The sequence below is a fragment of the Sinohyriopsis cumingii genome, chromosome 11 (genome assembly GCF_028554795.1).
Source record: "Sinohyriopsis cumingii isolate HCF-2022 chromosome 11, ASM2855479v2, whole genome shotgun sequence".
Lineage (NCBI taxonomy): Eukaryota > Metazoa > Mollusca > Bivalvia > Unionida > Unionidae > Sinohyriopsis > Sinohyriopsis cumingii.
In genome coordinates, this window is record NC_142971.1 from 31,179,677 (window position 1) to 31,756,392 (window position 576,716).

At 36.7% G+C, this 576,716-nt stretch overlaps 7 protein-coding genes across 14 annotated transcripts in view; 4 read left to right on the top strand and 3 right to left on the bottom strand.

Moving 5' to 3' along the window:
* Positions 1 to 72,006: 72,006 nt before the first annotated feature.
* Positions 72,007 to 193,902, top strand: LOC149787853 (nischarin-like). Of its 2 annotated transcripts, XM_089974075.1 has the most exons (18): positions 72,007 to 72,344; positions 80,546 to 80,629; positions 86,617 to 86,799; positions 91,086 to 91,134; positions 92,986 to 93,081; positions 117,326 to 117,393; positions 119,901 to 119,993; positions 130,145 to 130,240; positions 131,880 to 132,005; positions 135,121 to 135,316; positions 137,776 to 137,834; positions 147,999 to 148,127; positions 150,315 to 150,410; positions 151,921 to 152,016; positions 159,078 to 159,165; positions 172,596 to 172,753; positions 178,084 to 178,148; positions 188,254 to 193,902. In XM_089974075.1, the coding sequence occupies exons 1-18, from the start codon at positions 72,258 to 72,260 to the stop codon at positions 190,886 to 190,888; spliced, it is 4,404 nt and encodes a 1,467-aa protein (XP_089830201.1). In that variant the 5' UTR covers positions 72,007 to 72,257; the 3' UTR covers positions 190,889 to 193,902. The 2 variants fall into 2 exon arrangements, with proteins under 2 accessions (XP_089830201.1, XP_089830202.1); XM_089974076.1 differs by lacking the exon at positions 159,078 to 159,165 and having other exon boundaries at positions 92,986 to 93,082; positions 117,324 to 117,393; positions 151,921 to 152,008.
* A 9,199-nt stretch (positions 193,903 to 203,101) lies between these two features.
* Positions 203,102 to 339,503, bottom strand: LOC149787854 (uncharacterized). 2 transcript variants are annotated; one of them, XM_089974078.1, is made up of 13 exons: positions 339,436 to 339,503; positions 262,090 to 262,386; positions 255,189 to 255,361; positions 251,366 to 251,428; positions 244,945 to 245,028; positions 241,445 to 242,032; positions 238,806 to 238,973; positions 232,822 to 232,946; positions 230,531 to 230,683; positions 223,246 to 223,348; positions 219,817 to 219,975; positions 217,180 to 217,533; positions 203,102 to 209,972 (listed from the first exon to the last, which is right to left on the bottom strand). In XM_089974078.1, the coding sequence occupies exons 2-13, from the start codon at positions 262,373 to 262,375 to the stop codon at positions 209,847 to 209,849; spliced, it is 2,382 nt and encodes a 793-aa protein (XP_089830204.1). In that variant the 5' UTR covers positions 262,376 to 262,386; positions 339,436 to 339,503; the 3' UTR covers positions 203,102 to 209,846. The 2 variants fall into 2 exon arrangements, with proteins under 2 accessions (XP_089830204.1, XP_089830203.1); XM_089974077.1 differs by lacking the exon at positions 339,436 to 339,503 and adding an exon at positions 265,311 to 265,599.
* Positions 339,504 to 339,535: 32 nt separating this feature from the next.
* Positions 339,536 to 384,577, top strand: LOC149787855 (uncharacterized). Of its 2 annotated transcripts, XR_016424116.1 has the most exons (6): positions 339,536 to 339,709; positions 344,102 to 344,285; positions 369,705 to 369,914; positions 382,384 to 382,613; positions 383,192 to 383,368; positions 383,872 to 384,000. XR_016424116.1 is itself a non-coding variant. In XM_089974079.1 (5 exons), exons 1-5 carry the CDS (start codon positions 339,578 to 339,580, stop codon positions 384,562 to 384,564), a joined length of 1,449 nt encoding a protein of 482 aa, XP_089830205.1. In that variant the 5' UTR covers positions 339,536 to 339,577; the 3' UTR covers positions 384,565 to 384,577. The 2 variants fall into 2 exon arrangements, 1 of the variants encoding a protein (XP_089830205.1); XM_089974079.1 differs by lacking the exon at positions 383,192 to 383,368 and having other exon boundaries at positions 383,872 to 384,577.
* Positions 384,578 to 419,162: 34,585 nt separating this feature from the next.
* On the top strand, positions 419,163 to 475,829 carry LOC149787856 (man(5)GlcNAc(2)-PP-dolichol translocation protein RFT1-like). Of its 3 annotated transcripts, none has more exons than XM_089974080.1 (15): positions 419,163 to 420,004; positions 425,823 to 425,936; positions 430,544 to 430,629; positions 438,918 to 439,034; positions 443,886 to 444,075; positions 447,268 to 447,369; positions 450,966 to 451,097; positions 453,233 to 453,311; positions 455,002 to 455,052; positions 460,409 to 460,539; positions 461,948 to 462,092; positions 464,394 to 464,499; positions 467,937 to 468,065; positions 473,377 to 473,497; positions 475,053 to 475,823. In XM_089974080.1, the coding sequence occupies exons 2-15, from the start codon at positions 425,868 to 425,870 to the stop codon at positions 475,215 to 475,217; spliced, it is 1,623 nt and encodes a 540-aa protein (XP_089830206.1). In that variant the 5' UTR covers positions 419,163 to 420,004; positions 425,823 to 425,867; the 3' UTR covers positions 475,218 to 475,823. The 3 variants fall into 3 exon arrangements, with proteins under 3 accessions (XP_089830206.1, XP_089830208.1, XP_089830207.1); XM_089974082.1 differs by lacking the exon at positions 419,163 to 420,004 and adding an exon at positions 420,024 to 420,145 and having other exon boundaries at positions 475,053 to 475,829; XM_089974081.1 differs by lacking the exon at positions 419,163 to 420,004 and adding an exon at positions 420,343 to 420,494 and having other exon boundaries at positions 475,053 to 475,828.
* Positions 475,830 to 496,976: 21,147 nt separating this feature from the next.
* Positions 496,977 to 549,876, bottom strand: LOC149787857 (NEDD8-activating enzyme E1 catalytic subunit-like). Of its 3 annotated transcripts, XM_089974085.1 has the most exons (17): positions 549,735 to 549,767; positions 545,309 to 545,409; positions 539,249 to 539,329; positions 538,626 to 538,708; positions 538,349 to 538,429; positions 534,290 to 534,333; positions 532,211 to 532,275; positions 526,451 to 526,606; positions 525,289 to 525,391; positions 524,341 to 524,454; positions 522,947 to 523,000; positions 521,986 to 522,022; positions 516,921 to 517,002; positions 511,135 to 511,235; positions 503,022 to 503,140; positions 501,058 to 501,105; positions 496,977 to 497,381 (listed from the first exon to the last, which is right to left on the bottom strand). In XM_089974085.1, exons 1-16 carry the CDS (start codon positions 549,745 to 549,747, stop codon positions 501,074 to 501,076), a joined length of 1,266 nt encoding a protein of 421 aa, XP_089830211.1. In that variant the 5' UTR covers positions 549,748 to 549,767; the 3' UTR covers positions 496,977 to 497,381; positions 501,058 to 501,073. The 3 variants fall into 3 exon arrangements, with proteins under 3 accessions (XP_089830211.1, XP_089830210.1, XP_089830209.1); XM_089974084.1 differs by lacking the exons at positions 501,058 to 501,105; positions 549,735 to 549,767 and adding an exon at positions 549,804 to 549,876; XM_089974083.1 differs by lacking the exon at positions 501,058 to 501,105 and having other exon boundaries at positions 549,735 to 549,759.
* A 173-nt stretch (positions 549,877 to 550,049) lies between these two features.
* On the top strand, positions 550,050 to 559,616 carry LOC149787858 (PRA1 family protein 3-like). The gene is made up of 3 exons (XM_089974088.1): positions 550,050 to 550,269; positions 553,971 to 554,188; positions 555,654 to 559,616. The coding sequence occupies exons 1-3, from the start codon at positions 550,091 to 550,093 to the stop codon at positions 555,791 to 555,793; spliced, it is 537 nt and encodes a 178-aa protein (XP_089830214.1). The 5' UTR covers positions 550,050 to 550,090; the 3' UTR covers positions 555,794 to 559,616.
* Positions 559,617 to 567,496: 7,880 nt separating this feature from the next.
* Positions 567,497 to 576,716, bottom strand: part of LOC149787859 (cortactin-binding protein 2-like) — a 135,095-nt gene continuing 125,875 nt past the window's right edge. Inside the window, exons 22-23 of the mRNA XM_089974087.1 lie at positions 576,375 to 576,513; positions 567,497 to 573,814 (exon numbers count right to left, since the gene is read on the bottom strand). Of these exons, the coding sequence (XP_089830213.1) occupies positions 573,178 to 573,814; positions 576,375 to 576,513 (776 nt within the window). The 3' untranslated portion in view covers positions 567,497 to 573,177. The remainder of the gene's footprint in view (positions 573,815 to 576,374; positions 576,514 to 576,716) is intronic.

Genomic DNA, 576,716 nt, shown 5'->3' on the forward strand with positions numbered 1-576,716 from the left:
ACCCCAAATCTACTATTCCCACACGTCAAACATCAAAAAACATTATCATTATCTACTATCCACACAAACGTACGTGAGTGCTTACAAACACAAACACATACAATCACACCAGAAAAGAGTCAGTGTTTATATTCACACTACTCTACATACACACATTGGCAAATCGATTGGTTATTTCTTTTCTAGAGATTTGGATAGCCCTGAAAAGGGCTGTTTTTTCTTTTTGTTTGTGTGCGAAGTTGAAGCTAGCGCGATCTTTTATATTCTAAGAAAGCGACGTCCTCTGAGGATAGATTTCCTGACGATAGGTCTGCTTCTTCGGAAAAAGAAGAAGAACTCTTTGGTGTCGATACGACAATCGACAAAGCCTCTGTCAGCTTCAGGTTGCTGCTGCTGCTGCTGTTGTTGCTGTTGCTGCTCTCTCTGCTGTTTCTGAAGTCTGTACTTCTCTGTCCATTCTTCGTTCTCCCTGTTCACTTCTTCTCTGAAGAGCTCTTCTATCAGGTCTTCAGTGACTTTTAACATTCTCACATTCCCTATCTCTTCTGGCTTCGGTATCAGACTGTGTCTGACCCTATGCAAATTCACGTAGGCTTCGTTTAGCTTAGCTAGTCTGGAGCACATCTTCGTAGGAGGATGAGTCGACAATGGATGGTTAGACTGGAGGCTACCCCGGCTTTAAAGTCAAAGCGCGGACGTGAAGGAAAACATCCCTCCACGGTTTTCGAGCCGGAACGTTCAATGAGTGTCATGAGAGGGATAGTAAGAAGTCAAAGAGCATGAATCAAGATTCCAATAGCCAAACAAACCACAAAGACATGTTTTCTTCAAAACAACATTTTTATTCAAAATCACTTAACACTAACAAACAACTCTAACATTTTTAACAATAACCCAACAATATAACATCAAACTTTTTTTAAAACACAAACATTTTTTCAATTAACATATTATTTTGGACAGGGCTGACAACGTTGTGAATGAAATTGTGATTTCCACTGATTGAAGTCATTAGGCCATTGATGGACACTACGTTTCCTAGCTTGAGATAAAAGATAAGCATAATGGTCACAAAACCATTGATCTACTTTCACATCGTTTCTAGTAGAAGAACGAGGATCAAAATGAGTCACTAAATGTTCTAAGGAATAGCCCAGGCTGCGATGATGCAGAAAATACACACAGTACTGTCCACACACCAAGGAATCTGTGCCTTGTAATTTCACATTATTGAATCGGGTGGTCTGAGCATTTCTTCTCATAAAGTCAATGATATCGTCTTCCAAAGGAGGCAATCCATACGAATCGAAATATTCCACACATCCTTCTTGAGGAAAGTAGACGGCTACCCAGTGGGTTCCTGGGAGATGACTGTCGTCCGTGTTGATCACATAAGCTTGATGGTCTTGAGGTTTGCGATGAGGGAGTTCATCTTTAGCACAGACGACAGGATTCCAAGAAGCCGTATACGAACTGTGGTTCAAAAGGTAATAAAGTTCCCAGGTATCCATTTTTTGTGGTTTTTTTTTCTTCTTCACAGGTTATAATAAGTGATCAATTCGATCCTGACTTTCTGCTTGAAAATGTCTGACAAATAACCGTTTCTTCGCTTTGTCTCCCCACTCTGATTCACGAGAACTTCGATACGATGGATCTCTTGAGTGGTTAATGGTGGACAAGAATGTTCACGGAAGTCTTTATACCACTGATGCAACACGACTTCGTCCGAGATGAGACTCCAATCTTCGTCCAGATACTCGTCCAATTTTTCTTCTTGACTCAACATCAGGCATTTATCGTGTTGAATTTGACTGGGATGATCGTTTTGACATCCATAGCAATTTTTCTTGATCAATTCCGTAACTTTTTCGACCAAGTGTTTGGCAAAACAGGAGACTAAATGGGCTTCTTGTTCTGGCCATCTCGACTTCATCAGGTTAACTTCTCCGTCTTTGTCTTGGGATTCTTCTTCTTCCACAGTCTCCTCACATTCCATGTCCAAAGTTTCTCCACTGGGTAAAGAGGGATAACAGTCTTCCATAGCTTCTAATAATCTAGAATGACTTCTCTCAAACTGTTGATTTCTATCGTATTGTCAAATTCTGCATACAGGATGACGTTTACTGTCTCTGGCAGCTCTTTTGCAAACTGAAGTTCCAAACGAATCTGGCCAGATTTTATAGAGTGGAAATGTCCCTCTTCACTGCCCTGGTCAGGGGTGAAATAAAAAACCCACAAAGCATAGCCTCCTGCGTAATCTTCGTACGTAATGCCGTGACTGGTGTTGGTTCCTAACTGTCCGGTGGCTTCGTACAAGGACAAGTACGATCTCAAGTAATTCATCTTCTCAAAGTCAGGTTCGAAAGGTCGGGTACACAAGGTCTTGCCATCGCGACTGACTTCGATTTTCTTCACGTCGAAGTGTTGAAAGCGGAAAGGATTTTCAGCGAAGGCTCCGTTGAAGGCTGAATTCTCGACCACACCAAGGATTAAACGCTTGGGTAACTGTCCTTGAAACAGATGATCTTCGATCATGGAATGATGGTTACGGGGAATGGTGAACGTTTTCACTTCCACGCGTCGTATAGGATACTTGGCGGTCGTTCTGCTCAAAGTGTTACTGATGTCATTTCCCACTTTAGGTAACACTTCCACGCGTCGTACGTAGAGTTTGACGTCCTCGATTTTGCTTTTGGGATTGCCACCAGTAGTAGCATCAGCATCAGCCAACAAATGGAAAGCGGTACTGCTGCGATTCAGTCTCAAGCGGACATTTACACCGTTCAGCAAATATTTCTCTTGCAACCACATGTCCAAGTGCAAACGATCCATCAGTTCTAAACTCTTCTTATTTAAGATTTTGCTTCGTCTTTCCTCAAAGCTGTCATTGCTTTTATCTATTATGTCAAACTTGTTCGCTTCGTCAGGTTCCCATAACACACAGGCATTGAGATGAGTATTCTTAGCATCTATTCCGTACGTCAAGAGATTTTCCAGGTAGGCACGGTAAAGGTAAGTATCCATGCTGCTGCTGACCAGTTTGTTATTCAAGTACAAGTCCACTGAGCTGAACAAGGAATGCATGAAATTGTTGACGGGAGCTATATTGTCAGTGTCTTCTATTCCACCATCAGTCGTCTTATCTAGAACTTTGACTTTCAAGTACAAGTAACTGCTATTCAGATCGATGTAATCTTCGGGTTGTCCTTTGATTTCAAACTCGATGGGAGCGGAATCTGTCAGTGAGGATACGGGGTGAAATTCCACCCACTGGGATTCTTGCATCGTCATCATGGTGGGGGGCATGGCAAACAGATCCAGTTCCGACTTGGAACAGGCGCAAGACTCTCGGTGCATCATTTTTTTTTCTGTTTCTCAATAATTTAATAATCAAAAACGTCTAAGTCTCGAACGGTTCTTCTTTTCTTAGTCTTTCTAGCTTTAGACGTGTGAAGTCTGCTGAAAGGGTGTTTTCTTCGTCGTCTCTTTCTGCCTTGTCCTTGCTGTGGAGCCATGGAAGCGTGAATGCTTGACTCGGTAGCGTGCAGGGCATTTATAGGTGTTTCTCGTCGGCCCAAAATGTCTTTACCCGTTTGCAACAAAACATTTTTGCCTGCCCTCAAAAAGGCTTCTTTGGGGTTTTGTTTGTCGATGATAACATTTTGGAGAAATTCTTTGTCTTGCGTCAGTGCGGCATCTTTCAAGGCGTGCAATCCGCGTATCACCATCGGTTTCAACACCGGAGCCACCGACCGAAAGGCTGATTTCAACATATCTCCTAAACCGTGTCCTCGCTGTCGAGCAACTCCTCGGTACACTGGATACATGACTTACGAGTCGCTAGAGAACCGTTTTCGAAAATGTAGTTTCACCGTGACTTTCCCTTTGGTGAATGGAATATTTTGTCCCAAATCTCCTTTTATAGTAATGTTGACCGTGTCCAAATAAAACTTGCTGACGGGTAAATAGTGAGGATGTACAAATTCGCGGTGGACGTGATAAGTGTTTCCACCTTCCTCGTCAGCGGCCGTGGCAGAATCCACTTTGAAAGGAATGACACGCAGTAACTGTACGGAGGTGTGTCCCACCACGTTGTACTCCACCACATCGGAGTACACAAACATCAAATTCAGTCCTTCGTTCAGTTCTACCGGGAAACGAAAATACCTCGCAAAATGCCCGTTGTTGTCAATGTCTGGGATGTGAATCCTTTTGGCCTTCTTATCCGTGACCATATTGAGGTCTCCACCCAAAATGTCATACAATTCAGGGCAAAATTTAATACGTATACTTTATTTCCTCACTTTCAAATTTGATTAGTAGACGGTGAGACAGTTTATGGTACTCAATGGTGACACGTTTTTTCAGTCCGGTCAGAACTTTGCCAAATGCTGCATGGAATTTGTCAGCGATTGCCTCCACCAGATGTTGACCACTAAAATAATGGCCTGGGTTAATTTTAAAGTGATAAATGTAAAAAGGAGGAGAAGAATCACTGCTGCTACTGCGGGGTACTGTGTCCTTCGGAAGTGATTTATGTTGATTAGTGGTCATCATGGTTTGCTGCACTGTTTGGTCCAGAATTTCGACGTCAAAAGTGTTTTGAGTTTCACTGATGTTTTTGATTTGTGTTGGGTAAATCATTTCTACCAAAGCCACGTCCCAATGGGCTTCGTGATCTAACTGGATGGCCTGAGGTAATTTGGCCGTGTAACAGCACAACGTGTTGTTGGGAAACACCTCCATAGAACTGTCACTGGGTAAGGTTCAGTAAAATTCGTTTTGGTGACTCATAATTCCAGAGTTCTGTGGCTGTCCGAGCGGTTAGTGGAAGTCAGAGGCGTGTCTCCGCCCAAAATGGGGTTGTTGTTGTTGGAATGGTGACAGGCACTGGCACTGGACACAAGGTTCCCGTTGTTCCCGTTGGAAGAGAATTTCAGGGAGGGATTGGAAAGCAGGTAACCGATGCAACTGCTCAATAAAATGGTCCACAATTGTTTGTCTCCTTGTTGCAAACTCAGATTGGCAATGGCTGCCCCGATGACACAATACACCACGAAGATTTGGCAGAAAAAGACGATTTGCATTTTAGGCACACGTTCTCCACACCACACCCACAAGGGTTGTTTCTGTAAATCTTGCACAGAAGAACTGGGTGAAAGAGTGGTCGCCGTAGCTGCGTCTGTGTGAAAGGGCATGATGGTCACTTCTTTTAATAGTCGATGACTTGCGAAGCGTCGATCCAAGAATCAAAACTGGGTGGATATCCTTTCCAACGTACTTTGACTTCTTTGACACGTCGTTTGCCCACTTTACGGGTTCTGCGTCCGAGAATGCTTTCGATGTCGTACACGTCGTCTTCTTTTTTGGTGACACGTTGTAACTAGGGCAAATAAAACGTTCCTTTGAGCACTTCTCCGTTCATGTCTTCCAATTTATAGACGGCAGGATGACGGCCATGCACTCGTCCAGTGACACGAAACAATTCGGTCGTCCAGTTAGGTAAGTAACCTTTGTCGAAAGTGCGTTTGGTTTTGCCAATGCGTACCCAATCTGCTACGGTCAACCCTTCAATTTTCTTGGGGACAGCCCTCGTCGGGGACGTACCAAACAGGCGCTCAAACACCAGCACTTCGTTCTTGGGAGTCACTTCTTGTGGGGCACGTCCAATGCTTCGATGGTAAGATTGGTTGTACACTTGCACCAGGTGCAGTAAGATGTCGATGTACTTCAGAGTGTGGTGATGCGTAAAATATTTCCACATGCGTTCTTTCAAAGTGCGTTGAAAACGTTCCACGATGCTGGCTTTGGTTTCAGGATTCTCGGTGGTAAAAAAATGAATGTCACGTTTCTTTAATTCTTTTTGGAAAGCTTGGTTCAGAAATTCGGTGCCTTTGTCCGTTTGCCATCGAAGAGGGTGACGACCGCTTTGTTTCAACACTCGTTGCAGGGCTCGCACTAACTCACTGCTCGATTTGGAAATCAAGGGTACGAACCAGGCAAATTTGGAAAAGACGTCAATGACACAATACAAATATTTGTACCCGCGATTGTAGCTGGCCAAATGAGAGACATCGGATAAATCGGCTTGCCATTGATGATCAATGCCTTCCACTCGGGTTCGACTTCTGGCAAACTTGCGTCGAATGGGTTTGTGTAAAGTGTAGGTAGCTTGTTCTTGTAACCATCGTTGCACTTGAGGTAAACGGAGACTTTTCAGTCGAGTTTTGGCAGCACGATACAATTTTTGAAATCCTGCGTAACCTGCAGGATGGGAGGGATCGTAGTAAATGATGGCTAACACCTTCTCCATTTTTTGGTTTGTGAATAAGGCACCCACTCTTCGAGGATGATACTTTGGGTGGGACGAAAGGGTGGTTTGGAAACGGATTTACGTGTCCGATGGGCTACGGGAGTAGAAGTCGAAGGTAGTGGTGGTGGAGGTGGCAATGGAATGGCTTTGGTCTTCTTTTGTTTTTTCACTTCTGGTTTCCCTTCTTTCTTTTTCACTTCTGTCGAAGGAGGAGTGGACATCATCTTTTTAACCCAAGCTTTCATTTCTTCTCGTTGGTGTGTGGGGGACGGGTCAACAAGGATGCTGCAATCTTACTTGAAATGGGAGCTGCTGACGGTGTTTGAAACACTTCTCGTATCTCTTCTTCCTCAGGTCTTCATGGGGTAGCATCTCTGGTGACCCCTGGGGATGGTAGTAGTGGTGGTAGTGATGATGGTGCTGGACGTTTCATCAAGGTCTTAAAATCTTTCAGAGTGGGTAGAGCTGTTTCGTCTAAAGCTTTCTGGTGAAAGAGTTGCAGTCGTTCCAAGAGTTGACCGTACTTTTGCGATTTTTCTGTTTCGGACAAATCTTGGCGATCCATCAAGGACTGCAATTCGTGTTGTAACTGGGACATCTCGCTCAAATGGGGTTTGGGAGGTAAATGAAGGGTGCGTTCTTCCTGCCAACGATGGTATTCCATCCATCGTTTGTAAGGCACTAAAGCTAGTTTTCGTCCTTCCATGGGATGTCAGGGGTCGATTCTGAGATCTTGGGACTCCAGAGGGCCTTTTTATCTTGCTCCCATCAGTCCTCCCAACACGGTTCCCAAGACTCCTTTCAGCAAGGGACCTAACAAGAGGGGTAAAATTCCTCCACGTTGGACCAACATCTTCTTTTGACGAATGGGGATTTTCTTTTGAACCATTTTGCGAAGAACGTAACGATGTTTGCCTAAGCATTGTTTCTGGTGTTTGGACAAAGGGGTCGTACCTTTCAAGACGTTTAAACAACATTCGCACACGGTATCGATGACGTCTTTGGAGGCCGATTGAATGAGTTTTTTTCATAAGGGTGGAGAAGCTTTGGACAGGACAGATAACATGTTCCCATGTTTGACTAAAAGTGGAGGCAGTCCTTTCCTTTTCTTTCCTTGGGGTTGTTTAGAAGAGGAATGTTTTCTGGAGGGTGACATCTTTGCTTGTGGGTTCCGGGACATTCAAAAAACAGACACTAACGTCGATGACTTAACACACACCCTTTTATCTTTTTTTTTTTTTGGGGGGGGACTATCGCTTTGTCATAAAGGTGACAATGTTTTCCCAAAATCGCCATGGAATCCTCCCATTTGTTGACGCCTCTTTTTCTTGGAACGACTGTATCTTTTCTTAGGGTAACGTCGATGTTTGGCTAAGCGCTTCGTCGGATGACGAGTCTGCCTTTGTCTCTTTCTTTTTTAACTTCTTGGAGGTGACATCTTTGAGTTCATTGATACCCCTACTTGGTCGCAGGCCTTTTTTATACTGGAACGCGTCGCCACTGATTGTCTTTACGTCGTATCAACTTCAGGACAGGCATGACACGTCGCGCAGGGGTACGCAACGGACTAAATTGAGCCAGTTCTTGCTTGGACAAATCCAGTAAACTTTGTAACATGCCCGATCTTTCTTGGATTTTGATTTTGGGAGCAGGTACTTTGTGAGCAGCAGCCACTGCCACTAAATTGGAGGGTCCTCCCACTGGGGAAGTTCTTGGGGTCATCAACGGAGAAGTTCTTGGTGTGATCAACGTCTCCAAGTACTCTTCAGTTCTTGGTGCCATCAACAGGGAAGAGGATAAACCTGAGGCTGCCGGAGACGCGGTCACCGTCGTTGCAGGTCGTGGTTTGCGAGTGTAAGGTTGCGTCCGGGCCGAAGTGCCTCTCTTGCGACTAGTTTTTTGTGGACTTTTCTTTTTCTGGGGACTTTATCTCTGCTTCTTTTTCTGGGGGGCTTCTTTTCTTTTTCCGGGGTGGTGTCTGGTAAGAGGAGGGTCCCGCCACTGGAGAAGTTCTTGGAGACACGAGTCTCCTTGGGGACTTGGTCTTGACACCGTGGCTCTTTTTCTTCTTCTTGGAGCTTCGTTTGACTTTTTTCTTGGGGAGAACGTAGGCAGCATTAGGATCCCATCTTAAGAGAGAGCGAATGATGACCCCTCCTAGAGTACCGCTCCCTCCAGGTTTCAAAATGATTTGTTTTTTGGTTTGAGTGTCGATGCGAGGATCGGCCAGTTGGGTCAAAGCGACTTTGTTTCGATCAAAAAAGCGTTTGGTTTGATGAGGAATCTGAACGATCCCTTGTAGTAATTGAAGTGCTGTCACCGTGAACCATCGTAAGACTTCTCTGAGACTAGCTTCTAAGACACGAGCTCGTATTTGTGGATTGTTTTCTCGACTGATTCCATACAAGGCACGAATCAATTTAACGGGAAGATGCGATTGAAGGGACGTCATGTTCAAAATGTGTGAGACAGACGAAAAGTGTCTGAGGTTTTTATAGATTTTTTTGTTGAGTGAAATGAAGTCGAGGACGGAGACGTGTACAGGACATTCCCTCCGTCTTGGCACCAGTGGTGAAACAAGTGGGTACGAAATCGCAAATCCTCGGGGGTCGTAGGTTTCAAATCGACGAGTAAATAGGCGTGTGGAGTTTGAGTGGCATCGTCGTACGCCTGAGTCAGCCAAGGCGTTCCTAACTGTTTGGCTAAGACTTGCACTTGCGATTTATCTCGAGGGCTTTTAAACAAGACCACGTAATGCGCATTGAGACTGATGGTACGATGGGCTTTACTTTGTTGAAACAAATTTTGAGTGATGTAAACAACACTGGCATTACGGTTATGCCCTTTGCGGGTAAACCACAGTTTAATTTCTTCTTCGTCTTCTCCTAACATGTCGTCGAAAATGACCAAATGGGTTTGACGGGAGTCAGAGACGATGCCGTCGTCTTCTTTAGGAATGCCTTCCACAAACACGATGGAATCGCCTTGACTTTCTCGCAAGAGGTTGTACGCCGATTGCCACTCTTTGTAACACCACACGATGCGTTGCGGTGGTCGATCGATCAAATGATGTTTATGTTCGATCAAACGTTTGACGAATTCGGTTTTGCCTGAACCGCTAGGTCCAGCAATGAGCATGTTAAAGGGATGGCGAAGATACAAAGCCTCCCAACTGGCACGATGTAAGTGTTCGTCGATGACTTTGACAGTGGAGGAAGAGGGAGCAGAGACAGCAGAGGTAGCCATAGTGTTAGGAATGTCACTTGTGACACGAAAACAGACAAGACAAGAGTTTTTTTTATACTTTTTTTCAGGACACGTTTATTGAATGTTTTAAACATGAATACGAAAGACAAAAATACATAAAAGCCAAAGGCTTAAATACAACGATAAAAGGCACGTGATAACTATCAACATGGAATAAAAACAACTGTCTGTACAACATGTTTTGGGTAATGTTCGGACCAGTTCTATAGTAGGGGGTAAGGTCACACAAGTGTCCTCCGGAAAGGGCCTTTCAGGCATGTCCATGACAGTCCTGTCCTGGGTGACGGGTTCTTCTTCTGGCACTATCACTAACACAGGTTGAAAAGTAACTTTTTTCCTTGAACAACTCTCGTGCATACTGGGCCACTTCTTGGGTCCAAGCCTCAAAACCCCCATTTTTCCAGTCAAGGACATCTGTCCAATGGGGGTGTAAGTCACAAGCTACACACACATCGTCATACACGTCTTCGGTAGCTAAAAGTTGACGAATCTTTTTTTCCCGTAGAGGTCGAGAAGTGTCCAGATGAAAACGCAAGGCTTTGAGCAAAAGGAGTCTTTCGTGATCATTTAAGGACATTTGGGTGGTAAGTACTGTTCGTAAAGAGTCCACAAGGAATCGGCTGGTAAACGAAATCTCAGAAAACAAGTCACTAAAACACACACTATGCGTCGTCCCAAATTGAATGGATACAGTTCTTGTAATAATTGGTGGTAATGATCCACGGTTTGAATATGGTCATTGAGTTCCTTCCACGGAATCTGTTCAATCACATGTGATAAAAGTCGTGGCATGGATTCCTGTTTTTATACTCTCTTTGTTTCGGAAACAATACAGGTACTTTCTAGACAGAGATCTTCGTTCTCCAGTGGGGAATCTAAATCTTGCATACTGTAACCTAAACTTCAGAGTTTGTTTAGAAGTTTCCTCTTCCTCTAAGTAGATTCCACGTAAAATATGTTGGTAATCCTTTAACTCGTCTTCCTCAATGCGTTGCACTTGGTGAATCTCGAAGTAACCAAAATGATGAACATTTCGTTCATTCACTAACTCAAAGTGTTGAACAAGGTCTGACCACTGAAACAATTTCTGACGAATCAGTTCTTTTATACCATTCAGGTACCAGTGGTTAAACATCTGGTGACGTAACGGATGCAATTGTTCTTTACGTATGACTTGTATTTTGACCAGCTTTCGGTAAATGCGTTCTCTCAACTCCACAGGCAAAGCACGAATGTTCTCTTGTAAAGTATCCATGAATAGGTCAGTCCGTACAATTCACAATCTTCTCCTAGAGCAAAAGTAATCCACATAGTGAGTAATTTCTGACCACTGCCATTCATGGTAACGTCCAAGAATGTCACTGAACTCTTTTGATGTAAACGGTCTAGAGTGATATAATAGGACGAATGCACCCTTGACCCAGAGAAATCTAACACTTTGATTGACTTGTTTCACTTTCCTCTTGTGAATTTCTCGGCACAAAAGTTCTACAGTCACCCATTGAGATTTCACACTGGCAAACCCCTGCCAAACTTCCTTGTAAATCTTCTCTTGCAGTTCTTTAGGTAATGATTCAATATCGTTTTTGAAATGAAGTTTAAATACTGGTCTCGGTGATGTCCAACATTTGACTCCTAACCAATCTGGTTTCTTCTTCAACGACATGGTAAGTTACTTCAATATCTCGGTCCCACTAAGGGTAAGTAATGACAATTCTGTAACCAACGAGAATGTTCTAGGTAGGCCGAATCTTGTGGACAGTTGTCCATAGGACCGCCACAAGCCTATGGATACGTATGATTTACTTGGAGAGGCAAGGATGCCTCAAAAGAGTTTTAGTCTATGGACCTACCATTAGACGAAGCCTAAGACGAAGAAGATGTTGCAGATGCCCTTTATGTTAAGGGCATATTAACATAAACCCAAAGGCCCTTTTCAGGGCCACTCCAATCTCTCGAAAAGAGATAGACTTTCAATTGCCTACCCCTTTTTTATTTTTTTATTTTTAAAAAAAAAAACAAAAAAAAAAATCCCATGTTAAATTCCCCTTGTCCCTAGAATTGCTTTTTTTTCTCCCATGTTAAATTTCCCTTGTCCCTAGACTGACCCAAAATAGATTCCCATGTTAATTCCCATTGTCCCCAAAGGGACGGGCCAGTTTTCCCCATGTTAAATTTACATAGTCCCCAAAGGGACGGGAGTAGTAATGTGGGATACCGTAGCCTCAATGGGAATTAACATTACAGACACCCCTGGGAACGTATAGCCTCAATGGAAATTTAACATGGAGAAAAATCGTGGGAACGTATAGCCTCAAGGGAAATTAACATGGAGAAAAATCATGGGACGATATAGCCTCAAGGGAATTTAACATGGAGAAAAATCGTGGGACGATATAGCCTCAAGAGTAATTGAACATGGGAATAGGGGACTGTATAGCGTCAAAAGGAATTTAAACAGGGTTGGACTGTATAGCGTCAAGGGAAATTGAACATGGGATTTTTTTAAAAAATTTTTTAAAAATTTTTTAAAAAAAAGAGGTAGGCAATCGAAAGTCATTCTCTTTTCGAGAAATGTGGGTGGCCCTGAAAAGGGCCTTTGGTTTTCTTCTGCTTCTAATTTCTTCTTTTTCTCCACCAACTTCTTATTTTCTCTCCTACACTCTTTCTCTTCTTTTCTTTCTTTTTATTCTCCTCCTCTTCTTTCTTCTTCTCCTCCTCTTCTTTCTTCCTCTTCTCATTTTCTTCTTCTTTTTCAATTTTTTCATTCCATTCTCTTATCCTTATCCTTTCCTCTTCATCCTCCTTCTCCTCCTTTATTTCTTTCATCACACCACTTATCATGTCCTTTGCTTTTCTTAAGTTATTAATCTCCATCTTTACTCGATGGGGACTATAGGAATAGTGGTCTTCATTGAGTCTCACTAGCATTTGTTCCATCATGCCCAAATTGTCCAAAACGTCTTGCAATGTTTGCATTTTATCCAGGTGGTTTGAAGCCATCTTCTCTGTAGAATGGTTTGAACGACGAATACTCTGGGTTCTTATACGAAAAGCGCGGACGTGATGGAAAACATCCCCTAAGACATAAAATTGATCTTACCTAGATCATGACCAAACAACGCGCGGACGTGATCTACTATCCACATACGTGAAGCAACATTTAACAAACCCCAAATCTACTATTTACACACTCAAATCATTAAAACAAAATCCATAATTTACTATCCACAAAATCGTACGTGATCTGTTACAAAACCCAAACTATACTCTCCACATACGCTAAGAAACAATAAACAAACCCATAATCTACTATTCACACCAACGTACGTTAGCACTTACTAACACAAACACACAAACACAAACACATACCCTCACACTAGAAAAAAAGAGTCAGTGTTTATATTCACACTACTCTACCTACATACATTGGCAAATTGATGGTTATTTCTTTTCTAGAGTATTGGGTAGCCCTTAAAAGGGCTGTTTGTTTTTGAACTCCAGATTCACCTATCTAATGTTGGCACCTTCCTGGCCTGGCACCACACACGCATCTTCTACTCCAATCTTTCCAGTTGACTCGTTTGACTGGGAGCGCAGAGGGAGGATGATTAGCTTCATCACCCCAATCCTCTGTCTCTGGTATCTTGTAAGCCATCCTCTCTCCTATTTTCTTTTCCTCCTCTTCCATCTGTCTTCTCTCCTCCTCTTCCTTCTTTATTCTTTCCTCTTCTACTATAGCCTCCGCGGCCAGTTCTTTTAACAAGCGCCTAACATATTCCAGATGTATCTGGAGTTCAAGAAGTTTGCTTATTCTGGTATTCATTCTGGTGTTGATCAATCAACAAGGGTAGCTAGACTGCCCAGCGAGTTTCAATTTATAGTGAAAGAGCGGACGTGATGGAAAACATCCCCCTAAAAACATAAAATTGATCTTACCTAGATCATAACCAAAACAACGCGCGGACCTAAAAGAAACACTCACTCACTTTTTTATACTGCCCATTACTATTCTAAAAAAATTTTCATTAATCAATTCAATATACTATTCACATACGCAAAGCAATCCAGTCAAACCCCCAAATCTACTTTCCCCACACCTCTAACAACAAAAAAGACATTATCTTAATCTACTATCCACACCAACGTACGTTAGCACTTACTAACACACAATCTTATACACAAACACATACACTATAAAAAAGAGTTAGTGTTTATATTCACACTACTCTACCTACACACATTGGCAAATCAATGATTATTTCTTTTCTAGAGTATTGGGTAGCCCTGAAAAGGGCTCGGTTTTGTTTGTTATGGCAATCGTTTAGTTTCTAAGAATGCGTCATCCTCTGAGGATAGATTTTCTGACGATAGGTCTGCTTCTTCGGAAAGAGAAGAAGAACTCTTTGGTGTCGTTACGACAATCGACAAAGCCTCTGTCAGGTTCAGGTTCCTGCTGCTGCTGCTGTTGTTGTTGTTGCTGTTGCTGCTGTCTCTGAAGTCTGTACTTCTCTGTCCATTCTTCTTTCTCCATGTTCACTTCTTCTCTGAAGAGCTCTTCTATCAGGTCTTCAGTGACTTTTAGCATTCTCACATTCTCTATCTCTTCAGCTTTCGGTATCAGACTGTGTCTGACCCTATGCAAATTCACGTAGGCTTCGTTTAGCTTAGCTAGTTTGGAGCACATCGTCGTAGGAGGATGAGTCGACAATGGATGGTTAGACTGGAAAACTGCCCCGGTTCTTAAAGTCAAAGCGCGGACGTGAAGGAAAACATCCCTCCACGGTTTTCGAGCCGAACGTTCAATGAGTGACATGAGAGAGATAGAGAGAAGTCAAAGAGCATGAATCAACATTCTTATAGCCAAACAAACGACAAAGGCATTTTTTTCAAAACACAACATTTTTTATTCAAAAATCACTTAACACTAACCAACAACTCTAACATTTTTTAACAATAGTCCAACATTATAACATCAAACATTTTTTTCAAATGACAAACATTTTTTCAATTTACAGTCTACTTTAAACAGGGCTGACAACGTTGTGAATGAAATTGTGATTTCCACTGTTGGAAGTCATTAGGCCATTGATGGACACTACGTTTCCTAGCTTGAGACAAAAGATAAGCATAATGGTCACAAAACCATCGATCTACTTTCACATCGTTTCTAGAAGAAGAACGAGGATCAAATTGAGTCACTAAATGTTCTAAGGAATAGCCCAGGCTGCGATGATGCAGAAAATACACACAATATTGTCCACACACCAAGGAATCTGTGCCTTGTAATTTCACATTATTGAATCGGGTGGTCTGAGAATTTCTTCTCATAAAGTCGATGATATCGTCTTCCAAAGGAGGCAATCCATACGAATCGAAATATTCCACACATCCTTCTTGAGGAAAGTAGACGGCTACCCAGTGGGTTCCTGGGAGATGACTGTCGTCCGTGTTGATCACATAAGCTTGATGGTCTTGAGGTTTACGATGAGGGAGTTCATCTTTAGCACAGACGACAGGATTCCAAGAAGCCGTGTACGAGCTGTGGTTCAAAAGGTAATAAAGTTCCCAGGTATCCATATTTTGTGTGTTTTTTTCTTCTTCTTCACAGGTAATGATAAGTGATCAATTCGATCCTGACTTTTTGCTTGAAAATGTCTGATAAGTAAAAGGCGTTTAGATCCGACTTCTTACTCTGGTCAAAGAGAGATTCGATGCGACGGCACTCCAGAGACGTTAATGGAGGAGAAGAATGTTTATCCAAGCCTTTATACCACTCGTTCAACACGAATTCTATTTCGATGTGATCCCAAGCTTTGTCCAGATATTCGTCCAATTTTTCTTCTTGACTCAACATCAGACATTTGTCGTGTTGAATTTGACTGGGATGATCGTAGTGACATCCATAGCACTCTTCCTTGATCAATTCTTTCATTATATCTGCCAGGACTGTAGCAAAACAGGAGACTAAATGGGCTTCTTGTTCTGGCCATCTTGACTTCATCATGATAACTTCTTCGTCTTGGGATTCTTCTTCTTCTTCCACGGTCTCCTTACATTCCATCTTCAAGGTTTCTCCACTAGGTAAAGAGGGATAACAGTCTTCCATAGCTTCTAATAATCTAGAATGACTTCTCTCAAACTGTCGATTTCTATCGTATTGTCAAATTCTGCATACAGGATGACGTTCACCGTCTCAGTTATAGCTTCTGCAAACTGAAGTTCCACACGAATCTGACCAGATTTTATAGGGTGGAAATGTCCCTCGTCGCTGCCTTGGTCTGGAGTGAAATCAAAAGCCCACAAAGCATAGCCTCCTGCATAATCCTCGTACGTAATACCGTGACTGGTGTTGGTTCCTAACTGTCCCGTGGCTTCGTACAGAGACAAGTACGACCTCGAGTAATTCTTCTTCTCAAAGTCAGGTTCGAAAGGTCGGGTACACAAGATTTTGCCATCGCGACTGACTTCAATCTTGGACACTTTGTAATGTTTAAACTCAAAAGGATTTTGATCGTGGACTCCGTTGAAGGCTCTATTCTCGACCATACCAAGGATTAAACGTTTAGGTAACTGCCCTTGGAACAGATGATCTTCGATCATGGATCGCTGTCCAGCAGGAATGGTGAAGGTTTTCACTTCCACGCGACGTATGGGATACTTGGCGGTCGTTCTCCACAACGTCTGACTAATGTCGTTTCCCACTTTAGGTAACACTTCCACACGGCGTATGTAGAGTCTGGCTTCTTGGATGATGGCTTTGTAATTGTCACTAGCAGCCACTAAATGAAAAGCGACGCTGCGACGATTCAGTCTCAGGCGAACATTGACCCCATTCAGCAAATACTTTTCTTGTAACCACATGTCCAAATGCAAACGATCCATCAGTTCTAAGCTCTGTCCATTTATGACTTTGTCTCTTCGTTCTACAAAGCCCTCATTGTGGTCTTTTTTTGCATCAATTTCGGTTGGTCAAACTTGTCTGCATCGTCAGCTTCGCATACCACACAAGCATTGAGATGAGTGTTCTTGGCGTCTATTCCGTACGTCAAGAGATTTTCCAGGTACGCTCGATAAGGGTAAGTATCCATGCTGCTACTGAACAGTTTGTTATTCAAGTACAAATCCACTCCGCTAAACAAGGAATGCATGAAATTGTTGACGGGAGCTACTGGCTCGTCATCTATAACACCTCCTGTTTTATCAAGAACTTTGACTTTCAGGTACAAGTAACTGCTGTTCAAATCGATGTAATCTTCGGGCTGTCCTTTGATTTCAAACTCGATGGGAGCGGAATCCGTCAAAGAGGAGACAGGGTGAAATTCCACCCATTGGGATTCTTGCATGGTCATCATAGTGGGTGGCATGGCAAACAGATCCAGTTCCGACTTGGAACAGGCGCAAGACTCTCGGTGCATCATTTTTTTTTTGTGTCTCAATAATCGAAAACGTCTAAGTCTCGAACGGTTTTTCTTTTCTTTGCCTTTCTAGCTTTAGACGTGTGAAGTCTGGTGAAAGGGTGTTTTCTTCGTCGTCTCTTTCTGCCTTGTCCTTGCTGAATGCCTGACTCGGTAGCGTGCAGGGCATTTATAGGTGTTTCTCGGCGGCTCAAAAGGTCTTTGCCGGTTTGCAACAAGACATTTTTGCCTGCCCTCAAGAAGGCTTCTTTGGGGTTTTGTTTGTCGATGATGACATTTTGGAGAAATTCTATGCCGTGTGTCAATGCCGCATCTTTCAAGGCGTGCAATCCGCATGTCACCATCGGTTTCAAGACTGGGGCCACCGACCGAAAGGCTGATTTTAACATATCTCCTAAACCGTGTCCTCGCTGTCGAGCAACTCCTCTGTACACTGGATACATGACTGACGAGTCGTGAGAGAATCGTTTTCGAAAATGGAGTTGCACTGTGACTTTCCCTTTGGTGAATGGAATATTTTGTCCCAGATCTTCTTTTATAGCAATGTTGACCGTGTCCAAATAAGATTTGCTGACGGGCAAATAGTGAGGATGTACAAATTCGCGGTGGACGTGATTAGTGTTTCCACCTTCCTCGTCTGCGGCCGTGGCAGAATCCACTTTGAAAGGAATGTCACGCAGTAACGGCACGGAGGTGTGTCCCACCACGTTGTACTCCACCACATCGGAGTACACAAACATCAAATTCAGTCCTTGGTTCAGTTCTACTGGGGTACGAAAGAACTTGCTAAAAGAATCGTTGTCAGAAATGACTGGCAATTCGTTTTTCTTCATCATGGCCATCCTCATGTCCATGTCCCCGCCCAACATCTCAAACAATTCAGGACAAAATAAGAAAGACAACATTTTGTGCCCCTCAGGAAATTTCATCAGGAAGCGACGAGCTACTTTGTGGTACTCCAGGGTGACACTTTTTCTGACACTCTCCAAAGCTTTCAGAAACACGACATTAAACCTAGTGCTGACCAAATGTTGACCACTAAAATAATAGCCTGGGGGAATAATCAAGCGATAGGTCGTCTTTTGAGTTTCTGGGTTATATATTTTGTGATCATATTTGACGTGGGTATTCAAGTACTGTTGCATTTGCTCGTCATGAACTTCCACTGAAAAAAAATTTTGATTGGGAAGGACATTGAGGACTTGAGTCGGGTGAATGATTTCTACCAAAGCCACTTCCCAATGGGCTTCGTGATCTAATGGGATGGCCTGAGGTAATTTGGCCGTGTAACAGCACAACGTGTTATTGGGAAACACCTCCATGGAACTGTCACTGGGTAAGGTTAAGTAAAATTGGTTAGTGTGACTCATAATTCCAGAGTTCTGTGGCTGTCCGAGGTGTTACTGGACGTCAGAGGGGTGTCTCCGCCCAAAATGGGGTTGTTGTTGTTGTTGTTGGAGTGGTGCCTGGCACTGGCACTGGACACAAGGTTCCCGGGGTTCCCGTTCGAGGAGAATTTCAGGGAGGGATTAGGAAGCAGGTAACCGATGCAACCGCTCAATAAAATGGTCCACAATTGTTTGTCTCCTTGTTGCAAACTCAAATTGGCAATGGCTGCCCCGATGACACAATACACCACGAAGATTTGGCAGAAAAAGACGATTTGCGTTTTAGGCACACGTTCTCCACACCACACCCACAAGGGTTGTTTTTGTAAATCTTGCACAGAAGAACTAGGTGAAGGAGTGGTCGACGTAGCTGCGTCTGCTGTGTGAAAGGGCATGATGGTCACTTCTTTTTATAGTCGATGACTTGCGAAGCGTCGATCCAAGAATCAAAACTGGGTGGATATCCTTTCCAACGTACTTTGACTTCTTTGACACGTCGTTTGCCCACTTTACGGGTTCTGCGTTCGAGAATGCTTTCGATGTCGTACACGTCGTCTTCTTTTTTGGTGACACGTTGTAACTCGGGCAAATAAAACGTTCCTTTGAGTACTTCTCCGTTCATGTCTTCCAATTTATAGACGGCAGGATGACGGCCATGCACTCGTCCAGTGACACGAAACAATTCGGTCGTCCAGTTAGGTAAGTAACCTTTGTCGAAAGTGCGTTTGGTTTTGCCAATGCGCACCCAATCTCCTACGGTCAACTCTCCACTTTTCTTGGGGACAGCCCTCGTCGGGGACGTACCAAACAGTCGCTCAAACACCAGTACTTCGTTGTCAGGAGTCACTTCTTGCGGGCCACGTCCGATGCTTCGATGGTAAGATTGGTTGTATGCTTGCACCAGGTGCGGTAAGATATCGATGTACTTCAGAGTGTGGTGATGCGTAAAATATTTCCACATGCGTTCTTTCAAAGTGCGTTGAAAACGTTCCACGATGCTGGCTTTGGTTTCGGGATTCTCGGTGGTAAAAAAAATGAATGTCACGTTTTTTTAATTCTTTTTGGAAAGCTTGGCTCAAACATTCGGTGCCTTTGTCCGTTTGCCATCGAAGAGGGTGACGACCGCTTTGTTTCAACACTCGTTGCAGGGCTCGCACTAACTCGCTGCTCGATTTGGAAGTCAAGGGCACGACCCAGGCAAATTTGGAAAAGACGTCGACGACACAAAACCAATATTTGTAGCCACGATTGTAGCTGGCCAAATGAGAGACATCGGATAAATCGGCTTGCCATTGATGATCGATGCCTTCCACTCGGGTGCGACTTCTGGAAAACTTGCGTCGAATGGGTTTGTGGAAAGTGTAGGTAGCTTGTTCTTGTAACCATCGTTGCACTTGAGGTAAACGGAGACTTTTCAGTCGAGTTTTGGCAGCACGATACAATTTTTGAACTCCAGCGTAACCTGGAGGATGGGAGGGATCGTAGTAAATGCTGGCTAACACTTTTTCCATTTTTTTGGTTTGTGTGTTAATAAGGCACCCACTCTTGGAGGATGCTACTCTTTTTCTCTTGGGGTATTTTTTTGGATTGTAATGCTTTGCGTGTGCGACCGGCAATAGGTGTCGAGGAGGAGGAGGAGGAGGAGAATGCCTGAACAGGGGATATTTTTTCTTGTTTCACTTCTGTCTTCACCTTCTTTATCTCTTCTGATGAAGAACGGGTGGCATCATCTTTTTAATCCATCCAATTCTGGAGGTAGCTGGTGTTGTTAACTTGCGTACTTTTTCTGGTGGAGTTTGAAACCCTTCCTCTTCTTCTCTTTTTTCTGTCTTGGTCACTGGTAGTAGTAGTGGTGGTGGTGGTGGTAGTGATGGTGCTGGACTTTTCATCAAGGTCTTAAAATCTTTCAGAGTAGGAAGAGCTGTTTCGTCTAAAGCTTTCTGGTGAAAGAGTTGCAGTCGTTCCAAGAGTTGACCGTGCTTTTGCGATTTTTCTGTTTCGGACAAATCTTGACGATCCATCAAGGTTTGCAATTCGTGTTGTAACTGGGACATTTCGCTCAAATGGGGATTGGGAGGTAAATGCGGGGTGCGTTGTTCTTGCCAACGATGGTATTCCATCCATCGTTTGTAAGGCACTAAAGCTAGTTTTCGTCCTTCCATGGGATGTCAAGGGTCGATTCTGAGATCTTGGGACTTTCGAGGGCCTTTTTATCTTGCTCCCATCAGTCCTCCCAACATGGTTCCCAAGACTCCTTTCAGTAAGGGGCCTAGCAAGAGGGGTAAAATTCCTCCACGTTGGACCAATATCTTCTTCTTTTGTCGGAGGGGGATTTTCTTTTGAACCATTTGACGACGAACGTGACGATGTTTGCCTAAGCATTGTTTCTGGTGTTTGGACAAAGGGATCGTGCCTTTCAAGACGTTCAAACAACATTCGCACACGGTATTGATGACGTCTTTGGAGGCTGATTGAATGAGTTTTTTTCGTAGGGGTGAAGAAGCTTTGGACAGGACAGATAACATGTCCCCATATTTAACTAAACGAGGAGGCAGTCCTTTCCTTTTCTTTCCTTGGGGTTGTTTAGAAGAGGGATGTTTTCTGGAGGGTGACATCTTTGAGTCTTCAACAGCAAAAACACTGATACCCGACTTGGTCACACCCCTATTTTATACTGGAACGCGTCGCCACTGATTGTCTTTACGTCGTATCAGTTTGAGGACAGGCATGATACGTCATTCAGGGGTACGTAACGGACTAAATCGAGTCAGTTCTTGCTTGGACAAATCCAGTAAACTTTGTAACATGCCCGATCTTTCTTGAACTTTGATTTTGGGAGAAGGTACTTTGTGAGCAGCAGCCACTGCCACTAAATTGGAGGGTCCTGCCACTGGGGAAGTTCTTCTTGGGGTCATCAACGGAGAAGTTCTTGGTGTGATCAACGTCTCCAAGTACTCTTCAATTCTTGGTGACATCAACGGAGAAGTGAATGAACCTGAGGCTGCCGGAGACGCGGTCACCGCCTTTGCAGGTCGTGGTTTGCGAGTGTAAGGTTGCGTCCTGGCCGAAGTGCTTCTCTTCCGACTAGTTTTTTGTGGACTTTTCTTTTTCTGGGGACTTTTTCTCTGTTTCTTTTTCTGGGGGGCTTCTTTTCTTTTTCCGGGGTGGTGTGTGGTAAGAGGAGGGTCCTGCCACTGGAGAAGTTCTTGGAGGCACGGGTCTCCTTGGGGACTTGGTCTTTTTCTTCTTCTTGGAGCTTCGTTTGACTTTTTTCTTGGGGAGAAGTTTGGGGGCATTAGGATCCCATCTTCAGAGAGAGCGAATGATGACCCCTCCTAGAGTACCGCTCCCTCCAGGTTTCAAAATGATTTTTTTTGGGGTTTTAGTGTCGATGCGGGGATCGGCCAGTTGGGTCAAAGCGACTTTGTTTCGATCGAAAAGCGTTTGGTTTGATGAGGAATCTGAATGATCCCTTGGAGTAATTGACGTGCTGTCACCGTGAACCATCGTAAGACTCCTTTGAGACTAGCTTCTAAGACACGAGCTCGTATTTGTGGCACGAATCAATTTGACGGGAAGATGCGATTGAAGGGACGTCATGTTCACACTGTGTGAGACAGACGAAAAAGGGTCTGAGGTTTTTATAGATTTTTTTGTGGAGTGAAATTAAGTCGAGGACGGAGACGTGTACAGGACAGGCCCTCCGTCTTGACCCCAGTGGTGAAACAAGTGGGTACGAAATCGCAAATCATCGGGGGTCGTAGGTTTCAAATCGACGAGTAAATATGCATGTGGAGTTTGAGTGGCCTCGTCGTACGCCTGAGTCAGCCAAGGCGTTCCTAACTGTTTGGCTAAGACTTGCACTTGCGATTTATCTCGAGGGCTTTTAAACAAGACCACGTAATGCGCATTGAGACTAATGGTGCGATGGGCTTTACTTTGTTGAAACAAATTTTGAGTGATGTAAACGACACTGGCATTACGGTGATGCCCTTTGCGCGTGAACCACAGTTTAATTTCTTCTTCGTCTTCTCCTAACATGTCGTCGAAAATGACCAAATGGGTTTGACGGGAGTCAGAGACGATGCCGTCGTCTTCTTTAGGAATGCCTTCCACAAACACGATAGAATCGCCTTGACTTTCTCGCAAGAGGCTGTACGCCGATTGCCACTCTTTGTAACACCACACGATCCGCTGAGGTGGTCGATCGATCAAATGATGTTTATGTTCGATCAAACGTTTGACGAATTCGGTTTTGCCTGAACCGCTAGGTCCAGTAATAGCATGTTAAAGGGATGGCGAAGATACAAAGCCTCCCAACTGGCACGATCTAAGTGTTCGTCGATGACTTTGACAGTGGAGGAAGATGGAGCAGAGACAGCAGAGATAGCCATAGTGTCAGAAATGTCACTTGTGACACGAAAACAAACAAGACAAGAGTTTATATACTTTTTTCAGGACACGTTGATTGAATGTTTTAAACATGAATACGAAAGACAAAAATACATAAAAGCCAAAGGCTTAAGTACAAGGATGAAAGGCACATGATAACCATGAACGTGGAATAAACACAAGTGTCTGTACAACATGTTTTGGGTAAAGTTCTGACCAGTTCTATAGTAGGGGGTAAGGTCACACAAGTGTCCTCCCGAAAGGGTCTTTCAGATCTGTCCACGACAGTCCCGTCCTGGGTGACGGGTTCTTCTGGCACCGTCACTAACACAGGTTGAAAAGTAACTTTTTTCCTTGAACAACTCTCGTGCATACTGGGCCACTTCTTGGGTCCAAGCCTCAAAATCCCATTCTTTCCAGGCACGGACATCTGTCCAGTGGGGATGTAAGTCACAAGCTACACACACATCGTCAAACACGTCTTGGGTAGCTAAAAGTTGACGTATCTTTTTTTCCTGTTGAGGTCGAGAAGTATCCAGATGAAAACGCAAGGCTTTGAGCAAAAGGAGTTTTTCGTGACCATTTAAGGCCACGGGGGATGTGGTAAGTACTGATCGTAAAGAGTCCACAAAGAATCGACTGGTAAACGAAATCCCAGAAAACAAGTCACTAAGACACACACCACTTGTCGACCCAAATTGAATGGATACAGTTCTTGTAATAATCGATGGTAATGATCCACGGTTTGAATATGGTCATTGAGTTCCTTCCAAGGAATCTGTTGGATTACATGTGATAAAAGTCGTGGCATGTTTCGAAAAGAATACACGTACTTTCTAGCCAGAGATCTTCGTTTTCCAGTGGGGAATTTAAATGTTGCATACTGTAACCGAAACGTCAGAGATCGTTTAGAAGTTTCCTCTTCCACTAAGTAGATTCCACGTAAAATATGTCGGTAATCCTTTACCTTGTCTTCCTCAATGTATTGCTGTAGGTGAATCTCGAAGTAACCAAAATAATCAACACGTGGATCATCGGGGTCATGGAAGTATTGAACAAGGTCTGGCCACTGAAACAATTTCTGACGAATCAGTTCTCTTATACCATTCAGGTACCAGTGGTTAAAGATCTGGTGACGTAACTGATGCAATTGTTCTTTACGTTTGACTTGTATTTTGACCAGCTCTCGGTAAATGCGTTCTCTCAACTCCACAGGCAAAGCACGAATGTTCTCTAGCAAAGTATTCATGAATAGGTCATACTAAATCCTCTTTGGTCTGACACAAGACATGTACTGTTTGCACAGACTTGGTTTCAATTCATTGTCGAATCTAAATCGTTTAGTTACTAATTTACACGTTACAATTCGTTCAGAAGTTTCCTCTTTCACCAAGTTGACATTGTGTACAAGATGTTGGTAATTCGTTAACTCTTCCTCTGGAATTCGATGCAGTAGGTTTACAATGTAGTAGATAGAATCGTCAATACCAAACCATTCCTTTTTAAAACCAGGGGGTCGTTGATCAATGTCTGTCCAATGGAACACTTTCAACTCAATCAGTCCTTGTATAGCATTCAGGTACCAGTGGTTCAAACACCGGTGAAGTAACGGATGCAATTGTTCTTTACGTTTGACTTGTATTTTGACCAGCTCTCGGTAAATGCGTTCTCTCAACTCCACAGGCAAAGCACGAATGTTCTCGTGTAAAGTATCCATGAACAGATTATGGTAAGTTACTTCAGTGTCTCGGTCCCACTAAGGGTAAGTAATGACAATTCGGTGACCATCGAGCATGTTCTACGTAGGCCGAATCTTGTGGTTCCCAGTGGTGAAGTGACACACCGCAACTGAAGCACTTGACTTTATCTCCTTCGCCCAAGTAGAAAAATCCGGCTCTGGCTAATTCTTCGGGGGTCGGGCCTCCCAGATACTTGGCCATTTTCCTTTGAACGATTGAAGACGATTTTCAAAGTCGCAGTATTCCGACAAACGCACAGGGAACGAATATTCGTCTTTCACAGTTTCGTTTCGATGAAGGTTGAGTGACATGGGTAGGAGTTTGCTCAGGGCTGGATGACATCCGTAGGGGGGTAGACGTGAAGGTGAACATTCCCCTTTAAAACGAAACCCAGTAAAGTGTCCAAGAGGACGAGTGGCATCGCTTTCGCATCCCTCAGGTTTGACACGCACAGCATCACTTTCCATGATAGGGGTAGTGAGAACAAAGTTCCCATGATGCTTTACGGGATCGCTAAGGTCACAACGTACAGCATCGTACCCATCGCAAGGCTCACAATCGCATTCCACTTCAGAAGCCCCACACTTGAATTGTGCCTTTCTAAACTTGTTTTGCATTTCTCTGAAAGTATTCATCTTGTTCGCTCGGTCTTGGTAGTCACAATGAACTATCGATCTTGCCTAGAGTTCCTTTTTATATACAGACCAATACCGACGTGTCCATACGGTAAGGTGAAATGATTGAGAAGTCGAACTCGCTTCTGGTACACGATTTGATAGACTTTTTCCAAGGGCCGACTGACGATGTGGTGAGTGGGTAAACGTTCAATCTTGTTCGGTTGATAGGTGGTCACTTTAAAGTGTTCATCCTCTCCCGATTGCAAGGCTTCTTTCAATACCCCAAAGTTCACCACACGACTGGTACGATAATTCAGAGTCAGTCCTTTCACTTTGCACGTCGTGTGCACTTCTCCTTGTTTGTCACGGTATTCGTAGCCGTAATTTTTGGGACCGCCACTGACGAAACTTAGAATCTTGTCGTCGGAATGCTCGTCTGTCCAGGCTCCTAAACGGTCTCCTTCGATGTCAGGGTGCTGTTGACTCGAGTGATGAATGTAGATGCAACTGTCCGTGTCAAAGTACAGGACGCGTTCCCCTAACAGTTCTAAAGCTTCGTACAATTTTAAACGAGCATGGGCTGTCACGTAAGCCGCAATGATGACATTTCCAAAAGGGTCGTCTTGTACAAAGTCCAGATCTTCTTCGTAATTGACCAAGATCAAATCCTCGCGAACGACGTCCACGTGTTTCATGTATTTGGTTTTGTCGTGAATCATCTGGAAGTAGCGGGAAGGTTCTGTCAAATATTCCGTCTTGGGTAAACACGGTCGTTGTGCCATTTTACCCCACAAGCAATTTAACATCACTTTGGCAAACGATCGCCTGCCTTCGTTTTTCTCGATGTGGTCTAAAGTGATGCCTTCTTGTTCATAGTATTTCTCTTTGAATGTCTTTTGGTCTTCGGGAGTGTGACACCAGGAAGGATAGCCGCTGGCTTCTTGTTTCAGTTTCAAAAAGGCATCCACGTAGTCAGCGAAAATGCCTTTCTGAGTAGGGTCACCCTTGTGGTATTGTTGTGTCTTGGGAAAGTGACAAATTTCGTACACTTCTAACAGTTGGTATCCCATGTCCAGAGCTTTGAACAATTCTACGCTGACCCAGGTTCCCGTCAAGGCACGTTCTTCCTGGGTGTGCTGACAAGGCTGGCCTTGGTTGCACGTTTCGGCACAAGTACGGCACAAGGGAAACATCAGTTTGCCTTGACAATGGTAAGGTAAGACGGGATGGTATAGGTTCGTGGGAGGCAAAACTTTGCACTTGATCAAGCCTTCGTATTGTCGAATGTTGACCAGGTCGATGTGTTCCGTCAACAATTGCGGGTGCCCTACAGGAAAGCGACAATATTTGCACACGTAGGGATACAGCGAACACACATCCAAGTATTTGATTTCTTCTCCTTTCTCTTCGTCGGCTTGGTACAGCAAACAGGTGGCATTGGTCCTTCCTCCGTACAAACTATCCCTCGGGTTCAGTGGGTCCATGAACTAGTAACTTTCCACGAGGCGTTTAAACTCGGGATCGGTTTTCATACGGTGATCGTACTCGTGTTCCCACATTTCCACCACTTGGTATCCTTGCTGTTCTAACTTTAGGCGTCGCTGACGAGTGTCCTGGTACAAGTCTTCCATGGTTCGTTGCAAAAACTGATTTTTAGTGCCACGGTCAGGGTAACAGACGGGACATCCGTGAAATAAGCAACCGTTAAACTCGTACACGATCTTGGGGTTTTCTAAGTCCCAGCCATCGACCGAATACGTTCCGATGGTCTTTTCACCCCCTCCGTTGCGGGCATGCTGAATCCACTTGCCTTCCTTGTCGCACAAGTAATGTAACCAACGTAGGGCTTTGACCGAGTATTGACGTTTGACAAAGCGGGTCGTTTGAGGACTGATGACAGCCACGGTGTTTTCAGGCATGAATCGTTGTCGATACACTAAGGAACACGCTTTGGCAATGGTGCAAGCTTCTTTCAAAGGATCGACCCCTCCGTGTTTCATGAACAGTTCTCGAAATTTTCCACAGCAACGTCGTAAAATGTCCACGTCGGAACGACAATACTTTAGCATTTCTTCCTGAAAGTCGAAAGGGTCCGAGGCATGAGCCTGGTACCAAGCGTAGAAATCTTCTCGTTGTTCGGTACGCATGTTGTCGGGGTCGTAATAGTGAGCCTCAGGTAAATGGGGTAGAACGGCATGTTGATTGGCTTCCGTATTGAAAAAGTGTGGAAAGTACCCTTTAGCCATTTCTGTCATTCCAAATGTTTTAGGCATTCGACTTAAAGGCATGGCCAAGTAACTCATCGAATCTTTAAACTGTACTTGTCCCACTTGCATGGAAATGATTTTGGCTCCGTTCAAAATCACTTTAGGTCGTTCGGTGCCTTGTTCCGTATAGTACCTCAAAAGAAACTGTCCATCGTATCCGGAGAAATTGTTAGCCATCACCGTGGCATGACGATGACAATCTCCGTAACGTTCGATGTCCTCTTGGCTCCACGTCTTGTCGATGGGGTCTAAGACTCATTGGGCAAAATCAGCTAACGTGTTCGGTCCCCGAAAGATTTTTTCACGCCCTCCGGGAATCTTGCTGCAGTGAGGGCAATGACTGAAGATAGGTTCCTGAATACACTTCTCGCACGCTCGATGAGCCACGCAGAAATTAGGAATGTGAATGCCGGTCTCTTGCATGCATTCGAAATCGAAAAAGATGAAATTGCCTTTCTTCTTGTGACCGTCCTCTTTCTCTGGTGGGGGTTGGTATTTTTGCACGTAGCATTGGTGTTCCAAGTCCACGATGTGGTGACAAATGTGACATTTTTTCTTTCCTCGACATACGTGTGCCTTGACATTATTGGTACGTAGGCCTTGTCCACACGTAGGGCACAATCTCAGCAGTTGACAAGCACATTTCTGCTGTGAACCTTGCGTCTTCAGATGTTGTTGGTAACAGGTAGGGCTGACAAACGTGCGCAGACAAGTTGAACAAGGCACTGGTCCTTCGCTCAGACAGGGTGGAGAGGCCAAACATCCTGAGCATTTCAATCCACAATGCTTGTGTTGCTCTCGATTATTATAACCACAGTCACATTTCTCACAGTAATAACCGTATCCCAGGGATGCAGTGATACTGGTAATGGTATCGAAATGGTCATCGTGATAATAGACATGAATGTATTTTCCGTCCTTAAAATCTTGGCCTCGAAACAACAGAGGCCCATGCATTTCTTGAGGGTACACTTTCAAGGTGTATCGTGGAGCTAGGACATCTTGCAATTTTTGCATTTCAGGAATGCCACAGGGTGTGTCTTCGGGCAAGTCGGCTTGTTGCAACAGGAGTTCTGCTTCGTTTCGTTGTTTGGCTCGGTCCGATTGTCGAATAGTTTTCCAGGCTCTTTTCCATTCTGCCGTGTCGTTCTTACTGGCATAGGTTCGTCCCACCACGATGGCTCGGGCTAAACACATCTGGTTTTGAGAATTGTGAATTTGGACGAGGCTACGCTTATTGCTGCGAAGCTGGTTCACCAATAACATCTTTTTGCGTCCAGTCCCTTGAGGAGGAGAGACGTGGGTCATGTCCAGTGTGGCTTTTCCATCGGTGATGTCAAATTGGTCATTAGATTGTTGCACCTGTTGAATCTTGTCCATGACTTTGGAAGCGGTCAATTCTGCTGGGGTGCTAAACTCGATCCAAACAGGGGATTTCAAACCGTCGTGTTGTATGGAAAGTCTCAAGCGATCGTCTTCTTTGGGTTGACATTGTTGCTTGAGTGTGGTGAGCAAAGAATCCCACACCCCAGTGATGAACACTTCTGCTTTTTTTCTCTAACGGTACTTCAGCCTTGAAATCTTTAAACTTCACCGTGTATTTGTATGCCGTGGTTCTAAATTTTGTAGAGGAGCGCTTTTCAGTCTCTCGAATGGAATAGTATTTTTCAGGGTTGACTAAGGGTGGCGAACTTGGTTTAGAGGGTTGGGATTCTGGTTCACTCATGTCCTCTTCAAAATCACTGGCATGAATTTGTGCCAAGACTTCAGCTCTGGTACGAGGCGATAGATCACGTTTCTGCCTCTTACTTTCTTCTTCTTTCTTCTCGAATGAATAGGATCGTTTCATCTTGAGTGCAAAACGTCAAATGACTCAAGTTTAAACACCATAGATTAATTTATAGTCATGACAGACCAGCGTATATAAAAGGGTGTGTGTCTTGTCCTTTCACTATTCATTTCACTCTCAAACCGAGCACAACGATGGAAGAGACTACCCAGATGCAACGTTTCATCAGAGCTTTGCGAGGGGTCATTAGAAAATTCTCTTCAGACCAGCCGACGGACTACTCCCCTTCCTTTCGAGATAAAAGTCAAGATACTTGCTATATCTGTCAGAAGAAAGGGCATTGGTCTTCAGAGTGTCCAGACCGTCAAAAAAGCAAAACAGGGGCTAGAAGAGACAAAAGTCAAGATACATGTTATTATTGTCAAGAAAAAGGACATTGGTCTCCAGATTGCCCAAAAAAGAAACAAGAGGAGTCAGAAGAAAAGAGGGATTTCTTCAGAAGAAAAGAGGGATTTCTTCAGAAGAAAAGAGGGATTCTTCGGAAGAAGAGATGGATTCTTCAGAGGAAGAAAGCAGACAGGTGAAGAAAAAGAAACAGGAGAAGAAAAGAAGAAGGGAAGAAGTGAGGAGGAAGAAGAGGAAAAGCCTGTGACAGTGAAGAAATTCAAAAAACAGAGAGACTAAACAAGGAGACAGAAGAAGTCTATGGACTTTTTAAAGTGCTCTGTTGTGAATTGTGAATTGGATTGTAACTATGGATAAAAGAATAAATTAATTATATAAGGTAAGTGCCTTTGAGTTTTGATTTTAAGATAAGAACGTACACTCACGCACTCATATACACGTACTATAGGGGCAAAATGGGGTTTTTTTTGAGTTATTGGCAATTGAAATTGTATCTCTTTTCGAGAGACGTGGGTGGCCCTGAAAAGGGCCTTTTTTGGTGTAGTGATGAGTTTAAGCAATCAACTTTAACTGCCTTAAGCCTTTGCCACGGCCAAGGCCTACTTCTGGACTGCGTACTGTTGATGATGATGATGATTTGGTTGAAATCACTAAGGGTGGTACGGTAGGCTTAGTCACAGGGTTAACGTGTTTAGCTCGGGAAGGTCGTATTCTCTTCGGTCGTAATAAAGAAGTCTGATACATTTGTTTCAGACTTCTTAACTCCGCTAAAATGTCCAACAGTACCGTGACCGTTTGATTTTCACCCTCTTGTTTCTTTGCCGCTACTTCAGCAGCAGAGGGGGCGAATCGGACATTTTGTCCAATCGTTATTTTGCTTAATTATTACTTTCTGCACTCAACGATCTAGTGTCGTCAGCGCCTGGTAAAAAAAAAACGACGACGTCGTTGGGGGATCGTCGCGTCGTCATTTGGTTTAATTAACACCTTCTGCGCGTCGATCCCCAGCGTCGTCAGCGTCCGGTAAGCACATCGACGACCGCGTCGATGTCATCGCCCCCTCTGCTGCTAAGAAGTTATTTACAATGAAAATTATTTACAACTAACCGAATATTTGGTCAAGTCCGATACGATATCGTGTCCGAGGATCATGTAAATTTATCGTTACAAATCCATGTGGGGTCGACTGAGCATGACTAAAAAAGTTTCGAAAAACATTAAAGTCCATGTCACCGCCGCACCATGTCTGCCAAATATTTCGTAGCGTGTGTGTATCAACGCCGTTGAATACAGCAAGAATATTGCAGTTATCTCTGATTACTTTTGGAATCTGAGTGTATCGTTGAGTGACATATATCACGTCAGTGTTTTTATGCCTGCCTCTGGAAAATATCCTAGCTGGGTTCTTTTGATTGTCTAACATAACATCATCGTACACGACTAGATTGTTAACGTCGCCATCAATATCATCAATACCCGGTGCATCATTGATATCCGTAATAAACTCAATAACATTCTTTTTAGCGATCGCTGATGCATTCTCGTTGAAATCTTTCAACACCTCGTAGCATCGTTGATCATCTACGCTAGGAGCAACCAAATACAACTTATCCCACTTCATCCATCTCATTATTAAATTGAGTAACAATTGCGTCTTGCCGGATCCAGATGGTCCGATGATAATCATCCGGATCGAGTTTGGTAACGCTGCAACATGCTTAACTGGTTCTCTTGTTTTAGTCGCCGAAAAATCAATTATATTCATATCTCTATACATAAATTATGGATCTATATTGTGTGAAGTGTAGAGTGCGTACTGGCACAAATGATATGACAACCGTTACGACAAGAAATAACAGATCGGCGCTTACTGGTAAGTGTGTACAATGCGGTACAAAGAAATTTAGATTTATTTCTATTAGACCCGGAGATGTTTTAAAAAAAAGCGAGGAGGTGACATCGCAGCCAAATTGGCAAAACTCCCCGGAACACCGTGGGCAAAGTATCCAGGAGAAAAACACCTCCCAGGATATAACTACTGTGGCCCCGGAACACGATTAGATATTAGACTCGATGCTCAGGATCAGCCCAATCCAGGTGAGTATCCGATAAATGCTATTGATAAGGCGTGTCATGCTCATGATGTTGCTTACAAAAGTAGCGATCTGCAACAGCGTCATATCGCGGATGTAAAATTAATTCACGCGCTAAATGCTATTCCTGATAAATCCGTCAAAGAAAAATTGGCCTCATGGTTGGTAAAATCGGCTATGAAAGGTAAATTAATGATTGGCGCTGGTAATTAATAACAATCATCCAAGAAAAACGATGGATTCCATCTATTATTCTCCGAGAGGATACTGGAAGGGGAAGGCCGCAATTGGTAAGCTTGCAAGCGCTGCAAAGGTAACAAAGACCACTGCGGCTAATTGGTTATCCAAACAGGCTATATGGCAAATCTATCTACCACCGCCTAAACAAATCAACTTCTCGCGCTTTGATGTCAGCGTACCTAATGAAGTTCATCAGGCTGATATACTATTTCTGCCGCATGACAACGGTTACAAATACGCGCTAACCGTAGTTGATGTTGCGAGTCGATACAAACAAGCGGAACCGTTGAAAACAAAGTCAGCAACTGAAGTAGCCGATGCGTTTGAGAGGATTTATCGAAGAGGTCCTCTGCGCTGGCCAAATCTATTACAAGTTGATCCTGGTAGTGAATTTCGCGGCGCTGTTTTATCAACGCTGAAACATCATAGCGTCGCGATACGACGAGGTCATACTGCGCTACATCGTGATCAGGCAATTGTTGAACGATTCAATCGGACTCTCGCTGAACGGTTATTTGGATATCAATACGCGAAGGAATTCATTCAAGAAAAACGATCTCGTGAATGGGTCAAAAGGTTGCCAGGTGTAATTGCAGCGTTAAATAACGAGATTACCCGAGTAATCAACATGAAGCCCAGCGACGCGATTAAATACGAGTATATACCCGGAAAATTAAAAATAAATAGCGTTTCTAAGCCGATTCTTGGCGATGTCACTGTTAGATATCTATATGAACCAGGAGAGCTTGAAGGCGGTAAAAAAAGGGCTACCGATCCTATTTGGAGTGTTACCACACATAACATATCAACGATAACACGATCAACTGGTAGACCACCGATCTATAGACTGGATTCAACTGCTCCTCAGCGCGGATTTACACGCGAGCAACTACAAGTGATACCTAACGATACTCAATTACCCCCACGTGGTCTTAACTAGCGCCGTTGCGTCTATTGCACTCAAGACAGGTCAACCTCACATTGTTTTTGACATGACCGAGACTGTTATCGATCCTATCCACGGTAAATTGGCGAGTGTCTTTATCCGAATAACGCCAACTCATTATACAATTGCAACTCGCGCAGTGATTATTCTGTTGTTGTCGTAGCGAGATTATTAATTCGGCATCAATATCAAAACGCCGCTGTTTTTTTTTATCCTGTTGGCGGTAACCCGAGAGTTTTCTATCAATGACGCTTGCATCGATGGTGACTTTGTCGCCGGCTTCGTCAGTGACTCCGTCATCGGCTCCGTCAATAACAATTCTTCGAAGCTGATTTATCCTTCGTACTCTGGACACTGCAAGATAGACTAGATTTGACCATTCGATGCGATTATCAACTATCCAAACAATTGTGTCCGTGATGGTTAGTCCCTGCGAGGAATGTATTGTTGTTGCGTATCCTAGCGTCCACGGGGATTTATCAGCACGTAGCGCGTCCTCGACGACGCTGATATCAACGAGCACGATATCATTCAGCACGAGAATTTGTTTTTCTGTCCGGCCTGGAATTTCAACTTCAATGTTCTGCCGCCGTGTGTCCGCGGATCTATAACATAACGGCACTGGACGCGTTGGAAACTTTTCCTTATGCAACGTAAACAACTTCCGCTGAAGTGTGTCTCTGACTATCTTTCTACTCGCTACAATCAAATCGTTTGGTCTCCATGTTTCCCAGAATTCATTTAACGGCGTTTCCGGAATCACCTCGCGAATTATTTCACATTGAATTCTATCCGGCTGTAATCTGATTAATTTCTTAACCTCGCGCAGTTGTTCATCAAGTGCTCGGTAATCAGTATCGGTTTCTTCATAATAGTCCACAAAACCCCTTAACCAATCATGTGGACCCTCGCCGACAAATGGTGGTGGTTGGCCATGGTCCCCACACATGATTACCGCTGTATTCGCGCGCAGCAACCACTCAAGAAACATTTGTAAGGTATCTAACGAAACAGTACATATCTCATCCCAGATGATAATGTCGGGAATAAATTTTTCACCCATTCGATCAGGAGTCCACTCACCGCCGCTGTATCGAAAAAAGCTGTGATAAGTAACGGCGTCAACATTTCGTTGTTTTATCTCTCGCGCTAGTCTATGGGTCGGTGTAAGCACGATTATACTTGCCCGCGTTCGAAATAATTCAATTGCCCGAGTCGTCTTTCCTGACCCGCCACAGCCGCTTAAATAAACCGTCTTGTGTCTACAAATTGGATCAGAACACGATGGTGCATTAGACCATTCTGACAATTTATCACCGCGTAAGTAGTTGTTCTCAACGGTGACATCTGCTGACGGGGAATAATCGCGTCGTATTTCATTTTTAATTCTCCATGTACCCCAACTCTCGTCCGGACTAGTAAACTCGGCTACGTTTTCCTTATACTTTACGTCTATGTAAAACGAATCAACGGCTACTCTAACCGCGGTATCGGGGAATCTATTTATCATCGAGAATAAATTGATAGCGGCATATCCCAGCATAGACGCCCTCAAATGTGGATACGCCGGGCTGTCTCCATCGCTGTAGGTAACAACTGTACCCAACCTCGTTCCATTGGACAAGAAAGCTGTTTTGCAGTTCACGTATCTATTTTTTGCCACTGTGTCCTTGATTACGAAATCATATTCTGCGTCATCTATAATCAGCCGTGAGCAATATCGTTTGTAGTCGTGGTTTTTTCCACCTTGTGTGAACTTACCAATTATTCTTCTACCGAGATCTTTTGCCTCGCGGTTTCGTTGGTTAAATATCCTCCTGGACCATTCGATGATATATTCCTCGTCGGCATCAATGTTTTTTCTGGACTCGTCAATTATGCTATCTAGACGCTCCGGTTCTGGTAACCAGACTTCAGTCTGTGCCCGGTATGATATAATCGCGTCACTGACAATCAACGAAACTAGCATGCTACAATCAATCATATACCGTAGCAGCGCTATTGGCAGCCATCTCTTTTCAGCCATGTGTCTACCGATCCAAATATAGCAACAGCGATGGAGTCCTGCCGCGAATTCAAATGATACTATGCGAGCGAATCCGGTTAAATCAAAATCAGGCAGTGGTCCATTAATAGCAACACGAATCATTTCATGACTGGGGTGTCCAAATCGTCTAAAGTACTCAGCGGCGGATCCATACCCGAGAAAACTCGCTGGATAACAGGCAACCATATCAACCGAGATCATAGCGTCGCGGTTGTATTCAGTGTTCCATAGTCCACCGTGATAGTATTCCAAACAACTGGATTGTACATCCGGTAGAAATTCCCTGCGCGTTGGTCTCCACGCATTTTTCCTTGCTGCAACATGAGCTACAACCGATGGAATCGTAAAACAATTTGTTAGCAGTTGTTCATCATGCTCCTCAAATTCTATGGCGGTTTTTTTCATCCTGTTGTGAAATGCTTCAGTGCGATATAATTCGCCGTTTGGTCTTACAAACTGATCAAAGGTATCCATGTCGTTTTCAGCGCTGCGAAGTAACCACACTGATACAGGGTCGTTTTTACACAAGTAGGCAATAGCATCAAATAGTTTCCTCTCCGCGAGAAAACCATCCCGGGAGAATTCTTCTCCTAAAAATTCCCCCGGGATATACTTTACTGTTCTATCCCGTGGAAATATTGTGATCACGGGCGTCCATGCGTGTTCGTTATGATCAATAATTTTGATTGGGGCTCCCTTCGATTTATACTTCGATTCGTATAATACTTCACCGGTTATCGTTGTAACGGTTATTGGAAATCTCAGCGATGTTTCTAATCTCGCTATGTCGCTGATGGTTGCTCCACGCTCTTTTACGGTTAGTTCCCACTGGTTGATTTTGCTACGTCGTAAATCAGTCAATTTGTTTCCTCGACATGCATTTGTAAAATGCTCTATTATTCGTTCTGCTACACAATTTATCCCAGTTGACTGTTTCATCGGTTTCAGTTTTCCGATATCAGGTTTCTTATTTAACGGGTATATTCCATAAACAACTGCTGTTTCAGGATACGCTCGTTCATAGTATGGTTTGTCAATTCCGGTTAACAACCCCGGCTTGGAGTCGCGGCTGACAGTGACTGTTTTCTTGTCGCTGAGAACTGGTTCAAATTTATCACGCATGATCCAATCGCCTGATTCCACCCGGACAATGAATTTTACTCTGAAGAAATACCTTTTACCGTCAAGTTGTGATATTATCATTGCTGCGCGGTTGTCGTTCATGGTAGCATCAACAATGCCATCAATTCGAAATGTTGACCAACTGTGAGATGCGCCATCACGCTTGAATTCATTGATACAATCGCGTATTTTACTCAACAGGGTTTTATCGTTTATTAACGCTTTTGATGTGTCCTTGAGGACTCTATCGAGATTAAACCTAATATTTTTCCGGGGTTTAATTGCTGCCAATCTCTCGAACTCATCCATATAATTAAAACAAGTATTTAAATGAAAGAATATAGTATAATGAATCACTGCAAATGGTTGATGATTGGGTCGACAACCCCGTGCAATAAATCATGTAGAGGTGAATTCTGCGGGTATCATTTACAAAGCGTTCGTAATGGTTCTCTTGGCCCCCTCCCGTGCTTGGTTTGCCACGTCGGTGTAAGAGGAAAATCACAGTTGTGTATCAATTGTGGCGGAAAGCGATACAGGGAACTAAAACGCTATTATGACAAGCGAATTAAAAACGCCGTCATCAACCCCACCGCCGACTTCGTCATCAAAACCCCCCAAGACTACGTTGAAAGATTCATAATTAAACCAAATAATAAATTAGACAAGTAGTATTATTATACAAATGGACCAAGAATTTCAGCCGCATCCCCTGCTCGTCAATTACGAGGCATCTCGCGACGGTATTGTTAGAAATCGTAGACTGAAGAAGCCGGTTGGATGGAAAAACAATCACGGGTATTTAATGTTTACTGCTGGAGGGAAAAAATATCTCTGTCACAGAATCATCTATGAATGTTTCCACGGATTGATCAAAGATACTCTCGTTATTGATCACATTGATTCTAATTATCAAAATAATAGACTGTGTAATCTGCAAGCCATCTCTCAGAGTGAAAATAGTAAAAAAGGCCAAACTGGTAAATACTCAAAGAAAGTAAAACCCGTAAAGTCATTTGATACAACAACTCACGAGGAAAAAATATTTCAGTCGATGAATGAGGCAGGAAAATATTTTGACATTTGTATCGCCTCAATACAATTTGTTGCAGAACGAATATATCAAACAGCGATCTCAAAAAAGACGGGTCATAGAATTCGATTTTCATATATAACATCAAAGGGAGATAACTCGTTTTGTGATAGCGTCGCATGACAAGAGTTACGTCCCTTGAAGTCTAATTAATGTTGCGTCCCTTCAAGTCCAATTAATGTTGCGATTAATTAATCATTTTACGATGAAAACTAATGAAATACACGCTATTATCTAACAGCTGTATTCTTTTTTTTAATGTTTTATTTGAGTATTTGGTTTCATTTAAATGCCGTGAAACACCATTAATAAGTATTTAAGGATTCAAACGATTCAAGGGAATTCAAATTAACACACACCTTGTGACTGACGCCGCTGTATTAGTCACTTTATATACAAGATGACTCGTTATAAGCCTGGGGCTTTCGAAAGCCAATTCAACTAATCAAAACTAACCCACGCTCTTGACCCGGGCGTGTGGTTGTCTTTTGTTCACAATCATGCAACCGGGTTAATTTAATTGGGTTGCTTTTGATTGGTTGAATTGGCCGTAGAGTTCCGCCCCGCCGTTTTATGTTTGTGCTGTCTTGTGCCGTCCCATCATCCATCAATCATTTCATTGTAAATATATTCATCCTTAATTAAGTACATGTAGTGATGTCCCCCAAGCATATCTTCTGGGCGGTCTACGATGACGTTTGTCACCCTAGGCCTCCCTCCCGGAGATGTATGCTTTGGGGTTCCAAGATGTGAATGTCCTTAATTAAGTATATGTATATGCCTGTAATCTGCCACAACACTCGAGTGGAGATCTACGGCATTGTACTGTCCATGTATGCCTGCAATCTGCCACAACACTCGAGTGGAGATCTACGGCATTGTACTGTCCATGTATGCCTGCAATCTGCCACAACACTCGAGTGGAGATCTACGGCATTGTACTGTCCATACAAAAAACGGGGTCAAAAATGGCCCCAATAATTTTATTAAAATTTTTGATATTAGAAATAAGATGTTTTATAAGAATAATGAATATCGAAGACATCAATAATATATTAACTGAGATTTCAAAATTAAAAAATCAAGGAATTGAATTATCTGATGGTCTCGACAGTGAAAAAATATTATCCGATTATGAGATTATTAACGAACAGTCGAAACGGGGGCGTTTTACCCTGGCCCGCGAGTATTTTTTTATAAAACGATTACAACATACGATTAATGAGAACCTGTACCACAATGACGCAAATGCATTCATTGGACTATTTACTGCCGTTGAAATAATACGAAAAAAACTCGGACGTGTTTATGAACGACGCCGGGAGATTTCTAGTAAGATCAAAAACATTAGAAGGATTATAGACGAAAACTCCGTGGAGCCCCCGATGGTACACTCGGCGGAAAATTAGAAAATTGCGGATCAATTTACAATAATGGTAGGTGAATCACTTACTACTCGGCTAGCCAGAGAGCGGCTAGCAGCGCTTAGAAAGTTTATACCGTTACGAGACAGAGTGAGAGAGAAACTTCAAACGCGACAACAAATGCAAACTGATTTTGCTGTTGGAAGTGAACAGTTATTTGCCCCGGTAACTAAAGCGACTAAGGATGTTACGGCGGCAACTGTACCCGTTCTTGGTGCGCTTGAAAAGATAGCGGCTCAGACCGAACAAACAAAAAGGTCTTTAGAAACACTTCCTGCAAAAATAGCGGCTGCTACAACACGGAGGCCGCCACCACTCGCTATAACCGAACCACAAGAACCCTATGTTACAATGGCCGACGAAGAAGAACTAGGCGCTACTGCGAAAGAACCAGAAGAAGAAATACCAGAAGAAGAAATACCAGAAGAAGAAATACCGGAAGAAAAAGAGGGGAATATACCCCGTATTGTACTCAAGAAGAGCACAATAGATGAAATTAGAGGCTTCAGCAACAGAGAAGAATTAATTAATTTTACTGCCAACAATTTTGCTAAGAACATACGAGATAAGAAGCATATCAATAGCGGTTACGAGAAAAATATAAAGTCGTTAAAGGACTGGGCAAGAATAGTGTATTTAGCGAGTAAACATAAAGATGCATTACCACATCGTAGTAAATCCGATTACGACGCATTCCACAAGGAAGTTAAGAGTATAACACCAAAAAAAGGAAAAGGATACTCTGTTGGTAAAGAATCCTACGGCGTTACCTGTCCTAATAGTGTTCTCAGTGATATATCACGGCTGGAAGTACTAATCGGAGGAAAACGAGCCGGAAATAACTCTCCGGAAATAATCAATGAGGCCGCTGATATTTGCAAGCGGTTATTTGCAGGCGGTATTATGGACATTAATGCATATCGAACGCTCATAGACGAACTCGTGGATGATTAATTGGAAAACTGGTGTTTTTAATAAGGATGATCATACACTACAACCACGATAAACCAGTACTCGTCTACGTGGTAAACTCACGATTGCCTGTTTACCGCGCGTACTATGGAGATGGTCTCGGTAGCACCATTGCGGGGTTATTTACAAGAATGGCTCCAAAAGTAGCGCCGTTAGCCAAACAATTAGGAATGAAGGCTATTGATGTTATTCGTGATAAGGGTATTAGTGCCATTGGAGATGTTGCCGGAAGGGCGTTTTCTGCCGCACGAGGCAAACTAATGTCATTGGTGAAATCCAGGAGAAAAAAACAGAAACCACCGGTAATGCCATCAACGACAGTGATGCCTGCAAATGTCAGTAAAGTAATAAATAACGCCGTGGAAGAAAAATTAGAGTCATTGGCGACGACTCCGTCGTTGGCGGCTCAGCCATCCGCCGATGCGGCAACCAACGCGCTCATGAACGCGATAGCGGGAAGTGGTTTAAATTCAAAGAATTTACGACGAAAAAATCGCAATTGAAAACATCAACATGATAAATAATAAAATGTTTGCGCGAACCGCTGATCCCGCGTTTGATATGGATGCCCCAGTGCGCAGGGATGATTCTGTCCGTGATTATCAATATTATTCTTATTATGCAGCGCAACCTGACCTACGATCGCGAATTGAACTTCAAGTCCAAGATACCAGTAAATACTTTCTGCCGTGTGAAGCGTTTATCGAAATCGAGGGAGAACTCGTGACAAATGCCGCCGATAATGCACCATACGCAGATGACCATCGTGTTCGAGTTGGCTTCGTCAACAACGGTATCATGGCGTTATTTGAGAGCGCCAGATATCTTATTGACGGGCGAGAAATTGAATCAATAGAACGCGAGGTTGATGTTGCAACAACGATAATTGGGTTGGCGAGATACTCGGATGATTATACAAGATCGGCGGGCCCATCTATGATGTTTGCGAAGGACACCACCAATAACGCTGACCATATTCAGTACATCAACGTGCTGGTGGAAAGAGATACCGCAGTTGACCAGGTTGAAGCAACCAATCCAGATCGCAGAGCAAAACCAGGCGCTAATTTCAATATTATAAAAAGCACCAACAATGATTACAATCTAGGATTCGCAGCACGAGTAGGAATGTTGCAAGGACCACGCCGAAAGTTTTCATGCGCGATTCCACTCCATCACATATTTGGATTCTGCAGAAATGTCAGAAAAGTTGTCTATGGGGCTAAGCATACAATCGCGCTGACGCGAAGGGGCGATGATAACAATGCAATATGGCGTGCTGTTGGCGTCGCTGCCGGTAAAGTCATTTTAACTAAAATGGCATTGTGGATGCCGGTGCTGACTCCATCAGTTACCACGGAAGCACGATTGTTATCATTTATGGAACAGGGGGGAAAATCGTTGTTGAGTTGGCTAGCGGTAACAACTGATGCTAAAGAGGATAACGTCGCCGATACGTTTACATGGCACCTGGCATCAAAACAAGGTGTTTCAGCCCCGCGTCATATATTCATAGCGCTACAGAATAGGGAACGATTGGGCAGTCAAGAACGCAGCCATATGATATTTGATCAATTAGGAGTCAGGGATGTTTCACTGAGAATAAACGGACAACAGGAACCATCCGAGGATATACAGCTTAATTACGGCGACAATCATGTCGCACGTGTGTACCATCGATTGCTGTCGTATATGGGTCGTGATCAAAACGTCGACACCGGTTTGCAAATATCACAACTTGATTTTAAAAACCTATATCCGATTTATTATTTTTCGCTGGAACATCTTGATTTAACGAGACAATCCGTCGTTGATATACACTTCCGAGCTCGTATAGCCCCGGGTGGTGTTAATTATAGAGCGGTTGCTGTCATTCTCAGCGATAAATCAATGCTGCTAGAAGGTGTTGGTGGACGAATGAGAATCATTGATGCACCAGTGGAAAACATGTAATTGAAAGCACAAACGCGTTTACAATAAAATGTCGTATAGTGTCGTCAGTGTAGAGTTGACTGATGGTCAAGTCAAGAAATTACGATCAAAGTCGGCTAAACAATGCGGAACCACAATAACGCTGAAGCCGTCACAGATGGCAGGTGGTAATCATAAGATATCGTTGACGGCGCGTCAAATAAAACATTTCAATGATGCGATGAAGAATAAAAAGGGTGTTCAAATAGATTTTTCAGCCGCAGCAATTAAAAACATGGAAAGGACCGGTGGGATATTTCCGCTGTTAGCTGCGATTCCGGCATTAATTGCCGCGGCCGCACCAGCAGTGGCTAAGGCGGCGGCGTTAGGAGCCGTTGGTACCGCGGCGGGGATGGCATTGAAGAAGGCAACCGGGAAAGGTTACAAAAAAAAACGACCCGTGGCCGGAAAGGGTCTAAGACTACCGGGAACCCCGTATTCATGGTATTCGGGAAAGGGTCTAAGACTACCGGGAACCGTTTATTAACTCGGGAGTCAATGACTCCTGAGTCTATGACTCCAATGTCTAATTTTGATTTAATAGACGCCGCAAACGCGTTAGCGATAAAAAACTTCAGAGGTGTTTTTATGAGGGATCAATTACCGGCGGCCCCAAGGAATACTGAAACAGGCATAATTAACCTCGATGGGTCCTCCGGAGCGGGAACTCATTGGGTTGCGTACGCGATTGATCCGCGTGCAATCGTCTATTTTGATTCATACGGGTTAGCCCCGCCGAAAGAGTTCATGCGGTATGTCCGGGCGTGTTCAGCCCGGGCGTGTTCAGCCCGGGTTTTTTATTCCACGCTGCCAACACAGCGATTAAGTGACCCACCGATATGTGGCCGTGAGGTATTGAACGTACTCGCGGCGATTTCATCATCGCGGAAACCACCTCATATGGTTGTAAACGAATACACTAGTGGGGTTGTAGAAGCTCAACGGATTTTAGAGAATAACATTTACAATAATAATGATTGATATTTGGGGACGACCGGTTTCGGCGCTGAAAGAATCCACGGAAACGGCCGCCGCCGACATAAAAAAACTAATTGAGGATGAAATCGCTGATATGTTGAATCTAACAAGTGTTGACCCGGGCGAAATAGTTGTATTTCAAGACCGCCAGGGTAAATTGAAATCCGGTAATGTGTCACTGAATGACGTTTTAATACGACAGCGTAATGCCGCCGAGGACACTATCGCGCTGTATACCAGCGACGGACGACTCAAACCGGGTGAAGATATATCGATAATAAATGGAAAAATAAGTACACTTGGCGACAATTATATAACCATGTCGGATTCGTTAAAAAATTTGTATAATAAATTTAACATACAAGCAATTCAGTTCGAGGGGGTACAAGTATCTGTCGCCGGTATGCAATTCATTATCAATAGTTTTTTTGGAACCGCGATGATAGCCGAACCAAATCTTAAAACAATAAGAGATGCTATTTTGGAGTTTACGGCGATGTCGGCCAATTTACCCCCGTTGCGAAAAAATGTTAACAGGATCGATGACAACTTTGATAAATTCTTTGGTAAAAAAAATACCAAGCCGGATGAGATTACAATAACTATAAATGATATCACTGCGTATGGACAGGAAATAAAAACAATCAAAACTGATGTTGCAACAAACAAAAAGAGTGTAGACGCGCATGAACGGGAAATAGAAATAATCGGCGCTAATGTTGCAACGATCATAAATAATGTAGACTCGCATGGACGGAAAATAGAAACAATCAAAACTGATGTTACAACGATCATAAATAATATGGACACGCATACACAGGAAATAGGAACAATCAAAACTGATATTGAAGCGAATAAAAAAAATATAGACGCGTATTGGCGGGGAATAGGATTAATCAAAACTGATGTTGCAGCGAACAAAAAAGGTATAGACGTTCATACATATGAAATAGGAACAATCAAACTTGATGTTGCAGCAAACAAAAAAAGTATGACCGAGAATACACGGGAAATAGAAACAATCAAAACTAATGTTGTAACGATCATAAATAATGTAGACGCGCATTGGCGGGAAGTAGGAATAATCAGAACTGATGTTGAAACGATTAAAGACGGACTACCGAGAGTAGCAGAGCAATTCGAAAAAATAAAAACCCCTCATGAGAACATCATCAACACAGTATACACAATTCGGCATGGATCATTCGATTGGACTCCTACACAGAATACAGTAAATATCACCGCAACTGTTAAGGGTATTTATCGACTGACACTGGTTTCAATGATGCAGTTTAATATATTATCGTCGAGTTCATCCGGGTTTAACAATACAATATCAACAATTATAGACAAGAACGCAACTGAACAGTTTACAATTTATGCCGTTGATGGAAATCTAGCCCGGGCAAACATTACATGGTATGTGGAATTTGCAGCGAATCTAAGTAATTAAAAACACTAGCTCTTTTAAAATAAAAATGACCACCAAGGAAGTTGAATCAGAGGTATCACCGACGTCACATCAATATCGATTCGATACCGCAAAAGAATTTTCCGCGAACTTGAAAACGCTTTCCGAACAATACCGTGTAAAAATAAAAAAATACCGTCGTAAAATAACCGCCATCGACGCGGTCGTGTACTCGGTGTCGGGTATAGTAGCTGGCGCCGGTGTTATTTTATCCACGGTGACCACGATAACCCCGATCGCTGTTCCAATCGCTGTCTCCGCAATGACAACAGTTGCTGGAGTTGCCAACGCAATCACTAGGAAGATATCATCGTGTTTTCAGAAAAAACTCAACGAGTATACAGTAAAACATCAAATAGTATCCGACGCATACTCGAAATTATCCGGGTTGATCTCGTTATCGATTGATAATTTGTTCGTATCCGATGTTGAATTCTCCACGATGGTCCAGTTATATAGCTCCGCGATGTCAAAAATCGAGGATTTTCAACTGGAAGCCGAAACCACCTGGTTGTTAAAATTAGACACTAAAGACAACGAATAATAATAATGTCGCTGAACCCCGAAGGGTCTCAATTACTTCAGCGGATCGCGGAGAACACCACTCCGGTACAAACAAGTATGATATCGATAACATCAACGAAACCCGAATTCAGTGTGAACTTCCCATCACCGGTTCCAGTAAAGGAAATAGCGCTGGCAAAATTGCGAGTATATCACAGTTGGCCTAATATCCGAGCGGACGCATTTAACGGACAACAACCTAATAACTCGCTGGTTTTTGCACGGACAAATAAACCCGATGGGACCCCAGACTGGGAGGAGGTTACAATACCAACTGGGTCATACCAAATAGAGCAAATCAATAAAGAATTTCAACGCAGGATAAAATCGATCACAGGAAAGGAATCAAAAATCGCTATTACGGTTCATGAACCGACGTTATCGTCGACGATTGAAATAAGCACACCGGGGTATATGGTTGATATCTATAACAGTTCAATAAGAACCATACTAGGATGGCCTAAGAATCCACCTCATGAAATCCCCGCGGACTTGAGCACAAATGCGCAATCGTATCATGAGGTGAATCCCAGTTATCGAGATGTTTTGTTCGTTATGAAAAACGTGTCATCCCCCGACTGGTTTTCATTTCAAGACAGGAATACCATGCAATGGTATTTTCAGTACGAAGAAATTCCTAAATCGCGCATCAACTTAATTTAAATAATATCAATAGTTATTTTGCCGAGATTAATCATATTTACCAATCACAACTAGAACAACTACGGGAAACAAAAGCACGAAAACACGTTGAGGTATTAAATCAACTTATATCAGACATGGAATATATCAATGAACGAATCGTCGAGGTAATATCCACTGACAGAACTGGTAATAAACAAAAATTCCTAACCGAGTATAATATCACAGAAGCCGATTTACCTGATTTCAAGTTTCCAGGATACAACGCGCCAGAACTAAGAAAGTCTCTTAATGATTTTCTCGGTCCATCAACTCATATCCTCAGACACGATAACGGAGATGATGGTAGGCATATTGCTCCATACAACGTAAATATTGCATCGGTGATAGCAATCAATCTAGTGTGTGATGCTATCGAAGGGAGTTACCAGGTGGATACCAAGCAATCAAATCAGGCTCAACAGGGGTACATCCTTTATTCATTTTCACCAACAGCCCCTCCGGGATTTTTAATCGTTGAGAGTCCGATTAATCCGGTCTATATGCGATGCCATGATCGGTTTTTAACGAGAATTAATTTTAGACTTACCGATCAGTCAAATAACCTAATTGATCTGCAAGAGGAGGAGTTAGTGATCACTCTGTTTGTAAGATCATAGCAGCAGAGGGGGCGATGACATCGACGCGGTCGTCGATGTGCTTACCGGACGCTGACGACGCTGGGGATCGACGCGCAGAAGGTGTTAATTAAACCAAATGACGACGCGACGATCCCCCAACGACGTCGTCGTTTTTTTTTTACCAGGCGCTGACGACACTAGATCGTTGAGTGCAGAAAGTAATAATTAAGCAAAATAACGATTGGACAAAATGTCCGATTCGCCCCCTCTGCTGCTACTTCTTCTTCTTCCTGTTTTTTTCTTACCTCTTCTTCTTCTTGCTGCTGTTGCTGTAGGAGAAAAGCTTGTTCCGCTCCCTTTTGTCGTTGTATAAATTTCTCCAATTCTTCTTTCTGTCTCTGTCTAAAATTCTCCACTTGCGCTAATGAAGAAGGTAACGAAGGTTCCGGAACAAATTCTTGCGAGGTAAGAAAATCCACAAAATCCCAATGTACCTCTTCTGAAAGTAAGTCCGGGTTCCCTTGGGCGGTCTCCACTGCTGGTGCACCCCAATGAATCGTTTTCTGAGTTTCCGTCATGTTGAATCACTGTCGCATAGATTGACTGCACACAGGCGCTAGCGAATCTATATAGACCACGTGACGTCACAGACTGTTCTCTTCGGATTGGATGCGAGCTGACTGAATTTTGTAACGCGTGTTCGGATTGGTGAATGAACTCAATCCGTTTCAATCCTTCCTCTACCTATAAATAAGCGCAGTTCACTGCATTGATTCACCTGTTCTCGTCGCTTCAAGATGTGGACCACAGTCGAATCATCCACCCTTGTGTCTTCCATGATGTTTAGGACAGACATGCTCATGTATAATGGTCTAAATGCAAAGAAACATGCGAGAATGGACTGTCAAATCATTTCCGTCTTTCGCTTACGGTTTATTAAACCCATCATGCTGTTGGAAGAAGAGTATGGGATACTGGATATTAGCAAAATTGAGTTTTTGGGTTTAATACACAAAGATAATTTTTAGAACAAACGTATGTATGTATATATATATATATATATATATATATATATATATATATATATATATATATATATATATATATATATATATATATATATATATATATATATATATAATTCTTTAAAATGCTATTATCCGCATTAGGTTATCCCTAATCATTATAGCATAGTCCATGGAGATTTTTCCATCAACTGACGGAACTGTCAAATAATTACTGAGTAAACGTTCGACATCATCGGTATATTTCGACGCAAGATTTTTAATTTCCGAGTGGAGAAAGTCGAATGCAGGATCAGATACACGCTTAAACATTGTATTATATTTGTTATCGTCTGACACGAAGACCACTTTCTGCAATCAGACTAGCAGTTATATTTTTTCTTTTTTCTGACATGGGTACACCAGCCAACTCTGCTAGTTTTTGATTTGCAGCATGATTTAATTTTTACTAACATAACGCTTGTATTTTCATTTTCGTAGGAAGCTATAGGAGTCACGGTACTAATTCAACTCCCATAGTAAACATTTTGAAACACAATCATATTCAAAATTCAATAACTTAAAATTTATGGGTGCTGATGATCAGACTTATATTTATCCATGTACAACTATCCTTGGTGCAAGCTTTTGTATGGAGAACACCATATGACCCGCGGCATTTTTTAAAATCTACATGTGCATGAAACACATGTTATTGATTCTGCACTAAATGAATCAGGTGTTACTTTAATAATTGAGTACTCCTAACTCAAGCCTGTAAAAATACTAAAATTGCATCAATAGAATTTTGTCTATATTTTTAAAAAATTACAGATAGGAAAAGCTCTCAAAAGATATTTTTACTAAAATTTTAATTTTCATTATTAACCAATTATGGACCACCAAACCCGTATATACTCTATTATTTGTTCACCCATTTCTAGACTGGTTCACAGTTCTTCCGTCATTTCAACTTTTGTTGGAGGGGGGAGGGGGCAAAACTTGATGGGGGGGGGGGGCAAAGCTTAATTCAGGATGGGGAAAAATTTGACGGGCTTGTTAATTTTCGTTCATAGGTAACAGCAATTTTACATTTCACAGCACATGCATTTTCGGTTGGGGCGGCTGGAAAATGCCCTCTTCCGACCCCCCCCCCCCCAATGACATCCCTGTCTATTCACCCGCTCTGCTGCCTCGCGGCTCTAAATAGTGTGTGTCTTTGTTTCTCTTTTTATCTTATATCTCCTAGGTTGGAAAAATTATTTTATTAATTTGTGCATAAAACGATAATATAAAGCTGTCATAAAAGGAAAAGTGCGTTTAAATTTTTTTCTTATTATTATTATTGAACAATCGATATGGAAAATGTAACTATTCTGAATCACGAGCCCAACATTTTTGTTGCGAAGTTAATTCCTAAATAAATACGGAAATGATTTGACATGCCATTTTTGCATGTATCTGTGTATTTAGATCATTAAAATAATTATCGGGGCCCCGAGTGGCCGAGTCGTCTAAAGCGCTCACCGTTCCGGATCACTGCCATCTCACCTCTGTCTGCATGGGTTCGAGTCCAAGGCTCGGCTAGCGTTGGTACGTGGGAAAGCCTGCCAGTAGCTTCTCGTGGGTCGGTGGTTCTTCCCTGGGTTTTCCAGGGTTCTTCCTCCACCAGTTATACTGGCCGCCATGTATAGCCTATCTTGTGCTGAATAATGGCGTTAAACCCAAGAACAACAACAACAGCAAAAAATGAAATAATTATCTGCGCATAATTCTTGATAGCTACACTTACACTGTACGGCTATTTAAATTGCTGATTTTCATAAAGTTCATACATCCCGGCATTATTAATAAATCATTACTAATATGTATTTATTAATAATAGATTAAGCATTAATCTTATGTAAAAATTTTATTAGACACTATTAATAGTAAATATTATTTTCTTTCCAAAATGTCGAAAATATTACAATTTCCAGGTATTGTATATACGATATTGCGTGTCGGTGTTTTCAATGCTTTTCGGCGTTTCGGTTCGTTCGGCTTTTCGATACGTTTCGGTGTTTCTCTGCACCGTGCGAACTCTATCTGTTTCTGACATCACTGCTGTTTGAGTACTTATATTCAATATTGCCTTCACTAACCGATGTTATTAAAACTTTTCTTTCATCCAGAAAATTCCCATAATTTTTGAAAACTGCCATCGTAAAGGACATGTTGAGCAACTGATGTTTGAACCTAATGATTTAAAGAATTAGTGTTCTAACTTCCCGTTCAAGTAAAAAATATTCTTAGGCAATAATTTCTATCCCATCTTGTGTCTCATCTGAATTCAGATAATTTTACCGATAAACATTCAGCATATTGCCCTCACTATAGTACTGAAACTGCCTTTCTGAGAGTAGTTAATGACCTTCTCTCTGCTTTAGATAGTGGAAAGATTATGGTCCGCCCCGTTCTTGACTTATCTGCAGCATTTGACACAATGAACCATCATATATTACTTCACAGTTTCCAGCATATATTTGGCATTCACAATACAGCATTACAATGGTTCAAGTCTTACTTAGTCGATGGAATGCAAATTGTGTCCGTAAATGGAAACATTCCATCCAGGATCTATGTTTTGGTGTTCCACATAGCTCTTTTCTTAGTCATGTTCTCTCCATTATGTACTCTTAGACGCTCTCAAGTGTCATAGATTGACACCCAGTTTCTCACCAGTTGTACGCAGATGACACTTATGTACAAATCTAGCTGACAACTGAAGTGGAGACTCCCATCCAAGGCATAGACAGGTACATTTCCGATGAGAACTCATGGATGACATGTAAAGGGCTGCAGATGGATGATGATAAAACTGAATCCATTCCAATCACCGCGCAAAGGCTTTTTCGTTAATATCCTTTACATCAATCAATAAGTAATGACTTTACAAAGATTAAATTCACATAGTCAGTATGAAAACTAGATATCAATCTCGACAGTACTCTCTCATTATGTCATCATGTCATGAAGGTATGCAAGGTTGCATATCTTGAGCTGAGACGCATCAACTCCATTCGCAATTTTCTTTCGGTTGATGCCACTAAAACACTCATGTGTTCCTTAGTACTTTCAAGACTGGACTATTGTAATTCACTCTATATGGTTCCTCCAGTATCTGATACAGAAACTTCACTACATTCAAAACAATGTTGCTCGGATCATACTTAGAGTACAAAGAACTAAGCACACGCACCACCACCCGGCTCTGTAACCATTACTGGCTAGCCGTCCGATCCAGAATTAAACACAAAATCAGTTTACTATGCTTAATTTCTTTTACCGGCCCAAGTCCAATATTATACATATCCAACCTCATTCTTGTGAACATCCAATCTGTAAACTTACACTCCTCTTCCAACACCCATTCTCATTCTTATCATTCCCATTATTAAAACGAAGTCATGTGGACAACATTCTTTTGCGTACCAGGGCCAGCTACGTGTAATTGCCCACTGATCTTAGGCACAAGGACATTGCATTGCATATGCCGCAAACCGTGATAAAATTCCTGATCGTGTCACTCACCTAAGGAATAGGTCCCTTAGGCATACACGTGTGCCTTATTCTCCCTATCCTAACCACAAACAGAGCCCTCTAAAGAGACCCAAAACTGCCTCACGTTGGCCCTGGCTGTGATTTTGGGGCTACAGTATCACAGCTCTTAGGCCAGTACACTGTGCAGGTAGGATGGATCAAGGCAAGCACCACTGCAAACAGGGCATTGTAAAGAGGTATAAATATACTCTAGCCGCGTGCCTGGTTGGACATGTCTTTCCGCCCCAACTCCACTGTAAATGCATATACGTCTGCAGGGATGACAAACGTGGCTGAGACTGACGACAAAGTCATTTGTATGCATGGGTATTTGATAGCTGCACCAAGACAAATCGATACAGTTCGGCAATGCAGAAATGATCTACTACAAGAAAATTGTACGGGAATACTATATAATGCAAAGACAGTGAGATGCCAAACAAACATACCTTTATTAGCTACAAAATGTAAAGAGAATGATGATGTAGTTGCTGTAAAAAAAATTAAATGAAGATATATGGTAATTCTTGTTGTTGGTGTTTTAGGGTTTAACGCCATTTTTCAGCACAAGATAGGCTATACATGGCGGCCAGTATAATTGGTGGAGGAAGAATACTGGAAAACCCCGGGAAGAACCACCGACCCACGAGAAGCTACTGGCAGGCTTTCTCACGTACCAACGTTAGCCGTGGTAATTCTTGTCAATCTTGCATATTTGGTTGGGATGAAGAAGACCAGCCTGTTTATTTAGCAGAACATGATAGGACGTTATGAATTATCATCCAGGGTGTAAAAAGACATACGATTTGTGGCTGTACAATCGAGTATTATCCTTTAGAGTGTGAAGTGTTTACCCTTATACCGAAGTATATAAAGCAGGAAATAAAAGCAAGGCGATGCAGATTGAAGTAAGCTGGAATTTAATTAGAGAACAAATGTTTCCTCTTGTTTATACAGACAGATCAATGGTATTGGAATGTAATAGATGCAAATGTGTTTGTTTTAGAAAACATAACTCTAGGCAGAACATGTTATTACAAGTAATGTAAATCGCACTTGTTCGCATTACGTGTTGGCACCAGCCATCGTGAAAAAGCCAATGAAGCCGTAGAGGAAATCACTACGATACAACAGAAGATGAAGGTTCCATATTCTATTTACACAGTTCTTGAATGTTTGAACGCTTTCCAACATTTTCGCGAACACACAAAGGTCATTGGGGGAAGTTTTGTATCATGACAAATCTACAGGTCTATCAAATATGTCGCAAGTTGCTGAACAAGTCCATGTGGGCTTTGCATCACTGTTGTTAGCAACAACGTTATAGTTGAGATGTTTATTAAATCAATTGCGGTTACAGCAAATTGGATCTGCAGTTTGTTCACCGGCTGAATGATCATGACCAGCAATGTCATACATGAGATTTTTGCAGCAACTCATTGTTAGATCTGTGGTGGTCTCTTTTGGATCGACAATGGAGATAAAGTGCGGGATCACTGACACGTTATTGATCAGCCGCACACAGCACATGCAATCTACACCTGCAAATTTATCTAGCAAAACAAGATTTCTGGGTGTGCTTCATAACCTGCGCGGATATGATGGTCATTTAACCATGCAGGGAGTCGCGACGGCATTAAAGGCGGCAATACTTATCATTCCAAACAACACTTACAAATACATGCTGTTTCAGAAGTGTCACCTCCAGTTCATTGACTCGATGCAGTTTCTCAATTTCAGCCTGTACAGGCTTGTCAACAACACTGCGTTTGGTGGTGATGATAGTTTTGTAACTGCTTGTAGATACGGCTCTGTGGTAGAGAGTAGTGCACACTCGTCGGACATTAACCCGCAAAGAAATTATAACTACATAAGTACATGAGCAACTGGAAAAAGTTTCTGAAACTTACTTGGCACCGATCGACGGCTTCTATTTAATCCTGTCCTGCAAAGGCATTTCCGCCAACAACTACACATACACGAACAACGTCTGGTTGCGGGTGTCTTTGAGGCGTTCCATGATACTGCCATGCCTGTGTACAAGCTCAACCCAATACATTACTTCTCATTGTCAGGAATGGGTTAAGATGCACCGAGGTGAAGGTGGGACTGCTAACTGATATCACCCGGCATTTGTTCGTTGAACGTGGGAGCCACAGCAGAATTTCCATGGTGAGTAACTTTTTATGCTCGCTCAAATAACCCTGCCCTACTAAACAGTTACATCATGTATCTGGAGTGAAACAAGTTGTATCAATTAGACATTATCCAACTGATGTCTGTATATGAATTTCAGTGATCGATCCCATACATGTGGATGTCCACAAACACTTACACGAGTACGACAGCGACCATGGATACCTCTTCGAAATCAACCTGGAGTACCCAGATGAGCTTGACCATGCGTATCATAATTATTCACTGACCCCAAGAGCCCTGTTGGTGCCCCACGAGTGGTTGTCCCCTTAACAGTGCATGCTTGTGGATGCGTGGATGACAAAATAAGTTTTCACAGGATAAAGTTCACAGAATGCTTCAAGCTGATTCAGAGTGTATCCAAAGCTAAGCTATGTTGTCCACGTACAAAAGCTACAGTGGCATCTGCTGTTGTGACTTCGGGTATAGCAGATCAGTAAGGTGTTGCTGTTTCACCAGCGAGTAGATGGCCTCTTACATTCAATTGAATAAGGATCTGCAAAAGGTTGCCACAAGCGAATTTGAAAAAGGATTTCCTCAAGCAGATTAAAAAAATTGTGTTCTGGAAAAAACTTTGAGGAATCTGTGCAAACAAATTCGGATCGATGTTGTCTTGATCAAGACAAACTATGCAGGTCATTTGCAGATCCTGCATTTGAGTCACGCAAGATATTGATGCTGAATTGAAAGCAATTTCAGAATAAGAAATCTTGGCTGAAATCAACCTACATTGACGTGTCCATGTCAAATCCATGTTGGATTAAATCGTTTTATTTTAGACTAGATCATTTTATTTAATACGACATCAATTGGAAACAGATTTCATCATTCCGTTTTCTTCTTTAAATCATTTTTATTTAATACCACGTCATCTAGAATATGAATTTATCATTTCATTTATTGGTCTAAATCACTCGATTTTATGCTATGTAAATTCAATTAATAGAACGTCATTTGGAATCAGAATTCATCATTCCATTTCTGTAAAATTTAAATCATTTCATTTAATATCAAATCATTTGGAATTTAAATTCATCATTTCAGTTGTTGGGTTAAATCATTTCATTTTATACTACATCATTTCATTTAATACCACGTCATTTGGAATCTAAATTTATCATTCTGTTTTGTTCATTAAATCATTTCCTATGACACCACATCATTTGGAATCTGGATTTATCATTTCATTGGTTGTGATAACTAATTTGATTTCATACTATATCATTTGATTCATGTCATTTTGGCGGTGACGGCTGCCCATACGTGCTGATTCTGATAAACTGTACTAATATGGTTTGCCAAAAAGAAAAAGGAAAAAATAGTTGGAAACTTCCAAATAGAGTTAAATAATAATAATGCAAATATTGCTTAATTTATTAATCTATTTGCCTCATTTACATATTCATATAAATATGCTTACATAATTTCAATGACCAAAGCCAAGATCACTAGTGAAAGGGGCCACTTTAGCGACAGTGGGGATGAGCATTACAAGATCCCCCTGGGCTACTATAGCAACAACATTTTTAAAATCACACAGGGCCACTAGTGCGAAAAGACAAAAGGTTGGGTTTTGTATAGGGACAATAGGAAAGGAACATGTGGGTGACGTCACGGCACTGGAGATTGGTAACAATGTAGCAAGGGGCTGACCTCAGTTGTGTGGGTAGTAGATTTTTGGGTTTACATGTGTTCGCGTACGTTTGTGTGGATATTAGATATTGGGTTTGTATGAAAATAGAAGAAACCCAAAGGACCTTTTCAAGGACCACTCATATGCCTAGAAAAGATTTGCTTTCTTGCCTAACAATTTTTTAAGCAGTTGTATAGTTGTTTGTGTGATAGATTGATGTTCATCAATCTATGTCTCGTAGATGTTTTTGGTTATTAAAAATCAGATAAAAAAAAAGAATGAAAGAAAATGATGCACCGAGAGTCTTGCGCCTGTTCCAATTCGGATATGTATATGTTTGTCATGCCACCCACCATGATAACGATGCAAGAATCCCAATGGGTCGAATTTCATCCAGTATCCTCTGTCAAGGAGTCAGGATCAGCTCCCATCGAGTTTGAAATCAAAGGACAGCCCGAAGATTATATCGATCTGAATAGCAGTTACTTGTACTTGAAAGTGAAAGTGATCGACACATCGACGGACGGTACTGATATAAAGTACGAAGATAAAGTAGCCCCCGTCAACAATTTTATGCATTCTTTGTTCAGTGGAGTTGATTTGTACTTGAATAACATACTGGTCAGTAGCAGCATGTACACTTACCCTTACCGAGCCTACCTGGAAAATCTCTTGACGTACGGAAAAGAAGACAAGAACACTCATCTGGATGCTTGTGATGTATGGAAACCTGACACAGCAAGCAAATTCAACGATACCGATTTGATTAGAGATAAAGAACCAAACTACAGTGTGTGATTCAACAGTCGACGAAACAAAATTAAAGGGCCCAAATTGTTTTTAGAACTGATGGATCGTTTGCCTTTAGACATGTGACTGCAAGAGAAGTATTTACTGAACGGAGTGGATGTCCGCCTCATACTGAATCGTAGCAGTGTCTCTTTCCATTTGATAGCTGAGTCTACCTATTACTAGACAGTCATTCAAGAAGCCAGATTCTACGTACGACGTGTGGAAGTGTTACCTAAAGTGGGAAACGACATCAGTCACACTTTGAGCATAACGACTGCCAAGTATCCGATACGACGCGTGGAAATGAAAACTATTTCCATTTCCGCTGAATATCAATCGATGATCAAAGATCATCTGTTCCCAAGGACAGTTACCCAAACGTTTGATCATTGGTATCGTTAAAAATACAGAATTCAATGGAGCCTTCGAGGAAAACTGGAGTTTCAGAACTACAACGCGCCCAAGATCGAAGTCAGTCGAGATGGCAAAACCTGGTGTAGCAGGTCTTTCGAACCTGACCTTAGTGACGAGGGGAAGGATTACTTGAGATTGTACTTGTCCCTGTACGAAGCCACGGGATAGTTAGGAACCAACACCATTCACGGCATTTGCGTACGAGGATCATGCAGAAGGTTACACTTTGTGGGTCTTCGATTTCACTCCAGACCAAGGCAGCGACAAGGGACCTTTCCACCCATTAAAATCCTGCCAAATTCGTGTGGATCTTCAGTTTGCAAAGCCGATACCCGTAAACAACACGGCGAACGTCATCTTGTTTGCCGAATTCGACAATACGATAGAAATCAACAGTTTGAGAGAAGTCATTCTAGATTATTAGAAATTATGGAAGACACGTTGAATGGTTAAGAATCTGTGGAAGTGGAAAGGGAGGATACCGTGGTAGCCGAACCCCAATACAGAGATGAAAAGGACGTGGTGATGAGGTCCAGATGGTCAGAATAAGAACAAAATTTAGTCTCTTGTTCTGCCAAACACCTGGCAGAAAATAAATGCGGAATCGATCAAAAATGATTGCTATGCATGTCAAGACGATTATCCCAGTCATATTCAACACGATAAATGTATGATGATGAGTCAAGAAGAAAAATTGAACGAGTATCTGGATGACGCTTCGGGTCTCATCTCGGAAGAAGCAGTGTTGCATCAGTGGTATGAAGACTTTCGTGATCAATCCTCTCCTCCACTGATGGCTCTAGAGATCCATCACATCGAAGCTCTCTTGGCTCAGTACAGAGACGAAGCGAAGAAACGGTTATTTGTCAGAGATTTTCAAGCAAAACGTCAGTATTGAATTGATGACTTATCATTACCTGTGGGAGGAATAAAAACAAGAAAAATAAAACAATAACACAAAAATGGATATCTGAGAACTTTATTACCTTTTGAACAACAGTTCGTACACTGCTTCTTGGAATCCAGTGGTGTGTGCTAAAGATGAACCGCCTCATCGCAAACCTCAAGACCATCAAGCTTATGTCATCAACACGGACGACAGTCATCTCCCAGGAACCCACTGTGTATCCGTCTACTTCCCTAAAGAGGGTTGTGTGAATTATTTTGATTCTTATAGATTACCACCTTTGGAAGACGACATCATCGACTTTATGAGAAGAAATGCCCAGACGACACGATTCAATAATGTGAAATTACAAGGCACATATTCCATGATATGTGGACAATATTGTGTGTATTTTCTTCATCAACGCAGTCTGGGATATTCTTTAGAACATTTAGTGACTTACTTTGATCGTCACTTCTTTCAGAATGATGAGAAAGTAGATAAATGGTTTGTGACCATTATGGTTATCTTTTGTCTTTAGTTAGGAAACGTAGTGTACATCAATGGCCCAATGACTTCCATCAGTGGAAATCTCACTTCAGTTCACAACGTTATCAACCTTGCCAAAAATAGTTTATTTGTTTTGAAAAATTGTTTGTTTGTTTATAAAACTGTTTTATGGTTAATTGTTGGTTGTTTGAATAAAAAAATATTGTGTTTTGGAAAAAATGTGTCTGTCGTTTGTTTTCAATTTTTATCATTATACATTTGTCTATCACTTTCGCACCTGAACCATATAAAGTGAGGCAGTCTCCAATTTGACCATCAATTGTTGACTCGTTCACCTATGTAGATGCACTCTTATTTAGCTTAACTAAACGAAGCCTACGTGCATCTGCATCGTGTCAGGCAAAGCCTGATACCCAAACGTGAAGAGATAGATAATGTCAGGATGCTGAAAGTGGCCAAAGACCTGATAGAAGAAGTCTACTGAGAGGAAATCAAGAAGGATAAAGAATAATGGACGGAGAAGTACAGACTTCAGAAGATAGAGAACAGCAGCAGCAGTAGCAGGAACCATACAGAGGTTTTGTCGACTGCCGTGTGGACACGAAAGAGTTCTCCTTCTCTTTCCGAAGAAGCAGACCCTATCCTGTGGGAATGCCTTTCTGCCAAACGGGGAAGCAATCGTAGACAATAAAAGATTGCCATAACTCCCCGTCCACACAAAAAAACACAGCCCTTTTCAAGGCTACCACAATACCCTAAAAAAATACCATTCAAATTCCCAATTGGTATGAGTGTATTTTAGTGTGACTATTAACAGTCACTCCTTTACTGATATATATATATATATATATATATATATATATATATATATATATATATATATATATATATATATATATATATATATATATATATATATATATATATATATATATATATATATATATATATATGTGTGTGTGTGTGTGTGTGTGTGTGTGTGTTTGTGCGTGTGTGTATATTTGTGTGTTTGTATGCGTTCGCGTACGTTTGTGTGGATAGTAGATTGTGTTTTTTCTCCTTCTGTTTGGATAGTAGAGTGTGTGTTTGTATGCGTTCGCGTACGTTTATGTGGATAGTAGATTTGTCCCCCCCCCCTTCCCTCTGTGGATATTATATTTTGGGTTTGTTATTTCTTCTTCCCTCTGTGATGTGTATGTGCGTACGTGCGCGCGTGTATGTGTATGCGTTCGCGTACGTTTGTGTGGATAGTATAGTGTCTGTATGCGTTCACGTACGTTTGTGTTGATAGTATATTTGTGTTTTGTATGCGTTAGCGTACGTTTGTGTGGATAGTATATTTGGGGTTTGTTTTTTCCATTTTTCCTCTGTGTGGATAGCATATTTTGGGTTTGTTTTTTCTTCCTCCTTATGTGGTGTGTGTGTGTCTGTTTGTATGCGTTCGCGTACGCTTGTGTGGATAGTAGAGTGTGTGTTTGCATGCGTTCCCGTACGTTTGTGTGGGTAGTATATTTGTTTTTTTCTTCGTGCGTGGATAGTATATTTGGATTTTGTATGCATTAGCATACGTTTGTGTGAATATTATATTTGGTTTGTTTTTTCTTCTTCCCTTTGTGTGGATTTTCAAATTGGGGTTTTATTTTTTTTCTTCCCTCTATGGTGTGTGTGTGTGTGTTTGTGTGCGTTCGCGTACGTTTGTGTGGATAGTATATTTGGTTTTGTTTTCTTCTTCCCGTGTGTGGATAGTATATTTGTTTTGTTTTTTTTTTTCCCTCTTCCCGTGTGTGGATAGTATATTTGGGGTTTGTTTTGTCTTCTTTCCTGTGTGTGTGTATGTGTGTGTGTGTGTGAGTACGTTTGTGCGGATAGTAAAATGTGTGTTTTTGTATGCGTTCGCGTACGTTTGTGTGGATAGTATATATTTTTTTCTTCTTCCCGTGTGTGAATAATATATTTTGGGTTTGTATGAAAATAGAAGAAACCCAAAGGGCCTTTTAAGGACCGTTCATATGCATCGAAAAGAGTTGAGCAGCAGAGGCTTCTACGGAGGTAAAAAAAAATACAAGTGTCAATACAGGAACGCGAACAGACAGAAATAAGCCTTGCAGAGGGGGCGAACAGACCATTGTCTGAAACGTTCATTTGCTTAAAATCAAACCTTCCTCCGAAATAAAAAAAATAAGGTCACTGACGCTAAACCAAAGCGTCTAACTTGACCGAGATTTTCTCTAATTGGACTGCTTTATTTTTGTCGAATTTTGTGTCTACCCAAGAGTCGTCTCATTGAGGTCCCGTCCCCTCTGCTGCTATTAAGCAAATATTTTATCCAATAAGATATCTTGTTCTAGGATCATGCAAATTTATTGTTATAAACCCGTACTGGGTTGATTGCGCTCGTGAAAAGAAATTTATGAATTTAATTATATCCATGTCACCCCTACACCAAGTTTGATGGATATTTCGCAACGTATGCGTATCGACTCCATTAAACATAACTAAAATATTACAGTTATCTCTGATCACTTTTGGTATTTGTGTGTATCGCTGAGTAACATAAATCACATCAGTGTTTTTATGTCTGCCACGTGAAAATATTCTAGCAGGATTTGATTGTTTATCCAGCATCACATCATCGTATACAACTAAATTATTAATAAATCCGTCTAATACATCAACATTCGGCGCTTCATCAATATCGGTTATAAACTCGATAACATTGTTATCTTCGTCCAGTAATTTTGTATTTTCATTAAAATCTTTAAGTACATCATAGCATCTCTGATTACCAACTGACGGAGATACTGAATACAACTTATCCTACTTTAACCATCTCATTATCAGATTAAGTTATAATTGCTTCTTACCCGATCCAGATGGACCTATTATTATCATTCTGATGAAATTCGGTAACGCAGGATGGTGTTTAACTGGCTCTTGCTTTCGTGTCGTTGAGAAATCAATTATATCCATATTATAAATAATATGAATTTATATTGTTTACGGTGTAGAGCTAAAACTCCAACTAATGATCTATCCACTGTTACAACACAAAATAAAAGAATAGCATACAGTGGAAGATGTGCAATATGTAATAGAAAGAAATTTTCGTTTTTACCCAGAATTCAACGTAAAGACGGTGGTGATATTGCTACATTAATGTCAAAGTTACCAGTAACCTCATGGGCTAAATACCCTGGAGAAAAATATCTACTAGGATATAATTATTGTGGTCCTGGTACTCGACTTGATATCAGGCTTGACAATCAAGATCAACCAAAACTAGGTGAATATCCCATAAATGATATTGATAAAGCATGTCACGTTCATGATGTGGCGTATAAAAATAAAGATCTACAACATAGGCATATTGCAGATGTGAAGTTGATTCATTCGCTAGATTCCATAAAAAATAAAAATATCAAAGAATCATTAGCTAATTGGTTGGTAAGATCCGCGATGAAAAGTAAACTGGCGTTAGGTGGCGCTCACCAGATAATATGTACTTTTGAGAGGGTGACGTATGTAAGGTGAAGTAGTTCGCATTTAAAGCATGCACAGTGGAGAGAATGTTGGCATACCTCTATGCTACATTAATGTAATGTGGATGATATTTCTTTTGGATATTGTACTTTGGGAAATTTTACATGATTTAAGCACACTGCTAACTAAAATGTCTGCTCCCTTGTGTTAAAAAATCAGTCTGAATTAGTCTAAAGTACACTATACATAGCAGCTATTAAAATAGGGAAAATGAATTTTGCCAGACTAGACAATACTAGCTTCTGAAAGTGCAATGAATGAATTACCAAATATGTAAAATGTAAAAAAAGTTATCGGCTCTTTTTTTATACAATTTACCTCTGAAGTTCAGGAAGTGAAAATGACCAAGTAGAGCTAGCACTTTTTTGAAAGGTGCACATTTGAAGTAAGGCCAAGCTGTATACTCTATAACCCATAGTACACCCATCAATCATACACCAAAATAAAGGGAATTAAAGGTTCTTTGCATTAGACCTAAGATATACAAGGTCTTTTTTAAATAGCCAGTATAACCAGTGAGGAAAGCCGGGGACATTCTTTTTCTTTAAAATCCTAACCCTATGCAAAATGCGAAACTGTATAGCGCCACCTTAGGGGCTGGTAATTAATTAATCAATTGTTATAAATGGAATCAATTTTTATAGTCCAAGGGGATACTGGAGGGGTAGAGCAGCAATTAGCAAACTCGCTGATGTAGCAAATGTCACGCGTTCTGCCGCCGCAGCTTGGTTAGCACGACAGGCAATATGGCAAATTTATCTACCATCACCGAAACGAATTCAGTACGCACATTTCCATGTTAGTGTTCTTAATGAAGTTCATCAAGCAGATATTTTGTTTTTACCACACGATACTATCAAAATTGGAAGACGTCAAATAACGTACAAATACGCGTTAACTGTCATTGACGTTGCGAGTAGGTATAAAGAGACAGAACCATTATCAACTAAAACAGCGACCGAAGTTTCTTCTGCGTTTGAACTAATTTATCAACGAGGTGATCTACGATGGCCACAACTATTACAGGTTGATCCTGGCAAAGAATTTCTTGGTCCAGTATCATCGTTAATGAAGCAACATAATGTCAAAATCAGACGAGGACACACTGCAATTCATCGTGATCAGGCAGTTGTTGAACGATTCAATCGAACACTTGCTGAGCGGTTATTTGGATATCAATACGCGAAGGAATTCATTCAAGACAAGAAATCTCGCGAATCGGTCTGTCCTGGTATGGCAACGTCAATATTCTGCCGTCGCGTGTCTGCTGGTCGATAACATAATGGTACACGTAAAGCTGAGAACTTTTCTTTATGTAACTGAAACAACCGCTGTTGAAGTGTGTCTCTGACTATCTTTCTACTTGCAACTATCAAATCATTTGGTCTCCACGTTTGCATAAAGTCGTTCATAGAGGTTTCTGAAATCACTTCACGCATTACTTCACACTGAGTTTTATTCGGCTGTAGTCTGATTAATTTTTTTTTTAACTCACTTAATTCTGGATCAAGTACTCTATGATCATCAGTTATCTCCGAGTAATAATCAACAAAATCTTTTAGCCAATCATGTGGAGATGGTCCAACAAAAGGTGGTGGTTGACCGTGATCGCCGCACATTATTATAGCAGTATTTTTTGTTAATAGCCAATCAAGAAATGTGTTTAATGTTTCTAATGATACTGTACATATTTCATCCCAAACGATAATCCTTGGAATATATTTCTCTCCCATTCGATCAGGAATCCATGCGTCGCTTTTATATCTGAAAAAGCTATGATAAGTACAAGAATTGACTCCTCGTTGTTTCTTCTCTCGCGCGAGTCTATGTGTAAATGTTAAAATGACTCCTCGTTGTTTCTTCTCTCGCGCGAGTCTATGTGTAAATGTTAAAACAATCATATCTGAATTCTGAAAAAATTCGATTGCTCGAGTCGTCTTACCAGAAACTCCCGGTCCGTTTAGATAAACCGTTTTATTTCTGGTTATTGGATCGTACACCGATGGTGCAGATGATAATTTTGATATTTGATTATTTATCAGGTAAATTTTTTTAATCGTAACATCAGCGGATTCGGAATAATCGAGTATACTTTCTTTTTTATTCTCCACGAACCCCACGGCGCATAAGTATCGATATGTAGTTGTTCTAGCAATCCTAAATATTTTTTATTGATATAAAACGAATCCGTATCAACTCTGACAGCAAACTTAGAAACTCTGTTTATCATCGATAATAGATTTATCGAAACGTACGCTAACCTTGATGATCTTAAATGAGTAAACTGCGGTGACTCAGCGTCCATGTAGCTCACAACTGTACCTAGTTTATTTCCATTTGGCAAGAAAGCTATTTCTCGATTTATAAACGTATTTCTTTTCATTGTATTAGCGATTATAAAATCTAACTCAGCATCGTCCATGATCAACCTTGTACAATGTCGTTTATGATCATATGATCCTCCTTGAGTGAACTTGCCAATTATTTTTCTGCCAAGATCTTTCGTAATTTTATTCTCATAATCGGTTTTATCCGGGTTTTTATCATCAGAATATTTCTTTTGTTGTGGTAACCAAACTTCGGTTTGTTTCCGATATGATATAATTGCTTCGTTTACAATCAGCGATATTAATATCGCACAATCGAGCATATACTGTAAAAGTACTATTGGTACCCACGTTTTTTCTGAAAAATGTTTTCCAAACCAAGCATAACAAATTGGATGAAGTCCTTTACCAAACTCGAATGACTCGATACAAGAGAATCCAATCAGGTCAAAATCCGGTAATGGTCCATTTATCGATACTCGCGTCATTTCCTTCGTCGGATGACCGAATCTTTTAAAGTATACAGAAGAATCTCAAATCCCGAGAAAACTTCCCGGATAACATGCAACCATATCAACCGAAATAACATCTTTATGACCGTATTTAGTATTCCATAGTCCACCGTGTCCGTATTCGACACAACTGGATACTATGTCATCAAGAAAATCAAACCTGGTTGGTTTCCACGAATTTTTCTTTCTAGCAAAATGAGCCGCAACTGACGGAACAGTAAAACAGTTGCTCAATAGTTCGTCAGTATCATCAGTATATCGCAGCGCAAGATTTTTCATTTTTGTGTGAAGAAGATCTGTTCCATAAATAACGCCATTAGTTCGTACAAACTGATCAAATTTACTTTTTCTTCCATACAAATACTTCCATCTGATTCGTCGTTCTCAGAACTCTGAAATAACCATACTGACACAAGATCGTTTTTACTTATTTCGTTAATAAAATCAAACATGTCTCCGCGGTAAAATTTAACAGTTTGATTTTGTGGAAACACTGTTACTGCGCTTGTCCATGCATGCCGTTATGGTCAATAATTTCAATCGAAGTTCCTTTTGATTTATATTTTGATTCATACAAAATCTCTCCAGTTATCGTCGCTACAGTTATTGTGAACTTTAGTTTTTTCCTAACTCAGCGACATCTTTGATAGACTCCCCGGTATCTTTAACCATTTCTCCCCACTCGTTTATTATTTTACGTCTTTTATCCGTTAGACCGTTTCCACCAGTCGAAACGGTAAAATGTTCTGTTACTCGTTCAGCTACACAGTTTATTTTTGAAAATTTCATCGGTTTCAGATTATCAACGCTGGGTTTTTCATTTATCGGATAGATACGCTCGCTCATAATACGGTTTGTCAATGCCAGTCAACATTCCTGGTTTGGAATTTTTACTCATTATGGCAATTTTTCACCATGGTGTACAGGATCATATTTGTCACGGATAGTCCAATTACCTGTTTCTGTTAGCACGACAAATTTTATTCTGAAGAGATATTTGCGATTATCAATATAGTTAATGATAATTGCTGCTCGTTCGTCATTAATCATAGCGTCGATGACACCTCCCATGTTGCGTATAATCTTTAACGTTGACCAGACATGAGATGCACCATCTGTGCGAAAAAATTTCTAGGCGTCGTGAATTTTATTAATCAAACTTTTATTTTTCAGATCAACCAGATCTCGCATCGGTAGGTCAGGAAATATCCTGTCGAGATTAAATTGATATGCTTTCCAGGGCTTGATTCTGGATAATCTATCTAATTCGTTCATATTATATTTCAAAAAAATATTTAAATTAAAATACTATGTATACAATGTCTCGATGCAAATGGTTGATGATCGATTCATTGACTCCTTGTAATAAATCCTGTAAAAAGGAATTCTATGGACAACACTTGCAGTGCATTCGTGGTGGAAGCTTAGGACCAATACCGTGTCTGCGATGTGGTGTCGGAGTACGAGAAAAAACACAGTTGTGCGGGAGTCGTGGTGGAAAAAATATCGCGAACTTAAGAGATATTATGATAAATAAAAAAATAACAATAACAACGCTATAAAATCCATAGAGGACTATCTAACTAAGTTTTCAGCCAAATTATGATTTAAACAAATAATATTATATATATGGAGCAAAATATAAACCAGGAGTTTTTAAAACATCCTATAATAACGAACTACGAAGCAAATCGTGATGGTGTGATTAGACACTGTAGGTTGAAAAAACCAGTTGGTTTTGTTAATAATACTGGCTATCTAATGTTTACTATTGGGAAGAAAACTTACCTTTGTCTACGTTTCATATACGAGTGTCACAAGGGGTTGATCAAAGACGGTCTTGTGATCGATCATATTGACGTAAATAATTTTAACAATAATTTATCCAATCTTCAGGTTATTACACAAAGCGAGATTTGTACACGGGGAGGGACTGGTAAGTACACAAAGATTCCCAGAGCGATTAAATCCTTCAATACAGAGACTATCAAAGAGAGAGTTTTTCATTCAATCAATTTACCTGGCAAATATTTTGATGTTAACCCGCGCGCTGTAAAATACGTCGCAGAAAATATAACCAAATCCGCTTTCTCAAAGAAATATAAACAAAAAATTATTTTCTATTATTGTTAATGAGATAAACTATCAAACCAGCAATTAATTACCTCAAATTATATTTATTAACTATTTATTTTTTTTATTTTTGGGTCTTATTGTACTCACATACTACTTATTTTTTCGACTTAAGCGAAGGGAGATAATTCTGTAAACATATATTTCTCCGTAGATTGTGGTTTATTAGTTAATTAACCATCTAAGTCGTAATTGTACTAGTAGAAGGATATTTATGGTTTCTAACTTACAAAATAGAAAAATAAATGTGGTTACATTGTACAACATAGCAAGTTATTTTTACAATCTATTCAGAAACCGCTGTTTTAATGCAGAAATATTTACAATCTAGTCAGAAACCGCTGTTTTAATGCAGAAATATATATAATCTATTCAGAAACGTTAACTATAGCTAACTATATAATAATTTCTGAAACGTATATTTGTCAGATGCTTCAATAGCATATTTCGTGAATTTTATATTTTCTCCGACAGTGTGGTCCTGGAATCAAGATCAACCATAGTTCGTTATTACAGATTCCTGGTTCATTACTACAGAATTTGTAACGAACCAATTTTGTAGATTTCAATTTTTTCTGACATTACTGCTCCATTTCGACCTGAATGGAAAATTACTGGCACTGGTTATTGTCCATTCTGAGGTCAATGGAAAATTACTGGCACTGGTTACTGCTCCATTTCGACCTCAATGGAAAATTACTGGCACTGGTTGGGAGGGGTGTTGTGCGTGGAGAATACATTTATGTACTGTGTCGTCATTCACCAACGGTGTGGCTGTGTCCAGAGATTGGCTTTGGTTCAAATGGATACACACTGCAGTCTGAATACAAGTTTATAAAACGAATTCAGGCGGCGATGAGTTGCATCAGGTCAAGGAATTAGTCCCTCTCTCTGCCGCAGTAGATCAGAGTTATTATCCCACGAATACGAAGCTAAATAAACCATTAATACTCATATAAAAATTATGTCAGATCATGAAACGACCGAGCACGTGTAAGATTTTATTATTATTCTGAAATATTTTATTTATTCTGAAATATTTTATTATTCTGAAATATTTTATTCATTTTGAAATATTTTATTATTATTCTAAAATATTTTATTTATTCTGAAATATTTGATTTATATTCTGAAATATTTTTATTATTCTGAAATATTTTATTATTCTGAAATATTTTATTTATTCTGATAAAAAAATTTTGTAGAAGTTTTTTGCAAAACTAATCGATTTGTATAATTTTGAGTACCTAACTACATATCAGAATTACAAAATTGATCGATTTGTACAATTTTGAGTATCAACCACCCCATCAAAATTACAAAATTGATTGATTTTGTTAATTTTGAGTACCAACCACCCCATCAATTTGAGAACAAAAGAAATATTTCAGAATAATAATAAGATATTTCAGAATAATAAAAAAAAATTTTAGAATAATAATAAGATATTTTTTTCAAAAACTGATTGATTTACATGATTTTGACTACCTAACTACCCATCAAACTGATCGATTTACATGATTTTGACTACCTAACTACCCATCAAACTGATCGATTTACATAATTTTAAGTACCAACCATTCCATCAATTTCATAAAAAATAAAATATTTCAGAATAATAATAAAATATTTCAGAATAATAATAAAATATTTCAGAATAATAATAAAATATTTCTGATCAAAGATCATTACGATAAAAATCTACGATTTTAAATACATATTCACAATTAATTCCTCTCCCCGCAGGTCAATTAAGCGTCTGAGGTGGTCTGTGAACTTAAAATGTATTTGTGTGAACATATTATTTTGACATCGCAGATAAACAGGATTAGTTGGTTCTTGCACGATTAAACTTCCAGGGGGGACTTGTGGTGTGAACGTATATAAAATATATCCTTGTTGATCCTGATTTGACTTTCCAAGATCTATTTGATAGCTGCCAACGATCACATCACAAACAAGATTAACCGCGATTGTTGATGTTATATTGATGATTCCTGGTGAAATATGTCTGCCGCCGCCGTATGGATCATTGTCATGTTTGAGAACAACCGGAGGTGGAGCTATTGTTTTCCATGATTCAATGATTTTAGGAAAGTTTGTATCAGTACTTATTTTTAGTTTATCTTTATTAAATTTTGATACTTCAAATGTAAAATCGCCCTCCCCTTCATATTCCTGTTCTGTTTTTCTATAATAATTTATAGATGGTTTTCTAGGGCAGGCAAAAAAAAGAGTATGGATATATAATTCCTCAATGAGACGTCCGGTGGGTAAACACAAATTTCGACAAAAATAAAGTAATCAAATTGGAGAAACTCTCAGTCAAGTTGGACACTTTGGTTTAGCCTTCAGTGACCTTATTTTTTATTTCGGAGGAAGCTTTTATTTTAAGCAAATGACGTTTCAGACAAGTGGTCTGTTCGCCCCCTCTGCAAGGCTTATTTCGGTCTGTTCGCGCTCCTGTATTGACACTTGTAATTTTTTACCTCCGTAGAAGCCTTATTTTGACGTAAAAACTTGGTCTGTTCGCCCCCTCTTCTGCTAGTTGCTTTCTTGTCTAATATTTTTAAAATTCGGTTGTATAGTTGTTTGTGTGATAGATTGATCTTCATCAGTCTATGTCTATGTGTTGTATATGTCTATGTCTCTACTATATTTGTTTATACCTAGGGTAGCGCGTATTCAGGTCAGCCACTTGCAACATTGTTGCCATTGTTCCGCCCAATTGTGGTCAGCCCCTTGCTATGTTGTTACCAATCTTCAGTACCATGACGTCCCTACCTGTTCCATTCCTATTGTCCCTATACAAAACCCAACCATTTTTCTTGTCGCCATAGTGGCCCAGGCTGATTTTACAAAATGTTGTCGCTATAGTGGCCCAGGTGGGTCTTCTAATGCTAATTCCCATTGTCATTACTAAGGTCAACCAGTTTTTGTGTACTTGTAACAATTTATACCAACAAAAAAAAGCATTGTTGTAAAAAGTGCCAAAATAAAACAAATACTCTCCACGTGAATTGTTCGAATGACATGTGAATATATTTAGTACATGATCTACATACACAAATAAATATGATGATAAGTTTGCATTCATCTATCATTTTTATCAATGGGAGCGAAACGGATTCAGGGCAAGCATGCAGATGTATAGTCAGACAGCATTAAAATATAACCTTCTGTTAACACATCTGGGACTCCGAGGGTATGAACATGGCCGTTGTAAGTTTCTGGAAGCGTGACTTCATTCCACCTTTAGAACACAAGATTACAAAATATTTTTAACAATTTTATTTCGAGTTTTTTGGATCACTTTTTATTTTCTATATTCTTCTTAAGAAATATCTATTGTAACCTGATTACGATGTATATTTTGCCATCATTCTGTCTATTGTCTATGTTGCAGATCCAGCATATTCACCTTACTCCCGTCAGTTACTCTGAAACACCTAACTATCAGTAGAGCACCCTCTATATGTATAGCGGAGTGCAACCTGTATCATATGATGAAGGGAACCAGACTAGCCACCATATTATTCCACTGGAACGAAAGTAACTCCGAATATAGGGGCGCTCACCAGTTAATGTGTACTTTTGAGAGAGTGACGTATGTAAGGTGAAGTAGTTCGCATTTAAAACATGCACAATGGAGAGAATGTTGGCATACATATATGCTACATTAATGTAATGTGGATGATATTTCTTTTGGATACACTGGTCAACAGTGAAATCATTACTGACTTGAAAAGGCCCTAATCTGTAGTATTTTGGTGTGCCGAACACGAATATAACCGTGAAAAATTTGTATTGGCTCTCGTTTTGAAGATATTCATATACCTCATTTTCTATGTTTCACTGTGTAAATTTCTCCAGTAGGACTGCAGCAACATCCGGAATAATGATGTAACATTGCATAATACCATCATGCTCACATCATCCACAGTTGATTGCATCATTTTCTGATGCAATGCAATACTAATGCCATGCGGCTGCTGAAGTAAGTTGACGTCAGCAGTGTACTATACATGTGTAGGCCTATTATACTAATGCCAGGCGGCTGCTGAAGCTGACGTAAGCAGTGTACTATATAAAGCCCAATCAGATAGGTTCAGCATGTAAAATATTTTAGACGTTGTGCGAGACAGTTCAAGCTACTGTTACATAAAACTTATTATTTTATCCATTTACGTACAATAAAGAACAGTAATGCCTCGAAAGTGTGTTAATACCGCGGACAATTTTTGCTATATTTGTGGGGAAGTGACATTTGCCAACCAGAAGAAAAGTATCAATTCTCAAGTGAAGAAGGCATATCATCTTTACTTCGGATGCAAGGTTGGTGACCAAGACAAGCCTTGGGCTCCGCATATATGCTGTGCTACATGTACAACACAGCTTTCACAGTGGTTGAATTGCAAAAGGTCATCAATGCCGTTTGCAGTCCCAATGGTGTGGAGAGAGCCAAGCAACCACCTAAATGACTGTTACTTCTGCTTGGTTCCTCCTCTTTCCGGCGGAATAACGAAGCGAAAGAAGTCGAGAATAGTCTACCCAAACATTCCGTCTGCATTGAGACCAGTTCCACATGGTGAGGGACTTCCTATTCCAGAACCTCCAGCAGAATATTCTCTTGATTCATCTGACGAAGACAAAGGTGAGTCGACCTGTTCTTCTCCTGGTCCATCAGCATGCAGTGATCCAGATTTTCACTGTGGTGCATCATCAACCCCACACAGAATAACACAGGAAGAACTAAATGACCTGATTCGTGATTTGGACTTATCAAAGAACAAGGCAGAATTGCTAGGATCAAGACTCCAACAATGGAATCTTCTAGAAGAAGATGTCACAATTACTGCATATCGAAAGCGCCACCAGCAATTGGAGCCTTTCTTCAGAAAGGAAAGTAATCTGATATTCTGTTCCGATATTGAGGGCCTCATGAATGCTTTAAAAATCACTCATGACCCACAAGAATGGAGACTATTTGTGGACTCTTCGAAACTGAGTCTCAAGGCTGTGCTTTTGCACAATGGAAACATTCTTCCATCTATTCCAGTAGCGTATGCTGTCCACATGAAAGAGACATACGATAACTTAAGGCAGCTACTGAATTCCATTGAGTATAACAAGTACAGCTGGCACCTCTGTGGTGATTTGAAGGTAGTTGCCCTTTTAATGGGACTGCAGCAAGGATATACAAAATACATGTGTTTCTTATGCGAGTGGGATAGCCGAGCAAGGGAAATGCACTACATGAGGAAGGAATGGACTCACAGGCAGAATGTAGCCATTGGAGAGAAGAATATCCAACACCCAGCTCTGGTTGAGGCTCAGAAAATCTTGCTACCACCCCTTCACATCAAACTAGGTTTGATGAAGAACTTCGTGAAAGCCATTGACCGGACTTTGCCAGCATTCCGATACCTGCATGAAAAATTCCCTCGACTCAGCGAAGCAAAGATTAAAGAGGGAGTTTTTGTGGGTCCTCAGATTCGAGAGCTTTTCGAAGATGACCGGTTCAACAACTTGCTGGAAGGTGACGCGAAACAAGCATGGAATGCTTTTCGCCTAGTTTCTACAAACTTCCTCGGAAATGTTAGGGCAGAAAACTATAAGGAACTAGTAGAAGACATGTTGATGAAGTATAAGAAACTTGGCTGCAATATGTCTCTAAAGATTCACTTCCTTCATTCCCATTTGGATTTCTTTCCTAGCAACTGTGGTATTGTTAGTGATGAACACGGCGAACGTTTTCATCAAGATATCGCAACAATGGAACAAAGATACCAGGGAAAATGGTCCACTACAATGCTGGCTGACTACTGCTGGACACTCCTCAGAGATGCTCCCGAACAGCTGTACAAGAGACAGGCGAAGAAATCTAAGATGTAGTCAATGACTTGATTTTTTATAGGTAGGCTATTACAGTTGACCTTTTACTATTGGAATGCATTTCGTTATGTAAACATTAATTTCTTGCAGATTACAAAAAAACTAGAGCCAATTTTGCAATTTGACTGTCATATTCGTGTTCAGCACATAAAAATTGATAAGAATTGACTAATTTTATTTCAGTAACATGACTTTTGTAAAAATTTGTTGTCCAGTGATATTGTACTTTTGGAAATTTTACATGATTTAAGCACACTGCTAACTAAAATGACTGTTCCCTTGTGCTAAAAAATCAGCCTGAATTAGTCTAAAGTACACTATACATAGCAGCTATTAAAATAGGGAAAATGAATTTTACCAGACTAGACAATACTAGCTTCTGTAAGTGCAATGAATGAATTACCAAATATGTAAAATGTAAAAAAAAAAAACGTTATCGGCTCTTTTTTTAAATATAATTTACCTCTGAAGTTCAGGAAGTGAAAATGACCAGGTAGAGCTAGCACTTTTTTGAAAGATGCACATCTGAAGTAAGGCCAAGCTGAATACTCTATAACCCATAGTACACCCATCAATGATACACCAAAATAAAGGGAATTAAAGGTTCTTTGCATTATACCTAAGATATACAAGGTCTGTTTTAAATAGCCAGTATAACCAGTGAGGAAAGCCGGGGAATTTCGTTTTCTTTAAAATCCTAACTATGCAAAATACTAAACTGTAGAGCGCCACCATAGTTCTCAATGTCGTCGAATTCATCAAAGGTTTCTTTCATGAAAGTCCGAACATGTTCCGATTGTTCACAATCTAAAACAATCCGTCATTTTCCCTCCATTCTAGAAAAAAAATTCGGAAATGGCCGAGCGATGTTAACAAAATTAAAAAAGTATTATTCGGAACACATCTCTTTCCGAGGCGAGTCGAAGAACTTTCCTAGGATGTGATTGACCTCCAGGTTGCGAACTCATCGTGTGAGACAAATAACTCCAACAAACGACAGAGGGCGGAATGGACCAACATGGCTGAACTATGACAAGAAAGTGAAAACTGTGATTATGGCGCAATTTGGAAAGGACTTGGAGAATTTTAATGCCCAGCGAACTGTAAAAATAGTCGGATCAGAAGCGAATGAAAATTATACAGTACGTAGTTAAGCTAAGACGTGTCTGTCATAGTCTCAGACCTGCAAATGTTGACAAGATTATGTTAATCTTCCCAGTGAAAGACTAGGAAAATTCGTGTAAATGCTTTGTTCTGCATTGCTAAACAGCGTTTAAAGATCCGCCAGTGGTCTCGAAATATCTGATTTTTTTGCGTTTAGTCATTTTTGTTTGGCGACACTTCATAATCCAATGGTTTCTAATCAATCCCAGTGACACTTCTTGTGTGTTACCGCAGTAGATCTAATCACAATGGTTCGTTATAGTCCGGCAGGTAAGACTTCGACGCTGATATTTATGTTTTGGGTAGCACTAAAACAAAAATAACACGTGGTACGTCTTACATTGTAGGAAACTTAATAAGAAAATTAGGAGTATCGTCAAGGGATGGGGGGTGGGTGTCTAACCTGTAACACTATATCACGGATTTAATGACGTTTTCAGTAAAATCATGTGTAGCGAGACTTCATAATTAAGCCAGGGAATTTTACGTGTGTGCGTAATGTAACGTGACAAGTTATTAAAAAAATGATGTTCGTGCAGCTATTATAGGACAAGTCATACAGGTCACGTAGATGTTCAAGTGCATACTATTTCCTTAATGAGTAATTTTGCTGTATGACTGAAGTACACAGTGGAAAATGGAATGCAATGGACATAAAATATGTCATGGAAAAATGAAATGCATTGGAAATAAAATATGAAATGGAAATTATTATTTTTTTTTATATTTTTTAATTGAAAATATCACAAGACATTTTCAATCATCATATGCATACATTGTATTGTAAAGTTAAAAATAGATGAATTTTCAAAACTGATGCTAATAATTGTATGAAACATGCACCTTTGAGAAAGTGTGCAATCACCATTAGCAAATGGAAATGATCACTGATGATGTTTTGGGATAATATCTAGCTTTAGTGCAGTAAAAAAAACCTGCCCAATGGAAATGATTTATTTTGTTTTTTAGTGATTTTATTTTAAGTAAGAAAGGTTAACGGAAAGATTTTATTATCAGATGCATATTCTATGCACTATGGATAATATAAAACAATCTTTAATGAAAGTTCATAATTTTCTAAAGTCAGATTTTTACTTTTAGCATTCAGTTAAACTTAACTCTTTCTTTTCTTTTTATTTGTTTGTATTATTGTTATTGTTAATTACCCAAGGAATTGTGTTACACTATTTTATTATTTCCAAAATATCTTACACATATTCTTTTCAAATACAAGTATTTGCTCAGATAACCTGTATAACACACCCCCCCTTTGATATATGATGATGTCCATTGTGGCTAAAACGTGTCTGTTAATGACATTATCATGCAGATATTTAGGGTGTTTAATTGGTATAACACCTTTCTTAAGGAGGGCACATTTGATCAATACATCATTTAGCTGCTTTAAGTTTCAGGGCCCCCAACTGGCCAAGTGGTCTAAAGCGCTCACTCTTACGTATCACTGCCATCTCACCTCTGTCTGCATTGGTCTGAGTCCTGGGCTTGAATAATGTGGGTACATGAGAAAGCTTGCCAGTAGCTTCTGGTGGGTCATTGGTTCTTTCCGGGGTGTTCCCGGATTCTTCCACCACCATTTATACTGGCCACCCTGTATACCCTATCTTGTGCTGAAAAATGGCATTAAACCATATAATAACAACAAATTAATGAGTTTAAAGATGCTGCTATCTTCAGTTCTGTTTTGTCTTGGCTGATTGGGTGCATTTAGAGAAAAACAATTACATCAGGTAAGTATAAATATGAATATTTCTCAGTAGCCATCCTACTTGTTGAAAGTAATAATGACAAAAATAAGTATTATGTGTTTGATTTAAACTGTAGGATAGATAGTATCTTTTGTGAGGTACGCGTTCTTGTCATTCATTCATATTATTTCTGATAGAATTCTTTTAAATAATAAATTTCATTTAATAGAATTGGCAAGTATCAATTTTGATTATTAAAATTGTTTTTATTGCTTTATGTTTTCCTCACATTATTATACTTACCTATGACAGTGCTCAAAGAAAACAAATTTAGACACAGGCCCAGGGTTAGTGACTTCTAAAAAGCCCACAAACCCTAATTCAAATTCCATATGCCCATAATTGCTCCTTTTTTAACATTTGTCGCTTAATATTGTAATTGCTACACTTAAAAAATGAAAAGATAAAAATAAAATCATATTAAACTGATTTGCATGTGTACTTGGGACATAAAACAATGTTTACCTTCGGTCCGCCATTTTCTAATTGCTCTAACAACATCCTTCTTGCTCATTGGATCAACAGTGTTTATGTCATTAGCATCAGAAGTTTGCTATGAGATGATGAATATATTTAACCAGTGAGCAAGGGACAACTCAGTTACTATTCATTAAACTTTAAGTTCAGATCTTGAACAACACAATATCAGTTAAACTAGACCATAAAGAAAAAATACTCAAGTGTTTTTGCTGAAATCATTTTGAGTCAGTGTTTTCTTTTATCTCAACTCTGCCCTATGGACAGATGGTTTTTTTAATCAAAGATTCAAAACCAACATGAGCATATTTTATCCTTTTATCAGTCTGCCAACGATTTTGCCAGAGTACCTTAGATACTTTCAACTGCATGTATCTGCAATGCAAAATGTCAGATTTGTTTAGGACTGAAATGAATATTGTGTAAATATATATTGATTTAACACAAATTATTAAAACAAACTTTATATTTTAACTTGAAAGTAAAATCTTTAACCATTAAACTGCTTTATTTTAATTTCATCCTGACCTTTGAAGGGTTTGCAGATATTATTGAGCATTAATTTTTGATTTAAAACATATAGCATGATGATTTCTGATCAAAGATTTTTATATCAAAGACATTAACACTTCCATGTAACCAGAGACAACAATGTTATTTAAAGTCAGCATTTTATTTTTTGCTCAAGAATGATATTCAGTAATTTGGACAATGACAACATAAGTGCTTCAGTGGATCAAACAAATTCATGAGCAGATGATCTCACTATTACTGGCATTGTTTGGAATTAAATAATCACATAAAATATTAAACAGATGTTTATTATTGATTTGACAGGATCTGAGTTTCTTTTTTTTATAGCTTAACTGGTCAGGGCCCAGAGTGGCAGAGTGGTCTAAAGCACTCACTGTTACGGATCACTGCCATCTCACCTCTGTCTGCGTGGGTTTGAATCTTGGATTTGGCCAGTGTGGGTATGTGAGAAAGCTTGCCAGAAGCTTCTCGTGGGTCGGTGGTTCTTTCCGGGGTTTTCCGAGGTTCTTCCTCCACCATTTATCCTGGCCGCCATGTATAGCCTATCGTGTCATAGACCAGAAGAGCTTATGTGATGGTCTTTTGTACATTTGTCCATTATTGCCTCTTTTCCTGTACTACTTGGAGAATTGCCATTAAACATTTACCGCATATTCTGGTTGACCCAAAATGAAAATGGTGGAAAAGCTTACTCCTATTAGTCAGATTGGATGGTCATATCAGATGGGATTTTCACTTAAAGACTTCTCATGAAGTCTGGTTCTAAATGAAAAGGGTGGCAGTCTGACAGCCATTATTGTCGTCATGACAACCATTATGAAAATCTTGCTATTGCTATTTCTCCAGAATGGATAGCTATATCAGTATGGGGTTTTCACTGAAAAAACAAACTATTATGATACATGATTGGTCCTAAGGTAATATGGTGCCAATGTGGACACCACAGTGCCAGTCTTAAGAATCTTGTTACATGGATGGTCATATTAAAATAGTGTTTTCACTTTGAAGACTTTGTATAACGTAGTCCTAATTATGGGCATCACATCTACCATCTTGAAAATTGTTTTATCTTAACTTTGAAACAGAAAGACATATTGATATGGATTTTTCATCAAAAGATTTCTTATGCTGTCCAGTTGGGCAAAAATTAAAATGCTGAATATCTGACATCCAATTTGGATACCACACGGTAACCATCTTAAAAGTCTCGTTATTGCTGCTCGTCCTGAATGGATAGTTGTGTCATCATGAGGTTTACAGTACAATGCTTATTGTGTCTAGTTGGTCCTTATGAAAAGGGTGCCAATCTGGTGTCTAATATAATGCCACAGGCGCCATATTTTGCATCTTGTTATTGCTACTCCTTTTGAACGAAAAAGTTGTATTGAAGTTGGGTTTTCACAAAAATATGTCTTATGATGTTTAGTTGGTCCTAAATGAATACGATGCTGATTTGGGTTCAGAAATGGCCACCATGTCAGCCATCTTGAGAATGTTGTTTTCACCGCTCCTTGTGAATGAAAAGTCATGTGGACATGTTTGTTTTTTATCAGAAGACTTGTTATGATTTTAGAAAGTTCCGATTGAAAATGGTGCCAGTCTGAAACTTAGCATAATAGTTTGAATGTCTTATTATCATTACATTCTCTGAATCAAATGCTTGTATCAGTATGGGGTTTTCATTAGTGCTGTTCCAGTTAATTGAGTTACTTGAGCATCACTCATTCAATTAGATTGATTTGTTGAGTAAGACTCTTCATGATCGAGTTTCCTTATAGTACCGATAAATTAAATGCATTATTACTATTGACTTTTAATAACCCCCATATATATAAATTGAAAAATACAATTATAGAAATGATAGTAGAGGCTAAATTGATGACAATATAAAGAATATTTTGTTTGATTCATGCTTTTTATCCATTTTTGAAATATAATGTAGCTATGATATAAACAACCTGCATTAAAATGGCAAGCAAAAGTGAAAGTGAACATTTTGAATTTCCTGAAGAAATGATTGACAGTGTGGGTCTAATTTGGGTTTCAGAAAAAGGCAGCTGGTCCAGCAGATAAAAACAGTCTAAATCTGGCAAAAGTGATTTACAAGTTGTACGTAAAAGAATACATGCTCATTGGTTAATTAAAGACGCTTGCACATGATCACAAAGAAAGGAGTATTTGTTTTGATTTTCGAACTTTTCTTGGCAAGTCCTGCCATATTATTTGTTTTTTTTTTAAAAACCAACATATAAATTGTTTTGTGTTATAATATAGGCCTAAAGAGTCAATCATACTTCTTACATTTTTATAAAAACATTATGTAAAAAAAATATCAAAGTAAAACAAAAATTATTGAATGGAAGGTTTTGATATGTTTTATATTCATTTATGGTTTTAGATGGAATTCAGATAAATTACACAAGTTCATTGCGTTGAAAGTATCTTGTGTTGTTCTGAGAAGATTTCAGCCTAGCAGGCAATCTTATTATTAAAAAACCACCTCAGCTCAAGCCAGAAAATGTGGATGTGACAGTATTTTTTCCATAAGATTATGAAGTCATACAGTCTTGCTGCCAATGTTGATTGAATGACTCAGTTGAAGAACCTTCAGTTCAGAGTTGAAAATTCTAGAATTTCTATTTTTTTATATATAGAAGACTACTGCTAATTAAGGTTACCATCTAATTATAATCATGATTAAGTGGTTCTAGTCATATCTACTATTATATTTGCATTTCATCATTTACATGACAAGTGATTTTACCTGTTCACCTGTCTTAAATTCTTGTTATAAACTAATGAACAAAGTTTTGATAATTTCTTTTTATTTAGAGAAATATAACAAACAGCAATCCTAAATAATCAAGCCCTTTTACAAAAACTTTGATTATATACCAGTTAGACCCTAGCTAAATTGACACACTGTTTCTGTCATGCAGCAGCCATATTTAATCGACTAATAATCAATCATCGATCAGTTGGTGTAGCCAATGATCAGTCATGAAATTTCAGTCAATTACCAACACTAGTTTTCACTAAAATACTTCTTATAATGTTTTGTTGATCCTAAATGAAAATGGTGCTGATCTGACATCTAGTATGTTTTACCTTTCATTTCTTCTTTTTACTACTCTTAAATGGAAAGTAATTTCTGACATGGGAAGAGTTCATTATGTTGTGAAGTTTTTCCTAGATGAAAATGACGAACCCTCAAATAGGCCACTATGATGGCTATCTTGAAAATGTTGTTGTCTCTACTCCACTGAAGTGGATGACTATCAACATTGCATTTTAAGAAGTAAACTTCTTATGATACCTAAACGAAAATGGTGTCAATTGGACATTCATTATGTCCACCGCAGCGGCTAATTTGAAAATCTAGTTATCACTGAAGAATATCAGATACAGTTTGATAAGTCTGCAATTAAAATGGAAGAAATGGTGTAATCTTGAATTCCAGGAAATTCTTTTTGCCCATTAGAGTATAATTACCTCTTAGGGACTCTTATTTAATATACAAGTTTAATTTATTTTAATAAAGAATAAAGATATCTTCTGCATTAAAAAAAGCATTAATTACCATACATTTGCTCTCTCTCTCTCTCTCTCTCTCTCTATATATATATATATATATATATATATATATATATATATATATATATATATATATATATATATATATATATATATATTTATTTATTTGAGGTGAATTTTTTCTGCAGAAGCTTTTGTGTCTAATTCATCTAAAAGTTAAAATATATCATTTTTTTTATTATTTCCTAATGAAATATATCTGGTATTTGCACAGAAAAAGTACATTGGTTTTTTTATTATATACACAACTTGTTCCAGAATTGAAGCTTAGAAGATCAGCTTCTTCAGCACAACACTCAATGCCATTTCATAAATTCTTTCTTTCATATAAATGTCAGTGACTTAAGAGTGTGGTAGGATTGGGATGACTTGATCTGTAGCAGACATTTTGGAAACTATTTGATCATATTTGACCTAATACCTAAAAGAACAATAGCCTTGTTTTTGTTTCCAACTCTCCATGTTTCAGTTGCCATCCCAGAAAGTTTTTCTGACCATTAAAAATATATTGTAAATAAACCCACAAGAATTCCTGACTTTTAGAATGTTGTGAGCCAGGCTACAGGGTGCGAAAGACGCATTCTTTCAGGACATCAGATTCACATGGGGACAAGAGGTACTCCTTATGCACTTTGCCACCATGGGCAAATTAAATTGTATTTGAAAAATTTATAACATTTTCATGTTTACATTAGTGTTATTCTTGTTACATGTTATTCACTTCTACAACCACTTTATGCTTAGAAAAACTCTTGTCATAAATATATGCAGTAGAAGATTAAGCATCTAGGTAACATTGATTGATATAAGTATGTACTTAAATGTGCCAAAAATTCATGGTGTCCAGTGGCAAACCAGCTGACTGTAATTTGTTGCCTAGTAAAAAATAAGTTGCTGTCGTTTTATGAAAATCCATGTTTAGAAAAAGCATTGGAATTGAGCATAGTTACCTTGAAAGACAGTTGAGCAAGGCATTATCAGTGGGATTGTCTTGGCTTGGAAGAAGTTCATTGCAGCTTTCAGAATATGGAGGTATCAGTGACAATTTGCAGAATTTAGCCAAATCTGAACAGTAACCATTTTTCAGCAGGAGCATAAATGGCAGCCAGTATAATTGGTGGTGGAAGAATCCAGAAAAACCACTTACCCACCCACTGACCCACAGGAAGCTACTTTTGCAAGCTTTCTCACATATCCTGGCCAAGCCTGAGATTTGAACCATGCAGGCAGTAGTGAGATGGCAGTGATCGTTTAAAGGCGAGCACTTTAGACCACTAGGCCACCCAGGGCTCTGAGTGAAAATGTCATACCTTGAAAATAGTACCAGTATGTCTACTCCTGCGAAATGAGTGACTATATACGCATTGGGATTTCACAAAAGCCTTTTTGTCTTAAATGAAAATGTTGCCAGTTGTACATTTAATATGACTGCCACAATAAATGTCTTAAAAAATCTTTTTATTACTGATGGATGGATGATCATTATGACATGTAATGTGCTCAGAACACTTTTAAGGATATCCTACTTGTCCTAAATGAAAATGGTGCCAACAAGCTGACATCCAATATGTGCAACACAGCGGCTAATTTGGAAATTTTGTTATCACTGAAGAATATCAGACATTTACTCAACACTTAACATTTTGGAAATTAAGAAATCGCAGTATCTTAAATTCCTGAAAATTCTTTTCACCCAGGAGAGTGTCAGTCTCTTCAAGGGACTCTTGTGTTAAGTCTGTTTTTGTTTTATAATCCTTGATCAGGATAACATTGAACCAATTTAAAGATTTACAAATTTTCTTTGACAGGTGTATATTCTCAAGGTACATGTAAGTCCCTACACCTGGACAGTAAGGCATCGTTACAGTGATTTCCGTGAGTTACATGAGAAGGTCAGTAAAGCAATCACCTCACCACTCATTTTATTGTTTGTACCATCAAGCTGCACTTATGACACCTTCCTTCCCCAATCTTGTTTATTTGCAAAAGAAACAAAAACAATAAACCAAATACAGAAACATGCCCACTATTATTCAAGGAAATAGTTAGCCATTTTTTTCTTTATTTGTGCAAGATATTTGTCCTTCCTAGTTGGAAAGTAAAATCTCATAACATATGAGATTGAAGCTTAATTATCACACACACACACTGAGTGGGAAAGAGATTAGTCTTGGAACCTTGAACATTTTGCACCTTATTATTCATTTCAGCAATAAATTGAATTAAGCTCAGTTATGAACAGTTGTCAAACTTACATTGTTGATTGCTGGATTACAATAGGGGCAGTTAAATAAAAACACTCAGATGATTTTGTGTAGTGTATAAAATATACCATTCCCAGACCAAAATTGACATCCTCTTTTGATGCTGATATGTGTCATTATCATATAACAGTGTCAATAATGGCTACAGGTTTGATATCTGTTGAACATCCACTGAAGTCAAGTTCTGTTAGGGGCCAACCATTTGATTTTTTTAGGGGAATGTGTGCCTTAAATTTTCTTTAAAAACTTGAAAACAATTGCTTTGCAATGTGTAGAAAGAAAGACCTTATTGTGTCCTTCAATTTAGTTTGAAAAGTAAAAACAGACATTTGACCCCTCCCCCTCCAATTAAATGGTTGGTCCTTGACAGGGAATTAGGAATTTCTAAGTGGAAAACTGACATCTGAAACTCAGATTCAAATAAACATGTTTACCTTCATTGATAATGATCTGAATATTTAATCTGTATTTTCAGAGAAATATTAACAATATATTATGTTGTTTGCAAAAATAAATGTCACTGGTCAGGTACACGTTTAACTTGATTTTGACAAGGTCAAGTACAAAATACAGATGTACATGTAATCACTAAAAAAAAAGCCAACAAATAATACTTATTAAATACATATGACACAGACATGCCAAAAGGTGTGCCACAGTCAGGTTAGTTCAGACATATATCAGTTATACAAGATAATTTTAAAAAGATTTTATTTTTATTGTCCAGGTAAATCATTCAGATAAAGAGGATTAATTTTTCAGTAGTATCCAATTGCAAATCACTCTGACATCTCAGTCTTTCCATGTGTGGTCTTCAATGGTTGGCTATTCAAATGGCAATCAGTAATGGCTTTCAGCCCTCTTCATAGTAGAGTTGCACAAGACATGCCTGCTGCATTAAGTGCATCTTCACTTGCCAAGGTTCTGATATGATAACCCTATCTACACCTTAACGTATCGAGCAGATGTTTCTGTGTTTTGGGTTTGTGAATTTCATTGGATGTGGCTGCAGACGGCCACATCCAATCAAAATTAAGTTGTTCAAATTTGAACACTGTTCCTACATGAGTGAGACAAGGGGAGCACACAACTTGAATTGACTGACAAAAACCTTTCACTCAAAAGACACCTTTAATGGTCTCCTTCTGGTATATGGTCATACTTTAGATGTTAAACTTACAAAGTATCCTTTTTAAGTCAGTTGTCTCTGCCATTTTCGGCCCATGTTCAATGCACAGCTGTTACATGCTAATGGTTAGTTGGCATTACATACTAAGGGAGGCAACTCAAGAAATCCATAAGTTGTGGCTAGACAAAGCACAAAAATATTTGTTCGGTCTGCCAAGGTGTAGATAGGGGTTCTCATATCAGAACCTTGGCTAGCGAAGATGATTTAAGTGGTGACCTGAAGGTACTTACCTGTCACTGCAGGGATTCAATGTGCAGTGAGTTTGGAGGGTATTAACTGCCCCACCATAACTTGCAGAGACATGAAAAATAAAAAAAAACTGTACTTATTTGAGAAGAAATACTCCCAAGCCTAAGAGTCTTAGGAAGAGTTCGAAAATTGAATGAGGTTGATTGGGCAGTGTTCATTGTCTGCAAATTAAATTTGACAGTTGATTCTTCCTTTTGAAATATAGTAGACCGAATTCTCATATTTAGAAAGAATACTCTAGAATGTTGGTGGGGATACAATACCAAAGACTTTGGCAATTTCTAAATGGTTTTATGGTGATTGCAATCAAGAAATCAGAAAAGATCTTTATCTCATCCAGAGGTGTTGTTAGAGTTTAATCTGCAGTGAGGATGAGAAGTAAAAAAAATCAACATTCTCAGAACTTCTTACAAATGAAACAAAACAACATTCACCACAACAGTAAGTTAAACCCCAGAAACACATCTTGATGTTTGACTAGAAAAATTTGCCTGCATCAAAGCCAGGTTCTTGAAGATATCTGTCAACCCTATGATTCCTAATCCCTTGTGTAATTTCAATTGCCAGAAATATGGCCACCACAAAGAGATCAGCAAGATAAAACTTGTGTGGTCTAGATGTGGCCAGAAGGGCCATAATGGATTGTCCTGCTCAGAGAGATCTTGTGTGAATTGCCAAGCAGAGTGTTTATGACCCAAGCAAGCATATGTTAAGGACTTTAAGAGAGCGAGAGAGCCTGGTTGTTCACTGAATTTTCTACCATTTTTATAGGTGTATGATCATGTTTTTCAATGCAGATCACTGGTGCAGGATAGATTCATTCTGCCTTGCACATGACCTTGATCTAGTCTTGTTGACAATTTTTACCATCTATTGCAAGCATTTTGAATGCAAACTGTCCAACACTTTACAGTTTTCATAGACTTCAAAATTATTTCATGGTAATCAAGATGTGCATTAATTGCAACACATTTAGGTACTAAAGTGAGCAGTTGTTGACCTTATAGTGTCCCTCAAACAGGCTGTTTTTGTACTGGTTGACCTAAATACATGTAAGCTTTTATGTAAATTGTTTTTGTAAATGTTAATTTTTATAACTTATCATTATTATTTCTGTTTTTAAAAAAAGTCCATTCTAGATAATAAAAAAATGAATTGGTGACTATTTCACGATTTTTTGTCTGTCTTGATTAATCTTATGGATAAAAGTTGGCTATGTTTTCACCTGTTCACATTTGTATCATTATCTGCAGTGCTCAATTCGTATGTTGTGTATATTTCAGCCATTGTTCTTTGAAAGCTAAAATGTGTTACATCATTTAAAGATCACACTGAAGTTTTCAGTGTAAACCAAACTTTCTATGCTATGTGGAAATGCTCAGTGAATGTTTTGCTTTTTGAAAGTTACTTCAGTATTTATATTATGCTGTTTGTACTTTTGACCCTCATTTTTTGTCAGAAATGTGAGAAAAATAATCCTTCATTATGCTTCACTGTATGATAGGAAAATTCCACCCACAGGATCAAAATTTGAAATTCACCAAGCCATCAGGTGGAAGCTTTCTATCCTACACCAATGGATATGAAGGATTCTGTTAATCTGTATTGTTGCCCATATAAATTAAAGGACACTTGCTGTATATGTATTCTTCCAAATTAAATTTTTTACAACATAAATTGTCAGCTAAATGTCCAATGAAAATAAAATGTATCAATTCATCAAATACTTTGCAAACGAGAGAGGAAGAGGTGATAAAGCCTCTATTTTTATATCAGAAATTACGGCCATACTCTAAGCTTTGAACTATGTTGGAAACTGTCAAAAACAAATTTATTAATCTGTTTAGATTCCTGTTCCATATTGAAAGCCTTGCAGAATCTTCAGCCTGACAGCCAATCAATATCCCAATATTAGAGTAACTTAATCTTATATATTTAGGGAATGGTTTTCTGTACCTTTGGCTGCCAAGTTACATTGGTACAAAGGATAAGCAGCCAAAGGTGCCCTGAAGTCAATCATATCTGAATGGAAGATTCTACAAAATGACATAAGATATTGTAGGAATCAGCATGTTTCTCATGCTTGGCAAAAAAACGTGTAATGAAAACTCCATAAACTTCAAAACATGACAGATTAGCGGTATCCCTCATACAGAACAAAAATCACAGATGATGAGGTAGATTTGTGATGATCACTATATCCAATATAAACCTGACCTGTGCATACCTTTTGAAGAGTGAACCTTGACCAGACTACATAATCTGTGTGTCCACTGACAGTGAAAATCATTCTTGTCCATATTTTGTCTGCTTGAAGAAAGTGTATGATAATATACCACTCGAGAAAATGTTCAACATTTTGAGTGATTGTGGTTTATATAACTAATTCTGTCCATACATTTTAATTAAAGGATTTTACATGTATTACATTTATCTTTATTTTTTATACTGTATTTTAACATCTTTACATTTTATGTTTTATTTTGTTCTTCATGTTGGCATTTTTTGGAAGGGCTTATCTTCCCTTAGTTTTAGTTGTAATTCATTTGATGTTTTTTCAAACTTTACTTTAGTTTGCACCATCTAGCCACTGTTGTGCTGATGGGCCATTAAATGTTAATACATATGTACTTCGTTCTGTTAGTCAAGTTTTTTGCCATCTTAACAGAAGTCACTTGTGATCTGAAAGTGAAAGTGAAGGTCACAGTCATCATGACAGAAGTCAAATCTGAAGGTGTAGGTAAAAGTTAAGTTCAGTATTGTGGGTTATGGACATGAAAACCATTCAATCCAAATAATTATGAGTGTCGCATTCACTGAAGCTGACCGCTATCCATTGTACCATATGCTTTGACCAATCACATGACTTAACACCATCTTAAGGAATCTTGAGCACTATCATGGGGCAGTGGAATTTAGTTTTAAGCATTTAGTCCAAAATTGTCAGTCTATTTTCTCCTGTCATTAGCCTACCCTCATGCTGTGTGATGGTATGTTTGATCAATATAAACTCTGTATTGAATGTTTCATGCATGTTTGAAATGATAGTAGTTTATCCAGTGGGAACAATGAAATTGAGCCATGTATTAAACAAACCCTGAACTAGTCTTGGTCACTAATTCATTCGATACATTCATAATTAACATCTTGATGAATACGACTTTGTCTTTTAACTCGGTTTTGTGTTTTGCCATGCTCACAAAATACTCCATTAGATTTCAATAAACATGTTTTGCTTACCTGACCCCAAAACCATATGAGCTCATGGTATGGTCTGTCGCAGTTGTGCATCATTGATTCAAAATCCAGTCGCTATTTATAACTCCTCAAAAACATTTAAACAAAATTTTATTTAATTTGACAGAAAGCATCATGGCATTCAAATTTGTTCAGTTAATGCTAATCCAATCCACCATTAAATATGGCTGCTGTGTGTAAAAATAGGAAAGCCTGTAATGGATTGTTCAGAAAATACTGAACATGATTTGACCAAATTTAAGGGAAAATTGAAAGCATCCTGGAATAGATGGCATTCAGATTTGTATTGATGATGCTGGTCATTACATGTGGCCAGCATTACTAACGATAAAATAAAAAGTTTAAATGACTTGTCAGAAACTTTCATCAGAATTTTAGCATATTTGACACAAAAATACACACTTAACGGTATTTGACAGAAACCATCATATTTATCTGTTAAGTGGAACTTGACCATATTAGACAGAAATTGTTCTAGCATAAAGGCATTTCACATTTATGGAAATGATGCCAGCCTTTCAATAATTAACAAATGATATTGATGTGCCATCAGATATAGAGGAAGTTATAAAAATTGAAAAATCTTGAAACATGCAATCTTCAGCATTGGAAGAAATTTTTACAAAAAGCATTCTAAATGATCCAGATGTTTTGGCCAACTGCTCTTTGGCTATTAGGCAGATTTCAGCCAAGGTGAATGTTCCTGGGCCCACATAAGCCTCATGCCAATCTACATATTAGGTAAATCTTTCATGAATTTTATCATCAACATTCCAAGTCATTTTACATAAAAATTACAAAACTCTTCGAATAATTTTTAAAAAAAATTGTTGCTCAGACAGACCTGCAAAGATTTCAGCTTCTTGTTTTAAAACTGTTCACATATTTAAATCTCTACAAAATTAATTTCTACTTGCAGCTGATGTCCATATGTAAGTTGGACAAGAACTTGCTGCCTGGGAAAAAACTGTTTGGTAACCAGACTGAGAGTTTCATCAAGAAGCGACAGAATGATCTGGAAGTCTACATACAGACTATCCTCTACTCCTTTGCACAGAAGCTGCCTCATCCCCTTACATCCTTCCTTCACTTTGAGAGATATGTAAGTAGTCATTAAACAAGTGATCTGTTTATACTTAACATTGGTATACTGTTATATTTTTTTGTGCTGTTAAGATACTTTACTGGTTATACACAAGAATAGCTTTTTTGATGCTTCTAGACTGTCATCCATTGTTTGTCCATCCATTAGCACAAGTTTATTACCACAACTTCTAAACTAACTTTGGATTGCCCTGAAACTACACACACATTTTTCCCATGATCGATGTTGGTCCTAAATAAAAATTGTTGTACTCAGACAGCCAATATTTCCATGCAGATGCAGAAACAGCAGCAGAAGCAACTGTCACATGTTCTGCACCATGTTGTTGTGTTGGCATCTGTTAGTCTCGGGAGATGATGGAACTGCGCCCATGAGAGATGTCTTGGTTGGTGGTTGTGCAGCGTCTGCTGTGGCTATGTAGCCCAATGCGGGAGTGGCAGTCCCTGCTGCACTTGAAGGTTGCGTCTGGTGTTGGTTGAAGCTGCTTCTTCTTCCTCTGCAATCGTCTTTCATCAGCTAGCAAGCGTAGCTTGTCCTCTCCGGCTTTCAGACCAGTGATCAGAGCATGTCGCCATCTTGATCTGTCTAGAGCGAGTTCTTCCCAGGTGTTGACATCGATATCAAGGGCTTTCATGTCGTGCTTGCAGACATCCTTGAAGCGGAGATGTGGCCGTCCGATCGACCTTTTGCCAGAGGTGAGTTCTGAGGAAAAGAATGTCTTTGGGGATCCACCGTCATCCATCCGACGTACATGGCCCAGCCATCTGATGCGACGTTGGCCAAGGAGTGTGATCATGCTGGGAATCTTGGCACACTCGAGCACCTCGTTGTTTGTTACTTGATTGCTCCAGGTGATCCCGAGTATGCGTCGGAGGATTAGTGTACTGATAGCAGTCACCCAACACTCAGCTACAGGCTGATAGTATATACTGTGATTATTTATAATCAGATGATGTGTAGCTAACACGTGTGGATTAGTGTACTGATAGCAGTCACCCAACACTCAACTACAGGCTGATAGTATGTACTGTGATTATTTATAATCAGATGATGTGTAGCCAACACGTGTGGATTAGTGTACTGATAGCAATCACCCAACACTCAACTATGGAATTTTATGGCGATACTGCAGGCACATTGTTGTAGATATGCAGAATTACAATTCAATAATCAAATGTTTATCACTAGAATATATGTATATTTTTTTTATATATATATATTTAACATGACAATTTTTAAATCCAATTTTTCAGTTGCCTGACCAGGTTTTCATACAGTGTTTGCCTGGCATTAATTTATAGTTGTCTTGGGTAGTATAATTTTCTGCCCCTGTTGTTGTTGTTCTTGCTCATTGATTCCATCCATCTACTGACATTGTACATTGCATCTAAATACAGTGTAACTGTTACATGACCATTGTTAGGTGACATCTTCCTTGACAGCAACAAATCTAAATCTGTGCATCTAATTCAAGTTTGCAGATCTGCCCAGGGTGAAGAGAAGTCTTTATTATGAGTTGTTTGTTGAACAGAACTTGCACTTACAAATATTGCAAATGTTGTGCAGATTTGACAAAGATGATGCAAGATAATGCTCTCATTGTGTGACTGTATTATTGATGCAGAAATCAAACAGTGGTAAATATGTTGACAACCTGAGTTGCCAGTTTTTCCCAGCTTTGTGAATGATCTTGTAGATTTCTCGATACTCTTCATAATTATTTGTTGATATCCTTCTTGATAATTACTAAACACACATGTTAGCAAAATTTGTAGATACCTTAGTTTATGCTGTGACTGAGTCTATTGTATTAATTTTCAGATTGTATCAATAGGATATCCTTGGTTTAATAGTTTGCCAACATATACAGAGATTCTGCTAGGGTTGCGTAACTACTAGTACTTTGTAACAGCAAGGACAGAAAAGTCTGTACATGGCCAGATTTTACTGTACAAATGCAAGTCAGCCATCTCACCTCTGTTTGCGTCGGTTTGAGTCTCGGATTCAGCTAATGTGGTTATGTGAGAAAGCTTGCCAGTAGCTTCTCGTGGGTCGGTGGTTCTTTCCGTTTTTTTTCCGGGTTCTTCCTCCACCATTAATACTGGCCGCCATGTATAGCCTATCTTGTGCTGAAAAATGGCGTTAAACCCTACAACAACAACAACAAAGCAAATCAGCCAGTATCATTAGTGCATGGTTCATCATTTGCATAAAGTGGTTAAAACTATTTTGTAAACATTAGATAAAGAAGCTAAGATGAATGCATTTCTGACCTTTGCAGGAGCTGCGTTCTTACTAGGCAACATCATAAATCAACACTACAACAGTAGCGTAATCCCCAGTCCAAGTTTCCTATGACCTTCACACTGCATTTTTTCATTTGTCTTAGGGTGTGGATTTGGAGCCAATTGCCTTTTGAAAAGTTGGAATTAGCCTCCATGGCAAGGTGGCAGCATAGGGTAACAAAGATGAATGACCTTTCATCGAGCTATACCTGCAAGAAATTGATAGGAAAATGATTTATTTTCTTACAAATTGCAAGTATAATATTCATTGTGTTTTTTACTTGCTGACAAACATGATGAAACTACAGCATTGATGAAATTTGACCTGGTACGCACTATTTGGATTGCAACCTACATGTCCATGACATCCATGGTCCAATAGTCACATGATGTCAATAATAAATCCCTTTCCTATTTTGTTGTATGAAAATTTTGAAAGTATCAAGTGAAAGTCTTATCATATTTGTAAAAAGAACTAAAGCATATATATTCTCAAAATATTTATTCCAAGAACAGACAGAAACCTGTCGCTGTCACAACAACCTAGAACAAAACATACATCAAGCAGAGAGCACATGCAAATGCGGTAGTCACGTGATACCATCAAAAACATAGCTAACAGGTGCTCTGTGCTTCATGAATCCAGCTTTCTCCAGGTGACGATGAATTCCAACTTTTTGATAGCCAGTTGGCTCTGACCCCACACTCCAACATAAATGTCAAAATATCAAAAATGGGGTGGGAAGGGCCAGAGGAAACCTGGATTATATAAACCCATTCCAGTATCATCTCTGTTACCACTTTAATCTACACACAATTAACAACTTTGGTTCACTTATAAAGTAAATATGTAAGGTGTTTTCACCCTCCAAATAAATAAACTGTTAGAGTAAAAGCCTTAAGTATGGTTTATATGATCACTTGACTTAAGTATGGTTTATATGATCACTTGACTTAAGTATGGTTTATATGATCACTTGACTTAAGTATGGTTTATATGATCACTTGACTTAAGTATGGTTTATATGATCACTTGACTTAAGTATGGTTTATATGATCACTTGACTTAAGTATGGTTTATATGATCACTTGACTTAAGTATGGTTTATATGATCACTTGACTTAAGTATGGTTTATATGATCACTTGACTTAAGTATGGTTTATATGATCACTTGACTTAAGTATGGTTTATATGATCACTTGACTTAAGTATGGTTTATATGATCACTTGACTTAAGTATAGTTTATATGATCACTTGACTTAAGGACATCCATAATAGAATGTGACACAATCCAAACCAAGCTGGTCCCTCAGCAAACAAGCATGGTTAATTAATTTGTTTTGAACAAAAAGAAATAAAAGCTTTGATTAACATCTGTGAATCAGAAATAGGAGTGAGATTTAATGCTTCACACATCAGCAATTAGTCATGCATAATAGCACTTGAAGGTGAGTCAGTTTATCTATTTGATAGCTTCTTGCATTGTTTTGTCAGCAACTACACATGATGAAACTGGCTTCTAGGCTTCCTCACCTGTTAAGATGCAGCAGCAGTACTGTGTTTCAGTAATTTTATAACTTGGGGAACTCAGCCATAACTGTAAGTTGTCTATCTGAATGGACTGTATTTTATTATATGTATATACAATTACACCACCTCAATCATTCAAAGAGATTAGCTGACACTTCCTCTGGTGCTGTGTTGTTGTCAATCACACATCAAAGATAGTCGGGATGTGGGACTACAATTGCATGAAAAAAAATAGATCGGCTTCTGACAGACTTTTATGTTGCTAGAGTTAACTTTGAAGACTTCAAACACATATTACAATTTGCCAGTACATGAATACTGATGGTATATCAGTGTAACAGAATCTCTGATATACATAAATGTGATAAATGTCTGATTGCATTGGTGATATGATATCATACTTCATCCATAATGACCTTGTCATAATTTAATATTGATTGATGTAAATATTTTATTTCTTCACAGGAAATTCATGGTATAACACAGTCTATGGCAGAAGAGCTATACCACAGAGGTGGGTGTATGGCAGTTATTTTTTCCTCACAAGTAGATAGAAAAGTTATTGTGATACTTTGTTGTAGAGTGGATGTGTTGTAGAGTGGAAACAGTGGTATATTTTGATACTGTGTTGTAGAGTGGAAGGTTGGTCCTAAGTACTGCTAACAGAACCAGATGACCAATCCCGGTTTGTGCAATCTTTTAATAAAACTTACATAAGAATAACAGGAAAACTAAATTACCTTCCAGTACTTATAAATTCATAATTAGAAGAAGAAAAGATCAGGAAATGAAGGTCTGTTTTATGTTTGGTTATTTTTAAAAATATGTTGTTATCCACTGAAATTAGTTCCCATATGTGTGACTGGGTGCAGGTTTTAATCTTATCCACAGTGAAAGTGTTGAACGATTTTTTTTAGATGAGGGCTTTAATTTTTATCATTTTTTTCTTCTTTTCTGTCATGTTTTAGAACATTTTTCATAATTGAATTTTTTTCTCTCTGTATGAGTAATATAGTTTTAAATAAATGTTATTTATTATATGGTGTCAGCAATCAAATGAATACTGAAACATGCTTCTCAAAATTTCAACTTGTAATAGCTATTTCCAGTGATAAGCAAGCCTTTCCTTCCCTCTCTTTGAGTATCAGTCTGTCTCACATCATATCATTGTAGAACTATAGCTATGTCTGAAAACATCACTACATAAATATAAAATGTTAAAACAATGTCCAAATATTTCAAAACATGAAGAAAAATTAATTTATAGAAAATGTCTGTAAATAAGCATGGTCCAAAAACATACAGAGCATATAGTATGTACTAGCAGTATAAAAGTGAAACATGTTCATGATGATTCTCTCAGGAACCCCAGAATTGTTTCTTTATATCTCTGCTAAAATGTATATACATGTTTTGCTTTATCTGGTATGAAATGTCTCTGTGCACTAGGTGTAAATTCATTGTATCTGTGTTTGTAATAACTGTGTAGGGAACATTTACAATCATGAGTTTTTGTTAACTTGCTTTGTTTGTGTGCAGTACACCATATGTACTCACTTATAAGACCAAAGTGCAGACACAAAGATTCTTATCTGCCATAGCAGAATAAATCTGCAGATCATTTATATATTGTTTGTTCTACTGATTAGCTCATACAAACTGTACAGACCCAGATCTGACAGGGCATTATGCAATGGCAGATCTGGGTCTGTACAGTTTACAGTTAACTCATCTTACAAGCAAGTACATATGGTTCATTACAGTTCTGAAACATTTTCTAATGGAAATATGTATAAACATGGGTTTAGATAAACTGGTTCCAGCTTTGTTTTTTCATCCAGTTTTGAAGTGGAGCATAAAACATCACTAAAAGTAGTGTACGTTTGTTCTTATATACCATTTTGCAGAACCCATGCTTCTGAGATCATGCTCATTTGCATAATTTATTTTGTTGGCTAAACAAAATGCTTAAGTGCATTTATGTTGGTATACCATATATACTTGTGTATAAGTTGACTAACTGTAAGCAATGTAGACCCTAATCTACTGTCATATAATGCATTTGCAGATTAGGGTCTATTTTATTTGTTCTACTGGCTACTATGCAGTTAGCAGGTGGACTCAACTGTGGTAGGTAAACGAAAAACTATAGATGTCGAAGTTTGTTTTAGTCTGTATCATGCCAGAATTATCATTACAAATCTGATGTATAGTATTATCCGATGCATCATAACCAAGGAATTGATATACAGGTATTGAGAATGATATGGTTAATCATTATATTCTTTAGGTCAGTCGCTAAAGACTTTAGTCTTCATGAAGTGTTTGTTGCTCATTTGATCAGATATATTGCCTTTTTCCGCAGGAGATATTCTGTTGCAGACTCGTGAAGTGTACAGTGTAACACCACTGCAGTTGTATTCCTTGACAGAGAGGCTGAAGCTACCAGAACCCACTTGTGGTATGTTTGAAATGGAACTTTATCTGAAAATCTCATGTACATCTATCATTTATAAGTGCTCGCAAGGACTTCTAACCTGAAAACAAGTGAGATTTCCAGCTAAAAATATTGAGTCACCACTCCTAAAATTAGAATTTTCAAAAACTGTTACTCAGTTGACAAATGTTACTTACAAAAGTAAGAAATGCACAATTACTTACTTCCTTGTTTTGTATTATCTACTTCCTCGTTTAGTTTTATCTGCTTCCTAGTCTTTACTATTTTCTACTTCCTCACATAGTATTATTTACTTCCTGGTTTAGTATTGTTTATTTCCTCATTTAGTAAAAAGAACTCAGTTTTTTGCATGCAATGCAGCAATTAAATTAAGTGACAAAAGCCTGGGCTTTAGGAAAATACATTATTTAAAGTGTGAACAAGGAGAAGTGTGCAAAGTACTGGTTGACATGCACATCCAAACAGACAGACATTGCTTTTGGTGTAAAGCATGCCAAGATAATAATAATAATAATACAGTGTTTAAAGTGAATTTGTATGTTTTTGTTAAATAAATAATTTGTAATTGGGGATGTATCATTGTGTTTCATCCCTCCAATATACTTTCCTCATCACTATTCAAAGGCAATATCACCAGCTTTTGAGTTTTAGTTGTCCAAAATGTTAAATTGGTATGATTCTTTATCCAGCATGCATCATCTATCATCATTTGCTGTTTTCAGCATCTTCTCAGAAACTACTGGAGCAGTTTCAACCAAACTTAACAGAAAGCATTCTGGAATAGAGAATTTTAACATTTATGCACACTATGTCAATCCATCATCAAATATGGCCACTGTTACTAAAATGAAACAAACCTTCAAAAAATGACTTCTGTATAAAAAATTGCTGAACAGAATTTGATCAGATTTTTGACTGAGAGTATCCTGACATGAAGGCCTTTCTTTTTTTTAAAAGATGGCTACTGTTACAAAAATAGAAAAATCTTGTGATTTCTTCTCAGGAACTGCTAAACAGAATTTTACTGAAGGCAGAACGAATCCTGGTATAAAGGCTTTTGAAGGTATGACTGTCATTGCTATATATAGAAGACCCATTAAAAAAATATTCTCAAAACCTTTTGGACAGAAGTTACCCAAATTTAATAGAAAGCATCCCGGCATAAAGCCCTTTAAAATTTATAAAAATGGTGCTGATCCACTGTTCAATATGGCTCTTTTACTGAAAAAAGAAAACCCTTAAAGCAACTTTTCAAAGACTGGTCAACAAAAGTTGACCAAATTACCCAGAAAGCATTCTAACACTTTTTACGTTTCCAAAATGATGCCGTTCCACCATCCAGTATGGTTGCAATACAGAAAAATAGAAAAATCTTTTAACTGTCAGAAAGCATCATAGTAACCCAGATTTGTGGGACAACGGTCCTTACATTTTTTGGCCAGCTGCCCTATCATATGCTTCCCCAGTATGTATAATGATGTGAATTCATTTTTTTGTGTGTGGGTAAAATTTAAACTTTGCAAAAGTACATTGTTAGCACTTGATTTCTAGGAAAACCACCATTATCAAGCATTTTGAAATTGAGCAGTGAGATGCTTCCTTTGATTGTTTAGTTATTAAAGAATTGTACTGACTGTATTTAGTGACATAGTATGGTGGACATTCAGTTTTTGGTATTCAGTGGTAATATCTCTGGTGTTATAGGAAACTCAAATCATGCAACATAGTGCCATTGTCATCACAGGTAGTCATTGTTGCTGTGCAGATAATGAAGATAAACAAAGAAGTTTTATTTTTGTTCATTCAGATATTTATCACACATGTTTGTTGAAACATTCAATAAGGGGTCTATTCATTGATACATTTCTGCTATTAAAGCTGCCCACCTTAAAAATTAGAAATTAACCTTACAGAAATGCATGAAGTTTAATTCACCTAAATCCTGGATACGTCCATGGATATGTCTGTGGAGCTATTTCCCCATGTGCTATTAAGCTTTGTTTGCTTCTTCTGCCAAAATTGTGTCCATTAATTTTCCAGACATCCAGTCCCTCTGACCAATGTTTTACGAGAGAATTTCTTCCAAATTCAGTCTTGGAGTCCCTTGTATTTTCACTGTTGCAAGAAAATTGCAGACTGACTAGATTTCTTTCGATAAGGGCAATTTAACCCCAAGAAATTTCATATGGGAACCATGCTCCTTATTTAGCGTAACCAGTCAGGATTAAATATATTTACCGCCTTTTATAACTAGGTGCCAAAATTGGTCAGCATGACTTATAGAATTCCAAACAGATCTGGAAAAACTCAGCTTCTGACTTTTCTGATATAAATTTGAAGTTACACTTCCCTTTTCTAATCGTCTAAAGGTTAAGTAAATGAAGGCTTAATTAAGAATCACTTCTGTCCCAATACAGACGTTAGAAATCACAGCAGTATAGAAATTTAACAAGCACCTGTCCCCATAAATCTAATTCATTGTTCTCTGGCCCTTATTAATGTGTTCTTCATAGATCGACAGAAATTTGCATCCTTTCAAAGGTTACGTCAGGTTGTATGCAAAGTACACATCAGGTTGTATGCCCATTATGCATTAGGTTGTATGCAAAGTATACATAAGATTGTATGCAAATTATATATAAGGTTGTATGCACAGTATATATAAGGTTGTATGCAAAGGATACATAAGGTTGTATGCAAAGTATATATAAGGTTGTATGCAAAGTATACGTGAAGCTGACAAAAGCGCACAGTAAAATATGCCCATCAGAAGTGCGCTGCATAAACTATAAGCCTGTAATCTTATTATGACTTTGATAAATGTCTCATTTTTAATGAAATAAACTAATAGTTTGAATCACTGTATCCAGTGAGCAGACATCAAAGTGTGTACACTCTTAATATTGAATAGAAATAAAGTACTGGTTTCAATCACTGTTTTCACTGAGCAGACACCAAGGTGTGTAGTTATGCAGTATAAGCCTATAAAACTATAAATACCAAATTCATTTTGTAAAAATTTAAAAATCATATCTGACCATGCAAAAGACTGAGTCACAGAAGGAGAAAGAGCATATCATAACTGATGGACATCAGAATAGAAAACACAGAGTAAATGCAGACGGCAGTGCATTGTGGAGATGCTGTAAACATGATTGTAAAGGGCGAATTAAGGTGATTGCAGTGGACACAAGCACTATGCTTTCTGAGCATAACTGTACTCCAGATCTGGAGAGCAACGAAATGAAGAAGACCATAGCAGAGATCCATCAAAGAGCAATGACCACCGTCGAGAGACCAGGGTAAATAATTCAGCAAAGCTCTCATGGAATTTTGTTGCAGACAATGAGTATGTTGCCATCATATATGGTTTCACAGAGAGCGATCGAACAACGTAGAAAGTAAAATGATCTTCCATATGCCAACATAACTTAATTTAACTATATTGCCATTCCAGAACCTCTGCAAAAATCTATGAGAGACATTAATTTTCTTCTGTGGAATTCGGGTGCAGATGATGATGCTCACATTCTGATGTTTGGAACGACTGAAAATCTTACCCTTCTACAGCAAAATATTCACTGGTTTATTGATGGTACTTAAAGCTGCACCAATACTATTTACTCATTTATTCACTATACATGCTTTAATTAACAACTCGGCCTATCCTCTAGTCATTGTTTTGCTGCCGGAGAAAACAGCATGGCTATGAATGCATCATGCAGAAAATTCTCGAACTGCAGCCTGGTCTTAATCCTCCTAGTATTATGGCCGATTTCCAGAAAGCCAGTCTAAATGCATGTGCAACCATTTTCCCAGGAGCACGGTTTGCAGGATGCTTCCTCCATGTAGGACAATGTTTGTGGTGCAAAGTACAGGAATGTCATTTAGCGGATGTTTACTGTGATGATGAACATGTTTGCATGTATGTCAGAATGCTTTTAGCCCTCAGTTTTGCTCCAGTTGAAGATGTTCCATATGCTTTTGATGAGTTGGTGGAAAGCAGCCCTCCAGAATTTACACCAATCAATGATTACCAGGAAGACAGCTAAGAAGAAACCATCGAGGAAATCCAAGATTTCCTATTAATTTGTGGAACATGAGAGACCGTGTAAATGACAGTTTACCATGCACTAATATTTCAGTTGTGGTATGGCATCGGTCATTCAACAAACAGTAGACTGTCTGCCTGTCTGTCTACAAACTGGTTGACCACTTTCGCAAGGAGCAAAATCATGTTGAGACTATGATCGAACGATATAGAGCAGGATTTAGACAGCCTGAGGCATTGAAATCAAAGTATGTCAGACTTAATCGATGCCTGCTAGCTTTGGTTCCAAAATATGGTAACGTACCATTAATCAAATATCTGTACAGAATCACACCTAATGTTGCAATTTGAAAAATGATAGACATAAGAAAATGAAAATCATATTCATTGTTATAATTGTTTTGATTTGTTTGTTTGACTTGGTTATGCACATAACGTTTCATTTTGAACAGTGATAGAAATAATACACAAACTCATATTAATAATATTAATCGTTTTTAAATAGTGAATATTTGCTTATTTATTTGACATAATAACTTTTATCATTTATGCCTGGCGTGCTTTTGACCTGTGCACTAACGACGGGATACCCCAGGTTGTATACCAAGTATACATCAGGTTGTATGCAAAGTATACATCAGGTTGTATGCAAAGTATATTACTAGTTTGTATGCCAAGTATTCATCAGGTTGTATACAAAGTATACACCAGATTGTATGCCAAGTATGCATCAGATGTGTTTACCTGCACATAATAATCTCTCTGTACTTTTATGATAAATTATTTGATTTACATAATGACATTTAAAAGAATTCCAGACTGATGTCATGTTGGCAAATCTGTCACTGCTATTTACCCAGTGTTGCACCTTGAGTATGTTTTTTTTGTTGTTGTCAGGTGTCCCCCAAATCGTGACTCTTTGTGCCCCCAGGTGCACATTTTTGTCACAAAAAAATTGAAAAATAGTCTACAACTTCTCTTTGGTTTCTTCCACATTTGTTTGTATCACTAACAATGGCTAAAGCTGCTATAGGTGATAAAAACTGTTAGATGACAGGGAATATCCATATTTAAACAGTGTATATGTAGATGAAAACATTCAAGGTTTGTGGTAGTTGACCAAGTTGCAGTATAAAGTCTTTGATGGCCTAAGTATTGCATAATTTCAGAGTTAAAGTCACTCATATGGCAAGGATGATTTACTTTATTTTGAGGTTGACAAAATAGACAAATTTTTTGCAAATACACATGTTGTCATTTAATGAATGACTTGTTAATTTAAAAAAGAAAAATAATAAAATATGGGTATTTATTATAATAAATGCTGGTAGATAATGTGTGAACACTAAAGTTAAACGAGAGCTAGTTCCAAAGTGGAAAATTCTATAGTGCAGCTAATTTCAGGTTAACCTGATATTCAAACATGTTAACGTTTTCAAGAGTTACTTCAGCACATGATCAAAAGTTTATTGCATTAATGTATGGATGTGAGGAAAATATAATAGTACATTGATGGTGACAAATTTATAGTGAAAAAACTGTTAAAGCAAATAAGATTATCCACAATTTTGCATTATTTACAAAAAAGTTTCTTTTCCCTCTAAAATGTTATGTGTCACCCAAACTTGTCTACTGAGATCTTGGTATAAGCTGTTGGCAGTTGGACTTGCATTATACAGGAGGAAACACTGTACTGTATATCCTCACTTACATGTCAAGTCCAAACTGCTAGACCCAGATCTGCCATTACATAATGCACCAGTAAATCTGAGTCTTTCCAGTTTATTAGGAATGATCAGTAGAACAAACAACATAGCTCCTGATCTGCATAATATGCTGGCAGATTAGTGTCTGTTTAAAGTTGGACTTGACTGACAGTTGAGTATATATTATCAGATCCATGTCGTTCCATGGGTTCTATTCTGTGACATGCATTTGTGTGATTAATGATAATTTATTTTAAAAATATCATGCCAAAAAGTCATGCATCACACAGCTCTCATGTGTTTTAACTTGCTTTGTTATAATGCATTTCCATATATAATGTGGTACCACTATGGACCTGTGACCAAATTCATACCAGTGTATAACATCAGTGTTATATCTTTATACCCTTTCCAAAACAACATTATTTAAGAAAAAATATTCCCACTTTACTGCAGTTCAGTACTAAATGGAGGGTTTCCCCCATAGAATTGATGCTGATTGTGGTCACAAAGTTGACAGACTGAAACTAGTAGCTCTCTTGGGAAGGTGAAAGTGCATATTATCAAGGATTGAAACTGTTCATACTAATTTTTGATACACTAATGTTTCATTCACCAATAATCTATGCAGATTAGATGTATTATTTGCACTCATATTTGGTACTGAGAACTATTTCACATAATTTTTGTTATTCCAGAAAATGATTGCTTTTTAACTATAATTATTTGCACATGTGAATTTTTTTTTTTTTTACAGTAATACAAAATGTAAACAAAATTACTGATAATACTGTAATAGAATCACTTGGATATTTTAAAGATAGAAAACCTCAACCTTTGGAGTCAATATCATTGGCAGAATTGAAGCCTTGTCTGTCCCATTTTCAGTTATTGACACTGTCTTGTGTCCAGCTTAGCTCTGCAACCAGTTAGCATGCCATATTTATACTACCATATTTCCAGACAGTGTCAGTCTTGGGGAGTCAAAAAATGTGTTTGAGGTGTCTGGGAGAAGGGGTCATTTCACATGACTTGTAAAACAACTTCCAATTGAGAATAAGCTACCTTTCCATATAAGCCTACATAAAATCACTTGAAAGACACATTAGATAAGAATGACAATAACATCTTAATGCTACTCTGACATGGATGGTCATATCAACATAGATTTTTCACTAAAAGACATTTTTCTAATGCCTGGTTGGTCCTAAGTGAAAATAGCACAGAATGATCTGATTTTCAAAGAAGCCACAACAGGGGCCATCTTGAAACTCTTTTTGCCACTCTCCTGAATGGATGGTCATATCTACATGAGGGCTTCACTAAAACATTTCTTGTGATGTCTAACTGGTCCTAGATAAAAAATAATGCTGATAGGAAATCAGATATGCCATCCATCTTAAAAATCTTGTTATCTCAGCTCTGCTTGAACAGAAATTCATATTGGCATAGAGTTTCACCAGAAGACTTCTTATGATATCCAGTTGGTTTTAAATGAAAATGCTGCAGATATGACATCCAGCATGGCAGCCACAGCAGCCATCTTGAAAATCTTGCTATTGCTACTCCACTTGAACGGAAAATCATACCTTGAAAATATTAGTCTCTATGTCTCTGCAAATGGATGGCTATATCAAAATGGGGTTTTCACCAATAGGCTTATTATCATACCATGTTGATCCTGAAAGATGACTGTCATACATCCAATATGACTTAAAAATCATTTCACTACCCTGCCAGAATGGATGATCATTATGACATGGGGTTTTTTTTACCAAAAACTTATGATTATGTCTACTTTGCCCCAATTGAAAATGATACCAAGCTGACATACATATGTACCACAGCAGCTAATTTGAAAGTTTTGTTATCACAGATGAATATCAGAGATGGTTTCAACACTCAAATGGTGAAAAGAAAGAAGTGGTCTTATCTTGAATTACCATAATTTTTTTTTTGGGGGGGGGGCATTAGAGTGTCAGTCCCATTACAAGATTCTTGTTTAATATTAGACACAGTATGCATGAATGGCATCAGTTATACTATCCATTAACAGATTAATAACTTAGAGAAGCAAGGTTTAATAGGGTTGCCATTTCTGAGCTGGAATCCCTGGAAAATCTCTGTATAACCTAATAATTTTGTGTAATATGTTTCTTATTATGGATACTCTCTCTTATAGCAGTCATTTTATCTAAAATTACCAAAACTCAAGGTTTGAAAAAAAATTCAGGTGGAAATCATTGTTTTAGAGTTTAATTTTTTTTAATTTAAAATAGCACCAGTGTAAGCTCATCATGTATGTACTGTAGCATGCACAATATTTTAATGACACCAAATAAATTAATATTAATGTTGGTGTATAAGTGCCATCATTAAGAATTCTCTTTTTGTCCTGATGTACCAGTCTTATGCCACTTGTAATTTTATCAGGTATGTGTTTGAAATACTCTGAGGCCTGTTCTCTTGATATTTTTCACTCTTAAATGTACAGTGTTCTGTAGAATGAAAGGTTGTAGAGAAGGTACAACTTTAAAAATAAAGATCAATGACTTGTAATTGTGTCCCAACCTTTCAGATTACGGGAGTCAAGAGCAGACATATTTGACTCAGTTTACTATTTTAAACATGTTTTGAGATTGTTTTTCTCACCACAACTCTTCATTAAGCTAAAGAGCGTTTAGCTCATCCCAGCAAAAGACAGTTTCCAAAACATCGTGTCTAACAGTCAATGTATTAAAACTGGTGATTTCTTATTGATATAAAGCTCATGATATGAAGGAGAATTGTTAGTGAAAAAATGACATATTTTGTATTTCATTATAGTTATCTCTATTTTCAATACCAATTTTTTTATTTTGTTTAAATATTGAATTTTTTGCTTATGTATGTTCAGTTCTTTAAATTTTCTGTCTTTGCATGTGCTGCCATTGGTGGATAATACTTACCTTAGGAGGTATGGTGGAAGACTTTTTACTAACTACTTAACTTCAGAAGCAGGTCTACTCCAACTGAACAAGTGTTCAAATTAATAAATTTGTATTATGATGGATGCCATGAAAACAACCGTATCTAAATAAACATCTCTGTCCTCATTAAGACACAGAAATTAGTCCTGCAAAGAGTGGATTGATTTTTCTCTAGGGCCATCAGTTGGAAAACTAGGCTCATGCTCCAGTTATAAAATGTATCACATAACTTATGCAATTTACTCTCATGTTAGTTTTATTTCACTAAAGTTGATTGATAACACACACACTTCATACCAGCCTGAGAAAAAATCCATAGACTGAGATAGACATGAATTGTAACCATAGACCTTACCATATAGGGCTTAGTGTTTGATTGACATTAATTGTAACCATATACCTTACCATATAGAGCTTAGTGTCTGATAGACATTAATTGAAAACATAGACCTTACCATGTAGGGCTTAGTGTCTGATAGACATTAATTGTAATCATAGACCTTACCATGTAGGGCTTAGTGTCTGATAGACATTAATTGTAATCATAGACCTTACCATGTAGGGCTTAGTGTCTGATAGACATTAATTGTAATCATAGACCTTACCATGTAGGGCTTAGTGACTGATAGACATTAATTGTAATCATAAACCTTACCATGTAGGGCTTAGTGTCTGATAGACATTAATTGTAATCATAGACCTTACCATGTAGGGCTTAGTGTCTGATAGACATTAATTGTAATCATAGACCTTACCATGTAGGGCTTAGTGTCTGATAGACATTAATTGTAATCATAGACCTTACCATGTAGGGCTTAGTGTCTGATAGACATTAATTGTAATCATAGACCTTACCATGTAGGGCTTAGTGACTGATAGACATTAATTGTAATCATAAACCTTACCATGTAGGGCTTAGTGACTGATAGACATTAATTGTAATCATAAACCTTACCATGTAGGGCTTAGTGTCTGATAGACATTAATTGTAACCATATACCTTACCATATAGGGCTTAGTGTCTGATTGACATTAATTGTAATCATAGACCTTACCATATAGGGCTTAGTGTCTGATTGACATTAATTGTAATCATAGACCTTACCATGTAGGGCTTAGTGTCTGATTGACATTAATTGTAATCATAGACCTTACCATATAGGGCTTAGTGTCTGACTGACATTAATTGTAACCATATACCTTACCATATAGGGCTTAGTGTCTGATAGACATTAATTGTAATCATAAACCTTACCATGTAGGGCTTAGTGTCTGATTGACATTAATTGTAACCATAGACCTTACCATGTAGGGCTTAGTGTCTGATTGACATTAATTGTAATAATAGACCTTACCATATAGGGCTTAGTGTCTGATTGACATTAATGATAACCATAGACCTTACCATATAGGGCTTAGTGTCTGATTGACATTAATTGTAACCATAGACCTTACCATGTAGGGCTTAGTGTCTGATAGACATTAATTGTAACCATAGACCTTACCATGTAGGGCTTAGTGTCTGATTGACATTAATTGTAACCGTAGACCTTACCATATAGGGCTTAGTGTCTGATAGACATTAATTGTAACCATAGACCTTACCATGTAGGGCTTAGTGTCTGATTGACATTAATTGTAACCATAGACCTTACCATATAGGGCATAGTGTCTGATTGACATTAATTGTAACCATAGACCTTACCATGTAGGGCTTAGTGTCTGATTGACATTAATTATAACCATAGACCTTACCATGTAGGGCTTAGTGTCTGATAGACATGAATTGTAACAATAGACCTTACCATGTAGGGCTTAGTGTCTGATTGACATTAATGATAACCATAGACCTTACCATATAGGGCTTAATGTCTGATTGACATTAATTGTAACCATAGACCTTACCATGTAGGGCTTAGTGTCTGATTGACATTATTTGTAACCATAGACCTTGCCATGTAGGGCTTAGTGTCTGATAGACATGAATTGTAGTCATAGACCTTACCATATAGGGCTTAGTGTCTGATTGACATTAATTCTAATCATAAACCTTACCATGTAGGGGTAGGGCTTAGTGTCTGATAGACATTAATTGTAATCATAAACCTTACCATGTAGGGGTAGGGCTTAGTGTCTGATAGACATTAATTGTAATCATAGACCTTACCATGTAGGGCTTTGTGTCTGATAGACATTAATTGTAATCATAAACCTTACCATGTAGGGGTAGGGCTTAGTGTCTGATAGACATTAATTGTAATCATAGACCTTACCATGTAGGGCTTAGTGTCTGATAGACATTAATTGTAACCATAGACCTTACCATGTAGGGCTTAGTGTCTGATTGACATTAATTGTAACCATAGACCTTACCATATAGGGCATAGTGTCTGATTGACATTAATTGTAACCATAGACCTTACCATGTAGGGCTTAGTGTCTGATTGACATTAATTATAACCATAGACCTTACCATGTAGGGCTTAGTGTCTGATAGACATGAATTGTAACAATAGACCTTACCATGTAGGGCTTAGTGTCTGATTGACATTAATGATAACCATAGACCTTACCATATAGGGCTTAATGTCTGATTGACATTAATTGTAACCATAGACCTTACCATGTAGGGCTTAGTGTCTGATTGACATTAATTGTAACCATAGACCTTGCCATGTAGGGCTTAGTGTCTGATAGACATGAATTGTAGTCATAGACCTTACCATATAGGGCTTAGTGTCTGATTGACATTAATTCTAATCATAAACCTTACCATGTAGGGGTAGGGCTTAGTGTCTGATAGACGTTAATTGTAATCATAAACCTTACCATGTAGGGGTAGGGCTTAGTGTCTGATAGACATTAATTGTAATCATAGACCTTACCATGTAGGGCTTTGTGTCTGATAGACATTAATTGTAATCATAAACCTTACCATGTAGGGGTAGGGCTTAGTGTCTGATAGACATTAATTGTAATCATAGACCTTACCATGTAGGGCTTAGTGTCTGATTGACATTAATTGTAACCATAGACCTTACCATGTAGGGCTTAGTGTCTGATTGACATTAATTGTAACCATAGACCTTACCATATAGGGCTTAGTGTCTGATAGACATTAATTGTAACCATAGACCTTACCATGTAGGGCTTAGTGTCTGATTGACATTAATTGTAACCATAGACCTTACCATATAGGGCATAGTGTCTGATTGACATTAATTGTAACCATAGACCTTACCATGTAGGGCTTAGTGTCTGATTGACATTAATTATAACCATAGACCTTACCATATAGGGCTTAGTGTCTGATAGACATTAACTGTAACCATAGACCTTACCATGTAGGGCTTAGTGTCTGATTGACATTAATTGTAACCATAGACCTTACCATGTAGAGCTTAGTGTCTGATAGACATTAATTGTAATCATAGACCTTACCATGTAGGGCTTAGTGTCTGATAGACATTAATTGTAATCATAGACCTTACCATGTAGGGCTTAGTGTCTGATTGACATTAATCATTAATTATAACCATAGACCTTACCATGTAGGGCTTAGTGTCTGATTGACATTAATCATTAATTATAACCATAGACCTTACCATGTAGGGCTTTGTGTCTGATTGATATTAATTGTAATCATAGACCTTACCATGTAGGGTTTAGTGTCTGATTGACATTAATTGTAATCATAGACCTTACCATGTAGGGCTTAGTGTCTGATAAACATTAATTGTAATCATAGACCTTACCATGTAGGGCTTAGTGTCTGATTGACATTAATTGTAATCATAGACCTTACCATGTAGGGCTTAGTGTCTGATTGACATTAAATGTAACCATAGACCTTATCATGTAGGGCTTAGTGTCTGATTGATATTAATTGTAACCACAGACCTTATCATATAGGGCTTTGTGTCTGATTGATATTAATTGTAATCATAGACCTTACCATGTAGGGCTTAGTGTCTGATTGACATTAATCATTAATTATAACCATAGACCTTACCATGTAGGGCTTAGTGTCTGATTGACATTAATCATTAATTATAACCATAGACCTTACCATGTAGGGCTTTGTGTCTGATTGATATTAATTGTAATCATAAACCTTACTGTGTAGGGCTTAGTGTCTGATAGACATTAATTGTAATCATAGACCTTACCATGTAGGGCTTAGTGTCTGATAGACATTAATTGTAACCGTAGACCTTATCATGTAGGGCTTAGTGTCTGATAGACATTAATTGTAACCGTAGACCTTACCATATAGGGCTTAGTGTCTGATAGACATTAATTGTAACCGTAGACCTTATCATGTAGGGCTTAGTGTCTGATTGATATTAATTGTAACCACAGACCTTATCATATAGGGCTTTGTGTCTGATTGATATTAATTGTAATCATAGACCTTACCATGTAGGGCTTAGTGTCTGATTGACATTAATCATTAATTATAACCATAGACCTTACCATGTAGGGCTTAGTGTCTGATTGACATTAATCATTAATTATAACCATAGACCTTACCATGTAGGGCTTTGTGTCTGATTGATATTAATTGTAATCATAAACCTTACTGTGTAGGGCTTAGTGTCTGATAGACATTAATTGTAATCATAGACCTTACCATGTAGGGCTTAGTGTCTGATTGACATTAATTGTAATCATAGACCTTACCATATAGGGCTTAGTGTCTGATAGACATTAATTGTAACCGTAGACCTTATCATGTAGGGCTTAGTGTCTGATAGACATTAATTGTAACCGTAGACCTTACCATATAGGGCTTAGTGTCTGATAGACATTAATTGTAACCGTAGACCTTACCATGTAGGGCTTAGTGTCTGATTGTATATATGTTTATATGAGATGTGAGATTAGTGCACATGAGCAGTCCTGGCAGTATAGTGCCAAGTAAATTTGGATATGCCAGAAGAGACAAGCAGAGTAAATATAAATCTACAAATTATTATTTATCTTTCTTAAGCTTTTTGGAAAAACAAACATAAAGGATAATGTAGTCTATCAGAATATCATTTTTATGATATAAAAGAAATTTTTCTTTTATGAAGATTAATGTCATCTAAATTTCCCTATTCCACAGGCTAAAGACTTTTATATTTAGTTGAATATAGCCGAATTTTGTAGTGCAAGAAGTAGGTTATGCATATATTTTTGGCATCTTGAATCCGAGTGAAAACAATCGTGATTGACAGACTCAAGCAGTTTCAGCTAATTCAGGAATTGAATCCATGATAAATATCATATCCAAGTAGAGATGTGTTTTTCTAGAGTTAGAAAAATTTACCTCATTTACAGGGTATTGATAGGGTGGTTTAGTTGACAGTGGACTTGCTTGCTGCTTTGAGTATGATCTGAGTGCAGTTGCTTTATAGTTGCATGCCACATTGAGTGTAATCTGGGTGCATTTTCTTTAGACTTGCAGGGCACATTGAGTGTAATCCGAGTGCATTTTCTTTAGACTTGCATGCTGCTTTAAGTGTGATCTGAGTGCAGTTGTTTTAGACTTGCATCCTCTTTAAGTGTGATCCAGGTACGTTTGCTTTGCTCAGTCTTAATGGGTATTGCACAAATTCATCTCACAGCTGTATAACTACCCCTGAAAATGTTAGACATATTTCATACATGAAATCTTGATTTGATCTTTACTTTTTCTCATATACTTCTTCTTAACATTAGATGCAGTAGCCATCATTTAAGTGGCACCAGCCAAGGGTCATTGATTCATTTTGTTCTGCATTCACATGAACAAAGTGGATTGAAACTCTTGTTTAGAAAAGATACCTAGTTATGCCTCATACTGCTTCATTATATGTTTCCAAAAGTTGATTAAAAATAATGGATGGTACTTAATACAAAACAAAAGTCCCTTCAAGGGACTAATGCTCTTTTTATTATAAATAATTACAAGGAATCTCAGATAAGTAAATTTCTTCTCTCCTTGTATTTATTTTAACAGCAGCATATTGAAACCATCAATTACTTTGTATATATACATGTCACTCTGTTTATGAGCTCGGTAAAGTACAAAATTGTAAGCAGTGACCTTTGACTTGACCCTAAATGTCAGTTAGGTTAGGTTTTCATGTTCCCAACCAAATTGTAGATTGTTAGTGGTCATATCTACCATTTTAATTGAGAACTAATTATTTATTGCAAAAAGCCTTAATGAAAATATGTTTAGGAGGAATAGTAGCAACAAAGGTTTACAAGATGGCCACTATAATGATCATATTGGAAGTCTGATTGGTAACATTTTCATTTATGACCAAATACATAGAAGTCTTATGATGAAAACCGATGTTGATGGCAAGCATTTATGTAGGGGAAGTTGCAAAAACAATTTTTCAGATGGCTAGTGAGGTGGTCATGTTGGTGGTCTTATCAAGACCATTTTCTTGTAGCACCAACTACATTCTTTTAGTGGAAAGCTATTTCAATTAAGCCATTTGTTCAGGAGCAGTAGCAGTAACAAGTTTCTCAAGAAGGCCATCATGGTGGCCATGTTCAGTGTCATATTGGTACCATTTTCATTTAGAATCATAATAAACTGTTTTAGTGACAACCCCATGTTGTAATGATGACTTGTCTAGGATGGAGGAGCAAAAAAAATTAAAGATGATGTATATTCTGTCCAAGAGAGACAAGTTTCATTTGTACCAACTAGATCTTGGGATCAGTCATTCGTAACATTTTTGAGCCTTTCAGTGAAAAAGAACCTTGGAAATATTCAGTATCCACCATTGTATATACACATACTTTACTTACCAAATGACATCATGTGCACATCACACACCATTATAATGTTCATTATGGCAACTCACTTGAGATGACTTATTCAAGCTTGAAACATTTTTCAGTTTCCCTTTTTAAACATGAACCCATTAAAGAACATTCTTTTACTGAATATGTGCTGATAATTTCATTAAGTTGTCATACTATTTTTGTTTCTCTTTTTAAACATGAACCCATTAAAGAACATTCTTTTACTGAATATGTGCTGATAATTTCATTAAGTTGTCATACTATTTTTGTTTCTCTTTTTAAACATGAACCCATTAAAGAACATTCTTTTACTGAATATGTGCTGATAATTTCATTAAGTTGTCATACTATTTTTGTTTCTCTTTTTAAACGTGAACCCATTCTTTTATTGAATATGTGCTGATAATTTCATTAAGCTGTCATACTATTTTTGTTTCTCTTTTTAAACATGAACCCATTCTTTTACTGAATATGTGCTGATAATTTCATTAAGTTGTCATACTATTTTTGTTTCTCTTTTTAAACATGAACCCATTAAAGAACATTCTTTTACTGAATATATGCTGATAATTTCATTAAGTTGTCATACTATTTTTGTTTCTCTTTTTAAACATGAACCCATTAAAGAACATTCTTTTACTGAATATGTGCTGATAATTTCATTAAGTTGTCATACTATTTTTGTTTCTCTTTTTAAACACGAACCCATTAAAGAACATTCTTTTACTGAATATGTGCTGATAATTTCATTAAGTTGTCATACTATTTTTGTTTGTTTCTCTTTTTAAACATGAACCCATTAAAGAACATTCTTTTACTGAATATGTGTTGATAATTTCATTAAGCTGTCTTAATATTTTTGTTTCTCTTTTTAAACATGAACTCACTAAAGAACATTTTTTTACTGAATATGTGCTGATAATTTCATTAAGCTATCATAATATTTTTGTTCTGTTTACCCTGTTTACTTTAATGTTAGACAGGGTTCTTCTCCATTTTCTAGTTATAAGCTGCTTTTGTCTTGGACCAGTAGAGTTAAATATTGGCTCAGGAGGATCAGTATGAAAAAAAATCAAAGTGAATTCATTTAAGTTGTGATTTGGATTATAGCAGAGCATATATTGTTTATTAGCTCTGCTGGTTACACACTTGAAATGTTTATGGGATGTCCTGTCATCATCCATCATTCCATCAGCACACCTGAAATGTTTATGGGATGTCCTGTCATCATCCATCATTCCATCAGCACACCTGAAATGTTTATGGGATGGCCTGTCATCATCCATCATTCCATCAGCACACCTGAAATGTTTATGGGATGTCCTGTCATCATCCATCATTCCATCAGCACACCTGAAATGTTTATGGGATGTCCTGTCATCATCCATCATTCCATCAGCACACCCGAAATGTTTATGGGATGTCCTGTCATCATCCGTCATTCCATCGGCACAAGTTTGTTATCACTTCTTTGAAACTATTTGGATGATTGCTATTAAACTTTGTGCACATATATATCCCAAATTTGGTTGCTCTTAAATGAAAATAGTTTTACTTGGACATCCATTATGGCCATAAAACTTGAACATTTTCTTACAGTTATTCCTCTTGAATGAAAGTCACATCACTCATGATATTTAGTTGGCCCTAAATAAAATGGTGCTGATCTGATATAAGTTATGACCACCACAGCAACCATCTTGAAAATTTTGTTATTGCTACTCACCTTGATGAGAAAGTCACAATGAGATGATTTTTTCATTGAAAGACCTTTTACGATGTTTAGCTGGTCTGAAATGAAAATTGTGCTGACCTCCAATATGGCTGCCAGTTTGGCCGTCTTAAAAACCTATGTGAATGATAATGCTTCCAATCTAACATCCAGTATGGTTGCATTTGATGCTATCTTGAAAATCTTGTTATTGCTGGTTCTTTGAAGTGGAAAGTCATATTGACATGGCTTTTCACCAAAAGACATTTTGTTTGTTGGTTCTTGATGAAAATGGTGATGATCTGACACTTAGTATGGCCACCATCATAGCCATCTTGAAAATCTTTGCTGCTCATTGTGAATGTATGGTCGTATTCACATGGTGTTTTCACAAATAGATTTAAAATGATATCTAGGTAATGAATATGGGACCAATCTTGCATGTAGCATCTAACATGGCTGCCAAAATCTTGTTGTTACATAAGCATCAGAGATAGTTTCAACACTCAGCAGTTAAACAAGAGAAATGGTCTTATCTTGAATTCCTTGAAATTTTTGTCCCTTTGAAGGATTCTTCTTCCATTTTAAATTAAAAGTGACAACATTTGTTGTGGCAATTTACAGTGAAAACAGTCACTTCACTCTTTAATCATCTTGCCTAAATCTCTGGTAGATTCAGTCATTTGTAAACAGCATAGAACCTGATCTCCCATTGCATAATGTACTGGCAGATCAGGAGGTACACGAGGATATGAAGCAAAGGCAGGTCGGGGTACATGCAGTTAGTTGCATATGAACTATGCAATATTTATATGGTAGTTTTGAGTTGCTGCCTGTGCATTACATTTTGCAGTTGACCAAGCCATTAACTGGGTCACATTTTGATTTTAGTAATTTCTCTAGCTCAAGTGTGCATGAAAAATGTATACAAAACTGTAAATATATCAGATATTTAAAAAATGTATATCTTTGTGATTCTGAGCCTACACACCCATACTTAGGCATTACTTTTCTCAAGATGTTTGTGTCCCTGCCACATTATTTGGAGAGTGCATATAGTTGTACCAAAATCTGTCTTCACATGTTTGCATCTGTTCATCTGTCCCAGTGTAAAAATTTTCAAGGACTTGATGGATTAAAATCGGATTTTGTACCGACCATAATAACAAGACCTGGGTCAGTTCAATTTTCACCTGTTTCTGTAAATGTTTTATTGAATTATGTACTCGTTTTAAATTGCAATATACCATATTGACGAGGATGTCCATTTCACTGGGACACATTTAATGTTTTCTCATAATTTGTAGGAAAAAAACCCACTTTGATTTGCAGATATTGAATTCATATGAATTTGTTATTTTTTATTGGCTTAATTTACTGATGTCAATGTCTACCCAACTGCAAACAGTATAGATCTGTGTCCTTTGATGGATCAGGACAGACCTATATCGGTCGTTGTGTAATGGACTAGTAAATCAAGGTCTGTGCTGTTTGTTCTTCTTATGGCTTATGGCAGATGGTATAGATTAAGATCTATGATTATATAATGTAAAGATGAAAAAGGGTCTATGGTGTGCCACATGGTTTCTAGTAAACAGTTTAAACCCATATCTGACTTTACCAAATGTGCTGGTAGGTCTGGGTCTATAGTGTTTTCTATGTGGATATAGAAACTACATGGGGGAGTTTGGTACAACCAGTCACAAACAGGAACCTTTGTCATTGACAGGATTGCTAGGCATGCTTCAAACAGTAACTGACTGCTCCGGTGGCCTCGGAATCGGGAGGTCGTGGGTTCGAACCCTGGCCAAGTCATACCAAAGACTTACAAAAATGGTACTAACAGCTACCTCACTTAGCGCTCAGCGTTAAGAGGTTAGTGTTAGGACTGGTTGGCCTGGTGTCAGGATAATGTGACTGGGAGGGACATCATGCTATGTGTCTGCGGCATGATGTCCCAGTGCTAGACATCTCTATAAACTGCCACACTGCAGACATTATAGCAATATGACTGAATTTTTTTTGAAGTTACGTTAAAAATCCTAATCAGACACACACACATACAAACAGTAACCACAATGGGGGAGCTAATGATATGATGTCCATCCACCCATCCATCTGTTACCAGTTTTGTTTCTATACAATAAATCAAGTTGTCCACTATCTACATATATCAGACTTTTTGGATGCCTTGCACTTAGGCTAAGGAAGAACCTTGTTGATTTCATAGTTGAAGGTCAGTGGTCAAGGTCACTGTGCTGGAAGAATAAATATTTTTTGGCACAATGTCTTGGTTTATCCTTTAAATACACTTACCAAACTTTGTGACTGCTTGCACATCAGGTAAGGAAGAAACCTGTGTATTTCAAGGTTAAGCGGTTAAATGTCATGGTCACTATCTGAAAGAACAAAAATTGTTTCCACAATATGCCATTAGTTTAACATCACATACCTGAATTAAACTTGATGATGGTTTCCACTTGGTTAAGGATAAAAGCTTGTGATTTTGGGGTTAAAAGATCAAAGGTCATAGTCTTTGTGAGAAAGAAGGAATATTGTTTCTGTATTGAAACATTAATTCTACATCACAAACTCAGATCAAACTTTGTGGAGGCCCTGCATTTGGGGACAAATCTACCTTGAGATTAGTGTTAAAAAAGTCTGTTGTGATGCATTTGCTCAGTGGGACGTAATTGGTGGTTAGATTGGGTCAAATACTTTATAGTATGTCAAATGTATTGCTACAGATTCAGTCATCCTAATCCGATTGCTTTCTTAAACTGCACACAGTTTTATTATCAGCATGTGATTTTGGTTGAAAGTGAGGTGAATTTATGAAAAGTTAGTATAATCTTCATATCTTTCACCAAAGAGATGTTGATGGTACTCCAAATTTAAGGTCCATATGAAGAAAAAATTGCATTATACCAAGGCCAAAGAAAGAATTGTTTAAAAAAAAGTTTTCAATATACCGATCCACTGGTATGGAACAACATTCCCAATGACATAAGACAGGCTCCTAGCATTTCATCTTTTCATAATCAGTGTCTTAAATGGATGAAATCTTTAGAAAATTGAACAGTTCTAGTACAAAAAATACTGCCTGCTTTTCTGTAACTTTTCTGTAATTTTGCATCATTTTCATAGCTGAATGTTTCAATGTAGGATGATATTTTATGTTTTATATATGTTTATGTTTTCACTGATGCCTGTGCATGTGTTCCAGGCTTGATACTTTTAATTTTTAAATTATTGAATTATTGAGTATCAAGCCAGACTCTTCACATCATGTTTTATATACTGTATATATTGTACATAACAGATAGAAGGCCTCAAGGTAGATTAGTTTTGTAACTAATTAAGTTACCTTCTCTAAATAAAGTCTTTATTATTTATTATTATTATTATTATTATTATTATTATTATTATTATTATCTTCTTAGCTTCCATTCAGGGGTAAGTTTGTTACATAATAAAAAGCATAAAAACCAGATATATTTTATCTCAAGGTATAAAAAAAATGGTATAATTTAACTCATGGTTTTGCCACTTGTTAAAACATGTTTTTTTTGTCACAATAAAATATATTGAGTATTTGCACAGGATAAAAATATTCTTTATTTGTTATATATTTAAGTGTCAAATATAGAGACTTATTGGTGAAAAAATGTAAGTTTTCCCCATTCCTATATTTTCACATGTAAATAATATCTCCTTATATTTCCCATCATGCCATGCAATGTTTGTGTGTGCCTACAAAATTTGTACCTGCAACAACAATGGTACTTTGTGAGCTAGAACACATAAATATAAACTGCCTTATATTACAAATATGGAAATTAATCATTGATAAAGAAATTTGACTAGATGCTATTTGCATTTTTCTGAAATTATTTCCCCTTATGTCCTTAACAGTGATAAACCTGTTATGATGCATTGCTGAATTGATTTATTGTTGTAGGGTTTAACGCCATTTTTCAGCACATGATAGGCTATACATGGTGGCCAGTATTAATGGTGGATGAAGAACCCGGAAAGAACCACCGACCCTAGAGAAGCTACTAGCAAGCTTTCTCACATACCCACATTGACCGAAATCCGAGACTCGAACCCACGCAGACAGAGGTGAGATGGCAGTGATCCGTAACGGAGAGCGTGTTAGACCACTCAGCCACTCAGGGCCCCCTCATTGCTGAATTGAACTTGCATTGTTTTCAGAGAAGGTCAGATAGTTTTTAAAGTGACAAAAATGTAGTTCCCTGTGGCAGATCAGGTCAACCCAATTGTGCCACTTTCTTAAGTCACATATATTTATATGGTCAGTCTATGAAAGTGAGGCAGATTTATAAAAAGGGTGTGGGGGGTGTAAGCATGTTATGCTAAAGAGGGAGAATAAAGTTGTAATTTTTTATTCTGGAGCAAGTTTGGTATATAATAAAAAGAAAATGTTCTTTTCCTACATTAATATTGATGATATTTCATCCTGTGGTACCAAAAACAAAATGTTTTAACTCGTTTTGGTGTATATGACATGTCTGCAACTTCTATTATTAGAATATACCTGTCAGCCCCTTGAAATGAAAACCTGTATGCCAGACCAATTAAAACATTACAAAGACCAGAAAACCTTTCATGAAAAAATGTATATAAGATTGACAGTTTTTAAACAACAAATGCTATACACAAACTAATTTTACACACATTTGTATAATTATTTACATCTCTGAAACTTTTATTTTCTTCTTTTGATTTTGAGTGTGTTCTAACACACACACACGTTATTATATGCAACACATGCACCCTTTTGACTTTTCAAAATGTAATCGGGTTTTACAGTCTGTGCAGCAGGTGTCAGTGTTTATTTTATACTGTAAAAAATGATGTTAGTGTGTCTGCATTCAGATGTATTTTTGTCATCGTAGAAAAAGATCTCTCACAGTCTGCATTGCTCTGAGGCAAGGTAAGTAGTCGCTGAATAACTAATTTGAGATTTGGGAAGTGGATGCCACCCGTACTGATTCTCTTGCTGATAATATCCAGCCAGTAGCTACAAAAGCTCCTTTTCTTGCCATCGTCCGTTAATACAGGCACACACTCAGCAGGCAGCATGCAATAATCCTCAAACTCATCTTTAAGCGCTTCATGATCCAGGTGTGGAGCAGCTCAAGAACGAAAGTGTTGCTACTTGTAAAAATAAATAGCTATGTGCAAGATATTTTGAAAAACGCATTTTCAGGGTGTAGTATTAACTTGTTTGTATGTATCATTGTCTCATTATTACATATTTATATTTTTTCCCTAAGATATTACATCTAAAGCTGTCCAAAAATTGAAATAAAAACAATAAAAGAAATAATCAAAGTAGCAGTCCAGAAGTTTATACCTCATAAGCTGGTGATCAGTTCTGTTAAAATTGCATATTTTGTGTTTGAAAAATTATGAATTTTTCTATATTGTGTGCCAATTTTGGTCAAAAAGTTGATATAAATATGCAGTGTAACATATTTTCAAGCCATGAGAATGACATCACTAAGTATTTGCACTACTTCCATTGTGCTGGCAATGCATCTTGCTGTTTGCATTATATATCTGAACCACTTAATTCAAAACTTCATTTCAGGCAATGCGCATCAGCTAAAATTTAACAAAATATCTTAAAAAATGGTTAACTCATTGCTCTTTCTAAAAATGTATGTGTGGAGTGCATATTTGGCAGAATTAAAGGATACAATACAATTTAAATATTTTGTTGTGCCTTCACTAACCTTAAAAAGCATGCTAAAATTAAAAATAATCCCAGATATGCAAGATCTGGAGTTTTACTTGACATATAAACCAATAATTCTATGCAAGACATTATCCCTTTAACACAGTGTTTGGTACAAAAAAATTGCCTGTTTTGATCTCTGGGCCTAATGTTAATTTTCCAAAGCATATTAGAGTTATCCCCACCTTGCTTTTGCATAGCTCAAAAATATTCTGGATCATGCTCAATTTTTATAAAAACATTACATCCATACACAGGATTTATAAAAAATAATATGTAAGAATTTTTTTAAAAAACCACATTTTTAACAGAAAAAACATACAAAATGGTTGTATAACTGTACACTGACAAAAATTAAGAAGAAAAAAACTTAAAATTACGGGTAACCCTTACAAGTTGACAGGTATGTTAGAAGCTGCAGTGACCCAGTGGTAAGTATGCTGGACTTGCTATCATTAGGGTGCAGGATGGAATCCTACCTTTGGATCACCCTAGGTCAGCTGCCATAGTGTGTCCATAGGCGTGGCACTTAAGTCTCTTATTTAAAGTGAAAAGAAAAATGATTATACAATTTTAAATGGAATAAGAATCTTGTGAACAAAAAAAATCACGAATCCATGAAAAATATATAAGACCTTGAGAAATGATATGTTACAATCTGCCATGAATCTGATGTGCAAACATTATGATTTTCAACCCTGTGAATATATTATTTACTACACTTCCAGCTATTATTTTTTGATGATTAGCGACAAAGTATTTTCCTTAACTTTCTATGTAATGACTCTTATGTGGGTATAGATATTCAGCTGAGATTATTGCAAGAAAATGCACAACAACACATATATATGTTTAAAGTGGTTTTGGATTGCTTGGACACTTAGCTATGTACAAATATAAGTTTTTAGTACTTCAACACTTCATACATGCCTAAGCCAGAGAATTCATATACCTTAGTCCCTCTCTTGAGACCCTAGACAGTGTCTTGCATTTTCAGTAAAAGTCCCTGCCTCAGTGTCATAGTTACAGCAAGGGTTCATGTCAGCTTCTTTTCTTCTTCAGGCTGTCATTGTTTAAATCCTACAGATATTTTGATGGTTTTACCCAGGTCCTCACCTCATATAATAATCAAGTCCCAAGCTCAGAAGTGAAGGTCATTAGTAGCGTACTGGTCATACATAAATGTCATTTATATATATATATATATATATATGCAGACTTGCACACAAGAAATATTTTCTTTAATTGCAGAGAGTGGAGATGTAAAAAAGGATATTGGGCATATATTAGACTTCATTACTCGCTTGAAGAATCTAAAGGTGAGATAATACCTTTTTGCGCTGAGTATTTAGACAAGTGTTCTTTTCCTATAATGCTTGACTAACTTTGTCTGTTCTGTTATATGCAGATTCAAAAATCACATTTTACTCTTAACCTTGACGCAGCACCCATCTTGCATATTGCCATGAAATTTTTCACTTTCATTCATCCCATGGTCTAGTTGGGCTTAAATACCTGGACATCCACTATGGGTGCCACAGTGGTCATCTTAAAGTTATTGTTGTCACTCCTCCTGAATGATTGCTCATACCAAGATGGGGTTTTTAATAAAAGACTTCTTATGGTCTCTGTTTGGTCGTAAATGAAATTGCTGCCATTCAGACATCAAACACGGCTGCCACAGTATTCATCTTGAATGGATGATCAAGGAATTTTCATGAAAGAATTCTTGTGATGTCCAGTTGGTTATAAATGAAAATGATGTAGATCTAACCTCCAGTATGTCTGCCACAATGGTTCTATTGAAAATCCTGTTATTACTACATCACCTAGATGATTGGTTGTACTGACATTGTGCTTTCACCAAAAGACTTCATATGAATCCAATATGGCCACCCCAATGCAGCCGTATTGGAAATCTTGTTATCACTACTTTTCCTGAATGGATTGTCATATGAAGATTGGGTTTGGTTCTAAATGAAAATGGTGCTAATCTTATATCCAGTATGGCCACCATGGCAGATTATCTTGATAATCTTGGCATGGCTACTCATCATGGTCATGAATGGATTGGTGTATCAGCTTGGGAATATTGCTGAAAGACTTCTTATGATGTCTGGTTGCTCATAAATTGTTGTTGTTGTTGTTATAGAGTTTAACGCCATTTTTCAGCACAAGATAGGCTATGCATGGCGGCCAGTATTAATGGTGGAGGAAGAACCGGGAAAACCCCGGAAAGAACCACCGACCCACGAGAAGCTACCGGCATGGTCATAAATAAAAATGGTGCCAATTTGATGTCCAATACAGTCACCATAGCAGCCATATTGAAAATCTTGTTATCACTAGTACTCCCAAATGGATGATGATATCAGCATTGGATTTTTACTAAAAGACTTATGATGTCTACTTTGTTCTAAATGAAAATCGTGAAGACCTAATGTCAAATATGGCCACCATGGCAGCCATCATGAAAATCTAGGTATGTCTGAATAGATGGTCATGTCTGCATGGTTCTTTTTTACTCAAAGACTAATTATGATGTAGTCCTAAATCAAAATGTCTAATTTGGCATGAAAATCTTGTTATCACTACTCCTCATTCAATGGCCATATTACCATGGGGTTCAGGCCACAAGACTTATGATGAATAGTTGGTCCCAAATGCCATTTTGAAAATCTTTTTATGGCAACTTCTCCCAAACAGAAAGTCATAATGACATGGGATTTTCACCAAAGGACTTTTTTGATATCTTTTTGGTCGTAAATGAAAATGGTCCAAATGTGACATCCAGTATGGCCAGCACAGACTCTTGTTGTCACTACTCCTTCAGAATGGATGGTCATGTATACCATATATACTGACAAACAACATAGGCCCTGATATGCAGGCGCATTATACTATCGCAGATTAGGATCTTTGTTCTACATACATACAAACTGTCCTACATATGTATGTACATAAAAACATGCATGCATGTATCCATCCACACACAGTGACACACACACACACACATGCATATACATACATTTATCCATACATACAGTCATATTACTTGGACTTTGTATACTAACAAATTAACAGCATATTGATCAAATTAGTGAGAGAATTGATAGTTTTAATTAACTGACCATCTTATACATGCTAGGAAATACATGTATATAGGAATTATCCTAAGTGAATAACAGTTTAAGAATGTAATGTATCACACAAGAATATAATGTATCATACAGGAATATAATGTATCATACAGGAATATAATGTATCATACAAGTTATTTTAGGTCCTGACAAACCTTTTAACAGACTTTTGAGCATATTAAGTATAGAATTGTAGATTGTCAACAGTGAAAAAATGGTGCAGGTACTCACTAGGGTTCATCTTTGTTGTTGTTTAGTTTTTATTTTTAATTAATGTTTAGCTTAGAAAAAAGCACACAATTGTCCTGAGAATAGTAATATATATATTATGCCTGTCAGAACTTTTAAAACCATTTTTAATCATGGTACACATGTTTACTATTTGTTCTGATGTCATTAGATACTGTATATACTTACTGTATATACTTACTGTATATACTTACTTGGATCCAATGAAGATAGACCTTTAGCTGACATTTCTTGATGCTGATCACGGTCTGTGTTGTTTGTTCATCTGATTACTCCAGACAAGCTGCATAGACCCAGATTTATTGATACATTATGCAGTGGCAGATCTGGGTATATGCTCTTTTCTGTCAGATTCAACTTGTATGTGAGCATATGTGGTATTTTTGAGGAGATTCCCATTCCACATAGTAACCATAAAAGCTCTGTTGATTTTACAGGTATGCAGTGGAGAGCAAGTTGGTACCAGTGATATTGACATGAACAAGCTCAAGTTTGACCTGACACTTTTTAAATCATTACAGTCACTAATGGTAAATAGTATGTTTGTTGTATTGCATTGAGCAGGACTGATTCCTGTACATTACTTATTAACATATGCCCAGATGAGTTGAGAATAAGCATTTAGCATGATAAGCTTTATAAATTCAATCTTTTCTTTAAACTATGAATGATGCCAAAGTTAAACTTTGTTATTACAAAAATTCTAGTCCTTGTTAAAGTCAAAAAATTTTATACACATTTTTAATTTTTACACTTTCCTGATTATCTTTTGATATTAAAGGGATATAAAAGAAAATATGAAAAGACCAGCATATGAAGATTTATGTTTCTAACACGTGATGGGCAGGTTTCTTGTTAGAATGTTATTAATAAAAAAGATAAAAATACAAATTCTTATGATTAATTCTACTTTCTTAGTGGCTATGCTGGTTTTATTGATACTTTTGAGAACTTTATGCTTGTTTTACACTTGACACAAACTAATTAGCGATTCATCATCTCTATCCATTTGCAATGCAGGATGCTAACATCACAGTTACATGTATGTGGAGGTTCAGCAAAAGTGCTTTTTTAAAAAATACTGTAAAGAGCATAATGAACATAAGTTTTACCTTTAGCTAATCTAGTGGCTTCTTTTTTTTAAAGTTGTGATATATTTTTAACAAAACGCAAGTTCCAACAAAATGCTCCCCTTTTTGTCTTTTCTCTTTGTGCTTTTTTTATTATTTTGTTTTCCATGTTGTCTTAATGCAGTGTTATATACATTCATTGTATGCCATCTGTGCTTTTTTTTTACAAACAACATGCTGTTGTTTTACTATCAGTAATTCAATACCTGTTGCTTTTGGATTGCTTATCTTTCTGGTATAGAAATTACCTTCATCCAATTAAGAAAATTCCATCCTCCTATTAAATGGAAAGTTCTAGAATCCAGAACTAGAAAGAAGATGGATTCAATATGTCCCTCCACATCATTAGGCCCTTGTGTAGTAGATGTTGTCTTTCATTGGACGGTATCTTTGTTCAGTTAAATTCAGTCATGTTATATAAAATATTGTCTTTTCATGTTGAGATGCATTCTGGCATTTTGTATATCTGGGTTTCCATATAGAGTGTGTACGCTCTCAGGCCATTGTATCTTTATTTGTTGCTGAAGCTGTCTTGTGAGTTTATAGGTATTGTTCCATTTGTCAGCAGTGTCATTGATGTGACCTTTCTCTCAGCAATAGGATAAACCATAATTATTCATAAATTTATGATAATTCAAACATTTTTGTTTGTTTCTTGAATTCTTAGGTAGATAATAGTTGCTCCGTTAAGGTCCAGAAATTTTTGCAGACTGACATTTTTGCTGATATTTCATGGTGAAAGTTAGACTATTGTATGGGATCTTGTAACAACATTAATCATCTTTGGTAAGTTTTGGTTGTCACATGCCATTAATCATAATATTGTCATCAGTACCTTATGGACAAGTAAAGTATTGCTGGCTTTAGGATGTGTTTCACTGGCACCATTTATGTACTATAATCAACACCTTTGATTATTATGTTTTATTTTCAGAATTTTTTGGAAGCAATATGTTATACCAAACATGGTCATAAGAAAGCCACATGGGATACACAACCAACCTGTCATGCTTGTATTTAGTAACCAACATACAGATGGGTGTCTCATGTTGTTTTTGGTTAGATTAGATTAGGTATGGGACCTTGCAGAATAGATAGGAGAGAGAGTCATGCCACCTTGTGAGGGAGAAGCAGCACCCTCTCCCAGCCGATAGTCTGGTGATGGTGACAGGTAGAATGTGTTTCCCTTTAAGGGGAGAGTAACAATCTCACTGTATAAGTTAGAGGAGGGCTCTTCCTTCTGGTCAGAGTAACCTGACCAGTCATTTACTGGTCAGTGAGTTTGGGTCACCATTTACAGTATGCCAGGCAATTGTCATCGAGTATTAGTCACTGGTCATTTGAGCCCCTTCAGTACAGTAACAGTGATTGGATCAAGACCCATCATCTTGCCAGGCTACAGGTGAACTGCACTGTAGACAGTGAATCAGCATACATGTACCAGAAGGGGATTAGATTAGTATCACATCTTCACTATCTTCTCTTTTAATCCCAATGGAATGTGGGTGGGCATCAGTTTTAGAGAAATAATCTGTCCACATTTATGCTGCAATAGACACCTGGTCTTTGGTCTTATATCAATGATGTTGTGGGTTGTGGATCAACATCACCTGCTTTTCTAGGACAAAGAGGAAGGAGACAGGCCAGTCTTCCCAGAGATGACCAAGTTGGCTACTAATCATGGTAGTCTCTTTGTTCCGTGTGAGGAGTTGCATGATATTGATATCCCTGTACCCAGGACTCTCCCTAAATAGTGAGACTTGAGGTTGCCAGGTCGTGTCCTCTTGCAAAATGTTTGTAAGGGGCAGGAGTTTGCTAGGTAGCATAACAAATGCTGTTTCCCCCATCTATGCTGAGATCTTGTGTCTCTCTGGCTCATTGCAAGTGGGAATTTTCTTGGGAACCTGGGCTCACCTTCCAGTTAAGATGCTGTAAGCAATGGAACTTAAGGCTAAGCTGCTCATCACCATACTGATTCATGCCAATTGTCTTTTGGCAACCTCCTTCAGCTTAAAAAGGAAGAATCTTTTGCTAGCCATACTACAGAACCTCACTACATGCCTTGTCAGTGTCCAAGTTGTATCAATGGAGCTGCTACATCTTCACAGGGACATTTCTCTGGACACTTAAAACATCTTACTAGATCACAGTAAGAAGCTTCTCAGTGCTGTTTTGATGGAGGCAGAGATCCATAGCTGCCAACCCTCACAATTTTGGTGTGAATTTCATGACTTTTTCAGCGATTCACAGATTCATGCCACATGCAAAAAAAACATCAATTTTCCAATTCTCAATATTTTAAATCTTTAATAAATTAACCGATTTCCCGTTAAGCGCTAGTCATGATATCAGTAGTTGCCGAAAGGGTCCGGTACTGCTGGTGGCAATATTAGTGGAACAATAGCTGATTGATACAGTTGGCCTGGTAGCAAGCATTTTATCATTTTATAATCTATATGTATAAGACTAGTTTTACAGATGCTTTTGAGAAAATCTGGGGCCTAACCGGAATTTTCTAAGCCATCGACAGAAGACCTGTAAGCTACCAACGTTGAAGCATTGTTTGTGAATTTTCTTTTTTAACACAGTCTACCTTTTAAGATCGCTTCACGAATTCATGTCAAAATTCACCTATTTTTACCCCTATTTTCACTAATTGCGAGCCTGGAGGGTTGACAGCTATGGAGACCTGAAGAACTAACAATGATTGTCTCTCCAAAACTGGCCAAGAAGTGTCTCCAGTCTGACTTAAGCACATTTCTTGAAAGGGATGCATCCTCAGTCCAGGAAGCAGTCCTAATTTAAGCCTTCCTCATGCCAATCTGTATGGATGGATACTGGCTTCATTTCCATGCAAATCCTCTTCTGGCAACGACACTCATTCATTTCCACTAGTCAAATCTGGTGCAGTTAATGGAAGAGGTGCAACAAAAGATTTTCCTAGTATCCAGAAAGGTCAAAGCTTTGGCTGATGTCTGCCTCAAACAAGTTTCTTTAAGATGGACCATTCAAGATGAAGACATCAGCTTCATTAAGAAATATAAGTCCCAGTGACTGGGCAGTCTCCATCTATCTTCAGGACGCATGCTATAACATTCCTGTTTTTCCTTCTTACAGGAAGTATATCTTGTTTTGAATGGACTGGGGGCTTTTCTGAATTCATGTGTTGAGGGTAGTGGTTGCCCACCTTATGTCACTGGGGATCAAATCCTCCAAATTTTGACAACTGGTTGATCCACAATGGCCTCTTAGAGTCCATCAGGACCAATATGTGACTTATTTGAATCCTAGAGAAATCTGAGCTAGTTCCTCAGGATTTTGTATCGGGATGAATTTCCTTATGAAGGGAGTAGTTTATGTTTCCTCTAGACAGAATAGACGGAATCTTATGTTTCCTCTAGATGGAATCCTGACACTTTTGGAGGCTGTGCAAGCCAAGATTTCATTGTTGGCTTCTGGAGACCTTGAAGTGCATGGCAGACATGGTTCCCCAAGGTGCACCTTCACTTACTTGGAATTCGTTAATGTGGAGGAGGGTAATTTTCATCATAGAAAGATAAGCAACACAACAGCAACACATAAGTATTACATCATTAAAATTAGTCCTCCCATATTTGCTGTGTAATTAATTGTGACATTTAAAATCGCTGTCTTAATGATTGATCCAGTGCCATTGTATAGATGGCTTCAACTTCAGTTGATTTATGAGTGCAGTTAAGGTTGTGAAGCTTTAGTTCATGTTTGTTTACAATGAATATGCATGCTGTGTTATTGAACGAGGAAATTTATGTGTAATTGTATTATGAATCTATGTGTGTTCTGCATATTTTGATTTGTGTTAAAAATTTCCATTAATTTACTGATCTCAATTGACATCTATTAAAAGATTTTAAATATTAAAGTCCATTGAACTAGTACTGTGCTTTTACTTATTTTCTTTCAGTATTTATAGATAGACAAACTCTTGCCCATTACCACCCCTTGATACCACCAGGTGTTGCCCGTTTTTGGTGTCACTGTGTTCTGAGAAACACGCAATGCAATAGCCTCTGACAATCCTGCCCATTTTTGTGTTCCTCAGGACCCATCCAATGTTCATTTCGCATTTATTATGCAGATTTATCGATCTGCTGCAGGTTGTATGCTTAATACTTTTTCTTAGTGACCTATCAATTGTACATATTACTAGATTCTGCATTAGTTTATCAGTATTGTGTCGTTTTAGCATATATCAATTAAATGTTCTACAGGCCACTTCAGAGCATGGAGTTTACCTGTTTGTTTCTGTTATGATTTCTATAACATGTGGTTATGACAGTGTTTTGTTTCAGTGACCTAGTAATTTCAACATATTACCAGTTTCTACTTAGGTGAGTATCTTGTATCAGAGAATGGTAGCCTACCATGAATCTGGTTTGGTTTATAGTATGTACACATTGTCCCTTCTCTGTTAACTATGCATTGTGCTTAAGCCTAATAGAGGACATACGTTTATGATACAACATGTTTATGGATCTGTTCATCATGGCATTTTTTTAACAACCTAGTAATTTCAACCCTTTACTAGATTCTGCTTTAGTTTGGGTCTTTTTTGTCATTTCTGCAGAACATTTATATACTCAATCTATATTGCAATTTCAAAGCATGGAAGTCTGCCATGACTGCTACTTTATTATGTTATATATACATTGTTTCTGATATACAGCGTCTGTATTATGTAGTATGGGCTGCCAATATAGATGATTTATCCTATTAGCTAGTCAGTCACATACTAACTTGCTAATCTATGGTTTGTTTTTTCTCATCTGGTGTCGTTTCAGGAGGAATGTTTACTACACACATGACATTGCACATGCACAAAGATCGCCCTGTTCAGCAATGAAGGGAAGGAGCTAAATGTGCAGCGTTTGGTCGGAAGACACATGTTCTGCTGTACTTCAGAAGCAGCAAGGGGGAAAGAGAGAGGGTTGAGGTCACAGCAAGATACATCTGACATCCTTAGTCTCCACTCCAAATCAGCCTCAAAGGCAAGCCTTGTGGGGGGTCACTGGACTCCCCCGCCAAAGTTCGTCGCATGGAACTAACACATACTGTTTCATCAGGGGACGAAGAGAATAAAGCATGGGACCATCTGTCACTGGATAAGATGTGTCTTATGGTACAGCAGTTGAAGCTGCACTCTTTTCAATCTGAACAAAACATTAGGGGAATGATGTCAGCTTGGCTTCGGGCCGGTAACTCGGAGTGCATGGGATTTATGATTGATCAGCTGGACCCAATTAATAACAATACTGCCACACCAACACCAGCGGTCCAGCAGAAACCAGCAGTCGTCCCGACATTACCAGCAGTCCAGCCATCCTAGCATGGAGACCTCTTGGCCAGAATGGGCCAACTACACAATGTTTACGGGGATCTTAGTAATAGATCCGTCCGTCTAGCTGGGCATTTGGTAACATATCATTATTTTACCAGCGATTTCAATGAGAAATCTGCTTCACCAAATATCGATCCAGAATGGGTCAGTTCCTTCACAGGAATGTCCCCTCCATCAGCTGATCGTCACTCGGATTCACACACTTCAAGGGCATCCAATGATAGACCATTTGGTGACAAGGTGGAATCAACAGCTACCCACCTTCGTCCCCCCAGTTCAAGACACAGCAGCTTGAGCCGTGGGATGCACTGTCAGCCATCTGGGAGGGCTTGTGGGCCTGTGCCACCTCTCCTATGGTGCTAAAATTACAGGGTCAGAATGGCAGGATGACTCTGATAACCCCTCTTTGACGGTGCAAGCCCTGTGTCAGTGATACAATTTTCCCAATGTTAATACACACAGAAAGATTCCAGTCAACTTGAATTGACCATCCTTCTTTGCTACATGCTCGGCCTTTGCCAGGCCTGCCTTTTGAGTCAGAGAATCTCTATAGTAACCATCTGTATCGCCCATCTGTGTGCCTCTATCCCTCATCTGGCTGACCTTCTCTGGCTCTGTTCCTAGAAGAGAAACGCTGGACCCCAGCTCGTTACCAAAGGCTACCACCCTATGACATTGGACAAATTCCGACATCATGGCAACATATTTGTGTGGGATTTTTTCTACAGTGTTGGTCTCTTTGACCAGTATCCCTTATTTGTCTCCAAAAGGAAACCAATGTTTGTTTTTTAACTCAGGGGTCACCAAAAAGCTAGGCATTCATCTACAGCACACATGCAGAGATCATCTAGAGCATAAAGCAGTGCCAGCCATACCAGTGCCTGTATCCCTGAGACTTGCTGACAGCACTTGGATTTTTACAGAGGGGGGCTACTTGCAATAAATTTGTTATTATTTTATATACATTCATTTAATTAAGCAGAAATTTGGCACAGTAGTTCTCAGTAAAATTATGGATATAAATTTCATGCTACATGCAGAAATGAAACTCCTGCATAAAGTTGAAAATAAATGATGTACTTACCAGTTTTCTTCTTGTGACATGAATAATCCATAGAATCCATTATGAAGTCACACATAATAATATACTATCAACACATCAAATAATTCTAATTTATGTACACAGAAATTCAACTTGTCATCTCTCTTGTAAACTTAACATCATGTGAATACTGTAATCAATACTGTATGGGCATATTTTCCTTGTCCTTAATTTTTTTTTTTAGAATTCGCACTGAAAAATTTTAAAAATAATAAAACAGTTAACAAACTTTGAATTATGAACACTCGTGCTAACATAATTTATTTCCCAAACATTTTTTAACAATTCTTCAAGAGAGCTACATGATATGGCTTAAAACAATCTACACACAAATGAATATTACAATGAATACACATATTCATAACTTCCCGCCATCACTTCTGTTTACTGAATTGTCGACATCTTCCCCTCTTTTCGCCATTCTTAGGATAGTGGATTCCTCTGTTTGTAGCTAGCACTGCTAAATCTTTTCCTGGTTGTCTCCAATAAGCAATTTTGCCAGATTAATCTTAAAATCAACTATTCTACATGCTTTTATCCGTCTGTTCTTGCTCTGCCTCACGCATTGTTCTGATTCTCTTTAGTATGAATCTATTGGTGACCGCGATGTGACTGCGATGTCAAATAAAAAAGGTACAACCACCATTTTTGGGCTGCTTTGTATGTACTGTACTGTGTTTTCATCTGGTCTGATATGTCCACTCCCTTCATGTTATTGTTGTACTTTGGCATGATAGATAGTGCTCTGATGTCCCTGACTTTTCCATTTCTGGATTTGCGCTGTACAGTCTTTATGTAGATTTGCTTCTTGTCCATCCAAACACAGGCTGTTATTTCCCCTCGCTGTACTGTTTTGAATTCCCCTTGAACCTTATCGTCTCTTATTAAAATGCTGTTTAGGATATCCTCTTCTGTTGGATCTTACGGTTTCGAGCGCATACATACCTTTCTGTTGAAGCCTCTCAAATAAATCTGGACAGGTGAAATAATTGTCTACATTTATTATCGGGTGTCATTCCCAAATCTTTTGTTAGGTCCATAGCAACACGTGTTGATAATCCCAATTCTCTGGTACCTTGTGTCCTTACCTGTATACACCTGAAATTCATTAGTATAGCCATTCATTGGGTCAGCCCTCATCCAGACCTTGATTCCATACTTTGTCGACTTGGCTGGTAGATACTGGCGAAAAGCTAACATGACTTGAAATTTTATCATGGCTTCATTTACACCTACATTTTGATGAGGATTGTAGTTTTCTAAGCAGCTGTTTTGAATGGTGTCATACACTGGCCTCACATGATGCATCTTGTCATGACCTGGTTGAAGTCTGGGTGGATTACGACGACTATCATATGAAAATATGGGGGTATTTTATCAAACCTATCTCTCATGATTCTCATACTTAGGTTTCCAAATAGGGCATCTGTTGACCAGTACATGGCCGTCTCTCATGGCTGAAGAATACTCATAAAAACTCATGATAAAGATCTGTCAGACAATTTTGATCTCCAGCAACTAAAATCCATAACATTATTTCTAAAACGGAATTTGTCATGGGTTCTAACTTGTCTCAACTCGAGCAAGTTTGAACCTCTCTTTCATGCTTCGCTAAAGTTCCTATCATACAAGACATGCTTCCTGATAGCTTTCACATGCAGGATCAGTGAGCAACTACATGTCCTTTCATTTGACCTGAACTATCATCTGTTCATTTCAGATCGTTCAGTAGTCCCCCTTGCCAAGAATCAGTTGCTATCCATAGGTAACTGACGAGTCGTCATTTGTCCTCTTGTTTCCATAGACAAATCTTGAGAGGCAGCCATGCAAGATCCTGTCTGCACCCTCAAGTACTACTTGAGACGCACAGAGACAAGTCGTGGCATGATCAATGTCTCTTCTTGGGTTTCTTACTTCTCCAAAGTTTTGAGCAATCTTGGTTGGACAGAACACAGGATATCATGCTTCACGACCTTTATTTCTGGCTAAAGGTGATCATAATGCTTGATGTACTCTGACATCCCACCAGATCAGAGTAGCCTCATGTCTGCACTCTCAATACACAGAAACAAGTTGTGACATGCACAAATATCACCTCCACCTGGTCAAGGTTGGAAAACAAGGCATCACCCATCAAGCCTGTGCTTTGTGTTGAAGTGGGTTATATGCTCGCTATACTCTGAAATATCTCAAGATCAGAGTCACCTCATGAGGATGATGGCTCATGAGATTAGAGCCTCGCTTTCGAATACAATATTTTGATCTGAGACATTATGGAAGATGTCTGACATGCAGAGTCAACCTTCTTGAGTTTTTACCTCAGAGATTTAGTTTCGCAGAGATAAACGTTATATCTGGTTGGGCTGGTGGCAGCAGCACAGATGGCCACCAAACCCAACTGGACCAATCAACACAGCCCATTAGCTTTGCTGAATTCACATGTGAAAACTTTTGGTTGGTGAGAAGATCTCAACTTCATCTTCTCAGCCATGTATATATATATATATATATATATATATATATATATATATATATAAGGGATCTCGAGCTGTGTTGCTTTGGTCATTAGGAGAACGGATTATCTTTCAAATGGGGAATCCAGCCACTCATCTCCAGAAGGCTACCTGAGGTAGAGGCCGGATGCTCATCATCCCCTCCTCTTATTACATATTCTCCTAACATAATATGATTGGGGAACGTATTCAAAGGAGAAAGCACAAAGTTTTAAAGTAAATTATGTTTCTCCAAGAATACATACCCAATCATTTTACTTAAAAACCCTCTCAGCCACCCCACCATGTGAACATCCACATTAATGTCTTGCTCAGCTAATGACTGGTGACACCTGGTGGTATCAAGGGCAGGTAATGGGCAAGATTTACCACCCTTTGTCTATCTAAAAATAGACAATAAGACGCTTTTCATCTTTTAGTTTCTGTAGGTAGCAGGCTAATATTCCTAACGTAATATATGTAGGTATTCTTGGAGAAACGTGATTTACTTTAAAAATTTGCTTTAGCAATGTCTAAGTATTGCATTATCCCTTTTATTAAATGATCTTGTTTCTTTCAGCTGGTGAAGTGTAATTGGCGGTTTATAGAAGGATTGGAAAAAGTCAAACAGACACTGTCCACAATAAAAGTTCATCATACTGTAGGAGCCATCAGGGTAGGTGAATTGGGTGGGTGGGTGAGTATGTGGAATCAGATACATTAAAATAGAAGATTGAAGATAACTATCATTGCAGAGTTTAATTTGCATAGGAATAGTAGATATACATTATTTTTATTTGCTAACAAGCAATTTCTGAATTTTGTTGCATCCAAATTCCTGTCACAGAGACAAATATTGACTATGTTATAATCCTATTATATTTGAGTCAATCATTCTGTTTTATATTATTTGATGTGCAGTGGTCCCCCTTTTACAAAGTCATCACTTCTATATCAGGAACGTAGCCTTATACGATGTGTGGCCTTTCAAGAGTGGCATCACACAGATCTGAGGAATAATTACACAGACACACAGGAATAATTTCACTAACGTTTGACAAGTGCAACTAACTACTAAATGTTTTATACTTTCATTTAAAAGTCACATTAATGTTATGGAATTATATTAATGTTATTTAAAATAATTATCTTTTAAATCATCATTTGCAGTGCAAAATCATTTAAGAATCTTATTAGTATGATTGGGTACAAAACATCATTTAAACTTTCATTTTCCATCCTAGTCGAAGTTATGATATTGTAACCGTTTCAATTCATTCTATTTTTCAGCTACAGAATGCGTATTGATGATAGATTTGAATCTTTCTTATATCAGATTGCTCAGCAATGATCATGGAACTTTTTAAATAGTCCAGTTATTTTCAGAATCTGTGTCAATATTTTGCACTTTTTGCAACATCTTATTCCTTGATTGGCAAACATGCCACTCTAAAACTAAGCTATTACTGTAATGATAAACTCTCATTTCTACCTAGCTAATGCACAGTATGCTCAGTGTTTATAAAGGAAATGAGCTTGTCACATGATTGGTTGGTACCCTTTATAAAAATCATCTAACAGAGAGAAACTGTAATGGATAACATACCAGTTTTACATAATTGCAATGGCAGTAGCTGATACAGGAAAGTAACATTTCCATTTGTCAGAATGTTACCACGTGATCAAAATGAATTGCGTTCATTTCTGTATGAACTGTAAGGAGAACTACTTTTTTAAGAATACCCACTTCTGTAAATAGAGTCACGTGTACAGCATAAGACAAACACTGCTAGTGAAGGCAGACAAGAAGTAAGCATTAAAGGAAAACAGCATTCTTACATTTTTTTTTTAAATTGAATAAATTTGGCTTCCATTGGTTGAAGGACTGGTATTATGATGACCTTATTACGATCAAGCAGGACAAGCCCAAGTGCTATAAATAGCTACGTAACAGAAAAACTCCAAACATGTATTACTACGCTCAGTTAAGTTATGATTTCAATTTTTTAATGATGCAAACAAAATAACATAATGAATAATTGAAATTTCAATTAGAAGAGTTTGACGTTTTTTCTGAGTTTATCGTGGTATAAACTTTATGAGATTTCCATCTGTAAAAAGCCAATATGTGTCCAATGTGTGGTACATTGGAAATTGCACTGATACGCTGGCTGTGTAAGAGGACAGGCTATCAGAGAGGGTACTAATCAGTGCCAAGGAATTTTGTTTGTAAAAAGTGTGCAGCTGTTGGTAATATACACATTTTGAAATTTGACATGAACTCAGCTTAAATGAAAAATCTGTCTTTTATTCAGGACATTGTGCTGCAGGACATCCCTCACTGGCGTGAAGAAGACGGGACATTAGTCGTCTCCTACTGGGAGCACATCATACATGCGGACTTCAGCAATAATTGTATTAAAGCCATAGATGATAGTGTGGTATGTTTACACATTAGTTTTTACTTTTGCTAGTCAAAGACCAGAAAAGCTCATGTGATTTCCTTTTGTACAGCATCAGTTAGCACAAGCTTCTTTATCACTACTAATCTTAATATACTGCCACCCAACTTCACAGACACATTTGTCCCTTCCCTAAATGATTCCTCTCAGACCGCCATATTGTAGTTCTTGTTATCACTGCTACTTCTAAAAAGATATCAACATAGGGTTTCACTGAAAGACTTCTTTCAGTATCTAGTGGTCCTAAACAAAAATGTTGCCAATATGATGTCCAATATAGACATTGTGGTGGCCATCTTGTTTTCCTCCTGTGTGGGATTTTCATCAAAGGATTTATTATGTCTATTTTATTTTGGCCAATCGAGTGGCAGTCCCTTTAAGAGGCTCTTGTTATATTCCCCCAGTAATAAGGTGGAGCATATTATATTTTGATGTTGTCCCTCTGTCCATCCATCTATCTCCGTCTATCTATTACAAAGTTCTGCAAAGTAACTTGAGTTGTCCACCATCAACAGTCATCAGTCTGTGGAAACTTGGGGTAAGAAAAAGCCTATCAATTTTGGACTGAAATACTCAAAAGAGGTTACCATAAATGAGAAAAGAAGCACAGGTTCAACAGAACAACCTGAGTTCACCATCTAAAGATACCAAACTTTGCTGATAGCTTGCATTTGAATAAAGGAAGAATTCTGTTGATTTGATTGTCCAGAGATCATAGGTCACGGTCACAGTGACTGGGGAAAAAAATGATTTTGAGCAATAATTCAGCTTATTAAACATCTAGTTACCAAACTTAAGTCAATTACTTGCATGTGGGGTAAGGAAGAACCCTATTGATTTTAGGTTCAAAAGTTCAACTGTCAAGGTCTCTGTGACTGAAAGATAAAAGTGGTTTCTGCACAATAACTCAAGTTCACCATCTACAGTTACCAAACTTTGCGGATAGTATACTCAAAGGGTAAGAAAGAACTCTATAAATTTTGGTTTCAGAAGGTCAGAATGCCAGAGTCACTGTGACGGAATGAGGGAAAATGGTTTTCAACACAATTAACTCCACTTCTCCACTATCTTAAGTTTCCAAACTGAAGGTTTGCACATGATGTAAGGAAGAAGCCAATCAATTTCAGTCTCAGAATGTTATGGTCACTGTGACCGAAAGAAGAAACTGCAATTGTTGTGTGTGTTGGGAGGAACTGTATTAAATTTAGAATTAAAAGGGCAAGGTCACTTTGACTGTGTTTCTTGTCCCCAGTCCCATGTAATTAATTGATTCTATTAGCATAGGAGGACCAAGATTGAACAATAAATTGAAAATCAACTGCCCTGCTTATCCTGGTAGCCCCCCAATAGCCCAACAGTTGTTGTTCTCTGACCTACTCAACCAGCTGTTAGAAAACAGCTGCATATGCCACACTGAGCATTTTATTGAATTTATTTTAACATTATAGTATGTTTCAGTAAGGAGAAAAATATTGGAAATCATTCTGATTCATTTATATAGTAAGGCCAGTGTTAGAGGGACCCCATTTTTGCAAAATGTTTTCTTCTTTCTTCATTAGGATGGCCACAGACTTGTGTCATATCTTTATCTCAGATTATTATTATTATTGTTGTTGTTGTTGTTATTGTTATTATTATTATTCACATCATTATTATTATTCACATCATCATTATTATTATAATTATTATTATTATTATTATTATGGCCTAACTGTAAGCCCCTCAAGCTAGTCTTGTGGCCGCACATCCATCATCCATACTTCACCAATGCTTGTGACACTTTGTATTCAATTCAAATCAGACTTCAAATATGGGTTTGTATCAGCATTAGCCATGTGTGTTAACTCATTTGGTTTTTGTCATTTTCACCTGAAATGCACGTAGGAAAGACATTTATGGGGCTATTTCTGAATACATCGTAATACATCGGCTTTCAACAGATTTTCCATGAGACTAATGCCTAGTTATATTAGAAACATCATTTTCCATTGATTATTTTGCTTGTGCATGAGCAGAAGGGTAAAAGTTGGAGGTTTCTTTTTTGCTTAATGGACCCATCATTTTCATTTGGAGACCACAAATGCTCACCTTATCCTAGTTTTTGCGCCTTAGATCTGTAGCCAAAAGGTCTAAAATCTGGACACAAAATCGCATTCTGACCATGAGCGAATTTTGTGGGGGAAAAAAACGGTCCAAAAAATTAGGATTTTCCCTCTATTTTGTAGTGCAACTAGAACTTCCAGATTATTTGGTATCATTTTAGAGCTATATCTGTCTGCTTTTTTGTAATACCACCCACGTTGGTGTATTTTAAATGACCTTGATGCTGCAGAGCTCGGAAATAGGGTACCACATCATCACGCCTACAGACGGGATTGGGGTCGAATCAATTAAGGTGGTGATCTTAAATGTGATTGGCAGAGCTTGTTATTCTTCTGAAAACCATATTTCTTACCTGATTTTTATCCGGCTTGCAATATGGGTTTATATCATAAAGATTTTGGATGGATTTGATAATGACATTTTATGCACATCAGTTTAGAACTGGAACTGTTACTGTCTAAGTGATTCATGGCCCAGGTTACAAAAATCAAGCTACAGTGGCACAAAATATTTAATTGATATTTTTGAATTCATGGAAGTTGTGTACAGGCATATAGTCAAGCAGATTAACAGAGTCTACTGTTGTACAAGTATTTTCCTTTGCAGTGGTGTTTATGAACAAAGTACATTAGTATGCATGATTAAGATATTTTTGACAAAATTCAAACAATTCTTTGATCTTTCAGAATTATCTCCTCTTTGTTTAGAGATAAAATTACGTTTTTAATCTGTTATTTATGTAATTAGGGTTGTTCCATTTAAGCATAAATAGTACCTAGCAAAGGCAGTTTTAAAAAAATTATATACTAGTGTACTCTGCTCATTCTTAACTTTATATGAAATTATACAAAATTCGAAATTGCTTCTATGGGGGACAACTTCATATTGAAATTACCTTCACTTGGTCAAAATAATATTTTACTGAAATAACTCTTAGTTTTTCATGTTTTATATATTGTGTGTGATTTTTTTCATTTCATTTCAATTCAAGCAATTAATGCCCAGAATAGAGCAGCTCAGTTTAAGTCACAATCAGATAGACTGTATCCAGCATTTACAGTGGCTGAGTGGGATGACATCTCTAGATCTCTCTTATAACCAGATTGTGTCCCAGGATGCGCTTCATACCAAGCTAGGGAATCTCAAAACCCTCAACTTAGCAGGAAACAAGCTGGACTCATTAAAGGGTAAACATGCACCTGTTGACTCATTTAAGCTTTATTTTGTGTTGATCACACATTTTGGTTGTTCTAGAAAAAAAAATGGTGGGGTCAGAAGTTACTATTTATAGTTCTATATGGTGGTTGGGGGAAAGGATATCCAGACTTTTCTGAGTGTTTTATGTTGACCAGAAAGATTTACTGATGTCTTCTGATTCCTTAGCAAAATGATAGCAAATTGTGCATCATATATATTTGACTATGAGTTGAGCCCAACTGCAAACAACATAGATCCTGATTTTCTGTCACATAATGCACCAGCTAATAAGGGTTTGTGTTGTTTGTTGAACTGATTACTCCTGGCATTGTGTGATGCCAGATCTGGGTCTGTGTAGTTTGTATTTATTCTTGACCTAAATGGTAACTTGTTCCCAGCATAAAGTACCATTGTTTGGTACTAGTTGTAAAAATTACTGTCAGTAGATTCAGAATATTTAAACCTGTATAAATCTGCTGGTAATAAGCCTTATTTGTAAATAGGACACCTAATTATTCATTTAACAATGTTTTATGTTGATTTAGTGAACAAAACTATATCCCTACTTTATGGCAAATGAGATGCATGCTCTTGGAAAATGAAAATTCCATAAATATTATTTTGTCAAGAATGTTTTTCACATTCAAGTTAAACGATCAGGAGATAATGACTGAATCTGACTTTGCCACTGTATTTGAAATGCCATAAATTTAATCAAATCAATATGCTATTACTTCTGGTCATCTTCTATTTCAAGCATGGCAGCCCAAGGGCTGCATCTAGCTCACAACTGGTTTTATGTGGTTAAATTTACATCATTCTGCATGGCTTTAAATAAAGTTATCTGGTTGGTGCCATGGAGTAAGTTGCACATGCCATTTCTAATCATTTTAATGAATTTAAACTTCATTAGTAGGCATTTTTATATTTTAAATTTATGCTTTGACCTAAAACTAATTGAAAAAGAAAATGTATGTTTGTTAAGCAATATATCAAAGTCTGCATAGTTATTGGAACAATCTAATTTCTTTCATCAAATAATCTTCATTACAACATCTACATTTATTCTAATATTGCCTATCATACCTAACCACTCCAGTTGCCTAGTGGTTAGAGCATCCGCCTTGGATGAGGGAGGTCATGGGTTCGATCCCCAGCCGAGTCATACCAAATATTTACAAAAATGGTACTAACAGCTGCCTCTCTTGGTGCTCAGCATTAAGAGGTTAGTGTTATGACTAGTTGGCCTGTGGTGAGACATCATGCTACATATCTATGGCATGATGCCCCAGTGCTAGACATCACTATAAACTGCCACACTGAAGACATCATAGCGATACATCACCATAAACTGCGACACTGAAGACATCATAGCGATATGATTGAAAATTGTTAAAGCTATGTTAAAAATCCAAATCACACCCACCCACGCATCATACCTGTTATGCAAGAGAACACTTCATGCTAAAAGGGAACTTTTCCTGCTCTACCTTCTTCATACAAACTCTTCTTTCTGCATTTACATAAATTGTACAAATGTAGCAGTATATTATTATTATTATTATTATTATTATTATTATTATTATTATTATTATTATCCTGGTATGTAATACTAAAAAGATGTAAATGTTGATGTATGGTTTTAATTATTATTATTAAGGTGGTTCGGTTGCACACTGCATAGAAATATTTCTATTCCACCAGTTCAACTTCTAGTGACTTCAGTATATAATTCATAGTGCTTTTTTAAATCAGAAAAATTTGGTGTTAATTCTTTTGCAGTAGTGTTAAGTTGAAGCTTTTTTTCCCCATAGATTGGCTGGAATATTTATATTTGTCAAAATTACACAATTTTAGGCTATGTCTTTTAAAATTAGTTTATTATTGTTGAAAATTCATACCATACGAATTAAAGTTAAAATTTACTCGATTCCTGCAGATGTAATACTACTGAAGTATTCACTCTCTTAACAGATTTGTTCCTTCTGGTGTTGAACTATTTTCCTTGCATGACAAATTATTGCCAGCAATATTGGCTTCATTCAGTTTAGGATGACATCACATCAAGGTGTTTCAGGGTAAACAGAATGTCATTGTGTCATTTGGTTCTGTTTAAACCAATTGTCAAGAAATAGTTTTCCATGAATTCATATAAAATTGTGTATTTATATCAAATAGAACCATGTAGTTTGTATTTTTTTAGCATAATGTCATAAAAAATAAATTCAGAATTCATATGAATTTGCATTATTATCAATATAGTTACTATGGGAAGGTTACTACATTATAGAAAGGGAGAAAATTCCTACATGATGCTAAATGAATCAGTTAACCCAGTATAACAGCTGATATGGATCAAATTACCTGACATTATAGCTCTGTATGAATATGTCCATGTGCTCTGTGATGAATAATTAATTCATTTATTATTCTTTTGTTCTTTTTTTAGGTTTCTCCAAGTTGTTTTCTCTTGAAATGCTAGATTTAAGCCATAATCAAATTTCTCAGGTATGTTAACTTGTATTATGTTGCTGATACATGAATGGCATGAAAATAACACATCAAAGTTTTAGAATGCAAGATGTTTAAATTTGAAAAAATCTTTTAAAATATTATAAAAATGATACATCTTGGGGCTTAAAATCAATGATTTCTCTAACAGACAAAAAAAGCATAAAATAAAAATATTGTTTGAGAAAATGTTCAGCTGCAGGGTAGAATAAACTGTGTGGTGTTGTAATTAATGATCACAGTATTGGAACCTGCACACTTTATTGCTTGTAGATATGTTTGACTTTTTGCCAATTTAAATGACAAGCTGAAGGGGGGGAAAATAATGAAAGTTCTTGCAAAATTTAAAAAAAATAAGGTAAAATCTATCACACAGTGTACTGATATAAGACAAAATCAGATACAGAGATTACATACAAAAGGACAGACAAAAGGGTCAAATACTTTGAAATATATATTCTTTTAAATACTTGTGCATTTTTCAAACATTGATTTTGCTCCAAAAACATATTTCTTGTGAAAACCACATTTAAATTCATACCTTTATTTGCAGAGATTTATTTATAACATTTAGTAACATTACAATCATTAATTAGTAACATTACAATCATTAATTAGTAACATTACAATCAATAATTAGTAACATTACCATCATTAATTAGTAACATTACAATCAATAATTAGTAACATTACCATCATTAATTAGTAACATTACAATCATTAATTAGTAACATTACAATCAATAATTAGTAACATTACCATCATTAATTAGTAACATTACAATCATTAATTAGTAACATTACAATCATTAATTAGTAACATTACAGTCATTAATTAGTAACATTACAATCATTAATTAGTAACATTACCATCATTAATTAGTAACATTACAATCATTAATTAGTAACATTACAATCATTAATTAGTAACATTACCATCATTAATTAGTAACATTACAATCATTAATTAGTAACATTACAATCATTAATTAGTAGCATTACAATCATTAATTAGTAACATTACAATCAATAATTAGTAACATTACCATCATTAATTAGTAACATTACAATCATTAATTAGTAACATTACCATCATTAATTAGTAACATTACAATCATTAATTAGTAACATTACCATCATTAATTAGTAACATTATAATCATTAATTAGTAACATTACAATCAATAATTAGTAACATTACCATCATTAATTACTTGAAATCAAGTTTGATATGTTGGTGAAATAGAGTTTGACTGATGCTAGTATTACAATGCTAAAGTGTCTGATATATTTGCCATTTGATTATTATCACACATATTTCACATTATTTTATTAAATTTCATACATTCACTGCCATTATTCTAAAAAGAGATTGATATTTACATTTTCTGTTTTTAGTAAAAATCAGTTTTTAGCAAACAATGGAATCATCAGAAAATTCATGAAATAAAAGATATGTCAGCTACAAAATTCCACCCCCACCCCCATTCTGATGCAGCTGATGGAATCAAATTTCTTATTTGCCAGGGGTAGTAGGCCAGATGAGCGTATAGGATAACACTGCTTCCCCTAAATGGATAATCATATCTACATAGGAGTTTCATGAAAAGACTTGTTATGCTTTCTAGTTGATCCTAAATGAAAATGGAACAGATATTGACTACCTACATGGCTACCACTGCAGTTATTTTATCACTACAACTGAAAGAAAAGTCATATTGACAAGGGTTTTCACAAGAGGGTTGGTCTTAAATGAAGATCTTACTGATCTTACCCCATTAGTAGGCATCTTGAAAGTTCTCATTACTATTCATTATAGATGAATGATCCGATTGACTTGGCATTTTCACTAGAAGACTTCCTATCTTGTGATATACCGTATTTACCGCATATGTTGGGACACGATAAAATAATTATTTTTTCCCCTGTCCCAGAACTTACGGTGAAACATTTTTTCACTTTGGTCATATGTCCCAAGACTTAAGAAATGAAATAAAATTGTATTGCATTTGTGCTTCCCCCCACCCCCACCCCACTGCACGTTGCAATACAATAGATAAATAAAACGTTAAAATGATAATAAAAAGAAAGAAACTAACCTGTGTTGTTATCATTTATTCCTTTTCTCAACATGAGCATTTAAGAACAAAATATTTCCACGAAATCCGTAAGCGTAGGATTCCATACAGTATCGTGTATCAATTATGTCCGATACCACACACTACGTTGTTCACATGAACACTGAGAAGCAGTTGTGTGTGGTTGTGCTCCAGAGTTTGAACATGTTATCCGACTGAAAACTGGAGCCAACAAAATCGCAAACAAGATGGAAATAGTCAACCGATATCTTGAAGACGCTATTCACGCATGACACGGTGTTGGGTGCAAAATAATCAAGATTGAATTATATCCAGGTCTACTGTATGACAGTATGTCGCAAATAAAAATAATCATTTGAAAACACATTCACTTAAGTGTAATCGACAATCTTTTCACCAGCTTGAGTTACAGAATTATCCTTACTATTTACCCGCAGACGTCAATGATACTTTGTATTAATTGTAACCACAGATGCCAAACACATAGAACATAGAAGCCCTGGTGGTGAATAAACACGACTGGCAAGCAATCTGTTAACTCCTTCTTTGAACCTACCGACAGGACATCAAAGACAAAAGGTGATTTTTATTACAAAGCAAGTCGATCTCAGAAGCCGACTTTGGTTACTTTTTTTTTTTTGGGTAAAGGATATCAATACAAAGGTTATTTTATTGCAAAGCAAGCCGACATCGGAAGCTGACTGGATTTTGTGAAGTGAGCCGATATATATATATATATATATATATATATTTTGGTTTAATATACAAAGACGGCCAAGATATGGAAGCAAACTTGGGTTCCTTTTCAATTATATTCACAGTAATTTTGAAAAAAATTGAAACAATCGAACAAATTTTGACACAATATAGTGCTTTGTGCACAGATGTCGATGAATTCGCAAACGAGAGGGAAATAATCAACCGATATATTAAAGACAACTGCCATTCATGCATGGCACGGTGTTAGGTTCAAAATAGCCAATAATAATTGTTATCCAGGTCTACTGTATGACAGTATCTCGCAAAAAAAAATCATTATTTAAAAACACATTCACTTGAGTGCAAGTGAAAATCTTTTCGCCGGCGCGGGTAACAAAAGTATCATTACTATTTATCCGCAGACATCAGTGCACCTTTGTAATAATTACTACAAAAAATGACAAGCACATAGAAGCCCTGGTGGTAAATAAACACAGCTGGCAACCAACAGTAAACTTCTTCTTTGAACTTACCGACAGGACATCAAAGACAAAGGTTATTTTTATCACAAAGCAAGCCGACTTTGGAAGCCGACTTTAGACTCGGAAACCGAATTTTTTTAAAAGGATATCAGTACAAAGATTATTTTATTGCAAAACAAGCTGACCTCAGAAGCCGACTTGGATTCTTTTACGTGTGCCGATTTTTTTATATTTTAGCTTCGAATAAACAAAGACGGCCGAGATATGGAAGCTAACTTGTTGTTGTTGTTGTTGTTGTTGTTGTAGGGTTTAACGCCATTTTTCAGCACAAGATAGGCCATATATGGCGGCCAGTATAACTGGTGGAGGAAGAACCCTGGAAAACCCAGGAAAGAACCACCGACCCACGAGAAGCTACTGGCAGGCTTTCCCACGTACCCACGGAAGCTAACTTGTGTTTCTTTCACCAGTATTCACGACATTTTTTAAAATAAAGTGAAACAATGGAACAGTTTTTAAAGTTTACAATATAATGCTTTGTGCGCGAACATCGATGACCCAGCATCATCCAGAAGATTTGGATCCAAATAAAATCGCGTGATGAATAGAAATAGATCATTTCGCCAACAATATGATCATTAACATGGATAAAACTCTAGTGTACTTTGGTCGCATTCCTGGATGGACTGACTATAAGATGGGCGTCAAAAGTGTGAGAATTAGCAAGACTTGTGCAGATTTGAAAATATCTGACGTTTTCCTTGCAGTTTCCGGTTCAGGTGGTGTGTTGTCTCTAACATTTTTTCACGGTATGAGAAAGCTAAATATATATTCATGTACCAAAAGAATAGATCGCACGTGTGCAGGAGAAGGGTTGTGTTGATGAGATGCTGCTGCAGTGGATTGAAGAGTTTTATGTCAAGTATACAGTTTTATATTTTTTAAAATAAAATTTCAGTTGTAGTGCAATTTCCGACATGTAATTTTCGAATGATTTAAATGGTGTCCCACAACTTACAACTCGAAAAAAATGATGTGTCCCAGAACATACAGTGCACAAAAAAATTACTTTTAAAATTAATTTATGGTGTCCCAACAAAAACGGTGTCCCAACATATACGGTAAATACGGTATAGTAAATCCTAACTATAAATGGCACTGATCTGACATCCAATATAGCCACCTTGCTTGCCATCTTAAAAATCTTATAGATATTCTAATTGGATGAAAGGGCATAGCAACATGGGGTTTTCACCAGAAGACTTCCTATGATGTTTGGTTGGTCATAAACGAAATGATTTGAGGCCTATAACAAAATGGGATTTTCACTAATTAAAAGAATTCTTATGATATATAGTTTGTCTTCAATGAATAAAGTGCAGATCTTACAAACAAAACGACTGCCATGATGGCCATCCTGAAATTATTGTTATAACTCCTACTTCTGAATGGATGGTTATATTGATGTATGGTTTTACACCTTGAGTCTAATAAATGATGTCTAGTTGGTCCCGATTGAAAATGGTGCCAATACGACATCCAGTATGGCTGACACATTGTTCAGTAGGAAACTCTTAATAGAATTCAAGACTATCAAAACGGGTTTTAGCACTTGACAGTTAAAAAAGAAATTTTCCTGTCTTGGATTCTTGGAAATATTTTTTGCGTGTTTGAGTGTCTGTCCTTTCAAGGAATTTTAAAATTTTGTTTGCAAGAGTAAAAGTTGATAGTTCAGTTTATTTATTTCAAAAGTTTTGCATCTAGTCCATAAAGTTAATATTTCTTTGGTATTTGAAAATAAAGCACGGGAGGAAAAGAATCACAGAACACTAAAATGAGAAAGGATGGATATCCAGCACTTTCCTGGTTCTTTTGTTGACATCACGTAATTGTTGACTTGACGAAAAGTATGCATAAAAGTATGAATATTTCACATGATGGTCACCTGTACTGCACACATTTCTAATTCAAGGCAGTTATATTCAAAGAAAGCTTTTATTTACATGGTATGTTTATTTCCCAGTACCTTAGATCAATTCATGTAAAAATTTCAGTAACTTATTGTGTGACAGCTGTTGTAAGAATGCCTAGCTAGTTTATACTTCGAATACATGCTCCAATCACATTATGTTAGGAATATCAACCTGCTACCCCACAAATCCAGCCCTACTAAATGATGATAATGGTCTTTTTCTTATTTTTTATTTCAATAGACAAAGGGCAAGAACTCTTGCCCATTATCCCCCCTTGTCCCACTGTCCAATTTTATCCTCTGACAATCCAAGCCATTTTTGTGTTCTGATTGACTCATCCATTGTTTCTTTTGGATTTATTATGTGGATTATTCATTCTGCTGCAGGTTGTGTATATTCTTTTTGCTACTTCTGCCAAATTTGAGTGATTTTGCTATCTTTAGGGACTTTGTTCTTTTAAGACCACATCACACCACACTATCATTGACCTCTGCAGGGTCATTATGAGATAGCATGACTTTGACATTTTCCCTTGCTCCATTTACAAAAAAGTTGGTTTTAGCAGGTTTTTAACATGCTGTGTTGCTAATTTATGCTTTGTTATTCCCTTCTATAGTTTCATTAGAACGGTTAACTAAATACCTGAAATACGCTGTTCAGAGTATGGTCTATAAGTTTTGAATGCAACACTGACTTTTTTATTACTTCAATAGTAATAGGGAACATATTTATATTAGTGTTAGTAACTTAATGATTTACTAATTTATGCTGCTTTCTTTTGTCTTGTTTCAGCCAAATGCCATTTAAATGCCATTTATGCAGCTTCAGAGCATTGAAGTCTACCATGACTCTTGTTTTGTTTATACTAAGTATACACCGTCTGTGACATGTAGCATCTGTAATACATGATCAGAGGAATCTATGCTTTGTTTTCTTGAGAAATGTTTACTAAATGCATGCAATACATGTTCAGAGTCATAGACCATTCAGCACTGAAGGGTAGGAAAGATGGAATAAATCAAGGAAGACAATCAGTGGTTCATTATTTCTGATACCAACTCTTTGGCGAGTATTCCCCAATTTTAGGCAGCCCAGTGAGCCTAAGTCCCCATGCAAGTCTGAGTATGGCCTTTCGAGGCTGTAAGTCAGGGTACATTGGGCTCGTATTGGATCAATTGGATCCACCTCCTTATACCACTGTGTACAGTTACCAGTCGTCCAGCCATCATTGACTGTCCAGCATGGGGGACCTTTTGAGGTGATGGCCCAGTTAACTCTGACTCATTGGGGCAGTTTTCCTTAATTGTAGACAGCCCAGTGGGTGTAAGTCCCCTTGCATGTCCGAACATAGTCATTGGGCCTATAAGTATAGACACATGAGATTTGTACCGGATCCATTGGATGTAATGCATAATGAAACTGCAATATCATAGGTCATCCAGCCATTCCAACATGGGGACCTTTTCCTTTGAATCGGTCTAACCAACTATGATTTACGGGGATCTTAGTGACAGATCCTTCTAACTGTACCGTCAGCAACATGTCCTATCCATGACAGATTTCAGTGAGAAATCTGTCCAGCCAGGCCTTTGGAGCATAGGTTACTGGTTACATCCTCTAGACCACCAACTTCCAGGCCAATCATTCACTGCACAAACCAGTTGTGCCAGACTTCCATATGTTCACTGCTTGGCCACAAAGGAGAGTTAGTGTCTTTTTCATAGGGATGGAATTGAATCTTTATATCACCTGGTATGTCTTCACCAGAGCTGCAAGTAGACTTAGTTTGAGCCTCAACACACAATGAATGTGACAGTACTCCATCAAATCCACCATCCTTCACATTTTACTCAGATCCTACAGTGGAATGGATTGAAGTTCAGCTATCAAGCTACCATCAAAAACATTTATAGGGTGTTGGGTACTTCAGAATGCCCTCCACCCATTATTGCTATTATTAAAATTTGGTAGATCTCGATAAGGAGGAAGAGACAGATTTAAAGTGACAGACAGCTTCAGTACTGATCTCCTGGCACTTGACAAGAATATAGTAGCTGTTCATATGTCCGCTTCTTTGTATTATAGGACAGACAAATGTGCTCCATGCCCATCAAAGCTGGTTTGGGATGTTGTTGAATCTTCTTTGTTGGATTTGACCTCATTAGCACCTTTCAGACTCAACAGAGACACCCATCAATAGCCACAATTGGGAGGTGACAGCCAGAATTGGTAGGGTAATTGACCAGAGCTGCTTACCATACCATAGCCAATACTTTGACTGGTTCATCCTCTTTACTTCTGACATCTCCGTTACGGATCACTGCCATCTCACCTCTGTCTGCGTAGGTTCGAGTTTCGGATTCGTCCAATGTGGGTATGTGAGAAAGCTTGCCACCATTATTACTGGCCGCCATGTATAGCCTATCATGTGCTGAAAAATGGCGTTAAACCTTACAACAACAACTGACATATGTGTCACATGTCTGCAACCCATGTCTCTCAAAACCTTGTCATGCCCTCCCTTTCCAGACAACCATGTTTGGGTCACCATTGATTTCAAGGAAGAATAGAGGCAAGAAGCTCAGGGACTGCCCTACCACCTCGCCGCTCAATCTACATGGGCGTTTGGAAACATTCAGCCCGTGCCAGTGTGAAGGAACGTTAAGCGGCCTCAGGAAAGGGAATTTTCTCAGTCATGTGCTCCAGTATTGACCCCTAGGAAGCAGTTGTACAGAGGCAGTAGGAAACCCAATATCGAGCTCACTTGATCTCCCTATTCCCTGAGGGTGGGGGTGATCCAGGTCATTCAGAGACATATCAGGTTTCATTCATCAACAATCCCCTCTCCTCTCCCCTCTTCAAAGATGCCCCATTAGACCGGGAGAAGGATTCCTTTCTACAACAGGAAATACGGTCGCTCATCAGAAAGAAAACAAACAAAGGTGGTGGTGTTTGTGCAAAGACCACAGTCCCCAGGGGTTTATTCAAGGCTGTCTTTTTTGGAAAACAGACAGCAAGTTAAGACCCATCATCAGCTGTTGCCAACCTTCCCTACCATCATTGACACATGGGAGCTAGGGGAAGAGCCTCTACACATCAACTTCCCAGAAATGAAGGTTGTCATCAAATTCTTTTACTTCTGAAAAGATTAGTTCTAAAAATAATTCAGAAGTTACAGGGTCAGAATGGCAAGATGATTCTGATAGCCCCTCTTAAAATGGAAGAAGTCCTGGGTCACTGATCTACTAGTTCTAGTGATAGATATGCCCAGGCAAAAAGATTCTCGCCAACCCAAATTTTCTCCGGCAACCACAGTTATGGATGGTCATTCCCTGCCTGGGCCATTCTCTTTTTCTGCATGCTCAGCTGTTATCAGGACAACCTTGTGAGATAAACATTTCAGACCATCAGTTTTGAGAGAGCAAGAAGGCCCTCCACTCTGAAGGTTTATGAGGGGAAAGTGGTATGTTTTCAGTGACTATTTTTCTTTGGCAGTTTGAGGAGAAACAGTTGGTCTGATATCTATCAGAAGCTACTGCTCCATGATATTGAACACATTCTGAGTCACCTTACGAAGATTGCTGCTCAGAAGCTTCAAGCCATCTGTGTGATCCTCATGTTTGAATGCAATGTTTCGATGAGATATAATAGAAGCTGCTGGCTGGTATGCAGTCAACCTTCTCAAGCCTCCATCTCAGAGATTTAGCATCGTAGAGTCAAACCTTGAATCTGGTAGGTCCAGTGGCAGCAGCTCAGATGACCACCAGACCCAACTGGATCAATCAAGACAGCCTGTTAGGTTCGCTGGATTTGCCAGTGAAATTTTATAGGAAGATTTCAATATTTTATCTTCTTAGCCATATGTTAGGGTCACAGGTCAAGTTATTCAAGGCTGTGTTCCTTATGTAATTAAGAGAACGGGTTAATGTTCACGTGGGGAATCCAGTTGTTCTTCCCTAGAAGGATACCAGAGGTAGAGGTCGGATGTTCATCAACCACTCCTACTATTGTTTATTCTCCAAACATAATGTGGTTTGGGAAAATATTTTGAAGGAGAGATAAAAATTTTAAGTAAATTATTTTTGTCCAAGAATATTAAGCTAATCACATTACTTAAAAACCCTCCCAACCACCCCATCATGTGAACATCCTTATTAGTAACTCGCTCAGCTAAAAGCTAGCGACACCTAGTGGTGCCAACAGGAGGTAATGGACAAGAGTTATTGCCCTTTGTCTATTGAAATAGACAGAAAAAGTTTATTTTTATTTTAGTAGGTTTATCAGGCTAATATTCCTAACATAACATAATTAGGTAAGTATTCTCAGAGAATTGCTTTCCAAGGTCATCCAGTGACATGTTTCCCAAGGTAACAATAACCAGAGTTTCTGGCACCTGTAGCAACACTGACCAGAGGGTGGATTCTGTCCTATTTTAAATTGGCTTTCTGTCGAAGATGTTGTCACTTTCTGAAATAAGTTGTAAGTGTTCACAGTCTGAGACACTGATATCAATTCAAAACAAAATTGTGCTGCAAGTTTTAGTTGGACATTTCATTTGAAATTCATGGTATCATGAAAACAGAATGTGTTAAATGAGGAAGTGATTAAAGTTACACTTATACTCCCTGGTGTCCGGATAATTTGACTGGGTGGAACATCATGCTACATGTCTGCAGCATGATGCCCCAGTGCTAGACATCAGTATAAACTGCCACACTGCAGACATCGTAGCGATGTGACAATGTTTTTTAAAGCTACATTAAAAACTCTAAATCACACACACACACACTCTCCCTGTTATGGGATGTTAGAATTACTCTAGTCTTTCAGCTTTGTTGAAAGGAACAAAATGTTCGCACCTTTAAGATTTACATTAATGAAAGGTTTTCAGGATATTCTTTACATTTCAGGTTGAAGAGGTGCAATCTGTTTGTTCTCTTCCATGCCTGGAGAATCTCCTGCTAATTGGTAACCCAGTAACAATTGTTCTAGATTACCGTACAAGGACACTAGCCATGTTTGGAGACAGGGTCAATGAGGTACATTCTTTTTCACTAGTTAATACCTTGTACTCCTGTACAGTCAAACCTGATGTCCAGTTGGTCCAAAATGAAAACAGTGATGATATGGCCACCACAGTGGCCTTGTTGAAAATCTTGTTATCGTTGATTGTCCTGAATGAAAAGTAGTGTTCTAATGGGGTTTTCACCAAATGACTATTATGATGTCTAGTTGGTCATAAGTGAAAATGGTATTGATCTAATGTTAAATATGGCCACCACAGCATCCATCTTGAAAATCTTGTTACTACCACTCCTCCTCCTGAATGGATGGTCATATTGACATAGGGTTTTTTGCTGAAAGGCTTATTATGATGTCCAGTGTGTCATAAATGATGCTGATATGACCACACAGTGGCCATCTTTATAATCTTGTTATTGCTGATTGTTGTGAATGAAAGTAACATTTCCATGATGTTTTCACCTGAGGACTTACTATGGTGTCAAAAATATGGCGTCATTCTGATGTCCAATGTGACTGCAACAGTGACCATCTCAAAAAAATCTTGTTATCGTTACTCTATCTGAATGAAAGGTAATATTGGAGTTTTCACCAGAAACATCTTATGCTGTCCTGTACCCAGGGAAGGCAGTTTTTGAAAAATATATGCCAGGGTACTTTGATGTGACAGTTCATATTAAAATGATTAGAAATTTTAAATTGCATCTATGGGTGAGTACCCCACTTTAAAAGTGCCTTCCTTGGGTCCCATGTATTTTTTTCATGGAATATCCCTCAAGGAACATATTTAGGTAACTTCTGCTCCTGTTTTATTAACATTTTTAACTAAAAGAAATATTTTTGTTGTCTGGTTTTCATAAAATGTGCTTTGAGTCATGTGGTATGCAACCTCTTGATATAGTACCATTTATCATTTGTAAGTAGAAGATTTGGATATCTGATTTCTGTCTCCTAATATTATGCTCAGATAATGAAAGCAGTAAAAATGCCTGCAGATATGACTCTTGTGAACAAGCTGGCAAAACCCACAAAAACCAAGACAGAGGGTCAAACAAAAAGGGAAACTTCAAATGAAGAACTGGATTCAGGTATGGCTATACCAAAGAAGAAAAACATCACACCGACAAGAAGTCTGGACTTTGTAAACACTGATGATTTTAATGCTTGAATATGGTTGGAGGAATCAAATAGGAGAGTTTTAAAAGAATTCAAGTTTTTTATCTTTTTTTTTCACGCAAATCACACATTCATTGGACTTTGTAAATAATACCTTATTTTATTATGATGTTGGCCTATATTATGATAATGCCATTGAGTCACTTTTCCAAAAGAAGCAGACCAACCTAGCTCATGGTTAGCTCTTAAGATCATAGAACAGGAGAATTTGTGGAATGGCCTGTTGTCTGTCATCCATCATCCAAAATTGGTAATTTATCGGTCATATTAGCACAAAGTTACTATTGCTACTCCTAAATTCCTTTGAGGATTGTCATGAAACTACATGCATACATTCACCCCAAGGTCTAGCTGGTCCTGAACAAAATGATGCTGCTCATTCAACAGGTATGGCCACCATGACAGCCATCTTGAAAATCTTGTTATCGCTACTATTTCTGAATGGATGGTCATATCAACATATTTTTACTTAAAACTTATTATGTCTTGACAGTCTGTCATCAATTACGGCTGCCATAATGAATACATTGAAAGCCATGTCAATAATTTTCCTATATGAATGGTCATATCAACATGGTGTTTCCACCAAAAGTCATCTAATGGTGTCCAGTTTGTCCTAATGAAAATGTTGCCTATCTTACATCCAGTATGCCAATGTGGATATGTGAGAAAGCTTGCCAGTAGTTTCTCGTGGGTCGGTGGTTCTTTCCGGTGTTTTCCCGGGTTCTTCCTCCACCATTAATACTGGCCGCCATGTATAGCCTATCGTGTGCTGAAAAATGGCGTTAAACCCCACAACAACAACAACAACATCCAGTATGACTGCCACAGTGGCTAATTTGAAAATCTTGTTCAAGAATATCTGAAATGATTTAAACACTTAGCACTTGAAAGAAAGAAACAATGGTCTTATCTTGAATTCTTGGAAATTCTTTTCAGCCAATAGAATGTCAATTCCTTGTTTCTCAAACCTGGTTGAAACCCTGTAAATTAGCTACTTTTTCTATATAAGAATTATCTCCCTTCAGGTGACCCTGGATAAGGAGAAGGCATCTCAGAAAGAACTGGACACTGTGGCTGTTTTGCAGGCTATACAGAAATCCAAGGACAGAAGCTCAAGAAAGGTATTGCAGGCTCATTTCAAACAATAAAATGAAAGTAAATTGGTCATAGAGTCTGGAAAAATTTATGATTAAAATTTGAATCTTTCATCAGTGTGTTTTATAATTCCATGCACAAATGTAGCAGATTCATATGATTTTAATAATTAACAAAATGAGTATATGATAAAAAGGTTCCTACGTTTGTATGGGAAAATATGAACTCATTTATTTGGACTAATAATACACTCCCAAAGGTTGTATTACTCAGAAAAAAAAACTGATTCATATTTTCCCATACAAATGCAGTAACATAATTCCTACTTTAATATCAGTCTGTGGAATCACTCTTAGCTGTGTTCAGATATAATTTGAGTGGAATCATTTATTTAAATTGTTCATTGGAATTATCACGTGCTCTTTGACTTTTTGGATGCAAACACTATTTTAGTAGTATTGTGAATTCATTTGAAAACATTTTGGATTATATCATTGTTTTACATCAAGTCTGTTGGTACATCAACCTATTAAAGACTATTGGTACATCAGCACATTCAGTGTTGGAATTCATTTGAAACACTATATATCTTTGGACTTGTGATAGAAGATTTAGGATTATTCGGGATTTAATTTACAATATTGTAAGTTCCTTTTTGAATTCTCACTTTTTATTCCTGGGAAATAAATTGTTTGTTGAATTTTGTAAAACCTATTAGTTTTGTGTTTATATATATATATATATATATATATATATATATATATATATATATATATATATATATATATATAAGGATATAAGGCAAGATTGTTAATTTAGTCTCTGGGTATGTACGGGTGCATCATAAAAATTCATATTTTTGAATTCCATCCAGATACTGTGCCTAAAAGAATGAGTGCTGGTCATTCATCTGCTATGGTAGCATGACTTTAAAGATGGTAGTTCTGAAGTAATGCAGAAAGAAATCATTGTAAATTGAACATGACCAAAATGAAGTGTTACTCAATTTCCTAAGTCAAGGTCACATTTCCTGTGCTGTGGGATAGTCTCTTAATATTTAAATTCTAAATGACTTACAACAAAATTATAAACAGTGCAGTCTTATGTATTTACTAATCTATACATTGTTCTTTTAGAATAAAATGAAAACTGTTTTTAAAACAATTTTGTATTGTTGCGGATATTTACTGCAGTGAATATGATGTGGCCTTGCCCTTGGAAATGTAACCTTTGTTACCCGATGTGGCACATGAGCATTATATTTATACTATTTTGTTATCCTATATGGCACAGAACTATCACATTTATACCATTTTGTTACCATATGGCATGTGAATAGAACATTTTATACCATTTTGTTACCCTGTCTGGCACAGAGTACATTTACACCATTTTGTTACCCTATCTGGCTCACGAGTAGGACAGTTATTCCATTTTACCATTTAGTTTCAGGATAGGTTTTATTTTTATGGAACCATTCACTTTTCATTGAAAGAGTTTGTCTTCTCAAGGGGAGACCACTGTAATGTTTTTCAGGTGGCAAGAGATGTTCAGATGTCTGAGAGTTATGTATCAGAAGGCAGCAGCATATCGATTATTTCTGCCACATCACAGTCTACTTCAGGTAATCAAGTATGTATCTCCCTTCCTTCCTAACACTGCACACTCTTTCCCACACACATAAGTGCTAACACATAATACTCTAGACTCCTTTTTGAGGTTCTTGCATGCGAGCTTGTTCCATGTTAAATCAATGAAATGATTAATGTTAACTTAAGTAATTGTGGCTGTAGACATGGTTCTCACGTTAGTTTTGGACCTTTTAGACTTACAGTGTGTGCATTTAATTTCATTGTGAAGAGTTTGAGAGTCCTGTTGCCTGTAAAGTTATATTGCTGGCTGCAATATAATAGGCCTTTATGAATGAAACCAATACAAGTTTCAAAATAAGAATATACTTGTATTTAACGAGTCTATCTTAGTCTTTACATACTTTCAGGTATTATGTTCTAAATAACCTCAAACCTCAGTTGAAAAACCACCTTTATTAAATAGCTACCTGTCCCCAGTTGAACCTTGCCATAATAGAAATGCTTCTTAGATTATGCAGCTACCTGTAATAAGTAGCCACTGTAGCCCCCAACATATTGCTATAAATATGAAAATGTATCTACTGCAGGCCCACCAACATATTGCTATAAATATTACAATACATCTACTGCAGCCACCAACATATTGCTGTAAATATTACAATGTATCTACTATAGCCCCCCAACATATTGCTATAAATATTACAATACATCTACTGCAGCCCCCAACATAGTGCTGTAAATATTACAATGTACCCATGGCAGCCCCAGTATAGTTCTGTAAATACTACAATATAGCTACTGCAGCCACCATCATAATGCTGTAAATCTTAAGACATAAACATTTCATCCCCCTCAACATCCTCCAACATATTGCTGTAAATATTATAATGTATTACATATAAAAGGCAGATATCAGGGGTTGAAAAGTTTTCAAGTCCAAGGTGCCAGATGCTAATACTTACGGAACTCACTCATATTCAAGAACTCTGCTTCACATGGGAGTACAGTATCATTTTACCATAGAAATTGTTATGGTGATTTTAGAGGAGAAATAGCTCAAGAAGTTGACATAGTAAAAATCAGTGCATATGGTTTGTTACTTTTTGATCAAAATGAAACTGCTAACAGTTCTTCCTGCCATAATATACAATTTGACTACAAAGTTAAAGTGTAAATTCTAAGGACTGCTCCTAATGTCATATCCAGTTAAACTAAGGCATGTTTGCAATAGTGACTGACAAAATCACAAATGCTAATTAGTTGGGTCAAGATGATGCTTCATGTCAATTAAAATATCAAATTTAGTCATTCAAAATATCCAGGTTTGTCTAGTTTCTATCAGAGAGTACTGTGCCGAGTTACTGCCAACTGCTGGTGTAATATATTTTATTTTTGAAGCTGAGTTAACAACAAAAGGAACTCAGTTTCTGACAGAGCAAACTTGCAGAAATATATAATTTAGCATTGTGTCCATGATTTGTTAGTTTGAAAAGAAAAATAACTAAAAGAAAAGGAGAATTATTAAATAAAACACCGGTAGCTAATGAGTGAAGACCAAAACTAAATGAGAGCAAGATCCAGAATGGGAAATTTTCATAGCACAGCCCTTTAATGGTCGACCAAAATATTTGAACATGTTGGTATTTTTATGGTTCTATGCTTATGGCCATAAAACAGACTACCTTATTTGCTGGCCTATAAGTCGATACAATGGCAAATTTTCCATCCTTCATCCTTATATAAGCTGATGCTGAGCAAAAGAAGAGGCCAGATCAATACCTCGGATTGTGTTTTTCACTTCATTCCACACAGCATCGCAAACTTTATCCTACCTGTAACTCGGTAACCTTTCCAGTGAGGATCATTAAATGTAACTAAAAGTACCTAATTTATTTCACAAGAAGTATTTTAAATGTATTATGTACTTTTAGCTATATATAATAACGCTGACCCAAAAATGTATTGAGTTACAGATAGGATAAAACTTGTGATGCTGTGTGGAATTAAATTATAATAACTTCCGGTTTCATAAATATTAAAAGTATCACTGTATGCTATTTCAGACTACCAGCAATAGTGAAATTGCATCATTAACACATTAACCCCTGGAGCTTTTTGTCATTTTTGCCTAAAAATCGAGTAGGAAACACATTTTGAAAGCTATTTCTGAATAGACTCGAAAACACCAAATCTAGGTCATCTTTCAATAAAATACTGCCTAGTGGTGTTAGAAACATCGATTTTCGTTGGCTATTTGACTCGTGCATGAACAGAAGGGTAAAAGTTGGATTTTTTTTAAATTTTTTTTTTTTGCTAAACAGAGCCATTATTTTTGTATGGAGACCACTCTTTATTCCAAATGCCCATCTTATCCTACTTTTTGCAAAGGCTCATCTGTCTGTTTGCAGTTCATACCAGTTTGTCTTAGATCTGAGACCAAAAAGTCTAAAATCCGAACACAAAATCAGATTCCGACCACAAGCATATTTTGGGTAAAAAAAAGTCGGGTCCAAAAAATGAGGTTTTTCTATCTGTATTTTGCAGTGCAACTAGATATTCCAGATTATTTGGTATCATTGTAGAGCTACATCTGTCTACCTTTCTATAGTACCACCCACTGTAGTGTATCATGCATGACCATGACGCTAAAGAGCTCAGCAGTAGGCTAATACCTCCTGCCCTGTAAAGTCGTCACTAGGGGTTAATGTGTTAATACTAAAATGCATTTTCGGGGAAGGGGGGAGATACAGAGTGAAGATTGCATATGTATTACATCGCGTTTTTCTTTCTGCACCTTGTGATCAAAATCAAATGTGGTCTGATATATGAGAGAGAGAAAGAGAGAATGTTCAGCTTTTTGTGAATTATTTTGTTCTTTTTAAAAAAATACTTATTGCCCCCTGTGTTGCTGAAGGTTTTATCAAGGAGAGAAAACATTAATAAATGAAACTGTAAATGTGAAATATGAAAATACATACCATACTCCTTCAGGGTTTAAATATTCACAATAGTTATATCCATATAGTCTCCATTAGGTTAATTCCTAAGAATGACCATTTTGCATACTGTCTAATTTTTTTGGCAAGTATAATGACCTCTCCATTCCCAACAAAATTTGTTTAAAGTGCATGTACTCTTCCTGTACTTAGGCAGCAACTGTTTTTGATCTTTGCTAATGCTAGATGTACTTAAAATTGCTGTTGGTTCCATCGGCAAGTTAAAAAATGTCACTGGCTGAGAAATTTACAATAGTAACCACCTGGCATTTCCTTTAACTACATGGTTCTGTATTCATAATATCCATGGGTAGCCTCAATTCCCTATTTGTAGTCTCAATTCCCTATTTGTAGCCTCGCTAATCTGATCTGGTCTGCATAATCTTGACCTCAAATAGGTGTTATCTTGGAATGACTGAATACGGCCATAGCATATTTATTTAGCATGTAAATACCACTACAAAGCCATGTGATTCTTGTAATGATGGAAGTGGAAACACAAATGAGAAGGAATCGCTTAACTAGTGGTAATAATTGATAATGGAATATTGTACTGCACTTGTGCACAAGTAAAATAGGTCATCAGGTAAGGGAACAATACAGAATTACAATCGTGAAGACATCTGTCTGTCTGTCTGCGTGTGTGTCTCTCATTGGGGCATATGGATTATTTGATCATTAGGTGCATGAAGAAAATTGTGATGGAATATGTTTTGTCATGGTTATTCTTCTTCTAACTTGTAAATTCTAACACAAATATATGTAATTTAATTTAAACAGAGTATATTACAAACAATGTACATTACTGGTGCATGCTGCTTTAGTGCAATTACATCTGATCCATGTTAATTTTTAATACTGACAATCATGTAATTGTTTAAAATACTCACTGTGGGATCCTTTATTTGTTCATGTATGATCTCTTTCCCCAAAATGAAATATTTTTACACATTATTTTCATATTCTTGGAGAATTATTTTCCATACGAGAAATATGATAAAGCTATTCAGATGACATAATCCATATATAAGTCGATGCAGAGTATAAGACGAAGCTAAGATTTTCTGGTCAAAAAGTATTGTTCTTATAGGCCGGCAAATACGGTAATTAGGATATTTCTTCATTAATACATTTCCTATAACTGCCCAGTCTTCAAACTGGCATATCCAAACCATCAAGCTTGCTTATTTCCCAGTCAGGTTGTCCTCAGCTAGATATAATGTAGGTGCAGCCAGAGGACATGGAATATTTTTAGCCTTAGTATACTAGTCACTTGGCCTTTCCTTCACAAAACAGGGCATTATTGTACAAGTCTTTGGATATCTATTGTATGATTTGCATGATTAGGCGAAACAAATCGACACTTAAAAACAGTTTGACTTTGGTTGCCGTTACTGTGAATATATAAATTGCATCAGAAAGAGCAACAGTGGTAATAACTTGAAAATATGTACAACTCATTAGTAATAAAAATTTAACATTTTAAAAATGCAGAGTACTTACTAATGATAGTACAAGTTTTAGGCAAATATTTATGTCAGTCCTAAGATTCAGATTGATACATGTAAGCTACCTTAATTATTTCAGTCTCAGTACCTATTTTAAATAGAATTTAAGTTGACTTATGTTTTTTTAAAAATAATTAATGTTGAAATAAAATAAAACACAATTACTTGGTTTGTAATGGCATTCTATTATTGCTATTGTTTTGTCAAATTTAGTTTATGCTTGAAATACATAGTTTTGGTTGCATTCACTGCTGGGTTTAGGTCACCTTTAAAATTGGTTGATAAATTGCTTTCTATCAGATTTATACCCTCTTAGTCCTTTGGTACCATTCAGCATGCATTGTATAAGAGGCTTCTTGTCTGTAGCATAAAAAAACAATCTCATTGTAAAATGTGCATATTTTCAATTAAATTTATGAATGTATTTTCAGTATAAAGTACAAGCATTTTTTTATCCAAACACAAGAGTGAAAAAATTGCACTTTCTGGAAAACAGAGAGAACATGTCCTTAACAATTCTCTCTCTTTGTCAGAGCTAATATAATTTTTTTTGTAGACATCAAAAACTTGTTCTATTTTTGACTTTTTAAAAATAGTTTTGTAAATATGTGGTACTTGAACTTAGTCTGGTAGGAGTATAATACCTACTTAATTACAGTCACACTAAGGCAAGGTAAAAGAAGTGACAAGGATATCTAAGCCAAAATAGTCTTCTGGTTGCATTGTCTTGCTGGAGACCAATTGAACAGGAAATGTGCAATTCAGGAAGCTACTATATTTATTTGATCAGCTTTGAAATTGCCCTGGAGGGCATAACAGTGTATCTTAAGCCAGTTGTTGACCGGGTATATCAGTTTAAGACTTGACTAGTCATACAAAATTTATGTATACAGCAACTTTCTACATCAATGGTATCATTATCGCAGTATTCAGATCATTATAAAATCGTTTTCTGGACTACCTGGGAAATTCAAGGGTCAATCTAGCCAAAATATAAATCAGAAGTATTTAAGATATTATTTAATGGAATGGAATAAGACCAGGGGTAAATTATCAGAATTCAACAATACATATATGGTCTTGACCTTCATATTGATATACAGATAAATGTTGTTAGCCTTTTTCTTTGACAATTAGTAGCCACTGTGAAGATGACATTTGTTATGCTTTTTGATAATAGATAAACCTGCCCAAATAATCACCTCTGTATAGTGACCAAATGTGCAAATAGAACCACAGTATTTCTTAGAATTTCATTGTTAGGATAAATACTTGGGTATATTGTCATTCTTGGAGTTCTCCCCCCTTTTTGGATGAGCAGTGGTGGAGAAAGGCCGGATGAATGTACTAAATGTATTATAGAGGACAAATGCTACCCCAAATCTGCTTTTTGTTTATCAAACTTAACCTATTCAACAATTTCTATTAGAGTGACTGGATAATAATAGTTTTGGATCATGATCGTGGTAAGCTCTTGGTACAAATTGTTTATATTTCAAAATATCAAATTCATCTTTCAAACACTGCTATTTTTTTCCACATAGGTGGATATTAATTTTTGTAAGTAAAACACAAACCAGCTGAAGTATTGTAAAAATGAAGAAAATGTCTGCAAAAATCTGTATGTGCAAAATACATTGTAGTGATAAAAAAGAAATAGATAATCAAAATGTACATTCCAGATAGCCATCAGTGTTTGAGATGAAAATGTTAACAAGTATGTGATCATTAAATTACTCTTCTTCATCCAAGAGAAGATAATGGATGAAACTGTCACTGTTTCGTTTTAGTTATTATGTTAGTTCAACATTTTGAAGGAATGTTATACCAAATTCTGCAAGAACACATCTGAGGAAAGAAACTGGGTCACATGTAAATGATAGTAAATATTTTTTATGAACAATGTTCAACTTAAAAGGAAGCATGAGTCTTTGAACATAAGTAACCTGTTGGTCTTAAGGTTGACACTTTCTATATTTGGTCTTGGTTTGTTCCGTTTGAGAAAGCCATTTCCAGAATAGAAACAGCTGTTTTAGCTACCACATTTCCATATATATATATATATATATATATATATATATATATATATATATAAGAGCAAAAATGTACTAACACTGAAGACAGATGGAGAAAATTTTAAGAGATCTATGAATGAGGCTCATTTCCATCAGAATGTATGAACGATACATATTTTGTGGTTAATTATTTAAATAGAAAATTATGTCTATTGCCTGTAAAAAAAATTAGTGATAATTATATATGATACATAGTATTCGTTCAAGAAACAAGTTTGAATGTAAAGCAGTGTTCTGCTTTCATACGTGTATAAGGCAGTTTGGCCTTTTCGTATGGGTGGCTGCTTAAGACACATTTGGCTGTAGTTATTATTCTTATTGTTGTTGTTGTTGTTACCAGTGGACTTTTATGACAGACTTAACTTTAATTTTGTGGCTTAATTCCAGGACTTACAAACAGAATTTTATTGAACCAGTAATATTCATTTTATTGATGGTGTAGAAGAACATTGTGTAATGAAAAGTTCTTCATTTTACAGAACCTTTGACCATTAGACAGGTTTTTCTGTATTTTTCCTTCAGGTAAAAGAGGGGAGCAGTATTGTTCCTCTGGTTCATCGTTATAAGCTATACACAAAGGCTTCAGGCTATAGTTCATCAGTTGTTAGAGGTAACTGTAGACATCATTTTCTGGTATAATGGAGTCTATATATTCCTGTATCTATTATTATCTGCTCCTGATTATTTAACTCCGGTTGCTGGATTCTTCTGTGGTACCATATTTTCTCTATGTCTCTGGATACTGATTAAGAAAACATTTGCCAAAATGATATTTTCCTGCCTTGTAATTTTGGACATTGTTTTTAAAGAATTTTTTTATGGACCCTTTTTTTCTTCAGATAAAGTTGTTTTACAAGTATAAAACAATGAAACAGTCAGTACCACATTTGGAAAGTGGAGATGTGGCTTTCTAAAAATTGAAAGTATTCTCTACAAGTTACATGTAAGAGTTATTTGGTAAAAAAATTGGTAGAACCATATTTTTCATTATTTTTAGATTACCAGCACTGATATAACTAATAACATTTCTTTAAAACTGTAACTCACCTATAGAGAAAGAATCTCAGTTATGAAAACAATAGAAGAATATGTCACCTTTTTATTAAAATTTAAAACGATTAAAATCAAATCCTTGATTTAAGAATTTCTGTAACATTTCCATTCTGGATAATACTTGCATCCAGTCAAACAATTACTTTTAATAGATAATAAAATATTTTTAAATGATAACCTAGCACCAAATAGATCCTTATTTCGTCTGTTTTAGATTTTATGAATTCATAAGTAAATATTGGAATGTAATTTACATTGCATGTCGTCTTATATTAGTACTGTACTGTACTGTACTGTACCACAAAATGTGAAAGCATTTCATTGTTTATGTTTATAATAAAAGACACTGACATTCAGCTCTCCTACTTGCTGCCAAAATGCGATATTGATTTAACTGTTTGGAAAATTACAGTCTGGATTCTTCCTATCTCATCTGTTTTTAGTGGGTTTTTTATGACAATCTCTGGAACTAATTAGAGTTATATGTATGCAGATTTTCATTTGTGGTAGTCAGAGAGGAAAGTATGGCAAATTCTTTGCTTCACCAGCAAAGTTGTGTTTTTTGGTATGCTTGCATTTTCTTATGGACTGAAACCGAGTAGACAAAACAAAATTATTTTCATTAATGTATACATTAGGTGTGATTCTTATTTATAAGTTATGTCCAACTGTAAACTTCACAGACCCAGTTCTGCCATTGCATAAGATGCTGGCAGATCTGGGTCTATGCAGATTGTTAAGAGTAATCAGTATGTAGAACAAACTATAGAGACCTTAATCTGCCACTGCATTTTGCAAAAGCCTAACGGGGTCCCAGTTGTTTGCAGATGGACTTGTCAGCAAGTATAGACAGTTATTTGTATTTTATGACTTAAGGGATAGCCGAGTAACAAGTGTGGGTTTATTCCTTGTGCAAGGATTTCTCATTAATATGCTTGTTTTTTGGACATTGAATAAAATATTTTTGGTTGTTTGGACAGGGGAAAAAAAACTTGTGCTGTCCAGAAACATACAGAAAATATGGTTATATGGTACTAACATCATCTTGCTCATAAATTTTTTTTTACAAAAATTACTGATAATCAGCATGCATCAGTAATGTATTAGAGGAAATGTAGCTTACTTAAAATTTTCCCATTATATACATCCTTACACTATTTTCACAATTATTTCTAACTTTTCTGAATCAAGTTTAGTTGTTCTTGTTTTAGTTTACCTGATTCCTAAGGCTTAAAGGAAGTTTTTTCTACATGTCTTTTTTATTCATATTTTCTCATTTAGATTTTTTATTGAAAGTTAAATAACATTTGTGTTTTGTGCGGGAGTTTCATTAGATTTCTTAATTCTTTCCTTTCAAATGGGTCAGATTAAAAGTCAATTGATGACTTATGTCTCACCATCTCCAGGACCTGCTTGGATATGGTTGACAAGCATAATAATGATAATGACCTAATTTCAAGAGGATGACACAAGTTGTTGTTTTTAGGCAGTAAATCTATCTTGTGGACCCCTGTTATTTACATTCCTCGTAGTTATGGACTCGTTAAACACATCTCTCACCATGTCTTTGTCTATCTCTCTCACTTGCACACATGCATGCAGTGTGCTGTAAAAATCAGCAGGTCAGAGAAAATGAAAGCATGTGTCTCACAAACATTTTTGTAAAAATATTTTGCTCTCTGGCTTGCTGTTGATAAAAGATAAATGTTTCATTGATTCAAAAGTAAATCTAAGGTGTTTATTGAATAGACCTAAGAATCATCTGTCTCAATTTGAGCTTTACATTCAGCATGAAGATGACAGAATAAGGCAAAGACGTCTGTTGATTTAAATATGATGGTATTGTTTTTCATGGAAAATGTCAAACTCCAATTCAGCTGTCATGCCACAGAAGTAAAAAACATTGTGAAACCGGATTGATGTGAAATAATATTTCTTGTTCCCTGAATTTTGTATTATTGATGTTGGACTTTATATATAATGACATGGTTTTTATTAAAAAAAAACCAGTTATTTACAACATTATTTTTATAATATCGCTCAGCAACATCAATCAAGGTAAGAGGTGTTCATATAAATGAGGGTGCATATTATTTAGTAATCAGGAAGTTTAGCTTTTTCATCAGATTTATGAAACAGAGGTTTCAATAAGAAATAAAGTAGCAGAAGTTGGAAAATTAGAAGGGGTCAGTGCACAGCTTACCTCTGGTGGTACAGAGTCATCAGCGCCTGTTGATGGGGAGAGCTTACCTCTGGTGGTACAGAGTCATCAGCGCCTGTTGGGTGGGGGATAGCTTACCTTTGGTGGTACAGAGTCATCAGTGCCTGTTGGGTTTGGGGATAGCTTACCTCTGGTGGTACAGAGTCATCAGTGCCTGTTGGGTGGGGGGATAGCTTACCTCTGGTGGTACAGAGTCATCAGTGCCTGTTGGGTGGGGGAAAGCTTACCTCTGGTGGTACAGAGTCATCAGTGCCTGTTGGGTGGGGGGATAGCTTACCTCTTGTGGCACAGAGTCATCAGTGCCTGTTGGTGGATGGGGGGATAGCTTACCTCTGGTGGTACATTCAGTGCCTGTTGGGTGGCAGGATAGCTTACCTCTGGTGGTACAGAGTCATCAGTGCCTGTTGGGTGGCGGGATAGCTTACCTCTGGTGGTACAGAGTCATCAGTGCCTGTTGGGTGGGGGGATAGCTTACCTCTGGTGGTACATTCAGTGTCTGTTGGTGGGGGGATAGCTTACCTCAGGTGCTATAGAGTCATCAGTGCCTGTTGGGTGGGGGGATAGCTTACCTTTGGTGGTACAGAGTCATCAGCGCCTGTTGGGTGGCAGGATAGCTTACCTCTGGTGGTACAGAGTCACCAGTGCCTGTTGGGTGGGGGGATAGCTTACCTCTGGTGGTACATTCAGTGCCTGTTGGGTGGCGGGATAGCTTACCTCTGGTGGTACATTCAGTGCCTCTTGGTGGAGGGGATAGCTTACCTCTGGTGGTACAGAGTCATCAGTGCCTGTTGGGTGGGGGGATAGCTTACCTCTTGTGGCACAGAGTCATCAGTGCCTGTTGGTGGATGGGGGGATACCTTACCTCTGGTGGTACATTCAGTGCCTGTTGGGTGGCGGGATAGCTTACCTCTGGTGGTACAGAGTCATCAGTGCCTGTTGGGTGGCGGGATAGCTTGCCTCTGGTGGTACAGAGTCATCAGTGCCTGTTGGGTGGGGGGATAGCTTACCTCTGGTGGTACATTCAGTGTCTGTTGGTGGGGGGATAGCTTACCTCAGGTGCTATAGAGTCATCAGTGCCTGTTGGGTGGGGGGATAGCTTACCTTTGGTGGTACAGAGTCATCAGTGCCTGTTGGGTGGCAGGATAGCTTACCTCTGGTGGTACAGAGTCACCAGTGCCTGTTGGGTGGGGGGATAGCTTACCTCTGGTGGTACATTCAGTGCCTGTTGGGTGGCAGGATAGCTTACCTCTGGTGGTACATTCAGTGCCTGTTGGGTGGGCGGATAGCTTACCTCTGGTGGTACAGAGTCATCAGCGCCTGTTGGGTGGGGGATAGCTTACCTCTGGTGGTACAGAGTCATCAGTGCCTGTTGGGTGGGGGGATAGCTTACCTCTGGTGGTACAGAGTCATCAGTGCCTGTTGGGTGGGGGATAGATTACCTCTGGTGGTACAGAGTCATCAGTGCCAGTTGGGTGGGGGGATAGCTTACCTCTGGTGGTACAGAGTCATCAGTGCCTGTTGGGTGGGAGGATAGCTTACGTCTGGTGGTACATTCAGTGCCTGTTGGGTGGGGGGATAGCTTACCTCTGGTGGTACATTCAGTGCCTGTTGGTAAGGGGATAGCTTACCTCTGGTGGTACATTCAGTGCCTGTTGGGTGGGGGGAAAGCTTACCTCTGGTGGTACAGAGTCATCAGCGCCTGTTGGGTGGCAGGATAGCTTACCTCTGGTGGTACAGAGTCATCAGCGCCTGTTGGGTGGCAGGATAACTTACCTCTGGTGGTACAGAGTCATCAGTGCCTGTTGGGTGGGGGGATATCCCCTGCTGGCTGCAATGGTTTATCAGCTCAAGTTAGCCTATCTTTCCTTGTTTGAAAATGTGACATTTATTAGAAAACAAAATTTGTGTTGAAGAATTTTGTATAAATTCATGTTAATAATTCATATATCTGGATACTTTTCCTGATCATCATATGGGTTCTGTTCCATTAATAAGGAAATCCTGTATCATCAGGTTCATTAATGTTGAACCATTGCAATATGTTCATAGTTCTGATCATCATATGGGTTCTATTCCATTACTAAGGAAATACTTGCAGAATCATTAATGTTGAACCATTGCAATATGTTCATAGTTATTTGAATGCAGAGAATATATCTTAGCTGATAGTACTGGTATGCAAGTTGCCAGGTAATAGAATAATAAGGAAAATAAGCAAACTTACAGTTTTATAAAAATACAAACAAAAATAGAAAAAGAAAGTTAATTAACTTAAGAAAATGATGTATTATAGTGTAGGCAATGCTTGGACAAAAGAAACTGCAGCCCACCATTATAGTTCTGTTTATTTGTTGAAATCTTGCAAATTATAAATAATTACAGATTCATTTGTACAAGAATTAAGGAAATATACTCACTTTCATTAAATGTGAAATATATGTATGTATGTTGTGTTCATGTTGTATTTTATGTTCATCTGTTGTATTTCAGTCAGACTCCAGGTACGGTGTTTGACATGTCAATTGTCACTGGTATCATGTATTAATCTTTTCTTGCATGCCATGTACTTTATACTGCACAGTTATTTACTGAACTCTCTGAAAATGTTTTGTAAGCCAGATTTTGACTTATTATTTAGCCAGATTCCTTCTTTGAATAATTATTAGCACTAGCAGATAATTACCACTTGTGAACCTGATCAGTTGAGTTTGAAAGGAAAGAGACCAAACATTTATGGCTCTCTTTGATGTGGATTGAATTTGTGTCATGCAGTTTGATGATGAATTGAAAAAAGTAAGCTTATTCAGTGCTTAGACTGATCTACATAGAAAGGAAGATGTTAATCTTAACTGAATGAATATTCACTTAATCAATAATCACTTACTGATGCATTATAAAACCATTTTAAATGAACACTTTTTAAATTTTGGAATTGTATGTGACAATTCTCATTCAACTGCATGGTGAAAAATCACTGTTTTCCAAATTCTGTTCAGACTGTTAGAAAATGGTAAAATGAATCGATTGTGGTTTGGAATACTGTTAGAAATGACTGAACCAGAGTACTGAAACCTTTTTGAAAAGCTCTTTGTTTGATTTTGGAGAATATTTTTCTTTAATCTAATATGGTTTGTCACAAATGCACCAACTTTTTGTGTGTTGATTTTTGAAACATGAGATGGGAAATGTAATTGTTAACTTCTGTCTGTCTACTGTTGTATGCCATTATTGTTAATGTTGTTTCAAATCTGACCATTTCTTCTGTTCTGTCAACTTGGATCTGCATAAAGCAAAATCACATCTTTTTTATAATATTCAGAAAGCTTTTTCGTTCATTACCTTTTTTCTTCAAAAAGGTTAATTGTTCATTTGTTCTCAACATTCATGGATTGTAGTAACCATGAAATTCAAAGAATTTTTTACCCCACAAACAGGAGCAAATTAGCATTATTAGTCCAATGTATTAACCGAAACATGTACAAAAAGATGTGAACATTTTTTATTTTACACAAGTGGTGTTCATTCCTGTGACTACTGTAATCAAAAAATGAACCAGGCTTTCATTACTTTAAATACCTTTAAAAAAATAAATTAAGTTGTCACTTGTTTGATTCTCGATGATCTATATCATTTTAAAATTTTGATGTGCATTGTTATGATCTTTACCCTCAAAGTCAATATTCTTAGACTTGGATAATCCTCCAATTCACCAGTTAGGGATTGTATCCTGGAAATGCATCACTATACTTGCTTATAAATCGTATCCACCGGCAAACAACATAGGCCCTGATCCACCGTTGTATAATGGGCCAGCAGATTGGGGTCTATGTTGTTTGTTCTACTGATGACTCCTAACAAACTGCATTGACTCATATCAGCTGGTATGTTAGATGGTGACAGATCTGGGCCTCTGCAGTCTGCATTTGGACTTGTATTCTACTGTAAATATATATGGTACTTTATAAAATATATCATTAAGATACTTTCACTCAAATACCTGTGTAACTTCTGTAGAAGGACATTATCATACAAAACTTGGAGAAGTGCACTCACATGGCATTAATGGAATCTCTGTTGGGTTGAGACTAAAAAAGGAAATACCAGTAGAAGACTGATTTCTTAATACCTCAGTTTCCTTGTTGTGATGCTAACTCAGCATGTTGTTTTGATGCAAACTCTATACCAAATATTGTTTTTTTGTTGACTTTAGACTGTACACTGAATATTGTTTTGTTGCTGACTCTATACTGAATATTGTTTTGTTGCTGACTGTACACTGAATATTGTTTTTTTGCTGACTCTACACTGAATATTGTTTTTTTGCTGACTCTTCACTGAATATTGTTTTGTTGCTGACTGTACACTGAATATTGTTTTGTTGCTGACTGTATGTACACTGAATAGTTTTTTTGCTGACTCTAGACTCTACACTGAATATTGTTTTGTTGCTGACTGTACACTGAATATTGTTTTGTTGCTGACTGTACACTGAATAGTTTTTTTGCTGACTCTAGACTCTACACTGAATATTGTTTTGTTGCTGACTGTACACTGAATATTGTTTTTTGCTGACTTTAGACTACACTGAATATTGTTTTGTTGCTGACTGTACACTGAATAGTTTTTTTGCTGACTATACACTGAATAATTTTTTTGCTGACTAGACTCTACACTGAATAGTGTTTTGTTGCTGACTCTACACTGAATATTGTTTTGTTGCTGACTAGACTCTACACTGAATATTGTTTTGTTGCTGACTCCACTCTACACTGAATATTGCCTTGATGCTGACTCTAGACTACACTGAATATTGTTTTTTTGCTGACTACACTCTACACTGAATACTGTTTTGTTGCTGACTAGACTCTACACTGAATATTGCCTTGATGCAGACTCTACACTGAATATTGCCTTGATGCTGACTCTAGACTACATTGAATATTGTTTTGTTGCTGACTCTACACTGAATATTGTTTTGTTGCTGACTATACACTGAATATTGCCTTGATGCTGACTCTAGACTCTACACTGAATATTGTTTTTTTGCTGACTCAACACTGAATATTGTTTTGTTGCTGACTCCACACTGAATATTGTTTTGTTGTTGACTTTATTTTTCTTACTTTTTTGCTTCTTTTCTTTATGATTTCTTTTTAATATTTACTTGCATGGTAACAAAATATTTTATATCTAATTTTAGTAACTTTGATGACAGGATATTAGTACTTTTCATGTATAGTGAATAGTGTTCAGTTGTGGCCATATTTAGTTGTTATTGGTGACTTATAGACAGAAAAATTATGTAAATTCATGGAGGCAAATTGCAATGTGATATTTAGACAAAGACGTAAGTGGAAAAGTTGACCTTGGGTTAGTTCCTGATGTAGTGCAATGATAGAACTGTACAACTAAAAGAGAGCTGAATAATAGGACTTGAATCAGTTTCTGTTTTTTATTTTATTTCATTTCATTTAACATTAACCATCATGAGAGGTCGTGTTAGTGGGAATGTGCGAGTGTATGCATTATTAGTGTTATATGTCAATAAATGTAATATTATCTATTTTTGTTTGTTTGTCTTTGTCTGTTGAGTGACTATCGCCTGTCCTAAACAATCACCCTTCCAATCTTAAGTATCTGACTAAGTAAAGGGAGTTCATGACTCCCAGTCATGCAGTGTTCCTCGTTCTTTGGTTGACCTCTTGTCAGATTCTTGGTCTGGAATAACAGTCAATGACTTTTTATTTCTATAATAAAGGTGCATACCACCTTCAGTTTAGAGACCTACTTTTCATCTTTTTACCTTTGCTCACTGGCTTTCCAATGTGAGGGTATATTTTCTTGTGTCTGATTGTCATATCTCAAAATCATCTCATGTGGATATTATCTGGCAGTAGTCTTTTATTCTACATCTCAGTTGTGGGGTCATTCAGCCTTCCACCAATTTAAAGTAACAGTTGCAACAGGTTTTGTGTTACTGATGTTAAAATGATTTTCTTGGTGGGTGTAAAACTAATTTTAATGATGTAAAACCACCTGTTGCTATTCCATCATCCCACCCACCCCTCCGACTAGTTTAGGCTGTGTCCTTAAAAGAATAAAGGACTGCTTATGGGCATGGTATCTGGGGGTTGGACCAGGTTTGATCTCATGTTCTTGAATCTTCTGGTTCACCCAAATGGGAGAAGTTCTCATTATATAGTCAGGATATTTTCCACCCAGAAAAGTACCAACTACACAGTAGCAACAATTTAATATTACATCATATCACGTCATCAAAATTACTTTACCCCAACCCCTTCCAAAAAATACATTTTAGATCAAGACAACTAGTTTGAGAAATGAAGAGTAAATAAAGTTTGGATAAAAGACAACTACTGGCTTTAGAAAGCAAAGTGGATAGAAAAAGTTGCATGATAAATAAAATTAAGGTCTTAATTCTTCAAGATTTGCTTGCGTCCGACATGGGCAAACCGGATCCCACTTAAGTTCTTCCTGAGTGTTATTATACACATACAAGTTTATCAATATGCCTTTCAGCCATTGCAGATAATTTCCAATCATACTGCACTACAATCATGTTTGAACATGACTTTCATGCAACAAACATAAGTACTACAGTGTAAGGCACTGGCTTGTAAAGTAATCTGTTAAATAGGTCTTTGTTTGCCTTAAAAGGGGTGAACAGTCTTCATTAAATAGAAAGTCAGTTTATTGCTTTTTGACTTGTTGAAAATTATTTAAAAAATAAGCATATTACAGGATATTAATGCATAAATATTTTAAGGTAGACTTGATCTAGCAGTTTTGGTTATACATGTATGAGATTTGTAGATAAAGGTTATATCATACCCAGGCAGTGACAGTACACTGTCTTGCTCAGAAATACACTATGATAATTTACCTGGCCTGGTATGAATTAAATTAAAATCTGTGATCTTTCTGATCATGAGTCTGGCATGCCACCATGACTCTGCAGCACTTTATGAATCTGTAAGTTTTGGTCTGTGCTATTGGCTTATTTTGTCTTGCATTTGAGTACAATTTAGTTGTGTTTATTTATTGTTAAAAGTTGCCATTAAAATGTTAGATAAGGACAGTTATGAGATATATATAGGTTAAAGGGCTAGCAGATCACGATCTCTTCTGTTCATTCTGTTTATTACTACAAGCATAGACCCAGGTCTGCCAATGCATTTTGTTGTTTTGTGTAAAATGAGACATTTTTGACAGGTACTTAATGGAGTTTTAAACTGTGCATTTAATTAAGTGGATGTACCTCTACAGATGCCTAAACTAAAGATTAAAAGAGAAGAAAATTAAGATGACATTCAAGGGTGTTACCTTGAACAGTTAGAACAATGCTACAACTGGGAACAAATTAAACACCTGTCAAGATTAGTTTTTTATTCCATATTTTCACTGAAGGAAATGGATTCGACACAGCCATAAAAGCAAGCCATCCAATGATGTTTTGCTTAAACCATTGTTCTTAAATTTGCACCAACAAAGATTCTGATTTGCTTTAGTATAATGCACCAGCAGATCTGGGTCTGTGTTGTTTGTTCTACCAATTGCTCCTTACAAAGTGTACAGACCCAGATCTGTCAATGTATTGTGTGATGGCAGATCTGAGTATGCAGTTTGCAATTGGACTCCTTATGTAAGTGAGTATATATGATAGATTATTTATTCAGATGCTTAAATCTTAACACAGTAATGTGCACTGTTATCACTGAAGTATTTTTGGCATCAGTTTTACATCATAGATGCAATGAAGTGAACAGTTTTGAACCTTGAGCATAACTATCACAACTTCTTACTCCTGTCTGGGCTTCTCACCTTTGCTTTCCCTGGTGGGGTTGAGTGGAATCTACCAACTATTTGTCTTTAGTGCATTATCCATCGATGTCCCTTTTGCCTCTAGCTATGCTTAAATTTGCCATAGGTAATAAAAAAGGATTAAAATGGAATTTTAAAACTGGTGGCAGTTAAAACATTCAAGTTTGATAGTGATCTACAGAGTTTTAATGCAAAGTTTAGATATGCATAGTAGTATAATGTATTTTCGACGTTGAATTAATTATAAAAAGGGACATTTTTGCAAAAGTACAAAGTATGGAATGAATCATTACTTTAAAAGAAAATACTTTGGTAAAAGTGGAAAGTATAACACATTCTGGTAATGAATTAACACTAAAGTTTAATGAGAGCAAATGGAAATCATGTTATTGCTTAAATGGTGTCAGTCTTATCCAATATGGTCACCACAGCAGCCATCTTTAAATTATTGTTATTGTTATACCTACTGAACAGAAAGTATTATCAACATAGGGTTTTCTCCAGAAGAATCCTTATGATGTTGTAGTTGGTCCTAAATGAAAATGGTGCTGATCTGATGTTTAATATGGCTACCACAGTGGCCATCTTGAAAATCTTGTTATATCTACTTCTTGATGGATGGTCATATCAACCAGGTGTAACAAGATGAAGCCAGATGGGAATGCATGTTGCAAAAACACTGAATGAAAATGGTTATATGTTGTGCAATATGACTGCTACAGTGCCTATCTTAAAAATAACACTACATTCAGCAGAAGACTTCTTACAATGTCTAGTTGGTCCTAAATGAAAATTGTGCTGTTTAAACATCCAATATGGCAGCTGTGGTGACCATCTTTAAAATCTTGTTATAGCTATTCCCTCTAAATCAGTGGTTTCCAAACTTTTTCAGGCTACCACCCCATTGGTTATCCTCACCACCCCTTTCCTTAACCAGTAAAAAGCATTATTCAGTATTAGTGCCCCCCTCAGTAATCCCACTGCCCCCCAGGGGGCGGTACCACCCACTTGGGAACCAGTGCTCTAAATGGATGGTTGTATCAATCTGGGGTTCTTACTAAATGACATCTTATCATGTCTAATTGGTCCTAAATGAAAATGATGCTGCTCAGTTATCCATTATGGCTGCCACAGTGTCATGAAAATCTTTTTATGACTATTCTCCTTAATGAATGTCATATCAGCTTGGGACTTATTTTGATGTCTGGTCAATTATAAATAAAAATGGTGCCAATCTGACTTCCATTATAGCCATCACAATGGCCATTTTGAAAATGTTATTATATACAGTAGGTACTTAGATGGGTGGTCATATCAGTATTGTGCTTTCACCAAAACGACTTCTTAACATATCTACTTGATCTTAAATTTAAATGGTACCAATCTGATGTCCAGTATGACCTCTGTGACAGTCATCATGACAATTATGTTATCATTGCTCATTCAAAATGGAAAGTTGAATCAACATGGGTATCCACCATAACATTTTTTTTATGTTTTGTTGGTTCTAAATGAATATTGTGCCAATCAGGCGTCAAATATGTCCACCACAGCAACTAATTTGAAAATCCTGTAGCTGTTGGTGAGTATCAGAGACAGTTTCAACACTCAGCAGTTAAGGAGGAAATGGTGTTATCTTGAATCTTTGGGAATTCTTTTTGGCCAGTAGAATGTCAGTTCCTTCAAGGGACTCTTGTTTATTCTTCAAGATTGGAACTAGTCTTCTGGAATGATTAAATTAGACTTGTATCTATTTTGGTACTAAAGCTTTCTGGTTTCTTCAAGATATTGATTCAATCTATATAATGTTTGAGGAGCCTGGTTAAGATGGTACTATATCCTAATTCACGTTATCAATAACCATGTTACAGTGGGGTTTCATGAAAATCTTTAATATTTGGGGGCCCTGCATGGCTGAGTGGTCTAAAGCACTCTCCGTTACGGATCACAGTCATCTCACTTCTGTGTGTGTGGAATCGAGTCTCAGATTTGGCTAATGTGGGTATGTGAGAAAGCTTGCCAGTAGCTTCTCGTGGGTCGATGGTTCTTTCCGGTGATTTCCCTGGTTCTTTCTCCACTATTAATACTGGCCACCATGTATAGCATTTCGTGTGCTGAAAAATGGCGTTAAACCCTACAACAACAACAACAACAACTTTAATATTTGTACAAATGATAATGATCCACCATTAAATATGGATGCCATTACTAAAATAGAAATCCCTTATGGGACTTTGCTGTGAAATTTCCAAATACAATTTGATCAAATCCAACAGTTTTGGTTTTGTTTTTTGGGTTTAACACCATATTCAGCACATGTTAGGTTATAAATGGCAGCCAGTATATTTAGTAGAGGATGTAGTTGTGAAACCCCAGGGAAGAACCACTGACCCAGTGGAAGCTACTGGCAAGTTTTCATACCACATTGGTTGAGCCGAGACTCAGATTCATGCAGGCATAGGCAAAATGTGAGTGATCTGAAAAGGCAAGTGCATTAGACAACTCAGCCACTCAATAAATCTGACAAAAAGGATTCTGGCGTGAAAGTCTTTAGAGTTTGTTCAAATGATGTCAATATTCCATCACATAGTTGTTTCTTCTAACAAAAGACAAAAGTTTATAAACAACTTCATGTGAAGAAAAAAAACACAAGAAAGAAAATTCTGATTAGAAACCAAAATTCGATAGAAAGTTTTTTGGCATAAAGGTGCTTTAATATTGGATAACTGATGTGCCTTCAGATATGGACGAAGATACAAAGAGTAGAAAGATGATGAAAGGCTTGGTTTTTTAACATACGCAACCAGCAGCATTGGAAGAAATTTTCTTTAGAAAGTATCCTACTATCTGCTGTTAAGTAAATGTCAGCTGGGTGGGTGATCTCAGGTATGCATGGGTCTGCTATCTTTATTTCCATCTTACAGATTTAAATGCAAGTTCTAGTAGCAAAGCACAGCAGCAGTGGATAGTTCCAGAAGATGAGGAGCTTAAAAGGACGGTGGAGTTTAAGCTGTCAGAGGAAGATGAGGGTCCAATATTTATTATGGACCAGTCCAAAACTCTCTCCACAGATACCTCTCAGGTCAGCCAAACTTTAGCTGTGGAAAACAGTATTACAACAGAATTATTAGACGATATATAGTGTGACCCCACTATAACACAGTGGTTGGGGTCCATAGAATCTGACCATTTTATAGACCGAACCATATTATAACCAACAAACTCCTTTAGCTGAAGACAATGAAACATTTGCCTAAAATATGGTGGTGGTGGGTAAATAAAAGTGGTGGCAAAAATATATGCTTATGATTAAATCAAGATAAACTAGTCTGAAAATCACATGGATGTAGACAACTTACATTTTTATAGTTCAGTCCGTTAAGTACTGACACATGTATATAATAAATCTATGAATTCAAGTATAGATCATGTTATAAAATTCATGTATGACTCACATCCCATTAGAAAACACAAACACCAATAACAACAGGGGATGAGGCTATTCATAGGGAAGTGAAAATGTTAACAAATTAAGAAGTTTAGCAAACATCTTTGCAAGACACCTCATCTTCTATAAAGTTGATGGCTATATATCTATAGTTTCAAAAGATCAGAAATTTAATTTGCTTTTTATGCTGCCATTGGATTGGTAACAACCAAAAGCATAAAACATGTTTCCTGCAAAATGAAACTTTCACTGCACATTAAATGTGTATCTGTAACTTTGGAAAATGCAAAAATGGTTCATTGTTTTTTTTGAAGATTGTGGTCACCTTTCTTTGATGAAGGGTGCATGTGTTATTGAAGTCACCGCTAAACGACAGCTTTGGAGAACCAAACAGATGTCTGTTTCTTATTGCAGTGACAACATCAAATAATTATAGAATATTGAGACTAATTTTTTATATTTGCTTAATATTTTAATTAACAGTTGGTTCCTCAAATGTAGTCAGTTTTCTTTGAAGTTTCAGCAAAACTATTTTTGTGAAAAGATGAGTTTTACTTACCATACCTATATAAAGGTCAGTGTAAATGAATATATTATTTAATAGCAAGCAGCCAATAGTCTGACACTATTTTGTCCAAAAGATCCATTATGCCTTGTCCAGTTGTCTCCACTGCCAGAATGTCAACAAAAAAACAAACATAATAATAATAAAATATAAAAAATATTTGGAGATCTCACAGCATACAGTACTCGGGCCAGATGTCAGAATAAGTAGATTATGATAATGACAATGCACTGTTATGATAGTTTGTCAATATGAACAAATAATTTGTTTATATAACAACAAATAAATTTCAGTGCATTTTATATCAAATTTGCGACTTCCTTTCATGATGCCTCTGAATTTCATTACTCTATACTCAAGGTTCTATTTACAAGTTTAAACGGCCAACAATATTACAAAAAACTTGCTAAATGGTATATTTTGTTGCCATTAAGGAAAATAAATCACAGTTTGCGACATTAGCAAAGCTTGCATGATCTCTGAATAAACTTCTTACATGTTATTTTTGGTCTTTTTTTTAGAATAAACCTTTTCTTTATATGAGAAAAAATACATGCATATTAAATTCTTCCCCAAGATGATAATAAACTTTTTACACACTGCTTTTCTTACTTTTAAGAAAAAAAGAAAAACGTTCCATGTAATGAGTAAAAATACGTGTATATGAAATTTTGGGAGCCACACTAATATTGTGTTATATCTGAATTTATGTTATAACAGAGTGTGCTATAGCAGGGTCACACAGTATATAGATATATTAGAAGTCTAATTTTTAGCATGATGAGTAACATGACAGAGACGATTTTTTTTTATGCCCCAGGATTGTAACTCTTTTACAGCAGTTGAGTTCAGTCTAGTTTTCTAATGGAAACTAATTTTGTTATATTATTGAAAGTTAACTGCATTATTGTGGATTCAGTTTTATCTCATATTTTGGACAAAGTGCCACAGGTTAGACAGATCCACCAATTGTTAAATGATGCAACTACTTGGGGTCTCCAGTAAACAAATAGTTAAACAGTATAATTAGATGATGGTAGTTGCAGTGTGTAAACATTTCTGGTTACCATGTTACCCCCCTTAACAATGCTCTTTCCATTTTATTAAATTTTTCATCTTCATGGATATGTTTATAAACCATTTAATATGATTGATATTACACGTCGTATATTATTTGTCTTGTGTGTGCCTTATACGTGAAGACTGTTATCCAAACAATTTGAATGCAGGTCAGACCAGGGAATGTTTAGTGAGAAATCATGTAATCAACAGAATCTTGCATTATTGTACATTTTATTTTAATTTTTCCAAAGTGCATTGGATAGTTTGAGGGCAAAATGTAACAACTATGGAACTATTTCTATACATCTAATTGTGAAATTAATCTGATATCCTTCTTATTTATGAAAATATACTATACACATAGCTGACAAGTGTCAAATTTAATTAAAAATGTCCTTGCAATTTTCTTTTTAGGACGGCACGTTCAGTTCCATTCTGAGAGAAATGTATTGCATATGTATAATAATATAGTTCTAAAATATGATTGGTTCATTCAAAATCGAGGCTACAATGTCTGTCTTTAATCGCCATATTGGATTGTGAAAACAGTTGATGCTATCACTGAATCTCATCTTTGTAATGTTTAACTTCTAATCATGTCAAAAAGGAAAGCAGGAGATTCAGAATTTTTTCCAGGAAGGAAAATAAAACAACTAGAAGGACAATTTTGGCATCTTGATCAGATTTTTGAAACCATCTAGTAAAGGAGAAAACTTTACGTTTTGCAAATAGTGTAATGTGATTTTGTGTCTGGGCATGTAGGTGCCCATGACATAAAACAGCATGAAAAAGCTAATAAACATCAGCTTTTTGCTTCATCATCAACAACTCAACCTGAACTTATGACATATTTTAAATAAGAAAGAGAACCTTGATGTAATTCAGTTGAAGTTTGGTTTACTAAATTTCTTTTAGAAATGAACCTTCCTCTTTAAGTTGCTAGTGTTGCTGGCAATTTATTTCGCACATGTTTTCCAGACAGTAAAATCGCAAAGGATTACTCGTGTGCTAGAATGAAAATGGGTCAGAAAGAAAATCACACAGAAATCAGATCATTCATTGGAATCCATAATAATTGAAGGAAAAAAACAAGGCATGGAAAAGGTGCCTTTAAACAGCCTGTTTCTGAGTGTTTGTTGCACACTTGCACCTTCTAAATGGGCACCTGAATGGAACAAGGTTCAGAAGATGCAAGAATGTAACACTTGCAACATTGACATTAAATAACTAGGTATGGTTTTGTACTACTTTACTGCTGGTTGTAGATGTTGTAAATAGTTACATATGCATTAAAATTTTAAAAATTGGTATTTGTTCCTGAGAATCAGTCTTTTTGTCATATGCAGTCAGTATTTTTTTACTTGGGGATTGGCAGCTATGTATACATGCTCATTTTAGCATGTAACCCATGATGGTATCACTTTGCCTTGAACTCTGGTTGGTTGGTTGGTTGGTTGATTGGATTTTAACAGCACTTCATTGGCTATATCATGCTCAGGTAAAGAGCTAGATGCCTTTTCCAAGATCACACTAAGGCAGGTGACCTAGTAAGGCCTGGAAGTATTGAGCATGTAACTTGAGGTTAGGAATCCAATGCTCTACCAGAAGAGCTACCATGGTTTCCAGCTCAGAAAATGTTTTCCCACAAGTCAGAACAATATTAAAAGTCTTACAGTTGACATCAAACATTATTCAACCATTTTAGAAGAATTACAATAGACAACAGGAAAACTTATTCAACCATTTTATAAGTCTTAAATTAGACAACAGAAAACTTTATTCAATTTGCATTATAAAATGAATAACTTCAGCTAGTTGTTAAAAGTACCATGAACTAAAACAATTTGGAGAAATGATCTTCCATTAAGTTGCCACCTGTTTTTAAAGGCCATTTTTGCACATCCCAAAGTGGTTAGTTAAGACAGGTGTGACTTAGCAAGTGGTTGACGCAATAATTTTCCCAGTCATTGCACTCAGCTATATTCTGTGTACATGGGTGTTGGCAGAGATGTTTAAATCTGTGTTCCATCACAGAAAGTAGTAAACTAAGATAATTGCATAATATCATTTTGTGGTCCCTTTTATCAAGAATAGTACATCAATTAAAAAAAGAGGGGTTATGTACCTCATACTGTTGGCAGACAGGTGGAGTGATTTCCTTGTGCTTAACATATGCATAAATGGACAAAATGGTCCGTATCGCTGTCAACTGTAAACAGCTCATATACCTTTTGGTTACTTAAGGAATGGCAAATCAAAGTGTATAAAGCATATTTCATCTCATTGCCATTAACAGATGCCATCTCACTGCCACTAATAGATGCCATCTCATTGCCACTAACAGATGCCATCTCAATTCCTGTTCTACCTAAAGAACCAAGACTCATTACATACCAATTTAACCTTACATGGTTGATCTGGCAATCGATATGGATGTTCATTCCATATTTCCATATGAAACACACAGATTGGAACTACATTGGTGTCGTCTTTGATGTCTGTCCATCAATGTTTTTACATGCAGTGAATCAGACTTTTATAAATTGCAATTTGTTCTCAATTTCATTCACACTGTAATGCCAAATATATTTAAAAAGTGTATAAGGTTGGTTATGTAATAAATACAAACCAGTGTATGTGTTCAGAGCCAGGGGGAAAAAATTTTGATATCTTTTAAATACACCTTGGCCGTATAGTTTTGACATATACCTGTGCCATATCAAACTTATTGTTTCTGCAGACTCAGAACAATGTAAGGTATATAGTTTTGTGTAATTGATATGAGTATAGCACATGTTCACAATCTTGGACCTATACAATAAAAGGATCCACACAGCCTCGTTGTTGCATGTACCATGTATGCTTGCTTTTAATTCTAGTCAAACTGCAAACAAACAAAGATCCCGATATGCTGTTGCATAATGTATCTGCAGATCAGGGTCTATATATCATTAATTTACTGATTACTTTTAACAAAATGCACAGACCTAGGTCTGCCAGTGCATGATGTGATGTGATGGCAGATCTGGGTCTGTGCAGTTTGTAGTTGGACTTGTCTTATAAGCAAGAACATACAGTAATCAACACTACTTAAGTCCATAATATGTATCGGCGTTTCCCCCAGCACACCCACCACCACCAAATAAGTGAATAGTCTTGGTGCATTTCATTCTGAGGTCATCATTATAAAATAGTTATGAGCTACAAAGAATGCATTTGTTTTATCACTTAAATTTGTTTTGGGGAGGAAATTTAAATTTAAATGCTATAGCATTACCTCCATCTCAGAAATATAATTAGACCATGTTTTAATTTAAATTTTGTTTGGAACTTGCAGGTGAATCTTTCCTGCTCCCAAAACTTCACAGACTCCACTAGCTCACAGAATGTGGAGCCAGATGGGTAAATATTTCTTGCTAATAGGGTTCTCACATTACAGTGCTAATATGGTTATGTAATAAATACTTGGTTTATCCATTACTGCATTTTTAAAAATTTACTGAATACTCTGACATATTTTGGAGGGATTTGAGAAGTTTATATGAAAAAGGAAATGTAATATCTCCAGTTCATCTGTCGGTCCATCCATGCATAAGACATTTATTACTATGGAAAATTTATCATATTTAGTTACAGGATATTTTAGTTTTCCAGGACAGACAATTCATACCATATTTACCATATATGTTGGGACACGGTATTTGTTATGACACCATAAATTAATTTTAAAAGTAATTTTTTGTGCACTGTATGTTCTGGGACACATCGTTTTTTTTTTGAGTCGTAAGTTGTGAGACACCTTTTAAATCATTCGAAAATTACATGTCAAAAATTGCTCTCCAGCTGAAATTTTATTTTTAAAAATATAAAACTGTGTATATGAGATAAAACTCTTTAATCCACTGCAGCAGCATCTCATCAACACAACCCTTCTCCTGCACACGTACGATCTATTCTTTTGGTACACAAATATTTTTTTTAGCTTTCTCATACTGTGAAAGATTGCTAGAGGCAACGCACCAACTGAAGCGGAAACTCAAGACGAAAGTCAGATTTTTTCAGATCTGCACTAGTCTTGCTAATTATCACACTTTTGACACCCATCTTATCGTCAGTCCATCCAGGAATGCGATCAAAGTATTCTAGAGTTTCATCCATGTTTAATGATCATATTGTCAGTGAAATGATCTGTTTCTCTAATAGCCTTCACTAATTCATCACGTGATTTTATTTTCTCCAAATGCTGGGTCATCGATGTTCATGCACAAAGCACTGTATTGTGTAACTTTAAAAACTGTTCCATTGTTTCACTTTATTTTCAAAATTTTCGTGAACAGTGGTGAAAATGAACCAAAGTTAGCTTCCATATCTCGGCCATCTTTGTATATTCAAAGCTAAAAAATAAACAAAATTGGCACACTTAAAAGAATCCATAGTTGGCTTCGGAGGTCAGCTTGTTTTGCAATAAAATAACCTTTGTATTGATATCCTTTAAAAAAAATTCGGCTTCCGAGTCCAAAGTCGGCTTCCAACTTCGGCTTGCTTTGTAATAAAAATAACCTTTGTCTTTGATGTCCTGTCGGTAAGTTCAAAGAAGAAGTTTACTGCTGGCTGCCAGTTGTGTTTATTTACCACCAGGGCTTCTATGTGCTTGGCATCTGTAGTGATAATTAATACAAAGGTGCACTGGTGTCTGCAGGTATATAGTAATGATACTTTTGTAACCCACACCGGCGAAAAGATTGTCACTTGCACTCAAGTGAATGTGTTTTCAAATAATGATTTTTATTTGCGAGATACTGTCATAAAGTAGACCTGGATATAAATTAATCTTGGCTATTTTGCACCTAACACCATGCCATGCATGTTGTGTTTATTCACCACCAGGGCTTCTGTGTGCTTGGCATATGTGGTTATAATTAATACAAAGGAGCATTGATGTCTGTGGGTAAATAGTAAGGATAATTTTGTAACCCGAGCTGGTGAAAAGATTGTCACTTGCACTTAAGTGAATGTGTTTTTAAATGACGATTTTTATTTGCAACATACTGTCATACAGTAGACCTAGATATAATTCAATCTTGATTATTTTCCACCCAACACCGTGTCATGCGTGTATGGTGTCTTCAAGATATCAGTTGACTAAATTCCTCTTGTTTGCGATTTTGTTGGCTCCAGTTTTCAGTCAGATAACATGTTCAAACCTTTGAGCACAACCACACAATTGTTTCTCAATGTTCCTGTCAATGAACAACGTGGGGTGTGGTATCAGACATAATTGATACACGCTAAAGTATGGAAGCCTACGCCACATATACGAATTCCGTGGAAATATTTTATTCTTTAATGCTCATGTTGAAAAAAGGAATAAATGATAACAACACAAGGTTAGTTTCTTTGTTTTTATTGTCAATTAAGTGTTTTATTTATCTATTTTATTGCAACGTGCAGTGGGGGGGCAAGCACAAATACAATACAAATTTATTTCGTTTCTTAAGTCTTGGGACATATGACCAAAGTGAAAAAATGTTTTACCATAAGTTCTGGGACAAGAAAGAAATAATTATTTTATCATGTCCCAACATATGCGGTAAATACGGTAATAAATTATCTTCCTTCAATCAGATTTGTTCATGTGCTTTTTGTTTTTGTTCCCTACTGCATGGGTGAGGTGACATGGAAATGGCATCCTTTGTCTCTCCTTCCATTTATTTATGTTAAAACTTCTGAATCTTGCATCCAAGGCTTTAAAAATTGTATAATTGACCTTTCTTTTGGGAGATTTGAGCTTGATATAAACATACAAATCCAACTTTAATATATATAAAAAATGGGATCAAGTTAGGAAATGCATTATATTTATTTTGGAAAGGAACATACTTGGTTTTCTTTTTATCTTTCCTTTCACCTTAAAACCATATTCTGATAATTAAAGCTATGAAAACAGAAATCTGTAAATAATACACTTGTATAGATAAGAATAAGTTAGAATGCAAATATTGTTAGAAGAGCAAATGCAGATAAATACATGTATATAATTGATAATGGATAGGTAGAAAAAGTTTTGGAAAAGGTAGATTTTTAAGTAAGAGAGAGAGAGTTACTGATACTCAGCCTGGATATAAAAATAATGTTCAATCTTTGGCCACCTCATTTCCCCAACTCTGACTCCTCTGAAATTGGCAGTGTACAAATTTTCACGTCAGTAAGTCTTGGCTAAGAAGGACCAGCCAAACAGACAAACGGCTATCACAGTCCGATAAAATTGCTGATTTATTACATTATTCAAAGAAGCAGCTTCATGACTCAGATGTCGACTGATCTCTATTTTTGCAGCAGTAACTGCCATAAGGCACATATGTGCCTATTTGTATTCCAATGAAGTTCTCGGCCATCAACGGAAATGAGGCAAGCTCAGGACTGTCAAACCTGCATTAGTTTGTATGGACTAGAAGTCCTTTGTTGATGCACAACATCCAGTTCAGAATGTTATTGCAGAGAAATCCATGCTCGACTGTGTATTGATGCTATATTGAAATCCCCTAGGACACACCAAATGATGGAAATGATCCTGCAAACTCTTTTTCAAATGACAACTCAGTTTCTAAGGGCCACAGATGACAAGGATTACTTCTATCCATTTCTCTTCCCATCAGCATTCATTCTTAGAAAAGGTACCCTGTTCAAGCCTCCCATTTCATGCAACCTGGATCTGGGAAGGTGCAAATACTTCATGAAAGAATGTTAAGATTTGCCCTGATGGCCTGTGGATCTTGTGAATCATCATGGAGGGCCTCCAGGTTACATTCAGTGCCTCCCCCCCCCCCATTGTCAAGGGTTTCTTTTGCTACAGACATTCCAAGAAACCCATTCTGATTCAGTGTTCTGCATCAGGAGATAGATGGTCTCTAGCAGAAGGTTGGTAGTGATTGTTTTTAATGTAAACTCTCTGGGACTTTATTCCACACTGTCTTTGACGCCAAAGGTCACTGGCAATCTTCAGCCTGTTTTGGATGAAGCTGTCTTGGCTGGGGTTATTTTGGTCACTCCTTTTTGGTCTCATTCAGGGAACACTCTTTTGGTTTGAACATCATTTCATGGGTCTTTTTATGAAAATTATGACTCAAGTCTTGTCACACTAAAGAGTCACCTACACGTCTGTGACTTCCAACTACACCTCTCCCTTCATAACTTATGCACATTGGGGTCCACAAACATAGATCATACTATAAGCAAGAGTGCGAGTTACCAAGGAACCTCCAAAAATTGAAAAATTTGCTTAGATGTCGAGAAAACTGTTGGGGGGGGGCGTTAAGTAACTGGGATGTTTAATGACTGAATCTTTATTTTGCAATCACGATGATAATAATTTTTGATAACACACTTTTTGTAATGAAGTTGTTCGTTATTCTGTTTAAATAACATTTTCAAAATGCCCAACATGTGAAAGATCATTCCAACTGGTTTCAATGACCATCACATTTACACGAAAAGATCTGTGTATTACGTCACTTGCTTTTTGTTTTCTTGTTGAGTCTGGTTCCTGTAGTGGTGTGTTTAATACTATCGTGCCAAATCAGGAGTCAAAAGAACAGGGAACTAGACCAACTGTTGATACACCACCAAACAAGATTCCTTTTTTCAAAAACACACAACATTTATTTCGTGAGATAATTGTCTGTCGAAATTCAATTTTTGTATTGTTCAGTTAGTACAGTATTGATGTCATGATTTCATTGGAAGCAATAATGAAACTTCTTATCATCCTTGAGGATATCTCTAAGTGCCAGTTCAAGAATTCTCTGAAACTCACTTGCCCACAATGGTCTGTATCTGTGAAACCAAGCTCTTTATTTTGCAAAGTATTCATTTTGCTTAGTTGCCTTGCTATCTTTGATCACAGTTATGAAAGAGTCTGTTAATTTAAGGTAGTTTGTTACATACACAATCACATTTATAACAGTGTTCGATTGATCAAATGAAGTGAGTTCACCCGACATATGACTGGGGCTGCTAGATTTTAAGTTTGTACGATTTTCATGCCTTTAACTTTTCTTTTATTCCACCTTCTTTATTTAATTCAAAAGACATAATTAACATGATAATACAAAGGAGGCCAGCTTTTAATTCAGTGCAACAATACAAGAAATACTTCTGCAAGTCAGTTATCGAAACATGGTCAGCACTTAATTAGGTTCTCAGAAACGCTTGCAGATATAGCTGTTACAGTAGATTGATGCATTTTACATTTAATTACAAGAGGACACATTGCATTTATGATGATTTCACCTAAAAGGAACTAAAAGATAGAACTAGAACACAAATTTCAATTGATAAAAAAACTATTTAATTTGTATTTATTTATTAAAGTACTGCCTCCACTCTGCGTAAGTGACATTTTCATTGATCGAAATTTCCTTACATATCGTTAATTGCGGTGTACTAAGAATGTTCTTTAGAAAGAAAATGTAACAAATTGTATGACCAATTTTTAAATTGGATATTTCATAATGTTGATTAAAATTTCTAGGTTCTATCTACCATTTTCGATGAAATATTAAAGTTTCCGTTGCCAGTTTTTATCACGATTTTCTTCAAATTCAACAAACAGGGATGCATTTTTTTGGTATTTTCTGGTTTAAAAAATGGGATCCATGCCTGACCCTGCATTATAAGCAGGTTTGCGAGTTATCAAGGGAGTGTTGTATCTCGATGATATTCTGCAAAACGAACCAGAGGAGTCATATTCTCGAACGTGACAAAATCTCTCGTTTCTTTTCTGCCGTTGTCTTGGACTCTTTATCAGGAAGGATGAATTCAGTGTGTTCCATTTGGCATTTTAGCCTTTTGGGTATGGAGTCAAAAATGAATGTGAACATGGTCTGCCTCCATCAAGAACATCCCTTGGTTATCCTCTTGATGGCATCTACTCTTCACTCTAGAAACTTATATCGGCCCAAATTTAGTCCCCTGGTCATCTCCACAGTGTGGCAGTGAATCTTATCAATTTAAACCACACGTTTTGTTTAAATCATTGCAGATAAAAATCTTGCCTTGTAGTGACCAAAGCTTTTCCTACTGTATCAAGCTATCCCAGTTTTGGAATGTTCTAGGAAACATGAGGTCCCATCTCAACACATGGCTCAACACATTAGGCTCTTGATAGGTATTCCCTTGTAGACTCAGTCTCCAGACATCACGGTCAACAGGAATGCCAGGTAGGTAGGGTGGAGGTCCAACTCCGGCCTTTTCTTACATATCAGCCTCCTGGAAATGAAAGTTATAACGAAGGTTTGCAATGTTCTTAGATGGTGTCAGCAACAACAAAATTTACATTCAAGTCTACCATTTTGCAGACAGGCTCAGTTTTATAGTGGATTCATTGCCCCAGCAAAATCAATTAATTCAAACCAAACGGTCTCTTCACTTCCTGGAAGTCAGATGAATCTGCACCTGCTTGGGTCAACCACTTGTGGATCTATTTGTACCAAGGGGAATGCCAAGATTCCTATTTTTGTCTCTCCAGTCCCAAATCTAATAGCCATGGCATGAATTGAAATGGCCTAGTTACTCTTGTCATTTGATAAAACTATCTGCAGTTTTGTTGAGATTGTTTGATTGCATTTTTACTTTCTCCTCCTTTCGTTGCTAAGAACAGGCTCCTTGCTTATGAGGAATCAGTCCTTTGTTGTTAAACATATTTTCATTGGAACCTTCCCCTGTAGGTTAGCTTCAGGATCTCAGACTTTGGAAGTGCGATCTGAAGCAAACCAAGCAAATTTGAAGAGGGAGATTTTTATTTCAACTATTGAAAGTATGAAAGTAAAGAAGGACAATAGCTCAGCTTAGGCTCTGTCATCCTAGATATTCATTCTGTGAATAAACAACTAACACAAGACCAAATTCCTGTTTTTCACATGTTGACACTTGAGGTTAAAGCAGAACCACTAGCTTAGCATTGGAGTGTAACTGTGCCATAACTGTATTATCAAAGCTGTGAGATGGAGGTCAGAGATCACTTTTTGTCAGAGATCCTTTAGTCCAAGGGGCTCAGTCTTGTTTGGTGGGACCTATAGCAGCTTTACAACAGCTTACCTTGCTAGGTCATTTATCGATGCCATTTAGCACATGTCCATCCATCCAGTGAAAGATCACTCTTGCTTGATGACTTGAGCACTTATGTTTGCTTTAAGAAAGCTTTGAAGAGCTGGAGTTGCAAGGTAGCAGTTGTATTCCTAATGAATTATGATCAGGTAGGGGCCCCGAGTGGCCGAGTGGTCTAAAGCGCTCTTCGTTACGGATCACTGCCATCTCACCTATGTCTGCGGCGGTTCGAGTCTAAGATTCAGCCAATGTGGGCATGTGAGAAAGCTTGCCAGTAGCTTCTCGTGGGTCGGTGGTTCTTTCCGGGGTTTTCCGGGTTCTTCCTCCACCATTAATACTGGCCGCCATGTATAGCCCTATCGTGCTGAAAAATGGCGTTAAACCCCACAACAACAACAACATGATCAGGTAAGCAACTGTCTCCCAGTCTTGACCCTGTGCACACCTATGGGCATGCTTTCTTCAACAGGAAAAAAACCTAAAAAATATACCTACAACTTTTTCTTTTCTGGATGTGCAACCACATATGTGTTGGTGCTAGCAATGGCCAGAGTCACTGAAGGTGATCAAATTTGCAAGATGGCAATGACTATTCACTTTAAAATAATGTATCTGGCAATACAAAACATTCAAGATTTGTGATAGTCTGCCAAGCTGCAATGTGAAGTCTTTGATGGCTGCTAATGTAACATTTTTGAGGTTAAATTCACACCTTTGACAAGGAAGATTTAATTTATTTTGAGGTTGAATTAATGGCAAAAGAGATTTTATTTATGCAAATACATCACATGTCATTTTAATTTGAAAAGAAAAGTATCTAAGAAAACATGGGTATTTATTATGCTTCTAGATAATGAGTGAACACTAAAGTAAAAAGATCTGGAATGGAAAATTCCATGGTGCAGTTCATTTCAAGTTTAACCAGATATTCAAACATGTTAATGTTTTTATGAGTTGTACATGATAAAATATTTATTACAATACGTTGTCCAAGGAAAATATATGAGTGCACTGTAGACATCAAAGTTCGGTTGGTAAACCCATTGAAGCAATTAAGATCATCTAATTTTTTGTGCTATGTAAACTTCAGTTTTCCTTTGTTCCTTTAAAATGTTGTGTTTCCCCCAAATTTGGAGGTGGCAGACAGTGTCCCCTGCCTTTGGGATACTAGGTACAACACTGCTTGTAAGTATTATCAGATATAACATATTTTACTTCAAAAACTGATTTTTAATCTCTTATTTTGACTGTCAAAATTGTGTGTTACTTCATACAAGAAAATGATTGCTTTAAGGTGCAATTTTATGTCTGCTGGTCTGAGACAGAAGAGCTTTTGGAATGGCCTGTTGTCTTGTCCATATGCCAGCACAGTTTTATTGTTTGAAGAAACTACTTGGAGGATTGCTTTGACCCTTTACAAACACATTCATCACAAGGTTTAGTTTCCTATTATGTCTAGTGGAAATAGTGTTTTTTTGGACATTCAGTATAGCTACCACAGCAATCATTTCAAAATCTTGTTATTGTTACTCTTCAGTGGGTTGCTGCTCCTCCAAAATTGGGTGCAAGCTCAATAATTGTTCAGGTTTAAAAAAAAAAAAACTTACATTTACCAGTAGTCATTGAAAAGGATGAGCATTGATATGTTATGAAATCTTGTCTTGTCCTCGCTACGCAAACCTTGTGACTGTCATTAAATGAGCATTGCAATTCATTCCAAGTTGTCACTGTTTGTTGTTTTATTTTTCAGCTCCACTGATCATAGATCAGATGAACTTATGAGATGGTTTTTGTGTGTCATTCATCAGTCTGTTAACACAGTTTTATTATCACAACTCTTCATGAACTACTTGTAGGATTGTGATCAAACTTTATACACACTTTCATCTAATGATCTAGTTTGTCCTAAATTTAGGTGGTGCCTCTCATACATTTAATATGGCCACCATAGCAGCAGTCTTGGAAATCTTTGTAGTCGTACTAAATAGATAGTCATATTGACATAGGGTTCTCACCAGAAGGCTAATAGTGGTGTCTAGTTGGTCCAAAATAAAAATTGTGCTGATCTGATGTCTAATATGGCTGCCATGGTGGCAGACTTGAAAATGTTGATATTACATCCCTTGAATGGATGATCATATCAACAACATGCTTTCACAACAAAACGTCTTATGATGACTGGTTTATCCTAAATGCAAAGACAAACCTGGTACCAATCTGATATCAGAGATGGCCATTATGGCAGCCATCTTGACAATTGTATTACTACTCCTGAATGGAATGTCATATTGACATGGAGTGTTCACCATGTTTTTTAGGAGGTATAGTTAGTATTAACTGAAAATGGTGTCGGTCTTATGTCTAGTGTGGCTTTCACAATGGCCATCTTGAAAATCATATTTTCACTACTTCTCCAGAATGAATGAGTATGTGGTTGTCACTGAAAGATTTTTTATGATATCTAGTTGATCATAAATGAAAATGGTTTAAATCTGACCTCTAATACGGCTGCCACAGTGGTCATCTGGAAAATCTTCTTATCGCTACTTATTATTCATTGTGTTTTCATTAATAGACTTCTTATGATCTCTGGTTTGTACTAAATGGAAATGGTGGACATCTACTATCCAGTATGGCTACCATGTCAGCCATTTTGAAATTCTTGTTATTATTACTCTTTCAAAACAGAAAATCATATCAAAATTGTATAAGGCCTTGTTGGTCCTAAATTAAAATGGTGCTGATTTGATGTCCAATATGGCAGTCATGGTGGCCATCCTGAAAATTTTTGTTATTGCTAATCCTCTTAAATGGAAAGTCATTTTAACATTGTTTTTTTTTTCTTCAAAAGAGTTCTTATCCTGTCTTGTTGGTCCTAAATGAAAATGATGCAAATTAACCTCCAGAATGGCCACCCTGGTGGCCATCTTGAGAATATATTTACTCCTCCCAAATGGATGGTTATATCAGTAATATGGGATTTTTGCCATTAGACATCCCCTGATACCTAGTTGGTCCTAAATGAAAATGGTGCCAAATGTAGATCCAATATGGCAACCATAATGGCTGTCTTGAAAATCTTTCTGTCACCACTCCCCTGAATGGATAGCCATATTGACATGGGATTTTCACCAAAAACCTTCTAATGATGTTTACTTGGTCCTAAACATGAGATCCCATGTGTCCACCACATCAGTGAATTTGAAAATATTTTTATTGCTTTAGTATATCAGAGATGATTTCAACACACAGCAGTTAGAAGGAAGAAAGAGTCTTATCCGGAATTCCTAGATTTCTTTTCATCTGTCCCATCAAAGGATCCTTGTTAGTTAACCAGAGAGCAAGTTAACCAATTTTTAATTGGACCTAAGTCATTGATAACTAATTTTTTTTTTTTTTGCAGAGTCAAGAATAATTACTACCCAGTTCCTCTGCATTCAGAAGAACCCATCCTTAATGTAAAAAAGCTGAACATGTCATCTCTTCCTGGAGTTCTCCACCTAGAATTCACCAGTTGGCTTCACAGACGTCTTTTTGGCGAAGAAAGTGATGACATGTACCTGCAGGAAAAGATAGTTAACATAATGTGGTGTAACATTGTGCAGTATTCTAAGCCAGAAACTCTCCTCCCTGTCTGTGCTGTTATGACAGAAAGAAGGATCTTTATTCTTTTACTGGGTGGAAAAGACTCGGGTTTTCCAGAAGTTCCAGACATGGAGACATTTTATATTCTCCCACTCAGTAATATTCAGCAAGTATTAGTAGGGTTATGTTATTCCTACATCCGGCTAGAGGAAGCCTTTGTAGGCTCAGTCGGTACCTTTGCACTTCTGATGCCTGACTCGGACTCTGGAAAGGCTTTCTATGATGATCTGTGTTCTCTGTTCGGAAAGGAAAAAGACAGTGGGGAACTTGATGTGATAAACTGTTCTCAGAGTTCAGATCTGACACAGCAGGTATTTGACGTGGAGGAAGAGCATGGTTTGTGTACAGGGAGAATTGCCTTCGCCTGTCATGGGAAGAATCCAGGGTCAGCAACATTGTCCTATTTGCTTCTCTCAGAAAACTATATTTACATCATAAAAGAAAATTGTCTTTTCTGGCCCAAACCAACTTTTGAAGTGTCAGCATTTGAGAAAGGTGAAAACTTTGAGACATTGAAGCAATATAGTGTTGAGGCAAAAATAAGTGAGATAACAATGTATTCCTCTGCTTCTAAAGCTTGTGCAGAAAACCAAAAATCACTTAAATCAAACAACCTGGCTCAAGCATTTTCTCCATCCGGAAGTAAAGTACCAGGCATAGAGTTTAATTATTTCGGATTATCAGCCACGTTTCATGAACTTCTTGGAAGTAAAAAATTTGACTATTTATTTCCATCCACAAATGCTAGTAATATGTTTTTGGACCGACTGACAAATCTTCGAGCAGAGCATGCCCACCACATGTCTCCCAGTAATAGAGAGGAGCCAGAGGGTGGGAATGAGTCATCAGATAGTCTAGACTTTCAGAATCAGAACCAGAACCAGTTGGAGCAAGATGGGCCTGATAATTCTGCATTAGATGAGTGCACTGACAGTTGGGAGAGAGAGGATATAGTCTGTGAGTTGGGCAGCAGCATTCCTAGGAGGGAAACATTGGAGTATGGTAGGATATCAGTGGAAGGAGAGAGGAAAATGCGATCCAAAACTGAGATTGTCCTTCCAGTGACTTTACACAACCCTGATGGTGAACAACATCTTCCCAGTTACACCTGGTCCTATCTGACACCTGAGCTTTCAAAATACCTGAAATCCTGCCTGGATAGTTACAATCTGTTACAGCCTCTTTCTCCTAAGTTAGCTGCCATCATGTCACTTAGTGGAGAGACACTAGTCCAACATTTCCACCAGTGTTTTGTACCAGTGGGTGTGGAAGGTGAAGAGTTGCACCATGTTTTGTGGAGTAATGTTGTTCCATACACAAACCCCAATACAGAGATAGTTACACTCATCATGATTAGTAACCGAGCTGTATACCTGGTGTCAGATAGGTGCCTTCAGCAATCACATTCACTAGGTCGTCCATCATGGAAAACTCATGCTAGACATGTGTCAGACTCCATGATTGGATTCCAAAGTAGGACTGCAGACAAGCATCACAGTGCAGGAATTCTGTACAGTACAGAGGGAAATGGATTAATTGTCAAGCCATACAAAATCCTAGAGTTCTCTGAAATCTGTCAGATCAATGTTGGTCTGTTTGATCAGTGTGTTCGTCTGACAGGAGACTCAGGAGAGTCCGTGTTCACCATTGTTACAAGAGATTCTGTTTCCACAAGCACATTCGTGAAAAACTTGTCAGCCATGCTATCTCTGTCTTTGTCATCACCGCTGCTGGACAAAAGCAGTTGTGATCTAGAGCAGGACTTTTACAAAGCCTTTCACAAGAGAACCAAGACTACTCTAGAGGGTATGGAATATATGCATCCCAGCAAAGTAAAATTCTGCTACCCTGGTGATGAGGCAGTGTCAGACCTCCTCTTTGTTATTAATGAGCACCTGAAGCTGATGTTCTTGAGGGCAGGAAAGGATCACATTCTGACATATGTCCTTGGATACCTGAGCCATCGTGGGGGACCAGGGGGTGCTCTAATTCCCCCAGAACCCCAGAGTATAATCCTGACCAATGACTGTGTCTGTTTTGTGGCAGAGGACGTTGTTAGCTATCCATTGCCTGACTTTGTCAGGGGTTTACCAGTAAGACCACGACAAAAAGTCACAGAAATTCGAAAAATTGAATACATGAAACGATTGCAAGTCACCTCCAAGAATTCAAGGGAGATAACTCTGGTATTTTCTGATGAGAAAGAGGACCTTGTGTTAGTACAGGATCACTATAGTCTGAAAAAGAAAACAGAAGGGAGAAAGTCTCCTCCAGAAGTTGCTGTCAAGTTCCTCATTGAGAGTGAGAAAGATTTCAACAAATTTGTTCAGCTTTTCAAAGTCCAGTGGAAAGAAAAACACAATGGAAGTGAATTACCAATTGAAGTTGAATAGTAGAATATTCAAACATTTTTAATCTAAAGTTTTTATATCTCAAAAGTCATTATCAGATATGAAATCGGAAATGGAGGAAATTTATTTGCTGAAGAAATTCAAGCACAAGGCTTGACTGGCACAAAGGGTAAGAGGTGGTGGATGGGAAATGATGTTGGTTTGATGTCATTTGGAGAAAAGTAACAGTTGAGACTTTAGTCTGGTAATGTATTTGACAGCAGCCATTTGTACACTTGCCGTTTCCGTGAATTACACAGTATTTTCCTGTAATAAATTAGTTTTAGTTAAAGACATGGAGTATTACAATATACATTCGAGCCTGAGAAGGTGCTTTCAAATGTGTATAGTGTATTCTCCAAAAAGCAGTAATGTGCAGTTTGCTTTTGCAAATCTAATACAGGTAAGAGCAAAAAGATCATTTATTTTCCTAGCAATAAGCATTTTATCAATGGGCTGGTACAAATCAACTTTTTAATAACTGACAGTTTGAAAAATTAATCTCTCTGCTATCTATTTGTGTGTAAAAATGAAATATTCCTAACACTGAGTTAAAAGCGGCTTCTTAAAAGAGAAAAGAACCAAATGTATAGTAATTGAGAACAGACATTGATAGAGAGGATATCTAAGAATTGCCAGCTTGTTGAATTCATTATGACATTCAGACTATTGTCTCAGTTAAGGAGGTGTCCTGAATTATTTAAAATCTTAATGAAAATTAGATTGCTGATATATTTTAGCACTGATAAATAAAATAAAGTGAATCCAAATGGATCAATAAATGCAGAAATGCCAACCATTCTGATATGGGTCTAATCAATACTTTTTTCTTTCTTTATTATGCATTTACTTTATATCAGACTCAAATTTTCTGGTCAGATACAATTTTATATTGGCAGATTGCAACTCAGCACCACTATTTAAATCACTATTGTGACATTGGAGTGTAATTATGGTCAGATAAAATTTGGTATTGGCAAATTGCAATTCAACACCATTGTTTAGATCGCTGAAGCCATTGTAATGTTGGATCATCATTATGCATAAAAGCCTAAGTACTGGTATCACAAAAGCAATTCAGTTGGAGTAATATCTATTTTGTTGATGATGCTACAGTTAAAAAGCAATGGAATATTAAGGGATCAAGAATCCAGCTTAGCATCTGAGAAGTTAAGAAAGGTGCCAACATGAATAGCCTATGAGGATTGCACCTGGATGACAAAATGACATGCTACAGAAAATCGTAACAGGATATGTAATTCCATGGCATTTGTTGAATACCATGCCCATGTATACTAAGTCTTTTATCGATGGACCTAAGTGTATCACATTGTCGGAATGAAGATTGTTGAAAGAACGTTTTAGCCAGAGAGTCTGTTGAATCAGAGTTTTAATGCTTAAAGTAAATTATTAAATGGAGACTGGAAATATTCCTGTTTTGTGTTTAGATTCTGATATTTAAGAGCTGAAATTCCTATTTCACATCGCTGTGTGGCTTGGCATCTCTTGTATATGGAGATCTTAGGTTGATCTTATTAAGGATTAGTTGTAAGATCTCTGTATCGTTGTGGAGGTGCTTTTCAAATTGCCTTATACTATTTAAGGTGAATTTAGATTTTTAAAATGCAGATTGATTCAGAGATCTGTTTTTAATTGGTAAGAAAGTGGCATTAATTTGCTTGATTGTTGTTGTTGTTGTTGGGGGATTGCTCTCAGTTTCTCCTTTTGAAGTAATTATCAGACCTTAAAGACAGATAGCTCCATTTCCAGCTTCCTGACCAACTCTCCTTTTAACTTGCCACCCCAAAAAACGACTTGTAATATTGTTACCAATGCTGTTTAATTTCTTTTTTATGTAACAACATTGGACATTACATTCATGAAGACGAATACTAATTCTTTAGTATTTGTAACTAGATATAGACAAGAATATGTGATTCTGTAATGAACACTTTAACCACTTAGGCCACCGGAGCGGTCAACCTCAAAACTTAACACTCCAATATAGTTTATGGATCATATTGGTTATTCAACATTTAATAGCAAGTAAGGAGAAAAAAATCCTTTAAGCTATGGGATTCTAACCATAATTTGGATGAAGTAGCAGATTTGAAGAGTTATAATTAAGCTTAAGTGAGTTTCTATGCTGAAAAATTTGGAGAATTGGGATTAGAAAAAAATTATGAGGCTGAAAAACCATGATTCTTCATTGACTAATGTACAAGTACTTACCAATGAAGCATTGTGAGATTTAGTTCAGTTTGATTTTTAGTAGGAGAAGGTTATAACAACCACAGGGCCAGTGTTGGTACCATAAGTCCGAAGGTCAGGATGTGATGTGTATTGTTTATTCAAGATGTTATACTTTTTTTGGGTTGAATTTATTGTAAATATAACTGCATTTTGTCCTAAAAAGATGTATTTAAACTCCATTGTAATTTTTATGAACTGTGCTGCTTTGTTACTAGAACTCATAAGTTTATAAATTAGCCTGAATACCATGTATTTCATTTATTTATATATATATATATATATATATATATATATATATATATATATATATATATATATATATATATATATATATATATATATATATATTAGTAATGCTTATCTTTTTTATGAATGACAGCATAATTAGGACATATTCTCAGACATGAACAAAGTTTTCTAAATCTAATCATCTACATTTGTTTAGAATGTTGGTGGAATATTTTAATTGAGTATACTTTGTTCCACAGCTTTATTCCTTTATAACATTATGCAGACATCACATGGCATCATCTGTGAAAGATACTTAATATTTCTCATATTCTTTATGTAACATTCCAGTAGTCTTGTATTTGGTGCCAATGCTTCCTTTGACATGTTTAATATATAATGTGATTGTAGATCTTGTTTATTTGCTATTCTTATTTTTTTCACCAGTAAATATATTTTTCGGTACTATTGACTTGCCTATGACATTTAGTTTTGCCAAGCTCTTATATTTGATTCAGTAAATTGTCTTAAGACTTTGTACAGAATTATTCTTTTTTAGAGAGATATGATTTCTACTATTGATGTGCCAAAATATATAAATGTGTATACTAGGAGAATATTCAGTGCTGGCAAGGATGCTGCAGGATTGTTTCTTTCTCTAGATACATTACCCTATTATGACATAACATCCACTACCTCGTGAATCAAGCCTTTCCAAACTAAAAAAAAAAAAAAAACATGTTAACCAGGACTTTTGGTTTGTTTTAGCAGTTAAAGTCTCAAATGCCATCTGCTTGCCATGATGCAAGTCAGATGAGAGCTGTCTCTTGGTTTGTGGGAAATCCTGTCATTTGTCAGTTGCTAGTTCTGCTTATGCCTGGAGAGTACACAGTTTTAAGAGGTCTTTCAAATACCTTCCATTGAGTTTTCTTCAGTCATCATCATCATCATAGATGAATATTTTTTCTCATTCTTTGTGCAATAAGCTTAATTATCTTCAGTGGTCAGTAGTACTTACATCTCTCTACTCAACCTTCATTCCCAGTAAACAATACTTTATTCCCAGTAAGTAGATCCTTTATGTATTTTTCTCTACTATATATTCCATTTCTTCGCTTCAATCTAAATCTAGTGCAATGCATATATGCCCTTGTTTCATTCTCTTTAATTATTGGTAACAATGGGGAGGATTAAATGCATGGCATAAAACAGATTTCAAGGGAAATCTGGGCCAAGGTATGATACACACTCAATCAAAAGAGTTTATTGATTCCTCACATCTGTAAAATGGGGGGCACTGTTGCAACATCAATTTAGGAAGAGGTTCACCATTTTCTCATAGAGGATGCAGTATTTGTGATGTATGTTTTTGCCATGATAGTGCTGTAACTTGTATTCAGCTCTCAGATCAGGTGAAGAGAGAGCAGGTGTGTATAATAGTATTTAAAATGTGAATAAATGAAACTGCTGCTTTATCAATCATACATTTATTAGATACACTGTTTTGGACAAAAATGAGTAAAGAATGAACAACTTATATCAACAAAGTCATATGTTATGTACTTCTAATGCCCGCATCATTAAAAGTTTTAGTCTGTTGTGTGCTGTAAAAGATTTATGACAAAGTAAACTGACCATGTCAAATAACAGTTCTGTCATTGATGAATCTGCTGGTTCACTTTGTGATCAGAGGGTGTTTTGCACTAATAAAATAAATAGCATTCTCAGACAGCACAGAACTTAGTAGCATGTTTATATTTTTAATATACATAAACTTACCTGTTGATCAAGGTCTATATTTTGATCGGTCACTGCTATTAACAGGGACTTGTTTGAAAAAGATAGATTGTTCTCACCTATCTTCACTTGAATGGTGTGTGAAGACAAATGAATTTAATGCTTACAATTGTTGTATCCTTTATGCATAAATATTTGCTTTATTTTAATCCCTCAAAATGAATATACATGTGCAAAAATCTAGTTCATACCAAATATGAGACAATTGGAGGAACCGCAACTCATAAGAAAATGTATACATTGTAACCATTTATAACAACGTGTGGATGTGATGTCACTGAAAGAGAAGTGATATTAACTCAGTTTCTTCTCATGGTGCAGTCTTCAGAGATGATCATCATCCTGAATTGGGCATGAATGTCCTGAATTGCTGAGCCTGATTATGAATCATGATGCCAGAGATAAAAATCATGAAATTTCCCACCAAAATAAACCCCCAAAAATTGCAGAAGTTGAAACCATATTATAGTAATTATGGCCGTTTCAGTCATCTCTGGTAATTTGTAGTGTATATCAGTTTCTGGCTTATAACTTGAGGGTATTTCCAGTCTTTTCTGGTAATTTGTGACATAAGATCAATTTCCAGCATATAACATGCTATAATAATCAGAACAAACTTGTTTTGGCCTTTCTCTGTTTTCCAGAAATTTATGTCAAATCAGTTTCACACCATTATCCAGAATGCTTCTTTTTGCTCAATTCTGTTTTCTTCATGATGTTAATTTTTAAAATTTTTTTATTAGATTTCTACAAAATTTGTTTTTTCATTTGCAAACAATAATTGGCACTGTTTCTATAGATTTTCATGTGTATCTTGACTTTAAAAAACCGGACAGTGATTGTAAGCCCACCATGATTACCATGAAATGATGCTGGAAAAGGAACTTCTGGCAAAGCTGAAAAGAGACAGAAGCAGTTTGCAGGACAATTAAAGCAAGAAGAAAAGTTAGTTCTAATCATAATCAAAGGCTGCCATAAAATTTAGACACCTGTCACCATTGGAAAGGAGGTTATGGGTCAAAACAAAGAGTTCTTCAAACTTCTGTCCATTTTCACCTCATTACAACACAAGGCTTTTAGCCCATTGTCTGCAATGGAACCTATATTTTTATCACATGACTGAATAAAGCACCATTTGACCACTGTCTAGAGCCTCGCAGATTCTTCTTTCATGTAAGACCTGCATTATAGTCACTATAATCTCAGCAAGAAAAAAATCAGTGAAATAATAATAATAATGAGGACTTTGTATAGCGCCTAATCTTTAGAAGTTCTAAGCGCTTTACAACATTAGACAACACCTATAACATAAAAAACAACATATGTAATGATATTATTACAGAAAACAATCACCATGAAATTACAAAACATAAAAACATGCTGTAAATATTTGAGGTAGGGAACATTATTAGATCTTTAAGTTTGTTCCTGCAGTCGAAGTAAGTGAGTTTTAAGAGCACTCTTGAATGGGATCACTGTGTCTTTGTGTCTAAGTTCAGTGGGCAATTCATTCCAAGTTGCTGGGCCCTGGTATGCAAAAGAACGTCCATATGACTTTGTTTTCTTAGTGGGAATAATGAGTATACAATTGTCAGAAGAGGAGCGTAAGTATCTTGCTGGTGTGTACACATGGGTGAGGTCAGATAGGTATGTTGGACTGGAGTCCGCCAGTGAAACGTAGCACAGAGAACAAATTTTGTGTTTGATTCTGGATCAAATAGATAGCCAGTGTAGGATATAGAGCAGCGGGGAGGTGTGCTCTGATCGTGGTACTCTAAGTATGATCCGAGCAGCTGTGTTTTGAAGTTTCTAAAGTAGATATTGAGATGAAACAGACAGAATTGAGTTAGTCCAGTCTTGAAAGCACTAATGAACATAACAAGTCTTATCAGATTCATTCCCCAGGGCACAGTTAAGATGTTGAAGTGGATCCTGAACAATATTGATCCAATCAGGATAGGGAGATCTGATATGATCTTATCACTCCGAGAGAGAAGTGATGATATTTCTGCTCAGGCTGTCTCATTCTGGATCCATTGGATTCTGTGTTAGCTTGTCCATGACAGACTAATTTTATGTACATTGGCTCATGAGATTAAGGCAGCAGTGACCAGAATAGAATTAGGGACAAACTGCTCCCTAGTGACTGATGTCATTCACAGATGGCTGGATTTGCAAAGTAGTTTATGTTCTCCTAATGTATTATGATTGAGTAAGTATTATTGAAGAAACACTGATTCAGCAAGTTTTGTCGATTTCATATGAAATGAGTAAAAAGTTGTGATTAAAAATTACATATTTTACACAATAAACTACAAAAAATGCATGATCAAATGACCTTGTAGCATAATTAGATGCCTGGAATATCCTTTCTTTGCCTTGTGTTACAATTATTGCATACTTTTTGAACTCATGAAATTTGACACATTCCATGTGAGAAATGTTATGGTTGTATGAAACTTTATATTGATGTGAACATGTAAATTTTAGTCTATGCAATACAACTGCATAATCCGTACTGAACCCTGTGTTGGTGGTCAGCTCACATACCTTAAACAGAGACTCTTTTTAAAGTTCCATGCATGCAGATTTTGTTTTAATACACCTCTTTCAAACAAACACCTGTAATCAAATGCCTGTTGGATCACTTTCTAGAGATGGCTGCATAAGATGGGTTTGACTGTACTGTCTCCGGACTTAAATTTTGTTTGTAATTGCATCTGCGCAACTGGACATTTAATCCCTGGCTTTACATTTGCATGAGGATAATGAATGAGTATAAATATTCGCATATTTGCTTTCAAATCGAATTTTTTTTAAAAATTGTATTAGCAGGTCTAGGTCTACATGATTGTTGCAGATTGTTGGTATGTCGTTGCTGGCAGTTAGATCATTGCTGAATACACAAGCAGGACAGGGTCTACATGGTACGCCATCATCATGATTGTTGCAGATTGTTGGTATGTCGTTGCTGGCAGTTAGATCATTGCTGAATACACAAGCAGGACAGGGTCTACATGGTACGCCATCATCATGATTGTTGCAGATTGTTGGTATGTCGTTGCTGGCAGTTAGATCATTGCTGAATACACAAGCAGGACAGGGTCTACATGGTACGCCATCATCATGATTGTTGCAGATTGTTGGTATGTCGTTGCTGGCAGTTAGATCATTGCTGAATACACAAGCAGGACAGGGTCTACATGGTACACCATCATCATGATTGTTGCAGATTGTTGGTATGTCGTTGCTGGCAGTTAGATCTTTGCTGAATACACAAGCAGGACAGGGTCTACATGGTACGCCATCATCATGATTGTTGCAGATTGTTGGTATGTCGTTGCTGGCAGTTAGATCATTGCTGAATACACAAGCAGGACAGGGTCTACATGGTACACCATCATCATGATTGTTGCAGATTGTTGGTATGTCGTTGCTGGCAGTTAGATCATTGCTGAATACACAAGCAGGACAGGGTCTACATGGTACACCATCATCATGATTGTTGCAGATTGTTGGTATGTCGTTGCTGGCAGTTAGATCATTGCTGAATACACAAGCAGGACAGGGTCTACATGGTACGCCATCATCATGATTGTTGCAGATTGTTGGTATGTCGTTGCTGGCAGTTAGATCATTGCTGAATACACAAGCAGGACAGGGTCCACAGTCTGCTCCACATCATGATTTCAAGTGCAATGTACACCAAGTGACCAAAAAAAGTTCCAAGTCTTAAAAGTATCTTTTGACTTCCGTATTAAGTGTGTGTGTGTGTGTGTGTGTGTGTGTGATTGTGTGTGTGTCAGGCTACACAAATTAATAAAAGAAGAATTGGGCAATGTCACTGTCGTTCTTGATTATTTTAACCCTAATGTCAAATTGTTTTACTTTTGCTACTCAGAATACTGAGCAGATTTTCAGTAAATCGGTATCATTATGGTATCTAAAGACAGAGACAGAAATGAAAGAATATGAACATGGTAAGGTATAGGGCAGATAGTAGATAAATCCAGTAAACATAAATAATATATTGTTTTATCAATTACATTTTTGTATGACAATGATATTAATTTCATATTTTCTCAATCTGTAAGCATATACAACATAACTATAAGAGAAAGAACTATTAAAAACATTAATACAATCATTACAAGAATAATAACATCAATAATGATGACTAATTAGTCTTGGCAGGTATCTCTGGACTGCATGTGTAGTCTCTGTTTTACCAGCAGTTTTATGTACCAATCAAAATCAAACTGATTCAAAACATTGTTGAATTTCTTGGTTTTATCACTGTCCAAAATATTCAGAAGTGCTTCATTTTGTAGCACTATTCAAACAAGACACAGACAAAAAGAACCGAACCAACTTGTTGGCAACATTTGGATACTTGAGGGCATTACATTAATGCTATTTAGGAAAATGCCCTAAATTCCCATCATACTTAAAATTGCATTATTCAGTCAGATGGTACCACAAGAGTTTGGCATTTTGTCTATAAAAGAATTTTTTGTTGGTTGTTTTGTTGTTGACAATATGTTCAACTCCTGTGATGATGCAGAGATGGTATGCTTCAATATCCAGGGCCAGTTTTTTAAATTGTTTTTATTTCACAAGCTGTCTACTGTATATCCTTGTGTACAAGTTGAATCAAGTTGCAAACAACATAGAACCTGATCCACCATCGCAAAATGCATTGGCAGATCAAGATCTATATTGTTTGTCATACTGATTACTCTGAACAAACTGCAATGATAAAGATCTGATGGCACATGTTGGATTTGCAAGCAAATATATGTGGAATTTCATCATAAGCACTGTTATCGTTCTGGTGGCCTAGTGGTTAGAGCGTCTGCCTCAGATGTGGGAGGTCATGGGTTCAATCCCTGGCTGAGTCATACCAAAGACTTACAAAAATGGTACTAACAGCTACCTTGCTTGATGCTCAGCATTAAGAGGTTAGTGTTAGGACTGGTCAGCCTGGTGTCAGGATAATGTGACTGGGTGGGACATCATCCTACATGTCTGCGGCATGATGCCCCAGTGCTAGACATCACTATAAACTGTCACACTGCAGACATCGTAGAGAGAGTGGGGGCCCCGAGTGGCCGAGTGGTCTAAAGTGCTCTCCGTTACGGATCACTGCCATCTCACCTCTGTCTGCGCCGGTTCGAGTCTCAGATTCAGCCAATGTGGGTATGTGAGAAAGCTTGCCAGTAGCTTCTCATGGGTCAGTGGTTCTTTCCGGGGTTTCCCCGGGTTCTTCCTCCACCATTAATACTGGCCGCCATGTATAGCCTATTGTGTGCTGAAAAATGGCGTTAAGCCCCACAACAATAACATCGTAGAGATGTGACTGAAAAATTGTTAAAGCTACATTAAGAATCCAAATGACACACACACTGCTTCCTAAGTTGGTTAATTAGTCCCATTGTAAACCAGTCATCTTGGCAAATAAAGCTACATGTGGTCAATATGAACAATGAAGGTCCCAAACAGGCTGTCGGACTGAATTAGTTATACTTCATTGTTTTGTTAGTACATGCAGATTCCTTGGTTTGGCCAAGAAGAGAATGACTGCATCCCATGCAATAAAACAAGGTGAAGTCGGGTAGTTCAAGCAAAGTTTTGCTCCACTTCATTCAGTCTTGTGAATCCCAGTGATATGTTTTTCTTTGTTTTGCTTCACAGTGCACATAGTTTATGATAATCATTGCCCATCTATACATAGTATGGATGTGCTATATCAAGTTTTGGTTCAACAAGGTTATATTTTTTTAAGGACAACTGCAGAAGAATATTTACCAGACCCTTCCATTATGTCCAAATAAGCTTGTGATAATGCCCAGCATCCATTGACCATCTGTCAAAATTGGTTTGTTACTCTAGAGGTCATGTTTCTGATAAGATTTTAATCAAATTTGGAATGTATGTTTCTATCATTTTTCTTTCTAATATTATGATCTGGGTCATGAACCAGGTTTCAAACCAGCTCCTCTTCACAGCAACCTTGTCACAGAACAACAAGATGCCACTGTATAATACCTCCAAGGTGTGCAGTGGGAAATGGGAGACACCCTGTCCACACCGACCATTAGGTCTTTCTAGAATATGCACTCTGTTCATGCAGAGTACAAACTTAACAACACAGCCCCACTGGGATCTTACCCCATGGTTTTCAAGATCCTAGCTCTCTCAGCCAGTACTTTCAGGTATGGGGTCCAAAGCCCCCGTTAGTGTTGAGTTTGTTTATCATTAGAACGTCCCTTGGGGATTACCATGATGGTTACCCACTCCACTTGAAGAGTCATACCTTAGCTTGGAAGTAGCTTTATATCATGGTGTGGCTGCGAACCCTCTCACACTGCATAGCCAGTTTACAAGACCCCTGCATGTCATAGTTATTCTCAGTGTTGGCCAAAACTCTATCCATCAGATCCAATGATCAATGCTCAGGATTATATGAGTTTAATACCATTTCAGCAATGGATCTCAAGTTCACAATGAGCATTCTAGTGAAGGATCAACAACCAGATAGCATAATTACTTGGGTGCCAGTACAGCTGGCCTCATTTTCCACTCCAAGTGATTGAGTTTTGGCCCCTTTAGGAGTGATCATCTATATAAACCCAACCAACCAATCCCCCAACAAATACAGACCATAATGAATGCCATTTGATCACTGCATCAGCTGGTAATGTTCTCTGGGAAAGGGGCATATGTTTTTTGCATCACCTCAATTGTCTATTACATGAAAATGTAAGAAAGGTTCTAGTAACCAGACTCTTCTGACTCCTGTTGTGGATTTTCTCAGATGGTATCAAGGACAAATCCAGATTCAAGTCCACCACATATGGGTAGTCGGTACCTTTTTTCCTATGCTGAAGATTTTCACTAAACATATCTTTCCCCTTACTCCTCAGATTCCAACCTCTTACTGAAGTAAGGGACTCCACCAACTAATCCTGATAATTCACCTCAAGCATGAAACATCATGAATCAGCTACCTGCTTTCACTGTTACAGCTGAATCAAATGCAAATCGTTTCCATCCAGAAACAAGATGTACCTGCTTTCTGGTTTATATCAAGCAAACCCCCTCTGAAGAAGTTTGTTTGTAGTAATTAGTAGAACAAACAACAAAGACCCTGCAGCTGAACTCGACACACACATAAACACACACACACACACACACACACACACACACATATATATATATAATGCATGTGTGTGCATAGTACATGTATATGGTGTAATATAGCTACAGCTGTATGCATAGGGTATGTATATGGTGATAATATAGTTGCAGCTGTGTGCGTAGTGCATGTAGATGATAATAGCTATGGCAGTATGCATAGTGTATGTATATGGTGTAATAAAATAGATGCATAGTGCATGTATATGTTGATAATAGCTACAGCTGTATGCATAGTGCATGTATATGGTGCAATAAAATAGCTGCAGCTGTGTGCATAGTGCATGTATATGTTGATAATAGCTACAGCTGTATGCATAGTGCATGTATATGGTGTAATAAAATAGATGCAGCTGTGTGCATAGTGCATGTATATGTTGATAATAGCTACAGCTGTATGCATAGTGCATGTATATGGTGTAATAAAATAGATGCAGCTGTGTGCATAGTGCATGTATATGATGATAATATAATAGATGCATCTGTATGCCTAGTGCTTGTATATGTTGATAATGTACTAGTCACAGCTGTGTGCATAATGCATAATCAAACTAAAGGGTATACTAGCATTCATATTCTCAGCTATTATTTCAGTGCAGTAAATATGTTCTTCCTTTACATGGAAGTCTATATATACAATCTTGTCAATATATATAATCATGTCTCCATGCAGCTTATGACATGCTATTTAAAACCAATAGTTCAGTAATGTACAGTTCGAAAGCACAAATAGATTGAACAGCAACTTTCATTCATTTTATTAGTCATTAAGTTGTGTCTTATAATGTGCTAATTTTTAAAAAATTAAACTCTGTCCTTTACTTGCTTTTATGGTGTTTGTATACCTGTTGAATCGCCTTGGATATAACATTTCAAAACCATATGTACAGAAAACCTGGTTTCATATAAAATATTATTCATTAAGATAACCATATTGTTTCTTGTATCTTTCTAAGGATAAGCAAGACATTGTGTGGAAAAGATACCAATTGCTATTATTTTACCAGTGATGTTTCCAACTCGCCATGTACCTTCTCCATATTCATCTTCATTTGCATCTATTCCAATGCTCTTTCACAAGTGGTTGCAGCTGATGGTAAAAACTGAAACAGCTGTATATTCTTTAGTTATGGTTTTATTTAATATCTCTATCTGACAAAATAATTAACGAAAAGTCTCACAAGTAACACTCCTATTTAGTGATTGTTTCTCTATCTGACAAAATAATTAACGAAAAGTCTCACAAGTAACACTCCTACTTTAGTGATTGTTTTTGTTGTTGTGGGGTTTAACGCCATTTTTCAGCACATGATAGGCTATGTATGGCGGCCAGTATTAATAGTTAAGGAAGAACCCGGGAAATCCCTAGGAAGAACCACCGACCTACGAGAAGCTACTGGCAAGCTTTCTCACATACCCACATTGGCCAAATCCTGGACTCGAACCCACCTACTTCAATGACATGTTGCCTATAGCATATCATACAAACATGTGACCACCACTTGTACTCGTCTGATTTGCACGAGTACTTATTTTTCTTTAAACTGCATCCATATATAAACATGCTAACCTAAGCCCATATCCCACACAACAGGTAAGGATATGTATCAACAGCCTCACCGTATCTGTTTTTCTAACATATTGTGATTGGATAACATTTGTTTCATAATACTTGCCTGATCATAATATGGGCACAACCTGCCAAGCCCTTCTTGCTGCTATATCCCTGGATCATGAATATCTGCTCCATTAGTAACTGACAGTTGGTGGGTTTTGAGACCACTTTGGCAGGTAGATGACTTACTGTGTCAATAAAATGAGACGAGATGTGTCAGACCTGGTATTTTAGCTATGCAGGACTGTATTTATGAGGCAGTGATGTAGTCTTAATGTATTATGATCAGCTAAGTATAATCAAAGAAACCTTTTGTATTTTAAATGATGATTTCAATCTTGCTTTGCATTCGATTCCTTGTAAAGGTTAGATTTTGTTGTTTTTTTAAAATAATTTACCAAGTTTTCCTCTCTGGCTATTCAAGTTATCTGGAATTAAAAATATCTTGTTAAAGTAACTTTGAATACCCTTTATTTTGGTGATGGGTACAATTTGGGTTGTATACATTTCTCTGTTTTAATAACTGCTGAATTTAGTGTACTTTGGGCAAGTTCAGGCTCATTTTTCAAGTACATGGGAGCAGCCATTTTGATTAGCTGTCTGCTTTAGATAGTTTCTGTAATTACCAAATGAAAAGAAATTTCAGTCACATTTCATGAAAGAAGCATAAAGGTTTTCCAGTCATATCGCTATGATATCTACAGTGTGGCAGGTTAAAATGATGTCTAACACTGGGGCATCATGCTGCAGACATGTAGCATGATGTCCCAACCAGTCACATTATCCTGACACCAGGCCGACCAGTCCTAACACAGATCTCTTAATGCTGATGACCTGGTGAGGCAGCTGTTAGTACCATTTTTTTTTAGAAGTCTTTGGTATGTATCCGACGCAGTTTGAACCCATGACATCCCGCATCCAGGGCAGATGCTCTAACCACTAGGCTACCGGAGCAGTTCTAGTGCTAGTGTGAAAACAAATATTGAGCTACTGTAAGCTAGTCATTTTAAATTTAATCTTTAGTGTTTTCCTCTAGGGATAGCTTTCACATATCTATTAATAATACTTGTATCTTTGTTTCTGTACTTTGTTGTGTATGCTAGTATTCATAACTCCGTCTTCAGCTAATTGGAAACTGTTGCAAGTTTAACACCATGATTGGCTTGGCTATATATGGCAGCCAGTATAACTGGTGGAGGAAGAAGCCAGGAAAACCCTGGTAAGAACCACTGACTCACAGGAAGCTACTAACAAACTTTCTCACATCCCCACTTTGGCTGAGCCCGAGATTAGAGTCTCTCTCACACACGGACAGAGGTGAGATGGCAGTGATCTATAAAGGCAAGCATTTTAGACCATTTGGACCCCTTGAAAAGTGAACTTTAAAATATATATATTTAAATTTCATTTAATATTTTGTAAACATAAGTACAGATATTACACTGGGTAGTTAATATGTGAAAAGTCATATATAATGATATGTAAATTTTCTGCTATGAGAGAATGTATTTATCTGAATTATCCATAATTTGTCCTCATCGCTTGGTCTTACCCATGAAATGCAAAACTATGGGTTGGTTTTGTGTTTTGTGGGTTTAGCACATTTTTCAGCACATAATAGGCTATACATGGTGGCCAGTATATTAAACGGAGAAAAAACCTGGGAAAACTCCAGGAAGAACAGATTGGCCAAGCTGAGACTTGAACCCATGCAAACTAAGATGAGATGCAAGTGACCTTTAATGGTGAGCACCTTAGACCACTCAGCAACCCAGGGTCCAACAAAAATGATGTACTTACGACATCATATGAATACTAAACAAATTACATTCTCAAAGTCTGCATAATAAATGAATGGATAGGTAATATAATACCTTGTGTACTTGCTTATAAGTTGAGTCCAACTGCAAACTGCACAATGTGCCATCAGGTCTAGTTTTATGCAGTTTTGGAGTAATTAGTAAAACAACAGAGACCCTGATATGTAGGTGCATTATGTGATGGAAGATCGGGGTCTATTTTGTTTACAGTTGGACTCCACTTAAAGCGAGTATATATGGTACCAGTAGAGGTAGTACTTTTGTTTTGACCTATCAAAAAATTCAGATGATTAAATACAGTACAAAGATTTGTAACATTTATATGTAAAATTTTTAAAATTTTGATTTATATTTTTAACATCCACAGTAAAATATTTAAAACATCACATCTAGGCTTTAACAGAAATGCCACATTATATTCATTTGCTAGTTTTGTGGTAATATCTATCCAAAAGCATAAAAATATTCCCCAGAATGGTAATGTTTTACCCTTATTTTTTTTTTTTAAGGAAATGACTGCATTATGTTATTAGAATTTGACACATATCAGCATCATATCATAAAACTAGAATTAGGTCTGGTTTTCAAACTCCTTTTCAAATGTGGATATGCTGATGATCAGATATGTGCCATTTTTATTCAGAACCAATTAATTATTACAAGATGTGTATTAGTGATAACACCATATCAAGGTCACCATTCCAGCTTAAGTAGTGACAAGACGATTTTCAAGATGGCCACTATGGTGTATACAGTATTTCAGTGAAAACTCCATACTGGTATGACCATCTTTCCTGGAGAAGTAGTCATAAAATAATTTTCAGGATGGCGGCTATTTTGAAGGTTATATCAGCATGATTTTACTAAGCAAATAACTATATATTGTTGGTATTCAGAAGAATTAGCTTTTGTGAAATTTAGGAAGTTACATTGGCATCATTTTCTTTGAGGATGAGCTACATGTAGTGATAAGAGTTTAAGTGAAAACATTATTTTATATGGCCATTCCTTCAAAAGTAGTACTTAAAAATAAGATTTTCAAGATGGCTGCAAATAACCAGGACAAGTTTTGTTTAGAACCAAGATATGTCTTCTAGTGAATACCTTATGTCATTGTTGTTATAGGGTTTAACGCCATTTCTCCGCACATGATGGGCTATACATGGTGGCCAGTATAAATGGTGGAGGAAGAACCCGGGAAAACCCTGGAAAGAACCACCGCCCCACGAGAAGCTACTGGCAAGCTTTCTCACGTACCCACATTGGCCGTGCCCGAGACTCACACCCACACAAGTGAGACGGACCATGTCTGTAACAAGTAGCTGTAACAAGATCTTCAAGATGGCTATCATGGCCGTCTGATAGCACCATGTTGACATGACCATCTACTCAGGATGAGTAGCAATAACATGATTTCAGGATGACCACTGTGGCAACAATACTGGATGTATGATTAGTACCAATTATCATTCAGAACCAACTAGACAGTATAAGAAGTCATTTAGTGAAAGCAGCATGTCAATATGATCATTCATTCATGAACGAGTACTGATGAGATTTTCAAGATGGCCGCATGGCAGCCATATTAGATGTCCAAGGGGCACCATTTTAAATTGGGACCATTTAGTTGTCATAAAGGTCTTTTTGTGAAAATCCCACGTAAATATGACCATCTGTTCTGTTCTGAAAAATTAAGATTTTCCAGATTGCTGCCACAATCTCATTTCAACATGAATTTCATTTAGGACCATTTATCCAGACCTCACAAGAATTCTTCAAGTGAAAACCCCATGCTGATATGACTGTCCTTTAGGTGGTGCTCTACACTTATGTATTTCGAATAGGGTTAGATTCTTAAAGAAATAGAATTCCCATGATTTTCTCACTGGTTGTATTGGCTATTTAAAACTGATCTAGTGTCTCTTGGATATTATTAAAAGAACTTTTAATTCCCTCTACTTTGGTATATGATTGATGGGTGTAACTTGGGTTATTAGAGTATACAGACTGGCCTTACTTCTTATGTGCACATATTAAAAAACTACTAGCTCCACTTGGTCATTTTCACTCAGAGGACTTAAGTGGTAAATTGTAAAAAATAAAAGGAGTTGGTAACATTTGTTTTTCATTTGACATATTTGCTAATTCATTCATTGCACCACAGATAACTAACATTACATAACAGTTTGTCCTTTCTAATGGTTTCAAGATAATTATAATTATGATAATAATTCTAATAATAGTTACAGAAGAAGTAATCTACCTTAATGTTCTCTAACATATGATACTGATCGCACAAAAAAGAATCAAGAAATAGCAAACCATAATTTTTCACAGTATTTACACAGAAACCACTGTTGCTTACGGGATATTTACATCAAGTCCAATACAACAGTTAAATCACAGCCTAAATCTATTACATCTCAATATATATAACACAACTAAGTAATGTTCTGAAAATGGGTATTAATTAGTGGGACACAATTCAATTGCATCATCAATTCTGATTATCAATTGTCATCAAAATTTATGGTCTTTATAATTATCACAGATATATGTAGCACAATAAAAAAAAACTGCTTGATCAGCAATTGCTCTTATTCATCATTTTATGAAAATATAAAGACATTTTTTGTCCTCTTTTCAGGTGGTTAAAAATAATACATATATTGCTACCCAATAAATAACTACACTTCTGTTTGAGCCAAAAAATACACTACTGTTGACAAGCAAGTTTTCACAGTGGGCTAACTAATCAAAACTGCTGTTACTGATTTTTTCTATGATGACAGAATTTTTTTCCCTTATAATTGCCAATGCTGAATGTTTAATGTTTAAATCATGCAGGAGAAGAAAAGAAATTCTGAGTTCAAAGAGCTTACCTACCTACCCAATACTAATATACAAGGGACAGCACACCTGAACTTCATTAAGTATGCCTTTGTGTTTAAAACATAAAATTACATATAGACAGAAATGAATGCCACAAGATGCACAGCTATGTAATGAGACAAGGAACCACACTGTATTCTGGAACAATGTTGTAGTATTTTGTCCTGCTGACAGTGTGTTATGACTGCTGCATTTGAAAGTTTAGTTTTGATGTCAAATGTGCCAATCCGGAGTTGAGATTTCACAATACATAATTCTTTAGTGTACATAAGAGGTCAAAGTACATTACTACTTGAAACAAAAATGTCTGCAAGTGGAAATACTATCCTTTTCCAAATAATTAACATCCATGACTGGCTTACTAACAAGCACTATCCACAGATATGGTGGAGAAAGATTTACATTCACAACTCTGTATGTAAAATTATCATCTAAATCATACCAGCATGTTGCTAGTATGACTACTGTTTTAGAAATGGCTAAATCTTTAAAATAAAAGGATATTTTCAGGCCTTTGGTTTATTTTTGTGGCTCATCAATTCTGAATTTAAACATGATTACTTTCAAAGCAGTTTTCAAATGCTTCCAAATTTCTTCATCAAGAAACAGCAAGCCCTGAAGCTGTCGGTTGTCAGAAGGATTTACAAGCACTTTAGTAAATGATAAAGGTGCAGATAGCAAAAGAAATCTAAGTTACAGTGATATAAATATAGAGCAAATTTATTCAATCGGGTATCCCATTACTGTCAAAATGTCTTTAACAGGCACAAGAAGTTTATTGATGTGCAACTAAATGAAGACAAGTCGGAATTGAAGAATAGCTTAGAACATTAGAATCGACTGTGAATTGAAACCCGTCAGAGAATAATTAAAATACAAAACAATATTGATTATTTGAACTAAGAAACTTAAACAAATATCTGATGTGAATAAATAATTATGATAAAATTCTTAACAAACAAGGAATAACTGATCCCCTTCCACTGGTATGCATTATATACTGTAATGGTGTCCCAGTTATTTCAAGCCCACTATATTTGCATGGACTTTCTAGAGTGTGAATCTGTAGTGAGCCCAAGTTAGTACAGGACAGCCTGCACTTGAGATACAAAGTCTATAATTGCCCCATGAATCACGAATGTACTGATTGTTGTCCCATTCATTCTAAACATTCAAGGACATGGATCTGCAATGTGTCAAGGTCAGGACAGGGCAGTCCACACTTGGGACATGTCATCTGTGGTTCTCCCTCCTCCTGACTCCCACCACTGGCTCGAGAGCTAGGCTGAAAAATGAGGACAAAATATAATCACAATAAAGGCAGTGCTATATGATTCTGGTTACTTTTACTTAAAAAAACGATACTATGTCTAGTTTATGAAAGAAGGAAAAATATTTGCCTCAAGTTCCTAGAAAATCACTCTAAATGACCCTGAATAATAACTGACGATCAGCCCATCTCTTCCAATGTGTATCAAATCTGATCATAACTTTCAAAATATAAATGTAAAAATGAAGAAAGAAAAAAAAAATGACAATAGGTTACAATGGTTTAAACAATACTGCAGTCTATCTTTATTTTTGTATTTCTTTCTTTGCAAACAAAGCAAATGGTATTTTGTGATAAGAATCAATATTTTAAAAAATCAAAAATGCTCCTGGTTGGGTTTGAATATATCTTGTTGCATATAAACGTGATCAATTATTCTCAGTAAAATTTATCCTCTGGATCTGTGAAAAATGTTCAGGTAAATTCATGGATCATCTGATCTTGTGCATATAATTCAAAGTTAGAATACAAAGTGCATATAATTCAAAGTTAGAATACAAATTTCATTTTCAGCTTACTTGGCTTCTATGGTATAGCCCTGCATATGCCCATCAACCTTTGCTATTTTTTAATTCTTTCTCCAAAACTACTGGACCAATTTCAACCAAACATGACAAAAAGCATCCTGGCATAAATACATATGGTGCCACTTTGCCATCAAATATGGCTGTCATTACTAAAATAAGAAAACCTTCTCAAACATTGCTACCAGACTTTGACTCAAATTTACAGAAAGCATCCACGTGAGGTTTTTCAAGTTGGTACAAAAACTGCTGATCTGCCATCAATTATGGCCACCTTTAAACAACATACAGGATATAAATTCAATTAAAAGTTTATTGTACTTATAAAATAATCTTTGGCATAACAATGGCAAATCTTGTCACAGCACAATGCTTCAGCCAAGCTCTGAATTCACCTATAGTTCATAAGGTTATGAAGAATGTTAGGCACCTGATATGTGGGGCCGTAAGGGGCTGATGCAAGGTATATAGGATAGTGATAACTAAAACTTGACAAGTCTAATCTTGAGGATTGCTTTGATATGAAAAACAGCAGCCAATACTCCACACATGCACCGCAGAAAGTGGGTATGAAGTATATGGGCATAATAGTTGAGTATATTTAAGTACTGACATAAAATGAAGTTGTGAATGCATGAAAATAAGCAATGGCCCCAAAGAAGTGAAGGTGAGCACCATGATTATGGACGCCATTATTAACAATTGGACTTCTAATAAAACACCACTACTTAGAATCTGATGAATTTGGAGAGAAAGCATTTTTGCATACTTCCATTTCACGTCATTACAAATAATGATGATCTGCCATCAAATATGGCTACAGCTACTTGGATAGAAAAATGTTTAAATTACAGCTTCAAAAATACTGCTCAACAGTATTTGACCAAATATGACAGAAAACATCCTGGTCTTCAGGGCTTTAAAGTCTGTGCAAATGGTGCCAATCTACCATCAAATGTGACTGCTGTTACTGAAAATTGAAACTCATCTAAATAATTTCTTCTCTGAAACTATTCAACAGAATTTGACCAGATCTGACATAAAGCATTTTACTACAATGGGCTTGAAACTCTGTATTAATGGTGTCAACTGACCATTAAATATGGCAGCTGTTACTAAGTTGAAATATTAGCCTGAAACAAATTACCTCGAATACTATGCAACCAAATTTTTACATTTTAACATGTACAGTTTTAAAGTTTGTATAAATTGTGCAGATTCATCATCAAATATGGTTGACAGTACTAACAACAAAACCCTCAAATGACTACATCTCAAAAACTGTCCTTCAGATTTTGACTAAATTATAAGAAAGCAATCTTGCATCAAGTTCTTTCAAGCTAGTACATATGATGCTGATCTGTCATCAAATATGGCCACCATTTTTAATTGTGGAAAATCCTTTACACAACCTATTTTCAAAACAGTCCCTGAAATGAGCTAATATTCCACTTGCTGAAAAGAATTTCCTGGAATCCAAGATAATACCATTCTTCCTTATAACTGCTGATTGTTAAAACAATGTCTGATATTCCAAAGTCGTCAAATGATTTTCTGGATGGCCAAAACTGTGGCCACACAATGTATGATTGGAGCTATCTTAATTTCAAACCAACTATTCATCATAAGTTTTTGGTGAAAACCCCATGTCATCCAGTCATGAAGAGTAATGATGAGATGACATTCAAGATGGAAGTCGGATCACAATCATTTTCATTTATGATCAACTAGACACCATAAAAGTCTTGGAATAAAAACTCCAGGTCGATACGACTTTTCATTTAGAAGCAGTAGTGATAAGATTTTGAGGATGACTGCTATGGTGGCCATAGTGGATGTCAGATTGGCACCATTTTCATTTAGGTGCAACATTACAAATAACAAACGTCTCTGGTGAAACTTTGGTCCATTCATAATAATTGGAATTATATAAACCCTCATGCACAATTGTGCTCACGCCACTATAATTAAACTCAACAAAACTCTACACAGGTTCACATTTTAAAATTGGTTTTTGATGAAATACCATGCGATGAATGTCATTATCATTAATTAATATTACATTATCTTTACTGTTTATATGTACTGTACAACAAAATCATAAGTATGGATATACATCTCTCCCAAATTTATGTTCCACACTAGATTATTATATCCTGCTCACTTTAATCCTATAAATGAAATCATCCCTAGCTTAAAACTATACACCGATCTTAGTTTGTTCAGTTACTCAACTCGCCAATATCAAACAACAATTGGCTTTGACCCTCTACCCTAATGATAAAAACTGCCTTGCTTTCAAATTTGATATATTTACACTTCTGAGTTACTATCAACATAACTGGATTTAGGAGTATAAGCAAAATGAGAAATGTTTGCACTTCACTTCACATGATATTCCTTTATGTAAACAATGACTTCCTCAGGAAGCAAAAATTCAGTTTTGAATAGACTGAATGGTCAATGTGGATACATCCTAGTGACTGCTTAAGGCAAGCAGAAACATTGTTGGTTAGAAAAACAGCTTCCACCTGACTGGGGGGTGGGGAACCATTAAATACAGGACATTTAAATTTGTGAACAGGTGACCACTTATTAAAGGTTTGATTTCTCTCTCTCTCTCTCTACATATATATATATATATATATATATATATATATATATATATATATATATATATATATATATATATATATATATATATATATATATATATAGTTGCAAAAAGCCTATTTGGTCATGAGCTAAACACAAAACTTACACAGGTAAACTGAGAAATGAAGATCACAGTGACATTCTTTGGTGGTACGATTGAAAGAGATACATACAATCATCTAATCTGAGGATTCTGACATGAATCAAACTGAAGAGATGAACTTAAAACTGAAATTCAACCAAAGTCAGTGAACCACAAAATACTGGTCACAGTGACCAAGTTTCATTATTCTAGGCATAACAATATATGTAAATAGGGTGCAAAAAACGACAATTAAATAATAAAACTTGACCAATAATATACATATATGTACAAAGTTAGCTCCCTCCCCAAGGTTTGGTGCTGTGACACCCATTCCAAACCGCAAACTGTAGAACGAGGAAGGAAGGGAGAATTGTTGTGTGTGTGATTTGGATTTTTAACATAGCTTTAAGTCATATTGCTACGACGTCTGCAGTGTGGCAGTTTATAGTGATGTCTAGCACTGAGGCATCATGCCGAAGACATGTAACATGATGTCCCACCCACACACATTATCCTGACACCAGGCCGACCAGTCCTAACACTAACCTCTTAATGCTGAGCGCCAAATGAGGCAGCTGTTAGTACCATTTTTGTAAGTCTTTGGTATGACTCAGCCGGGGATCAAACTCACGACCTCCTACATCTGAGGTGGACGCTGTAACCACTAGGCCACTGGAGTGGTCAGAGAATTGCTGACATTCAGTGATTGTTGCACATGCCTAAATATTTTTATTTATGCAGATACTGAAGTAATACAACAGCTTACCTCTAATTGGTAAAGATAAGCTAATAAATGAAGCTGATCCACCATCAAATATGGCCAGCACTACAAGACACAGAAAAGCATTTAAACAAAAAAGCACTCAAAGAGTTTGTCCAACTCTAACAGAATGCATCCTGGAATAGTCTTTTCAATAATAGGCAAGTAATGCTCCTGTAACATCATACACAGATGAAAATGCACTGTGTGTGGCATAGTATATTATCAACTAATTTCATAACATACAGTCAAAAGCACTGGAATAAGTTCTACAGAAGTATCCTACTGGCCACATTTCTTGCCCAACTGCTCTTACATTTGGTTGGTTATGGGTTTAATGCCAGTTTCAGTACATAATGGAGCATACATGGCAGGAAGTATAATTTTGTAGAGGAAAAACCCCAGAAAGAACCACCACTGCACTGGAAGCTTTTGTTGTTGTTATAGGGTTTAATGCCATTTTTCAGCACACGATAGGCTATATATGGCGGCCAGTATTAATGGCGGAGGAAGAACCAGGGAAAATCCCTGGAAAGAACCACTGACCCGTGAGAAGCTACTGGCAAGCTTTCTCACATACTCACATTGGCTGAATCTGAGACTCAAACACATGCAGAAAGAGGTGAGATGACAGTGATCCATAACGGAGAGTGCTTTAGACCACTCGGCCACCCACTGGAAGTTAATGACAAGCTTTCCCACATACTCATGTTGGCCAAGCCTATGACTTGAACTTATGTGATAAAGGAGTTGTCAGTAATCTGAAAAGCCAAGTGCCTAAGACCACTTGGCCAATAGGGGCAATGACTATAAGGGATACATCAGCAATCTCAGGCCAACCTAAGCCTCTTCTTAATACAATAAATGTTTACAACACTACCCCTCCGGTGGCCTAGTGGTTAGAGTGTCTGCCTCGGAAGTGAGAGGTTGTGGGTTCGAACCCTGGCTAAGTCATAACAAAGACTTACAAAAATGGTACTAACAGCTGCCTCACTAGGCGCTCAGCATTAAGAGGTTAGTGTAAGGACTAGTTGGCCCGGTGTCAGGATAATGTGACTGGGTGGGATATCATGCTACATGTCTGCGGCATGATGCCCCAGTGCTAGACATCACAGTAAACTGCCACACTGCAGACATCATAGCGATATGACTGAAAAATTGTTAAAGCTATGTTAAAAAATCCTAATAACACATAACACACTTAGTTACCCCCAAAAAACCCAGCAAAAGTATTTTGACTGGGACTTGTCTGAATCGATAATGTTGCACTAATATACATGTACTTACACATTCATGTAACAGCTATCCAGGTGTCTAAACATACCATGGAAAGAGTACTTCTGATCCTACTATTTATCATGCTTCCACATAGCCAAAACTTAACAATGCCCTTTATTAACAACACTAAAAGAAATCACTAAAACTGTCCACATAACCAAAACTTAACAATGCCCTTTATTAACAACACTACAAGAAATCACTAAAACTGTCCACATAACCAAAACTTAACAATGCCCTTTATTAACAACACTACAAGAAATCACTAAAACTGTCCACATAACCAAAACTTAACAATGCCCTTTATTAACACTAAAAGAAATCATTGAAACTGTCCACATAACCAAAACTTAACAATGCCCTTTATTAACAACACTACAAGAAATCACTAAAACTGTCCACATAACCAAAACTTAACAATGTCCTTTATTAACACTACAAGAAATCACTGAAACTGTCCACATAACCAAAACTTAACAAGGCCCTTTATTAACACTACAAGAAAGCATTGAAACTGTCCACATAACCAAAACTTAACAAGGCCCTTTATTAACAACACAACAAGAAATCACTAAAACTGTCCACATAACCAAAACTTAACAATGCCCTTTATTAACAACACTACAAGAAATCATTGAAACTGTCCACATAACCAAAACTTAACAATGCCATTAAAACTGTCCACATAACCAGAACTTAACAATGCCCTATATTAACAACACTACAAGAAATCACTAAAACTGATAAAGACAATAGCCAGTGGATGAAAGTATTGTGCAAGATTAGGATATCAATATGGTTGGAGAATTTAAAGAGTGGCAGGGTATATTATCAACTAATCTCTGATGTACAGTATTATGGTGTCAATATGGTTGGAGAATTTAAAGAGTGGCATGGTATATTATCAACTAATCTGATGTACAGTATTATGGTGTCAATATGGTTGGAGAATTTAAAGAGTGGCAGGGTATATTATCAACTAATCTCTGATGTACAGTATTATGGTGTCAATATGGTTGGAGAATTTAAAGAGTGGCAGGGTATATTATCAACTAATCTCTGATGTACAGTATTATGGTGTCAATATGGTTGGAGAATTTAAAGAGTGGCAGGATATATTATCAACTAATCTCTGATGTACAGTATTATGGTGTCAATATGGTTGGAGAATTTAAAGAGTGGCAGGATATATTATCAACTAATCTCTGATGTACAGTATTATGGTGTCAATATGGTTGGAGAATTTAAAGAGTGGCAGGGTATATTATCAACTAATCTCTGATGTACAGTATTATGATGTCAATATGGTTGGAGAATTTAAAGAGTGGCATGGTATATTATCAACTAATCTCTGATGTACAGTATTATGGTGTCAATATGGTTGGAGAATTTAAAGAGTGCCATGGTATATTATCAACTAATCTTTCCATGAACAATATTTCTTTAATAATAAATCAAGGGACATATATTATGAATTTCATCTTATAAGTTACTGACATTAAAATTTGTAACAAAAAGGGAGGACAGCAGATTTAAGTAACACGTTTTAAACTTTCATGCAAAATCAGAATTGTTGTTTTTGTTTTGGGTTTAACACCACTCCTCAGGGCTAGATATGCTAAATATGGTGGCCAGTATAACTGGTGGAGGAATAACCTGGGGAAAACCTCAGTAAGAACCACCCACCCACGGGAAGCTACTAGCAGCTTTTTCACATACCCACACTGACCAAGCCTTAGACCTGAACCCAGCTGGACAGAGGTGAGATGACAGTGATCAATAAAGGCAAGCGCTTTAGACCACTCTGCCACCCATGGCTCCAAATCAGAATTGTATTAACTATTTTTACAAGAAACACACCTGACTAAGTGAGGGAGACTGCTGACCCATTCTTACTCCCTGATTGGTTAGTTCACTATTGACAAGATGACCAGGAATCTGTGGTGTGTATCTAGCTGATGGCTGATTCTGGTACTGATGATGTTGCTGAGGCTGTAGTTGGTTCTGAACCTGTCGCTGATAAGTGGTGCCACCATGGGCATGCCGCTGCTGCATCTCTGCCAGAGATTTCTTTGACAATTGTTCGATCTCTTCAATCAGCTGCTGGTTTTGGATTTCTAAATTCTTCATGTCTGTTAAGATTCTTTCCTTCTCTGTATGCTGCATTTCACGTGCCTCTCTCTCTGCATCAAAATCCTGCTTCCAAATATCAGCCTGCGGAAAGAAACAAGAAAAGATGCTGACACAATCTTACAAAAAATGTATCATCCTAAAATAAAAATGATTTTAATATACAGAGCACTGACATTTTACTTCAGTACACTGATTGAGGCAAACAAGGAACATGAAAATCTATTTCTTTCCAAACAATGAGTAACTGATCTAAATTTAGGGGTCTTTTTACAATAAGAAAGTGATCTGCAATTTGACAAATTTTTTATCCCCACAGAACTAGGCTGGCTAACAGTGTATCCCCACAGTAAAGACATTGTCTGGCTAAATTTCTTTCCTCACAGTAAAGACATTGTCTGGCTAAATGTGTATCCACACAGTAATGGCCTATGCTGGCTAAATTTGTATCCACACAGTAAAGGCCTGGGCTGGCTACTTTAGGTGTAGATAACTTTAATACATGCAAAACATTATTACACAAAGGCATCAAGGCACAATCACTTTGATAGCCAGTATTTTGCATACCTGAGCTTGTAATTTATTTATGATACATACTATAGTCTTGGATAATTCAACTATCAGTTGGAAAAAAATCTTGTATCCTGCAATTTGTTCAGAGTTTAAATCATTTCCTGGGCAACTAAAGTTTCATTCACTTGCCTCAAATTATGCGTACTATTGCACTGAAACCTTTTGAAATATGTGCAATTTCATGCGAAGTAGAAAACTTTTTGATTTTTCAAACTGAAATGATAAATGTTTCCATACTCCTTTCATTTTATTTTAGCAAACGTCATGATGAACCAGAGATCACAGCTTCTGAAATACAATAAGTTTTTTGATGTTGACAATATCACTTATTCTTAATCACTCTATGTCAAGATCATGCTCAGTGACAGATAAATGAGCTAAATACAAGATTTAACTAAAACAATTTTGGAAAAATATCCTTGTTAGCTATTTTTGCAACGGATGAGACCTCCTGAATTATCAGAATATATCCATGAAGTTTCATTAAAGTTGCTTGACAGTAAATTCAAATGAATGGAGCTTGGCACTGACATGTATGCCAACAACAATGGTAGCAACACTAACAGAAACATGATACATGTAACTTGGCACTAACACCCATGCCAATAACAACAACACTACCAAACAAGTGACAGGTTTACTTCATAACAAAAGAATTATCATAACAAGCAAATTAAGTGAATTGTCCCCCGCCTCCTGTGGTCAGGTCATAAAAAGTACACAAATCTGTGGTAAGGTCATAAAAAGTATACAATTCAGAAATTGGATGGTTACCTATGTGACGAGGTTATACAATTACTATGCAGACATGAAAAGTAACCACGTTTCATGTCTCTCTCTCTCTCTCAAATGGCATTCAAATAAAAGCAAAAAAATGGGACAGAAATTAATCAGTGATGATGTTGCTGTTATAGGGTTTAACGCCATTTTTCAGCACAAGATAGGCTATATATGGCGGCCAGTATAAATGGTGGAGGAAGAACCATGGAAAGACCCACTGACCCATGAGAAGCTACCAGAAAGCTTTCTCACATTCCCACATTGGCCGAGCCAGAGACGCAAACCCACGCAGACTGAGGTGAGATGTCAGTTATCCTTAATGGTGTGCACTTTAGACCACTCGGTGTCCCCAATCAGAGATGATAAGCTTGAAGATAAAATATTGACTATGATACACGAGATGCCATCATCAAGACATGTAAGGTTCCCCCCGAAAGCTCAAATAGCAAATCAGAAAAAAAGGCAACTATGAAATTCATACCTGTGAACTCATCCTTTAAATTAGGACCCCAAATATGTAATGAAGCCCATCTTATATTGATGATATACAAATATACCAAGTTTCATTCATCTTAGATCATAAGCTTTAGAGCAAAAAGGAAAATTTTATTAAAGCATAAAATATCCTATAGTTCTGTGATTCAAACTTAATTGTTATGAAAATTAAAGACTGGGATGGAAATCATGACATTAAACTTCAAATTTTAAACAACAACTTTAATTAACCTTAAAAATATGATCCTAAATAAGGTAGATAACATACCTTCTAATGACGTTGCACAACCATACAAGTTTCATTTTAAATTGTAGACTGAAAGTTTTGGGACTTGGAACAAGAGCTTGATCTTCTTGTTTAAAAACTTTTGAAAACATGGGGCAAAGTTTAATTCCTTAATTCCAAATGGATTTAAGTTATAAAGCAGAAACAAAAGTTTTTGTTGGAGGGATGTATGGCAACATGGATACTCTGTTCCTTGCTTTTCACAAAAAAAAAGGCATGGTACAATAACTAACCTGAGCCTTCAGGACTGGTACAGTGGTTTCTAATTCATCCTTCAGTTTGGCATTCAGTTCCTTTAGTTCCTTGATCTGCTCATCACGATATGCAATGGCTTCCTCAGCTGCAATTATCTGAGCTGCCAAACGATTTATTTCCTCCACACTCTGCGGATTCTGAATTATAATTATAAATTATTATCAAATGCATAATTTATAGAGCTGATAAGAATCAAATTTTCCTGTCAGCCAAACCAAAAAAACTCTGAATCATCTTAATCTAATACAATGACACTGTAGGGGTCTCAAATACATTCTCTGGAGATTCAAATGAAAAATATATATCTGAAGGAGATATGTATACAAGTGTTATATTTCCCATTTATCTTCAGGCTCTGAAGAAACTCAACTGTTCTATTATTGCTGAATACAGAGGGTAAAGGGCAGAACTTGATTATCTGTTAAACTAAATCTGGGAGCAGCTAAAACAATTCTTTGGTTAGTGATTTGTTCACAATCAAGATCCCACAGACATGTGGCTAATACAATTTTTGATACACTGTGTGCAGGTCTCCAGAATTTGTCACATTAGTACACTTCAGGCATGTCTGACAGGACAGATTTTTTGACCAATTATAAAATGACCAAATTGGATGTTGGACTCTTTGGGTTGGCTATTTGCAGGACTGACTAAAAGTGCATCTGGCAGAACAAATATTTAACAACAGTGCACACATTTTGTTTAGCTCTTCCTGAACGATACATAAAGACTTTATTCATTGTTGATATAATGCTATATCATGTTCATCACCAACTTCCAAAATTACATATTACCTTTTCAAAAGTATAGTGAACAGAAATGGTCATGTGAGCAGTGTGACTATTCTGAATTCTGACATTATCATTTCCATGCGAGTCATAATTTGATATACAGGTGATTTAGCATGTTTTAATTTGTTCCATTTGTAAAGTAATTAATTCAACATTGCATAGTTTACATTTCAATTTCTTTGTTTCTTTTCCAAACATGCTGCCTAACTCACAGGATAAACAAGTGAATATTCAAAAACCAGTTTTCTATCTGAATTGTTTCAAAATAGTATTCAATAATTTGATCCCTTGCTCAATATTAAATTTCTTTTAAATATAGCCTATAGGTAAAATTGAAATCAAGCCCACAACTTCATCAAAAATATTTTTTCCATGTAGATATTATTATTATTATTATTATTATTATTATTATTATTATTATTAAAAGGTAATTTGATTAAGGAGTACCTGTGTTTATTAAATGTCATATTTCATCAGACAATTTTCATTGTTATGATAGTTAAATAACACAAAACCAAATTCTTGAGAATGCAAGATTTTTTAAAAAATTACACAGTGGACTGAAATCAGATCAAGATAAATACTGAAGGTTTATTTATATTTTTTAGTGAAGTGTATATCAAATAGAGAGGTCAATCATTATAAGAAAAATAACTTTCATGAATTTTCCAAATACAAATAGTAAATAATAATTTCAACAGATTATTGCCCTTCCAAGAATCTGAGATCATTGTTTATTCAGGATTTGCACATGTCATTTCAAAGGCAATTACTATGCACACACTATGTACATTATTTACATTCCAAAATGAACTCCTCCAATATGTTAATTTACACCACTGTATTTCTGTGGACCCATACAATCGGTGTTGATGTATATAGCTTTCTTAACAAATATTTAATATTACATACTGAAATGAAACCACAAAATAATTGTTTCCCCCATTCACATGCTAACAAAGACAGCAACAACAAAGAGATTTATGAGACAGAATTTCCTTCCAGGGATAGGTTTTTAGGAATTATTGTGTTTCATGCCTGGTACGCAATGCAATTTTTCACTGTTTTAATGCATTTTGCATCCTCTGGTTTGAATTCTACATAACAGTTCCCCTTTGAAAATATAATTTGAGATAATAATAAACTAACTTCTAAGTACAGGGTATATATACATATATATATATATATACATATATATATATATATTCAGCCTAGCTGTGATTTAATCTACAGTCTGATTGGCAGTGGTAGAATGATCTAAGCCAGTGGTCTCGAACATGCTGCAAGCAGCCCACAACGACACTATGAATTTTAAAAATAATTAATAATGCCAATCTTTTTCTTCAATGCCAGCCAGTTTTGATAAAACTTTGATTGTTATATTGTTCACTTTTTGTTTTCCACATTTTAAGTGTCTACCTTTTGAAAGAGCTGCTTTTGCTGTATGAAAAGATTACAGTGATGTGGTTCTTGGGCCAATGTACTAGTTTACATGTTGATCTCATGTTGATTTGAGTCCCCACATCAAACCCATGACAGGCTGTAATTTAACCTACAGTATGATTGGCAGTGATAGAATGATCAAACCCATGACCGGCTGTAATTTAACCTACAGTCTGATTGGCAGTGATAGAATGAACAAACCCATTGCCAGCTGTAATTTAACCTACAGTCTGATTGGCAATGATAGAATGATTAAACCCATGACCAGCGGTAATTTAACCTACAGTATGATTGGCAGTGATAGAATGATCAAACCCATGACCAGCGGTAATTTAACCTACAGTCTGATTGGCAGTGATAGAATGATCAAACCCATGAAAGGCTGAAATGTAACCTACAGTCTGATTGGCATTGATAGAATGATCAAACCCATGACCGGCTGTAATTTAACCTACAGTCTGATTGGCATTGATAGAATGATCAAACCCATGAAAGGCTGAAATTTAACCTACAGGCTGACTGGCGGTGATAGAATGATCAAACCCATGACCGCCTGTAATTTAGCGTACAGTCTGATTGGCAGTGATAGAATGATCAAACCCATGACCAGCTGTAATTTAACCTACAGTCTGATTGGCAGTGATAGAATTATCAAACCCATGAAAGGCTGAAATTTAACCTACAGGCTGATTGGCAGTGATAGAATGATCAAACCCATGGCCAGCGGTAATTTAACCAACAGGCTGATTGGCAGTGATAGAATGATTAAACCCATTACCTGCTGTAATTTAACTTACAGTCTGATTGGCAGTGATATGATCAAACCCATGATCAGCTGTAATTTAACCTACAATCTGATTGGCAGTGATAGAATGAACTAACTTATGGCCACCTGTGATTTAACATAGAGTCTGATTGACAGTGGTACAATGATCTAATTTCTGCATGGCTGTGATTTAACTTACAGTCTGATTGGCAGTGATAGAATGATCTAACTTATGACTGGCTGTGATTTAACTTACAGTCCGATTGGCAGTGGTAGAATGATCTAATTTCTGCATGGCTGTGATTTAACTTACAGTCTGATTGGCAGTGGTAGAATGATCTAATTTCTGCATGGCTGTGATTTAACTTACAGTCTGATTGGCAGTGGTAGAATGATTTAATACATACTTGTTGTGACTGCTGTGCCCTGGAGTGGTCAAAGGTGTCAAGAAGTTCCTTATAGTCATTGACCAACTTGTTAAATGAACATTTCAGGTCTGTGAAAAATTTTCTGGAAAAAAAAGCTTTATTGATAATACACAAAGTCTCCTGCAACATTTTGTAAACAAGTCATTTACTTCGCTGTTACATTGAAACATACATTGTAGACAGAGAAGGCTGTATTTTAAAAATGTATGCCAAGGTACTCTGATTACTCAAAGAATTCATATAAAAAAAATACAAAATTCTAAACTATATCTATGTGTTACTAATTCACATAAAGAATGCTTTCCCTGGGGCCCAAATTCCAGATATATTTTCCAATATTCGTATCAGGTGGAAACTAAAGCTGACAAGATCAAACATGGAATCCAAAGCAGGCCATCAAAATGTTTGTGATTATTCACATGCCCAGTGGCAAGTGAATTGCAGTTATTGACTTGCCCTTTAAATATTCACTTCCTCTGCTTAAGCGTTTTAAAGGGGAGTACAAGGTTCTTCTTTTGTTGGCATCCAGATATTTGCTTGCCTGTATCAAAATGAACTGCAAACTGTACATAAGATTCAGGCTCTCACTACAACTAATTTCCTGTTCCTTTATTAAGTAAATTTTTTCCCTCATCTTTATTGCAATTTAATATCATGGAACTCGCACCAAATTGAACCAAAGCACTGACATAAAGCTAAAATATATTTCCACTGAAGCAAGATGACAGAAATGAACTTAAGAAAAAGTGTAATAAGCAAATCGGATTGCCAAAAATTTTAATGCCGAGAAATATTTTGAGGTATTGAGCAATAAGAACAAAATGGGGAAGAAATAACTTGAACAAGAGAACCATAAGCTACATAATACCCCATTAATTTATGGTTAGTTGTTTTAATCTTATTTTCTGCAATATACTCAGAGTACACATTAAAAGGGAAAATCTACTCCTAGGTTAATCTAAATTCACTTGGGATTTGTTCCTGGCCTGCATTTCACAAGAACTGAGGTGTTCAGGGTTCATTCTTGGGCACAAGGAAATATATGCAACAAGTTTCCTTGAAATCAATTGAAAGAAAAGTTATCTTCCATAAACCATATGGAAAAGCAAATTAAATTTTTAGTACCTATGACCCTAAACTTCAAATACTGATTCCAAAATTTACATGCCTTTTCCTAGGTAAAAGGATTATAATACATATATCAAGTTTCCTTAAAATGAGTTGAAGAGAACTTAAGTTATAGTCCATAAGCAGACCTGCCAACCCTGACGAGGTCATCTCAGTTAGGCAGTTGATTTGTTTCCCTAAGTTTGACCAGTTTTCTGTAATGTGTAACAAATTACCATAAATTGTTATTGTAAAGCTGGGAAACATAATTAAAAGATTAGTATTCAGAACGTGCAGCAATAATAAACATTATGTTCAACTGAAAAGTTTGTAAAGTACACGCAGACTTTATTTACCACTAGTACAGTTACACAAATTTTAGTTCCAAACCAAATGGAGCTCAATGGCTTGTTGCTATCTCTCAACTTGATGTAATTCTTTGAAATTCTTTTTTCCATTTCACATGATGACAACAATCATATTTCCCACCACAAGTCATACTCAAACTGGCACGTGATGTCCAATAAACATAACTGTGTCCCTTCCAGCTTTTATTCACAAGAATCTGAGTATTCCTTTTTATTTTTCTGTGTTAATTATTAACACTTTTCAAGAGGTTTATTTCCCCTTTTGTCTTAAACATGCATCGCTTACTGGATGCCCTATGATCAACAGTTTGCTCATGTTGATGCTTCACATGAACAAATATGTGCAGTTTAAAGTGTCTGACGTAATGCTGTAAAGTTAGCCTGGTTCCCTGACCAATTTCACTACTTCTAATATGAAACCTATATCGAAAATCAAACACGGATGAAAAAAATTCCAGAATTTTCAGCAATGATCCTTTTTCAGTAGTTTTTGCTTGTATGCTTAAGTCCATATTTTAAAGGTAAATTTCATAAGACTTAAGGCAAAATCATAACAGTTGGCAGGTCTGCATATGGTAAGCAAAATTTTTCAGTCAATCATGTTTCTCCAAGAATACTTACCCAATTATATTACATTAGGATTATTATCCTGCTATGTAGCGAATCCAGCCCTACTGAAAGACAAAAATTATCTTTATCTCCCCAGGTCATATAGAGAAATGACAATAACCCATTACCTCACTTTGCCACCACCAGATGTCACCAATTTTTAGCTCAGTGAGATACTAACGAGAATGCTCGTATGGCAGTGTGATTAGGAGGGTTTTTAAGTAATGTGTTTGGGTAACTATTCTCAAAGAAACATAATTTCCCGAAAAATTTGCTTTCTTTTTCAAATATGTTCCCCAATCACATTATGTTAGAAGAATAGGTTACAGGAAGAAGGAATGCTGAGTATCCGACCTTTACCTTGGGTATCTTTCTAGATAATGATGGCTGGATTCCCCATGCAAACAATAACTCATTTTCCTACTTACACAGCCGAGGATCACTTGATCTATGACCCTTCATATGGTTAAGAAGATAACTATTGAATCTTCCTACCAACAAAATTTCACTGGCAAATCCAGCAAAGCTGGTAGGTTGTGTTGTTTTAATTGGGTCTTGTGGTCATCTAGGCTGCTACCACTGGACAAACCAGATTCAAGGTTTGCATCTATGAAGTGAAATCTCTGAGATAAAAACTCCAGAAGGTTGAATGCACGCCAGCCAACAGCTTTTATCTCAGCTCAAAACGATCTGTTTGAATGTGAGTCTCGCAGAGACTGCTGTAATCTCATGAGTTCTAATCTTTATGAGACAACTCTGATCTTGTGAGGCCTCAGAGCATATAACTCATTTCAGCCATGAAGCAAAGGCTTGACTGGAGAAATCCTGTTTCCTGGCTTTCACTGGAGGAAAGAGGCTTTTGCACAGGCCATGACTTGTCTCCATGCATTTCAAATAGTGCTTGAGTGCACAAACAGGATCTTGCATGGCTGCTGCTCTCGACCTGTCTACGGAAGACAGTGAGTGAATAACAACTTTTTGATGACTGACAGATGGTAACTTATTTCTGGCTACAAGCCTGGTTGTGTCAAGATAGTTTGGGTTGATGGAAAGGGCACAGAGCTCACTTACCCTGCATGCTAAGCAAAAGCTATCTGAAAACATTATAGTAATTTTAGTAGAGTTTGGGCTAAGGCTAACATTTATTTGAATTGAGCCATGTTAAAACCCATGACAGACTCCATTTGGAAACAGGGTGAGGGATTGAGATCCAAAATTGGCTTAAGATCAGAAATCTTTATCATGCCCAATATCACATCTGCAATGATGCCAGAAGGTTCAGAGATCATGGAGTGGTAGCCTTTGATAGTAATTGGGTCCAACTGTTTTTCCTTGAAGTGCAAGAGAAAAAGCCTGCCATTTCAGGGATTGAAACACTCTCCCTAATAAGCCTTCAGAGTGGAGGGCCTTCCTACACCCAAGATTCTCTACACAATCGAAGGTTTAAGCTGTTTGTCTTACAAGGCTGTCCAAACGAGCCCAATTTAAAGAAGAAGATGGTCCTGGCAAAGATGAACACCCAAGACCATGGTGCTTTAGAAGATTCAGGTTGTTTTGAATCTTCTTGAGCAGATCTATCACAAGATTGAGTAGATCAGTAACCCATATGAGAGGGGCTATCAGAATCATCTTACATTTCTGACCCTGTAACTTCCGGATTATTTCTGGCACCATGACCGATTTAGGGAAGGCAAATGTTCACAATGCCTCCCAATGATTGACAGAGCATCCATGGCCCAAGCTTCTGTGTTTGGAACTTTAGAAATAAAATTGGGCAACATGCAATTCCCACTTTGTTGCAAAATCATAGGATGCCCCCAGAGTGCACAGATCCAAGTAAAAACCGATCGATGGAGACATCATTCCATGTGAAGGACTCAACTTTTACTGGATAGAATGTTGGACAAGTAAAATGTCTGATTTGTACTTTGGTATGAAATCAGAACACACGGGTTAGGTGATATGTTGCCCCCATACCCCAGTTTGAGGAGGTGGTCACCACCATAGCTGCCAACCTTCCAGACTCACAATTAGTGAAAATAGGGATAGAAAGTCATGAATTTGGACATAAATTAGTGAAAAATACCATGACAATAACTCCATCCACTCTGACCATCAATACTACACTATATTAAGATCGTAATATAAAACTAAAACACTACATAAATGCAGAAATATTTATTTATCAAGACATGATACTGTGGCAGACTTGAACTTCCTCAACTGCTTGATCGTAAATTTGTTTTCTAAACAGTTCGGACTTCTTGCCTGCTGGTAGATCTTGGTGACTAAAATTGTTGACAAATTTTCTGCAGCTAAGGAGGCCCTAAAGTCTGTCTTATTTTTCCTCACTAGAGAAAACACTCTTTCAAGTTGCTGTGAGGAATGCACAGGAGGTACAGCACTTTTGGTTCTTCCACAGGAAAATTTGGAAGCGATTTTCGAGTCCGGAAACATTTGTTGGAACAAATGTTTGCATGGTCTCCAGCTGATAAAGGTAGATTGTGTTTGACAAGAAAACTCACAAATAATGCTTCAGCATTGGTAGCTTGCAGGTCTTCCGCCAATGGCTTAAAATATTCCAGTGCTGAAAAATGCGAATTCTTAATTTTCCCAACTTCTACGTGTTTTTTGCAACTGATGTGCTTCCTCACATCATCTCTGCAATGGCACACTGAGTGCAAAAAGCATGATGAATATCAATGTTTAATGGCAAAATGCATGGCCAATGTTTGATATATTCCAAATTAAACTTCACTTTTTGAGCAATACATTTCTTTTTCCTTGGTGGTGAAGACATTTTCAAGATCTTACATGCGATGCTGAACGGTAACTCAAATCAGTGTTGGTGATGTATGTGCAGTGCGAAATTCCCTTTAGGGTCCAGTTTCTCTCAAAAGCATTTGTAAAACTACTCTTATACATATAGATTAAAAATAGGCCAAAATGCTTGTTACCGGGCCGACTGTACTAATCGGCTGTAGATCTACTAATATCGTGACCAGCAGTACCGGACCATTTCGGCAACTGCGAATATCACGACTAGCGCTTAACTAGAAATTGGTTATTTTATTAAAGATTTAAAATAATTGAGAATTGGAGAATTCATGAATTTTTGGCTTGCAGCATGAATCCGTGAATTGCTGAAAAAGTCGTGAAATTTACATCAAATTCATGAGGGTTGGCAGCTATGCACCACCAGAATTGTTGGACATAATGAGGTATGATTTTGCCTGAGAGATGATCCCTCTAGAAGTGAAAGGCATTGATGACAGCTTTCATTTCTAAAAGGCTGATGTATAGTGGCCACTCCCTTGGTTCCCACATGTGGCTGACGGTAGTTAAGTTTGGCAACAAGTAGGCACTCCAACTGTACATACCTACTGGCATCAGTACATACTGTTATTTCCACTTGGGGCTTCTCCAGTGGGATTCCTATGGTAAGCCAACCTAGGCTGCACCACTGATGCAGAAATGATCGTATCTTGGGCATTATCATAACTTTTTGATTGAGGGGACTTGAAAAGGGGCACCATTCTGCTAGCAATGTCATTTGAAAGGGGTGCATAAAATGACGGCCAAGCAGAATGAAGTTCACTTTCAAAATAAATAATCTGAGAACTGACTCTAGTTCAACAATCCTGATTATGTGAACATGAAGAAGCCATACCAGATTCAGGTTGGTGATAAACTCCATACCCAGATGGACAAAATTGTGGGATGAACAGTGTTCACTAGAAAGTCTAGATGATCTAAAAGTGAGCAAAGATCATTTCTGCCTTGCGGTAAAAAGAACTTATCATGTGTTTCTGGCAGATGTTGTTTAGGTATGCTGTTATCGTTGTAAATGAAGTCAATCGAAACAGGAATACAAAGCAATCAATAATCTTGGTAAAAACGCAATGGGCTGATGTTGAGGCCCAAGGGTGGGACTTTGAAATGCTAAATTGTGTTGCAGTAAGCAAAACTGAGAAATTTCATGATGCAGGGTGGATAGGGACATGACAATATGCATCAGTCAGATCAAGGCTAACATCATATTCATCCCATTGGATGGAGAGACGGATTGATCTTGCTGTCTCCATCTCAAATTTTGGTGGTGAAATGAATTGACAGAGATGACTGGTCAATGATTGGAATCAATTTGCCGTTTGCCTTCCAAATCTGAAACAGTCTTGAATAAAATCCTGGTGATTGTGGTCTTTGCACAATCACCTCCTCCTGTTTTTCAATAAGTGACTGTATCTCCAGTTAGAAAGGCATCCTTCTCCCAATCTGATGGTACATACATGAAGAGAGGAGAAGAGGAAAGGAAAAGACTAAGATAAATATGAGAAATTAAAAGGCCAGATATATTTTAGCAACAGCAACCTTGACCTGGAAGGCATGCAACTGTAAGCACGTGCACACTCACAAACATGCGGATCCTAATTGGGCCGAAAGGAATAAGTATAAAAAAGTTCATACAAATGCACTATGTGGTGCTTAACTTATTGTCTAGGGAAAAATGCAGATGCCAGATTTATTTTTTGCAACAGCGATCTTAACCTTAGAGTTACTGACCCCAAAACAGAGAGTGTTTTTCCTAGGACGGATGAAAATAAATGTATGATTTATATTTCAATTCTGTTATCTAGCACTTAAGCTACATCCAGAAATAATATCAACAGGCAAATTCGGAAAATAAAATGCATTGGCAAAATCTAGTGTTGGAACAGTGGTGTTGACCTTAAAGCTACTGACCAAAAATAATTAGAAGCCTTAATAGGGCTAAAGGGAATAATGTACAAAGTGCATTGAAATCTGTTCACAAGAACTTAAGTTTTCATCAAGAAATCAAAATGAATGCCCATCCATCAAGGCATCAGTGGAGAATACAAATTACTTGTGGATACACAGGAAATTTTGTTCACATTTTTACAGTACAAGATACTCCAAAAATTTGGCTGAGGACAATTTCTGAAAATGTCTCCTATCTTTTCAAAATGTTGAGCATAACAAAGATATGCATCAAATAAGTGTCCATTATATTTCTGTGAAAATCTTAATCTTCTGATTGGTCTACAGCAACACAAGTAGGTTATTTGTGAAGAGGAAGCTGAAGTAAACTCCTTTGCTCAAGGTCAGACCACTTATGCTTGTGATGAATTTGTAATTCACAGTAATTAGGATTGTCTTACTTGGTCTCAGCATGATCTGCCTGCTCTCTCTTGTAAGCCTCCTCATAGCTGGTGAGAGAAGTACGAAGCGACTCTATTATCATGTCTGCCTCACCTCTTTCCTTCTGCGACATAAGACCCTGCTGGAATAGCTTTTGCTCCAACTCTACCACCCTGTGCAACAGTAATACAGATAATAATAATAATAATAATAATAATAATAATAATAATAATAATTTCAAAAGAATTAATGTCCCATCTGCTTCCCTGCTTGAAAGATGATTTCGCTTTCAAACCACTTTGAGCTTACATGATGGCCAGAGAGAGGGTAGGTGTGCATGGATATAAAGTGCAGTGTTATCTAATTCTACACTTCAAGTATGAGAACCTTCCCACCCAGTGTTTGGAACCCTTGACTATACATTTACCAAAAACTTAACCAAGACTTCAAATGGCCTTGACCTTACATGAAGGTGATAGGGATGCTAAGATACATCAATATGAAATGGCAAAGCTTAATAATTTGAAACTGGAAGAAGGACAGTTTGAGACCTTAGACCTACTGAAAAACAAGAGCCAAGAACTTAAGCAAGATTTTTAAATGACCATGACCTAGTATAAGAGTCAGAGGGAGGAGAGAGGTGCAAGAATATGACAGAAATCTTCCTGATTCTACAGTTGAAATATGATAACTATTCCTTCCAGGGTTTAGGGCCAAAGACATACATTGTCTAAAGGGGTACACAGAGGGATGTGATACATGGAGATGAAATATCAATGCATACTTATGTGGTCCAATCATGAAAGAAATCCATCAGATAGTTTGGGGCTTAAGACTATTCAGAAAAACTTTAACCAAAACCTTAACCAATGTTGACACTGCTGTCACCATCAGAATGAGTTTATGTGTGTGTGTGTGTGTGTGTGATTAGGATTTTTGATGTAGCTTTAACAATTTTTAAGTCATATCGCTATGATGTCTGCAGTGTGGCAGTTTATAGTGATGTCTAGCACTGGGGCATCATGCTGCAGACATATAGCATGATGTCCCACCCAGTCACATTATCCTGACACCAGGCTGACCAGTCCAAACACTAACCTCTTAATGCTGAGCGCCAAGCGAGGAATCTGTTAGTACCATTTTTATAAGTCTTTGGTATGACTCAGATAGGGATCAAACCCATGACCTCTTGCTTCCGAGGCTGATGCTCTAACCACTAGGCCACTGGAGCGGTCAAGAGAATAAGTGACACCCATGTTTTGTGTATGCTAACATTTTTACAACATTAAAAATAATAATAACAAGCAAATACAATTCATTTTTGTCCCCTGCCTACCATGGTGATGTAAAAAAATTCAAAATAATAGAATATATGACCTTTAGGACAGAGCTTTAACGTTAATTAGTTAATTAACATTAGTTAGTAAAGTTAATTAACAAAGAAAGTAACCAAATTTAATAAATTTAATAAATATATTGATAAGTACCCGTAACCATAAACATTAAACCTTGATTGTGATACATGTAACTCAGATAACGTAAGCTTTCAGTCAAAGATTTCTGACAACTGAAAAGAAAATGAAAAATCAGCAGCTTTTTTGGTACCTGCAGAACAGACAACAATTGTGTTGACCATTATAATGTCTTTCCCAAACTTATAACATTTGCATACCCCTTTTGGGACATTGATATTGTTGGTGTATCCCTTCTCCCAGTGCCATAGTGAGTTTTCTTAGTGCAAATTTTAGTGATTTATTTTCTGCCACCTACCCCCTGAAACCTTACCACTGGTGGTACAAGTACCACTCTTTGGGAAACACTGGTCTAGACCATATTAATGTCTAGAACATTCTATTGTTATTATCATTCTATTGTGTAGACCATTCTATTGTCTATAACATAATCATGTCTAGACCATTCTAAAGTGTAGACCATTCTAATGTTTGTTGATTTATTATGGTATAGATCAACTACAACATAAAGCAATTGAAATCATGCAAGTGAAAAGGTAAGGTGGGTAAGTCTACTGGATGTACTTACTCAAATGCAAAGTTTTCCTATCCTTCATCAGATGTACACAAAAAATATGAGCATCAACAAAAACTACCTTATATATTTTACTAATCTTTATCTATGTAACTAATTCTTGGATTCTCTAAACAAGCAAACGTCTTTACTAAAATATGTAACATATTAAAACTACACACAACACAATCTACAAAACATTCTTGTAAATGATCTTGCCATAATTTTGTGGGATTATTACGCACACCAATCGTATGTAAATATCGTAACAGCAAAGCTTATTTACCTAGCAGATTTCTTTTCAAGAGCTTTAGATGTGGCATCTAGTTTGGCATTAGATTCTTGGACTTCATTTATCAGCGTCAGAACCTGGGACTTCAAACTCTGGATATCTCCTGTATGTTGGCTGAACTGCAAATAAAAAAGAAGAAAAAATAACGATTGATTCTACTGCACTCCATCTTAAAGAAATATAGACCTCAAGCTCCATGCTTCCTGTAGAATACCATAGAGGTACCAAACTCCATGCTTCCTGTAGAATACCATATAGGTACCAAACTCCATGCTTCCTGTAGAATACCATATAGGTACCAAACTCCATGCTTCCTGTAGAATACCATATAGGTACCAAACTCCATACTTCCTGTACTATACCATATAGGTACCACACTCCGTGCTTCCTGTACTGTACCATATAGATACCAAACCCAATGCTTCTTGTACTTTACTATTTAGGTGCCAAATTCTATTCTGACTGTACCCTTAAAGCACCATCTCTTTTGGCAGGTCACAACAGAATGGAGCAAAAACTGTGTTATTTCTATCCATAACTTGTTGAAATATAGAAAATATCCATAAATATATCAGTATCAGAAGCACATCCTATTTTGCCTTTTGTAAAACAAAATATACTTTTCTCGCCTCCTTTATCAATTCCTCATTAGCTTAAGTATGAGCTGACAATTGCCTGTACTGAAACAACTTGACCTAAGTTAATGTTGACCTTGCAGGAGATACAGAGCACAGTAACCCATTTTTTTAATGCTGACATAGTTCATTACCTCATGGCTGCATTATAATGTTAAATGTCAGAAGAATACAGTCAGAGCATGCATGTGACAAAAAAAATAATATTAAACTTAATTTGGCATTTTCATGTCATTTTCATTTCAGTCTTAACAAAAAATATATAAATATTCTAAACAACGAAGATAGAAATATGAAGAAAGAAAGAAATACATGAAAAAATGATATTAATTTTTGTATTTATCAGATACCAGATACATGCATCCAAAATGCCTTTTTTGCATTCCTGTCAAACTTTTCTCTGGGCCACAAGAGAGATCAAAGGTTAAATAGCTGTTATTGTTTAATTTTGTATATAGACGTTTCCTACACACGAATACGAATCTGTACAAAATGACCATATTTCTTATTTTCAATAAACTGCACAAATCATTTAGGAAGATCCTCCCAAATAAATGTATACCTTTCTTACAACAAGATAAAACAAAAAGGTAAATATGTAAACATCCGTTAAAAGGTAAATAAAATAAAAGGTCAAAAAAATAAAAACCTATAAATGAATAAAAAATGTTAATTTTTTATATATAAACTGCATTCTTTTGAAAACGTCAGTCTTTTCTCTGGATGTATATCATTACCTATCCACTATATTCAGTTCACATAAAACACTTTGTCCCACAAGTAGAAGTCAACATACTTGACATATTATGTTTTACCATCTGTGATAACTGGCAAGGTAGTATCCACACTTGCTGAAGTTCACCCTCCAGGTAACATGCACTATGGTTAAGGTTCACCCTTCATGTAGTTGAGGTTCACCCTTTAGGCAGTATGCACTTTGGTTAAGGTAAACACCCTTCAGGAGGTATGCAATCTGGTTCAGGTTCACCCTTTAGGTAGTGTGCATGTGATATGTGAGTGGCACATTACTAACTGAACACTTTTCCTATGTCACTAATACTTAGAACAAGTCACCAAATTCAAGGTTTTGAAGGATTTTCAGTATTGTATGTGAATCCCAAAAGAAATTTGATACTTCGTTATACATTGTTGCAAAATTTCAACATGCCTGTCATTTCTACAGTGTAAATGGAGACTTTATCCACTAACAAACTTGAGACAGTGGCATGTAGTGTGCAATGGCAGCTACAACCCTATCTCCATCTTCTGAAAAGGTATGCATGCCTAATGAAAGGAGGCCCTGACTTCACTGAATATACTTTGAAATATATGAGGATTATTAGAGGACTCTATGTAATGGCAAAGATCACATATTTTTTTGAGTTTTAAATATCCAAGGCAGTTATTTCGGGAAGATAAAATTTTGAAGCATGGGCAAGACTGATTTTTGCTGCTTCTAGATCAAGATGAATCAAAATGCCAAAAGTTGGAATGAAATTTAAATTCTGAGTATAAAAGGTCTAGTATTTGGGTCTAAAGATGACATCATATGCAGGATTAGCTGGATTCAATGACATATGGTTGAATACTGAAGAGGCAATTTCATTCATCTTATGGTTCATTTGACTCAGCACACAAGTTTTCTGAAGAGAAAGTTTTAAATGTTCCATTGCAACACCCAAATCCCTAAGTGGGTATCAAATTAAGCATCTTCATGCAAGACTTTTGAGTGGTACTCCACATTTTGACTGGTTTTCCAAATCAGACTTTGAAACATGTCTGCTTAGAAGCAAAACCAGATAACCAGTCTGTATTAATGATATTGCTGATGTAAGCAACAATTAAGATGTTATGTGACATGTGTAAGTTGACCATACAAGATGTATTTCATTTAATCCTCTGCACACATGATACTTCTGGTAGTAGGCCAAAAATACAGTTTTGAAGACTGTCTAACACATATACCATTTTATAGTTAAATCAACTGCTTTTACAATTACAAAAATATGTTTTTAAAATTTTATTTAAAAATGCAAGCACAGTATTTTTACATGTTCTATCAACAAATTAGAGAAACCAACCAGAACCACTCTACTGGCGACCAGAAATGTTCCAACAGTACAGAGACCAATGCAATGATGCATGGCAGATCCACTGTTCAAGAACAATTGACATGTGCACAAAACAAACTCTTAATTGATTACCTTATTGCTGAATTATTGGAAGTTTAAGGCCAAATGTGGAGTGTCTTTTGGAGAGTTATAAGTAATAAAGGAATAAAAGGTGGTAATGATGTCTTTGATGAAAATCAGCTGACCATTGATGGAAGGGAGATAAGATGGCGAGACCAACCATAATAAATTATTTCTGCTGAAACATTAGAGTAAGTATTTTGATTTTTTTATATGCTTAGTTGTTATTAAATTTTTCAAGATTATTTAAGAGGGATATTTAAGGGCAGCTTTTGCATGTTTTGTTCAATTCATGGCAAAATTCCCAAACATGTGCTTTCTCCCAATGCTAAGAAACCACAGCTAAGAAATATTACAACACTGCATGGATATTAGAGTTTTAAGTGTGTGCAGGCAAGTAGCAAAGGTCCAGTGTTTCAAAGGTATGCATCTTTTGTATTTCATGACATAAATTTAGTTAAATCCCTACATAAAATATATCGTTTAATAGAATATAACAAGATTTTAATTTTAAAGTTGGGATAAATTAATCATCAAAGCATAATATTATTTTATTATTTCTTTAAAGTCTAAATCAATCTTTATCTTTTTAAATTTACAGTGGAGAAACTTGCAAACCATGAAGAGAAAAAATTCCTTGAGGATGGGATCATTATTACATCTCAAGTCCAAATCAAGAAATTCCTCCATGGAGCGAACATAACTTGGAGGACTATTGGCGAGCAGTCAGCAACCTAACAAACCAGCAACAGAAAACTGAACCTAGAAGTTCTTTGCAGGCAAAGCATAGTTGTAATGTCAATGTAATGTTCTAATGCTAATACAAAGAGGAAATTATCCATTCTTCGCAAAATATAATGTGACTGATGGGGAGGTCTGGACCATTGAATAATTCAGAGCCTATTAAGTGTGAAGTATAATAATCACGGTGAATGTCATCAGTGTTCACAAAACAGTAAATTATGTGAAGGAAACTAAAAATGCTATTGGATACTATTACAAAAATCTTTGAACTATAAGATAAACAACTTTTCCTTTTTCATTAACTGACAATATATTGACTCATTAGTTACTGCAACATCCAAATCTAATCCAATTTCTGTTCAAAACTTGCTGTTTTATTATACTATAAAGAGACTACATACTATGGACACTTATTTTGTTTTCAATCAACATGGAGAACATAACATTTATGCCAATGAAAAATCTACTGATTTAGAAGCCAATCTACTGATCAAAATTTGTAAATCTACTGATTTGAGATCCTGGTTCTGTCACATGTATGCCTTGGTAAATTCACCATGTCCTTCTTCAACAACTGAGGGAAATTCAAACAAGTGTTCATCATGAGAAACGTGTGAATTTCTTACTTTTAAAACAGCACCTATGTGACTTATTGTTTTTGAAAATAACGCACTTGCCCAGGACATAATAACTGCTACAAAGCAATGCCAAGGAGATGATATCTGCTACAAAGCAATGCCCAGGACCTGATAACTGCTACAAAGCAATGCCTGGGACATAATAACTGCTACAAAGCAATGCCAAGGACATGATAGCTGCTACAAAGCAATGCCTGGACATAGAAACTGCTACAAAGCAATGCCAGGACATAATAACTGCTACAAAGCAATGCCAGGACATAATAATTGCTACAAAGCAAGTTCCTCACTGAAAGACCAGACTAGTTCTGGACATCAGATGACCCAATCTGTACAGCCCAGATGTTCCGAAAATTGGACTTAAAAATATATAGGTAGCTCCTTAGACCTAGGCTGAACAGGTTATTCATTATGCTATACTTCCATGTTCCTTAAACCTAGGTTGAACAGGTCATTCATTATGCCATACTTCCATGTCCCTTGGACCTAGGTTGAATAGTCATTTATTATGCTATACTTACATGTTCCTTGGACCTAGGTTGAACAGATCGTGTCCCTTAGACTTAGCTTGAATAGGTTGTACATTATGCCACACTTCCATGTGCCTTAGACATAGGATGAACACATCATTCATTATACCATGCTTCCATGTCCCTTAGCACTACGTTGAATAGATCATTCATTATGCCATACTTCCATGTCCGTTAGACTTGGGTTGAATAGGTCGTACATTATGCCATATTTCCATGTCCCTTGGACCTAGGTTGAATAGATCATTCATTATGCCATACATCCATGTCCCTTAGGCCTGGGTTGAATAGGCTGTACATTATGCCATACTTCCATGTCCCTTGGACCTAGGCTGAATAGGCTGTACATTATGCCATACTTCCATGTTCCTTAGACCTAGGCTGAATAGGCTGTACATTATGCCATACCTCCATATATCTAAGACATGGGTTGAATAGGTCATTCAGTATGCTGTATTTCCATCATATGCTTTCTCAAAGTGAAATAAAAATGGGTACATACTGTTCTTTATGAAAGCATCTCTAATAAATGCTTCAAGTCTGAATTGATGGTTTATTGTGCTTCTCTGGCATCAAATTCCATGATGATGGTATGTTAGTGAGTTTTTTTAATTCAAGATGCCAGAGAAATCTGTCACTTAATATTTGTTCCATGGTTCTTGCAAATAAAGCTTGTTAGCAATAAGGGATGCTACCTGGAAAGTAAGTGTGTTTTTTGTTAGGTTTATGTATTAGTATTACAGTTGCTTCTCACCAATACAGTGAGAAGTCGCCTGTTTCCTAAATTTTATTGAAACTGTTTAGTAATGTCTGAAGAACCATATATGGCAAGCATATCAGAAGTAGACATCATCTAGTTCTGCTGAAATATCATGGGGTCAATTAAGAATGTTCTGTAGTTTTCTGGCAGTGAATGGTTTATTGTACTCTTAAGTGTTTTTTATCCAATCTAAATTTTCAAGTACCTTTTTCTTTCAGTTTTTGAAATTGCAGCAGTTTTCAGAATAGTTCTGGGGTGAAAACTGCTAAACTTCTATTGTAATGTGCTACTTCCAAGAAAGAAATGTGGGTAAATGCATCCAAATGGACACTACAAAGTGATCTGGTTCAAATTACAGTGCTGCTTTTAAGCATTAATTAGGGATACACTAACATTTTGTTTTCTATTGCCAAACAATTCCTTTCATGTTTAACAACATTTTGTACATAATTAACTGTTAAATTTATGTCATTTTTTACCTGCTTGGTATGCTGCAGCTCTTTCTGCAAGATATCCAGCTGCTGCATCAGTTCCTGTTTCTGTTGCTGGTTTTCCTCCAGCACCTGGGCAACCTGTCTGTCAAGTTGCTGCTTGTAGTGCTCTAGCATCTGACTCTTCTGATGCATCTCTGCCTGGAAGTTCTCCAGCTGGAAAAAAAACATACCAAAATATATCAGATAATGGTGAAATTAAACATTGCTGTATAATTAAGGTCACAGTGACCCACATTTAAAATACAATATAATGATCCAACAACATGCTCTTCTTATAGAAATCCACAATGATACTTATACCTGGAAAATTATATATATATATATATATATATATATATATATATATATATATATATATATATATATATATATATATATATATATATATATATCATAATAGATATAGATACATAGTTAATCAACTAACAGTTCTTTGAGATCTAAGCCAGTTCCGTGTCCAATATGCAAAGCTATTGATAAAATCAAATAAACCTTTACATAAAATTTAGGTCAGAGTGACCCACTATTGTTACAGCAATATAGTGCTCCAATGCCTAGCTCTTTGGGTAGATCTCTTTTTGAATGAATCATAAACATGTAAAGATACTGACAAAACTGAAAAAGCTGTAATATTTATGTAATTGTGTTCTACATTGATGACAACAGTATTCCAGCTTCTGGTGCTGCTGACAAATCTTTGCTTGGTAGTTTTCCATTTTACACAAGTCACAGTAACCCACATTTGGACTAGCATATGCCTCTCCTGATACATACAAATCTCATCTGATTTCATCTTCAGCTAGGATATCACAAAAACATTTAGCAATAATAATCATTACACTGAGAACAGCTAAAAAAATTAGAAACAGTGACCTACATTAAAAAGGCAGTGCAGTACTCCAACAATAATGGGGACTTCAAAATCTGACCTGATTGCATTTTCATCCAATAAAATAAAACATAACTACCTGTATACCAAAATATTGATGCACTTAAACGGGTGAAATTTTATGTTATAATAACTAACCCACAGTTAGTACCATAATGGAGTATTCTAACTGCTGCTTTTTAATCTGCCAGATTTAACCTATGTAACTTCTCATGCTGGTGCAATTGTGCAGAAATAAACATTAATGATGACATGAAATTAGTACAGATAGAAAGAGAAAGAGCTGTAAAAAAAAGCACTGTGAATTTCAGGTGATGCAAGAGTGCAGTGATCAATACAAAATGAACATTTCTGAAAGAGCAAGAATGTATAATTATATAAAAAAGAACTAATACTGACCAGAAGTAATTATAGGTTACTGCATTTTTATGGGAAAATATGAACGAGTTTTTCAGATGGATATACTGCACGACCAGGGGAGTGCAGTATATCCATCCGACAAAACGAGTTCATATTTTTCCATAAAAATGCAGTAACCTTTTTATTATATGCTCATTTTCTTATTCTATCAATGGCTTAATGCACACATAACTCCGCCCAGATAAATTTGAACTTAGCTGCATGATAGACATAACTTTCGAAAGAAAATGGTGTTTTGGTCCACTTAAAATTGAAATTTAGAGTCATATTGTAAATGAATGTGCATTGCAACAACTTTTCCATTTAGTCTGGAAGGAACAGATTTTAGTATTTTTGTCAATTCTACTAAATTCTGTGATAATGACTGGATTTATGTGTCAAATCTACATCAAGCACATCTGATTTCAGCAGCAAGGGAGCAGTGTGTTCACATCTGCAAGTGTTTCTGTTCTGTCATTGAATATTTGGAATCATAATGTGTGAAAAATATGAAGTCTTTCAATTGTAATTATCAAAAAGTTGCTATGGAATATAATGTTTATTTTATTCTGAGTGCAGTAAGGAGAATGTAATTTCACTTGGAATGTAGTCAAAATTACAGTACAATTTCAAAATGTGTAATCAAGCTTCAGAACCCATGACATGGCTCATGTAACTCAAATTTGCAGAAAGAAGAAAGTACCTTTTTAGAAAATTCAGGATGTAAAACTGTAAGTATATTTTTTTGCCATTCTTATTACCAGCAAAAGAAGACATATTTATGCCTTGTCACTTGCATGTTATTTATAGGGACCCAGCAAATTTTTTACCTCTGTGGCATCTATCTCTAGCCTAAATCTGAAACACTGTATCAAGAAAGTTAATGTGGAATGTGGCAAAGCAGCTGATATGTGGCAGTCCACAAAACATCTGCTTTAGTTCATTAAAAAATAAATTTAATCAGCCAAAACGTAAAGCATCCACTACATAAGTGTACATGATTTGTTTACAAAGTAGTTCCTAATACACTTCTGGGCATACCTGTCATGCATGTGAGTGCAATATCATAAAATATTGCATGAATGTGACAATGTAAAGATAACGGAGACAAAAATGAGCATGAAATAAAAAATGATACAGACAAAACAATCTGCCCTGCTTCAGTAGTATTGTTATATTGTAATGTAAGTCATTAATAAAATTCTATTTTGATGCAGACTGATACTATATTTTCAATATTTTGACTTCTTTCCTCATTGGCACAGAAAAATATCAGAGGAGATTTTACAAAATTCCAAAGATACATATTTACAAGAAGGCAAATCTCAAATCTTACCTGAGTGTTTTGATTTGCTATCTTGGACCTGAACTGGCTCACTAGTTGCCTTTCATACTGAAGTTTTTCTCGTAACTCAGTTGCAGCGTCTGACACAGAAAATGTATTGTCATTCTTTTCATCTGTTTGACTGAAACTTTCACATCTGTCTGCAGCTGCTGTTTGCATCTCTAGAAACTCCATGTCTTGCCTTGCAGCCGACGTTTGCACCGCTGACGTCTGCTTCCTGGTTCTAGTCTCATCAGGTATATCCACCATGCTGTAATCATACTGTCTAGTGTTGTTTCCATAATGCACAAATCCCTCCCCAGAATTCCCTGACATATGCTTCCTCTGTTGCATGTCTGACAGGAAGCTCTGCAACTTCTTCTGTAACTGGTTGTTTTCCTCGTTAAGCTTGGAATTTTCCATCTGAATCTGTTCTTTCAACCTCTGTAGCTTCTCCAAGTCCTGTAGAATCTGATCATTCTGATCTCGAAACAGTCTTACCTGTGCCTCAAGCTGAATAATGCGCATCTGAAGACTATCCTTTTCCCCTTGTAGCTGTTCTATCTTTACTGGATCTTCCACACTCCTACTGACAATAACCTGAACAAGAAAATCATAAATGGTAGTGTGGTCAGACTGCAAACCATCATTACTGTAAAATTCATTTTTATTCATGGGGTATCAATCTTTATAGATTTTTGATAACTCTGAACCACAGATTGGCACATCCAAAAAACAACTTAAGTGACTTGATGAACAATAGTGTCTGAGAATATGGGTCAAATGTACATGTAAACCCAACCCTAGAGAAACTGAGTTCAGTGCAAAGGTAAGCACAAACCACTTAGCCATGAAATACAGTTTAAGATAACTGACAGCTGTAGTACTCGTGATGCAATAACATACTGAGTTATATGACTCCATACATAAGTGCCTGTAAAAATGAGATGAATGAACAATGTAACACTCCCATGATGTATCTAAATATCAACTTGTGTTACTCAGTGAGCAATAGTGTCTGAGAAAATGACCTTAATGCAAACACTAGCAAAACTGAGCCAAACTCAAAGGAGAACCAAAAATGACTGGACTGTGAATATGTCACAGTGACTAAGTTTTCATTGATGACATAGTCCTCTGTGACTCCAAAGGCAATAATGGACGGAAAAAGCAACTACATTGTGAATAATACTACAACCTGTACATGGCCACATAGCAGTCACATATTTAGGAATTAGTTTCAGTGGATAATAACTTCATTTACAATTAGCCTAAAACAAAACAGATTTTTATTTTATGTGTTTTATATATTGTGTGAACTTATATGTACTGCAATATAAGTTTGTGTTTGGCATTGTTTAAGGATCTGTAATGGACCAGACAAATCTGCACTGGACCACACAAATCTGAACTGGTTCCATGGTTTGGTTTGGTTTGGTTTATAACCAACTTTCTACTTTCTTACCTATCAAAATACATTATTGTTTAAAATCTGGAAAATTACGATGTGTCCTATCATATCTATTTTCATATTTATTGTTTAAAATCTGGAAAATTACAATGTGTCCTATCATATCTATTTTCATATTTATTGTTTAAAATCTGGAAAATTACAATGTGTCCTATCATATCTATTTTCATATTTATTGTTTAAAATCTGGAAAATTACAATGTGTCCTATCATATCTATTTTCATATTTATTGTTTAAAATCTGGAAAATTACAATGTGTCCTATCATATCTATTTTCATATTTATTGTTTAAAATCTGGAAAATTACAATGTGTCCTATCATATCTATTTTCATATTTATTGTTTAAAATCTGGAAAATTACGATGTGTCCTATCATATCTATTTTCATATTTATTGTTCGGTTTTAAATTCTGAGACCAATATGAGTTACATTTAAGATTTTCATGGATGATTGATGATGGATACGATGAAACATGAAATAAAATGAAACAAAACATGGCAAATAACAGCAGCTTTTTAATTCATTATATATACGTTGCTTTATGCGTGGATCTGACTGCTTGAGCTTGGATTCTTTGTTTATTTGCTTCCATTGAATTAAATATATTTGTATGTGTTTGGACTGCAAAGAAAAGTAATTATTCTTTGCCATCTGACAACAAACAGAAAATGTGGCATGATGGCATGCACAATAGTTACCCCCACCATCGTCAGGATATTGGTGATGTTTCTGCGATATCTCATCGAAATTCTGAGAAGTATATTGGTGTTTTATAGAAAAGTTTGTTTCCAATTGTTCATAATTCCAGACTTCTTCTGGAAGAACTGCTGAGTACATACTTCTCAATGAAACTATACTGAGTATGATCAAAACTGAAACTATATTGAGTATGATCAAAACTGAAACTATACTGAGTATGATCAAAACTGAAACTATATTGAGTATGATCAAAACTTTAACTACATGGAGTATGATGGAGTATGATCAAAACTGAAACTATATTGAGTATGATCAAAACTTTAACTACATGGAGTATGATGGAGTATGATCAAAACTGAAACTATATTGAGTATGATCAAAACTTTAACTACATGGAGTATGATGGAGTATGATCAAAACTGAAACTATATTGAGTATGATCAAAACTTTAACTACATGGAGTATGATCAAACTTTAACTACATGGAGTATGATGTAGTATGATCAAAACTGAAACTATACTGAGTATGATCAAAACTGAAACTATACTGAGCATGAACAAAACTGAAACTATATTGAGTATGATCAGAACTGAAACTACATGGAGTATGATCAAAACTGAAACTATACTGAGTATGAATAAAACGGAAACTACATGGAGTATGATCAAAAATGAAACTATACTGAGCATGAACAAAACTGAAACTATATTGAGTATGATCAGAACTGAAACTACATGGAGTATGATCAAAACTGAAACTATACTGAGCATGAACAAAACTGAAACTATATTGAGTATGATCAAAACTGAAACTATATTGAGTATGAATAAAACGGAAACTACATGGAGTATGATCAAAAATGAAACTATACTGAGCATGAACAAAACTGAAACTATATTGAGTATGATCAGAACTGAAACTACATGGAGTATGATCAAAACTGAAACTACATGGAGTATGATAAAAACTTGTAAGAAGACTAACAGACATTGAAAAACAAAACCTAACTTATTCATGTTACCAAAATAATCTGGTCGGCACTATTTTCTTAACATTTTCTATTATACTGTATGTAAGAAATATTACTCTCCAATCAAGTTAATGTCAATAGATGCTGATGTCCACATTGAGTGCTGTATTATGGCCATATATGGTACAGACTGTCAGCAAGTAATTCCAAATTTCAGAATTTTCACACGAAGGATAAGAGAACCGAGTTGTATTTGGGAAGTATGTCTTTTCATCCATCACCTTCAATTTGGGAAAGTCCCAATACTGCATATTATGCAAGTATTCAATACAATACATAGCAGGAAGGTTATACTAAGTTTAGCTTACTGTTTCTGCAGGTTGAAAAGTGTCATCATGACTGGCTTGCACCAATATTGTCAATTCATCAATTCTCTTTTTAAGCTCCTCTACCTGAAAATTTGACAGAAATCATACAACAAATTTCAGTACACATTCAAATTTAATGACTAAAGTTTTAAATATTACATATTTATTTTATGCTAGGCCATGAAGTACTGGATTTTCTGAGGAAAATAATCTTGATAATTCACTGCTATTTTCCCACTGCCTCTCAACAGATGCTAATAACATTATGATCAAGAAATAAATTTGAAGTTATTGTTAGGCACACACATATTAGATCAGTAAGTATGGCTGCATCCCATTAAAGATAAACCAAGTTCAAATCCAACAATAAACAAACTCTTTTTTTTCTCTTAATTCAAGTTATCTTACTTTGAATTGATAAGGAGAATTATGCTACTGTTTATATTCACAAAACACTGGAGAACATAAAAGGTAAACTGCTGACATCAGGCAGGATCCAGTAAAAAATTTGCTACTTTGATACATTATATATATATTGCTAGCCAATAGGTCTGAGCATACAATAAAAACAAAATTTGCTTGCTATGAGTGAACGACAGATACATTTCATCTTGTGGGTGAAAAATCACACCCACTTGATGAAATATTTCCCTTATTCACTTCTTTGAAGTAAATATCCTCTCTATTTTAGTTTACATCTAAACACATACACCAATGCATTCAGACATATATCACCTTATCAACCCATCACCCATCTCTCTCTCTCTCTCTCTCTCTCTCTCTCTTTGGATGTTGTTGGGTTTTATGAATCATGGTCTGAATTTTAACAAACATTAAAACTCATAAATTACATGCAGTATTCTCTGTCTGCCTTTTCAGTATGTCAGATCCGATATGCAAAGACAAATTACTTCTGACAGCACAATGCCTTCAATCCCTTGGAACAACTTGATTTCAACACCAACACAATGGCTTTATACAACACCAACACACTGGCTTTATACAACACCAACACACTGGCTTTATACAACACCAACACATTGGCTTTATACAACACCAACACATTGGCTTTATACAACACCAACACACTGGTTCTATACAACACCAACACACTGACTTTATACAACACCAACACACTGGCTTTATACAACACCAACACACTGGTTTTATACAACACCAACACACTGGCTTTATACAACACCAACACACGAGCTTTATACAACACCAATACATTGACTTTATACAACACCAACACACTGGCTTTATACAACACCAACACAGTGGCTTTATACAACACCAACACACTGGCTTTATAAAACACCAACACACTGGCTTTATACAAATTGCTGTAAACTTAAGGACATATTTGGTTCTATATTATTACTCTTATAAAAATAGGAGACATGACTATTAAGGTACAATAAAGGTTATAATTAATGTAAAGTTTGACACCTTCATTACAAAGAACAAACTGATTCACGATCATACTGCATCTTTCTACTAGACTATACATACCACAGACCACCATCAGTAACAATTAAGATCCTGCAAGAATAATTAGTGTATCCATTCCTCCAATTCCAGAACCCTGTATTATTTTAATTTTGTTGGAGAAGGTGGTCCAAAACAAACTAAAGATATTTGATTTCCTCATGAATTAGCTTCATCTTCTTTTTCTCTTCACCTCTGCCACCAGTTGAAAACTACTTACAAACCAGTCAACTGATTTCTTGTTATCTACATCCTGTATTTTCAATTTAAGAAACTATATTTGAATATTCCATGTACCAGTCAATCATATTAGTGCTTAAGTACTTTTCTCCCTACCTGTTACATGCCAACCCCTGGCAAGGAAAAAGTGTAATCCAAGTGGACAAAAAGAGTAATCTGAGCAGAAAAAGAGTAATCCACATATAACATGATAAAAATTCAATGAAGTTCTGTACAAAATGATTCATTTACCATTCTGGTCTTTTAACATCATTTACTGCTTCAAGTTTTCATATGTAGCACTTTTAGCTTTAGAAAGCAAGATCCTGTCATGTTGCAGTTCAAAACACTTTGTACGAGCAGAGGCCATGAATTTTTGCACATCAGAAGAGCATTCATTACTGGATTACTCAGCCTCAATCTGAATTCAGTTGTATTTTTGTTAATGATACTGAACAATCTCTCACAGTCAGCATTAGAATGGTAAAGAACCAATATTCCTTTTATAACCTGACAATAAAGAGGCAATTTATATCTTCCAGTGATTTGGTCTTTTAGGGAAATAAGGTGCCATTGCATATTAAGTATGTGAAGTACATTGTCAGGTAGAATGCTAACTTGATGCTTCTAGAATTCTCCTTCCGTATGATCCAAGACAGACAAGGGTGGCAATAGAAAGGGATATCTCTTGATAAAGAATCTTACACTTTTAAAGCTTTCTGACTGCCTCTCATTTACATCAGCAACTGAAGCATTTAAAAGCACTTCATCTACATATGGACATTTCTGGAGAACGTAATCACAGGCTGTAGCATAATAATCTCTTACAAGGTGCATCAAATGACAAGGACAACCTATTATGTACACTGATGGAGACAGTTTCAAAATATAGGAATCATTGATGCATCATCAGCTGAAAACCCCATAAAGTTCTGCCATTTTATGTCATGTTTCTTCAAAGCATTATCAAGCAAATCAAAAATCTTTTTTCCAGTGGAATCTACTGTTAATTCTAGCAATGAAAGAAGTTCTCTCATGACTTTGCACTTTTCATTGTCAAAGCATCTGATACAGACTGGGTACAACTTTTTGTCATCATAATCACTATTCCTGTCTGTGGCAATACTAAACAGACCAATTTTCATTACTTCTGCTATTTTAAGCTAAGTATCTTCAGTTAAACATGGATGATTCTGTTCTTGCACATGCACATTTTTCCACAATTTTGGAATCAGGAAACATCTGTTTAAACAAATGACCAACTTGGCCTGCTACCGCTAAGGGTGGTCCGTGTTCTTATAAGAACTCGGTAAATAACACCTCTGCATTTATAACATTCATGTCCACACTTGAGTTCTGCTATAAAAAAAGAAGTTGCCATAGTATTGGAGTTAATAAGACCAGCTAATTCTACGTGTTTCTTTGTTTTCAAGTGTTTTTCCACATCAACTTTACCAAAATGACCAATATTAAAATCCTTTATACACAGTCTGCAATGGGCAAGATAATGCCCTAGAATGGAATACTGTATTATGTCACTCATGTATTCATCTTTGAATCTTTGGAAGATTTGTCTTTTTTTGTTGGTCTTTTTCTGATCCAGCTGTGAAATTGTTTGAAAAACATTTCTGCTTTCACACACTCAAATTGGCTAGAATCCAAATGATGACTTTTAGCGCCAAATATTAAAAAATCCTTTCCACACAGCCTGCGATGAGTGTGATTATGCCCTAGAATGGAACACTGTATTATGTCATTCATGTATTCATCTTTGGAGGATTATGTTTTTTGTCTTTTTCTAATCCATCTGTGAAATTATTTGCTCTAACACATGCATCAGCTAGAATAAATCTGACCTGACTTTAGGTGCCAAATACATACAGACTGTTCTGTACCAAGTATAAATTAGAACAAAGAATCTGAGAGCAAAGATTCAAAATTAGAAAACCAGTCTGTTTTCTCAGAACTAAGCAATACAGCTGCTATAAATAAAATATAATGATAGTGTGAGGAAAGTAAATGCAGGTCTATTGTACTCTTGTACAAAAGCCATAGACATGACCTATGGCGCACTATAGACTGGTTCTCTAACAAACATAAATCATAACATTGATCTGAGATCAAAAATTTGAAAGTAGAAACCAGCATGTTTCTTGCAAATATTACAGCTGCTATACAAAGAACATATTAATACTGTTAGGAAAGTGTATGCACATCTATGGACAAGTTTACTCTTATGTCACAGTTATGTACAAACTGTCTTTTCTAGAATATGATCTGTTGGATTAATAGGGAGTTTATAAAAATGAGAAAAGAAGTTATTGATTCTTTTTGGCGGGGGATATACTTGAAAAGCGTAATCCAAATATGTGCAAGCATAAGGCATGATTTAGTGAAAAACAGCATAATGATTACGCCAAAAGCGTAATGGTTGGCATGTATGCTACCTGTGTCCATAGGAAAACTTCAAATTGTAAAAAAGGAAAAACCATCTGCTTTTCTGGAATTCTGTCAACTTGGAATGTGGAAATTCAACAATAGATTCATAATAAGTGTACAAAATCTGGAATAGCCAGCATATGTGCCCATCCAATGATCTCCCTCTTTCCCTCTCGCTCTCTGTCCTTTGCATGTTATTTTCCAGTTGGGTTGATATTTTTCAAAACAATAGGTTTTATTGGAAATTGAATATTGCTTTGACTTGGAACCAAAGATAAAAATCTATTCACATTAATTATAGCTTTTATTAAAATGGCTGGCACTAATTTAGATTTTGATTTGAGAGGTCAAAAACTAACTGGACACCGAATCAACTGCAGTGTTCTCCCCTGGAATTATTACAGCACTGGGGTAACCATGCGGTAGCATCACACAATGTTTTCAAAAATGCACATAATTATCATAAAGGTGGAAACAAATTTATGAAATATAAAGAAAATACAAGTATGTAGACAGTATTCTTTATTTCTCAAAGTTATGTCATATTTTTTTAACAAAGGTCAATAGTTTTTTAAATTTAAATAATAGATTTTTCTTTTCTTCACTTCCTCTTATCTCTTTACTGTTATATTAAAGCCAAAGTCCTACATGAAAAGTTGTACTGTTTTGAAGGGTATGAGGTAATTCAGCAACCTCTGCAACAGCCTCCTCAAAACACTCTTGTACCTGCTCATAAATTAAACAGTCAGGCCAAGCCAGACATAAAAGACAATGGTTAAGCCAGTGGGTGATTATCCTGGATTATCTTAATGACATACCCAAGAAGTATCAAGTAATGGTGTCATTCAAGTAATAGGGCACAAAATTAGGTGACAGAACATTTATTAAATAGAGTATATTTAAAGAATAGTGGCAAACACAAAAGCATATTGGAAATGGTACACAGCATTATTGGCAGGTTCATAACATCGCAGCCCTAATGAAAGCATATCGCAAACAAGGACCACAACAGTAAATGTCCATAGAGAGAAAACTGAATCATTAGCCTATTTTAACTTACCGAGAACTCATAATTTACTACTCTTAATGAAGCCAATCATAAAACTTTATTTTCTATTTTTAGAATCTTTTCTTCCCAAAAATGTAACCATAAGAAACATATCTTTTTTGTTCCTCTAAATTTCACACCCAGATATCTTCTGAACCTGTTTACAACATGGAGCAAATTGAGGATTCCATTTCTTTAAACTAGAAAATACCACAGACATTGGCTCCTATTTGTACAGTGTGAAGAAAATTACAATCGAAATTGGTAAAAGAAACCTTGATAAATCTGTTTATCCACAAAGCAGGGGTTAATACCCAGTAATCTGAATCAACATCATGAAATTCCTATCTTTTAAAAAGAAGTACTGTAATATATTTTGCAAAATTTTCTTTCCAAACAACATATGCAGAACACTGTAAAAAAACAATATTTGATGAAATTTTGATCAATGAAAATCTATTGGCAACATCTGAATAAAGGATGTATAGGATGTAAGACAGGACCAATTAGACAACATCAAAAGTCATTTGGTACAATACATCTCAATAAGACAATCAAGTGAAAGCAGAACTTGGTGAATAAATGTTTTGTTTCACAGATATGGATCATTATGGAGAATCGAGTTCCTTGGTTTGTAGTAAACTTAACATTCCATGATTTCCTCAAAAATAAGAAGTTTCACTTGTAATGAAATCACAGCATCAATATTTTACTAATAGAACAACAACAACAAATTTTTTTACATTGGAAGTTGTTTCACAAAATAAATATTGCTAGTTTTATAAGAAAAGGATTCTTGTTTTATCGTGAATCAACAAAAGAAAAAGCAGTTAAGAAATTCACAATGTTTTCATGTACATGTGAATGGTTGTCGAAACCTCCTGAAGTAATGTTGTAAATAACCTAAACGAAGTTGAAAATAAAGGTAATTTATCTAAAAAAGTGAACAAATTCATTAGAAGTTCTTTCTTGACAATTATTCCCAAAGCAATTATAAAACAAGTGTTCAAACATTAAACCGTCCCGTTACCTTACACAACCCCAAGGATTTTCTCAATGTCATGATGTCAAGTGGGGACAGAATCTCATTCTTAATTTTGCTAAGGTCCTTCAGTAACTTGCACCCTTGCTTACTGTGCAGTCTATATTATTTGTGGACCTTGTTGCACATAAGTCATTGAGGGAGAGGTGTGAGTGTACTACTTTTTTTTAAATTTCACTTACTTCTGTGGATTTTTTAATGTTCTCTCCTTCAAGCTTTTTCATTTCTGCATGTTCAACTTGCATCTGCAAAACATAATTAAAAAAATTAAAAGCTACATATTAGAACTACTGCGTACCAAAGCACTTATTCGAAGAAAAAAAATACCTTGAGTAACTACTATCTTCAAGTCCATTTTCTTGAAAATTATGTAAGATATTGGAACCAGTGAAAATATCAAGATGCTTGGCATAAACTAACAATTAAATGATTATTATGAATTGAACTTTACCTTTTATATGATGCACATGTGACTCTATGTACAAATAGTCTTCGCAAAACCAATTACAGCAAGCATGTGCAACTTCCAACAGGTGCGGTATGGATAAGCGATATTTAAAGCCATACCCTGTGATGCAGACAAGTTCATAAAACTAGATCATGGCATGATGTGGGATTACCATTATACAATATATGAATAACCACAACAAACTAAATGCCATTCATGCTTGTTAAGTTGATTTTCATGACTCTATGGATACTGTAAAATATTATGGAAAATTCTTTTAATTACAAATAGTTTAAAAAAATCATGAAAAATCTCAAGATATTTTCCATTTGTTTTACAAACATTTGCAAAACACACAAGAAGGGCAAAAGAATACACGAGTGGTTCCTTTTTGGTGTTATGAACCAATAAAATTTAAGTTTTCTCAAACATACGATGCAATTTTGACCACTTTAACTGCTTGTTACACAGGCTCGGTTAAACTTTTTAATTATAAATAAATAAGAACTACATTTTTCAATAAAATAAAACATTAAAGTGTTCATGGCATTGTATTTACATGAAAACCTTTAACATAAAAGAAGAAAAACAGACATGCTTGTGACATATACTCAAACTGCAATTTGATTTATGCATTCTTTTCCAATTTCTGAGCAGTGACAGTTTCATGTCACACCATTAAACTTTAAAATTTAAAACAACCTAAAACAAATCTCTCAAAGGGGCTGACACTATAATGGCTCCAAAGAATTTCCTGGAAGCCATGATAAGATGTCTTTTTCACTGCTGAGTGATGAAACCATCTCTGATATTCTTTAACAATAATATAATCTCTGATATTCTTTAACAATAATATAATCTTCAAACTGATGGCTGCAGCTGTCATATATGATGTAAGACAGGACCAACTAGACAACATCAAAAGTCTTTTGTTACAGTACATCTCAATAAGCCATCCTTACAAGAAGAATGGCAATAATAACATCTTAATGATAGCTGTTGTGGCAACCATTTTGGATGTAAGATTGGCAGCATTATCATTTAGGACCAACTAAATATCACTAAAATGCCTTTTGGTGAAAATTCCATGTCAATATGACCGACCATTCAGGATGAATAGCAGTAAGATTTTAAACATGGCCACAATGGTGGCCATACTGGATGTCAAATTGACATAAAACATATTTAGGACCAACTAGAGATATTGGATGTCAGATCAACACCACATTCATTGACAACCAACCCGAGCATATAAAAAGTCTTCTGGTAAAAGCCCCTTGTCAATATAACTGCACTGAAGAGAAATAATAATAACAAGATTTTTAAGATGGTTGCCATGGTGCCCATATTTTATACCAGACTGACACCATTTCCATTTAAGACCAACTAGACATCATAATGAGTACTTTAGAGAAAATATTGATACTGATATGGATGCCATACTGGATGATGCAGTGGAACCATTATCATTTAGGGCCAACTGGACCTTGGATTAATGTGTGTGTAAAGTGTTATGGTCATCCCTGAAGTAGTTTTTAGAAGGAATTATGATAACAAACATGTGTTAATGGATGAACAATGGATGGCAGACAACATGCCATCCCATAAGTTCTTCTGATCTACAACCATTAGAGCTTATAACACAACAAAATGAAACTAGTCTGTATAATGCTCCATGTCACTCACTCTAGACATTGCAGTATAATAGTGTATGTGTTTCTGTGACTTGGATTTTTAGCATAGCTTTAACAATTTTTCAGTCATATCACTACAATGTCTACAGTGTGGCACTTATAGTGATGTCTAGCACTGGGGCATCATGTTGCAGACACCCAGTCACATTATCCTGATACCAGACCAACCAATCCTAACACTAACCTCTTAATGCTGAGCAACAAGGCAGCTGTTAGTACCATTTTTATAAGTCTTTGGTATGACATGGCCTGGGTTCAAACCCGTGACCTCCCACATATGAGGTGAATACTCTAACCACTAGGCCACCAAAGGAGTCTGCAGTATAAGTAAGGTAACCAGCTGGTAAACATTGGTGTAGACAATGTGGCCTCTAATCAATGGTGGCCTCTTATCATGGCAGCTTCATAAAACAAGGAATGAATGTAATATCTTCATACCTTTTAAAAGTGATTACAATGTTCCTCAACAATTAAATTCTGAACTATATCAATGCCCCCCCCCTTATAACGTAGACAAGGTAATGGATTCCAATCAATTTCTCCCCACCAAATCATACCAAAGACTTGCAAAAATGGTACTAACAGCTGCCTCGCTTGGCGCTCAGCATTAAGAGGTTAGTGTTAGGACTGGTCGGTCTAGTGTCAGGATAATGTGACTGGGTGGGACATAATGCTACATGTCTGCAGCATGATGCCCCAGTGCTAGACATTACTATAAACTGTAAAACTGCAGATATCATAGCAATATGACTAAATTGTTAAAAGCTACATTAAAAATCCAAATCACACACAAATACACACACACAATGTTTCATTTAACACTGTTACTTTAATTCACTATATTTTACAGTGACACTTTTTGGTACTAAATTTAATGTAGAGAAATTGTCCTTTTCAAAAGAGCTATTGCACATCTGTGCCAGTCAGACCTGTGGTAAGTTATGAGCAAGAGAATGCCAACATTTTATGACTTTTCATTCGGTCAGAGAGGTTACACTCACCCAACTTGAATGGTACTTTCAAGAATATACAACTTTAATGCTATATTGGCATGCCAAAGTCAAGATGCCAGCAGATACTTTCAGATGTAAGTAATTACTTTTCTCAAGAAAAGTGTTCCAAACTTACATCGGAAAGAAATACTTTAAGTGTTTCTGCCATTACCACCAACTTTCAAACAACACAGTCAAGCTACTGTAACCTATCTGTAAAGCACATAATGTCAAAGCAGCTGATTGGTCACAATTTAACTGGGGCCATAATGTAATAACCTTCTAATTCTTTTAGCCAATCAGGAATCTTCCCTTTGAAAGGTGCCATTGAGTAGTACCCTAGAAATGGAAGTTTGATTGAAATGGATTAAATAGGATAAGAGTTAATGAAAATGCAGAAAGATTTGGAGTTCAAATGTAAGTTAACAACACATTCTTTGTGAAGAGTAATTACATACTTTTAGAAATATTTTCTGCCATCTTTGCTATGGCATTACAAATTATGATTAAAACTGTACAGCCTTTAGAATTCCTGTAACCTGGCACAAATTAAGTTTGTTTGACCAATCACAACATTTTTACATTTTCTGGCTCTTTAACTTCTTAACTATTAAGAAATCAGTTTCAAGGTGTAAAACTGCAATTTCTTGAGATATAAACTTTGTCTTTTCTTATATAGTTAACTCTAAGGCCATTTTTAGTAGGGTTTTAAACTTGCTGCCTTTACTCTAAACATAACATTTTTATGGTCTGGACCCATTTTAGTATTACACTTGCATCATCTGTCATTTTTTATTTAGTAACAGTGTAAGTAGTATAGTAAAACAAGTGTACTGTAGGTTATGCCTGGATGGTAAATGGGGAGCTTTACCTGAGACAGCTGCTGTCTCATTTCCTGATTTAACTTCTGGAGGTCCAGAAGGGTTTTTTTCTGCTCCTCAAATTTCTTCAAGTTTTGAGCATTGCACTCTCTGACCCTCTCCTTCCACTGGGCCAGGGTGGCAAACTGCCTCTTCATCATCTCATTGTTCTCCTTTAAGGTTTCTGTGACAAAAAAACATTGTGAAATTAGCCAGAAAGGACAGCCTATAAAACACATCATCAAAGGATACTAAAGGATACTTTTCAAAGACCATACTAACACTACTCAATACATGGGACACATCTGAGTCCTTCAAATTGTTTATTACTATGAGAGTCCTTCAGTGAACACACTGCCACTAAATACATGGGACATATCTGAGTCCTTCAAATTATTTATTACAATGGGAGTCCTTCAGTGAACACACTGCCACTAAATACATGGGACACATCTGAGTCCTTCAAATTGTTTATTACAATGAGAGTCCTTCAGTGAGCACACTGCCACTAAATACAAGGGACACATCTGAGTCCTTCAAATTGTTTATTACTATGAGAGTCCTTCAGTGAACACACTGCCACTAAATACATGGGACACATCTGAGTCCTTCAAATTGTTTATTACAATGAGAGTCCTTCAGTGAACACACTACCACTAAATACATGGGACACATCTGAGTCCTTCAAATTGTTTATTACAATGAGAGTCCTTCAGTGAACACACTACCACTAAATACATGGGACACATCTGAGTCCTTCAAATTGTTTATTACTATGAGAGTCCTTCAGTGAACACACTACCACTAAATACATGGGACACATCTGAGTCCTTCAAATTGTTTATTACAATGAGAGTCCTTCAGTGAACACACTGCCACTAAATACATGGGACACATCTGAGTCCTTCAAATTGTTTATTACAATGAGAGTCCTTCAGTGAACACACTACCACTAAATACATGGGACACATCTGAGTCCTTCAAATTGTTTATTACTATGAGAGTCCTTCAGTGAACACACTGCCACTAAATACATGGGACATATCTGAGTCCTTCAAATTATTTATTACAATGGGAGTCCTTCAGTGAACACACTGCCACTAAATACATGGGACACATCTGAGTCCTTCAAATTGTTTATTACAATGAGAGTCCTTCAGTGAGCACACTGCCACTAAATACAAGGGACACATCTGAGTCCTTCAAATTGTTTATTACTATGAGAGTCCTTCAGTGAACACACTGCCACTAAATACATGGGACACATCTGAGTCCTTCAAATTGTTTATTACAATGAGAGTCCTTCAGTGAACACACTACCACTAAATACATGGGACACATCTGAGTCCTTCAAATTGTTTATTACAATGAGAGTCCTTCAGTGAACACACTACCACTAAATACATGGGACACATCTGAGTCCTTCAAATTGTTTATTACTATGAGAGTCCTTCAGTGAACACACTACCACTAAATACATGGGACACATCTGAGTCCTTCAAATTGTTTATTACAATGAGAGTCCTTCAGTGAACACACTGCCACTAAATACATGGGACACATCTGAGTCCTTCAAATTGTTTATTACAATGAGAGTCCTTCAGTGAACACACTACCACTAAATACATGGGACACATCTGAGTCCTTCAAATTGTTTATTACTATGAGATTCCTTCAGTGAACACACTGCCACTAAATACAAGGGACACATCTGAGTCCTTCAAATTGTTTATTACAATGAGAGTCCTTCAGTGAACACACTGCCACTAAATACATGGGACACATCTGAGTCCTTCAAATTGTTTATTACAATGAGAGTCCTTCAGTGAACACACTGCCACTAAATACATGGGACACATCTGAGTCCTTCAAATTGTTTATTACAATGAGAGTCCTTCAGTGAACACACTGCCACTAAATACATGGGACACATCTGAGTCCTTCAAATTGTTTATTACAATGAGAGTCCTTCAGTGAACACACTACCACTAAATACATGGGACACATCTGAGTCCTTCAAATTATTTGTTACAATGGGAGTCCTTCAGGGAACACACTACCACTAAATACATGGGACACATCTGAGTCCTTCAAATTATTTGTTACAATGGGAGTCCTTCAGGGAACACACTACCACTAAATACATGGGACACATCTGAGTCAGTCCTTCCAGGTGCATATTACAGTGTGGTGTTCTTTTCTCAGAACTTTTTCATTCAAACAAAAGTGTCTTTGGAAACAAAAGTAAAGGGTTTGCACCAGTTACCATATGGAATCAGTTACTGTATGACTGTTACTTACTCTGAACTCTGTGTAGAATTATTTTTTTGATCTGGCATAAGAACAATTTCACACTTATTTTGAGGCAAACTTTGCATTTGCAACACACAAACAATACTGCAAATAATCAAGAATAAATAACAACTGTGTAGTAATTTGGTTCCACGTGACAACAGATGCAGATGCTCTTTGTAATATATGGGAATTTATTTATGTGTAATAACAAGGTTCATTTCAACATGAGGCCATGTCACATCAAGGAACAAAGGATATAAGATTGGATAGTGCAGAAAGAAATGTGTCCAGCCAGTGTTAGTGTGGTCTAAGGTTCTTGTCCTGGTCCCCTTGTGTATTTTCCCCTTACAGACATCCAGTAGCAATGATCGAATCATGCACAAGTTTCCAGAGGTAGGTAAGTCACACTGATATGCCATACTTTAACAATAGTGTGACATTTAGTCTAAATAATCAATCATGATAGTCATACTGCTATGTCATACTTTACATCATTGTAACATTTAGTCTAAATAATAAACCATGAGTCATACTGATGTCATACTTTACAAAAGTGAAATTTAGTCTAAATAATCAATCATGATAGTCATACTGCTATGTCATACTTTACAAGAAAAACATTTAGTCTAAATAATCAATCATGACAGTCATACTGCTGTCATACTTTAACAGTGTGACATTTAGTCTAAATAATAAACCACGAGTCATACTGATGTCATACTTTACAAAAGTTAAATTTAGTCTAAATAACCAATCATGGTAGTCATACTGATATATCATACTTTAACAACAGTGTGAAATTTAGTCTAAATAATAAACCATGAGTCATACTGATGTCATGAGTCATACTGATGTCATACTTTACAAAAGTGAAATTTAGCCTAAATAATCAATCATGATAGTCATACTGATGTATACTTAACAAAAGTGTGAAATTTAGTCTAAATAATCAATCATGATAGTCATACTGCTATGTCATACTTTACATCATTGTAACATTTAGTCTAAATAATAAACCATGAGTCATACTGATGTCATACTTTAACAACAGTGCAACATTTAGTATAAATAATCAATCATGGTAGTCATACTGCCCTGTCATACTTTAACAACAGTGCAACATTTAGTATAAATAATCAATCATGGTAGTCATACTGCTATGTCATACTTTAACAACAGTGCAACATTTAGTATAAATAATCAATCATGATAGTCATACTGATGTCATACTTTACAACAGTGTGAAATTTAGTCTAAATAATCAATCATGATAGTCATACTGCTATGTCATACTTTACAAAAGTGACATTTAGTCTAAATAATTTATCATGGTATTCATACTGATATGTCATACTTTACAACAGTGTGAAATTTAGTCTAAATAATAAACCATGAGTCATACTGGTGTCATACTTTACAAAAGTGAAATTTAGTCTAAATAATCAATCATGATAGTGGGGCCCCGAGTGGCCGAGTGGTCTCAAGAGCTCTCCATTACGGATCGTTGCCATCTCACCTCTGTCTGCGTGGGTTCGAGTCTCGGATTCAGCCAATGTGGGTATGTGAGAAAGCTTGCCAGTAGCTTCTCGTGGGTCGGTGGTTCTTTCTGGGTTTTCCCGGGTTCTTCCTCCACCATTAATACTGGCCGCCATGTATAGCCTATCGTGTGCTGAAAAATGGCGTTAAACCCTACAACAACGACAACAACAATCATGATAGTCATACTGCTATGTTATACTTTAGCAACAGTGTGACATTTAGTATAAATAATCAATCATGATAGTCATACTGCTATGTCATACTTTAACAACAGTGTGACATTTAGTCTAAATAATCCATCATGATAGTCATACTGATATGTCATACTTTACAAAGTGTAACATTTAGTCTAAATAATCAATCATGATAGTCATACTGATATGTTATACTTTACAACAGTGTAACATTTAGTCTAAATAATCAATCATGATAGTCATACTGATATGTCATACTTTACAACAGTGTGAAATTTAGTCTAAATAATCAATCATGATAGTTATACTGGGATATGTCTCCAGAGGTAGTTAAGCATAAGCATTAGCTAGAAACTCTGCCCAAGTATCTCATGGCAAAATTCCCAGCAAGATTTAAGAATTTTTGGGGTCTGAGCCCTGAGGTTCCAGCTTGGCATATCTCTCCCAAGTGACACTAAATATTTTTTGCTTGTATGAATCTTGTACTTCCGTAGTTAATGTAATATATGATTGAGTAAACTTTGGTAGCATAGCATCCACAAATTTATTACATACCCATTTAACCCATGCATGCTGTGGCATTTGATAGAGCTATTCAATGCTTGCTATGGCATTTGATAGAGCTGTTCAATGCTTGCTATGGCATTTGATAGAGCTGTTCAATGCTTGCTATGGCATTTGATAGAGCTGTTCAATGCTTGATATGGCATTTGATACAGCTGTTCAATGCTTGCTATGGCATTTGATAGAGCTGTTCAATGCTTGCTATGGCATTTGATAGAGCTGTTCAATGCTTGATATGGCATTTGATACAGCTGTTCAATGCTTGTTATGGCATTTGATACAGCTGTTCAGTGCTGCTATGGAATTTGATACAGCTGTTCAATGCTTGACATGGCATTTGATATAGCTGTTCAGTGCTTGATATGGCATTTGATACAGCTGTTCAATCAGTATTTCCACATCACACAGAGATTTGAACTAAATGCCTTCTTTAACGTCTATACATAACTAATTTTAGACACTCTGAATTAAACTTTTACTGATCCCAATTAGTTTTGAATTTCCTTCATGCATAAAGTAAAATATTTAGAAACTATAAAAATGGGGGTATGTAATAATAATAATAATGAGGACTTTGTATAGCGCCTAATGTTTAGAAGCTCTAAGCGCTTTACAACATTAGACAACACCTATAAGATAGAAAACATAACAATATTATTACAAAAACAAACACAATGAAATTAGAAAAACATTAAAAAATAAAAAACATGCTGAGAATATTTCAGGTAGGAAACATTATTAGATCTTTAAGTTTGTTCTTGTAGTTGAAATAAGTGAGTTTTGAGAGCTCTCTTGAATGTGTCTTTGTGTCTAAGTTCAGTGGGCAATTCATTCCACATTGCTGGGCCCTGGTATGCAAAAGAACGCTGTCCATATGACTTTGTTTTCATAGTGGAAATAATGAATATATGATTGTCAGAAGAGGAGCATAAGTATCTTGCTGGTGTGTACACATGGGTGAAATTGGATAGGTATGTTGGACTAGAGTCCGACAGTGAAACATAGCAAAGAGAATGAATTTTGTGTTTGATTCTGGATCGAATGGATAGCCAATGTAGGGTACAGAGCAGCGGGGAGGTGTGCTCTGATCGTGGTACACTAAGTATGATCCGAACAGCTATGTTTCGAACTTTTTGAAGTTTCTGGAGTATATACTGAGATGAACCAGACAGAATTGAGTTACAATAGTCCAGTCTTGAAAGTACTAATGAACGCACGAGTGTTTTAGTGGCATCAACTGAAAGATATTTGCAAATTGAGCCGATGCACTATTAAATATTCAAAACATACTTATACTTGTATAAAAGAAGGCCAGCATTTACGATCAACAAGTGAAATTTAATTTTTAACAATGTGAACTTGAAAATTTACTGCATGGAACCCAGTCATGTGATTTAGTGTTGGCCATCTTGCCTGCATATGTACTTCCATGATGTCAGCTGTTGGAGTGCTAATCAAATGATGGATGGGAACTTAAGGGTGATAAATGTTAAAATAAGATTCCAGAAGATTTTGTGAGTATTTAACGATATTCGAGGTTGAACTCGATGAAATTTGTTACCACATGACCGGCAATCACACCCGACATACAACATGAACGGTTTAATACAAATATCAAGGTAAGTTGTGATCAATACATTTCTAATACATTACAATATTCAAATTCATTCTTTCATCAGTAGCTTTTATATATCCACTGACATGAACAACATGTTAAATTTATGACAGAGAAACCATACTCCCCATCCATCATATTACAGCTTTAGAGCCCCCAGGTCTATTACAATATATATATATATATATATATATATATATATATATATATATATATATATATATATATATATATATATATATATATATAGTGTATGTGTGTCTTGCTTAGCTCCAACATATCCCTGTCCAGCATACACTTTTCCCTCTTCTTTACGAAAGGAGAAGTCACTTCTCCCTAAAATTCAAGTCTAACTTTACCCCTGATACATAAGGGGAGATCACTCTGCCCAACATCAAGATAGGTTGAAAAGTTTTAGCTTCCTTTTGCTAAAAGTTGCTTCTGGGAGGAACGGATATGCGAGGTAGTAGTAGTTCTCCTAAGGTATTATAATTAGGCAATGTATTTAAAGAAGAAATCAAAGTCACACTATTCTTATTTTAGAAAAATGTTTTGAAGCACTACTTATTATGGCAGCAGAGTAAAAAGTAAAGAGGAGATTGGTTATAAACTATGTTACTAACTCAGTTTATATTTTACTGACAAGAAAATGAAGTTACCTGAAAGAATCAAGATATTATGTATATTAGCACATCTATTACAAACCTCTTAGCTCTTGGTTTTCCCTTGACACTTCCTCTACCTTCACTAAGGCATGTTCTATAGAGATATCTGTCAGCGACTGTGACATTAGTGTCTGACCACCCAGTGTTTGGAGGCATGACATGTCATGATTACCACGAATGTTTGCCATCGAAGGAGTCAGAACAACGTATGAAGCGCTGCTTGAACTGGATGTTGAAGAAACTGGGCTCATACCATTCATGTTTCCTCCTGAACTTGGAAGGCCATTTGGGCCAGGCAGTGGGCCATTGAATTGCTCATGTGACATCTTTTAAAATTCTGGAAAAGAACAGAGGAGAATATTGATTTCATGAGAGACTGCAACACAACCAGTGAAGATCCCCATGCTTTTTAACATACTGACTAAAGTGAACCAGTACCTTTAAAAAATTTCTAATCCTCACCTTTTTTTCCCCACCCAGTTCTGGACCATGACCCATGACCCAGGGGTCCTAACCCAAATTTTTTCCAAACAAATTAGTGTTTAATGACAAATCAGTTAGTTGCCAGCTTTGAAGAGTTTTCTTTATTTTCAAGATTTTAACCTCATTATACTATTGTTTATATTTTGAGTATTGAATCTGTATGCTTCATTTTCTACTGTACAATCATGACAGTTACAAAATACTAAAAATTCCATGGTACAACACATTTTTATGTCCAACAATAAAAAACAAGAGTCCCTCAAAGGGAACTAATGCTCTACTGGCTGACAAGAAAAACTAGAATTCCATGTATATGTAACAAGATAGCATACATAAGATATTAAACTCTGTCAAGTAATCATATTTTTCTGTCTTGGCCACAATGGAGCGCACACATTTTGAACTATACAGATATGAAATATATGATAATAAAATGCGCAATAATTATAAAAACTATATGGATGCACAATACATAATCACAAAACCTGTACAAATTATAAAAATTCAAGACAAAAGATGCCATTAAAATTGTTTGATTTTGTCTATGTGTTTGTGCTGTTTTATTTCTAACATTGCTTTAACAATCTGAATCAATATACTACAATGTCTGCAGTGTGGCAGTTTATTCTGATGTCTAGAACTGGGGCACCATGCCACAGACATGTGGCAAAATTTCCTACCCAGTCACATTATCCTGACACCAGGCTGACCAGTTCTAATACTAACCTATTAATCCTGAGCACCAAGCAAGGCAGCTGCTAGTAGTATTTTTTATAAGTCTTAGGTATGAATCACATGAGGTTCAAATCAATGACCTCCCACATCTGAGGTGGACACTAACCACTTAGACCACTGGAGTGGTCTATTTTTGGTTGACCCATTTTTACTATATACTATTGAAACAGTGTACGATCATTAAACAATAAAATAATACTTATTTTTTTTTTCTTCTTCCTTCTGTTTGCCTTATCTGATCTCTTACATGTAAATATATCATTGGGTCAAATAAATGCACCACATTTGTCTCCACCTTAATAACTCTCATGGTAACAGAGCAAGAACTGCTGTATATACTCACTCATAAGTTAAGTCCAACAGCAAATCTGATCTGCCATTACATAATGTACTTGCATAGTCCCAAATCTACCAGCACATAATGAGACTGCTGAACTACATTTGTTCAGTTTGCAGCTTGCCTTGATTTAAGCTACAGTGTAGTATGTAGTGGTGAAATACACATTTGTTGCATATCACTGGATTCATGATACACAGCTTTTTGATATTATACAATAACAATATTCATATTAACTTGATGGTCTTTGTATCTTCAGAAGTTATGTGAGAGGTAGGTAGTGCACTTTTGTGTGTTGATGCATTTCCAGTATGTAGATTACATACATAGGCTTAGCAGCCATTTATATGCCATTCTTATCCATGACAAGATAACCTGTTAGTGATTTTAATTCAACCTTTCAGGCCGTTACAACTTGTTCCATTTATTCAAATGCAGGACTCATACTGGCCACAAAGCCCTTTGTTTTGCACTGCATGAATGCTTTAAAAACATCCTATTACCAATTTCATGTCTAAATTTTAAAACACATTATGGTCTTATCCTGTTTTTAACTTGCACAAAGAGCTTTCCTTCACACACGTACATGTACATATTTCACCAGTCCAAATATGCCTGCATATACGCCAACTTCTTAATTTGAAGATAATGTTATCATCAAAACAGAAGAAATAGTGCAAATTTCTTGTTGACAGAAAATCTAATCTAGAACAATTTCAGGCATGGGAGTGGGGATTAATACTAATAAAATCTAACATATATTTCCAGTTGATGCAAAACAACTGCTGCTTGCACAGTTACTTGTTTTGTTAGTGAAAATCAAAACTACTGATAACACCCACTCCTCTTATATAAACATTTAGAACACATTATGGTCGACACTCTTCCACTAATTTATGTATAATTAATATACTTACTGTGCTGTCTTCACCCTGGTAGAATGAAAATATGACACTAGCAAATGGATGCATATTCATGTTCTATTGAAATACATTTGAATTTGTTGAAATGTGACGTACAGCGGTAGTCGACGTATGCCAAAGTATGTTTAAATAGGTTCATGTGGGGGATATGTTTCTTGCACGAAATGAAATGTTGCTTTCGGTTCCAATAAGCATAATATATTTTTTTTATTTGTTTCATTAAAGAATAATATTTCAAATTAACCCAATTTTGGCATTCCAGGCTTTCATTGCTTTCCAGCCAAATGAAATTGAGGCCAATGAAACTTGAAAACAGGTCTTTTGTGAGAATTTGAATATATTAGAGAAAAGACGACAGGGTAAGTAAAGTCTGACAAAAACACAACTTTACTTTGTAGAAAAGCGTCGTTAATGGTTGCCAGTTGTGTGTGATAATCCTGAAAATTTGACTTTCGTTACACTGTAAGTCGACATCAAAACAAGCTACACTGCGCTGTTAGTTAGGCATTAAGACCAATCACCACCACCCCGGAACAAAAATATCGGGTGATGTGTCTTACGTTGTAGGACTATCCAGTCTGCATCAGTCTCTGTATCTGTATAGAGTTTTCAAGGACCGAAAAGCAGGAAATGACAGGGAGAATGAGAACGTACCTTAGGAATGAAGATGTAACCCAATCTATACTCATTTATACACACACACACACACACACACACACACACACAATGAATTAAACGCTGTAATTAACGCAGTTGCTACTGTTGGTTAAAATGCGTCTTTACCTTCAAATCTCCATCTGACAGAATGAACAGAACTTATTCCAATGTCTCACTATTTTAGTGCTTCTCAAACCCGCGCCGTGAAACGAAAGTAGAAGTTTCGACGTCACTAATTCCAGCATGTAAATATGGCACTTTCTGTCTATTGTCTACAAGCACGTTGTGAATTGCAATCCGTGTGAAAGATGCAATTTTTAAAATACATATTCTGAAATCAGACAATGATTTGAATTCTATAAGCACTGATTCATATAGTCTCCTTCGGAAAATTTTCTACTCAGCGGATATTCCCTTGCGTCATGTCCGGAACTTATTAAACTCCGTTTGCGATCAAAGAAAGTGTACCATTCCGAAATAAAAATGTTCCAGTACTAATTTTAAGTATAAAGTAAGTGAAGAAAAGAACACTAAAACAAGAAAGATGAAATTCTGTTTATTACTTCCAGTTTTCACTTTCCTTACCCCTTTATCTTAACAGCGGTAACTAGTGAAACAGAAATTCTGTATCATCGAAACAGAGTCAGAAACTCCGAAACTGATAGGAAATCAGGGATAAACGCAGTTGTAACTTGTAGATAAACATCGCAAAAGAGTTATAGAACGAGATGGATTAATCAGTTTACACACACCAGTCCGTGTGATTATATGGATAAAGAAGTGAGTGAACGAAATAAAGAAGTAAGGGAATGCGCAAATAAAGGTAAGGGAACGCGGTCTCCCTAAACACAGTAATGTACGGTAATGGACAGTAGTGGAGAGTAATGGACAGTAATGGAGACGAAAATACTTTAATGTAAGAGAAATTACAGGAATGGAGTAAATTACTGGAACTAGTTTTATAAGATTTATATGCAGAAATCGATTATTATTTTTGTTCCATCACGATTGTTATTTAAAATTTTACATTCCAGACCACATGAATCACTATCCCTCTGACTTTATCATTCTTTCATCCCTTTCATTTAATTCTATGTATGTATGTCAACTGTCTTGACTTTTTTCGAGACCTCAAGCATGTGTGTTCTTAATTATGCTTATAATGGAGTAAAACTGGTAAGTTGAAAAACTTATGTCCAATCATTTTGCTCTGTATACACACGTGATCTTCTGGGGGAATCAAATATGTATAACAAAACAAAATATACATGAGTAGTGAAGTGGGGCACTATAGGGTCTATGGGAATTAGCATTAAAAAAAACCCCTGGGTCGATATAGGGTCTATGTAAATTTAACATGGAGAAAAATCGTGGGTCGATATAGGGTCTATGGGAATTAGCATTACAGACTTAACCTGGGTCTGTATAGGGTCTATGTAAATTTAACATTAATCACCCTGGGTCGATATAGGGTCTATGTAAATTTAACATGGAGAAAAATCGTGGGTCGATATAGGGTCTATGGGAATTAGCATTACAGACTTAACCTGGGTCTGTATAGGGTCTATGTAAATTTAACATTAATCACCCTGGGTCTGTATAGGGTCTATGTAAATTTAACATGGACAAAAAACCCCTGGGTCTGTATCGGGTCTATGTAAAATTGAAACAGGGAGGGTCTCTATTTTTAAAAAAAAAACTAAATAAAAAAAGGGGTAGGCAATGGTAAGGCTATCTCTTTTCGAGATATATGGCTGGCCCTGAAAAGGGCCTTTGGGTTTTCTTCTTCTTCTTCTAATTTCTTCTTTTCCTCCACCAAGTTCTTATTTTATCTCCTACACTCTTCTTCTCTTTCTTTTTTTTCTTCTCCTCCTCTTCTTTCTTCTTCTCTTCCTCCTCTTCTTTCTTCCTCTTTTCATTTTCTTCTTCTTTTTCAATTTTTTCGTTCCATTTGCGTATTCTTATTCTTTCCTCTTCATCCTCCTTCTCCTCCTTGATCTCTTTCATGACACCACTAATCTTGTCCTTTGCTTTCCTTACGTTATTAATTTCCATCTTCACACGATGGGGACTATAGGAATAATGGTCTTCAACGAGTCTTATTAGCATCTGTTCCATTATTCCTAAGTTGTCTAAAACGTCTTGCAAGGTTTGTATTTTGTCCATTTGGTTTGACGCCATCTTCTTTTTATTCTTTGCAGAATGGTTTGAACGACGAATACTGTGGGTTCTTATACTTAAAGCGCGTACGTGAAGGAAAACATCCCCCTAAAAACATAAAATGGATCGTACCTAGATCATGACCGAACAACGCGCGGACGTGAAGGAAAACATCCCCTACTTTTTCATTTCATATAATATAACCCAAACTATACTCTTCACATTTGCTAAGAAACAATAAAGAAACCCATAATCTACTATTCGCACAAACATACCTTTACTCTTACAAACACAAACACACAAACACATACCCTCACATTTTTTTAAAAAAGAGTTAGTGTTTATATACACACTACTCTACCTACACACATTGGCAAATTAATATTTATATCTTTTCTAGAGTATTGGGTAGCCCTGAAAAGGGCTGTTTTGTTTGGAACTTCATGGGCACCTGGTTAATGGTGGCACCTTCCAGGCCTGGCGCCACATACACATCTTATCCCCCAGTTACTTTTTACCTTTTGGGGGGAGAGAGCAGAGGCAGGATATGTCGCTTCAGAATCCCAATTTTCGCTCTCTGGGATTTTGAAATTTCTTCTCTCCTTTTCCTCCTCCTCTTCTTTGTTTCTTCTTTCCTCTTTATATCTTCTTTCTTCTTCTTCTTTATATCTTCTCTCCTCCTCTTCTTTGTTTCTTCTTTCCTCCTCTCTTATCCTTCCCTCCTCGACAATGGCTTCCGCGGCCAGTTCATTTAATATGCGCCTGGCATATTCCAGATGCACATGAAGCTCCAACAGTTTCTCAAGTCTCGTGTTCATTTTTTGGTGTTGATCAATCAACAAGGGTAGCTGGACTGCCGAACGGGTTTCAATTTATACTGAAAGCGCGGACGTGATGGAAAACATCCCCTAATAACATAAAATTCATCTTACCTAGATCATGACCAAAAAAAAACAACAACGCGCGGACCTAAAAGAAACACTCACTCACTTTTTATTCTACCCATTACTATTTTAAAATTTTTTATAAATCACTTCAATAGACTATCCACATACTCAAAGCAATCCAATCTAACCCAAAATATACACCTCTAACAGCCAAAAAAACAAACATCATTTTAATCTACTATCCATACCAACTTACTTAACCACTTACTAACACTAACACACAAATACATACACTTCCACTATTAATAAAGAGTTAGTGTTTATTTTCACACTACTCTACCTACACACATTGGCAAATTGATGGTTATTTCTTTTCTAGAGTATTGGGTAGCCCTGAAAAGGGCTGTTTTTTTGTTTGCTATGGCATTCTTTTTTAGTTTCTAAGAATGCGATGTCCTCTGAGGATAGACTTTCTGGCGATAGGTCTGCTTCTTCGGAAAGAGAAGAAGAACTCTTTGGTGTCGATACGACAATCGACAAAGCCTCTGTCAGGTTCAGGTTGCTGCTGCTGCTGCTGCTGTTGCTGTTGTTGCTGCTGTTTTTGAAGTCTGTACTTCTCTGTCCATTCTTCTTTTTCCCTGTTCACTTCTTCTCTGAAGAGCTCTTCTATTAGGTCTTCAGTGATTTTTAACATTCTCACATTCTCTATTTCTTCTGGCTTCGGTATCAGACTGTGTCTGACCCTATGCAAATTCACGTAGGCTTCGTTGAGTTTAGCTAGTTTGGAGCACATCTTCTTAAGAGGATGAGTTGACAATGGATGGTTAGACTGGGAACAAACCGGTTCTTAAAGTCAAAGCGCGGACGTGAAGGAAAACATCCCCACACGGTTTTCGAGTCGCAACGTTTAGTGAGTGTCATGAGAGGGATAGTAAGAAATGAAAGAGCATCAATCCAACATTCTTATAGCTAAACAAAAGACAAAAGCATTTTTTCAAAATACAACATTTTTTATTCAAAAATCACTTAACACTAAACAACAACTCTAACATTTTTAACAATAATCCAACACTATAACATCAAACAATTTTTTCAAATCACAAACATTTTTTCTCAATAGACAATCTACTTTAAACAGGGCTGACAACGTTGTGAATGAAATTGTGATTTCCACTGTTGGAAATCATTAGGCCATTGATGGACACTACGTTTCCTAGCTTGAGACAAAAGATAAGCATAATGGTCACAAAACCATCGATCTACTTTCACATCGTTTCTAGCAGAAGAACGAGGATCGAAATGAGTCACTAAATGTTCTAAGGAATAGCCCAGGCTGCGATGATGCAGAAAATACACACAATATTGTCCACACACCAAGGAATCTGTGCCTTGTAATTTCACGTTATTGAATCGGGTGGTTTGAGCATTTCTTCTCATAAAGTCAATGATATCGTCTTCCAAAGGGGGCAATCCGTACGAATCGAAATATTCCACACATCCTTCTTGAGGAAAGTAGACGGCTACCCAGTGGGTTCCTGGGAGATGACTTTCGTCCGTGTTGATCACGTAAGCTTGATGGTCTTTAGGTTTGCGATGAGGGAGTTCATCTTTAGCACAGACGACAGGATTCCAAGAAGCTGTATACGAACTGTGGTTCAAAAGGTAATAAAGTTTCCAGGTATCCATTGTTTTCTGTGTTGTTTTTTTCTTCTTCTTCACAGGTAATAATAAGTTGTCAATTCGATCCTGACTTTTTGCTTGAAAATGTCTGACGAATAAACGGTTATTCGTTCTGTTTCCTCACTCTGATTTAGGAGAGCTTCGATACGATGGATCTCTTGAGTGGTTAATGGTGGACAAGAATGTTCACGCAAGTCTTTATACCACTGGTGCAACACGTCTTTGTTTGAGATGAGACTCCAAGCTTCGTCCAGATACTCGTCCAATTTTTCTTCTTGACTCAACATCAGGCATTTATCGTGTTGAATTTGACTGGGATGATCGTTTTGACATCCATAGCAATTTTTCTTGATCAATTCCGTCATTTTGTCAACCAAGTGTTTGGCAAAACAGGAGACTAAATGGGCTTCTTGTTCTGGCCATCTCGACTTCATCATGATCACTTCTTCTTTTTCGACACATTCCATCTCCAAAGTTTCTCCACTAGGTAAAGAGGGAGAACAGTCTTCCATGGCTTTCTAGTAATCTAGAATGACTTCTCTCAAACTATAGTAGTATATAGGGATACCCTACGGACAATGGGAATTAGCATTACAGAACCCCTTGGGACAATCTACGGACAATGGAAATTTAACATGGCGAAAAATCGTGGGACAATCTACGGACAAGGGGAATTTAACATGGGAATAAATCGTGGGACAATCTACGGACAAGGGGAATTTAACATGGGAATAAATCGTGGGACAATCTACGGACAAGGGGAATTTAACATGGGAATAAATCGTGGGACAATCTACGGACAAGGGGAATTTAACATGGGATTTTTTTTAAAAATTTTTTTTAAAAAAGGGGTAGGCAATTCAAAGACTATCTCTTTTCGAGAAATATGGCTGGCCCTGAAAAGGGCCTTTGGGTTTTCTTCTTCTTCTAATTTCTTCTTTTCCTCCACCAAGTTCTTATTTTATCTCCTACACTCTTCTTCTCTTTCTTTTTTTTCTTCTCCTCCTCCTCTTCTTTCTTCTTCTCTTCCTCCTCTTCTTTCTTCCTCTTTTCATTTTCTTCTTCTTTTTCAATTTTTTCGTTCCAATTGCGTATTCTTATTCTTTCCTCTTCATCCTCCTTCTCCTCCTTGATCTCTTTCATTACACCACTAATCTTGTCCTTTGCTTTCCTTAAATTATTAATTTCCATCTTCACACGATGGGGACTATATGAATAATGGTCTTCAACCAGTCTTAATAGCATCTGTTCCATTATTCCTAAGTTGTCTAAAACGTCTTGCAAGGTTTGTATTTTGTCCATTTGGTTTGACGCCATCTTCTTTTTAATCTTTGCAGAATGGTTTGAACGACGAATACTGTGGGTTATTATAGTGAAAGCGCGGACGTGATGGAAAACATCCCCTAATAACATAAAATTCATCTTACCTAGATCATGACCAAAAAAACAACAACGCGCGGACCTAAAAGAAACACTCACTCACTTTTTATGCTACCCATCATTATTTTAAATTTTTTTATAAATCACTTCAATTGACTATCACATAAGCAAAGCAATCCAATCTAACCCCAAATATACACCTCAAACACCTTAAAGACATCATTTTAATCTACTATCCACAACAACCTACTTTATCACTTACAAACACACAAACACATACACTCTCACTATCAATAAAGAGTTAGTGTTTATATACACACTACTCTACCTACACACATTGGCAAATGGATCGTTATTTCTTTTCTAGAGTATTGGGTAGCCCTGAAAAGGGCTGTTTTGTTTGGAACTTCATGGGCACCTGGTTAATGGTGGCACCTTCCAGGCCTGGCGCCACATACACATCTTATCCCCCAGTTACTTTTTACCTTTTTGGGGGAGAGAGCAGAGGCAGGATATGTCGCTTCAGAATCCCAATTTTCACTCTCTGGGATTTTGAAATTTCTTCTCTCCTTTTCCTCCTCCTCTTCTTTGTTTCTTCTTTCCTCTTTATATCTTCTTTCTTCTTCTTCTTCTTTTTTTCTTCTTTCCTCCTCTCTTATCCTTCCCTCCTCGACAATGGCTTCCGCGGCCAGTTCATTTAATATGCGCCTGGCATATTCCAGATGCACATGAAGCTCCAACAGTTTCTCAAGTCTCGTGTTCATATTTGGTGTTGATCAATCAACAAGGGTAGCTGGACTGCCGAACGAGTTTCAATTTATACTGAAAGCGCGGACGTGAACGAAAACATCCCCTAATAACATAAAATTCATCTTACCTAGATCATGACCAAAAAACAACAACAACGCGCGGACCTAAAAGAAACACTCGCTCACGTTTTTATGCTACCCATCACTTCAATTGACTATCCACATACGCAAGGCAATCCAATCTAACCCCAAATATACACCTCAATCACCCCAAACAAACAAACTAACATCATTTTAATCTACTATACACATCAATCTATTTTTTCACTTACAAACACACAAACACATACACTCTCACTATCAATAAAGAGTTAGTGTTTATATACACACTACTCTACCTACACACATTGGCAAATGGATCATTACTTCTTTTCTAGAGTATTGGGTAGCCCTGAAAAGGGCTGTTTTTTGTTTTGCTATGGCATTCTTTTTTAGTTTCTAAGAATGCGATGTCCTCTGAGGATAGACTTTCTGGCAATAGGTCTGCTTCTTCGGAAAGAGAAGAAGAACTCTTTGGTGTCGATACGGCAATCGACAAAGCCTCTGTCAGGTTCAGGTTGCTGCTGCTGCTGCTGCTGCTGCTGTTCTTGTTGTTGCTGTTGCTGCTGTTTTTGAAGTCTGTACTTCTCTGTCCATTCTTCTTTTTCCCTGTTCACTTCTTCTCTGAAGAGCTCTTCTATTAGGTCTTCAGTGATTTTTAACATTCTCACATTCTCTATTTCTTCTGGCTTCGGTATCAGACTGTGTCTGACCCTATGCAAATTCACGTAGGCTTCGTTGAGCTTAGCTAGTTTGGAGCACATCTTCTTAGGAGGATGAGTCGACAATGGATGGTTAGACTTGAAACAACCCCGGTTATTATAGTGAAAGCGCGGACGTGAAGGAAAACATCCCCCACACGGTTTTCGAGCCGCAACGTTCATGAGAGGGATAGTAAGAAATGAAAGAGCATCAATCCAATATTCTTATAGCTAAACTAACCACAAAGGCATTTTTTTCAAAACACAACATTTTTATTCAAAAATCACTTAACACTAAACAACAACAACTCTAACATTTTTTAACATTAATCCAACACTATAACATCTAACAATTTTTTTCAAATCACAAACATTTTTTTCTTCCAATACCATCTACTTTAAACAAGGCTGACAACGTTGTGAATGAAATTGTGATTTCCACTGTTGGAAATCATTAGGCCATTGATGGACACTACGTTTCCTAGCTTGAGACAAAAGATAAGCATAATGGTCACAAAACCATCGATCTACTTTCACATCGTTTCTAGCAGAAGAACGAGGATCAAAATGAGTCACTAAATGTTCTAAGGAATAGCCCAGGCTGCGATGATGCAGAAAATACACACAGTACTGTCCACACACCAAGGAATCTGTGCCTTGTAATTTCACGTTATTGAATCGGGTGGTTTGAGCATTTCTTCTCATAAAGTCGATGATATCGTCTTCCAAAGGGGGCAATCCGTACGAATCGAAATATTCCACACATCCTTCTTGAGGAAAGTAGACGGCTACCCAGTGGGTTCCTGGGAGATGACTTTCGTCCGTGTTGATCACGTAAGCTTGATGGTCTTTAGGTTTGCGATGAGGGAGTTCATCTTTAGCACAGACGACAGGATTCCAAGAAGCCGTATACGAACTATGGTTCAAAAGGTAATAAAGTTCCCAGGTATCCATTGATTTGTGTTTTTTTCTTCTTCACAGGTAATGATAAGTCGTCAATTCGATCCTGACTTTTTGCTTGAAAATGTCTGACGAATAAACGGTTATTCGTTCTGTTTCCTCACTCTGATTCAGGAGAGCTTCGATACGATGGATCTCTTGAGTGGTTAATGGTGGACAAGAATGTTCACGCAAGTCTTTATACCACTGGTGCAACACGTCTTTGTTTGAGATGAGACTCCAAGCTTCGTCCAGATACTCGTCCAATTTTTCTTCTTGACTCAACATCAGGCATTTATCGTGTTGAATTTGACTGGGATGATCGTTTTGACATCCATAACAATTTTTCTTGATCAATTCCGTCATTTTGTCGACCAAGTGTTTGGCAAAACAGGAGACTAAATGGGCTTCTTGTTCTGGCCATCTCGACTTCATCATGACAATTTCTTCGTCTTTGTCTTGGGATTCTCCTTCCACGGTCTCCTCACATTTCATGTCCAAAGTTTCTTCACTAGGTAAAGAGGGATAACAGTCTTCCATGGCTTCTAGTAATCTAGAATGACTTCTCTCAAACTGTTGATTTCTATCGTATTGTCAAATTCTGCATACAAGATCACGTTCAACGTTGGATCAGCAGGGTCTCGATTTGCAAACTGAATTTCCACACGAATCTGGCCAGATTTTATAGGGTGGAAATGTCCCTCGTCGCTGCCTTGGTCTGGAGTGAAATCGAAAGCCCACAAAGCGTAGCCTCCTGCATAATCTTCGTACGTAATACCGTGACTGGTATTGGTTCCTAACTGTCCGGTGGCTTCGTACAGGGACAAGTACGATCTCAAGTAATTGTTCTGGGCAAAGTTAGGCTCAAAGGGTCGTGTACACAAGGTCTTGCCGTCACGACTGACTTCGATTTTGGACACGCTAGAGTGTCGAAACTCAAAAGGATTTTCGTTGTGAAGTCCATTGAAAGCTGAATTCCTGACGATACCAACGATCAAACGCTTGGGTAACTGTCCTTGGAACAGATGATCTTCGATCATGGATCGCTGTCCAACAGGAATGGTGAACGTTTTCACTTCCACACGTCGTATGGGATACTTGGCGGTCGTTCTGCTCAACGTCTGACTGATGTCGTTTCCCACTTTAGGTAACACTTCCACACGGCGTACGTAAAGTCTGGCTTCTTGGATAACAGTTTTGTATTCGTTGGCATGGGCCATCAAATGGAAAGCGGCAGTGCTACGATTCAGTCTCAGGCGAATATCAACTCCGTTCAGTAAATACTTTTCTTGTAACCACATGTCCAAATGCAAACGATCCATCAGTTCTAAACTACGTCCTTGCAAAATTTTAGTTCTACGTGTGTTAAACCCCACATTGTGAGGATTGTCATCTTCTGTCAGGGCTGTGTCGCTAAACGTGCCTGCACCTGCCGTGTCAGGTTTCCATACCACGCAAGCATCCAGATGAGTATTCTTGGCTTCTTTTCCGTACGTCAAGAGATTTTCCAAGTAGGCACGATATGGGTAAGTATCCATGCTGCTGCTGACCAGTTTGTTATTCAAGTACAAGTCCACTTCGCTGAACAAGGAATGCATGAAATTGTTGACGGGCGCTACCCTATCATTGGCTCCAGGATTGGTGTTGTCAGTTTTGATCACTTTGACTTTCAAATACAGGTAACTGCTATTCAGATCGATGTAATCTTCGGGTTGTCCTTTGATTTCGAACTCGATGGGAGCGGAATCCGTCAAAGAGGAGACGGGATGAAATTCCACCCACTGGGATTCTTGCATCGTCATCATGGTGGGGGGCATGGCAAACATATCCAGTTCCGTCTTGGAACAAGCACATGACTCTCGGTGCATCATTTTTTCTGTGTCTCAATAATCGAAAACGTCTAAGTCTCGAACGGTTCTTCTTTTCTTGGTTTTTCTAGCTTGAAGTCTGGTGAAAGGGTGTTTTCTTCGTCTCTTTCTGCCTTGTCCTTGCTGAATGCCTGACTCGGTAACGTGCAGGGCATTTATAGGTGTGTCTCGTCGGCCCAAAATGTCTTTACCCGTTTGCAGCAGGACATTTTTGCCTGCCCTCATGAAGGCTTCTTTAGGGTTTTGTTTGTCGATGATGACATTTTGGAGAAATTCTTTGCCTTGCGTCAGTGCCGCATCTTTCAAGGCGTGCAATCCGCGTGTCACCATCGGTTTCAACACCGGGGCCACCGAACGAAAGGCCGATTTTAACATGTCTCCTAAACCGTGTCCTCGCTGTCGTGCAACCCCTTGGTACACTGGATACATGACTTACTTACGAATCGTGAGAGAACCGTTTTCGAAAATGGAGTTTCACCGTGACTTTTCCTTTGGTAAATGGAATATTTTGTCCCAGATCTCCTTTTATAGTAATGTTGACCGTGTCCAAATACGACTTGCTGACGGGCAAATAGTGAGGATGGACAAATTCGCGGTGGACGTGGTAAGTGTTTCCACCTTCTTCGTCAGCGTTCGTGGCAGAATCCACTTTGAAAGGAATGACACGCAGTAACGGTACGGAGGTGTGTCCCACCACGTTATACTCCACCACATCGGAGTACACGAACATCAAATTCAGTCCTTGGTTCAGTTCTACTGGGGTACGAAATAACTTGCTAAAAGACTCGTTGTCGTAAACGATGGGTAATTCGTTGTTCTTGAGTATGTTCATTCTCAGGTTCATGTCTCCGCCCAACATGTCAAACAATTCAGGACAAAATAAAATGGACAGGATTTTACTCCGCTCAAATTTCATCGAGAAGCGACGAGCTGTTTTGTGGTACTCCATGGTGACACTTTTGTTAACATTCTCCAAAGCTTTCCCAAACACGCCATTAAACTTGGCAGCTATGATGTTGACCAAATGTTGACCACTGAAATAATAGCCTGGGGAAATGAAAAAGTGGTAGGTCCACTTTTGAGTTTTCTCATTATAGGTTTTATTGTCATATATGACTTTCTTATTCAACTCCTGTTGCAATGACTCGTCATGAACTTCCACATGAAAAAAATTTTGATTGGGAAGGACATTGAGGACTTGGGTCGGGTGAATGATTTCCACTAAAGCCACTTCCCAATGGGCTTCGTGATCTAAGGGGATGGCCTGAGGTAATTTGGCCGTGTAACAGCACAACGTGTTGTGGGGAAACACCTCCATGGAACTGTCACTGGGTAAGGTTAAGTAAAATTGATTTTGGTGACTCATAATTCCAGAGTTCTGTGGCTGTCCGAGGGAATATTAGTGGACGTCAGAGGCGTGTCTCCGTCCAAAATGGGGTTCTGGTTGTGGTTGGAGTGGTGACTGGCACTGGCACTGGACACAACGTTCCCGTTCGAGGAGAATTTCAGGGAGGGATTGGGAAGCAGGTAACCGATGCAACTGCTCAATAAAATGGTCCACAATTGTTTGTCTCCTTGTTGCAAACTCAAATTGGCGATGGCTGCCCCGATGACACAATACACCACGAAGATTTGGCAGAAAAAGACGATTTGCGTTTTAGGCACACGTTCTCCACACCACACCCACAAGGGTTGTTTTTGTAAATCTTGCACAGAAGAACTAGGGGAAGAAGGAGTGGTCGACGTAGCTGCGTCTGCTGTGTGAAAGGGCATGATGGTCACTTCTTCTTTTTATAGTCGATGACTTGCGAAGCGTCGATCCAAGAATCGAAACTGGGTGGATATCCTTTCCAACGTACTTTGACTTCTTTGACACGTCGTTTGCCCACTTTACGGGTTCTGCGTTCGAGAATGCTTTCGATGTCGTACACGTCGTCTTCTTTTTTGGTGACACGTTGTAACTCGGGCAAATAAAACGTTCCTTTGAGTACTTCTCCGTTCATGTCTTCCAATTTATAGACGGCAGGATGACGGCCATGCACTCGTCCAGTGACGCGAAACAATTCGGTCGTCCAGTTAGGTAAGTAACCTTTGTCGAAAGTGCGTTTGGTTTTGCCAATGCGCACCCAATCTCCTACGGTCAACTCTCCACTTTTCTTGGGGACAGCCCTCGTCGGGGACGTACCAAACAGACGCTCAAACACCAGCACTTCGTTGTCGGGAGTCACTTCTTGCGGGGCACGTCCGATGCTTCGATGGTAAGATTGGTTGTACGCTTGCACCAGGTGCGGTAAGATGTCGATGTACTTCAGAGTGTGGTGATGCGTAAAATATTTCCACATGCGTTCTTTCAAAGTACGTTGAAAACGTTCCACGATGCTGGCTTTGGTTTCGGGATTCTCGGTGGTAAAAAAATGAATGTCACGTTTCTTTAATTCTTTTTGGAAAGCTTGGTTCAGAAATTCGGTGCCTTTGTCCGTTTGCCATCGAAGAGGGCGACGACCGCTTTGTTTCAACACCCGTTGCAGGGCTCGCACTAACTCGCTGCTCGATTTGGAAGTCAAGGGCACGACCCAGGCAAATTTGGAAAAGACGTCGATGACACAAAACAAATATTTGTAGCCGCGATTGTAGCTGGCCAAATGAGAGACATCGGCTAAATCGGCTTGCCATTGATGATCGATGCCTTCCACTCGGGTGCGACTTCTGGCAAACTTGCGTCGAATGGGTTTGTGTAAAGTGTAGGTAGCTTGTTCTTGTAACCATCGTTGCACTTGAGGTAAACGGAGACTTTTCAGTCGAGTTTTGGCAGCACGATACAATTTTTGAACTCCTGCGTAACCTGCAGGATGCGAGGGATCGTAGTAAATGCTGGCTAAGACTTTTTCCATTTTTTGTGTTGGTTGATGTGTTAATAAGGCACCCACTCTTGGAAGAGGCTACTCTTTTTCTCTTGGGGTATTTTCTTGGATTGCAAGGCTTTGCGTGTGCGACCAGCAATAGGTGTCGAAGAGGAGGAGGATGTCTGTGCAGGGGATATGGGTTCTTGTTTCACTTCTGTCTTCACTTTCTTTTTCTCTTGTGATGAAGAAGGGGTGGCCATCATCTTTTTAATCCATCCAATTCTGGAGGTAGGTGGTGTTGTTAACTTGCGTACTTTTTCTGGTGGAGTTAGAAACCCTTCCTCTTCTTCTTCTCCTTTTTCTGTCTTGACCACTGGTACTGGTACTGGTACTGGTGATGGTGCTGGACTTTTCATCAAGGTCTTAAAATCTTTCAGAGTGGGTAGAGCTGTTTCGTCTAAAGCTTTCTGGTGAAAGAGTTGCAATCGTTGCAAGAGTTGACCGTACTTTTGCGATTTTTCTGTTTCGGACAAATCTTGGCGATCCATCAAGGATTGCAATTCGTGTTGTAACTGGGACATTTCGCTCAAATTGGGATTGGCAGGTAAATGCGGGGTGCGTTGTTCTTGCCACCGATGGTATTCCATCCATCGTTTGTAAGGCACTAAAGCTAGTTTTCGTCCTTCCATGGGGTTGTCAGGGGTCGATTCTGAGATCTTGGGACTTTCGAAGGCCTTTTTATCTTGCTCCCATCAGTCCTCCCAACATGGTTCCCAAGACTCCTTTCAGTATGGGGCCTAACAAGAGAGGCAAAATGCCTCCACGTTGAACCAACATCTTCTTTTTTTGACGAATGGGAATTTTTTTTCGAACCATTTGGCGAAGAACGTGACGATGTTTGCCTAAGCATTGTTTCTGGTGTTTGGACAAAGGGATCGTGCCTTTCAAAACGTTCAAACAACATTCGCAGACGGTATCGATGACCTCTTTGGAGGCCGTTTGAATGAGTTTTTTTCGTAGGGGTGGAGAAGCTTTGGACAGGACAGATAACAGGTCCCCATGTTTAGCTAAACGTGGTGGCAGTCCTTTCCTTTTCTTTCCTTGGGGTTTTCTGGAGGGTGACATTTTTGCTTGTGCGTTCCGGGACATTCACCGAACAGACACTAACGTCGATGACTTAACGCACACCCTTTTATCTTTTTTTGGGACTATCGCTTTGTCATAAAGGTGACAATGTTTTTCCCAAAATCGCCAAGGAATCCTCCCCTTTGTTGACGCCTCTTTTTCTTGGAACGACTGTGTCTTTTCTTAGGGTAATGTCGATGCTTGGCTAAGCGCTTTGTCGGATGACGCGTCTGCCTTTGTCTCTTTCTTTTGTGGCTTCTTGGAGGTGACATCTTTTTTACAAGTTCACTGATACCCCGACTTGGTCACAGGCTCTTTTTATACTGGAACGCGTCGCCACTGATTGTCTTTACGTTTTATCAGTTTGAGGACAGGCATGACACGTCGTGCAGGGGTACGCAACGGACTAAATCGAGCCAGTTCTTGCTTGGACAAATCCAGTAAACTTTGTAACATGCCCGATCTTTCTTGGACTTTGATTTTGGGAGAAGGTACTTTGTGAGCAGCAGCCACTGCCACTAAATTGGAGGGTCCTGCCACTGGGGAAGTTCTTTTGGGGGTCATCAACGGAGATGTTCTTGGTGTGATCAACGTCTCCAAGTACTCTTCAGTTCTGGGTGTCATCAACGGAGAAGTGGATGAACGTGAGGATGCCGGAGACGCAGTCACTGCCGTGGCAGGTCGTGGTTTGCGAGTGTAAGGTTGCGTCCTGGCCGAAGTGCCTCTCTTGCGACTAGTTTTCTTCTGTGGACTTTTCTTTTTCTGGGGACTTTTTCTCTGTTTCTTTTTCTGGGGGCTTCTTTTCTTTTTTCGGGGTGGTGTCTGGTAAGAGGAGGGTCCTGCCACTGGAGAAGTTATTCTTCTTGGGGACCTGGTCTTTTTCTTTTTCTTCTTGGGGCTTCGTTGGACTTTTGTCTTGGGGATAACTTTGGGGGCATTAGGATCCCATCTTAAGAGTGAGCGAATGATGACCCCTCCTAGAGTACCGCTCCCTCCAGGTTTCAAAATGATTTGTTTTTTGGTTTGAGTGTCGATGCGGGGATCGGCCAGTTGGACCAAAGCGACTTTGTTTCGATCGAAAAAGCGTTGGGTTTGATGAGGAATCTGAATGATTCCTTGGAGTAATTGACGTGCCGTCACCGTGAACCATCGTAAGACTTCTTTGAGACTAGCTTCTAAGACACGGGCTCGTGTTTGTGGATCTTTTTCTCGACTGATGCCATACAAGGCACGAATCAATTTGACGGGAAGATGCGACTGAAGGGACGTCATGTTCACACTGTGTGAGACAGACGAAAAAGGGTCTGAGGTTTTTATAGATTTTTTTCATGGGGAGTGAAATGAAGTCGAGGACGGAGACGTGTACAGGACAGGCCCTCCGTCTTGGCACCAGTGGTGAAACAAGTGGGTACGAAATCGCAAATCCTCGGGGGTCGTAGGTTTCAAATCGACGAGTAAATAGGCGTGTGGCGTTTGAGTGGCATCGTCGTACGCCTGAGTCAGCCAAGGCGTTCCTAACTGTTTGGCTAAGACTTGCACTTGCGATTTATCTCGAGGACTTTTAAACAAGACCACGTAATGCGCATTGAGACTGATGGTGCGATGGGCTTTACTTTGTTGAAACAAATTTTGGGTGATGTAAACGACACTGGCATTACGGTGATGCCCTTTGCGCGTAAACCACAATTTAATTTCTTCTTCGTCTTCTCCTAACATGTCGTCGAAAATGACCAAATGGGTTAGACGGGAGTCAGAGACGATGCCATCGTCTTCTTTAGGAATGCCTTCCACAAACACGATGGAATCGCCTTGACTTTCTCGCAAGAGGCTGTACGCCGATTGCCACTCTTTGTAACACCACACGATCCGTTGAGGGGGTCGATCGATCAAATGATGTTTATGTTCGATCAAACGTTTGACGAATTCGGTTTTGCCTGAACCGCTAGGTCCAGCAATGAGCATGTTAAAGGGATGGCGAAGATACAAAGCCTCCCAACTGGCACGATCTAAGTGTTCGTCAATGACTTTGACAGTAGAGGAAGAGGGAGCAGAGACAGCAGAGGTAGCCATGGTGTGAGAAATGTCACTTGTGACACTAAAAACAAACAAGACAAGAGTTTATATACTTTTTCAGAACACGTTTATTGAATGTTTCAAATATGAACACGAAAGACAAAAATACATACAACCCAAATAGTGATGTACAGGAATATGAAACACAGCAAAACAATCAAAGTGAAATATAAACAAGTGTCTGTACAACATGTTTTGGGTAACGAAGATGTCCTAGGGACAGTGTGTAATGTTCTTACAGTCTCTACTTGAGGTATTGTCACACAAGTGTCCTCCCGGAATGACCTTTCAGGTATGTCGATGACAGTCCTGTCCTGAAGCGAGTGGTTGTTCTCGGTGACGGGTTCTTCTGGCACCGTCACTAACACAGGTTGAAAAGTAACTTTTTTCCTTGAACAACTCTCGTGCATACTGGGCCACTTCTTGGGTCCAAACCTCAAAACCCCCCTTTTTCCAATCACGAACATCTGTCCAATGAGGGTGTAAGTCACAAGCTACACACACATCGTCATACACGTCTTGGGTCGCTAAAAGTTGACGAATCTTTTTTTCCTGTTGAGGTCGAGAAGTATCCAGATGAAAACGCAAGGCTTTGAACAAAAGGAGTTTTTCGTGACCATTTAAGGCCATGGAGGTGGTAAGTACTGATCGTAAAGAGTCCACAAAGAATCGGCTGGTAAACGAAATCCCAGAAAACAAGTCACTAAGACACACACCACTTGTCGTCCAAAATTGAATGGATAAAGTTCTTGTAATAATTGATGGTAATGATCCACGGTTTGAATATGGTCATTGAGTTCCTTCCACGGAATCTGTTGGATGACATGTGACATAAACCGTGGCATGACAGCCTGTTTTTATATTCTCTTTTTTTCGGATGCAATAGACGTACTTTCTAGCCAGAGATCTTCGTTCTCCAGTAGGGAATCTAAATCTTGCATACTGTAACCGAAACGTCAGAGTTCGTTTAGGTGTTTCCTCTTCCTCTAAGTAGATTCCACGTAAAATATGTTGGTAATCCTTTAACTTGTCTTCCTCAATGTATTGCTGTAGGTGAATCTCGAAGTAACCATAATCATGAACATGTCGATCATTAGCGACCTCAAAGTTTTGAACAATGTCTGAGCATTGAAAGAATTTCTGACGAATCAGTTCTCTTATACCATTCAGGTACCAGTGGTTAAAGATCTGGTGACGTAACGGATGCAATTGTTCTTTACGTTTCACTTGTATTTTGACCAGCTCTCGGTAAATGCGTTCTCTCAACTCCACAGGCAAAGCACGAATGTTCTCTTGTAAAGTATCCATGAATAGGTTATACTAAATTCTCTTTGGTCTGACACAAGAAATGTACTCTTTGCACAAACATGGTTTCACTTCAGTGTCGAATTTAAATCGTTGAGTCACTAATCTACACATTACAATTCGTTCAGAAGTTTCCTCTTTCACCAAGTTGACATTGTGTGAAAGATGTTGGTAATTCGTTAACTCTTCCTCTGGAATTCGATGCAGTACGTTTACAATGTAGTAGATAAAATCGTCCATACCAAACCATTCCTTTTTATAACCAGGAGGTCGTTGATCAATGTCTGTCCAATGGAACACTTTCAATTGAATCAGTCCTTGTATAGCCTTCAGGTACCAGTGGTTCAAACACCGGTGACGTATCGGATGCAATTGTTCTTTACGTTTCACTTGTATTTTGACCAGTTCTCGATAAATGCGTTCTCTCAACTCCACAGGCAAAGCACGAATGTTCTCTTGTAAAGTATTCATGAACAGATTATTATGGTAAAAAAAGTTACTTCAATGTCTCGGTCCCACTAAAGGTAAGTAATGACAATTCGGTGACCATCGAGCATGTTCTACGTAGGCCGAATCTTGCGGTTCCCAGTGGTGAAGTGACACACTGCAACTGAAGCACTTGACTTTATCTCCTTCGCCCAAGTAGAAAAATCCGGCTCTGGCTAATTCTTCGGGGGTCGGTCCTCCCAGATACTTAGGCCATTTTCCTTTGAACGATTGAAGACGATTTTCAAAGTCGCAGTATTCCGACAAACGCACAGGAAACGAATATTCGTTTTTCACAGGTTCGTTTCGATGAGGGTTGAGTGACATGGGCAGGAGTTTGCTCAGGGCTGGATGACATCCGTAGGGAGGTAAACGTGAAGGTCGACATTCCCCTTTAAACCCAGTAAAATGTCCAAGAGGACGAGCGGCATCGCTTTCGCATCCCTCAGGTTTGACACGCACAGCATCACTTTCCATGACAGGGGTAGTGAGAACAAAGTTCCCATGATGCTTTACGGCATCGCTCAGATCACAACGTACAGCATCGGTCCCATCGCAAGGCTCACAATCGCACTCGTCTGCAAACTCCGTTACGCAATTACAATGGTAACCACATGGACAATCGCAGTTTCCTTCCGGACATTTTCCGTCGCAATGCATGGGTCTTATCCATCCAGTATTAGTCACACTAGAGGAAGATACAACTTTTTTACAATCCCCAAACTGGAACGATGTCTTTTTCAAAGTATTCATCTTGTTCGCTCGGTCTTGGTAGTCCCAATGAACTATCGATCTTGACCATAGCCCTCTTTTTATACTAGTCGCAATGCAGTCTCCAGCTTGTACATCTTTCCTTTTTTACGTTTTTTATGTCTTGTTCTGGAAGGTACCGTCTCTAAGGTACCGTCAACATTGTACCGTAGTGTGATGGGTGGAAAGACCATAGAAAGGTAAGGGCAGTGCGGAGACCATCGAGTATGTTCCAGAATAGCTGAATCTTTATAGATACATAGATCCATTCGTAACTTCAGTCCGCAAGCAAAACACTGTACCTCGTATCCCAATCCTGACTCAGGTCCCAAGTAGACAAATCCTGTTCTAGCTAAAACATGCGAAGAAAGTAATCCTTCCCTATCCGTAGGCCATTTCTGAAACGTGTCCAATCGACGGGCACAATCACAATAGTCAGGTAAGAAGACTGGAAAATGGTAGGGTTTGAACTTGGAGTTCTCATCGGGTTTCTCACTCGATTCTTGCTGTGGCGAAGTCATCTTTCTGGTGGGGGGCTATCCTCTTACAACCAATGTTTTATACCGACGTGTCCATACGGTAAGGTGAAATGATTGGGAAGTCGAACTCGCTTCTGGTACACGATTTGATAGACTTTTTCCAAGGGTCGACTGACGATGTGGTGAGTGGGTAAACGTACAATCTTGTTCGGTTGGTAAGTGGTCACTTTAAAGTTTCCATCCTCTCCCGATTGCAAGGCTTCTTTCAATACCCCAAAGTTGACCACTCGACTGGTACGATAATTCAGAGTCAGTCCTTTCACTTTGCACGTCGTGTGCACTTCTCCTTGTTTGTCCCGGTATTCGTAGCCGTAATTTTTGGGACCGCCACTGACGAAACTTAGAATCTTGTCGTCGGGATGCTCGTCTGTCCAGGCTCCTAAACGGTCTCCTTCGATGTCAGGGTGATGTTGAATCGGGTGATGGATGTAAATGCAACTGTCCGTGTCAAAGTACAGGACGCGTTCTTCTAACAGTTTTAAAGCTTCGTACAATTTTAAGCGAGCATGGGCTGTCACGTAAGCCGCAATGATGACATTTCCAAAAGGGTCGTCTTGTACAAAGTCCAGATCTTCTTCGTAATTGACCAAGATCAAATTCTCTCGAACGACGTCCACGTGTTTCATGTATTTGGTTTTGTCGTGAATCATCTGGAAGTAGCGGGAAGGTTCTGTCAAATATTCCGTCTTGGGTAAACACGGTCGTTGTGCCATTTTACCCCACAAGCAATTTAACATCACTTTGGCAAACGATCGCCTGCCTTCGTTTTTCTCGATGTGGTCTAAAGAGATGCCTTCTTGTTCGTAGTATTTCTCTTTGAATTGTATTTGGTCTTCGGGAGTGTGACACCAGGAAGGATAGCCGCTGGCTTCTTGCTTCAGTTTCAAAAAGGCATCCACGTAGTCTGCGAAAATGCCTTTCTGCGTGGGGTCACCCTTGCGGTATTGTTGTGTCTTGGGAAAGTGGCAAATTTCGTACACTTCTAACAGTTGGTATCCCATGTCCAGAGCTTTGAACAATTCCACGCTGACCCAGGTTCCCGTCAAGGCCCGTTCTTCTTGGGTGTGCTGACAAGGTTGGTCTTGGTTGCACGTTTCGGCACAAGTACGGCACAAGGGAAACATCAGTTTGCCTTGACAATGGTGAGGTAAGACGGGATGGTATAGGTTCGTGGGAGGCAAAACTTTACACTTGATCAAGCCTTCGTATTGTCGAATGTTGACCAGGTCGATGTGTTCCGTCAGCAATTGCGGGTGCCCTACAGGAAAGCGACAATATTTGCACACGTAGAGATACAGCGAACACACGTCCAAGTATTTGATTTCTTCTCCTTTCTCTTCGTCGGCTTGGTACAGCAAACAGGTGGCATTGGTCCTTCCTCCGTACAAACTATCCCTCGGGTTCAGCGGGTCCATGAACTGGTAACTTTCCACGAGGCGTTTAAACTCGGGATCGGTTTTCATACGGTGATCGTACTCGTGTTCCCACATTTCCACCACTTGGTATCCTTGCTGTTCTAACTTTAGGCGTCGCTGACAAGTGTCCTGGTACAAGTCTTCCATGGTTCGTTGTAAAAACTGATTTTTAGTGCCACGGTCAGGGTAACAGACGGGACATCCGTGAAATAAGCAACCGTTAAACTCGTACACGATCTTGGGGTTTTCTAAGTCCCAGCCATCGACCGAATACGTTCCGATGGTCTTTTCGCCCCCTCCGTTGCGGGCATGCTGAATCCACTTGTCTTCCTTGTCGCACAAGTAATGTAACCAGCGTAGGGCTTTGACCGAGTATTGACGCTTGACATAGTGGGTCGTTTGAGGACTGATGACAGCCACGGTATTTTCAGGCATGAATCGTTGGCGGTACACTAAGGAACACGCTTTGGCAATGGTGCAAGCTTCTTTCAAAGGATCGACCCCTCCGTGTTCCATGAACAGTTCTCGAAATTTTCCACAGCAACGCCGTAAAATGTCCACGTCGGAACGACAATACTTTAGCATTTCTTCCTGAAAGTCGAAAGGGTCCGAGGCGTGAATCTGGTACCAAGCGTAGAAAGCTTCTCGTTGTTCGGTACGCATGTTGTTGGGGTCGTAATAGTGAGCCTCAGGCAAATGGGGTAGAACGGCATGTTGATTGGCTTCCGTATTGAAAAAGTGTGGAAAGTACCCTTTAGCCATTTCTGTCATTCCAAACGTTTTAGGCATTCGACTCAAAGGCATGGCCAAATAGCTCATCGAATCTTTAAACTGTACTTGTCCCACTTGCATGAAAATGATTTTGGCTCCGTTCAAAGTCACTTTAGGACGCTCGGTGCCTTGTTCCGTATAGTACCTCAAAAGAAACTGTCCATCGTATCCGGAGAAATTGTGAGCCATCACCGTGGCATGACAATGACAATCTCCGTAACGTTCGATGTCCTCTTGGCTCCACGTCTTGTCGACGGGGTCTAAGACCCATTGGGCAAAATCGGCTAACGTGTTTGGTCCCCGAAAGATTTTTTCACGCCCTCCGGGTATCTTGCTACAGTGAGGGCAATGACTGAAGATAGGTTCTTGAATGCACTTCTCGCACGCTCGATGAGCCACGCAGAAATTAGGAATGTGAATGCCGGTCTCTTGCATGCATTCGAAATCGAAAAAGATGAAATTGCCTTTCTTCTTGTGACCGTCCTCTTTCTCTGGTGGGGGTTGGTATTTTTGCACGTAGCATTGGTGTTCCAAGTCCACGATGTGGTGACAAATGTGACATTTTTTCTTTCCTCGACATACGTGTGCCTTGGCAGCATTGGTACATATGACTTGTTCACACGTAGGGCACAATCTCAGGAGTTGACAAGCACATTTCTTCTGTGAACCTTGCGTTTTCAGATGTTGTTGGTAACAGGTAGGGCTGACAAACGTGCGCAGACAAGTGGAACAAGGCACTGGTTCTTCGCTCAGACAGGGTGAAGAGGCCAAACATCCTGAGCATTTCAATCCACAATGCTTGTGTTGCTCTCGATTATTATAACCATGGTCACATTTCTCACAGTAATAACCGTATCCCAGAAATCCGGTGATACTGGTAATCGTATCGAAATGGTCATCGTGATGATAAACATGAATGTATTTTCCGTCCTTAAAATCTTGGCCTCGAAACAATAGAGGTCCGCGCATTTCTTGAGGGTGCACTTTCAAGGTGTATCGTGGAGCTAGGACATCTTGCAATTTTTGCATCTCAGGAATGCCGCAGGGTGTGTCTTTGGGCAATCCGGCTTGTTGTAACAAGAGTTCTGCTTCGTTTCGTTGTTTGGCTCGGTCGGAACGTTGAATAGTGTCACAGGTTCTTTTCCATTCTACCGTGTCGTTCTTGTTGGCATAGGTTCGTCCCACCACGATGGCACGGGCTAAACACATCTGGTCTTGAGGGTTGTTAATTCGGACGAGACTTGTTTTGGTGTTGCGAAGGTCGTCTACCAATAACATCTTTTTGCGTCCAGTCCCTTGAGGAGGAGAGACGTGGGTCATGTCCAGTGTGGCTTTACCATCGGTGATGTCAAACTGGTCATTAGATTGTTGCACGTGTTGAATCTTGTCCATGACTTTGGAAGCAGTCAATTCTGCAGGGGTGCTAAACTCGATCCAAACAGGGGATTTCAAACCGTCGTGTTGTATGGAAAGTCTCAAGCGATCGTCTTCTTTGGGTTGACATTGCTGCTTGAGTGAAGTGAGCAAAGAATCCCACACCTCGGTGATGAACACTTCTGCTTTCTCTAACGGCACTTCAGCCTTGAAATCTTTAAACTTCACCGTGTATTTGTAAGCCGTGGTTCTAAATTATCTAGAGGAGCGCTTTTCCGTCTCTCGAATGGAATAGTACTTTTCAGGGTTGACTAAGGGTGGTGAACTTGGTTTAGAGGGTTCGGATTCTGGTTCACTCATGTCCTCTTCAAAATCACTGGCATGAATCTGTGCCAAGATTTCAGCCCTGGTACGAGGCGATAGATCACGTTTCTGCCTCTTACTTTCTTCTTCTTTCTTCTCGAATGAATGGGATCGTTTCATCTTGAAAGCAAAAAGTCAAATGACTCAAGTTCAAACACCATAAACTACTTTATAGTCATAGCAGACCAGCGTATATAAAAGGATGTGTGTCTTGTCCTTTCACTATTCATTTCACTCTCAAGCCGAACACAACGATGGAAGAGACTGACCAGATGGAACGTTTCGTCAGAGCTTTGCGAGGGGTCATTAGAAAATTCTCTTCAGACCAGCCTACGGACTACTCTCCTTCCTTTAGAGATAAAAGTCAAGATACTTGCTATATCTGTCAGAAGAAAGGGCATTGGTCTTCAGAGTGTCCAGACCGTCAAAAAAGAAAAAAAACAGGGGATAAAAAAGACAAAAGTCAAGATACCTGTTATTATTGTAAAGAAAAAGGACATTGGTCTCCAGATTGCCCAAAAAAGAAACAAGAGGAGTCAGAAGAAAAGAGGAATTCTTCAGAAGAAGAGAGGGATTCTTCTGAGGAAGAAAGAAGACAGGTGAAGAAAAAGAAACAAGAGAAAAAAAGAAGAAGGGAAGAAAGCGAGGAGGAAGAAGAAGAGGAAAAGAGTGAGACGGTGAAGAAATTAAAAAAAGAGAGAGACTAAACAAGGAGAAAGAAGAAGTCAATGAACTTTTAATTAAAGTGTTGTGTTGTGAATTGTGAATTGAATTGTAAAAAATGGAGAAAAGAATAAATGAATGATATAAGGTAAGTGTCTTTGAGTTATGATTTTAAAATAAGAAGATACACTCACGCACTCATACACAGACACGTACTATAAGGGTAAAATGGGTGGGTTATTTTTTTTGAGTTATTGGCAAATTGAAATTGTATTTCTTTTCGAGAAATGTGGGTGGCCCTGAAAAGGGCCTTTTTTTCTTCATGGTGAAGGGGTGAGTTTAAGCAATCAACTTTAACTGCCTTATGCCTTTGCCACGGCCAAGGCCTACTTCTGGACTGCGTAATGTTGATGATGATTGGGTTGAAATCACTAAGGGTGGTACGGTAGGCTTAGTCACAGGGTTGACGTGTTTAGCTCGGGAAGGTCGTATTCTCTTCGGTCGTGATAAAGAAGTCTGATACATTTGTTTCAGACTTCTTAACTCCGCTAAAATGTCCAACAGTACCGTGGCCGTTTGATTTTCACCCTCTTGTTTCTTTGCTGCTACTTCTTCTTCTTCTTCTTGCTGTTGCTGCTGTTGTTTTTTTCTTACCTCTTCTTCTTGTTGCTGTTGCTGTAGGAGAAAAGCTTGTTCCGCTTCCTTTTGTCGTTGCATAAATTTCTCCAATTCTTCTTTCTGTCTCTGTCTAAAATTCTCCACTTGCGGTAATGAAGAAGCTAACGAAGGTTCCGGAACAAATTCTTGCGAGGAGAGAAAATCCACAAAATCCCAATTCACTTCTTCTGAAAGTAAGTCCGAGTTCCCTTGGGCAGTCTCCCCTGCTGGTGCAGCCCAATGGATCGTTTTCTGAGTTTCCGTCATGTTGAATCACTGTCGCATAGATTGACTGCACACAAGCGTTAGCGAATCTATATTGACTACGTGACGTCACAGACTGCTCTCTTCGGATTGGATGCGGGCTGACTGAATTCTGTAACGCGTGATCGGATTGGTGAATGAACTCAATCCGTTTCAATCCCTCCTGTCCCTATAAATAAGCGCCGTTCACTGCATTGATTCACCTATTCTCGTCGCTTCAAGATGTGGACTACAGTTGAGTCATCCACCCTTGTGTCTTCCATGATGTTTCGGACAGACTTGCTTATGTATGTCCGATCGAAGTGGACCGTTGTCCACAGGACCAACACCAGCCTGTGGATACGTAGGATCTACGTCGAAAGACAAGGATGCCTGAAAAGAGTGCTGATGTACGGACCAACAGTAAGACGCAGCCTAAGGAGAAGAAGAAGACCAATGCGGTGCCATTTATGTTTATGAATACATTAACATAAACCCAAAGGCCCTTTTCAGGGCCAGCCATATTTCTCGAAAAGAGATAGTCTTTGAATTGCCTACCCCTTTTTTAAAAAAAATTTTTAAAAAAAATCCCATGTTAAATTCCCCTTGTCCGTAGATTGTCCCACGATTTATTCCCATGTTAAATTCCCCTTGTCCGTAGATTGTCCCACGATTTATTCCCATGTTAAATTCCCCTTGTCCGTAGATTGTCCCACGATTTATTCCCATGTTAAATTCCCCTTGTCCGTAGATTGTCCCACGATTTTTCGCCATGTTAAATTTCCATTGTCCGTAGATTGTCCCAAGGGGTTCTGTAATGCTAATTCCCATTGTCCGTAGGGTATCCCTATATACTACTAACTATTGATTTCTATGGTATTATCAAATTCGGCATACAGGATGACGTTCACCGTTACATCAGGGTCTCGGTTTGCAAACTGAAGTTCCACACGAATTTGACCAGATTTTATAGGGTGGAAATGTCCCTCGTCGCTGCCTTGGTCTGGAGTGAAATCGAAAGCCCACAAAGCATAACCTCCTGCGTAATCCTCGTACGTAATGCCGTGACTGGTGTTGGTTCCTAACTGGCCGGTGGCTTCGTACAGGGACAAGTACGATCTCAAGTAATTCTTCTTCTCAAAGTCAGGTTCGAAAGGTCGGGTACACAAGGTCTTGCCATCGCGACTGACTTCGATCTTTGACACACCAAAGTGTTGAATGTAGAAAGGATTTTTTTCGACAGCTCCGTTGAAGGCTGTATTCTCGACGATACCAACGATTAAACGTTTGGGTACCTGTCCTTGGAACAGATGATCTTCGATCATGGATCGCTGTCCCTTGGGAATGGTGAACGTTTTCACTTCCACGCGTCGTATGGGATACTTGGCGGTCGTTCTGCTCAACGTCTGACTGATGTCGTTACCCACTTTAGGTAACACTTCCACACGGCGTACGTAGAGCCTGGCTTCCTCGATGACAGTTTTGCAAACAGTAGTACCTATCAAATGGAAAGCGGCACTGCTACGATTCAGTCTCAGGCGAACATTCACCCCGTTTAGCAAATATTTCTCTTGCAACCACATGTCCAGATGTAAACGATCCATCAGTTCTAAACTTTGTCCGTTTTTGATTTTGTCTCTTCGTTCTACAAATCCGTCATTGTTTGGTGTTTTGCTTGCATCAGTTTCGAATCTTTCAAACTGGCCTGCTTCGTCAGCTTCCCATAGCACACAGGCATTGAGATGAGTGTTCTTGGCATCTATTCCGTACGTCAAGAGATTTTCCAGGTACGCTCGATAAGGGTAAGTATCCATGCTGCTGCTGACCAGTTTGTTGTTCAAGTACAAGTCCACTCCGCTAAACAAGGAATGCATGAAATTGTTGACGGGAGCTATTACCTCATCGCCATCTAGGGTCGAATTGTCCTCATCGACAACTTTGACTTTCAAGTACAAGTAACTGCTATTCAGATCGATGTAATCTTCGGGCTGTCCTTTGATTTCAAACTCGATGGGAGCTGAGCCTGTCAATGAGGAGACGGGGTGAAATTCCACCCACTGGGATTCTTGCATCGTCATCATGGTGGGGGGCATGGCAAACAGATCCAGTTCCGTCTTGGAACAGGCGCAAGACTCTCGGTGCATCATTTTTTCTATGTTTCAATAATCGAAAACGTCTAAGTCTCGAACGGTTCTTCTTTTCTTGGCCTTTCTCGCTTGAAGTCTGGTGAAAGGGTGTTTTCTGCGTCGTCTCTTTCTGCCTTGTCCTTGCTGAATGCCTGACTCGGTAGCGTGCAGGGCATTTATAGGTGTGTCTCGTCGGCCTAAAATGTCTTTACCCGTTTGCAGCAAGACATTTTTGCCTGCCCTCATGAAGGCTTCTTTAGGGTTTTTTTTGTCGATGATGACATTTTGGAGAAATTCTTTGCCTTGCGTCAGTGCCGCATCTTTCAAAGCGTGCAATCCGCGTGTCAGCATCGGTTTCAACACTGGGGCCACCGAACGAAAGGCCGATTTTAACATGTCTCCTAAACCGTGTCCTCGCTGTCGTGCAACCCCTCGGTACACTGGATACATGACTTACTTACGAGTCGTGAGAAAACCGTTTTCGAAAATGGAGTTTCACCGTGACTTTTCCTTTGGTGAATGGAATATTTTGTCCTAAATCTCCTTTTATAGTAATGTTGACCGTGTCCAAATACGACTTGCTGACAGGCAAATAGTGAGGATGGACAAATTCGCGGTGGACGTGGTAAGTGTTTCCACCTTCCTCGTCAGCGAGCGTGGCAGAATCCACTTTGAAAGGAATGACACGCAGTAACGGTACGGAGGTGTGTCCCACCACGTTGTACTCCACCACATCGGAGTACACGAACATCAAATTCAGTCCTTGGTTCAGTTCTACCGGGGTACGAAAATACTTGGCAAAAGAATCGTTGTCAGAAATGACTGGTAATTCACCTTTTTCTTTTTCTACTTTCTTCCTTAGCTCCATGTCACCGCCCAACATGTCAAACAATTCATGACAAAATAAGAAAGACATGATTTTGGGCCCCTCAGGAAATTTCATCAGGAAGCGACGAGCTGTTTTGTGGTACTCCAGGGTGACACTTTTTTTGACACTTTCCAAAGCTTTCAGAAACACACTATTAAACCTGGTGGCTATGGTGTTGACCAAATGTTGACCACTAAAATAATAGCCTGGGGGAATGAACAAGTGATAGGTGGTCCACTTTAGATTTGGTGTACGGGTTTTCTTGTCATATTTGACATTGCTATCCATCCACTGTTGCATTTGCTCGTCATGAACTTCCACATCAAATTTATTTTCATTGGGAAGGACATTGAGGACTTGGGTCGGGTGAATCATTTCTACTAAAGCCACTTCCCAATGGGCTTCGTGATCTAAGGGGATGGCCTGAGGTAATTTGGCCGTGTAACAGCACAACGTGTTGTGGGGAAACACCTCCATGGAACTGTCACTGGGTAAGGTTAAGTAAAATTGGTTTTGGTGACTCATAATTCTAGAGTTCTGTGGCTGTCCGAGGGGTTAGTGGATGTCAGAGGCGTGTCTCCGCCCAAAATGGGGTTCTGATTGTGGTTGGAGTGGTGACTGGCACTGGCACTGGACACAACGTTCCCGTTCGAGGAGAATTTCAGGGAGGGATTGGGAAGCAGGTAACCGATGCAACTGCTCAATAAAATGGTCCACAATTGTTTGTCTCCTTGTTGCAAACTCAAATTGGCAATGGCTGCCCCGATGACACAATACACCACGAAGATTTGGCAGAAAAAGACGATTTGCGTTTTAGGCACACGTTCTCCACACCACACCCACAAGGGTTGTTTTTGTAAATCTTGCACAGAAGAACTAGGGGAAGAAGGAGTGGTCGACGTAGCTGCGTCTGCTGTGTGAAAGGGCATGATGGTCACTTCTTCTTTTTATAGTCGATGACTTGCGAAGCGTCGATCCAAGAATCGAAACTGGGTGGATATCCTTTCCAACGTACTTTGACTTCTTTGACACGTCGTTTGCCCACTTTACGGGTTCTGCGTTCGAGAATGCTTTCGATGTCGTACACGTCGTCTTCTTTTTTGGTGACACGTTGTAACTCGGGCAAATAAAACGTTCCTTTGAGCACTTCTCCGTTCATGTCTTCCAATTTATAGACGGCAGGATGACGGCCATGCACTCGTCCAGTGACGCGAAACAATTCGGTCGTCCAGTTAGGTAAGTAACCTTTGTCGAAAGTGCGTTTGGTTTTGCCAATGCGCACCCAATCTCCTACGGTCAACACTCCACTTTCCTCGGGGACAGCCCTCGTCGGGGACGTACCGAACAGGCGCTCGAACACCAGCACTTCGTTGTCGGGAGTCACGTCTTGCGGGGCACGTCCGATGCTTCGATGGTAAGATTGGTTGTACGCTTGCACCAGGTGCGGTAAGATGTCGATGTACTTCAGAGTGTGGTGATGCGTAAAATATTTCCACATGCGTTCTTTCAAAGTGCGTTGAAAACGTTCCACGATGCTGGCTTTGGTTTCGGGATTCTCGGTGGTAAAAAAATGAATGTCACGTTTCTTTAATTCTTTTTGGAAAGCTTGGTTCAGAAATTCGGTGCCTTTGTCCGTTTGCCATCGAAGAGGGTGACGACCGCTTTGTTTCAACACCCGTTGCAGGGCTCGCACTAACTCGCTGCTCGATTTGGAAGTCAAGGGCACGACCCAGGCAAATTTGGAAAAGACGTCGATGACACAAAACAAATATTTGTAGCCACGATTGTAGCTGGCCAAATGAGAGACATCGGCTAAATCGGCTTGCCATTGATGATCGATGCCTTCCACTCGGGTGCGACTTCTGGCAAACTTGCGTCGAATGGGTTTGTGTAAACTGTAGGTAGCTTGTTCTTGTAACCATCGTTGCACTTGAGGTAAACGGAGACTTTTCAGTCGAGTTTTGGCAGCACGATACAATTTTTGAACTCCTGCGTAACCTGCAGGATGTGAGGGATCGTAGTAAATGCTGGCTAAGACTTTTTCCATTTTTGTGTTGGTGTGTTAATAAGTCACCCACTCTTCGGTGATGCTACTTTGGGTGGGTCGAAAGGGTGGTTTGGAAACGGATTTACGTGTCCGATGGGCTACGGGAGTAGAAGTCGAAGGTAGTGGTGGTGGTGGTGGTGGCAATGGAATGGCTTTGGTCTTCTTTTCTTTTTTCGCTTCTGGTTTCCCTTCTTTCTTTTTCACTTCTGTCGAAGGAGGCGTGGACATCATCTTTTTAACCCAAGCTTTCATTTCTTCTCGTTGGGGTGTAGGGGACGGGGTCAACAAGGATGTTGCAATCTTACTCGAAATGGGAGCTGCTGACGGTGTTTGAAACACTTCGCGCATCTCTTCTTCCTCAGGTCTTTGTGGGGTAGCATCTCTGGTGACCCTTGGGGATGGTAGTGGTGGTAATGATGATGATGGTGCTGGACTTTTCATCAAGGTCTTAAAATCTTTTAGAGTGGGTAAAGCTGTTTCGTCTAAAGCTTTCTGGTGAAAGAGTTGCAGTCTTTGCAAGAGTTGACCGTACTTTTGCGATTTTTCTGTTTCGGACAAATCTTGGCGATCCATCAAGGACTGCAATTCGTGTTGTAACTGGGACATCTCGCTCAAATTGGGATTGGGAGGTAAATGCGGGGTGCGTTGTTCTTGCCACCGATGGTATTCCATCCATCGTTTGTAAGGCACTAAAGCTAGTTTTCGTCCTTCCATGGGGTTGTCAGGGGTCGATTCTGAGATCTTGGGACTTTCGAAGGCCTTTTTATCTTGCTCCCATCAGTCCTCCCAACATGGTTCCCAAGACTCCTTTCAGTATGGGGCCTAACAAGAGAGGCAAAATGCCTCCACGTTGAACCAACATCTTCTTTTTTTGACGAATGGGAATTTTCTTTTGAACCATTTGGCGAAGAACGTGACGATGTTTGCCTAGCATTGTTTCTGGTGTTTGGACAAAGGGATCGTGCCTTTCAAAACGTTCAAACAACATTCGCACACGGTATCGATGACCTCTTTGGAGGCCGTTTGAATGAGTTTTTTTCGTAGGGGTGGAGAAGCTTTGGACAGGACAGATAACAGGTCCCCATGTTTGGCTAAACGTGGTGGCAGTCCTTTCCTTTTCTTTCCTTGGGGTTTTCTGGAGGGTGACATCTTTGAGTCTTTAGGAGCACCAAAAGAACACTGATACCCTACTTGGTCACAGGCCTTTTTTATACTGGAACGCGTCGCCACTGATTGTCTTTACGGCGTATCAACTTCATGACAGGCATGACACGTCGTGCAGGGGTACGTAACGGACTAAATCGAGTCAGTTCTTGCTTGGACAAATCCAGTAAACTTTGTAACATGCCCGATCTTTCATGGACTTTGATTTTGGGAGAAGGTAATTTGTGAGCAGCAGCCACTGCCGCTAAATTGGAAGGTCCTGCCACTGGGGAAGTTCTTTTGGGGGTCATCAACGGAGAAGTTCTTGGTGTAATCAACGTCTCCAAGTACTCTTCAGTTCCTGGTGACATCAACGGAGAAGTGGACAAACGTGAGGCTGCCGGAGACGCTGTGGCAGGTCGTGGTTTGCGAGTGTAAGGCTGCGTCCTGGCCGCAGTGCCTCTCTTGCGACTAGTTTTCTTCTGTGGACTTTTCTTTTTCTGAGGACTTTTTCTCTGTTTCTTTTTCTGGGGGCTTCTTTTCTTTTTTCGGGGTGGTGTCTGGTAAGAGGAGGGTCCCGCCACTGGAGAAGTTCTTCTCTTTGGGGACCTGGTCTTTTTCTTCTTGGGGCTTCGTTGAACTTTTGTCTTAGGGATAACTTTGGGGGCATTAGGATCCCATCTTAAGAGTGAGCGAATGATGACCCCTCCTAGAGTACCGCTCCCTCCAGGTTTCAAAATGATTTGTTTTTTGGTTTGAGTGTCGATGCGGGGATCGGCCAGTTGGACCAAAGCGACTTTGTTTCGATCGAAAAAGCGTTTGGTTTGATGAGGAATCTGAATGATTCCTTGGAGTAATTGACGTGCCGTCACCGTGAACCATCGTAAGACTTCTTTGAGACTAGCTTCTAAGACACGGGCTCGTGTTTGTGGATCTTTTTCTCGACTGATGCCATACAAGGCACGAATCAATTTGACGGGAAGATGCGACTGAAGGGACGTCATGTTCACACTGTGTGAGACAGACGAAAAAGGGTCTGAGGTTTTTATAGATTTTTTGATGGGGAGTGAAATGAAGTCGAGGACGGAGACGTGTACAGGACAGGCCCTCCGTCTTGGCACCAGTGGTGAAACAAGTGGGTACGAAATCGCAAATCCTCGGGGGTCGTAGGTTTCAAATCGACGAGTAAATAGGCGTGTGGCGTTTGAGTGTCATCGTCGTACGCCTGAGTCAGCCAAGGCGTTCCTAACTGTTTGGCTAAGACTTGCACTTGCGATTTATCTCGAGGGCTTTTAAACAAGACCACGTAATGCGCATTGAGACTGATGGTGCGATGGGCTTTACTTTGTTGAAACAAATTTTGGGTGATGTAAACGACACTGGCATTACGGTGATGCCCTTTGCGCGTGAACCACAATTTAATTTCTTCTTCGTCTTCTCCTAACATGTCGTCGAAAATGACCAAATGGGTTTGACGGGAGTCAGAGACGATGCCGTCGTCTTCTTTAGGAATGCCTTCCACAAACACGATGGAATCGCCTTGACTTTCTCGCAAGAGGCTGTACGCCGATTGCCACTCTTTGTAACACCACACGATCCGTTGAGGGGGTCGATCGATCAAATGATGTTTATGTTCGATCAAACGTTTGACGAATTCGGTTTTGCCAGAACCGCTAGGTCCAGCAATGAGCATGTTAAAGGGATGGCGAAGATACAAAGCCTCCCAACTGGCACGATCTAAGTGTTCGTCGATGACTTTGACAGTAGAGGAAGAGGGAGCAGAGACAGCAGAGGTAGCCATGGTGTGAGAAATGTCACTTGTGACACGAAAAACAAACAAGACAAGAGTTTATATACTTTTTTCAGAACACGTTTATTGAATGTTTCAAATATGAACACGAAAGACAAAAATACATAAAAGCCAAAGGCTTAAGTACAAGAATAAAAGGCACATGATAACGATGAACGTGGAATAAACACAAGTGTCTGTACAACCACATGTTTTGGGTAATGTTCTAACCAGTTCAACAGGGGGTAAAGTCACACAAGTGTCCTCCCGAAAAGGTCTTTCAGGTCTGTCCACGACAGTCCTGTCTTGGGTGACGGGTTCTTCTGGCACCGTCACTAACACGGGTTGAAAAGTAACTTTTTTCCTTGAACAACTCTTGTGCATACTGGGCCACTTCTTGGGTCCAAGCCTCAAAATCCCATTCTTTCCAGGCACGGACATCTGTCCAATGGGGATGTAAGTCACAAGCTACACACACATCGTCATACACGTCTTGGGTAGCTAAAAGTTGACGAATCTTTTTTTCCTGTTGAGGTCGAGAAGTATCCAGATGAAAACGCAAGGCTTTGAGCAAAAGGAGTTTTTCGTGACCATTTAAGGCCATGGAAGTGGTAAGTACTGATCGTAAAGAGTCCACAAAGAATCGGCTGGTAAACGAAATCCCAGAAAACAAGTCACTAAGACACACACCACTTGCCGTCCCAAATTGAATGGATAAAGTTCTTGTAATAATCGATGGTAATGATCCACGGTTCGAATATGGTCATTGAGTTCCTTCCACGGAATCTGTTGGATGACATACGACATAAGCCGTGGCATAGCTGCCTGTTTTTATAGTCTCTTTGTTTCGAAAAGAATACACGTACTTTCTAGCCAGTGATGTTCGTTTTCCAGTGGGTAATGTAAATCTTGCATACTGTAACCGAAACTTCAGAGTTCGATTAGAAGTTTCCTCTTCCGCTAAGTAGATTCCACGGAAAATATGTTGGTAATCCTTTACCTCGTCTTCCTCAATGGGTTGCTCTAGGTGAATCTCGAAGTAACCAAAATGATCAACACGTGAATCATCGGGGGCCTGGAAGTATTGAACAAGGTCTGACCACGGAAACAATTTCTGACGAATCAGTTCTCTTATACCCTTCAGGTACCAGTGGTTAAAGATCTGGTGACGTAACGGATGCAATTGTTCTTTACGTTTCACTTGTATTTTGACCAGCTCTCGGTAAATGCGTTCTCTCAACTCCACAGGCAAAGCACGAATGTTCTCTAGCAAAGTATCCATGAATAGGTCATACTAAATCCTCTTTGGTCTGACACAAGAAATGTACTCTTTGCACAAACATGGTTTCACTTCAGTGTCGAATTTAAATCGTTGAGTCACTAATCTACACATTACAATTCGTTCAGAAGTTTCCTCTTTCACTAAGTTGACATTGTGTTCAAGATGTTGGTAATTCGTTAACTCTTCCTCTGGAATTCGATGCAGTACGTTTACAATGATGTAACTGCAATCGTCCATACCAAACCAATCCTTTTTAAAACTAGAGGATCGTTGATCAATGTCTGTCCGATGGAACACTTTCAATTGAATCAATCCTTGTATAGCCTTCAGGTACCAGTGGTTCAAACACCGGTGACGTAACGGATGCAATTGTTCTTTACGTTTCACTTGTATTTTGACCAGTTCTCGATAAATGCGTTCTCTCAACTCCACAGGCAAAGCACAAATGTTCTCTTGTAAAGTATCCATGAACAGATTATTATGGTAAGAAGTTACTTCAATGTCTCGGTCCCACTAAGGGTAAGTAATGACAATTCGGTGACCATCGAGCATGTTCTACGTAGGCCGAATCTTGCGGTTCCCAGTGGTGAAGTGTCACATCGCAACTGAAGCACTTGACTTTATCTCCTTCGCCCAAGTAGAAAAATCCGGCTCTGGCTAATTCTTCGGGGGTCGGTCCTCCCAGATACTTAGGCCATTTTCCTTTGAACGATTGAAGACGATTTTCAAAGTCGCAGTATTCCGACAAACGCACAGGAAACGAATATTCGTCTTTCACAGGTTCGTTTCGATGAGGGTTGAGTGACATGGGTAGGAGTTTGCTCAGGGCTGGATGACATCCGTAGGGAGGCAAACGTGAAGGTCGACATTCCCCTTTAAACCCGGTAAAATGTCTAAGAGGACGAGCGGCATCGCTTTCGCATCCCTCAGGTTTGACACGCACAGCATCACTTTTCATGATAGGGGCAGTGAGAACAAAGTTCCCATGATGCTTTACGGCATCGCTCAGGTCACAAGGTACAGCATCGTATCCATCGCAAGGCTCACAATCGCACTCGTCTGCAAACTCCATTACGCAATTACAATGGTAACCACATGGACAATCGCAGTTTCCTTCCGGACATTTTCCGTCGCAATGCATGGGTCTTATCCATCCAATATTAGTCACACTAGAGGAAGATACAACTTTTTTACAATCCCCAAACTGGAACGATGCCTCTTTCAAAGTATTCATCTTGTTCGCTCGGTCTTGGTAGTCACGATGAACTATCGATCTTGCCTAGGGTTCCTTTTTATATACAGACCAATACCGACGTGACCGTACGGTAAGGTGAAATGATTGGGAAGTCGAACTCGCTTCTGGTACACGACTTGATAGACTTTTTCCAAGGGTCGACTGACGATGTGGTGAGTGGGTAAACGTACAATCTTGTTCGGTTGATAGGTGGTCACTTTAAAGTTTCCATCCTCTCCCGATTGCAAGGCTTCTTTCAATACCCCAAAGTTGACCACTCGACTGGTACGATAATTCAGAGTCAGTCCTTTCACTTTGCACGTCGTGTGCACTTCTCCTTGTTTGTCCCGGTATTCGTAGCCGTAATTTTTGGGACCACCACTGACGAAACTTAGAATCTTGTCGTCGGGATGCTCGTCTGTCCAGGCTCCTAAACGGTCTCCTTCGATGTTAGGGTGATGTTGAATCGGGTGATGGATGTAAATGCAACTGTCCGTGTCAAAGTACAGGACGCGTTCTTCTAACAGTTCTAAAGCTTCGTACAATTTTAAGCGAGCATGGGCTGTCACGTAAGCCGCAATGATGACATTTCCAAAAGGGTCGTCTTGTACAAAGTCCAGATCTTCTTCGTAATTGACCAAGATCAAATTCTCTCGAACGACGTCCACGTGTTTCATGTATTTGGTTTTGTCGTGAATCATCTGGAAGTAGCGGGAAGGTTCTGTCAAATATTCCGTCTTGGGTAAACACGGTCGTTGTGCCATTTTACCCCACAAGCAATTTAACATCACTTTGGCAAACGATCGCCTGCCTTCGTTTTTCTCGATGTGGTCTAAAGTGATGCCTTCTTGTTCGTAGTATTTCTCTTTGAATTGTATTTGGTCTTCGGGAGTGTGACACCAGGAAGGATAGCCGCTGGCTTCTTGCTTCAGTTTCAAAAAGGCATCCACGTAGTCTGCGAAAATGCCTTTCTGCGTGGGGTCACCCTTGTGGTATTGTTGTGTCTTGGGAAAGTGGCAAATTTCGTACACTTCTAACAGTTGGTATCCCATGTCCAGAGCTTTGAACAATTCTACGCTGACCCAGGTTCCCGTCAAGGCCCGTTCTTCCTGGCTGTGATGGCAAGGTTGGTCTTGGTTGCACGTTTCGGCACAAGTACGGCACAAGGGAAACATCAGTTTGCCTTGACAATGGTGAGGTAAGACGGGATGGTATAGGTTCGTGGGAGGCAAAACTTTACACTTGATCAAGCCTTCGTATTGTCGAATGTTTTTCAGGTCGATGTGTTCCGTCAGCAATTGCGGGTGCCCTACAGGAAAGCGACAATATTTGCACACGTAGGGATACAGCGAACACACGTCCAAGTATTTGATTTCTTCTCCTTTCTCTTCGTCGGCTTGGTACAGCAAACAGGTGGTATTGGTCCTTCCTCCGTACAAACTATCCCTCGGGTTCAACGGGTCCATGAACTGGTAACTTTCCACGAGGCGTTTAAACTCGGGATCGGTTTTCATACGGTGATCGTACTCGTGTTCCCACATTTCCACCACTTGGTATCCTTGCTGTTCTAACTTTAGGCGTCGCTGACAAGTGTCCTGGTACAAGTTTTCCATGGTTCGTTGCAAAAACTGATTTTTAGTGCCACGGTCAGGGTAACAAACAGGACATCCGTGAAATAAGCAACCGTTAAACTCGTACACGATCTTGGGGTTTTCTAAGTCCCAGCCATCGACCGAATGCGTTCCGATGGTCTTTTCGCCCCCTCCGTTGCGGGCATGTTGAATCCACTTGTCTTCCTTGTCGCACAAGTAATGTAACCAACGTAGGGCTTTGACCGAGTATTGACGTTTGACAAAGTGGGTCGTTTGAGGACTGATGACAGCCACGGTGTTTTCAGGCATGAATCGTTGGCGGTACACTAAGGAACACGCTTTGGCAATGGTGCAAGCTTCTTTCAAAGGATCGACCCCTCCGTGTTCCATGAACAGTTCTCGAAATTTTCCACAGCAACGCCGTAAAATGTCCACGTCGGAACGACAATACTTTAGCATTTCTTCCTGAAAGTCGAAAGGGTCCGAGGCGTGAGCCTGGTACCAAGCGTAGAAAGCTTCTCGTTGTTCGGTACGCATGTTGTCGGGGTCGTAATAGTGAGCCTCGGGTAAATGGGGTAGAACGGCGTGTTGATTGGCTTCCGTATTGAAAAAGTGTGGAAAGTACCCTTTAGCCATTTCTGTCATTCCAAACGTTTTAGGCATTCGACTCAAAGGCATGGCGAAATAGCTCATCGAATCTTTAAACTGTACTTGTCCCACTTGCATGAAAATGATTTTGGCCCCGTTCAAAGTCACTTTAGGACGCTCGGTGCCTTGTTCCGTATAGTATCTGAGAAGAAACTGTCCATCGTATCCGGAGAAATTGTGAGCCATCACTGTGGCATGGCGATGACAATCTCCGTAACGTTCGATGTCCTCTTGGCTCCACGTCTTGTCGATGGGGTCTAAAACCCATTGGGCAAAATCGGCTAACGTGTTTGGTCCCCGAAAGATTTTTTCACGCCCTCCGGGAATCTTGCTGCAGTGAGGGCAATGACTGAAGATAGGTTCTTGAATGCACTTCTCGCACGCTCGATGAGCCACGCAGAAATTAGGGATGTGAATGCCAGTCTCTTGCATGCATTCGAAATCGAAAAAGATGAAATTGCCTTTCTTCTTGTGACCGTCCTCTTTCTCTGGTGGGGGATGGTATTTTTGCACGTAGCATTCGTGTTCCAAGTCCACGATGTGATGACAAATGTGACATTTTTTCTTTCCTCGACATACGTGTGCCTTGGCATTGTTGGTACGTATGCCTTGTCCACACGCGGGGCACAATCTCAGCAGTTGACAAGCGCATTTCTTCTGTGAACCTTGCGTCTTCAAATGTTGTTGGTAACAGGTAGGGCTGACAAACGTGCGCAGACAAGTTGAACAAGGCACTGGTTCTTCGCTCAGACAGGGTGGAGAGGCCAAACATCCTGAGCATTTCCATCCACAATGTTTGTGCTGCTCTCGATTATTATAACCATAGTCACATTTCTCACAATAATAAACATATCCCAGGAATCCAGTGATACTGGTAATGGTATCGAAATGGTCATCGTGATGATAAACGTGAATGTATTTTCCGTCCTTAAAATATTGCCCCCGAAACAACAGAGACCCGCGCACTTCTTGAGGGTGCACTTTCAAAGTGTATCGTGGAGCTAGGGCATCTTGCAATTTTTGCATCTCAGGAATGCCACAGGGTGTGTCTTTGGACATGCCAGCTTGTCGTAACAGGAGTTCTGCTTCACTTCGTTGTTTGGCTCGGTCCGATTGTCGAATGTTCTCCCAGTCTCTTTTCCATTCTGCCGTGTCGTTCTTGTTGACATAGGTTCGTCCCACCACGATGGCACGGGCTAAACACATCTGGTCATGAGGATTGTGAATTTGGACAAGGCTACGCTTAATGCTGCGAAGGTCGTTCACCAATAACATCTTTTTGCGTCCGGTCCCTTGAGGAGGAGAGACGTGGGTCATGTCCAATGTGGCTTTTCCATCAGTGATGTCAAACTGGTCATTAGATTGTTGCACGTGTTGAATCTTGTCCATGACTTTGGAAGCGGTCAATTCTGCAGGGGTGCTAAACTCGATCCAAACAGGGGATTTCAAACCGTCGTGTTGTATGGAAAGTCTCAAGCGATCGTCTTCTTTGGGTTGACATTGTCGCTTGAGTGCAGTGAGCAGAGAATTCCACACTCCGGTGATGAACCCTTCTGCTTTCTCTAACGGCACTTCGGACTTGAAATCTTTAAACTTCACCGTGTATTTGTAAGCCGTGGTTCTAAATTTTCTAGAGGAACGCTTTTCCGTCTCTCGAATGGAATAGTATTTTTCAGGGTTGACTAAGGGTGGTGAACTTGGTTTAGAGGGTTGGGATTCTGGTTCACTCATGTCCTCTTCAAAATCACTGGCATGAATCTGTGCCAAGATTTCAGCCCTGGTTCGAGGCGATAGATCACGTTTCTGCCTCTTACTTTCTTCTTCTTTCTTCTCGAACGAATGGGATCGTTTCATCTTGAAAGCAAAAAGTCAAATGACTCAAGTTCAAACACCATGAGCTACTTTATAGTCATAGCAGACCAGCGTATATAAAAGGGTGTGTGTCTTATCCTTTCACTATTCATTTCACTCTCAAGCTGAGCACAACGATGGAAGAGACTAACCAGATGGAACGTTTCGTCAGAGCTTTGCGAGGGGTCATTAGAAAATTCTCTTCAGACCAGCCTACGGAATACTCTCCTTCCTTTCGAGATAAAAGTCAAGATACTTGCTATATCTGTCAGAAGAAAGGGCATTGGTCTTCAGAGTGTCCAGACCGTCAAAAAAGAACAAAAACAGGGACTAAAAAAGACAAAAGTCAAGATACCTGTTATTATTGTAAAGAAAAAGGACATTGGTCTCCAGATTGCCCAAAAAAGAAACAAGAGGAGTCAGAAGAAAAGAGGGATTCTTCAGAAGAAGAGAGGGGTTCTTCAGAGGAAGAGAGGGATTCTTCAGAGGAAGAAAGCAGACAGGTGAAGAAAAAGAAACAGGAGAAGAAAAGAAGAAGGGAAGAAAGTGAGGAGGAAGAAGAGGAAAAGAGTGTGACAGTGAAGAAATTCAAAAAACAGAGAGACTAAACAAGGAGACAGAAGAAGTCAATGAACTTTAAATTAAAGTGTTGAGAATTGTGAATTGGATTGTAAAAAATGGAGAAAAGAATAAATGAATGATATAAGGTAAGAGTCTTTGAGTTTTGATTTTAAAATAAGAAGCTACACTCACGCACTCATACACAGACACGTACTATAAGGGTAAAATGGGTGGGGTTTTTTTGAGTTATTGGCAAATTGAAATTGTATTTCTTTTCTAGAAATGTGGGTGGCCCTGAAAAGGGCCTTTTTTCTTCATGGTGAAAGGGTAAGTTTAAGCAATCAACTTTAACTGCCTTATGCCTTTGCCACGGCCAAGGCCTACTTCTGGACTGCGTAATGTTGATGATGATGATAATGATTGAGTTGAAATCACTAAGGGTGGTACGGTAGGCTTAGTCACAGGGTTGACGTGTTTAGCTCGGGAAGGTCGTATTCTCTTCGGTCGTGATAAAGAAGTCTGATACATTTGTTTCAGACTTCTTAACTCCGCTAAAATGTCCAACAGTACCGTGACCGTTTGATTTTCACCCTCTTGTTTCTTTGCTGCTACTTCTTCTTGCTGTTGCTGCTGTTGTTTTTTTCTTACCTCTTCTTCTTGTTGCTGTTGCTGTAGGAGAAAAGCCTGTTCCGCTTCCTTTTGTCGTTGTATAAATTTCTCCAATTCTTCTTTCTGTCTCTGTCTAAAATTTTCCACTTGCGGTAATGAAGAAGGTAACGAAGGTTCCGGAACAAATTCTTGCGAGGAGAGAAAATCCACAAAATCCCAATTCACCTCTTCTGAAAGTAAGTCCGGGTTCCCTTGGGCGGTCTCCCCTGTTGGTGCACCCCATTGGATCGTTTTCTGAGTTTCCGTCATGTTGAATCACTGTCGCATAGATTGACTGCACACAAGCGCTAGCGAATCTATATAGACTACGTGACGTCACAGACTGCTCTCTTCAGATTGGATGCGGGCTGACTGAATTCTGTAACGCGTGTTCGGATTGGTGAATGAACTCAATCCGTTTCAATCCTTTCTGTCCCTATAAATAAGCGCAGTTCACTGCATTGATTCACCTATTGTCGGAGCCTAAACATGTGGACAGACGTTGAATCTTCAACCCTTGTGTCAACAATGATGTTCAGGACGGACATGCTCATGTATGTCCGATCCAAGTGGACCGTTGTCCACAGGACCAGCAGCAGCCTGTGGATAAGAAGAGTCTATATAGAGAGACAAGGTTGCCTCAAGAGAACTCTGATGTATGGCCCTGCTGTAAGACGAAGTTTGAGGACAAGAAGATGTCGCAAATGCCCTTTATGTTAAGGGCATATTAACATAAACCAAAGGCCCTTTTCAGGGCCAGCCATATATCTCGAAAAGAGATAGCCTTACCATTGCCTACCCCTTTTTTTATTTAGTTTTTTTTAAAAAAATAGAGACCCTCCCTGTTTCAATTTTACATAGACCCGATACAGACCCAGGGGTTTTTTGTCCATGTTAAATTTACATAGACCCTATACAGACCCAGGGTGATTAATGTTAAATTTACATAGACCCTATACAGACCCAGGTTAAGTCTGTAATGCTAATTCCCATAGACCCTATATCGACCCACGATTTTTCTCCATGTTAAATTTACATAGACCCTATATCGACCCAGGGGTGTTTTTAATGCTAATTCCCATAGACCCTATAGTGCCCCACTTCACTACTTACATGTTGGCACTTGTGAACGGTATATACTAATCTATGTTATCAAATAATAACGTAGAGTTGCATAGCTATGGAACTTAATACATTTATAATTTTATTTCTGTTTTTATTTAAGAGACTTGTTTTTTCAAAAAAAAATTATTTAAAAAAATAATTAACTGATTTCTATTGTAGGACTATTGGCTGAAACATTTCAATTGCATAAACACATAAAACTAGTAAAATGTACTTATATTAAATGCCTCATTTACACCTTTTGCACGTGTCTTTGATGTCCACTTTAGCTGCACATAGAATCCAGTAAGTTGAGCAGGCAGTGTCATGTATGGCCTAACATAATTATCTTTTAACGACACACTGTGAGATGTAACTGTCAATGAGAAGGCTCCAGTAGACATATATTCTTATATAAGAAGATTGCAGTCAAACCAAAAACCAGTTTTCTATTCACCGTGTTAAAATTTTCAGTTTTGTGGACGTTTGTGATATCTTGGATATTATCAGAATGGTAAAAAGAAAAGAGCAAGAAACAGTTTCCTTGCGGTGACTGTAAGAAAGCTTGTGAATCGGGCTGTCTTTTACGTGAGGTATGTCATCTTTTGAATTGCATATATATTGTTTAGTTTTCATTTAACAATCTTTAATATATATCATTATTATTATATCATCCCTGCAAATTCTTTGAGCTGTCTGTACAATAATTCATTTGAATATGCAAACCTCCTGTTATATGTGTTTAACATTAAACACTATCTACATACAATACATAATTGCCAATAAAATGTATCATTTGTTGCCATTTATAATAAAAACAGTGCTTCAATAATTTGCTTTCAAATTTTAAAAGGAAGATGAAAAAAGCGATTAGAATTATAAATAATATGTTCCCAAGCGTCTATATGTCCTGTTTGTGTAATGTTAACAACATCACATGTAAACAATAATTAATAACAGTACATTTCTTAAATTCAGTTAAACTTGGTAAAGTATATGTTTTTCAATATTAATTGCATTTTATCATTAGCTTTATTATCGGATTGATTACCGTGTGTCACTGATCGCAAAATGATGATTTTTAGTTTTTAAATTAGCATTCTATCTTTCTGTCTTATATTTGAGTCTTTGATAAGAAAATTTGACCGATTTAATGTTATTTGTTGCCGATTGTATACCGGTATGTATCTTGACAATGGTCAATGTAATAAGTAAAATCAATTTAAAAGAAGAAAATGTACTGAATGTCATAATAACATTTTGGGTGATGAATTCCATTACCTCGATAATACATGTTCTCTATCCATCTCTGTCTCTCGTAATGGTATTCATACATCTCAGCAACTTTATGTCAGATTATACATGATAAGCATATTAGGTGTTTTACTGTAGTAATGTATTATGCTGTTTCTGTATATATTTTTTTTTGCAAATCATCCATGTTGTAATGACTCAAGCTTTTTTTAAATGATGTCGGTAATATGCTCCCTAGAACTATTGTTGAATTGTTGTTTTTAATCAGGCCGTTAAATAAATCATATTTTATCTTTCTCATAGTGTGTTATATTTCAACTCCCAAAATTATCTGCTGGAAATATTACAAGAAAATATTATCTATCTTCTCATTTATTCTTTATGTACATCTATATTATGTACATTATTTTCAACATACTCGATTCTTTTAAGAGCCCACATCACAAATTACTTTTTTTATGTTTATGTCAAATCTTAAATCTGATATATCTAAATTAGATACACCCACCACCTTCCTAGAACTAATTGTACTAGCATCATAAAATAAAGTTATTATTATTATTATTATTATTATTATTATTATTATTATTATTATTATTTTACATACATATAAACGTTAATAGTTTACCCATTTCAATTTGTGACTGCCGGCAGTTTGCATCTATACATTTTGATTCAGGTATGTGATTCTTGGTTCCACTCTACGTGCGAAGTGACAATAAGCAAAGACTTTAAGACCTGGTCTTCCACTGATGAGGGATACATCTGTCGTCAGTGTCGTTCGCTAGGAGGCAAATGTGATTACTTGATGGGTATCACACGACATCAAAATGTAATGAATTATTTTATAAGGATTTAATTGTTTATTTTCTAGGCTATTCGATAAGTTTCTCCCAAACATTTATAATGGTCCTATTATTAGACTTGTAATTATATAACCTCAATTTCAATTTCTTGCAATTTTTCAGGAGACCAAATATATTTTTATTGTAATGATATGTAATTTCAGGAATCTGTAAAGTTACTGAAACTTACTGAAATTTGATTTTTAGTCTATGTGTTTACTTACTTAAATATAGTTATATGTATAAATGTCTTGTATTTATTATTGCGGAGTACATGTTGGATTGTTTCGTTTTAATCAATATATCTACTGTTTAAAAATTATAAAATTCCCAGTATATTATATATCTGGTTGACATGAACTATTTCATTTTTATTGGTACGTTTATTAAATTTCAATTCGTGGTAGAAAACCTAGGTTTGAAATATATATTCTACAAAATAATAAATGTTTATAATATTATACTTTTCTTTTTCTCATTACAACAGGCTGCAAAGATTGGACTTGAAAAACTCAAAGCCTCAATCGAGCGGGAGGCTTTGTTGACTAATGAAAGGTAATGTTCTTGCGATTATGCAAAACCCCAGTCTACCAGTAGATGCAATTGCTGCTGACATCTTGTTCCGGCACCATGCTGAGAAAGGAATACCATTAGGAACAACTGGGGACGGAGACTGTCTTTTCAACGCCTTCTCAATCCTTTTGTGCAGTAATGAATCCAAGTCCATTGAACTGCGCTACAAGACAACTTTAATGATGGTGCTTGAAGAGTCAGCGATTTTAAGGCATCCAAATAGATCATGTATTCAGTTATTATCGCCAGATTATTCCGATGCCACATTAAATTGCGCTCAGATTGGGAGCTTTTCAATGGCGTGGACTGACTGCCCTTGCCATGGTTACGAAGCGTCCGTTACGTAGTGTTTATCCAGCTGTAAACGGGACTAAGGACTTGGCATTTAAGGCCCTAAATTCAACCTTCAACCATGCAGCAGAAGGATCGATGATTAATTGATGTGGTGCAATGTAACCAAACCAGTTAACGTTCTTTTGGTAATAAAAAAAAAAGAACAACAGGGACCCCTAACTATTTCCTGGCATTGGTTGAAAATAACGCCAATGACACACCATCAATACCCAGAACATCAGTGAACCACCAATCAGTCCCAGGACCGTCAGTGAACCACCAATCAACAATCTAGCCATCAATACTGAAACTGTGGGTGAACCGCTAACCGTCAGAGAACCACCAATCATTAAGCCGAACATCCAGTCAGTAACCCAACCGTCACTGGCCCTCCAAGTAAATTCACAGCGTCAGCTAGTATCCTAGCCATCAATGACCATCCCAGTATTTACACACCTGAACTTGACATTAGCAAACGTCCACACCTGAGCGTCAATCAGATGACGGTGACTGGCAGACTCCGAAACGTCGTCGCTGCTCCTCGTGTTAATTAAGGAATAATGATTACACATGCGTAAATTGTTCGAACATATATACCAGCCAAGTTGACAACGATGACACCAATGACCTCGCACTGGAATCAATAAAGCCAAACAAGGTCTGTTGGGACAATGTTTCTGTAACAAATAACGAATCGGCATCAATAGTTGGGAATTCTGGTAAGGTTAATGTTCCTGGGCCTCACAGCCGGATTTTGAAGAATGAAGTTTATGGACATAACAGAAACATTGAGAATTTAAAACCTAAATGAATATCATAGTGCACTACCACGTGTACCGCTTGGCATAAAGGAAAACGTGTTCTTTATAGTTGACAATACACTAAATGAGGAGAGTAGTGTAGTGGACCACCTTAGCGTCAATGGGACTTACCATGCAAAAAACGGTCCATGCACTCTGGCGTCAAGGGGAATTTAACATGGGGAATTTTAACATGGATGGGACTGTATGGCGTCAAGGGCAAATGAACATGGATGGGACTATATAGTGTCAAGGGAAAATTAACATGGGAATATATCGTGGATACGTCTAGCGTCAAGGGAAAATTAACATGGGAATATATCGTGGGTCTGTATAGCGTCAAGGGAAATTGAGCATGGGAGATAGATATAACACAGACAACAGACAAGAGACAAACACTGATACATGAAGAAAAAAAATTGAGGCAAGAAAGTCATTTTCGAGACCAATGAGGGGCCCTGAAAAGGGCCCCTGGCTTCTTCTATTTGCTCCACTTCTTCAGCCATCTCCTAACCTTTTTTTCCCACTATTCCTGTCTTCTTCTTCTTCTTTTGGGACTCTGGCATCCAGGCATGGTGGCCCATTGCTCTAAACTTCTACTGGATTTTCATACAGTTATGATTCAGCCTCTCAAACTCTTCCTTTTTCTTTATATTTTATCTTTCTTTTATCTCTTTTAACCAACTTTCCTTGATCTTCACTTCTACATCTATCACCTTTCCCATCTGTTCTTCCGCTTTCTTCAGTTGTTCACGACCCCTTTTGACAAAGGGCCACTTTAACCATTGCTCTATCTCTTCCAAATAACATCTTACTTCTATTACCTTATCCATAGCTTCTTTTATTGTCCCCACTCTGACATGGGGGGAATAATTAATCCTCTCTACATCTTCACTTCTTCTTCTATTATCCCCTCTATCATCTCCCTGGCTAATTTCAGTTGGTTAATATAGTCAAGGTTCTTTGTTAACAACCATTCTCTTTCAATTCTTTGACATGCATATTCACCATCCACCACCCAAAAGTAACTATTTCTTAAAGTATTGAACAAAGCTGACACTGCCATCTTCTCTGCTTATTCCGTAGAAGGGAGCTAACGACGAACGCTTTGAGTTTTTATATCTAAAGCACGGACGTGAATAAAAACATCCACATACGCCAAGAAGCAGAAACAAACCCACCATTTACTATCCATACACGCGGAGACGTCAAATCAAACCCAAAATCTACCATATACACAAGCCAAGAAGCAGAAACAAACCCACCATTTACTATCCACACACGCAGAGATGCTAAAATGAAACCCCAACATCTACCATCCACACACTGAGAAGCTAAAAACATGACTACAATCTACTATCCACACAAGGTGAAGCAGAAACATAACCAAAATATAATATCCACACACGGGAAGGTTTAAAAAACCATACTCTCTACTATCTACACAAACGTACTTTAGCACTTACAAAACCCAATAATCTACCATCCACACAAACGTACGTGAGCGCTTACAAGCACATACACGCACATAAACACAATCACATCAGGAAAGGAGTAAGTGTTTATAATCACACTATACCACATTCACACATTGGCAAATTGAATAGTGTTTCTTTTCTAGAGTTTTGGTTAGCCATGAAAACGGCTGTTTTCTGGAACTCCAGATACACCTGGCTAATGGTGGCACCTTCCGGGTCTGGCACCACAGACACAACGTCGACTCCAATCATTGTTCCAATTCACTCGAGTGGTTGGAAGAGCAGACGGGGGCTTGAGTGACTTCACTATCTCACTCCGATTGTGGAATAGTGAACACTTGTTGTTCCCTCTGCCTTCTTTGTCTTCTATGCCACAATCGAGGATGAACTGGTCTCATTGCCTCCTGTGGGTCCTGTACTGGTTGTTGTTGTTGTTCTTCACGTTGTGGCTGTGGTGCAGCCATTGCCTGTGGAGGTGCCCTCACCATAGGCTTCTCCTCACAACTTGGCCTCATGAACAGGTGAGGTCGGATCCCTCTCTTCTTTTCCTCCTCTTCTTTCTTCTCTGCTCCTCCTCCTCTTTCATTCTTCCTTCTCCTACAATGGCCTCCACTGCCAGCTCTTTCAGGAGGCGCCTGGCGAATTTCAGGTGCATCTGGAGTTCCAACAGTTTGCTTATTATACTACTCATTCTTCACTGACGTCTCATCGACAATGGGTAGCCAGACTGACAAGTGTTTCTTCTAAATACTTGAAGCACGGACGTGAAAGAAAACATCTCAGAGACCCAAATCTTACATTACCCATATGATCACAAAAAAACGCGCAGACCTAAATGAAACACTTTTTCTACTGACAATAACTTATTCAACATTATTTGACAAGCGACGCAAACGAAGGACTTAGAGTCACACTTTTTAACCAAGATAAAGAAATCATGTGCTTATTGACACACTTCTATTTCGTTCTAACTGACTAACGGAATGGAATGATTATTTCTTTTCGAGAGGATGGGGTAACCCTGGAAAGGGCTGCTTTATTGTGTGAACGAAGAGTGATGGCAATCTTTTAGGATCTAAGATTGCGGCTTTCTCTGGTGTCAGACTTTCCCACAGAATAGGGTCTGCTTCTTCAGAAAGAGAAGAACTCTTTGGTGTCGACACGACAGTCGACAAAGCCTCTGTCAGGTTCAGGTTGCTGCTGCTGCTGTTTCTGAAGTCTGTACTTCTCCGTCCATTCTTCATTTTCCCGGTTTATTTCCTCTCTGAAGAGCTCTTCTATCAGGTCTTCAGTGGCTTTTAACATTCTGACATTCTCTATCGCTTTGCCTGACACGGTGAAAATTCACGTAGGCTTCGTTCAGCTTGGTTAATCTTGAGCACATTTTCGGAGGAGGATGAGTCGACAATGGATGGTCAGACTGGAGACTACCCTACTTTTATTGTAAAAGTGCGGACGCAAAGGAAAACATCCTTCACGGTTTCTAGTCGGATCGCTCAATTAGTGTGATGCGAGGGATAGAGAGAAGTCAAAGAGCATGGTTCATGATACCCATAGCAAAACAAACGAGAAACGCATTTTGTTCAAAACACAACATGTTTTATTCAAGTAACTCAAAACTAAAAATTAACAAATTATTTAACATTAACAATTCAATTCAACAACAATTCTTTTTTCAATTAATAACTATTTTTTGGACAAGGTTGACAACGTTGTGAATGAAATTGAGACTTCCACTGTTGGAAGTCATTGGGCCATTGATGTACACTACGTTTCCTACCTAAAGACAAAAGATAACCATAATGACCTATGCAAAGAAGGATAACAGTCTTCCATGGCTTCTAATAGTCTAGAATGACTTCTCGCAAGCTATTGATTTCTATGGCATTATAGAATTCGACATACAAGAGGACGTTCGCCGTCTCAGGCAGAGGTTTAGCAAACTGAAGTTCCACTCGAATCTGGCCGGATTTTATAGGGTGGAAATGTCCCTCATCGCTCCCTTGGACTGGAGTGAAATCAAAAGCCAACAAAGCGAAGCCTCCTGAATAATCATCGTACGTAATACAATGACTGGTGTTGCTTCCTAGCTGTCCCGTGGCTTCGTACTGTGATAAGTACGACCTCAAGTAATTCGTCTTGGCACTAAAGTCGGGTTCGAACGGTCTGGTACACAAGGTCTTGCCATCTCGACTGATTTCTATCTTGGACACATCGTAGTGCTGAAACTGGAATTTCGAGTGATGTAAACGACACTGGCATTACGGTGATGCCCTCTGCGCGTGAACCACAGCTTAATTTCTTCTTAGTCTTCTCACAACATGTCGTCGAAAATTACCAGATGGGTTTGACGGTGGTCAGACACGATTCCGTCGTCTTCGTTAGGAAGGCCTTCCACAAACTTAATGGAATCGCCTTGACTTTCTCGGAAGAGCATGTACGATGAATGTCACTCTTTGTAACACCACACGATTTGGTCGATCAAATGATGTTTATGTTCGATCAAACGTTTGACAAATTCGGTTTTGCCTGAACCGGTAGGTCCAGCAATGAGCATGTTAAAGGGATGACGAAGATACTAAACCTCCCAACTGGTACGATCTAAGTGTTGGTCGTTGACTTTGAAAGTGGAGAAAGAGGGAGCAGAGACAGCAGAGGCAGCCATAGTGTCAGGAATGTCACTTGTAACACGAAGACAGACAAGACAACAGTTTATATACTTTTTCAGGACACGTTTTATTGATGTTTCAAATATAAACCACGAAAGACTAAAATACATAAAAGCCAAATAGTTATGTACAACGATAAAATGCACATTAAAACGATCAAAGTGGAACAGAAACAAGTCTCTGTACAACATGTGTTTGGTCACTAAGATGTCCTAGGGACAGTGTGTAATGTTCTGACAGGTTATACATGGGGTAATGTCACACAAGTGTCCTCCCGAAATGGTCTTTCAGCAATGTCCATGACAGTCCTCTGAACTTCTTTTGTGCTTCTCTGAAAGAATTCATCTTGTTTGCTTGACCTTGGTACTCACAATACACTACTGGCCTTGAACGTTGTCCTTTTTTTTATCTGCTGACCAATATCGACGTGACCGTACGGCAAAGTGAAGTGGTTAGGAAACTTCACTCGCTTCTGGTAAACGATTTGATAGACTTTTTCCAAGGGTCGATTGACGATTTGGTGAGTGGGTAGACGTACAATCTTCTTCGGTTCGTGAGTAGCCACTTTAAAGTTTCCATCCTCTCCAGACTGCAAGGCTTCTTTCAATACCCTAAAGTTGACCACTCGACTGGTACAATAATTCAGGGTCAATCCTTTCACTTTACACTCCGTATGCACTTCTCCTTGTGGGTCCCGGTATTCGTAGCCGTAATTTTTAGGACCGCCACTCGCGAAACTTAAAATCTTGTCGTCCGGATGTTCGTCTGTCCAGGCTCCTAAACGGTCTCCTTCGATGTCAGGTTGACATGGACCCGGGCGATCGATGTAGATGCAACTGTCCGTGTCATAGTACAGGACACTATCCCCTAACAGTTCTATAGCCTCGTACAATTTTAAGCGAGCATGGGCTGTCACGTAAGCCGCAGTGATGACGTTTACCAATTTCGTCGGCATGCATAAAGTACAGATCTTCTTCCTAATTGACTAAGATCAAATCCTCACGAACGACGTCCACGTGTTTCATGAATTTGGTTTTGTCGTGAATCATCTCAAAGTACCGGGAAAGTTCTGTCAAATATTCCGTCTTGGGTAAACACGGTCGTTGTGCCATTTTGCCCCACAAGCAATTTAACATCACTTTGGCACACGATCGCCTGCCTTTGTTTTTTTTTTTTCGATGTGGTCTAAAGTGATTCCTTCCTGCTCCCAGGATTTCTCTTTGAATGTATTTTGGTGTTTGGAAGTGTGACACCAGGACGGATAGCCGCTTCGTTCTTGTTTCAGTTTCAAAAAGGCATCCACGTAGTCTGCGAAAGTGCCATTCTGAGTCTCGTCACCCTTGTGGTACAGTTGTGTCTTGGGGAAAGTGGTAAATTTCATACACATCTAACAGTTGGTATCCCATGTCCAGAGCTTTAAACAATTCAACACTGACCCACATTCCCGTCAAGGCGCGTTCTTCCTGGGTGTGCTGACAAGACTGGTCTTGGTTACACGTTTCGGCACAAGTACGGCACAAGGGAAACATCAGTTTGAATTGGCAATGGTGATGTAACACGGGATGGAACAAGTCCGTGGGAGGGAAAACTTTGCACTTGATCAAGCCTTCGTATTGTCGAATGTGGTCCAAGTCGATGTGTTCCGTCAACAATTGCGGGTGCCCTGCAGGAAAGTGACAATATTTGCACACGTAAGGATACAGCGAGCACACGTCCAAGTACTTGATTTCTTCTCCTTTCTCTTCGTCGGCGTGGTACAACAAACAGGTGGCATTTGTCCTTCCTCCGTACAAACTGTCCCTTGGGTTCTGGGGAACCATCAACTTGTAACTTTCCACGATGCGTTTAAACTCGGGATCGGTTTTCAAACGGTGATCGTACTCGTGTTCCCACATTTCAACCACTCGGTATCCTTCCTGTTCTAACTTCAAACGTCGCTGACAAGTGGCCTGATACAAGTCTTCTATGTTTCGATGTAAAAACTGATTTTGAGTGCCACGTTCAGGGTAGCAGAGGTGACATCCATGAAATAATCAACCGTTAAACTCGTACACGATCTTAGGGTTTTCTAAGTCCCAGCCATCTACCGAATACGTTCGAATGGTCTTTTCACCCCCTCCGTTGCGGGCGTGCTGAATCCATTTGTCTTTCTTGTCGCACAAGTAATGTAACCAGCGTAGGGCTTTGACTGAGTATTGGCGTTTGACAAAGTTGGTCGTTTGAGGACTGATGACAACCAGGGTGTTTTCTGGCATGAATCGTCGGCGGTACACTAATGAACACGCGTTGGCAATGGTGCAGCCTTCTTTCTAAGGATCGACCCCTCCGTGTTCCATGAACAGTTCTCGAAATTTTCCACAGCAACGCCGTAAAATGTCCACGTCGGAACGACAATACTTTAACATTTCTTCCTGAAAGTCGAAAGGGTCCGAGGCGTGAGTCTGGTACCAAGCGTAGAAAGCTCGTTGTTCGGTGCGTAAGTTGTCGGGGTCGTAGTCTTTAGCCTCATGCAAATGGGTTAGAACGGCATGTTTATTGGCTTCGTTATTCAAAAAGTGTGGAAAGTAGCCTTTGGCCATTTCTTCTGTTCCAAACGTTTTAGGCATTTCACTCAAAGGCATGACCAAGTAACTCATCGAATCTTTAACCTGTACTTGTCCCACTTGCATAGAAATGATTTTGGCTTCGTTGAAAGTGACTTTATGATGTTCGGTGCCTTGTTCCGTATAGTACCTCAAAAGAAACTGTCCATTGTATCCCGAGAAATTGTGGGCCATCACTGTGGCATGACGATGACAATCTCCGTAACGTTCGATGTCATCTTGGCTCCACGTCTTGTCGATGGGGTCTAAGATCCATCTGGCAAAATCGGCCAGCGTGTTCGGTCCTCGAAAAATTTTTCACCTCCTCCAGGAATCTTACTGCAGTGAGGGCAATGACTAAAGAGGTTCTTGGATGCACTTTTCACACGCTCGATGAGCCACGCAGAAATTATGAATGCGAATGCCAGTCTCTTGCATGCATTCGAAATCGAAAAAGATGAAATTGCCTTTCTTCTTGTGGTCATCTTCCTCTTGTTGGGGTTGGTATTTTTGAATGTATCATTGATGTCCAAGTCCACGATTTGGTGACAAATGTGACATGTTTTCATTCCTGAATATACGTGTGCCTTGTCATTATTGGTACGTATGCCTTGTCCACACGTAGGACACAATCTCAGCAGCTGACAAGCATATTTCTGCTGTGAACCTTGTGTCTTCAAATGTTGTTGGTAACAGTAGGGCTGACAAAAGTGCGCTGACAAGCAGGGCAATGCATTTGTTCTTGTCCTTCGTCCAGAAAGGGTTGAGACGCCAAACATCCTGAGCATTTCGATCCACAATGTTTGTGTTGCTCTTGATTGTTATAGCCGTAGTCACATTTCTCACAGCAATATCTTTATCCCAGGAATCCGGTGATACTGGTAATTGCATCGAAATGTTCATAGTGATGATAGACGTGAATGTATTTTCCATCTTTAAAATCTTGACCTCGAAACAACAGTGGCCGGCGCACTTGCTGAGGGTGCACTTTCAAGGTGTAGCGTGGAGCTAGGACATCTTGCAATTTTTGCATTTCAGGAATGCCACAGGGCGTGTCTTTGGACAAGGCTGGCTTGTTGTAACAGGAGTTCTGTTGCATTTCGTTGTTTGGCTCGGTCCGATTGTTGAATAGTTTTCCAGGCTCTTTTCCATTATGCCGTGTCGTTATTGTTGGCATAGGTTCGTCCCACCACGGTGGCTCGGGCTAAACACATCTGGTCATGAGGGTTGTTAATTCTTACGAGGCTTGTTTTGGTGTTACGAAGGTCGTCTACCAATAAGACCTTTTTGTGTCCAGTCCCTTGAGGAGGAGAGACGTGGGTCATAAGCCGTGTCACTTTACCATCGGTGATGTGAAATTGGTCATTGGATTGTTGTACCTGTTGTATCTTGTCCATGACTTTTGCGGGGCTACTAAACTCGATCCAAACGGGTTTTCAAGCTGTCGTGATGTATTGAAAGTCTCAAGCGATCGTCTTCTTTGTCTTGGCATTGTCTCTTCAGTGTGGTTAACAAAGAATCACACATCTCGGTGATGAACCCTTCAGCTTTCTCCAACGGTACGTCGGGCTTGAAATCTTTAAACTTCACCCTGTAAGTGTAAGCTGTGGTCCTAATTTTTCTAGTGGAGCAGGTTTTCCGTCTCTCGAATGTGATAGTATTTTTCAGGGTTTACTGGTGAATTTTGGCTAGGTGAAGACTCTCTGGGCCTGGATTCTAGTTCACTCATGTCATCTTCAAAATCACTGGCATGAATTTGTGCCAAGACTTCTGCTATTGTACGAGGCGATAGATCACGTTTCTGCCTCTTACTTTCTTCTCCTTTCTTCACGAATGGATGCGATTGTTTCATCTTGACTGCAAAAAGTCAAATGACCACATGTTAAACACCATGGGTCACTTTATATCCATGACAGACCAGCGTATATAAAGGGTGCGTGTATTGCCCTTCCACTATTCATTTCACTCTCAACCCGAGCAGAACGATGGTAGCCTACCCATATCGAACGATTCATCAGAGCTTTGCGAGGGGTCATCAGAAAATTTTCTTCAGACAAGCCAACGGACTACTCACCCTCCATTCGAGATAAAAGTCAAGATACTTGTTATATCTGTAAGAAGAAAGGACATTGGTCTTCAGAGTGTCCCGGCCGTCAAAAAAGCAAAACAGGGGTTAGAAGAGACAAAAGCCAAGATACGTGTTATCACTGTCGAGAAAAAGGACATTGTTCTTGAGATTGCCCTAAGAAACAACATAAGCAAGAAGAAGACGAAGAGAGAGAGTTATGGACAGGAAGAAGAAGATGCACCCTCCCCCAAGGAAGAACCCAGACACGTGCAGAAAGAGAAACAGAAGAAAAGAAGACATGGAGAAAGTGAGGAGGAAGTGGAGAAAACAACTGTGACAGTGAAGAAATTTAAAAAAAAAAACAGAGACAGTGAAGACAGACAGAGACGAAGCTTTATAACTTTTTAAAGTGTTATGCTGTGAATTGGATTGTAAAATTTGGACCAGAATAGACCAGGCATAAAACGTAAGCGTCTCTTAGTTTTGATTTTTAGAATAAGAACCTACACTCACGCACTCATACATTCACACATACCATAGAGGTGAAAAAAGTGGGCTTTTGGAGTTTTAATTGATGTTGGCAATTGAAATACTATCTCTTTTCGAGAAAAATGGTTGGCCCTGAAATGGGCCTTTGGGTATTTGTTTGTTTAAATCAACTTTAACTGCCTTAAGCCTTTGCCACGGCCAAGGCCTACGTCTGGTTTGCCTCCTGTCGATGATATTTGGGTAGAAATCAATAAGAGTGGTACGACAGGTGTAGTCACAGGATTGGGTTGTTTAGTTCGGGAAGGTCTTATTCTCTTCGGTCGTAATAAAGAAGTCTGATACATTCGTTTCAGACTTCTTAACTCTGCTAAAATGTCTAAAAGTACCGTGACCGTTTAACTTTCACTACCTTGTTTCTTCGCTGCTTCTTGTTCCTGTCGTTTCCGTCTTGCCTCTTCTTCTCGCTGTTGTTAAAGAAGAAACGCTTGTTCTGCTTCCTTTTGCTGCTGAATAAATTTCTCCAATTCTTCTTCAGTGAGTGGCAAAGAAGAAGATGGTATTGGCAAAGGTACTGGTACCGGAACAAATTCTTGCGAGCTAAGAAAATCCAAAAAATCCCAATTAAAAGTAGCCTCTTCTGGAAGAAGGCTGGTGTTCACTTGGGTAGTCGCTGCTACTTCATCGCTTTTCGTCTCCACAACCGGTGCACCCCCATTCATTGTCTTCTGAGTTTCCTTCATGATTGAAAACGGTGTCGCATGGACTGGCAGCACACAAACGCTAGCGCCTCTATATAGGGGATATGACGTCACAGACTGCTCTCTTCGAATTGGACGTGTGGTGACTGAATTTTGTAACGCGTGTTTGGATTGGTCAACCAACTCAATCCGTTTCGATCCTCCCTTCCCCTATAAATAACCGCAGTTCACTGCATTCCTTCACCTGTTCTCGTCACCAACATGTGGACCAACGTAGAATCCTCTATTTTCGTATCGTCAATGCTGTTCCGTACGGACTTACCCATGTATGTCAGATCATCGTTGGTCATTGTTAGGAGGACGGATACAAGCGTTTGAAAAAGAAGAATTTATGTAGACAAGTCTGTTTAAAGAGAGTTATGATCTACGGAACAGGAGTCAGACAAAGTTTGAGGAAAAGAAGATCAATGATATGTCCTCTATGTTAACGGAAGGATGTTAACATAAACCAAAGGCCATTTTCAGGTGCCCTCATTGGCCCCGAAAAGAAATGACTTTCTTGCATCAAAATTTTTTCATGCTGTATCAGTGTTTGTCTCTTGTCTGTTGCCTGTGTTATATCCATTTCCCATGTTCAATTTCCCTTGACGCTATACAGACCCACGATATATTCCCATGTTAATTTTCCCTTGACGCTATATAGACATACGATATATTCCCATGTTAATTTTCCCTTGACGCTATCAGTCCCATCTATGTTCATTTGTCATTAACGCTGTCCAGTCCCATCCATGTTAAAATTCCCCATGTTAAATTCCCCTTGACGCCAGAGTGCATGGACCGTTTTTTGCATGGTAAGTCGCCTTGCCGCTAGGGTGGCCCACTACACTACTGAGCAGAAAACGAAAACTGGTAAGAGGAGAGAGTTTTGGGATGACTGTGGCACGCGAGTGAAAGTTACTTCTCCCACAAATTACTTTGCTACACTAAACGAGAAACTGGTCAACATTATAAAGAGAGACGGACAATATTGCACTGAATAATAATTAAACGGTGTGTGCGTCTATTGTCCACTTGAACCACAACTAGATGCTTCTGACATGTTGGTTTTGCATCGGGCATATAGCAAGCACAAGAACTCAATAAAATACAAGCAACGTGTAATTTGGATAGGAAATGTGTCATACTCTATGACACTGTCTAAATTTGTCTCGATTATGGAGTATGTTGGCGTATTTCCCGGGAGGACAATTCATGGAAATGCATTAAAACCATAAGTACACGAAGAATACATAAGAACTACACAACGCGTAAAAATTGTGGCTGCAAGTATGGTAAAACAGGACTCCGCAAAAAATGTGTACGACAAAATAAACCAAGGAGAAGACGTTTATGACATTCCCAGAAATATCAAGGTTGTCCAAAATATTAAACACAGACAAAAAAGACAAGAAAGACAACCGGCAAAAGACGTTTACAACAGAAATCTGGCCGAACACATTCTTAATGTAGAAAGTAAACTGTATCCTCAGCACCCTTTCATTAGAGTTGTCCGATACGTTGATTCTGGTCCGTCCATCATACTGTACATTGACGCATAGATATAGGATATTAAACTATTCTGTTGTACGAAGGAGGGAACGTTATTAGGTGTGGACAAACCATTTAATCTTGGAGAAATGTACTTAACATCAACAGTTTTCAAAACTAGATCACTTTTACGAAACGATACCGGAGAGTCTCATATTTTTTTTTTCGGCCCCTCTTTTCTACATGGTAAATCTGACTTTGAAACTTACCATGCTTTCTTCTCACAAATTGCCAGTCATTTCAGAGACGAAGAAACAGAAAATATGATTGTCGGCTCAGATGACGAAACTGCGATTCGTAAAAGTTTAAAGCGATCATTCCCTGGAGCGACACAGATTGTTTGTACATTTCACTTGAAGAAAAATGCCACTGATTATTTAAAAAATAGGGTCGGCGTCAACGTGCAAGATAAAAAATCAATGTAAACACCCTTTCCGGTGACGAAGGAATTGCACAGGCCGATAATTCTGTAGTATTAGAAGCAAGAATAAAACAGGCAACAAATGTTATTTCGGAAAAAGCGTCGGGTTTCCAGCCATACTTCGAAAAACGAATGCTACTAATACTGAAAGATCATGTTAACTATCCTGCGAAGGTAAAATATGTTGACGCTCACTGGACAAATAATAATGCAGAGTCTGCGAATGATATCACGAGGATTGGAACCAACTGGAAGTAAAAAAAAAATATATCCGATCTGATAAACGTACTACAATCGACTGTCAGTTCCCAGTATAAATACGCCGAATGATCATTGATTGGAAGCGTCAATTTCAAGCTGGCATCCAATTATATGCATCACAGAGCTTATATTGACATGTGGTGTCAAGAAACAGAAACTGAACGAGAAGCAATATTTAGAAAGTTTCTCAAAGACAAGGGTACAAATAAGTTAACAGTAAGGTCGACAAATGGCAAAATCACTATACCAAAGACACCTTCAGGATGGAAAATACCTCACCAGAGAAAAAGGACGAGAGCTGTGCCGAGTCAGACTAGAACAAAATAAAAAAGGTGGACAGTCTTAGTAAAGAATATATATATATATATATATATATATATATATATATATATATATATATATATATATATATATATATATATATATATATATATATATATATATATATATATGTTGTTGTAGAGTTTAACGCCATTTTTAAAACCCGGGAAAACCTCGGAAAGAACCACCGACCCACGAGAAGCTACTGGCAAGCTTTCTCACATACCCACGTTGGCTGAATCTGAGACGCAGACAGAGGTGAGATGGCAGTGATCCGTAACAGAGAGCGCTCTAGTCCACTCGGGGCCCCAGAGCGAAATAGACAGTGACAGAGATAAAGAATACAGTGAAAACGACATTAAGACAGGAACGGAAAAGGAAACTGACTCAGAACTGGCGGAACACGAAAATGAAACGGAAATGTACACAGAAAATACCACAGACAGGACAGAAGAAAATACAACGGAGGAAGTTACTCCAGAATATAGTAATGGGGGGGGGGGTCCAGTGCCCCCTCAAACAAAAACACACAAATTATCAAATTAATTAACATACATACTATACATTCATAACTATATTTAAATAATAATCACTGTATAACCGAAATGCGGCAACCTGGAAGGAAAATGAAAAATGGAAGGAAAAAACCGTGTTTCATCTATAAATGTAAATGGGATTAATAGGGATAAATTAATTAAATTATGTAATGAAATCATAACGACTTTCTATTTATAAAAGAAACATAATGGATTCACTAAAGAGTTACTGGCGTTATGTGAGGAAAAAATGAATGGTATACTGATTTTAAATGATTTTAAGGGGAAAGACGTAAGAGGAGGGGTAGCAACATATATTAAAAATAAAAAGGGAGTAAACTGGAAAAGGGCAAATGAAGGGGATTTTTAAAAGGGAGAATAATCCACATTATAATAGAAGGTGTCCACCTTTTAAATGTATACATGCCGGCCAATAAATACCACAAACAACAATTTTTATAAAACTTATCAAAATACATGGAAAAATATACCATGGAAAATTTAGTTTTTGGGGGCGATTTTAACTGGGTGGGAGAAAATATAGATAGAGTAGGGGAATTAACTACACATGATGTAAGGTTTAAACCAGAGATGGAATTTTTTCCTAAACAAACACAAAATGGTAGACGTATATAGGAAATTAAATTTACTTCGGAGGGAATACACACGAGTACAAAATATACAAAGGGAGTAGATTAGATAAATTATGTTGTACCTACTATGAAAAAAAAAAAGATATATAAAGAGCAGGAATTACAGATTTTAAAGTTTCAGATCACAAGTTAGCATATTTAGAAATAGAATTGAAAAATAAACTTAAATGGGATGAAGGGAACTGGAAACTGAATAACAAGATTTTGGATGAGAAAGATTTTATCGAAGAAATTAAAGGAGGAAATAAAAAAAAATTATAGATAAGGGAAACATATATTTTAAATGAATGGGATAAATTAAAAACCTATTTAATAAAAAAGCTATTACTTATTCAAAAATACGGAAGGAAAAACAAAAAATGGAAAAATACGCGATTATAATACAGCTAGATAAAATTAATACAAATGAGAGAGAAAATACACTTAAAGGGAAATTAAATCAGATATTAGATGAAGAAAACAAAGGGAGAGAGATAAGGGCTGGAAAATTTACCATAGTATATTAAAAAAAAGCGGATGGCCTATAAAAGAGAGGTATTATAGGGGTGAGGAGAAAAATATACTGAAACTTTACAAATTAATGAAGTAAAGGTATCCGACATAAAGAAAATTTAAAAACATATTTAAGATTTTTATAGTATGTTGTATACCTCACAACGTATTAATAATAACACAACAGAGGAACAGATTGCGAGATGATATCATCAGAACCCAGGAACTTGTGTGATGATTTCATCTCAAGAGAAGAAATTTTAAATAGTATAAATAACATGACTAAAGGAAAATCAGAGATTGACTCACCGCGGATTTTTATATGAAATTCAGTGGCGAGTTGTCGCCCATTTTAGAATGGTAATACAACAATATCACTGGTCAACAGTGAAATCATTACTGACTTGAAAAGGCCCTAATCTGTAGTATTTTGGTGTGCCGAACACGAATATAACCGTGAAAAATTTGTATTGGCTCTCGTTTTGAAGATATTCATATACCTCATTTTCTATGTTTCACTGTGTAAATTTCTCCAGTAGGACTGCAGCAACATCCGGAATAATGATGTAACATTGCATAATACCATCATGCTCACATCATCCACAGTTGATTGCATCATTTTCTGATGCAATGCAATACTAATGCCATGCGGCTGCTGAAGTAAGTTGACGTCAGCAGTGTACTATACATGTGTAGGCCTATTATACTAATGTCAGGCGGCTGCTGAAGCTGACGTAAGCAGTGTACTATATAAAGCCCAATCAGATAGGTTCAGCATTTAAAATATTTTAGACGTTGTGCGAGACAGTTCAAGCTACTGTTACATAAAACTTATTATTTTATCCATTTACGTACAATAAAGAACAGTAATGCCTCGAAAGTGTGTTAATACCGCGGACAATTTTTGCTATATTTGTGGGGAAGTGACATTTGCCAACCAGAAGAAAAGTATCAATTCTCAAGTGAAGAAGGCATATCATCTTTACTTCGGATGCAAGGTTGGTGACCAAGACAAGCCTTGGGCTCCGCATATATGCTGTGCTACATGTACAACACAGCTTTCACAGTGGTTGAATTGCAAAAGGTCATCAATGCCGTTTGCAGTCCCAATGGTGTGGAGAGAACCAAGCAACCACCTAAATGACTGTTACTTCTGCTTGGTTCCTCCTCTTTCTGGCGGAATAACGAAGCGAAAGAAGTCGAGAATAGTCTACCCAAACATTCCGTCTGCATTGAGACCAGTTCCACATGGTGAGGGACTTCCTATTCCAGAACCTCCAGCAGAATATTCTCTTGATTCATCTGACGAAGACAAAGGTGAGTCGACCTGTTCTTCTCCTGGTCCATCAGCATGCAGTGATCCAGATTTTCACTGTGGTGCATCATCAACCCCACACAGAATAACACAGGAAGAACTAAATGACCTGATTCGTGATTTGGACTTATCAAAGAACAAGGCAGAATTGCTAGGATCAAGACTCCAACAATGGAATCTTCTAGAAGAAGATGTCACAATTACTGCATATCGAAAGCGCCACCAGCAATTGGAGCCTTTCTTCAGAAAGGAAAGTAATCTGATATTCTGTTCCGATATTGAGGGCCTCATGAATGCTTTAAAAATCACTCATGACCCACAAGAATGGAGACTATTTGTGGACTCTTCGAAACTGAGTCTCAAGGCTGTGCTTTTGCACAATGGAAACATTCTTCCATCTATTCCAGTAGCGTATGCTGTCCACATGAAAGAGACATACGATAACTTAAGGCAGCTACTGAATTCCATTGAGTATAACAAGTACAGCTGGCACCTCTGTGGTGATTTGAAGGTAGTTGCCCTTTTAATGGGACTGCAGCAAGGATATACAAAATACATGTGTTTCTTATGCGAGTGGGATAGCCGAGCAAGGGAAATGCACTACATGAGGAAGGAATGGACTCGCAGGCAGAATGTAGCCATTGGAGAGAAGAATATCCAACACCCAGCTCTGGTTGAGGCTCAGAAAATCTTGCTACCACCCCTTCACATCAAACTAGGTTTGATGAAGAACTTCGTGAAAGCCATTGACCGGACTTTGCCAGCATTCCGATACCTGCATGAAAAATTCCCTCGACTCAGCGAAGCAAAGATTAAAGAGGGAGTTTTTGTGGGTCCTCAGATTCGAGAGCTTTTCAAAGATGACCGGTTCAACAACTTGCTGGAAGGTGACGCGAAACAAGCATGGAATGCTTTTCGCCTAGTTTCTACAAACTTCCTCGGAAATGTTAGGGCAGAAAACTATAAGGAACTAGTAGAAGACATGTTGATGAAGTATAAGAAACTTGGCTGCAATGTGTCTCTAAAGATTCACTTCCTTCATTCCCATTTGGATTTCTTTCCTAGCAACTGTGGTATTGTTAGTGATGAACACGGCGAACGTTTTCATCAAGATATCGCAACAATGGAACAAAGATACCAGGGAAAATGGTCCACTACAATGCTGGCTGACTACTGCTGGACACTCCTCAGAGATGCTCCCGAACAGCTGTACAAGAGACAGGCGAAGAAATCTAAGATGTAGTCAATGACTTGATTTTTTATAGGTAGGCTATTACAGTTGACCTTTTACTATTGGAATGCATTTCGTTATGTAAACATTAATTTCTTGCAGATTACAAAAAAACTAGAGCCAATTTTGCAATTTGACTGTCATATTCATGTTCAGCACATAAAAATTGATAAGAATTGACTAATTTTATTTCAGTAACATGACTTTTGTAAAAATTTGTTGTCCAGTGTATTCATTCGAGAAATGATACTATGACAGAAAGCATATGGGAAGGGATTATAACACTAATATACAAAGGGAAGGGGGACAGGGAACATCTAAAAAAATTGGAGGCCCATCTCCCTCCTAAATACGGACTATAAGTTAGTAATTAAATTTTTATCAGAAAGAATTAAAAAGGGAATGAATAAAATCATAAGCATAAATCAAACATGTGGGGCCAAGGGGAGGGACTTTCAGAATAACATTTTAAGTATTAAAACAATTATAAATTATGTACAGGAATGTGGGCTAAAAAGTGATATCGTACTTTTTGACCGAGAAAAAGCATTTGACAGATTAGAACACAACTATATACAAAAAGTCTTAGAAAAATTTGGATTTGGAAATAACTTTCAAAAGTGGACTAAAATCCTGTACAACAAAATAACCTCAAGAGTACATGTCAATGGAGCGAACGCGGGAAAATTAGACATACAAAGATCAGTGAGGCAAGGATGCCCACTATCTATGCTATTATATGTAATAGCAATTGAGATCCTAAGATTAAGACTGAACAGTAAAATTAAGGGTATTAAAGTTCCAAATATAAAGGATGAAATTAAGATGCTACGTCATGCAGATGATTGTACTAACTTTATAAAAGACCCAAATTCCTTCAAACACCTGGAAAAAGAATTTAAAAAATTTGGTACGGCTTCAAGGTCTAAAATCAACCATGAAAAAACAGAAATATTAAAGATAGGGAACTGGTGGGGCAATCACTCCGGACTAACTACCCCCCACCCCCACCCCAATCTAATCAAGGACCGAGTTAAGGCATTGGGAGTCTACTTTGGGAGAAGTGATGAACAGGAAAACTGTAAAAACATGAAAAAGAAATTAGAATATCTGGGCACTAACGCCACTTTGTATAATGGAACCGGCCCAGGTGGCCTAAACATACATGTACTCTAACATAAACTATATTTTAAAATCTACACTTTAAAAAAATAGATAATTATATTATTAATTATATATGGGAATATAAAACCCACTACATAAATAAAGAAACGTTATATAGAGCGAGAGAACGGGGGAATTAGCATTACCTAATCCCATTTTAATTAAATATGCCAACATTTTAAATAGATTTAAAAGATTAAAATCTGAACCCAACCTACCGTGGGAAAGGATATATATATATATATATATATATATATATATATATATATATATATATATATATATATATACTGGTACGGTTTTACGATGAGGAATAGGAGTGAAATATATCAAAATAATAAATTAATTTTAAAAAATTAGAAATACCTAGAAAGTTCAGGCATATTAAAGAATTACTAATTAAATATCGTGATAAAACAGACTTTGGGAAAAGGATGAAAAAGATACATATCAATGGATAAGAGAAGATACAACAACAACAAAAAGTAGGAGTAAAGTAGAACAAGAAAATTTAGAGGTAAATTGGGAAAGAACCTGGCGGCACTGGAACAAATTAGAATCACTTAAAATTCAAAGCCTCTGCTTCAAATACATGCACAATACATGGTTGACAGGAGAGGTGGCAGTGAGACGGTACATGATCAGAGTATCGCCATAATGTCCACTGTGTAAAAATGCCCCTTTCAGTAAATACCATACTATGACGCAATGTGAAAAAAAAGAAAAGAAGAAAGACTAAAGTTAATAGGGGAAATATGCAAAAAGGAAAATTACAAAAGAGAAAACATTTTATTTTTAGATGGGAAATTTGACAAAAATACACTTTATAAAATTACAGATTACATTGTTGGAACAATGAGGGCCTGTGGGCAAATAATAGTGATATGCAGATAACTATGAAATAACTTGTTAAAAAATTGGTATTTGGGGGAGAGGAGGGAACATAAAGGGGAGGGAGAGCATTGGTTGGCTACCCATTAGGGTAGACCAGCAAATTATTCTCCACCTTTTTTTTTTTGACTGGCCCCAGTCCAAAAAAAAAAGGTGGAGAACAACTTGCTGATCTACCCATTAGGGGTGTGATACTGTCGGCGCGCAGGCCAGAGCCTCCAACTCATTCCCCGACCCAGACATGAGCCGCACCAAACAATAGGACCCAATTTCTAGTCTTAACAATTTTAATTTTTTGTTTTTGTTTTGTACTAAAACTCATATACATAATTCGAAAATCTACTAAATCTAAAAATATTAAACGACAGGGAATCCACTAGGAATCTATATGGGGAAAGTACAAGGCGATGACATCATGGGGCTACATCACATGGCGCTACGTGAAGTGGTCAGGCCTATGAAAGAGTCTTGGAAAAACACCACATGTAGAACATAAACAGACAAAACAAAAACACAAATACAAACAGAGAATACTACATAGTAAATACCCCACTGACCCCTTTTTTATCTCAAACCATGCAACTCCTGTACTAACAGAAAACTGTAACCCTAACCTATGATACACCTATGGCAATTCACAGGATTCCGAATTTCTCCCAAACCACTAAAACAATTTTCATGAACCACGTACCGATCTTCAGTTCTTGCGTTATTACCAGAAGCACATAACCCTAACCCTAAGTCAAACGAATCCGATTTTCTCATGAATGTATTGACTGGTTCTCACCAACAAGGTACAGTTGGATTACTCTCATCAAGACGCATCTTTGGATGTATGTATCAAATAAATCCAATGATCTGTCCACTAGCTAAGTACCAAACACTCATTTCACATTAAAGGGGGCAATGTATGTCACAGACAGAAGGACAAACCATCTATACGTTTATGACTCACCAAGGCCAATCTAGCCAAGCAAACCGCATAACAAATTCCAAGGTGGTGCTGAGATAATGAGAAAATTGTGATCTGGCAACTTGTCCATTTTACCTCAAACAGACTGTCTTATGGTGCTAGTTTGGAAGACAGACTTTATTACAATTTATGTTGTACAGGGTCTGTTTTGTCACTCAAATCCAAGAAACTCCATAAGCCCTCAAGCCACTTTCATAGGCTAGGTGTCTCTGTGCATAATTTCCGGGCTCATCTGGCAGGCCAGTGACAGCGAGCAATTCAAAGGGGTTACCAAGATATTTACTGAAAGTCTAAATCCATCTAAAAATGAAGAAGTCAAACTTTCTTTGGAAAGGCTATAACTTAGCCAAAAAATCAAGCTCTCAATCTCAACAAGGTATTAATAGATTTATCTCCTCAAGATCCGTCTTTGGACACGGGTATAATAAAACTCTGATGATCCATTTCTCACTACAATATCAAACACTCATTTTGCATTATAAGGGGTGCTGCAGGTTGCAGAAAGACATACGCACCATCTATACATAGGTTTTCCCAAGGCAGATCAAGCAAAGCAATCGCATTAAACATTTCCAAGATCTTGAGAAAATAGCTACTTCATGGGTAACCCTAAATCCTAACACATTAAAAAAAATTAATTTGTGCTCCAAAACCTCTTGACCGATTTTCATGAAGCAAGTACCTATCTATCGGGCTCCATGAGACACATATTGCATGAATAGAGCATAAAAATTGTTGGGTCCATTTTTACGTTATTACCATAAAACTGCAACCCTGACCCAAACCTATGATAAACATATGGGAAATCACAAGAACCCAATTTTCTCCCAAACCACTTGACCGATTTTCATGAACGAAATACATGTACCTATCTATCGGGCTTTATGACACACATACTGCCACAAAATGCCCCAAATCGCCGGGTCCATTTGTACATTAATACCAGAAAACTGTAACCCTAACCATAACCTAAATAAACATATGGGAAATCACAATAATTAAGTTTTCTCATAAACCACTTGACCAATTTTCATGAACAAAATACCTATCCATCGGGCTTCATGAGACATGTATTTCAGTGAAAACTGTTTCCAAAATGGGACTATCTGTTTGTTCATTACTACCAGAAAATTGTAACCCTAAGTCATAAGAACACAATTTTCTCACAAATGCCTAAACTGATATTCATCAACGAGGTATCATTGGATTCGGCTCCTCAAGACGCATCTTTAAATTGTAATTTCTAAACTTGATTATTTCGACTCCAGTCTCTCTGTTTTACCTCAGTACATAGTACAAAAAAATCCAAAAGGTGCAAAATGCTCCTTATTTTGTCAATGAATTCTTTTCAGAGAGTACTTATCTTCTATGTGTGGCATCCTTCACAGGTTCTGGTTATATCAAGGATTAAATAAAAAGTGACTTCTCTGTTACAACTTTTTTCATATGTCAAACCCAAAGTACACTGTTGAATTCATCGTGTATACACCTTTCCAGACACTTGCACTCATCTCCTGTATCCATATCATCATTACTCCCAATGTTAGATTAAAATACTTTGGAAAAGATCCTTTGATTATCAGGACCCAAATCTCTAGAATAGTCTGCATCTTGAACTTAAACATAGTAAAACTATGACACGTTTCAAGAAAGCTCAGACAGCTCACCTTTCCTGGAGTGAACCAACTTGAGCTATTTTTCACTTGTATTCTTTTTCTTAAGCATTTTGTCTCAATATGTGGTATTTTCCATTGATACATTTATCCAGACAATAATAATACTTGGATTTCTATTATTATTATTAGTAGTAGTAGTAGTAGTATTTATGCATACAACTCACATTTCTGCTTTGCATTGCATGTGTCCTTTACATGTTACACTGCAATCTTATTTTGTATATAAATGTATTTTTTTTGTGTTTGTTGACTAATTATCTTGTTTATGTTAATTCAATTTAGATTAATTAAAAGAGCTTTCTATTACTGGAAGATGATTTATGTACCCTTTAACAACGTTCCTCCACTTAACCACTCGTCATTATTTGTGCAATGGTAGCTCACCATGAAGTGTATTAAGTATTTTGAAGGAAAGATGTAAGCCTTCTTCTTTAAGTCAATGTAAACAATGATGGGACTGAACTTTGGCCTTATGTGCCCAAGTTAAATACAAATGTTCTATGCAGATGCTGTAAGAAACACCCAAGAATCTGTCTTCCCCAAATCATGTGGACGTTTTTGGCAACTTTTTCCCATTAGATGTGTTACATCAGCTAAAACACACATAGCGGTAAACTTAAAATTCAGGATATACTTCAATTATATATATATATACTAGAGCCAAACTTGAGTGTTACACACAAACATGGCATCAGTTCTATGAACCATTTAGTTTGTGGAATAAATCCTCAAGCCCCTTTCAGGTAACAAATAACCACAATTCCTTGTTCTATAAGACTGATATTAATGATTGTTCTACTTGACTGATATTAATGATTGTTCTACTTGACTGATATTAATGATTGTTCTACTTGACTGATATTAATGATTGTTCTACTTGACTGATATTAATGATTGTTCTACTTGACTGATATTAATGATTGTTCTACTTGACTGATATTAATGATTGTTCTACTTGACTGATATTAATGTCATTTTCATTCACTTAGTCAACCAATAATATCAATCTTAAATCTGTTAACATGTTGATTGCCTTCATGTTTCAATCATTCTCCTGTTCTCACCATGAAAGGAAGTCAGCATATATACATTGTATGAAGCTGCTGTAATAGACAATATATTTTCGTCAATACAGGACCAGCACTTGGGAGAAGTAGACAGTTACGTTTCTAAAGTTTCAACTCGGGGTGAGGTGGGGTTGGGTAATGAGTACAGTGCTGTTCTTTTAGCCATTTCAACATTTGTAACTGTACTGAATTGGAGAGGGAAAATCATATGCTGTTACTGTCTGTGAATTTAGTATGGGAAAAATTCTTATTGTCCTGCATGCCAACTACCAATCCAACAAAATGCAAGAAATTATTTTGTTAAAAGACTCTTTCTATGAAGTGAGGTGTGGGGCGGGGGGAAATAGAAAAAATAATGGTAGAATGATATGCGAGAAGCTAAAGAAATCAGCTGAGGATCTCACTCCAATATATCAGAACCCTTTCTTTACTATAATTCCTACAATACAAATGTCGGAATTGATAGCGATGGAATATAATTACAGAGTTATCCAGGTTTCTGTGAGTTATCCAGGTTTCTGTAGAGGGCAATGAATGATGTAGTGAAGTATGAACATCATGATTCAGCAGAACATCTGAGAAGTCTCAGTTAAATGAATACTGCATGAAAACTTGCTTGCTCAATAGTAAATCATACATTTAAAATGTAGTATCCCTAAGCATCGATTTTATTCCTACTGAATGCTTTTCCAACCACTTTAACCTCTTTCCCCCCAACCCAAAAAACTTAATGGATTTGCACAGTTTAAAAGACTGACCGGTGTGTAAATTCTGAAGATGGAATTTCCATCATGTGATGGAGAACCTTCCCCCATGTATACACGAAATTCTGTGTTAAATAGCAGGAATGGGATGAAATAAAAAGATGAATCGTGATCACTCTTTGCAACTTAACAGAGTAACAAGACTTGCACGACATTAATCATCTTGTGATCTAACTTAATGATTCATGCAAGTTTTCAAAACTGACCTGGTTAATGGTAGATACAGTATACCAAGAAGTACATATTTTTGAAATTCAATATGTCTGAGTTCTGTAGAATATCGTTGATGGTGGAAATAGAAGAAGCTTTTAGTGTGTTTATAATGGATAGGTTATGGTTCTTGTCAGCAGGACGAATTGTTTCATACCAAATAATATACATGTGCTGTCAAGAAACTAAAATTTAGTAGCCAAGGCTATTTTAAGAAGTTTTGATTATTACAAGGACTTCAATTATAATCTACTGATCAGTGAATGGAAATCAATTCAACAACAGTACTGTGATTGGTGAAATATGCTACTGATATATCTGAAATTATTTTGCGGAGCGTCTTCTGCTGAAGTATGACTGATTTAAGTCCAGCTAGACTTGATATGGTAATCACCATTTTTCCAACAAAGTTATGGGCTTTATGTATTGGCATTGTTAATGAGAGTGTATAAACCCAGAGCTTGTATGGTGAGGTCTTAAACCAATCAGTCACCATGGGCTTGTTTATATTGCTGTCCAGCACTGGAGCATCATGATGAAGACATTTGGCATGATATCCCTCCCAGTCACATTAACCTGACACTGAGCAACCAGGAAGTAGTCTTGTAATATATATATATATATATATATATATATATATATATATATATATATATATATATATATATATATATATATAATTTAAAGAAAGGAAATTATTTTGCTTTAATTATCATTTCCCATTATTAATTTTATGTCTAGCCTTTGCACTCTATATATAGTGACTGTGAGAAGATAGTAGACATACAATCAAGAATGGAAACAGATAATTCAAGGAAAATAATTTCTTTTGATTCAATTTTTTCCCTTTTTGAAGAAACATATTGTGGATGCTTAGAATTATGACAATGTGTGGCCTATAGGTATGGTCTTATGTACATGCAAGTAATAAAAGAAATATTGTATGATGTTGAAGGAGTTATTTTTTTATTTTACACAGAAACAGTAAAAACCACATCTGATTACAAACAGAATCTGAAATCACACATTGAAAAAGATTTCAAATAATTAAGACAGACATTGCTATTTTTCATTTCTTTCTTTAATACTTATTACAAGACCTCTTAACACGTGAAACAAGCCTTGCTAAACACTGTATACTTATAGAAAAGAAAATTTACACTTACAAGGAATGTACCTCAATAATTTTAATCTGCACCCACATTTTTTTTCTCCAGAGGTACACTGTACCATTATTTTAAAAATTCATGTGGAACACTTAACACTTATACTGTACTCTTACATTAAAGACCTGTCAAATTTGCGATTGCAAAATGGCCTGCAGTCACAATTAGAAATCTCAATGGCCATGTTTGTACTGAATACAGAAAATATATACATTTCAAAATATGTTAAACTAGGTAAGTAAATTATGACTGGAAAATTGTTAAAGCTATGTTAAAAATCTAAATCACACACACACACACACACATGCTTTTCTAAGGCAAATGTAAACATTTATCTCAAATAATAGTTTTAAACATGTGCCAGCAGCTAATATTTAGTAGACTTTAACATGGACAAAACTTTAATAGTCAAATGTCAGCCAGTGACTAAAACTATGATTTCAACCAATCAAACTGTGGAAAATTGGAATATTATCAGCCTTGTCTCTTTTGGAATGACTGGATCTTAATTTTTATCATCAGTTTGAATATCATCCAAATCATGAACCTTAACAGTTCTTTTCTTGGATGACAATTTTTTTTAAGGTGTGTGCAATTATGTGACATTACAAAAGTAAAGGACAATAGGTGTCAAAAAGGCAATCCATGTGTCTCTTTGTTCATCGGAATACAATACACTGTTCCAGTCTGGCAAGGTATGGCTTCACAAATTTGCAGGAGGCATCAGGGTCTGGAATGCATAATCTGTTGGAATCATGAGATAAAAGAACTGGTCATGTCAGAAAATGAAGAGGAGAATATTTCATTCACAAAGTGCACCATTGGCAATAAAACTAAAACATACCACACTTCAAAATTTTAAGTAGATGTTGGCTCTGCCTGACATGGCATACCAGCCACTTTGCATCTAACTCGGATGCTGGTTATCTTTCTGACTTGACTACTCTTCATAAACATCAAGGAATATTGACACCTACCGCAGCAGAACATGCTTAGCAGTCACCCTGCCACAGCCACAGGCTAATGCTTTTTGAATTTTATTCAAACCCCCACTCCACTCAGTGCATACATACTTTATGCAGAACATATTGGTGTGGCAGAAAAATCATTAAGTGACAGAATGAACTAATCATGTCACAATCACAAGACAGTACATAAATTATTATATAATATACAGGTGACAGCTTTGGTGGCCTAGTGGTTAGAGTGTCCGCCTCGGACATGGAAGGTCAAAGGTTCGAACCCAAACCGAGTCATGCCAAAGACTTACAAAAAGGGTACTAACAGCTGCCTCGCTTGGTGCTCAGCATTAAGAGGTTAGTGTTAGGACAGGTCAAGATAATGTGACTGGGTGGGACATGATGCCCCAGTGCTAGACATCACTATAAACTGTCACACTGCAGACATCGTAGCGATATGACTTGAAAATTGTTAAAGCTATGTTAACAATCTGAAACACACTACAATATACAGGCAAATGTACATTTATATGGATGTGTTATCTGCAAAACTCTAACAGTAATGATTCTTATTGTCACCAGATATGAATGAGCACCGACAAAGTGTTATCATTCAACTTACCGCATCCGCTGAACAGACTTCTGATGTTAATAATCAGCTGATTGTAAAATATTAATACAATTACCATCAAGGTTGTAATATGTTTGTTTTAGCAGATTTGGACGAGTGTATGGATTTTGGTACATATGGGATATGGGCAGATTTGGACGAGTGTATGGACCCCGCAAAGTCTTTACAACTACTACAGTAACACACGTTTGAGTGATGTAGCTGTATAATGTATAGTTATCGTTTAAGCAGACCAAAAATGATCTTAAAACTTGTGTAGTTATGCCACAGAATTTATGAGAATCAGACAATTCAGTTTTTTGATTTAAAATGATTACAAATTACAATTTTTTCTTTCCTTTTGTTTTGATTTTCTGTTCTACTATACATGAGTGCTATGATATTTCGGGTCTTAAAGTCTGCAAACAGCAAATAAGTAAATAAAAACAATGACCCTCAAGATATAAATTAAGTCTGTTAGTTGTTTCTTTGCATTAAAATGATCCACTTTAAATTAGATGACTGTGGGAAGCTAACATTAAAAAGATGCTATGTGCAGTCAGTGCTATGAAAAGGGAGTTACTCTGATATCACAGTAAGACCAACAACAACAAAAATAATCTGATGATGGCATTATACTTGTCTTAATGGGGGGCCCTGAGTGGCCGAGTGGTCTAAAGCGCTATCCGTTACGGATCACTGCCATCTCACCTCCGTCTGCGTAGGTTCAAGTCTCGGATTCGGCAAATGTGGGTATGTGAGAAAGCTTGCCAGTAGCTTCTCGAGGGTCAGTGGTTCTTTCCTGGGATTTTCTGGGTTCTTCCTCCACCATTAATACTGGCCGCATGTATAGCCTATAGTGTGTTGAAAAATGGCACTAAACCCTAGAATAACAACAACAACTTGTTTTAATGTTGGAAACTTTATGAATGTGTTGCACAAAGTGTAATCAACTTGAAAAATGGATGCTATGTCTATGGCACTCATTATGTCGCCTGTGCCCTTCAACAGAAACGTATAAGAGAGAATTAAAGAAATGGATCTGTAACTAACCACCCATGATGAGGAGAGTTGCACTGGGATTGTTGCTGAGAATGGACAATCAACATAAGCATGAAAGTACATATCAACCTAAGGCTGCTTGAAAAACAACCCATGTTCCAATGAAAAGTAATAAATCGTGTACAACACAGCTTTCAAGTCAACACCTGTTAAATGTGAAACAATGACATTAACATGCTTCACATTTTTACCCTTATTTGCTACCACAGATTCAATCTCCTAGTCCTTGACCAACACAGTAATCATGTGATCTAACTCTTATATAAACATCACTGGACATTATTATACAAAATAACTGGCTACACAATTTGTAACATTTGCAATTTTAAGAAGATATAGATTCAATCTCAGAACCCCATGTAAGGATATTATTTTGAAACAGTAATATTCATGGGTTAATTTTTAAGATAGTGTACTCGTCAGCAATCCCCACATTTTCCCAACATAAGCTGGTGATGCAGAACTAGTAACTTATGGCCATATGGTGTCTATAAGTACACGATAGGAGGCGTTATAGGGAAAAAATACCGAAATGTTCAAATACTGCGATACCATAGAACCAATATCGTCGGAAGCTAGGCCATACCAAACTGGTTTTTCAATGATTTTTGTAACAGTCCTCGAAAACTAATAACGGTACTAAACTTAAAGTAGATTAGTCAGAAAGAAATGTAATTTCCAGCACCCAAATACAGTGTAACGTATTTCTTAGTAACGGTTTCAGTATACATACTACTACGAGTACTGCCGTGCAGGTAAAATAACGCGATCTTATTACAAAACCACGAAAACTGATAACGGTAACAAACGGATATGGGCGTATATTGTATGTTTTAATTTCAATTCTAATTTTAAACGTATATATTAAAAATATAAACGTATACATTTTTGCATAGTTAGGGTTAAAATAATAATAATTATAATAATTTTTAAAAAATACAAATAAAAGTACAAGCGAAATAACCTTGCAATTCAACCAATCCACGAAAATTGATAACATCACCAATGGCGGTCTATACCAGCGCTGAAATGAAACGTACAATGGATTATTAGTAACGGTTTAAGTATATACAGTACCGGTCAGATAACATAATACTAAATTTCTTGTTGTACTAATATTAGTACCTTTACTCTTACCTCGTGGACAACCACAACAAAATCAAGTTGAGGCTACGACATCGTAGCTAGAGAACCTTAGGTTTGTAGCCAATCAATTCATGTTTTACAATTCGGAAAAGAATCAGTTGACGTTCCCTGATGAGAGCCGTAACGTATAATCATGAAAGCTGAGATTTATGTACTGAATTTCATTTTTGCTGTCAGCGCAGCTTCAGCTTTTACTTTTTCCACATACAATCTTTGGAATGTCATGTTCAATTGGAATGCCAGAAAACAGAGGATCGCCCAAATGGTATTATTATAGCTATTGCAAGTTCAATAAAACGAATTAATTCAACTGAGCTATAGTATTCGTAAACTCTCCTGTTTGTCCCCACAGGGAATCGTATAGTTGCTTACATGTACATGTCACAGGGGCCCGTATCGTTGCTTACATGTGACCTGTCATACATGTACTAAATAATAACTAGTACATGTATGACAGGTCGCTTGTAAGCAACGATGCGAGCCCCTGTGGTACATGTATGACATCTCAATTGTAAGCAATAATACAAGCCCCTGTGTTTGTACCCACCCACCCCCACCGATCTTAAAAACGAAAAGCATCAAGGATATATATAAAAAAAATTCACAAAGTTCACTGTCCTTTACCTAGAATAGTCTGTTTTAGTAAAAACTGTGTTTACTGCATCCAGTATTTATAATGTCTAGTGGCAACAATCAGGTTAGAAATGGTGAATGGAATAACTAAGTTTTGTTCATTTTTTATATCCTTGATGCTGTATGTTTTTGAAATTGTTAGGGGGGAAATTATGCGAATAGTATAGGTCTTGCATGGAGTGCTGTGTTATCATGGGTCTTAAAATAGCAAACAAGTAAATAAATTCACTTACCATCAAGATACTATATATGTCTATTTGTTATTCATTGCTATATGTTAAAATATATTTAATTTCCAGTTTAAATCAGAAGGTTATGGGAAACGATAGATAAACAGATGCCATGTAGGTTTCAGGTGATGCAAGGGGAGTTATTCTGATATCATGGTAATACTTTAAAAAGATCTGTGCAATATGATGTCCTAATGTTGGGAACTTGATGTATATGTTGCACATTTTAATATAAATTGAAATATGAATGCCACTTCCATGGCCCTCATGCTGCCACCTGTGCCCTCCAGCAACAGAAATTTATCTGATAGAATTATTTATAACCACCTGTGATGGGGAGTGGCACCAGGATTGTCAGTGAGAATGGGACCAGCAACATAAGCATGAAAGTACACGCCAACCACAAATTTTTTAAATAACTCAGGTGTTCCAACAAAGAGTAACAACTTGTGTGCAACAAAGTTTATAAGTCAGTACCTATCAATTGTGAAAGCCAGTCCAGGCAACTCATAAATTGTGATAGTCACCAGAAAACAACAACATTAACATACGTCATATTTTGACTCTTGTATGCTGACAAAGATTCAATCCTGTGATCTGACTTACATGACATCAATGAACATTATCAGATAACAAGTGTGTTAACCGATTTGTTACAGTGTTATCGATTGTGAGAAGCCATAGATTCTTTTTGAGAACATGTCATACTGTCATGTTTGGAATGAGTGATATTTATGGATGCATTTTTAAAATAGTGTACTTGCCAGCAATCCAAACATTGTCGCTAAATCAACTGGTTATGCAAAACTAATAATTTATGGTCATCCAGTGTATTTAAGATAAGCAGATGATAGGTCATGCTAGTAGAAAAATACTGAAAACTTTGAATACTACCAAAATTACCATAAACTCATGACTTTGTATGAAGCTACTATGCCATTTATAAAACATTTTCCACACAGTATTATTAAAGAATAAATAGGTAAAAGAAAAGAAGAAAGAGTAAGTTCAGTTTCATACAAGATGCAATAATTTTGTTCCCAATTTGGGCTAACCTTCAGCAACATGCACAGATTTAGAACTAGCTGAAATATCAAATGTCACAAGATTCTGCCACAAGAACATACATCTTCATGTTGTTTATCGAAATGTGAGTTTAGTTTTTTATTCTATGATATCTCCGGGGTATATCAATGATATTTAACATAGAAATAACAATTATATTTTGATGTTTATGGTATGTTTGAAATGTTATGAGAACAGGATTTCAGATATGCGATTAAGGAGTCCAAGGGTTGGGCATAACTTGAGAGGCAAATCAGATAAAAATTTTGCATTTCTTAATCATCCATTAAATCAAGTCTGATATCATTTAAAAGCTATGTAAATTTTCTGAAGATCTCGCTTGCTTTTGTGACAGCTAATGTTAATTTTAAGGGTCTAAGCATCAGCATCAAATTCTGTAACTGAAATAACTGAAACAGCTTTTTCTGTTACAAATATCAAATATGTATCAATTGCTCAGGTTTATGCATTTCTGCATGTTCTATTAAATCAAGTGATATTTTGTATCATTTAAAAGTGGAAAAAAATTTCTGTAGGCTGCAACATGTGAAAAATCTTATTTTGAACTTGGGGAAGAATCATATGTCCAAATAAAAGCAAAACCTATGAAAGATGAAAAATAAGAGTTGATGGCGCAAATGTTTATCTTAAAATGAACTCGTTCATGACCTCTCTCTCTCTCTCTTTCTCTCTCCATAATTGTGCTCACTTTGTCATAGTGATCTTCATTACCACCCAGCTCATCCAAATTTTCATTCGTTTCTTTTAAAGCTGATAAATTATTATTGATGTCTTAATTGTCAGACAAGTAATATATCAAAGACTGACCAACAAATTGAAATGATCTGGATCTCTTGCAGCTAGAAGTGATATCTGCTCTAAATGTGTATTATTTGTAGAGATGACATTGCTTAATTTTCTTCACAGTTTGGTTACTTACAAATCACTGTAGAAGAGACTCCATAATCCAAGTGAAAATGTTTGAAGTAATTCTTTAAAGAATTAATAACATATACATAGTTATGAAGTCTGTTAACAGGCTTCAGGTGAAAGAATGGATTAATTTCCTGCTGGTCAGCACCACACTTGGGCAAAGGTTTAACATTTCTTGTACAAGTTTCATTGATGCACATGATGTGAAATGTAGCTTATATGTCTGATGATACTGAAATACTTTATGCAGATGTGTGGAACAGTTATATAATGTGTCCTCCAGACATTGAAAAAACAAGCTTGACATTATTGTTAAAATGCCAGCATCTCATATTTGTGACATAAACAAAACACATGACAGGGAAATGATTGCTACTAAAACAGTTATCTGAAGTTTCATCACCAGTATTTTAAAATACATTAATCACCAGATGTTTACATTTGTGACTGGTATCCACCATGCAAACACTTACCTGGATGGACACAAACCCTGTTCACATCCTAATTTGCATATGAAAATGCTGCCACATAAATCATAGTACGGATATGCTGGGAGTGTTGCCAGTCTCTGTGCTTCAGACGTCACTGACAAGAGGGGCAACAGAAAGAAAGAAAGAAGCAAAGGCGATATACAGGTAGTCCAAAACCAATATGAGACTTTCAGACTAATTTATGCATTCCCCAAGGAGACAAGAGTTAGATATGTGGTGCCATTTGCCACAAAATTAACTATTTACCAGATGATCATTAATTGGAATTCACTCTCTGCATTTCTTTTCAGTGAGTACATTACAAAGTGAACACTATAAGATAAATTAGGAACATGTTACATCAACAGATTAAACAAAATTCTGCATAGAACTGAAAGTAAGCAATGATTTTCTATCAACTGGTATAGAACCTCTGTGGACTGTTCCAGTGGCCAAGTGGTTAGAGCGTCAGCCTCAGATGCAGGAGGTCATGGGTTTGATCCCCGGCCGAGTCATACCAAAGACTTACAAAAATGGTACTAACAGCTACCTTGCTTGGCACTCAGTATTAAGAGGTTAGTGTTAGGACTGGTCAGCCTAGTGTCAGGATAATGTGACTGTGTGGGACATTATGCTACATGTCTGCGGCATGATGCCCCAGTGCTAGACGTCAATATAAACTGTCACACTGCAGACATCGTAGTGATATGACTGAAACATTGTTAAAGCTACGTTAAAAATCCAAATCACACACACACACATACACACACACACACATACACACACACACACACATAGAACCTCTGTGTACCTTTGCAATAGATTTGCAAGTAGTGTTAGTTATGATTTGGTGAATACTGGTACAGGCTAAAATATGCAGAATTTAAAGGTGTTTTGTAAAGCAGGGAAATTTTTTGCCTCATTCTGTCATGATTGTTGTTGTTGTTGTTGTTGTTATAGGGTTTAACGCCATTTTTCAGCACAAGATAGGCTATACATGGCAGCCAGTATTAATGGTGGAGGAAGAACCCGGGAAAACCCGGAAAGAACCACCAACCCACAAGAAGCTACCGTCAAGCTTTCTCACATATCCACATTTGCCAAGCCCGAGACTTGAACCAACGCAGACAGAGGTGAGATGGCAGTGATCCATGACGGAGAGCACTTTAGACCACTCGGTCACTCGGGGCCCCCTGTTATGATTGTACTTTCTCACAGAAAAATGAATTTCATTTGCTAAAACTCCCTTGATCACATTGTTGGATTTTCGTAATAAAATTATTGACTTTTGGTAATTTGTTGGCATTGGTTCATCATGCATTTCAGATAAAAGAGCATATGCCGGATGTGGTGGCCTTACAAGAAGTGAGAGTGAAGGGCTCCAGTGGAGAGAGTCAGCTGATAGAGTTGAAACGAATCCTTCCCCATGATTACAAGTGGAACATCTTCCACGCTGCCAACAATGTAACTCTAATTAAAAATTCTGTCATTAAGGAGTGGTCAGCAGAAGGTAAACACATACTTACTATCAACCAATCCCTTATTAGTGCAGTTCTATCAACAAATAATGTATTTCCCTAGAATACAAGGTTAAAATTTAAAAAGAACTTACAGTATTGTGAACTACGTCCCAAATACATGTAGTCCTAAGAGTTCTATCACAAGTCCAAATGGATAGATTTCCAGTTAAAATTCCTGTGGTATTCTAACAAAATTCTGATGTTGAATGTGTTGATGTGCCTTTAGTATCAAATTTGCCAATGTGCTAATGGCCTGGAATGTGGTCATGTGTTAACAGTCTCATGATGTATCACAATAACATGATCCAAAACATCCTTGTCTGAATTTACTATAATTCCAAATTAATGTTTTACTCCAAGAATAATATTGACCAGTTTGTAATTCCAGTGAATAATAGTTTGAATAGATAAATCAAACCAAATTAAAACTGAACCCAACAGTAGGAATGATTCTGCATCAGATGTTAATGCAAGAATGAATAAGTCAATGTTAAACAGGATTATATACCCCTCTATAATAATGACCTTATTTAAAGAGGGTAACACAATTAGCTAAAAACTAATCTACCTTGAGGCCCTCATACAAAGGAATTCATTTATTTAAGCTGCATCTCTGAAGCCACTGGATATATTGGGTTTGGAAGAAGGAAATAGAGTGGGCATTTCTAATCTCAGCTGGAATACTATTCCAGAGCAGAGTTCCAGAGTATTGGAAACTTTTTTTAAATAACTCCTTATTTGGTTTGGGAATTTTATACTGTTTGGTTGACATGGATCGCAGGTGGGGAGTATTACCAGGTAGCCTATACTGGAATAGTGATTGTAAATATTCAGGAGCACTATTCTGAGATATCCTGTACATTAATTTGGCTTTTCTCAAACAGATTCGGTCTTTAATAGGTAATATTTTTAACCTACCAGCTAAACTTTCCTTGCTTTCTTTCTGGATTGATATTAGCCCAAATGCTCTTTTTTGAAGATGTGCCAGCTTTGCTATGTTTTTATCATTTGAATTACCCCATACTGTACTACAGTAGTCCAAATAGGGTTGTATGTAACTGTTATAAAATAGTTTCCTGTGCCTTTCAGGGAGAAAATGTCTTATCCTACTGAGAAGCCATAAACTTGAATTGACTTTTTTACTGGTATGTTTGATATGTTCAGTCCATGATAGGTTATTATCTACCAGAACACCAAGTAGCCTATCATGACAGACTATTTGCAGATTTGTATCCTTCCATGTCAGACATAGTTCATCACTATCAAGATTTGTCCTTCTTTGCCGTGTTGAGATAAGTAATATTTTAGTTTTACCAGTATTTACCACCATGCCATTACATGTGCACCAGTTTTCCAGTTTGTTTAGGGCATTCTGTAAAGAAATTTCGAGCTCATGCTTTGTGTTTTGGATGTCTGACAATGTTGTGCCATCTGCATAGAGATCTGTAGATGTTATTGAGTCTCTTAGTAAAAGTGGTCTGCTTGACCTAGGTCACAATTGCTATGTTTACAGTTAATGATGAACTGAGCATTTTATCCACAATCATAAAGAATTATTATCTCTGTGTAGCAGGAGAGACCTGAATGGATGCCTGGATCAAATGATAACACAACACAGTGTGATGAATGATGATAATTTATATAAAATTAATTAATAAAAATAATATATATATATATAACAAATACAGTGATTCTTTCATGCTCCAAACATACGTCTCATTCAAATACTCTATTCAAACATTCACAAGTAGAAGAACAAAAAAATGATTCAAAAGAAAGTGAGATTCAAATAATCTTATGTATTCAAAATGACTCAATTGTACTCATTTGAAACAACCAATTGAAACAAACATGACTCAGTCATTTGTACAGCCATATGATTTATATAGTTTTGTAAAACTTGCAAAATGTGTCTAATGACAAAGCACACAGCTCTCCCGAATTCTTGGATTGGCCCTCACTTGTATTGGCTGTACACATCCTTCATGGATCCACCATATGCACAAGTTTACAAACTAGTGGTTTCGTCTTCATATGGCCTTGATGGTTGCATCATCTTCCATATCAACACACAGACTGCCAGACAGATAGCCTGAGATACCTGCACACACATACGCACCGACAGCAAAGTTCTCCTAGATTGGGTTGGCCCATTTGTATTGGCTACATCCTCCCTTCATGGATCCACCATGCGCACAGACATACGTATAGACATATGTACAGACAGCTACAAACAGCCCCAGACAACTACAAACAGCCCTAGACAGCTACAGACAGCCCTAAACAGCTTCAGACAACCAGCAGCAGAGAGGGTGAACAGACCATAGAATTCCGACAAAACAAATAAAACAAACAAATAAATCATCTCGTAGAAAGGTCCAGATTTTACAAATGAACTTTCCTTGAGATGTTTATTTTTGCAATGACCGATTGTGCTAATAAAACCTCAGTTTGAAATAGTAGCTGAAAAAATAAAGTACTCTACGTGTTTATTTATTTCTTGTTTATTTTTTTGACGACCAACGTTGGTAGGTACCCTCTCTGCTGCTATTAATTTACCACCATACCAAGTTTGATGAATATTTTTCAACGCGTTCTCGCTGTCGTTTTTCCTCATCTGTTTCATCTTCATCTGAATCTTCGGAATTTGTTCTATGTTTCAACTAATATTCAAGTTCTGATGGTGGTTTTTCTATTTTGGGATTTATGTTCTTTCTGTGTTTATAATATATCATCAAACTTCTGTATCGATCTCCACCGCAATTTTTGCAAATCTGATATAATCCTCTAACGCCGTTGTTACATCCAACACATCTTCGTGGACCAGCATGAGGATTTTTCTTTATAAGATAATTATGTTTCTTGCAATATTCTCCACGGCACCTTTTGTTGCATTTATCTGTTGTTCCTTGACGCAGCCACGCACAGTTGTTCATTATATTAATGATATCTATTTAATTCAATTTAATTTTATCATCACCCCTCTCTGCTGCTCCTCTTTTGCTGATATTAATTAAATTGTTATGTTATAATAAAAATGGTACATCCAGAATCTCATACTGCAAGAACAGCACGAGAACGATTAGAAACAATTAAAAAATTTCTTCCTGTCAGAGACTCATTTAGAAAAAATCTGCAAGCGCAGCAAGAATCAAAAGTTGAGTACGAAGAAGACACTAAAAAACTATTTAAACCCGTCACTGTAGCTACTAAGAAAGCTGCATCGGCTGTTGAAAAAACTATATGGGGAGATATTGCGGAGGAAGATGAGAAGAGGAAAAAGGGTATTTTTCCGGTATTAGAACAAACTGCAGTGCAGGCTGAAAAAACAGCAAGAAGAACCAAACAAACAAAAAAGATTTTACGAGACCTTCCAACTGACATAGCCGCAGCTCAACCTCCACCTGTTGATGAGGAAATACTTGAAGGCATTGAAGAACTTCGTACTGAAGTCGCCGATGTGAGAAAAAAACTTGCATCTAAATCCAAACCAGCAGGAGAAAACGTAGAATTAATTGCAAAATTTAACGAAGGAGTTGTTGAGGAAATTAGAAAAACTGAAAGAGAGAGATTACCTGAAGCAATATTAAATAGTATATCTAATAAATCTAGTATTTTAAAACCCCGTTATGAAAAAATAAATGATGATAATTTCATTAAATGGATATATCGCGTATATTACAACAAAAAACAAGCTAGAGGTTCAGAATTTGAAAGACTTAAAGAAGAAGTAAAAAGACTTTATAGAGAGAGAGGGGAACAACTAGAACAAGGAGAGTCCTCCCAGTATCAGCTTCCTCCACCTCTGCGACAAATAGAACAACAACAACAATCTTCTTCGCCACAGCAAAGGTTGCTGTCGGAAATTAAAAAGGCTAAAGAGTCACTTAAATCACCCTCCTCGAGGAAAATTCCTGCACCGAAAATGACATTTACACCGACAGGTTCACCGCATGGATTTCGAGAAGGTTCACCCCCGGACACCACTGAAGTACCTACTCCGGTAATGCAACCACCACCCCAAGATGAACCTAAAACAGGATCTGGTTTATGTCCTGATAATATCATCAATGACGTGTCACGGTTAGAAGTTCTCATAGGAGGAAAACGAGCTGGAAATAATTCACCAGAAATAACCAATGAAGCAGCTGATATTTGTCGGCGACTATTTCAAGGTGGTATCATGGATATTGGCGTTTACCGAGAACTTATTGATGAGCTCGTTGATGACTAGTTGTTAGATAAATGGTAAATAAAATAAGTTGATTGTGCATGATAATCATCGTAAACCCACACAGGTTAGAGCGGTAAACTCACGATTACCAATCTATGAAGCAATTTACGGAGATGGACTTGGTGATGTCATTCGAGGATTATTCACGAGGATAGCTCCCAAAGTAGCACCTGTTGCAAAACAATTATCGATGAAGGCTATTGGTATTGTTCGTGATAAAGCTCCTGGTGCAATTGTCAATGTTGCTGGTAAGGCGTTCTCGGCGATCAAAGAAAGATTATCACGATTATTGCGACGAAAACAACAACCACCGGTGAAACTGGCAAGTACTGAGGTGATGCCCGCAGATGTTAGTAAAATAATAAATCAAGCTGCAAATCAAAAACTAGCAGCGATATCTGAAGAAGCAGAAAAAAATATAACAGCAAATTTAATAGCAGGAAGCGGTCTTCGTCGACGATGATTATCATTTGGAAAAATGGTAACTATAATAAAAATGTTCAGGCGCGAATCAGACCCAGCATTTGATATGGAGGCACCTGTCCTTAAGTACGAGTCAGTACGTGATTATCAGTTTTATTCTTATGACGCAATACAACCAAATCATCAGGGGAGAATCGAATTACAGGTTCATGATACAAGTAGATATTTCTTGCCCGCTGAGGCGTTTATTGAAGTAGAAGGTAGACTTGTAACGAATGTTGTAGCTAATACGCCATATGATGCTAATTTGCGTGTTGGTTTTGTCAACAACGGGATTATGGCACTGTTTGATAGCGCCACATACATGATTGATGGAAAAAATATTGAATCAATTCAGAAGGATGTCGATGTTGCTACAACAATAATTGGTCTAGCCAGATATTCTGACGACTTTACAAGATCAGCTGGTCCAACAATGATGTTCGCTAAAGATATCACCGACAACGCTGATCATATCAGGTATGCTAAAATACGGACACCGCAAGATACTGCAGTTGATCCACAACCAGTTGACTTTGAACACGCAACCAGACCAGCTGCTGCTTTTGATATTGTAAAAGGTGATAGCGCGACTTTCAACTTAGGATTTGCAACACGCCAAGCGGCGCTGTCAGGAGATAATAGAAATTTTTCGTGTGCAATTCCATTATCTCATATCTTTGGATTTTGCAGAAATGTTAGAAAAGTCATCTTTGGAGCTAAACACACAATTGTGCTCGTAAGAAAAGGTAATGATAATGATGCAATCTGGCGAGGTGGTGGTATTGCCGATGGTAAAGTAAATATATCAAAACTTTCATTGTGGATGCCAGTAATGACTCCATCTATTACTGAGGAACAAAAATTACTATCTTTTATGGATCAAGGCGGTAAATCATTGCTATCATGGTTAACAGTAACCACAGATGCTGCTCAAAGCAATATTAATGGTTTATTTACATGGCATATAGCATCACAACAGGGTGTTTCTGCACCACGACATATTTTTATTGCATTACAAAATATTAACCGGATAAATAATCAACAACGTTCACATATGATATTTGACAACCTTGGAGTTAATGAAGTTTCTTTACGGATAAATGGACATCAAGAACCGGCCGAGGATATACAACTAAATTTTGTTCAAAATCATGTAGCGCGCGCATATCATCGTTTAATGTCATTCATGGGACGTGATCAAAATATAGATACCGGGTTGCAAATATCACAACTAGATTTTACAGGTCTATATCCGATTTATTATTTTTCACTAGAACATCTTGATTTATCCAAACAATCTGTTGTTGATATACACTTTCGAGCCCATGTTACTAACCCTCCTCCTGATATACCCGGTCCACCAGTTGTTCCCGGCTTCTACAGAGCGATCGCGGTCATACTTAGCGACAAAGCCATGTTACTTGAAGGTGGTAGTGGTCGAATGAGGGTCGTTGATGCACCGGTGGAAAATCTTTAATCGTGTTATTTAGAAAAATATATTTTATATAAAAATGTCGTATAGTCATGTTAATGTTACTCTGACCCCGGGTCAGGTAAAAAAGCTTCAATCAAAAACCGCCAACAAATGCGGAACTAAAATATCACTAAAACGAGATCAAATTGGTGGTGGTCCAAACAAATTATCGTTGACAAATAACACTGGACAACAAATTTTTACAAAAGTCATGTTACTGAAATAAAATTAGTCAATTCTTATCAATTTTTATGTGCTGAACACGAATATGACAGTCAAATTGCAAAATTGGCTCTAGTTTTTTTGTAATCTGCAAGAAATTAATGTTTACATAACGAAATGCATTCCAATAGTAAAAGGTCAACTGTAATAGCCTACCTATAAAAAATCAAGTCATTGACTACATCTTAGATTTCTTCGCCTGTCTCTTGTACAGCTGTTCGGGAGCATCTCTGAGGAGTGTCCAGCAGTAGTCAGCCAGCATTGTAGTGGACCATTTTCCCTGGTATCTTTGTTCCATTGTTGCGATATCTTCATGAAAATGTTCGCCGTGTTCATCACTAACAATACCACAGTTGCTAGGAAAGAAATCCAAATGGGAATGAAGGAAGTGAATCTTTAGAGACATATTGCAGCCAAGTTTCTTATACTTCATCAACATGTCTTCTACTAGTTCCTTATAGTTTTCTGCCCTAACATTTCCGAGGAAGTTTGTAGAAACTAGGCGAAAAGCATTCCATGCTTGTTTCGCGTCACCTTCCAGCAAGTTGTTGAACCGGTCATCTTTGAAAAGCTCTCGAATTTGAGGACCCACACAAACTCCCTCTTTAATCTTTGCTTCGCTGAGTCGAGGGAATTTTTCATGCAGGTATCGGAATGCTGGCAAAGTCCGGTCAATGTCTTTCACGAAGTTCTTCATCAAACCTAGTTTGATGTGAAGGGGTGGTAGCAAGATTTTCTGAGCCTCAACCAGAGCTGGGTGTTGGATATTCTTCTCTCCAATGGCTACATTCTGCCTGTGAGTCCATTCCTTCCTCATGTAGTGCATTTCCCTTGCTCGGCTATCCCACTCGCATAAGAAACACATGTATTTTGTATATCCTTGCTGCAGTCCCATTAAAAGGGCAACTACCTTCAAATCACCACAGAGGTGCCAGCTGTACTTGTTATACTCAATGGAATTCAGTAGCTGCCTTAAGTTATCGTATGTCTCTTTCATGTGGACAGCATGCGCTACTGGAATAGATGGAAGAATGTTTCCATTGTGCAAAAGCACAGCCTTGAGACTCAGTTTCGAAGAGTCCACAAATAGTCTCCATTCTTGTGGGTCATGAGTGATTTTTAAAGCATTCATGAGGCCCTCAATATCGGAACAGAATATCAGATTACTTTCCTTTCTGAAGAAAGGCTCCAATTGCTGGTGGCGCTTTCGATATGCAGTAATTGTGACATCTTCTTCTAGAAGATTCCATTGTTGGAGTCTTGATCCTAGCAATTCTGCCTTGTTCTTTGATAAGTCCAAATCACGAATCAGGTCATTTAGTTCTTCCTGTGTTATTCTGTGTGGGGTTGATGATGCACCACAGTGAAAATCTGGATCACTGCATGCTGATGGACCAGGAGAAGAACAGGTCGACTCACCTTTGTCTTCGTCAGATGAATCAAGAGAATATTCTGCTGGAGGTTCTGGAATAGGAAGTCCCTCACCATGTGGAACTGGTCTCAATGCAGACGGAATGTTTGGGTAGACTATTCTCGACTTCTTTCGCTTCGTTATTCCGCCGGAAAGAGGAGGAACCAAGCAGAAGTAACAGTCATTTAGGTGGTTGCTTGGCTCTCTCCACACCATTGGGACTGCAAACGGCATTGATGACCTTTTGCAATTCAACCACTGTGAAAGCTGTGTTGTACATGTAGCACAGCATATATGCGGAGCCCAAGGCTTGTCTTGGTCACCAACCTTGCATCCGAAGTAAAGATGATATGCCTTCTTCACTTGAGAATTGATACTTTTCTTCTGGTTGGCAAATGTCACTTCCCCACAAATATAGCAAAAATTGTCCGCGGTATTAACACACTTTCGAGGCATTACTGTTCTTTATTGTACGTAAATGGATAAAATAATAAGTTTTATGTAACAGTAGCTTGAACTGTCTCGCACAACGTCTAAAATATTTTAAATGCTGAACCTATCTGATTGGGCTTTATATAGTACACTGCTTACGTCAGCTTCAGCAGCCGCCTGGCATTAGTATAATAGGCCTACACATGTATAGTACACTGCTGACGTCAACTTACTTCAGCAGCCGCATGGCATTAGTATTGCATTGCATCAGAAAATGATGCAATCAACTGTGGATGATGTGAGCATGATGGTATTATGCAATGTTACATCATTATTCCGGATGTTGCTGTAGTCCTACTGGAGAAATTTACACAGTGATACATAGAAAATGAGGTATATGAATATCTTCAAAACGAGAGCCAATACAAATTTTTCACGGTTATATTCGTGTTCGGCACACCAAAATACTACAGATTAGGGCCTTTTCAAGTCAGTAATGATTTCACTGTTGACCAGTGTAATCAGATTAAACATTTCAATAAAGCCCTAGAATCAAAAACTGGAGTTCAATTCCATCTCTCCCCGAGCGCCATCAAAGACATGGTTAAAACGGGTGGTATATTTCCACTTCTTGCGGCCATTCCGGCATTAATAGCTGCAGCTGCTCCAGCCGTAGCAAAAGCGGCCGCGTTAGGTGCTGTTGGAACAGCCGCTGGAATGGCACTAAAGAAAGCAACAGGGCGGGGATACAAAAAAAAGGGGCGCGGTCTAAGATTACCGGGATCTCGTTGGGGGAGAGGCCTAAGGCTTCCAGGGTCATTTCGTTAGACGCTCCAGCATCAAATTTTGATTTACTTGATGCTGCTAAAAAATTAAAAATATCCGCCTTTAGAGGTGTTTTTATGCGAGATCAATTACCGAAACAACCAAACAAACTAGAAACAGGTATTATTAATCTCGACAAACGTTCCGGACCTGGTACTCATTGGGTATCATACGCGGTTGACCCGCGTGGAATTGTTTATTTTGACTCGTACGGGTTAGCTCCACCTGTTGAATTTATCAAGTATGTCGCACCACTCCACGCAACAACCAGAGTTTGGTATTCAACGCTACCCACACAAACAATGACAGATCCGCCAATATGCGGCCGTGAAGTAATTAATGTACTCGACGCAATATCAAAATCATCCAAGCCGCCACATAAAGTCGTGCACGATTATACAAGCAACCGATATGTTGCGCGTAAAGCATTTTAAACAACGGATCTTATTATAATGGTTGATATTTACGGAAGATCTTCTACTGGTAAGAAAATAAAATCCGACGTTGATCTGTCAAAGTATGCGACTAAAGATGACCTCGCTGATATTATGAACCTTGCTGGAGTTGACCCAGATGAAGTTGTTATTTTTCAAGATCGATATGGTAAACTAAAAACCAGCAATATCAGATGGAATGATATAGTCCGGCGAGTACTCGGTGCAGTTACGGATAATATTCCCGTGTTTACTGACGGTGGTAGAATCAGAGATTCAAGTATGTCACTTAAAACCATCAGAGATGAAATTGCAAAAAGTGTTGCTAATCGCGTGAGAAACACCGGTGACACGATGACAGGTGAACTCAACATGAGCGGGAACAAAATAGTAGCTGTAACAGCTCCAAAATCTGACAACGACGTCGCAAACAAACAATACGTCGACGACGTGGATGGAAAACTATCCACGCTACGGGCCGAGTATGACGTTCACACGGGCACGTTTACAAGGCTTCGAAGAAATTTTCAGAAAACCGATGATGCCATAAATAAGTTCTTTGGAAATCCTTCCGTCATTGACATGAAACTTTCTGATATCAAAAGTAACCTAGACACGATCAAACGAACACAACTAGACATCGTAGCGGGAATTCCTGAGATTATCAATAAAACCAATCTGATTAAAATTTCAGCTGAAATAACTCCCGGGCATATCACAAACATCGTATGCACGGTATCATCGGGATTTGCAACATGGTCAAAACAAAATAATACCATCAAATATACCGCAACAGTCACTGGCGTGTACAGGCTGTCTGTGTTTAGTGCTGCAAAATTTTACATATTTACAACGTATCCATGGCGTCATTCCACCGACAGGTTTTCCGGGGTTGTATCTGTTGTATTAAATATCGGAGCCGAAGAAGTATTTATGCTGGAAGCAGCTGATAAGGAATTAACCGCAACATCTTACTGGTGGTGTTTGGAATTTGTAGCTGAAACACCTCAATTGTTTACTGCATAAATATATATGGACGGTGCACAATACAGATACAATCAAGCGCGTGAATGGCAGGCTGCGCTAAAAGATCAAGTCGATCAATATACAGTAAAAGTAAAAAAATATCGACGACGATTGGTTATCGTTGATGTGATTGTTTATTCAGTATCCGCTGTTGTTGCTGGAACCGGTGTAATATTATCAGCGTTGACAACGATGGCACCAGTAGCTGTAACTGTTTGTATTTCGGCAGCAACAACTATTGCAGGTGTGCTTGGTATCATCACAAAAAAAATATGTACTTGTACGAACGAAAAATTATCCGATTACACAATAAAATTACATACAGCGACGGTAGCATACTCGAAATTATCCTCGTTGTTATCAGCTAGTCTCAGTGATGGAATTATATCTGATTTCGAATTTTCAATGATGACCAAAATATACGATGAAGGTATTAAAGATACAAGTATTAATAATGACAGAATTACTCCAGCAGATCGTGACCAACACAACTCCGCCAAAGATAACGATGATCTCGGTAAGTTCAACTAATCCTGAATTTAGTGTTAATTTTCCTACTGCAATTCCAGTAAAAGAAATAGCACTAGCTCAATTACGGGTATATTACAGCTGGCCCAATATCAGATCAAAATCGTTTCATGGTACACCAGCAAATAATTCGCTTGTATTTGCTAACAAGAACAAACCCGATGGAACACCTGACTGGGTTGTTGTTGAAATACCAACTGGCAGTTACCAGATTGAAGAGATCAGTGAGGAATTTGCGCGTAGAATAAAATCAATAACGGGAAAGGAATCAAAAATATCAATAAACGTTCATGAGCCGACGTTGTCCTCGACGGTTGAAATAAACTCGCCTGATTATGCCGTTGATATTTATCAATCTTCAATCAGATCAGTGCTAGGTTGGCCTGAAATATTACCACCGATAACACCGATACCACCAGAACCGAAAAAGTCTGATTATGTCACGGATAGACAATCATATCATCAAATTTATCCATCATACAAGGTGTTCCTAAGTATTTTAAAAAGTAAATCGATGCTTGACAAGTTTATCTTTCGCGAAGATATTGAGGCATGGTCTTTTATAAATCAGGGGGAGTGGAGATATGATGTGAGTTTTGATCGGAGTGATATTATTAGATATTTTCAGGAAATCAATCAAGAGTGTAAAAAACAACTAGATCAACTAAATCAATATTTTAACGAACATATTTTTGACATATCAGCGTCATCGCGTGAAAAAATCATCACGCGTGTGGAAAGATTAAATCAGCTTATATCAGATATGGAATATTTTAATAACCGAATAGTTCAGGCCACGGTTAGTCTTTTAAAATCACCTAAAAATTCTGATGCAAAGGCATGGTTAGAAAAATATAAATTAACAGAAGCCGATGTACCAAATTTTAAATTCCCCGGGTATAGTGTAACCGAGTTGAGAAAATCTGTCAGTGATGTCATTGACGAGTTTTTTCCTAAAATACTCGATGCGTGGAAAAAACTAGCGCAACCAGCAGCTGTTCTCAGATATGATAATGATCCACATGGCGGCGGAAGACACGTATCTCCGCGGATCGTTAATATAACATCGACGGTCGCGGTCAATCTGGTTTGTGACGTAATCGATGGCAGCTATCAAATAGATCTCGGAAGATCAAATCAGGCTCAACAAGGATACATCCTGTACACGTTCACACCACAAGTTCCCCCTGGAAATTTAATCGTGCAAGAACCAACTAATCCCGTGTATTTGCGGTGTCACAATAATATGTTAACACGAATCAATTTTAAACTCACAGACCACCTTAATCGCTTGATTGACATACGTGAAGAAGAGCTTGTAATAAATCTGTATGTAAAGTCGTAAGGACTTTTATCGTAGATCTTCATGTGGAGGAGGTTTTTACACACGAGGATTTCTTAACAGTTAGAAGAACATTTGTAACAGAGATCAGAATCAAATTCGATCAACTTAAAAAAAATAATATTTATTAATTTTACTGAAATTGTACAAATTACTTGATTTTGACTACCAACTACCCCCTCAGAAACATAAAAATGCACGAATTACTTGATTTTGACTACCAACTACCCCCTCAGAAACATAAAAATGCACGAACTACTTGATTTTGACTACCAACTACCCCCTCAGAAACATAAAAATGCACGAACTACTTGATTTTGACTACCAACTACCCCATCAAAATCAAGAAAGTTCTAACCTTGTCAAATTGTTCCTAACAAATTTTATTTATTAATAATATTATTTTTACTGAGATTTTTATTTTTTTTTTTACTAAAATACAACGAAATTGCTCAATTTTCCTGATTTTGACTACCAACTACCCCATCAGAAATCAAGTAGTTCGTGCATTTTTCTTTGATTTTGACTACCAACTACCCCGTCAGAATCAAGTAATTTGTGCATTTTTCTTGATTTTAGTAAAAAAAAAATAAATTAATTCAGTAAATAAATAAATTAATTCAGAAATAAATAATTTGTAAAATTAAGAAATTGTACAAATTTGTTAAATTTCAGTAAAAAAAAAACAAATTACTAACCCATCAAATTCAGAAATATTATTTCTGATCAAAGATCTCAGTCATCTTCAAAATTACTACTTTGGATCGTTTCACCAGTAACGGGGTTACCTTGGATCGTTTCACCAGTAACGAAGTTACCTTGGATCGTTTCACCAGTAACGAAGTTACCTTGGATCGTTTCACCAGTAACGAAGTTACTCGCTGACATTATTTTTCTTAATAGTCTTATGCGAGTACTAATCGTTTTCTTCGCCTCATACTCGTGGGATAATAACGACTTAATTCTTTCTACGGCGGTAGAAAGAGGAACGAACTCCTTCACATGATCATCTTCTACGGTAGCTAGCGACTGAAACATTGCCGATTGAATCCGTTTCATGAGACTGTATTCAGATGATAGTGTGTGTGTCCCCATGGTTTTACGTTCTTGTAAAATCTCAAAGTCAGAAACTATTTTTTCAGGATTAAGTTCATCAGATATATTAATTCCATCTTTTTTTAATTTTTTAATAGCGACAATTACATCATTGATATTTTCATGGTTCATTATATAATATATAAATCTTTAAAATAAAAAAAATATCCCTAGAACACCTATCGAGTGTATTAGCGATTTCGTCGGGATGTTTCAGGGACAGCACAACCAAGAACTCGTAGCTTGCCACCGCAATCTACCAAGTTCATTAGGCAAATATTCCCTCTACGAGAGCCCCTAACCCGCCAAACAACGGTCTAGAGGCCCAAGAGGGAGGACGGCACAACCCTCATTAAACTCGTAGCTTGCCACCGCAATCTACCAAGCTTAGAGGATATACATATAACATATATACAATGAATGAAGAGCCCCTATCGAGTGTATTAGCGAGCTCAGATTATGAATACGGTACTAACTAAGGACAGCACAGTCCTCATTAAACTCGTAGCTTGCCACCGCAATCTACCAAGTTTATCGGACATACATACAATGAAATGGATATATACAATGAAATGGTTATATACAATGAATGAAGAGCCCCTATCGAGTGTATTAGCGAGCTCAGATTATGAATGAAGTACAAACATATAACTTAACTAAGGACAGTACAAACATGTACGCTCAGCAAAATCACACCCACAATAATTAATCCAGTGGGTGATACGAAAATATGTATCAACCACAAGTCAATATTGTGGTTGTGAATTTGCTGAGCGGAGGGGATCTTGCGGTTCCCCCCCCCCCCCCACTATTATAAAAATCGCAATTATGCGCACCACCGACAAATTGTCAGCCATGGGGATTCGATCCTGGACCGCGAGCGCCACAGTCCAATACCATACTGATCGAGCTATCAAACATTGTTACGAACATATGTTTCGGAAGTTAATATATAGCTAGCTATATAGCTAAGGAACCAATATTTACACTAAACAGCGGTTTCTGAATAATAACAGTTTCTGTATTTATAACAGTTTCTGTATTTGTAGCGGTTTCTGAATAATAGTTTCTGAATAATAGTTTCTGTATTTGTAGCGGTTTCTGAATAATAACAGTTTCTGTATTTATAACAGTTTCTGAATAATAGTTTCTGTATTTGTAGCAGACCGAAAATCAATAATAACAGTAGCATTAATGCACCAGTCAAAGAACTTTCCAGAATTGTAAGTTCAGTGAACACACAACTGCAGGTCAATTACAATGAGTAACGGTTTCTGTTTACACACAGCTTCCTACGGATCATGTGTTGTGTGATGGGAAAATATTTAAAAACCATAAATAATACTTCTACGAGTAATTAGTTACGATGTAATTAGTTACGATGTAATTAGTTAAACTGACTAATTACGATCATAAAAAACCAACCATCTACGAAGAAAACTATATATTACAAAGTAATCTCCCCTTAAATCAAAAATTCAGTAGTGTATGGAGGACCTACTGTGACATAAATTAAAAAAATTAATTCAATGTGGTGATGATAGTTAATAATGTGGTGATGATAGTTATTGATACTGAAATGTAATTTTCTGTTTATATTTTTTCGATAAAGCTGTTTTATATATATTTTCTGCCACTCTTTGTACTGATTGCGGGTGAATATCAAAATATTTCGCCGCTGAACGCATCGAACGAAACATAATTTCTTCACCAGTTTCCATGTTTGTGGAAATTACTACCCTTCTAGAAACTGTCTTACATCTTCCTGTATTTCCACGTGTATTATTCTCGCTGTATGTGACAACACGAAGGTTGGATAAATTATTGTTTTGAGGATTTCCATCAATATGATCAATAACAAGACCGTCATTGATCACTCCGAAGAAACATTCATACGTAAATCTATGACAGAAATAATGTTTCTTTCCAACTGTAAATCTAAGATAACCAACATTATTAATACAACCAACTTGTTTCTTCAACTTGCAGTGTCTGATGATACCATTAATATTTGATTCATAGTTTGTTATGACAGGATGTGGGACAAATATATTTTGCTCCATTATAATAATATTATATGTTTAAATCATTGTTTGTCTGAAATCTTGATATATAATCCTTCACGGATTTTATAGCGTTTTCACCGCTATTATTTTTTTTGTCATAATATCTTTTAAGTTCTCTGAACCGTTTCCCGCCGCACTTTCCACATAATTCTGTCTTTCCACGTACTCCAATACCACACCGTAGACATGGTATTGGTCCTAGACTTCCTCGTCGTATGTTTTGTGAGTGCATCCAACAAAATTCCTTTCTACAGGATTTGTTGCATCGATTTACTGAGCCGATCATCAACCATCTGCATTGGGACATTGTATATATATATATATAATTTTCTTTATTTAAATATTTGTTTTAATTATATGAACGAGTTTGAGAGATTATCCCAAACTAGGCCTGTTAAGTATAAATTCAACCTTGACAGATTATCTTCTGACTTGCCAGTACGAGATCTGGTTGATCCGAAAAATAAAAGTTTGATCTCGAAAATTCATGACGCCAAGAAAGAATTTTACACGGATGGTGCATCTCATACATGGTCAACGTTCAAGATTATACGAAACACTGACTTTGTCACGGACGCTACAATGAATGACAAGCGAGCGGCAACTATCATTAACTACATCGCTGAATACGAGGGCAATCAAAAATATTTCTTCAGAGTAAAATTTATTGTATTAACAGAAACAGATAGTTGGATTATCCGTGACAAATATGATCCTGTCCTTAATAATAATAAAACTATCATATTAAGTAAAAATTCCAGACCGGGTCTATTGACTGGTATTGATAAACCGTATTATGAGCGAGCGTATCCTGTAACAGCGGTTATTTATGGAATTTATGAGATAAATAAAAAACCTAACGTTGATAAACTAGCGCCGATGAAATTATCATCCTTGACCTTGTCAAGGCTAAATTGTGTGGCTGAACGAGTAATAGAACACTTTACAAACGCGATGCGTGGAAATGGATTAACTGATTTAAGGCGTGAAAAAATAAACTCGTGGGCTGATTCAGTTAGGGATACTGGTGCTACAATAAAAGATGTTGCTGAGTTAGGAAAAATATTAAAATTTCCAATAACTGTGGCGACAATAACGGGAGAAGTACTGTACCAGTCGAAATATAAATCGAAAGGAGCTCCAATAAATATTATCGATCATAACGCGCACGCATGGACTAACGCAGTAACAATATTTCCACATGATCGAACTGTTAGATTTTACTCCACAGATATGTTTGATTTTATCAACGAAATAAGTAAAACCGATCCTGTATCGGTATGGTTATTCAAAAGTAATGAGGAGGGTGAATTTGATCAGTTTGTCAAACCGAACGGTGAAATATATCGCACAGAATCCCTCCATGACGAGATGAAAAATCTTGCGACGTTTTTACAGTGCAAGCACGCGGAAAATACTGACAAATTACTAACTAATTGTTTTACCGTTCCATCTGTTGCGGCTCATTTCGCCAGAGAACGAAATTCATGGAAACCAACACGATTTGATTTACTCGAGGACGTACGTGCAAGTTGCGTCGAATATGGACATGGCGGATTATGGAATACCAAATACAATTACAATGATGTTATTTCGGTTGATATGGTTGCATGTTATCCAGGAAGTTTTCTGGGATACGGAGACTGTTCTACGTACTTTGAAAGATTTGGTCACCCTACAAACGAGATGACGCGAGTGGCAATTAATGGACCATTACCTGATTTTGATCTGACTGGATTCGCCTGTATTGAGTCGTTCGAGTTTAACGAAAATCTTCACAAGATTTGTTATGTTTGGTTTGGCAGACATTTTTGTGAAAAACGTTGGGCACCTATAGTTTTGTTGCGATATATGCTAGATTGTATGATACTGACATCGTTGGTGGTCAGTGAGGCAATTATATCATATCATGCACAGACCAAAGTTTGGTTGCCCATGTCAGATTCTGAAGTTATCAGCGAGTTTAAGGAAAAATATCCTGATGTTTCCGAAGATGATATTCCTAAAATTCTCGAGATTAAACTCAAAACTGCAAAAGATCTCGGTAGAAAAATTATAGGTAAATTTACTCAAGGTGGTGCATATGATTATAAAAGACATCACGCACGATTAATTTTAGATGATGCCGAGTACGATTTTATAATCGCTGATACAACGGCGAAAAATACATTTGTAAATCGAGAGAGTGTTTATTTATCCGACGGAACAAAATTAGGTACGATCGTTAGTTACATAAATGACGTATCCCCGCAATATACTCATCTAAGATCTTCCATGTTGGCTTATGTTTCTATAAATTTATTATCGATGATTAATAGATTTCCTGAGACCGCAGTCAGAGTCGCAACAGATTCGTTTTATATTTCAAGTAAATATTTAGAACCTGTTATGAAATTTACAAGTAATGATGAACGATGGGGTTCGTGGAGAATAAAAAAGGAACTATTACACAATTACACAGAATCAGCAGATGTTCCAGTGAGAGATGTTTATCGTGAGGGTAATAAAATATCAGAAATGTCGAAGGCACCATCGTTGAGTGATCCAATAACTAGATATAAGACAGTATATCTCAATGGACCTGGTGGATGCGGCAAAACGACTCGAGCGATTAATGTTTTTAGAAATTCAGATATGATCGTGCTGACACCCACACATAGACTTGCACGTGAGATGAAACAGCGGCAAGTACAATCGTGCACGTATCATAGTTTCTTCCGATGGCGCGGGGATACATGGACTCCTCAACGGATGGGGGAAAAATATATACCTAAAATAATTATTTAGGATGAGATATGCACGGTCTCATTGGATACATTAAAAATGTTTCTTGATTGGTTGTTGACGAAAAATACCGCCATAATAATGTGTGGCGATCATGGTCAACCGCCGCCTTTTGTTGGACCATCTCCACATGATTGGTTAAAAAATTTCGTTGATTATTACGAAGAAATAGATGATGATCATAGAGCTCTTGATGCAAATTTGAAAGAGTTTAAAAAATTAATCAGATTACAATCAAACAAAATTCAGTGTGAAATAATACGTGGAGTGATCTCAGAGACATCAATGAGTGATTTTTTGAACTCATGGAGACCCACCGATTTGATCGTAGCAAGTAGAAAAATAATCAGAGACGCTTTACAACAACAGTTATTTCAGCTACATAAAGAACAATATTCAGAATTACCCGTTCCGTTATGTTATAGACCATCAGATACACGAAAACAGAATATTAATGTTGATATTCCAGGACAGACTGAGAAGCAAGATCTCGTATTAAATGATATTGTTGCCGTTGATATCAGTGTAGTCGAAGATGCATTACACGCTGACAAATCTCCATGGGTGTTGGGATACGCCATGACGATCCACTCGTCTCAGGGATTAACTATTTCTGACACACGAGTCTGGATTGTAGACGATCGAATCGAGTGGTCAAATTTAGTTTATTTAGCGGTATCGAGGGTCAGAAATATATCTCAATTACGTAGAATTATAATTCCTGAAATCGTTGATAAATTTAACATCATCGATGATGATATAATAAGAAAAAAATTAATCGGATACAAACAATCTGACAAAAAAAATAAACGCGACTTTGATCTTGATGTTGAATTTATTATTGAGTTAAAACAGCAGCAGAACAATCATTGCACCAGTTGTAATTGTATAATGTTATGGCGGTATTCGAGTAATGATTCAAGACAATTTACCGTAGATAGAAAAGATAATAGTCGCGGTCATACACGAGAAAATACCATGTTAACCTGTCTTGAGTGTAATCGACGTAGAGGCGCTAGTTAAGTGATCGAAATCACCGAAGTGATCGCGGCGGTAGTTGTGTATCCTCGGGAATTATTTGTAGTTGTTCACGTGTAAATCCACGTTGAGGAGCAGCAGAATCTAATCTGTAGATTGCAGGTCTGGAAACGCCTACATTTCTTCCAGTGGATCTTGTCACGGTAGATATTTTGTGTGTGGTAACACTCCAAATAGGATCAGTTGCTCTCGCGCTACCACCTTCAAGTTCACCAGGCTCATATAAATATCTGACTGTGACATCACCTAATATTTTTTGTTTTCCAGCATCTTTTCGTTGTGTTGGTATATTTTTTTTTGTGACCGCGCTAATGGGTTTCATGTTGGTTGTTCGTGTGATTTCATTATTTAATGCAGCTATCACGATTGGTAATCTTGCAACCCATTCGCGAGATCTCTTATCCTGAATAAATTCCCTCGCGTATTGATATCCAAATAACCGTTCAGCAAGTGTTCGATTAAATCGCTCAACAATTGCTTGATCACGGTGAATTGCGGTATGACCTCGTCGTATTTTGGTATTATGTTGTTTCATCAACGATGATACTGGACCAAGAAATTCCCTACCAGGATCAACCTGTAGTAGCTGTGGCCATCGTAGACCACCTTGTGGTCCAAGTCCTCGTTGATAAATTCGTTCAAACGCATCAGCTACTTCAGATGATGTTTTCGCCGATAGCGGTTCTGCTTCTTTATATCTACTTGCAACATCAACTACGGTTAGCGCGTACTTGTACGTTTTTCCACGCACAGTATCATGCGGTAAAAACAGAATATCAGCTTGATGAACTTCATTAGGAACACTGACATCGAAATACGAGTACTGAATTTGTTTAGGACGTGGTAGATAAATTTGCCATATTGCTTGTTTAGATAACCACGTTTTAGCAGTAGAATGTTTAACCGATGCTGCATCAGCGAGTTTACCAATTGCTGCTTTGCCTCTCCAGTATCCTCTCGGTGAATAATAAATTGATTCCATTATTAATTACCAGCCCCAATCGCTAATTTACCTTTCATCGAGGATCTTACTAACCAATTAGCTAATGATTCTCTAATATTTTTATTTTTTATAGAATTTAATGAATGAATTAATTTTACATCTGCAATATGCCTATCTTGTAGATTTTGACTTTTATAAGCTACATCATGAGCATGACAAGCTCGATCAATAGCATTTATTGGTTCCTCGCCTGGTTTTGGTTGATCTTGATTATCGAGCCTGATATCGAGTCGAGTACCAGGACCGCAATAATTATATCCTGGTAGATGTTTTTCTCCGCTGTATTTAGCCCATGGAGCACCTGGAAACTTTGACATCAAATTAGCAATATCACCACCGCGCTTATTAGGTAAAAACGAAAATTTCTTTCTACAGCATACAGAACATTTTCCACCGTACGCTATTTTTTTATTTTTTGTTGTAACCGTAGCTAAATCAATAGTTGGAGTTTTAACTTTACAGCGTAAACAATATAAATTCATGTTATAATATATATGGATATAATTGATTTCTCAGCAACTCGGCAGCGAGAGCCAGTTAAGCATCATCCTGCGCTACCGAACTCCATCAGAATGATTATCATAGGACCATCTGGATCGGGTAAGACGCAGTTATTACTTAATCTGATAATGAGATGGTTGAAATGGGATAAATTATATTTAGTAGCACCATCCGTTGATGATCAGCGATGTTATGATGTACTTAAAGATTTCAATGAAAACGCGCGATTACTGGATGAAGATAATGATGTTATAGAGTTTATAACCGATATTGATGAAGCACCGTCCGTAGATTCCATAGACGGATTTATTAATAATTTAGTTGTATACGACGATGTGATGCTAGATAAACAATCAAATCCAGCCAGAATATTTTCCCGAGGGAGACATAAAAATACAGACGTGATCTATGTTACTCAACGATATACACAAATTCCGAAGGTGATCAGAGACAACTGCAACATTTTAGTTGTGTTTAATGGCGTAGACACACACACGTTGCGAAATATTCATCAAACCTGGTGTGGTGGTGACATGGATATAATTAAATTCAAAAATTTCTTCTCACGAGCGCAAGCTACTCCGCATGGATTTATAACAATAAATTTACATGATCCAAGAACAAGATATCGTGTGGGTATTGATAAAATATTTGGGTAACAGGGGTGATGATAAAATTAAATTGAATTAAATAGATATCATTAATATAATGAACAACTGTGCGTGGTTACGTCAAGGAACCACTAACAATTGTAATAAAAAATGCCGTGGAGAATATTGCAAGAAACATAATTATCTTATAAAGAAAAATCCTCATGCTGGTCCACGAAGATGTGTTGGATGTAACAACGGCGTTAGAGGATTATATCAGATTTGCAAAAATTGCGGTGGAGATCGATACAGAAGTTTGATGATATATTATAAACACAGAAAGAACATAAATCCCAAAATAGAAAAACCACCATCAGAACTTGAATATTACTTGAAACATAGAACAAATTCCGAAGATTCAGATGAAGATGAAACAGATGAGGAAAAACGACAGCGAGAACGCGTTGAAAAATATTCATCAAACTTGGTATGGTGGTAAATTAATAGCAGCAGAGAGGGTACCTACCAACGTTGGTCGTCAAAAAAATAAACAAGAAATAAATAAACACGTAGAGTACTTTATTTTTTCAGCTACTATTTCAAACTGAGGTTTTATTAGCACAATCGGTCATTGCAAAAATAAACATCTCAAGGAAAGTTCATTTGTAAAATCTGGACCTTTCTACGAGATGATTTATTTGTTTGTTTTATTTGTTTTGTCGGAATTCTATGGTCTGTTCACCCTCTCTGCTGCTCAACCATAAACAGCTACAGACAGCTCTAAACAGCTACAGACAGCCCTAAACTGCTACAATAAAACCAAATTGGCTGAAACAATAGGTTCGGAATGAATATCTATAGATATGTGCTACTAAGGGGGCACTCACCAATTAATATGTACTTTTGAGAGAGTGATGTATGTAAGGTGAAGTAGTTCGCATTTAATCCATGCACAACAGAGAGAATGTTGGCATACCTCTATGCTACATTAATGTAATGTGGATGATATTTCTTTTGGATATTGTACTTTTGGAAATTTTACATGATTTAAACACACTGCTAACTAAAATGACTGTTCCCTTGTGTTAAAAAATCAGCCTGAATTAGTCTAAAGCGCACTATACGTAGCAGCTATTAAAATAGAGAAAATGACTTTTGCCAGACTAGACAATACCAGCTTCTGAAAGTGCAATGAATGATTTACCAAATATATCAAATGTAAAAAAAGTTATCGGCTCTTTTTTATACAGTTTACCTCTGAAGTTGAGGAAGTGAAAATGACCAAGTAGAGCTAGCACTTTTTTGAAAGGTGCACATCTGAAGTAAGGCCAAGCTGTATACTCTATAACCCATAGTACACCCATCAATCATACACCAAAATATAGGGAATTAAAGGTTCTTTGAATTATACCTAAGATATACAAGGTCTTTTTTAAATAGCCAGTATAACCAGTGAGGAAAGCCAGGAAAATTCTTTTTCTTTAAAATCCTAACCCTATGCAAAATGCGAAACTGTAGAGCGCCACCTAAATTAAACTCTAATAGCAACGTGTAATTCAAAAGTTCACAACGTTTCAAATCTGCTTAGTAATAAAGGCATCATTTCACGATACAACATTAAAAACTGAATACACTTCACATATCAAATAAAATACAAATGTAATACAAATGGAGAACGTTCACTCCTTGACAAGATCCGTAGACCAGTGTGTTAGTTAGAAATGGAACTTGCCTTAAATCCACAGGAGAATGAGTATTAGTCAGGGTAAAATACCCGTGCTTTTAGTGAATCTTGCCACAATCTTATCTACAACGAGGTACATGTTAGTTCAGTTGCTGATTACCTAGAAAACAATTATTCACCCTAGGTAACGTTGTACACATGTATGATGAAAATTATCAAATCATTCTAAGGTGAAACCAAGTTATGTCTGCGACACTATGTAATATGTTGTTTACAAAATAAATGTTACTGGTGAGGTACACCATTAACTTGATTTTGGACAAAGGTCAAGTACAGAATACAGATGTACATAACATATAATCAATGAGAAAAGCCAACAAGCAATACAAATTAAATATCTGTAACAATTATTTCTTGTGAAGAATGACCATTTCACATTATTTGCATGATTTTTAAGAAATTTTTGTCTGTAGCCATCTCATAACAAGATTTTACTTGGACCCTGGAAAGATTTTGACTATTGTAAAAACTGTAGACTTAGAATAAGTAGTTAGTTTGTTGACTGCTTAGCTCGATTAAACTTTTATCAACATATACCCTTGAGCCTTTCCAACAAGAAGAGTAACAAAGGCATCTATATTCTGTCTGATGCATTTGAAGTGCATCAATTCAGATTTCAGCATATTTTTAAAAACTTTTAACCTCAGCAAAATGCTGGAGATTCACCCCAAAAATACTGGAGTTGTTTCCCTTGCATTAAAGTCGCTGTTTTCTCTCCAAGCTGATTCTTGTTTATAATGGAAGGAACAAAGAAAGACAGGTAGATATTTTTAGGCACACATATTATAATTGTTAAAAACTGACAATGTGTAACAAGATGTGTTAATCATTTTTTAAACATTTTCCCCTCGGGGTAATTATATGCTGACATGTCCTTTAATTTCTCCATGATTCTGACATGTCCTCTCTAATTTCTCCATCATTGAAGGCACAGAAACACAGCAGGTTATTTAGTGGGAGTAAAGTGACTTGCTTAATGATGCATCATTGTAACTGCTCCAATAGTAGGGTTTGAACTCATTCTCTTTTAGTCATGAGTCTGGCATGCTAACCATGGAGTCACTCTGGCTCCCTATCTCATGTTGAAGCTCATTTGCATGCAGGGCCAGCGCTACCATATAGGCAAACTAGGCAGCCACCTAGGGCGCTGATTTCAAGGGGCGCATTTTAAAAAAAAAAAATATTGTTTATAAATTTGGAAATTGATATTTTCGGGAGGGGGGGCGCCAGAATCTAACCTTGCCTAGGGCGCCAGATAGTCTGGCCGGGTATGGCACCAGCCCTGTTTGCATGTATTATTTCCCACACTGATATAATTTCTAACACATATCTCAAATGAGAACATTTATTCACAAAATGACTTGATAGCTTCATTTGTGGGGAGAGTCTACAAAATAGTTGCTGTATTCAATGCTGTGTAGAACATATGTACAGACAGGGCATGAAAATAATTTGTATAGGTATGGTAAGTTCTCAGACATTGTAATATTTCTGCTGTTATGATTGTTTGATTTGCCCACATGCACTTTTACCATCAAATAATTGCCTGCATTATTCATATAAAACTATGAAAATGGTAGAAGTGTTTCTATGCAATCTACAAAAGGTATTTGTTTGATTTTAAAAAACTTCTTAATCACATTGTACAACTCCATATTTAATTATTTGTTCTGCAATTTGAAATATTTGGTTTTGTTTTATTTTTGTTTTCTAATGTAGGCAATACTGTTTGGGGAATCTGCATTATAAGAACAAGCTATATCAATATGAGTTGATGGCTGATAATAAATTTGTCTGCCTGTATATTCGTACTCGATTTTAACACAACTATATTCATTTATTCCTTCTGAGTGGGAGTATATATGATACCTATAATTTATCTTTATAAAACTTGACCACCAAGGCATCCAAATGTATTTCACGGTCATTTCCTTGGTTTCATCCAACAAAATGCATACATGTATTTCTCATCAGGAGTTCAATAGAATCTTACCGTATATACACACTGATAAGTGAGATCCATCTACAAACTGCACAGACCCAGATCTGCTTTCTCATAATGTGCTGGCAGATATGGGTCTCTGCAGTTTATTAAGTAAAATTATAACACAAACAATATGGACTTCATGGTTTGTAGTAAAATAAAAATTGACAGTATCAGGGTTACTGCAAGAGACATTTGTTTTTTTTTCCAGGCATTGGTCTAATAAGCCGCAAACCTATTCTTGAAAGCACCACCTATCAGCTGAGTAATGATCATGGCCCAGATACAAACAGGAGAATTATTCTTCATGCTGCTGTGATGATGGCATCCAGCGTTATCATCAATGTTATTGTAGTTCACATGTCCTATGACAGGAAGCAACAGTGTAACAATGCAGCAGAACTTCTCAAATTCATCACAGGTATAAAATCCATGTATGCCACTAATGTTACTTCATAAGAAATTGTTTAATTATAAGTGGATTTCAACCATATTTGGTTTGCTTGGATTTATTTTTTACATACCTGTTTAATCTTACATCAGTGATCAGGCGTTCAATACAGATTTTCTGTCTGTTATTCTATATCTCACACCCAACCTGGAACTACTTTTACAAGTTAAAATATCTAATAATGATCCGCTTATAAAATAATAGGAATGATTTATTAATGTACATTTTAAATTATCCAAAAAGATGCCAACACTGTTTGTAATTTTAAAAAATGCATTGATGAAAATGGCCTTTTTTGATACAGGAGATATTGGGAGAGTAACATAAAAAGTAGCATAGAGAAGTTTAGTGCATTTCATGGTATCTAGGCCAAGAAATCAGTTTGTAGAGGTGGACAACATGCTGGACAGAATGTTTAGCAATGAGTTTTCAGATGAAGCTGGTGTACAAAGTGAAGAGAGAGAGACAAATACTTTACCACTGAAATCTTGTATTGAAAGTTTTAAAAATCCAAAGTAAGAGAGACTCATGGAATCATGTGAAGATTCAAGGCATTGTTGAAAATACCCCACGTTTGGACAAAACTTTACCCCAGGTTTAATTTCCAAGAGATGTACCAAACACATGCAACTAAAATTTCTCTAAGCTTCAGAGTTTCAAAGATATCATCTGCTGAATTATATTTTGTAAGGAGTATGTTTAGAATTTACTTGTTCAAATATGTTCAAATCAATATTAAAAATCTACTTTGCATCTTGGAAAGAGTCAGAACCTTTGATATCTTGCTCTGTTCTTAAATTATCACTTTCGGTTCAATTCATCAATAATTTCGTGTATTAATTGAAAACATTGAAATAGAGTGTTTGAATGTGCTGTAAATGAAGGATTTTTCTGTAGAAACTTGATTTTATTTAATTACTGTTAGTCTGTAAAATTTGCCAAGAAATTTGCTTGGAAGTAAAGTATATATTCAGTAAATAGAATGTAAGAGAAGGGGGCACTTACTGGTCCAAAACCTATGTTCTATTTGAGAAGTGATGAAACAAATTCACTTGCTTGTGATTGCAAATTAAATCCATTCATACAACAGTTTTAAAAATTCGAAGCTAAAGAGTAAATCCATATTAGAAATGCAGATGGACTGATGACGGAGATGCACAGTATATATAGGCTTACCCATGGTTACGTACATGTACATGTTGAGGGTTTTTCATAAAATGCCAAATGCATAGTTTAATTTTTTTTATAAATATTACATTACATTATTTTAAAAGAATGTTGATTAAAAAGGGGATGTGTAATAAATACAAAACCACATAAGTATTTTATTGTTCTGAGTCAGGGGCAAAGAACTGTAGGCCTCAACATTACTTGCGCCATATCAAACTTACTTTTTCCAACTGCTCAGAATGAAACACATGTAATTTTGTCAATTTGTGACACCTCAGGTTTTTTGATGGAATTATAAGCCATGAGGAACACCATAACTGTCTTGTGATTCGGATCAACTTAATGCCTAGCATATGCATCGTGGAATCTCAGAGTGGACAAATAATCTCTTCAGGTTGTAACCACCAGTAGTCGTAGATAGATTTGGTTTTATTGTCCCCATCACAGCAATAAATTTGTGTAGTAATTGGTTTTTCACTAAATTGTATGGAACTTGCCCATTGGCTGACAGTACGAATGCTCTTTTTATGCTGTTACCTTTTTGTTAAACTTTTCAATTACTTTCTAGAGCTTAAATTTTGATAGAAGTATAACTGCATGCTTACTTTAATTACAGTGAGATTCTGTTAAAATTTAATTAATGTCATAAATTTTTTAGATAAGTAGTAGAGAATAATTTAAACAGAATAATCAAAGACTGTGCATTTAATGACAAGTTTTGCTAGAGCAATGTAAGAATGATAAAAGTAGTGTGGAGACAATCTCAGTGAGTACCTCATTGCATGATGACATATAATTGATATGAAACTAAATACAAAATGTTTTAACATGGGTCACTTAAATGTACAAGGTATAGTGGGAAAGATAGACCAGATTAAGTTAATGTTGTCTTCCAAGGAAAATAATATACATGTTTTAGGACTCGCTGAAACCAAATTAAATGCTAACCACAGTGATGATCTATTTCACTGTCAAGGCTACAATAAACCATACATTACTAAATACATGTTTATCATTTTCCTTTGGAAGACAACATTAACTTAATCTGGTATATTTTTCTCACTATACCTTGTACATTTACATTGTACAGAGAGACAGTGGGTGGGGGTGGTCTTGTTGTATACATTAGGGAAGATGTAAATGTAGAAAGGTGACTTGACTTGGAGTCACATGAAATTGAGAGTATCTGAGTGGAAATTTTTCAAAATAATGCAAAATCATTCCTAGTTGGTTTCATTTATAGGCCACCTTCCTCCAAAGCAATTTGGAATGATAACTTCTTGAAACAAATTGAAAATGTTCTAGCACAGGATATAAATAAGGACCTTCTCAATAAGGAACAACTGAATGGAATTTATCGAATCATTAGACCTAGACCAGCTGGTAAATAAGCCCACAAGGGTAACAGAAAAATCGAGCACTCTTATTGATCAGATTTATACCAACCAACCAGATAATGTGGCTTATGTTAATGTACCGAATGTTGGTCTTAGTGACCACTGTCCTACTTTTTTGAGAAGAAAGGTTAGATGCAAGAGAAATAAGAAAAATACTCACAAAACGATCACTGATCAGATCGTGCAAATTTTTTAATGAAGACCATTTTCTAAATGACCTATATAAAGTTCTATGGAATATGATCCAAAATTTGGATGACATAGATGAAGCCATGAGGGTGTGGACTGACTTATTCATGGATGTAGTATCTAAGCGTGCACCACTGAAAGTACATTGAGTAAAGACTGAAATTCAACCTAATTGTCTTACTGCTGAAATCCTAGATGCTATAAAAACAGGCGACCAATTCAAGGCTATGGAAAACCATGCACAATATAAAGTATGGTGAAATAAAATAACAAGTATGATTAAAAATGCTTAAAAAAACTTATTATCAATCGTTGATTGAAAACAAAAAGAGCAACACAAACTCCATTTGGAAAGTCTTCAATGAACTCACTGGAGGAACGCACAAAAAACAGACAAATAAAATTCACTCACTTCTGGTAAACGACACCATAGTCACTGATGACACTGACATTGCAAATGTTTTCAATGATTTTTTTAACCAACATTACCACAAAATTAAAAGAACCAGTGATAGAAAACAACTTTAATGAAAAAGTTCTGCAGCAGCAAAATGTCTAAGGAGGTATGTTTCTCTATCCCACCAGTATCAAAAAAATTTGTTAAAAAATGTCTCAGTGAACTTGATGCCAAGAAAGCTACAGGACTTGATCAGATTGGTCCACGACTCATTAAATCTTCTGCCTCTGCTATTGTAGATAGCATAACATTCATAATTAATTTAAGTATTGCAACTTCATCTGTCCCCAAAATATGGAAAACTGCAAAAGTAACTCCTATTCACATATCTGGTTCTAAGGATGATGCTGATAACTACCGACCAATCTCAATACTACCAATCTTGTCAAAATTGATTGAAAAACATGTCCATGACTCATTCATGTCATATTTAACCAAACACTTGCACCTAATTACACCTAATCAGTCTGGCTTTAGACAGAAACATTCATGTGACAATGACTTGATCTCTATAACTGATAAATGGCTTCAAGCACTTGACCAAGGTAGAGTAATAGGATCTGTATTTGTAGATTTCAGGAAAGCTTTTGACATGGTGGATCATGAAATCCTTTTGAAGAAACTGAAAATCTACCAATGTGATGAAAGAACAATTAGATAGTTTACTTCATACTTAAGTGAGAGAACACAACATGTTTACATAAATAATGTTCTGTCTGAACCTGAAACAATTAGATATGGAGTACCACAAGGCTCAATTCTAGGTCCATTACTTTTCATTTTATTTATTAATGACCTACCACTTTTACTAAGAGACTCAATATCATCTACAGATCTCAATGCAGATGACACAACATTGTCAGACATCCAAAACACAAAGCAAGAACTCAAAATTTCTATACAAAATGCCCTAAACAAACTGGAAAACTGATGCACATGCAATGGCATGGTGGTAAATACTGGTAAAACTAAAATATTACTTATCTCAACATGGCAAGAAAGGACAAATCTTGACAGTTATGAGCTATGTCTGACATGGAAGGATAAAAATTTGCAAATGGTCTGTCATGATAGACTACTTGGTGTTCTGGTAGATAATAACCTATCATGGACTGAACATATCAAACATATCAGTAAAAAGGTCAATTCAAGTTAATGGCTTTTCAGTAGGATAAGACATTTCCTCCCTGAAAGGCACAGAAAACTATTTTATAACAGTTACATACAACCCTATTTAGACTACTGTAATACAGTATGAAGTAATTCAAATGATAAAAACATAGCAAAGCTGGCATATCTTCAAAAAAGAGCAATTGGACTAATATCAATCCAGAAAGAAAGCAAGGAAAATTTAGTTGGTAGGTTACAAATCTTACCTATTAATTACTGAATCTGTTTGAAAAAAGCCAAATTAATGTACAGGATATCTCATAATAGTGCTCCTGAATATTTACAATCACTATTCCAGTATAGGCTACCTGGTAATACTCCCCACCTGTGATCCATGTCTACCAAACAGTATAAAATTCCCAAACCAAATAAGGAGTTTTTTAACAAAAGTTTCCAATACTCTGAAACTCTGCTCTGGAATAGTATTCCAGTTGAGATTAGAAACGCCCACTCTATTTCCTTCTTCCAAACCCAATATATCCAGTGGCTTCAGAGATGTAGCTAAATTAAATAAATTCCTTTGTATGAGTGCCTCAATGTAGATTAGTTTTTAGCAAATTGTGTTACCTTCTATAAATAAGGTTATTATTATTATTATTATTATTAAGGTAGAAATTATGTTGGTGTGCTAAAACTTTCATTCTTCTTACCAAAATATAGCAAGCAATTTGCCATATCCATCACTATTTCTAAGATCGTTCCACTGGTGACATTCAACATTCACAACAGTATGTTTAACTATGATTCCTCTGAAGTCTATTTGCTCCTGTTTAAGAATGCTTGTTGACATGTTATTGTGCAATTGTTTCTGTGTGTCTGTATTGAAATGTGAATAATATTCATAAAAAAGGGTGCAAACCTTGACAACTACAAAAAGAGCAAGACAATACATTGTGGTCACCATTTTTCTCCATAAATTTGATGGAAAGAAGCCAGACATGATAGTCTTTCAAACTTGTTCACATGATGCAGATCCACTATCAAACATGGCCAGATAACTGAGAACACAAGACCCTTTAAATGAATGCTTCTTGAAACAGCTATACAGAGTTTGACCAAAGTTTTTAAACAGCATCCTAAAATGAAGAGCTTTCAGATTTGTACATATGTTGAGGCACTATCAAATGTGGCTGCCGCTACTGAAAGAAGAAAAATTTACAAACATCTTCTCAAAAATTTGCTAAACAGAATTTAACAAAAGGACAGAAAACATCTGGCACACATGTTAAGTTAATCCTCTTCTGAGTAATGCATAAAGCTGTAACCAGAGCTCTCTACCATGGTCAGTCTGATGCAAATCTCTCCAGATGTCCCCAGGTCCACTTTTGTTCATTCGTCTCTTTTTCCACTGTCATCCTTCAGGTCTCTTTGTGTCTGCCTCTCTTTTGTAGGCCGTCTGGGGTCCATCTGAGGGCAACTTTGGGTAGAGATGTGGGCATCTGTTCTGGACTTCTAACTTACAGTTTACGGTTTTGTTCATTTTCTAAGACTCTCCACCATAAAGAATGGTACTTAGGACATTGCTCTTGAAAAGCCTGATCTTAGATTTCATGCTAATGCTTCTGACCCTCCATGTGAGCGCTGTAAATGCTTGACTGGCCTTGGAAATTCTTGAACATATTTTTTCTTCTGCGTATCCATTGGTTTTCAGTCTGGGGCCCAGATAGGTGAAGTTTTCTACTTCTTCAGCCTCTTCTCCATTCAGCCTGATGTGTTCTATCATTCTGTTGTTTATCCTTATGTGTTTAGTCTTCCTGATGCTGATATGCAGGCCAAGTTTGCTTGCTTTGTTTGCCAAGTCATTGGTCTTGGTTTGCATGATCTGGTGTCTGTGTGAGAGCACCACAATGTCATCAGCAAAATCCAGATCCTCCAAGAGGTTGGTAAGGGTCCGGCAAATCTTTCTTCTTGTATACAGCAAAGCCCTCATCTTTCCTGATTGAACACACACTTCTGGATCTGGTCAATTCCAAGTATGAACAAAGGGAAGACAAGATGCATTCAGCTTCACTCCAGTTCTCACCTCAAAGGCCTCAGTCATTTCATTATTGCAGATCTGACATAGATGACTTTAAGTTTTATAAAGTTGATGCTGATACCCCATTAGATGTGGTTGCTGTGACTGAAAATAGAAAAATGTATAAATATCATCTTCTTAAAAAAATGCTGAACAGAATTTAACCAAATATGGCTACCATTGCTAAAAATAGAAATTCCTTTAAGCTACTTCCTTTCAGAAACTACTCAGCAGAATTTTGACCAAATTGTTTTTAAAAAAAAGGTATTCTAGCATGAAGGACTTTTGAGTTGATGCCAATATTGCCAATTTACTATCAAATGTGACTGCTGTTACTAAAAAAGAAAAACCTAACAGCTTCTTTTAAAACATCACATAACAAACTTCGGTTAAATTTGACAGTCTTCAAGCTTGAGTTCCTTTTAGATTTATCCAGATGATGCTATTTTCTGCCATCAAATATTGCTGCCATTTGTAAAAGTAGGAAAACATTTAACTTTATTAAAAACAAAAACTACTGGACAGAATTTGGCCTGCTTTAACATAAAGTGGCATAGTGGTCTTTTAGTATCGGACAAGTGACTCTGGTGTACCATCCAAAAACACATCGAAATTTACTTACTCTGAGCAAATGAAAGCATGACTGCAAGTAAGAAATATTCTGGTCACATGCCTTACCCACTGAGCCACTGCAGATTCCTTGCATGCAAATCTATGCTTTAAGGGTGAGTGGGGCTATGAATAGTTTATAAGTTATGAATTAGGGCCCAGGGGTTGGCAGAGATCCAGGGTACAGTGCTGGCTATGATCCAGGGTACAGTGCTGGCTATCCATTTTAATGCAGAAATATATATATATATATATATATATATATATATATATATATATATATATATATATATATATATATATATATATATATATATATCCTAGGAAAGAAAGATAAATCATACCAACTAAATAGACAATGTAGGAACTGTGTGATCATTGTTTTTAATTCTCCTCTGTAGTTTCAGCACATTTGTGAATTTTTATGACATGTCAACTAACCAGGTGACCAATATTAGGCTCACTTGACATGTACCTCCTGTTAGATCTTCCATTTTCATTTTGTGGTAAAAAATTTAATTTAAGTAATCTCACATGTTCATGATAATTTGTCAGTGCTACACATATGATGTTGCATCTTTTTTGTTGTCATGTTGTATTTTTCCTACCTGGTGTCAGTATTCTCATTTTTCTCTGATTAAATCAGTATGGGTTGACATATATGTATTTTGCAGTCTTGTGTATTTTGATAAAGTATCCGTGTATCATGATGATTATGTTATGGAAACACTTGGTAACCTAATTTATACAACCTGGAAATATTTTAATTTGTTGGGGAAAAAACTTTGGCAATAACTCCATATACATATCAGAGGGAATGACAAAAATGTCAATTGAATAAAATATATCAAATTTTACATTCCGAATTGTTTTAATTCATGTATTTTCCTAAAATAATAAATAAATAAATACAAGGGAATAAAATCAGATGGGTTAAAAGACACATGACTCATACTTTCCATTTGGAGTAGCATCCCTTGGCTGTAGTGGTGCAGTTATGTGTTTTTCTTATGTTTTTTATCTATTTATGCAATGTTAAACAGAATAACATTTCAAGAAATGTACTTTTCTGTATGAAAAAATATTTATTGAAAACTTATAGCTATCATCAGGGTATATGCCCTTTTATATAAATGGCCCATTTAGAAATTGCACTCAAAGAAAACCACCTAACTATTGCTTAACCTCATTGCTTGTAGCCTCATAATATAATGTGTTCTGTTCTAGATTTAAAATATAGTTGTTGTTTGGAACATAGATATGCTAACTATTTTGAAGGAAAGAACTCCAAAATTGTGTGTATGAAGGCATCATCAATACAGTAAGTCAAGTCCATTGCATACGGCTCAAATGTAGATCTAACGTGACAGGGTGCCAGTATATCTGGGTCTATGCAGTTTGTGAGGAGTAATCATAGAACCAGCAACATAGATCCCACTCTACTGGCACATTATGCAACAGCAGATCAGGGCCTTCATTTGCAGTTGGACTCTACTCATAGGCTTATATGGACAGTATTCTGGATTCCTTAAATGACGTGTTTATTGGTTCACATTTCATTTCTTCGAAACATAAATGAATAGAGATTTGGAAAGAAGCATGAATGGGACAAAGAATGTACTTCAATGATTGCTGGAACCGCTACAGTGGTCTAAGTGGTAAGAACATCTGCCTCGGATGTGGGAGATCACAGGTTCGAACCCTAGCCAAATCATACCAAAGACTTAAAAAAATGGTACTAATAGCTACCTCACTTGGTGCTCAACATTTAAGATGTTTGTGTCAGGACTGGTCGGCCTGGTGTCAGGATAATGTGACTGGGTGGGACATGATGCTACATGTCTGTGACATGATGCCCCAGTGCTAGACTTTACTATAAACTGCCACACTGCAGACATCGTAGCAGTATTATTGGAAAATTGTTAAAGCTCCGTTAAAAATCCAAATGACACACACACATTGATTGCTGGTCTGCTGCAAGCTTCTGTAGATATTTCCCTGTTACATTCAGTCACAGTGCAGATGATACTGTGAAGGATGCATGTAATGTTTTTGATTCTCATGAATATGCATAGACTTTAAATGTCTAGAGTCAGCAGCATCTGGAGACTGATAAATGCATGTCTGCAGGTTTCAGGATGGTTGGAATTGATTTTTTATTTGAAGACATTGGATATGATACAAATTCTTAGTATAATATCTCAGAATCAAAAGGTCTTTAAGTTTGTTCAAATTTGACTTCCATTCCTTCAAATTTAATTAAATTCTTTTGGGGTTTTTTTATTAAAAAATTGACAGATTTTGACCTCATTTATGTTTCAAGTTATCATGTTATTAAATGGTGCTACCTTCAGATGTTGCCTCAAAAAAAAAGTTTAAAAATGTTTAAATGGCTTCTTTTAAAACAAATACTGAACTTAATTTAACTTAACTTTGGCAAAAAGTATTCTTGCACAAAGGCCTTTCAGTTTTATTCATGTTATACTGATCTGTCACCAGATATGGCTGGTCATGACTTAAATTCAAAACTTTTACATAACTTTTTTTTATATAAAAATGTTCTGATCAGAATTTGACAGAAAGCATCCTTGCACAAAGGCCTTTTAAAGTTTGTGCAAATAATGTCAATTTGCCACCCAATATGGCCATGATATACTTAAAATAAAAAACCCATTAAGCACCATCCCAGAAACTGCGAACAGAATTTGACTGAAGACATCTTTACATGAAGGCTCTTTAAAACTGGCATACATATACTGCAGATCCACCATTTAATATTGCCATGTTTACTAAAAGTAGTTTCTCATATCAAGAAAATCAATGCCCTGTTTACCATGATTTTAACAGGCATCCTTGAGAGGACACATCTCCTGTATGGTCACCTCGATCAATTCCACAAATATGCTTGTCTTTTTTTTAACGACAGATTGATGAAATAAATATCATGCAGTAATGATCATACTAGGACCAAAATGCATCTGAAGCTGCTTGAAACTGTACGTAGTGTTTAGACTGTTAACATAAGTATTTCTGGAGCTTGTGATGATAATTGTATACAGTACAGATTTAAGCATGAGAACACCCACCCACCCCATTGCCATAGCAAAATATTAAAGGTAGCCAACTACTGCTAAATTATAAAATACGATGATTTTTATGCAGTATCTGATATTTTTACTTGATGTGATCAATGGTTGACAAAATATTTTGTTGTAAATGTACATGTCAAACCATTCCCCGTAGGTCATGTACAACTTGAATAGTTTTTGTGACTCAAGTATATGTGATATCAAAATAAGAACCTTGCATTGTGAATCACTTTTGTTCTACCAGTGTCAGGTGTGAAGTTTTTATAGATTGTTTTCTGATTGCATCAAGGGAAGGTGTGTTGTTGGTGGATGTAGCAATGGGAGTAAGTCTTCAGCATCTTAATATTTAAGAAAGAATAAAATAATATCAACTAGCTATTTCTTTATCAGCAAAACTTTAATAGAAAATATATTAATTCTGTTCAAGGCTGAAGATGTTTAAATCTTTAGCCATGTTTTTACAATACATGCAGTTTATTTTCCAGAAAAAATTGGATGAAAAAGTTTCATCAGCAGCAGCTGTTTTTAAAAATCCATGATTAAATTTTCTTCGTAAAACGTTTTTGTTGTCATTTGGATGCCTTTGGTTAAATGTTGTTCACTTCATTAGCATGTCTGTCTAAAGTAGACATATTGATATTATTAAGTCACATTATTAGTAAAGATGTCTACACATATTTTAATAAATTTTTTATTATTATTATTATTCAAAAAAATGAAATAAAACATAGGTTTAAGTCACAACAAGGAGGGAATGAGGGTAGATTGTGAGTGGTCCCTGAAAAATGCATTGAAGGATACTGAGTTCAAGCTGAAACATTTCAAAAAATAGAATATCAGATGCTATTGATTTTATTATCAGGTCAGAATCAAATCAGAATGAAATTTACTGAATCCTCATATTCCTTGGAGAGAGACAGAGTGAAGAATTGTCAAAGCCAGACAACTACAATAATAGATTAGGCAATGTAGGACTGGCAGTCTTGTGTCCTGATTTTGTCATTTTCCCACATTATTATTCATTTCAGCAATACATTTAGCTCAATATTTATGGACAATTATCAGTCAATTAATTATCAAACTAACACTGCTATTTGCTGAGCTATCATGGGGACTGTTAAATATAATGCTTCAAGTCAAATGGCTTCATTTAATATAATTGATACCTTCCTCAAACATATTCAGAAATTATCAATTATTAGTTGTCCAGTTATACCACTTCTGCTCTTAGATAATTGCTGGGCTATGATTGGTCAAATGCTACATTCCCATGTTAGATGGCTTTATGTCATGTTTATGGCATATGAATCTAAACACACATGCATTGAATAAACAAGGCTCTTTTTAAATTGTCCAGATGTATAACTGATGTTAAGACAATTGATCCTTTATTTGGCATTGAACTTTTACATTTGTACAAATGGTTTGCACGTCTTTTTTGTGAAGAAATTAATTCAGAAACACATAAAGTGACCTTTATGTGGTGATTTTTGCAAGATTTTGCGATGCAAGTCAGTGCTAAATATAAACATTAATGGAACTTATAAAGAAAATGAAAATATGTCATCCGAGATCGTCAGCCATACTTAATGGGAATATATAGATCATTACATTACCAAACAAAAGCAAGTTATACTAGTACTATCACTGACTGTCATATTCAGAAGCCATGTTGCCAACTTTGGTTCCTTTTGTGACATCACAAGCTCATGCAAGCATATTAGGTTGTTGATGAAAAGCTGCTTCTGTGGAGGTTGAATATGGTGGCAATTAAATAACTTTATCTCCTAATCCAATATGCATAAAGTCTTTTCATAGTATACATAAAATGTTTAACAAATTAAGATTCCTGGTTATAGTGTATAGCATTCAGGTTGCCTTTAAACTTAATTGGAAATTGGAAATATAATCCTTGAACCTAAATTTTGAGTCAGAAATTAAAATTTTAAATATCAAAGATGTATGCAGTCTAGGTCAGGTCTGTATATAGAAATGCATATAAGATATCAAATTTTCTTGGATTGTAAACTCAACAAAATATTCCTCATTTGGTTGCATGGTAAGATGAGACATAAGTATGTTCTCAAAGTCAGTTGGTTTTATTTCTTAATGCATGTGGCAGATTTTCTCGAATTTGATGAAAATCTGAACAGAAATTGTTTTTTCGTACTTAAGAATGTTTGATGTTTCTGAAGATTACTTCTGAATATTTTCTAAATATTAATAATGCCGCTTTGAAGATGACCTTGAGTATTTTCTGCATGACATTTTTGGTATTTTCGTAAAATAGCAGTACCATCCAATTGCTGTTTTAAATAGACTATATTTGTCTCCATTACAGAGCACAAGTTGTATAATCTTGTCATACTTGGTGACTTCAACACCTATGTTGATTTTGAGTGGCCAGTCGCCATGCTGACTGGGGAAGCAGGTACAAGAGATAAACTGAACCCATGTTTACATGGATTAGGAATGTTATTTCCATCAGTAATATCTCAAATTGGCAGATTTAAAGATGCATGGGCAGCGATTCATAATGACAGAAAAACAGGATTTACCTTCAGTAATATGGTGAGTATCATTTTTATTATGCATGTGATAATGGGATGTAAAAATCTTTAAGAGAAGAAAACACCTTTTTTTTTAGATAAAAGTGGTTTTTCCATTGTGGCAATTTCAGATTTGTAACTACAAGCTGTAGGAAATGCCTGTTCCAATATGAAAAATATTCAGAAGGTTTTGTTCTCTCTCTCTCTCTCTCTCTCTCTCTCTCTCTCTCTCTCTCTCTCTCTCCCCCTGCTCAGCAATTTAGTGATGAAGGTGAATAAACTAGAAAATTACATGTAGCACTAATGGTGCAAAAAATTCAGTGTATACATTTATGAAATGTTATTTTAATTATTTTGTATTTTTCGATTTAGGCTTCAATAATTCAACTAATATGTGCCAGTTCTTTTCTGTTTGTATAAAACTTACAGACCATAATCTGATTTGGATAATGAGACAGAGACCCATTTAACCTTATACATAATGATAGCAGCAGCAAAACCAGTATGATAGTACTAGTAGTACTACTACTACTAGTATTAGTTGTCTTAGCAGTGCTTAAATATCTGATAACCTAATGCTTGGGGTCCCTCTAATTTCAGATTGGGCCCCTCCTGTATTCTAAAGTGAGGTACCCATCAGGCTTCTTGAAATAAATAAAAAGACTGCTTTGGTGGCCTAAGTGTTTAAAGCATCTTCCTCTGATGTGGGAGGTTGCAAGTTCGAACCCCAGCTGAGTCATACTGTGGCATGACAGGGTTTGTTATGCCGTCACTGTGGTAGGTGTGGGGTGGGGTGCTTCCAGTATTTATTTAAATTATTGTAGAAGTCCCACTCAGGCTCGATTTTGGTTGGAAGTTAAATTAGTGAAAGATAGATATAAACTCTGAGCCCCCAGTCAGCAATGTCAATGGTTGAATGATTGAATATACAAAAAAGTGAGATTCGACTAATAACAATTTAATGACAATTCAATAATCAAATGATTAAAATTTCCCAAGTACTCCCCTTCTGCTCGACTCTGTGATAGCCTATTGCATCATTTGACTTGTAGTGTGAGATAGCTTTCCACCTGTCCTTGTATTCTACTCATCAGTGTATTCTTCTCTCCTACTGTGACAAAACCAAAGTAGTGAATAAGATTTATCAAGCTAATATTTCTTGAGAAAGTTTTGACTTTTTATGGTTGTAAAGTGTTTGTAATTTACAGCGTCTGTTTAAATGTGTAGTATGGTGCAGGTTTTCATGCTTTGAGTACGTCACATCTTTTCTTTATTTGCAGCCAACACCAGGTTATGAAAGTCGACCTGACAGAATTCTCATCAGCAGTAATTTCCAGGTTATGGATGTAGCGCTTTCTGGCAATGGATCCTACTACAGACAACATTTCCAAGGCACTATTCATTACCATAGATTCATTACAGTTATTGAATCAGCCTTTCTCTCGCATATGGGATACTCTGGATATCCCTGTTTACAGGACTGTGGACCCCATGGCTCTTGTCGCTGTGGAATCTGTGTCAGGGGAGGTAATCAAAACAACTGTAATATACCGGAATGTGATGAATGCAGTGTGGAAACTTTCTATAACATTTTATTCCTTATTGTGATATTTTTTATTATCATACTCCACTTATTAATATCTGTGATATTTATTCTGATAATTGGAGCAGGATCCTATGGCAATTCTGTGTATACCATACTGGGATGCAGTTGCTGTCTTATGAATCCCAAATTATTTTTCAGTGGAATTTATAACCAGAAAAGAAGGCACAAGTTCTTCAGATTATGCAAACTGTGGCCAATATTTAATTTGCCTCCTTATTTCCAGCTTTTCCTGGCCATCACAATGAGTGTTATTTTCTATTTTTATACAAAGTCATCTCTTTCACGGATAATCAACCTTGTTTATTTAGCAATGGATGAAGAATTTTTTCCTTCAGATCACTTGATGTTAACTGTGTACATTCAATAAAGTTAAATTTACACATTGTATATTTTCTTTTATCGACCATTTAATCTGATATGCCATGAATCATCCTGTGCATTTCCTGAAATATATTTATAAGATACTTTTATTTTTTATTTTCAACAAATGTCTGATTTTTAACAATGCAGATTGCAGCTTGGCTGTTGTTTTTTGATGTTGGATAGCCGTCAAAATTTGCTTTTTAAATCTCTAGACTTCATGTTTTAATGGATTTGATTGAATTTTATATCGCAGGCTATCCATTAACCTCCACATGTGTTGGTACTGTGTAATGAGGCTTGCATGTCCTGACAATTCTGAAAGCTATTCTGGCATGGGTTTCGAACCCTGGCAGGTTCAACCAAGGCTGGGGTGGGGGGGAATTGGCAAAACCATGTATGTGGTCCTTCAGCTTGGGGATTTGGTATGGTGCCAGCAACTCCACCCCATAAAAACAAACCATTACAGATACTGCAGAAACGTCAGCTCCAACAAGAAGAACTCCAAGTAAAGAACTCCAGTCCACTATTAGGTATCATGACAGCTTCTGATGAAAACCAGTTTTATTGAGTTAGGGTCTTGACCAGCAGTTTTTAGGACCGAAATCTATGGTTGCATGGAGTGTCCACACCATATTTGAAACATCAAAATGGCATGAGTCATCGATCAGATGAACAAGTACAAATTGGATAAAGACAGTGATGACTTGAGCGAAGCAAAAACCGTGGGTTAAGACCATTGACCTAGATGGTGGGAGTTAGTTGCAGCCTTATGTCCCAGATGGGATGAAGAGGACTAACTAACTATCCATTAGGATCTCAGCTGAATTTAACCTGCATTTGCAACAGCATGTGAGAGTAGTTGCCCTTTTTCAGTTCAATTTTGCATCATGGTATTCTTCTTAACGTGCTTCTTTCTGGTTTACAGCCTTAAATTTAAGTTGGATATCAGCAATGTTTTGAATTTCCATAATGTGCCATTAATATTAAACAGAGTTATATCCCCTTCTAAAATTAAAATGCACCAACATTCTTGATACAAATTTGATGTACCTCAAGATCTTGGCCTACTTCCGTAAAACGTGGTTTCTGTGAATGTTTGACATAGTTGTTGCCATTATTTAAGTGTAAGATAACCCAAAGCAACTGCTTTTTCTGTTAAGTCTTTGTACACAATCAACCAGGTCCCTTCTTAAGTCTGCCAGAAGGGGCCCAGAGTGGCCGAGTGGTCTAAAGCGCTCTCCATCACAGATCACTGCCATCTCACCTATGTCTGCTTGGATTCCAGTCTCGGGCTCAGCCAATGTGGCTATGTGGGAAAACTTGCCGGTAGCTTCTCGTGTGTTGGTGGTTCTTTCCGGGGTTTTCTCTGGTTCTTCCTCCACCACTAATACTGGCCGCCATGTATATCCTATCTTGTGCTGAAAAATGACGTTAAACCCTATAACAACAAATAAGCCTGCCAGAAGGTTAAAATTATCTTCAGGAAAGTACTGCATTTTTTTGCTCAAAAACTACCAAGCCAGTTTTAGTCAGACATTAAAATAGGATATTCATATGGACATTTTCTATTCCAATTTTGTGGCTTGACTGCAGTTTATGCAGCATACAACAGCAGAACTATACTCTTCACATTTTAGGTCAAGCCAAGTGTTTCTCCATCATAATTAACATATTCAAGAGTTGAGCCCTAAAAGAACCCTATTATATCCAACATATTAGCTGAAAAAAATTGTATCTTCAGTTATTTAAAAAATGTCCAAGCTCAACCAAAAATTACAAGCCCCCAATAAAATAAATTGTTCATCTTTTAGCAAACCATTGTGTTGAAAATAAGCCATTAGCAGCCTCAGTTAATAAACCTAATTCCTGTGGTTTTTGATTTGTTCAACTGCTATTACCAAACTGTGAACCTCTTGCTTCCTCGTCGTATATGCTATTTATGACTAAAGATTTCAGCTTACCTGGGTTTACTTAGTCCCACTCTTACTATCCACGTTTTCGTATTTCTTTTTTACAGTTCACATCATCTATTTTCATTTAAGTTGAATGACCCTCCATATTGCTCATGTGCGGTTTAGAGGGTCAGGACTAAGTAACATGCTTTTGAGGCATATACTGTAGGTATTAAGAACAGGGAAGGATATGTGTAAACCTGTTTCTAATAACAGTAATCTTTCTTGGTCAGTCGTCCAGCTTCTAAGAAAGGTATGCACTTCATTTTAAGTTCTTTATTTTAGATTAATAATTTCACAAGGAAGGGATACAAAATGTGCTGTAACTGCATATGGAAAGGGAGACAATCACAATTACTGCCTTTTGCTCCTCTGATAGGACATTTTCTTCTTGGTCTCATGCTGGTCCTAGCATCTTACATCAATAGCAACAGTGTACTGAGTTCCAAGAATAGATACCTATGATCTCATGTTTTGTAATTCCATTGTGCACCTCAAGACACATGCTGTTTGTTAGAACATGCTGTAATGTCTCCAGCACAAACATTGCTAACATGTCTTCTTATCTGTTACTAATATATCTTGTCTCCTGTCCAATTTCTATACAAATTCTACAGACCACTTATTGAATTACTGTAGCATTTTGTCATGTCCATCAAACCACATGTGGTATTATTCATTAATAATTATGTACAAGGCCAAGGGCTTCATTCATACATTTTAATATGATTTTGTATTATATATGGTTCTCTGTTTAATACACACACAATCCATACCTACTTGCTGATCATATATATATCTCTTTGGTAAATTTCCATTTCTTTAACTTTTCACTCAGCTCAAGTAATGAGTGATACCTAGAATTTGGGAAATAGTTCCTTGAGCTTTTTCAGTGTTAATAAATTCATAATGTATGTTGTTGCTTGGTGCCAAGCTTCCCCCAATTGGCCAACTTGTATTGAAGTGTTGTGTATGACATTATTATATATCAATACAAATCCCACTTACATTGTGTGTTGCATACATTCTACATACCTGGTTAAGTTACTGTGTTTAGCTCCAGTATTTACACACTGTAGAAAATTAGATCACTGTCACCCATATTTTTCAATTCACAACTTACAACATGAGAAAGTTACTTGGACCTACATTTTTCATTATACTGGTTTAGATCAAGATTTTATGTTCAGTTCCTGGCCATAATAGGTCTTTTGCAACTGCATAATTTTATCATGTTATACCTGGAATCATGAAACATGGTGAGGGATGGATCTTGATGAGTACTGCACCCTTAGCATCAAATTATGTCACTGTGACCCATGTGAAGTGAAGATAAATAATGTTATGTCACTAAGCAATCACATGTTCATTTTTCAAATACCCTGTGGTCTTAGACAACAGCAAATCACTCGTGAGGATGAAGTTATATTCCAACGCTAGCATGTCTTCCTCACAGGGAAGTCATTAGTGTGGAAACCAACGGCAACAAATGCTTGCACAGGCAACTTAAAAAAAAAAACAATGCATACAGCCAAGATAACACTGAGCAAGTAAGGAAATACATAAATGAAGTTGTGACCGGAAATATACAATTTATGATTAAGGTTTTTGACGTAAACGTTCGAGTGTCTTAAAAACAATATAGCTATAATCATATTCAAATGGGATTCTGGACTTAAGCCAATTCGATTAGCAAAGTAATTACGATAACATACCTTTGATTTGTTGCTACTGAATGACAAGGAATGTTATCATTACTTGTGGATCAAAGAGTTTCATGTAATGGTTTCCAGGCATAATGAACGCCGCCAGCATTGGAACTATGCATGTATTTAGCAGCCAGCGTTTCCTGAACGACCATAATTTTTACTGCGCAAGAATAAGCACAAAGTCTAAATGTACAGTTATGCCAGATTTCCTGGAAAAGTAACTTAAAGTCTACTGAATTTTAGCGAAGAATGCAAGTCCCATACGTTATTTATGTCGACTTTGAGTACCTAAATGTCCCAGCAAATGTCAAAAACATCAGCAACAATGTTATTTCCTGGCCAACCAGACGACGACTCAAAATGTTTGGTTGTTCAACAAGTCCAATGTGGATTTTGTTATATTACTGTTTCTTGTGATGGTCAAAATAACACCTCTATGGTGAAAACAATGTTGATGTCTGCATTATATTTGTCAAATGAGATGTTATGCATATCAAACAATTACTCAAATTTAAGCCGACATTATTGTGACCAACAATATTATCGTGCTTAACACAGCAAAATCATGTTGGATTTGTGAACAACCACTTAAAAGTTAAAAAAAAAATCTTGCATGTGACCTCCATGCAATATAATTTACAACTATTAATTTATCCTAACAAAATAGACATTCCAGTCATGTTTCATAATGTATGTAGACATTATGGCCATTTGATCATGGAGTGAGTTACTACCTCATCTATCGCTCTGGTGGCCTAGTGGTTAGAGCGTCCGACTCGGATGCGGGAGGTCGTGGGTTCCATCCTGGGCCGAGTCATACCAAAGACTTACAAAAATGGTACTAACAGCTACCTCGCTTGGCGCTCAGCATTAAGAGGTTAGTGTTAGGACTGGTCGGCCTAGTGTCAGGATAATGTGACTGGGTGGGACATCATGTTACATGTCTGTGGCATGATGCCCCAGTGCTACACATCACTATAAACTGTCACACTGCAGACAGCGTAGCTATATGACTGAAAAATTGTTAAAGCTACGTTAATAATCCAAATCACACACACACACACTACCTCATCTAGCATAAGCGTGATACATAACAACATGGAGAATTATATTACTTGGACAGCTACAGTTTATGGATTCATTTTAGTTTATGGCACCTCGCTAGATAAACTTATTCAAATTCCTGCCTAGGATGATTCTGAAAAATAAACAAATATGCACCAATTTTGGAAAAGCATCAGTATGAAGAATAAACCATGATAAACCCAAGATCCTATGGAGAGGTAACCTATGGGCAGCTGTCACCGCCAAAATTACCTTAATCAAATGATGTAGAATGAAATCAAATGATTTAAGATCTAATTAAAGACAAGGTCCAAGCACTAGGAAGGCAATACGGACCTAGAACAAAAATAAATAATACTAAAAAGTTCTTGAATCAGTAAAAAGGACGTTACAGATTTCGAATTTGACAGCGATAGATGTGATGGAAAGGGTACAGGTCGCAAAGAAGTATATATATGTTGTCTTTTAAAAACTGTAGATTTTTAAAGTGATCAGTTAGAAACTATATACCAAAAAAATTGTACATTTTATATGGAAACGTAAATTTCATTATCTAGTGAGAGAGTACCTGTAGACAAATAAAAAAGAGAGGGAAAAATATTTCCAGCTTTAAAAATAAAAACAGCAAATATTCTAAATCTTGGAAGAAACTTAAATCATAAACCTAACTATGCGTGGCAAGCTTTATATATATATATATATATATATATATATATATATATATATATATATATATATATATATATATATATATATATATATATATATATATAAAGAATACAAGGGATCACGTATGTCAGGGATTGATTAGATAAATTCAATAAACTGACAATGAACAGTGCGAAACTAGTAACTAACCTGAGCTTTTTCGATTCCTTAATGAGTCTTTTTCAAAGGCAAATACAAAAATAGAGAAGACAAACAAATAAAACAGAAAAACGGTTATGTTTGCGAAACTTTACGTGGCTGTTTCTACAGGAATTAAACCTTTTAACTTTATTATATTTCAACTAGTTTATTTTAGCTTCTTGCTGATACTGGAAAATATTTGTATTGACCTAAAAATTGATGAGCAAAAACGACATCTGTTATTTTATGTAAATTTATGTTACCGCAAATTATATCCCGGATATTTAATTGTTATAGTAGTCATAGGCTTTTAAGCAAATTTAGAGAATTATTTAACAGAAAATGTGTCGGCTGCAAAAGATAATTTTATTTGTGCGTGGTTGTCTTTTTCTAGTCTTTTTGGTTTAGTTAGCTTGGTTTCAATGTTCTTAGGCGGCGTATCCAGTAAGATTTCTTTTCTTTTCTGGTTTGGGAACTCCAGTTGGGGTTGTGAGAAATTGTAATAAGTGTTTGGGCTACGTATTAGACAAATTATTATCGAAGTTTCAAACACCCCGTTTCCTATGCGTACGTACATTATCAATAGACTCCACCCCACCCCCCATACGCCAGCGTATGCATTTGGATTAACCTTACCCCCATGCATACGTACTAAAAACGGACGGCCCTTTACCGGGAAGCATCTATACTTTTCCACGAGAATACAAAAAATGCCTGAAGGGTGTCTGCTGTGACTCGTAATTACGAATTGATAAATGTAGTCCGAGTTTCCTCTGACCCTTGCCACCCTATTTTTGATATTTGGACATTTATGTTGGGGCGCAGAGTCAGAGTCCATTCCCTATCGAAAAGTTGGAATTCGCCGACACCATGGGGTAGCCGCTTGCTAGCGAACTTGAACGACCTTTCATCAAAATATACCTGCATGAAATCGGTAGGATATACAAAACAATATTTTAAACATTAAAACTATAATTGACTACATAAATGAAACGGGTACGAAGGATGCTATGGTACTCTTCGACCAGGAGAAAGCGTCCGACCGATTAGAACAAAACTATATACAGAATGAATTTTTTTTAAAATTTGGTTTCGGACCCAACTTCCGGAAATGGACCGAAATCCTATACACTGGTATAACTTCATGTGTACAGGTAAACGGGAAATGCACGAAAGAATTTGAAATACAACGATCAGTGAGACAAGGATGTCCACTATCAATGCTAGTATACGTAATGGCAATAGAAATCCTAAGTCACAAGATAAGAAACAACCCAGAAATACAAGGCATACAAATACCAAACCTAAAAAAAGAATTAAAAATGCTCCAACATGCAGATGATTGCACCAGCTTTATAAGAGAGGGGAAATGCTATAAGCATCTAGTAGAAGAATTTGAAAAATTTGATAAACGTCGGGTTCCAGAATAAACCACGACAAGACCGAACTCTTAAAAATAGGTAACTGGAGGGGCAACCACCCTGGATTACCCCCCCCACACACACACACACACACACGCACACACACGCCTATTGAGAGACACTGTAAAGGTTCTAGGGGTTTACTTTGGTAAAAAAAAAAGAAGCTGTAGAAAACTATCAACATATTATCAACAAAATAAGAGAAAATTTTAAAAATCTAGCTCATGGCGCCATTATGTATCATGGAGTGGGCGCAAGTGGCCAAGACTTATTTATACTCAAATATTAACTATATAATTAAATCCATAGATATGGATAATGCAATTTTAAACAAAATAGACATAGAAAAAATAGATTATATATGGAATCATAAAATGCATTATGTAAAAAAGAGACATTATATAGGGCCAAAAGTAGAGGGGGCTTGGGGTTGCCGAGTCCCCTACTACTAAAATTAACTAACATAATCAATAGATTAAAAATATTACAATCAGACCCGGCTACAGCGTGGGAAGCACTGTACATCTACTGGTTTGGCTTCACCTTGAGAAACCGACCAGAGATATACAAAAATAATAAATTAATAACAAAAATTCGAAGTACCACGCAAATTTAAACATATAAGAGAACTAATTTAAAATATAGGGACAAAACAGATTTATAGAAATAAGTATAGTTCACGCTTGGATTAGGGAGGAGGTAACCAAAAATATAAAACGTAGAGTAGAGCATGACAACTGGGGGGGGGGGGTAAATTATTGGGGAAAAATAAGATCTGTCAAAACACAAAGTATAATTATTAAATACCTGCACAACGCCTGGCTAACAGGCGAAGAAGCAATCAAACGTCGTATGATCAGGATAATGCTGAAATGCCCTTTATGTAAAACAGCAAACTTCACCAAACTACATACGATTGCCCAATGTGATAAAACTAAACATAATAGGATAATGTTAATAATGGAAATTTGCAAAAAATATAAGCATAAAAAAATAACATTTTATTCATAGATGTAGACTACAAAAACAAAATCATTCTAAAAATTATAGACTATATAAGAACTACGATGATATCCTGTGGACAGGTGATAAAGATTTTTAAATAAGATACGTGGTACAAATAATAATATTAACTACAATACGAACTCAATACGTCTTACGACGAACAGATACTTACGTCAGGCTGATATAACACAATTTATGTTGGAATTGGGGGAGGGAGGAATGTGTATTACAGACCGAAAGGTCGAGTAGCGCAATTGCAAGTCGATGCCATACCCATACCCCCACCTCTCACCCCACAACAGCAATATTTCAAAGAAAATTTCAAATTTATATTTCAAATATTTCAACCAAAAAACAAAAACATATAAAAGAGGAAGAAAGGAAAGAAGAAAAAATTTAATTTTCTTTTCCTCTGAAAGAAACTTCTAAAGACAAATATAGTAAGGGATACAGGGAAACTATATGGGGGAAGTAAAGGGCGATGACGTCATGGGGCTAAGTCACATGGCGCTACGCGAAGTGCACAGGCACATGAAAGAGTCTTTGAAAACACCCCAAGTAGAACATAAACAGACAAAACAGAGACACAAATACATACTGGATAACATTTAGTTTATAACCCTACTAACTTCTTCTATATCTTAAAAATCATACAGCTCCCGCACTGTATGGTTGACCACTACACAATAATGTGGTCTCATAAACAATTTTGGATCTTTCAATAAAGAATAATCAGATAAACTAAATAAAGGAGGCCTAACTCGACCCAGGAGAAACACATAGAGAATAAAGAAGTGTGGACCTGGGATCGAGCGTAACTTACCTATCATCTTTAAAAAAAATATTACGAGGAACGACACATATTATCACTCGAATAATACAATAGGACTTTTTTAAACAAAATCTAAATAGTACATCGTTCCATCGTCAAAATTCGAAAACCATAAAACAAATTAAAAGATAAAATATCATATCATAACGAATCTTAAATCCAAATTAGGAAGAAATACAACTGGGAAAGATATTTGATCTATACTTGCTGTCTCAAACATACAGAAAATATAGCATACACACAATATAGCACCACTACATATAACAAACACTGAGACCTAGGCGACCTCTAGCAAAGGTCACAAAGATTTCAAGGGAAGGAACTTCGAGCAAGGTGAGAGAAACCAGGCTCGAACGAACAACCCTTTAGATAACACTAAGGAAACATAAATACCCCATCAAAAATTCTAAAAACTAATTTTTTTATATAAAATTTTGTTTTAAATAAAACATACAAAACATCTGAGGAGGAAACACACAAACATAAAATACTTTTTTTTAAAGGGGGAGGGGGCATCTGTCTGGTGCCCCCCCCCCCCAAAAAAAAGAAATCGGTAGGAATATGATTTATTTTCTCAGAAATTGCGATCATTGCATTCGTTATGACTTTAATCCGCTGACAGACGAGACGAAAGTACATCGTTGCTGAAATTTGACCTGGATCTGGCAATTTGCATTCCTAGTCACGTGACTACACAACTCTCGCAACATACATGTCAATGACATCTGACTAAGCTAGTAAGCGGATACCCTATGCCGAACGTGGGCGAATTCCAACTTTTCGATATGGAATGGACCCACACCCTATTATAAATGCCCAAATATCAACAATGGGGTCACAAGGGTCAGAGGACACTATGATAAATGATGTCGTTAGACGTAACTGCTAGACATATTGGATTCAGTAAAGCATACCAAAAGGTGCAAGATGGGTTTTACTTGGTTCAAACAGATTTTAAGGTCAAATAATGTGTAGACTGTGCCAACACGAAAAACCCCAAGGGCCGGAAGCTCGTACTATTACTCCCAATACCTTTTGACCGTGTCGCCGTGGAGGTTAAGGACGGGTGATCCGGGCCACATATATTGTTGTTTTTACATGCTATCTGACGAAGCATACATAACCATTTGCCCTGAAGAGTAATGATGCAAGAACATCCGCAGGACATTTCGTTGAACATATGCGTGTTGCCATCACATAGTAGTTATTATATAGTACATGTATGACAGGTATATTGTACGCAACAATACAATCCCATGTGGTCGCCATAGGGTCTGCCGGTGCGTTCTATAAGACCGTGTGAAGAAAATAATTGCTTGTTGACTACTGATTGACATATTTGCATTAGTAAATAGCAAACAGGTGTTTACCACAGCTTATCACCTTGAAACATTTGGCCTCCTTGAACGATTTAATGACACATTGACCAATCTGCGGTCAATGTTCATGTCAGACCACAATTGAGACCGGGAAAAGTTTATTCTGAATGTCTTGTTTTCGTTTAAATTAGCAATGAGGAGTCAACGGACCAAACATCTTTTATCACGACAATCGTCTGCCTATCGAGGCGACATTGTTGGAGTCGACAGACATGTTCAGAGATAAATGATTACAGGACAGTTGTTCTATCAAAATCCGAAGAAACATTCATGCGAGTCAAACAAAATATCGAATTAGTTCAACAAAAATAGAAACTTTTGAAGGACCAAAATTCCAAAGGTCCGATATTTAAATTAAGCGATACATATTGGGTAAATTTACCAGGCAGATAGGCCCCTCTACAAAATAATTACGACCGTGGAGTGCCCAATATAAAATAATTGCCAAAATATCACCAGTGAACCCTGAGAATGAGAGTCGAGACAATAATCAAACTTAATAAATTGCACACGCAAATCGAATTAAAAAAAAAGCATGAATAAACCAGGATGCCTTCCCACCATTTCATGCATCGTTTCAGAGACACCTAGTGAAGAAGAAAAATAAAATATCACCGTGATAGTGATACTGAGATTGAAGATAACCACGAAGAACCAAAAGATCCAAAAATTGTGGAAGTACTTGATACTTTATATTCGAATGTCAATGGTGAGATAGTCAGAAAAACGGTATTCTGTCCGGTATAAAAAAATTTTTGGGAAAAGGACACATCCTGAGTAGACCCAGAGAAGGTCCCGTCTCAACTTGTCCAGACCTTTGAGGAGAATGAAATCGCCACATGCGTAGTGCTAACATAAAGAAAAAGGGGTTTCAGAGGAGATAACCTATTGACACATGAAATTAAGTCAGAGTTACCTGAGCACACGATTTCATATGGATATATAATTTTTGGGTTATGTCATCTTTTTTAACAATTACGTTTTAGTACTTATTTAATATTGCTTATTATTAGAGCGTCAACTTGTGGTGTGGCCTTTGGTTTGGTTATCGTTATCTAGGAGATAATCGACCACGAAGGGGTAAATAAGAAAATAAAATATTAAATTAATGCATGGAATAAAATAGATCTGAGCAGAGATACAGAATTGAACAACACGAGGCCCAGATAAAAAATATAACAATGTAATTAATTACACAGGCAAAAAGAAATTGAACATGACATTTGAATTATAACTTTTCATCGAAATAAAATTACCAAATTTATCAGAAATGCAATTAGCCGTTCTGCCATACCGATAAAACAAATTTCATAACTGAATCGAGTGAACGATCAAACTCATTTCGCTTCGCAAGCACGCATAACCTGGTTGTTTCCGGTCGTCTTAAAGTCAACGTTGGTGACTGGTCAGAGCCGTATTCCTTTTCCTCTTCTCTCAGTCTCTCCAGCCTCTTCCGATTCATCAATCATAACATGGCTGTCTGCTGTCTTATCCCCTTCCGCAGAAAAAATTGGACTGACCAATTTCCCGAGGGAAATTACTTAAAACATTGAGTTTCATCTGGAAACCCCCCCCCACATTTAGCTTAACCAGTCAGGATTAACTTTATCTAGCCAAAAACAATTTAACACGATCATCGAAGCTAGAATATTCTCTCTATTCCGCCTTTATCAGTATCTATTTCTGAAGAAAATATTTTTTTTAAAATATTTATAACAGTTGTTTCAAATGACACAAAATTGTCTTTCTTTGTCGTTTCCCGCTACTTAAGCCCAAGTTAACATATTTGTATGATATTATCCAAACGGATTCTAATTAAAAATCAATCATGCCACCATGATGAACTGCGTTTATCAAGGAACCCTGTCACAATACGCGTTTCGAACGAGTCGCCGTTTCTGATATCGAACACTAAAAATCAAAACGATGCATTAGCTGCAGGGTGATTGTTCTTTGTATTGACTTGCAAGTGGAGATCGGAATTGAAAAGTCTGGATAATATCCTTACAGCATGTATTTGTACTTACAATGTTGATTTTAAAAAATATGAGCATTCCGAATAACCTATTCCCCAATACGTTATTAGTATTTAAAAAATATTTTAAAAAATACACACTCAGCCAAGCAAATAAATTTTGTTCTCATAAATTGGTTTTACACTAAAAATTTGTTTTAGAATGTATTTTATCTTATTTCGCGCTAAACCAGTTTAAGCAAGTTCTTTTTCATTTTTGATAATATATTTCAAATCATATGTAGAGGTGTATACGGTGTAGCTATCAAAGCATGTTTAGAAGTATGTTGTTTAAATAAATTTTAACAACAATCAGTGGAAAAACAAGCACTCTCCTTGCAGATTCAGAAGACTGCATCCCGTCGCCACATTTTCAGTCGAACTTAAATTTCAAATAAAATTTTCCTACGTCCCATTATACTAATACCAATGTACAAATTGTAGTCCGTAGGGAAATCTACTAATATCTGACTAACTGGCAATTGTTAATTTTAAACCATGAAAATGTCTACATAAACTCACTTTCAGAATCCTGGATTTAAGTCTGAAAATTATCTAAACAATTTTAATTTAGAATAAAATTATTTTATTGTTTTGGTGATTTAATTAAAATAGCATTATTCTTTAGTTTGGTATTTTAATTAATATAATAGTATGCTTCTGTAGTTTGGAATTTTAATTAAACTAACATTATTATATATTTTGGTATCTGAATTAAAGTAATATTATTATTTACTTTGGTCGTTTAATTAAAATAACATTATTCTATGACTTTGCTGCCTTATTTTAAATAGGATTATTCTGTAGTTTGGGTAGTTTGTTTTGAATAGTACTATTATATAATTTAGGGATTTTATTTCAAACTAACATTATTCTATAGTTGCGATATTTTATTTGTCTTGGATGTAATCACTTTTTTACGTACACAAATAAGGTATGTTCCTTTAAACTTCAACCTCTATGACATGCTTTTCAGAAAAAAATGCAAATGGAATTTCTTTTTTTTATAGGTAAACTATAGTGAAGTTCACACATTTCGGTTCGAAACACCATTGATTGCGAATGTGTATGTGGCGTGACGGGTTTGTTATGTCGTCACTGTGGTAAGTGTGTTATGGTTGGGGCGGGTTGCTCCCCATATTCTATTTAAATTATTGTAGAAGTCCCACCGAGGCTGGATTTTGGTTGGAAGTTAAATTAGTGAAAGATAGATATAAACTCTGAGCCCCCAGTCAGCAATGCCAACGGTTGAATGATTGAATATACAAAAAAGTGAAATTCAACTAATAACAATTTAATGACAATTCAATAGTCAAATGATTAGAATTTCCCAAGTACTCTCCTTCTGCTTGACCCTGTGATAGCCTATTGCATCATTTGATTTGTAGTGTGAGATAGCTTTCCACCTTTCCTTGTATTCTACTTATATGTGTATTCTTCTCTCCTATTCCTCCAATTTCTTCTCTTCCTCCCGACTTTCTCCAGATTCCTTCTCCACCTCGACTCCTCCTCCTTTTCCACCTCGACTCCTCCTCCTTTTCCACTTTCTCCTCCTCGACTCCTTTTCCTCCTCCTCCTCCTCGACTCTCTCGACCGACTAAACTTGTCGACTCCGACTGTTCTGCTAGTTTCACTTCCGTCTCCCCTCTTAGAGACTCGGGACTCAATCGAACCCGAAGTTCTGTGTCCCCTAAAAGCTTCCTGTGAAAACACAAGGACGGTACAATATTTTCCTTAGCCCTCTGATCTCACACTACACCCAGTCTATCATCAAATAACGGCTATTACATTTCTACGGTCACGCATTCATTCACATCGAAATACTCATACGTTCTTGTATGGTAAAAATAAAGCTGTAATAAAAGCACAGTATCAATTACCTCTAATACATACATCAATGAATTGCGTCACATCAGTACATATTCCTAATCTCATTACTAAACAATATCACAGCAATCAGACACATTTTTTACATTACAACTCATGCAAAGTACACAAATATTCAAGTATCCATACATCCATATTAACTAATCTTACATTCTTCAACCATTTTCCAAATTCACAATTTAAGCATGTGTAAATTCTAACATGTCAATGAATAAATGCACTAGTTTACTACGAAGTAACCTAATAGCGAATTATAAAATTAATTCTGACCACAAGCTAACAATCTACATAATTCTCTACATAATACTCAAATTCATTTCTCAAATACGCATGTAAATTAAACACTGCAAAAACAATTCTACGTACTAAACGATCCTAGTAATTAAGTATACACACTACACATAGTTACAATTATAATGCCGTAATATTCTACAAAAATCGAACAAATAACTTACTGACCTTTACGAAGCTTTGTCTTTCCTTAGAATCTTATCCCTAAAGTTTACCGCCAAATTACGAGTGGCTCTCTCGGAGTAACTCTTATTGCTCTGCAATCTTCGCAGGCGAAACTAAAATTTCGCTTGCTAGTTAGAAGTTATAATTCGGATCGAAATTGTTATCACACATTCTGTTCAAATTCCGATTGGGTATCGCTTTGACCCGATCCAATCAAATTTAGCGGACAGTGTCCTTCTCGCTGTCTATCCACGTGGGGACGGATTTAGAACACGACCCGGTTGCTCGATCTAACGCCTGTGCCGATTCAAGATGCCGGATCTTCTCTCTGGTTACGGTAACCTTGCGTAAGAGATTAACTCTAGCCTGCGGCTATGTTCAAACATCAAACCATGGCTTGTAATAATACCTTTGTTTATACACCACTTACTAACTGGGGATGAGCAAACGTGACAGAGTATCTGGTTTGATTTAATTAAAAAAATTGTACATGAAAATATTTATAGCTAACCGAATGATTATTTTTTGTTTTTAATTGACATTTGTGCATCCTGATTTATGTTTATAATGTTATAATGAATCTCATTGCCAACTGTTTACTTAGAAATGTCGAGAGAAAATACAAAAAGAAGAAAACATTATGGGGTAAGTTTTAAATGTATAATGACTGCGAAGTCATTTTCGGGGGGGGGGGGTATGTCACGGTGTCTGAGACCCAAGTAATTATGAAGCTAATTGTTGTCCAGGTGCCCTTGTTAAAAACTAACTATGAAGCATGATTTGATATGAAAAGACAGGGTCGCTATGACTAGGATCAGTAGAGTTTTAATAGAGCAGGGTTTAAGGCCAGTTTGGAGGTAGAAGTGTATTGGTTCATCGTTAGACGCAACGCTACTTAATAGTAAATAAAAGAATAAGAAGAATATAGTTGTTGAGTTACTTATACCTCGGAGAATAACATATGTGAAATAAGGCCTTCTTGAAAACTGTATCACCGATGTCAACGAGGCACCGTCCGCGGACGTTTTCTATTCCCCGCTAAATATTCTTGTATTATTATATGCTCATTTTTCTCTGTTAACTTTACATCATCCGAATTGTTCTGTATTTTACGATATTGAACTCGCGCACACTTCATAGTACACTCATAAAGGAACTACTTTTTACTGTAAATAAACAATGGACGCAGACGCCAGGACTTTTGAATTGGAGATAATGAAGTAAATAACGTCTTTGAAAGTGAATCAGATAAACCTCCAGTACTTCAAGACTATATAGCAGTTCGCGGTCGAGTCAAATATGCACTCGACGCAAGATAAACTGCACGAGAAGAACTTCATATAGTATAGGTTTTGAACAAACATTTGCATCCACCGTTGATTAAACCTACAAAAGAAATTGCAGCTGCAACTACCGCGATTGAGACCTTTAGATAACCTATTAGTGTTAGCTACCCAAGTTTGCATGTATTGATCATTCAGTCGTAGTAATACTGATTTTGTTAATCACTGAACTGACACGAAACTTTGATTTCTCCATAAGTTGCTAAATCCGACATTCAATATAACTTTTACTCTGGTATTTATTTACTGTCGTAGGAATTATCACAAAATGTTTGAATAAGAGAAAATACGTGTGATAAAACATTTGTTTCGTTATGACCACTACCTAATCTAGCCCAATAGTTTAATCATGCGACTTTTAATGTTAATAATTAACGGGGGAACCGAACAAATCACCGTATATCGTATATGAAGGGATACATTTTTTGCGTTCAATATACTTCAAAGGAAAGAAAGACGAGTTATTTCAGTTGTATCAGATCTTTTAAAAATTCCCTAATTTCACAAGCACGTGTTAAAATCAGTACAGTGGTCTGATCAGCTGACAACCAATAGACAAATCTAAATTGTGCATATGCTATGTAAGCAATCGCACACCTTTATTAGTTATATATATACTTGATTTTTCAGCCCTTTGGTGAACTTTCCATTCTTGTACAATATAATGCCCAATTATTTACATTCATCTACAACAGGGGTGGCCGCACGAGGCCCGCCAAGGGTTTTCATGCGGCCTGCCAAGGGTTTTCATGCACACTAGGAACAAATCATTCGCACTGACTCTGTTTATAATACTCTTTTTATCAAAATAAATGTGCTTCTTTTGAAGTTTAAGTTTAGGTTTTCAAATATTAACAACATATTAACAACTGAAAATTAATTAGAAGTTATTTAGAAAAACCTTTTGTTTTTGATATTTCAAATATTAATTACTTTACTTAATGAACTATGCGGCCCGCGACAAGGTGTGAATTTGTGTATGCGGCACTTGCACTGGAAAGTTTGCCCACCTCTGATCTACAGCATCGATATATTTACATTTATCTTAAATTTGCATGTGTCATCTGTTTTCGAACCCAATACAGAATTGCCTGTGACAAGTAGAGTGTCATCAACTTATTAAAGGAACATAACATTTAGCATATTTACAAGGTCAGTTTGTTTGAAGGGTACAAAGCAATCTATACATCCATTAAGCTGTAAAAAGATTCGAGGTAATTTATGAATAAGGAGAGAAATATTATTATCATTATAAATACTCAGTTTAGCACCTAAAAGACTATCACCTTGATGACTACCGAATACAATTTTTCCAAACATTATCGAAGACATTTTTTTAAATTAAGAAAAGAACAGAATGGTTATTTTTTTAATGCCTAATAAATTCAGCAAGGTTGTAAATAAAGATAGTGTTTGTTGCGGATTAGACATTTCTGAATCTAACTTGTTATCATCAAGGAATTTAGACAGTCATAAATTCAAAATAGTTGTAATAGCATTACTAAAACAGCTAACTAAATTAATGGGTCGGTAATTGGACATATAGGTTTTGTAGCTTTTATTTCTATAAATCAACACAGTAACATTTTAGTCTAACCATCGTGTAAATATTATATTAAAAGGTTTTACATACAGATTTTACCTTTGAGCAATCTAGCTTTTATGTATTCATATACAACATTGTCAATTGAGCAATTAACAACTTTTAATGTTTCTGGATTTGTAATCAAATCTTTCAGGCAATAGATATTGGCATCATCGTCTGCTTGAACCGTTTCTGGGATTACTTGGTCGTCAATATCTGTGCCCAAAGAGTTTATTTCTTTGACATATTCAAACTTTTTTGCAATTCCAGATTTTTTAGAGGTATTATCTTCCATACACGTTTTATTATACTCCAGTATCTCTTTGGATTGTAAAGTGCGTAGTTTCCTTTGCAATGATTTTTTTTTTAAATAACGAGAGTAATGGTCAGCGAGAGTTTTTTTTGTTTGCACTGTTTACTAGCCGTTAGCTTATTAGCTTTACTCTCTGCAGTTTTCTAATTTCGTGAACTTTCCTGTACAAATGGAAATGTATTTTCGATTTCATACACTCAGTGCCAAAGCATGACTTACAGGTCAGCTTTTTTCCTTCCTTGCATTCGATGAACTTTCACCTTTATGTCCTTTGTGAGAAAATGTCTGTTCAGCAGAACTAATAAAGCTCTGATATATGTCGTTGATAATTCTATTTACGCGTGTTGTATTATCTTAATTGATGCGTTCCTGCACTTCACAACTGATATTATTCAGATGTTGAACATTATATTAGTTTTACAAAAATTCAATAAATGTGTGCCATACATATTTCCATATATTCTCGTGAGTGTCGCCTCTATATAATTCACTGTATCACTGTCGAGACTGAATATTGCAGCAAAGTTTGTGTTAAGAAAATTATTACAATTATCTGATAAATTTGCAGTTCTGGCATTAAAGTCACCAACGAGAAAGGTATAACTAGAGCAATGAGAAAAAGGTAGCAGTTCTTTTTCTATTTCAGTAAATGCTTCGTTTGAGCTATATTCCAAAACTGCTGGTGGTATATGTGCAGATCCAACAATGACACGATCACTACCAGTTATTTCCAGTTTTAATCCAAAGGGTATATTTCGATTCTGATTCTACAACATTCACAAACTAAGAAAAAATCCTTAATAACAATTTTTATTCCCAGAACGTCGGAGACATCTGCGTATGTTTTTCTTTATTTTTGTTATCATCATCATCATCATCATCATCATTATTATTATTATTATTAAACCATTGTTAGTGATTTCATATGTGTTCTTAATCTTTGTATGAACAAATGAAACAATATAAAAAGAGTTAATAAATTCTGACAATTCATATGAGGTTTTGTCTTAAGCCACAAAAGCAAACAGCTTGGTTGAAAGGGTCGTAAAACTTCCTTGATACCGTTAACTGATTACTGGGTCAGTGTCTGGGTCAGTATTTATTAATATACTATCGCGATTGTCCGTATTCAGGTTAATGCTGGCCTTTTGCGGGCCAACTGTACGCTCAGTCGGTCACTTGGCTTGTGCATTGTTCATAATCCTGAAGGGGCCTCAGATAGAATACACTGGTCAACAGTGAAATCATTACTGACTTGAAAAGGCCCTAATCTGTAGTATTTTGGTGTGCCGAACACGAATATAACCGTGAAAAATTTGTATTGGCTCTCGTTTTGAAGATATTCATATACCTCATTTTCTATGTTTCACTGTGTAAATTTCTCCAGTAGGACTGCAGCAACATCCGGAATAATGATGTAACATTGCATAATACCATCATGCTCACATCATCCACAGTTGATTGCATCATTTTCTGATGCAATGCAATACTAATGCCATGCGGCTGCTGAAGTAAGTTGACGTCAGCAGTGTACTATACATGTGTAGGCCTATTATACTAATGCCAGGCGGCTGCTGAAGCTGACGTAAGCAGTGTACTATATAAAGCCCAATCAGATAGGTTCAGCATTTAAAATATTTTAGACGTTGTGCGAGACAGTTCAAGCTACTGTTACATAAAACTTATTATTTTATCCATTTACGTACAATAAAGAACAGTAATGCCTCGAAAGTGTGTTAATACCGCGGACAATTTTTGCTATATTTGTGGGGAAGTGACATTTGCCAACCAGAAGAAAAGTATCAATTCTCAAGTGAAGAAGGCATACCATCCTTACTTCGGATGCAAGGTTGGTGACCAAGACAAGCCTTGGGCTCCGCATATATGCTGTGCTACATGTACAACACAGCTTTCACAGTGGTTGAATTGCAAAAGGTCATCAATGCCGTTTGCAGTCCCAATGGTGTGGAGAGAGCCAAGCAACCACCTAAATGACTGTTACTTCTGCTTGGTTCCTCCTCTTTCCGGCGGAATAACGAAGCGAAAGAAGTCGAGAATAGTCTACCCAAACATTCCGTCTGCATTGAGACCAGTTCCACATGGTGAGGGACTTCCTATTCCAGAACCTCCAGCAGAATATTCTCTTGATTCATCTGACGAAGACAAAGGTGAGTCGACCTGTTCTTCTCCTGGTCCATCAGCATGCAGTGATCCAGATTTTCACTGTGGTGCATCATCAACCCCACACAGAATAACACAGGAAGAACTAAATGACCTGATTCGTGATTTGGACTTATCAAAGAACAAGGCAGAATTGCTAGGATCAAGACTCCAACAATGGAATCTTCTAGAAGAAGATGTCACAATTACTGCATATCGAAAGCGCCACCAGCAATTGGAGCCTTTCTTCAGAAAGGAAAGTAATCTGATATTCTGTTCCGATATTGAGGGCCTCATGAATGCTTTAAAAATCACTCATGACCCACAAGAATGGAGACTATTTGTGGACTCTTCGAAACTGAGTCTCAAGGCTGTGCTTTTGCACAATGGAAACATTCTTCCATCTATTCCAGTAGCGTATGCTGTCCACATGAAAGAGACATACGATAACTTAAGGCAGCTACTGAATTCCATTGAGTATAACAAGTACAGCTGGCACCTCTGTGGTGATTTGAAGGTAGTTGCCCTTTTAATGGGACTGCAGCAAGGATATACAAAATACATGTGTTTCTTATGCGAGTGGGATAGCCGAGCAAGGGAAATGCACTACATGAGGAAGGAATGGACTCGCAGGCAGAATGTAGCCATTGGAGAGAAGAATATCCAACACCCAGCTCTGGTTGAGGCTCAGAAAATCTTGCTACCACCCCTTCACATCAAACTAGGTTTGATGAAGAACTTCGTGAAAGCCATTGACCGGACTTTGCCAGCATTCCGATACCTGCATGAAAAATTCCCTCGACTCAGCGAAGCAAAGATTAAAGAGGGAGTTTTTGTGGGTCCTCAGATTCGAGAGCTTTTCAAAGATGACCGGTTCAACAACTTGCTGGAAGGTGACGCGAAACAAGCATGGAATGCTTTTCGCCTAGTTTCTACAAACTTCCTCGGAAATGTTAGGGCAGAAAACTATAAGGAACTAGTAGAAGACATGTTGATGAAGTATAAGAAACTTGGCTGCAATATGTCTCTAAAGATTCACTTCCTTCATTCCCATTTGGATTTCTTTCCTAGCAACTGTGGTATTGTTAGTGATGAACACGGCGAACGTTTTCATCAAGATATCGCAACAATGGAACAAAGATACCAGGGAAAATGGTCCACTACAATGCTGGCTGACTACTGCTGGACACTCCTCAGAGATGCTCCCGAACAGCTGTACAAGAGACAGGCGAAGAAATCTAAGATGTAGTCAATGACTTGATTTTTTATAGGTAGGCTATTACAGTTGACCTTTTACTATTGGAATGCATTTCGTTATGTAAACATTAATTTCTTGCAGATTACAAAAAAACTAGAGCCAATTTTGCAATTTGACTGTCATATTCGTGTTCAGCACATAAAAATTGATAAGAATTGACTAATTTTATTTCAGTAACATGACTTTTGTAAAAATTTGTTGTCCAGTGATATTAGAGTGGCGTAGAAACAGAGTAGGTATTTGCATCAGCTGCCGATCGGGGTAGGAGTCGGGTGGGCTGACACAGAAAAGTAGGGTGTCTATTCACATATTTACGCGGCTTACTATCCATTCAATAGTTTGGCATTCATTAGCTTGGTATTGCTGTTTTAAGTGTGTCAGCGAGAAGTTTAACTTGCTTCGCTTTCATCAACGCTAGCAAAAACAGTTTTCGTCGTTATGCAACATCTTCTGGAAACTGTTCATTAATGACTTAAGTTTTGTTCGTCGTACAGTTTCTTAGTCATTGTAGCGAATTTTTTTTTTTTTTATAGCAACAATCAGTCATAATTTGGGTTGATTCCTTCGCTACATACCTATATATGCCCCATTTCCACGAATGGATCATATGTACTCGTTCGAATTCAGTGTTTGAGGAATATATTTGCAGCTCTTTTCTCAATAGATCTTTCAGCACCTCCTCACTCGTGCGATCCTCTTTACCAGTTTCAGCCAAATTGTCTCATGATTCTGACTTGCATATCACTGATTCTTTTTTCACTGAGTTTTAATGTAGTGAAGCTAGTGTTTGGTCTATACTATTCATGCGTTTGCTCATCGTTGTTTTTCTGTTGTCTGATCTTCTTGCTGGCTGCTTATAAACTGCTAAGATTTCTCTAAACTTTCATAGTGACTATTCCTACCACGAATTTCATTTTTCAGCTCCCAGAACTATACGTCTGTGTCACCTATTGTTATCAACTGTTGCGTAATATAGTTGAGTGTTTGTCTTGATGTTCTTTAGATGCAGATACACAGGTACAGCTTGTGCAGGTAGGGGTGGGTGTGCTAATATCCGTGTGGAAGCGGCGATGTTCAAATTGGCATTGCATGGTAGTTTTGATAAAATAAAATAAAATGAATGCTTGAATCAGTGAATGGAGCGACAACAGAGAAATTTGATATCCAAAGATCAGTAACGCAGTAATGCCCACGTAGATGATATAATGTAATAGCAATGTAAATCTTATGTCACCAAATATCAAGCAATCTAAACATTGCAGGAACAGGCATGCCAAATTTGAAATACGAACTAAAAATGCTCCAAGATACTGATGATTAAAGAAATTTTATAACTGATGCATATTCCTTTAAACATATACACAAATTTGAAAGTTTTGTGAAGGTCTCAGGCTCTAGAACTAACCATGATAAGACAGAAATCTTACAAATAATTTTTTTTTTTTTGGGGGGGGCACCAGACAGATGCCCCCCCCCCCAGCCAAAGAATAAAAGTATTTTTATGTTTCACTGAGTCCCCCAGATATGTTGCTTTGTTTTTCTTTAATTTAAACAGAATTTCGATCTTACAAATAAAGAACTGGAGGGGAACTCACCTGGAACTTTCCCTCATCCAACCCCGTCACATCACATTACAAAGACATTGGCGTTACTTTTGGGCACAAAGCAGATCTAGGAAACTATAAAAACACAGAGAAGAAAATAACAACAATTATAGACATCTGGGCGCTTACGCCGCTCAGCATAATGGAGAGTGCCAAAGTGTCAAAAACATATGCGTATAGCAATGTAAAATATATAATTAACTCAAATGATTTTGAAAACAGAAAACCTGGTGAGTTGGATAAGCCAATTATACACTATTTATGGAGCGGGAAACTGCATTATTTACCAAAAGAATACCTATACGGAACCAAAGAATGGGGAGGGATTAACATTCCAAATTTACTCTATACAAAAAACACAAATATATTAAACAGGATAAAAAAATTAATTGCGAACCCAGTATTTGCGTGGGAAGCTTTATGCATTTACTTGTTTGGTTTCACTCTGAGAAACAAACCGGACAATCATAGGAATAACAATTTAACAAAGCAATTAGAGGTACCTGGATGTACAGACAAAGAAAAGAACTTCTATCAAGATACAGAGACGATAAACAAGTATGGGAAATTGAGGAAAAAGAGACATACGATTGGGTCATAGAGGAAATAATCCAAAATATGTTAGTAATGGTAGAGCAAAATAACAGGAAGATCATCTAGGCGGAGGTGTGGGAAAGTGGGTAGGGGTAAAATCACTCAAAAGGCAAAGTATTCTGTTAAACTACATGCACACTGTGTGGCTTACGGGAGAATTCGCGCTAAATCGCCACACGATAAAAATAAAGATCCCAAACTGCTCGCAGTGCAGGAGAACAATCTTCACAAAAACGTGTAGTCATTCAGTGTGACGCTAATAAAACAGAAAGAGAAGGCTTAAAGAACCTAATTAACCACGAAGAAAGTTACCATGATATTAGCTTCTTGTATTTGGACCGCATTTCAGATAAGAATATAGTGAAACTAAGCCAGTAAATGTACAAAGCTTTTTATGCAAATACTTGGTTAGCATTTAATCTTTTTTTTAACCTGTTTAATATATTTGTGTTTTTTGTATAGAGTAAGTTTGGAATGTTAATCCCTCCCCGTTCTTTGGTTCTGTATAGGTATTCTTTTGGTAAATAATGGAGTTTTTCGCTCCATAAATAGCGTATAATTGGCTTATCCAAATGATCAAGTTTTCTGTTTTCAAAATCAATTGATTTCAGTATATAGTTTACATTGCTATACACATATGTTTTTGCCACTTGGGCACTCTCCATTATGCTGAGCGGCGTAAGCACCCAGATGTCTAAGCTCTCTTTTATTTTCTTCCCCGTGTATTTTTTTTTTTTGTTATATATTTTCCTAGATCTTTGTAATGTGATGTGACAGGGTGGGTTGGGGATAAGTCCCAGTTCCCTATTAGTAAAATGTCTGTCTTATCATGGTTAGTTTAGAACCTGAGACCTTCCCAAAACTTTCAAATTCTTTGTGTTAGTGTTTAAAGGAATTTGCATCAGTTATACAATTTGTACAATCAAGTTGCTTATAAACTGCTGCGATTTTTCAAAGCTTTCATAGTGACTTCTCGTACCCCGAATTTCCTTTTGCAACCCCATAAACTGTACGTCTGTGTCACCTATTGTTATCAACTGTTGCATAACATAGTTGAATGTTTTGTTCAGAGGGCATAAAAGCATGTGGAGATTTTCCTTTGGATGCAGATGCGCAGGTACAGCTTGTGCAGGTAGGGGTGATTGTGCCAGTAACCAAAATCCGGGTGGAGGCGGCGACGTTAAAATTGGCATTGCATGGTAGTTTTGATACAAAGGAGTCATTAGATGAAAGAGGTTGTGGAGAAGCCAAAGAACCAAGATTTTACAATTTGCTGCACCTTAGTCGGGCTTGATGTTGAATTGGTAGAAGACATTATTTTCCTGTTTTGGTTACGCTAGGGTACACATTTATCGCCAGGTGAGTTTTTCCATTTCTTGCGTTAATTTTTCAAGATTTTATTTTTACGTTACGCAGCATGCATGGTCATACATATTAAAAAATCAAATACAAATAATTGAGAATGAAACATCATAAATCTAGGGTTACCATATATTTTTTTTAAAGGAGAGGAAATGACACGCTGGAGAGTGTGGGTGTAAAATATCATAATGCAGGTTTATTGACCGAAAGGAGGACATGTCCGAGAAAATTAGAACGTATGGCAACCGTAATACAAGATGCATTTTCTTCTTACCCAGCAGAGATCTTGAGAAATACAACCTTTAACATAGTTTAAAACAGGCAGAGGTGTACTGAACAAGCGAGCTTGCCTACAATGCGCCATAGCATCGAGGCACGTCAAAGCTTTATATGTGGGGCCCATCGCAAGCTCCCAGCTATTTTAGCTGGTAATCGTTGAGGTGTCCCCCACCCCCCATGTTGCCGAAATTTATAAACGCTTTATATGTTCGTTTCACCCACCATGTCTGTGGTGTTATTCTTTTGGTAAAAAATCAGGAAGAATTTTTATTCCAAAATTAATTTAAATATTATTTGGGAATTTGGGGTTGATCTTTCTTTTTGGTAATGGTCGAGGCACCCAGTCTGGTCCCTCAACGTTCCCATTTTTTATATATTGGGTTCTGTACTTCCAACCAGAGACAGATGTATAAGGTTGGTTTCCTTCCCCCGTGGTCTTGCCAAAGATCTCCTACTGTACTGTTTTTGCTATGTGTATATTGATATTTTGTTTGTTTGCTTATGTTTTCGTTTAAGGACGACGTAGAGGGCAAATTTTACCCTTGTTAGTTGTCTAGTAATTTATGTTGTTCTTTTTTAAAAAAAATATATATATATATTTGTCCTCTACTCTTTGCATATTCCCTCTTCCCTTCTCATTTTTCCTGTAATTTCCTTTCACTGCATGTGCTTAAAGGAATTTTCATCAGTTATACAATTTTGTACAATCATCAGTATGTTGGATTATTTTTAGTTCGTATTTCAAATTTGGTATGTGTATTCCTACAATGTTTGGATTTCTGGTTATCTTGTGACGTAAGATTTGTATTGCTATTACATATAATAGCATCGACAAGGGGCATCTCTGCCTTACCTACCCTTGTATACCAAATTTCTGTTGTCACTCCATTCACTGTACTTTTGAAAATATTTTATTATAAAGGATTTTGGTCCATTTGCTGTTTCCGAAAGTTATGTTCTAATCTATCAAAAAGTGTTTATTCTGGTCAAAAAGTACCATAGCACCTTTTTGGTCAGATATAGTTAAAACACCAATCGTGGTCTGTATATTCAAAATGTATTTTAGAATATCCCTCCCTTTCCCCCATCAACTCTGGTTACTATTAATTATCGTTGGCATGCAGCATTTTATCCTGTTGGATAGTATCCGACTGAGAATGTTATAGTCTACATTTAGTAATGAGAAAGGTCTCCATTTTTTTTTTAAATCGTCCCTATCTCCCTTCCCTCTTTATAATATGGCTATTAAACCTTCCTTCATTGATAATGTCATTGCCCCCCCCCCCTCCACAAAGATGTTATTATATAGAGATTCCATGATGGGTATTATTTTCTTCTTGAAAATTTTGATAGAATTCCACGGTCAGTCCGTCTGTCCCTGGCGATTTTTCTTTCGTCGAGGAGGTTTTTTTTTTACAATTTTTTTATTTCCACGCTCTTACTAAACCTTCCTAATTATTCTCTGTTCTCTTCTAAAATATTATCACATTCTACCTCTTTTATGTAGAAGTTTATCTCTTCTATGTCAATATTTTGTGAGGTATACAGCTCCTCGCTGTATTTTCTAATTCATTCCAAAACCTCTTTCATAGAGCTAATATTTAAGTCACTTATATTTCCTATTAACCGACTTATGACGTAAAACTTGTCCAACCTACTTGCTTGATTTAAGCCGTATTAATAGATATATTCTTTCCTTAATAAATTTAATTTCCTATATGTCTTGTGGCTCCATTTTTTTAAATTAAAGAATTCATTTGTTTCTTCCTGAAGCAGTAAATCATTTGATGTTAGTTCCATTTTCCTGTCAATTTCATCCCCCACCCAGGTATAGTCACACAAACACCCATCACAAAATTTTCCATTTTAAATCCTGTATGTATGTTGCCAATTCTTCAACAAAAACTACTTTCTTTGCCCTGTGTTGGTCAGGAGAATAGACATATAGAATGTGCCAATTATTGATTTTTATGTGGAGCATTCTTCTTTTAAAAGCTCATTTTATTTTAAATTGGTCACGTGATATATTTTCCCCCGGCTTTAATGGTTATGGCTACCCTGCTTTACTTTCCCCATGATAATTACTCACTATTACTATCGCGTTCCTTTTTTCTTCTGTTGTAGCTTTTATTTCATTGGGCATGTTGTGCGTTTCCTATAACCGTATAATATCAAGATCATTCGTTTCTTTCATTAGGCGCTCTATTTTGTCATCATTTATCCCATTTATATTTACGCTTTGCGTAGCTCAATAAATTTGAAAACCGATATTTAGTTCAGGCATTCGACTGTGTATGCTTATCAAAAGTTTGACTTTATATCATACTTTTAAGGAATGCCAAATCATTTTCCTACGCTACTGCTCGACATGGCCGTGATCGCGCCCGCTTAATATGCAAGTGATATCCCGCTGAATGGAATACTGTCCTCTCTTTGTTTGAAAGAAAATGATGTCCTGTATTTATTTATAACCTATTTTCAGTTGGCAGTGAGAAGGAGTATTCCATTCAGCGCGTTGTTCTTGCATATTAAGCGTGCGCGATCAGGGCCATGTCGAACGGTATTTTGGGGAAAATGAACAAGGAGACAAGTGTCCTCCCTTGTAGTTATTATATAGTACATGTATGACAGATAAATTGTAAGCAACGATACGAGCCCCTGTGATTAGAGTCAGATCTCCACTGTCCCACGTATAGATCTGACAGCGACCGCTTAGGAGTAGTGTTCCGGTGATCTTAAAATTAGCCACCGGAAATGCAGTGAATCAAATTATTTTTCAGTCATATTTTATTAGTCTCCCAAACGCGAATACATAATGCCTCATCTGATAGGCTGATACAATTAGCGATTATCGTAATGACTTAGGTAACCAGAACATGACCTTTAAGCTCTCGCTGTCAGATCTTCACGCAGGGCAGTGGATATCTAATTTTAATCAGACTGCATTTTGCAATTATAGATCAAGGTGGACATTTATTGGATATTCCTGGGAAAATTAGAGCGATATATACGTGATCGTGTCGACATGCTCAAAGAATTGCGTGTTAACACATTCAAGCTTCGTGATAATACCGTTTGCAATCACTTAAACGCGTCAAAGAATAATTTATATAGTCATATAATGTTGAAATACTTGTCGCGGTTGAATAGCAGAAGTACGACTACCAAGTTGAACTAGCTCACGACTGAAATTTTTAACTGTGACTACAGACAAATTCATGACGGTATTGTCCGAAATAGATAACTGTAAAAATCTTCGTGAATAAATACGTGTAAAGGTAACTGCAGATATTAAACGAATACAACTATTAAACAATCGGGGTGGGAGTGTTCCTGTGCACGAGCTAAATAATGATATATATATTTTTTTAATAAACACGTACTTCTGAAGGATTTATCATTATGGACTTCTGATGTTATAAAATTTAGCTAAAACATGGACGTGTTAAAATTATGCAAATTATCGTCACATCATTCAACATCTCGTTTAGGAATATAATCTTGTTTCGCTATTGCATCTGTGGTTGTTACCCACTTATCAGCACGTAAAGTCTCAAATATAACATTGTCGTAACAGGTTAGAACATTCATTATTACTGCGTCATTGTTTAGTTTTCACCGATACCACGACGCGTTCGTTTTCACCGATACCACGACGAGTTCGTTTTCACCGATACCACGACGAGTTCGTTCAAGAAGAACTGCAACCTTACTAAGTTTCTTCAATCATTTAATTTTGTCGAAGAATTACTCCAATATAAACTGAACTTTTCTTAATTTATATTCTGCCGAAAGTGTACATTTTCCTTCTGGGCCTCGTTTATAATATTGTCAAACTTTTGTGTTATAATTTCACTTGGAAATTCCAACTCACCCATGCATTTTATTTCCAATAGCACCAGCTCATGGATAACCTTCTGTCGTTGTTGTCCATGTTGATTATTTACCATATGTGATCCAATTCGTTCCCTAATTTGATTATCATATTTATGTCCATTCATTTCGTTATACCTGTTTGGTTGTTGATATTTTTCCTGTGCAGTTACCTGTAGCTTAGCCTCTGGTTGAACCTGCGGTTGAACTTGGCTGAACCTGCGGAATTGTTTGCTATAGTCTTGTTGATGTTTCTTTATGGACCTAAATTCTTCTTTTACCATTTCTTTGGTTGTGTATTTTTAATGCAACATCATGGTTATAATGTCAGCACATATTTTGAAAGAAATATCCTCATAAACTTTATAAAGTCTAAACGTTTCTGTCCCGTATCGTTTACGTGTCATATTTATAATTTTCAGCTCAACGCAGTGCAATGCACGGATTTCCTTATTTGCTGCTATTTTTCTTAGTTGTCATCGTTGTCATTTTGTGCACAAAAGATTTTATTATTAATTTTTGTTATTTCATCATAGAAAGAAAATAACCCTTACATTACCCCCGATCAACCACCAGCATAGTTACATTCTTCCATTCATTGTAGAAACAGTTATATGCACCCTTTTATATCTATAAATATTTTATTATATTTGGTTAGAATTGTTTCACCGCCAGATCTTAGCGCGGTCATCCCAGGTCTGGAGGGTAAATTTTAAAGGATTTAAAACAAAAAATCTGCCCAGATATAAACTGCCATTTTCAGCCTAAATCCCCAACAAAAAAAAGTTTGTAAATTAACCCCCCCCCCCCAACTCTAAATTACATACTGATTATGTATAATGATATAGGTCTAGTCTTCCACCTTTGTCACTTACGTCAGCAACCATAACATGTACCTGGTTGTAATGACTTACTTGCTCAACTGGCTATGCGAAAAATTTGGACAGTGTACTAGGGTCACAATACAGACATTACAGACCATAGGATTATCTGTTCTTGAATCTTTAGCACAAACTTTTTCAAATTGTTAGCAAATATAATCGTCAAAGAAGAAAACAAATTTTTAATTTTGCTTGATTTATTTGGTTTGAAACACAGTTTAATGTAATTTCGCTCGCGCTTCTCTTGGCACTTTAGTTTTAAAGCACGAGTATTGTTCTTTTATCTTATTGTGTAGGAGACCTCGTTGATATTGACTCAGCACATTTATTAGACTGGCCGCCATCCCCTTGACCAGGTAAGTTCTAATACGATTCGTTACCGCGCAGTATCGTGGTACATAGCTGTATGGGAAAAGGGTTGCCTATTTGATAGAAACAGTTTTCCTTTAATAAGTAAACTGGTGTAAGAACCAAATGTACAGGCTTCTTAACTCTCTCCTTAAGACGTATGGGGATTCAAATTTAGTAATAATCAAGTAAATTCTCTCTCTCTCTCTCTCTCTCTCTCTCTCTCTCTCTTTGTACCAAGAGATGCTGATGTCACCGACTCGGTATTTTTCAAGTGGTAGATGGTGTCATCTTCATCTAATACTTGCAATGTATAGTTTTAATATTTCTAAATAAAATGGAAGCACTATTGTATATGTGTTCAAAGAGATTTAACTCCAGCATTTATGGAATTACTGAAATTATCAAAGACGGTGAATGACATCACCTATGTTGCTTGAAAACATAGACCCACCCTTGCAAATATGACAACTGTGTTACTAAAGAAAATCACGCTTGATTCGAAACGCCAACTAGGCGACATTCTGTGGGACCCCTGGCGACAGTCAGGCTAGAAGTTATAAATTGCTAAATGAAATTATTAAGATTTTTACATTTTTTTTTATCCTTGATGCTTTTTGTTTTTAAAAGAGGTACGAGAGAGGGTAGTCATACAATATAAGACGCCTCTCGTGATATTTGTGTGTTTTAGGCGACATGGGGAGAGAGTGCAGCCGGGTGTCTCAAACGCGCACCCCCCCCCCCCGTATTCCTTCATATTCGTAACAAGACACACAAGAAAAGAAAAGAGGAAAAAAAGAGAAAAAAAAAGAACGCCAAGTGAAGCATCCACTACAAAAGCAGTAAGACCTAAGCATGCCTCAAGGGTCCCAATAAGACATTCGCTTGATTCTGGGAATAATTCTCATCTGAATGATGGACAACTAAATTTCGGGCTTCGGGGAATAATTTGTGAAGCTGTGACTGGAACCAAATTAAATAAAAATGAAAAATAAACATTTCACAACCCATAAACCTACTCACATTGGAGATTCTTCAAAATAACTGTTCGTTGTTGATACTGTTTGTGGTAGCCGATGACGATAAAGTTGCCCTACACGATTCTAGGCATGGACGTCTGCATATAAGTGCAAGGGTGTGTGTGGCACCTCCCACCATTTCACCTCTAAACATGTTTTGGCCTACATCAGTAAAACTTAATAGCTGACCACTACATGTCCCCCCCCCACACACACACACTTACGAAAATAATTTGAGGCTGATTCCAGGGGCGATCTTGATATTGTCACTGGCATGAGTGTTATCAGAGTAAGCGGCAGCGACTGCCTCACTTCACTTGTATTGCTGTTTACCACGCGTATCAATATATCGACTGATTTTTTAAACAGGCTTACTGCGTTATTTTATATCATTTTATTTGGATGACTTCGCCATGTTCAAATCTTGGCTCAACGAAAGTAATATCCATTCCCACCCCCGACACTGCAGGGCGGCCTTTTTGTGGATAAAGTTGACTATTTGACTACCTTCTTTCATTTTGTTAATGTAGTGATTTGCGCATAAGTGTTGCACATGTTCGTGTCTCTTTAATTCTTTTATTGTAACCTTGTATCATTTTATGTTAGCATAAGCAACTTGGTTTTTGTTTGTTTCATTTAAATATCGTTTATTTCGTTTTGACGTTTGTTTCATTCGTATTTTGTTTGTTTCTGTTGACATTTGTGTTCGAGTAATGTTTGCTTTTCATGTGATTGTTTAATTGTTTCATTCCATTGTATTAATTTCATTTGACATTTGTTTGCTTGCATGAGTTTTGCATCGTTGATTGCGTGTTAAGTTGTTTCATTTGGCTTGAGTCTGTCAACAACTTAACCTGCTTGACCTTGGTTTGCTTTGTTCTGCTATTTACATCAAACGGCGCATCTGTTTGGACTGTTCCTCATTTATTGTATGTGAATACAGATCTTACTGTCTGGGCTTTAATATTTTTTTTATTTTATTGGCATACTTGTTTTATTTTTGCTTTGCATGCTTTTTTTTTTTAAATTACCTTTTTTTTGTTTTCATTCCAAACATTTGGTGGCGAAGGCCTTCCTATATTGTGTAAACGTGTAAAGAAATATTACTTTTAAGTTTTGGCTATTGAGATATGGATAGATGTGAATAAAGAAGTGTATTATTCAGATAAAAATACCTTTACGTACGTGATGCCATATAATTAGAATCTTATCCTTCATGAATTGACAAAAAGTGCTCTTAAATATCGGAATGTGTCAGAATTACTACATATACTGAAATTTTCCTTGCGGACGTAAAGAGTTGATGGTATTGTGTAATAAAGACTAAATAGAAAAATAAATAAATAAACCGAACACCTTCCGTTGCCTAAATCCCTTCGATGTGAATTGAAAGCAAAGTACGAGCAAACATACTGTGACTGGAAAAATGAAAACAGCGAAGAGGTCGAGATGCATCAGACATCAAAACGAATCAAGAAAGAACCAGATTATTATCAAATAACGACAGTTTTATCTTAGAAAAGAGCAAAGACATTGTTTATATATATTCGAAAGGAACATTTAATTTTTCTTCCGTTACTTTTATATATAATTTTTCAAAAAAAAATCAATTCGAAAACAATTATTTCACAATGAAAAACGTTATTTTTTAAATTTATACTGAAAAGGGAGATTAGGAATCATTTATTGTACCTTTTCATCGATTTTCAAGAACTCATTCATATCATGCTTTCCATACAAAACAACAATTTCTGAAATTACGTAGCATAAACATGAAAATTATTTTTTTTTTTTATTCATGCGTAAAAAAATGCACTGATGTTAAACTAAAGCTCTTGAGAGAGAGAGAGAGAGAGAGAGAGAGAGAGAGAGAGAAAAAAAAACTCAGAGAATCTATAAGCTTCTTGAAAGTGACCATAAATTTCACCCTTATGTCGTATCCTGGACATCCCGAATCACGCACCCCCTCGACTTCCTTCTCAAGAATTCTCTCAGTATCGCGGTGACTGCCATTTCCTTGTAATATTACCACAAAAAAAAAAAAAAAAAAAAATCCCGCGTCCAATCTGTACAAATCGCCAGATGGGCCAGTCCAATACAGAACACAGTACCGATTCGCGAAACATCTTAACGTCTGAAGATAAAGACATTGCTCACCGACTTAAAACTTATTGACGACACTGACAGGAAGTATTCCTTGCATCATAATTTTAATTTTACTTTTAAGAAAATGTACTGACTCTTATATAACATTACTGAAATTTTGGGCATTTGATTTCAGCTGAACTATATTGTTTGCATGTTATCATAATGAAATAAAGTTTATGAAACATGAATAGTGAGCAACATTTCCAATTTAATATTTTCCATTTTCTAGGTGAAATTTTTGCTTTCTTTGGGTCTTAGATTAATAAACTGGGCAATGATGTATTAGCGCCACACATGATCAACATTTGCTTCTACGGATCTGCTGAAGATAGCAAACTAAGTCTACTTTGTGACGGAAATGACAAAATAAGCTACCTGTACGGAGTACTCTTCTCTTCTGTATATTTTACCACATACCGCATATCCCCACCCCGCGAAAAAATGCATGTTAACCTCAAGTTACATCATTGTTATATGCCATTACTCTTGCGCCATGTCTAATTTTTGATACATTTGCTTATTTAGGATGGGTTTGTTTTCTCTTTGTTCGACGAGGATGTGCCGATCGAACTTAGACTCACACGGACAAAAGTGGGTTTGAGTTTTTATGGGCGTAACACCATTTTCAGCCGACATATCCACGGGAAATTACTGGCAAGCTTTTTCACATTCCCATGCTGGCTGAGCCAAGACTCGAACCCACGCGCACAGAAGTGATGTCAGTAATCTGGAAAGGTGAGTGCCTCAAACCACTCGGACACCTGGAGTCGAATGACAAAAGTGAGATGTGTAATAGATCCATAACGAGGAGAGCCTAAAAATACTCAAATACCTACACACCCCCTCGTTCAATTGTATTGATGCTCAACAAAGAAGTAAATTTCTATGGCGTATTAGGGGGTAAATGACGCCCGAATCCAGTGGCGTAAATGGCGCCTTCTCCCACCAGCTAGGGGGTTTGGGGGAGTGCTATGAGCTCCGCCAGTGGGAGATTGGGTTGAGCCCTGTCCGCAAAACTATCTTCTTGCAATTTACTGACATTTGGTGGCTTTTCTTGGCATCTAAATTCATTCATTCACAGCTGTTTAGGTGACCCCCCCAAAAAAAAAAAAAAAAAATTTTTGTACGCAGCTGGTCATTTTTGGTCTGACGATCATCTGGCTGTATGTGACATGAACAGCTTATTATAAAATAGGCGTGAAAATTGCAAAACATTTCAGCAAATTATTACGTCAACTTTTATTTTTGCATGTTATGACTGCAGCATTGCAATAAAAAAAAAATGAAGAAAATCACTCGATTTCCTTAGCTTTAAACTGTTGCTTACTTTGCTGTTAGTCAAGAAACCATCTTCTAGTCATTGTTACGTCAATAAATGTAAGACTCAATAAAACCAAGAGCTTGAGGGCAGTTCAAACTGGTCCAGAAGTTCCGATTAAATGGACGTCTGGGTGCTACACAAAGTCAAAAACACGTAACACTTGTGAGGTAACCGTTTCCGTACTTATGGTTGCACATCAAAGGATGCGGAAAGTGTGAAATTTAGCGAAGAAAGCAAAGTGATTAAATAACTGCATTATTGTACATGCCTTTGATCATTTTGTGAAATAAAAGTGTTTCAGCGTTATTTATAATCAATACTAGTATACCGTAAAATTTAATTGGTCTTGGTATGTTTTAAGTAATAATAACTCGTCAAGATTGCGCCTGTAAGTCACTTGGGTCCAAGCTGAATCACGAGTCACTTGACCATGTTATGTAGTTCGTGAGGGCTCCCAGTCAAGGTCCGTTGCTAAATAAGATAAAGCCTATCAAGGGTTAGTGATGTGATGAAATACGTCTATCTCTTGATAAGACGTCGAATCCGGTATAATCCGCTCCGATTTGGTTCGACCCAGTGTTTAGTCTGACCGTTTGTACTTCTGCAGAATCTATGAGGATGGTTTACATAACAGTGAGCCGGTTCCCAACGTAAATAGGCACATTATTATTCGCTCACGGAGTAATATTTTGTATCTGTGACTCGAGACAAGTTCGCCCATTTGAGCTCTCAACCGTTACAGTACAGTACGCTACCTATAAAGTGTACTTAAGCGTCGAGTAGACAGGTGAATACAGTACCGATTCTGTATGTAAATAAACCTGTGCGCAGGAGTATAAGAGCGAATATTCTTTAGTCTTTTTGATTTAGGCAGTTGTATGTTGCTCTTTTAGTCGTGAATACACTACATCAGGGTAGTTCTACAACAGTAAGTCTCCTGGTTTGCTGGCAGATTGTTTTGCAGGTTGTAATAGCATTGCATAGTAAATCAGTTTATAAATTGAAGGTCATGGGAATTGCAGTCTATTTATAGCCATTTCGTAATAGAGGGTTCACCTAAATGAGGCGTTGTGTAACCAATCTGATAGTTCTGCCGCCTCACGTGATACAAACAAATCAACCCACTAATCACGGACCGTAGGCTGTTTACGATTACCACTATTATAGTACGAAGGCATGTGTTTTACTAGTCCCATGCAATTGGACCGTACAAATTCACTTCTGATTCACTTCTGATTTTCCGTTTATTTGGTTTTCTTTACATCAAGCTACATCCGGTAAGTCATCAGTTAGTTGTTTAAAATATTTATTTATATTAGGCTGAAATTAATGGTGAAAAAGAAAAAAAAAAAATCGTCCACATGCAGATTGATTCATGTGCCAAGTGTGTAAGAAGTATGCATGATGCAACGTGGTGACAGTTTTTTCGTTTTTTTAATTCAAAATCGAACCTTCAGAGGTACTTAAGATAGATCTATATGAGAGGGTGCATTGTGGGCATAAAAAAAGACAGACGTTTGCTGAGAGGATAAGAAATGTTGAACTTTCCAAGAGAGGGAGAGAGAGACAGAGAGGATGCTTTATGAGCTGTATAATAAAGTTGGATGTAATATAGCTGGAATGATTAAAACACTTAAGTGTAAGATATAATGAATTTTAAAAAAGAAAACAAAATGACAAAAAAAAACATTAAATCAACACAGCATAATATTATTCATAAACACAATCTTACAAGCCACATTAGCACACAAAATATAAGAAAATCATTTTAAAAGGTGGCATGAATTTGGTGTTTTTGGTAACTAAAAGAATATATATATGTAGTAGTTTTTTCTGGCACAGCAGCACAAAGTTGCTGTATGGTGTCGAGTAAGGTTTAAAATAATTTGAAAATAAATTTCACAAACATTTTGAAAGCTAAGCCTTCCAAATAAATGAAAACCTGAAGTACAAGAAGATTAAATGTATATCTGAAAAAAGTATTGAGAAATAAAAAAAGTTAAATGTTAAGTATATAGCATCCTTTAACTGCAGGTAGTGAACTAAAGTAAGTTCAGGAAGTGAATGATGTTTAGAACATGAAATACCCGAAAATATGAAATGTCTAGGTAGCTTAGATTGTATTTTAAATTGAAATTTTGAAAAACTAAAGGTTTGATATTTGACCCTGATTGAATCCCTTTTGAATTTCAGACCATTTACTTGAGACACTGAATTGTAATTTGCTGCTTAGAATTTGACAGATAGTCACATTAAAGACTTGGTGAGTCATCTTATATACTACAAGTGCTTGCAAATGACAATATCATGGAGACAGTCCAAAGCCTTCAATAAATCCTTCAGAACTTAAGTTGTATATTTTTGTCCAGAACCTCTCTCTAGTCATCAAATTTATGTAAAAGAGTGGTCTGGGAATTATAACCTTTTAAAAAGGTACCCAAATATTTGTAAAACAAACGTTCTTTACAACGTTTTTGCAAATTGGGTCTTGTGTGATTTTTCAAACACTGGATGTGATGGATAGAATGCTGATTAATCTGTAGTTTTCTCATGAAGTTTGCTAACTGGGTCTCAGATGATACATCAAACTCTTGTTTGGATTGCTTGGACCTTTTTTCTTTCCCCCCATCCCATTTGACCAATAGTGATATCTGTCCAGTTTTCCATCAGTCCTTAGATGAGTTGGTCTCTCTCTATTAGTTTGATGTGGTCTTTTTATCAGACAATTTATGCTGCCTTTCCCATTGGTATTTATGTATTAGTGTATGGTTGCGATTTTTGATTTTTAATGTAGCCTTAAAATTTTTTTAGTCATATCACTATGATGTCTGCAGTGTGGCAGTTTATAGTGATGTCTAGCACTGGGGCATCATGCCACAGACATGTAGCATGATGTCCCACCCAGTCACATTATCCTGACACCAGGCAGACCAGTCCTAACACTAACCTCTTAATGATGAACGCCAAGCGAGGCAGCTATTAATGCCATTTTTATAAGTCTTTGGTATGACTCTGCTGGGGATTGAACCCACAACCTCCCGCATCTGAATCAGATGCTTTAACCACTAGGCCACCAGAATGATTAAAACATTTAAGCGGTCTGTATTAGTATGTAATGGCCCATGAGCACAATAGTGATTATATGATACCAATATAAAGTTAAGTTATAAAAATGTAAATATATAGAATTGCACCAAATGCATTAGAACTAAAGGTTAAACCGCTCCGGTGGCCTAGTGGTTAGAGCGTCCACCTGGGATGCGGCAGGTAGTGGGTTCGATCCCCGGCCGAGTCATACCAGAGACTTAAAAAATGGTACTAACAGCTGCCTCGCTTGGCGTTCAGCATTAAGAGGTTAGTGTTAGGACTGGTCGGCCTGGTGTCAGGATAATGTGACTGGGTGGGACATCATGCTACATGTCTGCGGCATGATGCCCCAGTGCTAGACATCACTATAAACTGCCACATTGCAGACATCTTAGTGATATGACTGAAAAATTGTTAAAGCTACATTAAAAATCAAAATCACATCACATCACATCACTAAAGTTTAATGCAGAAGCCAATCATTTTTTGGATTGTAAATAAGGTCTAAGCTGAAGGTTGCTAATTTAATTTTTCGTTTAAAGTTTCTATGTCCAAGTTTAATTTTCATCAAACTTCAGTGGTAGCTTACACTTTGGCAGTTTCTTGTCAATCTGAGGTTGAGAGGATAAAGTTATGTTCACTGCAGCCATCAGTGTTTAGCTCTACTGGTCAAAGAGCAGGAGAGCTTATGGTATGGCTTGTTGTCTGTGACGAGCTACTTTTCTTGATCTACTTGGAGGATTGACATGAAACTTTACACATACATTCATCCCATTGCTTAGTAGGACCTAAATTAAAAATGGTGCTGCTTGGTCATCTAATATGGCTGCCACAGTGGAAAAGAAATCTTATTGCTTGGTCTTCTAAATGAATGATGATACCATTCTGGAGAATTCATTATAAGATTTCTTATATTGTCTTGTTGGCCAAAAGTGAAAATAATGCCAATCTGACAAGTGATAACAGCCGTTTTGAAAATCTTGTTATCACCACTAGTTCTGGAATGATTGGCATTTACCAGATGATGCCTTATAGTGTTCTAATGAAAATGGTGCCAATTGGACATCTTATATGCTCTCAAAACCTTGTAATTCACTTTGCTTCCTAAATGGAAAGTCAGATCAACATAGGGTTTTTCATCAGAATTCTATTTATGGTGTCTGCTTGATCGTGAATGAAAATAATTTCAATCTGACATTCACATGTGGTTGCCATGGTGATAACGTTGAAAATCTCGTTATTGCTTCTCCCAAAAGGTTGGTCATATTGATATGGCCTTTCACCAAAACATCTAGCCATGTACCATGGCCACTCATGATACTCAGCACACAAGGCACATACCACTGAATGGCTATACCAATAGAGACATTTACGATAGCATAGGTAAGACAAAAATGGATTGGCAATAAATAATAAATATCGTTAAATTTGTTATTTCCAGCTGTATCACCACCAAATTTGTGATTGTATTAAGTGGGACAGATATATTCAGTCATTAAGTGTGAGTTGTGGGGTGAGGGTTAAAATGGCAGAATGTGAAAATGTATGGTGTGTTTTTTGCATGAGTGTGTTAGAAATGCTTTATTTGAATGAAAGTTTGATGATTGCATCTGACCGTTATTTTATATTAAGTTTCAGCATTTATACTGTATTACTTTTCATGCCATTAATCATTCTTGAAGTTTAGAAATATTGGAACAGATAATTGGGTTTTGGGTGGGTGGAATTAGTTTGGTAATCAACAGATACCTATTTATGCAATACAGATTTTGGAGAAGAATCTTATCTTATAAGAATTTACAACTATATATATGCAATATTCAAGGAATAATAATGCTTTAAAACATAAAACGTCTATTTTCAAAAACTTTTCTTTCCTGTTTGACATGCTGTGACAGCAGAAGATCAGTTAAAAGAATTCAGAAACCTTAGAGATGCAGCATTATATTTTGATAATGTATAAGGCATGTTTGTTTAAATAGATTTTTTCAAAGTATCTGTGTTTTCATGGGTAGATTGTTCTGCCAGAAAAATTGATTCGTGTGATTTGATTTTGATAAATTAAAACTCACTAACACTATGACAGGAATGATGCATTGAAAGCCATCAGCATTTTTTTATATACATATATTTAGCTATAGTTCCGTAATGACAAGCTGCGTATTTTAGCGTCAGTGTAATATCCAAGCCAGTGATCTGAGCATTAGAAACTAGTTGCATCTCTTTGAAAATTCTGTGGCATGAGTGGTATTGCGTCTTGTATTGTCACACTTAAGCATAAATTTTTTCAGCTTAAGTTGCATTATGTTTGAGGAAGGTGAACACTATTTTGAGCATAAGATTGATAGATCCAACATAAAAGTTGTTGTTGTTGTAGGGTTTAATGCCATTTTTCAGCACACGATAGGCTATACATGGCGGCCAGTATTAATGGTGGAGGAAGAACTCTATAAAACCCCTGGAAAGAACCACCAACCCATGAAAAGCTACTGGCAAGCTTTCTCACATACTTTCTCTGAGACTCAAACCCATGCAGACAGAGGTAAGATGGTAGTGATCCGTAATGGAGAGTGCTTTAGGCCACTTGGGGCCCAACATAAAAGTCAATTTGATATTGCATTCATGGTTTCTGTACAACAAATCCACTTATGTGGACACAATTTTCATCAAATTATATAGGTATACAACACTTGAACACTTGATGGCAGTTCCCAATCAGTTGTTGATTGGTCAGGTCAAGATTGCTGGCACCAAAAGTGCAATTCTTGTTTCACACATACACCTCCATCTGAATGGCATGGAGAGCTTTTCATATCATGCATCATAAAAATTCAAACCCCAGTATGATTGAGTTGATATTTTGACTTGGCTTATGCATCTCATCCGGTCAGCTCATTACAATTCAAGGTCATTTGAGGTAAAATTATTTTACTTTCACATTTGTAATAGATACCTATTTTGGAGAATCAGCCATTTTTTATATCTTTTTCATTATCAAAACTAGAATTCTATAGTTTATATGCATATCTGCAAGCTTTCATTAGATACTGTATACGTCCACTTGCTGCAAAAGTGTCAACCCACTGCCCTGAGGGTTTACCCAGGGGTGGACATTTAAACCTGGCTAAAGGTAATGCACTTTTAAACCTGGCTAAAGGTAATGCACTCTTTAGGCCATCTCCCAGTTATATCACAAAATTTAAAGTGTATATTTTATTGATGATACAGAAATTAGATATGCAGGAAAAGCAGTACGCACATGGACAGGCGGTTCGTGTATTGCATAATCCCCCCATTTCCATTATTAACTACAGGATAATTAAGGTTGCATTCAGATTGTAGTTAATCATATTTGCCATTATGTACAAAAATATGCATCGGCAAGGTGGTGATTATGTTTTACTACCCTCAGCTAGATCTATTTCACCACAGTTGTTCTGTTAGTGACACATTTTTGATGGTTGAAGTAAATAAAATGTCTATCGATCTTCATACATTCATGTTTTATTGTATTTCAGATTGAACAAGCCAGTAGACATTGCTGAATTTCAAATCCTGATACCATGACAATCAGAGGGAGTCACCTTCTATTGAAGGCCACGCAAGCTGCAACCTACAACATGTTACTGCAGGTACAGTATGTTGTGGAAAATATACTGTATTACAAAGTACTATGGTTTGTATAATATGGCTTAATAGGGCTTCCATAAATAGATGGTTTGAAATGTGATGCACCATACACTTTTCCCAGAATAAAGTTTCTTCCCTCCAGATGATCTGGGAACTTTTCTATCTTGCATCTGTAAAGATCTCAGTGATAAACAAGTAACCCAAATGATAATAAGAAAGTGCCCATCATTTCTAATGTTGTTAAAAGTGCATAGTCTCTTCCTGACATTTGCATTTTTGACATGTCAGGTATGTACATTATTAATTTTCCCTTTCTGTCTCCCAGATCTTAGCTTGGAATTTGTGTAGACTCATAAATAATGTCCAGAAAAGAACAACCTGTTCTGGCAGTATTCAATCAAATGGTATAGTCAGTCTTGAAATGATTTGACTTGTTAATTCTTAGTCCATAGTCATTCATCAGGAATCATCTTGGTCACCATGCCCTTTATTTTGCACTGCATGAATGTTTTAAAAATATTTTATATCAAGTCTATACTTGAATTTGGAATATATATCAATCTTATCTTCAAAACAGAAGAAATAGTGAAATTTACTCATGCAAAGAAAATATTATTTTTTAAAAAGTTTGTGTGAGAGAAAATGACTAAAGTCAGATCCATTATTTTGTACTTACTGCATAATATGCAAAACAACTATAACAGCCACAAGCACTTGTTTCTGTCTGTGAAAAGGCAAATTACTGACAACACTCTGACTCACTCACCTTCTAGAAATTAACAGGATGGCTATAACTCAGTGCTGTTTCAAATTGGATTCCATCATCAATTCTGTGTTAATCTGTATATCCCATTGGCATGGTACCTGTAAAAGTAGACATTCTACATTTGTTCTCCATGCTTGACTCAAGTACTTTACAGGTAAAAAGTAGCCACTTTTTTATTAAGCTCATCTCTTGCTTTGTATCTGTTTTGATTGAGATTTGATGCAATGCTTAAGGTTTGTCACAGTTCTGATTGGTGGTTATTGTTTTACCCTAGACTTGATCAAACAACAATAACCAATCAGAATTGAATGTAACATGTTTCACTGCATGACATAATGGAAGTGTAGCCTTTAAATTCAATCCAAGCATACAAAATACAAAGCAACAGAAGCTTTATGTAAAAGTGGCTATTAAATGATCAGTAAAGTATTTAAATTGTAAATGAAGAGCAAGTCTGGAATGTTTACTTTGCACTGACATGTTATCAGTGACAGAACGTGCTGATTGGATGAAAAAATTAGCATGGAATTGGTGGTGGTGGGAATTTCAAACCACATGTTAAGACTACCATGTGTTAGTTTGTAACAGACAGGTGGGTTGTTGTCAGCAGTATTTTCCCATAATCTGATAGATAGGAGTGCATGTGCTGTTGACAGCCAAAATAAAAAGGCAGACAATTAATAATTATTCACAACTGCTAAAAATTAAAGTAGCTCATGTAGGTTAATTGTTGTTTTGCATTGATTACTGGCTAGTGAGCATTATAAAACAAACAATGGATTTTTATCAAACTCAGTGCATATATCTTGAATGATCTCACTAACCACTAGTATGTGATTATATTTTGTTATTGGCTGAGACATATTCGCGGCTGTTCTGTCTATATTAGATTGAAGGTCAAGGCCATGACAAAGAATTGTGTAGTGCACTTACAGGTATCTTGAGAACATGTTAACTCCAACATGAAAACAAATCTGGAGTTTTTAAAGATAGCTCAAATACAACTAAAAGGAATAAAAGGATGGAAAAAATGAGATATAATTTAAGATTTTATCTAAATGAAGATGAATATGGAGAAATATTTATATATTTGTAATTAAAATGGTTGGGCAAACAAGATACATATTTCTTACCAATGAAGATATAATGGTAGACCAGAGATCTCAGAAAACACTTAATTACGCGTATTTGGATGCAATTTTTTTTATCTGTGACGCAGAAAATCAATGAGGCGGGAATCCTCTGTACGTCTGTAATAGGTTTGTGGCAAAATTCAAAGACTTTCCAGTCCTGCTTCAGCTACCTGCTTTGTTTGAAAATGTGTTGATCAATTAGCTGTGCTGATATTTACAGTGACAGAATTCAGTGACTGAAAGACCCCTATATACATACTTGTTGCCATTTTATAAAGAGTATATAAAAAAGAACATGATGCAATAGCTGGGCGGCAAGTTTAAAGGCTATGACTGGCAGCCAGGTGGGAAATTTATATATTTACAGTGATTGAATTCAGAGGCAGAACGACCCAGAGATGTACGTGCAGTCATTGATAAAAGTACATCAAATAAACAACTTTAGCTTTCGTTATTATGTTCATTTCCGAATGAAGCAGAATAAGCAGTGCACATGACCTCAGAATCAAGACATGTTGAGACTTAGACAAAATGCCATTCGTAAGTAGGTGACAGGTTACCTAAAGATGTAAAATTTGCCTTCTTCTGTTTGGAAAGTGAAAACGACTTCGCCCTTTGATTATTTAAGGGGTTACATTGACTGACCATACCATATTTTTTTTTTAGATGCCCCTCGCCTTAGCCCAGTTAGTTCTAGTGTTGTAGCGAAATGTATTCATAGGCATCAGTAGCTAGGCCTAGTTTTTATATCAGTTATGTCGACAAACTCTTGCCCATTCACAAGCATTATGTTTTGATAGCTGATTGACCATTACCCTTTTTTGAGTAAGGTAGCAACTATCAATTTCCTGCATAATATCCTTTGATGATAAAACATACAAACATGTTTTTTAAGATCAGAATTAGTGATCTATATATATATATATATATTAACTGCCTCTTAAACACTATTTCATCATAAAATTAGTTTGAAACTGTAAGTGAACCCGTAGGCCTAACGGGAAATAATGGCGGACTTTGCTAAGTCTGGGATGTACCAGTTTACTAGATTGTCTGTTTTCTTAAATCATCAGGCAAATATATTCAGAAAAAATATACAAATCATTGAAACCAAATCCTAGATATTATTTTATTAAAGATTTAACTTTAAAATGCAAATTATGTAGGTCAGAAATGTATGGGACAATGCTACGTTGTGGAATTTGCAAGATGCGCTTTAAGGTCTTAGCTGTTTTCTGACTTGACACGTATTTGCGAAAATATGGGAAAAAACAGCAAATCAGATACTATTTATTTTTCTAAAATTACTGCAAGTACATATACAGACAAATAAGCCATAAATTTGTGATCCTGTTAATGTACTGTTGTAATTAAGCTATAGTATAGTGAGTGATTACATTACATTACATTACGAAAACCTCTCCATCTAAAAACAGATGCACTCATGTCTGTGTTGATTCTGTAGGAAAGAAGGGACTGCAACTTTTGATGGTGGGACTCCCTATTTTTACCAAAATGTTAATCCTGGACTCCTAGTTTTAAAATCCTAGTGAGATGTCTGGTACTAGTACCCTAGTGTATATTATCAGTAGGTACATTATGAACCCAGTATTAGGTGGCATGCTAATGTGCTTATCTCATGAAATCAGTGCCAAAATGAAGCTTTTGGGTTTTATTTTAGCATACAGGTGACACTTAGTTTTTGCCATAGATGTGTTGCTGAGGTTAATGCATAAATACAAATTGTCATAAATCAGAAGTAATTTTCCCATAGGAAATTTGTAAATTTAGGATATTTTTGGGCAAATTACACCTTTAAGTTTTGCATAATGTTCAAACAGTTAATAAAAAAAAAATACATACAAATGTTCCGTCATACTATTATAAGTGTTTTTCTTTGAGAAAACTATACTGTAGAATTTCTCCCAGCAAGAGTGTTGTTTACCACTCTGATATTTTAAAAAATGAGTTATTAATTGAAAGTAGACTTATGACATTGACAATACATAGCAATTAATGGGCATTTCCAATCAAAGCCAACTCTGAAGTTTACTGTAATCAAGTGCTAGAACAAATGTTCAAGGATGATAATTAAAGGTGGTTGTTGTTGCTCTGATCTCTTTTCTCTTTAATAAGATCATAGGATATATATATATATATATATATATATATATATATATATATATATATATATATATATATATATATGGTGTGTATTTGTAGTTCTCTCTTTTTTTCCCTTGATTCCTCTGTACAGTTTAGGTATGTCCAGGCGATAAGCTTTCAGACCCCTTTTGTCTTTTGCGTTGTAGCTATAGAGAATTTGAACAATTTGGAAAGTATAATGACCAAACAATTCATCAGAGAAATTCAAGGCTATTTTGTGTCCAGTGTTTCTGACCTGTCAAGCTGTCAGGTTAGTAGATGGTCAGTTGAGCTCATATGCTGGTCTTGTCCAGCAAATACAGCTGTTTTAGAACCTTGTGAACATATAAGCATGGTTAAAATGAAACAAAAAGTATCAGGTAGCAATTAGTGACTTTTTGACCCAGTAGCAGAAGATTTACCAAATTGCAGAGGTTTTACTTTATGCAAATTGGTTACGGTATATTCTTATTGTTCACTCTGGTCAACTTATACTGTGTTACTGGATTTTGCCAGCCCTGATTGAACTGTATCCATTTTGTAATTGTGTATATTTTTGTTTCAGCTTATGATGAGGTTGATGACTTTTGGCCTGAATGCTTTTTCTCTTCGTTTCATCTCCAAAGAAATGCTTGGGGTTGTCAATGTGAGGTAAATAATATTCCATCAGGTTTGTTTGCTGTCATTCACCTGTGTGTGTTGTTGTTGTTGTTGTTGAAAGTTCATGGTTGTCCCAGTAAATTGCTGCCATTGCCTAAGATTTTTGTAATCAAAAGTATTCAACAACTTTTGTCATGTAAATAGCACAAAATACTTGTAACTCACTCTCAGTATTGCTATTGAAAAGTGTGCACATGTTCATGCTTATTTAATTTGTTTGAGAATATATATACATATATTAGTCACACCTTTCTGTAGCAGCCACCTATGGTAAAAGACAAAACTAGCCTTTGTTCACAGCTGCCTCTGTACATCATTTAAAATTAGTACCTTTATTAGTTCTTAATCATCTTCCATTACGAGGATCCTTTCTTTCATTAAAATCATAAAATATATGTATCTCCTAATTTTTTATTTATAATAACTACAGTATGGTCAAGTAGGATAATATCAGTTCATTTTCCTTTAAACAATACCTTCCTCATCAAGCAAGTATTATTTTGCATTGACTGAGCACTGACTATAATACACATTAGAGTAGGGAGAAAACACTCTTTGGTTAGGAAACACCTTGCCACTGACCATAGAAGACAGGTGACAGTTATACAATTATATGCAGTACTTAAATATTGGAAATTTGTTTGGGGGATGGGGATTAGAATGGCTGTTGTGGACAGGTATGTATGTATATATATATATATATATATATATATATATATATATATATATATATATATATATATATATATATATATATATACAGGGCTAGAATTTAACACAAATTTCTTTGTAGCCAGAAGGACTAGTATATTGAGAAGTTTATTAGTCCTGCCAAATCTTTACTAGTCCTGTTCACAAAACGTCACACAGCTTTCATGTATGTTTACGGATTCAGTTCTAAAGTTCAAATAACCCGCAACAAAATTGGATGTTTTCTGTGTGTTTGTTTTTGTGTATTGCATACACCAGTTACACCACATAATGTTCCTTTCCTCATCATAATTCAGCCATTCCCTGTCTTTTTTCCATTTCTTCTGAGATCTTCCATTATGCTTTTCCCATCATAAGAATTATTCCTCATCATTCTCAATCAACTTTTGCTTTTTTTCTGGTGGCTGAACACCTTCTATCAAATACCACATTTTGCCTGTCTTATAAGGAGGGAATTGTGCCTTGTTTTCAAATACGAGATGTTATAGTATGCTGATGTGAATTATTTAAAGCAAAAAAGGGAATGGTGCAGTGTCCTTTACATAAGAAAGTCAGAGCAAGAAACACTTTTAAAAACACGTGTCTTTGCCCCCTCCCACAATTAAATGGCCTCTCCCTAACAAAGACTTAACTTCAGCATATGTTCTGCATGATCAAAGCAGGGGCTATTGTAAACACTGTTATAAATTATTAGCATTAGAAGTGTTAGTTTCAGCTTGGAAAAGGTGTGTTCCCATCAAACAAAGCCATCTGACACTTGACGCGTTGTATTTAACAGCTCCAATTATGGTATCATAAGTTGTAAGTTTGTTAATTGTTCCTAATTCATCGAACCTCAGTGTATTGTTGAAATTAATAATAAAGCAGAAAATTTTCAAATCTTAAATGCCCATGCTCAGAGATTTTAATTCCCAACAAATATACGGCATTCTGCTTTGATATCTCCATGTGTATTCAATTATTTATTCATTCTTGTAAGGGAAAAATATAAAAACTATTCTTATCATCATAGAAAAAATATTTGCATGGACAGGATGTGTCAATAACATAATTGTAATAAATTGATCTAATTCTTATAATTATTTTGATGGAAATGTAAAATATGCAGTTTCCTGTTTGTGACTGTTGGAGCATTTGGGTAGCGAGCAAAAAAAAAAAACCTTAAACAAAAAAAACGTGTGAACTAATTTTTTTGAATAGTTTTTGCCGTGTTCATTTGTGTGGTCCACTGCTTTTTAGCTTGTTATTGTGGTCGAGTGAATAAAGTGTGATACATCATTTTTTCATTTAATTCGTTATCAGATTAATTAGGATCAATTACCAAACTTTCTGTGTTAATGATGGACCATAATTTGTGCTTTTAAGCGAAATGCACAAAATTGGATGGATTCTTGTTATAGAATTGCACCTTTCCGAGGCAGAAATTGACTTCATCTTCTCATGCTAATATTTTATGACTGTGTTTACAATGGCCACTGCTTTGATTCTACAGAACATCTGCTAAGTCAAGTCTTTATTAGGGAATGGCATAAACAAACGCTGACTATTGATAACCAAAACTTACTTGCCTATTGGACTATTAACATTATGAAAGTTACTAGTCCGACAGGAAATCTGCTAACCTCAGGATAGTGGACTACCGCTAATTTTGAGCCCTGATTTTTTATTATATATATATATATATATATATATATATATATATATATATATATATATATATGTATATATTAAATGTTCTTTGAAGACTCTCCAATGAAGATGTTTTATAGGTATTATTAGTTTTATAAAGGTGAAAATTATAATCTTCTGACTATGCCAATTTTGACTTTGTACTCCCATACATCGCATATGGACACCACAGTGGCCATCTTGAAAATCTTTTAATCTCTAATCCACCTGAATGGATGGTCACATCAGTATGTGGTTTTCACTCTTCTTGTGATGTCTTGGAGTTAGTATGGCCATCACATCAGCCATCCAGAAAATCTTAGTATTGCTACTCCTGAACAGAAAGTCATACCAGCGTGGAGTCTTTGCTGAAAGACTTTTCTTTGCTGTCTTGTTGCAGTGAAATAAAAATTGTGTTTTTATGATGTCCAATATGACCACCACAGTGACCATTTTGAAAAATCTTATCACTGCTCCTAATCGACACTGGATTTCACCAGAAGCATTCATATGATGTCTTGTTGGTATTAAGTTGAAAAGGTGCCAGTCTGACATATAGTATGGCCACCATGAAAACAGAGATGCTGTCAGGGTGTGCAAATGCACAAATCATGCAAATTTTATACGAATTCACATCTTGAAATCTTGTCTCTACTTTTTCTAAATGTAAAGTTATTTTGATATGGGATTTTCACTTGTAGACTTCTTATGGTGTCTAACTGGTCATGAATGAAAATGGTGCTGATCTGACATGCAGTTTGCCTGCCACGGTGGTCATCTTCAAAATCTTTTACCTCTACTTCTTCTGAATTAATGGTTTTAGTCAACCTAGGGTCTTCACCAAAAACTTTCTAATGGTATCTAGTTAGTCCTAAATTAAAATGCTATCCCGCAGACATCCACTATGACTGCCACAATGACTTGGATTTCTCCTGGATCTGATTTATATCACATGAGTTAATGGCTAGATCAGGATCTGTTTCTGACTGAAGTCCTGATTCACAGACATGGAATCCCATTCCTTTAGGACGGTGTGCTCACCTGTAGCCAGAGGGGGAAAACCTTCAGGGACTTCGTTCTTGGAAAGAATTTACCCTTCTTATGAATAATGAAGGACTGTGGGCAATGTTTCTAGCCCATCAGGGTTTGTTTACCTCGTGGGGTATTGTTGCGTTAAGATCACTTTAGATAACATGTCACTTGTAGTGTGTCTGAAGGGACAACCAAGTACACATGCTCCTTCTACATGTGTGAAAGTCTGATGGGCATTCTCAGAGGTTCTGAATAGTTAAATGGTAGCTAAAATGTGGTCTCTTCCTCACATTTCTGGCTTTCAGACTAAGAATAAAGCTTCCTTCTGTAGCTCCTGTATCCACTCTCATTCATATCTGCAGGGATAGTCAGGATAGGCTGTTAGGGCCTTAAGATTTTGTTTGGCTTTATCTCCAAATCTGCCTTACCATGTCTGTCAAAATGTGATGGGTAGGGTCATGTCAAAAAATGCTAATGCACCATTTAGTCCAGCTAGCGTTACTCATAAATAGAAACACTGTTAAAAAGATGTCATACACTACAAGTTTTTACCAAATAGCTGGGAATTATACTAACATGGGTGTCATCCAGTCCAAAGCACTTTCATTATTACTACATTGCCTTTTAGACCAAAATCACTTGGGCCTTTTCTTTTAGTATAACTGCATCAAGCTACAGTAACAGTTTTCACACATTCAGTGAAATATTGTTATGCATTGCAGGTATAGGACACACGGTACTAATTATACGGAAGAACTGTGAACCAGTCTAGAAATGGGTGAAGAAATAATAGAGTATTTACAGGTTTGGTGGTCCATAATTGGTTAATAATGAAAATTAAAATTTTAGGAAAAATATCTTTTGAGAGCTTATCCTATATGTAATGTAAAAAAAATATTGACAAATTTCTACTGATGCAATTTTAGCATTTTTACAGGCTTGACTCAGGAGTACTCAATACTGAAAGTAGCACCTGATTCATTTGGTGCAGAATCAATAACACGTGTTTCATGCACATGTATGTAAACAAATTGCCGCGGGTCATATGGTGTTCTCCACACATAAGCTTGCACCAAGGTTAGATGTGCACGAAAAATTATAGGTGTCATTATCAGCACCCATAAATTTTAAGTTATTGAATTTTGAATATGATAGTGTTTCCATACGTTTACCATTGGAGTGGAATTAGTACCGTGAGTCCTATATACGACCTATACCATAATAGGAGTTTGTTGTTTCCATGGTTACCACGTGCATACAGGGTGTCAATTTGGTGGTTTTTACATATGACAATCATAATGGAGTCTTTTTATCATGGTTTGGATGTGGTTTTGGAGAAAAATTCTATACAAAAGACAGATGGGGATGGTTTTATACACTGCAGAGTGGAAGTAGATAGCTCAGGCCATAGGGAAAAGAGCATAGTATGGCCTGATGGCAGAATTTCATATGATGGTACCCATAGATTGGCCTGTATGGTTAAATACCATTTAACACATGCAATAATCCCCAAAATGGGGTGGGGTGGGGTAGATTTTATATGTAAGCCACTTATGTCACAATCACTTATGTATCAGTACTGATCATTTAACTTTAGAGACACACTCAGCAGATCAAAGCAGAGAACATTGTAAAAATAAGGACTGTGCACAAAACTGCACATGCTGCATTGCCTCAACCTGTAAATTGAATTATTATATGTCGAGTCACATTGAATATCAGTTATACCGGTCTTATTTCTTATCCTAGAATTAAACTCCTTGACACCTATTCTATGTTCAGCATGTTTCTCATATTGGTACATTACATTTTTGGGTAAACAGTATTGGAACTTTTCTGCATTCCTTTTGTTGAGGGAGCAGGGAGGGATATTTTCACTTAAAATAATAGTTTTCAACCCTTCATTCCAAATATAACTCTGCAAAAGTCCTATCTGTATTGCATTCTTTACACAGGCAGTTTTTCTTCCCCAACCTCTCTTCATACAGTTGAAACATTCTTGATGTATAACTGCATGGTGAACATACTGCTCTCTCCCACCAAACCAGATCTCTTTTTTCTTCATGTACCAAGTCCCATGATAGAAAACCTTCATACTCAGGGTGTTGCAACTTGTGGTCTCAGAACACATTATTCCAAATCTCAGCATTTGATTACTGCGTGCACTAAGTGATATGTGTTTTGTTCACCATATATGTTGTTGTGAATAAATGAAAACAAGCTTCATGTCAGAAATATGGTTTCATATTTGAAACAAAAGCTATTTATAAAACCTACATTGCTCTGTTCTTACCATCAAGTAATAGTAAGGAATCATTTAGCTGTAAATTAGAGCTTGCTATTTGGTTTGCCAAATCAAGGTGCATTACCTCCCCTTTGACTGTAATTGAGTGATTGCAATGTTTGCTTTGTTTCTCTTTTGTTCAATAATGTATGCATTTTTTCAGCTTTATATTAAAAAGTAAGTAATTTAACACTGCTTATAGTGGAAAGCAGCCACAGTAATGATTTTGAGACTTTTTCTTAACTTTTTATGAGCTTTGGGTAAATGTAGGTATATGTTTATGTATTAGACAACTTCAATATGCAATTCAATTCTGTTACTTAAATTTAACAAGTAGTGTATTCAGTGACAATTTTTATCAGTGTCTTAATATTGCATAGAGACATGAACTTGTCTTGGCATAGCAAAGTTTTTCACACATTTCTCCACCTCCAGCATACTTAACAGCTTGAGTCATAACAGTTTGTGCATACACTTTCCGTCTCCAACATCAATGTCAGCATTATAGGAACTTTGGATAGCTTTTTCAAATTTGTCTCTTGATGTCCTTATGTAACATACCTCATGTTGATGTGTTATTTGGGTTGATACACGTTCCCCCCCCCTTTGTTGTGGGGAACATTACCAGGCTTGAAGAAATTACTCTGTCTATTCTTTGCTTATTCACCCTTCCCCATAGTTTTATACTAAAAAGTAGCACTATGTTATTTAATTATTCAGTATAATACAGCTTATGGAACTCTTCCTTGGCTTTTATACCTTTTTATTAACATTTGGGGGTCATGAATCACATGTGATGATAGTTTAAATAAGTTTGGAATATCAGCATCTCTTGATGCTTCATGGGTGTGTGTATTTGTTTTAGTCACAAAAGGGCAATGGCCTCATATCATTTTGACCTGTCATGTGGCACACTTATTTGTTTTGTTTGATTGATGTGAATAGGGATGCACTGTATGTTATTTCTGTGAGAGTCAGCAAGAAAAGAAATGCAATTTTGAAATTTAAAACATTTAAAACTTGTCTTATAGCCAGTGAGAGATGAAAATACTATGCGTCATGTACTTTGATACCCTGTGATGTCATACTTGCTGATGTCAGCATGCTTGTGTTTCTTTTGTGTAGCATGCATGCCATAGAAAGATAACATGAAGATACAAAGGCAGAAAACAATTATTTTAATAACAAGAATAAGCCATTAATAAGTACAATACAACACAGCAACATGTAATGCAGATGCAATTTAACTATAGATATTGGTATCACATATAATGCTATTGCACTGTTATCCATGCACAAGCATGGCCAATTCTTTCTTACAATTATGCTCTAATATCAAGGAGTAAAATACAACTTTTTCAAAAAAAAATTAAATCTGGTTATAGGACACATGGTACTAATTATACGGAAGAACTGTGAACCAGTCTAGAAATGGGTGAAGAAATAATAGAGTATTTACAGGTTTGGTGGTCCATAATTGGTTAATAATGAAAATTAAAATTTTAGGAAAAATATCTTTTGAGAGCTTATCCTATATGTAATGTAAAAAAAATATTGACAAATTTCTACTGATGCAATTTTAGCATTTTTACAGGCTTGACTCAGGAGTACTCAATACTGAAAGTAGCACCTGATTCATTTGGTGCAGAATCAATAACACGTGTTTCATGCACATGTATGTAAACAAATTGCCGTGGGTCATATGGTGTTCTCCACACATAAGCTTGCACCAAGGTTAGATGTGCACGAAAAATTATAGGTGTCATTATCAGCACCCATAAATTTTAAGTTATTGAATTTTGAATATGATAGTGTTTCCATACGTTTACCATTGGAGTGGAATTAGTACCGTGAGTCCTATAAATGTGTCCATTCTTTTAAAGTTTGTACAGGTAAAACCCATTGTAATGTGATTCGTTATAATGTAATTCTGCTTATAACACGATGGTAGCATGGCTCCCATTTTTTATTTAAGGTGTTCTCTCATTTTAACATCTTAAAAACATGCTCTCGGAAAAGCCGATTATTTGTATCCCTAGCAGATTTTAAATCCCAGCACTGCATTTAATGTTGTCTTAACATCACCATGCACCATGTCTGCCATATTGGCATGTATACAATTAAAAACTGTACATTTGATGTCTGATGAAACCCAGCGAACAAAACAAACGATATATGATCAAGAGGATAGTTGAAACTGATGACATTGAAATTTCAATGCACATTTTCTATGTGGAAGTTTTTCTAAAAATTTGTTAGTGAGATCCCGTTTATATCACAGTGTTATTCTTTAGACCCCAATCATTGTGTTATACAGTAAAACCTGTCTTGAGAGACCACTGCTATGAGAGACCGCCTGTCTTGAGAGACCAGGTTCTCCATGTACAGATTTAGAGATTATATAGTGTTATAACCTGTTATGAGAGACCACCTGTCATGAGAGACCATTATGTTTTGGCAGAAGGAGTGATCTTTCAAGACAGGTTCCACTGTAACAGGTTTTACCTGTATTTATTTGGATCTAGTCTAATAATAATGGGTGTCTATAAGAGAATTATTCCAACAACTCATTGTTTCGTTTCAGATTGATCTTGCTATATTCCACAGGCCTTTTCATCGCAACAGAAGCTCTTGATCGAGTTGCTATGAGCAAGCTAGAGAACAAACATTGGCCACAAGTTATCAACTTGATTTGGTTGTCGTAAGTGGATTGTTCAAATTATCATTTTATAAGTTGTAAAAAGCATACATTCACACATTGCTGCAAAAGGCAGCAGGAAGCACAAAGAGCTTAAATACCACCTTACTTAGTAAAATCAGATACTGAACTTTACATCCCATGTTTATATTTATTAGTTTCAGGCTCTTACAGAAAAGTGCTGAAGTTAATAATTGAAACAACTTTGAAAAATTAAAATTACTACAAGAACAACAGGTACTCCTAGACCTGTGTGGCCACATATAAAAAAGAGAATTAGCCAGATGACAGACTGATGCAAATCCTTGTGCTTCCCAGCTATTCTACATGGGGGATGTCTGGATCCAGTGACCAATGTTGCGGCACAGCAGTGTTGCATGTAGGATCTCGTGTTCAGAGAACACTGTGTTCCCCTCTCCCCAGATTTGGGGGATGCAGCATTTGACAGAGAGAAATGAAAATGATACTACGTAATCACAAATAGTGTCATAATACATAGATAATATTGTCTGCTTCAATACTTTGGCTGCCATAACTTTTAACTCATGAAAATCTTATCCTGTTTGAATATCTGTTTAGCCTAAAATGAGCTGCACTATAGAATTTTGCATCTTAGATCTTGCTGTCATTTAACTTAGTGTAAACTCGTTATCTGTTAGCATTATAATGGTCATTGCTTGCATCAATTTATGGGGGTGGGTGGGGGCACAAGGGCAAGATTTGAGGGACATAGGGAAAAAAGTCTGGGAAAACTGTAAGCATACATTCATTGTAAATGTATGTTTATTTCTTCTTGTCCAGCTAGTGTATGGATATTGGAGGGTGAACTTGATAGTTTAAAAGTTATCCACCCATGTCAAGACTGGTGCTCCAGGGGTATGAACCAAAGCCTGTGCATATATTACCATATGCCCAGTAAATGTGTACATTGTTATAGAATTGCAATCCTAAATTTCCAGGTTATGACCCAGAAGCATATCCCCTACCACATGGGCATTACCCTGGGTCTGCTTTTTGCTAATCCAAATTCTTGTTTCAACATTTTAAATATTTTAATTGATTTATTCACTCATCCACATCATCCAACCTCCAGGGTAGAACTCCAAAACTGATCTTGATATTTCTATGAAACTTAGTACACATTAGACCTTGGCCTTTTGCTATTCATTTTCAATATTAATGTTTTTGTTTGTTTGTTGATTTATCTCATTATCCATCATTCACGCATCAGAGCAAAACTCACACAGAAGTATTCGACAAAAGCATTTAAGATATTAGTATGTAACTAAATACAATTATGAGACCTTGTTTGTTTCTGTAGGATAACTTTCATTCCATTCAGGATCTTTCATTAAACTTGGTGCACGTCAAGCAGGTTGTATAGAGGTGCCTTTTGATACAGTAAAAACTGCTATGAGCGACTTCCGCTTGAGCCACCATCTGTCATTTCCAACCACAATCGTAATGCACGGATCGATTTTATTATATAAATGCTCTGTTATGAGTGACCACCTGTTGAAAGCGACCAGTGACCATGATGTCTTGGCAAAATATGCATTTCGACACTGCTATGAACGACCGCATTACAAAATAACAGACACCACTGACTTTGACTTATTCCTTTGTAAACACGAGAGCTCAAGCTACATGTAGTATGCAAACAAAGTGCACATTAAATAACACTACATATGTGTCATTTGTAAACTGCAGTAAACCAGACTAAAGTATATGTTACTAACCACCATTGTAGTGCCAAAGTCATGTGAATAGCCAGTAAAATTAACCATTTTTCCATCAAAGGGAGCGATGATGGACATACACAGCCAATTTAGAGGTTTGTATTTTTTCTTTATATTTGTGAAAACACACACAATGCCAGTAGTCCTAATGTCCCCGTGAGAAATCTTTTGAAAGGGCTTTAGTGTAGGGTTGAGTACATAGTTTGTCTTTCCAATTAATCTGTAATGGCTGGGGGTGGGGTGAATGAGCTCTTTGTCTTTAATACTAGTAAGTGAGAATCATTTCTGGACTCTTTTTTTAAAATTACTTCTGTTACAGTATTTCACCAAGCCAACATCTGTTTACCCAGGTGCAGATGGCCACAACCTTTGGTTATAGAGCTATAACACTGGTGATTTAAACTTCGTCTCAAAATAAATGTACTGTTTCTTGATGACTTAATTATGTCTTTTGGTTTCATTCATTGGTACATAATATAAATTTAGTCCACATTTCCCCAAAACCTGATAAAAACTGAAATAGATCTAGTCGTTATTATGTCAACGCTAATAACAATGGCAGAATCTCTGATGAAAAAAAGAAAAATTCTAACACTGGAAGAAAGAATTAATGTAATTGAAAGAAGTGAAAAAGGGGAGACTGCTTGCAAAATAGCAGCCAGCTTAAATATCTGTAAAACATAAGTTCAGAATGTTATCAATGACAAGAAGTCAATTAGAAATGAAAGGCAGTAAGGTACACAGAGGAAATATGCTGCTGCATGATGGGCAGGGTATGGAGAGCGACCTAGTGGTTAGAGCATCCACATCGGATGTGGGAGGTCGTGGGTTCAATCCCCGGCCAAGTCATACCAAAGACTTACAAAAATGGTACTAACATCTGCCTCGCTTGGTGCTCGGCATTAAGGGGGCACTCACCAGTTATTATGTACTTTTGAGAGAGTGACGTATGTAAGGTGAAGCTGTTTGCATTTAAAACATGCACAGTGGAGAGAATGGTGGCATACCTTTATGTTATATTAATGTAATGTGGATGATATTTCTTTGGATATTGTACTTTTGGAAATTGTACATAAAATTTAAACACACTGCTAACTAAAATGAATGCTCCCTTGTGCTAAAAAATCAGCCTGAATTTGTCTAAAGTACACTATCCATAGCAGCTATTAAAATAGGGAAAATTAATTTTGCCAGACTAGACAATACCAGTTCTGAAAGGGCAATGAATGAATTACCAAATATATAAAATGTGAAAAAGTTATCGGCTCTTTTTTATACAATTTACCTCTGAAGTGCAGGAAGTGAAAATGACCAAGTGAAGCTAGCACTTTCTTGAAAGGTGCACATCTGGAGTATGGCCAAGCTGTATACTCTATAACCCATATTACACCCATCAATCATATACCAAAATAAAGGGAATTAAAGGTTCTTTGAATTATACCTAAGATATACAAGGTCTTTTTTAAATAGCCAGTAAAACCATCAGAAAATCCGGGGAAATTCTTTTTCTTTAAAATCCTAACCCTATGCAAAATGCGAAACTGTAGAGTGCCACCTAAGAGGTTAGTGTTCGGACTGGTTGGTCTGGTGTCAGGATAATGTGACTGGGTGGGACATCATGCTACATGTCTGCAGCATGATGCCCCAGTGCTAGACATCACTATAAGCTGTCACACTGCAGACATCTTAGTGATATGACTGAAAAATTGTTAAAGCTGCGTTAAAAATCCAAATCACACACACTCTTCTTCAACAATGCTAACTACATGTATTGACATGGGAAACTAGTCCATTTTTACACACCTCTTATGAGAGACCATCTGTCTTGAGAGCCCACTTTTGGTTGGCAGAAAGGGTGGTCTCTCATAACAGGTTTTACTGTACTGAGAATTTTTGGTATTTAATATTTTTATTTGTGTCCATGGAAAAAATGTCCAGCATAAGTAGTATATCAATTGTATGTAGCATAACATTGGGTGGGCAGGACCATAGGGTACTATCATAAGTAATATATAATTGGGCTGTCTAGACCAGAGGGTGCTATCATAAGTGGTGTAAAATCAGGAGTTCATGACCATAGGGTACTTTCTGTAACAGTCTTTAAATAAGCATAGCTGCCAATCCTCACCATTTTGGCATGAATTTCATGACACAATGATTCACACTGCATGCAAAAAAATCATGAATTCCCCAATTCTCAATTATTTTAAATCTTTAATAAAATAACCGATTTCCCGTTAAGCGCTAGTCGTGATATCGGCAATTGCCAAAATCGTCCGGTACTGCTGGTCGCGATATTAGTGGAATTATAGCTGATTGGTACAGTTGGCCTGGTAGCAAGCACTTTAGCATATTTTAATCTATATGTATAGGAGTTGTTTTACAATTGCTTTTGAGAGAAACTGGGGCTTAAACAGAATTTTGCTCCGCTCATGGGTGCAAACACTGATCTGAATTACCATTCGGCACCGCATCTTGAAAATGTCTTCACCAACAAGGAAAAAGAAATGTGTTGCACAAAAAGTGAAGTTTAGTTTGGAATACACCAAAAATTGGTCTTGCATTCTGCCATCAAACACCGAGATACATCGTGCTTTTTACATGCAATGTGCCATAAATTTTAGCAGTGGGCATGGTGGTAGAGAGGATGTGAGGAAGCACATTGGTAGCAAAAAGCACATAGAGGTTGGGAAAATTAAGAACTCACAGCAGATTTCAGCTCTCAATGGAAGATCTACAAGCTACCAATGCTGAAGCATAGTTTTTGAATTTTCTTGTTGAGCACAGTAAATGTTTATCAGCTGGAGACCATGCTAAACATTTGTTCTGACAAATATTCCCAGACTTGAAGATTGCTTCATGGATTCATGTCAAAATTCACTAATTTTTACCCCTATTTTCACTAATTGTGAGCCTCGAGGGTTGGCAGCTATGCATAAGCAAGGTACTGGGGAGACATGTCTTTAGCTTGAAAGGAAAAGAAAAGTGAAGGTTGATTTTGATAAAAAATTGAAAGACAGTTACTTTTCTTATCCACCAAATCGTAGTTATATATTGTCATATATTTTTTTTGGCAAACCAGAACATATCTAATTTGTATGCTTTGTTTATTCAGCTTACCACTGAGTTTAGTATGTAGCCTTGTTCTCGGATTTGCATGGTTGTACATCTTTCAACGTCCTGACCAGGCCATTACTCCGAATTATGTATATGGAGTGTTTGGTTATGTCTTGGCCACTGTGATTTATTGCACTTGCCGTCAGCTCTTTGTCATCACAAGTACCTTCATGTTCGTCAAACTGAGGGTAAGTAGAATTTTATTTCTGCCTATTTATAGCATCAAGCGATTCAAGGATATTCTTTGGTCTCACATTACATAAGATTTGTGAGATATAGTAGTCACTTTTCCAGCAGCATCTACAGTGGTGTCAGGAGCATTGCTACATTTTTGCATCAAAGTTTTGAAAGTCTTTTGCATCACTTGCTGCATTTAGGCGAAACAATTTGATAATATCACTGTAGGTCTCAGGTTTATGCCATGATATGCTAGGGGTCCCTGACTTGTCTGTCTCACCTTCCTTAGTGTCAGGGTGAAGTTTTTGAAGGTCACATATCTTCTACCTCATTCGCTGCATTCAGCTGTCACTTTTGGATATGGCAGTGGATCAGTTGGTTATACATGTACACTAATATACTAGGAGTTCCTGAATTTTGGTCTCATCCACTTAAGCAGAAAGCTTGGTTTATCAATGAGGACAATATTAGTTTTATGATAAAGTTTTGAAAGTCATAGAATTCCTGCATTTGTTGCTGCATTCAACTGAAACTTTGTGATAGTATTACAACAGGTCTATAGTTTATACACTGATAAGCAAGGAGTTTATTTACTGCCTTTTTTTGCATATTTAAAACATGTTTGATTATTGTAAAGTTTTGTGAAAAGTTTTGAAAGTCCTTTCTTCAGTTTTGCAGTATTCTTCTGAAAATTTAGAACAATATTTCTGTGGGAGAGAACTGCCACTCCTGATGATTTTATATTTAGGCTAATGGCAGTGACCCTTGAGTTACAGATTTACAAGACAATAACAAACAAATAAAAAAACAATTTTTGTGGTCTGATCTGATCCAGATCTCAGTTGTCATTTTAGACTCAGTCCATTTGGTTCAGGGAACCAGACTTACTGGACAGAAGGTACCTCAGATGCATTAATCTTCCCAGCTGTTAATGCAGAACGCCTGCTTGGTATAACCTTTGGTTCTTACAGTAGAGCAGCATCCGGAAATCTTGTAGAACAAATGAAAGCAGCTTGAAAGAGAAGGGGTAAATCAGTCTCTTAAAAAGTTGAAAGAATCAGCAGAGAAATGTTAAAGAGAATACTTAGATGTTTAGCCATTTGTATAAAATAGGGATAAAAGCCAGGAAAGGTGATGATTGCATTTATTGGACATGGATTGCACATTTGCCCAAAGGGTTGAAAGTTAATTGATGTTACTATATGAATTAAAAAAAACTAATAAACATTAGGTTGAGTGAAGAGATCTAGCAATAAGTAATTGAAATATGTGTTTGGAAGTAGTTCCATAACTGAACTGGAGATCATTATTGCCTAAGTGTACTTTAAAAACTTTTAGTTCAACATACTGTTGCCTTTTCTGCATCAAACTACATTTATGCATGTATTCCAGGTCAACAGTAGCTGTACATGATGTTTTGTTACTTATTGCGGAAAATGGGTATAACTTACACCCAAACAATTGACTGCCTTTCGGAGGTCTTTTTGATATTGGCAGGTCAGCTAATAGATAAAAAATAAATTTATTTTTGAGCACATTGATCTTTTTATATAAAACCTCTATACAAGTGAAGCTGGCTAAGTTATCAAGTCCAAAAGATCAGAGTTTCCAGAGAGTTGTTTATCCTAATCAGGCTTAGCATGTATTTGTATTTCATATTATCATGCACTATTACTGACAGTTATAAGCAATATTATGGTATATATTTATTTCATTAAAATGCACTATTATTTACAGTCATAAGCGATATCATGGTATATCTGTATTTTGTAATATCATGCACTATTACTGACAGTTATAAGCAATATCATAGTATACATGTATCTGTATTTCATATTATCATGCACTATTATTTACAGTTATAAGCAATATCATGGTATATCCATATTTCATGTTATAATGCACTGTTACTAACAGTCACAAACAATATCACCGTATATCCGTATTTCATATTATTGTGCACTATTACTGACAGTCATAAGCAGTATCCTAATATATTTGTATTTCGTATTGTCATGCTTTTACTGACAGTCATAAGTAATATCATGGTCTATTTGTATTTCATATTATCGTGCACTATTACTGACAGTCATAAGCAGTATCCTAATATATTTGTATTTCGTATTGTCATGCTTTTACTGACAGTCATAAGTAATATCATGGTATATTTGTATTTCATATTATCGTGCACTATTACTGACAGTCATAAGCAGTATCCTAATATATTTGTATTTCGTATTGTCATGCTTTTACTGACAGTCATGAGTAATATCATGGTATATTTGTATTTCATATTATCATGCACAATTACTGACAATCATAAGCAATACCACAGAATATCTATAATGGATCCAGAGTCAACCATGTCTTACTGTTACCTTCAAAGAAGACTGTTAAACAGTAGGCAGGCAGATAATGTGCTGTTCATGATTATCTTGTTCAGTTATTGTCTCAATTTCAATCTGTTATCTCTTCTAAAATCAATCTATTGCAGTAATATAGCAATATTCCATCCAGTATTGGAATGTATTGCAGTATGATTGTCACATCATTATATTATCAAAATCTGTCTTAAGAGTAGGGTGTTTGGTAGTCAGACCTTTGAGGTAACTAAAGGCACCATATTACCTGTTAGTAGGGTGTTTGGTAGTCAGACCTTTGAGGTAACTAAAGGCACCATATTACCCAGTAGTAGGGTGTTTGGTAGTCAGACCTTTGTGGTAACTCAGTACACATCAGATTTCTTTATTATTCAAGAGTTTTTGTTTGGAGTCATTGTTATACAAGAGGTGTTGGTGGAATGTGATATAAAGTTGAAACCATTGTCATATATTATACATCTTGCTATCACATTGAGATATCGTTAGTATGTTTTTACATCTTCCTGTCACATTGAGATATCATTAGTATGTTTTTACGTCTCGCTATCACATTGAGATATCATTAGTATGTTTTTACGTCTCGCTATCACAATTAGATATCATTAGTATGTTTTTACATCTTGCTATCACATTGAGATATCATTAGCATGTTTTTACATCTTCCAATCTCATTGAGATATCATTATGTTTTTACATCTTCCTGTCACGTTGAGATATTATTAGTGTTTTTTTACATCCTGCTATCACACTGAGATATCAATAGTATGTTTGAACACAGGAAGAAATATAAGATCACAATGATGCCCTTTTTTTCATTTGTAGGTTATAATAAATGGAATTTCAGAGCTGCTGAAATGTGTGGTCAACGTAATCCTTGTCATTTACTTCCCACATTGGGGTGTAATCAACTTTGCATTGTCTCAGGTAAGAAACATTTGATTTTCCTCACAGTTCTTGCACATTCTATTTGCCTTGCCTGCAAAGACAAGACTTGGATATTTCTTTGTGGCAGAATCAGATACGTCATGATTATTAGGTTACAGATTTGCATGTGATTGAATGTGTTCTGTGGAATATTTATTTTGTTTATTTAATCTCTATTTCTTTAGTTATTCTTTTGGTGTGATCTTGAGCCATTATTGACCACATTTTTTCAAATATAGTTTATATTAAATTGGGTCTTACCATTTTGTCCCTTATTTTCATTCTTTGTTTGTTTGTCTTATGTTCATATATTCATGATAGCTCCCATAATATTGCTTTCAACCAGATATAGTGTGTAGCATTATAGTGACCAAGTTCATTTGTCACATTTTTACATAAGCAGTGTTGTAGACCCTGATTGTGAGACCTACCTGCTTTTGTTTCTACACAATAACTCCTTAATTTTTGCTACATTTCAGCCAAATTTGTTATGCAACTTGATATTAACGAGACCTTGGCAGAGTTCATTTGTTAGTGCTCTACACCAAAGGTTAGCAGAGTTGTAGACCCTGACTGTCAGATCCACACAAATATAGTACCTAATCATAATATATTAGAACATCCACTACCTCACAAATCCAGCTCATCCTGTTAAAAAAAAGACGTTTATCATGTCTTTTGGCTTGTTTCAGCTGGAATGGAAATCAGAGTAGAGTGGTCTCCCCATGGGTAGAAGAATTAGCATCAAATTCCATTGTTTGCAAGTTGTGACTCAACTCATACCTGTCTGCATGTTATCTTTACAAGGCTCACAATTACATTCCATTTTGTGCCTTTTCATAAAGTTTAGCAAGCAGTCCTTGTTTGTTTTCACAATCTGCATACACCTCTTACTGAAAATATACCATACATTTTGCACTCTCTTGCCTGTTTTTTGCATATGATAAGTGGTCATTCTCTATTCTCCATATTTAGTGCATTTTATGCCAAGTAAATGATCATATATTCTCAGTAATTAGGTTGTTTCTGTAATTTGGTACGCCTTTTATTAGCTTTACCCGTTATACACCAGAATATGGGATGGTCTGTTATATGTCATCCATTGTTTGTCGTCCATTGTCCATCACTCCATTAGCACAAGTTTGTTATCACTACTCCTAAACTGCTTCGAGGATTACCTTGTTACTTTATAAGCACCTTCATTCCATGGTCTAGTTGGTCCTAAATAAATACTGCTACTTGGACATCCAATAGGGCTTCCACGGTGGCCATTTTGAAATATTTGTTATCGCTACTCCTCCAGAATGAATCATCTTCTCAAAATATGGTTGTCACTTAAAGACTTCTTATGATAATATCTAGTTGGTCCTAAATGAAAATGGTGCCAATCTGATATCCAGTTTGGCCACCATTTCAGCCATCTTGAAAATCATGCTCTTGCTATTGTTCCTAAATGTATGGTCATATCGGCATAAGGTTTTCACTAAAAGACTTCTTATGATATCTTGTTGGTCCTAAATTAAAATTGTATTGATCTGATTTTCAATATGGCCACCAAGGCAGCCATCTTGAAAATCTTGTTATCACTACTCCCATGAAAGAATTCTTTTGATGTTTTTTATTTAACATGATGTAGTCTTGTCAAAAGGCTAAACTACTTAGAGCATTGCCTTTGAAACTTTATACACACATTCATCCCATGGTTTAGTTGGTCCTGAATAAAAATAGTGCTGCTCAAAAATTCAATATGGCTGCCACAATGCCCATCCTGAAAATCTTGTCACTATTCTTCCTGAATTGATGGTCATATCAACATGGGGTTTTCACCAAAAGACTTCTTAGGATGTCTAGTTGGTCCTTATTTAAAATGGTTATGGTGCCAATCAAAAATCCAATATGGCTGCTACATCAATCAACTTAAAAATCTTTTTATTTCTACTCATTCTGAATGGATGGTTATATTAATATGGAGTTTATACTAAAAGACTTATGATGTCTAGTTGGTCTGAAATAAACATGGTGCCAATCTGACATCCAATATGGCCTCCACTACAGCAATCTTGAAAATCTTCTTGTGGCCACTCCTCCTGAGTGGATAGACCTATCAGCATGGAGTTTTCACTCATGATGTTTAGTTGGTCCTAATGAAAACTGCTGATATGATGTTAAATGAATGTCCAGTGGTGTTGCTATGGCATGCCATCTTGAAAATCTTATTGCCACTTCTTCTGAATGGATGGTTGTATCAAGCTTGGGGTTTTCACTAAAATTCTTTTTATGATGTCTAGCTGGACATAAAATTGATCCCAATCTGTCATCCAATAAGGTCATCTTAAAAATCTCTACTAGAACAGGAAGTCATATTTACATGGGGGTTTTACCACAAGATTTCTTATGATGTTCACTTGGTCTCAAATGGAAATGGTGCAGATCTAGCTTTCAGATTTGTTACCATTTAAGTCAGTTTGAAAATATTGTGATCTCTACTCTTGTCCAAATCGATGGCTATATCAACATGCAGTTTTCACCACTAGACCTATTACAATATCTAGTTGGTCTTAAATCAAAATGGTGCCAATCGTAAATCCATTATGGCCGCTATGACAGCTGTCTTAAAAATCTTTTTGTCACTACTCTCCATGAATGGATAATCTTCTAATGATGTCCAAAATTGCCCTGAATGAAAATGGTACCAAGTGTGCCACAGCAGCTAATTTGAAAATCTTAACAAAGAGTCAACCATTTCAAAGGTTCCATGACCCAAAGCCCCACTTTCATTTATTGGGAGTAACCAGAGATATAGGAAGGACCCCACTAAGGCACTTCCAGTATAAAAATCTTCTAAGGAACCAGTTTCCCAGAGCTAGAGACAGAACACAACAGGGAGAGAAGTACAGATTGTAGCCCAGTTCCTCTCTTCATCAGTCTTCGTCATGCAGAAAAGGACACCATGTTTGTCACATCCTTGGGAAAACTTCAGCAATTGACCATATATGCTCTCATCTAGAAAATGGTGGTAGACATAACACCAAGCTCAAATGGATTCTACTCACATCACATATGGGATCTGAGAAGTACTCTAAAATCATTTTTGACTTCCAAAACCATTCCTTCATATTCCCGGAAATGCCTAGGGCTCCTACCTTAAGGACCATGTTGACATTTCTGACATAAAACTACATGGACAACATCATTCAGAAACTCAAGCTGAGTAATGATTTTGTACAAACACATGATCCCCTATTTCTGTTTTGTTTCACCTAATATTTATTTTCAATAAGAACATATTTGATATTTTTTCATGTTCCAGCTTTTCACTCATTCAGAAATGTGGTTTGTATGAATTTTCAATTAGGTTTAACTCCTTAATTGTTGTACCTTGACAATCAGTCTTGTGGAGTCCTCTATCCTCTTGGAGAGTTGAATACGTTGAGATTTATAGAATTCAGAAATCTGGATTAAAATTTTGGTAATGTTGCAGCCTTGTTAGGTACATAGCACTTGCAACTGCAATGAAGCTTGCACACATGCACGTACTCATTCAACTAGATAGTTCATGACTACATCAAAATTTGGTTGATCTTTCCTGCTTTCAGGTTTTATCTGCTGTCCTGTATGTGATTTGCTATTACGGGTATGTAATATATTACATGAGAGGGCTGGATGAAAGCAGTGACTTTCCAGTTAAAAAAGTTAGAGACCTCTTCCCAAGGAGACTTGAAGGAAAGGTAATTATCCTGTTTATATTGCACAAAAATATTCATATATTTTACTTTTACAACAGAGAAAAATCTAAAAAAGTGAATGTAATTTGTTATAGTGTCCCATTTTTAAAAATAATCTACTTTTGTTGTTTTAGTGGCATGTGACTGAAGAAATAATTGATGGATGAGATCTAGTAATGGATTAAGTCTCTTTCAGCTAGTGAAGTATTAATTGTTCAGATTGTATTACTTGATAATATATAAATAGGTTCTATCAGTCCATTTAAGACAACTATGAAAACTTGATGCACATTTTAGACCAGTGATCCAGCTGTGCCTTTAGCTGTGCACAATTCTACTGTTGCAGTAGTTTTGGCCAAACTGTAAGCAGTCAGGCTTGCAGAGTGGTGATATCTGTTAGTTTCATGGTTTGCATTGAGGTAATTTTCTCAGACACTTGCCCGTGGTTTCACATGGTCTAGAATGTATTGCATTATGGGGAGTACTACAGCTAATCACTGAAGACTAACATGATGTTGAATTGTGCTTTTTCACATAAAAGTGATTTGAAGTTTTAATTCCATAGTTAATTCTTTTTTCATGTTTGGGATCTACATTGGTTCCTCTCCTTATTGTGTTTGCTGAACATCAGAACACCACTGAATGCACTTTGGTCTTTACATGAAAAATTAACTTTACGCCAGTGTGAAAGAATAGTAATGCTGTTGTAATATGACATATCATATATCAGTTTGGCATAAAAATTCACTGCCATTGGTTTTCATCAAAAGACAGTATTTCAGTTTTACAACTATATTTTTTAAGTGGCCATTTTTTGCTGAAGTGCTGTTAAATCCTATTAAGTCTGTTAAATTTTTAAAATGGTAATAGAGATGTATTGAATGAAATTAGGAAAATGATGTAATCAAAAAATAGATGCTTAAATCGGGAATCACTGGCAATGGGGTTGGCTAGAGAAGCAAGTTGATTATTTGAAGTTGAAAATTGTTTGACAAACAAAGAACATATGGAAAAGCTATGTTGAATATGCTCTGGAATAGAAATTGTATTTGTTGGAATCATTTTATTGCACTGTTGAGAATAGAATTGTAAAGACGATAAACAGTTGCATGTGTTATCTTTTTTTAATTTGACTGGTAATACACCAGACGAGAACATATAGCCTGCCATCAGTATAATGTTCATTTATCGATTAGCACAGGACTGTTATCACTGCTTCTTGAGTTACTGGGAAGATTTCTTGAAACTTTACGAGCACTTTAAGCCAAAGGTCAAGATGGAATGAAACAAAATGATACCTTCAGTCAGCTTGACAAACTTGTTATTGCTACTCTTTCTGAACAGATGATCATAATGACATTGGGGTTTTCACTGAAAGATTATATGATGCCCAGATGGTTATGATTGGTATTAAATGGCTTCCATCACTAATGTTTAGTTCTACTCTTCATAGACAATTGTCTTGAAAATCTTGTTATTGTTGCTCCATCTAAACATGGTCATATCAACATCGGGTTTTCACCAGAAGACTTTAGTTGCTTCTAGATAAAATATGGTTTAGATCTGACATCCAGTATGGCCACCACAGGGACAACTTGAAAATCATACTGTTTATAATTCTTCTGAACAGAAAGTGATATCATCATGTGGCTTTCACCAGAAGACTTATTTTGTCTGGTTGCTTTCAAATTGAAAATGGTACTAATGTGACCTCCATGATAGCCACCACTGGTCATCTTTAAATCTTATCGCTACTCTCAATGGATAGATGTCATATCGACAGGGGTTTGAAATGTTTATTTGGTTTTAAATGAAAATAGTCCTTATCTGATATCCAGTATGGTTTTGCTACTCCTTTTGAATGGATGGTCATAATCATATGTGGTATTCAAAAAATGACTTGTAAAAATGTATGGTTGGTCTTTCATGAAAATGGTGTTGATCTTAAATCCAGTACCAGTAAAACTGCAATAGTGGCTGCTTTCAAAAGACCTGGTTTAAACACTCAAGTTTAAAAGAAGAAATGTTCTTATCTTGAATTCGTGAAAATATTTTAGCTAGTAAATTGTCAGTCTCTTGTTTTATTTTCATTCACATTGATGTTGGTTTTATATGTATGTGTTCCTAATATATTTCAGCCATTCATAGATAAATACCAGGCCAAACTTGCAGTCAGTATATTCAAACAGTGTCTTCTAAAACAGTTTCTTACTGAAGGTATGTAATGTCAGTTATTCATTAAAGTATTTATGTTCTTCTGATAAATTACAGTACAGTACTACCTGTTTATCATGGCATCTTTGCACCTAAGGTAATAATGTTAACATGTTGAGGTTGGGGTGGGGTTGGGCTGGAAAAACATGCATGCATACAAGTGAAAATTTGTCAGTGGTGACATGTTGTTAATGAATAGAACTTGCACAGAAAATAAACAATGGAAATTTTGATTACATGAAGACAAAATAGTTTGAAATACACTTGTATATTGACAACTTACATTTGTGTAATACAGTCCATCATGCATTAGGTACTGTAGATTTATATGACAATCCATGAATATTAGTATATATCATATATTAGAAAGTTAACCTATCAATCAAATCCCATTGGAAAACACATACATAAACACACTTTTATAGCACATGGCTGGATAGTTGTTTACATGCTACATGCAATTAAATTGGCCTAGATTTTGGCCTGGGCAAGACAGATATAATCATACTGCTAAGGCTACCAAGTGAATGAAGCTATTCATAGGGAATTAAAACATGTCATGCAATTAAATTGGCCTAGATTTTGGCCTGGGCAAGACAGATATAATCATACTGCTGAGGCTACCAAGTGAATGAAGCTATTCATAGGGAATTAAAACCTGTCAGCAAGTGCAAAATGTTCACAAACATCTTTGCAAGATGTCCTGCATTTAACTTCCTTGAATGCCAGGTCTTGAGTTTCAAGAGATGATGTTTTTTGACAATTGTTGATAACTTATTTTTTTTTAACTTGATAAAAATTAACTAATTAAAATTGTTTAAGCCAGTTACAATAGATGAACTGTGCAGAAATCACAGTAACATCCATATAAAGGGTCAACTTAATTTGTTGTTAAAATTGCATGCCATAATAAACCACTAAGTCGTTGCTTTTACATTATTGGTGAATTGTCTCACAGAATTTGTGGTTGTACATTTAAAATTAATTGTAAGTTATATGAAAATACACCAATTTGGCTTTTTATTTTTGAATGATTTTTAAAAAATCTTGATGTAGTGTGTAGGGTCATGCAGTTGCAGTATGCTGTTTTTATTAGTACAATGATATATGGTTGTACAGTCAATGGTATGTGCTCTCAGTGAAGTGATAGTTAAAATTGCCATCTTGAGCAGTTAACCAGTACAAGCATATATTGACAGAGTTGTCTCCAGTGGTTTACAAGTGTGATTCTAGCCATGGAGCTTTTGTTTGTTGGTGTTTGCTTGAAATGGATATTTGAGTTCTGACTTTAAAAGGAAAGAAACTCCATCTTTACTGATACATAAAATTGTGAGCACTACTTGTCAGCTTTATTTGTATTGAAAGTCTGTCATTGGTTGTTAACTTTAATTGACTTTGTTTGATCTCCATAAATAATGAATAACATTAGATGAATATTTGTGTTCGACAGTGAAAATTATAATTCTTATGTGTCAACAAATATTTCAAGCAACCCCCATTCCCCTCTTTCTACCCAACTGTTACCCAGATTGTGAAGTCTCCTTCACTATCATGCATCCACAGATTGACCTCACCATTTGCAAGTTATTACAGAAGAGATGTGTAAGGGACATAACTCATTTGAAAAGGTATCATTTATATAGTTGTCAGTACTTTAACCTAAATTGAACTCTTTTTGTACCTTTTTTTTCAGGTGAAAAATATGTGATGACAATATTTGCAGTGCTAAGTTTTGCTGATCAGGGTAAGAAAGATAGGCAAATTTGGAATTAATAGACTTAAATTTATGCAAAGCAACAAATAAAGCTGGAATTTTGAAATTCCAATGAAGTTCAGATGGTGTGTTCCATAATTTTCTTACTGCCATGCACTTTCTCTCACTGTCTCTCTACTGTGTGATCATGATCGTCAGAAGTTGCTCTCAACTAATTCCTTTACATCTTTGCTGCTTGTGGATTCATTGATGTTTATTAACTTTATACAGACCCATGACTTACACACCAAATGGCTCTGTGTACAGTTGATGCTCATGCCATAGATGCATTTCTGAGGTTATGGCGTAAATCAACACTAATTTTCCCAATAGAATACTTTTCAATTAAGGAAGTTCTTGGGCAGATTATACATCTGAGTTTTCTGGTACTGATTATTTATGCAAAACTGTCAAAGAAATTAATACTTATGACGATTCATTGCATCATCGAGTGATGAGATGTTCTGCATGCAAGTCACAGCACATGGTGCCATTGAGTGTAAAAACGAGCACCAGTGAGTGTAAAAATGAGCACTAGTGTGTGTAAAAATGAGCAGAGTGTCACAAATCAGATGTTATTTCCTCATTATAAATGGCATTAGAATGAAAGTGCATAAATTGAATTGGTGTATAGTGAGTGTCACCTGTATTGCCAAGCTAGTCAGAGTGGTTTACTTCACTTCAACCAGTCAAAACATGTTAGATCCACTTTAGAAGCAAAGTACTTCACTTCAACCAGTCAAAACATGTTAGATCCACTTGAGAAACATAATACTTCACTTCAACCAGTCAAAACATGTTAGGTCCACTTGAGAAGCAAAATACTTCACTTCAACCAGTCAAAACATGCTAGATCCACTTGAGAAGCAAAGTACTTCACTTCAGCCAGTCAAAACATGCTAGATCCAATTGAGAAGCAAAATACTTCACTTCAACCAGTCAAAACATGTTAGGTCCACTTGAGAAGCAAAATACTTCACTTCAACCAGTCAAAACATGCTAGATCCACTTGAGAAGCAAAGTACTTCACTTCAGCCAGTCAAAACATGCTAGATCCACTTGAGAAGCAAAATACTTCACTTCAACCAGTCAAAACATGTTAGATCCACTTGAGAAGCAAAGCTTCAGCTCCTTTGTTGTGGTTGTTCATAATAGCACAGTATGGCCACCCATCAAATTGCTGATGACATATGAACGTGTCTGAATGATATTTGAAACTGTTTCATTAGTCACAAATAACATGCCTCATAAATAATGTAGTTACTAAATTATGTGTCAGTTCTTCTTGCCAGGAAACTAATCCATGTGTTCCAAATGTCTGTATGAAGGTGGCAAACCTCACTGGAACCTCAATTTGAGAAGATGATGTTTCCTTAAATGAATGTTATTACTTGTTGCACCATTAATGTTCATTAACATAATTTTAGGCCACTCTGTAACACAGTTCTGCTTTTAGATTGATTATGTCCATATATCCATCCATCTGACATCGACTGTAGGCTTCGGGTTTGTGTTTGCTTATTACGTGCAGAACCACACAAATTGATATTTAGAAGGATCATGCACAGTATGGTGCCTTTGATTGATAATTAGATCACTGTGACCTACATTTTACAGCCCACTGACTTTAGTTAACCTTTGCATTTAGCTCATTTTTATGGAGCCCACCTTGGCATAGCATGTAGATCACTTTGGAATCTGTCTGCCTGTCCATGCCGAAGATTAAGGTCAATGTTAGAGTGCTTTTGATGAAGCTCAAGGAAATGTAAAATATATGAATAACAGCTTCCAGTTAATATAGCCTTTCATTGTTGATGAGCATGCCTTATTGGAAGCTTGATATGATGGTCACTTGTGTGTGTGTGTGTGTACATTTGCATTGACCACCCTCATTATAGATTAACCTCAGTGTTAAAAAAATTTTAATGATTAAAAAATGTGGTCAGGTACACAGTTGGTCACAGAACTTGTTATGTGGATATATCTAAATGTGTGCCTGGGCTCAAAGGTTTTTAGCAGTAGAATTTGTTTTAGCACAGGCACGCATTCTGATCATAGACCAGAAGAGCTTATGAGACAGTCTTTCATTGGTTAACCAACAATCATTATTACATGTCCTAAACTACCTGGAGGATTGGCATGAAACTTTACACACATTTTTCTCATGGTCTAGGTGGTCCGAAGTGAAAATGGTGCTGCTTAGACATGTGATATGGCCATCACAGCAGATGGTTTGAAAATCTTGTTATTAATACTCCTCCTGAATGGATAGTTATACCAAATGAGGTTTTCTTTTTGATTCCTGGTTGGTCCTAAATAAAAATGGCGCCAGTGGTAAATCCAATATGGCTACCACAATGGCTGTCATGACAGTCTTGTTGTTGCTACTCACCCTAAATGGATAGTCATATTGACATGGAGTTTTTATGAGATGACAAAAAGATATCTGCTTAGTTGTACATGAAGATGGTGCTCATCTGACATTCAGTATGTCACCACAGCAGATAATTTGAAAATCTTTTTATCGCTGAAGAATATCAGAGATGGTTTCAGCACTCTGCAACACAAAGAAAAATGGTATTTTTAATTCCTGGAAATTAAATTATATTCACCCATTAGAGCACGAGTCCCTTCAAGGAACTTGTTTCTTTTTTAGTCACAGGTGTATGGAAAGTGGCTTTTTAAACAAAAAATCACTTGCCATGATTAAACTTATTAAAGAAAGAATGCTTGTTTTATTGCCTCTATTTACTCACAAACTAATTGTACACTGTACTTGTAATGAGCAATAATTATGTACTAACAATTTTTTTATTATCTGGTTTTATGCAATGTTTTCTCCAGATCCTGATGTCAAGTTGTATTTAGTACCAAAATAGTTAATGCTTTATGTGTGACTTTGTGATTTAAGCAATGTTTTGATATATTTTATTTGAATCAGTACATTTTTCATTTTTAGAAAGCAATAGCTTCGAGTTTTGAAATTATATTATGTTACAGTATATTGGATGCAAAACAGTTTGGAAGATAATAGTGCCTTATTTCAGTGGAATAAGCTACTTGTAACTCTGAACTAATGGAGTGAAATAATGGTCACTGTTTATTACGGGTGAAAGACATTGTGGTGGGCACATTAATAATCCATTTCATAGCTTTATTGTCGAATAACCACTTTAGTATCAATCTATATGCTTAGCCACTGACTTCCAAGACCACAAAATAAAATTTGACCAATCATGATGGAAAACTTCTTGACATGAAAACCTTTCAGACTTGTACAGATGATGCCAGTCCATTATTATTATATCTTGTGTTAAGATCTATATCCCATATTTTGTAGAAAAGATAAAAAAATGGCCACCAATGCTAAAAATAATAATAAAATTTTTAAGGACTTCTCCAAAACTGTTGAATAGAATATGATCAAACTTGGCAAAGTATTCTGGAATGATGACCTTTCATATTTGTACCATCTAATATGGTCACAATCAATAAAATAGAAAAACCTGGCTTTTTCTCAAACACTGCTCAACAGAATTTTGACCAAATTTTACAGTTTATTCTGGCATACAGGGCTTTCAAGTCTTTGCAGCCATTTTATCAAATATGACTGCAATTACCAGAAATTTGCACAAAAATAAACTTCAAATTGCTTCAAAACAATTGAATAAAATTTGATCAAACTTGACAGAAAGCATGGTGGCATAAAGACCTTTCAAATCTCTATATATGCTACAGATGCATCATCAGATATGGTTGACATTGCTAAGCATATAAAGATCTTCGGATGACTTCTTCTCCAATCACATTAGAAAGTATCCTAAGACTTTTCACATTTATAAATCAGATATAGCCACAGTTACTTAAAATAGAAAAAACATTTAAATGACTTCTTCCTGAAACCTTTTGTTTTCCAAATTAGAGAGAGAACATCATGTTATGGCATGCTTTTTAAATCTGTGCAAGTGATAACAATCCACCACTGATGTAGAACACATTTTTTCTTCTTAAAACTGCTGGACAGAATTTATCAGCTTTGGCATTAGTCCTTCTAGCATAGGGACCTTACATTGTGAGACAGATAAAGTAGTCCTTCTAGCATAGGGACCTTACATTGTGAGACAGATGAAGTAGTCCTTCTAGCATAGGGACCTTACATTGTGAGACAGATGAAGTAGTCCTTCTAGCATAGGGACCTTAAATTGTGAGACAGATGAAGTAGTCCTTTTAGCATAGGGACCTTACGTTGTGAGACAGATGAAGTAGTCCTTCTAGCATAGGGACCTTACATTGTGAGACAGGTGAAGTAATCCTTCTAGCATAGGGATCTTACATTGTGAGACTGATGAAGTAATCCTTCTAGCATAGGGACCTTAAATTGTGAGACAGATGAAGTAGTCCTTCTAGCATAGGGACCTTACATTGTGAGACAGATGAAGTAGTCCTTCTAGCATAGGGACCTTGCATTGCGAGACTGATGAAGTAATCCTTCTAGCATAGGGACCTTAAATTGTGAGACAGATGAAGTAGTCCTTCTAGCATAGGGACCTTACATTGTGAGACATGAAGTAATCCTTCTAGCATAGGGACCTTAAATTGTGAGACAGATGAAGTAGTCCTAGCATAGGGACCTTACATTGTGAGACAGATGAAGTAGTCCTTCTAGCATAGGGACCTTACATTGTGAGACAGATAAAGTAGTCCTACTAGCATAGGGACCTTAAATTGTGAGACAGATGAAGTAGTCCTTCTAGCATAGGGACCTTACATTGTGAGACAGATGATTCAGCTGATCTGCCATCAGAAGTGGGTTAAGATGGATAACTTTAGAAACCATGAAGTATCTTTTAATTACACATACAGTCAGCAGCATTGTAAGAAACTTGGAAAGCATCCTACTAACCACAGTTTCTTGGCCAAATGTTCTTGCATTTGGCTGTTATACTTATGTCAGTTATGTTTTGTTTTAAACATTTTATTGTCACAGTAGGATACAATGGGATTGGGCTCAAGTTCTAACAACTTCAATTAGCCATCTTCCTGCATGACACAAGTATTGCAACATATTCAGCATAACAACATAATAATGAAAAATAATTGGTTGGAGAGAGAGAAAGAGAGAGGGAGGCACAATGACAGTAATCACGATTTGAATTTAGTTATTGAAATCGTCCAGTAGCGGTTATATATTTGCGAACATAATACAACATTCTATTTTTTCATTCACAATGCCCTTTCCCCAAAGCAGTAAATCTAAGCTAATAAATATGATTTGATTGTTTTGAGACCCACTTGGGCCTTTTGTTTCATTGTGCTGTAAATGATTTTAATTTGTTGTTGATTTCAGGTATATATGAAATGGTCAATCACCTGGGGTCCTTGGCTGCTAGGTTTATCTTCCTACCAATTGAAGAGAGTGGTTATTTATTTTTCTCACAGTTATTAGTACGAGGAGAGCATGTATCAAAACAAAAGGAGGTAATTTCTATAAACTGATGGTTCATGATTTTTGTTAAAGTTTAAAAGCAAATCATTGGGTTCAGCTTCATTCCGATAATCTGATCATAATACATGAGGGGTCCATTCAAAAACTTCCAGATCCAGCTCTCTCTTATGAAAAAAGATGTGACCTCAAGTTTAGGCTTTTTCATCAAAAAAAGTGTTAAAATGTCTGATTATGAGGAGAAAAGTGAGATGCGAGTGGTCTCTCCTTTTATCAAGGGATTGGTGCCAAACACTTCATTCATTGGTTACTAATTACCTAGTATCTCATCTTAATAAGGAGAGTCATGAAGAAACCAAACTAATTATTAAATGTTAAGCTAATATGTGCCTGTTATGTCTTGACTGTGAATTTCACCCATCAACCAATGCAGGGTGTTATAAATATATAACCAAAAGATTCTTATGTGTATTTTATTCCAAATGATGCTGATCATGTATCCACTACATCCATATTTTGATAAATTGTACCCAGGTCCACACCTTATAATACAGTAAATAGGGAGTACCATTTGCAGTAAAGTTACTGCCACAATAATTTTTCGACTGAAATACTGGCACTCCCTTCCTGGCCTTTACTGCATTGACATCCTAAATAGTGCATATACTTCTGCTACAGTAGTATATGATGAATGACAGATATTGATGCATATCCAAAAATATATCGATGATGTCCTCTTTCACCCCAGAGGGCAGAATTTGCAAAGACTCCTATGTATCATGGTTGAGGAAAGCATTGGCAAACAATGGTTTCTATTAGTGATTGGAAAATTTAGTATTGCAATAAGGTATGTAAACTTTTGATATAGAATTATCTTGGGGCATGTACATAACAATTCCATATTTTATATGCAATCATAAACCATTTGACCACTCATTGGTTATTTCTGTGGAGCCTGCCTTGATGGAAGCTTAATATTCTGATCACTTTGGCATCCTTGTGTGTTACCATCCATTTTTCTGCCCATCCATATCCTAGATTAAACAGAAGGTTTTTGCTTTCTTTTTTGATTATATTTTCTAGTTAAACAAAAGGCAGGCTTGATAAAAAAGAGGGGGTCTGTTGTTCTTAACTTAATTTAGCATTTCATTCTTCAGACACTTTTTACAGTTGATTGACAGGCATGTACCGTATATAATCACTTATAAATTGAGTCCAACTGCAAGCTGCACAGAGCCAGATCTGCCATCATATAATGTGCCAGCAGATCTGGGTCTGTCCAGTTTGTTAGGAGTAATCAGTTACACAAATATCATAAACCCTCATCTGCCAGCACATTAGGTGATGGCAGATCAGAGTATATGTTGTTTGCAGTTGGACTCTACTTCTAAGTGAGTACACACAGAATTTGTTTGGTTATATTCAGATGTCCTTTATTTTCAGGAAAATATCAAACTTGCAACGGGGGTAATTCGATACCTATTGAAGTTTGTAACGATGATAGGCTTGGTAACGATGGTGTTTGGATATTCCTACTCCTACCTTACACTTCATCTGTATGGTGGCAAAGTCCTATCTGTAGGATTAGGTATGTTATCTGTTGAACTTCTCAAACTTGCTCACTTTTATAGTCTGTTAGTAAGAGTATCTGAAATACACAAGTTTGTAAGAGCCAGGTGAGAGATCTTTGTATTCCAGAGGGAAAAGGTAAGAGCCAGGCGAGAGATCTTTGTATTCCAGAGGGAAAAGGTAAGAGCCAGGCGAGAGATCTTTGTATTCCAGAGGGAAAAGGTAAGAGCCAGGTGAGAGATCTTTGTATTCCAGAGGGAAAAGGTAAGAGCTAGGTGAGAGATGTTTGTAAGGGAAAAGTGAATTATCATACTCTACATGTAATAAGCAAGAGATATTATTGAGGATCACTTACTCCCCTAGAATGCCATTCCTGTCCAGCTGTAACACATGATTAAATATGTTTTGTAGACTAGCAGTGTAGGCACCTCATTCAAGTAATGTATGTCACTGTAACCACCTTTACAGGTTTGTTCAGTATTACTTAAAACTATCTCTAGATCTTTTTTGATCAGTTGCTATCACGTTTTGTGATGCATCATGGGATGAAGGTTTTTTGAACACTCAAACTTTTCAAAAAGAACCTTCTTTGCAGGGTTTACATAACATTGCTCAACAATACTGGCTTGTGCAACGTAAAGTGATGTATGGTAATTATGAATTCCAGATCAACCATACTTTTTTAAATGAGAGGGGTTTCAAATACTATGAAATCCTTTCAAAAGGAAATTTGTTGCAACAAAACTCCAGATAGGATTGTTTAAGATGCTGTTTTTTATGTCCTGAATTATCTCTCATTTAAAACAAATTTCTGTTTTTAAAATGACCGGGGGGGGGGGGGAGGGGGGACACAGGTTCCAAGTGTGTGTTTAGCAACAGCTGTCTGTTGGATGGGAGACATCAGGAAGCAGCATTATTTTACGTTCTAAAGAAGTACTTGGATGATTTTTTTTTAATTCTGGGTTTTTTATTTGGTGCCTTCCTTGTAGTATTGTTATGTATAATTTAATTTACATTGTTTGTTATTTTTTTAAATTTTTATAAAAAAATTCATTATATGCTAATGTACTGTAACTTTTGTGTGTTGGATTTAACCTTGTCCAAAATTTAGTTCATATTCTACTGGACCAGAATTATTGATTATTTTATTTATTCTGTAAACAACTAATACTTAGCTGAAATATTCTCTGTGTGTATAAATTTAATATCAGGATCATTATTAATAGAAATAAATATGTTTATTTTGGTCTGGGTCTTAGTTATACAAATTCTCTACATTTTACCTGGTGTACTTGACATTGTCAAGGTTATATATTATAATTTTAGTAACAGACTTTCTAATAATAATTAACATTTTATTTTGTAAACATTAAGAACTTTCTAGAAGGTTATTTTCCATTAGGTAATATTATTTTTAGAAAATGTAAATTGTGACCTGAAGTCAAGTAGAGACTATATAATCTTTTCACTGGAAAGATTATTCATTCGTGTCAGCAGAATCAGTTTGTATTATTGTCATATCCAGTAGTTTCTACTGGAATTTATTTCTTCAAATTGTTCAGTTCAAGTGATTTTTTTTGGGAAATACAGACTGCTCATAAAAGAATTGGACAGAGACATTCACTGGGATTTATAGTGAATTCAAACCTGGAATTATATGTACTTTGTTTCAACAAAAGACTGTTGGTACAACAACACAATACAGGCCACCACAGGTACATCAACATCTTCAGCTTTGGACTCAATATGGATTTCTACGAAAGTCTATTCAGAACTTTAATTTATCAGGACTTGTCTGTAATTCTAGTTTTTTGTGGAGTTTAATTTGCAAAACTGTTTAGTTCTTTTTTTTCATTTTTTTTCATTTTCATTTTGTATTCTAGGGAAATAAATTATTTGTTGAATTTTACAAAGCTTGTTGCTCTTCACTCTTTTCTGTTACTTATATTAAGATCATAGACTTGTAACAGTATCGTGTTACACAGACTTTGTAAACACAGATTCTTGGAATGGGTGCTTATCAGAGAAATTTGCTGTGCAAGTTAAAAGCAAAAAGAGAATTTTAATATTTTGAATGCAAACTGAATAAAATTATTATCTCTAGCCCCATGACTGACGTAGCATAGTTTGTGTAATGTGAACTTGTTTGTGTCATTAGTTTCTTAACAAAGCTTGAAATGCTCTCATTTAATCTCCATATTAGACACACAGACTGATGATAGTATGCTCCATTTTTTCATGCAACACAACCCTCTCTTCCCTTTTGATAAATTTTTATTTTATAACTTGATTAATGAGTACTTTCTTCTTCTTTATTCAGGTCCCTCTCTGCTGAGGTGGTACTGTGTTTATGTACTAATAATTTCCATAAATGGTGTCACGGAATGCTTTTATTTTGCTACTATGGGCCAGAAAGAAGTAGATAGGTAAGATCGTTGTTAGTTCACCTCTATGACATAGATTAGAACTGTTGTACTACAATCAGTGTCAGCATCCACATATATTAAGCATATGCACATGTTCAGCCTCACTGCATCTCAACTGTTCTTTCCTCCTAGATGCCTGGCAAGTTTGGAATGGCTTTGAATAGCACCTACCCCATGGGGAAGGGACTAAATAAGCTAACTTAAAAGTACATGTACATGAAAATTACTTGTATATTCTTCATTGTTTTTCTTTTAGCTTGTTTTTTTGTTGGAAACTGTATAAATAATGTTATCGTGAAACTTGGTGCAGCAATGCATCTTGAAGAGAGTACTTTGTCCTCATCAGAAATATAGGTTACTGTAACCTATTTTAACATATCACTTAGTTTGGTTAAATTATGTCTTGTTATTTTTCAGGCTTTGTTCATGCTGGAATCATCAAACGTGTTTGAATGCATCTTTTTTAGCTCTGCACCCTAACAACAAAAGGTTACTGTTACCTACATTTCACATTTTAGTGACTTTGCATAAAACTCAGGACCAAATAGGTTGGGTTTTTTTGTTGCTTTTTTGCAAGTTGTTTTGGACAGTGATGATAACCTGGGTTTGATTGGAAAATATAATTTTTTGCAATTTATTTCGATCTTGAGACATCTCTTTTCTGTGTACCACTTCATGCAGTCGTTTCTGTGATTATTATTTGTCACCATCATTGCCTTTCAAATTCAGTTTTTGAAACCATAATCCTACAGCCAGTGATGAACTGACCTCATGGACAATTTTTCAGGTGCATATTGATTGTAATTATCCATAATCTCTCTCGACTCTGCCATCTGTTTTGTTTTACCATTCTCATGAGTTGATGATCTCCCCTGGCATCAGTGAGCTCTCTCTTGTCTCCAGTGATCATTGTTGTACATGTTTCCATGTTCAAATTTATTACTGACTTGGTAGACTTATGAATATTGAGTATTTGGGTAATTTTTTTAAATACTTTCACCTCATTTGTATAATTCTGTAACCAGCTGTCATTGCTCAGTTGATATTTCTTGTCATCTGCCATCTTTGTTACAATATGATACTTAAGATCTTTCAGGGGCAGATCACTCCCTTTTTACTGGTGCATTGATAAAAGATTATTCAAACATTTGTCCAGACACAAACTTTAAATTTTAGATAAAAGTATAATGACTTTATTGATTATTTGGTGAACTATGTTTGTGATTCCTGTTTTGTCATTTCATGCATGCCGTTGTATAATAATCTACTTGTACAGTTGTGCCAGAGAACACCAAACCCAAACTACACTGTTATACCTACAGTTATGAAACATGGTGAGGGTATACATTTTGATGAATTTTACATCTGTATCACAAAAGAACTTTGATTCACACTTTACTGACTTTGGTAAAATTTGTGTTGTAGCTGTTCATGCCTGAGTGATAAAATTAGTTGATTCTATGCAGCTTTGTTACAAATAACTGCCATGCCCAACATTTCATGTTTGCATGCCTGGTTAAATCTTTTGCTTCTAGCTACTGACCAGGTTGATTCTTAGCACGCTATTTGCATATTGTCATCTCTAGAATGCTGCTGTGTGATACACCTTCATTTCAACAGTAGGTGATTATTGTCGATAATTTATACTTCATTGACTTGGTTAAGTGATGTGGTTGATGTTTTGTTTTTTCCTTCTCATGCACTCTTCATGTTAGAATAATGTTATCGATGATGCTACATACCTCTGATACTACCACACCTTTACAACAACAGAAGCTCATCTTGACCAGTGTTTCAGTTTTACTGGCTTTGGTTAAATTGTTTAAACTTAATTCATAACCACAGGAGTATTTTTGTCATGCTGTATATATCTTATCTGGCAAAGATTTGCAAAACATAGTGATGGGGGCTTCTTGATTGTAAAACCACATTGCAAAAAGTATTGTCTGTGACCAAAATTTCATCCTTAAGTAACTTTATTGAAATTTTGTGTTGAAAGTTAATTTATTGATTGCTTTTTATATTTAAATCATTAAACACAACTGGGTGCATCTTTATTAAATCATTGCAACCAAATAAGGGTCACTGTGACCTATATATTTACGCTTTATTAACATGGGTTAATTATTTGTGTTTAGGGTTAATTATTTGTGTTTAGTTCATGACCACAAATTTAGAAGTTAGAAGTAGGAATAAATAAGTTTATTCATTGACTATACATCATATGCTATGATAGGTTACCCTCAGTAGGTTGACTATGTATTTTGTTTGTGAATAAGTCATGGAATTAGATGAGTGGGCTGCATGCTGCATGAGTTTTATCTGAGGTGGCTAATCAAGGCAATTACTGATGCATGTACAGTGCTTGTAATACTTTGTTTATTAGAGATTATTCTGACTTGTGACTTTCACCCAATAAACTCTAGCTTCTAAGGGGTGGACAATGATAAAATAGCTTTTGAAGCAGATTTTAAGAACAACTAAAACAAAAAATCTGTTTTATCAACTCATTATAGTATCTTTATTTTATATCATTTGAGTAAAGAATACTTTTATAAATTGTTTTGTCTTTTATGTCTTGTTAGAGATTACATCTTAGTATGTCTATGGGTTAATGGCATAGCAACACATTGCTGACTATATAGTGCTTAAAAAAACTTCTAAAAAGTAAAGATTAAGAAAAAGCAAATGAGGAGAAAAATTTGGTATAATTTAAAGTTGAACCATAGTTCATATGATCTTGAAAAATCCTTGCTTTTGATGGATTGCTTTGAAACTTGAATTTAATAAAGTTGGTTTTATTATTGAAAAGTTGTTAAATTTGTCATTTAGAAACTCCTTAAATTTTGCCAAAAATGTTTGAAAATATAAGAGTGAATATAAAACATTAAAAGTGAATGAAATATATGACCTTTTAAATTAAGTTTTTGTTATTTAGATACTTCCAAAAATAATAAATAAAATAATGGATAAGATTGGGTGGATAAAATGACACACAACATTGATAGTTGACAAAGTCATATATAATCAAGTTCAGTTTCATTTTGACACAATACTCCCTGAAACGTTTGGAAGCCTTTTTGAAAAATCCTTGAAAAGTTCTCAAAACAAACTCACTAGATCTGTATGAACAATTTTGAATACATTTTATTGGGTCATGAAATTGAAAGCAAACATGATGTCCAATGGACAAAAGTAAATTCACAGTAGTCAGATGCACAACACAATTACAATGAACTAATTTTGTCTTTTTGTGTTGCTGGAATCTAACTGAGCTTTAATTCAGGTTATTTCAACTTTGTTTGGTTATTGCTTTTTAGAAGTCTTGAGCTGTTTTTGTTGCATAGCAAATTATGTTGAATGTTGAATAAAGAATGCTGAACATAAAGAAATTCTAATTTGAACCATATATTGGTTTTATATGCATGTCTTTTCAGTTACAACCAGAAGATGGTAATATTTTCTGCCATCCTGTTGGTATCTTCACTCATTCTGACCCGTTGGCTTGGGAGTGTAGGATTTATTTTTGCCAATTGTATCAACATGATCTCTAGGATCATCCACAGGTGAGTTTATGACATTGTTTTCTTACCTGAGGCTTGGATATCCCATTTCCTGTGTTGTGTTATCAGTTTCAAAATTTTTTTGTTTAAATTTTTGCAATTCAGATTAAAGAGGCTGCATCAAGATATGACCAGGTGAGATATGGAGCTCTGTGGAACACTTGTTTTCACATGGAAGAATTTCAATCCCTCCATGTGTGTGGGATAGTGTCTATTCTATTTATATATAAACATATCAATGTAAACAAAATGTTATGGTCTTGCTGTTATTGTGTTGCTTAGTCCAAGGATGTTATTCCCTTATCACAATTGGAGAACAATCAGAATATAATCCTTATTTTCCTTGAACTGTATATATCTCTGTAGAATGATGGAGATGACCACCTCTGTTAGGAATGCCATAATACTGTATGAGTGGATGGTCTCCATAGATAACCAGAATGTTTATCTTCACATCCCTATCTTCCCAACCTAAAGTAAATTACCAGGGATTTGAGATGTCCCAGTTTTGGGATTTTCCTTTCGGCCTAATGTCCAGTTACAGTCTTTGCAGGGATGATGTGTTTATGAGAGGATACATTTTCTCACCAATCAAATCCCAACATAATCTCACAAATACTTCCTCCCTATGTATGACTGGATGAGAGGAATCTGCAAGTGGCAGTGGACTTAGTTTCCATGGGAAGTTTTCATATGCAGCCCCACCAGATTTTGTTTTTAGCAAACTGGAGACCTGACACGGTCTTCCTGTCTGCTCAGATCCCTGCAGGATCCAGGTTTTACCACTATCAGAGTTGGTGGAAAAATCAGGATTGGTTTCTGGCTGGAGTTTTTATTTCGTACTTTGGGGAAGCTCACTCCTTTCTTTACACAGATGCCACAGATTTTTCAGACTGGCAGGAATGCCTATAATCAGAGTGAGTAGTCCTGCAAGACCTGTGGTCCTGGGAAGAATCTTCCTGTCACATCAACGGTCTAGAAATGTGGAACTGTTAATGTACAGAATTTAATTTTTATTTTTAAAAAAAATCACATGGAAATCTTTCCATTCATTAGGTCATGGACTTGGAATTAATTCTACACCTGTAAAGTACACTATAACAAAGTTCTTAAATGATACAAAAATTCATCCTATTCTGGTTCATGTCTTAGGTAAATGTTAGTGCATGCATATTTGCCTTGGATGCAGTTGGATAGAAATTAACAAAAGCACTGCATCCATGAATACAAACAAATTTGCCATTTATTTGTAATAAAAAGGATGTGAAAGATTTTTCTTCGCTGGAAAAGACTAGTTTGGAAGGATATTAAGATGTAGGTGTACAGATATAACCATGATATACATTTCCCAAATGGGATATGAACATAACACAAAAATTGTGTATTATATATGTAAATTCTCATCCAGATTGTTCTCAAGGCTGTATATCTATCCTCTCCATTCTTACCTGATTGGTTTAGGGGGCGCCGAGTAGCCAAGTGGTCTAAAGCGCTCTCCATTACTGATCACTGCCATCTCACCTCTGTCTGCGTGGGTTCGAGTCTCGGGTTTGGTCAATGTGGGTATGTGAGAAAGTTTGCCAGTAGCTTCTCATTGGTCGGTGGTTTTTTCCCAGGTTCTTCCTCCGCCATTAATACTGGCCGCCATGTATAACCTATCATGTGCTGGAAAATGGCGTTATACCCTACAACAACTTACCTCATTGCCCCTGGAGCGTGCAAGATGCAAGTCCAGGCAAAATTTAAAATGATAGTGTAATAACCTGCATTTAGGGAGTGAGGTATGCATGCGGTAAACACTATTCATATAAGCCGTCCAATTCGGTATAGATTTTTTTTTTAAAATTATAAATATGTGCATTAGCAGTGAATTGCTCAAATGAGTTGACATTACTATTTTCTAGGATCCTGTGTTTTGTTTACTTGTCGATTAATAGTTAGCTGGTATAGTCTATGTGTTTTTGTGATAGCAAAAATAGGGAGTATCATGCCGGCGGCTGGCATCCTTGATAATTCGATTAATGGTTATTTCTAGTTAACAGTTTAAGACTGTACACTACATACTCAATGTGTTTATAGTCGCTGGGGTTTCATTTGTATACGTCATCACATTTAAGTTTGTTTTTCCTCTTTGTTTCTTTGGTACATATAACTGTTGACTACCCTTTCATGCGGTCTACCTCAGTAATATTGTAAGAGTGCATAACATGGTTTCCGAACCATTGCTGTAGCGACAGACTAACATGGTATGTGCCGCAAAATGCAAAACTGAATTTTTTTTCTTTTTCTATTTTTACTTATGGCAATTCATTCGCAATGTGTAAAATATCCCGCTGGTAATTTCCATAAATAATCACTGTGAAAATTTACTAAATATACACATTCAATACTAGCGCATGATGGTTTGAACATTCCAACAAGGATTGTGGGTATTGTGGGTTTTGTGGGTATTGTGGGTTTTGTGGGTTTTGTCAGAAGTATATAAGGCTTTGTGGGCTGCTTGAGAGGGTTCAGTCGGCTAGCAGCCATCAAACTAGGTTCATCACAGTTATTGTGAGTTTTATTTTTTTTATTTTTTTTTTATTATTTTGTTTTGTTTAGTTTATTAGAGAATTATGTAATTTTAGGCAATATTTTGGACAGTAAATATTTTTATAAAGTTTATTTAAGTGCAAATCAATTTTTATTTAAGTTATTTTTTTATTATTTTTAATTCCTTTCTCTCTTCCAACTTATACACATTCTAGAAATTTCTAATTTATTTTACAAGCAACATAGATATTGTTTTATCATTTGTTATTTGAAATTCAGTTATATGGTCAAGTGAGTGTTGTCCTCACAGACCAGTACTTTTATTCATTTCTTTATTAATTTTCTTTATTTAATTAGTTTTATGAAGCTAAGGACATACAGAAAAGTTCTGCTACACTACAAATATATAGTTCCTTTTTTTTCTTAAATTATAGGTCCAACAAAGTTCGTTGGGAAATAAATTGTCTAAGTCATTGTGAGTGTTTTCCTCACCAACTTGACATTCTTATATCAATTCAACAATACTTGATTATTCTAGCAATCTATAAAACATAAGTTATTTGTCTATTTTATAATTTACTAGTTGTCTTTGTCATTGTGAGTGTTTTCCTCACAGACTTTACATTCTAAATTCAATTCAACAATACTTGATTATTCTAGCAATCTATAAAACATAAGTTATGTGTCTATTTTATAATTTATTAGTTAGACAATTGTCTAAGTCACTGTGAGTGTTTTCCTCACTGACTTGACAGCCAATTTACTTCCATTTATACCAATTCATTTCAAATAAGTATTACGTTATAGTTGAGGTGTAAAGTCAAGCAAGTGTTTTCCTTGCAGAGTTTTACATTTCACAATTACAATCAAATCATAGTTTCTCTTCTGTAGTAACCTTTATTGCAACTAAATCCACATATGGTAATCCTAATATAATCTTTACTCATCAGAAGAAATAATATAATGAACTAATAGCATAGTGCTAATGTGTATCCTGACCTTGCATGAGATTATCATATACCATACAGTACCTTCAAACAATGATAATATTTTGGCTTAGGACAAAAACAACAAGACTGTCATGGTCATGAACTGGCTTTATTCGCTGTTTCTTAATAAATGAATCATCTTGTGTTATGGTTGAAAAGAAATCAAGAGTTCGAGTTTACTCCATTCTCCCCCTCCTTAGTCAGCTGATAAGAAGCATACTCATCCCTGGTGCGATACTCCAAGATAGTGTTATCAGGACCTAGCTTGGCCGTTACAATAGCTTACATTACCATTGTCCACCCAACTGTACATGAATCTGTTGATTAAATTTAGCAGTTTAGTTTATTGTGGATGGGCCCTTTATATGTTATATTTTGTGAATGCGAGTTTTAAGCAGCTTATCATACATATAAATATATATATATATATATATATATATATATATATATATATATATATATATATATATATATATATATGTATATATATATATATATATATATATATATATATATATATATATATATATATATAGTATGTGTGGTATACCAGTTTACCACAGTATTTTTTTTATGGTGGTACATTGTAACCTGTCTTGAAAGACCACCCCTTCTATCAAAAAAATAATGGTCTCTCAAGACAGGTGGTCCCTCACAGCAGGTCATAACACAATATAATCAATAAATCTGCATGGAGATAGTGGTCTGTCAAAACGTGGTCTCTCATAGCAGTGGTCTCTCAAAACAGATTTTACTGTACCATGTTACATTTTTCTCTGTACTGGTACTTAGGTTGTTTCTGTCAATAAAGAATGTACAGAAATTTCCCAGTAATCTTATTATGAATTTATTGATATTGATATTGTTTTTCTTTTCATGATAAAATAATTCCCAACATTATTAATTTTTTGTTTACAAGACATTTGTATTTCTCAGATAATTTGATTACAAATATAATTACATTGATCTTTTAATCATGTTTGACAAGTGTCATGTAATTAAATATGGTGGCCAAATGAAGTATTCGGGCCCAATCCATCTTCTTGAAAAATCTGGATTGAAATAAATTTACAAATATAAGTTATTTTAGGTATTTACTAGCATATTTTAATGTGTCAGTTACATGTGTTCCATTATAAGACTGAAAATTGTCCTAAGATTTTCAGGAGAAACATTCTTTTCTTTTCTGTTTGAAATTGTAATGGCAAAATTCTGCTAGATATTTCCTTGTTTGTTAAGTAAGTATGTGTAATGTATAATGACCCTTTATAATAGATATCATGCCGTGGTGTTTTCCTGTCAGTAGTGTAGCCAGTAAATTGTATTCTTCAATGCCAACACTTCCCATTTGTTTCAACTAGCTCACATTTCTTATGGGGCTTGTGATTTTTTTTTTGTTGAGAGGAGATATTTTCTTTTATCTTGAGACAATAAAAAAATTTATTTAGGTGATAGAATGGACACAGTATGGTCTTTGTTATAAATCAGAGCAAGATATTTTTTCCATCTATCAACATATATAAATTTTAAAAAGGTACTAGGTCCTTGCACCAGAACATTAATTGTTAGTCCCTACTATAAATGTGGCATACCTTGTACATATTGCAGTATATTTAGAAATACTGGGGTATACCATATACTAATGTATAGACACACACAACATTTTTTACCAGAAAAATGGTAAATTGTTAGGAGAAATGCCACTTCCCCATAATGAAAATCACCAACTTTTTGTGGTGAACAAGCCTGGATGTTGTATTGTTATTACCATCTTTTTTTCCCTCTCTTTTCAGCATTTACTACATTGTCCACTATTTCCAAGGCAGTGGATATAAACCCTTTAGAGGTGTATGGCCCTCCAAAACTGTTGTTGCTTCGTTAGTGGTGGCATTCATCATTACTGCTTTGTCAGAGGTAATACAAGATGTGCATAATGGTTTAACAGTAAATGGCTTTTGAAGATGTCTGAATTCATATATCTTAAAGAATGTGGTGAATTTTATCACCGTTTTCATTTGAAATAATTCATACTTATATGTAAAAAAAACCTAAGTTCTCAGTAGCAGCAGTAATATGTAAATCAGTGTCTAAAGTTTATAAATATTGCTTAAGGTTTACATGCCGACTAAACAGTGTACCCTTGTATGTTCATCACAGATGGAACATTTTGTACATAATGCACCTGATGTTTAGCTTTACTGGTGATAGGCCAGGAAGCCTTTTGTCTTTTCTCCAACATCGTTCATTTTCTAATCACATTTTTTTAATTGTTATCTATTGCTGCTCCTAAACTACTCAGAGGAAACTTGACACACATTTATCGCAAGGTCTAGTTGGTATTAATGGAAAATGGTTCTACTCAGACATTCATTATGGCTGCCCCAGCAGTCATCTGGAAAATATTGTTATTGCTACTTCTCCTGAATGGATAGTCACATCATCTTGGGGTTTTCTCAAAAAGACTTTTGTATTGTCCAGTTGGTCTTAAATGAAATTGGTACCAATCTGTCATCCAATATGGCCAGCTGCCATCTTGAAAGTCGTATTATCATTACTCCTGATAAACAGCAAATCATGTCGAAATGGGCTTCTCCAGATGTCAGACATCTGTTATGACTGATACAGTGAACATGTAAAAAATCTTGTCCGGAATTCTCTTGGATGGATGGTCAGATTGGGCTTTTACCTAAAGTTTTCTAGCAGTGTCTGGTTTGTCCTAAATAAACATGATATTCAGTTTTCATGCCATGACAGCTAATCTGAAAATCTTGTCACTCAAGAATATGCAAGATGGTTTGAACATTCAGCAGTTACAAAGAAGAAATGGTCTTCAATTCCTGAAATTTCTAGTCAGACAGTACATTGTCAATCTCTTCAAGTACTATTGTTTTCCGGCAGTCTTTTCTGACTTTTAAATAGTGGATAATTTCAATTGTTCATTTCCAGTACAAGTTATGCACTAAATGATGTACATTCCATTTGAGTGGATGGAAAGGATGAACTTAATATGACAGATTCAACATAATCTTGTTTCGAATTTCTTCCAACTTGGATCAAATCTTCATTTGGATCCTGTATTTACACACTATATTTTGGGCAATACAGTATATTTAGAATTCATGACTTTACAATTTTTGGAAGTTTAGTTTGGTGCACATGAGAATATTCAAATACGGACATTGAAGTAGTTCAGCTATGTATGCAGTATAGAAATATAAATTGAACATCATGATTGAACACCACATACATAACAAATATAAAATTAAATGACTAATCAGAGATGACATTGATCATCATCATCAATTGAATCCCTTATTTATAGATTATAATAGTAATGGTGAGAATTTTTGTGTGGTAGGCATTTGATTATTAACATGTTTGCTGATATCTTGAACTTTGGGATGGGTAGAGACATAGAAAGTGTCCCCACTGTAGGAAGATGAATGATTATCATGTTTTTCCATTTCAGAATTATTTCTGTTGTCATTTTGGTTATCAGTGGAGATTGGTCCATATCTGCATAGGTGCTGTATGTGGACTGGGTGTTCTGCTGGCTGTGTATTTAACAGAGACGGAAATGTGGGAGTTTGTGTTCAAACAGTACAAGGCCAGTCAACAAAAGAAATTGGATTAAACCATTGGACTGATATTCCATGGCGACAGTCGATTGTTTTCCAGTATGATAGATTGTGCTGATGGATAGGAGTTGACATGTTCAACAGACAATGAATAGAATCTCACTTGGTGATACAAGCATTATAAACTCACCTCTGTCTATTCACAGTGCCACCAGTATGTTGATGTGTTCTCTAGCATAAGTGGACTATTATGATTGGGAAATAAATTGCATATTCCTACAAATTCGTGATACAGTTTGCCCATATGAGAAATTGAGTGATATCCCTTGAGTGCATGCACTGTCAATGACATTATTATGCTTTTCACATCATGAATGTTTGTTTGTTTGGAGGTTCCTTGTAATTTTAGTATTTTTGCTGGTATGGTAATCTTTGTATATATGTTGAAACTCTTTATGCTGCTTTTAATAACATGCAACTTTTATAGAACACTATGCATTTCTAAAGATACACTAACCAACTTTTATAGAACACTATGTATTTCTAAAGCTATACTTATGATACACTAGGCAACTTTTATAAAACACTATGTATTTCTAAAGCTATACTTATGATACACTAGCCAACTTTTATAGAACACTATGTATTTCTAAAGCTATACTTATGATACACTAGGCAACTTTTATAGAACACTATGTATTTCTAAAGCTATACTTATGATACACTAGCCAACTTTTATAAAACACTATGTATTTCTAAAGCTACTTATGATACACTAGCCAACTTTTATAGAACACTATGTATTTCTAAAGCTATACTTATGATACACTAGGCAACTTTTATAAAACACTATGTATTTCTAAAGCTATACTTATGATACACTAGGCAACTTTTATAGAACACTATGTATTTCTAAAGCTATACTTATGATACACTAGCCAACTTTTATAAAACACTATGTATTTCTAAAGCTACTTATGATACACTAGCCAACTTTTATAGAACACTATGTATTTCTAAAGCTATACTTATGATACACTAGCCAACTTTTATAAAACACTATGTATTTCTAAAGCTACTTATGATACACTAGCCAACTTTTATAGAACACTATGTATTTCTAAAGCTATACTTATGATACACTAGGCAACTTTTATAAAACACTATGTATTTCTAAAGCTACTTATGATACACTAGCCAACTTTTATAGAACACTATGTATTTCTAAAGCTTTACTTATGATACACTAGGCAACTTTTATAGAACACTATGTATTTCTAAAGCTACTTATGATACACTAGGCAACTTTTATAGAACACTATGTATTTCTAAAGCTATACTTATGATACACTAGGCAACTTTTATAGAACACTATGTATTTCTAAAGCTATACGTATGATACACTAGGCAACTTTTATAGAACACTATGTATTTCTAAAGCTATACTTATGATACACTAGGCAACTTTTATAGAACACTATGTATTTCTAAAGCTATACTTATGATACACTAGGCAACTTTTATAGAACACTATGTATTTCTAAAGCTACTTATGATACACTAGGCAACTTTTATAGAACACTATGTATTTCTAAAGCTATACTTATGATACACTAGCTAACTTTTATAAAACACTATGTATTTCTAAAGCTACTTATGATACACTAGGCAACTTTTATAGAACACTATGTATTTCTAAAGCTATACTTATGATACACTAGGCAACTTTTATAAAACACTATGTATTTCTAAAGCTATACTTATGATACACTAGCCAACTTTTATAGAACACTATGTATTTCTAAAGCTATACTTATGATACACTAACCAACTTTTATAGAACACTATGTATTTCTAAAGCTATACTTATGATACACTAGCCAACTTTTATAGAACACTATGTATTTCTAAAGCTATACTTATGATACACTAACCAACTTTTATAAAACACTATGTATTTCTAAAGCTATACTTATGATACACTAGCCAACTTTTATAGAACACTATGTATTTCTAAAGCTATACTTATGATACACTAGCCAACTTTTATAGAACACTATGTATTTCTAAAGCTACTTATGATACACTAACCAACTTTTATAGAACACTATGTATTTCTAAAGCTATACTTATGATACACTAGCCAACTTTTATAGAACACTATGTATTTCTAAAGCTATACTTATGATACACTAACCAACTTTTATAGAACACTATGTATTTCTAAAGCTATACTTATGATACACTAGCCAACTTTTATAGAACACTATGTATTTCTAAAGCTATACTTATGATACACTAACCAACTTTTATAAAACACTATGTATTTCTAAAGCTATACTTATGATACACTAGGCAACTTTTATAGAACACTATGTATTTCTAAAGCTATACTTATGATACACTAGGCAACTTTTATAGAACACTATGTATTTCTAAAGCTATACTTATGATACACTAGCCAACTTTTATAGAACACTATGTATTTCTAAAGCTATACTTATGATACACTAGGCAACTTTTATAGAACACTATGTATTTCTAAAGCTATACTTATGATACACTAGCCAACTTTTATAGAACACTATGTATTTCTAAAGCTACTTATGATACACTAGGCAACTTTTATAGAACACTATGTATTTCTAAAGCTACTTATGATACACTAGGCAACTTTTATAGAACACTATGTATTTCTAAAGCTATACTTATGATACACTAGCCAACTTTTATAGAACACTATGTATTTCTAAAGCTATACTTATGATACACTAGCCAACTTTTATAGAACACTATGTATTTCTAAAGCTACTTATGATACACTAGGCAACTTTTATAGAACACTATGTATTTCTAAAGCTACTTATGATACACTAGGCAACTTTTATAGAACACTATGTATTTCTAAAGCTACTTATGATACACTAGCCAACTTTTATAGAACACTATGTATTTCTAAAGCTATACTTATGATACACTAGCCAACTTTTATAGAACACTATGTATTTCTAAAGCTACTTATGATACACTAGGCAACTTTTATAGAACACTATGTATTTCTAAAGCTACTTATGATACACTAGGCAACTTTTATAGAACACTATGTATTTCTAAAGCTATACTTATGATACACTAACCAACTTTTATAGAACACTATGTATTTCTAAAGCTATACTTATGATACACTAGGCAACTTTTATAGAACACTATGTATTTCTAAAGCTGTACTTATGATACACTAGCCAACTTTAGCTCCACTTATCATAGACCAGAATAGTTTATGTAATGTCCATTTGTCTCTCATCTGTCTGACCATTAGCACGTCTGTTATCGCTACTACTAAACTACTTGTGATACTTTACACACATCACACAAGGTCTTGTTGCTTCTAAATGAAAATGGTTCTGCTTGGACATCCAGTATGGCTATCACAACATCCAGCTTGAAAGTCTCGTTGGTACTTCTCCTGAATGAAAGTCATATTTTCACCAGAAGACGTCTTATGGCATGTGTAGTTAGTCCTAATTGAAAATGCTGCCAATTTGGTATCTAATATGACTGCCACAGTGGCCGGCTTGTAAAATCTTTTCACTACTTCTCTGAATAAATGGCTATATCAGCATGGGGTTTTCACTGAAGGACTTCATATAATGTTGATCCTAAATTAAAATGGTGCTGATCAGATGGCCATCTTGAAAATTATATTTTTGCTACTCTTCTTAAATGGAAAGTAATTTGAATAATTCTCATGTTATCCGGTTGGTCCTAAAAGAAAATGACTACCGTATTTTCCCGCATATATCCCGCGGGTTATACCAGATTTTACAAACCCCGCAGGGGGGGGGTGCGGGTTATATAAGGGTGCGGGCTATATCACAAATATTTTACACGTACTTCGTCCATATTAATAATGGCAGAATGGGGAAGGTCAAGCTTCTGAATTTCCCTGGCGACGAATTCACGAAAATCATCCATCTTCTTCTCCCAATTCTCAGGTAGACATTGGCTGACGGTCGTTCGTGTTCTGACTGACAATTGGTTCCTTTTCATAAATTTATATACCCAATGCACTCCTCCTTTAAAATCATCAATGTGCTTCTCTGCCGCCATGAGTTTGGCCTTCAGTTTGATGGCAACTGTCGAGACTGGTCGGTTGTTTTCCTGCTGGGCCACGATCCACTGCTTCAGGTCAGCTTCAAGGTGAGGCCATTTTGCTTTAGGTCCGCGACGAGCACGTTTATGTGGATTCATCTTCTCCAACATTCCTTTTTCTTTTCTCCAACCTCGGATTACACTCTCATCAATATCAAATTTTCTGCCTGTGGCTCTATTGCCAAGCACTTCACCATACGCAATGGCAGTTAGCTTGAAGTCGGCTGTGTAAGACTTTCGTTTCGGCATTTTTTAAATTAAACAGAAAGAAATTATTTAAACTCGAATCTACAATTAAAAAGAATACAAGATTATTTAGAAATGTCCGCGTTTATGTAGCCTGTAGTTGAGGCACAGCCCCTATAGACATCCTACGTGCACAAGCATTGTGTACCAAGCCTGAATACCGGTAGTTAATTGACGTCATGCGAGCTACATTCGAAATTGACAATTGTGGCATTCAGCCTCAGGACCTCACACCATTGCATATCTGGCTCACAAGTACCTGGCTTCAAAATTCAAATCTGCCGGCTGCCGGCCGGAATATAGTGGAGGCAGGGTGACTAACTTGAACTGATGCAGAGGGATGAATATGGAACGGGGCCGACTGACTTGATAGCGTAAATACAAATTTGCATGTTGGGCGGGTGAGTGAAAATGTAGTAGTTGTAGTATCGTTCGTCATCCACGTGTGAGCATTGACGAATTCGGTCCTTCTAAAAACAGTAATGGTAGACAATGTGAACATACACAAAAAAGTTCATCAATCTATGGTTGCGGGTTATACAAAGGTGCGGGTTATGCCAACGATTTTTTACACAAAACCCCAAAACCCGCGGGCTATATGAGGGTGCGGATTATCTGCGTCTGCGGGATATATGCGGGAAAATACGGTAAGCCTAACAAGGCCACCATGGTGGCTGTCTCTGCTACTCCTAAATGAATGGCCATCTCAAGATGGGGTTTTCACCAATATACGTTTTATGATGCCTGGTTGGTCCTGTATGAAGATGATACCAACCATTATATCCAATATAGTTGCCATGACAGCCATCTCGAAACTTGTGCTGTTACTACACCCCATGAATAGATGGCTGATTATTACATTGAGTTTTCACCAAAACACCTCTAAGGGTGTCTATTTTGTCCTAGATGAAAATGGTGATAACTGGACCTCCATTGTGTCCACCAAAGTGATTAATTTTTAAAATCTTGTTGTCACTGAAGAATACTGGAGATGGTTTTAACACCCAGCAGTTAAAAGGAAGAAATGGTATTATCTTACATTTCTGGACGTCCTTTACACCCAGTAGAGCATCAGTCCCTTGCCTCAAAAGCTTGAAGGTCAAGATCAGTGTCTGTTTAATGCACAATAACTTGAGTTCTGCACCATCTACAGTTAACAAACTTTGCAGATCAATTTTGAGGTTAAAAGTCAAATTGAAGGTCATTGATTGCAAGAAGAAAAAGTTTCTGCACAATAACTGGAGTTCATTGTCTACAGTTACAAAACTCTGAATTGTTTGCAGTTGGTATAGGGAAGCACTGTATTGATTTTGGAATTCAAAGGTCAAGGTCACTGTAACAGGACTAAAATAATAATGGCTTCTGCAACATTACGATTAGTTCTACAAAACATAACTTACAAAAGTTTCTAAATGGTTTTTCATTTAAGATAAACAAATGTGATTGGTTTTGGGGTGTCAAAATCAGCTTCTCTGAATGATCTAAGAAAAATAGTTTCTGCACAATAACAGCAGTTTTGCCTCACAGACTTGGTCCAAACTTTGTGGATTATTTCTAGGTATGGCAAATAAGAAGCATATCCATTTTTGGGTCAAAAGGGCAATGGTCAAGTTTACTAACAGAAAGAAGAAAACTGGTTTCTGCACACAAATATCAGTGATCTTCATTGAAAATTATTAAGCACAGGGTGGGCATATAATGTACCATTTGTAATACTGTTGTTACAATAATCCACTATATAGGTTGGCAAGGGATTTGGAAAACCTACCCTTGGGATCAGACTTTGTGAGCAGGAACTTGGCAAAGTTCATTCCTGCCACAACTGCCCAACCCTCCAGTAGGATTTGCAATCTCACACCATTGCATTCAATCTGTGAATTGCTGAAGCAAGGAATGTGGCTCGTTTGCATTATCAGTATATCATATTAGCTTTGGAAAGTAATAAAGTAAAAGAAAATATAGTAATAAAATTGTATTGTAGTGTTATTCATATGAACTACAAGATTATCAAGTAATCCCATAATATGATCTTTCATGTTGTTGTCCAAACATAAATAAAAGTATCTGCCTTGACATGAAACAGATATTTGTATTATGGTACAAGAACTAGTATGGTCAATGTCATCACAATAAAATCATTGTAGGTTTCCTTTTGCCTTCCAGCTTATTACATCTCTCTTTTGGGATACAATGCTTCTTTCACCCATTACAGTGACCCAACTACAAGCAAAATTTAGGAAAGTTCACTTGGCATTTAGATACAGCATTATTTAGCCACCTGTTTTCATGACCGTGTTTGTCAATTTGACGAATATACTGATCATCAGATGGGTTTTGGAAATGGTCATTCAGTGTTGTGACAGATATAATGGATAGAACTTTAGAGACTGAAATATAATCTCACTTTGTATTCATCAGGGAAATCCAGAACATATTATTTCACATTTATTTCAGTTAAATGTAGTGCAGTGTTAACTTACAGAAATGGACTGTGTGTGCTGAATGCATGTAAAAATGGATGTACATAAAATTCTGAAAGTAAGTATATTGGTATGAAATTCTTAATATGCCTATACTCAAATGCAGCTGGCTGTATCATGGTGGGGGTGGGGGTGTATGTATGTGTCTGTGTGTATGTATATATATATATATATATATATATATATATATATATTAGAGCTGTTTGCAACACAAACTATATTCTTTTCCTGAAGCCCTTTGAGTATGCGCTAATAAAATCATAATGCTTAAAACTAGTTAAGTATCAGAATACAGTGGTGTGGGGTGGTTTGCAATTTTGAGGGAAAAAAATTTGTAGTTATGGGTGAACCTGCACACCACCACCCCCGGAATATGGTAGTCTTTGCTATCCAGGGTGTGCTAAATCAAAAGTTAAAATGTAAGGGGGCATTTTGTGAAAAGCTTGCCTCATTGTGTGGAATCTATATTGTAGCAAGAGGGTACAGTTTAAATGCAATGTGTCACTTCATTCTTAAAAATGGTGGCCATATTCCATCATACTATTTTCCAAGTCATGCTAAAAACAGGCAGTCATATATTGTGTCAGAAGAATTGATTTTGCTATTGTATATAACAGTAGATTAAGTACATGATCATTTGTACCCATTTTATAGATAATAAAGGGTTTGAAAGCTGCACAGTAGCGTTTATAGCAAATTAATTGTTTTGCTTCAAAAAGCAGATATACATAATTCACTTGATTGCTGCAAGTAGAAGCAAGAACATGACAAAACGGCACAAATCTTTATAGACATTACACTACACTTATGTAAATGTTTATGTACATTGTGGCAGAAAACGTATGAGTGGGAATGAACTAAGATGTTATTGCTTGTGTAATGGCTCAACTAGAGATGAGAATGAAGCATGATGCATAAACCAGTCAGGTATGGTGCAAGCATGCGTACGATTTCAGTTCCCAAGATTTGGGATATTGAATGTGTCTGTTTATACATGTTTATGCATTAATGATCATGGTTGGTTAGACTGCAGTATTTTTCTATTTGAGTAGGTTGCAGGTTTGCCTCCACTGTTGATATGTATTGTTTGATTTATTATTGCAAGGTATAGTGAGTAATTTATATTTAATACTATATTTTTCATCCTTTTTGGGTTGTAGACTTTAGTATGGTTGGATGTCTGGAACTTGGATTTTACTGACAGCATTAGGAATATTGAAAATTGCACTTGTTGCCTAAAAGAAAAACTTATATGCAGTAAGGCTTTGCATTTGGAATGAAACATGAGGTGATCTTGCATCTAATTGGCTAAGCTTCTGAACTCCAATATTTAATTTCTCATCTAATTTGTAGGGTTACATAGTGCATATAGTTAGGATCATGAACAAGTTTGATTAAGAGAAAGGTCTATGCATATTAATTATGCTTTTATCTTTGGAAAAAATTTTATCAGACCATGGTAAAATAGGTAAAACTGACATGATGCAAAGGTTGGGAGATTACATGTGGTTGTGTTACAATACCATATTAATAATAATAATAATGAGGACTTTGTACAGCGTCTAATCTTTAGAAGCTCTAAGTGCTTTACAACATTAGACAACACCTATAAGATAAAAAACATATAATGATATGATTACAAGAACAAACACCATGAAATTAGAAAACATTAAAAAAAAAAAAACATGCTGAGAATATTTAAGGTAGGAAACATTATTAGGTCTTTAAGTTTGTTCTTGCAGTCAAAATAAGTGAGTTTGAGAGCACTCTTGAATGGGATCACAGTCTTTGTGTCTAAGTTCAGTGGGCAATTCATTCCACGTTGCTGGGCCCTGCTACTTATTAAGATGATCACCTGTAAGGTAATGCAAGCATGTAAGTGTTATCAGGTCATCACATGTCTCTTGTTATCTGAGTTTAGTAAAACCCATAAAATCCAAATGATATACAATTTGAGATGGTTTATGTAGGTTTTTGGTCATACAATACTGCTTAAGCCTGCTTAGTAAAATGGTTAACTGCATGGTTATGTAAATGACGTGAGTGGTATCAGATCTACTTGGACCTGTTGGTATCAGACTATATCAAGATATATCAAATGTACAGGTCTACTTGGACCTGTTGGTATCAGACTATATCAAGATATATCAAATGTACAGGTCTACTTGGACCTGTTGGTATCAGACTATATCAAGATATATCAAATGTACAGGTCTACTTGGACCTGTTGGTATCAGACTATATCAAGATATATCAAATGTACAGGTCTACTTGGACCTGTTGGTATCAGACTATATCAAGATATATCAAATGTACAGGTCTATTTGGACCTGTTGGTATCAGACTATATCAAGATATATCAAATGTACAGGTCTACTTGGACCTGTTGGTATCAGACTATATCAAGATATATCAAATGTACAGGTCTACTTGGACCTGTTGGTATCAGACTATATCAAGATATATCAAATGTACAGGTCTACTTGGACCTGTTGGTATCAGACTATATCAAGATATATCAAATGTACAGGTCTACTTGGACCTGTTGGTATCAGACTATATCAAGATATATCAAATGTACAGTTTGAGGGATACTTTATATATGTTTGTTTTCTAACATTATTACAATAGACTGCATAGTCAAGTTATATTTGGCCTGCATAGTGAAATGGTCAACTGTCAAGTTATATTTGGCCTTTTGTTCCATCTTTTTTTTAAATTGAACATTTTTATGCATGATAAAACAAGAGTTTTAGTGGTGCAATTTAGTCAGTTATTTGGAGTCTGTGTTAACAATTAAACAGTTATGAAGCTGTTGTTTCTTCTTTTTTATTTTTTGTCCAACCATATATTTGCATTTCTTTGATACCATTGCAAATATACATAAAATTTCATTGGTTGTCTACAGAAAGTATAATTTTAATGTACCTAGGCCCTGTGCAAGTATGTCAGAGTCATCGAAGACCTCAGAAAACATTCAGTCAATTGTCAGATTTCGGCTGCAATTTGTGGAAGCTGCATGTATGAAATGTTATGACAAAATTTATCAAAAATTTGATTTTGTCATAAAAATGCAATGTACAACATTGTCTGGATGCTGTGTATTAATGTGGCCCAATCCATACCTCCACATCAGATTATTGTCTGGATGTTGTGTACACGTATGCCCCAATCCATACCTCCACAACAGATTATTGTCTGGATGTTGTGTACACGTATTCCCCAGTCCATACCTCCACATCAGATTATTGTCTGGATGTTGTGTACACGTATTCCCCAATCCATACCTCCACATCAGATTATTGTCTGGATGTTGTGTACACGTATTCCCCAATCCATACCTCCACATCAGATTATTGTCTGGATGTTGTGTACACATGTTCCCCAGTCCATACCTCCACATCAGATTATTGTCTGGATGTTGTGTACACATGTTCCCCTGTCCATACCTCAACATCAGATTATTGTCTGGATGTTGTGTGCACGTATTCCCCAATCCATACCTCCACATCAGATTATTGTCTGGATGTTGTGTACACGTATTCCCCAATCCATACCTCCACATCAGATTACTGTCTGGATGTTGTGTACACATGTTCCCCAGTCCATACCTCAACATCAGATTATTGTCTGGATGTTGTGTACACGTGTTTCCCAATCCATACCTCCACATCAGATTATTGTCTGGATTTTGTGTACACGTTCCCCAGTCCATACCTCAACATCAGATTATTGTCTGGATGTTGTGTACACGTGTTTCCCAATCCATACCTCCACATCAGATTATTGTCTGGATGTTGTGTATTCATGTTGCCCAATCCTTACCTCCACATCATATTACTGTCCGGATGTTGTGTATTAATGTGGCCCAATCCATACCTCCACATCAGATTATTGTCTGGATGTTGTGTATTCATGTTGCCTCTTCCTTACCTCCACATTAGATTATTGTCTGGATGTTGTATATTCGTGTTGCCCAATCCATACCTCCACATCAGATTACTGTCTGGATATTGTGTATTCATGTTCCCCAATCCATACCTCCACATCAGATTATTGTCTGGATGTTGTGTATTAATGTGGCCCAATCCATACCTCCACATCAGATTATTGTCTGGATGTTGTGTATTAATGTGGCCCAATCCATACCTCCACATCAGATTATTGTCTGGATGTTGTGTATTAATGTGGCCAAATCCATACCTCCACATTAGATTTTATATGTTCTTGACTATTTTTATTTTTTGGGTCTGCATTCTGCATCATGTGTAATCATGTTACAGTCTTTATACAAAAGAAATAAATACCTTTTTTTATAAATCAACAAGAGCAATGATAAAATCAATAATTTTCAACCCATACATATAATAAAGAATCAGTGTAAAATTAACTGTAAAATATTTGGATGGTGCTTCATTCCCTTAGAAAACAAAAACTTGCAGAATGACTACCTAAAGTGGTTATCAATGAACTGATGAAGCGCTTGTCTTCACTGACTTGATAGAATGCCTGTTACATCAGCAGATCAGAGAATGTGTGTCTGCAGAAGAACAAGTAAAACTACACATGATTGACAACCTGGTCATAAATAACATGAATTTGAGTCTTATATTTTTTTGTTACAATAATGTACATTACTTTCTGGTAGAAACATTTGCCAAGCCCCATGAAAATGTTAAAATCCTTGGGTTGAACTTCAATGAGTCCTTGAGATTTGGCAAACATTTAGATGAGAAAAATATGTGATCCCTTTATTAAAAGATCTGGCCTTGTAGTCATGCAACTTTCGTGCACATAACTCTCTAGTAATGATGCACAACAATGCTTTACCAAATTAGATACCTTATAATAAAAACAAAAACAAAAATTAAACTGGGTACACTAAAAAAAATGTTACTTCTATCCATCCAGAGTGCTAAAAAAAAAAATTTTTGGTTCCTTTAATAGTAAGTTATTGAAAGGTTTTCTGAGTTACGTAAATTTTAGACACGCCAAGGTCATATCTCTATAACATTAACAAAGATGGCAAAGGCTGTATGCTATATTTGGACCAAATCCAAGGATATGAATACAACTTTTTTTCTAAGAAGTGTGTAACACAACATGCATGACCTGCTGCTGCAATTCTGTCACTAAATCAAGTTTAGAAGAAAAACACATTTTAAAAAAAAATACTGAGAAAAAGTCATAATTGCATTAAAAATATCCAAATTAAAAAATATCCAGTCCAATCAGATCATCCACAAATGATCACATGTTAGGAGTTATACTTATAGACCAGATGCAATGGCCTTTTATCCAGTGTTTGGAAGCACAAGTTTGTATTCGCTATTTATAAACTACTGTTATAACTGCCACAAAATTTTAGAAAACATATTCTTGTCAAGGTCGAGTTAGCCAAAAATGAAAATGGTGCCCTTCAGGCATCAAATATGGCCACAATGTCAGCCATCTTGAATATCCATCTTATTATTGCTACTCCTGATTTTCACTGAAAGAGTTATGATTTAGAGTATTTCCTACATGAAAACTGTGCCCTTTAAACCTCCAAGATGAATGACTTTGTGGCCATCTTGAAAATCTTGTTATCGATATATGGACATATTGACATTGGGTGTTCACTAAAAGACTTCTATGTCTAGTAGATCCTAAATGTAAATAGCTTCAGAAATCCAAATGGGCCACAAAAATTTATATTGTCTGCCATATATAGCCTATCTTGTTCTGAAAAATGGTGTTAAACCCTACAACAACAACTCATCCTGAATAAATGGTTGTTGTTGTTCTAGGGTTTAACGCCATTTTTCAGTACAAGATAGGCTAGGCCATACATAGAGGCTGGTATAACTGGTGAAGAACCCTGGAAAACCCAGGGAAGAACCACCAACCCATGAGAAGCTACTGGCAGGCTTTCCCATGTATCCACGCTAGCCAAGCCTTGGACTCGAACCCACGCAGACAGGGGTGAGATGGCAGTGATCCGGAACGGTGAGCACTTTAGACCACTCGGGGCCCCACCTGAAGAAATGGTTGTACTGACATGATCTAGTTGGTCCAAATGAAAAGACACTGATCTGATATCAAATATAGCAACCATGGTGGACATGGATCTGATATCAAATATAGCAACCATGATGGACAATGATCTGATATCAAATATAGCAACCATGGTGGCGATCTTGAAAATCTTGCAATTTTCTAGATAATGCTACACCATATTTAACAAGTTCATCATTCCTTCAACATAGTACCATTCCAAAATCTTTGCACCACTCCTTGTATATGGATCAGTTACTCAACATTCATAGGCATGGTACAAGTAATGCTGCTGTGTATTGAAATTTTTGTGCAAAGATATGTTTGGCAAAATTTAATTATTTTTGTAGCTAAGTAGAGAATAAAAACAATGCAAAGGAGCTATGGTAACAGTATCTGTCACTTGGTTACAGTTCTAAATCAAAAGATAATGCTGATATTGTTCTTTCTTCACTAATGTAGCATCCACTCTTTTAGCAATTACCACAGCCTTCAAAGAGATATACTACAGATTCACAGGTTAAGAAATGTTCATAATTATCCACTCCAACTTCAGCCTCTGCGAGTTTTCTTCATATAGAATTGAGTAATATTAATCCATGCAAAAGTACAAGCCTTGACAATATCCCACAAGGTTTTAAAAAAAATGGTGCCAATGTTTTCACCATAATTCCAATTACTTGCACTGTATCAAGTGCTACTGTGTCTGATGAAATGAAATTATCTAGAGTTAGATTTGTATACAAAGGGTAGTAAAGATGATGCATTTGCCCAAATTTTGTAAATTTTCCATCCTTCATCCATATATAAGTCTGTGCTTAGTATAAAATGAGGCCAGAAAAGGACCTTGGCTTAGACTTTTCCGCTATAGTTCATTCCACACAGCATTTTGCAAATTGTATCCTATCTGTAACTTGGTACCTTTTCCAGGTAAGCATGATTAAATGTACCTAAAAGTAATTTGTTTAGCACAAAGTATTTTAAATGAATTAGTTAATTTTAGCTACATTTAATGACGACAACATGAAAATTTAATGACAGGATACATTTTGTGATCCTGTGAGGAATGAAACTATAGTAACTTCCTATTTCATAAATATTATCACTGTATGCTATTTCAGATTATGGGCAATAGGGAAATTACATCACTAATGATAAAATGCTTTTTCCAGTTTATGACGAGAGGGGGAGGCAAATGTATTCAATCTCGATGATCTTCTTGCACCTCATTATCAAAATAAAATATGCCTTCATATGAGAGATTTCAGTCCTGCTTCATGCTATTTTGTACCTTACTGCCCCAGTTTAGTTAAAGTTTTGTCAAAGAGAGAAAACCGTAATAAATTGAATAGTAAATGGAAATTTAAAATACATACCATACTTCTTCAGTTTCAGAGTTTGAGTATTCACAGTTTTTGTATCCATACAGACTCCATTTAGGTTCAAATCTAAAATGACCATTAATCATGTTGTGTAATTTTCTTTACAAGTACAACGACCTCTCCATTAAATAAGATTATGCTTTACCAGAAAGTGTATGTACAATTTTAGGCACCATTTGGTTTGGATCTTTGCTTATGCAAGTTATCAATTTAAATTGCTGTCAGCGAGTAAAAAAACTCTCACTGGTTGAGAAGCTTACTTTAGTAAGCACATGGAATTTCCTGGCATTACATGGAACTGTATTCACATTAACTTATAGGTAGCCTCATTTCCCTATTTGCAGCCTTACCGATTTAATCTAGTTTGCTGAATCTTGCCCTCAGTCATGTTTGCTGGAATGACCTGACCGCAGCTATAGCAAATTCAACTGGCATGTAAATAATACTGCAATGCCATATGGTTCTTGGGACAATAGATATTGTAACCAAAATTTGAAGGAATTGTTTACTCAATGGTGTTAATTTATAACGGAATATGTATTACCCTTGTACAAAAGTAAGAACACAACTGTCCTGAAACTCTCTTCTCTCTCACTCTCATATCAGGGCATATTTTATTTGATCATGAGGTGCCAGAAAGAAAAGGCGATGGAATAACTGTCTTTGTCATGGTTATTCATTTTCTAACTTGTCTATTCTAATGCACATATATGTAATCAAATTTAAACAACATATTACTAGTGCATGCTACTTTAGCACAATTACATTTGATGTACATGAATTTAACACTGACAATAATGACATTTTCAATCTCTTCTGAAAATAATCACTGTTTTTAAACATTCTTCTTACTTTTGGAGAATATTTTTTATTTTCACGTGCAAAAAAATTAAATGACCTACAACAAAGCAATTTGAATGACAAAATCCATATGCAAAGTAATTTTGGAGTAAAAGACGAAGCCCAGAATTTCTGGTCCAAAAGTATCGACTTACAAGCCAGCATATACAGTAGTACACAATACTGTGTCCAAAATTATAGAAGGAGCAGAAACGTTTTAACTAAGAATAACTTAATAAAATTAGTCAGGTTTAGGAGAAGGTACTATAATGATAAAGCTTAATACATCTTTTTTGATCACTATAAAGTGTGTGATGTGTGTGTGTGTGTGAATTGGATTTTTAATGTAGCTTTAACAATTTTTCAGTCATATCGCTACAATGTCTGCAGTATGACAGTGTATTGTGATGTCTAGCACTGAGGCATCATGCCGCAGACTTGTAACATCATGTCCCACCCAGTCACACTATCCTCACACCAGGCCAACCAGTCCTAACACTAACCTCTTAGTACTGAGCGCCTAGTGAAGCAGCTGCTTGTACCATTTTTTAAAGTCTTTGGTATGACTCTGCCAGGGTTCAAACCTGTGACCTCCTGCATCCGAGGCAGACACTCTAACTACTAGACCATCAAAGTGTTCTTATTATAAAGTGACAAATGTCAAAAGGCTTCTTACTGAAACAAAAATGCTTGACTTCCAAAACGTTTCTGAATCATGAAGTACTGTGTAATAAACTGGCATGATTAGGAGATTTGAATCGTACCTGAGAAATTGGATAAAAATTGTCAGTGTTAACAACACAAAATCAAGGAATTAAACAATATCATGTACCTCAAGGTAGTATTTTAGGACCTATTCTACTTTTATGTTATGTGAATGATGTGGTAACTAGCACTGTTTGTAAGTTTTTATTATTTGCAGATGACAGTGCAATCACGTTTTCACATAAAGATTCTGATTGTATAAAAAAAGTTTGAGAAAGAACTTGAATCCTGCAATCTTTGGCTCACTGACACAACATTATTATTATATTTGGGTAAGACAGAATGCATCCTACTTAGCTCAAAACAAAGGAAAAATAAAAATATTAGAGAATTCAAATTAACCTGTAATAACCATATAATCAATTCTGAAAATGTATTAAATGTTTAGGTCTCTGTATGTATAACTTTTGGATGCATGCATCGTCATTAGTATAAATAAAAAGAAAATGCTAGATTAAAGTTCCTCTTTAGACAATGTCAAAATGGAGAGTGCAAACAGAAGACTCAGTCATACCACAATTATCATGTTTGTAAATCTTGAACTAAAATGGATTTAAATGAATAATTCTTGTAAAAAATAACTAAATCAAAAATCGGCAATACACATGTGCATAAAATATCAGTGTTAAATGTACAATAGTATTGTGTGTAAGCTTACTACCACAGATTCAAAACTGGCATGCAAATGCCAAGTTAAAAGTACCAAAACTACATAACTACATGAAAATCTTTCTGGTAATGTACATCAGATCACAATCATTGTATTTTTTCCACTGAAAAATTTACAAAAATCTATGATCTCAAAGCTATAAAATTAAGCTGCATGCAATATCCATTCATTGAAGAACAGAATGGTTAGGATGGTTAATTTTACACCAAACAACTACTGTTGTGGGTACTAACTTGAATATGGAGTCTACGTTCTATTGTTGGGCACTAACATGGCTATGGAGACTATCTTACTGTTGTATTTTACTAACTTGGACATGGAGACTATCTTAGACTTACTGTTGTTGGTACTAACCTGTTGGGTGCTAACTCGGATATGGAGACTAGTCTACTTTCTATTGTTGTGTGTTAACTTGGATATGGAGACTAGTCTACTTTTGGGTGCTAACTTGGAGATGGAGACTAGTCTACTTTCTATTGGTGGCTGCTAACTTGGATGTGGAGACTAGTCTACTTTCTATTGTTGGGTGCTAACTTGGACATGGAGACTATCTTACTGATGTTGGTACTAACCTGGACATGGAATTTATCTTATTGCTGTTGGGTACTAACTTGGAGTCTACTTTCTATTGTTGGGTACTAACTTGGGAGTCTACTTTCTATTGTTGTGTGTTAACTTGGATATGGAGACTAGCCTACTTTTGGGTGCTAACTTGGACATGGAGACTAGTCTACTTTCTATTGTTGGGTGCTAACTTGGATATGGAGACTAGTCTACTTTCTATTGGTGGGTACTAACTTGGATGTGGAGACTAGTCTACTTTCTATTGTTGGGTGCTAACTTGGACATGGAGACTAGTCTACTTTCTATTGTTGGGTGCTAACTTGGACATAGAGACTATCATACTGATATTGGTACTAACCTGGACATGGAATTTATCTTATTGATGTTGGGTACTAACTTGGGAGTCTACTTTCTATTGTTGGGTGATAACTTTGATATGAAGCCTACTTTCTATTCTTGCGTGTTAACTTGAATATGGAGACTAGTCTATTTTCTATTGTTGGGTGCTAACTTGGACATGCAAACTAGTCTACTTTCTATTGTTGGGTGCTAACTTGGACATAGAGACTAGTCTGCTTTCTATTGTTGGTGCTAACTTGTACATGGAGACTAGTCTACTTTCTCTTGTTGGGTGCTAACTTGGAGTCTACTTTCTATTGTTGGGTGCTAACTTGGATATGAAGCCTACTTTCTATTGTTGGGTACTAACTTGGAGCCTACTTTCTATTGTTGGGTGCTAACTTGGACATGGAGACTAGTCTACTTTCTATTGTTGGGTGCTAACTTGGACATAGAGACTATCTTACTGATGTTGGTACTAACCTGGACATGGAATTTATCTTATTGCTGTTGGGTACTAACTTGGGAGTCTACTTTCTATTGTTGGGTGCCAACTTGGACATGAAGCCTACTTTCTATTGTTGGGTGCTAACTTGGACATGGAGACTAGTCTACTTTCTATTGTTGGGTGCTAACTTGGACATGCAAACTAGTCTACTTTCTATTGTTGGGTGCTAACTTGGACATGGAGACTAGTCTACTTTCTATTGTTGGGTGCTAACTTGGACATGGAGACTAGTCTACTTTCTATTGTTGGGTGCTAACTTGGACATGCAAACTAGTCTACTTTCTATTGTTGGGTGCTAACTTGGATATGGAGACTAGTCTACTTTCTATTGTTGGGTGTTAACTTGGACATGGAGACTTGTCTACTTTCTATTGTTGGGTGCTAACTTGGATATGAAGCCTACTTTCTATTGTTGGGTGCTAAATTGGATATGGAGACTAGTCTACTTTCTATTGTTGGGTGCTAACTTGGACATAGAGACTAGTCTACTTTCTATTGTTGGGTGCTAATCTGGACAAGGAGACTATCTTACTGCTGTTGGGTACTAACTTGGATATGAAGCCTACTTTCTATTGTTGGGTGCTAATCTGGACAAGGAGACTATCTTACTGTTGTTGGGTACTAACTTGGATATGAAGCCTACTTTCTATTGTTGGGTGCTAACTTGGATATGAAGTCTACTTTCTATTGTTGGGTGCTAAATTGGATATGAAGCCTACTTTCTATTGTTGGGTACTAACTTGGATATGAAGCCTACTTTCTATTGTTGGGTGCTAATTTGGATATGGAGACTATCTTACTGTTGTTGACTACTAACTTGGATATAGACACCATCTTACTGTTGTTGGGTAATAACTTGGACATGGCATAATAATAAAAAATTAGCATGTTATGGAAAGAATTGCATTGGAATGAAAATATCTAAATTTTTCAAGAAAGTTACCTTTTCAAAACCAACCAACTCACACCTGTTTGCTTTATTTATGTTATCATCCTCTGTAATAAGCAAAGACCCAATTGAATGAAAATTTTATTTCAGGACTGAATACTGGTTTATTCTGACAGTAAATCACATTCTTCACATGTCAGCTATTCTCCAGGTAAAAATATGTCAAAGAAAAATAATGATACTGACTGGAACTTCAATATGATGCAATGCCAGCAGATTGTCTCAATTAGAGGAGTGATACATTTAGATATTATGTGTGTGGGCGATTTGGATTTTTAGCAAAGTTTTAACAATTTTAATTATATTGCTATGATGACTGCAGTGTGGCACTTTATAGTGATGGTTAGCACTGGGGCATCATGCAGCAGACACGTAGCATCATGCTCCACCCAGTCACATTATCCTGACACCAGACCGACCAGTCTTAACACTAACCTCTTAATCATAACATCAAGTGAGGCAGGTGCAAGTACCATTTTTATAAGTCTTTGGTATGACTCAGCCGGGGTTCGAACCTGCGACCTCCCGCATCCAAGGCAGATGTTCTAATCATTTAGGGCACTGAAGTGGTCACCTGTAAATATTATTCAGAGTCCATAGGGGACCTTGAGAATCTTGAAAAATGAATTGTTCCCTCAAGGCCTCGCAAACACCTTGAAAATTCATAATATTGTCTGGATACCTTGAAAAGCCTTGATTTTCATGAAACCAAAAAGAATTAATAAATAGTTTTCATTTTACAAATTAAATAAAAAGAAAAGGGGGAAAAAACAACAACAAAAACGATCTCTCGCTAAGTTTGTGCTGGAACGAAAATTTTTCCACAACTGGCCATTGTGCATTCATACATTTTGAACTTAAAATTGTACAAAGCTTGGATGTAGCAGTGGTTTAAATTTGAATTATTCGCTTCGACATGGCTAGCTGCCGATTCCAACTTAGGTGGCTAGATGAAGAAAAATATAAAGTCTGGATTATGAGATCTTTCTCAGAGAGCTTTGCAAAATGCAAATTATGCCAGAATGGGAGAGAGTGCTCCTCGGTCACAAGGAGTTGAAAAAAAAAACCCAGCTCTTATAATAAAGTTAAATACTGGGAAAACAAGAAGTCTTCAGAATGAAATCATTTTTGACGAAAGAGGTATGTCTGTGAATACAGAAATTCAAGTTTTAAAATAGAAACTGTCTATAGACTTAATTTTGGATTCAGTGGAAACAGGACAGACGATAATTGCAATGAATATGATAAATAAAAACATATAGAATACAGCTGAGGGAAATATTAATATGAAATTGTTTTAAAAAATTCCATATGCTGTTTTTAAATAAGCGATAATACAAAAAACAAATATCTTTACTTTTTTGGCTTATGGGGATGAGTGAAGAAGAAAGGAAGGTACTGAAAAAGACATTGAGAAAATAACAGCTGCTGATGATGACTATGCATTGAAAGCAAGATCCATAGGAAAATTTCCTTTATCACGACATCAAAATAATTTGAGGAAAAGTGAAAAGGTCAAAATTGCTAAACTTACAGCTCTTGAAAAACAGCCTGATGACAAGCTACAAGAACTGAAAAATTCACTCTAAAATATTTTGGACTTTGTAAGTAGAGTAGTGTAGACAGAGTAAAATGAACTTTGTTCAGTGACTACATTATTCTAATGCCCAGATGTAGGATGTTTAATATTAATGGGAAAGATATCAATGATCATACTAGTGACTTCATGTTTTAGTTTGTTTTTTTAAAAAATAAGTTTGCAAGAAATATTCCACGTATGGAGTAATAGTAAGTATTAACTTGTGTTTACATAGTTTCATTTATTTATCCTTTAAAATTAATGTAATAATGCACCTTGACAAACATTATTTTGAACCTTGAAAAAGCCTTGAAATATTTGAAATAAATATGCTACTAACAAGGATTACTGATTATTACATGCAATTAAGTTTTATTTCCTGGTATTATAACTCATGAAAATAATGGTAACCAAGTACAGTAAAACCTCTCAACACCAAAAACTGTCAGCCCAAATCCCAATGAAAATGAATCATGTGTTTGCTCCAGAGTTTTTCATTCTGTAATTTCAAGAAACTTAACTGAATAAATCTAAATCCTCTCTGCTTTGAATTGCATTCTTCAGTAAGAATTAAAGCAACATCCTATGATGTAAAATAATGGATCCAGGTCATATCTGACATTCACAGACTTTCACACAAAATTTAAACACTGCTGACCATAATGCTAATTAATTCGATAGGAACTCCTCACATACCAGAATATAAATATTAGACGTAAGGTAATGTTACGTGAAAGTGTCAGCTGAATGCAGCAACCAGTGGTAAAGATCTGTGACTTTCCAAAATTTTAACAAAAAACTTGAGTATTGTTTACAATGATGAAACATGTTTTCAGGAATGCTAACATACCAGCATATAAACTTTATACCTACGGTAACGATGAATGCATCAACTGATGTATAAGATAAGTGACACTGTTGACAACATTACAAACATGACTATACATAGCTTTCCTTAATTTCCTATTCAGTCAGCAATCAATTTCATTGACACTGACACGATCCTCATGATGTTCAAAGAATTGGTTAAAATGTGTGACCATGATAAAATTAACTGTCCTAGCTTCATAATAATTCATCACAAGTTTTAGGCAAATCCATCAAGGGGTTTATAAAATATAAGCAAATGAAAACAAACAATTTAACCGTAAAATCTATTATTTCTGATGATAACCTTGACACCCAATGTCATGGGGCAAGTGAGTGCTTCATAGAATGAATTGTCTTATCTTCAAAATAAATCGTCTCAAGTATAATGAGTATTTATTATTATTAAAGAGTTTAGGAAGTATAAGTAAATGAAACAACTTTTTCATCAAAACTTTAATGCAATTTTTCTACAACCGTGATCTTGACCTCAAGGTAAAAGGAGCAACTAAACATGTCTTGGAATGAACTGTCTTAGCTTTATGATGAATCATGCAAAGCATGATGAGAATCTATACTGGAGTTTACGTATGCAATGAAAAACTTGAACTTTAACAAACTACTGGTGCTGATGATGCCGAATTTCAGAAGTGTTATGTCGTGCTGTCCCTAATATGAGCTTGGCAAAAAAAGATACCAAAACAATGACTGGATAATATCCGACTCTGTACATCTAGCATGAAAATCACTCCATTTTACTGCCAAGGTTCAACCTAAATATAAGTGAATTGGGTGTTGTTGGGTCTGCCACATACAGCTCTTGTCCGTCTACTAGTCCTAGTTCTGAAAGTAACGGAACAGTAATTTAGAGTAAGCAGTAATGTTATAATGATCATCAATGTATATCACATTGTGAGATAAAACAAGAAATGTCATGGAGTCAAGAAAACCTTAGCACTCCAGGATAGAACCTTATGAGTAAATTTCTGACTTTGTAGAATAATACAATATGTTATATGTAATAGTATGTATGTAATGACTATAATTACTATGGAATTGGTGTGTATGTAAGATTTCCTGTTTTGTATAGTCTTTTAGAAATGGCAATTTATTATGTAACATAAAACAGACACAAACTCAAGGCATAAAAACAAACATGAAATTGACAAACTTAAAAACTACTATGATCATAAATAATCTTCATGCAGACCCTTCCTGTTAATGGTGTCCCGCTTTCAAGAAGACGAAAGCTGAATCAGGTTAGATGATGTCTTTCAAGATCAAAAAGATAAATTTCCTTGATTCAATTATTTGCCACTCTTGCTTAAACTATCTTAATCTGTAATTACACTTGTCTGCAAATATGTTGTCAAAACATTACAGTTTGATCTGATAACTATCAACTACAATTTTTAATCAAGAGATATCAGATTTTTGATGCTTTTTGTTTTGCAAAAAAGTGTTTCTGGCAGATATAATTTAACCCATGTACAAATAAAACATAAACATGCAAGTCATTTTGTCTTAGCCTCAATAAATTATTGTTTTTTTTTAGATAAGGCTGGTTGTGTCGATACTGCAGGTCACAAGGCAGCAAGCACAACAAAAGAAAAGAATCAGAACAAACATACAAGGAAGCATACATGTATTATACATGTTTATATACATATATAATACAAGCATACATACATGTCTATATGCTTACAAAAATAGATAAACACATATATAAAAACTATTGTTGGAATTAGAAAAATCTGTTAAAACCATATCACGTCAAATTTCATCTTGTAATGTGTGATCTGTGTTAAATTAATTGGCTTCACCATGCCCTTTGGGAAACTTGTCTACTTATTTTTAATTTGAAACAAAAAATTAAACTGACTGCAAAATGAGTCATTAACATCTTTTGTTTCCCAAATCTGTCAATGTTCTAAGACATGAAAATTAGTGTGAATTTCCAACACATGTATGAATATACAAGATCATATGTAATTTATAATTTTGTATAGTTAATCAATTAACACAAATGTAAAACTAACAAAGTTTAAAAGAAAGAAAAAAAAGCTCTGTGTAATTTAAAGTAATCTGGGTGTCATAATGGCTACAGATGACTGTTTAATGATTTTTTCCAATAAATTTCCAGCAGAAATCTTGAATATATATGTAATGCAAGTAATACTAAAAGTCATGTGCTCTTGTCTCATTACTCATTGCTTCTGGATGGTGTACTCACCAGGAATGTATATAGATACAAATATACAGCAGAAAGTCAATTTGAACCGTTAATTAAGCTTTCCAAACTAAGTAAATTTTGTGCTGTGTGATACCTTTGTTTCCCAACAGTAAAACAGGACAGAGCTGTACATCACTAAATTGAAATGCCATAGTTTTAATTATTATGGGAACATTAAACTGATTATCATCAAACTGTCAATTTGTCAATATCCCAAAATATACAATTTTAAAAGTCAGTCCCGTGATCTAGATACAACAGGATAGCGATTTCTTCATTATTCCAAATACAATCTGCCACAAGTTACTGTATATATTATATTCATAGATATTGTGATCAATAAGTCAAGATCAATCTCTATCCAGAATATGAGGAGCAAGTCAAAATATACACAAACTTGTATATACTGTTTTTAATCAAGACTGCCTACATCACAAGTTAGCAACAAGAACTGTATTTTCAGAAACATAATGTGCCCTAAAATGAGCTGTTGATCAGGGTCAGCACAAGCTATATGAGATGGATCTGTTTCAAAAGAGGTGCCAATGTGGAGAAGGGGCACAATAATCAAACATGGGAGCTAAAATAATCAAACATAGGAGCTAAAATGAAACAAAACCAGTTTTTTCTTCACATGAAAATCTTTTTATTTGGTCATAATTTGTATCAATTTCTCATAAGTTTTCTTATAAAAAATATTTTAATGATTGGGAGGTGGGGCATGGGTGGTACCAAATTTCTGTTTTGCACAGAGCACTATATTGCCTCATGATGTCCCTGCTGTTGATATAAACCCATGATCCTGTAGATCTGACAAGTCCCAAGTACAGAAAAGTGACAAGTACAGAAAGTATATGACAATGCTATGTATTTCAAATAGATTGTAAAAACTATAACTATAAAAGTATCATACTTTTTGACCAACAAAATTGTACAAGGCTGCAACCCAATAATAATAATAATGTTGTTGTTGTTGTTATAGAGTTTAATGCCATTTTTCAGCACACGATAGGCTATACATGGCGGCCAGTATTAATGGTGGAGGAAGAACCTGGGAAAATCCTGGTAAGAACCACCAACCCACGAGAAGCTACTGGCAAGCTTTCTCACATACCCACATTAGCTGAATCCGAGACTCGAACCTACGCAGACAGAGGTGAGATGGCAGTGATCCGTAACGGAGAGTGCTTTAGACCACTCGGCAATAATAATAATAATAATAATAATACTAAAGAAAGTGTCCATTCTTCTTGACACTTGGACACACCCAAGAACATATTTATAGGGCAACAGAGGTACTCATAAATCCTTCCTCCAATTAGTAAGGAAAGTTTTAGAAAACTCAAAACAAAGAGATAGGCCATTTGGATGACCCTTTCTCTTTGATTTGGGCATCAGAGCTGGGTGGGGGAGGGAAAAGGTTACAACTGTGATAGGTACATTTACAAAATGTACAAAAATTATTTGTGTACACCAGCATTTGTGTACACCAGCATTTCTGGTTTTGCTGGGCTAAGCCCAGTTTAAGGTATTTTGCCTAGTGGCTTTAGTGGTATATTTGGTAAAGAGAGTAAAGTGCCTTGCCTAAGTACACAGCATAACAGTTGACCTGGCCTGGTCTGGGTATCTTAGTATTTCTGCAGAGGAAATCAGCAAGCTTACCACTTTTATTACTCAATATATCACATCGAAGTTGAATACAACTGCACACTGCACAGACCAAGATTGGATGTCACATAATGTGCCACCAGATCTGGGTCTATGTAATTTGTTAAGAGTAATAAGTGGAACAAATAAGATAGACCCCAATCTGCTGGTACATTATATGTGATGTTAGATCAGGGTCTATCTTGTTTGCAGTTGGACTGGACTTAAAATTAACTTTATAATTATATAAAGACATTACTTCACCATTTATTCAAGAGAACATTAACTTTTGTCTTGATACAACACAAAGTGCACCACGTGTGCATGTGACTCGACAATGGAAACATGTGCAGTAGACCTACTTAAAAATGGATACAAAGAAAACAAAATGACCTATCTCTTTTGCAAGTTACTTGTTTGAGACTTTCTTCAATTATATCTAGCAAAGATGCCTCTTTCTCAAAAAAGCAAAGTTGAAGAATTAAAATTTTAGTTGCCGTAAATTGGTTGAAGCACCAACATGTTTTAACAACATATGCACAGACAAGTGCATAATTACTGAAAGGGACATAACTCTAGTACCTTGAAGACAGATTAAGCAAGAGTGGCAAATAATTGGAAGAAAAGCAAATTATTTACTAGGCCTCAAAGGAGATCAGCTGATGTCAGATTTCTTCCTCTGCCATCCTGAAATATCCAAAGTCTACACTAAGCTTCTTTACCACAATGAGAACGTTATAAATTATTGATGCCTGTGTTAACTCATGGCTATAGCAAAATGGAATTATTTATTTTTGTGATTATGAGAACCAGATCATAATTTATTTGTCTAATAGGCACTGCTCCTCTACGTAACAAATAAACCATTCTATAATTTCAGCTTAACTGGTATATGTGTAAGGATTTCAACAAGCAAATTCAGCAAACCAATGGTTATGTCATAAACCTTCACAATCATTAAATCTGGCTATGACCTTTATAACTGAGCTGTAAGGTCACAAGGCAGACGTCAAAAGTAACACATTTCACTGCCCTGTCTTAATGAGCAAAGTGCAGAAAAGGGGTTAAAAAAATATTGATCAGTGGCTATGACCTCTGAAATGAAACCTTGACCATAATACATATAATGCCTTCAAATTGAGAAGCATTAGGTGTGTCATGGTCCATCCCTGTATCTCCTACAGCTTTGATGATATGAAGCAGAAACAAAAGAAACCTTAAAGTATTGATCTGAGGCCTTGGTCTTGAAGATACAACTTAAAACATGCAAAGCAACATATTTTCTTGTGACAATATATAAGTATATCAAACTTTATCCTTTTATCACAAATTGTTCTTAAGTTAGAAAGCAGATGGGCAAATGTGACTGAAATCTAAACTATTGACCTGTGACCTTGACCCTGAAGAAAGGACTGCCACTGTGGTAAGTGAACACCTTTAATTTATTTATATATTTCTGACTGTAATTCTTCAGCCACAACAGGGCAGCCCTTTCAATACATCAATTATAATTACACCGAATATCAATCCAAATGGCTCTAAAATTATAAAATGGAAAGGAAAGTAAGAAAAATTCCACATATAATACCATGATACCAACCTTGAAGACATGACCCCATTGTGGTACACAACTTACTTTCTATATCATACATGCACACCAAGTTGCACTGCTTAATCTTAAACTTCTTTTACATAACAAAAACAATTGAAAATGAAAACCTAAACACTGAGCTGAAACCCTGACCTTGAAGATAGGACTCCTAATGTAGTATATGCCACAACCTGCACTGATGTACTTATTTACTAAACTTCATCCCTTAATCTCAAATTACTTAAAGTTATAGAGCAGAAGGGAAAGTGTGATGACAACATGAAATATTGAGTGGTGACATTGTCCTTCAAGATAGCACCACCAATACTGCATTTTCCAAAGGAAAGTAATAATTACAACTGAACCAATTTTTATAACACTATCTGACTGAAAAAGATGGTGTACAAGTGTTCTAGAAGATGTCTTTTTCCTTATTAGAATGAATGGATACAAAAATCAAGATAAGCTGGTACAAAAAAGTCAGTTTATACTATTCAGGTCCTGAAAACAAAAATACAAGTCCACACTATCCATCTTATTTGTGAGAGTTCTCATTGTCACACTGAAGACAATCATTCATTTATTAAAAATGAAGAGATAGGGCAAAATTAAGAGTTGTCCAACCATATTATACACTTTATAATAAGAAACTTTGAGATTTTCCTTGGAAATCCTTCAAACTGTTCTTCTGTTAAATCTTATAAATTTATTTCTTGCAACCTATTAAAAGAATTTGTGTGCAATGAATTCCATAAACCATTCAATATAATCTGCAACAATTCACATGTTAACTTCCTTAAGTGGCTGGATGCAAACGATAACTTTTGCAACAAAACCTGTTAAGCACTAAGCAAGTCTGATACAATCAAAAGACCACCATTTGTAAAGGCTGGACAGGAACAATTTATTTATATATTTCTGACTGTAATTCTTCAGCCACAACATGGCAGCCCTTTCAATACATCAAATGAAGTTCAAGATAGGAAAGAAAAGATATCCTGAGAATAATTACCTTTCAATGTTTTCTTTAAATTTTCTCTTGTCTTTTCCTCAATAGATTTAACCGTCTGCATGTAAAGAGTTTTATTCTTGCCATTCACACTTGTCGTTATGCCTGGAGATTTCATTTGACTGAAAAGGGGAAATAATTGTGTATAATGAAACAGTTGCACAGTATTTTCAACAAAGTACTCCAAGTCTTTTTTATACCATCTATTGGCTTTTGTTTTTCTTCAAAGAATGAAGTCTGGTTGATAGCATTTTACTTATAAAAGTACAAATTATTTGTTAAATATTTTGCATTTAAACATTTAGATGTTGAAATTCACCATGATAATGCAGAGATTCCTGTTATTCTTGCAGCTAGTTTTGAAACTGTAATCAAAAGATCAATATTTAGGCATGCTGTTTTTAAGATGCCTTTGTCACTTATGTATCAATTTACAAAACAAATCCATCTGAAGATTCAAATGTGGAAGTATTATTTCACAAGAACGATTCCAACATTTTTTTAGTATTCATCAGAAAATGATATGAAATTTATATATATATATATATATATATATATATATATATATATATATATATATATATATATTTTAACAAGTGACCCTGGAGTACATATAAATATAAAAATCATATTTTTAAGCAAATTATGTTACTTTGATAATACTTACCAGATCATATTACATTAAAATAACTTTCTCTGCTACCTCCAAATCCAGCCCTCCAAGAAAGATGAAAAACATCTACATGTCTACATGTACTATAGGGAAAGGGAAGCAACTGTTACAGACTAATTCCACTTTGTACTTGCTAGGTGGTCGCCATTATACCCAGATGTATCAGTTAATGTAAATCATGTATAATAGCTACTTCAATTACCTGAGGGGTGGGGAAAGAGACACTGGCTCAAAACTCAGGAAAGATTTAATTTGGGTGTGGCCTGGATATGTCAGAATTGGACTGCAAGTTGGAGATTAGCTTTCTGCGGTCAGAATCATCTCTTTAGGTCTGAATATGTCTGAGATCATGGAACAGTATCTTTAACTGTGATAGGTGCTAACTTCTTTTCTTAAAAGAGAAAAAGAAAGTAGTTTGCTATTTGGAAATGCGTGCTTAGAGTGGTGTAACATCACTGATGTAATAACAGTCACTGACAACACATATTTTCCCTTGCATGTCCTTAAATTGGAAGATCTTCAGGTGTTGCGATCCTCTCCAAGTTTGAAGCTCCAAACTCAATTTTGGTCAGGAATGAGGAGTGAAAGAGGAGTTTCTTTGGACATGGATGAATTAGTGGTGACCTCCACTACTTAGTGTAGTGGAGGTCACTATGACTCGTCTGGATACATCTGTGCCCCTCAGTTACCTAATTATCATCATAATCACAACTGATGTAGGGAAGGTGTAGGTCCATACTGTCTCCCAGCTGATTAAAAGAGCATGCATAAAATATGCTTCTGGGGTTGGGGAAAAATGAAATAGAAATGTCAAGCATCAGACAAACCCAAAGGACACAGACCTATTAGGTTTCTGGATTGACAACTCTAAATGAAGTAGTTGCCTTACCTTGATAATGAGTTAGCTGGGTCATTGAGTCAAGCAGGAATGTGTTGAACTTGTATATTACCTGATACTGGGAATACCCATGAAGGTATTCCTAACTAAGGCAAAGGCCTTGTGATAAATTTCCCTCTTGCAGAGTTACATTACCACAACTATTTTCCAACATTATCAGACCAAGTTTCATGGTTATGTTCCACCAATGTGTGGAAGGCATTCAAAATAGATGTCATTTCCAAGAGGTCGATATGAGAAGCCTTTTCCTGAAGCATCCACATGCCACTGACCATCGCAGGTCAAGTAATAAAATGACACTGTAACAAGTCCAACCCCACACCGAGTAGGCCAAGGATCTGTAAGAAACTTTTTCGCCTACAATGTCTTGTTTGATGCTTTCTCTGGTACATGATCAATACTTCTGATGCATTTGGGAGTACCAAGTTTACATCAAGATGCACAAAATGTTGAGAGGGGATAAGGTCAGACTTCTCTGTGTAAAAGGAAAGTAAGGTTGTTCATGTCATGAACCAAAAAGCATACTTTTTGAATAGTTTTGTAGTATGTCATTCAGGAATGCCATCTTCTCCATGAGGACACCCTGAACTGGGATATGACTGGTCTAACATCTTACTGAAGGTGTGACTTTATCTTGGCTGGTGCCTTCTCTGATGTATCAAGGATTCTTTCGATTTATTTGGTAGATGCCAAGTTGATTTATTTGGTAGATGCCAAGTTGATTTATTTGGCAGATGCCAAGTTGATTATTGTTACTTAGATGGACAAAAAGTTGAGAAGGGACAAGTTCTGATTTATCTACAGTGATTATCAAACCCACAATGAGGAAAGCAAACTCGTTTGTTGTCAACCAAAACCAAAACTTACTGAATGATTTTGTTGTGTATCATGCAGGAATGTTGCTGTCTCTGCAGTCAATGACCTGAACTCTTAGTGAGGGACCAAGAACTTAGATTGGGGCTGTATAAATTGGTATATGGAAGTATGTGTCATACATTTCAAGACTCATCATGTACTTATCGCATCTCTATAACAGGTCTCAATTGCTGTTGGACCTCCTAACAAGAAATATTCTGAAGAAGAAGGAGTCCTGTGCATTCGGTGTTTGTACTATTTACACAGCTCATTGCAAGCACACGAAAAACATAGATTTTCTTGTACATGAATTACACCCACCCCCCAATGGAATTACTCTGGAGTGCCTTCACGAAGGTAGGATGATGAAAGTGGAGTGGTTCAGATAACAAAATCCAGAGACTCTCTGGCATGGTTTGGATTGCCCATCGTTTTCATAGATGGTTGCTCCAAATCTGATGAAAAGGGAGGGAGTAGTCTCAGGATGGTTGCCAGAAGGTGACAGTGTACCAGTGGCAAATGAAGGAAGGCCTGGGGAAGGAGAAACTGTCTGCCTGTACAAATATGGGCATATGACCATGTATAGTTCACTTTGCTAAAATAAAAAAAACTGTCATTGTTGCGAACTACCACTGCTAATTCTCTTGTAACAACAGTCATAGCTCTAGCACACACCCTAACAGAGTCATGCCAAGATAGAAGATTAAGCTGAAGGTTAAAGGGCAACTCTTATACTGCTTGCTTTTTCACCTCCTCAATTTGATGCCTTAACAAAAGTGGAGAAATGAAAGGGATGGAGCACATATATAAACAGCAATGATCATTAGTGACCTTTTGGGCTAGAGGAAAAAAAAATGTAAGATGCATGAAGTCAAGTAGGATTGAAGCTGACACAATGTTCCTAATTTTTTGATGTCTGTGCACTTTATCAACAAGTAGACAAGGTATATGTGGATAAAATATCACTGTACATGACTTTTTCCAGAGGGATGAGAAACTTGCTTGCAAATGGCTCACTATAAAGAAGCTCTTGCACTGCAGGCATCAAGAATGCTCCAAGTTATGCCTGGTAGTGTTTGCAATCTTTAACAACTATGGCATGATTATGAATGATGATCATCATCTACATCCACCAAAGCATTGAACTTTTTGGTAAATTGATTTCTATCATTCCAAATACTGAAGTTGTGGCTCCTGATTATCCTCCAGACTTTGGGTTCCACAGCAGTATTTTATCAAGGATTGCTGGAATTCAACCAGAGTTGGCATGTATCTTGATTTTAATGACACCTAGATTGAAGGTGGAGGAAGGCATTCATACAGAGACAGAACCTTATATCATTGCCATGAACTAAATTCCATCCAATCCCGTGTCTGATTGGAATGTTCTGTAATTTCCTTTTCATCACCTTCATCAACGGGAAATACTATGTATTAGTATGATCACATTATGGAATGCTGGTCCAGCAAGACCAGTTTTGCTTTGTTGGACAACTCTATAAGTAATGCTGATTCACTATGAATTTCATAGGGATGGTTTGTCTGGTCAGTTGGTTAGCCCACTTGCCAATATACAGCTCACTCATACAGTTGGACCTGTTCTTTGGTATAGACCTTCCATCTGTACCATATTGGTGCGGACCACATGTTTGTACTGTATTGGTCAAATTGCAAATTTTCATGTCCAGCTTATTTTCTTAATGTTTTCGTGCACAAGTGTGGTAAATGATAGCAAATCCTCATGGAAATGGTAATCATTTTTTTTGGGTGAGCCCTCACACCTCATTAGCATGGTTCCAGGCTTATTCCCACAGGAATTACAATATATCCTACTCTCTGACATGTTTACAACAAAAACTTCTATTTATATACTGATCATGTGTGATTCCAAGGCTGACTGGAATCACATGTGCTTTCTATTGTATTCAGGGACATTATGATCTGGCACTGTTTCTGCATCTGGTTAGGAGAGGGCATCCTGCCATCACCCCTGAGACTAATCAATGAATTCTACTGTATTCATGGATACATTTATATATTCTGGCACTATTATGCATCTTCATCAGGGGTTGGGAAGACCTCTCGACATCATTTGTGGAACAAATCAACATTTCTACTGTATTTACAGATACAGTATGTTCTAGTGCTGATTCTGCTTTTGTACTGAGGGTGTAGAGGGCATCTTAACATAGCCAATGAGACTAATCAATAATTTTGTACTGGGGATGTAGAGGGCATCTTAACATAGCCGATGAGACTAACCAATAAGTTTGTACTGCGGGTGTAGAGGGCATCTTAACATAGCCAATAAGACTAATCAATAATTTTGTACTGGAGGTGTAGAGGGCATCTTAACATAGCCAATAAGATTAACCAATAAGTTTGTACTGGGGGTGTAGAGGGCATCTTAACATAGCCAATAAGATTAACCAATAAGTTTGTACTGGGGGTGTAGAGGGCATCTTAACATAGCCAATAAGACTAACCAATAAGTTTGTACTGGGGGTGTAGAGGGCATCTTAACATAGCCAATAAGACTAATCAATAATTTTGTACTGGGGGTGTAGAGGGCATCTTAACATAGCCAATGAGACTAATCAATAATTTTGTACTGGGGGTGTAGAAGGCATCTTAACATAGCCAATGAGACTAATCAATAATTTTGTACTGGGGGTGTAGAGGGCATCTTAACATAGCCGATGAGACTAACCAATAAGTTTGTACTGGGGGTGTAGAAGGCATCTTAACATAGCCAATGAGACTAATCAATAATTTTGTACTGGGGGTGTAGAGGGCATCTTAACATAGCCGATGAGACTAACCAATAAGTTTGTACTGGGGGTGTAGAGGGCATCTTAACATAGCCAATGAGACTAATCAATAATTTTGTACTGGGGGTGTAGAGGGCATCTTAACATAGCCAATGAGACTAATCAATAATTTTGTACTGGGGGTGTAGAGGGCATCTTAACATAGCCAATAAGACTAATCAATAATTTTGTATTGGGGGTGTAGAGGGCATCTTAACATAGCCAATGAGACTAACCAATAATTTGGATGTGAGGTGCATGTAAATAGTCTTGCTATGATGTAATGGAGCATGCTCATTTTTGCCCCCCTCCCCCATGAGTTGCATTTTGAAAATGTTGGACCATGTGACAAACTATATGGTTGGGGTGGGGTGGTCCCAATAATTTATTTAAACTATTACAGAAGTCATACCCAGGTTCTATTTTGTTGGAAGTTAAATTTAGTGAAAGATAAATGTAACTCCCTGAGCCCCCAGTCAGCAATCCGATGTTTAGTTGGTTAAATATACAAAAAAAAAGGTTGAAATTCAATGAATAACAATTTAATAACAATCCAATAATCAAATGACTCAAATTTCCAATTACACTCCTTCTGCTCAACCCTTTAATAAGCCTATGGCATCACTTGATAAGCCGTGTGAGATTGATTTCCATCTGTCTTTGTATTTCTACTCATCTGTTGTATCCTTTCTCTCTCTTATATCTCCTAATTCCTTCTCCTCTTCCTCTCCGACCTTTCTCCAAATTCTTTCTCCTCCTCCCCCTTGACTTTCTCTAGACTCCTTCTCCTCCCCTTTCTCCCCATGACTACACTTCTGTCAACTTCCACTGTCTCGGCTACAGTCTCAATTCTGTCTCCAACTCTTGACGGCTTGGAACCAAAGTTTTCCCTCCCATAAACAGCTTCCTGTGATTAGACAAGGACAGTACAATCTTCTTCCCTAACCATCTCACACTACACACAGCCTATCATCAGATAACGGCTATTAAATTTCTTCAGTCATGCATTTGTTCACATCGAGATACCCATACGTTCTTGTATGATAAAAGAAACATCATAATACAGCATGGTATCAATTACTTCTTATACATACATCAATAAATTCTGTCACATCAGTACACATTCCTAATCCCATTATACTAAACAATACCACAATAATCAGATGCATTTCTTTACCTTACAACTCGTACAAAGTATGCAGATATTCAAATATCCATGCTCTGATATATGCATACATCCATAGTAACTAATCTTACATACTTCAACCATGTTTCCAAATGAACAATTCAAGCATGCATAAATTCTAACATAATGCATTAATAAATACACTCGTTTACTATGAAGTAACCTAATAGCGAATTACGATATAAATTGTGACCACAAGCTAAAAATCAACATAATTCCGCCTCGCATCTATTAATTCTCTAAGTAAGGCTCAAGCCCATTTCTCAAATACACATGTAAATGAAACACTACAAAGGTAATTCTACATACTAAATGATCCTAGGAATTAAGTGTGTGTACTACAAATACTGACAATTATGATGCCATAATATTCTGCAAAAATTGAGCAAATATCTTACTAACCTTTTCGAAGCTTTGTCTTTCCTTAGAATCTACCTCTAAGTTCTGCTGCTAGATTATGAGTGGCGTGGCTTCTTTCTTGGGAGTAAACCCTATTGATCTGCAATCCTTCCAGGTGAATACTAAATTACTCTTACAATTTCAGAAAGTATCATTTGAGTCTGTAATCATGCCCTCTATCTCAATTTTGATTGGATATCGCTGTGCACTGATCCAATCAAACTTAGTAGACAATGTCCCTCGATGTGGGGACAGATAAGAACACGCCCCGTTCACCCAGTGGACTTTCGTTTTGATCTTTGAACTGACCTTTAACATACAGGCATGATAACAGCAAGCCTTTGTTAAGTGACATGACTGGTTGCCTTTGCCGCATCAAGTTTCTGGTCTCTGGCTGGTCATGGTAACCTTGTGTAAGAGTTCAACACTAACCCTGCAGCAATCTTTAGACATCAAACACAAGGCCATGGTAATATTCCCAAGACAGGTAGATTATAGCTTATACATGACTTTATAGCTAGGTGCTTAGCAAAAGTGACAGACCAAGTGTATTTGCAACAAAGTATGAGCAACTGTATGCATAGATATGTCTCATGTCATCTTCCACGATCTAATTTTTTTTTTCACTTCTTGCACTAGGTTGTCATCTTTGTAATGAAGGAAAGGAACAAACAAGTATGTAAAACAAATATATATAAATTGAAAAAATATACATCATGTTACTGAAAAAACTTAGAAGTGTAATAGTTGATAAATACAGCACGAAACAAATTCTTCAATGAAGTGATTGCAGCAAATCAAAATCACTTGCAACAAAATGAAAGGTATCATAATTGCAAAATTCACTGGAATTTACTAAAATGTTGGATGTACTTTATACCATTGTAAATAAAAGATGGATGATCTGAAATTTATGCATAAGATTAAATTGATTCTATGTAGCGCATTTGTACAGCATGACAGTGAAAACAAAAACTGGTACATTAAGTATAATGAAGGGGTTAACCTGTAAGAGTTATTTCCCATTGTCTATATAATATATAGAGATACATATATTGTCTTTCTGGGAGGGCTGGATTCTGAGGTAGCAAAGAAAGTTATCCAATATAATGTGATCAAGTAATGTATTTGATTGAGAAATATGAGTTGGTAGGTAGTTGTGGGTGGTTGGTTACGTAGGTAGGTAGAAAGGTAAGTAGGTAGGTAGGTTTGTGAGTAGGAGCTTAGGTAGGTTGTAGGTAGGTGGGGAAGGAGAAAGGGAAGCATATGGATGGTTCAAATTGAATTAATCTTACTAAGCTGGACTCTCAATAAGGTAATCTATAATATCCTTCAACTTGTCCGTTTCAGAAAAGGCAAATGTTTGTGGAATGCTGCTACATGCCACGCAGTTCTCCTGAAATGCAAACAAAAATGTGTAAATTTTCAGACGTTACACTATCTTACAAATTATATTGTGCATACTTACTTGTAAAATGCATTTCAACAATCACAGTCCCAAAAGTTTTAAGATGTGCATAAAATGTATATATTGTTGTAACAACTTAAAATATATAAAATAAATAATCTACATAAGCATATTTGCCCACCAAATTTCATTTGACCAAACATGAAGTTTAAAACTAATTGAAAATTATGTAATATATACCTATAACTATTGCATTGCTTACCTTTTCTGGAATGCAAGCCCCCATACCCAACCTAATTCTATTCCTTAATTAGTGTGGAAAGTTCTAGAACACTTAAAACTGTTAAAAATCGAAATCAAACAGACTGAAAAGCAATAATACAGTTCCAGTCTGACTACTATGTCCATGTGGAAGCCTCTGCCTCACTGAAAAGGACCCATAGTACATTAAGGCATCAGAATGGGGAGGGAGGAGGGAATCTTTGCAATAATGGCAGGTAAGTACTACATAATTAAAATTAGTTTGACCACCCCCAACCCACTCCATCCATCAAACTATATTTTAATAACAGCAATATAGTAATGCCATTACTGCACTGCTGAACTTGCCAGTATTTTCTCTTGTGGTAGGAGTGTTAACTATTGTGCTGGTAGATAGTAGGGCCATTCTTTGTGCTGTTACAACTGGGCCCAAAGTAAAATGCCTTCGCTCTGGTGCTATAGAAGGTAAAATCCTGAAATGTCACAGAGGAGATGAAGCCAAAAAAGAATCTCAGCCTTATGAGAAGCAGACCTTAGAGGTTCTTGCTGTAGTTCAGCAGAGTTGATAGAGAGGTGGACCAGCTCCACAGAAAGTGCCATGGACATAGAAAGCACATGCCTCGATGTCCATGTTACAGCCTCCACTAAATTGCTGTTGGAGACAAAGATTCTTCCTTCAAGAGACTAACGAAGGCTGTTAGATGATTCTGACAAGAGTATGGGCCTTAAGAACCAATTCCTTCAAGATCTTAACCAGGAGGTAAGCCCAGGTCCCAGCCAAAATCCACACTTGTAATGCCAGTGTTCAAAGGCTTAAGGGGCCAAGCTGGCAAGTGGACTCTATAGATAAATGCTGAGACCAGTGGTCAAGGAGCAGATGCAGGGACAGACAACCTCATTTGTTGCCTGGTCAGCTCTTTTCCCTGAAAAACTTAAATGACAGCTACTGGACCATTATAGAATGCAGAGGCAACAAGTCTGAATGTGATGCTGCCCTGAAAATCTCTACTGACTTGAAAGAATCTTTTTTAGTCCTCCAAGTCTGAAGCCTTTGGACAAAAGTCCATGAAAATAAAGAGTAAACTTTATTTACCACAATATCAAATGTTCAGACTACTTCCTTCTCCAACACCTGGCCTGACAGGTGTGAGGTGGTTGAGAACCCTAATGGCACGGGTGGAACCTTCACAGGAAATAAATGGCAAATTTTCTCGCATACTGATGCTGGCTGAGCCAAGACTTGAATCCACATGGGCATGGGTGAAATGTGAGTGATCTGTAAAGGCGAGTGCCTTAGACCACTCAGCCCACCAGGTCCCCTCAGGAGACTTAAAGCAAAATATAAATACAAATTTTCCATGACTGTGACCATGACTTAAAGGTCAAAGGGCAAGCATGGGTCATAGAATAAATTTTTGTTGCATAGCAATTCATCCCAATTATGAAGAAAATCCTTTAAATGGTTTAGGACGTAACTATAAATGAAAAAACTTTACTAAATCCATAACACAAATTTTCTTAGGCTGTGACCTTGACTGTAAGATACAAGGGGCAAGAAAGCATGTTGCTGAATAAACTGTCTGAATTTTATAATAATTCATGTCAGTCTTTTGAGATTCTATCAGAAAGTTTAGGAAACATATGCAAATAATATTTTTAATCTGAAACCATAACAAGATGTTGTTGCGGTCAATGCCAGAAAAGTGACTGCAATGACTTACTTTACATTAACCAAGGCTCAACAAAAACATACTGTGCAAAGCTGATTCAATCTATGCATTTATCTACACTGTTAAAAATGCTTTAAAGCAGCAGGCTATTCAATAGAACATTATACGTATTTTGTGAGATAGAGGAACCAGCACACCTAAGTACAGCAATACTGCAAAATGAAAAAAATAAGGCACAATAGAGATGCAAAACCCACAGTGGGCAGGGTTTTCCATCTGGTTTTGAATTAATAGAATGTGAGAAGCAATGTATTTCAACAAATACCTATTTGCTTTGACTTGCATGTTCAAAATTAATTTATATTCATTTCAAGAAAGTGGGAACTACATTCGTGTTTGCAAACACACATGCCCATGTTGCCAGCAAAAGAATTTAAAATCAATGAATGAAACAATTTATGAAAAAACTTCAAAAAATGCCTTATTGCATCAAAAATCTAACAAGGTTATCTACATATGCATACAAACATGAAATTAAATTTAATTTGTCTAAGTCAAGTGGTTTGGGTCATATCCTGCTAACAATGTTTACACCCAAAAGTTTGTAAGAAACTAGAAAAATGGCTTTGGTGGCCTCAAAATCTAAACCAGTCATCTAAATGTGCTTACAAACATACTGACCAAATGTCACGGTTTTGCACCATCCCGCTAACAAAGTTATCATTTTAAAAAAAAGTCTTAGTCCAGTAATACTGGACTATATAAAAGCATGTCTCTCTGAGAATTCTTACTTGATCTCAAGAATATCTTTAAGGTGGAGGGCTTTCTAGCTCATAAGATTCTCTTTATGACTGAAGGTTTTAATTCTTTTCTGTACAGAGCTCTCCTGAGAAGAGTCAGATATGAAGGAGTAGACTACGCAGGCATGGGTGATACACCCCAGACTGCAGTTTGTCAGGTTGTGTCATGGGGCTTATTTTCCTGAGAATGTCTACTGCTAGACTGAGCAGATCACTTATGCAGGACTTGTCTCATGTTAATGGGGCTATCAGAATTAATTTGCCTTTGTACTGTCTAAAGTACTCCATATTGCTTTGTCAGGAATAGGGAAGATGAAGGTGAGACATTTGCAATCATTGGATGCCCCACAGTGTGCAAATTCACTGAAAAATTAAAGATGAACACACTAGTCTGTATGAAAGATCTTGCTCCTTCTCAACAATAAATTGGCCAAAACATTTAGCCTGCCATGCTACTAAGATGTATACATCTTGTGATTTTGTTGCCCCAATTAAGAGGTAAGACACCAATTCAGCATTGTCCACGTAATGAGGACTACCTTGCATTCCAAAAATAAAATGAGTTTGCTATGGCCTACATTTCTAAATGGTTGATTTCAAGTGTTAAGTCTTCCTGCCTTCACTTGCTAATGACCATTGTGAAGCTAGGTAACATGTGGGTCCCTCAACCATACAAAAGATCCTACACTCTGGTTGGAGATTTTCCAGGAGTTCCTGCCAAGAACCATCATTTGTTGTATCACTATTGCAGGAAGAATACTATTTTGGTTGAGATCCCCATATGTTGATTCAGTCAGCCAGAAAAAGGGGTACCAGTGGGCCAGGAGAGCTATATGCAAAGGATATAAAAATTTGTGTGTGGCTTGGAGCAGGCTGACTAGTTGTGGAATCTCCCTTGCAGAAATCCACTAGCTTTTTCAGGATCAACTCCACTAGCCTGATAATCCATGCAACACATACTTTGGGAAGGCATAATAAGCTGAGGTCGATAAAAAATCTCCATGCTCAGGTGGACAAAATGCTGGGATGTAATGAAATCCAACTTGTCGCATCTGACTAGAAGCCCAAAAATAGTCAAAAGGGCTGAAGACTACTTTTGCCCTTTAACAAGGATAAACTTTCTTTGTGTTTTGGAGGATGCTATTGGGATATGACAATATGACACAGTCACTGTTGGTAAGATAGGCTGAAACAGTGTTACAATGCTGTTGATGATATTGGTGAATGCCTCGATTCTATACCCTTTAATAAACTGCCTCCAGATATGTGTCTGCTGCCAAATAAACTTGGACTGTGGTTGAAAATGTTTGCCCTTGTGCCATGTTTAGCCTCTTGTCCTTTAGCAAATGGTTATCTCTCATTGGCTATTGAGAACCATCTGGCCTGAAAGCTGGTGCAAATGGCAATGCAAGTTGGACAGGCAGTCCCTGTGATGCCTGCTTCTTTCCTCCTCTATTATCCTGCAAAACAGCAATGGCATGGAAAGGGTGATGACTGGAAAGCTAATCAAAATATTTCATCAAAGTCTGATATATGCACCACATTCACCTAGACTTCCAAGCCCAAAAGCCAAGCTCAGACATGCTGGGAAACATATGCCCAAGGAGTTGCCTAATAAAGGGAAGACAGTCTCCCAATAACTCCAAGCTGCCATTTGATAATCATGAAACAGGACAGGGGCAAATTTACCCAAGGCCATGAACTGTGATGTTGCCTCTTGCACTAGTAGCCTCATCTGTGAAGAATGGGGGACCAGCATCAATGCAACATTTTGTTCTTCTTCTCAAGCTGACCTGACGTATTGGTCACAAGCCGCATTGTTTGCATTGCTTTTGATTGGGGTTGGAGGAGAACCACCATTGCATCCCCCAAAATGCTGGCCACTGACAACATTTTAGGATGTAAAATCAGTACATCGCATTCTGATTCTCTTGACTCAAGTCTCTCTTTGCTCTTCATAACCTTTCTCAGTTCAGTCGACCAGATACTTTCCGACTATGAGGCATAAACACTACATGTTGTATCTGAAAATTACTTGCAACATGTTAGGCATGTCTTAACAGAATTAGCGAGGTTTTTACCAAAAATGTTAAGTCTGAAGAGATGAAAAATTGATTCCATTTTCTTCAGCGGCATGAAAACCTAATCTGGTCAGATTAAAATCATTCCTTTAAATTTCATTAGTAAACATCAAGTAGCTTTTCTGTAATCCAGCATGTCTATTAGAATGCACCTACAGACAGACTGGACCAAACTGAAATTCTAACTTAGCATGCAGTGCAATCATAGTTAATATACCTATTAGAATGGACCTACAGACAGACTGGACTGAAATTCCCCTTGGCATGCAGTGCAATCATAGTTAATATACCTATTAGAATGGACCTACAGACAGACCGGACCAAACTGAAATTCCCCTTGGCATGCAGAGCAATCATAGTTAATATACCTATTAGAATGGACCTACAGACAGACTGGACTAAAATTCCCCTTGGCATACAGTGCAATCATAGTTAATATACCTATTAGAATGGACCTACAGACAGACCGGACCAAACTGAAATTCTCCTTGGCATGCAGAGCAATCATAGTTAATATACCTATTAGAATGGACCTACAGACAGACTGGACTGAAATTCCCCATGGCATGCAGTGCAATCATAGTTAATATACCTATTAGAATGGACCTACAGAGATACCGGACCAAACTGAAATTCCCATGGGCACGCAGTGACGGGGCAAAAATATAAAACAATCTTTGAATTTTCTCTCACAAATCATGTTTAAATTATCTATCTGCAGGTTTCAAAATATCAAATATAAACTGAATATATATGTATGTAGGTGTGTGTGTGTGTGTGTGTGTGCATGTTAGTGTCAATTATTATTTTTTAAAAGTTTGCTTTGTGATACAGTTTTCATCTAAATAATGTATGCTTTACCTTTTTCTCTGCTTCAAAAGTATAAGTGTATATTCCCTCGGTATCATTGAAGTTCATATAATTACTAAGAGGTAGGTAACAGCTGGAAATAGAATATAAGAAAAAGGTAATATAGTAGTATTCACATTAGTTACAGTAAAACATAAATTATTAAATTATTCATCCTTATAAAGGTACAGATTTTGTCCAAATAGTTGGTATTTTTTTACACACGATAAATTTATGATGCATAAATCTTGTAACCAAGGCAAACCACTTTACTCTGTATGACTAAAAACTTCTGAAGAACCAAATGATGGATAATTAAGATTTTAATGTAATTGGTATGGTATGCAAACAATAATTCAGATATGTTAAAAATCATCATTTTATTAAATTGCATCTTATGTGATCTAAAAAAAAATCATAAAAAGATGCAATATATGTTGCAATCATAAGATGCATAGCATACATTTACAAGTGGTAGAGACACTGAAAATTAATTTCTCTGCTGCATTGTCATAACTAGATCATTGATATGTGTCTCCTAGGATTCACTGATATGTGAAGACTCCTAGGATTCACTGATATGTGAAGACTCCTAGGAATCACTGATACTGGAAGACTTCTAGGAATCATTGATATGTGAAGACTCCTAGGAATCACTGATACTGGAAGACTTCTAGGAATCATTGATATGTGAAGACTCCTAGGAATCACTGATACTGGAAGACTTCTAGGAATCATTGATATGTGAAGATTCCAAGGAATCAGCAAGGTGTGAAAAGTTCTAGGAATCATTGATTTGTGAAGACTCCAAGGAATCATAGATACAAAATGTTCATAGTCTTAAAAAATAATAATCGATTGTATGTTAGTTCACTATTCAAAATGAAAGTGCCTGCAAAACTGGCTTATGCCCAACACTCCATCACATGGGACCATGACCTGCTTTTGGTACAAAGATGATTGCCATCTAGAGAATTCCATGCTTGCACACCACCTACTAGCCACCAGAGTCTAAGATATTTAACTGTTTACTGCACAATGATACTGTTTGACACCAATCCCTTTACTGCATAATGACAATGTTTGACACCAATGTTTTACTGCACAATGACACTGTTTGACACCAATCACTTTACTGCACAATGACACCATTTGACACCAATCCCATTACTGCATAATGACACTGTTTGACACCAATCCCATTACTGCACAATGACACTGTCTGACACCAATCCCTTTACTACATAATGACACCATTTGACACCAATCCCTTTACTGCACAATGACACCATTTGACACAGATCCCTTTACTGCATAATGACACCGTTTGACACCAATCACTTTACTGCACAATGACACTGTTTGACACCAATCCCTTTACTGCACAATGACACCATTCCCTTTAGTGCATAATGACACCAATCCCCTTACTGCATAATGACACTGTTTGACACCAATCCATTTACTGCACAATTAATCCATTCCCTTTACTGCATAATGACACCATTTGACACCAATCCCTTTACTGCATAATGACACCGTTTGACACCAATCCCTTTACTATATAATGACACCATTTGACACCAATCCCTTTACTGCATAATGACACCTCTTGATGCCTTTTATAACAAATATGTTTATGATAGCCAGTGCTACAAAAATTAAGTCTTTGCACACGTAGCCATCATTACACAGCTGAGAGAATGAATGTAGAAAATAAATATGAAACAAATCATTACTTTATTCACAGGATTAAAGCATCTTTGCAGTTCAGACTATGCATCCATTGTTTGTAACAGTGTCCCTACCATTTGTAAATATATGCTCTGTATCTTGTGGTTGCAATGTGAAGTCATTTAAAATTTTGAATAGTACAGTTGAAATTTTTTTATAATATACACTGGAATATGCTTTACTTTGAACTAGTCCAATTTATTGTTATCAAGGCTTCACCTAAAAGGAGGAATATTAGAGCAGACTTCAAACTTTGGAATCAGATTACGTTAAAAATAAGTTATCGCTATGTGTGCACTTCTTAAGCGCATACCTGTCATGTTACATATCATTTTTAAATCATGTATTTCTTACTTTGTTAAATTTTAAAAGAAAGTTCATGCAAGACAGTGAGTTCTCGTTGAGTGAATCAAGCACTCAACATTTGAAAATCAATAAAATTATTAAATATAATAAATATTGCACATCAATACTGATGTCATGCTTGATTGGCTCCACCTGCTAGTGTTTGAAGATCTACTTTATTTTAAGCAGTAGCAATTTAACTTCTTCCAAGAAAACACTTTAAGTTGTGTCAGCATTGATAAGTAGAGTGTAGGATGGAGTTTTGGTTTTATTTTTACATTTTTTTTATTTTGAACTCTCAATTCACACCACTTTAAAATTTGTCAATTCACTTGTTTACTCTGTTAATAACTAGTACTGATAATAGGATTTTAGAACATGGGCTGTACATCATTCCGACATCATAAGGATATCTGCATTTATATGGTTTACACATGTAAACTATATTGTTACAAGACAGCATGTTTGTCAAATACTGCATGCAGAAAGATCTAGTGAAATGGCATACTTAACTGTGTTGGATTAAGTAGAAATTTCTTGGTGTACATCATGTCATCATGTGTTTAAGAGCAAACAGTAGATTTAAAAGATTTAAGATTTTGAGGCTAGTTCAAGAAATTTTAATTTGTTTTATTTTTGTATGTAAACTTAAAGTATTCACAAATAAAATCTGCTTGCTTCCATGACATAAAACAATAAATCGATAATTATATACAAATAAAATCTGCTTGCTTCCATGAGATAAAACAATAAATCGATAATTTTATATCTAATAACTAATTCCAACTTATTAAAGTTTCCAGCAATAGCAAAATATTGTAACAGATTTAAAGTTGATGCTCTTGGTTTTTCTTGATAAAATTCTAACCTTGGGATATAAGAGCTTGGTTCATCATAAATGGTCATCATGATATTTTTCTTGTGTCTAGATCAAAACAAGCATGGGTGTGAGTTACCAAGGGACCCCAAAGTAAATCTGCTAGACATCCTGAGAAATGCGAAGGTTTGAGCAGTGGGGGGTGGTGGTTTGGGCTGTGAATCCTCATTTTATAATTACATCAAGAATATTTGTCAATAAAGCGCTTTTTCCAACGAAGTTGTTCGTTATTCTGTATAAATTACATTTTTTTCCCAAATGTCCAACATCTGAAAGATTGATAACATGATTCCAACTGGTTTAAACAAACAACATGGTATGCAAAAACATTCGTGATTTCATTGCCAGTAATAGTGAAACTTGAGGATATCTCTACGGGCAAATTCAGGAATTCTTTCAAACTCATTTCTCCTACAATGGTCTGTTTCTGTGAAACAAAGCTCTTTATTTTTTATGAAGTACTCATTTCACTTAGTTGCCTTGTTATCTTAAATCACAGTCATGATTGAGTAGGTTAATTTAAGGTAGTTTAATTAGATTATACACACAATAACATTTATAACGGTGTTCAATTGATCAACTGAAATGAGTTACCCGACATGCGACCAGGGCCACTGGTTCTAAAGCATGTAGGATTTGTATGCCTTTTAACTTATGCTTCCGCTAGTCCGATATCAAAACAATTAAGTTCTCAGAGAAACCCTCGCAGACATAGCTGTTAAGGTAGATTGACACATTTTATGTTTAATTACAAGAGGACAAATTGCATTTATAATGATTACACTTAAATGGACCTAAAAGATAGAAAACAAATTTCAACTGATACAAAAATTATTTAATTGGTATTTATTTATTAAAGTACTGCCTCCACTAGGCGTAAGTGACATTTTCATTTATCTATATTTCCTTGAATATTGTTTATTAAGGTGTACTAAGAATGTCTTTTGGAAAGAAAATGTAGCAAATTTGAGGACTTCTTTTTAAACTTGATATTTCATAATGCTGATTGAAATTTCCAGGTCCTATCTACCATTTTCGATGACAAAATGCACAATATATCACAAAGGGATTAGATTTTTTAAATTATTTCTGGTTTAAAAATAGGATTCACGCCTGACCCCACGTTATAAGAGAAACATATATAAGACTGGCTATACTTCTTTTATCTTGATGCTCTTTATGAACTGTTTGGTGTTCTTCAGCTTTCTTTCAACTTCTTTTGAACTTGAACACAAGCATTCATATATTGGTAATATGGTATAAAAATAGCTAAAATCTTAATATTTTATCTGCATTTTTTATTGTTACCACATTAACCAATTTCAACAAATTTAATGCTAGACCAAAATAATTTTATTTTACATCTGAAATGTTTAAGACCATGTGAGTAAAGAAAAATATAAACAAAAAAAAACTTTATTGATTTTAAGTGCTGAATCTTAACTCTTAACTGAAAACAAAACACCTATTGCACCTGCCTCCATATCAGTTTGTGTGTTAAAGATGGGATTAAAGGCTCATAACTATAAACATATTTGTAATATTCTAAATTATTTTGTGACAAATACAATTCTGTACAAAAAAACTGATAATTTTTTTAATAAAATCATGCTGTTAATATTCAATCTGTAACAATATTACTCAAGAATTTCCATTTATTCCTAATTGATAGAAACTACCAAGGTACCAGTATGGTGAAAAAGTATTGCTGAATGCACGACCAGATAAAAGTACCAAAGTAAAGCAGTATATTGGTAATATTGTGAACCTCTAATTTTTACACATTCTAGCCTTGATTTGAATGCCATGGCAAACAACCATTTCATCCCAGCTTGCAAAAATAGAGTGTACTTAATAACCATCCAGTGTCCACAACAAATTTCTCACCATTAAGAACTACAATAAACTTAAAATGGAACCAAATTATTGAATTGATGCATAAACCTTGTGCAAATCAGACCATTCAACCTCCAGACTGATGTACATTAAAGGTTTAAGCCGTAAAAAAATGAATGCTAATTGTGTTAATTGGTAAGATGAGAAAATAAACAAAATAATTAAATATACAGTATATTTTGGGTTTTATGAAAGAATTATGTAGAATAATGTCTTGCTTATTACCTTGTAGCTATCTTGAATACCTCTGTTGCACATGCAGCTGAAATTCCCCAAAGAACAATCTTAATAGAAACAACAGCAATAAAATTGATTTACACATGCACATTCCAACTTCTTAGTATTAAAAATGATAATGATGAGAGAACCTCTATGATGCAGATGTGTTAAGCTCTTATTGTTCAACATCCCTAGTACATAACAATGCAGATAAACTTTCTTCTCTTTTGGCAATTTACAATTAATCTAAGGGTTGTCTTACAATTACGCATTAAGATACAGCGTTTTCAACAACAGAAATGTATTATAAATCTTTAATAACACAATGCTCAAAGGCCTGGGCTTACATGGTGAATACTGACTCAATGCATTGAAATAAATCTTGTGACCTAGCCCCCAAGTCTTTGGGAACTTGCTCTGTCTGTGCTTAAAAATTATTTACCCAAAAATATGAACAGAATCTAATAAAGGGTTTGAGAATATAGGAAATTTTGGAAAAAGAATTTAAACATGTAATATCACTCCTACTACCCTTGGAAAAGTGAACTTTGTGAGGCTTTTCTACTAACATGGGTTTGATAAAAATGATGCAAACACTGATGTTAGCAGCATTGACAACTTTCTTTATAATGTGTCCAGTAAAAAAAAACAAAATATGGATTCATATTTAATACCAAATGATCAGGGCTGTTTCATTTAAACAAACCCAGGGAATGCAGTTTTGTTTTACATATATGCTGGGTACTTTGACAAAGAGTTCATATGAAAATAACACAAAATTCCAAATTACATGAAAGGATGACTAATCCACACTGAAAAAGGTCTTCCATAAATCCCAAGTATCTTTTATTGGAACAAAATTCACTAGAAGATTTAAATTCAGTTCACTTTATTTTGAAATTGTATTTAGGTTATTTTAGTATAGAGATGCAAAAGACAGTTTTAAAATGAGTAATATCTCACACACCTGCTATGACAGCATTTGTGGATGCAACTGCTGGAATTATTCTTTTCACTACACCTGGAGAAAGAGAAATCATTTGTTATCAATAGGTTATCAAACTTTCCCAAATGATAAACCAAGGAATTTAATAATCACTCAATTCACACAACACCTTTTGACAATATCAGTAATTGTAAATAAAACATTAACTATATTATACATTTCTCAAAGATAATATATTCCCTTAATGGAAATGGTGTGCTTATAGGTTACTGTATGTGTACTGACTGATATCTTGGTGGATGAATTGTCTGTATAGGTGATTATGTTTGTGAGTCAGTTACACCAAAACAAGAAGTCCACCCAAGAAACCCAGCAGTACACATATAATAGTCTGTTTAATTATATACTCTATTTTATCAATGGCATCAGTTACCAGGTCTCTTCATATTACTATTCGGAAAAAATTAACAAAAGATATTAAAATAATCATGCTCTTTACTAAATGTCATGAGGGGCCCGGCGTGGCCGAGTGGTCTAAAGCGCTCTCAGTTACGGATGACTGCCATCTCACCTCTGTCTGCGTGGGTTCGAGTCTTGGATTCAGCCAATGTGGGTATGTGAGAAAGCTTGCGAGTAGCTTCTCAAGGGTCGGTGGTTCTTTCCAGGGATTTCCCAGCTTCTTCCTCCACCATTAATACTGGCTGCCATGTATAGACTATTGTGTGCTGAAAAATGGCGTTAAACCCTACAATAACAACAATAAAAAAACTAAATATCATTCATGTAATTACATTTACAATATGCATTAATATACTGTGCCAGGTCAATGGCTAGACAATATAAAAAGCTGTATGACACAGTATCATGTCATGTGTTCTTATTGGCAACATAACTGCTTCATGGCAATGCTTACAGGAAAATATTTTCTGGTTACTTCAAATGTTATGTCTATGGGGTGACATATAATAGAAGTATATACAGGCAGATGATCTTATGAAGTTGTACACACATAGTGTGAAAGAACTGAGGGAGTGTGTTAATCTATGACCAAGCATTTGGAAAATGAAGGTTACTTCTGAGTATTTAACTTCAAAATCTCCTGAGAAAATGAATATACTGACTGTTTGATAATACTGACATGAAGGAAATTTTCTTTAGGATGGTCTGAACTTATTTTATGCAATCTGAACCATTTCAAAGTTATCCCCAAAAAGGTAGTTTCTTAAATGAAATATCAGTATATTTTCTCAAGTAATGGTATAATTTTGTGTGTGTTCATTTCAAGTGAAATTTATGAAAGAAGCAATGTTTACTTGCCAAGTTGTGCAGGAATCATGAAATTCTATTTATGAATTTCATACGCCCTGTCGAACAGCTATGTTAATTAAGATCCCTACTGAATTTGTAAGACACACCTTGTGTTAATCTGTATGACACTCCTGTGATGTGGTACTGATTAGCTCTCTCACAAGATTTCTCAAAAATCCACTTCAGGTGGTGAGGGTCATCTCCATCAATGGCAATACCATCTGAAAACACAATTCACTAGCCACATTATAATGCCAAATATTTACATTTCATCGCATTTAATATTTTGGTACTGGAGCTGCCATATATTTTCTTCATCAAAATTAAAATGTACATGACACTGCATAGATAATAAACTCCTCATTCATGCCTCGTACTATATTCTGGACAGGTAACCTTTCAATTTAGCATGCCCAGCCAAATTTTCAGCTTGTGCCTTGCTGCCACTATAGGAATTTCTTTTCAAGCCTTGAATAGACTAAGCTAAACTAGTAAAGTGCAAAACTGGACTTGATTGATTATGCCAGGTATGTAGTGAGCTGAATTCAGTATGTTAACCCCCAATCTAATATTCACATAGTTTTAACATCAAATTATTTTTACCATAATGAAGTGTGATAAAAGATATTAAATCAACACAAGTATCATTCAACAACTCACCATGCCTGATATGTTACTGCTTGAAATATCTCTTAATACAAACATAAAAATACAAAATTATATGTCAAGCTGTATTGCTATATTTATTACTTAGCCTCAAGGAGCCATGGTGGCTCAGTGGTTAGTTTGCAGGATTCACTATCGAATGAGTGTGGATACAAATCCTACCACTGGACCAGCCTGGGTCAGCTATTGTGGTGTGTCCTTGGGAAAGTACTTTACTCCAATTGCCCTGGCACTAAATAACATAGTTGTGCTGATGCACCATAAAGCAACTTCACTTTAATATGCAGCAATCACTTAAAATATTTACATAATTTTTTTACAATATAAGGAATCTGAATATTTATATTATTTTTTTACAAAGACAACGATAAATATCAAGTGCATAGTACCTCCAAATGGTTCTTCCTTTGGCCATAACAGGACCCTTACATACTCTATGCAATGCTCTGGTAATCTAGGAGTGTGAGCTATGGTGCAGAGAGGGAAGTTTATCTGAAAAGATGACATTATATTTATAATCTATTCATAATCTGGAAAATCAGGAAAAAGTCAAAGTATATTTTTGAAGGCAGAATGAGTCACACTACAGAGAAAACTAAGTCTATATATAACTGGTAAAAGAAAAAGGTAAGTCAGTGTGTTTCTAAATAGTAAGACGGCTACACAGAACAAATTTATTCACAATAATATGTATAAAATATGCAATTATTTTCTGCTTTATTACCAAAGAAACTCATTTTGCTGTATTCAACAAAAAAACACGCCCCTACCACAAAATAAACAACTTAAAATAAGAAGATTGCACATCTTTATAATATCTACTTGAAATGCCAAATGCAAGGGCAGTTTGCTCAAGAAATTTAGGCTAGTATAACAAGATTTTCTAATTTTCAGAAATAGCAGGTGTATTAGATTGTGAATCAAACTCTTTATGGCATAATGCTTACTTCCGTCACCTGATTTTTGAGAAATGGTCATCCAAATATTTCGATACTTAAAAGTGTTAAAGTACCATTTGTGCAAACTTAGAAGGAGGTTTATTAAGTTCTTGGTCACATTCTGATGAGCAATTTTTGAGAAGTTCTTAACTGATTTCTATTTCAGAAACAGTAGGAATATTTAGCGGCAGATACTGACATGACTGGTACATATTCAAAATACCTTCATGTCATGACTGTGTCTGTCAAATTCAAATTATTATGAGTAGTCCTTATTTAAAGCTATCTATTTTTAGAAATGGCCGATATATCTGATGGCTGATAAGCATTTGTTTCAAAGGCCTTTATACAAGGATGCCAATACTGTTATAATAAAAAGCTACCTGGCACTGGACAAAAAATTGCAGATGAACATTTGTTAACAACATGATCTCATAATTTGTTTACAACATGATCTTTAATGCCATTACTACACCCCCAATTTCTCCTCATATTTGCAATGAACACAAACATTTCCTCTTTGATTCCCAAGCCATGAATATCTGGAAAAATTAAATGCCTGATAAAGGCAGATATGCTCTCTATATAAGATCATTAAACACTGGGGACTTACTTGGGGTGGATACAGATCTAGTGTACACTCTATGCAAGCTGTAATTCCAGGAAGGATAACTCGTGCATTGCCTTTAAAACCCTCAGTGCCCCCATCCACCATGGGAATAACTGAACTCTGGTCCAGCTCCTCATCTTCATATTTCAACATGCCTATCTGCAACATCACAAAATTATATATGTACTTTAAACCAAAACAGCTCAACAATTGTATGTTTGGAAAATGATGGCATGTTTATTAAGCCCACAGTCATTGTTGCACAAAGGTATGATTATTTTAGGTTGACGTGTATTTCAGCAAATGTGTATATGTAAGTCAAAGCACTGACATGATGTTGAACTTACTGTTCACAACCTCATAAAGATCAATGCTACAGGTAATGAAAATTTGTAAGAAGACATATTACTGAATACAATACCTCCAGCACACCAGCAAGGTTAATGTAACCTATATTTTACATTTCAGTGACTTTGTTTACACTTGCTAAAGTAATCATTTCCAGTAATAGTCAAAATAAATTTTAAAAATCCTTTGTGAAAGGATGTAACTCATTAAGGACATATCCTTATCTCTCCATCTTGGTCACTGTCACAATCTACTTCATAACTAAAAATTATGGGTGAAAATCCCCCTCCACCTAATGCCTATGAAGCAACTGTGAGATGCAGGCAAGGATTAGCACAGGTCAGTGAATGGAGGCAGTCTCAAGAGAGTATTTTCACTCTCACAAAATCCAGCAGATGTAGAATATTGCTAAAAAGCTGAAGGATGACCTGGGAGGTCAGTGTGATTTGTTGTTGTTATAGGCTCCAACAGATTGAATTTCTCTTTAAGATAAAAAGATGCTGTGTATGATCTCCATCCCAGGGCTTGCATGATATCAGCCAGACAGCACTCAAACGCTGCAATGATGGCAACTGCATTGACTACACAAATCAAATATGCATATGAAGTTAATCTGGTCTTGAGTCAGTTAACTGACTGGATAACCCAATGGTTCCAGGATGGTAAAGCCAGTGTTATTTTCTTGGTAAGAACAAATAGACCTTCCTCTTGTGTCTGGCTCAGTATGCTTCAGGTACCACTTCAAAGACCTATCAGTGTCCTGAAGATGTTCTTGTGGGGTTTAATGCCCTTTTTCAGCACATGATAGGTTATAGCTGGAAGCCAGTAAATTTGGTGGAGGAAGAAACCATGTAAACTACAGAATGAAACACTGACCCAAGAAAAGCTATTGGCAATCTTTCTCACATAACCATATTGATTGAGCTGAGACTTAAACCCACAAGGACAGAGGTGAGTTGTGATCGATCTGTAATGGCAAGCACCTTACACCATCAGCCAGCTGGGGTCCTTGCCCTTGGGAAGAGGCATCCAAAACAACAAAAGTTTCAAGGCAGAAGCCTGTTCTTAGCAATGAAAGCTGAAGTTGTCATGACAGAAATGGAAGCAATGTCAAAGAACTGCCGATAGTCTGGGTCAACCAATACACCATGATTACTTCTGTATGCTGTAGCTAGAGTAAATTGGAAGCAGGTCTTGTATGAAAAGTGAGTCAGCAAACTCTAAACAGAGGTTCAAAGGAATCCTTGTTCAACCAAGTCAGAATTCAATCAATTTAATTCTGGACAAAGGACCAAAGCCTTCCATCAAGACAATTCAAACTGGCATAAAAGGCCAGTCAGGTCTTGTTCTGGCCTACACAATCCCTTCCAGAATGGCAAATGTGTATAAGATCATGGAATGGTTGTCCTTGATGGTGATCAAAATTGACTTCTTTCAAAAAGCCATAGGATGAAGGGTAAAAAAAGGCAATTAAGGGAGAGATCATTCTCTGGTTGTCTGAGCAATTCTGCCTACAACTTGTTTGGAGAAATGTTGACTTCTGAGAGCATACCTGATATTAGGTATTAATGTAGGTTCTTGATATTCACTATGGACGCAGGTTCTTGATATTAGGTATGGATGTTGGTTCTTTATATTAGGTATGGTTCTTGATATTAGATATGGATGCAGGTTCTTGATATTAGGAATGGATGGAGGTTCTTGATATTAGGTATGGATGGAGGTTCTATATATTCGGCATGGGTGCAGGTTCTTGATATTAGACATGGTTACAGATTCTTGATATTCGGTATGGATGAAAGTTCTTGATATTAGGCATGGATGCAAATTCTTGATATTAGGTATGGATGCAGGTTCTTGATATTTGGTATGGACACAGGTTCTTTATATTAGGCATGGATGCAGGTTCTTGATATTTGGTATGGATGCAGGTTCTTGATATTTGGCACAGGTGCAGGTTCTTGATATTAGGAATGGATGGAGGTTCTTGATATTAGGTATGGATGGAGGTTCTATATATTCGGCATGGGTGCAGGTTCTTGATATTAGACATGGTTACAGATTCTTGATATTTGGTATGGACACAGGTTCTTTATATTAGGCATGGATACAGGTTCTTGATATTTGGTATGGATGCAGGTTCTTGATATTTGGCACAGGTGCAGGTTCTTGATATTAGGCATGGATGCAGGTTCTTGACATTAGGTATGGATGCAGGTTCTTGATATTAGGCATGGATGCAGGTTCTTGACATTAGATATGGATGCAGGTTCTTGATAATCTGTATGGATGCAGGTTCTTGATATTTGGCACAGGTGCAGGTTCTTGATATTAGGTATGGATCCAGGTTCTTGATATTCGGTATGTATGCAGGTTCTTGATATTAGACACAGATGCAGGTTCAAGCAGTATGCATCAAGACCATTCCAGTTCAGAGAAAGAGAATGGATTTAATAGGCTTTTGGGTCTGGGATTGGTGAGATATACTGGAAGTATTACATCCCACCTTCTTGCGAGGAGGTCCACAAGACACGGAATACTGACAGTACAGATTCAAGTGAATACTGAGGGGTCAATGGACCATTCTGTGTGAATCAATTGATTCTGTCTGGACAGCAAGTCTGCCAGAGACAGAGCATTAAGCCTGCCTGGGATGTGGCATACTTAACATATTAACCCCTGGAGGTTTTTGTTGGTTTCGCCTGAAATTCGAGTAGGAAACACATCCTGAAAGCTATTTCTGAACAGACTCAAAAACACCAAATCCCAGGTGATCTTTCAATAACATACTGCCTAGTTGTGTTAGAAACATCATTTTTCATTGGCTGTTTGGCTCATGCATGAGCAGAAAGGTAAATGTTTGAGTTCTTTTTTCCTTTTTTTTAAAACTGCTAAACGGAGCCATTATTTTTGTATTGAGACCACTCTTTATCCCAAATGCCCATTTTATCCTACTTTTTGCAAAGGTTCATCTGTCTGTTTGCAGTTCATACCAGTTTACCTTAGATCTGAGACCAAAAAGTCTAAAATCCAGACACAAAATTGGATCCTGATCATGGGCCAATTTTGGGTAGAAAAAAATCAGGTAAAAAAAATGAGGTTTTTCCCTCTGTATTTTGTTGTGCAACTAGATATTCCAGATTATTTGGTATCATTGTAAAACTACATCTGTCTACCTTTCTACAATACCACCCACTTTAGCGTATCATGCATGACCATGATGCCACAGAACTCGGCAGTAGGCTACTACCTCCTGCCATGTTAACTCGTCGCTAGGGGTTAATGTGTTAAATGTGGATTTGTTGATAAAGACACTGACTAGAAAATTACAAACAAGAAGGCAAGAGATCAGGTGACTTGAATTCCCTTTTACCTTCTGAGATAAATGACGATAGTCATATTGTTTGAAATAATCAGAATGCCCTTTCCAGATAAAATCTCTTGCAACAACTGAAAGGTATTTGTTTTCATGGTTTTCATCTCCAGAAGGCTGACGTACAATGGATGTTCTAGAAGGGACCTAACCCTAGTCAAAAAGTGGGAAGCAGATAGGCACTCCTGCCAGTCACCTGTGCTGATTATGATCACTGGCAGTTGATACTGCAGAGGAATACTGGTTGTAAGCCAAATGAGGTCTTCCCATTTGCTGAGATGAGACCTCACATAATTTGGTCTAGTGAATAAAATTTAAGCTACCACTGAGATGGAAGGATAGTCTGCAGATGTTTCATCTCCTAACCAAGAGATGAGAAATCAGAAACTGCATTGAGAAGACCAAAAAAGTGAAGAAAGTTTTGGTCTGAAACATGACTCTGCAGGTGGATTGACTAGACCAAAGAGATGATTTCTGAAACACATTCTTGTGGGAGACAAACTGGTTACAATCCTAGCCGAGACATACCAAAGGTTTATAAAAATGGAACTAGCAGCTGCCACACATGGCATTTAGCATTAAGAGGTTAGTGTTAGAACTGGTCAGCCTGGTGTCTGGATAATGTAACTGGGTGGGAAACGATGCTACATGTCTGTGGCATGATGCCACAGTGTCAGACATCACTAAAAGCTGCCACACTGCAGACATCGTAGTGATATGACTAAAATGTTCAAGCTAAGTTAAAAATCTAAATCACATGCACACACTCACATGCTAGACAAACTTAATTCAAAGAGGTTTTGAACTCTTTGCCCAGACAAATAAAGTGCTGGGATGGAATCAGATTAGAGCTGCCTTTGTTGACAACAAATCTGAGATGAAGCAAGAGACAAACAAACGATTTCTTGTTACCAAAGATATTTCATCTTGTGCTTTTGTAGTCTTGGATGTAAAGGTGGTTTGAAAGTGATACAAAACAATTTCATGATTTGTTGCTGACACAAGGAATGGGATGAAGTCTCAAGGAGAGAGCCCTGAACTGGTATACAGTGTCCCTGAAATAAAACCTCAGGAATTTCCGGCAAAGACCTGTAAATGGTAAATATGATTACTGTAAACATCTTGGAGGTCTAGGCTGACTGCAAAAGTTCTTCCCTGATTGGCAATGAGAACCAATTTCAGGATCACCATTCTGAAATAGGGTGGCTAGATGTGTTTATTAAGAGAATATAGACCTATGACTGGTTGCAGCCTGTCATTAGCATTCGGAACAAGGACAAATTACAGTACAATCTCTTTTAAGTTTATGCAGTGAATGATCTCTAATGCCCTTTTTTGTTAGTAGACTGTTTGCCTCCTGCTCCAGGATATCTGCTTGTATTGATATCTGGGAATGTCAGTAGCAAAGAAACCCTTAACAGCAGAGAAGGGTTGAGGAACATAACCTGAAAACGTCTGATATGATTTGCAAGATCCAAAGGTCACTGGGGCGGAGAATATCCAGTTCCTTGATAATGTTGAAGTCTTTCTCCCAACAGTATGTCAGAAAAGGGCAACATGAGCATGGCGTCATTTTCTGTTGGCTGCTAGGAAGAAAAACTGATATCTAAGAACAGAAACTGTACTGTAATCAGGGCCCCAAGTGGCCAAGTGGTCTAAAGCACTCTCTGTTATGGATCACTGTCCTCTCACCTCCGTCTGTGTGGGTGTGAGTCTAGGATTCGGCCAAAGTGGGTACGTGAGAAAGCTTGCCAGTAGCTTCTTCTGGGTCAGTGGTTCTTCCTTGTGTTTTCTTGGGTTCTTTCTCCACCATTAATACTAGCCACCATGCATAGCTTATTGTGTGCTGAAAAATGGCATTAAACCCCACAATAACAAAAACTGTACTGTAATCATAAATGCCAACCCCTAGAGAGGTTTTAAGCGTACCCTATGTGGCAATTTTTAAAAACAAAAAGTAGTTGATTGCAACAACATATCCTGTCTGCCATTATGGGAAAAATGTAAAAATATGTAAAAAAACAAAACAATGATGAACCTACAAGCATTCCATTGATCCATCTCCTTGCTACTATCGAGTCCAACCCACAAACTATGATGTGAAATTCTGTAAAGAAACAAAAGTATAACATTACTGGTGCTGTAACACAATCAAATGCATTCATAAAAATCAATATGGTGGTAGTATGTGCATTATACTTTTATAACAATCAAAATATGGATATCAACAGACTACTTTTTGCAGAGAATTTTTTTTCCAGAAAGTTCAAAAAAGTTAACAAAAATTATTTGAAGACAAAATGTTTAAACATGTTATCACCATATGCACATTAAGTTTATTCTAAACTTATGCACATAAAAATGTATTCGAAATACATGCAGATAAATATTATATTCTTAACAGATTCACACAAGTGTGTATTCTAGACATATACACATAAAAATGTATTCTAAATATATGAACATAAACATCTAAATATATGCACATAAACATTTACTTTTATTAAGCACATAAACATGTTGTCTAAACATAGGTATGTAAACATATATATAAAAATGTATGCATATAAATATGTAGTCTAAACATATGTATGTACATGTATGTATGTGTATATATATATATATATATATATATATATATATATAAACATGTAATCTAAATATATGCATGTAAACATGTATTCTAAACATTTGCATGTAAACATGCATTCTAAACATCATTGTCCTAGGTTCACATGGAACTAAAATATAATTACATCATCACTATATGTACATAAACATTTTGTTTAATGCTCTGTGAATCTTAAAAGCAACTTTAGATCAAGTTTAGTGTAATTGCAGTATTTTAAACTAAGATACAAATTTCATACCATTTCTTTTTCTTTAAACTTACACAACACAGAAATAGTAGAAGTGAAATATCTTGATACATTTACAATATATTCTTACTTACAAGGCAGGTCAAACTGCAAACTATACAGACCCAGATTTGTACTGCATCATGTGCTAGGAGACCTGGGTCCATGATGTCAGCAGTGTGGCAGTTTATAGTGATGTCTGGTGCATCATGCCGCAGACATGTAGCATGATGTCCCACCTAGTCACATTATCCTGACACCAGGCCAACCAGTCCTAACACTAACCTCTTAATGCTGAGCGCCAAGCGAAGCAGCTGTTAGTACCATTTTTCTAAGTCTCTGGTATGACTCGGCTGGGGTTCGAACCCACGACCTCAAGAGCAGTCATGTCTCAAGTAGTTTTCTATTAATAGTAACATAGTGTGCATGTGTCACTGAAGGGAAACTCAAGAGGGCTAGTCAAGTCAACTCAGGTCAATGTATCTGTGGTAAATGTTCTTGGGTACCTATATACATGTGCAGAATTTTCAAAGATTATTGAAATCCAAAGCAGATATAATACAATATAAGAATACATGTGGTTCTTGCATGTGTATTCTATAGCATGATCAATACTTTAGATGGAACGAAAGTGATGGCATAGTGAGTGATGCTTTCTGAATGAATATCAACCACTCAGGCTGACTTGCGCCAAAACAAGATTATGAATATGCACAGACTGAGGTATTTATTAAAATCAGGTGCCCCATTTCTTTTTAATTATCACTCATGACCTAAGGACACATTAAATGCAGATATATGGATTCAAATAAAAACATCACCCCACCACTTGCATGCAAGCAACACGTGCATATTCATTTATAAGCTTTGTGTTATACTGTATAGATGTTTTGGTTTGTACATATTGTTATTGCCAGTTAATAACCCAACTGGTGTGCTCCAGTGAGGGAGAGCTGTATTTATTTATGATGACTGGGCAAGCTAAATTGTATAGCCCCATGACCTTTTATAGTAAACTGGGCAAGCAAAAGTGTATAGCACCATGACATCAAATAGTCAACTGGGCAAGCAAAATTGTATAGCCCATGACCTCATATAGTAAGCTCCCCAAAGTCTTCTGTGTCACCCTTTTTTAGATGACGTTGGAATATCCACAAAAATAATATTTAAAGTCCGCCTTTCACTTTTAGATGGAAAGGCAGATATTAATTAGCAAAAGATTAAGTATAATCTATTAGTGATGTGTATGAAGGATCAACTTACGTCTGTAGAAGGATTCATCATAATCTTGAATTTTGGCATAATGAGTACAAAGGTCAAGGATATCTGATGGTCACTGCAACTTATGGAATGATTGGTACTTTTCAAGACTGGAATATTGAATCTGTACCCGATACAGCACAATGACATTAATCTACATATCATATATACATGCTTATAAGTCAAGTTCAACTACAAACAACCTAAACCCTGAACTGCTGTTGCATACTGTACCAACAGATCAAGATCCATGGTATTTGCTGATTAATCCTAGCATACTGCATAGACCCTGATCTGCTGGTGCATACTGTACCAACAGATCAATATCCATGGTGTTTACCCTACTGATTAATCCTAACATACTGCATAGACCCTAATCTGCTGGTGCATTATATGATGGCAGACCTGGGTTAGTACAGCAGTAGTGCTCAACTTCTAAACAAATATAAATGGTACCCTCTATCTGAACTTTGTTATACTGTCATAGTTAAACATGAGTCAACTGCACCCACTAGTCATTCATTCAGTCTTATAAATAACTCAACATACCTTGAAAAATGTCTCTTGAAGAGTGTGGATAACAGCATTTCAAATTTCGACATAACCTTTAAAGCTAAAATCATTTTTTAACAGCATTCCAATTGCTGAAATGTCAAATGGTAAAATGCAATAAAGGGCTTCTAAATCTTTGTCTTCCGAAGACAGTATGTAACTAAAGCAGTGCCTTGGCATCTTTGCCATAAACTTTTCAGAAACCCTAAATTTCTATACACCCATAATTGTTCTCTGAAAAATCTTTTAATGCACTGTAAGTTTTCTGACAGTTGTGGTTGATAGCTGTATTTCTAACTCTAAGACACAATAATTAAAATCAGTGACAGTTTTCATTATGAGAGAGAATGGTTATGTAAATGCCCTTTATTTGAAAAAAGAAAACAATGGCATGCTATCAATAGTTGCCATTTTAAGAATATCATAGTTTTATTGGAGTATTTTATGAAAAATCTCTCTCAGAAGCACGATTTCTTAAGCACTATATTATATATCATTATCATCAGCAATCAACAGCAGTGTTTTATCTACCCATGCACCATGCATAAAAACACGCAGACTTTTCCAATTTGATGTACAAAAATCATCACCAGTAAGTAAACTGATGCACCTCAATGTTAATGTTTTGTTGATTAACATAAAACAAAAGTCTGATCTAACTACTTTAATGGCTGGTTACAACTCTCTCAAACTGATAAAATACACGCACACCAGTTTCTTACATTAATGTTATCATAAGACACGGGGTTATAACTGAGTGTAGAGCCTGGAGCTGACCTCATGTGACCTGTAACTGTCAGATCATTTGTAGCAACAGAAAGTTAGAACCATATATTACCACACCTAAGAAGAGCTGGAAAATAAACATGTGGTTTTAAAGCAAATCTCATGAGAAGCTATTATTTTATGCGTACCCTTGTCACGTAATGAAACAACAATTTCCATTCGCTCAATTGTATGCAATGCATTGTTCCAAGATACTGTCAGCATTCAACTGAAAGTGGCATCAAAGGCACACAATTATTTTTAAATAGATCCGAAAGAAATTAAATTATCTTTCTGACCTCGTTTACAACCGACCGATGACAACATTAATGTCATTGAACCAGTGGAGTCATCATCATCCAATGATGAGGTAATGATTATTCGTAAGATAAAACGTAATTATGTGCAGCAGTGGTTGAAAGCATACAGCTGGCTACATTTTCAAAAACAAGTCAAGTCGATTCTCTGTCCAGAACAGGATTTGAACCACCTTTAGGAATAGGATTTGGATTGAGAAACATAAATCTAATGCTTATCAAGATTGATGTTGAAGACAGAAATACCTTCAATTTTGAGAAAGCTTTGAAGAAATAGAAGAAATATAAGAGAGAAGAATCTATGAACTTAAAAACATGAAAAGATTTGTTAAACTGTGAACAGTTTACTGAGTAAGAGTTACATTCAGAAGACTTCCTCATTGAAAACATTGGCATGATGTGTGGGATAAGCTCTTTTCTGCCTGGTAGTCAGATTAATACATTCTACTCACTACTACCTTGTATGTTGTTGTTGTTGTAGGGTTTAACGTTATTTTTCATCACATGATAGGCTATACATGGTGGAGCTGCTTTCTTGTATAATTTTTTTTATACAAAACATGCCTTATTGGCTTTAGTTACATTATATAATATTTTTGTTGTGTATTTAAACAATATGATTATTTTTTAAAAACTACTGAAGACTGATCATTAGCTCAAATGAAAATCATATGTTTGGATTTTGACTCACTTTTTTGCCTTGACAAGTCGACTGACTTACATGAAGCTATTTGTAGATAAAACACTGCAACTGGCATAATATATAAATAATTGACAGTTGTTATAAGAAGTCTGTTTTTAAATCATTTTAGACAGAAAAAGCACAACAGTTACAACAAAAAATAATTTATAAAGACAAGCATGCACAAACTTTAGTTTCAAAAAACATTTAATTAAATGCTGAAACTCATTTGAACCTTCTCAAGTAAACCATGTTTCAACTCTATAAGATGGTCAGTCCCTTTAAGTCGCACTGTTGATCCATTATCTAAATCATAAAATATCTTATAACATGAATATATACTGAATCTATGTGCCCCTCTAACAGATGTATTATGAATCAATAAAATAAATTCAGTTGTTTCTTCAGTAATACTTATCCATTCAAGATATATTAAAGAGTAATCCACTACCATGCAAATCCAGTCCTCCCAAGCATGTTTTAAGCAACAAAATTGCTCATCTGTCATCCAAAGGGGTGCTCTACAGATATTATGAACATCCGAGAGAGTGACAGTGTTAGGTAAAGTTGTTTGCATTTGCAACATTTACAATGGAGAGAATGTTGGCATACCTCTACATTACTTTCATGTACTGTGGATGAAATTTCTTTGGATATTGTACTTGTGGAAACTGTACATGATCTAAACAAAAAGCTAACCAAAACGACTACTCCCATGTGCTTAAAAATCAGCCTGAATTAGTCTAAAATACACTATCTTTAGCAGTTATTAAAATAGGGAAAATTATTTTTTCCAAACTAGACCATACCAGCTTTTGAAAGTGCAATGAATGAATTACCAATTATATAAAATGTATAAAAAAGTTATGCCTCAATTTTTGTACAATTTACCTCTGAAGTCCAGTAAGTAAAAATGACAAAGAAGAGATATCTTGATATGTGAAGTAAGGCCAAGCTGTATACTCTGTAACCTATACTACAACATCAATTATATACCAAAATAAAGAAATTTAAAAGTTCTTTTAACAGTTACTTGCTTGTGTGAGAAAACTCTTTTGAATCATTCAAATAGTGAAATTTAAAAGTATAAATCTACTTTATGAGGTCTCCAAAATAAACTACAGGTATTATATGCAGAAGCCAAGCTCTCAGCCAAAGAGTACATCACTTGTCTTACTTTAACCTAGCTAAGCAAACAACTTAAGCATTTCTGTTGCTAAAAACAAGTTTGGGAGTAATGTCTGTAAACCTAACGTAATAAGGTTAGGTAAAGCATCTGAAGTAGAAAAAATTCCTTGGTGTTATACACCTGACAATAGGAATAATTAAAAAGACATGTACAAATTTATACACCTGACAATAGGAATAATTAAAAAGACATGTACAAATTTATACACCTGACAATAGGAATAATTAAAAAGACATGTACAAAGTCACAAAATTAAAAAGGCCTATGCATAGTCACATGATAATGTGCTGCAGTTATTCTGACAACATGAACTTCACTGACAAACTGTGGTTTAGGTGCAACTGTTTTGTCGCTTGAAAATAATATTTATATAAAAGATGTCAAAAGCAATTGACAAAAAGACTACAGAGACTTATAATTATGTCAAAATAACATTGTTTCCTCATAAAACTTAATCAGGTTTTGTAAAGGAAGTACAAATAAATGTTCACATAACTTTGGTGGCTAAGAAATGTATCAATACATGCTATATATAACAAAATATTTTGAAAGGATATGGTATAACATTGCAGCCAGGGATTCTTGTATTTATGAATTCTGCTGCAACTTCTGCCTTTGGCCTTCCAACATCCTTAACTCTGCAATGAAACAACAAACCTAAAGGTGCAATTTTATTTTTATTTTAAGATAAATCTGTGATGATGATAAATCAGTATGATTGTGTGAATTCTTTGAAAAACATTTTGTTAAATTTTGACAGTAAAACCTGAGCACAATTTAATTTTTTTTAAAGTAATTACAAAATATTATCTGTACAATAACTTTTAAACTTACCTAAATAAGAACTGTCTGTTTAGATTAGATAAATCAATCGTGTCCAAATCAATTACATCAAGGTTCCTGAAACCCAGGAGTGCCTGAAATGAAATATAAGCATTCCTTATATTCTATTCATATATGTCAGACTGTTCCAATATATTAGTTTTAAGAAATCATTTTTAATTATTAATTTTACCTATTTGATTTCTTAACTGCACAGCTATAGAAAATGTCAGAGATACTCTTCAAAATGTGACAGCAAAATTGCACATTTTATTTTCATTTTATTCATTTAATGCAACACTCTGAAAAAAATATAAAATTATATTAAAATTTTAAGAATGACTAATTGGATAATAAACAAAGGGCACAGAGGAACAATTAGTAATATCTATTGTATGTCATAATATCAGTGCTGTATTATGAAAAAATCTTAGCTGGGCAAATAATTTTCATGTAATGCGCACTTAACTGCAAACTGCATATACCCAGGTTTGCCACAGGACACTAGTGGCTGCAGATTTGGGTTTAAACTATTTGCTTCAAAGAACATATATACAAACAATTACCAGTATCTACGCTGTTCACAGCTGAATACACACTATACATTTGCAGCGAAATATGATGAAACAACTAACCAGGTCTTTCAGGAGGTCACACCCTAAACCACCTGCTCCTATGACTAAGATTCTACAGACATCTCGCATGAATGACAAGCTCTGAAATAGAAATAATTTTTTTTTAATTTCTTCAAAAATATTATTGCAGAAATGATAATGCTCCAAAATAAGAAAGAATACTAAAATTAAAGGATCCAGGGATGGGGAAAATGTTCATAACTACAGTATTCTATGTGATCAAATTGTTCATACAAAATAAAGCTGACAAAAAAGGGTTCTGGGGAAGGTCATGTTTTGTCCAAGCACAGTACTGTGATATACCTCAACAGGGGTTGAAAGCTCTGAATAAATCCACATGCCCAGTCAGGTCAGTAACTGTGATGTACCTCAACAGGGGCTCAAAGATCTGAATAAATCCTTCAATATTGAATACTACAAATATTAACTTGCCCAGAAAAAAACAATCTTATTATGTGAAATGGTTTCCATAACTTAATTTAGTAACACTTCTAATACCACAGGGTTTGCGTTAGATTTGAATCTGATGGGTTATTGACTCTCCAACTGAAATTTCCAATAGTCAAAACTTTAAGAGTAAAAGAGAATCTAAAACCAGGCCCCCACCTAAAAAAATATACATTTCTGGTTGGCTGACCATCCCTGTTTTTTTTTATTGCTGACCATAGCATTTTTTTCCCTTGCATTTTAAAAAAGAACAAAAAGAAGACTGAAACTGATTTGTACGTCTAACTGGTTTTACCAAGTACTTAAAGTACTTAGTACATTATATACTAATTAATATATCTATAAACCTACCCACCGAACTTGAAAGACAGTGCAATAGGAAACACACATTGTTTTGGATTCTGAGAATCATAAGAACAACATGGAAAAAGAAAATACACTTTAAAAACTCATTTACATTTAACAAACATAGAAAGAGTCCTGGTTAATAAGCAAACAACATAAATGTAACATAAAAAATCATGATGAACAAACAGAAATCTAAACAACATATATTATAAAGAAATGCAATATTTATAAACTGCTTTCAAAATATGTTTTTTTATTTTACTTCTTGCCTTCATGTTTATTTTGTGTAAGTCAGTGTCATGCTGACAGAGATAGGTCCAAATATTCCTCTCAACCACTGCATCTATAAGTAATACTTAAATCTGAAAATCAAATTGCTACAACATGATGTCGCATAATCAATATTATAAAAACGTACACTGTGTAACAGTAATGTCAGAAATAATCCAACATAAAAAAATTCACTTAAACACCTGAAGCGTGACACATTATACAGAAAATCAACTGAAATAAAATATTACAAGTTGTCTGCAGCTATTATAGCATCATGAAAAAAATGTCTTGCTTCCAGCATCATTTCTCTTTGACTTTCCAAGCATCAGTTTTAATTTCTAGTCATAACAGCCAAATCACCATCTTTACAAAGAGGTGTTATATACCAATTACATATATCTCAATTAGTGGTACCCAAAACATCTGTTCTTCTTCTCAAAACTAAAGATTAGAGTTGACAAATACTGCATTTAACAAAAAATATGATGCAGCTTGTCCAGCGCATGAGAACAATACTGATTAGTGGGTCAGGCAGTGCTTATGCTTGGTTATTCAAGCAGCAAGATGGTCAGAGGTTATCATATGGTTCAATTATATTATCTGACACTTTAGTCAAAATTTCTGAGTCGAACTGATGCATAGGGTGGAATTCACATGCGACAGATGGGGATCAAATATGTTATCCACGCATCAAAAACTGGAAGTACAGATCAAAGGTAAATCAGATGGAAATAATTGCAAACTGAGACCACATTGCTCATCATCTATAGTTTGTTCTGCACAGCATCACAAATGATATTCATGTCTGCAATTCCGTGAATTTCAGGTTAGCAAAAGTAACTACATATAATACGTTTCATTCACAAGGTATTTCAACACTGGTCAAATTGACATATAACATAACACATCTAATTAAATACATGCTATAACAGAGTATCTCTTAGCATCAATTTTTTCGATGCTTTAATAACCTGTGGATGAGTCAATTTGTTTATTAAGGAGTGATTAGCCTTCCTATTCAGCCATTTTGTAGCTGCTTCCCTTTGATTTCTTTGCAGTATCAAATGTAGACTCTTCCAGAACTTGGGACAAACATGGTGAATTACATGTAAACAGACCAGTCTTTTTCAGCATATATGTCTACATGAATTACGTTTAAATCAATTATGCCTTAAAGGAATTCAGTACTTTTAGTTACATTTTGAGATGATGATGTAAAAATTCAACGTCAAACAGACACTGATATCATTTATGAATGAACTATAGTAAGCATTTATTAGTAATTAAGAGAATGCAAGGCTTCTTTGAGCTTGATCAAAAATTAGTTGCAAAACAAATATCCCTTAAAAGTATGGATTTTTGAGAATGAAACCAGAAATATTATTTGACAAAACATTTTTTGTCAAAGTTAAGAACTGCACTTTTTTTGATCACGTGATTGATTGCAAAATTCACTCTGCCATCATAAAGTTTCATTTGTCATTATGGGTTGGGCAAGTAAACTAGACTTGCTCAATTTTATTTGGCTTGCAAAATCTTAAAACAAAAGATATATGATCTTAACTATGACATCACCATCAGCAGCAGTGGAAAGCAAAAAAATAAATTCCAAAATGAGGAACTTTCTGTACTGGGAACAAAGATGAATCTTTGAAATATATTCAAACCTAAAAGCATTGTGCTTGACGATGTTCAAATCATCAATTATTATTATCTAACTATTATTATTTTTAAAAATTCTATTATTATCTGCATCTCATTATATAATCTCTGGGGGCCCCGAGTGGCCAAGTGGTCTAAAGCACTCACTGTCATGGATCACTGCCATCTTACATCTGTCCGTGTGAGTTTGAGTCTCGGGTTTGGCCAATGTGGGTATGTGAGAAAGCTTGCCATTAGCTTCTCGTGGGTTGGTGGTTCTTCCCGGGGTTTTCCCAGGTTCTTCCTCCACCATTTGTACTGGCCACCATGGATAGTCTATCTTGTGCTGAAAAATGGCATCAAACCCTACAACAACAACATATAATCTCTGATCTTATACTACTTTGTACCAAAACACTGCACATATCATACTCCAAAAGCGTGTTTCCAAAAGTAAAAAAAAAACAAAACATTGCAAACATAAGAAAGCTTTCCCTCTAATTAAACAATGCAAAAACTAAAAAGCACGAGGCATGCATTAAACTTGTTCAAAATGAACTTATTTCCCATATCTAAGTAATGCTTATTCAACTGTGCATACATTTTAAAATGGCTTACTACATGACATATGCTCTACTTTACTGTGCATACATTTTAAAATGGCTTACTACATGACATATGCTCTACTTTACTGTGCATACATTTTAAAATGGCTTACTACATGGCATATGCTCTACTTTACTGTGCATACATTTTAAAATGGCTTACTACATGGCATATGCTCTACTTTACTGTGCATACATTTTAAAATGGCTTACTACGTGGCATATGCTCTACTTTACTGTGCATACATTTTAAAATGGCTTACTACATGACATATGCTCTACTTTACTGTGCATACATTTTAAAATGGCTTACTACATGGCATATGACCATTATCCTTACCTTTTAAAATGATGCAGAATTATTTGATACTTCCCATAAATGTGTGCACATGCAATTCATAAACATACATATTTTGTCTAATCTGAACTTGTCTACCAGTCTACTGTATCAATTTATTTACTTTCACCTTGTTTACTTAGTCAATTTGTCTTTTCCCAACTGATCTACTTTACTCTGATAATAATGAACTTACGGCAAACAAATGTATGGTAACACAGAAGACTAGGAGTGAAACAATACACCTGTGCTGTGATTCATAATACATAGCCTAAGATATGATATATTATCGATATACATCTTCATGGTCTTTTCAATTTTAGAAGGTCTGTTAGTGTGTGTTGACATATTGGTTGTCTTTTTATTATGCACATTACAGACAGACATAGACTTAACATCTATTTATTCTTCATTCTCATCCATGACAAGATAACAAAACTGCATTCAAACAGACTACCTGTTATTATCAGTGATTTTAATTCAACCTTTTACCCACTTTTGATTAGATGCATAACTCATATTGGCCATCATGCCCTTTGTTTTGAAATGTATGAATGCTTTGAAAACACCTTATTACTGATTTCACGTCTTCACTCAAACTTGGAAGATATTATGGTATTATCTTTAAAACAGAAGAAATAGTTCAATTTCCTCAGGCAGGTGTGTGTATGTAATTTGGATTTTTATCAGATGATGTCTGCAGTGTGGCAGTTACAGTGATGTCTAGCACTGAAGCATCATGCCGCAGACATTTAGCATGATGTCACACCCAGTCACATTATCCCAGCACCAGGCCAACCAGTCCTAACACTAACCTCACAATGCTGAATACCAAACGAGGCAGCTGTTAGTACTAGTTTTGTAAGTCTTTGGTATGACTCAGCCGAGGATTGAACCCATGACCTCCCGCATTCGAGGCAGACTCTCAAACCACTAGACCACCGGAGCGGTTTTCCTCATGCAAGTAAAATCTCACATAAAACAAGTCTGAGTATGGGTGTGAGGATAATACCAACAAAATATATCACAATGTACATGAACTGATGTGGCCACAGGCACTTGTTTTTGTTAGTGAACAAAAGAACTACTGATAACAACACCCATATGCTTCTTAAATTTTTTTTTTAAATACAAGATGACAAACTCATGCAGTTTTGAAATCTGCCTTCTCACTGATTTAGGGCTAATTTATTTCATCAGCATGTCACTCAATAAATAACTCAACATAAAATGAGACATTCCAAATTCACACCCCATGTACGATTTAAGTACTTTACAGATCGTTTTAATAGCCACTTTTGCATGAAGTTTCTCTGTTGATTTGCCAACAATTCCTCAGAGGGAATAAGATACATTAAGCTCTGATTGTTTACCATGGACTGAAACAGCCAATAACCACAAATCAGAATTCAATGTAACATATTTCACTGTGTGACACAAAGGGTAGTACTGCCAACAAGACAAGATACAACTTTGTGTATAAGTGTTTATTAAACGGTGAGCAAAGTACTTCATTAGGTATGGGGAACACGTTTGGAATGTCTCCTTTATGCTGAACGTGCTGCTGGGAAAAGATAATTAGCATGGAATCGGCAAGTTAGGAGGAGGCATTAAAAACCACATCATCTTGCATCTGTAGAGGGCAAGGTGTTGTCTAAAGGTTTTTCTTTATAAATGACAAAAATGAGTGCCTGTGCCTGCAACATCTAAGATGAAGTCTCAGTTTAAAGAATAAAAAGCTAAACAACAAACAATTATTCATGACTGCTGAATATTAAAGTAACTTGTATGGGTAAGTATGATTTTGTATTAATTCTCCACCTCTTGTATTGATCTGTGTAATGATATCACAAAGTATCAATGCATCAATAAATTAAAAAATTGTTTCACCCATGGAAGATACAGTGCCATGCAAGTCAACTTTGAACAGGTATACCACATAATATGAATGTATGCATAGGGTTTAATGGCACATCAACACAGTCCTAGCTATACAGTTCAAGCAAAAGTTAGTTAACCAAAATGGGAGCGACAAAAAACTTGCTGAAATCCCAAGAAGACAAACTGCTCTAACCAAAAGTAAATATGCAACACAAGACAAATACAAAAAGGGATAGAATTTGCAAAACATTCCACAAATAGGATATTCAAAGAAAGATACAGGCAAAAGAAGATAAAATTCTTAAGTAAAATTTCACGATTGTTCAATATAAACAACACTATTTTATAATGTCAATTAGAATATTATCATCACTGGACAATCCTACAGGAAACAGATAACCTTCATTAGTCATCTCTTACTACATACATGTGGGTGCACTAACCCTGTGTCTATGTGGGGTATAGTGAAGGGATATACTGCAGAATTCTAGTTACAAATGTTAAGCATCAGGTAAGTAGCAAATAAACCTCAGGGCTTGGTTCAAAGTCTGGATGAGCAAAAGGCCCACTCCTCTCCAAAAATTTCTTAACGTGGTTCCACCGCCCTGACCAATCATCCTCCATGTTGCCTGAAAAACAAGATATCGATAGTTAAATCATGTTATCCCAGACATTAACCAACTGTAAATATTTATTAATTTTATCTGAAGAGATGAATAAGCAGTTTTTATCCATATGGCTCACTTTAACTTTAGTGGTCAAAAAAGTTAAGAGACAGGTCTACTATTTGTATTTGGAGAAAGCATATGTAATGCGCATTATTAATGTTTTTATATATATTTTTTTTGTTTTCTTTCTCTATGCTTCATTTCATCAATTCATTAATACCCTAGAAAAGGACATTGCAAAAAATCATAGTATGCTAAATGTTTTGATATACTGGAAACTAGACCTTGAACTGTAGACCCTAAATGTATTAAGGGATAGTGAGTACCTGGTTTTGTATCCATTTTTCGTACTGAGGGCACTAACAGTAAAATCTCCAAAAGCAATTACCTGCATTTAATGAACACCTTAGGGGTGAAAATATATATTGCCTGGGAGACAAGGAACACAAAATATAAATGTTGGACAACCATTTTTCACATTGTGAAAGCCCACTTCACAACCAAAAATGATCCTGTTAAAAATTAAAATTGGAATTTTACAAATTTTGAAGCAACAAACTTTCTAGGCAACCATGGATGGGTGCCTGAATTATATCTCTATAATTCTGAAGTTGAGTACTGGGTGACTGCTATCAGTAAGATGCCACACTAATCCTCATGTGTTGGTTGCTCACTTAGTATTCACAGTCCAAGCTATTCTTTTGAAATAAATTATTTGTTAAATTTGGAGAGAAAAAAATTTGCTTTCACTCTTTTCTGTTACTTAAAGTTCTATAACTGTAACTATTCACAGCCCATGCTACCAGCCCCTCATGGTGAATCTTCAATGAAACATGACTTGCAGATGTTCATCTTTTGGAAACACACCAACATCTGGTAGCAGTATCTTTCATCATTAGGTTGACACACTTAAAGCCTACAATCTAATATATGACTTCCTCACTGGTCTGTTGAAGAGCATGAAACAACTGCTTCTGTTGTCTAACTTCTGCTAAATGAAAATGACAAGTTTAAACACTCAGATCAAACTGTTACTGCATAATATATTGGCTTGTTGGGTAATGGCTATACAAAAATCCCACATGAAAAGCTTACAGTAGTCTGACAGTTTAGACACAGGATGAATAGTATCGAATTAACAACAATGTAACCTGTAATAATATAAACTCAGTGTAAAATATGGTCAAGTTTGTAATCGGGGTGGCCAACAACTAGAAAGGTGACGGATAAGAAAATGTAAAGAGAACAAAACTGTTCAATTTACATGTTTTTCATTTGTTGATTTTAAATAGATTTAAAAATTGTGAAAACTTGTGACACCCTCCATTAATAGGACTGATGGTGAGCTACAAGTATTGCATACCTTTACAAATACATGTATACTGTGCTGTATATCTATAGTGTTATCCATCATTTTAAATTGTATTTCAGGCTAATGTTCTTTTGTAAGTAACATGTTTACATAGCTAACTTCTGTCTATGATCGTATGTTGTAAATAAGATGTTGACAGCTTTTTGAACTCAGAATATTCTAGAAACAATTTAATGGAATTTTGCCATTAGACATTACTCACATATATGGAATTCCAGAATATTCTACTGTGTCTTAGGTCAAGTGAAGGATGTATAAATAGAGGCTTTCTGAATAAGTATTAATTCCTATTGTGAGATCAGTCTCTGGAATTATTTTCAGTTGTGCTCTGATACAGAAATGATTTATTTAAATTATTCATTGGAATTACTAAGTGCACATTGACTTCTGGACTAACACATTATTGGGGGAATTATTGTAGATTCATACAAAGACATTCTGGATTGCATCACTGGTACATCACGACATTCAAGACTATTAGAATTAATTCAGAACATTCTATACTTTTGGACTTGTTAAAGGATTATTTGGAATTTAATTCACAATATTGTACATTTTTCTTAAATTTACACTTTTTAACTTAGAAAAATAAATATTGTGTTGATTTTTACTTAATTCTTGGTTTTGCTTTCTTTGTTACTGATTTTAAGACACAAGGTCATAACAACTCTGTGTGTGTGTGTGTGTGTGTGAGCATACATGTATATATGTGACAAATGGTGTTGATTAATTTTGATTACAGCAATCTTGCAGGCAAACAGTAATGTAATGGGCAACAAGACAAATCTGTACAACCATACTTTCAAATCCTATTTTCCAGGACAATTTTCTATCTGTGTGTAACAACTATATTCAATATGTCCAACTTGTATATCAATCAACAATAACTACCAGATTACAAGTAACATCAGTTAATAAGAACCAATTTTAGTCAGTAACCTGAAAACAGATTTCACCATAATTAACCATTTCATGTCCTATGTAACATGGTCATGTGATATGTAATTTAAATTCTTCCCTAATTATTAAGTAAACATAAACCAATTGTGAGCAAGAAAAATTATTGCTTGGATTTACTGAAATCAATTGAACGTCCAATGCTGATTGATGTGTGTGTGATTTCGATTTTTAACATAGCTTTAACAATTTTTCAGTCATATCACTATGATGTATGCAGTGTAGCAGTTTAAAGTGATGTCTAGCACTGGGGCATAATGCCACAGACATGTAGCATGATGTCACACCCAGTTACATTATTCTGACACCAGGCCGACCAGTCCTAACACCAACCTCTTAAAACTGAGCGCCAAGCGAGGCAGCTCTTAGTACCATTTTTGTGAGTCTTTGGTATGACTCGGCCAGGGATCAAACCCATGACCTCCCGCATCTGAGGCAGACGCTCTAACCACTGGGCCACTAGAGCAATCAACTTCAGATATGAAAAGCTGGTCTGCCTGTTTGCAATTAATGTCAATGATTGAAGTGTAGAATGAGAAAAGAATGTCGTTTGTCATTGCAGGAAGTTTTTTCCGTATCATTTTTTATAATCCTTTGTACTTGTGATAGGTCTGTAGAAGAACAACTTTGCAAAAGTAGTAAGAAGCATCATCAGCAAATAGTATTGCTTGTGAGTTGAAGTCGTCTACTTTATTGCTGACATAAAAATAATAGTAAAGGCTCTAGCACAGAACTTTGGGGAATCCCAGTTACCTGACATTTTGATTATACTTTAGGTCTGTGAAAAATAGCTCCTAGTGTCAACAATAACAGCCTATATATGTCTTTCCTACCTTTATATTACCATTTTATGCACAAAATAATAGTTATTCCAACCTTAGATATAAAATAAAAAGAGGAACAAGGAAACACACACTATTTAGAGCATTTATTTTGTTCTTCAAATGAAAGAGAGAAGAGAGAGAGACTTGCTCACACAGACACACTCCTTCAGACGTACACAGAGTCAATTTCAGATTTATAAATCTATCAATAATAATAACAATTAGTGAAAATACATGATTAACTTCTAATATCAAATTCTACACACATACAAGTTTAACACTACAATAATATTTATTACACATCATGGATGTCAAATAAAGTTAATAGTACAATATAGTATGTAATAGCTGGTATGTGAAAATCTCATCCAGGAACTTAATAATTTTAATTATTAATAACCACAATATAATAATTAATTTAATAAATCATTATTAATATGTTTATTATTGATAGCTTAAGCATTAAACTCATGTATAAATTGCAATACATGCTGTTAATACTAAATGTTTTTACTTTCCAAACTATTACCAAAATGCGCAGTTTCCACCTTCTTGTTAATTTGATGTTGCATCACTTGCAAAAGCGAAAGTACATATTAATTTTATTATACAACTAATATTAAATGTCACAGATATGAATAATACATACACAGCCAATATAAACTATGGTATATACGATATAAATGAAGTGCGTTTTGGCGTTTTTATTGCGTTCCGGTGTTTCTATGCACCCCAGTAAACTAACGTATCTGTATTGTTTGAAAATGTTCAATGTCGCGCTTAATTGGTTTCAACTCAATGACAACGAACAATATAAAACTAGTTTTTAAACTAGCAACCCTAACATAAAAGTCAAAGTCTCAGGAAATTTACAAGGTTAAGGCAATAATAGTCCTACAATGTAGGTAGTCCTACATGTAAGACCTGACGCTGATATTTATGTTTTGGCACCTAAACAAAATCAAAATGTGTTATGTGCTACATGTAGGACTAACAATGTAGGATGTATCACATACTATTTACGTTTTGGTGATAGCCCTAAACAAAATCTTGCAGGCGTGCCTTCCACGCACAAAACGTTATTAGTTATTTTGTATTGTGTATTTTTTTAAATGAATTATTATTATTATTACTGCCATCTAACATAGTCCGATGAAAGTTCACCCAAAATTGTGCAGTTAGGCCATAACCATCTTTAATACCTTTATTTCCCTTTTAGCGGAAAAAACAACCGAAATGTAATCGCATATACCACTGACAAAAAGTATTGCACCGTTATCATTCTGATACTGGTGTATAGGTATATCAATTGCATATGACAGCTGATACATATTTTATTACAATATAAACAACACTAGCACTCTGTGGACATTTTTTTACAATTTATTTTTTGTTGCTGTAAGAGGACTTGCGAAAAGCATTTGGACCACCTCAGCTATTTCTGTTCGACAAAAATCGTTATTCACTCGAAATTGTTTATGCAGCTGGAATGGCCGACGTTCAGCTAGCTCCTTTACGCCCATTAAGTGATTTTCTGATGGGATCCGCCAGATTCCAGGTTCCCAATATTAATGATCCAGAAAAATGGGCAAATAGAGTGTTGAACAATTTGCTGTATTATCAGACCAATTATTTTCTCAAAGCATTGCTGGTCTTTCTCATAATAGGGTAGGCAGTTCACTTTAGTGCCAGATTTTAAATTCTTGTCGTTTCGCTCACAATTTTATTTGTAACCCAAGCCATTTCTTCCACATGTCTAGATTTGTATTACCAATCAATTATACGTGTTTTGTACTTGCACGATCCATATTTTTAACACGCTCTGTTCCTCTTGAGTATATATCCAAAAATCATTAAAAGCTTATATGTTTGCACAATAAATAGCAAGGCTTGGGAACAAAATAGAAACCCTTTTATAATTATTAATATGCAAAACAAAAATAGGGGCAAAGTTGCAAGTGGACGAAGTGAATGTAAGACGATTCCCCTGATATTTTTGTTTTCTAGGTCGCCATCTTACTGCCTAAATAATAGTGCTATGTAGAATGTTCTGAGGTTGACTAACATAAGAAAGAAAAGTCATATTTTCAGGAATATCTCACATACTTGGCAGCCCAGATTGACGCTTTTCTACAAATTAAAGTCTCATGCTTTAGACAGACTTTACAGTCTCACGCAAGCAAATGGACATATTTTCAAGTTCTGTTAAGCAAAATTTTAGTTGGCATGAATATCATGGAAGCTGGGAATGTCGAAATCGGGTGAAGTTGAAGTATGTTTATTTAACAAAATGGATACAAATATACAAATATACAAGGTGTTTAGATTGTTTTGTTCAAGATACTTTTCATCCTTTCATCAGATTTCATCCTTCCGGGCGATATGACTGAAAAATTGTTAAAGCTACATTTAAAAAAATCTAAATCACACTTAGATATTCAACCATCCTGGTTTCCGTCACAATCCAGTCAAATTAAATTTAGGTTAATTGAACTTGAAAATATGTCCATATGCTTGTGTGAGAATTTGAATTTATTAAGAAAAAGACAGTAAGTAAAGTCTGTCGAAAGCAATGTGACTTTAATCTGTAGAAAAGCATCGATATGTGCTGCTAAGTGTGTGAGATATTTCTGAAAATTTGACTTCTCATTCCAATGTTAGTTGACCTCAGAACATGCTACACAATGCTGTTTCTTTGTTCTAACATAAACACCTGCAGGCTAATAAGCCATTTTGAAAGCCAAGACACCAGTTCCTGCATGTGGTATTTCTCTATTATGCCCTGAAGTAAACAAATGGAAAGATCAAAATGAATTGAAATACTTAATTGTAAGCAGGAGAATAACAATGCATACATTATGAACATGTTTTTAAAATTCTTTAAATTGTTTTGTCATTTTAGCATTGTAAATGATTACCAATGTTTGTTCACTTTGACTATTTATATTTTATCACAGTCCATATTGGAAAATTATAGACAGTTCATTCTAACTGCATCACCACTTCTTTTTTAAAGGAAATATATCACCTGTTAGCAGGTGTTTGGCCCTGAATATATGTTATACTTAGTGTACATATATTGTTGATGGCAAACTAGCTTGCACATGTTGTTTTGGGGGTGATAATAACTGTTGGTTTTGTTACTTCTGTCTTTGGTTCTAGTTAGGGCGTAGACTACATCAATGTTGTTATAACTTATATGCATTGATACATTGCTACAGATCACATATTGTGAAGGACTGATATTTGGACTAAAGTTCACAAAGTGTTCTTTGAAAAATCATTTTGTTGTTGAAAATTTTTCAGTTCAGAAGTCAGGAAATGGACTTTCATACCTGCACTCTCATATGATGAAATGTTTAAATAGTTAGGAAAATATAATTTACATAGTTATTGTATGACATAACTTTGGCAATTCTGTGACAAATGCCCAACATGGTGATTTAAGATTCAAGTTATTTTAGTTCAAGAATTTGATGTCCAGTTAAAAATGATGTTTTGGAAGATCTGGATTATAGTGTGAACAGATATAATCCAACTACTTCACTGGGGCCCCGAGTGGCCGAGTGGTCTAAAGAGCTGTCCATTACGGATCACTGCCATCTCACCTCTGTCTGCATAGGTTCAAGTCTCGGATTCGGCCAATGTGGGTATATGAGAAAGCTTGCCAGTAGCTTCTCGAGGTTCGGTGGTTCTTTCCGTGGTTTTCCTGGGTTCTTCCTCCACCATTAATACTGGCTGCCATGTATAGCCTATCGTGTGCTGAAAAATGGCGTTAAACCCTACAACAACAACAACCAACTACTTCGCCAACAACATTTACACAAGCTACAACTTATGGTATTAGTGGGAAGCTGAAGATAAGAATTAATGGAGGCTTCTTAGAAGAAAATACATAACTGACAACTTTAAGGTTGACTCTGGAATTTTTTATCTGAATTGGGAATATATATGTTTTACAATCACAAGTCTGGTTTAAATGTCCTGTTCAGGCAAGAAAGATAACAAATTATAAAGTACTAGACAGGGTTAAAAGGTCAAAGATCTTTGCCACAGGGACTCGTTGAAGATGAAAATAGTTTCTGTTTGATTTTTTTATTCTGCATCTTTTAACAAACTTAACAACATGGTCAAATACCTAAATCCAGAAACTGACTATTTATTATATGATGTAGTTAGGAATCCTGTGAGTGGATTGTTTCTTGGGGTAGTGGTAGTTCACTTGGAATAGCAAAATGAACAGTATGCACTAAACAAAGGTGTATGAACTAGGGTAGCCAGTACATTTGTTTTTCCTTTACATTGATTTTTTGGAATATACCACAATTTTGCATGGCTGGGTTATCATACTGTTGTGCCTTACAATATTTCTTTGATTGTTCATTAGACAGAACAAGGTGGGTGTCATGTTGAAAAACAAAAGTTATTGAAACAGTGATGGAAATAGTGATGTTCAAGAAAAGATGTCTAGTTCAAAGTATGCAAGAAAAAATAAACTTTTTCAGTCTTATGTGAATTATTGCACAAAAAAAATTCTAATATATTTTTTTCCATATGAAACACACATTTCTTACCAGTCATTTCATTGACATAAAAATGGAGGTTTGTGTTCTTAAGGTTTGGGCATATTAAATTGATCGTAAACTATTTTTGTAACAGATCATTACTTCCTGATTTTTTTTATGTATGAGCTGTTTGCCTACCGAGGTCATTATTTTGCCTAATGTTTTTCTAAAATCTATTCACTTCTGTTTTAAAAAGAACATTTGTTTCACAGTTAGCTCTGTTTCTCTACTCATCATTAAAATACTTGAGCTGTACTTTTGATAATATCCAGTTGATAATAACATAACTGTAATGGCTCAAAATTGTTACAAATCATTTCACTCTCTCAATTCAAAGACCATCTCTAGCAAAATCTGTCATATATGTGACTACATATATGATGTTTGGTTAGAAAATACTTGAAAATGTCATTGGAATTTAAGTTTTATACATTAAAATGACCCACAGGCAGGAGACAAACTTGATACCCACTTGATAGATTGTTCTCACATGTAACATCAATCCATATTAGCAACATATAACTTTAAAGTTCAATGAATTTCTGCAGACTGTTTTCGAAGGATAGATGGAGTGGATCAGTGTACCAGATGTTTTCTAAAAAAGAAAAGCATGGAGATAATAAAATAATTTAAAAATTTTTGTCATTAAATACATTGATAATTTTTCTACCATCCTTTTGGGATAATGGAAGGAATCTGTGTACCAGATGCTTTTTTTATTTTAAAAAAAGCATGGAGATAATAAAACGATTTTAATAAAATTTTGTCATTAAATATATTGATATTTTTTTACCATCTTTTCAGGATAATGCATCCAGTTCACATGGTATGTGGGTTTGTGGCGATTTCAGTAGCATTTGGCGGTTTTGTATACTGCACTAATACTCAGTGGAAGGCTCGTCAGTTCAAGCAGAATCACCCAATTATCAGCGTGCTGATTATTCTCCTGGCTGGCTACTTGCTGGTGTACATGTTTGGAGCAGTACTGGTCTTTCTGTTTGGTATTGCCTTTCCAATGCTTCGTGAGTATTATCAAGAAAAAAGGATGAAGAGTTGCATGGTACATGTGATATGTTTTGATTTTCGGCTAATCCTAGTAAACCTCTTTTCCTTCCGTTATTTTAAGAAGCTGGTGTGAGTAAGAATTATCATTGCCCACTTTTTCTGTGCATCCATGTTTCTATCTTTCCTTCCCATGTGGGCTGTAACTCTTACTTTGTTTTATCTGCTGAGACCAAGCTTCCATTATGGGGACAGCCTGGGGATGAATAAGCTTTGTACATCAAAACTAGATCACTGTTACCTTCTTTACAGGGGCCCCGAGTGGTCTAAAGCGATCACCGTTATGGATCACTGCCATCTCACCTCTGTCTGCGTGAGTTCGAGTCTCAGCCTCAGCTAACGTTGGTACGTGAGAAAGCCTGCCAGTAGCTTCCCATGGGTCGGTGGTTCTTCCTGGGGTTTTCCAGGGTTCTTCCTCCACCAATTATACTGGTCGCCATGTATAGCCTATCTTGTGCTGAAAAATGGCGTTAAACCCTACATCAACAACAACAACAACAACAACTTTCTTTACAGGATATACTCAGAATGGTTGAATGATATTGCTTTCGCTTAAATCCATGACATTTTCAACAGTTGTCATAAAATTCCAATGTTGCTGCATAATTTGATAAATAATTTATCCAAAAAAAGTTTAAAACAAATGTTTCTTCAAGGAGTTTATTGCATATATCTATTTACCTATGCATTGTCTGTCACAGTATTTTTTAATAGTAAATTATACACTTAAATATAACAATTCTGAGTGTTGACTTAAATCTGATGGGAGTAATTTTACATTTAAGCCAAAAGTTATGTAGTCATACACCTAAATCTGACAGGTATAATTATAAACATAAAAACTTAATCTGAAAGTCAGCAGTAATTACATACTCAAATCTGATGTTAAATATAATTACTCTGCTGATCATTATAGATTATGATGACAGTATCTTGCATTTATGATTTCTTTTTTAATTGAACAGGTAGAGATCTTTAAAAAGAACCCCATATAATAATCAAAGGGTAAAGCATTACTAGGACTACAACATCATTTATCACAGTTTAATTTAGAGACATTCCAAATTAGTGTTGTCCTTTCATTAAATGAGGGCATGTGAAGCATGATAATACCACTTCTGTCAGTAAATAGGAAGTAATTGCAAAATAGAACAATTGCAGATGCATATATTGTATCCATTTTTCAAACCAGAATTGAATGATGTGAAAAGAAAGCAAAAGATATATGTTTGAACTTGCACGGGCTAGTTTTGCTCTTGGGGAAATAGGATGCACTGTAAGACAGTAGGATTCATGTCCGTACAATGCTTTAAACTTTTATTGTTTGCAGATTTTAAATGTTATGCTGCAAAAATTGAGTTCAAATGTAATCCTATAATCTATTTCTATCGTATCCTCATTTGATAGTATATTGTTTCTTTTCAGTGATTTTGATTCATGCTTCCCTGCGAATGAGGAACATAAAGAACAAAGTGACCAATAAATTGGAGGTAGTGGGGTTGAAAAAGACTCCAATGGGAATAATACTTGAAGGATTAGGACAAGAACCAGATATCCTGTCGTAACAATACATATCATAATGACACAGTGCTACATCATTTACCAATACTGTCTTAGGAATCTCAAATCTGAGCATTATGTTTATACTGCTGAAGAATCCTTGAGAAATTTATATACCAAATGACAGAGCATTTCATGTTATGATATCCATCTGTCCCTCCATCTCATTTCCACTCATTGAAACATGTTCTGCACCATCAACTCTAATTAAATCAATTTTGGGCTCCACAAATGCCTGTGGTAAAAGTCACGTCGACTGAAAGAAGGACAACTGTTTCCACACAGTAACTTGATTTGATACCAGATACCATGACTAAACTTTGTAAATGGCATGCATTTGAGATAAGGATGTCTAGTCATTTGAGGGTCAGAGGTCAATAGCACATCAATTCAAACAAGAAAAGCGGTGTCCATGCAATATCTTGAAGTATTTATCACCGTCTTTGACTACACTTTTCAATGGCTTGCATTTGTGACAGGAGGAACTTTTTGAATTTGGTGTTAAAAGATCAAGGTCATGACTGAAAACCAGAAACTATTTTCACAGAACCACTTAAGATTTTTGCACCATATGGCTTGTAGGCCTTGCATTTGAGACAAGGAAATGTTTACTCATTTTGGGGATGAAAGCAGAAAGTTCAAGGTCGGATACCACCATCCATTCCTAATCTTTGTGAATGACTTGCATCTGAAATAGAAAAGACTCCTTGGTCATGGTAAGTGAGACTAAAGAAGAAAAGTGGTTTCCAGAAAATAATTTGACATGTTTGACATATTACTATACCTTTAAGGCAAAATTTAATGAAGGGTGTGCTTTAATTGAATGAAAGAAAGATTGTAAGCAGTTCAATGTCATCAATATCAACTTCATGTATTAGAAAATATGTTAAGTGAGTCTTTCTTGTAATCAGATTAAGTTGAGGTCTTTGAGTAGATAACTCCAAGTAAGAATTGTAGAGTCAGTCTTTTGAAATATTTTATTTACCTTTCCACAAATGTGCCATTGATTTCAAACATGCATTTAATTCTCATGTAAGTAAATATATGGTTTTCTTACTAGCTTTAATAACCACTTTTGCTGATAGTTCTTTTGTTTGCTAGCTCTTTTTAAAATGTATAATTGGCTTTATGTTTCCATGGTAGAACTGTGTTAGACTCTAATTTTCTTGTTATTAGTATTACATTGATATATGACCAGGTAGAAAATCACAGCAGTTTTCTTTAGGCATGATCTGCAACCGTCTAAATTGTGACATTGTGTTTGAATTATTCCTATATTTTATGATAATAAACTTCCACTTTAATAAATCCTATATACTGATGTGATAGTGTATGTGTTTTTGAAAGAATTCAGAGTTTTGAATAAAAATATTGTAGGTTCAAGATCGTTCGATCAGGATGTCAGCCGTTTTGAAAAGTGGTCTTGTAGAACATTCCATAGAGATAACTACTATGCACCACTTTGACAACTGATCCCAAAACAACAACATTGTATCAGACAAGCATTTTATGACAGTCTTTTAAGTGTTTTGTGGTCTAAGAGTTTATCTTACTGTCTCCAAATGGCTTATTATGTGTACACATACATGCATACTGTAGTTCTTGTTATATTTTTACTTTTGGCAGAATATAAAAATAAAATTAATGCAGGTTATTGAACAGGCAGTTTTGGGTTGATAGTTGTGAAGATTATGCTTCCATATAAAAAGATGCTAACCATTCTGATTTGGCAAAATAATGTAACCTCATTTTACACCATTATGATTATTAGGGTGGACCACAGCTTAAATACAGGCATAGATCACTGAAATACATGTAATGACAGATTGTAATAATTTGTGAAATCATACCTAAGCACTTGTATCACAAAAACTATGAACATTAATCAATCAAAAATCATGTCAGCTCAGTGTTCTTGTTCACTTGAGAAAGATCATGCAACAAAAATGAGATTTGAGGATTAGATATCTTGATGAAAAAATGATGACAGAAATTCAAAACAGAATATACAAGACATCCGCAATGGACAGATAGCATGCCTTTGCAGTCTTTATTTGAATAACTTCTGTGATGAATGTGGCAGAAAAGAGGACTGTATGAAGTATGTTTCAGCTGAATAGTACTTTGAATCAGTAGGGTTAAATGACTAAAATAAACAGGTTTTTAGGTTTAGATTTCTCAATTTAGCATTCATATTTCTATTTTGATGATGGTAGAGGTTGGCATCACTAGGTATTTGCATCATATTTGAGACTTTAATCTCCTGGATTATTAGATATTCAAAATATGTTGGCTGCTCAGACAATCATGGTTCTTAAAGACAACTACTTAAGTTGACACTAAATAACCTCCATTGCATTGCTGTGTAATAAAATACCAATTCAGAGTGAACAAAAATCTGAAATTTAAGGTTTGTTAAATCCAATAGTAAACATTTAAATAATTATTTCCAGCAATTATTTTATCATCCTTAAATAGAAGTAAAACTGTTGTATACCTTTTACATTTGAACTTAAAATTGTTAGTGTATCTGTATTATAATTCATTCAGAAAGGTTCACTTTTCAAAGGGTTCATGTAAGATTAGAGTACCTGTAAGTATTTTATATGCATGTGTATATATGTATGTTCATATGTGATTTATTAACTCACATATGCTTGAAGTAATGGTTTATTGTCTGATGTGAAAAAATCATTTTAATTACGTACTAATATTGTGCAATATCTTGAACTGTTTCAGTTTTTCATGTGCAAAAATGTACAAGATGTATTTGTTTTTTCTTGATGTACATGTTCTTTTTTTTAATAATTATAATATTTGTGTAACCATTCATGTTGTTTTCATGTTTGAAACAATAGAGGGATATGTATTTGTAGCATAAACATATATCATGCCATGTGCAATTCCTTTTTTTTTTTTGTTGGTGGTTGGAAAGGTTCGTGCCTTAAGAGTGAGAAAGAGAGAGAAGATAACAGATGAAGTTATTGAATTTCATGGGTCTTTTTCAGAAAAGGGTTCAGTTTCAATCAGATACATGCTTTGGGTTAAGAATTTTTGGTTGGTTGAATTTTCAAGATTTGTTGTTGTTTTCCCGGAGATTATATATTTAGTGACTTGTCACAGACAAGTTTTCCTTGTAAGTTGTGTGTCAAACAGTTTTTGTCTGTTGAAAAGATGACTCACATGTCCTGTAAGATAATTACTGATATTAAGATGGAGAAAAAATGTTTACTTGCATGATAACAGAAGGCTGAAATTAGGCGTTTTCTTCATCCCTTATACATGTATTGATAATAAAAGCATCATTTAAAGGTTTGATTTTCTGAGCAAGGAATGATACTTGTCCCTACAAATTGATTTTGAGAGTCAAAATGGAACCTTATTCATAGGAATTTGTTGTACTGCAAGACCAGTGGTTGGTGATAGAATTCTCAAATGTAATTTACATAAAATAAATGTTATTTAGACTGCAGAGTTGATTTATTGATGCCATGTTTACTTCTGATGAATATTAAGTGATTGCGATTTTTGTATATATTAACTGGGCTTAGTTTGAACAAGAATGTTTTATGGATTATGCTAAATAGAACAGTTTAGCAAGATCCTATGCATCAGTATAAAGTCATTAATTGCAGATAAGAAAGAGAGAAATCATCACATATGAATGTAAAAAAAACACAGTTTTGGTAAATACCAAATTTTCTTTACATGTTATGTTTAATAAAAGAATTTGTCACCTCAGTTCATTTTCTCTTAAGTTTTACTTAGAAATGCTGATTATTCTTAGTTTTTTAAATAAAAATAATTCTGAGAACCTAGTCAACACTGTTACCTCTTCAAGCTGTCTTTATTTTCCCGTCTTAAAACAATAAATGCTTGCATTCTCAATAATTACTCATTAGGTCAGATCAGAAATTTGACCGTTAGTACCTACCATATGTGCTCACTTATAAGTCAAGCTGCAAACAATAAAGATCCTGATCTGTAGTGGCATACGTGCCAGCAAATCATGGTCTATTTTGTTTGTTCTGCTGATTACTCCTAACAAACTACACATCTAATCTGCAGGCACATTAAATGACAGCAGATCCAGGTCTGTGCAGTTGGACTTGACTTGTGAGTATAAACAGTTTGTTCAGTTTTGCAAGGAATGCAGTGATTATCCTTGTTTGCTGAACCTCTCAAAAATTAAATGCTTTGAGAGCAAAAGCTAAAACAATTTTTGGTTTTGAGAGGTGTATGTTTTACTGAGGTCACAGATTTGAAAATAACTTTTTCTAAATGCTTGCATGACGAGGGAGAGAATATAATTATGACAGTACATCTGTGTTGGTATAAAGAGTAAACAAAACAAAGGAAGCTGTGAGTTTATTTTTACCCATGTAATTAATGAATAATTAGCTTAACCACATGTTTCTTCCTAATATCACATCCTGTCACAGGAATAAATATAGTTGTTCCAAATAGAAATACATCCCTCTTCATATGAAACATTTGAGGAATGAGATGCTTTTGTAACATTACGATAAGACCATTAGAACTATGAATTATAAATACACTGTATAATTCACAATGTTCAAAATTCTAAAGTCAGTTGAATAAATCTGATTTTTAGAATACTATCTCCATTAGCAAAGCATCAGAAACAGAACCAAATGTGTGTTCAGTAAAGTCCTGATATTTAATTTAACAAACAAAAACTGTTTTATGATTTTGTACACAAAATAATAGTATCAGTCACAACTAGATGATAAGCAGACACACATAATCTTTCTTAAATATCTTACCTACAATAATATGATTTGTAATCATAGAAGCAAGTGACACTTTTGGTGGCTTTGCACTCTGCAGTAATTAGGCTTTATAGTTATCTAAGATCTGCCGGGTGGCCAAGGGATCTAAAGCTCTCGTAAATTTTGCAAAAATTCAGATATTGTGAATAGAAACAAAAACATTGCAAATATTTTGTAATGTTATTGTGTATAAGTGCAGTATCAGAAGTATTGTGCTTATTGCTATATCATTGTGTTTATTTGCAATGTTTTTGCAAATATTTGCATTACCTTTTATGAATTGTTATGTATATTTGATTTAATTTATATCTGATTTAATTATTTGTAAGTTTTAAAATCTTTTTATTTTTTAATTTCATTAAATGTCAAAGTAATGTAGTTTCATTTACTAGGAATTTGATACTTTTCCAGCAAATAGTTTGACCATGACTGTTCATTTTGTAAACACTTAAAGCTGACCTGGTTCCCGACCTTAATTCACATGAACAATTTTTTAAAATTTATTTTTATTGTGGGAATAATAAGGCTGAGATCGAGGCTGTGTTGATTACGTGACCCTTATAAATAGTTTTTAGTGAAGCAAACAACTTTTATTCTCAGTGTAAAATGATTGGTTCTTATCAAGGTCATACTGGGGTTACGTGATTTTTTATATGTAAACATGATGATGTGACCCTTTTATGGTCATCTTTTTTGTGCAGTATTCAAGTTTTAAACCCTCGTTTTAAAGAAATAATCTCAATTGGGCTTCTAAACATGGGACATAAAGGTGTTTCTTTTGTTGTGTCATTTTGAGAATTACATTTTAATGTTTCTTTGCATTATTTGGATTCTAAAAGATTAATTTGTTTCTCTGGAGATATTTTGAATGCTCATTCAGAATTCTTGAACAAAGAAATTTCATCAATTCAAACACCAGATTATTTCTTGTGTTTCTACAGGAACTGTAGACTTCAACACAGTACAGGATACAGCGTATGTCATCACCTGTCATCTTGGATTCTTCATAAGGGCTCAAACTTGAAATCATTAGAACATTTTATTATTAGGACTTCTAAAATTTTAGTCGTGGATTATTCTTAGGTTAGTTTTCGGATTTGATTCTTTTTTTATTTTAGAGTATTTTTCCAGGGAAATAAATCATTTGTTAAAATTTTCCAAAGCATGTTGTTTTCACTCTTTCTTGTGTTATGGTTTATACGAGCCTAACACATGACAGAATATTCATGGTTCTGTTGCAAATAAATGCAACATTGTAATTATTCAGAATACTTTTTTTGCAGATATTCACAGTCTATTTATCTTCATCTCAACTTGGCACTAATGGGCTTCTACAGATCTGTGACATTTAATGAATGAAATATGTAATAAACTCTAAATTTTGGCATTGTTATGATGCAGTTTGGAACTGATCTTATAGGTAAAAGGTAAACAGGAAGCCATTTTAAGGATGCTACTTTAACAAGTTAATTTAATTAAATTTTGGAGAAGATGCGTGTATTATATCTACCAATCACTGAAAATCAGATTCATCATGGATAGCAGATGCTAGTTCTTCCATTTTATTTTACATTTGCAAGTACAGTCTTTTAATGCCATACTATCACAGTATGCATATCCATATTCTGCAAGATTATGATGGAAATGGTAACTTGGAAGAAAAAGGTTTTTCATGGTTCAAAGCCTTTCAAGATTATCTGACAGTAATCAGGCTAAAAATTAAAGCATCATAGCATTTGTGGCAGAAAGATCGACAAATTACATAAGCGAATTCACATCCATATTAAAACATGCTGAATATTTCTTTGGTATGATATTTACAGTATGGCACTTTACTATCACTTCATTCAGTGAAACTACAGAGACATATAATCCGCTCAAAATGGTTCATGCATGTATAGAAAAGTTAAATATAAAAAAGTGTTTATCTGTGGTGATTATGTTTGAAGGATCCATCATAGTCTGTTAGGTATCAGTGATTGAAAAGTCTCTTAAAACAAGAAACAAACCAGTCAGGCAGGTTATTAATATTTTTACCCAGCTAGAATTATAGGTTACTCCATTTGTATGGGAAAATATGAACGAGTTTTGGGATGGAATACTGCACGACCTTGGGAGTGCTGTAAGTATATCCTTCTGACAAAACGAGTTCATATTTTCCCATACAAAGGCAGTAACCTTTTTATTATGCTCATTTTTTTATTCTACCTAAGGTTTAATTATATAAAAACAATACACTACAAGAAACAACGTAAATGAATGTATGCCACATTCCAAACCAAATACACAAGCGCATATTCATCATTACACAAATCAACATTATTACTGCGCACATAACTCCGCCCAGATAAATTTGAACTTAGCTGCTCGCTTGACGTAACTTTCGAAAGAAAACGGCATGTCTAGTTAAAATTGAAATTTGGAGTCATATTGTGAATGAATGTGCATTGCAACAACTTTTTCATTTGATCTGGAATGAATAGATTTTGGCATTTTTCTTGATTCTAGGAAATTTTGTGATTATGGACTGGATTTGTATGTGACAATTCCACATGAAATACATGAGATTTAATAAGCTAGGGAGAAGCTTGTTGACATCTGCAAATGTGTTTCTGTTTCTCTCATTGAATGTTTGAAATCATAATGTGGGAAAAATATGAAGTTTTTCAATTGCAATTATCAAAAAGACGCTATGGAATTTAATGCTTATTTTATTTTGAGTGCAGTAAGGAGGATGCAATTGCACTTATTGTAGAAATTACAGCACAATTTCGAAATGTGTAATCCAGATTGAAAACCTATGACATGGCTCATGTAATTCAGATTTGCAGAATTAAGAAAATACATTTTGAGGAAATTCAGGATGTAAAACTAAGTATATTTTATTTTGCCATTCTTATCACCAGCTAAAGAAGAGAGTATATGACTTGTCACTTGTATGTTATTTGTAAGGACATTATCTTCTGTCTGTTATATAATATAACTAGCCTAAATCTGTAACATTGTATCAACGCGGAATGTGCCAAAGCAGCTGGTATGTGGCAGTCCACAAAACATGTTTTAATTCATTCAGAAACAAATTTAAACAACCACAACGTAAAGAGCCTCTTACACGAGTGTACATGATTTGTGTACAAAAACAAAAGTGCTGGCGTCTGCATCCATTGTTTGTTTACAATAGAAAGTAGTTCCTTTATAAATGTGAATGCTATATGTGTATTGTCGCGTGAGTTCAGTAATGGGTAATATTGAACGATTCTGAAAATGTAAAGTTAACGGGGAAAAAATGAGCATATAATAATAAATTCTTACTTTACCAGCTATTATAACAAATTTCAACATTGACAGTATTTTTACCATAATTCAATCGTATGAAGGGTTGTTTTCCAAAATTTGTTCTGTGACCCTTCTAACACCATTTGGAAATACTAAGACCAGACTACTCTTAATCTTGTAAATGCTTATTAGTATTGAGTGATAGCAAAGTACTTGTACGAGTTGGATTTTATAAAAAAAAAAAAAGGAAAACAAACTTCTGTTCTAGAGTATGGACTTTCAATTAATAAAGGTGTCCAAATTCTCACCAGAACATCTTTTCCATTATTAAAAGAGAAACAATGATCAACCCCCATGTCAGCACTTGCTTGGTTAGAAAGATCATTTGACAACTAGAAATGTTAACTTGCAAGTGAATTTTCAGCTCCTGCAAATGTATAAAATTGTATGCATCTATGTTAGTACCACATCCTTACTGCAAAGGAAGGTCACTGTGACCCAATTCACATATTACTTCCTTAGGTTAAATTTTTGCATTTAGCTTATGACGAAATAGGCTTTATACACCCTGTATATTCAGGGATATTATGACATCTAGATTGATGAAAGTTGGTGAGGATACACATTTAATATCAAATGTTGTTCCCTGATTTACATGTCATGCTTCACTGACTAAAATTTTGTTTGGAGTTTAGTTTTCAAGCTCTGTTCTTGCTGGAATCACCAAACTGTATGATTGTATACATCTGTTTCAGTAACATACCCTTACTACTAAATAATGGCACCATGACTTATACTTCACATTTTATTGGCATATGTTTAGTTTTGTGTTTGGATAAACAGGTTTTAGCACCCTGTTCATCCAGATTTATGAAACTGTGAGGGAATGTATCTTGACGAGTGTAGGAATTAAGTGAGTGGACTGCATTCTGTTTATGTCAAGCTCACTTGTGGTTAATGACGTAAATTTTCATGAATGGACTGTATACTGATGGATGGCTGTCATTCACTCAAAGCCTGTAACTTTCACCCAGTAGTATCTGACTTCTAGTGGTGGACAATGATACTTGATAATAGTTTTTCAAGCAGATTATAAGAAAAATTGTTACAAAAAATAATAGCATGAATTTGTTTATTGTCAACTTCTTACTTCTACTGTGATATCCAAGAATGTTCCATTAAATTCTTTTATGTAATTTATGCCCTGTCACAGTAAGTGGGTAGATCAGCAATCAGTTTGTACAATACTGGCTATATAATGCCAAATGAAAGTTAAAATGATAAAAATTTAAAAAATTCTTTAATTAAATGTGTCAAGATTGCTTAGGTCTAATTTTTGTGTGTGTGCGTGATAATATTTACAGTGGCTACTTTAGACTCTTGTATTGGTGAATACTTGTTCTTTTTTATTTATAGTAAATTACACAGTGACGTCAAAACATGTAAATTTGGTTTTTGCAACTTAAAAGGTGCATAAATAATTAAGTCCTAGTGTCTGCCTTTTTATTTATAAAATTTTCTCTTACATCATGCCAAAACCAAAATATTTGTAATATTAGCATTGCACCTTTTTAAACACTTAGTGGCACAAATTTTGTTCAAAATGTTGGTATACATGCAAAAGAACTTTGATAACTGTGTTGATAATGATATGGGTATTTAACACTTAGTTTTGGTATTTTTCTTTAGATACATGAATGTTATGAGAATCTCATTTGGCAGCGGTGTCAACATACTTAAGATTTTATGTTAAAGTAACATGTACAACTTGAAACAAAATATTACTTTTGTTTTGTATTTATTGCATGACCACTCTCATATGCTTTCTAAATATTTTTTTAGCTTTGTAGTGAACGAAATTCAAAAACTAAATGGGATTTGTGTGTGGTGTGTGTGTGTGTGTGTGAGTGTGATTTGGACCTTTTATTGTAGCTTTAACAATTTTTCAGTCAGGTCGCTACGATGTCTGCAGTGTGGCAGTTTATAGCGATGTCTAGCACTGGGGCATCATGCCGCATGATGTCCCACCCAGTTACATTATCCTGACACCAGGCTGACCAGTCCTAACACTAACCTCTTCATGCTGAGTGCCAAGTGAGGCATCTGTTAGTTCCATTTTTGTAAATCTTTGGTAAGACTCGGCTGGGGATCGAACCCACGCCCTCCTGCATCCAAGGTGGACGCTCTAACCACTAGGCCACCAGAGCAGTTAAGTGGGATTTATAAATAAAAGTTTGATTAAATGTTTCAAAGAATGTCAACACGTGGATTTCATTGAAAACAATGTAATAGTTCCACTCGGGATGTGTGAGAAGGATATAACGATTGCATATCTTTATTAAATACCAGATCAGTCATATAGCATTAAATGGGTATCTAATAAAATGTTTATATTAGTGAAAATGCATTATCTGGGTGTTTAAGATGTGGAAATATGTAGTGAAGATCTGAACGAATGCCACATTAACCAAGCAACAATAAATGGATATGTAATAAATAACTATTTGTGAGGTAGACATTATGTTCCATAGAAACCTTGTTTTAAAATCAGTCTTGCTAAACATGCTCTCTAATTTTTACAACTTTGATGCAGATCTTGTATAGAAGATTTTCATTCTTCTCCTTGCTGTTGGTCTATAACTACATCGCCCAAAAAATCCAGTTAGTCTGTCAGTGTTGTATTAGACAAGACAGAGGGTATTAATAATACCAAGGACCTGACAGGGACATGATAACACAAAAGAATATAGAAGACAGGATTCTGATAAAACTGATTCTTTAATAACAATCAGAAAACAATGCAAAGGTGGATTAGGTAATTACTGCATAAACTCAAAATATCACATGACTTATAGTAAAAATGGCACTGAGGCAGAGGCAATATGCAATGCATTCAAAAGGTAGAACAATTTTTAAAGTCAAAAGCATAGACACTGATTTGTAAACTTATTTTGTGGTTGGGTTATTACAATTTCAAGTATTACAAATAATTTTCTACTAACTAGTTCAAAAATACAATCAAACTTATAATTTATACAAACTGATTTTGTATGGCTATTATTTTTCATGTGTATTTTGTACAGACACATAGAAACTTTATTACATTAAACATTCTAGAAATTATTACAAATCAGTTAAAATTTCATAATAGTACTGATTAAGGAAGTTAATAACTTTTGATAACATATTCATGACATCATTTTAACGTGTGTTAAATATTATTACATCTTTTCTAGTGTTACATTATCAGTTCGTTTTACTATTTAAAGGAAAATTAACTCTTGTTTTTATACATGTCTTGGATGAATATTCTATGGGGTGGCCGAGTGGTCTAAAGCGCTCACTGTTCCGGATCACTGCCATCTCACCTCTGCTTGTGTGTGTTCGAGTCCAAGGCTCGGCTAGCGTGGGTATGTGGGAAAGCCTGCCAGTAGCTTCTCGTGGGTCAGTGGTTCTTCCCTGTATAGCCTATCTTGTGCTGAAAAATGGAGTTAAACCCTAGAACAACAACAACAACAACCATTTAAACATACATGGTACCCAGGGAAGGCAGTTTTTACAAAATATGTGCCAGGGTACTTTGATTTCACAGAGTTCATATTAAGAAAATTCTAAGTTGCATCTATGGGCTAGTACCCCACTTTAAAAGGGCCTTTCTTAGTCCCATGTATGTTTTAATGGAACAGCCTTAATGAACAGGAATATATGCCAGTTTTTTGTAAAATCCACAGAGCAGTTTTTAATATGTGGCTGATTAATATAAATAGTCTGCATCTATATTCTGGGTTACAAAAGTCGCCTATGATTGATATAACTGAATTGTCAAAAGCAGTATCTCCAATACATCAGTCAATAATTCACAGTTGCCATAATGTTTGTTTTGGAATGGTTAAAAGACTCGGAGAACAATCATGCAAAAGTATATTGTAAATAATGGCAATGAAGTTAGATTATGGAGATAAAAGAGTTATAAGTTTTCTATAACTGATTCATTTTTGCAACCTACTCTAAGAACCTACTACTTTTTCACTTTTGAAAGATAACTATCATGATTCATCAAGCAAACTTATAAGATGAAATTTTCTTTAAAAAATCAAATTATATCTTTTGGTAAACTAGGTCCAAAGTTTCTAATAACTATCAAAATTTTGAATCACTTTTAACTATCGGTTATCTTGTCACATACATAGAATGGACTAAACAGTGTCATACTGCCAAAAAGAAATTGAGATATTATGCCATACACAATTGCTAAAATGCAGAACTAATATAAATACTATATTTTCTACACAATTTATATTTAATAAAATCGGTTTGTCTACTACAGTTTGTTTTCCTTTAATTGTTCATAACAATGGCCATTAACTTTTCATTTCTGCCAAAATGCCTTTTAATATAAGGATACCAGCAGTCTAGACTCGTATGAATTTATAGTGTCAATAATACATTAAATGACATAAAATGAACACAAAGCTAAATACACTATTAACTATACATATTTCAACTTAATAAATAATCTACAACATATCAAAGTAATATTATAATAGCAAATAAATTCATATTGCTAAAGATGTTTGATACAGTCTTAAGACTAGTCAATACATAGCTGTTATAGTGTTCAGTGTGTATGTTGAAGTTGACATGATATCTGAACATTTTAAAGTGTGCAGTTTGTGAGGATAAGATGAATTTTCAGAGAAATACATGCTCACTGTTGCAACTCACAAGTCAAAATAAATAAAAATGATGAGAAAAGCCATTACAAAATGGTTTGTTCATTTCCTTCAGAATAAAACTGTATCAGTGTCACCTTTTCCCAGAGGAACAGTAGGAAAATAATATTTGCACCTATCTGAATGGGAGAGGCTGTCAATGATATAAAAGCAAATTACAACCAGATCTTTTCAAATGTAATATGAAGAAACAAAAATATTAATCAACAATAAAAAAAAACAAAAACAAAAACTTGTGGAATGTAAGGAGAGCAACATAAAAGACATTTATCAACACAACCCAAATAATTATTGTATGTACATAGCTGCTCTTGACGCGGAGTAAATAAAGCAATTATTCAAAAGTTAATTTCTTACAACCCTTTTACGGAACCAAGTTATACAAATTTGAAACTATATTATGCGAGTATTGTTATTCAAGCAAAAACTTTACTTTTGGATAAAACAAGATGCTGACCATGCCTTAAATGTACAACCAAGTTTTGATAAAAGAAACATTAAAAAAAAAAATTGAGGTTAACTTAGGGTGTGGATGGACGGACATGCACATGGACACCAAAATGATTGCTGTCAAGCTTCTGCCAGCATGTGCATATTTGACAATAAATTCATGAAATGAAACTTACGAAAATTTATGTCAATGATATATTACAAAATGGACTAAAAATGTGCCCTTGAACTGCAAGTGGATATGAGTAATAACTTACAATGTATGGATAAACATGCAAAATAATTTTTTTAATGAAATGAAAAGGAAAGGTTTCACAACCTTCAAACAAGAAGACCAGGGGCCTGAAGTCAAGCACATGACAGAATCTTTGCTATTAAGCATGTATCTTCAAGCCCTGATTCATCTTAATTTTTAGCAAAATCCATCAAGGAGGTTAGGAGATGAAAGTAAATGAAAATGTCATGAATTAAAACCACAATGCAAATTGTCCATGACTGTGACATGGACTTCAAGGGTAAATGTCAGAAATATTGGCCAAGGTTCGGGTCAGTTCATCAAAAGCTGTTGGACTAGTTATACCAAAAATAGCATACATAGTACATACATTCAACACCAGAAAGTTCATATAACCCTGGAAAAATGCATCAAAGTGTGACAACAGAGTAATATGTACATGTTAGTTTGTGTCAATGTTTGCCATTTTTCCAGGCAGTTTATAAAAAGCTTTGGGACTAGTTGCACAAACAAAAGTTACCATACAAGAAAGATACATTTAATACCAAAAACAGCACGACTACAGGCATGTGTTCAGCAGGTATCAATAATATATGTGAAATTTTGGGCAATTCATCAAATGGGACAAGCTGCATAATGATATGGCATAGTCGGCATGTACATCTGTGTAGAAACGAGGTACACTACTACATAGCATGACGAAAGAACCACACTGATGTCAGTAATGTCTGCTAAGTTTTTTGGGATTAGTTGTATGCACAGGAACTATCACACATAGCATGTACATGTAAGAAAAAGGACACAAGTTGCAGAAAAAAGCACCAGTGTGATGCATATCGATCCCATGACAAAGATATCTGCCACATTTCAGTATATACCAACACAAAAGACAGATGGGCATACCTATCCAGAGGCCCTTTAAATATGCCACAAATGTCCGATGGTAATGAGATTTTGACCAACTGTTAAACACTTCTCTTACACATTTGTTGTTATGAACAAAAATCATTCTCTTATATTTAATAAAATATAAAAATTGTAAACTCCTTATTTCATAAAACAAGCATGGAATGGCACAGTTTCATATGACTAGCATCAAAGGTTGGTCACAAGTACTCCTCAATCCTTTAAAACTTCTAAAAACTAAGCCAGTTATGATACAGCGATGTGCCTCAATATCCCCCATCTATGCTGCCATGCATGCTGTCAAGCATTAAACAGAATCTCCACTACAGTTCACCACTGCTATAACAATACCATTGTGGCTTTATTTCAAAGGAAAGAAAAGACAGAACAACAGGAAAGTAAAACGCAATGAAGGAAACAAAGCACTTATCCAAGTTGTGCTAATTGGTTGTTCACAGCAACCAAAGCCAATCAAATAAGTTTGTTGGAGTAAATAGCCACTGATTAAGTACCTAATAATAGGAAGGACTAAGTACTATAATCTTTCCTCCAGTTAACATAGTCCTTAAATATACATGAGAAATGTTGACCACCATGAATAAAAGTGATTAACAGTTTGCAAATATTAATCTAAAGATGGCAAGAAATTACAGCAGCATATGGTTGGGCAGGTTCTTGTGACTGACATAAGACAAAACATTGTTAAATTTTTCTAGGTAGTCCTTGTAATGTAAAGTTTTTTAAGCCGTCTGTTCTCAATAATGTGGATAATTGGTTACCTAATCAAAAAGTAATCTCAATGTAACTTCCAAATTCACCGAGACCTTCGCAGAATACTGAGTCTGCTTTAGGATCTTGTTTTTTTTCTTGGGAGGGGGGATACATAAGTAAATTATATAGTTCATTTGAAACTTCTGACTTTACAGTATTCAAAACAGATGATCATGGATATTATCCTTATGCTAATATAATAACAATGGTCACAAACTAACAAAAATAAAAACAAATTTCTTTATATGACAGACCAGGACCTGTAGTCTTGTAACTATCTGAGCAAGAAACTAAAGTCTGACCTCAAATTCCCCAACTCTGTAACTTTAATTAGAAATAAAGCTAAACTTGCAAAATTTTTCAGATTTTTTCAAATGTAGGTTAACTGCCAACTTTTTTAAGATAGTTTCACCTGAAGCATCATATCTGATTTTGGATTAATCCTCAGTATCTTGCTCATTTCAATTAATAATTCCCTGCAAGAACAAGCACCATGAATGGCACATTATAACAATAAATACCAGTCCTGTGTCTAATAGTTCTCCATTTAGGCATTGGTTAAAATTATTGACCAGTGGGTCTCAATGAGTAGGACCTTAACTCCTACATTCTGTGGTCTTCAACATAAGCATTGCGTAGAAACCATTATTTACATATTAGACCAAGACATCTGACCTCTTGACCCCATATCCATAAATTTCTATATTACCCAATTGTAAGGCATTGAAAGTTTGGCTGATAAACTTGTTCTAGAGTAAAAGTTAGTCTACAAAACCCATTTTTCTTTGAGATCTATGACCTTGTCCTTTGACCTTTTCACCCCCAAATCAAAATAAAACTCTTCCTTGCTTTAAGTGTCATTCTTCCACAAACTTTGTTTATGAATGTGGTTTAGAACTAAAGTTATTATGCAAAAAAACATTTTTCTTCTTTCAAAGTGACCATGACCTTTGACCTCAACATTAGCATGTTTCTTTTTTACCCCACATACAAGCTATCCAGAAAAGTTAATGTATATAATGCAGAACTGTTATTATGAGGAAACCATTTTGCTTCTTCAAGACAGTGACCTTGACCCTGACCTTTTCACTCCAGAATCAATAAGGTCTTCCTTAATCCAAGTCCAAGCCATGTTTAGATGATGGAGAAGTTCTGTTACTGTGAAGAACATTGAAAGTTAATGGATAGACCAAAATGGATACACAGGCAAATGGGGTCATAGCAAAAAATGCTCTGCCAAAAGGTGGGCATATAGAAAAGCAACATACTTGTAATGGTTGAACTGTAATTGGTTGTATAGATCAATAAGAAGAAGAATGATTAGCTGTTGTTTTCTGTATATTTTCATGGGTATATTTTTCTTTAAAAATCTTTTAAATAAGATATTAATTTTCATGTAAAATTTTAAAGTGTAAACATATAAGGTTGAAATATATCAAGATAAAATAATCAAAGCTTATTTTTAAATGAAAAACTATAATATTGATCCTATGGGCAAATTAAATAGACCTGTATACATTCTTGGCAAATAATTTGTTCATGAAAAAAGAGGATCTATGTTTTTTTTTAAAAAGCGATAACAGTGATCATGTAGGCAAAATAAAAGTGCTGCATAAAAAAAATTTGCAAATAATTTGTTCATGCAAGAAGAAAAAAAATATTACAAAGGATTTTTGGGGTCTCCATTTTTACACCTCTGCCAATTATGTTTAGTAGTAATACAACCAAAGAGGAACCACTCATTTAATGGCAGTCCTCTGTCCTTTGCAAAGACATCAACAAAAGACAAGGGTTCTACAGCAAATAAGGTCTTTCCTATAAAATGAGCTGTGAGTCCCTGTGATGAAGATCCCAAGTGCTGCCATTGCGAGAATGGTTTCCCTATTATCTCAGCATAGCCATGTCTCCCTACTGACTAGGCATAACAACAATCAATTACAATTTCCCCACATGAGATGTCATTATGACATGACCGCTTCAATTTGTATCATATAAGCTGCTTGAAGCATCCATCTAGTAGAAGGTAAATGTACATGTGAATTTTTGTTGATTACCACAAAAAGACACAATGATACTCATCTAACAAACATAGTTAAACAAATTTCTCATGATTAAAAATCAATGCAAGTCCACATTGTGTTTCTGCAATGTATGTGTTGAAACTTGTTTTGACTTATTTCTATAGTTACTAACATATTTACTGTTCTAAGTAATTAGCTACTATATCAAATCTGTATTTCTGCTCTTTTAGATGCCTGAATATCAGTTTTTGTAGATGCATCACTAGAGTTTTCTTCTCTCTGGACCTGCAGCTGCACACTCTTTGAAACCTGGATCCCACCTTTATCTGACCTTGCAGACTTGACTTCATAATATTTGAAAGAATTCAACGTAGAGGTAGGAGTCGTTAGTGAAAATGAAAAAGGACTCATTGATCTGTAACGATTGTTATTATTTGAACCGAAAGATCCATTTGTGTCACTTAGATTTTCTGATGACCTTGACCTTTTGGAGGACACTGATGATAATTGTGGCATTCTACTACTGAAAGTAAACAATGTGCTGGTCCTTCCTGGCCCAGATGAATTTGAAATTCCCTCTTGCAAACCACACTCTTTACCATTTTCTCTAGCCATTTTGGGTGAGAAAAAAGACACTGACAGTGGTGAAGCAAGACTTAAAATAGGGGATCGAATCTCAAGCTTTGGAACTTTGGCCTGCAGTTCTATGGCCGAGTCGGAATCTGGATAATTTCTAGGTACAGGTTGAATCTCCTCCTTAACTTCTGCTGCTGACATGCTCCTCCTCTTGAAACTACTGATAGGGTTTGATCTTGAATGCTCCTCAGGACTTGAAGAATTCCTTAAGAAAAAGAATACCATGTGCATGTAAACAAAAGATGAATAAAGGCATCACAATACAAATCAAGTTCTTACTATCTTATTTATGTTAGGTTCTAACTTGGACATGACACATATAAAAACAAGTATAGATTATATTGCATTTTCTGGAAATAGTTATGTTTGAATGAAATCATGGGAATTCATAGTGCTGGCAACTGGCAGATTCACACCTGACTGCTTTGTCATCCTAGCAAAAGTTATGAGGCGAAATCCAATAAACATTTTATTTTCTGTTTAGGATTTTACTATTGTTTTCAACTGAATGCAAGTAACATTCTTCACCACTAAGTGGGGCCCCGAGTGGTCTAAAGCGCTCACCGTTCCGGATCACTGTCATCTCAACTCTTTGTGGGTTTGAGTCCAAGGCTCGGCTAGCATGGGTACGTGGGAAAGTCTGCCAGTAGCTTCTCATGGGTTGGTGGTTCTTCCCTGGGTTTTCCAGGGTTCTTCCACCACCAGTTATACCGGCCGCCATGTATAGCCTATCTTTGCTGAAAAATGGAGTTAAACCCTGGAACAACAACAACATCACCATCACCACTAAGCAATCTTCCAAAAACTATGTGATTTTCTTTGGGACTACCATATGATGCACTAACAGCTGATTGATACAATTAGTGCAGTTACACATTAAACCATGGAGAGAAAATATATTTTCTTCTAAATTAAAGATGACTCAACAATGATCACCACCATATTCTTATGAATATCAGGAATAGAAGATCACAAAATACACTGAATTGCAAAATACTGACTACACTGAATTAATTCTTAAAATTAAAACAATCTGCATGATTATAATGCACTAATAAAAATTATGTTTTTTTAAAAAAGATCAAGCAAAATATGCCATTTATCTAGAGCTCTGCTTGTTTTTTTAATCAGTTTTAACTAGGTAGTGCAAACCTGGCTGGGTCTGGATGGCTAGGCCAGATACCCATCCATCCCTACTATAAACTGACTCTAGGAAAGTCAATTACTGTGTCAAACACTCAACAGTTTTATAGAACCATTTGTCATGCAATGTATGTTTAAACTTTGAACAATTCAAATCAGTGAACTAACCCATACATTATGCCTCCAGATGGTTTGTGTGTATTATCAACCTTTTGGTTCCCTTTCAGAAATTTTTGCAAAACCATGTTCAACAGAGGACCCATCTAAAGATCAATAACACACATCAAGTAGAGAGGAATGGGCGAGTTGAATTATATGAGAAATTCTCATGTCCTAGTTATCCATTATTGCCTTCTCCTTCAGAACTGTTCTCCAATAGGACTTGACCCAAAGGCATATGCAGTATGACCCAAGAGACATCACTATGGTAGAACAGGTCTGAGAGAAGGTAATAACGGATTTAGTATTTCACACATGATATAATGTGACATATGATACTGGCCAATGGTAATGTCTGTTGGAACACCTGTAATTCTAATAGACAAATATAGATGACTGTTGTTATGGGGAAATGAATTCTGTCTTACAGTAGATTTTTGAAGTTACATATTCAGATCTCAAGAACAGATAATTGTGTAAACATTTCTCTAAAGTGGAGGAAACAGATAAACCCTGAGGACACCACTAATTTGCATACTAACAAATCTGCTGGAACTAAGTATTGAATCTTGGACCACAAAGAGACAAAGTAAGTGTGTTCCTGCTGCATCATCAAGACCCTACAATGAAAATACTTATACTAATTTGATAAAGATGTCTGAACTACTGGACAGTTAAGGACATATGCATAAGTTTTATGTTCTCTAAGGAAACACCATCTATAAAGAATATTCAAAAACATTTCAAGTTTATGAATTAGATGGGTCACAAGGACTTACTTGAAATATAAAGATGCAATTCTAATTAGTCTATTGTTGTTGTAAGGTTTAATGCCATTTTTCAGCACAAGATAGGCTATACATGGTGGCTAGTATAAATGGCAGAGGAAGAATCCGGGAAAACCCCGGTAAGAACTACTGACCCACAAGAAGCTACTGGCAAGCTTTCTCACATACCCACATTGGCTGAGCTAGAGACTTGAACCCATGCAGACAGAGGTGAGATGGCAATGATCTGTAACAGCGAACACTTTAGACCTCTCTGCCACTCATGGCCCCTCTAATTATTCTATATCTTTACTCTTATAATTTCATTTTTCTTGCAGCAATAATGGCAAAGAATCTGGCTTAAAGGCTTGAAGAAAGTTAAGATCCCTGGGTTTTACCTATTAACAGATAATTTAACACAGATTATATACCACAAGATAGAGATACGACTCAATGGAACAAAAGACTGACACTTAAACAACTCTACTCGATAAAATGATGGATAGGAATATTTTCCAAATACTATTAAGATTAAGAGGAAGAAATATGCCACTGAACAACACCCCAGAGCCAATATTCTATTATCATCACTTACCTATTTAGTTTTGTTTTCTCAGACGAATATTTGGCAAGCCAAGCTTTCACTACCCCACCACATTAATACAAGAGATTTCCTTACAGAAATAGAAATGATACCTGTGTTTCCATGGGTTGGTATTGCTATTCTGTGCCTTACGAGGAGTCGGCACCACCATTCCTGGTCTGGATTTATCTGTCTTTATTGGTAATGCTAGCTCATTACCTCCAGCCAAATCGGACATGAAATTGTCCCTCTCTGTGGGACAGAACAAAATAAGGTCATCACAACATTTCTGCAAACAATACTCTTGTCTGTACTTTAAATCTAAAATTTCATTTCTTTCTTTCCTTATTTACAAGATATAAAATGTTCAATATATAAAAAAATATTTTGTGATGAGAATGCAAACAGTAATTGATGCTATAAGATTACAAATGTAAATCTGTGTTTCAAACAAT

Coding starts and splice junctions, on each gene's coding strand:
- LOC149787853 (XM_089974075.1), top strand. CDS start 72,258: ATGGCGCAATTTGGAAAGGACTTGGAGAATTTTAATGCCCAGCGAACT. Junction 93,082..117,325: donor GCTACCAGAACCCACTTGTG/GTATGTTTGAAA, acceptor CTTTAATTGCAG/AGAGTGGAGATGTAAAAAAG. Junction 159,166..172,595: donor TAGTTCATCAGTTGTTAGAG/GTAACTGTAGAC, acceptor TCCATCTTACAG/ATTTAAATGCAAGTTCTAGT.
- LOC149787854 (XM_089974078.1), bottom strand. CDS start 262,375: ATGTCACATGAGCAATTCAATGGCCCACTGCCTGGCCCAAATGGCCTT. Junction 238,974..241,444: donor TAGCAAATCAAAACACTCAG/GTAAGATTTGAG, acceptor TTTTTTTTCCAG/CTGGAGAACTTCCAGGCAGA. Junction 232,947..238,805: donor AGCTGCAGCATACCAAGCAG/GTAAAAAATGAC, acceptor TTTTATTTGCAG/TTCAGCCAACATACAGGAGA.
- LOC149787855 (XM_089974079.1), top strand. CDS start 339,578: ATGAAAGCTGAGATTTATGTACTGAATTTCATTTTTGCTGTCAGCGCA. Junction 339,710..344,101: donor AACAGAGGATCGCCCAAATG/GTATTATTATAG, acceptor CATGCATTTCAG/ATAAAAGAGCATATGCCGGA. Junction 369,915..382,383: donor ACTTCTCAAATTCATCACAG/GTATAAAATCCA, acceptor TCTCCATTACAG/AGCACAAGTTGTATAATCTT.
- LOC149787856 (XM_089974080.1), top strand. CDS start 425,868: ATGACAATCAGAGGGAGTCACCTTCTATTGAAGGCCACGCAAGCTGCA. Junction 464,500..467,936: donor GGCCAGAAAGAAGTAGATAG/GTAAGATCGTTG, acceptor ATGTCTTTTCAG/TTACAACCAGAAGATGGTAA. Junction 468,066..473,376: donor ATCTCTAGGATCATCCACAG/GTGAGTTTATGA, acceptor CTCTCTTTTCAG/CATTTACTACATTGTCCACT.
- LOC149787857 (XM_089974083.1), bottom strand. Junction 534,334..538,348: donor CCTGGCTGCAATGTTATACC/ATATCCTTTCAA, acceptor TGACCTTTGTAC/TCATTATGCCAAAATTCAAG. Junction 497,382..503,021: donor TTTAAAGAAAACATTGAAAG/GTAATTATTCTC, acceptor CGTTACTTTCAG/AACTAGGACTAGTAGACGGA.
- LOC149787858 (XM_089974088.1), top strand. CDS start 550,091: ATGGCCGACGTTCAGCTAGCTCCTTTACGCCCATTAAGTGATTTTCTG. Junction 550,270..553,970: donor CTGGTCTTTCTCATAATAGG/GTAGGCAGTTCA, acceptor CCATCTTTTCAG/GATAATGCATCCAGTTCACA. Junction 554,189..555,653: donor TATTGCCTTTCCAATGCTTC/GTGAGTATTATC, acceptor GTTTCTTTTCAG/TGATTTTGATTCATGCTTCC.